Source organism: Pan paniscus, chromosome 9, assembly GCF_029289425.2.
Source record: "Pan paniscus chromosome 9, NHGRI_mPanPan1-v2.0_pri, whole genome shotgun sequence".
Lineage (NCBI taxonomy): Eukaryota > Metazoa > Chordata > Mammalia > Primates > Hominidae > Pan > Pan paniscus.
Window position 1 is genome coordinate 3,025,274 of NC_073258.2, and position 542,198 is coordinate 3,567,471.

The 542,198-nt window shown below is 57.5% G+C and overlaps 21 protein-coding genes, 1 long non-coding RNA gene and 2 other non-coding genes across 86 annotated transcripts; 16 read left to right on the top strand and 8 right to left on the bottom strand.

The window, feature by feature from the left end:
* Positions 1-248: 248 nt before the first annotated feature.
* Positions 249-64,004, bottom strand: DEAF1 (DEAF1 transcription factor). 2 transcript variants are annotated; one of them, XM_034931845.3, is made up of 12 exons: positions 63,363-64,004; positions 60,145-60,242; positions 56,996-57,125; positions 56,576-56,722; positions 55,522-55,661; positions 53,563-53,628; positions 49,648-49,774; positions 48,368-48,496; positions 47,368-47,496; positions 41,139-41,386; positions 9,701-9,790; positions 249-673 (listed from the first exon to the last, which is right to left on the bottom strand). In XM_034931845.3, the coding sequence occupies exons 1-12, from the start codon at positions 63,649-63,651 to the stop codon at positions 569-571; spliced, it is 1,698 nt and encodes a 565-aa protein (XP_034787736.1). In that variant the 5' UTR covers positions 63,652-64,004; the 3' UTR covers positions 249-568. The 2 variants fall into 2 exon arrangements, with proteins under 2 accessions (XP_034787736.1, XP_034787737.1); XM_034931846.3 differs by lacking the exon at positions 63,363-64,004 and adding an exon at positions 63,283-63,307.
* Positions 64,005-64,212: 208 nt separating this feature from the next.
* Positions 64,213-73,408, top strand: TMEM80 (transmembrane protein 80). Of its 6 annotated transcripts, none has more exons than XM_063608008.1 (6): positions 64,213-64,450; positions 67,612-67,631; positions 68,881-68,974; positions 69,362-69,454; positions 71,704-71,905; positions 73,204-73,408. In XM_063608008.1, the coding sequence occupies exons 1-6, from the start codon at positions 64,213-64,215 to the stop codon at positions 73,406-73,408; spliced, it is 852 nt and encodes a 283-aa protein (XP_063464078.1). The 6 variants fall into 6 exon arrangements, with proteins under 6 accessions (XP_063464078.1, XP_008965497.1, XP_034787738.1 ...); XM_008967249.6 differs by lacking the exon at positions 73,204-73,408 and adding an exon at positions 72,558-72,885; XM_034931847.4 differs by lacking the exon at positions 73,204-73,408 and adding an exon at positions 72,558-72,885 and having other exon boundaries at positions 64,213-64,426.
* Positions 73,409-74,787: 1,379 nt separating this feature from the next.
* On the top strand, positions 74,788-95,885 carry EPS8L2 (EPS8 signaling adaptor L2). Of its 4 annotated transcripts, XM_063608005.1 has the most exons (22): positions 74,788-75,056; positions 75,442-75,569; positions 78,121-78,242; positions 78,344-78,399; positions 79,208-79,272; positions 88,123-88,284; positions 88,658-88,807; positions 88,891-88,970; positions 89,084-89,226; positions 89,305-89,375; positions 89,588-89,714; positions 89,898-89,986; positions 90,082-90,156; positions 90,392-90,540; positions 90,648-90,780; positions 91,393-91,505; positions 92,884-92,989; positions 93,889-94,008; positions 94,259-94,331; positions 94,465-94,645; positions 94,780-94,912; positions 95,062-95,885. In XM_063608005.1, the coding sequence occupies exons 3-22, from the start codon at positions 78,199-78,201 to the stop codon at positions 95,140-95,142; spliced, it is 2,151 nt and encodes a 716-aa protein (XP_063464075.1). In that variant the 5' UTR covers positions 74,788-75,056; positions 75,442-75,569; positions 78,121-78,198; the 3' UTR covers positions 95,143-95,885. The 4 variants fall into 4 exon arrangements, with proteins under 4 accessions (XP_063464075.1, XP_003805128.4, XP_063464076.1 ...); XM_003805080.6 differs by lacking the exon at positions 75,442-75,569 and having other exon boundaries at positions 74,795-75,056; XM_063608006.1 differs by lacking the exons at positions 74,788-75,056; positions 75,442-75,569; positions 78,121-78,242; positions 78,344-78,399; positions 79,208-79,272 and adding an exon at positions 79,640-79,949 and having other exon boundaries at positions 88,895-88,970.
* A 23,400-nt stretch (positions 95,886-119,285) lies between these two features.
* TALDO1 (transaldolase 1) lies at positions 119,286-137,282 on the top strand. Its single transcript, XM_003805077.5, has 8 exons — positions 119,286-119,473; positions 127,725-127,848; positions 130,797-130,904; positions 131,966-132,097; positions 135,604-135,779; positions 136,007-136,204; positions 136,548-136,693; positions 137,071-137,282. Exons 1-8 carry the CDS (start codon positions 119,377-119,379, stop codon positions 137,101-137,103), a joined length of 1,014 nt encoding a protein of 337 aa, XP_003805125.4. The 5' UTR covers positions 119,286-119,376; the 3' UTR covers positions 137,104-137,282.
* Positions 137,283-139,451: 2,169 nt separating this feature from the next.
* On the bottom strand, positions 139,452-149,788 carry GATD1 (glutamine amidotransferase class 1 domain containing 1). 9 transcript variants are annotated; one of them, XM_034931850.3, is made up of 8 exons: positions 149,644-149,787; positions 147,317-147,393; positions 146,264-146,369; positions 145,777-145,884; positions 144,682-144,776; positions 143,761-143,854; positions 143,421-143,532; positions 139,452-143,328 (listed from the first exon to the last, which is right to left on the bottom strand). In XM_034931850.3, the coding sequence occupies exons 1-8, from the start codon at positions 149,705-149,707 to the stop codon at positions 143,322-143,324; spliced, it is 663 nt and encodes a 220-aa protein (XP_034787741.1). In that variant the 5' UTR covers positions 149,708-149,787; the 3' UTR covers positions 139,452-143,321. The 9 variants fall into 9 exon arrangements, with proteins under 9 accessions (XP_034787741.1, XP_057155035.1, XP_034787740.3 ...); XM_057299052.2 differs by lacking the exon at positions 145,777-145,884 and having other exon boundaries at positions 149,644-149,788; XM_034931849.3 differs by lacking the exon at positions 143,421-143,532 and having other exon boundaries at positions 139,452-139,604.
* Positions 149,789-149,800: 12 nt separating this feature from the next.
* LOC100970461 (uncharacterized) lies at positions 149,801-159,255 on the top strand. Its single transcript, XM_063608024.1, is given in 6 exon segments — positions 149,801-149,940; positions 150,357-152,404; positions 152,406-152,570; positions 152,573-152,742; positions 152,744-152,916; positions 152,919-159,255. Coding segments are annotated over 5 exon segments (633 nt in total). The 5' UTR covers positions 149,801-149,940; positions 150,357-152,365; the 3' UTR covers positions 153,005-159,255.
* A 135-nt stretch (positions 159,256-159,390) lies between these two features.
* CEND1 (cell cycle exit and neuronal differentiation 1) lies at positions 159,391-162,486 on the bottom strand. Of its 2 annotated transcripts, none has more exons than XM_003805076.5 (2): positions 162,329-162,486; positions 159,391-160,967 (listed from the first exon to the last, which is right to left on the bottom strand). In XM_003805076.5, the coding sequence occupies exon 2, from the start codon at positions 160,883-160,885 to the stop codon at positions 160,436-160,438; it is 450 nt and encodes a 149-aa protein (XP_003805124.1). In that variant the 5' UTR covers positions 160,886-160,967; positions 162,329-162,486; the 3' UTR covers positions 159,391-160,435. The 2 variants fall into 2 exon arrangements, with proteins under 2 accessions (XP_003805124.1, XP_034787759.1); XM_034931868.3 differs by lacking the exon at positions 162,329-162,486 and adding an exon at positions 162,175-162,321.
* A 273-nt stretch (positions 162,487-162,759) lies between these two features.
* SLC25A22 (solute carrier family 25 member 22) lies at positions 162,760-170,644 on the bottom strand. Of its 12 annotated transcripts, none has more exons than XM_003805065.4 (10): positions 170,538-170,644; positions 167,318-167,500; positions 167,107-167,232; positions 166,789-166,844; positions 165,849-165,939; positions 165,156-165,274; positions 164,840-165,014; positions 164,591-164,745; positions 164,429-164,504; positions 162,760-164,355 (listed from the first exon to the last, which is right to left on the bottom strand). In XM_003805065.4, exons 2-10 carry the CDS (start codon positions 167,335-167,337, stop codon positions 164,202-164,204), a joined length of 972 nt encoding a protein of 323 aa, XP_003805113.1. In that variant the 5' UTR covers positions 167,338-167,500; positions 170,538-170,644; the 3' UTR covers positions 162,760-164,201. The 12 variants fall into 12 exon arrangements, with proteins under 12 accessions (XP_003805113.1, XP_063464085.1, XP_054949915.1 ...); XM_063608015.1 differs by having other exon boundaries at positions 167,318-167,495; positions 170,538-170,602; XM_055093940.2 differs by lacking the exon at positions 170,538-170,644 and adding an exon at positions 170,299-170,436.
* Positions 168,700-171,504, top strand: PANO1 (proapoptotic nucleolar protein 1). Its single transcript, XM_063608023.1, has one exon. The coding sequence runs from the start codon at positions 169,947-169,949 to the stop codon at positions 170,592-170,594; it is 648 nt and encodes a 215-aa protein (XP_063464093.1). The 5' UTR covers positions 168,700-169,946; the 3' UTR covers positions 170,595-171,504.
* Positions 171,503-182,031, bottom strand: PIDD1 (p53-induced death domain protein 1). Of its 8 annotated transcripts, none has more exons than XM_055093937.2 (17): positions 181,904-182,031; positions 178,245-178,724; positions 176,723-177,092; positions 175,803-176,216; positions 175,311-175,520; positions 175,172-175,226; positions 174,824-175,025; positions 174,592-174,717; positions 174,071-174,250; positions 173,844-173,991; positions 173,611-173,746; positions 173,388-173,538; positions 173,169-173,292; positions 172,701-172,768; positions 172,448-172,561; positions 172,132-172,331; positions 171,503-171,884 (listed from the first exon to the last, which is right to left on the bottom strand). In XM_055093937.2, exons 3-17 carry the CDS (start codon positions 177,015-177,017, stop codon positions 171,626-171,628), a joined length of 2,682 nt encoding a protein of 893 aa, XP_054949912.2. In that variant the 5' UTR covers positions 177,018-177,092; positions 178,245-178,724; positions 181,904-182,031; the 3' UTR covers positions 171,503-171,625. The 8 variants fall into 8 exon arrangements, with proteins under 8 accessions (XP_054949912.2, XP_054949908.2, XP_063464080.1 ...); XM_055093933.2 differs by having other exon boundaries at positions 172,650-172,768; XM_063608010.1 differs by having other exon boundaries at positions 177,808-178,724.
* Positions 182,032-182,325: 294 nt separating this feature from the next.
* On the top strand, positions 182,326-185,357 carry RPLP2 (ribosomal protein lateral stalk subunit P2). The gene is made up of 5 exons (XM_003805074.7): positions 182,326-182,528; positions 182,723-182,846; positions 184,079-184,127; positions 185,017-185,115; positions 185,242-185,357. Exons 2-5 carry the CDS (start codon positions 182,724-182,726, stop codon positions 185,316-185,318), a joined length of 348 nt encoding a protein of 115 aa, XP_003805122.1. The 5' UTR covers positions 182,326-182,528; position 182,723; the 3' UTR covers positions 185,319-185,357.
* On the top strand, positions 184,163-184,296 carry LOC112441288 (small nucleolar RNA SNORA52). Its single transcript, XR_003029225.1, has one exon. It is a non-coding gene; the product is annotated as a small nucleolar RNA SNORA52 (small nucleolar RNA).
* Positions 185,358-192,436: 7,079 nt separating the features above from the next.
* PNPLA2 (patatin like phospholipase domain containing 2) lies at positions 192,437-198,904 on the top strand. The gene is made up of 10 exons (XM_034931870.3): positions 192,437-192,595; positions 193,210-193,541; positions 195,263-195,495; positions 195,592-195,657; positions 196,031-196,240; positions 197,167-197,227; positions 197,410-197,571; positions 197,714-197,846; positions 198,030-198,152; positions 198,239-198,904. Exons 2-10 carry the CDS (start codon positions 193,355-193,357, stop codon positions 198,501-198,503), a joined length of 1,440 nt encoding a protein of 479 aa, XP_034787761.1. The 5' UTR covers positions 192,437-192,595; positions 193,210-193,354; the 3' UTR covers positions 198,504-198,904.
* A 1,973-nt stretch (positions 198,905-200,877) lies between these two features.
* Positions 200,878-205,685, top strand: CRACR2B (calcium release activated channel regulator 2B). Of its 6 annotated transcripts, none has more exons than XM_034931875.3 (9): positions 200,878-201,004; positions 202,274-202,471; positions 202,551-202,662; positions 203,059-203,239; positions 203,685-203,831; positions 203,949-204,036; positions 204,320-204,412; positions 204,565-204,994; positions 205,234-205,685. In XM_034931875.3, the coding sequence occupies exons 2-9, from the start codon at positions 202,307-202,309 to the stop codon at positions 205,239-205,241; spliced, it is 1,224 nt and encodes a 407-aa protein (XP_034787766.1). In that variant the 5' UTR covers positions 200,878-201,004; positions 202,274-202,306; the 3' UTR covers positions 205,242-205,685. The 6 variants fall into 6 exon arrangements, with proteins under 6 accessions (XP_034787766.1, XP_034787765.1, XP_008965339.1 ...); XM_034931874.3 differs by lacking the exon at positions 200,878-201,004 and adding an exon at positions 201,037-201,158; XM_008967091.4 differs by lacking the exon at positions 200,878-201,004 and having other exon boundaries at positions 201,073-202,471; positions 204,565-204,731; positions 204,923-204,994.
* A 904-nt stretch (positions 205,686-206,589) lies between these two features.
* CD151 (CD151 molecule (Raph blood group)) lies at positions 206,590-213,518 on the top strand. 4 transcript variants are annotated; one of them, XR_010113305.1, is made up of 10 exons: positions 206,590-206,727; positions 208,201-208,262; positions 209,746-209,836; positions 209,934-210,125; positions 210,455-210,529; positions 210,936-211,040; positions 211,146-211,304; positions 211,627-211,713; positions 211,818-212,052; positions 213,343-213,518. XR_010113305.1 is itself a non-coding variant. In XM_063608017.1 (9 exons), the coding sequence occupies exons 3-9, from the start codon at positions 209,753-209,755 to the stop codon at positions 211,875-211,877; spliced, it is 762 nt and encodes a 253-aa protein (XP_063464087.1). In that variant the 5' UTR covers positions 206,590-206,727; positions 208,201-208,262; positions 209,746-209,752; the 3' UTR covers positions 211,878-212,516. The 4 variants fall into 4 exon arrangements, 3 of the variants coding, with proteins under 3 accessions (XP_063464087.1, XP_063464088.1, XP_034787770.3); XM_063608017.1 differs by lacking the exon at positions 213,343-213,518 and having other exon boundaries at positions 211,818-212,516; XM_034931879.4 differs by lacking the exon at positions 213,343-213,518 and having other exon boundaries at positions 206,614-206,723; positions 211,818-212,516.
* Positions 213,519-213,892: 374 nt separating this feature from the next.
* POLR2L (RNA polymerase II, I and III subunit L) lies at positions 213,893-216,265 on the bottom strand. Its single transcript, XM_034931888.3, has 2 exons — positions 216,104-216,265; positions 213,893-214,169 (listed from the first exon to the last, which is right to left on the bottom strand). The coding sequence occupies exons 1-2, from the start codon at positions 216,196-216,198 to the stop codon at positions 214,061-214,063; spliced, it is 204 nt and encodes a 67-aa protein (XP_034787779.1). The 5' UTR covers positions 216,199-216,265; the 3' UTR covers positions 213,893-214,060.
* LOC134731177 (uncharacterized) lies at positions 214,103-216,135 on the top strand. Its single transcript, XR_010113306.1, has 3 exons — positions 214,103-214,408; positions 215,164-215,265; positions 215,906-216,135. It is a non-coding gene; the product is annotated as an uncharacterized LOC134731177 (long non-coding RNA).
* A 209-nt stretch (positions 216,266-216,474) lies between the features above and the next one.
* TSPAN4 (tetraspanin 4) lies at positions 216,475-240,837 on the top strand. Of its 12 annotated transcripts, none has more exons than XM_034931881.3 (9): positions 216,475-216,595; positions 220,827-220,926; positions 223,937-224,016; positions 236,271-236,462; positions 238,161-238,235; positions 239,243-239,344; positions 239,424-239,555; positions 239,648-239,731; positions 240,286-240,837. In XM_034931881.3, the coding sequence occupies exons 3-9, from the start codon at positions 223,954-223,956 to the stop codon at positions 240,352-240,354; spliced, it is 717 nt and encodes a 238-aa protein (XP_034787772.1). In that variant the 5' UTR covers positions 216,475-216,595; positions 220,827-220,926; positions 223,937-223,953; the 3' UTR covers positions 240,355-240,837. The 12 variants fall into 12 exon arrangements, with proteins under 12 accessions (XP_034787772.1, XP_034787776.1, XP_034787775.1 ...); XM_034931883.3 differs by having other exon boundaries at positions 216,586-216,725; XM_034931882.3 differs by lacking the exon at positions 216,475-216,595 and adding an exon at positions 216,607-216,730.
* Positions 240,838-243,544: 2,707 nt separating this feature from the next.
* On the bottom strand, positions 243,545-285,226 carry CHID1 (chitinase domain containing 1). 4 transcript variants are annotated; one of them, XM_034931890.3, is made up of 13 exons: positions 285,110-285,226; positions 279,045-279,198; positions 277,388-277,537; positions 276,624-276,756; positions 275,371-275,415; positions 274,440-274,546; positions 273,775-273,836; positions 268,872-268,964; positions 258,944-259,045; positions 258,136-258,291; positions 244,202-244,282; positions 243,904-243,946; positions 243,545-243,739 (listed from the first exon to the last, which is right to left on the bottom strand). In XM_034931890.3, the coding sequence occupies exons 2-13, from the start codon at positions 279,153-279,155 to the stop codon at positions 243,641-243,643; spliced, it is 1,182 nt and encodes a 393-aa protein (XP_034787781.1). In that variant the 5' UTR covers positions 279,156-279,198; positions 285,110-285,226; the 3' UTR covers positions 243,545-243,640. The 4 variants fall into 4 exon arrangements, with proteins under 4 accessions (XP_034787781.1, XP_034787780.1, XP_034787782.1 ...); XM_034931889.3 differs by having other exon boundaries at positions 284,976-285,172; XM_034931891.2 differs by lacking the exon at positions 285,110-285,226 and adding an exon at positions 282,898-283,001.
* A 14,803-nt stretch (positions 285,227-300,029) lies between these two features.
* AP2A2 (adaptor related protein complex 2 subunit alpha 2) lies at positions 300,030-389,954 on the top strand. Of its 5 annotated transcripts, none has more exons than XM_055093945.2 (23): positions 300,111-300,360; positions 324,840-324,976; positions 333,953-334,021; positions 344,566-344,708; positions 346,457-346,650; positions 353,029-353,158; positions 356,919-357,020; positions 360,364-360,472; positions 361,151-361,301; positions 362,628-362,796; positions 364,405-364,542; positions 368,809-368,991; positions 369,590-369,687; positions 370,058-370,289; positions 370,376-370,549; positions 377,937-378,103; positions 381,358-381,440; positions 384,139-384,228; positions 385,623-385,746; positions 386,707-386,823; positions 386,935-387,004; positions 387,394-387,528; positions 388,259-389,954. In XM_055093945.2, exons 4-23 carry the CDS (start codon positions 344,658-344,660, stop codon positions 388,334-388,336), a joined length of 2,595 nt encoding a protein of 864 aa, XP_054949920.1. In that variant the 5' UTR covers positions 300,111-300,360; positions 324,840-324,976; positions 333,953-334,021; positions 344,566-344,657; the 3' UTR covers positions 388,337-389,954. The 5 variants fall into 5 exon arrangements, with proteins under 5 accessions (XP_034787785.1, XP_034787784.1, XP_054949920.1 ...); XM_055093946.2 differs by having other exon boundaries at positions 300,112-300,360; positions 361,154-361,301; XM_034931894.3 differs by lacking the exon at positions 324,840-324,976 and having other exon boundaries at positions 300,030-300,360; positions 361,154-361,301.
* Positions 322,923-323,027, top strand: LOC112441240 (U6 spliceosomal RNA). The gene has a single exon (XR_003029183.4). It is a non-coding gene; the product is annotated as a U6 spliceosomal RNA (small nuclear RNA).
* A 1,216-nt stretch (positions 389,955-391,170) lies between the features above and the next one.
* Positions 391,171-427,865, bottom strand: MUC6 (mucin 6, oligomeric mucus/gel-forming). Its single transcript, XM_063608025.1, has 35 exons — positions 425,826-427,865; positions 422,238-422,300; positions 420,867-421,107; positions 420,661-420,787; positions 420,231-420,321; positions 419,995-420,104; positions 419,621-419,828; positions 419,261-419,383; positions 418,543-418,663; positions 418,276-418,414; positions 418,094-418,198; positions 417,937-418,009; positions 417,694-417,831; positions 417,274-417,435; positions 417,013-417,107; positions 416,733-416,865; positions 416,316-416,565; positions 416,188-416,240; positions 415,988-416,097; positions 415,373-415,524; positions 415,046-415,187; positions 414,851-414,961; positions 414,228-414,413; positions 413,890-414,129; positions 412,994-413,150; positions 412,556-412,699; positions 409,883-409,945; positions 408,767-409,393; positions 407,952-408,173; positions 407,034-407,447; positions 406,020-406,526; positions 404,286-404,501; positions 393,477-395,348; positions 391,614-391,716; positions 391,171-391,348 (listed from the first exon to the last, which is right to left on the bottom strand). The coding sequence occupies exons 1-35, from the start codon at positions 425,875-425,877 to the stop codon at positions 391,171-391,173; spliced, it is 7,728 nt and encodes a 2,575-aa protein (XP_063464095.1). The 5' UTR covers positions 425,878-427,865.
* Positions 427,866-439,912: 12,047 nt separating this feature from the next.
* On the top strand, positions 439,913-448,025 carry LOC117974824 (uncharacterized). Its single transcript, XM_063607980.1, has 4 exons — positions 439,913-439,981; positions 440,454-441,152; positions 443,536-443,689; positions 444,411-448,025. The coding sequence occupies exons 1-4, from the start codon at positions 439,913-439,915 to the stop codon at positions 444,629-444,631; spliced, it is 1,143 nt and encodes a 380-aa protein (XP_063464050.1). The 3' UTR covers positions 444,632-448,025.
* A 14,348-nt stretch (positions 448,026-462,373) lies between these two features.
* MUC2 (mucin 2, oligomeric mucus/gel-forming) lies at positions 462,374-498,618 on the top strand. Its single transcript, XM_063607947.1, has 51 exons — positions 462,374-462,449; positions 463,123-463,393; positions 464,623-464,737; positions 465,121-465,211; positions 465,292-465,401; positions 465,481-465,691; positions 466,629-466,754; positions 467,252-467,369; positions 467,448-467,586; positions 467,845-467,955; positions 468,045-468,114; positions 468,393-468,530; positions 468,621-468,785; positions 469,259-469,353; positions 469,559-469,685; positions 470,035-470,290; positions 470,521-470,573; positions 470,712-470,812; positions 471,213-471,364; positions 471,702-471,840; positions 472,712-472,822; positions 472,904-473,083; positions 473,215-473,454; positions 474,638-474,794; positions 475,071-475,202; positions 475,897-476,044; positions 477,961-478,004; positions 478,406-478,609; positions 479,097-479,114; positions 479,705-480,929; positions 480,978-481,129; positions 481,628-488,098; positions 488,904-489,101; positions 489,355-489,599; positions 489,910-490,084; positions 490,571-490,818; positions 491,428-491,611; positions 491,934-492,162; positions 492,888-493,066; positions 493,458-493,527; positions 493,666-493,766; positions 494,011-494,042; positions 495,349-495,526; positions 495,913-496,017; positions 496,267-496,307; positions 496,436-496,558; positions 496,810-496,908; positions 497,543-497,671; positions 497,910-497,949; positions 498,164-498,290; positions 498,399-498,618. Exons 1-51 carry the CDS (start codon positions 462,374-462,376, stop codon positions 498,616-498,618), a joined length of 14,469 nt encoding a protein of 4,822 aa, XP_063464017.1.
* The last annotated feature ends 43,580 nt before the right edge of the window (positions 498,619-542,198 follow it).

Consider the following 542,198-nt stretch of genomic DNA (forward strand, 5'->3'; position numbering starts at 1 on the left):
GCCCGGCCGCGCTGCCCCGTGCACCGGAGGTTCCGGCCTGGCCTGGCCGCGCTGCCCCGTGCACCGGAGGTTCCGGCCTGGCCTGGCCGCGCTGTCCCGTGCACCGGAGGCTCCGGCCTGGCCTGGCCGCGCTGTCCCGTGCACTGGAGGTGGCGGTGGGCTTGGTTTTCCCACCTGGGCAGTAGGAGGAAGGGGAGGAAACCCCCCCCCCGAGGGCTGGCACTGCAACCGGCCGTGTGGGGCAGGGAGACCTTATTTACACTTTATTGACAGACACAACACGTATGTATGTGCGTCGCAGCACAGGCCCTGTGGGCAAGACCGGACGCTCATGATCCCAGGGATAAAAAATCTGTCCGTGAGCGGGCAGGGGGCCCGGGCGGGGGGAGTCCGCTCCCCAGGGCACCATTCGCTTAAAGTGTGTTAATAACTTGTCCAGCAAGTTTCTTTACCTTCCCACACCCCTCTTCTCAACGTCCCCCCAGAGTCCTCAGGGGGGCCTTCGACCTGCAAAAGCCTCACAGGAGTGTGAGGGGCCCCAGCTCCTCCCAGGGCGGCCGATGGAGCCTCACACGGTCACCTTCTCCATCACGCTTTCAGCCACGTGGACTTCGTCTGCCTGGACGGTGACAGCTGCTGACTGGCCGCATATGTGCTGGTGATCTTTCCAGTCCTGGAAGGGAGGACACACCCATGTCAGCAGGGTCAGTGGGTGGAGCAGGGCCTTGGAGCAGGGTCTGGGCAGGGTCCCCAAGGCAGACCCCAGGCTCCTCACCCCAGAGGGTGCAGCCCTCTGTAAGCTCACCTGGAGGTGCTGAGAATGCCCTCCCCAGCCCCCGTGCGCCCAAACTCTGGTGGTCTCTGCTCCAATACAGCCTTCCCCACACTCTCTTGGTTTGAGGAACTGGATCAAAAGGCAAACAACAGGTGGGGCACGGTGGCTCACGCCTGTAATCCCAACACTTTGGGAGGCCCAGGCGGGTGGATCCCCTGAGGTCAGGAGTTCGAGACCAGCCTGGCCAACATGGTGAAACCCCATATCTACTAAAAATACAAAAATTAGCTGGGCATGGTGGCAGGCACCTCTAAGCCCAGCTACTCGGGAGGCTGAGGCAGGAGAACTGCTTGAACCTGGGAGGCGGAGGTTGCAGGGAGCCGAGATGGTGCCACTGCACTCCAGCCTGGGTGACAGAACAACTCCATATCAAAAAAAAAAAAAAAAAAAAAAGTCAAACAACAAACCAGGGTAAGACTCTCCAAACCAGTTGTTTTGTGTTAGGGATGTAAACAAAAAATATCACAAATGCAGAAAAACATTTAAATATGTAAATATTACATATGTAAATTACGATCAAGTTCTGTGGGGGTTTTTTTGTTGTTTTTCGGACAGAGTTTCGCTCTTGTTTCCCAGGCTGGAGTGTAACGCGCAATCTCGGCTCACCACGACCTCTGCCTCCTGGGTTCAAGCAATTCTCTTGCCTCAGCCTCCCTAGTAGCGGGGATTACAGGTGCACGCCACCACATCTGGCTAATGTTTTGCATTTTTAGTAGAGACAGGGTTTCACCATGTTGGTCAGGCTGGTCTCGAACTCCTGACCTCAGGGGATCCGCCCGCCTCAGCCTCCCAAAGTGCTGGGATTACAGGTGTGAGCCACTGTGCCCCGCCTCAGTTCTGTTTTTAATGGCAAAGATGAAAAAGCAAACTGGAACCAGCCCGTGGCTGCAGAGAAAGGAGGTGGGGGATGGTGCTTGGGAGAAGCCACAGGTCCTGTGAGGTCAGCACACAGAACCAGGCTCTGCCTCCCTGCTATGTCGAGCACCTCGGAATGGGGCAGAGCTCTAGAGGAAGCGCCAGGTGCTGAAGCTGAGACGGCCTCGTCAGACAGAGGCAGCTCCGTGCACGAGGGCGTGATAGGTATGTATATAACACACAGAGCAGAAATAAATGCTTCCAAATGGTGACAGAGTTATTCCCTAGAGAGCAGAATTCCAGCTGATTATAATAAAAGAGCAAAATTAGGCCGGGCACAGTGGTTCACGGCTGTAATCCCATCATGTTGGGAGGCCGAGGTGGGCAGATCACCTGAGGCCAGGAGCTCGAGACCAGCCTGCCCAACATGGCAAAACCCCATCTCTACTAAAAATACAAAAACTAGCCGCCTGTGGTCATGCGCACCTGCAATCTCAGCTACTTGGGAGGCTGAGGCACAAGAATCGCTTGAACCTGGGAGGCAGAGGTTGCAGTAAGCCAAGATTGTGCCACGGCACCCCAGCCCGGGCAACAGAGTGAGACTACGTCTCAAAAAAAAAAAAAATAAATAAAATTAAAATTACCTGGTAACAGACTATAAATCTACATAGCACGAAAGCCACACATCAGCAAACTGCAGCATCTGGTGCAGACCCACCGCCCACCCCTCCCGGGCCTCCACTCCGGGGCAACCAGGAAGGGTTCCGGTTCCTGCCGAGACTCTGTGTGGGGTGAGGGGCCTGCACCCCTCATGGGAGCTGCCCCCCGTGAGAGGATGTGGGCGGCGGACAAGGCCCCCAGGAGTTCTAGATGCTTCCTTCTCTGGTCTACAGGTTTGAGCCACTCCCTGGGGCCTGTGCAGATGGAGGGAGAGAGGGCGCATATCAGTGTTGACTCTGAGCTACAGAAGCTTCCATCAGGTTCTTCCAGCAAAGAGGCAAATGCCCAGGGTTGACTTTTAAAATCAGAACTACTGAGTTCTTTTTTAAAGCAAATTTTTCCATCTTAAACATCAATGTGATGCTTCTTACAGTATAATGCTAAAACATTTTTGAAAAAAAAATCATTATCTGAAAAGCCAGAATTAGAAGTTAGCGTTTCAGTTTTTGGAAAACGGAAAAAAATGATTAAATTCACAAGAAGCTAACAGTGAAAGTGCCTGATACAAATAAATGAGAAAAGCCAACATCACAGACTGTAAAAACAATGACTTCGGGAGGTCAAGGTCACTTGAGGTCAGGGGTTGGAGACCAGCCTGAGCAACATAGCAAGACCCTATCTCTATAAAAAAAAAAAATGTTTTAAAATTAGCTGGGTGTGGTGGCTCATGCCTGTGGTCCAAGCTACTTGGGAGACAGAGGCAGGAGGATCATTTGAGCCAGGAGATCAAGGCTGTAGTGAGCCGTGATGGCACCACTGGACTGTAGCCTGGGTGACAAAGCGAGACCCTGTCTATAGAAAACCTAAAATAGGCTGGGTACGGTGGCTCATGCCAGTAATCTCAGCACTTTGGGAGGCCAAGGCAGGCAGATCATGAGGTCAGGAGTTCAAGACCAGCCTGAACAACATGGTGAAACCCCGTCTCTGCTAAAAATACAAAAATTAGCCGGACGTGGTGGCGGGTGCCTGTAATCCCCCAGCTACTAGGGAGGCTGAGGCAGGAGAATCGCTTGAACCTGGGAAGTGGAGGTTGCAGTGAGCCGAGATCGCGCCGCTGCACTCCAGCCTGGGTGACAGAGCCAGACCCTGTCTCAAAAACAGAAACAAAACCAAAAACAAACAAACAAATAAAAACCAAAAATAAGTAATGAAATAAAAACAGTGACTAAAAATCCAATTAAAACACAATCCAAATCTGACTTACAGTGATCCAGGCCTCACACATGAAAATGATGATGCGTGGGGCTTGCTTTAAAATGCTCAGCCCTCAGCCCAGAGAGAGAGGGGGACAAGCCAGGAGGGCAGGCGCTAAAGCAGCTGATACAGGCGAGGGCGACGGGCCTCTCCTGGGCGATCCAACTCATGTGCACGTCTCACATTTTCCAAAGTTAAGGATTAAAAAGTGTTGCCACCACAGCAGGTAGGTGACTCAATCCAGGCGGTGCTGGGAGCAGGTGGGTAGACTTGACCCAGGCGGTGCTGGAAGCAGGCCACAGGCAGGACACCAGGGCTGGGTGGGGAAAAATGCCCAGAGCCCCCAGACCCTCCTGGGGAACAGGCCCGGCTGTGGGGACTGCAGAGGTGCCCTGTCTACAGGCGCGTGTGTGTGGAGAAAGCATAAAGAGCACAGGTACCAGAAACACGCCTCAGCTGACGGCCCCCAGGCCTAGGAGGGACTGAATCATACGGAGCTTGGCCCCCAAGGCTGGCTTTCTTCAGGTGGGTGCTGGGTGCAGGGGATTCCTGTTGGGGCTTCATAACATGCATAAACTCGTGTATACTTTTGTGTACATACCAAGTCCTCTACAATTAATTTTTAAAATTATCACTGCCTTTTTTTTTTTTTTTGAGACGGAGTCTCCCTTTGTCTCCCAGGCTGGAGTGCAGTGGCACGATCTCGGCTCACTGCAAGCTCCGCCTCCCGGGTTCATGCCATTCTCCTGCCTCAGCCTCCCGAGTACCTGGGACTACAGGCGCCCGCCACCACGCCAAGCTAATTTTTTTGTATTTTTAGTAGAGACGGGGTTTCACCATGTTAGCCAGGATGGTCTCAATCTCCTGACCTCGTGATCCGCCTGCCTCGGCCTCCCAAAGTGCTGGGATTACAGGCGTGAGCCACCGCGCCCGGCTGAAGGCAGCTTTTTAAAGAACAGGATCTGAGGGAGGCTTGAGGACAGGGTGTCCTGGGCTGGAGGTCCGGCTGGAAGGCAGCTTTTAAAAGAACGGGATGTGTTCGTTCTGTAGGTGAAAGGAGCTCAGTAAGTGCTTATGTTGGGGCCCAAATAGTGTTTGCCAGGAATGTATACACTCAGCCTCTGCAGTACACTTTTCCTGCTTGAGGAAATTCTATCCTCCTACTGAAAACTGAGATAAATTAAAATGTATATTGTAATACCTATAGCAGTAAGAAAATAACAACTTTAAAGATACTGTTGAAAAATGTTCAACAAAAGAATTGAAGTGGTACACTAGAAAACACAACTAGAAAATACACATTTAACAGAAAAGAAAGCAGTGAAAGAACAGAGGAGCAAAACATGAAACATAAACTGCAAATACAAACACAAATCCACTTACATTGATAATTACATTAAACATGAGATTAGGTTTTGCGCAGTGGCTCATGCCTATAATCCCAGCACTTTGGGAGGCCAAGGTGGGAGGGTTACTTGAGCCCAGGAGTTCAAGACCAGCCTGGCCAACATGGCAAAACCCTCTCTCTACAAAAAATTCAAAAATTAGCCTGGCATGGTGGTGCATGCCTGTAATCCCAACTACTTGGGAGGTTGAGGCAGGAGAAGCGCTTGAACCCGGGAGGCAGAGGCTGCAGTGAGCTGAGATTGCGCCACTGAACTCTAGCCTGGGCAACCATGCGAGACTCCATCACACACAACACAACAACAACAACAAAAACGGGCATGGTGGCGGGTGCCTGTAATCCCAGTTACTTGGGAGGCTGAGGGAGGAGTATTGCTTGAACCCGGGAAGCGGAGGTTGCACTGAGGTGAGATTGTGCCACTGCACTCTGGCCTGGGTGACAGAGAGAGACCCCACTTAAAAAAAAAAACAAAAAAAAAAACGGCTGGGTGTGGTGGCTCACACCTATAATCCCAGCAGTTTGGGAGGCCGAGGCGGGCGGATCACTTGAGGTCAGGAGCTCAAGACCAGCCTGACCAACATGGTGAAACCCTGTGTCTACTAAAAATACAAAAATTAGCCAGGTCTGATGGCACACTCCTGCAGTCCCAGTTACTCGGGAGAATGAGGCACGAGAATCCCTTGAACCCAGGAGGTGGAGGCTGCAGTGAGCCGAGATTACGCCAGTGCACTCCAGCCTGGGCAACAAAGTGATACTCTGTCTCAATTCAAAAAACAAAACAGGCCAAGTTCCAGTGCGGTGGCTCACACCTGTAATCTTAGAACTTTGGGAGGCTGAGGCGAGTGGATCACCTGAGGTCAGGAGTTCGAGACCAGCCTTGCCAACACGGAGAAACCCCATCTCTACTAAAAACACAAAAATTAGTTGGACGTGGTGGCTCATGCCTATAATCCCAGCTACTCAGGAGGCTGAGGAAGGGAAATCACTTGAACCCGGGACGTTGAGGTTGCAGTGGGCTGAGATCGTGCCATTGCACTCCAGCCTGGCGACAGAGTGAGATTGTCTAAAAAAAAACACAAAACAAAAACAAAAACAAAACAAAAAAGTAGATTAAACACTCCAATCAAAAGGCAGAGACTAGTGTGGTGGTTCACACCTGTAATCCCACCACTTTGGGAGGCTGAGGTGGGTGAATCTCTTGAGGTCAGGAGTTTGAGACCAGCCTGGCCAACATGGTGAAACCCGTCTCTATTAAAAATACAAAAATTAGCTGAGTGTGGTGGCAGGAGCCTGTAATCCCAGCTACTTGGGAGGCTGAGATATGAGAATCACTTGAACCCAGGAGATGGAGGTTGCAGTGAGTGGAGATGGAGCCACTGCATTCCAGCCTGGGGGACAGAGTGACAGTCCGTCTCAAAAAAAAAAAAAAAAAAAAAAAAGGCAGAGACTATCAGACTAGATTAAAACCTAAGATCCAACCACATTCTGTCTCTAAGGGAATGCTTAAGAGCCAAGGACACAAAATTAGAAGTAACAAGATGTTTGTTTATTTATATGTTTATTTAATTAAAAAATAGAAACAGGGTCTCGCTTTGTTGGCCAGGCTGGTCCTGGCTCAAGAGATCCTCCCCTCTTGGCCTCCCAAAGTGTTGGGATTACTGGTGTAGGCCACTGCACCCAGCCAAAAAAGTTTTTTTTAAAAAGATGCAGGCTGGGCGCAGTGACTCACACCTGTCATCCCAGCACTTTGGGAGGCCAAGCGGGGGTGGAACACTTGAGTCCAAGGGGTCGAGACCAGCCTGGGCAAAATGGCGAAACCCCATCTCAACTAAAAATACAAAAAATTAGCTGGGCATGGGGCGTGTATCTGTAGAGACAGCCGTGAGTCAAGATCATGCCACTGCGCCCCAGTCTGGGTGACAGAGTGAGACTCTGACTCAAAAGTAAAAGATGCAAACATTCACCATAAGACAGGTGGAGTGTCTATGCTACTATCAGAAAAGGTAATTTTTTTTTTGAGATGGAGTCTCGCTCTGTTGCCCAGGCTGGAGTGCAGTGGAGTGATCTTGGCTTACTGCAACCTCCGCCTCCCAGGTTCAAGCAATCCTCCTGCCTCAGCCCCCCTAGTAGCTGGGATTACAGGCACGCGCCACCACGCCTGGCTAATTTTTGTGTTTTTAGTAGAGATGGGGTCTTACCATGTTAGCCAAGCTGGTCTCAAACTCCTGACTGGTGATCCACCTGCCTCAACCTCCCAAAGTGCTGGGATGACAGGCGTGAGCCACTGTGCCCAGCTAGAAAAAGTAAATTTTAATATAAAAACTTCTATTGGCTGGTGTAGTGCCTCATGCCTATAATCCTAGCACTTTGGGAGGCTGACATGGGAGGATCGCCCGAAGCCAGGAGATGGAGACCAGGCTGGTCAACATAGTAAGACTCCATCTCTGTAAGAAAAAAAAAAAAAAAATTAAATAAAAAATAAAAAACTTACTGAGACAAAGAAGGATGTTTTATAATGATAAAAGAGCTAATTCATCAGGAATGATAATTATAAACTAAACATACATGCACGTAACAACAGAGTCCCAAAATAAATGAAGCAAAAACAGGCATAATGGCAGATAAAAACAGATAATTCAGCTGGGCGCGGTGGCTCACACCTGTAATCCCAGCACTTTGAAAGGAGACTGAGGAGGGCAGATCACAAGGTCAGGAGATCGAGACCATCCTGGCTAACACAGTGAAACCCTGTCTCTACTAAAAATACAAAAAATCAGCCGGGCGTGGTGGCAGGCACCTGTGGTCCCAGCTACTCGGGAGGCTGAGGCAGGAGAATGGTGTGAACCTGGGAGGCGGAGCTTGCGGTGAGCCGAGATCGCGTCACTGCACTCCAGCCTGGGCGACACAGCGAGACTCCGTCTCAAAACAAAAACAAAAACAAAAACCAGATAATTCAACAGTAATAGCTGGAGAGTTCAACACTTCACTCTAAATAAGGGGTAGAACAAATAGAGAAAATCAGCGAGAATATGAAAAAGTTGAACAATACTATCAACCAACCTAACTGATATCTAATACTCCACCCAACAGAGCAGAATATACAAGCAACACTCTCCATGATAAGACCATACGCTAGGCCCTAACACAAATCTCAATAAATTTAAAGGTACTGAAAAATACTAAGTATGTTCTTGAACCACAATGTAATTAAAGTAGAAATTAATTATAAAGGTACATTTAAGAAATCCAGAAATATTTGAAATTAGCATAGTTCTTTTTTAGATCTACTCCTGAATCCAGCACACACTTCCAAATAACTCATAGGTCACAGAAAAAAATCACACGGCAAATATTTTCAACTGCATAAAATATTCGAACTGAATAAAGATGAAACACAGGCTGGGTGCCGTGGCTCACACTTGCAATCCCAGCAATTTGGGAGGCCGAGGCAGGCAGATCACTTGAGGCCAGAAGTTTGAGACCAGCCTGGGCAACATGGTGAAACCCTGTCTCTACTAAAAACATAAAAATTAGCCAGGGGTGGAGGTGCATGCCTGTAATCCCAGCTACTCGGGAGGCTGAGGTAGGAGAATCACTTGAACCCGGGAGGCAGAGGTTGCAGTGAGCCGAGATCTTGCCACTGCACTCCAGCCTGGGCTACAGAGCAAAACTGTCTCAAAAAGAAAACAGAGAAGGAGGGCAGAAGGGCACACTTCCCAACTGATTTGAAAGGCCAGTGTTGCTCTGACACCAACATGAAACAGACATCACAGGACAAAATATAGACCAGCATCTCTCATAAATATGAGAAAAAAAAACCATCAAAAAGATTAGTAAAGCGGCTGGGAACAGTAGCTCAGGCCTCTAAATCCCAGCACTTTGGGAGGCCAAGGTGGGTGGATCACCTGAGGTCAGGAGTTTGACACCAGCTGGGCCAACATGGTGAAACCCCGTCTCTACTAAAAATACAAAAATTAGCTGGGCATGGTGGCGCACGCCTGTAATCCCAGCTACTCGGGAGGCTGAGGCAGGAGAATCGCTTGAACCCGGGAGGCAGAGGTTGCGGCGAGCCAAGATCGCACCACTGCACTCCAGCCTGGGTGACAGAATGAGACTCTGTCTCAAAAAAAAAAAAAAAAAAGTGACTAAATGCTCCCGAGTACTCTGATTATGGTAGAAAAAGTTATACAATCCTGAACTACCGTTTATAGCCTACAAAATTTCTCTTGAATTTCTGTGGAGCGGAGGGCTGAATAATAGAGGAACTGTGGACAGTCTCTCTTGCGTGGCTCTGCAGGGGTGTGGAGGGCTGAATAACAGAAACAGAGGAACTGTGGACAGTCTCTCGCGTGGCTCTGCAGGGGTGTGGAGGGCTGAATAATGGAACTGTGGACAGTCTCTCTTGCGTGGCTGTGCAGGGGTGTGGAGGGCTGGGAAGCACTGACCAGCAGCCCTCAGGGTTTCCGGCCACCAACTGTGGGGCCTCACAAGAGCACTACCTGGCCATGTCACATGTGAGCCTTCTGCAGGGTCTTCACGGAGCCAGGCAGGAGCCCCGGATTCCCAGAGGGAGGGACAGGGAGGGGAGTCAGGTGTGGCACCAGGAGCACAAGGGGAGGGAGGGCCACCCAGGGGTCTTCGTAGCGAGGGAGGAGGGGGGGGGCACTGAGCCTGGTGTAGGTGAGACCTACCTTGCGCTGGCAGAAGGTGGAGCAGTAGTTGACCTTGTGGCAGCCCGTGCACTCGCTCATAGCCTCCCGGCCGCAGTTAACGCAGGACTGCTGCAAGAAGGACACAACAGGCCAGTCAGTGACGTGGCCGTGGAGAGCCCCTGAGACGCCGGGGACAGAGGCAGGTGTAGGCAGGAGGCCCCGAGGTCTCCCCATTGGACCCTTTTTTTTTTTTTTTTTTTGAGATGGAGTCTCACTCTGTCGCCCAGGCTGGAGTGCCGTGGCGCGATCTCAACTCACTGCAACTTCCGCCTCCTGGGTTCAAGCAATTCTCCTGCCTCAGCCTCCTGAGTCTGGGATGATAGGTGCCTGACACCACGCCCAGGTAATTTTTGTATTTTTAGTAGAGACGGGGTTTCACCATGTTGGTCAGGCTGGTCTCGAACCTCTGACCTCGTGATCCACCTGCCTCGGCCTCCCAAAGTGCTGGGATTATGGGCGTGAGCCACTGCGCCCAGCTCCCATTGGACTCTTGACTGCGCCTCTGCCCCAGTGCTGCTCAGAACGTTCTCGTCACCTCCAGAATCAGCTCTTTCCTGGCCTCAGTGCAGTTTGCCCCCTACATTCATTCACTGGAAGACCAGCATGGGCCGGGAGCAGTGGCTCATACCTGTAATCCCAGGACTTTGGGCAGCCGAGGCGGGTGGATCACCTGAGGTCAGGAGTTCAGCATAGGCAACGTTGCGAAACCCAGTCTCTACTAAAAATACAAAAATTAGCTGGGTGTGGTGGTGGCCACCTGTAATCCCAGCTACCTGGGAGGCTGAGGTGGGAGAATCGCTTGCACCCGGGAGGCGGAGGTTGCAGTGAACCGAGATTGCACTACTGCACTCCAGCCTGGGCGACAGAGCGAGACTCCCATCTCAAAAAAAGGGAAATCAGGGCCGGATGCGGTAGCTCATGCCTGTAATCCCAGCACTTTGGGAGGCTGAGGCGGGCGGATCACAAAGCTAGGAGATCGAGACCATCCTGGCTAACACGGTGAAACCCCGAGATTGTACCACTGCACTCCAGCCTGGGTGACAGAGCAAGACTGTCTCCAAAACAAACAAACAAACAAACAAAAAACAAAGGGAAATCAGCATGGAAATCTTTCTGCAAACTCCAAGGAGCTTCACTCCAGCCAGGCCAGCACAGAAAATCAAACTCAGGAGTCCACCGCTCCCAACACTCCTGAGCAGGGCTGTGGGCATCAGCCTGGGCGCACCGTGGCAGGCGTGTGTCCCAAACTGCTGCGGCGGTGCCCCAGCCAACACCCCCACGCCCCACCCGAGCCGGTTTCTGTGGTGGATTGAAAAGATGCCACCAGAGGTTTGTGTACTTTCTCCTGGAATTACATTACTGGAGCTTTTCTTTTTAATCAGCGCATAGGTCAACATGCTGTCAATGATTAATGTTTGCGGCATGACTAAGGTGCTTGACAGTTGTGAGCTCCGCCGTCAATGCTCTCTGAGACGGAGAAGACCACCGGGCCTAGGAGAGGCCTTGGCGCCGCGACCCGCACGCCCAGTACACACCCAGATCATCCGCAGGCGCTGCGGGAGGGGCCGTGGCCAGTGGGTGAGTGGCAGCGTCTGTGAGCAGCACGGGAAACGACTCCAGCGTGGCCCCACGGCTCCCGCACGCGTGCAGACCTGCTCCGAGGTTCTGTTCTGATGCTTGCCTCCCTCCTTCGCAAACGTGATCTTTAACATTTTTCCAGTTGTAAGACATTCAGAGCTCCGACATTCAGTCACTCACTTCAGAAAACAGGAGCATTAGGAGGAATTTTGGTGCTAATTTAGGTTGCCCCCTGCCTCTATCTACTTTATTTATTTATTATTATTATTATTTTTTTGAGATGGAGTCTCACTCTGTCGCCAGGCTGGAGTGCAGTGGCACGATTTTGGCTCACTGCAACCTCTGCCTCCCGGGTTCAAGTGATTCTCCTGCCTCAACCTCCTGAGTAGCTGAGACTACAGGTGCACGCCACCACATCTCGCAAATTTTTTTTTTTTTTTTTTTTTAGTAGAGACAGGGTTTCACCATGTTGGCCAGGATGGTCTCGATCTCTTGACCTCATGATCCACCTGCCTTGGCCTCCCAAAGTGCTGGGATTACGGGCTTAAGCTACCGCCCCTGGCCTTCTATTTATTTATTTATTCATTTTTGAGACAAAGTCTCGCTCTGTTGCCCAGGCTGGAGTGTAGTGGCGCAATCTCGGCTCACTGCAACCTCCACCTCCTGGGTTCAAGTGATTCTTGTGCCTCAGCCTCCCCACAGCTGGGACTACAGGCGCGGACCACCACGCCTGGCTAATTTTTTTGTATTTTTAGTACAGATGGGGTTTCACCATATTGGTCAGGCTGGTCTCGAGCTCCTGACCTCAAATGATCTACCTGAGTCAGCCCCCCAAAGTGCTGGGATTACAGGCATGAGCCACCGCGCCTGGCCTTTGCCTCTACTTTAAATGACAAACTCTTTTTTTTTTTTTTTTTTTTTGAGATGGAGTCTCGCTCTGTCGCCCAGGCTGGAGTGCAGTGGCACGATCTCAGCTCATTGCAATCACCACCTTCCAGGTTCGAGCAATGCTTCCACCTTAGCCTCTCAAGTAGCTGGGATTATAGGCGCTTGCCACCATGCCTGGCTAATTTTTGTATTTTTAGTAGAGACGGCATTTTGCCCTGTTGGCCAGGCTGGTCTCGGAAACTCCTGACCTCAGGTGATCCGCCTGCCTTGGCCTCCCAAAATGCTGGGATTACAGGCATGAGCCACCAAGCCCGGCCGACAAAATATTTCTTAAAAATTCTGTAACCACAGAGAAGTTTCTCGAAGGAGAACACAGCTTCTGCAGGCTTTATTAACATTCTGGGTTGCTCCGTGGATGGCCGGGCCAGGCAGGACCCTGGTCCAGCCCCTCACAGACAGAGGTCAGGTGGGGTGGGAGGCTGGCGGGAGCGTGGTCACTGTCCCGGGGAGCGGCCCCCACGCTGAGAAGGGCACGAGGCTCCGCGTCCAGCAGTCCCTGTGCACCACACACCAGGACGTCCTGTACTTGCCCCCCAGCATAGTTCCTGGAGGACAGCACCCCTGAACTGAACGGGAAGCCTGTCCTGTTGCCTCGCAGGCGCCTCTTCGGCCTCAGCTGGGACTTTCAACCACTTGGGCCTTTCGCGGTATGCCCTTTACAAAACCTTTTTTTTTTTTTTAAACTAAAAAATAACGTTCTAGGAAGGTTAGAAGGAGCTTTGGGGTCTGAATTAGAGTCAGAGGCAGTAGCATGAACTCATGTTCTCTTCACAGATACAGAAGTGGCTGCGGAGATGTTCATACACACAGGTGACACCCTCATCTCTGCTCTGCAGCTGAACAGGTGACACCCTTGTCCCTGCTCTGCAGCTGAGGGCCTCCACGTGACAACATCCCAGCAGCACCAGACCCACCTGGCACCCACCTGGCACCCAGGCCTCACTCTCTAAGACTTCCCAATAAAAGGACCTGGGGCTCCCTGCCTGGCACCCAGGCCTCACTCTCTAAGACTTCCCAATAAAAGGACCTGGGGCTCCCTGCCTGGCACCCAGGCCTCACTCTCTAAGACTTCCCAATAAAAGGACCTGGGGCTCCCTGCCTGGCACCCAGGCCTCACTCTCTTAAGACTCGCCAATAAAAGGACCTGGGGCTCCCTGGAGACGGGGCTGATTCCCGGGCCAGGGCAGGGAATGCAAGAGGAGCCTGGAGCACCCTGCAGTGCCAGGAAGTCAGGACGTACCCCAAAATGAAAAGTCTGTTGATGGGGGTGCATCAGGGGACCCAGGAGCCGACGGCAGGAGCTCCCTAGGGCCAAGGACAGATGGTGTGATTCACAAAAAAGTAGTGTTGCCTTCTAGCTCAGAGTTTAAAACATACATAAAATGAGCCCATCCTGATACCAACAAATGATCAAATAAATAAATACAAGTCCAAGCTATTCCAGATCCTCCCGTCTAGGAGAAGCCCCCCACGGCCATGGACTTACTCCCTGACTAAATGTGCAAAGGGAGAAGCAGTCCTGTCACCAAGGAGACACCTGCAGACACCTGACTCTGGTGAGGAAGGTTAGAGCTGTCTGTAATGTCACTTGGATGTCAGGGATGCCAAAGTGGGGTGAGACAGGCGGCGGCACCCCTCCCTGAAACCTGTCGTCCACCCCCACGAGAAAGCACAAGACAAGCCTGGATCGGGGCACCTGGACAAACTGCCTGGTCAGGCCCTCACAGAACTGCAGGGCACGGAAGACAAGGAAAGACTGAGAGACCGTCACAGGCCTGAGGGTGCTGGGCAAATGGTGCACGGGAGGCTGTCTCCCACAGGTGGCAGCGGGGACAAGGTCCTAGAGCAGAAACAGGACATTGATAGTGAAATTCAAAGTCCGGAGTTCACAGGGACACCCAGCGCTGGTTTCTCAGCTACAACAGCCATGCCCTGTGGGCTTTGAAGTTACAGAGGGGAGGCTGCGGAGTGGCAGAAGGGACCCTCTGTGCTCACTTTGCAACTTTTCTGTAAACCTAAAATTATCCCGAAATACGTTTATTTTTAAAAATACCATTCATTAGCCGGGCGTGGTGGCTCACGCCTGTAATCCCAGCACTTTGGGAGGCCGAGGCAGGCGGATCACGAGGTCAGGAGATCGAGACCATCCTGGCTAACACAGTGAAACCCTGTCTCTACTAAAAATACAAAAAAAATTAGCCGGGCGTGTTGGCGGGTGCCCGTAGTCCCGGCTACTCAGGAGGCTAAGGCAGGAGAATGGCGTGAACCCAGGAGGCGGAGCTTGCAGTGAGCCGAGAACGCACCACTGCACTCCAGCCTGGGTGACAGAGCTAGACTCTGTCTCAAAAAAAAAACAAAAAACCATTCATTACTGCGGAAGAGGTGTGTGTGCATTGCAGAAGGTTAGGACAAGACACCGCGTTTCCGCGGCCAAGGACATCGACAAGTCCCATTCTGCGCTTTCAGGAAACCGTCAGGAAATCACAGGACTGCGGATGGCACAAAGGGCAGAAGTGCCCAGGCCTGCCCGGGCGCCCCAAGAAGCTCATGCTGCCAAGCAGCTGGCACTGCCATTGGCATTCAGAGTTCTCTGGGCCGCAGGCGGGCAGAGGAGGAGACTGCAGCAGAGCACCCTGCGGGGAGTCCCGCCCAAGCAGCGGGTCCAGCCCCTCAGCAGAGACTGCGAAGGGGTTTCCTGGCCTGCCTTCCCTGCTGCAGGGGCCCCCCATCTGCACATCACACAACAGGAACACACCTACTTTTGGCAACGCAATAGCTGGTGTACTTTGGTCCAGGTGGAAAAAAGCCTTGTGAATCACATATGCTGGTTTCATTATAATTGATTTTTAAGTTAGACAAATTACAGATAACAAAGCCACTCCTTCAGAAACAGCCAACCAAGAGTAAGACCATAAGATTACATATAAAATGCCTATTAATTTCTAACTATCAAAGAACAAGCTAATAATGTATTCATTATTCTTTCTGCAAATAAAACTAAGTCTAACTTGAAAACCTAGATACTGGCCAGGCATGGTGGCTACACCTGTAATCCCAGCACTTTGGGAGGCCGAGGCGGGAGCATCGCTTGAGCCCAAAAGTTTAAGGCCAGCCTGGGTGACATGGCAAAACCCTGTCTCTACAAAAAAAAAAAAAAAGAAAAAGAAAAATTAGCTGGGCATGGTGGCATGCACCTCTTAGCTACCAGAGAGGCTGAGGTGGGAGGATTGCTTGAGCCTGGGAGGTGGAGGTTGCAGTGAGCTGAGGTTGCACCAGTGCACTCCAGCCTGGGTGACAGAGGGAGAACATGTCTCAAATGATAAAAAATAATAATAAAAAAGAAAACCTAGACACACCCCGGATGGAGATGAGGCTGTGGTTGGAGGCAGCCTGGTGGATCGTGTATCTTACGAGGAGTGCTTTCTTTATGACTTATTCTTAGAGAATGTAATGCTGCCAGGAGCCTCGATGGAGCCAACTCCGTGTCACCATCACTCCTGAACCAAATGGGGCCACAAGCCCACTGTGCACAGGGGCCTCCGCCTGCTTCAGGGGCCAGGTGATTGGAGGGCGAGTTGGCCTCGGGGTTCAGAGCCGCTGGGAAAACCCTGAGTAGCCTTTGCAGATCCACTCCTGGGTCTAGTTCCAGAGGCTCCTTTCCCGGCACTGCAGTGAGTTCAGGTGAAGCAGCCGCCTAATTCCACAGGCCCGGCCTCCTCTGGAGAGACAGAGCGGGAGAGGGGAGAGTGAGCAGGAAGCCAGCGGTAGACGGGGCTTCAGGAGAACCTGCTGGACCCTGAAGCTGTGAACCGGAAGCTGGGGAGTCCCAGCGTCACCCTGCATGGAGGCTGAAATACAAAGTCCCCAACACAGGGCAGGTGGGGCCAGGTGGGGCTTGGGCAGGCAGGGCCCAAGGGGCTGCTGCTGTGCACCCTTGAGGTCTGCCCCCGGGACCACTGTGGCTTCACCAATGCCCACCATGGGGCAGAGGGCTCCCCATGACTGTGTCCCGTGAGGGCGCAGCAGCTCAGCTTAAAAGAGAAATGCAAATTAGACTGGATTACTCTCCCTCGAGGAAGCAACGGAAATAAGAGAAAACCCTCAAAACATCAAGCAGGTTTATCTGAAAGCTGAGCCGCACACGTAAGGAGATCAAAGGATTAGTCTAATAGCATCTTTTTGAGCTGGGACAGAGTTTGCTGTTTCTATGAAATGACCATGATACAGATCTCTGAGGAAGCATCAGGCAAATTCAAATTTACAACCTATCCCCGCCCCTGCCCCAGAAAGCCCACACACCTCATCCCAGGTCAGGCAGGGTCCCGCTGAAGTGGGACTGCAAAGCCACCTCTGTGCTTTTCCCAGGCTGCCCCGCCGGCGCCGCCTCACCCCGTCCCGGGCGCCTTTTCCCAGGCTGCCCCACCGGCGCCGCCTCACCCCGTCCCGGGCACCTGGCCGCCCCCTCCCACCACAACACCCCCGGCTCCCTCGGGGGACTCCAAGGCTGCATTTCCGGGGTGCTCTGAAGAGTTCCCTGGGGACACGGGGATGGCGGGCTGCTCCCGAGTATCCCAAAGACGCCAGCAACCCTTGCTCACTGGGCCACGGCAGGATGTTGGTCCAGTCCGGCTCTGGAATCTGATGTTTGATGCGGAACAGGTGACTGAGCTGTCTTGGGTCTGGCCGGGCCTATTTGGCTCACGTGAGTGTTAGGCTGACACTGGAGAACAAGGCAGGCAAAAGCCTTCACTTACAGAAACCCCATACCTGGACTTCAAGGAAATGTCACTGAAACACAAGCCCCTCTCGGCGCTGCTTGAGGCACCCGCGGCCTTACGGTGTTGGGAGAGGCCCCGCAGGGAAGCGGCTGCTCTGGGGTCTGTCTCCACCCTTCCAGATCCCCAGGCACGGAGGCACCATCCAGGCACAGCACAGACCTATTTCTGAGCCTCCTAGGAGTCAAGGACATTGTTACTGTCCAACTTACGTATTCTTCTCCCTTTCATACCCTTCTGTGCTGTACTATATTTAACACTTTAAAAGGAAGTTAGGGAGACTGGAGAAAGCCTGAGAGAGAGCTACTAGAAACGGGGACAGGCTGGAGGAACGGGGTTTGCGCTCAGGGCAGCATGGCCAACAACAAGCCGGGGCCAGGGCAGTGAGTCCAAGACCCTGCAGCCACTCGGCTGGCTTCCACTGGACACTGTGCCCTTGACAGCCAAGGGCATCTGCTCTTCTGCCTTGTTGAATCTCTGCAGAGCTCATTACATACACACAAATGCAGATTTCCCATGGTTAAAGCTGGCAACAATCCCCTTAATAGCTTCAGCTGGGCTACATTTGATTTTTTTTTTTTTTAATTCCAGATAAAAGGCCAGGCACCGAGGCTCATGCCTGTAATCCCAGCACTTTGGAAGGCCGAGACAGGTGGATCACCTGAGGTCAGGGGTTCAACACCAGCCTGGCCAACATGGTGAAATACCGCGTCTACTAAAAATACAAAAATTAGCCAGGCGTGGTGGCAAGCGCCTGTAACCCCAGCTACTCGGGAGGCGGAGGCAGAAGAATCGCTTGAACCTGGGAGGCACAGGTTGCAGTAAGCTGAGGTCGCACCACTGCACTCCAGCCTGGGCAACAAGAGCGAAACTCCGTCTCCAAAACAAACATTCCAGATACAATGTGGAAGCGGCAGCGTCACGCCTGCCCTCCCACTGCTGGAGGCATGGGTGCTCTGTCAGGGTGCTCATGAGCAAGGCTTCCTCATTCCCACACGTGGACCTTTCCATTCAGAGACAGCAGTGTCTGCCTTTCAAACCCTGACTTTCCAGCACTAATTACAAATAACAATTTAATGGCACAAAGCAAGCTTGTCCAACCCACAGCCCGTGGGCTGCATGCAGCCCAGGATGGCTTTGCATGAGGCCCAACACACATTCGTAAACTTTCTTAAAACATTATGGGCCGGGCGTGCTGGCTCATGCCTATAATCCCAACACTTTGAGAGGCCGAGGTGGGCGGATCACCTGAGGTCAGGAGTTCAAGACCAGCCTGGCCAACATGGCAAAATACAAAAACTAGCCGGGCGCAGTAGTGCGCACCTGTGATCCCAGCTACTCGAGAGGCTGAAGCAAGAGAATCGCTTGATCCCGGGAGGCAGAGGTTGTGTGTGGTGAGCTGAGATCGCGCCACTGCACTCCAGCCTGGGCAACAGAGCAAGATTCCATCTCATAAAACAAAACAAAAAAAAAAAAAATTATGAGATTTTTAATGTGTGGCCCAAGACAATTCCTCTTCTTGCAGTGTGGCCCAGGGAAGAGAAAAGATTGGACACCCCGGCATAAGGCCTTCCTCCCATTCTGCAGTGGCGTGGGATCAGGGAACAGAAACCCATTTTCATCCTACTGTTGTGGGGAACCATTCAGTACTTCCTACAGGGCAGGAGGACGCCAACATGCGACCACCTTCCTCCCCTCGCCGACCTCCGACTCCCGCCCAGCCCAGGCGCCCCCCAGGCTCCTGGAGGTTGCTCCGCGCTGCTGTTGCTGCAGGTGAAGGGACACAGGTTTAGAGGCTCCTCCTTGTAGGACTTCTGAGCCTCACCCCCGAGCCCTCGTAAGATACCTGTGGAGCTGATCTCAAAGAAATCTCCACATCTAATTCAGAACCATCATCTCACCAGAACACAACGGCCTTGCTCCTGCCTGGGTGCTGTACCATGATGGCACCACAATGGTCCAAGTGACCACCACCTTTGCTGGAACGGCTGCACGCATACAGCACTGGGCACAACCACGTTTGCAAGTGCCCATGAGTGTGAACCATGTCAGCCCTCAGCAGGGCAGCAGGGGGCAGCAGCACCATGAATATCTCCTCCAGCCAACTGACCCTGCCGCACCCCCAGAGGGCACGATGCCCATTCCCAGCCTCCCTGAGCACAGCCGCTGTCCTGATGCTCTGAAAGGGATGATATTTGGCTTTTTACTACTGGCCTGGGGGCCAGAAGCAGGGGCTCACGCCTAGAGTCCCAGCACTCCGGGAGGCTGACTGGGCGAATATCTTCAGACCACGTGTTCAGGACCAGCCTCCGCAACACAGCAAGATGCTGTCTCTATAAAACACACAAAACCTAGTTGAGCATGGTGGCTTACGTCTGTAATCCCAGCACTTTCGGAGGCCAAGGACGGTGGATCGGACAGGGCGTCACACTCGGTCACTCTGAGTCCTGGCTCAGCTATTCACACCGAGAGGAGGAGGACAGGGCGTCACACTCGGTCACTCTGAGTCCTGGCTCAGCTATTCACACCGAGAGGAGGAGGACAGGGCGTCACACTCGGTCACTCTGAGTCCTGACTCAGCTATTCACACCGAGAGGAGGAGGACAGGGCGTCACACTCGGTCACTCTGAGTCCTGACTCAGCTATTCACACCGAGAGGAGGAGGACAGGGCGTCACACTCGGTCACTCTGAGTCCTGACTCAGCTATTCACACCGAGAGGAGGAGGACAGGGCGTCACACTCGGTCACTCTGAGTCCTGACTCAGCTATTCACACCGAGAGGAGGAGGACAGGGCGTCACACTCGGTCACTCTGAGTCCTGGCTCAGCTATTCACACCGAGAGGAGGAGGACATGGCGTCACACTCGGTCACTCTAAATCCTGACTCAGCTATTCACACCGAGAGGAGGAGGACAGGGCGTCACACTCGGTCACTCTGAGTCCTGGCTCAGCTATTCATACCGAGAGGAGGAGGACAGGGCGTCACACTTGGTCACTCTGAGTCCTGACTCTGCTATTCACACCGAGAGGAGGAGGACAGGGCGTCACACTCGGTCACTCTGAGTCCTGACTGAGCTATTCACACCGAGAGGAGGACATGGCGTCACACTCGGTCACTCTAAATCCTGACTCAGCTATTCACACCGAGAGGAGGAGGACAGGGCGTCACACTCGGTCACTCTGAGTCCTGGCTCAGCTATTCACACCGAGAAGAGGAGGACGGGGGTCACACTCAGAGCCTCTAAGTCCAAGCTCAGCTATTCACACCGAGAGGAGGAGGACAGGGTGTCACACTCGGTCACTCTGAGTCCTGGCTCAGCTATTCACACCGAGAGGAGGAGGACAGGGTGTCACACTCGGTCACTCTGAGTCCTGACTCAGCTATTCACACCGAGAGGAGGAGGACAGGGCGTCACACTCGGTCACTCTGAGTCCTGACTCAGCTATTCACACCGAGAGGAGGAGGACAGTGCGTCACACTCGGTCACTCTAAATCCTGACTCAGCTATTCACACCGAGAGGAGGAGGACAGGGCATCACACTCAGTCACTCTGAGTCCTGGCTCAGCTATTCACACCGAGAGGAGGAGGACAGGGCGTCACACTCGGTCACTCTGAGTCCTGACTCAGCTATTCACACCGAGAGGAGGAGGACAGGGCGTCACACTCGGTCACTCTGAGTCCTGACTCAGCTATTCACACCGAGAGGAGGAGGACAGGGCGTCACACTCGGTCACTCTGAGTCCTGGCTCAGCTATTCACACCGAGAGGAGGAGGACAGGGCGTCACACTCGGTCACTCTGAGTCCTGACTCAGCTATTCACACCAAGGGGAGGAGGACAGGGCGTCACACTCGGTCACTCTGAGTCCTGACTCAGCTATTCACACCGAGAGGAGGAGGACAGGGCGTCACACTCGGTCACTCTGAGTCCTGGCTCAGCTATTCACACCGAGAGGAGGAGGACAGGGCGTCACACTCGGTCACTCTGAGTCCTGACTCAGCTATTCACACCGAGAGGAGGAGGACAGGGCGTCACACTCGGTCACTCTGAGTCCTGATTCAGCTATTCACACCGAGAGGAGGAGGACAGGGCGTCACACTCGGTCACTCTGAGTCCTGACTCAGCTATTCACACCGAGAGGAGGAGGACAGGGCGTCACACTCGGTCACTCTGAGTCCTGGCTCAGCTATTCACACCGAGAGGAGGAGGACAGGGCGTCACACTCGGTCACTCTGAGTCCTGACTCAGCTATTCACACCGAGAGGAGGAGGACAGGGCGTCACACTCGGTCACTCTGCGTCCTGGCTCAGCTATTCACACCGAGAGGAGGAGGACAGGGCGTCACACTCGGTCACTCTGAGTCCTGGCTCAGCTATTCACAACGAGAGGAGGAGGACATGGCGTCACACTCGGTCACTCTAAATCCTGACTCAGCTATTCACACCGAGAGGAGGAGGACAGGGCGTCACACTCGGTCACTCTGAGTCCTGACTCAGCTATTCACACCGAGAGGAGGAGGACAGGGCGTCACACTCGGTCACTCTGAGTCCTGGCTCAGCTATTCACACCGAGAAGAGGAGGACAGGGGGTCACACTCAGAGCCTCTAAGTCCAAGCTCAGCTATTCACACCGAGAGGAGGAGGACAGGGCGTCACACTCGGTCACTCTGAGTCCTGACTCAGCTATTCACACCGAGAGGAGGAGGACAGGGCGTCACACTCGGTCACTCTGAGTCCTGACTCAGCTATTCACACCGAGAGGAGGAGGACATGGCGTCACACTCGGTCACTCTAAATCCTCACTCAGCTATTCACACCGAGAGGAGGAGGACAGGGCGTCACACTCGGTCACTCTGAGTCCTGGCTCAGCTATTCATACCGAGAGGAGGAGGACAGGGCGTCACACTCGGTCACTCTGAGTCCTGACTCTGCTATTCACACCGAGAGGAGGAGGACAGGGTGTCACACTCGGTCACTCTGAGTCCTGACTGAGCTATTCACACCGAGAGGAGGACATGGCGTCACACTCGGTCACTCTAAATCCTGACTCAGCTATTCACACCGAGAGGAGGAGGACAGGGCGTCACACTCGGTCACTCTGAGTCCTGGCTCAGCTATTCACACCGAGAAGAGGAGGACAGGGGGTCACACTCAGAGCCTCTAAGTCCAAGCTCAGCTATTCACACCGAGAGGAGGAGGACAGGGTGTCACACTCGGTCACTCTGAGTCCTGGCTCAGCTATTCACACCGAGAGGAGGAGGACAGGGTGTCACACTCGGTCACTCTGAGTCCTGACTCAGCTATTCACACCGAGAGGAGGAGGACAGGGCGTCACACTCGGTCACTCTGAGTCCTGACTCAGCTATTCACACCGAGAGGAGGAGGACAGTGCGTCACACTCGGTCACTCTAAATCCTGACTCAGCTATTCACACCGAGAGGAGGAGGACAGGGCATCACACTCAGTCACTCTGAGTCCTGGCTCAGCTATTCACACCGAGAGGAGGAGGACAGGGCGTCACACTCGGTCACGCTGAGTCCTGACTCAGCTATTCACACCGAGAGGAGGAGGACAGGGCGTCACACTCGGTCACTCTGAGTCCTGACTCAGCTATTCACACCGAGAGGAGGAGGACAGGGCGTCACACTCGGTCACTCTGAGTCCTGGCTCAGCTATTCACACCGAGAGGAGGAGGACAGGGTGTCACACTCGGTCACTCTGAGTCCTGACTCAGCTATTCACACCAAGGGGAGGAGGACAGGGCGTCACACTCGGTCACTCTGAGTCCTGACTCAGCTATTCACACCGAGAGGAGGAGGACAGGGCGTCACACTCGGTCACTCTGAGTCCTGGCTCAGCTATTCACACCGAGAGGAGGACAGGGCGTCACACTCGGTCACTCTGAGTCCTGACTCAGCTATTCACACCGAGAGGAGGAGGACAGGGCGTCACACTCGGTCACTCTGAGTCCTGACTCAGCTATTCACACCGAGAGGAGGAGGACAGGGCGTCACACTCGGTCACTCTGAGTCCTGGCTCAGCTATTCACACCGAGAGGAGGAAGACAGGGCATCACACTCGGTCACTCTGAGTCCTGGCTCAGCTATTCACACCGAGAGGAGGAGGACAGGGCGTCACACTCGGTCACTCTGAGTCCTGACTCAGCTATTCACACCGAGAGGAGGAGGACATGGCGTCACACTCGGTCACTCTAAATCCTGACTCAGCTATTCACACCGAGAGGAGGAGGACAGTGCGTCACACTCGGTCACTCTAAATCCTGACTCAGCTATTCACACCGAGAGGAGGAGGACAGGGCATCACACTCAGTCACTCTGAGTCCTGGCTCAGCTATTCACACCGAGAGGAGGAGGACAGGGCGTCACACTCGGTCACGCTGAGTCCTGACTCAGCTATTCACACCGAGAGGAGGAGGACAGGGCGTCACACTCGGTCACTCTGAGTCCTGACTCAGCTATTCACACCGAGAGGAGGAGGACAGGGCGTCACACTCGGTCACTCTGAGTCCTGGCTCAGCTATTCACACCGAGAGGAGGAGGACAGGGTGTCACACTCGGTCACTCTGAGTCCTGACTCAGCTATTCACACCAAGGGGAGGAGGACAGGGCGTCACACTCGGTCACTCTGAGTCCTGACTCAGCTATTCACACCGAGAGGAGGAGGACAGGGCGTCACACTCGGTCACTCTGAGTCCTGGCTCAGCTATTCACACCGAGAGGAGGACAGGGCGTCACACTCGGTCACTCTGAGTCCTGGCTCAGCTATTCACACCGAGAGGAGGAGGACAGGGCGTCACACTCGGTCACTCTGAGTCCTGACTCAGCTATTCACACCGAGAGGAGGAGGACAGGGCGTCACACTCGGTCACTCTGAGTCCTGGCTCAGCTATTCACACCGAGAGGAGGAAGACAGGGCGTCACACTCGGTCACTCTGAGTCCTGGCTCAGCTATTCACACCGAGAGGAGGAGGACAGGGCGTCACACTCGGTCACTCTGAGTCCTGACTCAGCTATTCACACCGAGGGGAGGAGGACAGGGCGTCACACTCGGTCACTCTGAGTCCTGACTCAGCTATTCACACCGAGAGGAGGAGGACAGGGCGTCACACTCGGTCACTCTGAGTCCTGGCTCAGCTATTCACACCGAGAGGAGGAGGACAGGGCGTCACACTCGGTCACTCTGAGTCCTGACTCAGCTATTCACACCGAGAGGAGGAGGACAGGGCGTCACACTCGGTCACTCTGAGTCCTGATTCAGCTATTCACACCGAGAGGAGGAGGACAGGGCGTCACACTCGGTCACTCTGAGTCCTGACTCAGCTATTCACACCGAGAGGAGGAGGACAGGGCGTCACACTCGGTCACTCTGAGTCCTGGCTCAGCTATTCACACCGAGAGGAGGAGGACAGGGCGTCACACTCGGTCACTCTGAGTCCTGACTCAGCTATTCACACCGAGAGGAGGAGGACAGGGCGTCACACTCGGTCACTCTGCGTCCTGGCTCAGCTATTCACACCGAGAGGAGGAGGACTGGGCGTCACACTCGGTCACTCTGAGTCCTGGCTCAGCTATTCACAACGAGAGGAGGAGGACATGGCGTCACACTCGGTCACTCTAAATCCTGACTCAGCTATTCACACCGAGAGGAGGAGGACAGGGCGTCACACTCGGTCACTCTGAGTCCTGACTCAGCTATTCACACCGAGAGGAGGAGGACAGGGCGTCACACTCGGTCACTCTGAGTCCTGGCTCAGCTATTCACACCGAGAAGAGGAGGACAGGGGGTCACACTCAGAGCCTCTAAGTCCAAGCTCAGCTATTCACACCGAGAGGAGGAGGACAGGGCGTCACACTCGGTCACTCTGAGTCCTGACTCAGCTATTCACACTGAGAGGAGGAGGACAGGGCGTCACACTCGGTCACTCTGAGTCCTGACTCAGCTATTCACACCGAGAGGAGGAGGACATGGCGTCACACTCGGTCACTCTAAATCCTGACTCAGCTATTCACACCGAGAGGAGGAGGACAGGGCGTCACACTCGGTCACTCTGAGTCCTGGCTCAGCTATTCATACCGAGAGGAGGAGGACAGGGCGTCACACTCGGTCACTCTGAGTCCTGACTCTGCTATTCACACCGAGAGGAGGAGGACAGGGTGTCACACTCGGTCACTCTGAGTCCTGACTGAGCTATTCACACCGAGAGGAGGACATGGCGTCACACTCGGTCACTCTAAATCCTGACTCAGCTATTCACACCGAGAGGAGGAGGACAGGGCGTCACACTCGGTCACTCTGAGTCCTGGCTCAGCTATTCACACCGAGAAGAGGAGGACAGGGGGTCACACTCAGAGCCTCTAAGTCCAAGCTCAGCTATTCACACCGAGAGGAGGAGGACAGGGTGTCACACTCGGTCACTCTGAGTCCTGGCTCAGCTATTCACACCGAGAGGAGGAGGACAGGGTGTCACACTCGGTCACTCTGAGTCCTGACTCAGCTATTCACACCGAGAGGAGGAGGACAGGGCGTCACACTCGGTCACTCTGAGTCCTGACTCAGCTATTCACACAGAGAGGAGGAGGACAGGGTGTCACACTCGGTCACTCTAAATCCTGACTCAGCTATTCACACCGAGAGGAGGAGGACAGGGCATCACACTCAGTCACTCTGAGTCCTGGCTCAGCTATTCACACCGAGAGGAGGAGGACAGGGCGTCACACTCGGTCACGCTGAGTCCTGACTCAGCTATTCACACCGAGAGGAGGAGGACAGGGCGTCACACTCGGTCACTCTGAGTCCTGACTCAGCTATTCACACCGAGAGGAGGAGGACAGGGCGTCACACTCGGTCACTCTGAGTCCTGGCTCAGCTATTCACACCGAGAGGAGGAGGACAGGGTGTCACACTCGGTCACTCTGAGTCCTGACTCAGCTATTCACACCAAGGGGAGGAGGACAGGGCGTCACACTCGGTCACTCTGAGTCCTGACTCAGCTATTCACACCGAGAGGAGGAGGACAGGGCGTCACACTCGGTCACTCTGAGTCCTGGCTCAGCTATTCACACCGAGAGGAGGACAGGGCGTCACACTCGGTCACTCTGAGTCCTGACTCAGCTATTCACACCGAGAGGAGGAGGACAGGGCGTCACACTCGGTCACTCTGAGTCCTGGCTCAGCTATTCACACCGAGAGGAGGACAGGGCGTCACACTCGGTCACTCTGAGTCCTGACTCAGCTATTCACACCGAGAGGAGGAGGACAGGGCGTCACACTCGGTCACTCTGAGTCCTGACTCAGCTATTCACACCGAGAGGAGGAGGACAGGGCGTCACACTCGGTCACTCTGAGTCCTGGCTCAGCTATTCACACCGAGAGGAGGAAGACAGGGCATCACACTCGGTCACTCTGAGTCCTGGCTCAGCTATTCACACCGAGAGGAGGAGGACAGGGCGTCACACTCGGTCACTCTGAGTCCTGGCTCAGCTATTCACACCGAGAGGAGGAGGACATGGCGTCACACTCGGTCACTCTAAATCCTGACTCAGCTATTCACACCGAGAGGAGGAGGACAGGGCGTCACACTCGGTCACTCTGAGTCCTGGCTCAGCTATTCACACCGAGAAGAGGAGGACAGGGGGTCACACTCAGAGCCTCTAAGTCCAAGCTCAGCTATTCACACCGAGAGGAGGAGGACAGGGCGTCACACTCGGTCACTCTGAGTCCTGGCTCAGCTATTCACACCGAGAGGAGGAGGACAGGGTGTCACACTCGGTCACTCTGAGTCCTGACTCAGCTATTCACACCAAGGGGAGGAGGACAGGGCGTCACACTCGGTCACTCTAAGTCCTGACTCAGCTATTCACACCGAGAGGAGGAGGACAGGGTGTCACACTCGGTCACTCTAAGTCCTGGCTCAGCTATTGACACCGAGAGGAGGAGGACAGGGCGTCACACTCGGTCACTCTAAGTCCTGACTCAGCTATTCACACCGAGAGGAGGAGGACAGGGTGTCACACTCGGTCACTCTGAGTCCTGACTCAGCTATTCACACCGAGAGGAGGAGGACAGGGCGTCACACTCGGTCACTCTGAGTCCTGGCTCAGCTATTGACACCGAGAGGAGGAGGACAGGGCGTCACACTCGGTCACTCTGAGTCCTGGCTCAGCTATTCACACCGAGAGGAGGAGGACAGGGTGTCACACTCGGTCACTCTGAGTCCTGACTCAGCTATTCACACCAAGGGGAGGAGGACAGGGCGTCACACTCGGTCACTCTGAGTCCTGACTCAGCTATTCACACCGAGAGGAGGAGGACAGGGCGTCACACTCGGTCACTCTGAGTCCTGGCTCAGCTATTCACACCGAGAGGAGGACAGGGCGTCACACTCGGTCACTCTGAGTCCTGACTCAGCTATTCACACCGAGAGGAGGAGGACAGGGCGTCACACTCGGTCACTCTGAGTCCTGACTCAGCTATTCACACCGAGAGGAGGAGGACAGGGCGTCACACTCGGTCACTCTGAGTCCTGGCTCAGCTATTCACACCGAGAGGAGGAGGACAGGGCGTCACACTCGGTCACTCTGAGTCCTGGCTCAGCTATTCACACCGAGAGGAGGAGGACATGGCGTCACACTCGGTCACTCTAAATCCTGACTCAGCTATTCACACCGAGAGGAGGAGGACAGGGCGTCACACTCGGTCACTCTGAGTCCTGACTCAGCTATTCACACCGAGAGGAGGAGGACAGGGCGTCACACTCGGTCACTCTAAGTCCTGACTGAGCTATTCACACCGAGAGGAGGAGGACATGGCGTCACACTCGGTCACTCTAAATCCTGACTCAGCTATTCACACCGAGAGGAGGAGGACAGGGTGTCACACTCGGTCACTCTGAGTCCTGGCTCAGCTATTCACACCGAGAGGAGGAGGACAGGGCGTCACACTCGGTCACTCTGAGTCCTGACTCAGCTATTCACACCGAGAGGAGGAGGACAGGGCGTCACACTCGGTCACTCTGAGTCCTGACTCAGCTATTCACACCGAGAGGAGGAGGACAGGGTGTCACACTCGGTCACTCTGAGTCCTGGCTCAGCTATTCACACTGAGAGGAGGAGGACAGGGTGTCACACTCGGTCACTCTGAGTCCTGACTCAGCTATTCACACCAAGGGGAGGAGGACAGGGCGTCACACTCGGTCACTCTGAGTCCTGACTCAGCTATTCACACCGAGAGGAGGAGGACAGGGCGTCACACTCGGTCACTCTGAGTCCTGGCTCAGCTATTCACACCGAGAGGAGGACAGGGCGTCACACTCGGTCACTCTGAGTCCTGACTCAGCTATTCACACCGAGAGGAGGAGGACAGGGCGTCACACTCGGTCACTCTGAGTCCTGACTCAGCTATTCACACCGAGAGGAGGAGGACAGGGCGTCACACTCGGTCACTCTGAGTCCTGGCTCAGCTATTCACACCGAGAGGAGGAAGACAGGGCATCACACTCGGTCACTCTGAGTCCTGGCTCAGCTATTCACACCGAGAGGAGGAGGACAGGGCGTCACACTCGGTCACTCTGAGTCCTGGCTCAGCTATTCACACCGAGAGGAGGAGGACATGGCGTCACACTCGGTCACTCTAAATCCTGACTCAGCTATTCACACCGAGAGGAGGAGGACAGGGCGTCACACTCGGTCACTCTGAGTCCTGGCTCAGCTATTCATACCGAGAGGAGGAGGACAGGGCGTCACACTCGGTCACTCTGAGTCCTGGCTCAGCTATTCACACCGAGAGGAGGAGGACAGGGCGTCACACTCAGTCACTCTGAGTCCTGACTCAGCTATTCACACCGAGAGGAGGAGGACAGGGCGTCACACTCGGTCACTCTAAGTCCTGACTGAGCTATTCACACCGAGAGGAGGAGGACATGGCGTCACACTCGGTCACTCTAAATCCTGACTCAGCTATTCACACCGAGAGGAGGAGGACAGGGCGTCACACTCGGTCACTCTGAGTCCTGGCTCAGCTATTCACACCGGGAAGAGGAGGACAGGGGGTCACACTCAGAGCCTCTAAGTCCAAGCTCAGCTATTCACACCGAGAGGAGGAGGACAGGGCGTCACACTCGGTCACTCTGAGTCCTGGCTCAGCTATTCACACCGAGAGGAGGAGGACAGGGTGTCACACTCGGTCACTCTGAGTCCTGACTCAGCTATTCACACCAAGGGGAGGAGGACAGGGCGTCACACTCGGTCACTCTAAGTCCTGACTCAGCTATTCACACCGAGAGGAGGAGGACAGGGTGTCACACTCGGTCACTCTAAGTCCTGACTCAGCTATTCACACCGAGAGGAGGAGGACAGGGCGTCACACTCGGTCACTCTAAGTCCTGACTCAGCTATTCACACCGAGAGGAGGAGGACAGGGCGTCACACTCGGTGACTCTGAGTCCTGACTCAGCTATTCACACCGAGAGGAGGAGGACAGGGCGTCACACTCGGTCACTCTGAGTCCTGGCTCAGCTATTCACACCGAGAGGAGGAGGACAGGGTGTCACACTCGGTCACTCTGAGTCCTGACTCAGCTATTCACACCAAGGGGAGGAGGACAGGGCGTCACACTCGGTCACTCTGAGTCCTGACTCAGCTATTCACACCGAGAGGAGGAGGACAGGGCGTCACACTCGGTCACTCTGAGTCCTGGCTCAGCTATTCACACCGAGAGGAGGACAGGGCGTCACACTCGGTCACTCTGAGTCCTGACTCAGCTATTCACACCGAGAGGAGGAGGACAGGGCGTCACACTCGGTCACTCTGAGTCCTGACTCAGCTATTCACACCGAGAGGAGGAGGACAGGGCGTCACACTCGGTCACTCTGAGTCCTGACTCAGCTATTCACACCGAGAGGAGGAGGACAGGGCGTCACACTCGGTCACTCTGAGTCCTGGCTCAGCTATTCACACCGAGAGGAGGAGGACATGGCGTCACACTCAGTCACTCTAAATCCTGACTCAGCTATTCACACCGAGAGGAGGAGGACAGGGCGTCACACTCGGTCACTCTGAGTCCTGGCTCAGCTATTCATACCGAGAGGAGGAGGACAGGGCGTCACACTCGGTCACTCTGAGTCCTGGCTCAGCTATTCACACCGAGAGGAGGAGGACAGGGCGTCACACTCAGTCACTCTGAGTCCTGACTCAGCTATTCACACCGAGAGGAGGAGGACAGGGCGTCACACTCGGTCACTCTAAGTCCTGACTGAGCTATTCACACCGAGAGGAGGAGGACATGGCGTCACACTCGGTCACTCTAAATCCTGACTCAGCTATTCACACCGAGAGGAGGAGGACAGGGCGTCACACTCGGTCACTCTGAGTCCTGGCTCAGCTATTCACACCGAGACGAGGAGGACAGGGGGTCACACTCAGAGCCTCTAAGTCCAAGCTCAGCTATTCACACCGAGAGGAGGAGGACAGGGCGTCACACTCGGTCACTCTGAGTCCTGGCTCAGCTATTCACACCGAGAGGAGGAGGACAGGGTGTCACACTCGGTCACTCTGAGTCCTGACTCAGCTATTCACACCAAGGGGAGGAGGACAGCGCGTCACACTCGGTCACTCTAAGTCCTGACTCAGCTATTCACACCGAGAGGAGGAGGACAGGGTGTCACACTCGGTCACTCTAAGTCCTGGCTCAGCTATTGACACCGAGAGGAGGAGGACAGGGCGTCACACTCGGTCACTCTAAGTCCTGACTCAGCTATTCACACCGAGAGGAGGAGGACAGGGTGTCACACTCGGTCACTCTAAGTCCTGACTCAGCTATTCACACCGAGAGGAGGAGGACAGGGTGTCACACTTGGTCACTCTGAGTCCTGGCTCAGCTATTCACACCGAGAGGAGGAGGACAGGGCGTCACACTCGGTCACTCTGAGTCCTGGCTCAGCTATTCACACCGAGAGGAGGAGGACAGGGCGTCACACTCGGTCACTCTGAGTCCTGGCTCAGCTATTCACACCGAGAGGAGGAGGACAGGGCGTCACACTCGGTCACTCTGAGTCCTGACTCAGCTATTCACACCGAGAGGAGGAGGACAGGGCGTCACACTCGGTCACTCTGAGTCCTGGCTCAGCTATTCACACCGAGAAGAGGAGGACAGGGGGTCACACTCGGAGCCTCTAAGTCCAAGCTCAGCTATTCACACCGAGAGGAGGAGGACAGGGGGTCACACTCAGAGCCTCTAAGTCCTGGCTCAGCTATTCAAGTAATGGCTTTATGAATGACACGTCCGATACACAGCTTTAGAGAAAGGGAACACATCGCTTCTAACACTTCCTGACATTTCTTCTAACTCCTGACATTTTCAGATGCACAGGATGTTCACTGCAACAGCTGCTTCCAGCTGAGAAAGGGGCCGCCCTTTCTAATGTTTTAAAAGGCTTGGCTGTCTACCAAACGGGATTTTAAGGATAAAGGGATTTCATGCCACATTTCTCTCATAGAAATACATAAAATTACAAATAAAATTCAAAGCCCAGCCTTTCAGGGCAGGGACGCAGCTGACGCAGCGGCATCAGACACTCTGGCTGCCAAATGAGCGGAGGAGAGAGGCAGCCAGGTGACATAGCAGGGACAGGTGACGTAGCCGGGACAGGTGACGTAGCAGCGAGATGGAGCCAGGAAGGCTTCTCCTGGAGGCAGCCCCAGGCCACCAGACATGGGCAGCCACACCGTGGTAGCAGGCTGCAGTCACCCTGGCCAGAGCTGACAAAGTGGCTGGAAAATGAGGGGAGAAACCCTACAAAGGAGCAAGCACAGAGAGAGGACACCCCCATCCAGCACATAAACGCTCCCCACGTCCTTGTCTGACCCTGAGCTGATGACACAGCATGTGGGGAAGACTCAGCAGAAATGGATGGCTGAAGACTGAGAACACTGAGCAGAGACTGCAGCTGCTGCTCACCACCTGAAAGTCTGGAGTTTGAACCTTCACAAGTTAGAGGTTTAAAAACACCACGGACTTCCCAGGAACATCCAGAAAACCACACCTTCGCAGATCCAAGACTAAGGATGTGTCAGGCAGAAGAAAAAGCCAGACAGACCTGCCCTAACAGCATCAACACTGATCCTCTTCAGGGTGATCCACAAGAATTCAGCCTGCGAGAACAAAGCCCAACACTCTTCAGGGGAAGACAACACAATCCAACAAAATTCAGAGTCTCTACCATATAAACTCTACCATATAAACAGTATATAAACTAAAATTCCAACACACAATCAGGAAGTACTGGACGTGTGAAGAAGGGATAACAGGATCCATGATGAAGGGAAAAAGTAACCAAAAGAAGCAGATCCTGAGGCTGGGCACGGTGGCTCACACCTGTAATCCCAGGCGGGCAGATCACGAGGTTAGGAGATTGTGAACATCCTGGCTAACATGGTGAAACCTCCTCTCTACCAAAAATACAAAAAATTAGCCAGGAGTGGTGGCATGCACCTGTAGTCCCAGCTACTCGGGAGGCTGAGGCAGGAGAATCGCTTGAACCCGGGAGGCAGAGGTTGCAGTGAGCTGAGATCGTGCCACTGCACTCCAACCCTGGGCGACAGAGCAAGACTCCGTCTCAAAACAAAACAACAAAGTATTAGCCAGGTGTGGTGGTGCACACTTGTAGTCCCATCTACTTGGAAGGCTGAGGCAAGAGGATCGCTTGAACCTGGGAGGTGGAGCTTGCAGTGAGCTGAGATCATGTCACTGCACTCTAGCCTGGAGAGCAAGACTCTGTCTCCAAAAAAAAAAAAAAAGAAAAAAAGAAATAGTTATAGCCAGGAGCAGTGGCTCATGCTGGTAATCCCAGTACTTTAGGAGGCCAAGGAAGGTGGGTTGCTTGAGTCCAGGAGTTCAAGACCAGCCTGAGAAACATAGTGAAACCCCATCTATACAAAACAAACAAAAAAACAGCTGGGCATGGTGGTACACATGTGTAGTCCCAGCTACTCAGAAGGCTGAGGTAAGAGGATCGCTTGAGCCAAGGAGTTTGAGGCCAGCCTGGGCATCATGGTGAAACCCCAGCTAAAAATTGGCCGGGAGTAGTGGCCAGTGCCGGCAGTCCCAGCTACTCTGGAGGCTAAGGGAAGATCACCTGAGCCCAGGAACTCAAGGCTGCACTGAGATGTGACCACAACACTGCTTCTTAGCCTCGGTGACAGACAGTGACCCTGTCTCAAAAAAGAAAGAAAAAAAGAAGGAAGGAAGGGAGGGATGGAGGGAGGGAGGGAGGGAGGAAGGAAGGAAGGAAGGAGGGAGAGAGGGAGGGAGGGAGGAAGGGAGGGAAGGAGGGAAGGAGGAAAAGAGGGAAGGAAGAAAGGAAGGCAGGTAGGCAGGCTGGCCAGAAGATGATGGAAAGACATCTTTAAACTGGTGAATGATAAAAAGTGACAACCCAGGTAGGTCATGCCTATAATCCCAGCACTTTGGGAGGCCGAGGCGGGTGAATCACCTGAGGTCGGTCAGGTGTTCAAGACCGGTCTGGCCAACATGGCAAAACCCCGTCTCTAATAAAAAAATACAAAAAATTAGCCGGGCATGGTGGTGTGTGCCTGTAATTCCAGCTACTCAGGAGGCTGAGGCAGGAGAATCGCTTGAACCAGGGAGTCGGAGGTTGCAGCGAACCGAGATGGCACCACTGCACTCCAGCCTGGTGACAGAGTGAGACTTTGTCTCAAAAAATAAATAAATAAATAAATAGGCCGGCGTGTTAGCTCATGCCTGTAATCCCAGCACTCTGGGAGGCCCAGGCGGGTGGATCACTTGAGCCCAGGAGTTCAACACCAGCCTGAGCAACATGGCGAAACCCCGTCTCTACCAAAAATACAAAAATTAGCTGGGTGTGGTGGCGCATGCCTATAGTCCCAGCTACTCAGGAGGCTGAGGCAGGAGAATTGCTTGAACCTGGGAAGTGGAGGTTGCAGTGAGCGGAGATCGTGCCACTGCACTCCAGCCTGGAAAACAAGAGCGAGACTCTGTCTCAAAAAAATATATATATGTAAGTGACAACCCAGAATTCCATGTCACTCAAAAACGTCCCTCAAAAATAAAGGTGAAAGAGGGACATTACAGACAAAAACAGAGAATTCATGGCCAACAGACCTATATGAAAAGAAAAGCTGAAAGTACATCTTTAGGTTGAAGAAAAACAAGATTTGGACCACACTATGAACCACCTTGACCTAATGACATTACAGAAAACAAAAACCAATGACTGAATAAAACTCTTTTCAAGTGTATATGCAATATTCACCACGAAAAGTATATACATGATCATAAAACACATCTTTTTGTTTTTTTGAGACAGGGTCTCATTCTGTTGCCCAGGCTGGAGCACAGTGGCGTGATCACAGCTCGCTGCAACCTCCACCCCTGGGCTCCAGTGATCCGGCTAATGAACGAAACATTTTGGCTGGGCACAGTGGTTCATGCCTGTAATCCCAGCACTTTGGGAAGCTGAGGTGGGTGGATGGCTTGAGCTCAGGAGTTTGAGATCAGCCTGGCAACACAGTGAGACCCTCTCTCTATGAAAAATACAAAAATTAGCCAAGCATGGTGGCACATGCCCATAGTCCCAGCTACTTGGGGGGCTGAGGCAAGAGGATTGCTTGAACCTGGGAACTTGAGGCTGCAGTGAGCCGAGGTCACACCTCTGTACTCCAGCCTGGGTGACAAAGTGAAACCCTTTAAAAAAAAAGTTTTTTGGTTTTTTTTAGACAGAGTCTCGCTCTGTAGCCCAGGCTGGACTGCAGTGGTGCAATCTCGGCTCACTGCAAGCTCTGCCTCCTGGATTCATGCCATTCTCCTGCCTCAGCCTCCTGAGCAGCTGGGACTATAGGCGCCCACCACCATGCCTGGCTAATGTTTTGTATTTTTAGTAGAGACAGGGTTTTACTGTGTTAGCCAGGATGATCTCGACCTCCTGACCTTGTGATCTGCCCGCCTTGGCCTCCCAAAGTGCTGGGATTACAGGCGTGAGCCACTGCACCCGACCCTTTTTTTTTTTTTTTTTTTTTTTGTACAGACAGGGTCTCACAATGTCCAGGCTTGTCTCAAACTCCTGGCCTCAAGAAATCCTCCCACCTTGGCCTCCCAAAGTGCTGGGATTACAGGTGTGAGTCACCATGCCTGGCCGAAATAAATTGTAATCAATTTAAAAGAACTGAAATCAGAGTATATTTTCTAAGCATATTGGAGTTGAATTAGAAATCAGTTGTGGTAGGAAATCTAGAAAATCAACTGGGTGCAGTACCTCACACCTGTCATCCCAGCACTTTGGGAGGCCGAGGTGGGCAGATCACCTGAGGTCAGGAGCTCGAGACCAGCCTGACCTAAATGGTGAAACCCTGTCTCTACTGCAAACACAAAATTAGCTGGGCGTGGTGGCGCATGCCTGTAATCTCAGCTACTTGAGAGGCTGAAGCCGGAGACTCTCTTGAACCTGGGAGGTGGAGGTTATGGCGAGCCGAGATTGTGCCATTGGATTCCAGCCTGGGCAACAAGAGCCAAACTTGTCTCAAAAAAAAAGAGGCCAGGTGCGGTGGCTCATGCCTGTAATCCCAGCACTTTGGGAGGTTGAGGCAGGAGGATCACCTGAGGTCAGGAGTTCAAGACCAGCCTGACAAACATGGTGAAACCTCGTCTCTACTTAAAACACAAAAATTAGCTGGGCATGGTGGCATGTGCCTGTAATCCCAGCTATTCGGGAGGCTGAGGCAGGAGAATCACTTAAACCTGGGAGGCGAAGGCTACAGTGAGCCGAGATTGCATCAGTGTACTCCAGCCTGGGTGACAGTGTGAGACTGTCTCAAAAAAAAAAAAAAAAAAAAGAAACCCCATCTTTACAAAAAATACAAAAATTAGCCAGGCATGGTGGCGCAAGGCTGCAGTGAACCAAGATCATGCCACTGCACTCCAGCCTGAGTGACAGAGTGAGATGCTGCCTCAAAAGAGAAAAGAAAAAAAAAAAATGAGAGCAGTGACTGTCCATGGGGCAGGGGACCGATGGAAGGGGACATGAGTGGTGCTTCTGCAGGGATTGAAATGGTCTCATGACCAGGTTCATGCATTCATCAAAACTCACTACATTTTATGGTGGAGATTGAGGCACTTTGCTATACATACAGTTTACCTCAATTACCAAAAAAGACCAAAAGGACACACAGTAAGTGTTCACGGTCATTATCTTTGGGTGCAGGGTTATAGATTTTTTTGCCTTTAAACTTTCTTTTCCTCTATAAATTTCAGCATTAAGTAGCTGTTTGTTTGGAAGTATACTTTTTTTTTTTTTTTAAGTTTTTTTTGGCCAGGTGCAGTGGCTCACACCTGTAATCCCAACACTTTGGGAGGCCAAGGCAAGTAGATCACTTGAGGCCTGGAGTTTAAGACCAGCCTCGCCAACATGGCGAAACCTCTTCTCTCCTAAAACACCAAAAAATAGCTGGGCGTGGTTGCACATACCTGTAATCCCAGCTATCTGGGAAGCTGAGGCACAAGAATCGCTTGAACCTGGGAGATGGAGGCTGCAGTGAGCCGAGATCACACCACTGCACTCTAGCCTGGGTGACACAGCAAGACCATCTCAAAATATATATATATCTTTTTCTTTATTTTTTTCCTTTTTAATTTCTTTTTTCTTTTTTTTTTTTTTTGTTTGTTTGTTTGTTTGTTTTTTTTGAGACAAGGTCTCACTCTGTTGCCCGGGCTGGAGTACAGTGGTGTGATCACGGCTCACTGCAACATCAACCTCCTAGGCTCAAGCAATCCTCACGTTTCAGTCTCTTGACTGGCATGTCACCACACCTGGCTAATTTTTGGTTTCTTTTCGTTTTTTTTTTTTTTTTTTTTTTTTTTTGAGACAGAGTCTCACTTTGTCACCCAGGCTGGAGTGCAATGGCGCGATCTCGGCTCACTGCAATCTCCACCTCCCGGGTTCACACCATTCTCCTGCCTCAGCCTCCCAAGGAGCTGGGACTACAGGCGCCCGCCACCACGCCCGGCTAATTTTTTGTATTTTTAGTAGAGATGGGGTTTCACCATGTTAGCCAGGATGGTCTCGATCTCCTGACCTCGTGATCCGCCCGCCTCGGCCTCCCAAAGTGCTGGGATTATAGGCGTGAGCCACCACGCCTGGACTTTTTGTTTTTTGAGACAGAGTCTTGCTCTGTCGCCAGACTGGAGTGCAGTGGCCCGATCTCAGCTCACTGCAACCTCTGCCTCCTGGTTTCAAGTGAGTCTCCTGCCTCAGCCTCCTAAGTAGCTGAGACTACAGGTGCCCACCACCACACCCAGCTAATTTTTATATTTTTTTGTAGAGACGGGGTTTCACCATGTTGTCCAAGCTGGTCTCAAACTCCTGGGCTCAAAAGATCCTCCCACCTCAGCCTCTCAAAGCACTGAGATTACAAGCGTGATCCACTGTGCCCAGTGAAAAAGTATTTTAAAATTATCTTTGTCTTCAGGAGTAGAAACACTTTTCTTCCTTGAAAGAAAATTAATGCTGGGTCCAGTGGCTCACGCCTGTAATCTCAGCACTTTGGGAGGCTGAGGCAGGAGGATCTCTTGAGCCCAGGAGTTTGAGACCACCTTGGGCAACACGGCAAGACCCAGTCTCTACAAAAAATAAAAAATAAAAAAAAAATTAGGCAAGCGTGGTGGCACGCACCTGTATTTCCAGGAGTTTGAGCCTACAATGAGCCATGAGCGTCGGCAACAGAGTGAGATCTTACCTCTTAAAAAAAAAAAAAAAAAAAAAAAAAAACCACACACAGAAAAAACTAATCACATATTGATCAGTCATTTAAAAAATTAAGAATCTAAAAAGCTCTTCTGCTTGCCTGTCACCATTAAGACATGCCTTTCCTCCCGCTTTGCCATCTGCCATGATGGTGAGACCTCCCCAGCCATGTGGAGCTGCAGTGTCACTGTCATTACCTCAACAGTCATTGAGTGGTGTTGCTGGTGTTTGGAGCTGTGGCATACCTAATGACCATGCATTCCTCCTATGGAAGGCTTCTGGACAATCACCACTACAGGTCCTGGGGAAACTACACAAACCCCTAACATTGAATACGGCCTGGGATGAGAATCACTGTTCGTTATGTGCTTGTCTAGTAGAATCCGTAACAAACCCCTAACATCGAATACGGCCTGGGATGAGAATCACTGTTCGTTATGTGCTTGTCTAGTAGAATCCGTAACAAACCCCTAACATCGAATATGGCCTGGGATGAGAATCACTGTTCGTTATGTGCTTGTCTAGTAGAATCCGTTACAAACCCCTAACATCGAATACGGCCTGGGATGAGAATCACTGTTCAGTGTGTGCTTATCTAGTAGAATCCGTAACAAACCCCTAACATTGAATACGGCCTGGGATGAGAATCACTGTTCATTATGTGCTTGTCTAGTAGAATCCGTAACAAACCCCTAACATCGAATACGGCCTGGGATGAGAATCACTGTTCGTTATGTGCTTGTCTAGTAGAATCCGTTACAAACCCCTAACATCGAATACGGCCTGGGATGAGAATCACTGTTCGTTATGTGCTTGTCTAGTAGAATCCGTTACAAACCCCTAACATCGAATACGGCCTGGGATGAGAATCACTGTTCGTTATGTGCTTGTCTAGTAGAATCCGTAACAAACCCCTAACATCGAATACGGCCTGGGATGAGAATCACTGTTCGTTATGTGCTTGTCTAGTAGAATCCGTAACAAACCCCTAACATCGAATACGGCCTGGGATGAGAATCACTGTTCGTTATGTGCTTGTCTAGTAGAATCCGTTACAAACCCCTAACATTGAATACGGCCTGGAATGAGAATCACTGTTCGTTATGTGCTTGTCTAGTAGAATCCGTTACAAACCCCTAACATTGAATACGGCCTGGAATGAGAATCACTGTTCATTATGTGCTTATCTAGTAGAATCCGTAACAAACCCCTAACATTGAATACGGCCTGGAATGAGAATCACTGTTCGTTATGTGCTTGTCTAGTAGAATCTGTAACAAGTAACTGATGTGCACTGAATGACAGAAAAATTTAAAAATTAAAAAATAAATAGGCCGGGCACGGTGGCTCATGCCTGTAATCCCAGCACTTTGGGAGACTGAGGTGGGTGAATCACCTGAGGTCAGGGGTTCGAGACCAGCCTGGCTAACATAGTGAAACCCCGTCTCTACTAAAAATACAAAAAATCAGCCAGGTGTGGTAGCACATGCTAGCACATGCCTGTAATCCCAGCCATTCCGGAGGCTGAGGCAGGAGAATCACTTGAACCCGGGAGGAGGAAGCTGCAGTTAGCTGAGATTGTGCCATTGCACTCCAGCCTGAGCGACACAGCAAGACTCCGTCTCAAAAAAAAAAAAAATTTTAAAATAGATAAATAAATAAATAAATAAATAAATACGTATAATCCCAGCACTTTAAGACGCTCAGGCGGGTAGATCAGTTGAGGTCAGGAGTTTAAGACCAGCCTGGCCAACATGGTGAAACCCTGTCTGTACTAAAAATACAAAAATTAGCCAGGCATGGCAGCAGGCGCCTGTAGTCCCAGCTACTTGGGAGGCTGAGGCAGGATAATTGCTTGATCCCAGGAAGTGGAGGTTGCAGTTAGCCAAGATCGTGCCACTGCACTCCAGCCTGGGTGATGGAGCGAGACTCCGTCTCAAAAAATAAAATAAAGTAAAATAAAGCAGCAACTAAAAAAAAATAATGATAATAAAATAAATACATAAATAAAAAGTTCTTCTATAAAAAGTAGAAGCTGGGCATGGTGGCTCACATCTGCAATCCCAGTACTTTAAGAGGCTGAGGCGGGTAGATCACCTGAGCTCAGGAGTGTGAGATCAGCATGGGCAACATGGTAAAACCCCATCTCTACCAAAAATACAGAAAATTAGCCAGGTGTGGTGGTGGGTGCCTGTAGTCCCAGCTACTTGGGAGGCTGAGGCACAAGAATCGCTGGAGCCCGGGAGGCAAAGGTTGCAGTGAGCCGAGATTGCACCACTACATTCTAGCCTGGGCGACAGAGTGACAGCCTGTTCCACAAATAAAAATAAAAATAGAAAGTAGAAAAGAAATGGGGGAAAACATTTCTTACATAGATTTGGTGGGAAAAATATGAATTTGACTTTTGTTTACAAACCAAAGTCCACGTTACCGTACCCGAAAAAGCAGCTACAACAAAATCCATCCCTGTCCTTTCCTGTGGCCTTCAGAGCTCCCCATCTGTGCTGAGCAGACAGGCGCCCTCCTCTCTCACCTTCTTGTCCCCATGCCCTGTGACACACGGTACCTGTCTGCTGGGTTTGGGCTATGAGAAGTAGCTGAGAAACCTCCACGCTCTCTCCAGTTTACTCTGGCTCTAGTAATTTCTATCTACCCTATTCATGTCACCCACCTGAACCTTTATATTACCTCAAAGTCTTCAATCTAAGTAAAGGGTTCATATGAAGTAGAGACTCCATATGAAAAGAGGCCGAAGGGGCCTAAGTGACCTTTTGCTTGTGCTGCAGTAAGAGGAAGCTACAGAAAACATGGGCACGACGCCCTGTGAGCCTCCCACCATGCACAGGAGCCGCCTTCTGAAGAACGTGCCAGAAGCTGGGAGGGCTTTGTGACAGCAGATGGAGGGAGCTCGGCTCCCAGGAAGGGGCTCAGCATTCGCCCTGCCAGTCGCTGATACTCAGAGACTCAATAGATGATGTTCTCCAAACTTCATAAAATATAAGCACATTTCACTACAGGAAGACAAAGGATGAATAATGCCTAGAAAAGGTGAGTATTCACAACGGCCGATGCGCACAAAATTGTTTCCCTTTCTGAAACAAAGCAACCTTATTTACAAAAACCAAAACCACCTTAACAACAATAGCTGTCACTTTTCTTTAGGAAAAGCTTCATTTGTAAATGACTCTCCACAGCTCCCTTTTCCAGAAAGGTGGGGCAGGGGCCTTGTGAGCCAAGGTGGCTCTTACACAGCTGGGCACAGGCACCAGGGTGGCCTGGGGTTACTCAGCACAGGTCGTGTCTTCCCATTTATTCCAAGGTTACCTCCTTCCGCTCTGCGTCAGCGTGGATCTTGGCCTGGTTTGCGGCAGCTTCTCGGTAGGTGCTGGCATGCTTGGCTTGCTCAAACAGCGTCTTCAGCTGCTGCGCTGTGTTGAGCAAGGAGTTGACCATCTCTTCTAGGTACAGCCAGCTCCGCGGCTCTGACAGCTCCAGCCCATTGACCAACGCGGGAGGTGCCGCTTTGGTGGGAGTCGGGGGTGGGACCGCCAGCGCAGGCAGGGATGTCAACACTAGAGCATTTGGAAAGCAAAATAAACCAAGAAATTAATATATCTCCTAGCTTCAAAATGGCCTCCGTTAAAAATTCTTAGCTGGACGCGGTGGCTCACACCTGTAATCCCAGCACTTTGGGAGGCCAAGGCAGGCGGATCATGAGGTCAGGAGATCGAGACCATCCTGGCTAACACAGTGAAACCCCGCGTTTCACTGTGTTTAAAAAAATACAGAAAAATACAAAACATTGGCTAAAAAAACTACAAAAAATTAGCTGGACGTGGTGGTAGACGCCTGTAGTCCCAGCTACCTCAGGAGGCTGAGGCAGGAGAAAGGTGTGAAGCCGGGAGGCAGAGCTTGCAGTGAACAGAGATTGCACCACTGCACTCCAGCCTGGGCAACAGAGTGAGACTCCATCTCAAAAAAATAAACAAATAAAATCTAAAAATAAAAAATAAATAAAAATTCTCATCACCCGGTGCAGTGGCTCATGCCTGTAATCCCTGCACTTTGGGAGACTGAGGTGGGAGGATCACTTGAGCCCAGGAGTTCAAGACCAGCCTGGGCAACATAGCAGGACCTTGTCTCTACAAAACAGAAATCAAAAACAAAAGAACTAGCTGGGCATGGTGACATTCACCTGTGATCCCAGCTACTCAGGAAGCTGAGGCGGGAGGATGGTTTGAGCCCAGGTGGTCGAGGCTACAGTGAGCCATGACTGCGCCACCGTGCTTCGGCCTTGGTGACTTAATGAGACCCTGTCTCAAAAAGAAAAGAGGCCAGGCACAGTGGCTCACACCTGTAATCCCAGCACTTTGGGAGGCCGAGGCGGGCAGATCCCTTGAGGTCAGGAGTTCGAGGCTAGCCTGGTCAACATGGCGAAACCCCATTTCTACCAAAAATTACAAAAATTAGCTAGGCGTGGAAGCGTCTATAATCCCAGCTACCTGGGAGGCTGAGGCATGAGAATCATTTGAACCCGGGAGGCGGAAGTTGCGGTGAGCCGAGATCGTGCCAGTGGACTCAAGCCTGGGTGACAGAGTGAGACTCCATCTCAAAAAAGAAAAGAAAACTCTCACGCAATGTTGGGAAGTCGGGTAAAAAACTGACCAGCAAACAACAAATCACTGCCTGATATCCCCCCAGCACCTGACACCCCCCAGCACCTGACATCCCCCCAGCACCTGCCATCCCCCAGCACGCAGCCTGACATACCCCGGCACCCGACATCCCCTGGGGCACCCGGCACCCCCCGGCACCCAACACCCCCCCGGCACCCGACATCCCCCGGGGCACCCGGCACCCCCCGGCACCCAACACCCCCCCGGCACCCGACATCCCCCGGGGCACCCGGCACCCCCCAGCACCCGACATCCCCCAGCACCCGACATCCCCCCAGCACCCGACATCCCCCCAGCACCCGACAACCCCCAGCATCCGACACCCCCCAGCACCTGACATCCCCCCCAGCACCTGACACCCCCCAGCACCTGACACCTCCCAGCACGCAGCCTGACACCCCCCCAGCACCCGACACCCCCACCACCCGACATCCCCAAGCACCTGACATCCCCCCCAGCACCCGACATCTCCCCAGCACCCGACATCCCCCCAGCACCCGACATCCCCCGAGCACCCGACATCCCCCAGCACCCGACAACCCCAGCATCCGAAACCCCCCAGCACCCGACAACCCCCAGCACCCGACAACCTCGAGCACCCGACATCCCCCCAGCACCCGACATCCCCCCCAGCACCCGACATCCCCCCAGCACCCGACATCTCCCCAGCACCCGACTTCCCCACAGCACCCGACATCCCCCCAGCACCCGACAACCCCCAGCACCCGACAACCCCCAGCATCCGACACCCCCCAGCACCTGACATCCCCCCCAGCACCTGACATCCCCCCCAGCACCTGACACCCCCCAGCACCTGACACCCCCCAGCACCTGACACCCCCCAGCACCTGACACCCCCCAGCACCTGACATCGCCCCAGGACGTGACATCCCCAAGCACCCGACATCTCCCCAGCACCCGACATCCCCCCAGCACCCAACATCCCCCCAGCACCCGACATCCCCCCAGCACCCGACATCCCCCCAGCACCTGACATCCCCGAGCACTCAGCCTGACATCCCCCCAGCACCTGACATCCCCGAGCACTCAGCCTGACATCCCCCCATCACCCGACATCCCCCCAGCACCTGACATCCCCCCAGCACCTGACATCCTCGAGCACTCAGCCTGACATCCCCCCAGCACCCGACATCCCCCCAGCACCCGACATCCCCCCAGCACCCGACATCCCCCCAGCACCCGACATCCCCCCAGCACCCGACATCCCCCCAGCACCCGACATCCCCCCAGCACCCGACATCCCCCCAGCACCTGACATCCCCCCAGCACCTGACATCCCCCCAGCACCTGACATCCTCGAGCACTCAGCCTGACATCCCCCCAGCACCCAACATCCCCCCAGGACCCGACATCCCCCCAGCACCCGACATCCCCCCAGCACCTGACATCCCCCCAGCACCTGACATCCCCGAGCACTCAGCCTGACATCCCCGAGCACTCAGCCTGACATCCCCCCAGCACCGGACATCCCCCCAGCACCGGACATCCCCCCAGCACCTGACATCCCCCCAGCACCTGACACCCCCCCAGCACCTGACATCCCCCCAGCACCTGACATCCCCGAGCACTCAGCCTGACATCCCCCCAGCACCCGACACCCCCCCAGCACCCGACACCCCCCCAGCACCCGACACCCCCCCAGCAACCGACACCCCCCCAGCACCCGACACCCCCCCAGCACCCGACACCCCCCCAGCACCCGACACCCCCCAGCACCCGACACACCCCAGCACCCGACACACCCCCAGCACCCGACACACCCCCAGCACCCGACACACCCCCAGCACCCGACACCCCCCAGCACCCGACACCCCCCCAGCACCCGACACCCCCCCAGCACCCGACACCCCCCCAGCACCCGACACCCCCCCAGCACCTGACACCCCCCCAGCACCTGACATCCCCGAGCACTCAGCCTGACATCCCCCCAGCACCCGACACCCCCCAGCACCCGACACCCCCCAGCACCCGACACCCCCAAGCACCCGACACCCCCCAGCACCCGACACCCCCCAGCACCCGACATCCCCCAGCACCCGACATCCCCCCAGCACCCGACATCCCCCCAGCACCCGACACCCCCCAGCACCCGACACCCCCCAGCACCCGACATCCCCCCAGCACCCGACATCCCCCCAGCACCCGACATCCCCCCAGCACCCGACACCCCCCAGCACCCGACATCCCCCCAGCACCCGACATCCCCCCAGCACCCGACATCCCCCAGCACCCGACATCCCCCCAGCACCTGACATCCCCCCAGCACCTGACATCCCCCCAGCACCCGACATCCCCCAGCACCTGACATCCCCCCAGCACCTGACATCCCCGAGCACTCAGCCTGACATCCCCCCAGCACCCGACATCCCCCAGCACCCGACATCCCCCCAGCACCTGACATCCCCCCAGCACCTGACATCCCCCCAGCACCCGACATCCCCCAGCACCTGACATCCCCCCAGCACCTGACATCCCCGAGCACTCAGCCTGACATCCCCCCAGCACCTGACATCCCCGAGCACTCAGCCTGACATCCCCCCAGCAGGCAACACAGGCAGGAGGATGTCCCATCCCTTCCTGCTCCACCCACCCAGCTCCACGTTGTACAACTCATCTGAATGCGGCTGCTGGACCCCGAAATGTTCACAGAATCAGCGCCGTGGACAATGACCAGGGGAGGGAAGTGGCTAAATCAGAGTCTCGCTGTGTCGCCCAGGCTGGAGGGCGGTGGCATCATCTTGGCTCACTGCCCTCCCGGGTTCAAGTGATTCGCCTGCCTCAGCCTCCCGAGTAGCTGGGATTACAGGCATCTGCCACCAGGCCTGGCTAATTTTGTATTTTTAGTAGAGATGGGGTTTCTCCACGTTGGTCAGGCTGGTCTTGGACTCCTGACCTCAGGTGATCCACCCGCCTCGGCCTCCCAAAGTGCTGGGATTACCGGCGTGAGCCACCACGCCCAGCGGGGTTTCTTACAATTGGAGAAGAAAGTTACAAAGGAACTAGCACAAACCCTGAGGTTCTGCACTGGAACTAGAGACACTGGGGCAAACTCATGGCTTTCAACACACACAGATTTGGAGCACAAACACGCACACGTGCACATGAGAACATTTCTGACTTCTGCCCACCAAGGGCACCTGGGGACAGAGATCCAGGAGCCACATGCACACCTTGTACCAGGGGCAAGCGGTCGATGCGAACCCCAGCCCTCCTGGAGAAAAAGCTCTGATTTCAAGCATTTGCTGATTTCTTGGTATAAATACTTCACCAACACCCACCCCACACTTTTTTTTTTTTTTTTCCAGTTAATAGAGATGGGGTCTCCTTATGTTGCCCAGGCCGGTCTCAAACTCCTGGCCTCGGCCTCCTAAAGTGCTGGGATTAAACAGGTGAGCCACACGCCTGTAATCCAAGCACTTTGGGAGGCCAAAGCAGGCAGATCACAAGGTCAAGAGATCAAGACCATCCTGGCCAACACGGTGAAACCCCATCTCTACTAAAAATACAAAAATTAGCCGGGCATGGTGGCGCGTGCCTGAAGTCTACACTCCAGCCTGGGCAACAGATCAAGACTCCATCTCAAAAAAAAAACAAAAAAAGGATGAGCCACCACGCCCAGCCCTGAGGTAAGCTTTAAAGATGGAAAGAGTTTAGATAGGCAAAAGAGAGAATAATGAAACAAGCAAATGAAAATGAAAAGGTAAGTTTTTCATGAACAAGTTTCTTGCGCTGTCTGTGACAGTGAAAAATGGAAAACATGCATTTGCCACCAGCAGGGGAGGGTTCAATCAATCATGTATTGATCATATGCACCCTTTAAAAAAGTATAATGATGGCTGGGCGCGATGGCTCACGCCTGTAATCCCAGCACTTTGGGAGGCCAAGGCAGGTGGATCATGAGGTCAGGAGTTTGAGACCAGCCTGACCAGCATGGTGAAACCCCATCTCTACTAAAAATACAACAACAACAAAAAATTAGCTGGGCATGGTGGCGTGCACCTGTAGTCCCAGCTACTCAGGAGGCTGAGGCAGGAGAATTGCTTAAACCTGGCAGGCAGAGGTTGCAGTGAGCCGAGATCGCACCACTGCACTCCAGCCTGGGCGACAGAGTGACACTCTGTCTCAAAAAAAAAAAAAAAAAAAAGTATAATTATACAGAAATCTTGGCTGCATGTGGTGGCTCACACCTGTAATCCCAGCACTTTGGGAGGCTGAGGCGGATGGATCACTTGAGGTCAGGAGTTCGAGATCTGTAATCCCAGCTACCTGGGAGGCTGAGGCAGGAGAATCACTTGAACCAGGCAGAGGTTGCAGTGAGCCAAGATTGCGCCACTGCACCCCAGCCTGGGCAATAGAGCGAGACTCCGTCTCAAAAAAATAGAAGTGCAGTTAAACAAAAAATCAAAGTTAGAATGCATTTACAGTGTATCGTCATTTTAAAGATTTAGGCCACATTTAGGCCTTGGTTTTTCTTTCTTTCACCAGATACCGAATGTCTATGCCAGCTCTGGAGAGACCAAGACCTGCCACTGGGGAGTGTCTACCCTCAAGAGGACAACAGCAAACTCACCAGAAAGAACTTCAGGTTTCACAGGCCAACTGGTTTCTAGGGGCGTGCCCTGCTGCTGTACCAAAAGCAACTTCCACAGCACACACATGAATGGACGTGGCTGTGTGTCAGTAAAACTTTATTTACAAACATAGGCAGTGGGCCACACTTTACCAGCCACTGATCTAATGCATCAACAAAAACAACAAAACAAACCAAAATGAATCCCATTTCACTTAGGAATTCTTTCATTGGAAGCAATTCTGAGGACAATAACCTGTACATGTGTGAATTCTTTCAAACCTACCTATTTTGGGATGTGACGTTGGCAACGCAGCTTCTGGAAACGGTGCGATCTGGCAGCTGTCCTGATAGCCGGGGTAGTGAGGCTCAGGGTGGCTGGCCCTGCATGGGGGCTGCACGCTGGCCTCTTGGACTGTTGGGGAGAAAAAGGACAGGGAGCCTCGGGATGGTTGTCTGCACAGCAGACTCTAAATATCACGCTGTATGGCTGCGCCATTCAGTACACATAGTAGCTTATGGCCACACATGGCTACTGAGCCCCTGAAATGTGGTGAGCCTGAATTGTTGACATAATAGGATTGGGGCTATATCAGGTGAAATAAAATAGATTGTAAAAATCAGGCCGGGCGCGGTGGCTCACGCCTGTAATCCCAGCACTTTGGGAGGCCAAGACGGGCGCATCACGAGGTCAGGAGATAGAGACCATCCTGGCTAACATGGTGAAACGCTGTCTCTACTAAAAATACCAAAAAAAAATTAGCTGGGCATGGTGGCAGGCGCTGTAGTCCCAGCTACTTGGGAGGCTGAGGCAGGAGAACGGTGTGAACCCGGGAGGCGGAGCTTGCAATGAGCTGAGATCATGCCACTGCCCTCCAGCCTGGGGGATGGAGCGAGACTCCACCTCAAAAAAAAAAAAAATCAGTTCTACCTCTTTCCTTTATTTTCCTCAGTGTGGCTTCTAGAATATTCTCCAGCACACAACCAGCTAGGCTGCATTTCTGTTGCACAACTGCAGTCAAAAGCAGGAGCCGGCAGACAGAGAGTATTTTCAGCTTTGCCAGCTCTGGCATCTGTCACAAGTAACCCACTGCCACACGCCAACCCCATCCACACTGCACCGCCCACCTGACGTGGCTCACACGCTGTCCCCACCAACAAACGCCTGGTTCAAGGCCCCTCTCGAGGCACCCAGCAGCCTACGCAGCCCAATGTGGCGTCGGGGATGTGATGTCACAGACAGGGATATGCTGACGACGCGTCAGGCAGGCACTGGAGCAGCTCACCTGTGGCCCCTGCGAAGACGTCGCCCTGGGCCGGACTCTCTGATATGACAGCAGTGGCCTCTACCGTGGACGCTCGGTCAAAGGTCAGTGCCCCCGAGGTCGTGATCTGTCCTGAGGGGGTCACGGTGACTGGAAAGGCAGAAGCACATTTCACGCGGCCAGGCAGTGGCGCCCACGGCACACAGGTCCCGTGCCACCCGCGGGCGCCAATCCTTGTGGGGGCCTGGGCTGAAGGGCGGGCAGTGGTAACTGTACCCTCCCATGTGAAGGACACGGGGGAAATCCCAGACCTTGGAGAAGACCTCACAGGAGAAAACCAGGATGGCCAGGATGGCAACTTGCCACCACCAATTGTTCACTGTTTAAACTGTGAACCATGGAAATGTGCTGCCCAGCCAGAAAACAAACATAAAATAAAACTTTCAGTGATTTTTAAGTACTTTGTGGTTCGAATTAAGAAAAAATATTTAATCCAAGCTGAAGGTAAAAAGCAGCCGTGTCCCACAGCAAGGCTGCCCTGTGTCCCACAGCAAGGCTGCCTCTCCAGCTCAAAAAAAAATCCTGGCGACAGATCTTGAGACTCTGCTGCTGTGGGACTCTTCCTGCACCCACCACCCAGGGCCTCAGGAAGGAGCTGACAGGGTGTTTTAGAAAGACCTTACTCTATAAATGCAAAAACCCAGACTTATATTAGTTAACAAAAGCCTATTACAAAGACATTTTCTCCCATTGCTACCTCTCCCCATTTAAATCCTGTCTGTACAAAAAAATAAAAACATTAGCTGGGCATGGTGGCACGTGCCTGTGGTCCCAGCTACTTGGGAGGCTGAGGTGGGAGGAGTGCCTGAGCCTGGGAGGCCGAGGCTGCAGCGAGCCGGGATCCTGACGCCGCCCTCCAGCCCGGCCACAGAGAAAGACCCACAGAGCTCTCCGCAGCCCTCGTCCAGGGCACTGAGAATCCCTCACCAAGGACGCCCTTGTCAGGAAACGTCCCCTGAGCGTGTGCTGGGCACTCAGCCATGCTCACTCACACTGGGAAACAGCCCAGGACAAGGCCAACAGTGTCCGGGTCCCAGGGAAGCAAGACCGAGCTGGGCACTGGGACACCCCTTCCCACCCGGGGGACGCACTGCAAAGGAGTGTGACGGCGTTGGAATTCCTCTGGCCACGCAATGTGCTTTAGAAATGAGAATCCCGCAGTGGCCGTGGGAGTGGTGATGAGAGAAGGCAATGCACTCAGGTCCCCTCAGTAAACTAGAGCTGTGTTTTCTCAAACTCACAGGTGGTAGCCGCGGTGGCTGGAAGCAATGTGATGTTCTTGGGGGAGTCCTTCTTCACGGGAGTTGTGGGCAGTTCATTCTCCTTCTTGCGCCTTTTGTAAGGCACAAAAAGCCTGACTGGGCCACTCTGGGGGAGAAAGGAGAGAGGCCACCACCTTCATGTGTGCAAAAGCTATGCTGCGCTTGCAACTCCTCCTTAAGTGGGGGCACCGCGGGGTGTGTGAGTCACATGGTGAGACCACATTAAGATGGTAAGCGCCCCTAAAGATCCCACCTCTTTTTCTTTTTTGAGACGGAGTTTCACTCTAGCTGCCCACGCTGGAGTGCAGTGGCGCCATCTTGGCTTACTGCAACCTCCGCCTCCCAGGTTCAAGTGATTCTGCCTTAGTCTCCTGAGTAGCTGGGATTACAGGCATGTGTCACCACACCCGGCTAATTTTCTTTCTTTTTTTTTTTTTTTTTTTTGAGACAGAGTCTCGCTCTGTTGCCCAGGCTGGAGTGCAGTGGCACAGTCTGGGCTCAATGCAAGCTCTGCCTCCCGGGTTCATGCCATTCTCCTGCCTCAACCTCCCGAGTAGCTGGGACTACAGGCACCCGCCACCAAGCCTGGCTAGTTTTTTGTATTTTTAGTAGAGACGGGGTTTCACCATGGTAGCCAGGATGGTCTCGTTCTCCTGACCTCGTGATCTGCCCGCCTCGGCCTCCCAAAGTGCTAGGATTACAGGTGTGAGCCACCACGCCCGGCCGACTTTTTTTTTTTTTAAATAATTTATATCTCTTCATTGACATTCTCCAGTGAGGAGACAGTGTCTTCAGACCTTCCATGCAATCTCTAGCTGTGGTTTCCTTCAGTCCTCTGAACATACTGAGGATGGCCATTTTAAAGCTTTTTCCTGTTAACCCCAACATCCGGACCTCTCCAGGCAATTTCTGTTGCCTGCTTTCTTCCTGTGTATGGTTCAAGGCTCTTTGCATGTCTTATCATCTTTTGTTAAGAATCAGACACCGCAGGTGATACATTGTAGCAACAGTGGAAAGCAGTCCTCCTTTCTCTGGGATCCTTGCTGCTGTCAGCTTGTTTATTACTCAGGTACCGGGGCTGGACTGTCTTACTGAGCCTGTTCTCCTGTGGCGGCCGTGGCTGCTGCTCCTCTGAGGGCTCGGCCCTGGGTGGGGTGCAATCACCTTTGGTGGTGGGGGTTTTGGCTGTCGCTCTCCCTGATCTCTGTTAAGCTGTTGGTTTAGTCAAGTGTCAGAATCAACTAACTGCCAGCTGCCTGCTCCATTACTTTCAACAGTGCCCTGGGGCACACACTGCTCCACTGTCTGAGCCAATTAAATTAGGGCTTCTTTACTGAGAGGTTCGATCTTGAAGGTCGGTTTCCCAGATGGGTTCTTCGCTGTGGCTTTCCTCGCCTCTCTGGTAAACCTGCTGACCTACAGTTTAGTTTCTTGCTCTAATGGAACTGCCGGCCTCCTCTTAACTGCTTACCATCAAAATGTCCATTGTTTTCCAGGGCACTTTTAGGCTTGAACATCCCCATACTGTTTCAAATCAAGTCAGTTCCTTTGGGAGGGGTTTTGGAGCTCTGTTCTTACGGCCTCTCTCTCTTTTGGGCTGAATGTCTGAGCCCCTACTATAGACCTAGAGGCAGGAAGAGTGCCTGAGTCTATCAGAGGGAATTCTGTTGCATTAGCCGGGTTCTGTGTGGGGGGCAGCAGCCTCTCACCGCATGGACACCCCACCCTATGGGCAATGTGGGTTGATGGAAATTGGGGCTCCGTATGCTTGGCCTCCCATGCCTGGGTAAAGCCTCTGCCCTCTGAGTGGGGCTGACTGAAGAGATTTTCAGTCACACTTCCCAGGAATTTACTGCAACTTAGAGCTGAAGGGGTTGAGAAATGCTGGTGGCCTGCCCCTCCCAGTGAGATACCATATCCCTTCACCGGGAACTGCAAGGAGTGGGAACCGTTTTCTTGGTCACAACCACCCACAATGGAGCCTCCACCATAGGGAGCTGGGGGCAGAAAGGGAGGGAAGGAGCTGGTCGTAGCTCAAACGTCACAATCCTCACTGCTCTTTCCAAGACTTACTACATTTTCTTGGAGGTTTATTTGCTGTACGCCCCTAGGACAATTTCTGGAGACCTTAGGGGGTTATTTTTTCACAATTTTCACTAGTTATTTCTCTGGAGAGTTGGTCCACTGAGCTCATCACACCACCACTCCCCAAGCGGAAGCCAAAAGTTCTAAAATTTGATGAAGTCCAATCCAAGAAATCCTAGTTCTAACTCCAGGTCAGGAAGATTTTCCAATGTGTCTTCTCCTAAAAATGTTATAGTTTCACCTTTCACTTTAGATCGATGACCCATTTTGAATTCATTTTTGTAGCAAGTGTGAAGTTTAGGTCATCCTTTGTCTCTGCTGATGAACGTCCTGTCGCTCCAAGGCCATTTGCTGGAGTCTACTATGACACTCTAGTCTGACCCAGATCGTGGGGTCTCTCCCTCTGCCAGTGCCACACTATCTTGATTAGTGTCACGAGCCAGTAAGTCTTAAGACCCTGCAATGTGATTCCGCCCATTTTAAACTTTTATTTCAAAACTGTTTTGGCTTTTTTATTTCCTTTACCTTTCTATGAAAATTTTAGAATCAGCTTGTCTGCATCTAAAAAGAATCCTGCTGGGATTTTGATAGTCATTGTGTTAAACCTACGAATCAACTTGGGAAAAAGTCGCATCTTTACTGAGTCTTCTAATCCACGGGCGCAGGACGTCTTTTGACGTATTTCAATCTTCCCTGGTCTCTCTCTTCAGCATTTTCTTTAGTACCTTCCACGTACAAACCCTGTACATGATTTCCTAGACTGACATCTAAGTACTTCAGTGTTGGAGCCCCTGCAAATGATCTACCTGCAGGCTCAACTGCCAATGAGACCGACGCCTCCTCCCGGCTCCTTTACTCCTGCAGCGTCTCTAAGAGTCTCACCGACTGGCTTTTCCCAATCAACTTCAAAATTATTTTACGTTCACAAAACTGTTTTTTCCACTAGAATCACATGAAATCTATATATCAACTACACAATTCTAGGATGTTTAGTGTTTCACCCCAAGAACACGGTAGGTCTCTCCATGCTCTTTTTTTTTTTTTTTTTTTGAGGTGCAGTGGCTCACGCCTGTAATCTCAACACTTTGGGAGGCTGAGGCGGGCGGATCACATGTGGTCAGGAGTTTGAGACCAGCCTGACCAACATGGCAAAACTCCATCTCTACTAAAAATACAAAAATTAGCCGGGCATTGTGGCGCATGCCTGTAATCCCAGCTACGCGGGAGGCTGAGGCAGGAGAAGTGCTTGAATCCAGGAGGCGGAGGTTGCAGTGAGCCGAGACCGTGCCACTGCATCCCAGTGTGGGCGACAGAATGAGACTTCGTCTCAGAAAAAAAAAAAGAAAGAAAAATTATTTTGGGTCTTTGTGAAGCAGTTAAGAATTTAGAATAAGGAAATACGTCAAAAAGGCGTTAAAAGCTCTACACATGAATAAGTTTACAGTAGCATTTTTCTGACATGTTACAAAATGAGGAATATAAAATGGCATGCATACAAGGAAAAGCGTGTATGTTTAGTTTTAGAGTTAAGGCGGTGACATTATAACCGCTTTTCATTATTTAAGGTTTCCACAAATGTTCTTTGAGCAACATCTTGGGGGCCAACCACGTGTTCCCCATCGAGACATCAGGATTCACTGTGACGTATCAGGGAGGAGGGAACAGAGCAACCCAGGAGAAGTGAGGACAGTGTCTCTCTCCAAGGCAGAGGGCAGGAGGGAAACAGCCGAGAGGTCAAGGGCTGTGGGACCCACTCAGCCGCCCCCAGCCCCACCAAGTCATCCTGTTCCAGACACGCTGGCCACTTACTAAGGTCATGTCGTCGCAGCAGGCAGCACAGGTGCAAGAGGCAGCGTGAGGGTTTAAGATCCCATCCTGAGATGTGAAAAGAACCACCACGCATTAGCAAGTCAGCCCCTAAATGTGAATCATTCAATAATAGAAGATTTCAACCACTTTTACCACTTACCTACCATTCATAAATATAAAAATTCTTTTTTTTTTTTTTTGAGACAGAGTCTTGTTGGGTTGCCCAGGCTGGAGTGCAGTGGCACGTTCTCGGCTCAGTGCAACCTCTACCTCCCCGGCGCAAGCAATTCTCATGCCTCGGCCTCCCAAGAAGCTGGGATTATAGGTTTGCACCACCACACCCAGCTAATTTTTGTATTTTTAGTTGAGACAGGTTTTGCCATGTTGACCAGGCTGGTCTCGAACTCCTGGCCTCAAGCAATCTGCCCGCCTCGGCCTCCCGAAGTGCTGGGATTACAAGCGTAAGCCACCGTGCCCAACCTCATAAAGATAAAAATTCTGCAAAATCGGGGCCGGGCATGGTGGCTCATGCCTGTAATCCCAGGACTTTGAGAGGCCGACGCAGGCAGACAACCTGAGCTCAGGAGCTGGAGACCAGCCTGGCCAACATGGTGAAACCTCGTATCTGCTAAAAATACAAAAATTAGCTGGGCATGGTGGCGCATGCCCATAGTCCCAGCTACCTGGGAGGCTCAGGCAGGAGGATCGCTTGAACCCGGGAGGCAGAGGTTACAGTGAGCTGAGATCGCACCACTGCACTCCAGCCTGGGCAACAGAGGGAGGCCTTTGCCTCAAAAAAAAAAAAAAAATTGTGAGAAATCAGGTAATGCCCAGGCCAGGTGTGGTGGCTCACACATGTAATCCCAGCACTTTGGGAGGCCGAGGCAGGTGGCTCACTTAAGGTCAGGAGTTCAAGACCAACCTGACCAACATGGTTGGTCTCCATTAAAATACAAAAATTAGGCCGGGTATTGTGGCTCACGCCTGTAATCCCAGCACTTTGAGAGGCGAGGCAGGTGGCTCACTTGAGGTCGGGAGTTCGAGACTAGCCTGGCCAGCGTGGTGAAACCCTGTCCCTATTAAAAAATACAAAAAAAATAGGCCGGGTACTGTGGCTCACACCTGTAATCCCAGCACTTTGGGAGGCCGAGGCAGGCAGATCACCTGAGGTCAGGACTTCAAGACCAGCCTGGCCAACATGGTGAAACCCCATCTCTACTGAAAATTTAAAAAAAAAAAAAAAAAGCCAGGTGTGGTGGCAGGTACCTGTAATCCCAGCTACTCAGGAGGCTGAGGTGGGACAATCCTCTGAGCCTGGGAGGTGGAGGTTGCTGTGAGCCAAGATCAAGCCACTGCACTCCAGCCTGGGCAACAGGGTGAGACTCTGTCTCAAAAAAAAAAAAAAAAAAAACCACAAAAACAGTAATTTCCAGAGCCTTCTCCTTTTCACAATGCCATTATTGGTGGCAGGACCTACCTCTTTCCTTTCAAGATTTGCAAAAGTCTCTACAGGAATTGCTTCCTTAACAACACCCAAGGAGCTAAACTGGAATAGGAATTAGAAGTCCTCTTTTCTTAGTAGACTGACGAGAAGTTAGGTGACTTTGAAAGGGTCACACGCATTCAAACAGAAGCGATTATCTTAACTTCTACTGTTTTCATTTTTTGTGTATTTGACACGCCCCCTTTCTGCAGCTACTCTGTGCCAGGCGCTGTGACCTCATGCACTTCTCCCAACAATCCTCACAGGGTCACGATCATCGTCATCCCCACGTGAAAGACCCGGAAACTGAAACATGAGAGGGTAAATCACTCGCCCAAGGCCACACAGACAGCAGGTGGAGGCTGCAAACCCCATTTGTCTGACCCCGTGGTCTGTGCCCTCCCTCTGGCTGGGCCGCCTCAGAGGGCCCCACGTCTGAACTGTGTGCTGAGCACAGGTGAGGTCGCGGACGATACCTGGATGAGGCACTGCAAGGGTCGGCCCGCGTAGCGAATGCTTCTTTTCCAGTCCTTACTGCTGGCTCTTCCTGCCATGGCCTCAAACTCGGTGGGACTGTACCAGTTCTCCCCCTGCTTGATGCACCGTCCCCGGCCGCCTGCAAGGAAGGGCAGCAGTCACGATGATGGCAGGTGGGAACGTCACCTCTGCCACTGCCTACCTCCTGGCGCCTCCTCAACCCCTCCACCAGCACCAGCGCCCCAGCGGCTCATGTGATCTCACCCACCCACATACTTGGCCCTGACAGGTCCACCACGGGTCTGCCTTTGCAGCCTGTGCCTCTGACCCCCTACGTGATCTCTCCACCCGCTGTCCACAGGCAGTGCAAGCTCAACCAGGTCCCACACTGAGCACCTCTGGTACCCACTTCCAGAGCCTTCATCTACAAGTCCCAAGCTAACCTGGCAACTTGAGGAACACGTCCCAGTCCTGCCTCCCTCCCGCTTCTTCTCGCTTGTCTCCTGTCCCCTGGGTCATGATGGCTTTTCACCCCCAGATGGTTCCTGGGCGCAGCCCTGTCCCGTGCCTCTCCCAGGCCTCAGCTCAGTTCACAGGAACTGGGTGTCACCTGCACCTTTTGTCTTGTTTTTTTGTTGTTGTTGTTGTTGAGACGGAGTCTTGCTCTGTCGCCCAGGATGGAGTGCAGTGGCGTGATCTCAGCTCACTGCAAGCTCTGCCTCCTGGGTTCACGCCATTCTCCTGCCTCAGCCTCCCGAGTAGCTGGGACTATGGGACTACAGGCGCCTGCCACCACGCTCCACTAATTTTTTGTATTTTTAGTAGAGACGGGTTTTCATCATGTTAGCCAGGATGGTCTCGATCTCCTGACCTCGTGATCCACCCGCCTCGGCTTCCCAAAGTGCTGGTATTACAGGCATCAGCCACCGCGCCCAGCCCTGTCTTCTTAACTAGTTCTAGGTGCCATGATTTTCATCTTTCTCAGCCCCCAATTTATGCTAGAGGGGTTACAAAGGGGAATACAACTTTGGAGTCTGAAGTGGCAGTCCTCACCTGAGCCGAGCCTGTTCTTGTACAGAGTGCCGCTGATGTTCCGGCACCGTACGGGCAGCTCACTGTCGTACACAGAAGGGTCCCAGTTGTATTTAGTTCCACCTTTTTCTTGGCCGGGAGCCAGAGGGGTTGGAGGAGACTGAGGACCTTGGGCAGAGAAAGTGTTTGAAGGTGAGAGGCCGGACACTGGGAAGCATAGTACACTCTCATCTCAGACACCACCTCCCCGGTAGCGCCACCTCCTTCAACGGCGGAAAAACTTCTTGGCCAGGAAAATTCCAATGCTTTTACTTAAAATCTATTAATAGTTGATATTCCAAATTTACCACAAAAAGAAACAAGTAAATAAATCCCTGAAATAAATTCTAGCTATTCTGAAACGTGTTTTGCCCGAGGCCTGGGGTGCAGGCACCGCTGTACCTGGGGTGAGGGGAGCTGCCGGGCCTTTCAGCCCGGTGGTCTCCACGATGCTCCCATCCGTGTGGACGACAATCAGTGTCGCTTTTTCGGTGTTCAGGCTGTCCCCGATCTGAAGGGCCGTCCTACCAGACTAGAAGGAAAAACCGCTCCGTCAGGTCACGTCCGAGAGTGACACCAGGCGTGTCACTGAGCCCAGCTGGGCCGTCCTCCAGCAGGGCTCTCTGGCTGTTCTCACCAAGAAGGGATGCTCACCTAGGCACCCCATATCTTTTCCAAAGATACCTCTCAAAGACTTGAAAACAGAGCCAAGAACAAGAACAGACAATGCCGAAGTCTGTGTGGTGCTGAGGAAAATGCTTGCCATCATTTGTCAAAGGGAAGGAAGAAAGGTGCTCCACAAACAAGAAACACCCTCCCTTCCACCTGAGCAGCTCCCACAAGGTCACCGTCTTCATGCAGAGTTTCCAACAGACCGAGTTGGCCGCCACAGACAAGGCCTTGTGCAGGACCGCCCTCCAGACCCCCTTACAGATGGCAACTGGAGACCAGGGCGTCAAAACCACATTTCCACACTGGCTGAAGCTGCTGCAACTGCTGCCTGCTTCCAAAATCAGCCTTCAGGCGGCACAGACCCCGCCACAGGAAGCCAGAGTCCCCATGCCCACACACCACTGCTGGAACTTGAACCCTACCTTGGCCAAGTCATCCGGCAAACTCTGGCCTGCAGGCTCTGTTCACCCCGCGGTGGGGCAGACCAGAGACTTCCAGGGGCCTGTCTGAACCCAGTGTTCTGGGTGCCCCAAGGTTTTCATTCTGAATACAAAACCAACCGAGGCAAAGCGAGAAGACAACTGTTTCTTTTTTTCTTTTTCTTTTTTTTTTTTTTTTTTGAGACGGAGACTCGTTCTGTCACCCAGGCTGGAGAGCAGTGGCGCCATCTCGGCTCACTGCAAGCTCCGCCTCCCGGGTTCACACCATTCTCCTGCCTCAGCCTCCTAAGTAGCTGGGACTACACACGCCCACCACCACACCAGGCTAATTTTTTGCATTTTTTTTTTTTTTAGTAGAGATGGGGTTTCACCGTGTTAGCCAGGATGGTCTCGATCTTCTGACCTCATGATCTGCCCATCTCGGCCTCCCAGAGTGCTGGGATTACAGGCAGGAGCCACCGCGCCCAGCCGACAACTGTTTCCTACATCTGAAAATGTCACTGTCAAATCAGAGCACTTGAGTAGAAGTTTATCATGGAGTGGAGGGACTCCCAACACACATGCCTGACGCCTGGGCTCACACAGGGGGTCCTACTGCTGTGCCTGAGTCACCAAAGACCTGCAGCTCTTCACTGGAGAAAAGGAATGTCTTGTGTTTGTTTAAGAGTCACAGAGTATTTTTCTTAGGAAGGGAACACACAGTTATTTCAGACCGTGCCCCGCTTTGTCGTCAGTTTCCAAACAGGAACACACCAGTCTCTGGTCTTCCTGGCCTGGAGGGGAGAAGACCAGCCTCAGGCACTTGCAGGACACCCCCGCTCCATGACGTCAGCACGTTCCAGGCACCCACAGGTGCCTTGGGCTTCAGCCCCTCCTGGGAAATGAGGAGGGGCCCAGACCCCGCTGCCAGGCAAGAGCAGCCTGACTGAAAACACAGATCGCCACGTGGCCATGGGTCAGCTTGTGTGTGTTCTCACACCCACCAGAAATAAACCAAGTTTCTGGGCTGGGTGCGGTGGCTCATGCCTGTAATCCCAGCACATTGGGAGGCCGAGATGGTAGCTACCTGAGGTCAGGAGTTTGAGACCACCTGGACAACATGGCGAACCCAGGAGGTGGAGGTTGCAGTGAGTTGAGATCACTCCACTGCACTCCAGTTTGGGCAACAGAGAAAGACTCTGTCAAAAAGGGAGAGGAGGGGAGGGGAGACGAGGGGAGGGGAGGGGAGGGGAGGGGAGGGGAGGGCAGGGGAGGGCAGGGGAGGGCAGGGGAGGGCAGGGGAGGGCAGGGGAGGGCAGGGGAGAGGGTTTCCAAGTTTCTTATGTTTTTACTGAAGTCCTTCACAAGTTTTCTGTTTGCTGCCATTCTAACAATAACTGTGCTTTCCGGCCGGGTGTGGTGGCTCACACCTATAATCCTTATAATCCCAGCACTTTGTGAGGTCAAGGCGGGCACCTGAGGTCAGGAGTTTGAGGCCAGCCTGGACAACATGGTGACCTGTCTCTACTAAAAATACAAAAATTAGCTTGGCATGGTGGCACACGCCTGTAATCCCAGCTACTCAGGAGGCTGAGGCACAAGAATGGCTTGAACCCAGGAGGCGGAGGTTGCAATGAGCCGAGATCGCACCACTGCACTCCAGTCTAGGTGACAGAGCAAGACCCTGTCTCAAAAACAAAACAAACAAATAACCACTCTGCTTTCAGGTATATGGAGATGATGTCCCAGGTATGTGACCAAGGCTGAAAAGACTACAAGTAACAGGTGCCAGTGGTCCCAGGGAAAATCCCTTTCTGGAGACTGGACCCACCCTGGCATCTGCCACTTGGAAACAAGGTTGCCTGCCCTGGTTGACCAGATGTCCCCAGATCGCCGAAGGCCCCACACACAAAACATAAAACAAGCTGATAAAACATGATCACGAAAGGGCTCTGAAGGTGGCACAGACACTATTTGAAATGCAACTGGCTTTCAGCAGTTTTCTAAGTAGACAGCAGTCAGGCGTGGGAGACTGCACCATAAATGCTACGAGAACAGGATATGGGGGAGGGAAACGCCTTGCTTCTTTCAGCTGGCCCTGCAGCTATAGAATAAGGAGCACAGGCAGGGCCGGGCCTCGGGCAGAGGCGGAACCGTGGCCGGACAGCAGCCTGGGCTGGGTCGGGAGCTGGGAGTCCCCGCCCGACGCAGGCCACAAGCCCATCTGACGAGGTGGACTCTTCACCTGGCCTTCCGAGGCAGCTTCTACCTCAGCTGTAATTTCTCCCACCCCTAGCACAGCCCGAAGGCCTCTGAGAGCAGAGCGAGCCAGCGCGTCCCTCCCCAGCTCACAGAGCAGACGTTCACACAGCGGGCTGAACCCCGGGAGAGCCTCGGGGAAGCCCGAGGCCCCCAGCGTGGCACCACCCGCCCTGGGCTGTGCCCCTCGGAGCAGCTTACCAGAACATGTCCTGAGATGGATGCCGCGTTCGCCACAGACGTGGTGAAGACATTGTCTGCAGCAGCCCCCACGTTGGCCACTGTCACTGTGGTCACCTCTGCAACAGAAGGAGCCTCATTTAACAAGCAACGAAAGCCAGAATGGACAAAGGGAACAGCCTCGCTCAGGTGCTTCAAACAAAGTGACTCCCCCTCAGGTGTGTGCCCTTGTAACCAGGAAGATCTTAACACTTCCATGAACACGCTCGACCTACACTTCTATTCCATTGTCTAAGTCATTCGGCTCTTCCAGGAAAAAGAGAGGAAATCTATTCTTCCCCAGTAAAGCCTTTTACGTGCAGTAAAAAATGCATACAACAAACCCGCCACCCCAGCCAGCCCCAGCTCTACCAAACCACCACGGGGCTTCTATCTCCTTCTGCGGCACAGCTGTGTGTTCTGCTGGTCAGGTGTGCCCTATGCCTACGAGGAGCTCTCGGCCTCCCCGCAGGTGAGGACACCTCCTGGACCCACTCTTGTAGCTCCATTCCTGCCTCTCCTCCACCGCAGGGGTCAGGCCACCATCGTCAGGTGACCTCGGCCCCATGCTCACGGCCATTGCCCTTGGTCTCTGACCCCTTCCTCCTAAAAAGTACATCTAACCTGCCTATGTCCCTTGGTGCCACCCCACCGCACCCCCTACAACATGGAACTCAGCCCCCTGGCATGCAGACAGGCCCTCCAGCAGCATCTGCACACAGGGCAGTTACTACAGAGGTCAGCTGCACCCCACCTCCTGCCCCTGTCATCCCAGATAGGTCCTGCAGCTCCAGCCTCTACATGCTGGAGTGTTTCTAGAGAAACACTTTCTGCCGCCAACACCCCCACACCCTCCTCTCTGCCTCTGCAAAGTCTTCCTGTGATGCTCCTAGGCCAAGCAAGTGGCTCTTCTGTCACCCAGAGTTCTAGAATGTCCTGTGTCCAGGGCAATCTCTGGCACACAGCAGATGCTTAAAAGATACTGGTTGAATGAGTCCTGACCATACCATTAACCCAGCACTCACCAAACTGCCCTAAAAATGCCTGTTTGCAGCCGGGCGCGGTGGCTCACGCCTGTAATCCCAGCACTTTGGGATGCCGAGGCGGGCGGATCCCCTGAGGTCAGGAGTTCGAGACCAGCCTGACCAACATAGAGAAACCCCATCTCTACTAAAAATACAAAATTAGCCGGGCGTGGTGGCACATGCCTGTAATCCCAGCTACTCGGGAGGTTGAGGCAGGAGAATCACTTGAACCCGGGAGGCGGGAGGTTGCGGTGAGCTGAGATCACACCATTGCACTCCAGCCTGGGCAACAAGAGCGAAACTCCGTCTCAAAAAAAAAAAAAGGCATGTTTGCTGTCTGTCTCCACGACCAGACCACACCAGGCGCACAGTTCACTCATCCTCGCCTCTCAGCACCACGAGCCCCGGCATGTGGCGCGCGGCCACAGTAAGTGCTGAACGCCAGGCCCATGGCAGCCCTGGGAGCAGCCGCCCAAAGCCTCCTCAGGCGGCAGCGTGTCCTGCTGAGTTACTTAAACCTGGAAACCACTTGACTTCAGCTGTTCGTAATTTTTAAAAAGTATTAAAGTGCTTTTACCACATCAAAACACAACTACCATATTTTTCAGAAGAAAACACACGTCAACACATTTGTCTGACATCATGATGAACAGCATCATTTTTCTTTTATGCATTCAGAAAAATACGTGCAAAAATGACAAAAACCTGAAATCAACCTCATGGCTCCAAATCCCAATGTCAAACCAGAGTTTAGCGATGAACGCCAACCCCTGAGAGTCACAAAGCCTTCCCTCACTTTTTTTTCTTAACCAACCAAACAAGCAGCAGTGACCCCTTTGCCTTCGAGGGCCACTCAGCTGACCAAGGGCAGCCCAGACGCTGCTGGCCCCCACCCAGCCCCCAGGCCGAACAAGCACCCAGAGCACACGCAATGCCCTGACATACCCAGCACACCAGGACTGGGATCCAGTTCCTCAACCCGCAAAGCTCCGTAGGGGAAAAGTGCCTCACAACGCAACAAGAAGCTCCTCCCAAGGGTCTCAACACTGAGCTGTGAGTCCCTGGGGGACACTCGGGAACTCCAATAGGGAAGAATACAGTGCGTTAGGAAGCCAGTGGGTGGGGAAGTCTATGCCCCACTGACACAAGGGCGGGACACAGGAGGTGGGTGGACGGCACCAGCCCCGTAGGGCATCTGTGAGCTCTGCCCCGGGCTCCCAGTGTTTTGGAGCCTGAGAAGGAGACTGACCTGTGTGGCAAGAAACTATAAGCAGCTTATATAAAAATATGGACTGGAAAGCCACAGCAGCCTCCCCAAAGGAAGCCCGACAGGAAGCGGGGCAGGAGCAGCAGGTCCTTAGGGAAAAAGGCAAGAGGAAGAGGGAGGACTGGGAGGGGAGCCTGCACAGGTGGCTCCGCAGCCCCCCTGGGCCACCACACAGCCACGCTGACCTCTGGCATCATGGCCTCCAGCAGGCTGCCCACCCCTGGCTCCCCAGCGCTCAGGTCATGCCTGAACTGGCCCTCAGGAAGTGGGGGGTTCCTGGTGACCACAGGTGCCCACCCACCCCAGGGCTTCTCCAGGACAGGTTGGGGGAGCCAGGATGGACGAAGGCAGGGCAGGGGCAGAGCTGCACAGGGGGGACCAGTAGGAGGCGGGGCTGCCACAAAGAAAAGGGGGGCAGGGGGCAGGTGTGTGCAGGGCAGGGCCAGGTCAGGTGAGGCTGGGCAGGTCACCAGGGGCAGGTGTGCGGGGCAGGTGTTTGGGGTAGGTGGGGCAGGCTGGTCACCTGGGGCAGGTATGTGGGGCAGGTGTGCGGGGCAGGTAGGGCAGGCCGATCACGTGGGGCAGGTGGGGAAGGCTGGAAACGTCGAGCAGGTGTGCGAGGCAGGTATTTGTGGCAGGTGGGGCAGGCTGGTCACCTGGAGCAGGTATGTGGGGAAAGTGTGAGGGGCGGGTGGGGCAGGTGTGAGGGGCAGATGTGAGGGGCGAGCTAGTCACGTGGGGCAGGTGTGAGGGGCAGGTGTGCGGGGCGGGTGGAGCGGGCTGGTCACGTGGAGCAGGTGTGAAGGACAGGTGTGGCGGGCTGGTCACCTGGGACAGTTGTGCGGGACAGGCGCGCGGGGTAGGCGCGCGGGAACCGGACGAGGCGAGAGGCCGGCGGGCGCACTTGCCTGCGAAGGCTGCGGCAGCGGCGGCCTCGTCGGGGCCGGGCAGGGCCTCGGCGCCCATGTCCATGTGCCCGGGCTCCGCCGCCATCACCGCCACTGCCGTGACCCGCGGCGTCTCCCGCTCCGCCTCCGAGTCTGCGTCCTCCTCCGAGTCCTCGTCCCTGCTCAGCACCGGCTCCTCCGCCTCGCCTCCTGCCGCGGCCGCGGCCGCCGCCGCCACAGCGGCCGCGGCCGCCACCGCCGCCGCCTCAGCCAGGCCCAGCTGCTTTGCCGCCGAGTCCGAGTCCTCCATCCGGACTCCGCCGAGCCTTCCCGAAGGCGCCGTCCGGGGCCGCCCGAAGCGCCGGTCGCGGAGCCCGAAGCGGGACCCGAAGAGGACGCCCGAGCTGGGCCGAGGCCGCCCGAAGCCGCCGCCCGAATAGGGACCGAAAAGGCAGCCAGCCGCCGAGCAGAGCCGAGCCGAGTCCGCCCGCGGAGCGGAGCCGAGGCGAACCGAGGCTGCCCGAGTAGAAGCCGAACCTGCACGAAGCCGCCGAGCCGAGACCGAGTCCTGAACCGAGGAGGGTCGAAGTTCCCCGAAGTGGGAAGCCGAATCAGTCCGAATAGGTCCGAGTCCTCACGAGGGCTTCCGAGAGACTCGGCCCCTGCTCTCCTCACTGTCTTGACAGGCTGAGGCGGCTGTCGTCCCCGGCCGACAGGGCTGGACGGCTCTAGGCAGATTCTCGCCGGCGGCCGGCGCAATTCTGCCTCTCAGAGAGAGCTTAGTGCCGCGGGTTTCGCCGGTTCCCGCCGCCGCCGGAAGCCGAGTCAGCCCGACGCCGAGCCGAGACGAGCCGAATGTCCCCGAGGCCGAATGCTCCCGAACGTCGGTTCTCCACCTCTTCCCTTCCGAAAGTGCCCGAGCGGTGCCGGACGGACTAATCGGGCCTCGGCCGTGGCTCGGACGTCCGCTCCCGAAACGCGGCGCGGTCGGGCCCCTTCGTCAGGAGACGCGAAAATGGCCGAAGGGTCGCGAGCGCGCGGGCCGAGAGGCTGCCGGGATCGCGACGGACCGGCGGGCGGGGCTGGTAAGATGGCGGCCCCGCGGCGAGGTGAGCTCGGGCGGGGTGGGGGCTTCCGGGCTTGCAGCGGCGGGCGCGGCGTTTCCCTGTGGTGACAATCCGGTTTCCGCTTTCGGTGCGCTCACGGGGCCGTGCCACCGTCTCTACGTGAGCGAGACAGCTCCGTCACCCCATCGAGAAGCGCGGCCTGGCCTGGCCTGGGTGGCGGGCGTCCTGCACCCCGAAGAGCTCCCCCGCGCGCGGGCGCCTGGCCCCGGGCAGGGTGGGTGCGGAGCGGCTCTGGGGGCCCCAGTCCCCGGCAGCTCTTGTCCCGCGCGTGGTTTTTGTGAAGACACGTGGGCGGGATGGGCGCAGGGTTTCGGTAGCCTTGGAAGTCTCGCCAAAGAAAATCGCGGGCACGGGTGCCTCAGCCGTCCTGCCTGAGAGACTCGCCTCCGAGAGGAGGAAGGGACAGACCAAAGCAGTAAATCGGCCATCCTGCAGAGGAGCCGCCTTCTGCTGTCTGTGGGTACAGCCAGAACTCTCATACGCGGGCGCTGAAGTGCCAAACCTTCGTGCGTGTTCTCTAGTAATTAGGTGCTTTGTTTTGAAGGAATAAAGAATGGCCACTCCATAGGCAGGACAGCCTCTAGTAACCAGGTTTGTTTTGTGTATTTTCATTTGGTTAAAAATTAAGTTTAGGTTGGGCGCAGTGGCTCAGGCCTGTAAGCCTGACACTTTGGGAAGCCGAGGCTGCAGGATCATTTGAGACCAGCCTGGGCAACATAGCAAGACCCCCTCTATAAAAAAAAAATTGTAAACATCAGCCAGGCATGGTGGCGCACCCCTGTGGGCCAAGCTATTCTGGAAGCTGAGGCTGGCGGATCACTTGAGCCCAGGAGGTCGAGGTTGCAGTGAGCCGTGATGGCGCCACTGCACTCCAGCCTGGGCGACAGAGGAGACCCCCCTCTACAAAAATTAAAAATTAGCCCGGGGAGCTACGTGGGAGGCTGACGCTGGTGGATCACTTGAGCCCAAGAGGCTGCAGTGAAGCCGTGATCAGGCCACTGCACTCCAGCCTGGGCGACAGAGCGAGACCCCCTTCTACAAAAAAAAAATTAAAAATTACCCCGGGGAATGCCAGGCGCAGTGGCTCACGCCTGTAATCCCAGCACTTTGGGAGGCCAAAGCAGGCGGATCACCTGAGGTCGAGGGTTCAAGACCAGCCTTACCAACATGGAGAAACCCCGTCTCTGCTAAAAATACAAAATTAGCCTGGCGTGATGGTGCATGCCTGTAATCCCAGCTACTTGAGAGTCTGAGGCAGGAGAATTGCTCGAACCCGGTGGTGAGGGGGGGTGGCGCGGAGGTTGCAGTTGGCCAAGATCGCACCATTGCACTGCAGCCTGGGCAACAAGAGCGAAATTCTGTCTCAAAAAAAAAAAAAAAAAAAAATTACCTCAGGGAGCCTGTGGTCCCAGCTACGTGGGATGCTGAGGCTGGCGGATCACTGGAGCCCAGGAGGTTGAGACTGCAGTGAGCTGTGATCAGGCCACTGCACTCCAGCCTGGGCAACAGAGCAAAACCCTGTCTCTAAAAAAACTAAGTGTATACCAAAACAAGATTTCTTAACACACCTTGTAAATTACTTCAGGGAAAACATTTGTTCTCTTTTACTTCCATGTTTAACTTCTGCCTGACACAGCTATTCGTAGCCACATTGTGATTATAGTAAGTCACTGGCAAAAAATGTTGTCCTGAAAGCCAAGGCTACGTTCAGTCAGAATGAGCTCCTGCAGGTCTGGAATTGTTAGAACAGCGTATCTGGTTATAGCCGCCCTTCATATTAATTATTAAAATGTTACATCACTTAAGGCTTTTATACAGTTTTTCCCCCAAGCCCCATAACTTCAATCTATAACAGTGAGCAACTAGCAGACACATTGGAAGTGTTTAAGAAGCCAACCTTTAAGAAAAGGAACAGAAGGGGCAAAAACCCCAATTAATGCGAAATCATCACAGATAATGACAGGTATTTAGGTGGCCTGGTTTAGCTAAGGCCTGGAAAAGAACAGATCGGGTTTAAAGAGTGGCCTGCCGGTAACGCGATGCGGCGTGGTCTGCCGTACACTTGGCTTCCTGCTTCCATCCTGTGGTGCCTCTTCCAGGAGCGCAGTTCTGAGTCTCTGATGCCGATGTCCTGTATTTACTGGCTTAAGACTCTTGCCTGTGTGAGATTCCACAAACTCTGGCACAGAAGGCCCCAGATCTGCCCAAGAAGCTGTGGGATCAGCCACAAAATCTCACCAACGCCAGGTTTCTGTCCTGCCCTCCCTGGCGCTGAAGGGGAAATAGAACAGAGGCTGTGTTCAGGTTGCTGTCCTGCCTGCCGCCCAGCAGTGCAGCTTGAGCCTCCTTTTATGAGAGGTTTCCGCCCAATTCTAGATGTGTATTGAGGTATCTACACATGGAGGGACGTGCACATATCACACGTGCAACTAGCCTGAGCCCTTTTCAGACAATTAGTCCGCTCCAGGTCACCGTGGATCCAGGGTGAGTCAGAGGAGTCTTCAGATGCAAAACCTCAGAATCAAAAAGGAGGAAAGAGACTCCACTCACTCCTCAGGCTTTCTGTCATCTCTCAGGTGGGGGTGGGAGAAGGCCCAAGAGGTTGCATGATAAAAAGACTGGACAGCTGCATTGCTGGTTTGGAAAATCCTTATTTTTGGAGGGATATTTGGGGATAAAATTTCAGAGGAAAGCAAATGTCTCATCAATCATGAAAAAAGATTTGTTACAACCTAAGTCAGAAAAGGTTTTCATCTAGTCATATATGTGTGGCAAATACGGAGAAGCCACAGACAGTGAGCCACAGACAATGAGGAGAGCAGCTGTTGGGGTAGGCTCCAGGGTGCTGCTTTCCCTGAGGGCCAGCTGGGTCTGGCCCAGGTTCACTTCCCACCCCGGTGCCCCCGGTACTCGCTGTCTCCAGCCTCAGGTTCTGAAAGGCAGAGACTCCTAGCCTCATTGAAGGATGGTTAGAGAGGCACGGGAGATATCTAGTGGCAGGCCCACGGTATATGTTTGCTGCTTTCTACAAATACGAGATCAAAGGAAAATAAAGCAGGGGTGGTTCCTATCAGTGTGGAGCGAGACCCAGGAAAGCATCCTGGTGGCTGTCAGGCCTTGCTCACGGCCCCTTTCTCTTTCAGGGAGAGGATCCTCCACAGTGGTATCCTGCTGCGTGCCCCTCCAGGACAGCACCCAGAGGCCCGAATTGCTGCTGCACAGAGAGCACTCAGCCTCACCCCACGTTTTCCCTAAGTTCTGTCTAGTAATTCCACTTTGGAGAGGGGGGTGTTCCTTGACAGATTTAGAGAGTTGATGTAACTTCCTCGGATCAGTTCTGCTGGCTCCATCCCCTACCTGCTCAGCCCTGCACAAAGTGGCTAAGCACGCCACACTGCTGGCTCCCAAGGCGATGGCCACCTGCCTCTGTCTCGGCCACTAGTGGCAGGAAGATGGAAATCCCTCACTTTGTCCCTAGATTCATTTTATTTTATTTTTGTTTGTTTATGTTTTTTTAAGGACAGAGCCTTCCTCTCACCCAGGCTGGAGTGTGGCAATCACAGCTCACTGCAGCCTCGGCCTCCTGAAGCTCTGGCATCAGGCGGGAGCCACTGTGCCTGGCCCCATAGACTCATGTTAGCATAAACAAATAGGAAATGTACACAGCTCAGGAAATGGCTACTAGATACTTAAGTCCCCCAAACAGAAATATATTTCCTCTGAAGAAACTGAAAAAAGTGGCCGGGCGCAGTGGCTCATGCCTGTAATCCCAACACTCTGGGAGGCTGAGGTGGACAGATCACTTGACACCAGGAGTTTCAGACCAGCCTGGCCAACATGGTGAAACCCTGTCCCTACTAAAAATACAAAAAATTAGCTGGGCATGCTGTTGCACGCCTGTAATCCCAGCTACTCAGGCTGAGGCAGAAGAATCACTTGAACCCAGGAGGCGGAGGTTGCAGTGAGCCAAGATTGTGCCACTGCACAGTGTCCAGTCTGGGCAACAGAGCAAGACTCTATCTCAAAAAAAAAAAGAAAATGACAAAGTTGTTTTTTCTCTCTAACTCATAACTGGGGCCAAAGGCAGGGTGACATCACTGGGGATGCCAGTGTGTGGAGACTGTCCCCTGACCAGTCCTGTCCACAGTCAGGAGGGCAGGGGCTGCAGTGCACAGACCGCATTGTTGTGGCATGGAGGGGGGTCCCACAAAGGCCTTGTCAGCTCATGGGACCATATTGGCAGCCAGCATAGTGACAGAAGCCTCAGATAGGCAGTGAGCCATTGCCAAGACTCCATGGTCCCTTGGTGTCTGTGGCCACCAAACAGATGACAGAACCAGCCCCTCTTGTTCAGCCACCTGGGAGGCTGCTCCCAAGCCTGTTGAGCTTGAGGATCCTTAACCACTCACCAGCTCTCTTCAGTTCCCCTTCAAATGCTGTTTTATCTCAGCGGAACGTACTACGCCCTGTATTTCCTCGCCACGCTCCTGATGATCACGTATAAAAGTAAGTCAGGGCTGGGCACAGTGGCTCACGCCTGTAATCCCAACATTTTGGGAGGCTGAGGCGGGCGGATCACTTGAGGTCAGGAGTTTGAGACCAGCCAGGCCAACGTGGGGAAACCCCATCTCTACTAAAAACACAAAAAGTAGCCGGGTGTGGTGGTGGGCGCCTATAGTCCCAGCTACTCGGGAGACTGAGGTGGGAGGATTGCTTGAACCCGGGAGGCGGAGGTTCCAGTGAGCCAAGATTGCGCCACTGAACTCCGTCCTGGGTGACAGAGCAAGACCCTGTCTCAAAAAAAAAAAAAAAGGAAAAAGGAAAAGGCAAGCTGAGGTGGCTGCTGCTGCTGTGCCAGGTTACTTATGTTCCGTCCGCGCCTGTGCTCTTCAGGTCAGGTGTTCAGCTATCCTCACCGCTACCTGGTCCTCGATCTTGCTCTGCTGTTTCTGATGGGGATGCTAGAAGCAGTTCGGTTATACCTGGGTGAGTGGACTGTTAACACCGTGAAGAACCTGTCCTAAGAGTTGCTATCTGTTTCCACAGCCTTTCAAGAGTAATTATTTTATAGTGTGGTTCTCAGAGACATTTTTTATCCAAACTGCTTACCCAGTTGCTTTGCAGGCTCACCTTACAGTGTCATTAAGTATTAATCAAGAAGTTTTGTCCCAGAGACAAATAACACTGGGGGCATCGTTGGGAGAGACTCTGTGTTTGGAAGCATGTCTTGTAGAAGCCACTGGGTAATGGCACTGAGATCAGAAGCCCAGCCCACCACCACATCCGGAGCTCCGGAATATTCACCAGCACCCCTTTCCTTCCCCTTGCCCTTAGCTGTCTGAGGAGAGAGCCCTGGAGAGTTCTGCCAGGTCCCAAAAGGCAGCAGAGTCTGGAGGGGTGGGAGCCCCCAGCCTCCCCACTCCAGCTCTAGGGATCCCCAAGTCTGCAACCCCTTCCAGTGACCTACTTTTTTTGAGACGAGGTCTCACTCTCTTGCCCAGGCTGGAGTGCAGTGGTGCAGTCACAGCTCACTGCAGCCTTGACCTCCTGGGCTTGAGCAATCCTCCTGCCTCAGCCCTCCCCTCCTCCCAAGTAGCTGGGATTACAGGCACCTGCCACCATGCCCAGCTAATTTTGTTTTGTTTTGTTTTGTTTTTTGGTAGAGACGAGACAGGGTTTCTTTTTTTTTTTTTTTTTTTTTTTTTTTTTTGAGACAGAGTCTCGCTCTGTCGCCGAGGCTGGAGTGCAGTGGCGTGAACTCAGCTCACTGCAAGCTCCACCTCCTGGGTTCATGCCAGTCTCCTGTCTCAGCCTCCCGAGTAACTGGGACTACAGGTGCCCGCCACCACGCCTGGCTCATTTTTGTATTTTTAGTAGAGATGGGATTTCACCATGTTAGTTAGCCAGGATGGTCTCGATCTCCTGACCTCCTGATCCGCCCGCCTTGGCCTCCCAAAGTGCTGGGATTACAGGCGTGAGCCACCACGCCTGGCTGGAGACAGGGTTTCACTATGTTACCCTGGTTGGTCTTGAACTCTTGGGCTCAAGCAATCTGCCCACCTTGGCCTCCCAAAGTGCCTGGCCTCACTCCCCTTTTTTTAACCACACAGTTTGTTCAAGGGTATGTTCTTGTACAAGATTCAAGGGGTGCAGAAGTAAAACATGGAAATTCGCCCTCCCCAGAGCTCACCTCTGTGGCCAGCGGGGTGCAGACTTCCAGCCCTCTGCGTGCTCGTGGTCGTAACACGTGCACCTAAACACACGTGTTTGTGAAACATTGTCCTGCCGTGGGGAATGCAATGGGCACTTCCAGGGCGCTGTGCCCCTGCCAGGCTGGAATCTTGGGCCCCTCTTGTTCACATACAGATACACCCCTGATGCCCGATGTCCAGTGAGGAACCAAGGCTGCGGGGAAGGGTGGCCCCCACCCTTCCTCTTGTTATGAGGCCTCAGACACACTAGGAGGCTGGAGGCGAGTTCTCAGCTGCCCATCCCACTGAGGGGTGCCCGGCCATCAGTGTCTTGTCTGCACTCACTGATGGTCCCAGAACCTCTACAGCTTGCCCCCCAGAGCGGGCACTGCTGGGAGGGTGCAAGCGCCGCTGCTGCACAGAGGCCCGGTTCTTGGCCAATCTTCTGGGGCCTGGGCCGGCCCTGAAGTGGTGGGGACAGGGTGTGGCCTGGCCCTGCTGGGGGCTGCTAGGCCAACGGGACCCTCCCCAAGCGCGCCGCACACTGCAGGGTCTCCAGGCACCTGGGCTCAGCTAGTGACTGACCCATTTGTTTGCTAAATACGCAGTTTTGTTTTTAATACATACTCATGAAATTTTCCAGAACTGGCCTTGGACCAGAGAAAAATACTTTGGGAATTTTTCAAAAAAAATCCCTTCAGTTCCACTTGGAATTAGGAAAACATGGCAGATGCACTTGAATCATTTTAGAAACCAAATTCACCCCCGCCCACACAGCCGACCCAGAAGACCCAGAGACAGATCAAACCATGCTGTTGCAGGGGCACCTCCCCCAGAAGGGGCTCACGCCTGTGTTGCCCATGCTCTCTGGCTCTCCTGAGTTCTGGGTGGCCATGGAGGCTGTTTCCCTGGAATTCCCCAGGCCCCAGAGGAACGTAGGGCAAGGAGCTGCTCTGGTCCCAGCAGCCCTCCAGGCACCTGTGGGCGGTGGGCTCCAGGGAGCGCCTCGCACCACCTTCACTCCCCCTTTGCTCTGTTCTCCAGGCACCAGGGGCAACCTGACAGAGGCTGAGAGGCCGCTGGCCGCCAGCCTGGCCCTCACGGCTGGCACCGCCCTCCTCTCTGCCCACTTCCTGCTTTGGCAGACCCTAGTGTTGTGGGCGGACTGGGCCCTCAGTGCCACGCTCCTGGCCCTTCACAGCCTGGAGGCCATCCTGCAGGTGGTTGCCATCGCGGCCTTCACCAGGTAGCTACGGACACCCAGGATACCCACACTGGAGCCCTCCTCCTGGGCCTGACCAGTCCCCCAGCTGTCACCTCCCCATTCCTGGACAGGAAGGGCACTTTTCCCAGTGACTGGCCATAGATGGTTTTGGATGGTTCCATCTGTTCTGGCAGGAGTGGGAGCAGGAGCCAGGGCAGAACAAACTGCTGGAGGCCCTGGTGTTGGGAACAGCTGCGGGGAGGGTAGGGACCAGACAGAACTGCCTTCAAGATGAGTCCCAGGAGCGCACACTCAGCCCTGTCAGTGGGGTCTGGCTTTAGCAGCCAGGCCTCCACAGACCCCCGTGGGCCCCCAGGGCCGAGAGGGAGGACAGAGCCCTTCAGAACAGAGGCCTCATCTCACTGCATCCCCCATCACCCCCTAGTTCCCCAATGGTCCTAATTTGTGTTCTGAGATCCCAGTTTACTCCGTGGCCAGGCCCCACCTGTGTTTCCAAGTCGGGCTGGAGACGCAGGATGGGGTAGGCCTTGTGCTCTGAGCAACCCCAGCTCTGCCTCACAGGCAGGCAGGCCCGGTGCAAGAGTAGACTCTGGGTTCCTAAAGCAATAAATGCAAACAAGCCAACAGCTCTGCTGCCTAGCAATTTCCATCTTAGCCACACTTCTCCCTTCAGGGGCTTCGGAGGAGAGGTCAGGGCTGAGGCCGGGGCTGGGACTGCAGGAGAGAGAGCAGCTGAGGGGCCCACATTCTGAGCCTCCGTCCACTCCAGTTTTATCAGCTTTTGCCTTTTGCACTGAGTGCTGAACAAATTCTAGCTCTGTGTTTTTTTTTCCCATTCCCAGATTTACTATAAGTTCTCCTTAAAAAGTATCTAAGCTGTTATAGTAGCTTTCCCTTCACTTGATTCTATTGTGTGTTTTCTATGTTTGGAATAATTACACCCAAATATCTAGATATTTTCTCTTCACCGCATTTTGTAAATAAAGAGATGTGTATGCCTCCCTGAATTCTCCTAATTATGGCCACCTCCCCCACCCCATCTCCAGTTCTCCTGCCCTGCAAGAGAGCACACCCCACTTGCCAGCTGGTCAGTTCCTGGCGGGCCTCGCCCTCGGGCCCTGGCTGCCGGGCGCCTTCCGCTCAGTGGACTCCTGAGGGCAGGAGGCTGCGGGACTGTCCTGGGCCTCCACTGGGGCTCCCTCGGCTGGGGTGGCTGTGGCTGTGGCACCTGGACAGTCTTTCCTGCCTGTCTTCGTGGAAGCGGTGGGAGCACCCAGTTGTCCTGGGCCGACTTCCTTTGACCTGTCTGTGGCCCCCAGTGGCCACGGTGAGCTGCAGGACAGCCCTGAGGACCCGCTTCACACACCAGCGCCTGAGCGCCTCGGGCCACCTCCCTCACCAGCGCCTGCACTCGCAGAAAACCAGCTGGGCACACCTGCCATCTGGAGGACCCAGCCCACGAACCATGCAGACCAGGGAAGGGCCCCCTCCCTGAAGCTGGAGACCTGTTGCCTTCATGGTTAATGGATCCTGATACCTCCAGTCTCAGTGGGCACACAAAGGCAGTGGTCACCTGTTCCACAGGGAGCGCCATGGCTCCAGGTGACCCGGAGTGGATGGGGCCCGAGAGACCAGCCTGGACTGTCTCCTGAGGGCAGGCTCCGCACTCAAAATCGTGTTGACAGGCACCCGTTCAGGAGTGGAGAGGGACCCCACCCCCCGGCTGTCCTCTCCAGCGCCCATTTCCCACGTGGCCACTCCCAGCTCTGCCTCCAGGAAGGGTGAGGGCACGGGTGCACCGAGGGGTTGGCGTGTGTGACCCTGAGCTCTGGGTCAGGGCAAGCTCATGCATGGAGCAGGATCACGGCAGGTTCCTGGAGATCAAACTGCAAAGGCCATAAACCAGGAAGCCAGGCCTTGCCTGGGCTCAGGGGCAGGCACTGGGCCCGAAGGAGGAAGGCCACTTCCTGCCAGCCCTCCACCGAGCTCACCTATGGCGCCTCCCCAGGAAATGCTCCGGCCAGCCCAGGGTAAACACGCTAGCCTTGCCCCTCTGGGACCACAGCCCGGGGACCCAGACTCTTGGCCACGCTCATTCCCACCCCTACCCAGGACCGGCAGCCGGAGCCTTGGGTCCCTGCATGGGCCTGGGGCGCCCTGTGCCCCTTCACCTCCTCCTCGTCCAGTTGACTGCTGTGGCAGCCGGTGCTACCCGCTGTGTCCACTGCACCCTGGCCCTGTTCTGAGCGGTCACAGCAGCTGGGGAGAAGGGCCATCCTGGGAGCCGGGCAGATGAGGACGGAACCAGACAGTCCCACTGTGGTGGGCAGAGGGTGGGGCCTGGGCCTGACCACAGGGCAGTGCAAGGAGAGAGGCATCCTGAGAGGGCCTGAGGTGTCCCCACCTCCCCCGACACCCCATCCCTCAGTGCCCAGGCTGGGCAGAAAGGGGGGCCTGGAGGAGCCGCTGCACTGTGAGCTCAGGGCTCCAGGCCTGGGGTGGGCATGGTTAGGTCCTGCCTGACACCCACCCACTCACCGAAGCCTCTGCCCCTGGGCCTGCGGTGGGCCCGGTAAGGGAAGTGACTCTGCCACATGCCTGGGGCACCTGAGGGGTGCACCTGGCCCGGCGGAGGCTCTGACCTCCCCAGGGCTGGAGCCCTCCCCAGCAATGCGCCAGCGCTGCCCCCGAAGTCCCATTGGCAGCGTTCCCCCGTCCCCCGGCCTGCTGGGGCGCAGCTAGGCCCTGCCCAAGGAAGAGCTCGAGGCCTCGCCCTGCTCATCCCGCGGAGGCGGCCCTGCGCCCCGCCTGTCCCCAGCGCCCCAGCTCTAGGGGCTAGGCCTGCGGAGGGGCACACCAGGCGGGTGTTGGGGAGGACGGGAAGGGCTGGGGCTGGAGCCCAGGCGGGGCCGGGGGCGGGGCGGAGCTGGGTCCGAGGCCGACAGGGGCGCCTCCATCCCACGCCCTCCTCCCCCGCGCGCCCGCCCGCTCTCGGGTGACTCCGCAACCTGTCGCTCAGGTTCCTCCTCTCCCGGCCCCGCCCCAGCCCGGCCCGGCCCCGCCGAGCGTCCCACCCGCCCGCGGGAGACCTGGCGCCGCGGCCGAGGCGCGAACAGACGGACGCACGGGCGAGCGCCGAGGGGACAGGCCGAGCGCGGGGCGCCGGAGGCAGGTGAGCGCTGCGTACACGGGGGAGCGCGCCCGCCCGGGCCTCAGTTTACCCGGTGGCGATGGGACGCGGGGCTTCTGGTTCAGGACACCGGGACGAACGCGGCGTCGCAGGGCGCGGGGCACTTGGAGGGCGGCCGGGCCCAGGGCGCGGGGCAAGGGGCTGGGGGCCTGGTCGAGTCCCCACCTCTCCTGGACGGGTCCTGCTGCAGCCCGGCCTGCCCCCGTCGGTCCTGGGCGGCGGCCGGCGAGCAAGGATATTTTTAAGCCAGCGATGGGTGACTCACCTGCCCCGTCCTGCCCACTCCCAGCTCTGGGGCTTGGTGGGGGCAATCCCTGCGTCCGGAGAGCGCTGGTGGTAGGGAGGCTTCTCCCGGTTCTGTGAGCAGCAGGACCCTCCCGAGGGCCTGACCGTGGAGGTAGCACTGCACACCCACTCCCTGTGGGCCGGAGCCAGGAGACACTTCCTGGGTGTCGGAGCCCAGAAGGAAACCAGTGGCCGGGAAGCACCAGTTGGGTCAGTCTCCAGGTCAGGGTTGGGGGTGGGAGTTTCAGGGAGGAGGGGAGGCTGGGACAGGGGCTGCAGAGGCCCTGCCAGGAGAGGCAGGAGGGTGGGCTGGCAGGAGCCCGTGGGCACGCGAACTTCAGCCATCCTAGATTCCTGGTCCCTGCGTCCAGCTGCCTGGCGTTGCCCCTTGCTGCGGGGTGTCCCTGGTGGCAGGGGAGGGGGAGGCAGGGCCGGGCATGCCTGGACCTCTGCCCCCACCCACCCCGTGCTCAGTCCTGGGTCGGCTGTGCTGGGAGGCAGGCCCAGCTGGCGGCGGCCCCTCCCCTCGCGGCCCCTCCTCCCCTCGAGGCCCCTCCTGGGTCCCAGCCTCTCCCGGGCCTGCTTAGCACCCAGGCCTTGTTGGCATAGCGCTCCCTCCGGGCCTTCTCCGCCTGCCTCGGTCTCCTTTCCCACCCTCAGCTTCCCCAGCGTATCCCTTCCTCCCTCAAGCCATAGCTTCCAAACCAGGACAGGGCCAGGGCCTGAGGGGCCTCCCCATTCCAGGGCCCCACCCAGCGCCTATGAGGGCAGCCTGGAGCCCCTGTGACTCAGCTGACCCCTCCCCAAGGTCACTCAGCATGTGGAGCTGGAATTTGAACTTGGAGCCCGTCCCTCTACCCTCCTGCCCTGCTGGGACCTCCTCCCCTCCACAGCCCGACTGACCGGGCACCCCGCTCTGCCTCACTTCACACCGGGAAAATGACCACAGTACAAAGTGCAGCCTGGGCCTCCAGGGCTTCGTCCCCACCACCAGTGGGCCAAAGAAGCCTCCCCAGGGGGGCGGGGCTCCCACAGGGCAGGAGGCAGCCCCATACCCATGTGCTTCAGACCCAGACACCACACCTGGACCCACCCCACTGCTGCCCGGCCCTGCCTGGGCCTGAGGTCCCCGATGCCCTGCAGGCAACCGAAGGCCAGGAACCTGGCCTTCCCCAGGGGGTCGCGTGTCACAGCCCTCCATGTTTGCGTGCCCGCAGGCCTGAGTCTACAAGGGTGCGTTGGTGTCTCGCCCAGGTGTGTGCCTGGACACACATGCCTGGCGCCCTTGGTGGAGCCCGCCAGGAATCCCATTAAGCAAACACTCAGGCTCGCCACTGAGCCCGTGAACATTCCAGACATTCTCCACGGATAGATGGATGGAGGAAGTGATCATACCCCCTTGGTGCACCCAGCCCCTCGTGTCAGAGGCAGTGCCCCCGGGCCTCCCAGACCCTCCCACTAGGCCAGACCTGGTCAAACCAGAAAGTCCCGGGTGCTCCGAGCCACTCCCTTGACCCTCCATACCAACAGCAGTGGCTGGTGACCCCCACCCTGGCAGACCCAAACTCTGAAGCCACAGGGGACAGCCCTGCAGCCTTGGCAGGAGGCGAATGGTGTGGACCTGTGGGGAGCTGATCACAGAGCCACAGAACAGCCAGGTCCCCACAGGGCATAGTCCCCTTGGGACAAGTCAGCCTGGTTCAGGGCCATCAGGCTCTGTCCATCCCCCCGGGAAGCCCCTAGGGTCCAGCCCAAATCAGACCCACCTGTCTGCCCTGGCAGCTGGGCCTTAGTTTCCCCAAAATGCTCGGGGGAGAGGTCAGCACTAGGAGCCCAGAGACAGGCTCTGAGGATTCTGCCCCTGGGGGAGGCCAGAGGCACCTGCCCCATAGCCACCCTACCTCGTTGGAGGGGCAGTGATACTGTGTGTTGGGGCCACTGGACTGGCTCCCAGTCTCAGCCCCCACCACACCCGCCCTCCAGTCCCTCCACTAGGCTTGGCTGCTGCCAGGGGTTCTGTGCTGGCCACCTGGCCGCATCCCTGCCCTCGGGGTGAGGAAACACTGCACCCCGGGGACCCCAGGGTTTCCTGCCCGCACAGCCTCTTCCCTGCCAGGTCTCCCAGGCCCAGGAAAGAGCCAAGGGCTGGCCTCTTTGCTGGGGCCTGGACAGAGGTGGCATGCGTGGGTGGCAAGTCCACATGTGGGTGCAGGAGCCCCTTGGGGTGCAGGCCTGGGGTGGGGCAGGAGTGGCGGCTAGAGCCGGGCTCCCTCTGGACTTCAGGACCTACCCCAACTCCAGCCTCACCTCTCCTGCCATCCTGCAGCTCCCACTCGCCCTCCCCCAACCCCCACCGCACCCCCCTCCCCATGCCCCACCACAGCCCCCTCCCCCCACACCCCCACCTCATCCCCCTCCCCTTACCCATCCCACCCCCCTCCCCACAGCACCAGGGCCTTAAACTCCATGCTGCCCAGCTTGGAAGGCGCCTTCTGCCCCCAGGGCCCTTGTCAGAGCCTCCCAGTCAGCCTCTGGGGGTCCCTGTGGAGCACCTAGGGTCTGAGGCATGACGAGGCTGATCGACTGTCAACTGGGACGTGGGGCCAATTGGGACGTGGGGCCAACTGGGATGTCGGGCAGGGGCTCTGCCCCCCAAGGGACCCCCACCCAGGCCAGGCCAGTCAGGGATCTGGCCCAGGGAAGGAGGAGAGGAACCAGCCAGGCCGGAGGAAGTGTCAGCGCAGCCCTTCTGTCCACCCAGGTGTGGGACAGGCACTGGCCTCAGACCGGGGCCACACTGAGGTCTGCCCTTCTCCCGCTGGCCGCCACCCAGGACACCATGAGCCAGTCCGGGGCCGTGAGCTGCTGCCCGGGTGCCACCAAGTGAGCCCCCCCACCCATCCCGAATACCCCACCCTCACCCTCTGAACAGTCCCCAGGGAGGGGTGCAGTTCGGCCCTGCCCTGACAGCCCCTCCCCTGCAGTGGCAGCCTGGGCCGGTCCGACGGTGTGGCCAAGATGAGCCCCAAGGACCTGTTTGGTGAGTGAGGTTTGAGAACAGGCTGGACGTCACAGGGGAAAAATGGGCACTGCATCCAGGTGGGGGACAGCCGCTCCTGCCCCACAGCTGTGCCTGGTCTGGCCCAGGGGATCTCTGGGTGTCCAGGGAGGCCTCTGGACCCTAATCAACCTTCCGAAAGCTCCTGGCCACTGGATCCCCTCCCCCACACACGTAAGGGGAGAGGCCTTTACTAATAATTCAGGGAGCATCAATATTGATGCCGCTGCACTCCTGGCTGCAACCTGATCACAGGGAGGTTCAGGCAGGATAAGCCGCCAGGTGTCTGCTCCAGGAGGGGGGCCTCGCCAGCCCCCACTTCCCCCGACTCTGCCCTTCCCCAGAGACGACCCTGCCCTCTCGCTAGCTAGATGCACCCTTCACTTATGTCTTTGGACAAGGTGCCTAGTCTGGAAAGCGAGAAGACCTGGGAGGGCAGGGAGAGTGAAGCTGGCAGCTCTCAGAGTGGGAAGAAGCCGGGCTGGGACCCCCTTCCTGTCCCCTCACCCTCCGGGACAGAAACCCCCCCGGCACAGGCTGCTGGTCCCCACTCTGAGCAAGCCCATCGCCTTCTCCGAGCTGCGTCCTTCTCCAAGGGGGCTTCCCTGGAGGGAGGGAGGGGGCTTCCTGCAGGTCCTGATTTCACACCCACATCCTTCCTGGTGGCCAAGAGGTCCACGGAGCAGCCTCCCTCCGCTTGACTCCACCTTCCCTTGTGGGTCCAGTCCCAACTGGACGGGAGGCTGTGGGTCCTGCCCGTCGGGGGAGTGACTGGTGTCTCCCGGTTCAGAGCAGAGGAAGAAGTATTCCAACTCCAACGTCATCATGCACGAGACTTCGCAGTACCACGTCCAGGTAAGGCCCCGCCCCCAGGGAGCACCCTCAGGACATGGCTGTCCTCGGGCTCTCGTCTCCACAAAAAATAAAATAATTAGACGGGCATGGTGGGGCCGGCCTGTAGGCCCAGCTACTGGGGAGGCTGAGGCGAGGGGGTCACTTGAGCCCGGGAGGCGGAGGCTGTAGTGAGCCAAGATCGCACCACTGCACTCCAGCCTGGGCACCTGGGTGACAGAGCTAGACCCTGTCTCAAAACAAAAGAGAGAAAGGGAGGAAGGGAGGAAGGGAGGAAGGAAGGAAAGCTCCAGGGAGAGTGGTCAGCCCAGCTTCTGACACCCACAGGGCCGGGGGAGGCCAGAGCCAGAAATGCCCACACTGTCCCGGGCTCAGCCACGGGGTGGGGGAAAGTGCGCCTCTGGTTCCAGTCCTGGGAACTCGCGGCCTGGGGGGTGAGGCAGCCCAGGGTGTGCTGGGAAAACACTGTGGCTGCTGCCCAGCCCTGGATGGGAAGAGCCCCTGGAGGAAATGATCATCCTGGCCCCAAAACAAGGAACTGTATCGGGAGGGAGCAGGCAGAACAAAGACGCCCTTGATGGAGGATTCAGGGAGGCCCAGGCTGCTTCTCAGGGCTCAGACGGGGCTGCCTGCACGCGCCGGACCAGCCGCCAGCCCTGAGGGCTTTTCTATTCTCCTAGGTCAGTTTCATTGACACGGAGAACTCAGGAAATTTTTTTTGGGGGGTTTTGTGTGCGTGTGTGCGTGTGTGTGTGTGTATGTGTGTCTTTTTTTCTTCCTTTCTTTCTCTCTCTCTCTGTCTCTCTCTCTTTCTTTTCTTTCTTTCGTTTTGAGACAGGGTCTAGCTCTGTCACCCAGGTGCCCAGGCTGGAGTGCAGTGGTGTGATCTTGGCTCACTACAGCCTCCACCTCCTGGACTCAAGTGATCCCCTCACCTCAGCCTCCCCAGTAGCTGGGCCTACAGGCTGGCCCCACCATGCCCATCTAATTATTTTATTTTTTTGTGGAGATGGAAGTCTCCCTATGTTGCCCAGGCTGGTCTCAAACTCCTAGGCTCAAGCAATCCTCCCACCTCCTAGCCAGGCCTGGTAGTGTGAGCTTGTAGTCCAGTTACTTGGGAGGCTCAGGCAGGAGGATCCCACCACGGCCCTCCAGCAGCCTGGGCAACAGAGTCTTAGGCCAGGCGCGGTGGCTCACGCCTGTAATCCCAGCACTTTGGGAGGCTGAGGTGGGTGGATCATCTGAGGTTAGGAGTTCGAGACCAGCCTGACCAACATGGCAAAACCCCATGTCTACTGAAAATACAAAATTAGCCAGGCGTCGTGGTGCATACCTATAATCCCAGCTACTCGGGAGGCTGAGGCAGGAGAATCACTGGAACCCGGGAGGCGGAGGTTGCAGTGAGCCGAGATCACACCACTGCACTCCAGCATGGGCAACAGAGTGAGACTCCATCTCAAAAAAGAGAAAAAAAAAGGGACCAGGCGCGGTTGTTCATACCTGTAATCCCAGCACTTTGGGAGGCCGAGGCGGGTGGATCACCTGACGTCAGGAGTTCGAGACCAGCCTGACCAACATGGTGAAACCCCATCTCTACTAAAAATACAAAACTTAGCTGGATGTGGTGGTGGGAGCCTGTAGTCCCAGCTACTTGGGAAGCTGAGACAGGAGAATCACTAGAACCCGGGAAATGGAGGTTGCAGTGAGCCGAGATTGCGCCACTGCACTCCAGCCTGGGGGACAGGGCGAGACTCCATCTCAAAAGGAAAAAAAAAAAAAAAGGCCCCTGCGCCTGGGTACGAGCTGGGCTCCCGGTTGTGGTCCAAGCCTGGGTGCGAGCTGGGCTCCCAGTTGTGGTCCAAGCCTGGGTACGAGCTGGGCTCCCGGTTGTGGTCCAAGCCTGGGTACGAGCTGGGATCCTGGCTGTGGTCCAAGCCTACAGGACTAGGAAAAGGAGGAAGGGTGAGGGAGCCTGGAGCTGGGTCCTCCTGCAGGGCCAGTCCTTTCTGCCACAAACAGCCCTGGCTGGGGGCCCACAGTGCCCCCTGGTTCCCCCTTGCTGTCCTCCACACCTGCAGAGGTGAGACAGGTCACTATTCTTTGAGCTTCAGTTTCCTCGTCTGTACAATGGGTCCAAAGAGCCATCAGGAGTCCCTGAGCTCTTGAATCGGGCTGTTTTGGGTGACCAGGGCCTTTCCAGCAGCCTGGGCAGCTAGACCCTGCATACAGCCAGGCTGGTGACTTCGGCCAGCTCAGTGTCCAGGGGAAGGCACAGAGCGGTGGCCGAGTTCACTTTAGTCCCCTCTTCCTGGGCAGCTCCACCACCTTTCTCAGGGACTCTGCCCTCTTGGGGTGGAGCCTGGGGCCTCTCAGCCTGGCTCCTGGACTTTGGCCCCAGCTGGCCTGGCCCGGCCCCCAGCCAGCAGGAGCCTCGTCTGCCCAGAGGCCAACAGAGTGAGGAGTGGAGAGTGGGTGGGGCTTTCCTGCCTGTCCCCGATGAGGACACTGGGGACCAGAGAGAGGGTGAGAGTCTGGTGGGAAGTCTCTCCAGCCAGCTGGGGGCCGGATCAGATTGGCCCTGACAGTGGGTGGGGGGCACCTGAGCCCGGGTCCATGGTTTGCTTTTTTCTAAGTTATCACACAGTAAAAGCCATGTGTATGTGGGGGTGTGGTTCTGTTGCCACCATAGTCAGATCCATCAGCCCCATCACTCCAAACCTGTGAATCCCTGACCTTGGTGGCTACCCCCAACCTCTGGAACACCTGCCTGCCTTCATCACCACAGTTTCTGTTTGTTTGTGTGTTTGAGACGGAGTCTCGCTCTGTCACCCAGGCTGGAGTGCAGGAGCGCGATCTCAGCTCACTGCAACCTCTGCCTCCCAGGTTCAAACCATTCTCCTGCCTCAGCCTCCTGAGTAGCTGGGACTACAGGCGCCCGCCACCACGCCTGGCTGAATTTTTTTTTCTTTGAGACAGAGTCTCACCCTGTCACCTAGGCTGGAGTGTGGTGGCGTGATCTCGGTTCACTGCAACCTCCGCCTCAAGGGTTCAAGTGATTCTCCTGCCTCAGCCTCCCCAGTACCTGGGATTACAGGCATGCACCACCACACCCAGCTAATTTTTTATATCTTTAGCAGAGATGGGGTTTCACCATGTTGGCCAGGCTGGTCTTGAACTCCTGACCTCAATTGATCCACCCACCTCAGCCTCCCAAAGTGGTGGGATTACAGGCGTGAGCCACTGCGCCTGGCCTAATTTTTGTATTTTTAGTAGAGATGGGGTTTCACCATGTTGGCCAGGCTGGTCCCCAACGCCTGACCTCAAGTGATCCACCTGTTTTCACCATGTTGGCCAGGCTGGTCCCCAATGCCTGACCTCAGGTGATCCACCTGCCTCCCAAAGTGCTGGGATGACGGACTGAGTCACTGCGTCCGGCCTCCATCATTGTGGTTTGATAAGTGGAAATTAATTTTTATGATGTCCATTCGTATGTGTTTTTCTTTTATGGTTTAGGGTTTTGGGCATCCTAAGAAGTCATCCCTTGACCAAATTTCTGGAGATTTCTTCAATGTTTTCTTTTATTTTTTGTAAATTAGGAATTCACTGTGGAAGTTCCTGTGTTTTCTTCTTCTTTTTTTTTTTTTTTTTTTTTTTGAGGTGGAGTTTTGCTGTGTCGCCCAGGCTGGGGTGCAGTGGCGCGATCTCGGTTCCCTGCAACCTCCACCTCTTGGGTTCAAGCAATTCTTCTGCCTCAGCCTCCTATCTGGGATTACAGGAATCCACCACCACGCCCGGCTCATTTTTTGTATTTTCAGCAGAGACGGGGTTTCACCATGTTGGCAAGGCTGGTCTCGAACTCCTGATCTCAGGTGATCCACCAGCCTTAGCCTCCCAAAGTGCTGGGATTACAGGCATGAGCCGCTGCACCTGGCCAGTTCCTCTGTTTTCTTTTGGATGCTTCCCAGTGTAGGCTTTTGTGTTTAGGGCCAGGATCCATTTTATTTTATTTTATTTTATTTTATTTATTTTTTTATTTAATTGTTTTATTTTATTTTATATTTATTTTATTTTATTTTATTATCATTTTTTTGAGACAGTCTCAATGTACTGGACCACACTGATTGACTGTTTTGAAGGCTGAACCAGCCTAATCCTCATTTATTCCAAGTGTGTGATCCTTTTTCCTGTGTTGAGGGACTGATGTGGTAATATTGTTGTTAGGGGTATTTTGTGTTGATGTCCATTAGAGGTACTGGTCTGTAATTTTCGTATAATGCCTATGGCAGGTTGTGTGGCAGGGTTATGTTGGTTTTATAAAATGGGTGGGGAAGTATTCCCTCCTCTTCTGTTTTCAGAAAGAGTTTGTGGGCCGGGCGCAGTGGCTCACACCTGTAATCCCAGCACTTTGGGAGGCTGAGGCGGGCAGATCACAAGGTCAGGAGATGAAGACCATTCTGGCTAACAGTGAAACCCCGTCTCTACTAAAAATACAAAAAATTAGCCAGGTGGGGTGGCGGGCGCCTGTAGTCCCAGCTACTCAGGAGGCTGAGGCAGGAGAATGGTGTGAACCCCGGAGGCGGAGCTTGCAGTAAGCTGAGATTGTGCCACTGCACTCCAGCCTGGGGGACAGAGTGAGACTCTGTCTCAAAAAAAAAAAAAAGAGTTTGTGAAAGCTTGTTATTGTTTCTTCCTTAGATATTTGTTAGGATTTGCCAGTGCTGCCCTCGGAGCGCAGGATTTTCTTTGTGGGAAGGTTTCGGTTATTAATCCCCTCTCCTGCCTGTAAAATCTGTAGTGATGCCCCCTCTTTTGTTCTGGTTTTTGAGAATTTGTGTTTTCTCTAGTATTTTTCTTGATCAGGCTTGCTAGGGATTTACCAAGTTTATTAACCTTCTCATAACTAACTTTGGGCTCATGTTGATTTGTGTCTGTCAGTAGTCTGTGTAAAGTGCGTTGACCTCCTCTTAATTTTCTACCTTCCACTTACTGTGGGTTTTATTTGATTCACTTTATCTTTTTCTTTTCTTTTTTTTTTTTTTTTTTTTTGAAATGGAGTCTTGCTCTGTCGCCCAGGCTGGAGTGCAGTGGCACGATCTTGATTCACTGCAAGCTCCGCCTCCTGGGTTCACGCCATTCTCCGGCCTCAGCCTCCCAAGTAGCTGGGAGTACAGGTGCCCGCCACCACGCCCGGCTAATTTTTTGTATTTTTAGTAGAGACGGGGTTTCACTGCGTTAGCCAGGATGGTCTCGATCTCATGACCTCGCGATCTGCCTGCCTCAGCCTCCCAAAGTGCTGGGATTACAGGTGTGAGCCACCGTGCCTGGCCAGATTATTGATCTTAAGTCTTTCTTCTTTTCTAAGATATTCATGGAAAGCTCTACATTCCCCTCGCAGCACTGGTTTAGTTGTATTCCACAAATTGTGATATGTATGTTCAGAATGCTTTCTAGTTTTCTTGTGACTTCATCTTTGATGCATGGGTTATTTAGAAATACGTTGCTTTATTTCTAAACATTTGGGGATTTTCTGGTTTTCTTTTTATTATGGGTTTCTACCTTAATTCTGTTATGATCAAAAAACATATTCTGTACTGTTGCAGTCACTTGAGATTTACTGAGACTTGTTCTGTGGCCCAGCAGCCTGGTTTTTCTTGTTTGGTTGTATTGTGTGTTTCAGGTTTTACTCTGCCTCTCGCAGAGAGATGAGTGGCCTCTCGCAGAGAGATGAGTGGCCTCATAGTCCCTTGCATGTTTCTGCACACTTATTTTATTTATTTATTTATTTTTGAGACAGAGTCTCGCTCTGTTGCCCAGGCTGGAATGCAATGGCACGATCTCGGCTCACTGCAATCTCTACCTTCCGGGTTCAAGTGATTATCTTAACTCAGCCTCCTGAGTAGCCAGGGTTACAGGCGCCCACCACCACGCCAGGCTAATTTTTGTATTTTTAGTAGAGATGGGGTATCACCATGTTGGTCAGGCTGGTCTCGAACTCCTGACCTTGTGATCCACCTGCCTTGGCCTCCCAAAGTGTTGGGATTACAGGCATGAGCCACCGTGTCTGGCCCTGTGCCCACTGTAACCTGTTGGATCTGCCCACTTCTTTAACCTGTTGATGGACATGTAGGCTGGGTCCAGTCTTTATTATTACAAATAGTTCTGCATTGAGCAGCCTGGTACCGATGCCACATTTTGCACGTGTGCAGATTACCTGTAGTAGAATTGGGAGGGGATGGTGGGTGCAGCTTTAGAGGTGCCACTGGCCTCTCCCCAGAGAGGCTGGGCAGGTGCTGGATGAGGGCATCCTTTCTCTACATCCTAACCCGTAAGTAAAACCCACAATGACTATTAGTATTGGGCAATAGAATAGGTAAAAAAACACAATTCCTGGCTGGGCGAGGTGGCTCATGCCTATAATCCCAGCACTTTGGGAGGCACAGGCAGGAGGATCGCTTCAGCCCAGGAGTTCAAGACCAGCCTGGGCAACATAGCAAGCCCTTGTCTCTAGAAAAAATAAATAGGCAGGGCGCAGTGGCTCACGTCTGTAATCCCAGCACTTTGGGAGGCCGAGGTGGGCAGATCACAAGGTCAGGAGATGGAGATCATCCTGGCTAATATGGTGAAACCCCATCTCTACTAAAAATACAAAAAATTAGCCGGGCGTGGTGGCAGGCGCCTGTAGTCCCAGCTACTCGGGAGGCTGAGGCAGGAGAATGGCATGAACCTGGGAGGCGGAGATTGCAGTGAGCCGAGATCGCGCCACTGCACTCCAGCCTGGACAGCAGAGTGAGACTCCGTTTCAAAAAAAAGAAAAAAAAATTGTTAACCAAAAACCAAACAGAGGCTGGGCATGGTGGCTTACGCCTGTAATCCCAGCACTTTGGGAGGCTGAGGCAGGCAGATAACCTGAAGTCAGTAGTTTGAGACCATTCTGGCCAACATGGAGAAACCTTGTCTCTACTAAAAATACAAAAATTAGTCGGGTGTGGTGGTGGGTGCCTATAATCCCACGTACTCGGGAAGCTGAAGCAGGAGTATCACTTGAACCCGGGAGGCGGAGCTTGCAGTGAGCCAAGATCACACCACTGCATTCCAGCCTGGGGGACAGAGCGAGACTGTCTCAAAAACAAAACGAAAACTAACAAACAAACAAAAAAACCCGCCAAACCGACAAAACACTAAAATAAAAGAGGCTCAGAGTTTCAAATTGTAATTCTTTCATTCAATGGGGTTGCATACAATTTTTTCTTTGAGTTTTTGCATGCTTTTTTAATTTTTTTTTTTTTTAGTTTGAGACAGGGTCTCTCTCTGTTGCCCAGGCTAAGTGCAGTGGCATGAACATGGTTCACTGCAACTTTGACCTCCTGGGCTCAAGCATTCCTCCCACTTCAGCCTCCCAAGTAGCTGGGACGACAGATGTGTACCACCACACCTGGCTAATTTTTAAATTTTTTTAATTTTTTTTTTTTTTTTTTTTTTGAGATGGAGTGTCACTCTGTCGCCCAGGCTGGAGTGCAGTGGCACGATCTTGATTCACTGCAAGCTCCGCCTCCCGGGTTCACGCCATTCTCCTGCCTCAGCCTCCCGAGTAGCTGGGACTATAGGCGCCTGCCACCATGCCTGGCTAATTTTTTGTATTTTTAGTAGAGACGGGGTTTCATCATATTAGCCAGGATGATCTCAATCTCCTGACCTTGTGATCCACCCGCCTCGGCCTCCCAAAGTGCTAGGATTACAGGCATGAGCCACTGCGCCCGATCTTTTTTTTTTTTTTTGAGACAGAGTCTTCCTCTGTTGCCCAGCCTGGAGTGTAGTGGTGCAATCTTGGCTCACTGTAACCTCTGCCTCCTGGGTTCAAGTGATTCTCCCACCTCAGCCTCCCGAGTAGCTGGGATTACAGGCGCCCGCCACAATGCCCGGCTAATTTTTTGTATTTTTAGTAGAGACAGGGTTTCACCATGTTGGCTAGGCTGGTCTCGAAATCCTGACCTCAGGTGATCCACCCGCCTCGGCTTCCCGCAGTGCTGGGATGACAGATGTGAGCCACCGCGCCCGGCCACACAAACTTTTATGTTTTGCGTTTTGTGGTTGTCTTTGACTGTCCTGTAGTTCAAGTTAGTGTTTATCCAGCTGTGCCAGCATTGTGCACCAAACGGCCAACCCTTCGTGGGAGGGTTTTACTTAGTGAACAGGGCAGCTTGGCTGGAGGAGGGGGCCTGAGCCAGGCCTGGAAAGAGGAGAGGTGGAGGGCACAGGGCAGGGGCCAGGCTGGCCGCAGATCCTCAGGGATGGACGCATCCCGCACACACTTGTCGAGGGTCCTCTGTGCACCAGGCTTTGCCCTGGACCTGGGGACACAGCTTAGCAAGTGGCAACCGGAACAGTGCCTTGGAGTAGTGAGCACGCTGGACGCACAGCACACCACGTGCAGCTCAACGTTGGGTCTGATTCAGGGAATTAGGGCAGGTCGGGATGGGGTGACGGCTGGCATTGTAGCCAGGTGGCCACAGAGGGGACGTCTGAGAAGGAAGAGAGCTGGGGAGGCTGGCAAAGCCAGTGCAGTGGGCGGGTGCTGAGCCTGCACCAGGAGGTGGACGGGTGAGGACGGTGGCGCGGGGCCGGGCAGCAGTTGGAATTCTTTTGAGGTTATTTTCAGGACACAAGCATGGCCCCTACAGATGCCTGCCAAGGCAGAATAGAGACTCCCCCCACCAAAGGCGGGGCCGGTCCCCGTTCTAGCCCCCTACCCAGGGTTGGCTGTGGCCCCTCAGCCCCTCAGGCTGTGGCCCCTGGGGGCTGGGCTTTCCACACAAGGAGGGCTCTGCCCAGCAGTGACCGCCCGCCCACCCCCAGCACCTGGCCACATTCATCATGGACAAGAGCGAAGCCATCACGTCTGTGGACGATGCCATCCGGAAGCTGGTGCAGCTGAGCTCCAAGGAGAAGATCTGGACCCAGGAGATGCTGCTGCAGGTGAACGACCAGTCGCTGCGGCTGCTGGACATCGAGTCTCAGGTGGGGCCCAGCGCCGCCGGGGACAGGGAGCACAGTGGGTAGAGGTGGTGGCAGCCACCGGCTGCAGCCCGGATGTGCGGCCGGTCCTCTCTGCAGGGCCGGCCATGCCCTATCATTCTGGTCCCTGGAAGAGGATGGGACAAGGGTGGGCAGAGGGCCGCATAGAGCTGAGAGTCCAGGGAAGTTTGGAAGCCGGGGTCAGCCTTGCTGTACAGCTGCGGGGTGTGTCCCGGGCCTAGTCCTCATCTATGGGAGCCCATTCCCCAGCGGCGCCAGAGGGGCCTGTGCTCCAGGCTTGTCCACAGCTCCGGCCACTCCCTGCCAGAGTGCCCAGACCCCGGGTGCGAGTCGTGTCCGCGCGATGTACCCGCAGGAGGAGCTGGAAAACTTCCCGCTGCCCACGGTGCAGCGCAGCCAGACGGTCCTCAACCAGCTGCGCTACCCGTCTGTGCTGCTGCTCGTGTGCCAGGACTCGGAGCAGAGCAAGCCGGATGTCCACTTCTTCCACTGCGACGAGGTGGAGGTGAGTCGGTGCCGGGCGGGGCAGGGTGGGGCTCCGCCCCGCCGCGCCCCGCCCTCCTGGCCGCCTGACGCCTGCTTTCCCAGGCAGAGCTGGTGCACGAGGACATCGAGAGCGCGTTGGCCGACTGCCGGTTGGGCAAGAAGATGCGGCCGCAGACCCTGAAGTAGGGCAGCGGGCGGAGCGGGGTCGCAGGGGGCGGGGAGGGGAGGAGCCCGGCAGGGAGGGAGGGTCAGGTGCGTTCCCGGCGGGGCTGAGCAGGACCCCCTCGCCCTCCAGGGGACACCAGGAGAAGATTCGGCAGCGGCAGTCCATCCTGCCTCCTCCCCAGGGCCCGGCACCCATCCCCTTCCAGCACCGCGGCGGGGATTCCCCGGAGGCCAAGAATCGCGTGGGCCCGCAGGTGCCGCTCAGCGAGCCAGGTAGGCCGAGGGGCTGGAGAGGGCTCCACAGGGCTCATTGTGGGGGGCTCGGTGAGCAGCCGCCGTGTCCCCCAACAGGTTTCCGCCGTCGGGAGTCGCAGGAGGAGGAGCCGCGGGCCGTGCTGGCTCAGAAGATAGAGAAGGAGACGGTGGGTGCCCGGGCCTGGCAGGTGGCCCCTCTCTTCCCCGCCCCCAGCAGTGGACACTGGTCCTTGCTCTCTCTCCAGCCAGTCCCCAGCCAGTGGCTGCCCCTCCAAAGGTGTGGGGCCCAGCTCCTCCCATCACCTGTGGGGCTGTCCCTGCAGCAGGGCGGGGCGGTGGGGAGTGTCTGAGGCTGACCCCTGACCCCCTCTGACCCCAGCAAATCCTCAACTGCGCCCTGGACGACATCGAGTGGTTTGTGGCCCGGCTGCAGAAGGCGGCCGAGGCTTTCAAGCAGCTGAACCAGCGGAAGAAGGGGAAGAAGAAGGGCAAGAAGGCGCCAGCAGGTGCAGGGGACAGGGACGGGGCCAGCAGGTGCAGGGGCCGGGGACGGGGCCAGGGACATCCATGGGGGCTACTCATGGAGGTGGAGGAAGGTCCAGCCCACACAGATGGGCTGCATGGGACAGAAGGCGCAGGGGCCGGGGAGATCAGGGCCAGCCTGGCTCACGCGGTGCCTCCCATGCCAGAGGGCGTCCTCACACTGCGGGCACGGCCCCCCTCTGAGGGCGAGTTCATCGACTGCTTCCAGAAAATCAAGCTGGCGATTAACTTGCTGGTGAGTCCGGTGGCCCCAGCCCTGCCCCACTGTGCTGAGGGGAGGGTGGAGGCCCCGCCCCGCCCCGGCACCTGCTCACTTGTTCCCACCCCCAGGCAAAGCTGCAGAAGCACATCCAGAACCCCAGCGCCGCGGAGCTCGTGCACTTCCTCTTCGGGCCTCTGGACCTGGTGCCTGGGGCCGGGCGGCAGGGGCGCGCAGGGTGGGGGCCCAGAGGCCTCTGGAGCATCTCCCCGGGGTCGGGGTTGGGGCAGCAGGTGCCCGCCTTGGGCAGCCCGGTTCACGCTGTGTGGCCACTCTCCGTGGGGTCCAAAGTCCCTTCCCGAGGGCCAGCCTGTGGAGCTACGGGGGTGCTGGGCCAGGGTCTGTGAGCCTCAGTCCCCTCTGAACCTCACTGTGCCCCAGATCGTCAACACCTGCAGTGGCCCAGACATCGCACGCTCCGTCTCCTGCCCACTGCTCTCCCGAGATGCCGTGGACTTCCTGCGCGGCCACCTGGTCCCTAAGGAGATGTCACTGTGGGAGTCACTGGGAGAGAGCTGGATGCGGCCCCGGTAGGGCAGGGCAGAGCAGTGCCGGGGCTTCACGGGGAGCCAGCAAGGGGGTCCTGGGTGGGCCAGTTCTGGAGAGGCAGGGCTGACTTCAGGACCTCTCACCCCAGCTCCGAGTGGCCGCGGGAGCCGCAGGTGCCCCTCTACGTGCCCAAGTTCCACAGCGGCTGGGAGCCTCCTGTGGATGTGCTGCAGGAGGCCCCCTGGGAGGTGGAGGGGCTGGCGTCTGCCCCCATCGAGGAGGTGAGCGCACCAGCAGCCCCCATCCCCACCCCAGCCCCAACACCCACTCCTCACCAGAGCTCCCCTCCCCAGCCCCGACACCCACCCCTCACCAGAGCTCCCCTCCCCAGCCCCGACACCCACCCCTCCCCAGAGCTCCCCTCCCCGGCCCCGACACCCACCCCTCACCAGAGCTCCCCTCCCCAGCCCTGACACCCACCCCCCCGAGCCCTGACACCCACCCCTCCCCAGAGCTCCCCTCCCCGGCCCCGACACCCACCCCTCACCAGAGCTCCCCTCCCCGGCCCCGACACCCACCCCTCACCAGAGCTCCCCTCCCCGGCCCCGACACCCACCCCTCACCAGAGCTCCCCTCCCCGGCCTCGACACCCACCCCTCCCCAAAGCTCCCCTCCCCAGCCCACCTCCACCCACCGCCCCTTCAGCCACAGCTCAGCTGCCCCTAGCCCCTGCCAGGAGAGGCAGCCCATGCTGGCATCACCGGGCATCAGGCTCCATCACCCTCAGTGGTGCGTCAGTCACAGGACATTAGCCCAGCCCCTGTCATATGCCCCCTCGTCCTGGGACCCAGCCCCACCCCATGTCTAACTCAGGTCGCCCACCTTCCCCACAGGTGAGTCCAGTGAGCCGACAGTCCATAAGAAACTCCCAGAAGCACAGCCCCACTTCAGAGCCCACCCCCCCGGGGGATGCCCTACCACCAGTCAGCTCCCCACATACTCACAGGTAAGCCCCCCTCAAAGTGAGGGAGCATGAAAGTGAAACCCTTCAGAACCTACAGTCTCTAAAAACATATGGGTACGCTGCCACCAGGTGGTGGCAAGTGCATTGTTCAAGTGGTTTAAAATACTTTTCCAGATTTGAAGCAGTTTTCATTTCAACTGCATGATATATAATTAAAGGAAACATTTCAAAAGTCATGCACAAATTCTCTACCCTAATATATCAGCTCTTTCTGTGCATCCACATGTATGTTTTAGAACCAAGGTTAGAAACTACTAAACCACTGAACTTGAGTGGTTTCACCAAACACTGGCACCCTGTTGGGGCTGCTGGGACTGATTCAGGCCCAACCTCTGGTAGAGCCAAAAGAGGAGACTGGGGTTCTGGGCTAGTGAAGCCCCTCCCCTCCCCCCACCCCCAGCCCCAACCGTTTCCAAAGAGGACAAAGAACAAGCCTATGGCACTAGGGGAGTCCTGTCTTTCCTTGCCTCCCCTCTTCCCTTCTGTGCTCATTCCTGGGCCAATCTGCATGGGAAGCCCCTGACCCTCCCACACCCCAGGATTCAATTTTGGGGTAAAGAGGGGCCAGCAATCCATCTTCTAAGCAAGCATGGCCTCCCCTTGCCCACAGTGTCAGCCTGGCTCCCGTGGTCCCTGGCCTAGGACCACACTTAAAAACATTTCCACCCTTTGACTTCAGCTCCTGGTCTGTCCACCCTGGCCCTGTCCTGACAGTCCATGGCCACTTCATTTCCCTGAGCACCTGGACACGGGAGCTGCCCTGATGACCAGGGCCACACTGACCAGGATGGACGGCCTGGCCAGGTGACAGCCACAGGCCTGCTACATGCCAAAGCCAGGACCCCTCAGCCAGGGCCAGCCCCCACGCGCTTTTGAGGTGCAGGTCCCACCCCACAGAGAGGAGCTTGAGACCCATCCTCCACTGGACCATTTGGGCTGTGTTCAGTCCTCAGAGGGGCCATGGCTCTGAAGACATGCTGGCCCTCACTGGCCAGCTGCGGGGAGCTGTGACCCTGGCGTTTCCCAGGAACGCCCCTGGCTCTGGTTCCCCTGGGGTGCCGGACTGGAGACCCCTGAGGTGGCCTGGGATGGGCCAGCCTTGCTGTACCACAGGCCCCTGCGCCACGCCCACCTCCTGCCTGCCCCGCCTCCACGCAGGGCCCCAAAGCTCTGGGGCTGTCACAGTTTCCATTCCGGGCTGACTGCTGACTGCTGCCTGCAGCCTCTCTCCACGGTGACCTCCAGAACAGAAAAGAGGCAGCCAGTCGTGCACCTGGGAAGCTGCTGCCCCCCAGCCACTGCCCAGGTCTCAGAGAAGACCCCCACCAGACTGGGCCTCAGCCCCTCCTGTTCCTCACAGGGGCTACCAGCCAACACCAGCCATGGCCAAGTACGTCAAGATCCTGTACGACTTCACAGCCCGAAATGCCAACGAGCTATCGGTGCTCAAGGATGAGGTCCTAGAGGTGAGGGGCTGGAGGATGGGGTCCAAGAGGGGGAAACAGGGCAGGGCTTCAAGGGAGGGGCTACCAGGGGAGGTGGGGAGCGGTCTAGGGCCAGGCTGGGTGATGCCAGGACGGGGCACAGCTGCCGGCCCCTTTCTCCAGGGTCCCCGCCCTTGGACTCTGATCAGGATCCCCAGCCTGTTGGAGGGGCCTTCCCATCTTGGGGCTCCCCAAAGGCATGCAGGGACCCCTGTGCCAGGCTGGGGGGAGCATCTGCACCACGTGGACCCAGCGGGGGCCTGTCAGTCACACCCACCCAGGAGCCCCCACATCTGCACTGGCCGCATCTGCCAGCCGGAATCCAGGCCACCCACTGGGGGACAGAAAGTGGAGCAGGCTAGGGGGGAGTGGGCCACATCCACAGCCTGGCTCGGCGGCTCACGCCTGTAACCGCAGCACTGGGAGGCCAAGGCGGGAGGATCCCTTTAGCCCACGAGTTCGAGACAAGCCTGGGCAACACCTCAAAACCCCATCTCTACAAAAAACATAAAAATTATCTGGATGTGGTGGTGTGCGCCTGTGGTCCCAGCTACTCTGGAGGCTGAGGTGGGGGGATCGCCTGAACCCAGGAGGTCGAGGCTGCAGTGGGCAGTGATTGCACCACTGCATTGCAGCCTGGGCGGCAGAGTGAGACCCTGTCTCAGAGAAAAAAAGGGTCCCCCAGACTCCTTGAGGCAGGGTGGGAGAGGAGCAGCCCAGCGAGGGATGGAGGGGTGGAAACAGGGGTGCGGAGAGAATGGAGCGAAGCGGGGCTCCGGGAGACCCTAGGGCGCTCCCCGACCTCTGTAAAGCGGCGCCAGCGGGTGGTCCCAGCCCCGCAGAGCCTGGGTGTGGGGAGGGGCTGACGGCGCGCCCCGCAGGTGCTGGAGGACGGCCGGCAGTGGTGGAAGCTGCGCAGCCGCAGCGGCCAGGCGGGGTACGTGCCCTGCAACATCCTAGGCGAGGCGCGGCCCGAGGACGCCGGCGCCCCGTTCGAGCAGGTGAGCCCGCGGGGGTCCCTGGGGTCGCAGCCCCCAGCTTCCTGGAGCAGCCCCGCCTGCGCCTAGCCCCGCCCCAAGGCCAGCCCCGCGGCTGGAGAGACTGGGGCAGGTGCAGGGCTCCCTGGGCAGAAGGGAAGGGCTGGTCCGCAGGCCGGGGCTGTAGGGGGATTGGCGGGGTGGGGAGGTCCCGGGCAGGTGCTGGGAGGCGGGGGCGGGGCGTGGGGAGCCTAATCGCCCCCCGCCCCCGCAGGTCGGTCAGAAGTACTGGGGCGCCGCCAGCCCGACCCACAAGCTGCCCCCAAGCTTCCCGGGGAACAAAGACGGTGAGAGCTGCTGCTTCGAGGCGGGGGTCCCGGGCCCAGGGCCACCTGGGGGAGGAAGTGGGGGGGGGGTCCCTGGGCCGGGGGCGGGAGCAGGGGCAAGGCAGCGGCGGGCCTAAGTCGCGCGCCCCCTCAGAGCTCATGCAGCACATGGACGAGGTCAACGACGAGCTCATCCGGAAAATCAGCAACATCAGGGCGCAGCCACAGAGGCACTTCCGCGTGGAGCGCAGCCAGCCCGTGAGCCAGCCGCTCACCTACGAGTCGGGTCCGGACGAGGTCCGCGCCTGGCTGGAAGCTAAGGCCTTCAGCCCGCGGTGAGCGGGGGCGGGGGATGAGCTGGGGCCCGGGCGAGGGGTGGGAGGTGCGGCCGAAGGTGCGCAGCTGTCGGGGCGGGGGCCAGGCAGCCTCGCCCACAGCGCGGCCCTGACGCCCACCTGCCCGCCCCCAGGATCGTGGAGAACCTGGGCATCCTGACCGGGCCGCAGCTCTTCTCCCTCAACAAGGAGGAGCTGAAGAAAGTGTGCGGCGAGGAGGGCGTCCGCGTGTACAGCCAGCTCACCGTGCAGAAGGCCTTCCTGGAGGTGAGCCCGCCTGCGCTCCGGCGCCACGCCCCTCCTGCCCCTGCGCCCTCCTCTCCCCCGCCGGTTCCTGGGGTCGCAGAGCAAGGGGGAGGCCGGCACCCAGACACGTGGGACCCCCGGCTGAGGATGCCCCCATTTCTCCTCCCTAGAAGCAGCAAAGTGGGTCGGAGCTGGAAGAACTCATGAACAAGTTTCATTCCATGAATCAGAGGAGGGGGGAGGACAGCTAGGCCCAGCTGCCTTGGGCTGGGGCCTGCGGAGGGGAAGCCCACCCGCAATGCATGGAGTATTATTTTTATATGTGTATGTATTTTGTATCAAGGACACGGAGGGGGTGTGGTGCTGGCTAGGGGTCCCTGCCCCTGTCTGGAGGCACAAGGCCCATCCTTAGGCCAAACAGTACCCAAGGCCTCAGCCCACACCAAGACCAATCTCAGCCAAACCTGCTGCTTGGTTGTGCCAGCCCCTTGTCCACCTTCTCCTGAGGCCACAGAACTCTCTGGGGCTGGGGCCTCTTTCTCTGGCCTCCCCTGTGCACCTGGGGGGTCCTGGCCCCTGTGATGCTCCCCCATCCCCACCCACTTCTACATCCATCCACACCCCAGGGTGGGCTGGAGCTCCAGGCTGGCCGGGCTGAACCTCGCACACACGCAGAGTTCTGCTCCCTGAGGGGGGCCCGGGAGGGGCTCCAGCAGGAGGCCATGGGTGCCATTTGGGGGAAAGTGGGGGAACGACACACACTTCACCTGCAAGGGCCGACAACGCAGGGGACACCGTGCCGGCTTCAGACACTCCCAGCGCCCACCCTTACAGGCCCAGGACTGGAGCTTTCTCCAGCCAAGTTTCAGGCCAATGATCCCCGCATGGTGTTGGGGGTGCTGGTGTGTCTTGGTGCCTGGACTTGAGTCTCACCCTACAGATGAGAGGTGGCTGAGGCACCAGGGCTAAGCAATTAAACCAGTTAAGTCTCCCAGGAGCCGTGTGTCTCAGTTCTCTGGGAGTGGGAGTGGGTCCTGGAGCCCCCGGAAACTGCACCTTTTCTAAGCAGTGCCGGGCAGAGGGCCGGCCGGCCGCCAGGCTGCTCTGCCCCTGAGCCCAGAGGGGACCCTGCCCACTTCTCTTCCTGTGGCCCTCCCAGGCCCAGCGACCAGAAGGCCCAAAGCGTGTCATCCAAGCCCGGCTTTTGCTGGGCACAACCCTAGTGGGAGCGGTGGGGACAGAGCCAGCTCGGCCAGACGGTCGGCAGGCCCCAGGAGGCCCATGAGTCAGAGGGCAAGGCTGAAACTGGATTTGGAGATCTTAGCCCAGGCTGACGGAGGCTCCCGAGAAGGGGGAGCAGGCCACACTCAGCACCCTGCGTGGGAGGGGCACCTGACCGCCCATCTGGCGTCCACCTGAGCCGCACCCTTGGAGGGACCTTTGGTGCCCTCTGCCGGCCGCTCCATGTGCTGCCGTGAGTGGCCGCCAGGGGTGCCCTCGCCCTGGATTGGTGGCAGGGGGCAACCCACAACCCATGTGTCCCCATAGCAGCCGTGAACCCAACCCTGGTGCGGAGCATCCGGGGACACAGTCCTGGGGTCTTGGCCTGGGCAGGGGCGACTATGGGGCTGGGCTGGGGGGGGGAGGCGTGTCCCTTGCCTGGTCCACCACCCAGCCAGGCCTGGACACCAGGCCACAGAAGCCCTGACTCACAGCTCAGGCCACACTAGGCCAAGTCTTAACCACAGTGTCTGGTCGGGGCAGCAGGGAGGGTCTGGTGCCCTCTGAGCCATGACCCGGGCTTGATGGCCATCACCACTCCTCCAGGCCCCCGGAAGAGGCCCCCCCACCCGTCAGATGGACCCTGCAGTGAGAGAAACAGGTCCAAGAGGAAAAGGGGAGGGATGGGGGCACCAGCCCTCCTCCCTGCAACCTGCAGCTCCCGCTGCCTGCTGAGCCACCACCTCAGGATGGGGATAGGCACCGGGGCTATATCTGCTCCAAAAGGAGCCTCTGTGGGCCCCAGGATGCCAGTCCTTGGAAGTGAGGGAGGCTGCCCACTCCCCGACCACCCCCAGCAACAGGACCCTTCCTCCACCAGGATGGTCTGGGCTTCATATGCAGCCTCCAGGCTGGGCTGCTCAGCTTCTGAGGGCCCCAGATCTACACCTGCTTCTTCAGCCCTCTCCCTGTCCACCTCCCCCAGCCCCATTTAGAGCCCCCCTACCTGCTGTGCCCCACTCTGCCACCCGCACAGCTGAGGAGGCCCCAGGAAGCCAGACCCCCAGACTCCAGCCCCCAGATCCCAGCCCTAGGCCCCAAGCAGGCTCCCACCCCAGGAGCCCTGAGTCCGAGGCACCCTGGCCCCAGCTGCCTGCTCGGACCTCTGGGCTTCCAGAAATTACCTCCCGTTTCTTCCAAGAGGCTTCCTGCCACCTCCTGAGACCCCCCTCAAGAGCAGATGGGACCACCGACCCCACCGGCCTGGTGATGGGCACAGGGTCACCTGGCATTGGGTGGGCTGGCTCTCTGTGTCCTCTCTGGCCACCCGCCCCAGGGGTGAGAATTGCCCCCCTTCCTGCCCTGAGGGCATCACTCTTGGGGGCCTGTGGTGTTTTGAGTGCTGCCCGCGGCCTCCGGAGGCCCCAGTGGCAGCCCCGTGAGGCAGGCGTGGATAAGAATGACCCGTAGAGGGGCCAGGTCACCTGCTCGAGGCCCGAGTTTGGGGCAGGGGCTGGGGTTAACATGCAATCTCTCTTAGTTCCAACGTGTCCTTAACCACTCACTCCCTCCCCGGCCTCCCTACCCACTTCCTCATCAGGAAGGTCCACAGAAAGAAGGAGGGTCTGCTGGTGCTGGCCCTGGTGGGGCCAGGGTTGCCGAGGGTCTGGCCATGAGTGTAGGAGAGTCCACACTGGGCAAGGAGGGAGGGCGGAGCTTTGAACATCAGACCTCAGGATGGGTGGCCTGAGCTGCCAGTGGGGCCACCAGTAGCCACAAGCAAATATCTCCACCAACAAGGCCCGTCTGTCTCGGGACAAGCATGTCTTTGTGGCGCTTGCTCCCCTTCTGTCCTCCCCCACAGCTGGCCCTGTCCGCCCGTGCCCAGTCAGGCCCCGCAGGACCCAAGAGGGGCTTCCCATGCCATTTAGGAAGGGCTGTCTCTTTAAAAAAAAAAAAAAATTATAAAACGGTTGATTTCCCAAAAGGTTGACACAGCAGCACGTACAGTAAGATGTTCCTCACACCTGCGGGGATGCCATGGTCCCAGCCCGGGGCACCCGTTACCCAGGAAGGTGGTGAGAGTGGTGCTGGGAAAATGTGGAGAAACACAACAGGGACCCCCACTAACCCCACAAAGCTGAACCAGCCCCAGCAGTACTAGACGTCATGAGAGGCAAAACGACCGAGTTCACAGAAGATGCCAGGATATCCATGTGACAAAGGGGAAGAAGAATTTTCTGTACAAAATTTCAAAAGCAGTGGATGCCAGGCGCGGCAGCTCACGCCTGTAATCCCAGCACTTTGGAAGGCCGAGGCAGGTGGATCACCTGAGGTCAGGAGTTCGAGACTAGCCTGGCCAACATGGTGAAACCCCATCTCTACTAAAAATACAAAAATTAGCCGGGCATGGTGGCGCGTGCCTGTAATCCCAGCTACTCGGGAGGTTGAGGGAGGAGACTCACTTGAACCCAGGGGGCAGAGGTTGCAGTGAACCAAAATCATGCCACTTCACTCCAGCAAAAGAGCAAAACTCTGTTTCAAAAATAAAATAATGAAAATTTTAAAAAGGGAGTCAATGAGTTTGATTTTGGCAAAATTAAAGACTTGCAGCCGGGCGCAGTAGCTCACACCTGTAATCCCAGCACTTTGGGAGGCCAAGGCAAAAGGATAGCTTGAGCCCAGGGGTTCGAGACCAGCCTGGGCAAATGGCTAGACCCTGTCTCTACAAAAAAAAAAATTATTAGGCCGGGCACGGTGGCTCATGCCTGTTATCCCAGCACTGTGGGAGGCCAAGGTGGGCAGATCACGAGGTCAGGAGATTGAGACTATCCTGGCTAACACGGCGAAACCTCGTCTCTACTAAAAGTACAAAAAATTAGCTGGGCGTGGTGGCGGGCACCTGTAGTCCCAGCTACTGAGGAGGCTGAGGCACGAGAATCGCTTGAACCTGGGAGGCAGAGGTTGCAGTCAGCAGAGATCGTGCCACTGCACTCCAGCCTGGGCAACAGAGAGAGACTCTGTCTCAAAAAAAAGAAAAGAAAAGAAAAAAAGTTATTAAATTAGCCAGGCGTGCTGGTGAGTACCTGTGGTCTCACTGCCTGTGCTACTCGGGAGGCTGAGTGGGGAGGATCCCTCGAGCCTGGGAGGCAGAGGTTGCAGTGAGCTGAGATGGCACCACTGCACTCCAGCCTGGGCGACACAGTGAGATCCTGTCTCAAAAAAAAATTTTTTTTTTTTTTTTTTTTTTTTAGGTAGAGTTTTGCTCTGTCACCCAGGCTGGAGTGCAGTGGCGCAGTCTCGGCTCACTGCAACCTCCGCCTCCCAGGTTCAATTGATTCTCCTACCTCAGCCTCCCAAGTAGCTGAGACTACAGGTGGGTGCTACCACGTCCGGATAATTTTTTGTATTTTTAGTAGAGACGGGGTTTCACCATGTAGTGGTCTCAATCTCCTGACCTCGTGATCAACCTGCCTTGGCCTCCCAAAGTGGTGGGATTACAGGCGTGAGCCACTGCATCCAGCCAAAAAAAAATTTTTTTTAATGAAAACATTTTTTTAAAAGACTTGCATTCACTGACGGCCACTTGGAGGGGATGCTGACTGGCAAGCAGAGCAGACACCAAGGACAGTCTCTGGGAGACCTAAGACCCTTTCAGGGCATTGTGAGCTCCAGATGGTGTTTGTTTGTTTTTTGAGACGGAGTTTTGCTCTTGTTGCCCAGGCTGGAGTGCAGTGGCGTGATCTCGGCTCACCGCAACCTCCGGCTCCTGGGTCAAGCGATTCTCCTGCCTCAGCCTCCCGAGTAGCTGGGATTACAGGCGCTTGCCACCACACCTGGCTAGTTTTGTATTTTTAGTAGAGACGGGGTTTCTCCATGTTGGTCAGGCTGATCTTGAACTCCTGACCTCAGGTGATCCGCCCACCTTGGCCTCCCAAAGTGCTGGGATTACAGGCGTGAGCCACCGTGCCCGGCCCTCTACACTGTTTTTATAGCAAGACTTAAGCAGGCCAGGCACGTGGCTCACACCTGTAATCCCAGTGCTTTGGGAGGCCAAAGCAGGTAGATTGTTTGAGCCCAGGAATTTGAGATTAGCCTGGGCAACATACCGAGACCCTGTCTCTACTAAAAATTTAAAAATTGGTGAGGCGCAGTGGCTCACACCTGTAATCCCAGCACTTTGGGAGGCCGAGGCGGGTGGACCACGAGGTCAGGAGATCGAGACCATCCTGGCTAATACAGTGAAACCCCATCTCTACAAAAAATACAAAAAGTTAGCCTGGCCTGGTGGCGGGTGCCTGTAGTACCAGCTACTCGGGAGGCTGAGGCAGGAGAATGGCGTGAACCCGGGAGGCAGAGCTTGCAGTGAGCCGAGATCGCGCCACTGCACTCCAGCCTGGGTGACAGAGTAAGACTCCGTCTCAAAAAGAAATGTAAAAATTAGCCAGGTGTGGTGATGTGCATCTGTGGTCCCAGCTACTTAGGAGGCTGATTTGAGAGAATTGTTTCAGCTCAGGAGTTCAAGGCTGCAATGAGCTGTGATGGTGCCACTGCAACTCCAGCCTGGGTGACAGAGCAAGACGCTGTCTCCAAAAAAAGGGTGCTCTGGGTTGAATTATGTCCTTCCAAAATTCATATTTCAGTCCTTGTCCCAGCACCTCAGACTGTTGCGCTATTTGGGTCACTGCAGATGTAATTAAGATGAGGCCATGCTGGAGTATGGTAGCCCTAATATATCAAAAGGGGAGGCCGGGCGAGGTGGCTCACACCTGTAATCCCAGCACTTTGGGAGGCCAAGGCGGGCAGATCACTTGAGGTCAAGAGTTCGAGACCATCCTGGTGAACATGGTGAAACCCCATCTCTACTAAAAATACAAAAATTAGCCGGGCGTGGTGGCGGGCGCCTGTAATCCCAGCTACTCAGGAGGCTTGAGACAGGAGAATCGCTTGAACCTGGGAGGTGGAGGTTGCAGTGAGCCAAGATCCCACCACTGCACTCCAGCCTGGGCAAAAAAAAATTAAAACAAACAACAGATAAAAAGGGGAAACGTGGACACAGACATGATCGGGGTGATCACCGGAGAAGGGGGAGGTTTCTACATGCTAAGGAGCAACACGGAGCGGCAGCTCCCACAGAAGCCTGGAGAGGCCCAGAGCAGAGATTTCCACACAGCCTGGAAGGAACCAGCCCTCGCCACGCCTGCATCTCAGACTCCAGCCTCCAGAACCAAGAGAGGAGACGCATCTGTTGTTCACACCACCCAGTGTGCGGCGTTTGCCATGGCAGCCCCGTGAAACACAGAAGCCTGCCTTCTCAACCGCACTCACCTTTGCTCGAATATGAGCAGCCCCCATTCTTCCCCGACACACACTCATGGGGATGTCCTGGGTGGACCAGCAAACGTCACTGATTTGACGCAGTCTCACCTGGAAGCGTAAGCATCCAGCGTCCCGGGCGCCTGCTGCCTAGGTGTTGGGGCTGCCCGGGAAGAGCTGGGAGCCATGTCCCAGCCATGACTGACCTGGCCAGCTTCCCCAGGTTACTTCAAAGAACCTCTTGTGTCGAGACGTGGGTAGTCATTGTCTCCACAATGAACAAAGTGAAAACAACGGACCCTCTTCACTGCCGTGATAAATCTCCATTTTCCAGTGAACATTAGAGTTTTGGAAACTGCCACCATAGGCAAGGCTGCTCCACGACCTGAAGCCTTTTTTTTTTTTTTTTTTTTTTTGAGACGGAGTCTCGCTCTGTCACCCAGGCTGGAGTGCAGTGGCCCAACCTCATAGCTGGGACCTCATGATCTACCTGCCTCGGCCTCCCAAAGTGCTGGGATTACAGGCGTGAACCACCGTGCCCGGCCCTGAAGCTCCTTCTGATAGGCTCAGTTAGGGAACGTGCACGTTCCTTATTGAAATTGGAGGGGTCAGCACTTGGGGGTCTGGGAAACCCCACGACCAAGGCGGGACATTCCAGCATCACTCACGGGCCTAAGAGCCAGTCACAGAAGGTCCACAATGATCCAGAAAGGCTATCAGGGTGCCCTTCCCTGTTCCGACTACAAATCTGGATGAAGCCAGATTTTCCTCACATACTTCACCTAGAACAATGATTCCCAGAGGCCTAGGCAGGCCCTGGGAGGAGGACCCCTGGGCCTAGGAAACCGGCATGATGGAGATTTTGCAAACGTGGATACCAGTGCCACTCTGCTCACTAGATTTTTTGTTTAACAAAGATGTACTGGGCCAGGTGCAGTGGCTCACACCTGTAATCCCAGCACTTTGGGATTGCTAGGAACCCCGGCATGACAGAGCTGCTAGGAACCCAAGCATGACGGAGATTTTGCAAACGTGGATACCAGTGCCACTCTGCTCACTAGATTTTTTGTTTAACAAAGATGTACTAGGCCAGGTGCAGTGGCTCACACCTGCAATCCTAGCACTTTGGGAGGCTGAGGCAGATGCATTATTTGAGCTCAGGAGTTTGAAACCAGCCTGGGCAACATGGTGAAAACCCGTCTCTACTAAAATACAAAAATTATCCAGGAGTAGTGGCAGGCACCTGCAATACCAGCTACCTGGGAAGCTGAGGCAGGAGAATCTCTTGAACCCGAGGTGCGGAGGTTGCAGTGAGCCAAGATTGCGGCACTGCATTCCAGCCTTGGTGACAGAGCGAGACTCCGTCTAGAAAAAAAAAAAACACACACACACAAATTAGCTGGGCACGGTAGCACGTGCCTGTAGTCTCAGCTACTTGGGAGGCTGAGGCAGGAGGATCACTTGAGTGCAGGAGATGGAGGTTGCTGTGATCACACCACTGCACTACAGCCTAGGCAACCGAGCCAGACCCTGTCTCAAAAAAAATGTATAACTATTTATAGAAATGTGCTCTTTAAGTGTGAAAGCGCTAGCTCCCAGGACAGCCACGAAGCCACGGGTCGTTGACACAGCCGAGCGGGCGCGATTGCCGGAACTGGAACCCCGCCTGAGGGTCTTCACGGGGTCTGCGTGGGCGCCATTGCCGGATCCGGAACCCCGCCTGAGGGTCGTCACGGGGTCTGCGTGGGCGCCATTGCCGGATCCGGAACCCCGCCTGAGGGTCGTCACGGGGTCTGCGTGGGCGCCATTGCCGGATCCGGAACCCCGCCTGAGGGTCGTCACGGGGTCTGCGTGGGCGCCATTGCCGGAGCCGGAACCGCACCTGAGGGTCGTCACGGGGTCTGCGTGGGCGCCATTGCCGGAGCCGGAATCGCACCTGAGGGTCGTCACGGGGTCTGAGTGGGCGCCATTGCCGGAGCCGGAACCCCGCCTGAGGGTCGTCACGGGGTCTGAGTGGGCGCCATTGCCGGAGCCGGAACCCCGCCTGAGGGTCGTCACGGGGTCTGCGTGGGCGCCATTGCCGGATCCGGAACCGCACCTGAGGGTCGTGACGGGGTCTGAGTGGGCGCCATTGCCGGAGCCGGAACCGCACCTGAGGGTCGTCACGGGGTCTGCGTGGGCGCCATTGCCGGGGCCGGAACCCCACCTGAGGGTCTTCACGGGGTCTGCGTGGGCGCCATTGCCGGATCCGGAACCCCGCCTGAGGGTCGTCACGGGGTCTGCGTGGGCGCCATTGCCGGATCCGGAACCGCACCTGAGGGTCGTGACGGGGTCTGCGTGGGCGCCATTGCCGGAGCCGGAACCCCGCCTGAGGGTCGTCACGGGGTCTGCGTGGGCGCCATTGCCGGGGCCGGAACCCCGCCTGAGGGTCGTCACGGGGTCTGCGTGGGCGCCATTGCCGGAGCCGGAACCCCGCCTGAGGGTCGTCACGGGGTCTGCGTGGGCGCCATTGCCGGAGCCGGAACCCGGCCTGAGGGTCGTCACGGGGTCTGCGTGGGCGCCATTGCCGGAGCCGGAACCCGGCCTGAGGGTCGTCACGGGGTCTGAGTGGGCGCCATAGCCGGGGCCGGAACCGCACCTGAGGGTCGTCACGGGGTCTGCGTGGGCGCCATTGCCGGAGCCGGAACCGCACCTGAGGGTCGTCACGGGGTCTGCGTGGGCGCCATTGCCGGATCCGGAATCCCACCTGAGGGTCGTGACGGGGTCTGAGTGGGCGCCATTGCCGGATCCGGAATCCCGCCTGAGGGTCGTGACGGGGTCTGAGTGGGCGCCATTGCCGGAGCCGGAACCCCGCCTGAGGGTCGTCACGGGGTCTGCGTGGGCGCCATTGCCGGATCCGGAACCGCACCTGAGGGTCGTGACGGGGTCTGCGTGGGCGCCATTGCCGGAGCCGGAACCGCACCTGAGGGTCGTGACGGGGTCTGCGTGGGCGCCATTGCCGGATCCGGAACCCCGCCTGAGGGTCGTCACGGGGTCTGCGTGGGCGCCATTGCCGGATCCGGAACCGCACCTGAGGGTCGTCACGGGGTCTGAGTGGGCGCCACTGCCGGATCCGGAACCCCACCTGAGGGTCGTGACGGGGTCTGCGTGGGCGCCATTGCCGGATCCGGAACCTCGCCTGAGGGTCGTCACGGGGTCTGCGTGGGCGCCATTGCCGGAGCCGGAACCGCACCTGAGGGTCTTCACGGGGTCTGCGTGGGCGCCATTGCCGGATCCGGAACCGCACCTGAGGGTCGTGACGGGGTCTGCGTGGGCGCCATTGCCGGATCCGGAACCCCGCCTGAGGGTCGTCACGGGGTCTGCGTGGGCGCCATTGCCGGAGCCGGAACCGCACCTGAGGGTCGTCACGGGGTCTGCGTGGGCGCCATTGCCGGAGCCGGAACCGCACCTGAGGGTCGTCACGGGGTCTGCGTGGGCGCCATTGCCGGAGCCGGAATCGCACCTGAGGGTCGTCACGGGGTCTGCGTGGGCGCCATTGCCGGAGCCGGAACCGCACCTGAGGGTCTTCACGGGGTCTGCGTGGGCGCCATTGCCGGATCCGGAACCGCACCTGAGGGTCGTGACGGGGTCTGCGTGGGCGCCATTGCCGGATCCGGAACCCCGCCTGAGGGTCGTCACGGGGTCTGCGTGGGCGCCATTGCCGGAGCCGGAACCGCACCTGAGGGTCGTGACGGGGTCTGCGTGGGCGCCATTGCCGGAGCCGGAACCGCACCTGAGGGTCGTCACGGGGTCTGCGTGGGCGCCATTGCCGGAGCCGGAACCCCGCCTGAGGGTCGTCACGGGGTCTGCGTGGGCGCCATTGCCGGAGCCGGAACCGCACCTGAGGGTCGTCACGGGGTCTGAGTGGGCGCCATTGCCGGATCCGGAACCCCACCTGAGGGTCGTGACGGGGTCTGCGTGGGCGCCATTGCCGGATCCGGAACCTCGCCTGAGGGTCGTCACGGGGTCTGAGTGGGCGCCATTGCCGGAGCCGGAAGCCCACCTGAGGGTCGTGACGGGGTCTGCGTGGGCGCCATTGCCGGGGCCGGAACCCCGCCTGAGGGTCGTCACGGGGTCTGCGTGGGCGCCATTGCCGGGGCCGGAACCCCGCCTGAGGGTCGTCACGGGGTCTGCGTGGGCGCCATTGCCGGAGCCGGAATCCCGCCTGAGGGTCGTCACGGGGTCTGCGTGGGCGCCATTGCCCGATCCGGAACCCCGCCTGAGGGTCGTCACGGGGTCTGCGTGGGCGCCATTGCCGGAGCCGGAAGCCCGCCTGAGGGTCTTCACGGGGTCTGCGTGGGCGCCATTGCCGGATCCGGAACCCCGCCTGAGGGTCGTCACGGGGTCTGCGTGGGCGCCATTGCCGGATCCGGAACCCCGCCTGAGGGTCGTCACGGGGTCTGCGTGGGCGCCATTGCCGGATCCGGAACCCCGCCTGAGGGTCGTCACGGGGTCTGAGTGGGCGCCATTGCCGGATCCGGAACCCCGCCTGAGGGTCGTCACGGGGTCTGCGTGGGCGCCATTGCCGGATCCGGAACCCCGCCTGAGGGTCGTCACGGGGTCTGCGTGGGCGCCATTGCCGGGGCCGGAACCCCGCCTGAGGGTCGTCACGGGGTCTGCGTGGGCGCCATTGCCGGAGCCGGAACCGCACCTGAGGGTCGTCACGGGGTCTGAGTGGGCGCCATTGCCGGATCCGGAACCCCGCCTGAGGGTCGTCACGGGGTCTGCGTGGGCGCCATAGCCGGAGCCGGAACCCCGCCTGAGGGTCGTCACGGGGTCTGCGTGGGCGCCATTGCCGGAGCCGGAACCCCGCCTGAGGGTCTTCACGGGGTCTGCGTGGGCGCCATTGCCGGATCCGGAACCGCACCTGAGGGTCGTGACGGGGTCTGAGTGGGCGCCATTGCCGGAGCCGGAACCGCACCTGAGGGTCGTGACGGGGTCTGCGTGGGCGCCATTGCCGGGGCCGGAACCCCACCTGAGGGTCGTCACGGGGTCTGCGTGGGCGCCATTGCCGGAGCCGGAACCCCGCCTGAGGGTCGTCACGGGGTCTGAGTGGGCGCCATTGCCGGATCCGGAACCCCGCCTGAGGGTCGTCACGGGGTCTGCGTGGGCGCCATTGCCGGATCCGGAACCCCGCCTGAGGGTCGTCACGGGGTCTGCGTGGGCGCCATTGCCGGATCCGGAACCCCGCCTGAGGGTCGTCACGGGGTCTGCGTGGGCGCCATAGCCGGAGCCGGAACCCCGCCTGAGGGTCTTCACGGGGTCTGCGTGGGCGCCATTGCCGGATCCGGAACCGCACCTGAGGGTCGTGACGGGGTCTGAGTGGGCGCCATTGCCGGAGCCGGAACCGCACCTGAGGGTCGTCACGGGGTCTGCGTGGGCGCCATTGCCGGATCCGGAACCGCACCTGAGGGTCGTGACGGGGTCTGCGTGGGCGCCATTGCCGGAGCCGGAACCGCACCTGAGGGTCGTGACGGGGTCTGCGTGGGCGCCATTGCCGGGGCCGGAACCCCACCTGAGGGTCGTCACGGGGTCTGCGTGGGCGCCATTGCCGGAGCCGGAACCCCGCCTGAGGGTCGTCACGGGGTCTGAGTGGGCGCCATTGCCGGAGCCGGAAGCCCGCCTGAGGGTCGTCACGGGGTCTGCGTGGGCGCCATTGCCGGAGCCGGAACCCCGCCTGAGGGTCGTCACGGGGTCTGCGTGGGCGCCATTGCCGGGGCCGGAACCCCGCCTGAGGGTCGTCACGGGGTCTGAGTGGGCGCCATTGCCGGGGCCGGAATCGCACCTGAGGGTCGTCACGGGGTCTGCGTGGGCGCCATTGCCGGGGCCGGAACCGCACCTGAGGGTCGTGACGGGGTCTGCGTGGGCGCCATTGCCGGATCCGGAACCGCACCTGAGGGTCGTGACGGGGTCTGAGTGGGCGCCATTGCCGGATCCGGAACCGCACCTGAGGGTCGTCACGGGGTCTGCGTGGGCGCCATTGCCGGATCCGGAACCGCACCTGAGGGTCGTGACGGGGTCTGAGTGGGCGCCATTGCCGGAGCCGGAACCGCACCTGAGGGTCGTGACGGGGTCTGCGTGGGCGCCATTGCCGGGGCCGGAACCCCACCTGAGGGTCGTCACGGGGTCTGCGTGGGCGCCATTGCCGGAGCCGGAACCCCGCCTGAGGGTCGTCACGGGGTCTGCGTGGGCGCCATTGCCGGGGCCGGAATCGCACCTGAGGGTCGTGACGGGGTCTGCGTGGGCGCCATTGCCGGGGCCGGAACCGCACCTGAGGGTCGTGACGGGGTCTGAGTGGGCGCCATTGCCGGATCCGGAACCGCACCTGAGGGTCGTCACGGGGTCTGCGTGGGCGCCATTGCCGGATCCGGAACCGCACCTGAGGGTCGTGACGGGGTCTGAGTGGGCGCCATTGCCGGAGCCGGAACCGCACCTGAGGGTCGTGACGGGGTCTGCGTGGGCGCCATTGCCGGGGCCGGAACCCCACCTGAGGGTCGTCACGGGGTCTGCGTGGGCGCCATTGCCGGAGCCGGAAGCCCGCCTGAGGGTCGTCACGGGGTCTGCGTGGGCGCCATTGCCGGAGCCGGAACCCCGCCTGAGGGTCGTCACGGGGTCTGCGTGGGCGCCATTGCCGGGGCCGGAACCCCGCCTGAGGGTCGTCACGGGGTCTGAGTGGGCGCCATTGCCGGGGCCGGAATCGCACCTGAGGGTCGTCACGGGGTCTGCGTGGGCGCCATTGCCGGGGCCGGAACCGCACCTGAGGGTCGTCACGGGGTCTGCGTGGGCGCCATTGCCGGATCCGGAATCCCGCCTGAGGGTCGTCACGGGGTCTGCGTGGGCGCCATTGCCGGATCCGGAACCGCACCTGAGGGTCGTGACGGGGTCTGAGTGGGCGCCATTGCCGGAGCCGGAACCGCACCTGAGGGTCGTGACGGGGTCTGCGTGGGCGCCATTGCCGGAGCCGGAACCGCACCTGAGGGTCGTGACGGGGTCTGAGTGGGCGCCATTGCCGGAGCCGGAACCCCGCCTGAGGGTCGTGACGGGGTCTGCGTGGGCGCCATTGCCGGGGCCGGAACCCCACCTGAGGGTCGTCACGGGGTCTGCGTGGGCGCCATTGCCGGAGCCGGAAGCCCGCCTGAGGGTCGTCACGGGGTCTGCGTGGGCGCCATTGCCGGATCCGGAATCCCGCCTGAGGGTCGTCACGGGGTCTGCGTGGGCGCCATTGCCGGGGCCGGAACCCCGCCTGAGGGTCGTCACGGGGTCTGAGTGGGCGCCATTGCCGGGGCCGGAATCGCACCTGAGGGTCGTGACGGGGTCTGCGTGGGCGCCATTGCCGGATCCGGAACCGCACCTGAGGGTCGTCACGGGGTCTGCGTGGGCGTCATTGCCGGAGCCGGAACCGCACCTGAGGGTCTTCACGGGGTCTGCGTGGGCGCCATTGCCGGGGCCGGAACCCCGCCTGAGGGTCGTCACGGGGTCTGAGGGGAAAGGAGGGCCGGGGTGGGCGTGTGGAAGGTTTTGGGGTGTGGCTTCAGGTGTGTCTTCAGGAGGCTTCGTTAGGATTGGGCATGTTTGGGTCGGAATTGGTTCGGGACTGATGGACATGAGAAGGGTTTGGAGTGAGTCTGGAGACTGAGCCCAGCTGTGCTGTCCACTCACAGGTCCTAGGCAACGACTGTCAGGAAGTTCCCAAAATAAGTCACTCACAACCTCATCGTCCTGGGTAAGTTTCCTGATATGTTCCACAGCTCAATGGTCCATCATTGTTTTTGGTTTTGTTTTGTTTTGTTTTGTTTTTGAGGCGGAGTCTCCTCTGTCGCCCAGGCTGGAGTGCAGTGGCGCGATCTCGGCTCACTGCAAGCTCCGCCTCCCGGGTTCACGCCATTCTCCTGCCTCAGCCTCCCGAGTAGCTGGGACTACAGACGTCCGCCACCACGCCCGGCTAATTTTTTTTTGTATTTTCAGTAGAGACGGGTTTTCACCATGTTAGCCAGAATGGTCTCGATCTCCTGACCTCGTGATCTGCCCGCCTCGGCCTCCCAAAGTGCTGGGATTACAGGCGGGAGCCGCCGCGCCCGGCCTGTTGTGTTTTGTTTTTGAGACAGCGTCTCGCTCTGTTGCCCAGGCTGGAGTGCAGTGGGGCAATTGGGGTTCACTGCAGCCTCGACCTTCTGGGTTCAAGGGATCTTCCCAGCAGCCTCCACCTCCCAAAGTGCTGGGATTATAGGCGCGAGTCACTGCACCCGGCTCCATCTTTTTTCCCCCCCAAAACTGGCTGTCAAGAACAAGGAAAATTAAAAAAAAAAAAAAAAAAAAACAAGGAAAATTTACCATCTTAACCATTTTCAATTGTACAGTTCAGTGGCATTGAGAAAGTGGAAAAACTCAAACCGTGTTCCCTCTGGTCTCACTGCACAGTAATAATCAGCACAGAGAACTTGTTTCTCCCGCACACCAAGCAAGCAGTCAGCTTTGCAACAGACACAGAGGAGTTCTGTTTCTCCCCGCACACCCAGCAAGCAGCCAGCTCCGTTTTTCCTGCACACGGAGCAGGCAGTCAGCTGTGTCTCCCGCACACCGAGCAAGCCCTCAGCTTTGCCACAGACACCGGCTGGGTGTTCTCCCTTTCAGTTCGCTTCTGAGGCTGTCTACCTGCAGTTAGCCCCAGATCCACAGGCTGGGGGCTCAGTCCCACAAGACTGCCCCACACTTCCCACCAGTTGTGAGTCCAGGCCTCTGGAAGGTGTCACCAAATGGCATTAAATTGGGGTTCCCACCACCGCCCTCTTTGGGCTTGATGAATTTGCTAGAGAGGCTCACAGAACTCAGGGAAACACGTTTACCGATTTATCACAAGGAATATTTAAAAGCATAGAAAGACAGCCCGATGAAGAAATGCACAAGGTGGGGTCTGGAAGGGCCCCGAGAGCAGGAGCTTCCGTCGCCGTGGAGTTGGGGTGCTCCACCCTCCCTGCACGCAGAGGAGTTCCTGTTCACCTTCCTGTCAGCCCCATGTGTTCAGTTATCTGGACGTTCCCCAAACCCTGTCCTCCTGGGTCTTTTGTGGAGACTTCATTGGATAGGCATGATTGACAGCTGTGTACAAATGGGACTGGACCAAAAGGGTGTGATCTAAACCCAGCAGGGCCTGTCTGTGCAGATTCTTCACGGCCTCTCTGTGCGGCGTTCCTTCCCCTGGGGTGTGGGGCAGGGCCCCTTCAGAAATGGGGGTCTTGTGACCCACAGTCAGACAAGGAAGGTCAGAGAATTTATTTATGGCCATCTCCAAGACAGGCGAGGGGAGGTTAGAGTCTTATTTTTAGTTTTTTGTTTGTTTTTTCTTTTTGAGACAGAGTCTTGCTCTGTTGCCTAGGCTGGGGTGCAGTGGTGTGATCTCAGCTCACTGCAACCTGCGCCTGCCGGGTTCAAGCAATTCTCCTGCCTCAGCCTCTCAAGTAGCTGGGATTACAGGCGTGAGCCACTGTGCCCAGATAATTTTTTTGTATTTTTAGTAGAGACCGGGTTTCGCCATGTTGGCCAGGCTGGTCTGGAACTCCTGACCTCAGGTGATCCGCCCGCCTCGGCCTCCCAAAGTGTTGGGATTACAGGCGTGAGCCACTGCAACCGGCCTATTTTTAGGTTTTTTGGCTGGCTTTGGGGAAAAGTGGTTCTGGTTTCTATGGGAGAAAGAGGAGCCAGAGACAGGAGGGCAGAGAGAAATTTTGCTTCTAAAGGCTTAAAGCGCCTCAACATTATACCAGACTGTAACAAGAGCTGTGGGAGGTAGGAGGCAGGAACCCTGCATGAAAACCTCTGTGGGGCTGGGTGCACTGGCTCACACCTTAATCCTAGCACTTTAGGAGGCTGAGGCGGGAGGATCACTTAAGCTCAGGATTTTTTTTTTTTTTTTTGAGACGGAGTCTTGCTCTGTTGCCCAGGCTGGAGTACAGTGGTGCGATCTTGGCTCACTGCAACCTCTGACTCCCGGGTTCAAGCGATTCTCCTGCCTCAGCCTCCTGAGTAGCTGGGATTACAGGCGCCTGCCACCACGCCTGGCTAATTTTGTATTTTGGTAGAGATGGGATTTCATCATGTTGGCCAGGCTGTTCTCGAACTCCTGACCTCAGGTGATCCGCCCTCCTCAGCTTCCCAAAGTGCTGGGATTATAGACATGAGCTGCCCCACCCAGCTGAGCTCAGGATTTCAAGACCAGCCAGGGCAACATAGTGAGACCTCGTCTCTAAAAGCTATATATACACCTCTATCGATACATGGATTGATCGATCTATCTTATCTGTATCTATCTATATCTACTTATCTCTGTGTATCAATCTACCTATGTATCTATGTCATTCTAATCTATCTATATCTGTCACTCTGTCTATATCCATTATCTAATTTATCAGAATATCACAGGATTAAGTATACTCATAATGTTGTACAGCTATCATCACTACTGTCTCCAGAACTTTCTCATCTTGCAAAACTGAAACTCTGTCCTCATAAAACACCCACTCCCCATTTCCCTCCTCCAGTCCCTGGCACCCACCACTCTGCTTTCTGCCTCTATGGGACCACTCTCCGGACCTCAGATGACTGAATCGCACAGTGCTTGTCCTTTCTGGACTGGCTTGTTTCACTTAGCATAATATCCTCAAGGTTCATCCGTGTTGTAGCCGATGTCAGAATTCCCTTCCTTTTTTTCTTCTTTTTTTTTTTTTTTTTTTGAGATAGGAGTCTTGCTCTGTCGCCCAGGGCTGGAGTGCAGTGGCTCGATCTCAGCTCACTCCAACCTCTGCCTCCCCGGTTCAAGAGATTCTCCTGCCTCAGCTTTCCAAGTAGCTGGGATTACAGGTGCCCGCCACCATGCCCAGCTAATTTTTGTATTTTTAGTACAGATGCAGTTTCACCATGTTGGTCAGGCTGGTCTCAAGCTCCTGACCTTGTGATCTGCCCACTTTGGTGTGCTTGGTGACTTATACCCATAATCTCAGCACTTTGGGAGGCCAAAGTGGGCAGATTGCCTGAGGTCAGGAATTTGAGACCAGCATGGCCAACATGGTGAAACCCTGCCTTTACTAAAAATACAAAAATTTGGCTGGCCATGGCCGGGCGTGGTGGCTCCCGTCTGTAAGCCCAGCACTTTGGGAGGCCAAGGCAGGCAGATCACAAGGTCAGGAGTTCGAGACCAGCCTGGCCAACATGGTAAAAACCCATCTCTACTAAAAATACAAAAATTAGGCCGGGCACGGTGGCTCACGCCTGTAATCCCAGCACTTTGGGAGGCCGAGGCGGGCGGATCATGAGGTCAGGAGATCGAGACCATCCTGGCTAACATGGTGAAACCCCATCTCTACTAAAAAAAATACCAAAAAAATTAGCCAGGCGTGGTGGTGGGCGCCTGTAGTCCCAGCTACTCAGGAGGCTGAGGCAGGAGAATGGCGTGAACTCAGGAGGCGGAGCTTGCAGTGAGCCGAGTTCATGCCACTGCATTCCAGCCTGGGCGACAGAGCGAGACTCCATCTCAAAAAAAAAAAAAAAAATACAAAAGTTAGCCGGGCATGGTGGCAGACACCTGTAATCCCAGCTACTCGAGAGGCTGAGAAAGGAGAACAGCTTGAACCTGGGAGGTAGAGGTTGCAGTGAGCCAAGATCGTGCCACTGTACTCCAGCCTGGGCAACAGAATGAAACTGTCCCCCCCTCCAAAAAAAAAAATTAGCCCAGTGTGGTAGTGGGCACCTGTAATCCCAGCTACTTGGGAGACTGAGAGAGGAGACCCACTTGAACCCAGGAGGCGAAGGCTGCAGTGAGCCAAGATCATGCCACTGCACTCCAGCCTGCAAGACAGAGCGAAACTCTGTCTCAAAAAAAAAAAAAAGCTGGCCATGGTGGCTCACGCCTATAATCCCAGCACTTTGGGAGGCCGAGGCGGGCAAATCACCTGAGGTCGAGGGTTTGAGACCAGCCTGACCAACATGGGGAAACCCCGTCCCTACTAAAAATACAAAATTAGCTGAGTGTGGTGGTGCATGCCTGTAACCCCAGCTACTTGAGAGGCTGAGGCAGGAGAATCGCCTGAACCTGGGAGGCAGAAGTTGAGGTGAGCTGAGATCACGCCATTGCACTTCAGCCTGGGCAACAGGAGCAAAACTCCATCTCAAACCAAAAAAAAAAAAGGAATTCAAGGCGAGTCCATAATGTGAAAACAAGTTTATCAGGCCAGGCGTGGTGGCTCACGCCTGTAATCCCAGCACTTTGGGAGGCTGAGGCGGGTGGATCACCTAAGGTCAGGAGTTCGAGACCAGTTTGGCTAACATGGTGAAACCTCGTCTCTACTAAAAATACAAAAATCAACCGGGTGTTGTGATGTGTGCCTGCAGTCCCAGGTACTTGGGAGGCTGAGGCAGGAGAATCACCTGAACCCAGGAGGCGGAGGTTGAGGGGAGCCGAGATCGTGCCATTGCACTCCAGCCTGAACAACAAGAACAAGACTCCATCTCAAAAAAAAGAAAAAAGAAAAAAGAATAAATAGAAAAGTTTATCAGAGAAGTAAAGAAACTGAAGGATGTCTACTCCACAGGCAGAGCAGGGGCCTGGGGCATAGGCTGTTCTGCTGAGCATACTTACGGTTCTTTCTTTATTATATGCTAAACAAGGGGTGGATTATTCATGAGTTTTCCAGGAAAGGGGTGGGTAGTTCCCAGAACTGAGGGTTCCTCCTCTTTTAGATTATATAGAGTAACTTTCTGACATTGCCATGGCATTTGTAAACTCTCATGGCCCTGGTGGGAGTGTCTCTTAGCATGCTAATGCATTATCATTAGCTCATAATGAGCAGTGAGGACGACCAGAGGTCACTTTTTTTTTTTTTCTTTTTTTTCTGAGACGGAGTCTTGCTCTGTCGCCCAGGCTGGAATGCAGTGGCGTGATCTGGGCTCACTGCAAGCTCCGCCTCCCGGGTTCACGCCATTCTCCTGCCTCAGCCTCCCCAGTAGCTGGGATTACAGGTGCCTGCCACCTCGCCTGGCTAATTTTTTGTATTTTTAGTAGAGACAGGGTTTCACCGTATTAGCCAGGATGGTCTCAATCTCCTGACCTGGTGATCCGCCTGCCTTGGCCTCCCAAAGAGCTGGGATTACAGGCGTGAGCCACCACGCCCATCCGACCAGAGGTCACTTTCATCACCATCTTGGTTTTGGTAGGGTTAGACTTCTTTATCATGACCTGTTTTATCAGCAAGGTCTTTGTGACCTGTATCTTGTGCTGACTTCCTATCTCATCCAATGACTAAGAATGCCTGACCTCCTGGGAATGCAGCCCAGCATGTCTCAGACTCATTTTACCCCACCTCTATTCAAGATGGATTTGCTCTGGTTCAAACGCCTCTGACACCTTGGCCTCCAAAGCACTGGGAATGCAGGTGTGAGCTGCCACATTCTGTGTGTATGTGGGCCTTCTTTCACTCACCACATCCCTTGGGGGCCATCCCTTTGTATAGTGGGCAATGTTCCCCTTTGTGGAGAGGCTGAATCCCTTTGTATGGTGGGCAGTGCTCCACTTTGTGGAGGGGCTGCTCCCCTTTGTATAGTGGGCGGTGCTCCCTTTGTGGAGGGGCTGTTCCCTTTGTATGGTGGGTAGTGCTCCCTTTGGTGGGTAGTGCTCCACTTTGTATAGTGGGCAGTGATCCCTTTGTATAGTGGGTAGTGCTCTCCTTTGTGGAGGGGCTGCTCCCCTTTGTATGGTAGGCAGTGCTCCCTTTCTATGGTGGGCAGTGCTCCACTTTGTGGAGGGGCTGCAGTTTGGCCCATTCTCCTGCTGATGGACATTTGGGTTGTTTCTAGTTTGGACCTTTTGTCAATAAAGCCACTATGAGGATCTGTGTGCCAATCTTCTTGTGGAGAACTTTTTATTGAGGAGTGGAACTGCCAGTTCCCATGGTAAGTACATGCTTAAGTTTATGAGAAACCATAGGACCATTTTCCACAGCTCATTTTGTTCCACTTTCTTTTTTCTTTCTTTCTTTTTTTTTTTTTTTTGAGGTGGAGTCTCGCTCTGTCGCCCAGGCTGGAGTGCAGTGGCGCGATCTCGGCTCACTGCAAGCTCTGCCTCCCGGGTTCATGACATTCTCCTGCCTCAGCCTCCCGAGTAGCTGGGACTACAGGCACCTGCCACCATGCCCGGCTAATTTTTTGTATTTTTAGTAGAGACAGGGTTTCACTGTATTAGCCAGGATGGTCTCGATCTCCTGACCTTGTGATCTGCCCGCCCCGGCCTCCCAAAGAGCTGCGATTACAGGCGTGAGCCACTGCACCCAGCCTAATTTTTGTATTTTTAGTAAAGACGGGGTTTCGCCATGTTGGCCAGGCTGGTCTCGAACTCCTGACCACAGGTGATCACCTGTCTCGACCTCCCAAAGTGCTGGGATTACAGGCGCGAGCCACCGTACCCAGCCTTTGTTCCACTTTCATTCCCACCAGCAGCGCATGGGTGTTCCTGGAGCTCCATATCCTCACTGGCACTTGGTGTTGCCAGTCTTTTGTTCTCACTATGATCCATGTGGACAGATCTCATGGTGGTTTTCATTTGCATTTCCCTAATAAATACTGTATACCACCAAGCTTGTCCAGCCCTTGGCCTGCAGGCCGCATGTGGCCCAACACGAATTCGCAACCTTTCTTAGAACATGAGATTTTTTATTTGCAATTTTTTTTAAGCTCATCAGTTATTGTTAGTATATTTTACATGTGGCCCAAGACAGTTCTTCCAGTGTGGCAAGGGAAGACAAAAGATGGCTACCTGCTCTATACCTTCTTCTGTGATGTATATTTCCTATTTTTGCATTTCAATGGAGAGAAGAAAGTCCTCTCAACAGATGCTGGAACAGGTGGAGAAAAACTACTTTCCATATCCAGGTCACGGAGACAAAAATAAAGGGGGCCAGGTGCGGTAGAGAAAAACTACCTTCCACTTCTAGGTCACAGAGACAAAAATCAAGGGGGCCCTGTGCGGTGGCTCATGTGAAACCCCGTCTCTACTAAAAATACAAAAAATTAGCCGGGCGTGGTGGTGGGCGCCTGTAGTCCCAGCTACTCGGGAGGCTGAGGCAAGACAATGTCATGAACCTGGGAGGCGGAGCTTGCAGTGAGCTGAGATTGTGCCACTGCACTCCAGCCTGGGCGACAGAGGGAGACTCCGTCCCAAAAAAAAAAAAAAAAAAAAACAACTGGAGTGGCCTCAAAGACTCTAACATAACAGCTGAAAACCAAGACATCATAAGAAAATATTTTTGTTGGCTGGGCGTGGTGACTCACGCCTATAATCCCAGCACTTTGGGAGACTAGGGTGGGCGGATCACGAGGTCAGGAGATCGAGACCATCCTGGCTAACACGGTGAAACTCTGTCTCTACTAAAAATACAAAAGTTAGCTGGGCGTTGGCCGGGCGCAGTTGCTTAACACCTGTAATCCCAGCACTTTGGGAGGCCGAGGCAGGTGGAACACGAGGTCAGGAGTTTGAGATCAGCCTGGGCAACACGGTGAAACCCCGTCTCTACTAAAAATACAAAAGTAGCCGGGCATGGTGGCCCATGCCTGTAATCCCAGCTACTCGGGAGGCTGAGGCAGGAGAATCACTTGAACCTGGGAGGCAGAGGATGCGGTGAGCTGAGATCGCGCCATTGCACTCCAGCCTGGGCAACAAGAGTAAATCTCCATCTCACCAGAAAAAAAAAAAAAAAATTTGTCACTTTGGAGCAAGCAAAGACTTCTTAGAGAAAATACCAAAAAAGAGGAGTAAATATAAAATTAAAACTTGATAAATTGAACTTAATCAAAATAAAAAGCTAATGTTCATTAAAGACTATTAAAATGAAAAGGGAACGCATGCTGAGAGGAAGTATTGAAACCACCTTTGCAAAATTATAACTAAGGAAATTATGACAGTGAAAGATAACAGACTTAACCAATTCCATCTTGCTTCTAACCTTCAAACGGTCCTTGTCCATTACTGGCCATAGGCCAAACAAGTCTTGGGAAGGAATTTAATTTATAGTTTAAATAATAGCCCTTCCCCAAAACTAGACTGTTCTTGTAAAATGAATGAAAGGCCACCAGCCACCAAGTTAGAATGAGAGGGGCTGGAAGTCTAAATATTATCAGCCATTATTCTGGAGGTCATAAGATAAGATTTGCAACTTCCCCATTACTCATAAAGATATCAACACTACTGTGAACCTAGGGTTGGCCTTTTTTTTTTTTTTTAAATGGAGTCTCGTTCTGTAGCCCAGGTTGGTGTACAGAGGGACAATCTCGGCTCACTGCAACCTCCACCTCCCAGGTTCAAGCCATTCTCCTGCCTCAGCCTCCCAAGTAGCTGGGATAACAGCCATGTGCCACCACACCTGGCTAATTTTGTATTTTTAGTAGAGACGGGGTTTTGCATGTTGGCCACGCTGGTTTGCAACTCCTGACCTCAAGTGATCGCCTGCTTTGGCCTTTCAATGTGCTGGGATTCCAGGCGTGAGCCACCGCGTCAGCCTAGGATTTGCCTTTTAAGAAGTCTTTTCCGCCGGGCGCGGTGGCTCACGCTTGGAATCCCAGCACTTTGGGAGACTGAGGTGGGCGGATCACGAGGTCAGGAGATCGAGACCATCCTGGCCAACATGATGAAACCCCGTCTGTACTAAAAATACAAAAATTAGCCGGGCGTGGTGGTGCGCGCCTGTAATTCCAGCTACTCGGGAGGCTGAGGCAGGAAAATCGCTCGAACCCGGGAGGCGGAGGTTGTAGTTAGCCAAGATCGCGCCACTGCACTCCAGCCTGGGCAACAAGGGCGAGATTCCGTCTCAAAAAAAACAAAGTCTTTTCAGGTTTTTGCATTTCTGACAACCGGATGGCCCCACCTGGACCTGCCAACCAGTTGTGTGGCTTCTACCCAGGGACTGACTCAGCATAAGCGGACAGCTTCGACTCCCTGTGATTTCATCCCTAGCTGACCAGTCAGCACTTCTGACTCACTGGCCCCCTACCCACCAAATTATTCTTAAATACTGGGATCCCCGAGTTTTGGGGAGACTGATTTGAGGAATAAAACTCTGGTCTCCCGAACAATCGGCTGTGTGTGAATTATGCTTTCTCTATTGCAATTCCCCTGTCTTGACAATAGACTCTGTCCCGGCAGCGGGCAAGGCGAACCCATGGGGCGGTTACAGTGTCTGCAACGCAGACACAAGCGACAGAGACTTGATCAGAATATACAAGGAACTCTGCAAATCAGCGATGGTAAGAAGCGGGGCAGCTGGGCCTCCTACGCCTGCCTCGCCGTTCGGTCCCCCGGACACCTCTGGGCTTAGGACTCAGGGGAACAGATTCCCAGAAGCAGGTTCCCCGCCGCGTCCGGCGCCCGGGCTCTGCAGCCGCCCCCGGCTCTGCCTCCTGCACCCGCAGGGCGTCCCCCGCCGCTCCCTCCCCTGCTTCCTGCAGCGGCCCCCGACCCCAGTCCTGGCCCCACCACGGATCCTGCATCGCCGGGTTCGGCCCTGGCGGGTTCAGCCCCGCAGAGTCGGCACCCGGGCCAGGTCCATCTCCTCCAGCCCTCCCGGTGCGTCCCGCGGGGCAGGAAGGAGGCGAGGCCCAGCCGCCCCGTGTCGTGCAGGTGTTTTCCCGGGCCCGTCCGCGGCGGCTGCTGAGGACCTGGGGAGACCCAGCCTGTAGGATCCGCAGCTGCGGTGCGCGGCCGGCAGTGGCGCTCGGGCTTCGTCCCCGGGGGCGGGGCTTCGTCCAGGCGCGCAGGGACCAGCGGGCCTCGCCCTCCCGCGCCGCTTTCCGATTGGCAGCCGCCCGCGGGGCATTGTGGGCCGTCCGCGCGCCCGTCCCGTCGCCGCCGCCGCCGCAGCCCCCTCGGTCTTGCTATGTCGAGCTCACCCGTGAAGCGTCAGAGGATGGAGTCCGCGCTGGACCAGCTCAAGCAGTTCACCACCGTGGTGGCCGACACGGGCGACTTCCACGGTGAGGACGGCGCGGAGCCCGGGCGCGGCGCAAGCGCCCTCCAGAGGCCCCGGCGCCCCGATTTCCCCGGGTCCCCCGTTCCGGGACGCGGACCGGGTGGCGGTGCCCCGGGCGGCTCGTTCCGGGGGGAATGAGCGCAGGTGCCGGATGTTGGGGCCAGGGACAGCTGTGAGGGGAGCGGGGCCCGGGTCGGCCGTGAGAGGCGCGGGGCCAGCGGCGACCGTGAGGGGAACGGGGCCCGGGTCGGCCGTGAGGGAGCAGGGCCGGGGGCAGCCGTGAGGGGCTCGGTGCTGGAGTCAGCGGTGCGGGCGGTACTGACGGGTCCTTGCGAGCCGTGGGGCACGAAGCCGGAGCCCCAGCCTCGCCCTCCGCCCGGGGTGGGGTCGGCTGCGCCCTCAGACCCCGCACCCGGGACGGGCTGTGGGCAGCCCGCGGGAGCCCCTCTGTGCACCTTCATGGGCCGAGGCAGCTTTCAGAGCCTTTGAGTTCAGGAGAGATTCAGGGTAGAGCTTCGAGCTGACTTCCACGTGGCCAGTTTGTGGTCAGCGAGATGCAATTTTGTTGGGCTGATGTTGTCTGCAGAGCGGGGACATCAGCTAGCTCTGACCAGAAGCTGCCAGTGCTGCCATCGCCCTTGAGCCCTGCGGTGCCCAGTGGGACAACTCCGTGGGCGGCAGGTGCCCGGCCTGCTGGACAGCCACCGCCAGACGCACCGGGTGGGTAAAAGCCGGTGCCCATGAAAGCACAGGGTTGGTACACTGTTAAATACTGGATTTTCCTGGGCTTGAGTTGTTTACATTGGAGAGAACTTGGAAAATACAAAGAAGGGTTATTTTATTAATACTTAGCTCTTCTGTCCTCTGCAGTGCAGAGTAGACGAGCCTTGTGTCTATGTTTTGTTGAGAACAAGTAATATTTTTTAAGAAAATCATGAAACGCTTCATGGATGAATGCTGCGAGCACCTAATACGGAAGTGACTTCCTCTCTTTTCTGCTTTCTCATGGTGACTTGAGAAACAGGCTTTAATTCCTCTTTGGTAACTGAGTAAGGGCATTGTTTATCTAGCAGAGCCTAGAGAGTGAATTGGCATGTTTGGCTGCTTAACCATAAAATATGGGGATTCAGTGACTGGCTTGGGGTGCCACAGTCTGCTCCGGACCCCTCTTTGGGAGATCCAAAGCTAGAGCTGTGAATCCCTCACACACACAGCCCCCTCGTTGTAGTCCAGACCTCTCTCTTCATAAGAAAGCAAGCTCCAGAAAAGGGGCTACACATTTTTCTGCTGCTCAGTTTTTTCCCTTCTTAGCACTGAGAATAATTTGCAGTTTGCCCGGTGGACAGAGCGCTCATCTGTATTGTTCCTTGCTGGCCTTCACCAGTTAGGGCAGAGCTGGTGTGGAGTGTCAGGTCCATTACACTTGGCAGTGCAGGGCCAATAAAGATGGATTTTCCTAAACCCACACCCATAGGAGGGCTGGGGAGTCCTGGGTTTCTGGTTTTGTTTTGTATTGTTTTTTAAGAAATCTTCTGGCCCAGCGAGGTGGCTCACGCCTGTAATCCCAGCACTTTGGGAGGTCGAGGCAGGTGGATCACGAGGTCAGGAGTTTGAGACCAGCCTGACCAACATGGTGAAACCCCATCTCTACTAAAAATACAAAAATTAGCTGGGTGTGGTGTTGCATGCCTGTAATCCCAGCTACTTGGGAGGCTGAGGCAGGAGAATTGCTGAACCCAGAAGGCGGAGGTTGCAGTGAGCCAAGATCACACCACTGCACTCCAGCCTGGGCGACAGAGCAAAACTCCGTCTCAAAAAAAAAAAAAAAAAAAAAATCTTCTAAACCCAAGTTGTGACATATTTTTTTAATGAATATTAACAAAAAAATATATTCATTGATAGTATATGTTCATAAATGTTATATAGTTGTCAAATAGTCTGTTGGGTTTGTGATCTGTAGTTTGTGAAGTGAAGGTTCTTAACTCCTTGTGGGAGGGAGGCACAGGCCTCTGGAAATAGAATCAAAGCTGTGAATGCTCTTCCCACAATGTGATCCTCCCCATTTTGCATTCAGTTTAAGGATCCCTGGACCCTGAAACCCATTTTTGCCCCAGTGGGCCTTGGTTTTGTTTTAATTTTGTAAAAGCCATTTGCTAAAAGCTGACTTTATCCAGGGGTGATTTTACAGGACGAAATGGGCTGTTTTCAGTGCCTCATTCAGTGCATTCTGGCAGACCTGTGTCAGCACTGTGCCAGATGTCATGTTGAAATGGGTATAGATGCACAGCAGGCTTTTTCTTAACTTGTCATGTTGAAATGGGTATAGATGCACAGAAGTTGCAAAATCAGCCCATACAGCCCTGTGAACCCTTCAACCACTGTCCCCCGTGGTGACATCTCATGTGACCATGGCATGGCATCCACACCGGGAAGTGGGCACTGCTGTGGTGCTGATGCTGTTATAGACTGCAGGCCTGGCTCAGGGCTCCCAGCTTCCCCCTGCACTGGGGCAAGGAGGCTATGTGACAGTTTCATAAAGTGTGTAAATTCGTGGACCGCTGTGACAGGACATAGCTGTCCCATTGTCACTGAGATCCCCGTGTCCCTGAGAGACCCCTCATTCCCTGTTCCTTGGCAACCTCTAACCTGTTCTCTACCTCTATAGTTTTGTCATTAAAGGACCCTTTGAAAGTACTTATTCCAGCCTGCGCAACATGGTAAAACCCCATCTCTACAAAAAAGAAGAAAAAAAAAATAGCCAGGCGTATTGGTGCACACCGTAGTCCCAGTTACTCAGGAGGCTGAGTTGGGAGGATCACTTAAGCCCAGGAGGTTGAGGCAGCAGTGAGCTGTGACTGCGCCACTGCACTCCAGCTTAGGAGACAAAGCGAGACCCTGTCTCAAAAAAAAAAAAAAAGATACTTATTTGCCAAATAAAGTTACTGAACTTGTGAACTTGGGCCGGGTGTGGTGGCTCAAGCCTGTAATCCGAGCACTTTGGGAGGCCGAGGCAGGCGGATCACAAGGTCAGGAGATCCAGACCATCCTGGCTAACACGGTGAAACCCCATCTCTACTAAAAATACAAAAAAATTATCTGGGCGTGGTGGCGGGCGCCTGTAGTCCCAGCTACTCGGGAGGCTGAGGCAGGAGAATGGTGCGAACCTGGGAGGCGGGGCTTGCAATGAGCCGAGATCGTGCCACTGCACTCCAGCCTGGGCGACAGAGCGAGACTCTGTCTCAAAAGAAAAAAAAAAAAGTTACTGAACTGGCTAATCTGGAGCAATGGGCCATTCTATGGGTGTCAATGGCCATAACTCTTCACCTCCACTTTCCATTTGGACAGCCAGATGAACAAGACCCCAGGTTAAGCCTCGTTGGCTTCTTTGAATTCCTAGCTTGGTTATGTGAGAAAGAACTAATGTGTTAAAAGAAACCGTAGTTTTAAGAATAAAGAAAAGAATCCTTGGGTTTTGTTTTTGGGGTTTTGAGACAGGGTCTTGCTCTGTCACCCAGGCTGTATAGTGGTGCAGTCACGTGGTGCAACATGGCTAACTGCAGCCTTGACCTCCTGGGCTGAGGTGATCCCCCCACCTCAGCCTCCGAAGTAGCTGGGACTACAGATGTGCGCCACCACTCCCAGCTAACAGTCCTTGTTGAAGATAACCATGTGGTATCTGTGTTGAAGTCAAAATAAAATGTAGAGACGAATCTCTAAATTTAACGTTTTATTTGGGAAGAAAATATTGCAGTTCAAGCAGACTGGGTGGTCTTCGATCTGTCCAAAGAACAAGAGAAAGTTGGGGCCAGCCTCGGTGGCTCATGCGTATAATCCCCAGCACTTTGGGAGGCTGAGGCAGAAGGATTGTTTGGGCCTAGCAGTTCGGGACCAGCCTGGGCAACACAGTGAGACCACATCTCTACAAAAAATTTTTGGCTGGTGGCTTACGCCTGTAATCACAGCACTTTGGGAGGCCGAGGAGGGTGGATCACCTGAGGTCAAGAGATCGAGACCAGCCTGGCCAACATGGTGAAACCCCATCTCTACTAAAAATACAAAAAATTAGCCAGGTATGGTGGCAGGTGCCTGTAATCCCAGCTACTCGAGAGGCTGAGGCGAGATAATTGCTTGAACCTGGAAGATGGAGGTTGCAGTGAGCCGGGATCACGCCACTGCACTCTAGCCTGGGTGACAGAGCAAGACTCCATCTCAAAATAACAATAATAATAATAATAAACCATCAACCTCATTTTGAAGGTAATTGATGTGTGTGTATGCATGCATGTGTATGTACACAGTTCCTGTCTCATAACTCCCACAGCCCTGTTATAATGTTGGGGCACTCTAGGCCTCAGGAGCAGGCCTTGGAAAACAGAATTTCCATCACTGACCTTCTTCTCCTCTCCTTTCACCTGCTCCTTTCTCTCTTCAAGGGAGGAATCTTTCCTGCCTGTTTTGGAGTTGTCCATAAATAAATTCTCTACTTGCTTTTCTTTTCTTTTTTTTTTTTTTTTTGGAGGCGGAGTCTCGCTCTGTCGCCCAGGCTGGAGTCAGTGGCGTGATCTCAGCTCACTGCAAGCTCCACCTTCCGGGTTCACGCCATTCTGCCTCAGCCTCCAGAGTAGCTGGGACTACAGGCGCCCGCCACCACGTCCACCTAATTTTTTTTTTTTTTTTTTTTTTTTTTTTAGTAGAGACGGGGTTTCACTGTGTTAGCCAGGATGGTCTGGATCTCCTGACCTCGTGATCTGCCCGCCTCGGCCTCCTAAAGTGCTGGGATTACAGGCATGAGCCACCGCGCCTGGCCGTCTACTTGCTTTTCTAATTGTGGGTCCTAAGACCCTCATTTCAGAAGGGGTCCCATCACATAACCCTGGAGGAAGGAATGTTGCACAGAGGACAGTAAGAAGGTGAACACAGAGGCGTTGCTGGGTTTCCTCACTCATTAGATGATAATATTTCAACAGGGCTGTCCATACTTCAGTCATGTCTCTCCAGTAGAGTCTCCATAAAAGGCCCAAGAGGACAGGGTTCAGGGAGCTTCCAAATACCTGAACACATGGAGCCTCCTGAAGGGTGGTGCACCCAGGGTGGGCATGGAGGCACCGTGCCCCTTCTCACATGCCTTGCCCTATGCATCTCTTCCTCTGTGTCCTTTGTATAATAAGCCAGTACATGTAAGTGAGTGTTTCCCTTACTTCTGTGATCTGCTCCAGCAAATTAATGGAACACAAAGGTTAATTCAAGTTGACAACCCCAACTTGAAGCCAGTGGATCAGAAGTTCTGGAGCCCAGACTTGTGACTGGTGGGAATGGAGAATGGTTGGGTGGGACTAAGCCTTCAACCTGTGGGATCTGAGGCTGTCTCCAGGTAGACAGGGTTGGAATTGAATTGGAGGATGCCCAGCTGGTGTCCACTGAAGAATTAATTGCTTTTTTGGTGCATGGGGAGAAACCCCCACACATCGGTCACAGAAGTCCTCTCTGTTGATTATTCTGGTATGAGAGCAGAGGAATGCAGTTCAGGTTGTTTCTTCAGAGGCCGGGCGCAGTGGCTCATGTCTGTAATCCCAGCAATTTGGGAGGCCAAGGTGGCTGGATCACCTGAGGTCAGGAGTTCGAGACCAGCCTGGCCAACATGGCAAAACCCCGTCTCTACTAAAAATACAAAAAAAAAAAGGCCGGGCTTGGTGGCTCACACCTGTAACCCCAGCACTTTGGGAGGCTGAGGCGGGCGGATCATGAGGTCAGGAGATCGAGACCATCCTGGCTAACACGGTGAAACCCCGTCTCTACTAAAAATACAAAAAACTAGCCGGGCGCAGTGGCGGGTGCCTGTAGTCCCAGCTACTCGGGAGGCTGAGGCAGGAGAATGGCGTGAACCCGGGAGGCAGAGCTTGCAGTGAGCCAAGATGGCGCCACTGCAGTCCGGCATGGGTGAAAGAGCGAGACTCCGTCTCAAAAAAATAAAAAAATAAAAATAAATAAATAAAAAACCATAGCCTGGCGTGGTGGCTCGTGCCTGTAATCCCAGCTACTCATGGGGCTGAGGCAGGAGAATTACTTGCACCTGGGAGTTGGAGGTTGCAGTGAGCTGAGCTTGCGCCACTGCACTCTAGTCTGGGCAACAGTGCAAGACTCTGTCTCGGAAAAAAATAAAAAATAAATACAAGTACAAAAATTAGCCAGGCATCATGGTGTGTGCCTGTAGTCCCAGCTACTCAGGACGCTGAGGTAGGAGAATCACTTGAACCCTGGAGGAGGAGGTTGCAGTGAGGCGAGATCATTTTACTGCACTCCAGCCTGGATAACAGAGTGAGACTGTGTCAAAAAAAAAAAAAAGCTACTCAGTGGCTACAAGTTTGGACTTTTTGAACTGTTTAGTTGGTTACTCTGAAGAAAAAAACTTTTTTATTTTTTTTTTGCAACAGAGTCTTGCTCCATTGCCCAGGCTGTAGTGCAGTGGCACAATCTCGGCTCACTGCAACCTCCACCTCCCGGGTCCAAGTGATTTTCCTGCCACAGCCTCCCGAGTAGCTGGGATTATAGGCATGCACCACCACGCCTGGCTAATTTTTGTATTTTTAGTAGGGACAGGGTTTCGCCATGTTAGCCAGGCTGGTCTCGAACTCCTGACCTCAAGTGATCCACCCCCGCTGGCCTCCCAAAGTGCTGGGATTACAGGTGTGAGCCACTGTGCCCAGCCACTGAGTAGCATTTTATGACTGGGTTGATTAAAGCAGAGAATGTCAGCTTTATAAAAGGGACCACCAGTACAATTTGAACAAAAACTTGGGACATTGTCAAAGTTGCCCACTCCGACTAAAAGGATTCTTAGGTCAGGTTTTGTCAAGTTACCTGCAGAAGCTACTGAATGCGATATTTATTTATTTGTTTGTTTATTTATTTATGAAACAGAGTCTCACTCTGTCACCCAGGCTAGAGTGCAGTGGTGCAATCTCAGCTCATTGCAACCTCCACCTCCTGGGTTCAAGCGATTCTCTTGCCTCAGCCTCCTGAGTAGCTGGGATTACGGGCATGTGTCACCACACCCAGCTCATTTTTGTATTTTTAGTAGAGACTGGGTTTCACCAGCCTCGGCCTCCCAAAATGCTGGGATTACAGGCATGAGCCACTGCACCCGGCCTGAATTTATTTTTTTAAGAGATGGGGTCTTGCTCTCTGGCCCAGGTGGGAGTGTAGTGGCATGATCATGGCTCACTGCAGTCTCAACCTCCTGGGCTCAAGCGATCCTCCTGCCTCAGCCTCTTGAGTAGCTGACGCTACAGGCATGCACTACCACACCTGGCTAATTTAGTCTTTCTATGAAACCTAAAAAGAATGATTGGTGAGTGATAGCAGTGGATAAAATTAGTCTTAAAGTTGCAGCAGTGCGGTTCAGCAACTATTAGATAAACTGGTTTCAGGTTAGAGGCCGCTTCAGCAGCTAGGCTTGCTAGGCTTGCAGGTAATAATTTTTGGAGCAATGCTGTGTGTCCTGAGTGCTTTTCCCCTTGGCCTTTTTTTTTTTTTTTTTTTTTGAGACGGAGTCTCACTCTGTCACCCATGCTGGAGTGCAGTGGTGCGATCTCGGCTCACTGCAAGCTCCGCCTACTGGATTCAAGCCATTCTCCTGCCTCAGCCTCCCGAGTAGCTGGGACTACAGGTGCCGACCACCACACCCAGCTAGTTTTTTGTATTTTTAGTAGAGACGGGGTTTCACCGTGTTAGCCAGGATGGTCTCGATCTCCTGACCTTGTGATCCACCCGCTTCAGCCTCCCAAAGTGCTGGGATTACAGGTGTGAGCCACCGCGCCCGGCTCCCCTTGGCTTCTTGACTCTGTTGCAGCTGGGTGTGGTGATAATGACCCAGTCCATAAGATCAGCGTTCACATGTGGGTCATGACTAGACCGCGCGCCTCCTCGTGGTGGTACGGCAGTGGGATGCACGTTTTCCTTTGACCAGCGTTCTCCCAGCTGTTGCACCGCTCACTCCCATGCTGTTACAGGTCACCTCTTGCAGGGGCATATTTGATCGCTGGGCACTTAGTGTTTGTTGTTTCATCATCATGCAAACAGCCGCCTCTTGATGAACCTTCAGTGACCCAGAAGAAGGTGTGAGAAGTGTGGCTGGACCCCGCTTTGGGAAATGCTCTGGACTCCCCTAACGTCCTGGGGAATTACAGGGTTCCTTCACGTTTCCAGTTGGAAGCAAGCGCTCCACTTACTTTGGCTTTTGAAAACTATTTCCCTAGCCATCGACGAGTACAAGCCCCAGGATGCTACCACCAACCCGTCCCTGATCTTGGCCGCAGCACAGATGCCCGCTTACCAGGAGCTGGTGGAGGAGGCGATCGCCTATGGCCGGAAGCTGGGCGGGTGAGTGCCTGGACTCGGGAGGGTCCCAGCTAGGCCCTCGTGCTAGTCTAGTTGGCCTTGCTTCCCTCCCTAACTGAATTTTAGTTCTCAAACACCATGAACTCAAGGGGGGAAAAAAACCCTATCTTTTTGCCTATTTTTGTTTATTGAAGTGTAATCTGCATGAAGTAACCTGCACCCGTGGTAAATGAGCAGTTCAGAGAGTTTTGCCAATGTGTGTACCCTGTAAATACCACCCCAGTCAAGATGCAGAGCACTTGCAGACCCCCAGAGGCCCCTCCTCCCCTCCTGTAGTCAGTCTCCCCAACTCTGGTAACACTTACCTTCTGGCTGTCATTTTATTTTTTACTTTTCAGACGGAGTCTCGCTGTGTCACCCAGGCTGGAGTATAGTGGAGCAATCTTGGCTCACTACAACTTCCGCCTCCCTGGTGCAAGCAATTCTCCTGCCTCAGCTTCCCAATTAGCTGGGATTACAGGTGTGTGCCACCACTCCTGGCTCATTTTTGTTTTTTTGTTTTTTTGTTTTTGAGACAGAGTTTTGCTTTTGTTGTCCAGGCTGGAGTGCACTGGCACAATCTCGGCTCACCGCAACCTCTGCCTCCCAGATTCAAGCGATTCTCCTGCCTCAGCCGGCCGAGCAGCTGGGATTACAGGCATGTGCCACCACACCTGGCTATAATTTTTGTATTTTTGGTGGAGACAGGGTTTCACCATGTTGGCCAGGCCGGTCTCGAACTTCTTACCTCAAGTGATCCACCTGCCTTGGCCTCCCACAGTGCTCCGATTACAGACGTGAGCCACCGTGCCTGGCTTTTTAATTTTTTAATAGCTTTTATAACTCCCAGAATGTTCTCTGGCACCTGTTTGCAGTAGGTCCCCACTCCCTTACCCAACCAAGCAACTGTAGAGCCCTCTTCATGCCTGTGGCTTTGCATATTTTAGATGTCATTTTAGATTCTCTTCAGGGTAATAATTCAAAGCTTGAAGATGGTGCCGAGCAGGCAACGTGGGCACCACACAGGAGCAGGTCCCTCTCTGTTACTGGCTTTGCTTAGGTCCAGGTGGCTGGTGAGTGGCTCCCCTGACCATGTTGTGACAGCCACTCTGGACACGGAGTCTGACCCTCTCCTCTCTCTTCTTAGCTCCCTTTTCCTCATCTCGTGGTGTTGCACCCCTGTGGCATCAGCGAGGCCTTGGTGCTCCTGTTATTGGGTGACATTGGTGCCTTTGCTTGGCTGGGTGATCAACAGATGAGCCCTGCACCCATGTCCAGATGGCCCCATTTTTTTTTTTTGAGATAGAGTTTGGCTCTGTCACCTAGGCTGGAGTGCAGTGTCACAGTCTCAGCTCACTGCAGCCTCTACGTCCTAGGCTCAAGCCAGCCTCCCACCTCAGCCTCCCAAGTAGCTGGGACTACAGGTGCACACCACCACACCTGGCTAATATTTGTATTTGTTTTTAGAGGCAGGGTTTTGCCATGTTGCCCTAGCTGGTTTCGAACTCCTAAGCTTGAGCAGTCTGCCCACCTTGGCCTGCCAGGGTGCTGTGATTACAGGCATGAGCCACTGCACCCAGTCTGGCCCAAGAATTCTAACCTCTGAGCGTCTAGCTGAAGATCTTCCTGTGTGTAGTGGGCTAACAAGGCTGCTCAGATTTTGGAACAGAATCATGGACTTCACCGGGTGTCTGTCCAGTAACTTTGAAGAGATAGAAAATACAATATTTTGCAAGTGCCAAAAGATAGAGGGATGCAGTTTGGGATGATGAAAAGAGCTCTGGAGATGGATGGTGATGGTTGTACAGAACTGTGAATGTGCTGAATACATTTAAAAATGGTGGGCTGGGGGCAGTGGTGCACGCCTGTAACCCCAGTGCTTTGGTAGGCCAAGATGGGAGGATCCCTTCAGCCTAAGAGTTCGAGAACAGTCTAGGCAATAGGGCAAAACTCTGTCTCTACAAAAAAATATAAAAATTAGCTGGGCATGGGCCAGGCGTGGTGGCTCACGCCTGTAATCCCAGCACTTTGAGAGGCCAAGACGGGCGGATCACGAGGTCAGGAGATCGAGACCATCCTGGCTAACACGGTGAAACCCCGTCTCTACCAAAAATACAAAAAAATTAGCCGGGCACAGTGGCGAGCGCCTGTAGTCCCAGCTACTCAGGAGGTTGAGGCAGGAGAATGGCGTGAACCGCGGGGGGCAGAGCTGGCAGTGAGCTGAGATTGTGCCACTGCACTCCAGCCTGGGCGACAGAGTGACACTCCATCTCAACAAAACAAAACAAAACAAAAAAATTAGCCAGGTATAGAGGTGTGCAGCTGTAGTCCCAGCTACTTGGGAGGCTGAGGCAGGAGGATCACTTGAGCCCGGGAGGTCAAGGCTGTAATGAGCCATAATCACACTACTGTGCTTCCAGCCTTAGCTGGAGACCCTGTCTTGGAAAAAAAAAAAAGGATAAGATGGGAAATTTTATGTTATATGTATTATTTGGCCACAATAAAAAAATGTTTTAAGAGAAAAAAAAAGATGGGGGGAAGGAAATTTGGCAAAGAAATAACAGAATTTATTTTGTAGAGTCTTGTGCACTTGAACCTCAGAAGCTTCTTTTTTTTTTTTTTCTTGAGATGGAGTCTTGCTCTGTCGCTCAGGCTGGAGTGCAGTGGCGCGATCTCTGCTCACTGCAAGCTCCACCTCCCAGGTTCACGTCATTCTCCTGCCTCAGCCTCCCTAGTAACTGGGACTACAGGCACCCACCACCATGTCCAGCTAATTTTTTAATATTTTTAGTAGAGACGGGGTTTCACCGTGTTAGCCAAGATGGTCTTGATCTCCTGACCTCATGATCCGCCCACCTCGGCCTCCCAAAGTGCTGGGATTACAGGCGTGATCCACCACGCCTGGCAAACCTCAGAAGCTTCTAACCTGCTTTTTTCCCTTTGAATTTCAGGTCACAAGAGGACCAGATTAAAAATGCTATTGATAAACTTTTTGTGTTGTTTGGAGCAGAAATACTAAAGAAGATTCCGGGCCGAGTATCCACAGAAGTAGATGCAAGGTAAGGATGCTTGCTCCTGCACTGGACGGGCTGGTCAGGTGTCCACAGTTGCACACGTGGATGCCAACATGAGGTCAAGGGGCTGCTCCACCCATGGTCTTCATCCCAAGGGCCCAAGAGGAGGTTTATTTTGAGCTCTCCCACAGTTGGTAGTGATGACCAAGAGCTCCTTGTTAAGCAACTGATCTCTAGTGTTTTTTATTTTTATTTTTATTTATTTTTGAGATGGAGTCTCGCACTGTCACCCAGGCTGGAGTACAGTGGCGCAATCTCAGCTCACTGCAACCTCTGCCTCCCGGCTTGAAGCGTTTCTCTGCCTCAGCCTCCCAAGTAGCTGAGATTACAGGCACCTGCCACCATGCCCGGCTAATTTTTTGTATTTTTAATAGAGATGGGGTTTCACCATTTTGGCCAGGCTGGTCTTGAACTCCTGACGTCATGATCCACCTGCCTTGGCCTCCCAAAGTGCTGGGATCACAGGCATGAGCCACTGTGCCCGGCTGCTAGTGTTTTTTGTTTTGATTTGTTTTGTTTTTTGAGACAGAGTCTCGCTCTGTCGCCAGTTTAGAGTGCAGTGGCACGATCTCAGCTCACCGCAACCTTCACCTCCCGGGTTCAAGTGATTCTCCTGCCTCAGCCTCCCGAGTAGCTGGGACTACAGACACCCGCCACCATACCCAGCTAATTTTTTTGTTATTTTTAGTAGCGACGGGGTTTCACCATGTTGGCCAGGAAGGTCTCGATCCCTTGACCTTGTGATCTTCCCGCCTCAGCCTCCCAAAGTGTTGGGATTACAGGCGTGAGCCACCGCACCTGGCCTAGTATTTTTTAATACAAATTATAGCCTATGGATCCCACTGAGGACCTTTGTTTGTGAGACTGGGTGTGAGTTGCTGTCAAAGCCATTCTGCAAACCTCAAGTGAGGGGAAGGTTGGGGGCAGTGGTTGGTGCTCACGGTGGTGCTGCTCAAAACTGACGGGCAGACACCCGGCCTCCAGCTTGCTCTGCGTGGTGGGCAACCTGCGTGATCTGAGGGGATGGGTTCTTCTTGCTCCTACAGGCTCTCCTTTGATAAAGATGCGATGGTGGCCAGAGCCAGGCGGCTCATCGAGCTCTACAAGGAAGCTGGGATCAGCAAGGACCGAATTCTTATAAAGCTGTCATCAACCTGGGAAGGAATTCAGGCTGGAAAGTAAGTGGTCCCCCACAAGGAAGGAGCTCTCAGAGATTTTTCCTCTGTTGGAGCAGGGTCTACATGGCATCAGGCAAGTTTGACTCTCTCAGCCCTGGGGAATGCCAGACTGGGGAGCACAGCCCACAGCTTGGACTTGACCAGCTCATGTCAGCCTAGATCTGCCCTCTGCTCCAGAGCCAGCTCCCTCACTTGCTGGTGATCAGAAATGAGGGATTTCCCAGAAGTACCGTCCACCCACCCAGCAGAGAAGAAAAGCCACTAGTTAGCACCTGCAGATTCAGATTCTGTCCTTCCTCTGTCCCAATCAACACAAGCCTATGTTTACATGATTTTTAAAAAGTAAACTATTGTTATATAAAATATATGCTGGCTGGGCAAGATGGCTCATGCCTGTAATCCCAGCAATTTGGGAGGCTGAGATGGGAGGATCACTTGAGCCCAGGAGTTCCAGACCAGCCTGGGCAACAAAGTGAAACCTTGTCTCTACAAAAATATAAAGAAATTTTAGGCTGGGCACGGTGGCTCCCAGCACTTTGGGAGGCCGAGGCGTGGGGATCACGAGGTCAGGAGATCGAGACCATCCTGGCTAACACGGTGAAACCCCATCTCTACTGAAAAATATAAAAAATTAGCCGGGCGTGGTGGCACACACCTGTAGTCCCATTTAGGAGGCTGAGGCAGGAGAATTGCTTGAACCCAGGAGGCGAAGGTTGCAGTTAGCTGAGATCACACCACTGCACTCCAGTCTGGGTGACAGAGCAAGACTCTGTCTCAAAAAGAAAAGAAAACTTTTAGGCCGGGCACGGTGGCTCATACCTGTAATCCTAGCACTCTGGAAGGCTGAGGTGGGTAGATCACCTGAGGTCAGGAGTTCGAGACCAGGCTGGCCAAGATAGTGGAACCCCCGTCTCTACCAAAACTACAAAAAATTTAGCTGGGCGTGGTGGCAGGTGCCTGTAATCCTAGCTACATGGGAGGCTGAAGCAGGAGAATCACTTCAACCTGGGAGGTGGAGGTTGCAGTGAGCCGAGATTGCACCATTGTACTCCAGCCTGGGTGACAGAATGAGACTCCATCTCAAAAAAAAAAAAGAAAGAAAGAAAGAAAAGAAAAACTAGCCCACCCCTGTGATTCCAGCTACTTAGGAGGCTGAGGCGGGAGGATCGCTTGAGCCTGGGAGGTTGAGGTTCCAGTAGCTATGATCGTACCACTGCACTCCAGCCTGGGTGACAGAGTGAGACCCTGTCTCAGAAAAACCAAACCAAACATATGTATGTTCAGAGTGGAAGAGACAAAAAATGTATAAAACAAAGTAAAACTCCTCTATGATGTTCTCACCCAGAAGCAGCCAATGCTGTACTCAAATAATTCGCATCAGGAAGAGGTGTTTTGTTTCCACATCTGTGTGTCTGCATGTTCTACCACCTGCCATCACTGACCTGCTCTGAGATAGCATCTCACTTTTTCACCACGGCTGGAGTGCAGTGGCACGAACTTGGCTCACTGCAGCCTTGACTCCAGGCTCAAGCGATCTTTCCACCTCAGTCCCCCAAGTGGCTGGGATGACAAGCACACACACCACTCCTGGGTAATTTCACCACGTTCCCCAGGCTGGTCTCGAACCCCTGGGCTCAAGAGATCTCTACCCATCTTGGCCTCCCAAAGTGCTGGGATTATAGGCATGAGCCATTGTGCCTGGCCTCATTTGTGTGTTTTTTGTTTTTTGTTTTTTTTTGAGACGGAGTTTCGTTCTCGTCCATGCTGGAGTGCAATGGTGCTATCTCAGCTTACTGCAACCTCCACCTCTGGGGTTCAAGAGATTCTCCTGCCTCAGCCTCCAGAGTAGCTGGGATTACAGGCAGGCGCCACCACTCCCGCCTAATTTTATATTTTTAGTAGAGATGGGGTTTCTCATGTTAGTCAGGCTGGTCTTGAACTTCCAACCTCAGGTGATCTGCCCGCCTCGGCCTCCCAAAGTGTTGGGATTACAGGTGTGAGCCACTGCACCTGGCCAGACCATTTGTTTTTATATGTTGGAAAATACTCCATTTTATGGATAGGCCACAGTTATTCATCTGTTGGTGGACACCTGGTCAGTTTCCATCTCTTGAGCTGTGATGTATATTGCTGTGGTCGGTTTCCATTTCTCGGGCTGTGATGTATGCGGCTGCTCTGAACACATCTGCTGCTCTGAACACATCTGCTGCTATGAACACATCTGCTGTGAACACATCTGCTGCTATGAACACATCTGCTGCTCTGAACACATCTGCTGCTCTGAACACATCTGCTGCTATGAACACATCTGCTGCTATGAACACATCTGCTGCTATGAACACATCTGCTGCTATGAACACATCTGCTATGAACACATCTGCTGCTCTGAACACATCTGCTGCTCTGAACACATCTGCTATGAACACATCTGCTGCTCTGAACACATCTGCTGCTCTGAACACATCTGCTGCTATGAACACATCTGCTGCTATGAACACATCTGCTATGAACACATCTGCTGCTCTGAACACATCTGCTGCTCTGAACACATCTGCTATGAACACATCTGCTGCTCTGAACACATCTGCTGCTCTGAACACATCTGCTGCTCTGAACACATCTGCTGCTCTGAACACATCTGCTGCTCTGAACACAGATGTGCAAGTTTTGTCCTGGACACGTGTTTTTGTTTCTCGTGGGCATATGCCTAGGAGTGGAGTCTCTGGGTGACTGCTGGAGGAACTGCAGGCTGTTTCCCAACTCAGCTGTGCCATCTGCTGTCCCCCTCGAACACCCCCGTGTGGCCATGTGGCAGAGGCGCCTGGGGAGGGAACTTGTGTCTGAAGGTGCCTGAGCAGAGCCTTGGCTGTCTCATCCCATGCCCCAGCCGCATGGCAAAGTATGGGCACTGCCCCGTCCTTGGGGATCAACCCCAGGATGTCCAAAGTGCACTGGAATTTGGGCAAGGGGCCTAGTGTGGCCAAGGGGCTCCTCTCAGCAGAAACCAGGGTGCTACGGGCCTGCTGCAGGGTGGCCCCAGGAATGGGTAGGGTGGAACAGGGTGAGGACTGGAATGTGGTCAGAGATGACTCAGTGGTTCTAGCCTGGGAGCTGAGCCCTGGTGAGTTCTGGGATGAGGTGATGGCCTGGCACAAGAGCACGGGCACCCAGAGGGCCTCCCTTGCCTTTGTCTATTGTGTCATGTGGGTTGGAGAAAATCCTGGTCACCCATAACCCACTATCCACTTAGAGCCCTCGAGTGTTACCGATTTGTTCTTAACAATGGCATGAGCCTGTTCCTGCCTTTTTAGTTTAAGGCCCGTGAGCGTCTTTGGCAGCCTGTGGCTCTGGGTGGACACCTGGCCTGCATTCACCTGCCCCGCCCTCACCTGCCCTGCCCTCACCTGCCCCGCCCTCGACTGCCCCGCCCTCACCTGTCCCCACCCGCCCCACCCTCACCTGCCCCGCCCTCACCTGCCCCGCCCTCACCTGTCCCCGCCCCGCAGGGATCTTGAGGAGCAGCACGGCATCCACTGCAACATGACGTTACTCTTCTCCTTCGCCCAGGCTGTGGCCTGTGCCGAGGCGGGTGTGACCCTCATCTCCCCATTTGTTGGGCGCATCCTTGATTGGCATGTGGCAAACACCGACAAGAAATCCTATGAGCCCCTGGAAGACCCTGGTGAGGGTCCCTCTGTGGTAATGGGGTAAGGGGAGCAGCCTCAGCAGCACCTCAGGCAGGAAGAGCCCGAGACGGAGCTGCCGCATCAACAAGCAGTGAGGTGCACAGGTCGGCGCGGGGCAGGCAGGGGTGGCGGCTCAAGGTAGTGCAGCCGGCAGGCACTGGGAGGGCAGGTGGGGTGGTACCTCTGCCGAAGCCTTCCTGGTCACAGCTTGGTCTCTTTCCAGGGGTAAAGAGTGTCACTAAAATCTACAACTACTACAAGAAGTTTAGCTACAAAACCATTGTCATGGGCGCCTCCTTCCGCAACACGGGCGAGATCAAAGCACTGGCCGGCTGTGACTTCCTCACCATCTCACCCAAGCTCCTGGGAGAGCTGCTGCAGGACAACGCCAAGCTGGTGCCTGTGCTCTCAGCCAAGGCGGGTGAGGCCCCACTGCCCAGCTGTGGCTCCTGCTCGGGCAAGGCCAGCACTGCCCTGCCACGCTGCCCTGTGGGTGATCCCTCCCACCTGTGGGGCGAGCTCATCTCGGGAGACATGAGGGTGAAGTAGACCTCAACGGAGGGCTTGGCTTTCCTAACACATCTCACTCAAGTCATCAGCCAAGGCTCTGTGGGCTGAACCCCACTCCCAGCGTGAGCCTTGCTGGGGCCGAGGCCTGGCCCTGGTGGGAGATGCTTGGGTGCAGCAGTTCAGGCCCTGAGCCCAAGGGGCCAAGGTGGGCAGGGACACGGAGCAGGCATGGAAGGCTGGTTCTTGTCCCCCAGCCCAAGCCAGTGACCTGGAAAAAATCCACCTGGATGAGAAGTCTTTCCGTTGGTTGCACAACGAGGACCAGATGGCTGTGGAGAAGCTCTCTGACGGGATCCGCAAGTTTGCCGCTGATGCAGTGAAGCTGGAGCGGATGCTGACAGTGAGTGTTGTGTGTGGGTGGCCACATATGCCAAGCCCTATGAGAGCCCGGGCCTGGGCGTCGGGGTTCAAGCTGGGCAGAGTTAAAACTTCGGTGAGACCCCAGGTCTCATTCACGTGCTGTCCGGCAAGTGGGGCCTGTGGAGGCCATCCCAGGGTGGAGGGTGCACAGCACCCAGGGGTGCCCCCGGGATGCTTGGTGGGTCCTGGCTGCTCTCTGGCCTGTGTGGTGACTGTGGTGTGGGCCACCCTGTGGCCGTGGCCCCCACAGAGTGCAGACCCCACAAGGGCCTCCCTCCTTCCACATGGTGCCTTGTGAGGCTTCAAGGTGCAGAAGGTAGGGTGGGGAGACACAGCTCATGCTCTGTTTGTTTCTAGGAACGAATGTTCAATGCAGAGAATGGAAAGTAGCGCATCCCTGAGGCTGGACTCCAGATCTGCACCGCTGGCCAGCTGGGATCTGACTGCACGTGGCTTCTGATGAATCTTGCGTTTTTTACAAATTGGAGCAGGGACAGATCATAGATTTCTGATTTTATGTAAAATTTTGCCTAATGCATTAAAGCAGTCACTTTTCCTGTGCTGTTTCATTCACTGTCTCCGTCCCCTTTGTCCCCTAAGCATCACCTGCCCCAGCTGTGATGGGCTGTAACCTAGGTTAGGACTCAGAGATGGGGTCGGGGTCAGGGTACCCCAGACACAACCCACCGCCTGGGCCACCACCTGGGAACCCAGGTCAGGGTTGTTGCTGGGAGGCCATTGGTGGAGTTAGGCAAAGGGCAGGCTTCTGATGCCAGGGGCTCCCAAGGTGCTGTCCCAGGTGGGTCACAGATGAACACTGAAACAGTCTCAAGCCTCCAAGCGTGGGCAGATGTGGATGCCTCCCAGAGGAGCAGTCCCAGCCGGACCCTCCCTCCTGCTCTTGAGGGCCTGGGCCTCCTGTTCCCTGTCAAGGCTGCCCTGCCCATGCCCCCCGCCCCCCTCCTGTCCTGTTGTGGCTGAGACCTTACATGGGATGCCAGGTTCCTGCATGGGGTCATGGTGCCACCTTGTGGGGGCAGCACGACATGCACCAGCCACTGGCCATTTTTTTTGTTGTTTGAGACGGAATCTCACTCTGTCGCCCAGGCTGGAGTGCGCCCCAGGCAGTGGTGCGATCTCGGCTCCCTGCAACCTCTGCCTTCCAGTTTCAAGCGATTCTCTCTACCTCAGCCCCCCCAAGTAGCTGGGATTACAGGCGCCTGCCATCATGCCCGGCTAATATTTTGTATTTTAGTAGAGACAGGGTTTCACCATTTTAGCCAAGCTGGTCTTGAACTCCTGACCTTGTGATCCACCCACCCCGGCCTCCCGAAATGTTGGGATTAGGCGTGAGCCACCGTGCCCGGCCTCTCCCTGTTTTTCAATACAGGGCCTCACTCTGTTGCCCAGGCTGGAGTGCAGTGATGCAATCTTGGCTCACTGTAGCCTCCACCTCCCAGGCTCAAGTGATCCTCCCGCCTGTAGTTGAGACTACAGGCGTGCACCACCATGCATGGCTAATTTTCTATTTTTTGTAGAGATGGGGGTCTCACCACACTGCCTAGGCTGGTCTCGAACTCCTAGGCTCATGCGATCCTCCTGCTGCGGCCTCCAAAAGTGCAGGGATTACAGGCCTGAGCCACTGCACCCGGCCACCTTTACGGATCCTACAGCACTGGGCTGCAGGATGGAGCTGCAGCTTCTCACCCTGAACCTAAAACAAGCTACCCTACCTTACACCGCCCCTCAATTCCAGTCTGGATTGGGCATGCCCGCCCATCCAGGGTGCAAGAGGGGACAACTCTGGGGCAGAGCAGCAGGCCAGGGAGGCAGCTGGGCTGCCAGTGCCCTTGATCAAGACCAGTGCAGGGCTCCTCCTGGGGTGGAGAGCTGAGTGGGCAGAGCCCTCCCCACACCAACCCCCACGGCTGAGGAGTCCCTCCCACCCTTCAAGGCTTCCCACAGGAGGCCAGGCCTCTGCCTCCAAGCCGGTCAACAGGCTAAGTCCTAAGAGGACATCAAAGGTCTTGTGGCTCCCAATTATTAACAGCACCACTATCTCCAAGGAGGCCCAGCAGAATGGAGCTCTGGGGATGTGACTAAGTTTGTGAGTGTCGTTTGCAAACATCAAGTTCACCCACTTGCCCCTATGATTCAGTCATCTTAGAACTGTGAAACCATCACCCCAAAATGAAATCTCATACCTATTTGTTCCCAGCCTCAATCTACTTTCTGTCTGACTTACATTTTCTGGATATTTCACAAAAATGGAATCACAGGGTAAAGGCCTTTTGAGACAGTCTTCTTTCACTCACTCAGCAATTCTGTCCAGGTCCGCCCACATCATAGAACGTAAAAGAACTTCCCTCCTAGCCAGGCACGGGGGTGTGTCCCTCCTAGCCGGGCATGGGGCTGTGTCCCTGCAGTAGCTGGGCATGGGGGTGTGTCCCTGCAGTCTTGTCTACTGGGGAGGCTGAGGTGGAAGGATCATTTGAGGCCAGTTCAAGGCTGCAGCGAGCAGTAACTGCGCCTGTGAATAGTCACACTCTAGCCAGGGCAATGCAGCAAGATCCTATTAAAAATAACTTCATTCCATTTTAATAGCCAAATAATCCACCGTATGAATATATTGCCCTTATTAATAGATACCAACAATTATTAAACATATTGACAACCCACTGTATGAAAACAACTTATCCATTACCATGAGCAGTTCTGCTGTGAACACCAGGACACCATTTGCATGCTGCTGCATGGTTTTATTCCTCATGGGTAGATGAACACACACTGGTATATGGGGAAATCCTCACCCGCCCTCCGCTGTTCTTGTGGAGGTTCTGTCCTCTTGCTGTCCGCCTCTGCCCCAGCCTGGGGCTGCCCCAAGCCCTGCCCTGGCAAAGAGAGAACTGTGCACAGCGGGGAGGCTCTCCAAGCCAGAGGCCTCGCACACAGCTGAGGAATGACGCAGGGGCCTGCAGGCAGCTCACGCGGAGACAGGTCTGTGAGGCCCCGCGTCAGAACCCACTTCACATCCCAAAGCCCCACCTGCTTTGATCTTCAATGCTGGGCTCAATGTCAGATCTGGCTGACCAGAGGGGCTCAGTGAGGCTCACTGGCTCTTCATCCACCCTGCTGTGGCCTGAGCACGTCTCCCCAAAACCCACCTGCTTAAGTCCTCACCTGCAAGGGGATGGTATTAGGTGGGGCATTTGGGAGGTCATCCGGTCACAGGGCAGGGGCACAGCCTCATGATGGGACCATCACCCTTACAAAAGAGGCTGCATCTACTGGTGCTTTCATCTTGGGCTTCCAACCTCCAAAACTGAAACTGATTTCTGTTGTTTATAAGCCACTAGGTTTACAGTATTTTCTTTCTTTTTTTTTTTTTGAGACGGAGTCTTGCTCTGTCACCCAGACTAGAGTGCAGTGGCACGATGTCAGCTCACTGCAACCTCCGCCTCCTGGGTTCAAGCGATTCTCCTGCCTCAGCCTCCCAAGTACATGGGATTACAGGCGCCCACCACCGCGCCTGGCTAATTTCTGTATTTTTAGTAGAGACGGGGTTTCACCATCTTGGCCAGGCTGGTCTCGAACTCCTGACCTCAGGTGATCCACCTGCCTCAGCCTCCCAAAGTGCTGGGATTACAGGCGTGAGCCACTGTGCCCGGCCAGTTTACAGTATTTTCTTATAGGAGCCCAAATAGACTAGGACATTAAGACATGAGCTCGCCTGTAATCCCAGCACTTTGGGAAGCCGAGGCGGGCAGATCATGAGGTCAAGAGATCGAGACCATCCTGGCCAACATGGTGAAACCCCGTCTCTACTGAAAATACAAAAACTAGCTGGGCGTAGTGGCATGCACCTGTAGTCCCAGTTACTCGGGAGGCTGAGGCAGGAGAATTGCTTGAATCTGGGAGGCAGAGGCAGAGGTTGCAGTGAGCTGAGATCGTGCCACTGCACTCCAGCCTACCAACAGAGCAAGACTCCATCTCAAAAAAAAAAAAAAAAAAAGGAAAAATACAAAAATTAGCGGGGTGTGGTGGTGTGCACCTGTAGTCCTAGCTACTCAGGAGGCTGAGGCAGGAGAATCACTTGAACCCGGGAGGCGGAGGCTGCAGTGAGCCGAGATCGTGCCACTGTGTTCCAGCCTGGGTGACAGAGTGAGACTCCATCCAAAAAATAAAATAAAAATAAAAAAGTACTTGTTAGCCGGATGTGGCGGCTCACGCCTCTAATCCCAGCACTTTGGGAAGCTGAGGAAGATGGATCACCTGAGGTCAGGAGTTCAAGACCAGCCTGGCCAACATGATGAAACCCCATCTCTACTAAAAACAAAAATTACGCCAGGCGCAGTGGCTCACGCCTGTAATCCTAACACTTTGGGAGGCCGAGGCGGGAGGATCACTTGAGGTCAGGAGTTCGAGACCAGCCTGGCCAACATGGTGAAACACGGTCTCTACAAAAAATACAAAAATTAGCCAGGCGTGGTGGCGCACACCTGTAATCCCAGCTACTCCGGAGGCTGAGGCAGGAGAATCGCTTGAACCCGGGAGACAGGGGTTGCAGTGAGCCAAGATTGTGCCACTGCACTCCAGCCTGGGTGACGAGAGACAAACTCCATCTCAAAAAATAAATAAATAAAATAAAAAGCATTTGTCCAGAGAGGTCCATCACCACACGGGGATGAGAGTGGACCTGGGACAGAGCAAGGCCCCGCAGCCAGTGCTAAGTGGGCATCCTGACTAATCTGCGAGGCACTGGAGGGACGCAGCCTTCAGGGCGGGGATGTGGCTGCAGCGCTTCCTTCTTCCACTTTTTTCCAAATTCTCCTTATTGAACGGCTTTATTTTATTATTTTTTATTTTTGAGACGGAGTTTCACTCATTGCCCAGGTTGGAGTGCAATGGTGCAATCTTGGCTCACTGCAACCTCCGCCTCCCAGGTTCAAGCAATTCTCACGTCTCAGCCTCCCAAGTAGCTGGGAATACAGGCGCCTGACACCACACCCGGCTCATTTTTGTATTTTAGTTTCACCATGTTGGCCAGGCTTTTCCCAAACTCCTGACTTCAGATGATCCACCCACCTTGGCCTCCCAAAGTGCTGGGATTACAAGGCGTGAGCCACCGCGCCCAGCCAACTGAACTTTTTTTTTTGAGATGGAGTCTCACTCTATTGCCCAGGCTGGAGTGCAGTGGCACGATCTCAGCTCACTGCAAGCTCTGCCTCCCAGGTTCACGCCATTCTCCTGCCTCAGCCTCCCAAGTAGCTGGGACTACAGACACCCACCACCATGCCAGGCTAACTTTTTGTATTTTTGTTTTTTTTTTTTTTTTTTTTTTGAGACGGAGTCTCGCTCTGTCGCCCAGGCTGGAGTGCAGTGGCGCAATCTTGGCTCACTGCAAGCTCCGCCTCCCAGGTTCACGCCATTCTCCTGCCTCAGCCTCCCGAGTAGCTGGGACTACAGGCGCCCGCTACCACGCCCGGCTAATTTTTTTGTATTTTTAGTAGAGACGGGGTTTCACCGTGTTAGCCGGGATGGTCTCGATCTCCTGACCTCGTGATCCGCCCGCCTCGGCCTCCCAAAGTGCTGGGGTTACAGGTGTGAGCCACTGCGCCCGGCCCAACTGAACGGTTTTATAATCACAAGGGGCCTCCTGGCAGGTCACTGGCACCAGGAGCCACGCTGGTGCTTGGGAACGGCTGTGGCTGAGACAGGGAGGTGGGCAGGAAGAAGGCCTTCGATGGCTCAAACTGGGGAACTGTGAGGAAGTAGAGGGCCTACGCCTCTCCTGGACACCCTACACTGGGGCCAGGGGGCAGCCCGCTGGAGGGCCACGGCCCAGGCCAGGTGCCCAGAAGGCTGGACCACTGTCTGCTCTTGATAGCCGCTCTACCCGAGGCCACTCTGCAAGGCCGTGGGGGACAGCACTTTCCTATCATTGAGAATCTCATGGTCTCATATTCACAAGTAAACGTGCCTCTCAATGCTTAGACAGGACAGGGTGCATCGCTGAGGTGCTTACACTTTGAAACCACACACCAGGAAGATTTCTTCAACAGGAAAGTGCTGCCAGTGCCGGTCGGCCTTGGGGCAGGAGGCTGCTTATCCTAAAAAATTCCGTTCACCTTTGGCCAAAGTTCTGAGCCAGCTCCCGCCGGCTGGGCCCTCCCCTCAAGGCCCCCACCAACAGTGAAAGAGGTGGTGGGTGGCGGACAGGCCACAGCAGGGCAAACCCACACAGAGGACCCCCGAGCCGACTCTGTCTAGTCAACAGTGACTACACGTGACAACCAGTCCTCCCTAGAACACCCAGCCTGGAATTCCCGAGGACCACCTAGCAGCTAGCACAGCTCTCCAGGCACGTGGGGTCTTTTCTCTGCCTCCTACCAGAGAACATGCAGGAGGATGGGGGTTTGGACCCTCCAGGAGAGCCGACACCCCCTCAGAGCTGATTCCAGGAGGCCTCCAACAATCCCATCAGGGCCAGACCAGGCTGCCATCCAGGGCCCTTCTCAGGAGGGAAGAGGCGGGGTCCCTGAAGCCTGAGACGGGGCTGTCTCTGGAGACACCTGGGCTGTCTCAGGGGGTGCATCTACCCAGCAGGTTCATTTCCTGCAGGACAGACGTGTGGTCAAGGCTTGGGCAAAAGCACCGGGTGCAGCTCTGCTGATGTGGCAGGAATGTGCCCACCCTGGTGCCCTCACCGGCTGCCACAGAGGAAGAGCAGGTTCTGCACGGCCGGGACAGTGGAGCTGGCATTCTGGCCCGTGACCAGGTGGCGGTCCAGCACGACGTGGACAGCGTCAGGCTCGCTTGCTGGGGAGGACCGAGGGCACCAACCTCAGGCAATGTCCACCTCACCCACTGAGAGCCTCGAACTCCAGGCAGGCTCCCAGGGTCAGCAGTAGGTCAGCCTGTCTGGGTCTGAGTCAGTGCCATGGGGGTCCATAGAACCCAGGGCCCAGGAGGCTTCTCCCCCAGGCTGCAGCAGGGAAGCCCCCCACCCCATCCTCTGTAAGTGCAGGGGGCACCCTCGAGGCTCACCACTGAAGCAGGCGCCCGAATCCTTCACGAAGTCCTCCACCACGAGCGGCAGGCGGGCGAAGCCGGGGGCCCTGACGAGCTCACACACAGAGGGCTGCGGGAGCGGGGTGGGGGCTCCTGAGACAGGCCCAGGCCCTGCGGCCCACCCCAGGGGTCAGGAAGGTCAAGTCAGGGCAGGGAGCCTCACCCAACCAAGTGGGACCGGGGGTGTCACTGCTCATAACAGGGACAGCTGCTAAGGCTGGAAGCCGGAGAGATGACAAAGTCTAGCCATCTTCCCATGGGGTGTCCCTGAGAGCGACACGGCCATTACAGGAGGAGGGGCCAGCTCCCCCAGCACCGGAGCACACAGGTGACTAGAATGAGAAGGGCTTGGTGGGGTGAGTCCCTTGGGCAGAGTGCTGGGGCGGGGCACCCTCTGGGCAGGAGTGAATCTAACCACTCACTCAAGGGGTCACGCCCACTTGTAACCTGAGACTGGGTTGGTGTCACCCCTCGGAGGGCACCACTGGGTACCCACTGAGGAAGGGTCCCCTCAGCAGGGGAAGTGACATCTGAGCTGGGGGCCAGGCCTGTTTAACTTCCAGTGAAACCAGCCTCCGCACAGCAGCCACCTCTCCCTGCCTCAGGGCCTGTGGATCAGCCACTCCCACGGCCGCCCCCAGTGTCCACAGAGCTCACTTCACAGCCTTTGGGCCTCAGATTGACAAAGGCTGTGTCTCCGAGGACACCCTGGCTGGGCTCTCAGCCCCTCCTGACTGCACACGCAAGTCTGATGCCCCTCCCTCCCCACGTCCCCTGGTGAGTGGGCCTGGGCTTCCGGGAGACTAGGGGCCAGAGGGAGTCTCCGACCTCATCTCTGGCTGTGATGGAGGAGGACAGAGCAGGGAGCACAGCGTGCCTTGGCCTCCAGGCACTCACCCCTGTCAGGCTGTAGCCGTGGAACACCCAGGATCTGTCCTCATTGGTGGCACAGCACAGGGCGGCGACACCGTGGCCGACGGCGCAGATGGGTTCTGAAAGCCGCACACGGCGTTGAGGCCCTGGACCCTGCCACCCGCACCCTGAAGCCCCTCCCAGATGCCCCTGCTTGTGGCTCCCCCAGGCTTGTGCCGCCTGCCTGGCCCCTCCTCCCAGGTTTCCCTGGAAACTGGGCTCAGCACCCGGGTGTCCTGGCTCAGCCCGCACAGCTGGCATCAGGAATCTGCTCGGGGGAGCTGGTGCTTCAGGACTAGGCTCTGGTTTAGAGCACAAATCTCAGGTTTTGGCAGCCGAGACACACGCAGAGAGGAGGTCCTGAGGTTCCAGGTCTGTTTACCAAACCCTAGGACGCTGCCCGGCAGCCCCACTGCATAGCCTGGCAGGCGCTGTGGGAAAGGCCCCTCCCCGGCTAGACAGGACGCCCCTGGGCGGGTGGGAGGTAGCCTGAGGCAATGCCTGTGCCTTGCAGTGGGGACATCCTGGCTCCATCCGAAAGGCTGAGTGTGTTCCCACGGCTGAGGTGGCCACAAACAATTGCTGCCTGTCCAGGCCATGCTGGGGACGGCGGCCCCACTCCCACACACAAAGGGTGCTGTGTAGAGCGCTAGCTTGTCCACCCCGGCCAGTGGACACACTCATCACAGCCCAACCCTGAGCCGGGGCAGCTGCCAGGTCTCCTCAAACAGCCTTCCTCCCTGCACCCCTGCTGGCCTTGAGCCCCAAGCCCAGCCCTGGATGCCAGGCTTTCCCAGAAGGAATCAGGCCGGTGTCCTGCCTTGCTCAGGAGGGCATGGCCACCCACCCTCGGGAGCCCACCCAGAGGCCTGCAAGATGGTCACCAGGAGACGACAAAGTCTGTGTGTGTCGGGGGAAGGGGCAGTCCCTGCCTCCTGCCCACAACCACTGCAGTGGCCACTGACCAGAGATCCAGAAACGCCTACCTGGAGTCTTCCCACCTCTCTTCTGCTGGTGGGAGACCCATTTCTTGTGACACTGCACATCCAACCCCTCCCCTGGGTCCCAGGGGTCACCTACTGCTCTCAGAGTGGAAGTGCTGCAGGATACGGGCCAGGGAGCCACTGCTGGCCAGGTCGGTCAGGGCCCCAGGACAGCTGGGGATCAGGAGGGCATGGTACCGGGCACCTGGGGGGAGACCACAGACCAGGTAGCAGCCACATGTCAAAGTGAGACTACCTGCAGGACCAGGCCCGAGTGCGTGGCCAGGACAGACCCTCCACAGGGACCAGCCAGCCTGGTGATGTCATCTGTCCCTTTTCCTCCATGGGCTACAGCTCCCAAGGGCCCCCCTTGACTTTCCTGTCTCCACACACTCACCAACTCTCCTCCCCAGAGAGGCTCAGAAACTCTGGGGCCCAGGATGTGGGGCTGGAGGCTGCCCCAAATGGTCACAGGGCTTCAGGGGCTGAGCTAGGGAGCTCACTAAGACCCCAAACCTATCTGGAACCCTTGACCCTCCAAGGTCCCAGGCACCCCACCCCCAAGGAGTGGGTCCCGGGCCTACCATCGATGGACTCGAGCTTGGCGGGGCTGGCGTAAGCCTTGAGGCGGAAGTCTTGCACCCAGCGTGCATTGCTCTCAGTCACATCCACAAATTCCATGGCTTTCCCCTGGAGAAGCAGAGCCCAGGGGCCGAGGGTCAGCACCAGGGATATCCCTGTCGGCTCAGAGGGAGCCTGAAAAAGCTGACAAGGGACCCAACAGCATCCCCCTGAGGCACAAAGGCCCCCGACCACCCAGCCTCCTTCACTGGATCTCCCAGGGTCGGGGAGCCTGTCCCAGCAGCAGCCTCAGTGGTTTATTTCCTAGCCAACCCATCAACCAAAAATTTTTATACATAATAAACAAACAAAAACCCGCAGTGACAAATACATTATGCATCCTTACTATGACTTATCTACATCTGATATCCCTGGGTCCCCCACGATCAGAGGGTGGAGAATTCCTCCCAGTGGAAACGTGTGCCCCTCACACCAGGGCTGCGCCTTGGTCTCCTCCTCACACAAGTACAGAAGCACAGACCCACAGCAAAAAGGTCTCCCTTGGGCTGGGTGCAGAGGCTCATGCCTATAATCCCAGCACTTTGGGAGGCCGAGGCGGGTGGATCACCTGAGGTTGGGAGTTCGAGACCATCCTGGCCAACACGGTGAAAACCCGTCTCTACTAAAAATACAAAATTAGCTGGGCATGGTGGCGCATGCCTGTAATCCCGGCTACTCGGGAGGCTGAGGCAGGAGGATTGCTTGAACCCGGGAGGCGGAGGATGTGGTGAGCTGAGATCGCACCACTGCACTCCAGCCTGGACAACAACAGCGAAACTCCATCTCAAAAAAAAAAAGAAAAGGTCTCCCTCATCACAGATGGGGGATCAGAGCCCAGGAAATGGGGACTGGGACAGGCGGACGCCACCAGGGTTTGGTTACAGACTCTTCACCCCTCCACCAACTGCAGGGGCTCCCCACTCCTCCCAGGCAGCGGCGGCAGTCTCCTGACCTTGCCCCCGGAGAGGTGGAGACAGACCCCAAGTGTCCAGTGGGGAAGGAGAGGCTGGACTTACCCCAGGGGTGGCCACCTGCAGGTTGAAGGCGGTGCTGGCCATCGTGAAACAGTGGAGGAAGGACTGGGCCGACACACCTGCAGAAGGTCCCAGTGAGTGTGGGCTCGACAGGACTAGCGTGCCCCGCCTCAGGGGGCTACCCAGACACCCCCATGGCCTCGACTGACCCCAGAACACGCTGAGGAGCAGCCCTCTCCCCTACACCCAGGGACCACTACTTGAAGCCCTGGGGCAGGGCCAGCCACCCATTCACGTCCCGGAGAAGGAAGCTGGGAAGGCGTGAGTCAGAGGAGCACAGCCAGGTCTGCCAGAACGGTAGGCCATGCCCGGGCCTGCATCCCCCATGGCGGGCTCTTTCCCCAGCCTGGCACTGTCACCTCCAGCCTCAGCCAGAAGCCGGGACAGGATGCAGCCCACCTCAACTGTCCATGCCACTCCCACACCCCAGCCTCATCCTAGTGCTAACAGAGCCACGAGAGACCTTTCTGAAAGGCAAACCCGGGTGTGAGGGTCACAGAGTTCAGCTCATCTTCTCACTGAACCACCAGGGACTCAGGCCCTCAGGCACCATGGAGAATGCAGAAGTGTCCTGGCCCCTCCTCACCCCTTCCAGGGAAGCCGCTCAGAGGGACCCTTTCCTCACAAGGGTTCTGGGATTATACCCCTCCTCCTCAGCTTTTCCTAGCGTCCTTCGGCCCCTCAAAAAACTTTTAAAAAAGAAACCCAACACACCACACCCAATCCAGAAGGCTCTGGGGGCCTCTGTCCTACCAGGGGAAGGACACAGCCCCGCAAACCCTGCCTGCCGGAGAGAGCACTTAGAAGTTTATTCCAAAGTAGCGTGAGCTGTATCTCTCTACATTTATTTTAACTCTGGGGCCCAATCCCTCAGCTTCATTTTTATCTTCATTCTTTTTTTTTTTTTTTTTTTGAGACGGAGTCTCGGTCTGTCGCCAGGCTGGAGTGCAGTGGTGCGATCTCGGCTCACTGCAACCTCCACCTTCCAGGCTCAAGCAATTCTCCTGCCTCAGCCTCCCGAGTAGCTGGGACTACAGGAGGGTGCCACCACGCCCAGCTAATTTTTGTACTTTTAGTAGAGACGGAGTTTCACCGTTTTAGCCAGAATGGTCTCGATCTCTTGACCTCGTGATCCGCCCGCCTCGCCCTCCCAAAGTGCTGGGATTACAGGCGTGAGCCACTGCGCCCAGCCTCTTCATTCTTATATAAGTTAATACATATTCACTGTAAAATGTCCACTTATCGAGGAAAAACAAAGTGCCCAGTAGACTGCCGCAGGCTGTTCCCCCAGCTGCCCGCCCTTCCGGCCTCCTGAAGTGCTGCCCCCAGCCTGCTGGCGCTAAGACCCCATGTCCTCAACATGCCGGACCTCCTCACGCCTACCTGCTCTGGAAACAAGCCCCAACCCACCCCCCCAGGACTAAACCCCACTCGAGGCTCCTCCCACCCGCAGTCTGGGGGCATCACTCAGGACCCCTGGAGCTCAGCACATCGTGACGCCACAAACCCACAGCCCCATCTCCCCGTCCACACTTGAGGAGCTACAGACTTCAAGAGGCAGACCCACTGGGTCGCAACCCCCCACCTCTCCGTGGTGCGGTGACCTTGGGCTGGTCACTTCCCTCTCCAAAAGGCTCAGAACAAGGCCAGGCACCCTCGTGCTCCGCTGCTCATCCCTCCCCTGCTGCCCTAAGACCCTGCAGGCTCAGCGCCAGGGGACGCACCCCGCTGCGCTCCGACCCGCGTGAGCCCCAGGCCAGTATTGCCCTGGTACCCTTGCCCCAGGACGGGGGCCGCGGGGCGCCTTCTCCAGGAGGGGGCTCCGGGTCTCCTCAGAAGCCGGTGGCTCAGAAGGTCAGGGTCCCCGCGGCCGCCCGACCTCAGAGCTGGGTCAACTCCCGGAATGGCCCCTCCCCACACCCGGGCTCCCCTCTCGCAGCGCAGCGGCCTCAGAGACCAGGCCCAGGCACGCGGCTCCCTCCGCTAGAAACGTCGGGCCCGGGCCGCCTCGCCGGGAAGACGAGACTCGGAGGAGCGACGCGGCGCCGGGATCCCTCACGACCCCCCGACCCCGCCCCGAGCTCCATCCCACCAACCCGCGACCCCACCCCCGCCCCGTCCCCGTCCCCGCCCCGAGCTCCATCCCGACACCGACCCCGCTCCGCCCGCCCCCGGCCCCTGCCCGGCGCCCCCAGCGGCCTCGGCCTCCGGCGCCACGTGACGCGCGCCCACCGTGTCCCGAACCTCCCGCCCCGGGCAGCCCCCTCGCGGACGCTCTTCGGACGCTGGCCCCGGCCGCCGGGCCTCACCTTCGGCGGCGCCGCTGGCCACGAGCAGACAGGCGGGCCTGCTAGGGAGCCGCTCGGACGCCATGGCTCGGGCTCGGCGCTGGGTCTGCGCGTGCGCGGCGTCTGGGCGCGCCCGGGAGTTCGCGGGTCACGTGCCCTGGCGGCCGGGGGCGGAGCGGGGTGGGACTGGGCGCCTGCGCGTTCGTACCCGGTCCGGGTCGGCTGGGCTGCCCGCCTCTCCGCGCGCCCGGGCGGTTGCAGGTCGCGCCTGCTTTGGCCCCGGCGGGTTCGGCATCCGAGCCTGGCAGGGGCCAATAGGTAGGGTCGCGAGGGTCCTCCCCGGCCGCATGCGCAGTCTGAGCGCGCGCGGGGTAGGGCTCTTGGCCTGGGGTGGGGGCGCGGGCATCAGCAGAGCCAGGCGGCGGTGTCGGGGCGCGAAGGTGCCCGTGGTGTTCCGGTGGCCACACCCGAGGAGCAGGGGAGACCGGGGGGCTGCGGGGTCAGAAGCTCCGGGTGTCCCCGGAGACTAGGAGGGGGACGGCGGGGTCCAGGAGGCGGGGTGGGCTCCGCCGGTCCAGGACGGGGGCGTCGCGGGGAGGCCTGCAGGGTTGTGGAGCGTCGGGCTGAGCTCCTGGGAGGACGGAGTGTCACTTCCTGAGATGGGGACACCTCGGGCGTGCTGGCTTTGGTGAAGAGGATTGAAGCAGTTTTTCTTTTTTTTTTTTTTTTTTGAGACAGGGCCTCTGGAGTGCAGTGGCGTGATCTCGGCTCACTACAGCGTCTGCCTAACGTGTTCAAGCGATCCTCCCACCTCAGCCTGTTGAGCAACCGGGACCCCAGGTGCACACTCCACCATGCCCAGCTAATTTTTTTGTGTTTTGGGTAGAGAGGGGGGTCTCACTGTGTTGTCCAAGCTGGTCTCGAACTCCTGATCTAAAGCGATCTGCCTGCCTTGGCCTCCCAAAGTGTGAGGACTACAGGCGTGAGCCACCGCGCCTGGCCTGAAGCAGTTTTTCCTTAGACTGTAGTTGGAGGGGGTGAGACCACGTGGAGTGGTTGGCAGACAGGCAGGCACCCTTTGAGGCCAAAAGGGCGCTTGAGACAGAGCCAGCAGGCGAGCGGGCCGCCCTGGTCCCTGGCCCCCTGCTGCCAGTATGAAGGTCCCACCAAGCCTCTGCTCCAACCAGGGGAACCGTCATGGTTGGGAACAGCCAAGGTGAGGAATTCTGTGGGTCACACCCCCTCAAAACCACTGGCCTCCGCCAGGCGCTGTGGCTCACGCTTGTAATCCCAACACTTTGGGAGGCCCAGGCGGGTGGATCACGAGGTCAGGAGTTCAAGACCAGCCTGGCCAAGATGGTGAAACCCCGTCTCTACTAAGAAAAATACAAAAATTAGCAGTGGCAGCACCTGTAATCCAAGCTACTTGGGAGGCTGAGGCGGGAGAATCACGTGAACCTAGTGGGGGCAGAGGTTGCAATGAACCAAGATTGCGCCACTGCACTCCAGCCTGGGCGACAGAGTGAGACTCCTTCTCAAAAAAAAAAAAAAAAAAGCCACTGGCCTCTGGCTCCCCCTGGCCCAGCCTGGAGAAGAGTCCCTGACCCCTGTCAGACAAGCAGTGCACCCTGCCTCACCTGACACAGAGCCCTCCCGCCACAGGGGAAGTGGGAGCTGGGAGCTCCTGGCACAGGCAAGGCCGAGAGTTGGGTTAGGGAGCAGAGGACGGAGCTGAGTGAGTGTCCAGTGTTAGGTGGGTGGGGGTGTTAGTGGATGGAGGTGTCTGAAGCCTCGCAGGCCTGCGGTCACACCACAGGCTGGGCCTAGCCGCTTGGAGAGCTTTCTGGATCTGCACAGGATCTTGTCCCCCACAGACACACACTGTGGGCCTCAAACCCGGGAGCAGGAGGGGCAGGTTGGAGCAGGTCTACCTGCTTGCCCAGCCCCACCTGCACTGGCCCCAAGGTGTCCCTGATGGAGCTGAGCTGGACCAGCCACAGGTGCAGGGCTGAGTCTGCAGCAGCCCCCTCCCCATTCCTCTTCCCCTCCCCCAAGTTAGAACAGCAGTATGGAGGAGGAAGCTGGAAGCCAGGCTTGGCCCTCACACTGGTGGCAAGTCTAATGCGTGTGTGTGCACCTGTGTCCACAGGTGGTATGCCCCCTAGTGTACCCTTGGGTCCCCACCGTAGTCCAAGGTGTCATGTGTGTGTGTGGGCATGGCTGGTTCCTGGCACAGCCAATCCTGGGAAAATGCATGTCCCTCATGGCATTCAGAGTCAGGGTGGCCAGCCAGGGCCCCACCAGCAAGCCATAGCATCAGCCCAAGGGCAGCAGCCAGCCAGGAGGCAGGAACGGCACCCGAAGTTCCTAGGCGTCCCGAGTCTCCTGTGGGCAAGATCACCCTTGTACCCTCACTGCTGAGCCCTGGAGTGTGGGTGCCCCCAGGTGGTCTGTTGCTGCTCCGCTACTCCGCAGCAGCCCCCAACCCTGTGTGCCCACCCAGGGCGCCGCCATCTCCTCCCCTGCAAGAGGCCAGCCTCTGCTCCGCGCCTCTCTATCCCCAGCAGGTGGGAAAGGGTGCTTCCAGGGTACCGCTATCTCCCCCGCTCCAAGAGGCCAGCCTCTGCTCCCCACCTCTCTACCCCTGGCCGGTGGGAAAGGGTGCTCCTCAGGCCCTGTTTAGGGCTGACATTGGGCCAGGTGACAGGACACCTGGGCATGATTGGGCAGCTATGGGGGAGCCATGGGCAGAGCACCTGAGGTCTGCAGTCAGCAGCCCAGTCCGGGTGATGCCTCCTGGGAAGGGGCCCAGACTTGGGAGTAACGGCGTCACTGATGTGGGTCCCTGGCCCCACTGTGGGGTGTTCAGGGTTGTGCCTATTGGACTGCCCGCCTCACCATCCCACCCTAGTGAGCCTCCTTCCTCAGCCATTGTCCAGCTTCGTGTCTGAAGTCCTGGCGTGGGGCTCACCGCCTGCCCCTTGACCGTGGAGTTCGGATGCATCTCACAGTGAGTGCCCCAGCAGCGCAGGGTTGGGGGCTGAGCATCAGGGGCTCTGCTAGAGCAGGTGGCAATTCCCTGGAACCTGGGGTCTTGCCTTTGTTTGGAGACCAAGAGACTCAGTGTGGGAGGGTCACAGGACATGTCATTGGCAGTGAAAAGGTTGTGTTCCGTTTCCTGCCTCCAGAACTTGCACGTGCTGGAATCCAAGGATGGGTGGGAGAGGGGCTGTTCCTGGAGATGTCTGCCCTTCGGGGCTGGCCCATGCCACAGGACCTCCCATCACCCCTGCTGCCTTGGTTGGTGAATTCAGGGCATGCTGAGCCTTTCCCTTGCAGCCTTTGCACTTGGTACTCTTCCCTCCGCTTATCAAACTCCTAACCATCCCTTGAAGTCCATGGGCACCAGAAGCACCGCCTCAGAGACTCACAGACTCAGATGTACAGATGTCCCTCAGTATCCATGCGGGATTGATTCCAGGACCCCTGCAGATGCTCAAGTCCCTGCTATAAAATAGTGTAGTGTTTGGCCAGGCATGGTGGCTCACGCCTGTAATCCCAGCACTTTGGGAGGCCAAGGCGGGTGGATCACCTGAGGTCGGGAGTTTGAGACCAGCCTGGCCAACATGGTGAAACCCCATCTCTACTAAAAATACAAAAATTAGCTGGGCGTGGTGGTGGGAACCTGTAATCCCAGCTACTCAGTAGGCTGAGGGAGGTGAATTACTTGAACCCAGGAAGCGGAGGTTGCAGTTAGCCAAGATTACGCCACTGCACTCCAGCCTGGGCGACAGAGCAAGACTCGGTCTCAAAAAAAAAAAAAAAAAAAAAGGGCGGGGGGCTGTGCGCAGTGGCTCACTCCTGTAATCCCAACAGTTTGGGAGGCTGAGGCGGGGGGATCACGAGGTCAGGAGTTCGAAACCAGCCTGAAACCCCGTCTCTACTAAAAATACAAAAAATTAGCCGGGCATGGTGGCGTGCCTGTAATCCCAGCTACTTAGGAGGCTGAGGCAGGAGAATCGCTTGAACCCAGGAGGCGGAGGTTGCAGTGAGCAGAGATCACGCCATTGCACTCTAGCCTGGGCGACAGAGCAAGACTCCATCTCAAAAAAAAAAATGCTGTAGTGTTTGCATATAACCTACACGTGTCCTCCTGTGTACTTTAACTCATTTCTAGATTACTTATAATACCTAATACAATGTAACTGCTGTGGGAAGAGTTGCTGTATTGTGTTGTTTAGGAAATAACAAGAAAAAAAAAGCACAACCACCCATGTTTGTTTTTTCAAATATTTAACATCCTTGCTTGGTTGAATCCACGGATGCGGAACCCATAGATCCTGAGGGCCGACTCTACCCCCTTCCTGAGAACATCCCCCACAGATGGCTGCCCTGGGTGCCCTCTCTTAGCTCAGCCCGACTACCAGGTGGACCTCAGGTTGAGGGCTAGGACCAGGAGACATGGGCTTCTTTCTTGGGAAGGGGCATGTTGGGCAGTCCTCGACGTGGCCCAGACAGGGCCCTTTCCCAGCGGGGGCTCAGCCGGGTTCCCCTTTCACCAAGGCTGGGCTGGGGGGAGCCTGGATGGTTAGACCCCAGCACCTGTGAGTCACGCAGACCCAGAAGCAGGAAGCAGACAGTGACAGCCGCTAAGACGCAGGGAGGCTGGGCCAGGGCTGGGGCACGAGGGTACCTTCACCTGGGTGTCAGAAGCACTTGAGAGGACAGGGGCTGCTGGCTCTGATGTCTGCCCCCCCAGGCTGGCATGAACTGGCCAGAGACATCAGACGTGGTACATGCCGGCCTCTGTGGCCTGGAGGGGCTTGCAACAAGGAGGCAGGCCCTGTCCCAAGCTGGCCTAGCCTAGTGTCCAGGACATGGAGGACAGGGTGCAGCAGCCCCAGGGAGGGGTGGGGCCGTTCCCTCCTAAACACACTTCTGGAGCTGCTGCAGTCGGGGGTGACCCTAACCTGCCTCGTGCCTTCCTTCCCATGTGCCGGGGCGGGTCCCAGGGAGTGGCCTCAGCACCAGCTGCACCACACACCTCTCTCCTGCCCCGACTGGCTCCCACCTGGGGCACGCAGTTGGGCAACACAGGCCCTGCTCTGCCCATCGAGCCTCCAGGGCAAGTGCAAGCTCAGCCTGGGCCTGGAGACGGCGGATCGGAGCGTGTCCAGGTGCTCAGGGACTGGTCACCGAAAGGCAAGGAGCCCTCCCTGGGACCAGGGAGACACCCAAGAGTCAGGCCGGGACCTGCAGCGGCCCGGGGTGGGAGTCTGCAGCAGAAAGTGCCCCCGTGGGCCTTGCTCACTGTGCCCTGCTTCTGGAGGATTCCGCCTGGGACCCTGCCCGTGTCTAGGGGAGGGCCCGGAGGTGATCAGCAGCCTCACCAAGAATGCACTAGGGTGGGAGTCCCGGGAGAGGAGTTGCACCCTCTCAGCAGTGGGGAGGGGATGCTGGAGAGGAAAACAGAGAAACCTCCCCCCAGCCCACCCCGTTCTGCACTGGGTGATAAATACCACGTGCGCCCTAGGAAGCCACGTGTGTCGCTGGCTCCTAGCACGAGGATGGGGGACTTGAGATGCTGGTGCAGGTTCCCAGCAAGGCTCAGAGCTGCGGGTCTCCAGGGAGTTCCCGCAGAGCCTAGGGGGCACAGCCTGCCTCAGACAGTCCCCGGACCCCAGACCCGTGGACGCCTCTGTCCCTAGAGATGATGCTGCGCGTTGGAGCTTTCCTGCTTTTTTCCCGTTTTCCAGATTTCCTTATAAGCGATTTGACTTCACAGCTTGACCTTTTTATACACATTTTATATCTGGTATTTGTTTAGACCTTAGAAGTGTTCTGAGGCCAGGCGCGTTGGCTCATGCCTGTGATCCCAGCACTTTGGGTGGCTGAGGTGGACGGATCACCTGAGGTCAGGAGTTTGAGACCATCCTGGCTAACGTGGTGAAACCCTGTCCCTACTAAAAATAACAAAATTAGCCGGGCGTGGGGGTGGGCGCCTGTAGTCCCAGCTACTCTGGAGGCTGAGGCAGGAGAATGGCGTGAACCCGGGAGGCGAGATCGCGCCATCACACTCCAGCCTGGGCAACAGAGCAAGAGTCCCTCTCAAAAAAAAAAAAAAAAAAAGAAGTGTTCTGTAATAAAAGTGAACTGATAAGCTCTGGGCATCCCTGAGAATTTGTTTTCCTTTCAGAAAGTTTCCTACACTACTGAGGTTTAGGGGCACTGTGAAGCAAAAGCCACGCCTCAGAATCCCAGGCGGAGACTCCGACCTCCTCCCGGGAGGGAAGCCAGTAGCTGAGCACCTGCGGGAGATTAAAGAGAGGAATAAGGAGGTGAGTACATGACAAAGAGCCACAGTCGCAGTCAGTGGGGCCTGGCTCAGAACAGGCTGTGCTGGGAAGCGGGAGCAGGAGCTGGCGCCGCCTTGCGGGCTGGCAGAGGACCATCCACTCCCTGGCGCTGGGGCCGTCCCATCTCATGGGCAAGAAACGTGAGACCCCTGGCTCGCTCCACACACAACCTAAGTGCCAGATGGATGAGACGCCTACGCGTGAGTAAATGCCAGGAACATGAGACTTGAACGTGGCAGGATATCCTTCTGCCCACGAATCTAAAAGCTTACTCGGTAATGGGAGAATGGTTCCAATTTGATAAACTCGGGTTTTTAGAACGTCTGTGCTCCAGAAACACTGGAAGGCAAGTGGCTGCTGGCTGGAGGAGATAATTGGATGCTGCAAGCGGCAAAGGGCTCGGGATGCAAAACACTGCAAGAAATGCGACAAGGGAGGAGCATTCCCGCAAAGAAAAAACGCACAGGCCGAGAGCAGTGGCTCACGCCTGTAATCCCAGCACTTTGGGAGGCCGAGGCAGGTGCATCGCTTGAGGACAGGCGTTCGAGACTAGCCTGGCCAACATGGTGAAACCCCATCTCTACTAAAAATACAAAAAAAAAAAATTAACCGGCTGTGGTGGCGAGTTCCTGTGGTCCCAGCTACTCGGGAGGCTGAGGCAGGAGAATCGCTTGAACCTGGGAGACAGAGGTTGCAGTGAGCCAAGATCGTGTCACTGCACTCCAGCCTGGGCAACAGAGTGAGACTCTGTCAAAAAAGAAAAAAAATTGCACAAATGGCACAAAGAGGAAAAATCAAATGGTGAGACCCAAATTGCCAGGAGCTTGCTTTCTTTTTTTTTTTTCTCCTTTCCTTTTTTCCATCCTTTTATCAGCCATAAAAAGGAAGGGAAAGTTGGGCTGGGCACAGTGGCTCATGCCTGTAATCCCAATGCTTTGGGAGGCCAAGATGAGTGGATCACCTGAGGTCAGGAGTTCGAGTCAACCTGGCCAACATGGTGAAACCCCATCTCTACTAAAAATACAAAACTAGCCGGACGTGGTGGCGTGCGCCTGTAATCCCAGCACTTTGGGAGGCTGAGACAGGAGAATCCCTTGAACCCAGGAGGCAGAGGTTGCAGTGAGCCAAGATTGCGCCACGGCACTCCAGCCTGGGCAACAGAGTGAGACTCCATCTCAAAAAATAAAATAAAAAGGAAGGGAAGTTGAATAGACTACAGCATGGATGGACCCTGAGTGAAACAGGCCAATCGAAAGGACAGACGTTACACGATACCATTTATCTGCAATGCTAGATTTGGGAGAGCCATTGAGGCAGAAACTAGGTGGTGGGTGCCAGGGGTTAAGGGGAGGGGACGGGGAGTCCATGTGTAATGGGGACAGAGTCTCTGGAGCGATGACGCATTCTGGAGGTGGACGGTGGTAATGGATACGCATGATGCTGCTGAACTGTGCACTTCAAAATGGATAAGACAGTAGATTTTGTGTTTATACAATAAACCCAGAAAAGACGTATGCTGTACCACAAACTCAGAATAGGTTTTATGGAGATTTTCTTGGTGTTTTTGTTGTTGTTTGAGACAGGGTCTGGCTGTGTTGCCCAGGCTGGAGGGCAGTGGCACAGTCATAGCTCACTGCAGCCTCAACCTCCTTGGCTCAGGGAATCCTCCTGCCTCAGCCTCCTGAGTAGCTGGGACCACAGGCGCACACCACCAGGCCTGGCTAATTTTTATTTATTTATTTATTGAGATGGAGTCTCGGTCTGTCACCCAGGCTGGAGTGCAGTGGCATGATCTCGGCTCACTGCAACCTCCGCCTCCCGGGTTCAAGCGATTCTCGTCCCTCAGCTTCCTGAGTAGCTGGGATTACAGGCGCCTGCCACCAGGCCCAGCTAATTTTTGTATTTTTAGTAGAGACAGGGTTTCACCATGTTGGTCAGGCTGGTCTCGAACTCCTGACCTCATGATCCGCCCGCCTTGGCCTTCCAAAGTGCTGGGATTACAGGCATGAGCCACTGCACCTAGCTATATTTTTATTGTACAGACAGAGGTCTCACTGTGTTGGCCAGGCTGGTCTCAAACTCCTGAGCTCAAGCCATCTATCACCTCGGCCTTCCAAAGTGCTGGGATTACAGGTGTGAGCCACCGTGCCCGGCCTACAAGGATTTTCATTCCTGCTTTGTCTAAAGTTGAAAAAGTTTTGGAAAATCTAAGCATCGTTTAATAGAGAATCACTAAGTAAAATGAGGCAGCATCGTGGGTGGAATATCAGCACCAAAGCGCCAAGCCTTGTGGTTAAAGGTGGCAGACCATCTTGTCTTCTTAGCCCCTTTCAAGTCCCCTACTATATCAGAAAGGGTTGGCTGGTTGCTTTTAAAGCACGAGCCGCAGAATGGAGAGAATGGGCGACTGGAAGGCAGGCTGAGGGTGGTGAGGGGCCCTGCTGGCCAGTCAGAGAGGTAGCCTGGCACCCGTGGGGCAGGTGAGCTGGGAGCTGGAGGTGTGAGCAGCGTCTGCACAGAGCCTTCTCCTTTGTACGCTGGGCTCAGATCAGCGGGCTCAAGGGGTAGGCTGCCTCCTTGACTTCCAGGAGGCAGCAGCATGAGTGGGAGTCGAGGGAGGCTGTCGCAGGGCGGCCTGGGTGGGAGCAACAGGGTCGGTTTTAGCTGGTTCTACCCCGTGGGCCCTCCGTATCTGTCTGGGCCTGGGTGTGGGTGCATGGACGGGGACTGCTGCTCTGGGGAGGGAGTGTACCAGGTGCCAGAAGGGCAGGAGGAAGGCACGGCTGTCCCCCCACAGCAGCTGGAAGAAGGCTTGGGGGAGGAGGTGGTCAGGGAGCTCTTGTCTGCTGGCCTCAGCCACCCGTCGGGTGAGACCCAGGGCCAGGAAGACAGAGCTCAAAGGAGCCCTTCCCAGGCACCGCAGGCCTTGCTGCCTGTTGGCCCGCATGCTGCAGCCTCGCCCGTGGCCAGGCCCACCAGCAGGCCCGCCGGTTGGACACCTGGTCAGAGTGGGCTGGGGTCCATGGACGAGAGGTGTTGAGGGGGGCCTCTTCTGCACTCAGGATGTGGGGCTCGCTGCAGTGGGGGCTGCGGAAGGGCCCCTGCCTGGCTGGAGAGCTCAGCCTGAGAAGCAGGGCTTGCCCTCCCCGCACCCCATGTCCTCACTGCTTCCTGGTCCTGTAGCCCCTGGGTGTCCATCTTGGGTCAGGACCCACAGGAAGGCCAGGGAGGAGGATGGAGCAGGGCCTGGGTGGGGATCCGGGCCGAGGCCCCTGGGATAAGGGCATAGGAGTGACAGGGGGTCCCGTCAGAGGGTCCTGGATGCAGCATCCCTCCCTGGAAAGCCTGGGGTGTGGGCGTGACACATGCGACCCTGCGTCTCCCAGCCACATGCAGATGAGGATGCAAGAGCAGCCTTTAGACGACAGAGTTTATTTCAGACTCAGACTCCACTCAGGCCCGGGGTTCCTGTGGCCACTGTCCAGTGAGGGCAGGCCACGTTCTCACAGTGCCCACCACCACCTTCTGGGAGTTCGCCTGCTGCTGCGCGCCAAGGGCCACGCTGGGACTGGATGCGCTAAGGAGGGGCTGCACAAGGGGCCTCCCCAGGTGCAGTGGGCTGAGGACAGTGTGTGACGGTCGCCGCCAAAAGCAGTTCTACTCTACCTGTTATTGCATTATACGCTGGTTAGACTCAGGTGGTGCCGGGTGCAAGCTGGAGGGGCAGTCTAGCGGGGCAGGGCGGGCACAGCTGTGAGGGGCCCTCGACATCCCTGCCTCCCCGCCGGCGTCGGGGCTCCCCTGGAGCACAAGCTGGGGAAGGCGACCCTTGGGCAGCTCCCCCTCCACACGCAGGCTTCAGGGCTCCGTCTTCCCACCCAGCTAGGCTTGGGTGGTGTGGGGAGGTGGCATTGAGGCTCTGCTGAGGTGAGTGCCCACCCCAGGTCCGTCCCACTGCATTGGCCCAGGCAGACCCCCGGGGGTATGCAAAGAGCCCAGGCAGACCCCGGGGGGTATGCAAAGAGCAGAAATGGGGCGAGTGGAGCCACCACGCCCTTTAATGTCCCCACGAGGGCCGGGCCCAGGCCCAACCCATCCCGGCACCCCCACCTGCACTCAGACCAGCCCTGGGGGCCCAGGATCACCCAGCCGCCAGGGGTGGGGGGGCCACACACAGGGTCCATTCCTTTCTTGCCGTTCCCCAGCTGTGCCCTCTCCCCACATCCTGTGCTGTGGACCCCGGAGCCTGGGCTCTTTCTGCCCTGGAGGTTGGGGAAGTCCTGGGTCAGCAGGGGTGGGCTCGGGCGTCCTCTTCACTGTGCGCGTGTGTTGGGGGCATATGTAGGTGTGTAATGAATGTGCGTGTGTACGCGTAGGTAAGGGTGAACTCTGCATGCACTGGCTTCCTCAGGTCTGTACAGGAAGTGGCTCCGTGCCCCCCGCCTGGCCCCCAGGTATTATTTTTTCCGGACCAGGAAGGCCACACCGAGAATCAGGGCTATGGCTGCCACGGCCACACCCCCAGCCACCAGCAGGGGGTTGAAGTTCTCACAGGACCAGGGACCTCGGCCCCCAGGCCCCCCACTGGCAGCCTCATCTTCCTCCGCCCCGTCCCCAGGACCCTTGGGCTCCGGGATTGCATCGGGACTGCTGGGGACCGTGGGGGCTGGCTTCAGGTTGCTGTGGTTGTTGAGAAGGGCAGGGTCGGCCTTGGCCGAGGTCTTCTTGGCAGGTGCCGTGGTGGGGGCTGCTGGCGGCTGCTGCTTCTCGGCTGGGGCCTCCTTCTTCGAGGGCTTGGTCAAGGGGGCTTTCCCATCAGCTGCCGGGGGTACCTTGGCCTCGGTGGTGGCCTGGGGCACCTTGGTGTCGGGCTTGGGGCTGCTGGCTGACTTCCCTCTGGACTCCATGGTGGGCGGGGCGTATGGGACAGGCAGGTGGATGCACCAGAGGGGCTCAGGACAGTTTGTCGCCCCTGGGCATTCTATGGGCCTGGAGGGAGACACAAGGGAGGCTGCGTGCGGGTCCAGTCCCCCCTGTGCTGCCCCGACCACCTGGTCCCCAGGCAGCCCCTGCCCAGTTCTCTGGACTCTCTGGAGCCCCAGCTCAGGGGCCTCCCGTGGGCCTCTGACACTTCTCTTTCACGGCCTGGACTCCGTCTGTCCATGACCACTCCTCAAGGGGCCCCTCCAGCCGCAGAGGCAAGGGCCACGCACAGGTGGGAGGAGGTAGGGGACCCCACTGTGCTCCATAAAATGGCCCATGCAAATGCCACATCCTCCCACCAGCCGGGGGCAGGAGGCTCTTGGTGGGGAAGTAAGGATCAGGCCCAGAGAACTGGAAGGAAGAGCATTCTCCCCTCCAAGGAGGTGATCGGAGCCCCAGTGGGAGAGCTGACTGCATCCCCTCCTCAGGAGAGCATTCCTGCTTTGCAGAGATGGACACTAAAGCACGGAGGCTGTGACCCGGCCAGGGTCCCGGGGGGAGGAGGGCGGGGAGGGGCAGGAGCTGGGATCTCAGGCAGCCATCAAGGTGGGTGGGCCCACAAGAACCCAGACTTGAGAAAACTGGGGTGTCTCTCCAGGAAGTCAGCGTGGGGCTGTGCTTCCAAGGGCCGTCTGCCCCTCCCCAGCCTCTGGGGCCCCCTCCTCAGCATGGGCCGTGCCTGCCTCCAGCCCTGGAGCAGGGAGTCCTCGCCTAGCCCAGGGCTGTGCTGTCTCTGGGCAGAGGGTTCCTGGCGTTAAACAGGGTGGGCACATGCTGCACTTGGCCCGCGGGTCAGGGCGGAGGACAGGGTTCTGGGCTGTGGGAAAGGCGGTGCCCAGATTCTCAATGACCGAGGCAGAGGTGGGAAGGGCCCTGGGGGCCCAGCCGCCCTGAACGTGAGTGGGTCTTGCCCCAAAGCCCCAGAGGCCGCCTGTCTGCCTCTCCCAGGGAAGGATGAGAAATGCCCTCCAGACCTGCAGAGAAAGGGAGGCACGTTCCCCACCCCCCGCCAGGTGCACTGACCACACTGAAGGTCACCCGAAGGTCACAGCGTGATGAGGGCGTCTCCAGAAGAGGCCCAGCTGCTGCCACCTCCCAGGGAAGCCCAGCCGTCCCTTCACCCCTGCAGTTCTCGGGGGGCTCAGCTGCTGGGCATCAAGTTTGCAAAGAGCAGGTGGTCTGCCCCCCCAACCTCGCTATTTGTGGCACTTACATCCCGGCCGCCGCCTCCCTCTCCCGGGATCAGCTGCGCCCTGGAGAACTGGGGGGCCCGCGCGCAAACCCAGTGACCTTCAAGGCCCGGAGCCGCCTCCTCGCCCCGCAGGACGCCGCGCCCGCCCCGCCCCGCCGGGAGCCCCCCGCCTTACGCGTCCTCCGGCCTCCCCGGGGCTGCGCGCTCCTCCGCGGGATGACGGCGGCTGCGAACGCGGAGGAGAGCTCGGGAGTTTCCCACAATGCACTACTCCCGGCGCAGGAGGGCGGGGAGGGGGAGGGGCGACCGGGCCCCGCCCCGCCGGGAACCGTGGGATCCGCAAACCCAGCTCCGCCCTAGATCCAGGGGTAGAAACTTAGGGTCCGAGAGAGCAACTGCGGGGTCCAAGTCCCATCTGGGACTGCCAGAGGCAGGAGGCGGGTCCCGCTCAGCATCCCCTCTAGGCCAGGGTGCCCCTTGGTCGGTGGGTGACAGGGTCGGTGGGTAGGTGCGCAGGCCTAGCCCTGCAGTCTGAAGGGAGCCAGTTATGGGAAGAGGGGACTGCCCTCCCCCGCCCCCAAACAGACCCCCAGACAGACAGCAGCATCTACTTAGAATATTTATTTATCCTCTGACATGACAAGACACAAAAAGTTACAACTTCTTAAAACTCTTCAAAAGAAAAAAATATAATTCTGTAAGCAGCAGCAGCAGCTTCCAAGGTTCTGATGTGACGGGAGGGGCAGCTCCCAGGAGCAACCGTGAACTGGGGGGGGTCCAGGCCTGAGCCCCAGGTAGTGTCGCTGGGAAGGGGCCTCTGTGGAGGGCCCCGGTTTTGGGGGCACAGCACCAGCACATCAGGGTCTGTCACCAACACGATCACATGGCCAGGGCGGGGCAGGGAGAGCTTCGGCTCACAGCAGGGATCGCCCGGTGGCAGGGGGATGGGGCTTCTGAAGTGTGGTCAGGGGCCTTATGCCCGGAGGCGGGAAGGATGGCGCTTCTGCAGTGTACCCAGGGGCCTTATGCAGAGGCTGAAAAAGGAGGGTGGGCCCTGAGAGGACTTGGGGGTGCGGCAGCTCCTGGCCCTCCCTCCAGAGCAGGGCAGGCACCCTCAGGCTCCACACTGGTCCCAATGCCCGCCCTGCTCCCTGGCCAATCCCAGGCCAGGGTGGAGGACTCAGGAGAGACCAGGCTGGGTAAGTAAGTTCCTGGACGGGGTCAACAGAGCCTGGGGCACACACAGCACACAGAGCGCCTGGCCACGGCGGGAAGGGGGGCAGTCCCCGGCAGCCCCATCCCCAAGGGCCAGGCCAGGTCCCCATAACACACACACGCATGCACACACACACATACACACACACATGCACACAGACCTCACAATCTGGGCCCCAGCCTGGGGTGGGAGCTGAGGAGCCCACCAGAAAGTCCCACAGTGGGTGGCGGGCTTGCCCTGAGAGTCAGACCCCAGGGCAACCCCTCACTTGGGATTCCTGGCTCAACAGAGAGGGCAGGAGACCCCAGTCCTCTTGCAAGGCTGGCCAGGGAGGCAGAGTCAAGTCCTGCCAAGGCGACAAGAGCGGCTGGGGAAGGACGGAAGGGCTGGAGAGCCACTTGGGTCCAGCAGATTCAATAAATAGGTTTGTGCAGGGTCCCTGTGTGGGCCAGGATGGCTGTGGAGACTGGAGCTGGTGGACTGGGGGTATGGTCCAGCCTGCCCGGCCCAGGCCCGGGGGCCCCCAGCCCAGAGACCAGCTCTGTCCCTGGGGGTGTTCAGGCCAGGGCAGAATTGGGGCAGGGGCTAGCTTGAGGAATGTAAAGATTTCTGCATTTTCTACATAAATAAGACATTGATCCCAACGGTGCAGGCAGCACCCCGGGGGGCTTGCGTGTGCACCACCTATGTGGACCCTGCACCCCGCCCCCTGCTGCCCCTGCCGACGGGAGGGCTGGGGAGGGGTCTTCCCTTGCTCCGTCCTGGGCTAGCTGCCTGGCTCCAGCCCCACACCGGCCCTGCCCGGCTGGCTGGGGTGGAGCAGGTGCTGGGCTCAGGCCTGGGGGTCCTGCAGCAGCCCCAGCAGGGACTCCGCGATGCCCAGGAAGTAGACCACCTGTGCGATGCCGAAAAGGGGCGCGATGACCAGCGCGCGGCAGTAGGCGCCCTTCAGGAAGGCCAAGGGGCCCTCGTGCCGCAGGATCTTCCTGTGGAGGAAGGACGAGAGGGTCAGCCCGGTACGCAGGCCCCCAGGCCCCACCCGCCGTGGGACCTCCCCACCTGGCACAGTCCAGGATCCCAGAGTAGGTGTCCTCGTTGACGCCTCGCTGAAGTGACTGGAGCCGCGTCTTCACCACTGCAAGGGGCGCTCGGGTCAGTGTGAGCCTGGCCAAGGGCTCAGTCCCGCCCCATCCCCAGCCGGGCGCCATCCCATGCACTGACCATCACAGGGGTTGACGGCCACAGCGGCGGCACTCCCAGCCACACAGCCGGCCAGGAAGGACACGTAGAAAGGCGACTTCTCCTCAGACGCCGGGCGGCCCAGCTGGTTCAGGTTGGCAAAGAGCGGGAAGTACACCACAGAGAAGGGGACATCCCTGTGGGGAGGGAGGTGGCCGTGGGGACAGGAGGTGGTGGGGTGGGCAGGCCGGCCTCCCCCTTCCCTCCCCCCACCCGCCCTGTGCCTCCTACCTGAGCAGCGTGGCCCCGAGTCCCTTGTAGAGACCGGCAATGCCGCGGCTCCGCAGCAGGTCGCGGGTCAGCTGGGTGGCCGTGGGCCGAGGGGCAGCTGGAGCCTCCACTGAGGGCTGGGCACCCCCCTGGGCCGAGAGCTGGCCCTGGGCAGCCAGGATCTTCCTCTGGGCGGCTGGGGACAAAGAGGCTGCTGTCTCTTCTTCTGTGCGAACTGGGCAGGGGACACGCTCTGGCCCTCCCTGCGTCCCCACCCTCCCCTCGCCCTCACCTCTTCCTGCACCTCTGCCCTCTCCCCCCCTCCCCCCGCCCTCACCAATGCGCCCTGCATCCTGCAGCTGGATCTTCAGCATCTCCATGGGCGTGGTCACGATCACCTGGCAGGTGCCAGCCCCACAGCCCGCCAGCATCTCTTTAAGCAGGGTCAGCTTCTGCCTGTGGTAGGGGCGGGGCCGCAGTAAGTGGGAAGAGACAGGTCTACCTGCCACCCTCGGGGCTGCCCACCATGCCTGGGCGCAGAGGATGGTGGGAGCCGTGGAGGCAGATGCAGGCCTGTGGGGGTACAGCCCCCAGCCTCCGCCACTGCAGCAGCAGGCAGGGAGGAGACCGATGGACAGACGGCCCCACAGGCAGGAGCCTGGGGAGGGCAGTGGGGCTGTCTGAGACAAAGGAAAATGGGAAATTGGGGGTCAAGTGCCCCAAAAAGGGGCTGTCCTTGCAGTGCCCCTCCAGTGATGGGGGAGCTGGTCAGTGCCCTCAAGCCCTGGCTTGAGGGCAGCAGGCAGCAGCTGGGGGCCAAGGGCTGCCAAGCCAGAGCCCCACTGATTTGACATCTGCTTTGCTCCCCTGGTCAGGGGAAAGGAGGGAGGGTGCCCCACAAGGTCAAAGAAGCCCCAAGCAAGGGGCTGAAGACAGGCAGAGCCCCCAGGTGGGACCCAGCTGGCAGGGTGGACCCATCCTTTATCTGAAGCCAAAGACCTCTCGAGTGTCTGCCAGGCAGGACCCTCACCCGTCCTTAGAGAGCTGATGTCGGAAGAAGTCGTTGGCTGCCAGCTTGATGGCCTTCTCAGGGGTGACGAGGGTCAAGTTCACAGCAGCTCCTGTGGGGCAGGGGGTCAGCTGGGGGGACATGCTCGGTGGCCTGAGTGGGGAGGCGCTTGGCCAGGACTTGCCTCCTGGCTGGCAAAACCCTGTCCCAGTCACTCCTGGCCGCCATCTCCTGTTCTCTCACCCACATTTGGGCCTGGTGTGTGCCAGGTGGGGCGGGGCCAGGCAGGGATGGGGCAGCACCTCAGGCTCAGGTTCTCCCATGCCCACTGCAGCTCCATCTGTCTCTGATTCTGGGCAGCATATTGCTGCTCAGGGCATGAGGACCTCCCTGGAGCCCCTGAGCCCCTGAGGCCTCCCTAGGATACCTCTCCCTCCCTGGAGGACAGATGGTGCTTGTGCTGGCAGGGGGCTGGGGCCAGAGGTCACCGGAGTGTGTGGTCTGGACTGGGCCAGAGCTCGGGGGAGGCTGTGGAGAGCCCCCATCTCAGTGCCGAGGGCTCAGGGCTGGAGAGCTTCTGCCAAATCTAGGCTCTGGATTGTGTCCTAAGCTGCTTTGCGGTAATGCCCCTTACTCCCTCCCATCCCCAGCCACAAACGGGGTCCAGCCTGTCGCAGAAGGCAGAGGCAGCTGCGGCCACCAGAGAAGAGACAGATGTACCGTGGCATCCCACGCACCAGGCACTAAGTGGGGGTGGGGAGCTGCCACGGGAGAGGCTGAGAACTGCCACTCACCAGAGATCCAGTCCCCCCTGCACAGGCACAGCCCCCACAAACACGTCCACGCTCACACACCAGGCCCAGGCTGGCCGCCCTGCCCTGCCTCCCCCACCGCTCCCTGCCACGACTCGCGGGCGCTACCCAGGCCTGCCCATATCGAGCCCAGCCGAGCCAAACCTCACCCCGGTACATGCCGAAGTAGCCCTCGGAGCGGACGGTCTTGATGAGGCAGTCGGACCTGTGGCCAAGGGGACAGGGTGAGCAAGGGCCAGCTGGGGCCAGCCGGAGGCCAGGGTCCCTGGACTGTCTAGGGCTGATAGAAGAGGCCAAGTCCTCAGCCCAGCCCCGACCCCAGTCCCAACCCACGTGGGATCTCCCCCAGGCCCGCCTGCCTCCCGTTTCCCTTCTGTCAAACAGGGTGGGGGGCACAGGAGCAGAGCCCCCGCCTCTCCTGCTGCCACATGCTGGGCCCACTCCCCGCGACCGCCCGGCACACTCACATGCTGGTGTACACGCGCTGGCCGTTCTGCTGGTTCTGCAGCCTGGTCTTGGCCAGGTCGATGGGAAACACGCAGGTGACACCGATCAGCCCGGCGATGCCGCCATTGATGAGCTTGGCTGGCAGGCTGCGTGGACAGGGGTGTCAGGACCGGCTTCCTTGACCATGGGTCAGGGTGGGGGTGAGGCACGCAGCCAGGACTGGAGTCTGACCTGATCTGCTTATCAGCCATTTAACTCGATTGCACCCAGGTAGGAGCCGAAGAGGTGGACGCCAGGCCAGGCGGGGTGGAGGTGGAGGTGGAGGAGGCCTTGAGGGAGGGTGGGACCCAGGGGGGTTGGGTAGTGCTCCACCTTCAGGGGGATTTCCAGGCGTCAGCAACCGCCACTTCTGTCCTAGAAGGATGAGGGGATGGGAATGAGTGAGGGTGGGGCCACCCCAAGAGTAATCCTCCCCCAGCCTCCCTCTCTCACGCAGCCCCTCACCCACCACCCCAGACTGGAGCCGTCACTGCGTCCTGAGGGTGCAGCAGCGGGAGGCACCTGCCACCCAGTCCCATGCTCACCCCTGGGACCACCTGGCTTCCTTTCAATCCCCCCCTCCCCACCGCCAGCGTCTTCCCAGCCAGCCTCACACGCCGCTCACGCTCGGGCTCACGTGCACCCCGGCCAGCTCCGGCTTTTAAAGGGCCAGGCACCTCTGGGGGCAGTGCCAGGGGCTGGGGCCAGGGTGCCTACCGGAGCACCTCGACCTGGACAGCTGTGGTGACCATCCCCCACATCCTTCAGCACAGAGAGAGCAGCAGCCGGCACCTGCCCCCTTCGAGCTAGGGGCTGGGGTCCCGGGCGCCCTAAGACCCCCCGACCTGGGCTCAGCTATCCCAGGTATGGCTCTCCTCCCATGGCAGCTCCACCCAGGGCCTGCAGAGCTCCTCCCCACGATGCCCACACCCTCCACAGCCAGCCCCTTGCCCCTTCCTCCCCTCCACCCCTCCCAGGAGTTTCACTCATGGACACACAGAAGCCAGTGATGGGACCCCTGGAAGCCTTGGGGGTGGGGGATGGCTGGCCTTCTGAGGCCCCCTGTGGCTGGCACCCCCATCCACTACAGAGGAGGGGAGGACAGGCCTCTCCCACTAAGCAGCAAGGCTGGGGAGCCACAGCCAGCCTCAGGGGCCTCCCATAGGGTCATGGCCATAAAATCCCAGCTTCGGGGGCCTTTCCCCCCTCCCTGGGCCCCCCAGAGGCCAGCTGTTTCGCCCACCGGCAGCGCCGTTGCCCAGGGCCACGCGGCTGGCTCACACCCACAGATCCTCAGGGACTCGTAACCTTCACCTCGGCTTTCCAGGGCTGGGCCATCCACCACCGACCCCCGCTCCGCCACCTGCCCGCTGGTCCTGCTCTCACTCTGCCCCAGGCACTCACTCTGGATGGCTCTTCCACACTCCAGCCCAGCACTCACACAGAAGGGGAAGCTGCCGGGGGAGGAGGCGAGGGGCCGCAGGGATTGGCCGTGGGGCGGGGTGGGGCGGGCTTGGGTGGGGGGGCACTTTCTCTTTCACTTTGGGCAAGCAGAGGCTTCCGGCAGCCTTGAGAGATGAGCAGGGGTGGGTCTGACTCAGGCTGACCTGGCACAGCGAGGCCACCCACCGACAGGGACCTCAGCGCGTGGCCACCACACCCCCGGCACACATGTGTTCCTGTCTGCTGCCTGTGGGTTGAACCCTATAGCATTTCTTGGCCTGGATCTGTCTAGGGCTGGTACTCTGAGGATGAGGCTTTCTCCGGGCCAGGGTACCCTGTATGTACCTGGACAGGGAATCCGGTGCTGTGGAGCAGAGATGGGCTAACACCCACTCGTGTCTGTGGGATCTGTGTCTGCTAGGGGCAGATGCATGTCAGGGAAGCCTCATGCTGGGCCACAAAAAAAGGCCTGCTGTCCACAGGGAAGAGCTAGCTGGGTGTCAGAGGCCACTGGTGCCACCCACAGGCCCTGCTCACCTGGCAGGTCCAGAGGGCACACGAGCTGGCACGCCCAGAGCCCTCTGCCCCACCACCCGTCCCACTCAGGGCTTCACCGTCAGACCTGCCTTTCCCTGCCTCAGCCAGTGGTGGTGACAAGCTGACCTCTGAACTTCGACCTGATCCCTGCTAGCCCCCCCTCCCCCGCCGCCCCACTCTTCGGGTGCAGACTGGCCACAGCTCTCCGGGCTGCCCTGGGCCCTTCATCTGCACTCTAGTCCCTCCCAGGGGTGTACCCTGGCCCTCCAGGGACTGAGCAACCCCCTTCCTCCTGGGAGCCTATCTCCAGTCTGGGATGAGGACACCTGCATGATAGGGGCAATCCTGGAAGTCAGGCCGACCAAGGTGGGGAGCGGCCATTCGTCCCAAGAAGAGAAGCAGGCCCAGAGATCCCAGGGCGGAGAGGCAGGCCTGGGCCCGCACGTCACCCAGTGCAGCGGAGAGGAGCTTCTGGGTGGAGAATGATGACAGTGAGGGGCTCTGCCTGCGGAAGAACCGGCAGGGGTTCCCTCTGAACGCCAACCCCGCCTTTCTCTGTCCTCACTCGGCAGTTCCCACCCCTGGCTTATGAGACAGCTGGCCAGGGCCCTCCCCCTGCACTGATGTTGCTATAGAAACCCTGCAGCCCCAGCCGGGCCCCGGGCTGTGAGCCGTCACTGTCCCCCCTTCATAGTCAGGTAAACTGAGGCCACAGGCAAGCCAGGGAGACAGCAGGAGAGCAGAGACCACCCCACAGGAAGATACCGCTGCTTCCGAATCGGCAGGGGTAAAATCCTCCACCCAAGAAGCCGCCAGGCTCCTCCTACCCCCAAGAAAGGCAATGGGGGTGAGGCTCCGAGTCTCGCCGGCGGCTCCCCATTCAATCTCCCGCTGTCCCCGTCCTCTTGGGGCGGTGCTTTCTATCCTGCTGGCTGGAGGGTCCCGGAAGGGGCCTCCAACTGCGCGATGCCTCGGCCAGAGGACAAAGGAGAAGCGGGTTGGGGGCCGCTCTCTGCGCTCGGAGGCCGGCTCAGGCCCCTGCCCTACTGCTGGGGCTCAGCCGACCGCTCCGTCCTCCGCCTGGCCACCGCGACTCCGGCCACGCACGTGTCCACAGATGTCCGGTGAACTCCCACGTGTGCGTCCCACACGGGTCGGCCTTTCTTCCTTGGGCTCGGGCCCCAGACACCCACCCTCGGGGACACGTATGTGCGGGGAGCGCGCCCGGAACCGTCGGGGCCGAGCACGGCGTCTCACGCCAGAGCAGCCGCGGATCGCAGCATCCGCTGGTCCAGGACCCCCGCTCCCGCTCGCCAGGCCACGTTGTTCGGGCAGCTGTCACCTCCCTCGGCCGCCGCAGCACCTCTCGCCCCCGCAGCCCGGCCGCGTTCGGATGGGCACAGCAGAAGGGGGCCGCCGGGCAGACACTCACCACGCTCGCCGCCGCCGCCGCGCTCGCCTGCCCGCCCCGCGCTCGGCCAGCACCTAGGCGGGGAGGCGCGTCCGCTCGGCGCCGCGCGCGCTCCGCCCTCGGCCTCCTCCGGGCTTCGGCTCCCCCTCCTGGCCGTCGAGGCTACTGCGCCCAGCCAGGCCACAGCCACGCGCCCACCCGCCCCCTGGCCGTGGGTTCCCCCGGGCAGGGTGGCAGTTCTGCGCGCAGAGGCCGGGCCGCGCGTCCCCAAGGTCCTTTCTTGGTTTCCGGGCCTCAGGCCCCTGCAGGCACAAGGACCCGCGGGGCGCGGGCAGGTGGCAGAGCGCCGGTGGATGAGGGTGCCCTGGGGGAGGCGTGGCCTCCAGGGCAGACACAGGTGCTCCGTGGAACTGCTGGGCCAGCGCAATGGAGAAGTGGAGGCACAACCCCACCCGCCGAACAGCGACTTTGTATCCAAAGCACCCCACTTGGGGCTGGGCGCAGTGGTTCACACCTGCAATCCCAGCACTTTTGGAGGCCGAGGCAGGCAGATCACTTAAGGTCAGGAGTTCGAGACCAGCCTGGCCAACATGGTGAAACCCCATCTACTAAAAATACAAAAATTAGCCGGCGTGGTGGCAAGTGCCCTAGTCCCAGCTACTTGAGAGGCTGACGCAGAATCGCTTGAACCTGGGAGGCAGAGGTTGCAGTGAGCTGAGATCATGCCACTGCACTCCAGCCTGGGTGACAGAAACTCCATTTAAAAAAAAAAAAAGTAGCCCACGTGGGTTACTTTGTAGCACAGCACCTCCCTCCCAGGAAGATGAGGACCCACAGGAGGCCCCAGGCACAGTGGGAGAGGACAGGACCAGGATGTGGGGCACCTGTGCACACAGGCCTCCCTCCCCGCAGGGGCCAGGCCTCTACCCCACCACCCTCCGCCCTCCAACGGCTTCTCCATCCAACAAATAAATCAAGCTCTGAGGTGAAAGAAACAGTGCAGTTTTGTTGCTCACAGGGACCCGTCCCCACACACTGGAGAGACTTGAAGGTGGGGGCTCTGCCCATCCACTGGGGAATATCTGGGCCAGCCTAAAAGTCTGTGGGGCCTAGGCCTGGGCAGGCTCTGGGGGCTGTGGAGCCGAGGAGCCAGGCAGAGCGGGGTCCTTGGGGACCAAGCCCGTGCGTCGGATGCCGTCCTGGTACTTGCGGCGGCCGAGCTCCAAGACTGCGCGCACCTCTTCAGCCACGTCCTGCCGGTCACTCTGCTCCAGGGCCTGCACCAGGAGCCCCACAGCCCCTGGCTGCCCAGCCTGGCGCTCAGCCCAGGAGAAGAGCATGTGACGGATCTGCTCATCCAGATCATCCCTGCAGGCAGAGGATGGGCGACAGAGGGGTCCTGTCCACCTGCCCAGGACCCCCCACCACACTGCCTCGGAGTGTGGGGGAGTTCCCGGCTCCTGGGGCCAGCTGCGGCCAGACCTTTCCTTTCCAGCCTGGTGTTTGCCCTTCCCCCACCTCCCCTGGAAGAAACTTCTGTCAGAATCAGGTGGGCCCTCCAGGCAGCCAGGGCTCAGCCCTGGGGCTGGCAGCCAGCGGGCAGTGGGAGCCTCACCGGAACTCGTGCCGGATGCGCTGCACCTCCCGGTAGGACACCCCCAGGTGCAGGGCCACGGCTGGCCAGTCCAGACCCAGGCGCCCAGCCACACTCAGCAGGTTGCTCTGCGTCAGAAAGCCGGTCTCGGCATCTCCCAGATTCAAGGGTGCCAAGGAGAGGCCAGCCCCCCGCCGTGGCCCCTCGGACCCCCGAAGTCTCTGTTGGAAGGAAAAAGTGCAGTAAGCCCTGGGCTCCACCCCCAACTCCACCACGTCACCCTGGTCACCCCTGGGCCTCGGTCCTGCCCCGCCCCTCTGCTGTCCCTCAGTCCCACCGGCAGCTTGATGGGCAGAGTGGCCATCCACAGGGCATCTGCGCCCTTCCTCTGCCGGGCAGCCTCAGCCTCCTCGGGCACCTGCACAGGCACCGCGCCACGGTAGAAGGACACCTGAAGGGGCATCGAATGGGGTTCGGAGTTCGGTCCTCTGCCCAAGCGGCCTGGGGGGCCTCTCCCCTCACCCACTCCCCTCGCCCACCTGGCCCCGCACAGCCTGAGCCTCCCGGTCCAGGGTGGTGGTCACGTATACCTCCTTCACATTCTTCAGGTGCGAGTAGAAGACAAAGCAGATTCTGCCCTCCACGCAGTCAGGGCGGTCTAGGGGGCAAGGGTGGGCTGAGCAAGGAGGGCTCGGGGAGGACGGTAAGGCTCCCCGTCCAGGACAGGGAGGGCCTATCAGCATCCACGCAGTCAGGGCGGTCCAGGGGGCAGGGGTGGGCTGAGCAAGGAGGGCACGGGGAGGACGGTAAGGCTCCCCCTCCAGGACAGGGAGGGCCTACCAGCATCCACGCAGTCAGGGCAATCCAGGGGGCACGGGTGGGCTGAGCAAGGAGGGCACGGGGAGGACGGTAAGGCTCCCCCTCCAGGACAGGGAGGGCCTATCAGCATCCACGCAGTCAGGGCGGTCCAGGGGGCAGGGGTGGGCTGAGCAACGAGGGCACGGGGAGGACGGTAAGGCTCCCCCTCCAGGGCAGGGAGCATCCACCAGCATCCCTACCAGCATCCACGTCGATGCCGCGCTCGAAGGCTGCAAAGAACTCTTCGCCCTCGAACATCTCCACCGTGTCAGAGGGCTCGGGGCCCCGGTACCGCTCCAGCAGCCGCCGAAGGGTGGCGTCCACCTGCGGGGAAGCCCGTGCAGCTCAGGACCCAAAGCTCTGCACCCCACCCCAGCCCTCTGGTCGCCACCCTGCTGCCCTCCGGCCCGTGCCCCCACCTTGTTTCGGGGCAGGCACTGCAGCAGGACCTGCTCAGGGTCCCGGCGCCGCTGCAGAGCGATGAGGTTCACACGGTGCAGCCGCAGCCGCTCCCAGGCCTTCCGAGCCAGGCCTCCCACACAGTTCTTGGTGGTGTACCAGAGCCAGTACCTGGGAGAGCTGGGGGTGAGGAGGGCTGTACGGACTGGGGGAGGGGGGCTCAGAAAGCTGGGGGGCACTGACCAGGAGAAGTGTGTGACCTGGAAGCGTGCGTACAGGTGGGTGAGCTCCAGGACCACCTGAGCTGTGATGTCATCCCAGGTGGCTGCAGGAGGGGCCCAGTACAACAGGTGCAGGCGGGAACGGTCCAGACTGAGGCCTGGGGATGGGAGGGGCAGCGAGCTGAGGCCTCCTGGCCGGAGACCCCCTCCACCCTATGGCCACAGGTCCAGGTATGCCCCATGGCTGCCTCTCACCTGTGATGCCAGAGGGCAGAGGCAGCTGCACGGTGACCGGTCGGAGGAAGCTGGGGGGACCGCTCTGTGACAGGCACAGCAGGGGGCTCACTGCAGCCTCTGGTTCTCCCAGGAGGGCCTGCAGCTCTCGGCCAGCCATGCGCACCACCTGGGGCAGACAGGCCCCCTGAGCACCTGCCTGTGGGCTGAGGCGCGGCCTGTCACCCTCAGTGCTGTCCTGGCCATACCTGCATGGAGACTCGACGAGGCTCCTCAGTGGCCCCAGGGGGGAAGATGACTTTGACCCCAGGATGACCCGAGGAGCACAGCAGTGTCCCCTCCGGTGGCACCAGGCAGGCATTGGACACAGGGCGGGAAACCACAAGGAACCAGGAGAAGTGGGGCACCTGGCAGTGAGCCCAGAGCCGCTGGGATGGGGGGAGAGAGGAGGTCACAGGAGCCTGGGTCAGGGCACAGCCAGTCAGGGACACAGGGAGCAGGATCCAGGAGAGACGGGACGGGGTGGAAGTTGCCAGGGACACAGGGTAGCAGGATCCAGGAGGGACGGGGTGGGGTGGAAGGTGCCAGGGACACAGGGAGCAGGATCCAGGAGAGACGGGGCGCGGTGGAAGGTGCCAGGGACATAGGGAAGCAGGATCCAGGAGGGACGGGGCAGGGTGGAAGGTGCCAGGGTGAGGCTCTGGGCAGAGGTGCACGGCTCAGGGCAGCAGCTCTCCACTCGCCACCAGCAGGCCTGGGTGGCCCTCACCTGGGGTGCCTCTTCCTCCAGGTAGGTCTCCAGGTCACCCCAGCTATTGTCATTCCGGGTCCTGACCACCACTTCACGGCAGCGCCGGGCCCGCGGTGGGGTGAAGAGCAGCCACAGCCCCACATCCTGCCAGACAAGGATAGTGTGAGCGCTGGAGCCATGCCCTGGCCCGCACACTTGCCCCCCACCATGCCCGGGCCCGCACACTGCCCCCGCCACGCCCTGGCCATGCCTGCTGGAAGGCCACCCCATGGGGCTGCAGCTCCAGCACATGGCTGAGCAGGGCGTCATGAGGACCCAGGGGGACGAGGCCTGGCTCCGGCAGCAGCAGCCGATAGCGGATGGTGATGGGGGTGGCGGTGGCTCCCGCTGGGAACTGCAGGCGGATGCCACAGGCCAGGGTCACTGAGCAGCCTCGAGGGGTCACAGGAAAGCTGAGTGAGGAAGGAGCGAGCAACAGGTTAGACCCAGAAGGGCCTACGTGTTGGAGCCTGGACCCAGGAACTCTGGAGAAGGTGTCGGAGGGGCCAGAGTGACAGGCAGACAGACTCCCCTCCAGCCCCCTCAACCCACCCCATACCTGTCCAAATCTGAGGTCAGGAACAGTCTGGGCATTTCTGGAATGAGGGCTGCCACTGTGCAGGGGACAGACATGTGCTCAGGACAGTGAGGAGACTCATGTCCTATCCCAGGTCTGCCCCTTCTAGCACCAAGCCTACCTGGTGAACTCGGGGCGTCTGGCGAGGCCTCACCCAGGGGGTTCCCCTGCAGGCGCACAAAGGGGGCGTCTAGCAGCTCAGGGGGCAGGTCCCGGAGCTGGTTGTCCCTCAGGTCGAGCCGGGTGAGGAGTGGAAGGCGGGCCAAGTCAGCTGGCACAGAGGCCAGGAGGTTGCTGTGCAGGACAAGGAGCCGCAAGGACCGAAGTCCCGCTGCGGGCAGGTGCTGGCTTAGGCTTGGCACCAGCCCAGCCCACGGCGCTGGGACACTCCTGCTGCCGCCTCCCAGAGCAGCTGTTTCAGACTCTCCTCCACAGCTGGACTCAGAGAACTCTGACAAAGCCACTGAGGGAGTCTCAAAGGCCAGGGAGGTGGAGGGACAACCAAGAGGCAGCTGTGGACCAAGCCTGTGGGTGCAGAGGCCCCTGCAGAAGACAGGCAGGCTTCAGGGACCCTCCCGTGGGGCCAGTGTGTCGGGGCGCAGGGGCTACTCACCCAGAGAGGCCGGGAGGCTCTGCAGCCGGTTGGAGGCCAGGTTGAGCTCCAGGAGGCTGCCCAGGCCTCCAATCTCAGGAGGTAGCGTGTCCAGCAGATTCTGAGAGAGATCGAGGCGCTGCAGGGTGGATAGGGCCCCCAGTGCTGGGGGCAGCGTCTGCAGGCGGTTGTGTGTCACTGTGAGGAAGGTGAGGGCGGGGAGGGCCCCCAGAGCCTCAGGCAGCTCAGAGAGGCAGTTGTGAGACAGCAAGAGCGCACCCAGACCTCGCATCTGCAGGACACAGGCCGGCAGTGTCTCCAGGCTGTTGAAGCTCAGGTCCAGGTGGGCCAGATGGGCCAGGCCACTCAGACCAGCAGGCAGGTTGGTCAGGGCACCCCGGAGACAGGCACCCAGTGTGTCCCGGCGTTGCCCTCCTGGGAAGGGGGGAGGCGGATGTGGCCCTCAGAGCCAGGGTCCGAGGTCCCAGATCGACCCTGCCAGCCAGAGAAACAGCTGCTCGAGAGGCACAGACCTCCCACCCCACCCCCACCCCAGCCAGACAGGGACAGACAGACAGAAACACCGGAGAGGTGCCCGCAAATGGAAGGAGGCAGGGGTGGAGACCACCAGCTCATCTCAGATGACAACCATCACCCACAACCTTCCCCAGGAACAACATCTGCACTGTGGTCTGGAGAGACCCCCACTGGACAGCGTCAGGGTCCAGGAGCCAGGGCCCAGCCAGCCCCACACTGGGGGTGGTGATCACCGAGGATGGCGATGGGGCTGGACAGGACCAAGAGCAGAACATTTCACACCTGGGGAGCCGGGAGGGGCGGCCTGGAGCTGGGGCTGGGACTGGGGTTTGCCTTTGAGAACATGCAGCAGAGGCAGGGCAGAGCAAGAGATGGAGACAGGGCCCAGAACAGGTGGAACTCACCTTTGAGGACCAGGGAGCGGAGGCAGGACAGGCTCTGAGGCAGCTGGGCCAGGGTGGCCTCCAGCAGCTGAGGGTCCTCGTGAGTGCTCAGACGCAAGAATTCCACCTGCAGCAGCTGAAGAGGCTGCTGGACACACAGGTGCAGCAGCTGCTGGCAGCCCCCGGGGTACAGGTCCAAGCTCAGCCGGTTGCCGCCCAGGAAAGGCAGCGCCCTGGACCCTGCGTCCGGATCCCCCGAAGCATCTCCTGCGGCAGCAGCTGCCTCCAGCTCTGGCCCCTCCACCGTTGCAGCCATCGCCCACCGACGGTGCTTGGAGGCCAGACATGTCCCAGCACGCAGGCAGGCCTGTCCAGGCAGGGCCCGGGGAAGCTGCAGAGGCAGGAGGAGGAGTGAGCGGGAGCCGGGGTGGGCCCTTCTCTTTGGGGAAACAGGGACTCTGGATGGAGTGGGGAGCTCTAGAGCCAGGCCATCTGGGCCTGGGCTGCAGAGTGGGGGAGACCTTGTGGTCACCCTGAACCCCGGACGCCTGGGTCACCACTGGAAAGAGGGTTGGGGAATGGGACCGCCATGGCTCGCAGGAGCACCGGGCAGGGAGACCTCGCTATGAGCAGCAAAGCCGGGGTAGTGAGGCTTCAGTCCTGGTCCTGGAAATCTGGCCAATGGAGCCGTGGAGCTGCGAGGTCATAGGGGCTGTTCCCCAGTCCTGGAGATGAGTCCCCCTTCTATTTACATCCGTTTTACCAGGAAGGCCGTGACCCTCCCCTACCGCGGGGGTGACTGCGCCCCGAAAGTCAGGGAAGGCCGTGTAAGGGTGAGGGCCTGGGGCGTGAGCCATTGGGCAGCTTCGGGGTCCTGGGGCCGGGACCCCAATTCGTGAGCCCCGGAGGAAACCTCTCCCGGCCTTTCCAGTTCGGTCCACTGGGGAGGGTGGTGCACCGCGCACCGCTCAGACGGCGTGGGGGGCGGGCCCCAGCCCCGAGGCAGGCTCGGGATCCCCCGGGCGTCGGGGATGGGAACGGCCCCCAGCCTCCCAAAAGCAAACGTGTTCCCGCAGCCCCCTCCGCCCGCCCGGGCCGGCGCGTACCTGCGCTCCAGGCGGCGCGCAAAGGGTGGCTGCTCAGCGGGCGCTCGGCGCCTGGGATCCCGCCGGCGCGTTTCTGGGTGGGCGGGGACTGCAGACCCCGCCCCTTGGGCCCCGCCCCGTCGGAACTCGCCCCCTCCGCCGGGCTGGGGTCCACGGGGGAGGTCTCGCGGCTCCTCCCCGACCCGCCTTCCCTCCGCCTGTTGCAGCCCCGGAGACGCGGACGCGACCCGTCCATCTGCCGAGCCGCCCGCGCAGCTGCGCTCGGCTTCCTGTTAGTCCGCGGGGTCGGAGCCGTACAGCCTCCCCCGCCCGGAAGGCCACGAAACCCGCCCTTTCCGAGGTTCTCGGGGCCCCGGGCCGCTCCGAGGCAGACCCGGCCCCAGGTGCGTTCCCAGGCCGGGGTGACGGGGGTACTCTTGCCGCTGCCCCGCACCCACCCCTGCTACAAGCCGGAACAATTGCAGTGTCCTTCCCAAACCAGCCCCAACGGCCTCCTCCGGGAAGCCTGCCGGGACCTCCTCTCTGGGCCTGCAGAGACCCTTCCTTTCGAGCCGTCACTCTGGGCCAGAAGCAGTGAGCCTCCTGGCACTGTCTCCTTCAATCGCGCAGGGGAGAAGGAGGCGTTAAGAGATAAAATATTGAGCGGGCGCGGTGGCTGACGCCTGTAATCCCAGCACTTTGGGAGGCCGAGGCGGGTGGATCACGAGGTCAGGAGTTTGAGACCAGCCTGGCCAACATGGTGAAACCCCGTCTCTACTAAAAATACAAAAATTAGCCGGGCGTGGTGATGCGCGCCTGTAGTCCCAGCTACTCAGGAGGCTGAGGCAGAAGAATGGCGTGAACCCGAGATGCGGAGGTTGTAGTGAGCCGAGATGGTGCCACTGCACTCCAGCCTGGGAGACAGAGCAAGACTCCGTCTGAAAAAAAAAAAAAAAATCAGATATTGCCCGAGGCCCTGTAGCTGGTGAGGGTCAAAGCCAAGAACCTGAAATCTGCCCTGTCCGCCTTCCCCACCAACATGATACCCCCGAGCGGGCCTGTGCTTTATTCACCAGCTTCCTCGCCCAGGAGAGCAGGTGCTTAGTGGGGGAACAGACACCACCAGCTATGCCTGCTTCTTTCCTGAGGTCATATCAGCGGCTCCTTCTTCCTTCCATTTCCCAGCTACCACCATCCCTCCCTCTGGGACAGGCAGGTCTCTTCCAGGCCTCCCTGCTTCCATTCACCCCAGCCCCTTCCACGTAGGGCCTGGAGGGATCTTTTTTTTTTTTTTTTCTTTGAGATGGAGTCTGGCTGTGTCCCAGAGGCTGGAGTGCAGTGGCGTGATCTCAGCTCACTGCAAGCTCCACCTCCAGGGTTCACACTGTTCTCCTGCCTCAGCCTCCTGAGTAGCTGGGACTACAGTCGCCCACCACCACGCCCGGCTAATTTTTTTGTATTTTTAGTAGAGACGGGGTTTCACCGTGTTAGCCAGGATGGTCTCAATCTCCTGACCTCGTGATCCACCCGCCTCGGCCTCCCAAAAGTGCTGGGATTACAGGTTTGAGCCACCGCACCCGGCCAAGAGATCTTTTTAAAAACCAACCACAGGCCTGATGTTACGCCAGTAATCCCAACATTTTGTGAGGCTGAGGTGGGCGCATCACTTGAGGTCAGGAGTTCAAGCCCAGTCTGGCCAATATGGTGAAACCGTGTGTCTATTAAAAATACAAAAATTACCCAGGTGTGGTGGCAGGCGCCTGTAATCCCAGCTACTGGGGAGGCTGAGGCACGAGAATGGCTTGAACGCGGGAGGCGGAGGCTGCGGTGAGCTGAGATCTCGGCACTCCACTCCAGCTTCGGTGACAGAGTGAGACTCCCTCTCAAAAAAAAAAAAAAAAAAAACAGGCTGGGCGCCGTGGCTCGCATCTGTAATTCCAGCACTTTGGGAGGCCGAGGCGGGTGGATCAGGAGGTCAGGAGATCGAGACCATCCTGGCTAACAAGGTGAAACCCTGTCTCTACTAAAAAATTAGCTGGGCGTGGTGGCGGGCGCCTGTAGTCCCAGCTACTCGGGAGGCTGAGGCAGGAGAATGGCGTGAACCCGGGAGGCAGAGCTTGCAGTGAGCTGAGATCGCGCCACTGCACTCCAGCCTGGGCTACAGAGCAATACTCCGTCTCAAAAAAATAAAAAAATAGGCCGGGCATGGTGGCTCACGCCTCTAATCCCAGCACTTTGGGAGGCCAAGGCGGGTAGATCACGAGGTCAGGAGATCGAGACCATCCTGGCTAACACGGTGAAACCCCGTCTCCACTAAAAATACAAAAACTTAGCCTGGCGCGGTAGCGGGCGCCTGTAGTCCCAGCTACTTGGGAGGCTGAAGCAGGAGAGTGGCATGAACCTGGGAGGCGGAGGTTGCAGTGAGCCAAGATCACGCGACTGCACTCCAGCCTGGGCGGCAGAGCAAGACTCAGTCTCAAAAATAAATAAATAAATAAATAAAACCCACTTATAACTGCTGCTCCTCAAAGTGTAAATTCAGGGCAACTTGAATCTATGTTCCCAGGACGCAATCCTCAACACTGGCCCACATAAACTACTCTGTATTTATATTAAATTTGTCTTAGCATCTACCTTTTAGGTAGGTACTTGAAATCTGAAAATACGCTGAATGAAAAAAGCCAGACACAAAAGGCAAAATACTGTATTATTTCAGTCTTACGGGGTGCTACAGTTGTCAAAATCATAGGAAGAGAAAGTAGAATGTGTTTATCAAGGGTGGGGGAGCAGGGAATAGGGACTTTAATAGGTACAAAGTTTGTTTGGGATAATAAAAAAAAAAGTGAGATGGGGCTGGGCACAGTGGCTCGTGCCTGTAATCCCAGCACTTTGGGAGGCCGACGTGGGAAGATCACTTGAAGTCAGGAGTTTGAGACCAGCCTGGCCAACATGGTGAAACCTCGTCTGTACTAAAAATACAAAAATTAGCCGGGCATGGTAGTGGGTGCCTGTAATCCCAGCTACTCAGGAGACTGAGGCAGGAGAATCGCTTGAACCCAGGAGGCAGAGGTTGCAGTGAGCCAAGATCTCACCAGTGCACTCCAACCTGGGGAACAGTGGGACTCCTCAAAAAAAAAAGAAAAAAAAAAGTTGGGGACGGGCGCGGTGGCTCACGCCTGTAATCCCAGCACTTTGGGAGGCCCAGGTGGGAGGATCGCTTGAGCCCATGGTGGACAACGCTGTCTCTACCAAAAAATTTTAGCCGGGTGTGGTGGCACACGCCTGTGGTCTCCGCTAGGAGGCTGAGGTGGGAGGATCACCTGAGCCCAGGAAGTTGAGGCTGCAGCGAGCTGTCATCGAGCCACTGCACTCCAGGCTGGGCGACAGAATGGGGCCCAGTCTCAAAAATTACAAAATAAGAAAAGTCCCATTGTTCCCAAGATGGTTTCCCGCCTTTACCCCAGACGTGTGACCCTGAGCAAAAAAACCTTTCTGTACCCAACTGCCTCATCTATAAAATGGGGGTAATGATAACGAGGCCACAGAAGGCGACTGTGAAGTCGAGTTCCAGTGCTTGACGTATACACACCCCAGGGTTTGCACTGTTGTTAGAGCCCAGCGGGAGCTGGCGCTGCCTGCTAACACGTTAGATACCTGCATCTGACCCTGTTCCTGGTGCTCGCCCGGGATATTGGCAGGGTTGGCTCCTGCTCATCTCTCAGCTCGAGCTTTCTCAGGCTGCCCAGAGGACCAAGTCTCCCTCTGTCCCTGTCCTTCGGATCGCCTCCTTATTCACCTCCTGCGTCCTCGCACAAGAACTCAAGTCCTTAGGAGGCAGGGCCAACCCTGTTCCCTCCCAGGACCCGAGAATGTAGCAGGGTCCCTGAGGTGCTGATGTCCACATGGACACCGAGGTCAGTTCTGGGCCAAAGCGGCCAGCGCAGGGGCTGACCACTCAGAGCTCACTCCTCCCAGGGGTGAGCGGGCGACGCTGCCTCACGTCATTGTCCTGCCCTCCAAGGCTCGCGCTCCCTCTGACAGGATGCCCTGACACCGCAGTGCGGGGGCGGCCTCCCAGATAGGGCCACAGTCGCTAAGTCCGAGGCGGCTGGCTCACCTCACTGAGCCCGGCTGGACGTGGGACCACCGGTCGCCGCGGCCAGGGAACCACCAAGGAGTCAAGGCGAGCCTACAGCCAGCAGCTTCTGCCCGGGCCCACCGGCCGTTCCGCGTAGGCCCGCGGCGCAGGCCACTTCCGGCAGCGGTGCACCACGGGACTTGCAGTTCGCTGGCAAAGGCTGAGTCCCGGGCGTGGCGGCCGCGCTCCATGTTGGAAGCTGTAGGCGCCGCGTGGCATGCTGGGGGTGCTAGGTACCGAAGGCAGATGCCGTCCCTTTGGACTCGCTTCGTCCATCGCCCCCACGAGTTTCGGTGGCCCTTCGCCCCACGCTATAAGAGCAGTCACTTCCGGAACTGCTGCCCTTCGCCTTTGCCGCGAAAACTGCCTGACGGGGGCTGGGAAGGGGGAGGGGGAAGGAGTCAACGGCGTCTTCCCCGTCGTCATTGGCTGAGCGCCTCGTGACGTCACTCTGAGGCGCCTCATGCGGCGCCGCGCACGGGTCCCAGAGGCTTCTGGGTAGCGGTTTACCCCCGCCCCTTGCGTCGGCGCCTTCCTTTTCCTCCCTGACGCCACCGAGGTCGCACGCGTGAGGCTTCTCCGCCGCCGCCGCAGACGCCGCCGCGTGAGTGTGGTGACCGGGCCCGGGGTGCCGGCTGGGGACGCGGAGTCCGTGGGGATGCGGGGTGGGCGGCGGGGTATTTCTGGGACGGAGGCCTACGGGCCGAGCCACGCGCGGCCTCGCCCGGCGGCCCCGGGATGGGCCGGCAGGAGGCCGCCGGGGTAACTCCGCCGTCACGTCCTCTCCGCCCGCCTCAGGATGCGCTACGTCGCCTCCTACCTGCTGGCTGCCCTAGGGGGCAACTCCTCCCCCAGCGCCAAGGACATCAAGAAGATCTTGGACAGCGTGGGTATCGAGGCGGACGACGACCGGCTCAACAAGGTAGCGGCCGCCGTTGCCCCGCAGCCGCCGTGGGGCCCCAGTGTCCCATACAGGCGATTCTTCGGCCTGATCCGGCCACATGCTGGAGGGTTCGGGGAGAGGCTCGTTTCAGTCTAGTTGGCGATTTCTTGGATAGAGAAGTAAGCCGGGCGGAGGTCGGGCGCGGTGGCTCACGCCTGTAGTCCCAGTACTTTGGGAGGACGAGGCAGGCGGATCACCTGAGGTCAGGGGTTCGAGACCAGCCTGGTAAACATGTCGAAACCCCATCCCTACTAAAAATACAAAAATTAGCCGGGCGTGGTGGTGGGTGCCTGTAGTCCCCCTACTTGGGAGGCTGAGGCAGGAGAATCGCTCGAACCCGGGAGATGGAGGTTGCACTGATCGTGCCACTGCACTCCAGTCTGGGCGGCAGAAGGAGACCCTGTCTCAAAAGGAAAAAAAAAAAAAAAAAGCAGTGTGGGTACGAGGCAAAATCGTGATTAACAAGCTTTGGAAGTTTAATACCAGTGAGCTGCGTAAGATTGCTTTTAAAAAAAAAAAAAGCAGTCCTGGTGCATGGCTCACCCAGCTTTGGGAGGCCATGGCGAGTGGATTATTGGAGCCTTGAAGTTCGAGACTAGTCTGGCAAACATTGCAAGACCCGGTCTCCACAAAAAAAAAAAAAAATAGTTGGAGGCAGTTGTGCACATCTGTAGTCTCAGCTACTCATGAGGCTGATGCGGGAGAATCATTTGAGCTTGAGAGGTCAAGGCTGCACTGAGTAGTGATTGTGCCACTGCAGTCTGACAGAACCAGGCCTCGTCTCTAAAATACAATAAAAAATTAGCCAGGCTTGGTTGCTCATGCCTGTAGTCCCAGACTGAGGTGGGAGAGTCGCTTGAGCCCGGGAGGTCAAGGCTGCAGTGAGATCCCACCACTGCACTCCAGCCTGAAGTCAAAGTCAATTTCATTGCCAGCTTATTTTGCCCGTGTTGAAGATACCTATGAGTAGTAAACATAAGTAGTGAGATGCCGTGTGTCCTTTTGTCAGTCCTAAGTCTAAGAAAGCTAGTGTCCACTTCTGTTTATATCACTTCCCAAGTGAGGCTGGTGGCTCCCTTTGGGCAGTGCAGGTCTGGAAACTTCAGGGCCTATTCCCATGTGGGGAACCCAGTCCTGTTGTGACTGGAAGGGAGAGGGCCAGGGATACAATCGTACATTCCTGATAACAGCCCTGTGATTGTCTGCTTCAGGTTATCAGTGAGCTGAATGGAAAAAACATTGAAGACGTCATTGCCCAGGGTGAGTTGATGTGGACGGGCTTTCGTTTGTTTTTATGGTCCATCCTAATCCCTGCGGGTCCATCTGTGGCCTGCCAGGTTTCGCTTGTGGACTAGAGCACCCTAGAAGCCTCACACGAGGAGTGAGCAGGGCTCCAGTGGGCTCACGTCATGGGCGCTTCTAGACACTCTCAGGAGCAGGGCAGCAGGGGGCACCCTGTGTTCTCAGCGGACGTTTAGCTGGCCCTGCCTCTTAAGCCTGACTGCTCCTAAACCTGAGGCCATTCCCCAGGATTTCTCTGAAGCTTGGTGTCTGGAGAACTGAGTTCACGTCAGCAGTCCTTACCACATGCTTTCTGTGAGGGGGTTGGGGGCAGGGACTGAGGGTGCCAGGGATGTCCACAGGCTCCTTGCCTCTTTGTTGGGCAGATGGTTTTTTGTTGGCGTCAGCTGAGCTGGTGGAACTTGTTTGGAAGTTGAGCTGTTGGGGCAGCTGTTCTTGTTTTCCATGCATGTGACCAGGACAGGGCCAGCTCAGCAAACGGGCCAAGCCATGAGCACAGCGTTGTGGCCAGAGATGTGGATACTGGGGCAGCGCACTCATTCCCTACCTAGTTATGAACATGTCTGTCCAGTGGACCTCTCAGGGTGGAGGTGGGGAAAGTGGGCAGGCAGGCAGTGTGGGCCTAATTCCTAGAAGGCAAGTCCCTGGATAGGAAAGGTGGGGAAAAGAAGTCCCCGTTGAGGAGTGGCTCAGGGAGGGAGTGTTCAGGAAGAACGGGAGACACTGGCATATGGTGGGTCCAGATATGTTGGGTGCCGTGTGCCATCTCTGGTGCCATCTAACTTACCTGTGGAACAGCCTCCCAGGCTGGGCAGCTGCTCAGGTCTCACCTCTCTGCTTTCTGTAGGTATTGGCAAGCTTGCCAGTGTACCTGCCGGTGGGGCTGTAGCTGTCTCTGCTGCCCCAGGTTCTGCAGCCCCTGCTGCTGGTTCTGCCCCTGCTGCAGGTAAGTGGTGGCCTGGTGAGTGGGCAAGGGGCTGGGGCTCAGACGGTGTTGCTGCAGTGGGGTCTTCATGGGGGGACTGGCCTGGCACTTGGGCAGTGCTCACCATACCTCTTCTCTGTTCCACAGCAGAGGAGAAGAAAGATGAGAAGAAGGAGGAGTCTGAAGAGTCAGACGATGACATGGGATTTGGCCTTTTTGATTAAATTCCTGCTCCCCTGCAAATAAAGCTTTTTTACACATCTCTCAAGTATTCCATGAGCACTTTGTCAAGGGTAGCTTCTGCCCAGGTTCTCATCCAAGAGGGCAGGTGTGGAGCTGAAGTGTGGGCAACATGGTATTGGGGAAGCGTTTCTGGTGCAAAATGAGCTTGAGGAGGGGAGTCTGGGCATCACAGCTGCCTGGGGTCCTTTCCTGTGGCCTTGAGCAGTATCCTAGCTCCTGAGTACACCCCAGAAGAATGTGAACGGGCTGGGCACAGTAGCTCGTGCCCATTATCCCAGCACTTTGGGAGGCCGAGGAGGGAAGATCACTTGAGGCCAGCAGTTTGGGATCAGCCTGGGCAAATAGCAAGACCCCATCTCTAAAAAACAACCTAACAAGGCGTGGTGTGCACCTGTAGTCCCAACTATGAGAAGTTGAGATGGAAGGATCACTTGCCCAGGAGGTTGAAGTTAATAGTGGGCCGTGATAGTGCCACTGCACTCCAGCCTGAGCAGCAGAAACCCTGTCTTGAAAAAAAAGGACAGCAGAGAAGCTGATTTCAAATGGAGTTTGGGTAATCAGGGCTCTGTCTTTGGGGTGGCTTGGTGCCTGGACTTGCAAGGACAGGATTGGTAGCCCCTGGGCTCTACAAGTGGATGCAGGAAGTGAGCCCAGCTTGGGGGTGGCAGACGCCCCTGGGTTTCCCTGCAGGGTTCATGGCTCCGCCATAATGCCCTGAGCAACTTGGGCAATCACAGCTCAGGCTTGTTTTTCTGCCGATCACAGCCCACCCCTGCCTTACTGGGCAGATGTGCTCAGGGCTTGTGGGAAGTGACCACAGGGCTCACTGAACTAGGTCCTTTGGGGATGGGCCTGCCCTCCCCCGACAGGCTCTGTCCTGGAATACAGGGCTAAGGACAGAGGCCATCACCCTCCCCTCCCAGCCTCTCTGCCCTCCTGGCCTTACTCCGTACTCAGTCTCCCAGGCCTCAGGGTCTTTGCCCGCCAACGTAGGCACCCAGAAGATGGTCTGCCACTCCCACCCTAGGCTTGAGGTCAGCAACCCACCAGCTGGCTTTGGTGTGGGGAGCACCTGCTGTGTGACCACCTTAGTTCTGGGAGGATAAATAGGAGGCTATAGCACAGAAGACAGTTGGGGTGGCTGGGGGAGGCCTCCCTCAGATGGGAAGGCAAGACCTGGAGGAAGGCAGAGTCCCTGGAGGGGAAGGATTGTGGATTGTTGGGGGAGCCAGGGAGCCACAGAAGGTACTGAGATGGAGGGGGACCCAAGATGCTTTTTATTTATTTTGTTTTTTTCTTTTTGAGATGGACTTTTGCTCTTGTTACCCAGGCTTGAGTGCAGTGGCACACTCTCCGCTCACTGCAACCTGCGCCTCTCTGGTTCAAGTGATTCTCCTGCCTCAGCCTCCTGAGTAGCTGGGATTACAGCTGCCTGCCACCAGTCCCAGCTAATTTTTTGTATTTTTAGAAAAGATGGGGTTTCACCATGTTGGCCAGGCTGGTCTGGAACTCCTGACCTCAGGTGATCCGCCCGCCTTGGCCTCCCAAAATGCTGGGATTACAGGCATGAGCCACTGCACCTAGCCTTTCTTTTTTCTTCCTTTTTTTTTGAGACAGTCTCACTCTGTCGCCCAGGCTGGAGTGCAGTGGCGCGATCTCGACTCACTGCAAGCTCCGCCTCCCGGGTTCATGCCACTCTCCTGCCTCAGCCTCCAGAGTAGCTGGGACTACAGGCGCCCGCTACCACGACCACCTAATTTTTTGTATTTTTTTTTTTTTTTTTTTTTTTAGTAGAGATGGGGTTTCACTGTGTTAGCCAGGATGGTCTCGATCTCCTGACTTCGTGATCTGCCCGCCTCGGCCTCCCAAAGTGCTGGGATTACAGGCGTGAGCCACCGCACCCGGCTACCTTATTATTATTTTTTTTTCCAGACGTGATCTCACTCTGTCGCCCAGGCTGGCGTGCAGTGGCATGATCTCGGCTCACTGCAACCTCCACCTCCCAGGTTCAAGTAATTCTTCCACCTCAACCTCCAGAGTAGCTGGGACTACAGGCGCCCACCACCACGCCCGGCTAATTTTTGTATTTTTAGTAGAGATGGGGTTTCACCCTGTTGGCCAGGCTGACCTCGAACTCCTGATCTGAGATGACCCACCCATCTCAGCCTCCCAAAGTGTTGGGATTACAGGCGTGAGCCACCATGTCCGGCCCAAAATGCTTTTAAAACATTCCAGCGGGGTGCGGTGGCCCACTGCTGTATTCCTAGCACTTTGGGAGGCCAAAGCAGGTGGATCACCTAAGGTCAGGGGTTCGAGACCAGCATGGCCAACCCACATCTCTATTAAAAATACAAAAATTAGGGCTGGGCGCAGTGGCTCACACCTGTAATCCCAGCACTTTGGGAGGCCAAGGTGGGCGGATCACAAGGTCAGGAGATCAAGACCATCCGGGCTAACACGGTGAAACCCTGTCTTTACTAAAAATACTAAAAAATTAGCCAGGCGTTGTGGCAAGCACTTGTAGACCCACCTACTTGGGAGGCTGAGGCAGGAGAATGGCGTGAACCCGGGAGGTGGAGCTTGCAGTGAGCTGAGATCCCACCACTGCATCCAGCCTGGGCGACAGAGCGAGACTCCATCTCAAAAAAAAACCCAAAAATTAGCAGGGCGTGGTGGTGGGCTCCTGTAATTCCAGCTGCTCAGGAGGCTGAGGCAGGAGAATCATTTGAACCAGCAGGTGGAGGTTTCAGTGAGCCGAGATTGCACCACTGCACTCCAGCCTGGGTAACACAAGCAAAACTCTGTCTCAAAAAAAAATAAAAAATTTCCCCACAGATTATGACATATTTTGCAGAGATATCATATTTTCTTGATCTGTTTTCCCATGGATGAACACTTAAGGTGACCCCATATTTTGGCTATCATTAATATGCTGCAATACATATGGGGGTGCAGTTGTCCCTGGGAAGGGTCATTTTATTTTATTTTTTTATTTGTTATTTATTTATTTGTTTATTTTTTGAGATGGAGTCTTGCTCTGTTGCCCAGGCTGGAGTGCAGTGGCGCGATCTCGGCTCACTGCAAGCTCCGCCTCCCGGGTTCCAACCATTCTCCTGCCTCAGCCTCCCAAGTAGCTGGGACTACAGGCACCCGCCACCACGCCCGGCTAATTTTTGTATTTTTTTTTTTAGTAGAGACGGGGTTTCACCGTGTTAGCCAGGATGGTCTCGATCTCCTGACTTCGTGATCTGCCCACCTCGGCCTCCCAAAGTGCTGGGATTTCAGGCGTTATTTATTTTTTGAGACAGAGTTTCGCTCTAGTCGCCCAGGCTGGAGTGCAGTGGCACAATCTCGGCTCACTGCAACCTCTGCATCCCAGGTTCAAGCAATTCTCATGCCTCAGCTTCTTGAGCAGCTGGAATTACAGGCACGCGCCTCCACACCTGGCTAATTTCTGTATTTTTAGTAGAGATGGGGTTTCATCATGTTGCCTAGGTTGGTCTCAAACTCCTGGCCTCAAATGATCCTCCTGCCTCGGCCTCTGAAACTGCTGGGATTACAGGCGTGAGCCACTGTGCCTGGCCTACATGTATATTTTGTTTTATTTTGTATTTTATCTTATATTTTGAGTCGGAGGCTCACTGTGTTGCCCAGGTTGGAGTGCAGTGGCAGGATCTTGGCTCATGGCAGCCTTGACCTCCCAGGCTCAAGTGATCTTCCCACCTCAGCCTCCAGAGTAGCTGGGACTACTGGTGTGCGCCATCAACACAGCTAATTTTTGTATCTTTTTGTAGAGATGGGGTTTCACCACGTTGGCCAGGCTGGTCTCAAACTCTTGGCTCAGGCAACCCACCCGCTTCGGCCTCCCAAAGTGCTGGGATCACAGGTGTGAGCCACCGCGCCCGACCTTAATAATATTTTTAAAAAGACCTTTCTGGATGCCCGTAAAAGCAGAGATTAGGGTGGGAGTAAAGCCAGGTGAGGAGTGGAGGAGGCCGGAACCTGGGTAGTAGGGGTGGGGCAGCAGATGGAGGAGGAAGCAAAGAGAAATGACCCCACCAGGGTACAGCTAAGGAGGGCAGGGAGCAGTGCTCACTACAACGGGGCAGGGTGAGGCGGGGGCTGGGGATGGCCCAGGCTCAGGGAGCAGTGCTCGCTACAAGGAGGCAGGGGTAAGGTTGGTGCTGGGGATGGCCCAGGCTCAGGGAAGGGGCCCACAGCAGGAGTGGACCTAGGCTTCAGGGTGCAGACCTCACAATTCCAGCCTTGGACCCTGAAGGGAGGGGGCCTGTGTTGCCTGGAGTTCACCATGATAGGGGGATGTCACACCACCTGGGTTTCTCATTGAGCTGCCCCTTGGAGCTTGTCCTGATGGTGGGGTGCTCCCAGCCCTTGCCAGGATTCTGGGAAGGACCGCCCAGTTCCTGGCTCCTGAGCCTCCCAGGGGCCTGGAGGGAGGAACATGTACCCAAAACAGCCTGACCCAGCTGTGGAAATGGGAGCAGAGGTCTCCCTTCACTGGGGCAGCACCATCCATCAAGGCGACAGTCCCTCAGATGGGGCTAAGGCCCGAACCCTGGCCTTTCCCTTGGAGCAGGTCGAGGGAAGGACCCTAAGTCCTTGGCTTCCCCATCAGCGGTTGCCCTGACGAGCCCCTGGACTTCCATCCCTACTTCACCGCACCCTGAACCATGCTGTCTCCAACAGCATCGCTGGAATCCAGTCACAGAGGGCTCCTGACACCTCAGGAGTGGACCTGGCCCCGCCCTCCATACCCTGGCCCTCCCTCCCCAGTCCCATGGTGCATTTGCTGCAGGGTACCTCCATCCAAAGCACGTGGGGGAAGAGGCCCCACATGCACAGAATAGGAGAGTCTTGTTTTGTTCTTGAGACAGGGTCTCACTCTGTCACCCAGGCTGATGTGCAGAGGCGCAATCATGGCTCACCCCCACCCAGACCAGACTCAGTCCATCCTCCAACCGCAGCCTCCTGAGTCGCTGAGACTATAGGTGCGTGCATCACACCTGGCTTAGTTTTTATTTGTTTATTTTACTTTTTATTTTAAAAATATTTTTATATTTTATTTTATTTATTTATTGTTTTTGAGATGGAGTCTTGCTCTGTCATCCAGGCTGGAGCACAGTGGTGTGATATCAGCTCACTGCAAGCTCCGCCTCCCAGGTTCACACCATTCTCCTGCCTCAGCCTCGCAAGTAGCTGGGACTACAGGTGCCTGCCACCACGCGCCCAGCTAATTTTTTTGTATTTTTAGTAGAGATGGGGTTTCACCGTATTAGCCAGGACGGTCTCAATCTCCTGATCTTGTGATCTGCCTGCCTTGGCCTCCCAAAGTGCTGGGATTACAGGCGTGAGCCACCGCACCCAGCATTTTTATTTTTTATTTATTATTATTTTTGAGACAGAGTTTCACTCTGTCGCCCAGGCTGGAGTGCAGTGCCGTGATCTGGGCTCACTGCAAGCTCCGCCTCCCGAGTTCACACCATTCTCCTGTCTCAGCCTCCCGAGTAGCTGGGATTACAGGCACCCACCACATGTGGCTATTTTTTTGTATTTTTAGTAGAGACAGGGTTTCACCGTGTTAGCCAGGATTGTCTCGATCTCCTGACCTCGTGAACCACTCACCTCAGCCTCCCAAAGTGCTGGGATTACAGGTGTGAGCCACTGTGCCTGGCCTGTTTTTAAATTTTTTGTAGGGATGGAATCAAGCTATGTTGCCTAGGCTGGTCTCAAACTTCTGGACTCATGCAATCCCCCCTCCTTGGCCTCCCAGAGTGCTGGGATTATAGGTGTGAGCCACTGCGCCCAGCCTAGAAGGAGTCGCTTTAAGTCAAGTATGGTCACGTCCTCCCTGCTTGACCCTCTCCCATGGCTGGGCTTCAGTTACTCTCTCCCCTCACTCCCCGACAATCTTCGCCTGTCCTGGTCGGCTGCCTGGGGGGCCTACAGCCCTGTTTGCTCATTTACCCTTCACAATTCAACTCAGCATCACTTCCCACAGGGAAGCCCTCCAGAACCCCTTAGGTGCCCCACACGTGGTTACCTACCTCCTCTCACTCATTTTTCTTTTTTCTTTTTTTTTTTTTTTTTTTTTTGAGAAGAAGTCGCGCTCTGTCACCTGGCCAGGCTGGAGTGCAGTGGCACAATCTCAGTTCACTGCAACCTCTGCCTCCCGGGTTCAAGCGACTCTCTTGCCTCAGCCTCCCGAGTAGCTAGGACTACATGCGTGCACTACCACACCTGGCAAATTTTTGTATTTTCAGTAGAGACAGGGTTTTGCCATGTTGGCCTGGCTGGTCTCAAACTCCTGACCTCAGGTGATCTGCCCTCCTCGGCCTCCCAAAGTGCTGGGATTACAGATCTGCCATCCTCGGCCTCCCAAAGTGCTGGGATTACAGGCATGGGCCACTGTGCCCGGCCTCTTTTTAGGACGGAGCCTCGCTCTGCCCCCCAGGTTGGAGTGCAGTGGTGCGATCTCAGCTCACTGCAACCTCCGCCTCCCAGGTTCAAGTGATTCTCCTGCCTCAGCCTCCCGAGTAGCTGGGATTACAGGCGTGTGCCACCCTGACCGGCTAATTTTTGTATTTTTGGTAGAGACAGCGTTTCACCAGCCAGGCGGTCTCAAACTCCCGACTTTCTGTGATCCGCCCGTCTTGGCCTCCCCAAGTGCTGGGATTACAGGTGTGAGCTTCCACGCCCGGCCTCCTCTCATTTTGAGCTTATGTAAATGCCTACCGGCCCCCAGTAGGGCTGGGGCAGGGTTGACTTTCCAGTGCTGTCTGGGATGGCTGGGAGCAAAGAGGCTGAGGACTGGGCAGCATCCCCCTAGATGGCCCCATCCTGTTCTGGCCCTGTTCTGGCTTCCCTAACTCAGCTTGGGTTGGGGGCAGCCCCAAGCCCCATCCCAGACCCTCTGCAGCTCTGGCAACAGCTAGGTCCAGAGATGACCTCAGCCTGGGGAGCCAGTGTTCCTGGGGAGACAGAATCTCATTGCCTCCCACCCCAACCTGAGAGAGCCTCTCGTTTGGGGGTGGGGTGAGGTTCAGGGAGGGATCTTGGATCTACTCCAAGCCCTGTTTGCTCCACTGACCAGGAGAAAAATGCGGAAAAGGGGTGAAAGGGTGACATCACCCAGGATTGCTCCACCTCTGGGGCAATTATCGGGGGCGGGGCGGCCCCAGTCAGACGCAGGCAGCCCCAAAGCCTGAACAGGCAGGGCCGGAGCCAGGTACAGACCCAGGTAAGAAGCCAAGGTCCGGAAGGGTCGCGGGCGCGGGGCAGGGCTGAGGACCCACGTCAGGTCGTGTGGGTCTGCGGAGCTGGGGTCCCCCACGAAGGGTTTGCGGGACTCGCATCCGGCCTGGCCTTGGATGTTTATGGGTCTGTATGTGGGTGAGCCAGTGGGTCCCGGGGCTCCCGAGGCCTGTGCGGCTTTCAGGTCTGGGGATGCTGCCGGTGCGCCTCTGTCCAGGGACCAGCTCCTCTGTCCCGGGTGGGTGTGGGAGGCGGACCCGGTGGGGAGGGGCGGTGGCTGCCCTGAAACCAGAGCTCCCTCTCGCGGGTACCCAGGTCTGTGTGAGGCTTCCGGCCCCCAGGCTTGGGCCTGCGCCCAGCCCACCCTACACCCCTAGGCGTGTGCCCCCAGCCGTGCCCAGCAGGGGCGGAGGGAGGGCAGAAGGTTTCTCCGGGCGGCAGCGGAGGGCGGGGCTCCAGCGCGGGGGGCCGGGTCAAGGACGGGGGCGGGGCCCGAGGGTACGGCCGTTCCCCGCGCGCCCCGATTGGTCTTCGTGTGCCGGCCCCGCCCCCGCCGTGAGTCCCACACTTAAAAGCGCCGCCTCCGCGCCGCCCGCGTAGCTTCTTCGCCTCCGCCAGCGGGGACCCCGAGCTAGAGCCGCAGCGGGACCCGCCTGGCCCCCGGCTCCAGCGAGCGAGCGGCGAGCAGGCGGCTCACAGAGGCCCGGCCGCCCACGGAACCCGGAGCCCGGCGGCCGCCGCCGCGATGTTTCCCCGCGAGAAGACGTGGAACATCTCGTTCGCGGGCTGCGGCTTCCTCGGCGTCTACTACGTCGGCGTGGCCTCCTGCCTCCGCGAGCACGCGCCCTTCCTGGTGGCCAACGCCACGCACATCTACGGCGCCTCGGCCGGGGCGCTCACGGCCACGGCGCTGGTCACCGGGGTCTGCCTGGGTGAGCGGGGCCGGGGGCGGCAGGCGGGGGGCTGGCGGGAAGGCCGTGCGGGGCCGGGGGATGGTCTCCGTGAGCGGAGGGGCCCCGCGGCGAGTCGGTGGGTACCGTGGGGAGGGTTCCGGTCCGCGCCTGGGGAACCCGGCGAGGATCCAATCCGGGTCGCTGGCCTGGGGGCGGGGCCTGGTTTGTTTTGCTCCGAGGGTGCCCGGGGCCCGCCTGTCGGGCGCAAAGGTTTGGGGGCGGGCAGGTGCAGCAAAAGCTGCTTAATTGGACAGAAAAAGTAACTCGTGGGCGGGACCGTGAGAATCCGAGGAGGGACCTAGGTCACCCCGTGGCCCTGGATATTACACCCGGTGCCAGCGGTCGGTCACAGTGTCCTGGGCCTCCGCAGTTGCAGGCTGCTATCAGGGGGCCTGGCATGGGGGTAGCCTCTTGAGAGGCGTCTGGGAACCGTGACCTGGTCCTTCCCAAGGGCCCGGAGGAGGAGCCCCGCTGAGGTCAGGGCTAGGCGCGAAGGGGCTCTCCTGCCCTCTCCTTGCACACGGTGCCCTGTGGCCTGGCTCCCCGCTGCGGCCCACCGCGTTTGCACACTTCATGGGTGAGGGTGCTTCTGGGCTCTGGTGCCTGGGTCAGGAGTGGATGGGTCTCTGTGTGCTGGGCTGGCCTCGGCTCGCACCATCGGCTGCCATGAGGGAGTGATGTTTACAGCACACGACTTCAGGAGCCTGTGAGGACACCCAAGATGACAGGGGCACCCTGCTCAGCAGGAGCCTGTCCGGGGCTCACCCCTGCCCTCTTCCTCTGAACTTTGTCCTGGGAGGGAGGGGGCTGGACCACAGAAGTGAACCCCTCAGGTCCCAATAACTAGAGCTATTATTGGGAACAGCCCCCTCCAGCCCCCTCCCTCTCATGGAGGCCTTCAGACAAGCGCCTCAGTCCGCCCCCTGGCTTCAAGATACATCAAGGTCCCTGCTACCCGAGCCAAGAACACTTCTCCCACAGTGCTTCCCCACCCTGCTCCCAACAAGACTCCTTCTCACGGGTGGTCTTGCACAGCTGGAGCCCATAGTGCAGCAGGTGCTGGCTGAGGAGCCCCTGGCTCCACGCTGCCCCACTCCTGACCAGGGTGATGCACTGGAGGAGGGCTTGGACCTCAGCTCCTCCCCCAGTGCTCCCGACCACTTCCAGGGACTATCCCCAAGCTGGCCAGCACTCCTGGGCCCCAAGGGGAGTGTTTGGGGTGCTCCTCTTGGCTGCAGTGGGACACAGGTGTGCCTTCCTAGGAACTGGGCCCTGACTACTTCCAGCCCAACACCCCCGGGCCTGTGAACTGTGACCTGTGTGCCGGGATGGGTTTTGTGGGTCTGCCCCATCCCCCCACTGCTGGATCTGGCCAAGTGGGTGAAGGCTAAGGCCGGTCAGAGTTGAGTTTCTGCCTTGTCCCCTCTCCTGGGCTAGATGTCACACCAGGCCCAGTGACTCATAGGGCAGGCAGTTGGGAAATACCAGGCAGAGGGCAGGTCCTGGTCTCAGCTGGCCAGCCTCTGCTGTCTGCCATCCCAGGGGAGGTGGCCAAAGTCCCAACTGTGAGCCAGGCCCCGCATTCACTGGGCCTCCTCCAGGGTCTGTATGCCATGGAACCCTGGACATGGGGCTATGAAGGAAGGTGGGTGTTGCTAAGCCCAGGAGCACGGGCCCCTAACCTTGGCCCTGTGCCCCAGGTGAGGCTGGTGCCAAGTTCATTGAGGTATCTAAAGAGGCCCGGAAGCGGTTCCTGGGCCCCCTGCACCCCTCCTTCAACCTGGTAAAGATCATCCGCAGTTTCCTGCTGAAGGTCCTGCCTGCTGATAGCCATGAGCATGCCAGTGGGCGCCTGGGCATCTCCCTGACCCGCGTGTCAGACGGCGAGAATGTCATTATATCCCACTTCAACTCCAAGGACGAGCTCATCCAGGTGGGGCCTGGTGGAGCCATGCTGGGCGGCGGTGGGGGGGCAGTGGGAACCTCAAGGCCTCTGCTCATTCTCTCCCACTCTGTCCCTGCCCTGAAGGCCAATGTCTGCAGCGGTTTCATCCCCGTGTACTGTGGGCTCATCCCTCCCTCCCTCCAGGGGGTGGTGAGTATTCCTAGCCCTGGACACCTTCTATGGGGTGGGCCGTGGGATGAGGGACAGAGGAGGAGGCCGCCTAGAGCCATCCTTCAGGCCCTTGCTCTGCCACCGCCTGTTACCCCACTTCCCCTGTGTTACTCAAGAAACAGCTGTGGCGACGCACGCTTCCTGCCCCCCATCCCTTCCTCCGTCCCTGCCCTCCCCCGTCTACCATCTGCTCAGTGCCCAGGCTGGCCCACAGCCAGTGCCCAGTGGGTAAAACGCTCAAATGAAATAGCCACTGAATGGGGCCCTTGGTGGCCGGGTGGGGTGGCTGGGGTGGGTGGCCAGTGCAGCCACAGGCCCTCACATACGGTCCTGTCTGTGTGTCCCGTGGAAGCGCTACGTGGATGGTGGCATTTCAGACAACCTGCCACTCTATGAGCTTAAGAACACCATCACAGTGTCCCCCTTCTCGGGCGAGAGTGACATCTGTCCGCAGGACAGCTCCACCAACATCCACGAGCTGCGGGTCACCAACACCAGCATCCAGTTCAACCTGCGCAACCTCTACCGCCTCTCCAAGGCCCTCTTCCCGCCAGAGCCCCTGGTGAGCTCTGCTCCGGGGACTGTGGCCTTCCCAGCCACTCCTCACTGGGCACCAAGGGAGAACACTGATCCTTTGACTTCTGAGTGCCCAGGGTAGGGTGGTGGGAGCCTCTTCTGAGGGCTGGGGAAAGCGCACAACCTCTCTAGGGGCAGATGGCCCATCCAACCTCTCTGTCTAGCTGCTCTGTCCAGGCTCCCTGTCCAGTCTCTCTCTCTTTTTTTTTTTTTTTTTTTTTTTGTTTGAGACGGAGTCTCGCTCTGTTGCCAAGGCTGGAGTGCAGTGGCAGGATCTCAGCTCACTGCAACCTCTGCCTCCCAGGTTCAAGCTATTCTCCTGCCTCAGCCTCCCCAGTAGCTGGGATTACAGGCGCCTGCCACCACGCCTGGCTACTTTTTGTATTTTTAGTAAAGAAATAGGGTTTCACCATGTTGGCCAGGCTGGCCTCAAACTATTTTATTTTTTTATTTTTTATTTTGAGATGAAGTCTCACACTGTCGCCCAGGCTGGAGTGCAGTGGCTGGATCTCCTCTCACTGCAAGCTCCACCTCCCAGGTTCCTGCCATTCTCCTGCCTCAGCCTCCCGAGTAGCTGGGACTACAGGTGCCCGCCACCACGCCTGGCTAATTTTTTGTATTTTTAGTAGAGACGGGGTTTCACCGTGTTAGCCAGGATGGTCTTGATCTCCTGACCTCGTCATCCGCCTGCCTCAGCCTCCCAAAGTGCTGGGGTTACAGGCGTAAGCCACTGCACCCGGCTTTCTGTCCAACCTCCCTGTCCAGCTTTGATCTTGTTCTGGATCTAGGATAGGTTTTGGGGTTGGGAGCTGCGGGTGGTGAAGGGAGGTGGCTGTTGGGGGCGCCAGGGATTCCAGGGGCAGAACGGGCATCCCTGGCTCCCTCCGCTCCATTTAACCCTCCTCACTGCAGGTGCTGCGAGAGATGTGCAAGCAGGGATACCGGGATGGCCTGCGCTTTCTGCAGCGGAACGGTGCGCGGACTCGGGCGGGAGAGGGCGGGGTGGGCTCGGCTCTGCTGCCCCAGCTTCCTGCGGCGGAACGGTGCGCGGACCCGGGCCCGGGCGGGAGAGGGAGGGGTGGGCTTGGCTCTGCTACCCCCTGCGGGCCGCGGCCGCGCTGATGAACTGAGAATCCCTTCTCTCCCCAACCCCAGGCCTCCTGAACCGGCCCAACCCCTTGCTGGCGTTGCCCCCCGCCCGCCCCCACGGCCCAGAGGACAAGGACCAGGCAGTGGAGAGCGCCCAAGCGGAGGATTACTCGCAGCTGCCCGGAGAAGATCACATCCTGGAGCACCTGCCCGCCCGGCTCAATGAGGGTGCGCACCTGGGGGACGGGAGGGGAGGAGGGGAGGCAGGAGGGGAAGAGAGAGAGGAGAGGACGGTGAGCAGGGGAGGGAAGCCGAGCGGGTCCTGGGCTCCCCTGCCTCCACGGGCCGCCGACCTCCCGCCCACCCGCAGCCCTGCTGGAGGCCTGCGTGGAGCCCACGGATCTGCTGACCACCCTCTCCAACATGCTGCCTGTGCGTCTGGCCACGGCCATGATGGTGCCCTACACGCTGCCGCTGGAGAGCGCTCTGTCCTTCACCATCCGGTGTGAGGGCTGGGGGGTCGGGAGAGGGGCCCAGGGGACGGACTTTGGGATCATCCGCGAGTGATGGTTACCAGGGAAGGTGGGGTGGGGTGAGCAGTGCCAAGTCAGGGCACAGACAGGGCCCGGCGGGTGGGCATTTGGGTCTGGCCAAGTCCCTGAACGCGCCGCTCGCCCTGTCCCCAGCTTGCTGGAGTGGCTGCCCGACGTTCCCGAGGACATCCGGTGGATGAAGGAGCAGACGGGCAGCATCTGCCAGTACCTGGTGATGCGCGCCAAGAGGAAGCTGGGCAGGCACCTGCCCTCCAGGTGAGCCGCCGACCGCACGTCCACCTGGGGCCCGCGGTGCTAGCGCCGGGAGCTGAAGCCCTCCCTGCCGCATCCCTGCCCCGCAGGCTGCCGGAGCAGGTGGAGCTGCGCCGCGTCCAGTCGCTGCCGTCCGTGCCGCTGTCCTGCGCCGCCTACAGAGAGGCACTGCCCGGCTGGATGCGCAACAACTTCTCGCTGGGGGACGCGCTGGCCAAGTGGGAGGAGTGCCAGCGCCAGCTGCTGCTCGGCCTCTTCTGCACCAACGTGGCCTTCCCGCCCGAAGCTCTGCGCATGCGCGCACCCGCCGACCCAGCGTCCCCGCAGCACCCGCCCGGCCTGCCCCCTTGCTGAGCACCCCTGCTCCCGAGGCCCGGCCCGTGATCAGGGCCCTGGGGCTGTGAGACCCCGACCCTCTCGAGGAACCCTGCCTGAGACGCCTCCATTACCACTGCGCAGTGAGATGAGGGGACTCACAGTTGCCAAGAGGGGTCTTTGCCGTGGGTCCCCTCGCCAGCCACTCACCAGCTGCACTGAGAGGGGAGGTTTCCACACCCCTCCCCTGGGCCGCTGAGGCCCCGCGCACCTGTGCCTTAATCTTCCCTCCCCTGTGCTGCCCGAGCACCTCCCCCGCCCCTTTACTCCTGAGAACTTTGCAGCTGCCCTTCCCTCCCCATTTTTCATGCCCTGCTGAAATATGTGTGTGAAGAATTATTTATTTTCGCCAAAGCACATGTAATAAATGCTGCAGCCCAGCCTCTGCCCACTTTGTGTGTATGTGACCGCCTGCTTACTTGCAGTGAGAGCCTGGTGGCCAGGGTCTGGCCCTACCTTGGCTGACCAGCCTCTCCACAGCTGCAGGCCAGGTCTCCCAGCGTCGCACTCCTGGGCCTGGCATTTGGAACCTGCCAGGCTGGCCTGGGAACACCCCCCTACAGGCACATATGAACGTGCTGCATTCCTGCCGACCACCCTGTCTAGGATGCATCCACACACCCCCCAATTTTGCCCAGCAGCCTCCTGGCTGACCCTTGGCCACAGCCTTCTGAGGGCCAGTGGAAATATTTGGGACCAAGATTCTTGGTAAATAAAAACGAAAATGTTTGCAAAAGGTGTCGCCTGCCCCTCCCCTCACACAGTGACACAGCGGGGTGTGTGACTGTTTTTGGGCTTGGACAGCTGTGGGGGCTGAGGTTCCTGAAACCGAGCACAGGGGACCTGGGAAAGCTGGGCCCCTGCTCCACTTGGGCGTTTGGCCCAAAGTTCTCTGTCCCCCCACCCTCACAAGCCTCTCTGGCCTGGTGCACATACCTTCTTGTTCCCCTGCCCAGCCTCCTGCCAGTACACAGGGCAGGGCTGGGCTATGGAGGCAGGTGAGGTCCTAGCTGAAGGGGACTCAGCCCTGTGCTGGGGAAGTGGTTTCCTGAGGGCATCCTCTTCATGGCAGGGAGGCCATGAGGGGAGAAGGCCAGCCCTCCTTGGCAACCAAAAAGGCCCCATGGCCTGAGGGTGCTGGAGCCAGCCCCCACCTGCTCCTCCCAGAAGGCGTGGGGTGGCTGTGGTGGCAGCCCCCTGCCAACAATAACGGTTGGTTCTGGGATCTGGGACTGGGCGAGCCGGCCAGGCAGGTCCCTGGTGTGCCTGTGCCAGAGGCCACCCCCCTTGGTCTCAAGGTCCTGTCCTATAAGCCCAGCCTTTTGTGGTTCAGCTGGGTCGCAGGCTGGATCCCAGGCCCCTTCCTTGAAAGCAGAGGCCTTGTACCCCCCAGGGTTGCCGGGCGGGACAGTGATTCCAGCCCTTCAGGTGGGTGCAGGGGCCCGGCTGGGGCTGGGGCTGGGGAGGGCTCCTCGGTCTGGGGTGGAATTTTCTCCCCCCGCAGGAGGGTTTCACTCGGGCCTCAAGCAGCTCCTCCTTCCAGTCCTCCCCCAAGGGGAGCCCCAGTCAGGGCTGGGCCCCAGAAGGAGAGCCAGGAGGGGCTGCTGAGGTGGGACCTGCCTGAGTCCCCAGCTCGTTCACCCGTACATATACACTGAATACTGCTAAGTTAAACATTTTCTAGCATTACACGTTCATTGTTTTGTTTTGAGATGGAGTTTCGTTCTTGTCGCCCAGTGCAATGGCACAATCTCGGCTCACTGCAAACTCTGCCTCCCGAGTTCAAGTGATTCTCCTGGCTCAGCCTCCCAAAGTGCTGGGATTACAGGCGCCCACCACCACACCTGGCTAATTTTTTGTATTTTTAGTAGAGACGGGGTTTCGCCATGTTGGGCAGGCTGGTCTCGAACTCCTGACCTCAGGTGATCTGCCCCTGTCTCAGCCCCCCAAAGTGCTGGGATTACAGGCGCCCGGCCTACATGTTTATTGTTTAAAAACCGGGAAAGTATAGAGAAGAAAGTAAAGGCTCCCCACCCCTAGAGATAACCGCTGAAAGTATTTGGTCTGTTTCCTGCCCGGCTTTTTCCTACGCACACTTTTTGGCGCCTTAAGTCGGGCTCCCCCCGGACAGGAGGGGCCCCTCCCAGGCGCTGGTGTCTGCGCCCGCCCCCCGCAGCCTTGTCCCTGCTCCGGGGGGTCCCTGGGTCTCCGGGACATATCGTTGCTTCACTGCTCGCTCGAGCCTCCAGGGATCGGGCCGCCGGGGCAGCGCAGAGAGGCGGGGACAGGCGACAGCGGCGCAGAGTGGCTCCTCCCGGGGCCGGCCCAAGCGGGGGTCTCGGTGCCTGCGAAGCGGCAGGGGTCGCTCCGGGCCCGGTGCCCCCTACGCCCCGTCCGGGTCCCAGCTGGGGCGGGGCGCGCCCAGCGTTTCCGGGAGGAGCGGCCCGGGCGCGCGGCAGGTGCGGCGGCGCAACTCGCAGGTAGGCGACCGCTGGTCCCGCCGCTGAGGCCCCTCCACTGCCGCCCGCCCGGCACCCGCCGCCGGCACCCCCTCCGGGCCGCCGTGGCCCGCGCCAAACCTGAGCGTCTCGGTCGGGAACTCCGGTTACCCCCTCGGGGCGCAAGGCGGCAGGGGTAAGGGCGGGGTTGTCCCCCAGAGTTTCGGGGAGCACAGGAGGCTGGCCGCCCCACCCCACCAGCCCATCCTCCCACCTCCCTGGGGCCCTGCTGCCGCGCGGCTTCCGGCTGGGGTGGACCTCAGGTCTAGCCGGCAAGCCGGAGGGCGGGCGAGACAACAACGTGGCCTGGAGGCAATGGCCCTGGCCTCTCGTGTCCCCTTCTCTCACCTGCCCAGACTTGCCCTCTTTGGAGGTCGCCCGGGCTAAGGAACATGGAAGGACGCTGGGTGGAGAGTGAGGGGAGAGGATCCCAGCTCCCCGGTGGGGGAAGGCGGGTGTTGGTGGGGAGCAGCTTTGGGAAATCCGGGATCAGGACATTGTGTGAAGGACAGGTGGCTCTGGTTAGGGGGCGGGGCGTCCCTGCAAGGAGGTGGGAAGGGAGGCCCCAGGGAGTTCTGAAACGGGGAAGGGCCTTAGTGTTGTGGGGCAGGGGTGTTAGGTCTCGAATCTGAAAGTGTTCCTGAGTGGGGCGTCAGAGGCGCAGGGCTCCGCAGGCTGGGACCTTGCCCCTGCACTCTGTGGGCTCAGTTGTGGGGAGGGAGGGGGCGGTGGGCAGGAGGGAGAAGTTTGCCCTGCCTGCCAGCTGTCATGAGGCTGGGCCACACAGGCCCAGGCCAGGGGCTAAGGACTTCGTCAGGACTGGCTGAGCCCTCACTTGGGATCAGATCTCCAGTTGCAGAGTGTGAGGGGCTCCTCCCTCACTGACCCCAAGCCTGCTCCTCTCAGCTTTCAGGACCTCACCTTCCTTATCACCAGGTCTTCTCCACTGGCCCCTGAGATTGCCATAATCTCCAGCTCCTCCTCTCCTGAAGTTGGCAGCCCCTCCTGGGTTCTAGCCTCCTGAGATGCCAGACCCACTGGGGCAGTACCCACAGGCCCTGAGCCTACATCAACCACCCCAGTGACACCCCAAGCCTGCAGCATTTTCCACCCCCAGCCCCCTGGTCCCACCTTGCCTTCCGCCCACCTTCCCACCTGCTGCAGGGAGGGCCCTCAGCTGAGCCTTCAGACACACTTGCACCCCATCCGCTCCCCTCCTGAACTTCTTCTGACCCTCCCTTGGCTTCACAGCACCTGAAGGCCAGGCTGAGGCCCCCTGCTCTCATGGCCAGCCCTGGAAAGCCTGGGGCTGATGAGGCCCAGGAGGAGGAGGGGGAACTCGAGGGGGGCTCTGCAGGGCCTCGGGCTGCAATACTGGAGCAGGCTGAGGAGCTGTTTCTGCTGTGTGACAAGGAGGCTAAGGGCTTCATCACCAAGCACGACCTGCAGGTGAGTCCCCCGCCCCAAGAGACTGCTTTGGCCCTGGGTTGACCGCAGCGGCTCATCTCTGCTCTCCTTCCCCGACCAGGGTCTCCAGAGCGACCTGCCCCTCACGCCAGAGCAGCTGGAGGCTGTGTTTGAAAGTCTGGACCAGGCTCACACTGGCTTCCTCACCGCCAGGGAGTTCTGCCTGGGCCTGGGTGAGCCTGTGGCCTGCCTATCCCCCACTGCCCAGAGCTGGAGGCCTGATCAGGAGGCCTGGCACTTGTGGCGCCCTGAGGGCTGCCGGTGCCTCTCGTCCTCCTCCCTCCAGGGCCCGTGCTTTGTCTGCACGCACTTGCGCCTGGGGGCTCCTAGCTGCGGTGGAGTGTGTGGAGCTGACCTTCCTGGCCCCCAGCTCCTCTCCTGTGCTAAGCTCCGGTAGGGCTGGGAGCCGGCCTGTCACCTCTTGTTTCCAGGCCAATAGGACCAGAATAAGGAAGAAAAACAGGAAACTGGGCCCTGAGAGAGGGCAGGATACTCGTTGGGAGGGTGAACGGGGACACAGCCACGGTGGCGACCCACAGCCCTGGTAATCGCTCGCTCCATGCCCGCAGGGATGTTTGTGGGGGTGGCGTCAGCCCAGGGAGCGAACCCCTGCAGGACTCCCGAGGAGACCTTTGAGTCGGGCGGGCTCGACGTGCAGGGCACGGCGGGCTCTCTGGATGAGGAGGAGGAAGAGGAGGAGCGATTCCACACTGTGCTGGAGCAGCTGGGGGTGGCTCCGGTCCTGGGCGAGTGAGTCGGCGCTGGCCCCGCTCCCACTGCCCCGTCTGCTGTTTCTCTGCCTGCATGCTGTCTGCCCTTGTCACCCGAGTGCTGGTTCTGCACAGGGTCTCTAGGCCGGATCAGGCCCAGCCTAGCGTCAGCTGCGATTCCCTGGGAGGGACCCGGCATGATTTCCCGCAGAATTTGCATTTCATGAGGCAGCAGCCAGGGCTGCAGGGAGGAGGGGCAGCGCCGGGCGCGGGGCCACATACCGGCACTGCCCAGGGTACACACACCTCACCGACCACGCACGCCGGGCAGGGGCGAAAGCGCTCACGGGAGGGATGCCCTGCACGCAGCAAGTGCTCCTGTCCTGCCCAGGGGCGAAGAAGTCTCCTAAGGGTTTGCTGTTGGCGGAGGGAAGCCTGCTTCCCGCTTCTGCCAGCTCCAGCCTCAGTTCCCGCCCGCCCTCCAGGCAGCGGGCTGTGAGGACGCTCTGGGCCAGGCTGCAGCGCGAGCGCCCCGAGCTGCTGAGCTTTTTCGAGGATGTTCTGATACGCGCGTCGGCCTGCCTGGAGGAGGCGGCCCGGGAGCGCGACGGCCTGGAGCAGGCGCTGCGGAGGTGAGGGCCGGGGTGGGGTCTGGGGGCCAATGGAGGGCCTCAGGGCAGCAGCAGAGGCGGTGCCAGGGGGCTGTAGCGCTGGCAAGTTCTCATCCGGGGTCGCCCGGTCCCCCGAAGGCGCGAGAGCGAGCACGAGAGGGAGGTGCGCGCTCTGTACGAGGAGACGGAGCAGCTTCGGGAGCAGAGCCGGCGCCCGCCGAGTCAGGTGGGCCTCGGGCTCCGCCCCTCCCGCCAGGCCCAATCCCACCTCGCTGGCCTCCCTGGCTCCGCCTTCTCTGAATTAATCCCTCCCCGACGGCCCCACCTCCGCGGGTCCAGGCTGCCCTCAGCCCGAGGAGATCCCACTGGGCCTCACGTATCACTCCCGTCCGGTCTTCTCCACCCGACCCCGCTCCGCCCTGGCCCACTCCCAGCCCCTGGCCCTCCGTGTACCTCTTTTGCATGGCCGAGTGGCCGGCGGAGGCTCAGTGGTCCTCCGTGCGTCCCAGAACTTCGCCCGCGGGGAGCGGAGAAGCCGTCTGGAGCTGGAGCTGCAGAGCCGCGAGCAGGACCTGGAACGCGCGTGCCTGCGGCAGCGGGAGGTGAGCACCCGGCCCCTGCCCTGTCCCCACGGTCACCCGTGCACTCTCCCCCTGTGCCTTAGCGTCCCCGGGTTGTCGGGAGCCTGGGGCACGCGCAGCACCCCGGGGAAGAGGGGGCGTTCCTCGCCGGTCTCCATCCTTCCACCCTCCAGTTAGAGCAGCAGCTGCACGCCCAGGCTGCGGAGCACCTGGAGGCACAGGCCCAGAACTCCCAGCTGTGGCGGGCGCACGAGGCGCTGCGAACGCAGCTGGAGGGGGCGCAGGAGCAGATCCGCAGGCTGGAGAGCGAAGCACGAGGCCGCCAGGAGCAAACCCAACGGTGCCGTGGGACGGGGCTGGGCGGGCCCCGGTGCGTGTCCCGGGGGCGGGGCCGACGGGCGCTCAGGTCTGGGCCACTTTCATCCCCATCTCAAGTCCCGGGCCCGCCCCGTGGGAGGGAGGATCTTCTAGGGGGTCCTGGGGCTCCCCAAGGAGCCTTCCTGCAGCCGGGTCACCACCTCCCATCCACAGAGACGTGGTCGCCGTCTCCAGGAACATGCAGAAAGAGAAAGTCAGCCTGCTACGGCAACTGGAGCTGCTCAGGTACGGTCAGGCTGAGGCCCGAGAGGGAATGGGCTCAGCGGAGCTTGGGGGCTCCCAGCTCCCCAACATTCTTGGCTGTCGCTCTACTCCATTGGAAGTCCTTCCTTACGCCTGCCTTTCACCCCTCACGCTGCAGCCTCAGCCAGACACCTCTCTTCCCTCTGAGGGGAGTCGGAGCTCGCCTCCCCCCACCTTGAGCTCCCTCAGACCCTCTCAGTGTCGGACTCCTCCTTTCCTAGGGAGCTGAATACACGGCTGCGGGATGACAGGGACACCTGCGAGGCCAGGCGGGCGGGCAGCAGCTGCAGGAAGGCTCTGACAACAGCCCGCCTGCCTGGGCCCACCTGCTGCTGCTGCTGTTGCTGGGCTCGGCCCCCCAGACGCGGCTCTGGCCACCTTCCCAGTGCCCGGTGACCAGCCCCGAGTGACTCACGGACCATGAGCTAGAAGCTGCCCTTGCAGGAGGCTTGTCATGGGTCGGGGGTGCCCACTCAGGATGCAGGCTCTCCCCAGGGGGCCCCAGGCTCGCCTGACTGAAGACATGAAGGACCTAGCCTAGGAGTGGTCAGGGTCCCGGGAGTGGCCAGGGTCCCGTGTGTGCCCTCTGCCAGTCTTCGCTCTGTCCCCGTTCAATCAACCCCATCTCAGTTCAGCAGAAAACCCCCTCGTCAAATAAAACCCACTGACTGCACTGCGTCCTCCTGGGCCTTCCGTGTGTCTGGGAGCCACAGCCTGTGTGTGCCACATGGATGAGGTGGGCACCCGTGCACGCGTGCTGTGTGGGTGAATACAGGGAGCGCGGGCCTGTGGCGATGGGGCTGAGGTCCTGCGTGTCCTCTTGTGTCCCTGGTCATGCCCCAAACTCACACTACCCATCAAGGCTGGAGCCCCTCGGGGCCCTCGCCAGTGTGTGGATCAGGGCTCCCCACTGTCTCGCCAGGGAGGCCGGGCAGGTTCCCGGCCTCAGTCGGCCACCCCCTCCCATGCTGCTCCTCCCCTGTGGCTGTGATGAATGAGCTTGGTGGGTGGGGAGCCCCCTCCTTCCTCACTCCCACTCTTGGCGTCTTGGTGCAGCCCTAGGCCGGCCCTGCCCTTCGTCCCTCACCTCCTCGCACCGCTCCCAGTGGTCCCTTCCAGTCTGGAGGGCATGGGCCCCCCAGGACCCCATGGGTATGTCTCGCTGGGACCCCAGGCCTGCCCGGGTCTCCAGGCTGTCCACACTGCACGTACAGTAGCCCTTCTCCCGCATTTGCCCACAGCGCTAGGCCCTCCCCTGCCCCAGGCCGGCATGCGTTCTGCCGACCCCTGCAGCCTCTGGGCGGTTCCTGGGTGAGGAGAAAGAGATGGGGGTTGGGCACGGAGGAGGGCCGGGTCGCCACAGCCCAGGGCCTCTGGCTAGGCTGGTGGCCGTCTTACCTCCGGGCCCGCCTCCCGCCCAGCTCCTCTGTCCTTGGACGGGATGGGCCCTTGCTGGGCTATTGGCGCCCCCAGGGCTGCAGCTCACCCGGCCTCCGCAGTGCCAGGTCGACCCCCAGCGCCTACACCCACGCGGGTTCAGACCTGCCGAGCGCCCGCCGCCGCGGGAGGGGCTTGAGGCCGGGGCGGGGCCTGGGCGGGGCGGGGCGGGGCGGGGCGTCCCCCTCGTAGGCCCCGGGCCGCGCATTCTCGGCGCTGGGAGCCACCGCCCCCGCAGCTGCCGCCGCCGCCAGGGCCTGGACTCGGACGCGTGGTAGGTGAGTGCGCGGCCACGACAGCTCGGCCGAGCGGGGCGAGGGGGGCGAGGGGGGCGAGGGGCGCGAGGGACGCGAGGGGGCCGAAGGCCCTGCGCGCCCCAGTCCCGGAGGCCCAGCCGCAGGCGCCGGGAGGTTCCGGGAGGCCGCACCCACCGCCTGGCCCAGCTCCCTCGCCTGCCCTTCCGCGGGAGGCGGACTCCGGGCGGGTAGGGGAGGCGCAGCGGGAAGGAGAGGCGCCTCCCGGGTCCTTGGACCGGCCTGACGGCCCCCTTCGGCCCAGGGGTCCCGGGACGCGCAGCCTGGACACCCTGCTCATTGTCCCTGGACACGGCAGTCTTCCCTCCGCCCGCAGCAGCCCCCGCCCGCGTGCAAGTGGGCGCGCCATTGGCCGCGCCGGGCGGGGTCGGCGGCGGCGGTGACCTCATTGCAGTGCCCCGGGGACGCTTGGCAGGCGCGGAGTCCCAGGTCCCCCTGACTGGGGCTTCCCCTGATAGGGCGCGGGCCGCCCAGGGGCCTGGTGCAGGAACAGACAGCTATTTCTGGAAGGCCCTTTCCCAGGGGGTTCAGAGGGACCAGGCATTCCTGGGAAGAGGGGCCACTCCTCAGCGGGTCGCCTGTGTCCTCGCGGTGGAGGACGCATCTGTGCCCAGAACCAGCTTCTCCAGAAAGCCTGGGACCTCACAGCCAGGCCAGGGGCAGGTCCTTGAGGGGCTCACACAACCCCCCCTCGGTGGCAGACGCACATCCCCCCATCGGTGGCAGACGCACATCCCCCCATCGGTGGCAGACACATCCCCCCGCTGGTGGCAGGGTCTGCCTGTGCCACCCTTCGTGCGTGTATTTAGGCCCCGGCTCCTTCATGGAGGGTGAATATCCCCTCTCAGCTCAGTGGTAAGGTCTGTCCCCCTCCAGCTCCATTCCATGATGCCTCTTTCCCAGGCTGTAGCTGCCGCTGTTTGTGGGGGAAGGTCCAGTGATGGGTCTGGAGCGAAGGCCAAGAGTGGGGCACCTGGGGGAAGGTATGAGGTCCCTCCCAGGATCAGACTGTCCCGAAATGTCGTCTGCCTTGGGAGGCCAAAGCGGGTGGAACATCTAAGGTCAGGAGTTCGAGACCAGCCTGGTCAACATGGTGAAACTCTGTCTCTACTAAAAATACAAACATTAGCTGGGCGTGGTGGTGGGTGCCTGTAATCCCAGTGACTCAGGAGGCTGAGGCAGGAGAATTGCTTGAACTCAGGAGGCGGAGGTTGCAGTGAGCTGAGATCGTGCCATTGCACTCCAGCCTGGGTGACAGAGCGAAACTCCATCTCAAAAAAAGAAAAAAAGAAAATGTCTTCTGCCTTGCCCCACCCTAGCCCAGACTAAAATACCGGGCTTGGCCACTCCTCTCTCTGCCTCCAGAATGAACCCGGCCCACTCTGGCCCTTGGGCCAGACCTGTAACCTGTGACCTGACATGTCCTTGCTCCTCTAGCCTAGAGTCCTGGGGAGCTTCTGTCCACCTGTCCTGCAGAGGAGTCGTTTCCAGCCCGGTTGGTGAGTGCTGGCCAGGGTGGGGCAGAGCAGGCGGGGCGGCGAAAGTCCAGACCTGGCTGTGCTGTCTGGAAACGTGGCCCAGGGCGCTCAGCTGCTGTCTGCACCCCACGCCCTCCCTGGCTTCCCCATGCTCACAGCTTGCCCACTGCTGCATGTCGGGCGGGCACGGGGCATCTGGGGAGGGGCATAGCCTGTCTGTGCTACCCCCTCGGGTTGGTGTGGGTCGCCTGTCCAGGAAAAACCCTCCCAGTCTGCCAGGCTCCACCTGCCTCCACGCTCCATTCTCCCCACCCCGGCCAGGATGAAGGAAGGGCTGCCCTTTAACAGACCGTAAACAGGCCTGGAGAGCTTAGGAAGGGGCTGAGCTGGGGCCTGTCTGAGCCCCTACCCCTCTGCTGTCTGAGTGGCCTCCTCCGCCCTTACTGCAGGCCCGTAGGCTCCTGCCAGCCTGTGACGTGCGGCCCCAGGAATGCCGTGGGGAGCTGGCAGGCTGGCATGAGCTCACCGGAGGTACCCGCTAGGGCTTCCTCCCCCGGCCGCCAGCAGGGGTGAGTCAGCAGTGATGGCGGGAGGTCCTCCATGACCCCTGTCCTGTCTGTGGGCACCAGGGGTCTGTCCTGGCTGTCAGGGCTCCTGAGTCGCTAGGAAGTGACACGTCCTGTTCCCACAGGGGCTCATTCACAGGCCTCCCAGGACAGTGGCTGGCTCTGCCCCGACTTCTGGGCTGGCTTGGGCATCTGTGTCCCCTCTTTTTTTTTTTTTTTTCTTTTTTTTTGAGATGGAGTCTCACTGTCGCCCAGCCTGGAGTGCAGTGGCACCATCTCGGCTCACTGCAAGCTCCGCCTCCCGGGTTCACGCCATTCTCCTGCCTCAGCCTCCCAAGTAGCTGGGACCACAGGCGCCCACCATCACGCCCAGTTAATTTTTGTATATTTTTGATGGAGATGGGGTTTCACCACAATGGCCAGGCTGGTTGTGAACTCCCGACCTCAAGTGATTGCACCTGCCTTGGCCTCCCAAAGTGCTGGCATTATAGGCATGAGACACCGCACCTGGACTCCTTTCCTCTACTTTCTTTGGGTTAATTTGCTAGTCTCTTTTTATTATTTATTTATTTATTTATTTTGAGATGGAGTCTCACTCTGTCGCCCAGGCTGGAGTGTGGTGGCACCATCTCGGCTCACTGCAAGCTCCGCCTCCTGGGTTCACGCCATTCTCCTGCCTCAGCCTCCCAAGTAGCTGGGACTACAGGTGCCCGCCACCACGCCCGGCTAATTTTTTGTATTTCTAGTACAGACGGGGTTTCACCGTGTTAGCCAGGATGGTCTCGATCTCCTGACCTTGTGATCTGCCCGCCTTGGCCCCCCAAAGTGCTGGGATTACAGGCGTGAGCCACCGCGCCTGGCCCTGTGTCCCCTCCTATCCGTCCCCCAGTCAGGGGCCTGGTGCTGTGGCCCCGCTGACCCCTCCCCTGCCTCCTCAGCCGCAGGATGGGTGAGTTCAACGAGAAGAAGACAACATGTGGCACCGTTTGCCTCAAGTACCTGCTGTTTACCTACAATTGCTGCTTCTGGGTGAGGAGGGGTCGCCTTGCCCCCACCCCCACCCCCACCCCTCCCGGGCCACCATCAGACCTGGGCAGATGCGGTGACCTTTGTGTACTGCTTGTAGCTGGCTGGCCTGGCTGTCATGGCAGTGGGCATCTGGACGCTGGCCCTCAAGAGTGACTACATCAGCCTGCTGGCCTCAGGCACCTACCTGGCCACAGCCTACATCCTGGTGGTGGCGGGCACTGTCGTCATGGTGACTGGGGTCTTGGGCTGCTGCGCCACCTTCAAGGAGCGTCGGAACCTGCTGCGCCTGGTCAGGAGGGCGCAGGGCCACGGGGTGGGGGTGGTGCAGATGGGCCCAAGGAGGTTGTCGCTGCAGGCTTTGAACCTGTGCCTTGCTGTGCTCACCTGGGGGGGGGGGGGTCACGGTCCTTCCACACCTGCCTAGTCCTGTGGGTCCCCACGTTCCCGCTGGACCAGCTGAGGGAAGACACCAGCTCCGCAAGAAAGCTTCAGGGAGGGTGGCCGCCCCTCAGCCCCCACCTGGAGCCTGGGGAGCCGGGGTGGGGACTCTGCTCTGAGGTGCACTAGGTCTAGGCACTAGGCCTCAGAACAAGGGTGCCCTTGTGCTGCCCCCCCCAGTACTTCATCCTGCTCCTCATCATCTTTCTGCTGGAGATCATCGCTGGTATCCTCGCCTACGCCTACTACCAGCAGGTGAGGGGCCTGGGCAGGCCATTCAGAGACACAGACATGCACAGGCGGGGCGGACACACACAGATGCACACGCGTGGCTAGCCCCAACCCCCACCCCCATGGTCCCAGAGCTAACCAACGTGCCACTGGGCCCTGGAGATGGGGTCTAGGTCTCTGCAGGGGCACATGGGGTCAGGCAGGTGTCCAGGGGATCCAGAAGCCCTCTCTGCCTCTGCCGCACTTCATTGTCACCCTGGTGACGGTCCTGGCACCACCCAACCTCCCCTCATGCCGAGGTCTGACCTCAGCCCTTCCCTGTGGCTCTGAGCCGGGCCCTGGGCCTCCCTGCCGGCCATCCTGGGGCTCTGCCAGCCCCACCTTGGAAGGTCTTAGACTGAGGCTGAAGTTTCCTGCACCCCAACCCCAGCTGAACACGGAGCTCAAGGAGAACCTGAAGGACACCATGACCAAGCGCTACCACCAGCCGGGCCATGAGGCTGTGACCAGCGCTGTGGACCAGCTGCAGCAGGAGGTGGGTGGGTGGTGCTGGGAGGGCGCGTGCATCCCCAGGGCCTCCCTGGACCTCTGCAGGAGCCTCTGGCCCCAGGTCTCACCCCCAGCCTTGTTCTTGATGCAGTTCCACTGTTGTGGTAGCAACAACTCACAGGACTGGCGAGACAGTGAGTGGATCCGCTCACAGGAGGCCGGTGGCCGCGTGGTCCCCGACAGCTGCTGCAAGACGGTGGTGGCTCTTTGTGGGCAGCGGGACCATGCCTCCAACATCTACAAGGTGGAGGTGGGTGTGCAGCGGGATCACGCCTCCAGTGTCTACGAGGTGGGGGGGGGCACCCCAGTGACTGGCTGTGGGCAGTGGGACACGCCTCCAATATCTACCAGGAGGTGGAGGGTCACCCCAGTGGCCGGATGTGGGCAGTGAGACCACACCTCCAATATCTACGAGGAAGTGGGTGGGCAGCCCAGTGGCTGGCTGAGCTGTTGGTGGCCTGGCTGCCTAGGTGCTAGGGGTGGGTTTGGCCACACCCTGGAGGCTGGAGGCAGTAGGGGCCAGTGGGAGGTGCCCCCTGGGCCCGCCTTCAACACCCATCCGCGCCCCGCAGGGCGGCTGCATCACCAAGTTGGAGACCTTCATCCAGGAGCACCTGAGGGTCATTGGGGCTGTGGGGATCGGCATTGCCTGTGTGCAGGTGAGGGCACATGGGGGTGGCGGTCATCTTGTTGGGGACACGGGGCAGGGCGGTGGCTGGTGGCCCCATGACGTCTGCTTACGCCCGCCCGGCTCTGCACACAGGTCTTTGGCATGATCTTCACGTGCTGCCTGTACAGGAGTCTCAAGCTGGAGCACTACTGACCCTGCCTTGGGCCTTGCTGCTGCTGCACCCAACTACTGAGCTGAGACCACTGAGTACCAGGCGCTGGGCTCCCTGATGACACCCACCCTGTGCCATCACCATAACCTCTGGGGACCCCAACCTCAGAGGCAGCTTCAAGTGCCTTTTGCTGCGCACCAACACCCAGCAGGGGAGGTGAGGGGGGCTGGCGGGGCGAAGTTTGGGGGGTGTTTTGTGGGGCTCCCCGGACATACTCTCTGCCTGGTGGTCAGATGCAGGCTGGAAGGGGCCTTGCTGAGTGGCGCAAGGCCGAGTGTTCCCAGCAGGGGGAGAAACCCTTCACACCCCAGGCCCTTCAGGAACTGGGGCTTTGCCTTGCAGCCACATGGCCCCATCCCAGTTGGGGAAGCCAGGTGAGCTCTGACCCTTGGGCCTGGGCCTCTGCCCCTCCCCACCCAGCCCTCGTCTCCCTCGACAGCGCCCCTGCTGTCTTCCCCACTGCGGTCACCACCACCCGAAATGCCACGTGGTCACTGTGCACTGCCCTGTCCATGTGCCTCTGCGGGGCAGGGGCTTCCTGGTTTTGTTCACTGCTGTACCCAGATGCCTACAACCATCTCTGCCACATACAGGTGCTCAATAAACACTTGTAGAGCAGATGGACGAGCTAGCTGTGCTGGTAACAGATGGTGGTCTGTTCTCAGGGCCCTCGCATCCAGCAGGGCAGACAGACCCACCCCCCGCCCCGCCCAGTGTCAGGACAAAGAAGGGCAGAGCCAGGAGGACACACCCTCCATGGGGCTCCAGGGAAGGGAGGTCTGATGCCAGGGACAGCTGAGCACAGGCCTCAGCAGAAAGAACTGAACATGTTCCTAAATGGTGAGATGGTGTGTTCAGAGCCCCTGGGGGAGAGGAAAAATGGTTTCCAAAACCCTTCTGGCCATGGTGGGGAGCAGACGTGGGAAGGGTGCAGACTGGGGGCCATGCCCAGGTAAGAGGTGTCAGGCAGGTGGGGTGGGGGCAGTAGGGTGAGGGGGTTTACATGGAGGAGCTTATAGGTCCTGCTGGGGGCCAGAGGGTAGGAGGTACCAGAGCCTGGTGTCTGGCAGAGGTACCCTGGAGATGGGAGCCAGGGCTCGGTCACTGATTGTGCCCCCCCACTGCCCAGGTTCCTGTCCTTAAGGCTCAGAACTGTAGACCCTCAGGCAGACCCGTTCTCCCCTACCAGAGGACACCACGCCAGATATCTGGGCAGCAGGGACATCTGACCTGGGGTGCTTGCTGGCAGCACTGCCTGGACAGCAGGGCCTCCTTAGGGCCACCTCCCAACCCAGCTAGGAGCGTCTTAAGGCCCGCCCTCCCTGCTGGGCTTGGGTGGGACGCTCAGGGACAGGCAGCAGTGGGCAGGGGCCAGCAGGTACTGGCAGCCCTGACCACAGCAGAGACTGGGCCCCAGAAGATGTGTTTCTCTCTTCTTTTTCATAGTTGTGTTGAGACAGAGTCTCACTCTGTTGCCCAGGCTGGAGTGCAGTGGTGCAAACACAGTTCACTGCAGTGGCAACCTCCCAGGTTCCAGTGATCCTCCTGCCTCAGCCCCCTGAGTGGCGGGGACTACAGGTGTGAACACTGTGCCCAGCTAATTTATTAAATTTTGTTGTAGAGATGGGGTCTCATTATGATGCCCAGGCGGGTCTTGAATTTCTGGACTCAAGTGATCCTCCTGCCTTGGCCTCCTAAAGTCCTGGGATTATAGGGGTGAGCCCCTTTGCCCGGCCTAAATCTGGCTCTTCAGATTCCGAGAGAGAGGGTACAGGAGCCTCTCTGCTCAGCCTGAAGAACACCCAGAAGGAGGGAACCTCAAAGAGCCCCGAGATGGAAGGCTCTCCTGGCAGCGCCTCCTGCAGGGGTGCCTGTGGAACAGGCTGGCCCCAGGGCTAGGAGAGTTCATGGCCCAGTCTGCTTCACTGGGCTGCCACAGTGTGAGAGCTGGGCCTAGACCTGGCTCCTGACATCCTAGTGAGGGCTGGGACCTTGGTGGTTCTGAAAGACCTTTACTGGATGGTTCCTTCCAGAGTGGGGTATGGGATACACACACGCTGCGGCCAGGCATTACGCCAGCTCCCGGATGCCTCAGCCTCGTGAATTCGGGGCAGGACGCTCAGGGTCCATGGTCAGCACAGCGGGTGGGTGGGTTCCAGCGTGGTCACTTCTCCAGGGGTGCATAATTGAGCAGCTTCTCGATCAGGTCCACGTGGGCCAGCAGCATCCGGCGGCAGCAGTAGCGCTTCAGGCCCAGGGCATCCAGCGCATCCCTGTGTCGAGGGGAGGAGCAGAGGCCAACTGAGTTCTCTACGGTCTGCAAAGGCCTGGAGCCCACATCCAACCTGCCTCTCACTGCCTGCTGGCCTCACCCCCCCGCCACCGGCAAGGCGAACAGATTGACCCGGATCAGAAGCTGAGATCTAGCAGTATGATCCTGGCTGGAGTAACCTGGAAATGCCCAGAACCCTGGGTGGAGCGTGAGGAGCCTCCTCTCCCACCTACTCTGGCTGTACGTGTGTGTGTATAACATATGTAAGAAATGTAAATGAAACGAAAACGAAGTAATTGCGGGGAGCTTAGAAAACCAAGGCCACCAAGGTGCTGATGTGCAGCCACCTCATCCAGCACTGGCCACGGCAGGGTAGCTCTCCAGGGGCCTGCCCTTAGCTGGTTCACCCCCACCCCAGCCAGAGCAAACCCTGCTCTGCCGCTGTGGGGTCTTTCCTCACCTCTGCTTCCTTCCATCAGAGAGAGACTGCTTCTCCACGGAGCCACCTCTCCCACTTCCCAAGCCAATTAGAAGCTTTCATTTCCCTGGGACCTAGCTCCAGTCACCCTCAAGACCTCCAGAAAACTCCCACACCGATGGCTCCAATGTGCAGAGACACAGAAGCTTGGGAAAGGGGAGGCCACATGGGAGGCCCCTGCCGTTCCTATCCCGGGAAAGGGTCTGGACAGGCCGCCAGCCACTCAGTCTAGCAGCCCACTCGCTTTCCTCGTTTGTCCAGCAAGCTGCACCAAGTGCGGATGGCAGGCTGGCGCACACAAGCCAAGGGCTTCACATGTGACCAAGACTCAGTGGGCGAGGGTCAGACTCCAGAGGGGGGCACCGAGACTCAGGCACAGTGGTGACAGCAGCACCAAGGGACAAGCACAGGAGAAAGACGCCTCCCCTACAAAGCCTGATGAGGGTGGTCAGCAAGTCTACCCTGCATTTCTTTGTGTGTGTGTGTGCGTGAGACGGAGTTTCACTCTCTCTTCCAGGCTGGAGTGCAGTGGCGTGATCTTGGCTCACTGCAACCTCCACCTGCCTCCCAGACTCAAGCGATTCTCTCGTCTCAGCCTCCCAAGTAGCTGGGACCACAGGTGTGCACCGCCATGTCCGGCGAATTAAAAAGATAAGAGAGCCAGGCGCGGTGGCTCACGCCTGTAACCTCAGCACTTTGGGAGGTCGAGGCGGGTGGATCACCTGAGGTCAGGAGTTCCAGACCAGCCTGGCCAACATGGCGAAATCCCATCTCTACTGAAAATACAAAAATTAGCCGGGCGTGGTGGCACACGCCTGTAGTCCCAGCTACTCGGGAGGCTGAGACAGGAGAATTGCTGGAGCCCAGGAGGCGGAGGTTGCAGTGAGCCGAGATCGCGCCACTGCACTCCAACCTGGGCGACAGAGCGAGACTCCGTCTCAAAAAAGAAAAATAAAATAAAATAAATTTCTGGAGATCAGGGTCTCCCCAGGTTGTCCAGGCTGGTCTCGACCTCCTGGGCTCAAGCAAGCCTCTCGCCTCGGCCTCCCAAACTGCTGGGATTACAGATGTCAGCCGCCGCGCCCGCCCGTCCTGCAGCGAGGTTTGCAGGACATGGGGTGGGCCTGGGGGCAGAGACGGGAAAATAGGGCGGAGGCCAAGGGCTTTACTGCGGGTGACAAGACGCCTGCGACCCGCCAGGCCACCTAGAATCCCCAGGACACCACTGGTTTGAAGCCCAACTCCGTTCTCTTCCCCAGACTTCAGGGGATAACGTTCTCCCGAAAGCAGATCACAGAGCGGGGCTGGAGAAGCCGGGCCTGAAGCTGCTCATGGGGCGCTGGCCTCAGGCAGCGCTGCGCCTCCCGCCCCGGCGCGCACCCCAGGGCGGACTCAGCCCCCAGCCCCGGCCCGCACCCCACGGCGGACTCAGCCCCTAGCCCCGGCCCGCGCCTCACCCTTCGGTGTACTCGGCCTGCAGCAGCCCCAGGTAAGCCTCCCACTTGTTGCCGACGATCTTGCCACAAGTGAAGCAGCGTACAGGGATGATCATGGCGGCGGCGCGTCCCAGACTGCCCGGCCCGGCCCGGCCGCACGCGAAGAACCCCCCCCAGGCCCCGCCCCGGGCGCGTCCACTGTTGCGGGAGGATCGGCTCCGCTCGTTCTCCGCTGCTCCGGCCGTCCCTCCACCGGCCCCGGCACCGCTGGCCGCAGTTTCCGCCGCGATGGGGGCTTCCCGTGCGTCCCGGGGATCCCGGGCCCGCGCGGCCGCGGCAGCAGCAGACCGCACACCCCCGCCCACCGTCTTGGTGCATCCCGGCGCTACGGCGTCTGAGCAGGGCCGTAAAGCTGCGGCGACGGTTCGCGTTTCTCGTGTCCGCTTGACTGACAGCTGCGCGGCGGGAGCGGGCGGCGCGAGCGGGAGGCGCGAGCGGGAGGCGGCGGCGCAGGTACTGCGCCTGGGGGTTGTGGGGGCGTGCGGCCAGGGTCCCGTGGCCGGAGGTGTCCGACCGGGAGCGGCTGGAGCCGGACGCGAGCGGGGCGTGCGAGTTCGAGCCCAGAGCCGACACGCAGCAACAAGTGGGGTCCGGCGCGGGGGCTCGGGGAGAGGGCGGGCGGGGGCCGGGGCGGGTCTTCCTGCCGCCCCTCCTGGCCGCGCCGAGTAGTGGGTTCCTCCGCCTCGGCCTCTGCCCGCGGGGTGTCCGGGGCTCTCGGCGCTGAGTTCGGGGGTCCCATTCTGGACGCGGCCCAGCCCCTAGGGGCGCCGCCCTGGCCTCAGCTGCGCAATTACGGCCCCCGCCGGCAGCTCCCCGCCCCGGGCCCCTGTCCGCGTTCTTTCCGCTCTTTCCCGGGAATGTGGTCGGGGTGCGCCCTCCCGGGTCCCGGCTCTGCTGGCTGCTCGCCGTCCCGAGCTCCCGACGCTCAGACGCGCCTCTGAGCACGGGGAGAGGGGACCCGGGAGGGAGGTCGGGGAGGGCGTCGTGAAAGAGGTGCTCTTTGAGCTGAACCTGGAAGACCCCGGCACAGGGGATCCCTGGGCAGACTCCCGGAGGCTGCACTGGCAGGACCCGCTGAAGGCCTAAGCTCTGGCTTGCCCTGGAGCTCAGGGCCTACGGAGGACGAGGGACGAGGAGCCCGTGTCTCTCGGATGGAGTGCGGGGGTGCTGGCACCAGCACCCTTCTTGCTGTGCCCCTGGGGTGGGGGTGAGGAAATGGGGGGTCGGTGTGCAGTGAGAGGCAAAGAAGGTCCCTTGGAGGTGCGAGGTGGGCTGTGGGGGGTGGGTGGGCCGCAAAGCGGCACCCATGGGGGGCTCTGGGCTGGTTTGCCGGCCTGGGGCTTCTGGCTGGGGTAGGACCTGTGTTGGGTTCCAGGCATCAGCTGCCGTTTTCTCAGGGCAATGCTGCGTCTGCCTTAGTTGCAGAGGAGGAGGACGAAGGGTTTTCTGGGTCCGGAGTGGTGCTGGCCAGATCCACTGCACGCTTGGGGTTTCCGCTCCCACCCTGGCCAGGGCCCTGGGCAGCTTCCCCAGTGGCATTTGCCATACCCCACCCAGCCACGTGCGGAGCCACGAGCCGAGGCCACTTCCCTTCCCTGACCCCCTCCCCCCAGGATGAGTGGACGCACATCCTGCTCTGGGCAGAAGGGCAGGACAGGGGCCCTGAGTAACGGTGGCCTGGGGTCAGAGCCAGGTTCAGCTGCGAGGCTGCTGGTGGCTGTGGAGGTGAGGGGGGCAGGGGGGTCCCGGATGTTAGCAGGGTGGGCCCTGGGGAGTGGGTGGGGGCCTGGAGGCTTCTTGGAGGAGGGTCCAGGGCCTGTCCCGCCCCTGTTCCTGCCTGCAGGAGTTGTTTACTCAGAGCAAGGGGTGGTGGGGAGTGAGCTGCTCTCCAAATCCTGGCTTGGGCCAAGCTGACATTTTTGGAATTCCGAGTGTGTGCGCTTCCTATCCCTCCATTTCCCAGCAGAGCCCCTGAGATCTGGAGACTGCCCCAGCCTCAGGCTCTGTGCATCTCCCCCGAGCCCCCACCACATGTGTGCGGAGGCCCCTGGGGGCCCAGGCCTGTCCTCCGTCCCGACTGGGCTCTACCTGAGGACCCTGGGGAGCCTGGGCCTGGCCCTCCTCAGGCAAGCGGGGGTGGGAGGGAGCCTGGTGGGGGGGCAGGGCACTGTGCCGGCCAGCAGGGGCGGGTGAGGGCCCCTCTCTCCTGGGTGTGGAGTGTTGGCGCAGACTCGGCCTGGCTTCTGGCGGGCGGGGGGGGTCTGGGATGGGGCCAGGAGGGTGAGGTGCTGGTTTTATAGAAGGGGTTGTTGTGGAGCCTCCTGTGGTCAGGGCAGGGCACAGGGAGCAGAGGGTGGGCTCCCCCGGCTGCTTCCTGCTAGAGGAGGGATCACTTCAGGGCAAAGGACCAGGGGAAACCCATGACTGAAGTTTTAGCTGCTGACCCCTCCCACCCTGGGTGTTGCCCTGGAAACAGGCCAGCCACGGGACCAGGAGGGCTGGGAGGGGGAGCACGGGCTGAGCCCTGGCTGGGATTCAGCTGAACTTGCACTCTGGTCTGGGATCCCAGCCCACGTTTCCCTGTCTGTAAAGCTCAGGTGGGATCAGAAACTGCCCGCCCGGAGGGCTGCATCCCTCCTGCCGCTGAGGCTGGGCATGACCTTGACTGGGAGAGGGTGTTGAAGGTGTCTGTCCCCAGCCTCGCCCCCACACCTGTGCTCTCTGGCCCTGTCCATGCCTGGGACAGATGTGTGCTCACCCCCAGGGTGCTGTGGGATGGGGTGGGTGCACACGGCGCCACGAGCACACGTGCCCGACACCTCAGCGGTGCACACAGCCAAGGCCACTGCCCACCGTACCCACGCCGTCTACGGTCTACGGTCCTCTCTACGGTCCTGGGAGACCGGCATTGTGAGCAGTGGGGCCTGTAGATGGGGCCGAGACTGAACTGGCCCTAGCCTCACCACTCATATGTCTGGGCTGGTGATATTTGGGAATGTCACTGCCTGCCATGCAGCTGCCCAGGCCTGATGTGCCCCCCAGACTGTTCTCTAGGGGTCTAGGTTGCAGGGGCCAGGGCCAGGGCTGTGGTGGGATGGCACCTGAGGTGCGGCTGCTCCTGGAGCCTGGGGGGTGTGGGAAGGTGCCCCCCACCCAGGGTCCTAAGTCTGTTGCCTTCACCCCCGACTCCCAGCAGATAAATACCCAACAGGTGCAGGGAAGGATTACAGGGAAGGCCTGGAGTGTGGGGTTAGCCTCGGTGGTCCCAGGAGGAAAGACTGGGGGACCTCTGGACTATCTGTCCCTCCCCTGGGGCTGCTGGGGGTGTCAGAGTGGTGTCTCCAGCCTCCAGGGCTCAGGTTTGGGTGGGAGGGGCCTGGTCCCACCCAGACTCCGTGTGCAGCCCCCAGTCCCTGCTCCTCTGTGTGCATGAGGGAGTTCCAGCTTGCTTGGGACCCCCCAGGGTGAGGGCTTGGGACGGGCACTGGGGCCCCGCAGGGGCTGAGGCAGCCAGGAAGCCCACAGCATAGGCTGTTTGTGTTGGCGGGCCTCCCTACCTCCTCAAAGCTGCCTCAGAGCCCGTGGGCCTGGGGGGCCAGGGTGTGTGGGCTTGGCTCTGCTGTCTGTCCTGAGCTGCCCCTGCTGGGCTGTGTGGAGACCCCGAGGTCTGGGCTGGGCCAGGATTGAGCTGCTGCCCTGCTGCTGGGGCTCAGAGAGGCTGCTCCACGGGCATGGCACCCAGGCTGCTGCAGACAGGCTGCTTTATCATGTAGGCAGGCCCCTCTTTGCGGAGGACCTCCGTCTGGCCTTGTGGGTGTCTGAGATCTCCTTGCAGCTCAGTCCCCGGGGCTTTTCCAACCTGCAGAGCTCTGGGTGTCTCTCTTGGGGCTCTCGCTCAGCCAGGGTTGGGGTGGAGGCTTTATGGTTCCCTCCTGCCCTTGGGCTACTGGAAGGACAGTTACCTCACTCCAGAGAGCTAGTTCTGAGGGGCGAGGTGTTGCGGGGTTGAGCCAGCAGGGCAGGGAGTAGTGGGCACTGCGTTTGGCTGCACAGGTGGGTTTGGGGCCTCTCCCTGGCCAGAAATCCCTCAGTGCCAGGAGGACAGACTCCCCAGCCTGGCACCCATGGTGGAGGAGGGCCTTGCGGGTCATTGCTGGCAGCTCCATAGGGAGGGCGTGAGGCCCTTTCCTGAGCTTGGGTGTCTGCTCAGAGCCCAAGGCAGGGTGGGGTAGGGGTGCTTGTGCCTGGTAGGAAGCAGACAGCAGGCTGGTCCAGAGGTCCAGGACCCCAGGGAGGAGGCACTGCTGCGTGTCTGTGTGGGTGCAAGCATGTGTCTTGGCCTGTGTCTTTGCATGTCCGTGCTGTGAGTACGTCTTTGAACATGTGTTCTCTGCACACCGTGTCTCTGTGAGTGTGAGTCTGTGTCCCTGCCTGGCTGTCTCAGAGGCCTGAAGGAGCAGAATTTGGTGACTCAGTCATTGATTCAAAGCTCTCCTGGTTGGGGCTACTCCTCAGTGGTCTTCTCCGAGTCTGGTGGTGTATCCCCTGCCCACCCCGACTGCCCCTCTGCCCTGTAGGGACCTGGCCCCAGGTGGGGGTTCCCTGCCCTTCTCTGGGAGCATCTCTGGCTGTACAGCTGAGGGTGGAAGCCAGGGCTCCACTCTGCCCATCTTTCCTTCTGCAGAGCTTGGGGCTGCCTTGGTCGCACCCACCACCTGCCTGCCCACTGGTCAGCCTTCAGGGACCCTGAGCACCGCCTGGTCTCTTTCCTGTGGCCAGCCCAGGTATGTCACGGCCCGGCTGGGCTGGATGGTTGTGGTGGGCAGCAGTGGGCTTGCCTCTGGGTCTCACTTTGCCAGCCCAGGGGCCTTGCCAGCGGACACTTTGACACCACACCTGAGTATCTAATCGGAGCTCCCGTGGGGAGGGGCTGGACTTTGGAGACAGGGTCCCAGAACACCCCAATTGGGGTGTTGAAGGACCCTCCCCGACTGAGCTCTGACACTGTGCCTTGCCCGGGCCCCTGACTGTGTCTGGGCAACCCAGTGTGAATCTTGAACTTGGCAACAGAAGCAAGCCCAGCTCCCCGCCCCCACCCCCCCCCAACCCCGCTCCTCCTGGCCCTCAGTGGCCTTGTGAGGTTTTTGATTTCTTCTTGAATAGGCTTCATTTGCTCACCTGGGCGATGTGTGCAGAGCTTTGTAGATGGGAAAGGGGACGGGAGGGGTCTTAGGGGACACTGGGACTGCATCCTGGGCGCTGGGCTCGGTGCAGGCACCCAGACCAGCTCTCCCTTCGCCCTCCCACCCGCCTGGGACCCTCGGGCCTTGCCTGCCACTTCCCCTTCCAGCCCCAGCCACAGAGGGACGCAGGGGAGATGGGGCAGGGGTGCCACTGGCTAGCCTGGCGGCGGATGCTCTCCTTGGGGTGGCTCGGGTGGTGTTTTTGACTGCAGGTGGGGTCTGGCTTCTCCCAGTCAGCCTGGGGTCCTCCCGGGTCCCCGTGGCACCTGCCCTTGCCTGGCCCACGAGTAGGTGCTCTGAGCGCTGCCCAGGTCACATGCGAGCTCCCTGGAGGCGCTGCGCACGGCTGAGTGTCTGCCCTCAGGTTGCACCTGCGTGGCCAGGGGAAGGGGGCCGGGCGCCATCTGCTCTGTGGGCAGAGCTGCGGGTGAGGGTTTCTGTCAGGGTTGGGGTCCCAGGGCTCCTGGGGTCTCTGCTGGGCCCCGATGCGTGGCCGCCGTTCTGACCCATTCCTGGGGCCCAGACCCACCAAAGAACCCCCAGGGGAAGGACAGGGTAGGGGCCATGGGACGCCCCAGGATGGCCGTGTGGGCCTTCAGGGGACCTCCAGGCCAGCCTCCTGTTCTCTGGGGGCCCCCTGTCCCCTTCCCCCAGCGAGGACCTGGGCATGGGGTGCTGCCCTGGGGCTTGGGCTGCAGTTCTCTACAGAGCCCTTGGGGGGCAGCAGAGGCTTGGGGCACCCAGCCCAGGTCGTCAGGGGTGGGCAGAGCTGCGGGACCTCCCTGGGCACCCGGGGCTTCCACGGCAGCCCTCCCCAGACCTGCCACCTCCCACATCAGTCACTCCAGGAGGACCCAGGCCTCCAGAGCTGGTCAGCCCTGCCATGGAGCACCCCCGCCATGGAGCACCCCCTTCCCCTCCCTTAGCTTCCTCTCCCTCCTCTTCCTCCTGCCCTTCCTCATTCCCGACCTCTGGGCTTCAGGTCATCTGCCAGGAATCTGGGCCACGTGCTGATATCTTCCCAACACCGCAGGGCCCTTGTGCCCCTGTGCCCTGTGGTGGGGCTGGGGCTTCAGAGGCGTTGGTTAGGCTGCAGGGCACAGCTGGGGGCCTCTGTCCCCATCTCCGGCTGTGGGAGGTGTGTGCGCATCCGGCGTGATGACACCCAGGAGTGCAGGCACATCTGCGCACGGGGCCGGTATGTCTGTACCTGTCAAGGGGTGGGGTGGGGTCTTTTACAGGCTGACTTCCAGCCTGGGCTGGAGCAAAATGAAATTCTGGGCCCCTTGTTTAAAAATTACCAATAATTTCAAGACGGGAACAGCAGAGCATCAAGCCAGCTGGGGTGGGTGCGCGCGACTGCCCTTGAGGCCGGCCCCGCTCCCGCACTGGGGACAGCACGGGGCGGAGGCCGAGCCGGGCCCACCTGGAGCGCTCTGCGTCTGTCCTGGGGCTGCCAGCCTCCTGCGGGGCTGCCTGGTGGAGGGGGCGGGGTGGGTATCTCAGGAATCACACCTGCGCTTTTCTGTGTTCTGGAACCTCCCATATAGTCAAAGACTCAACGACACCTGCTCCATGCAGTGCAGGCTGACCCAGCCCCCCCCTCCGCCGGCACTCAGGGCTTCCCAAGGCGCCCGGGGCGGAGCCACTTCAAGTTGCCACCAGACAACAACGGGGTCACCCTCCATTTGCGTAGTGCTTTGAGTATCGTTCTCGTGGTCGGAGGTCTCCAAGCCCGGCCCGGGGCCAGAGTCCGGGCGAGGTACCGTGGGGGGAAGGGCTGGGGGCGTCGGTCGCGGGCTAAGAGCTGCCCAGGTCTCATCCCCAGGCCCCGGCCCCGGCCTCCAGTCCCCTCAGGCGCCCTTCGCGAGCATCTTCCTGCCGCGCGCGAAGGTGGGGGGGCTGGGGCGCCGGCGCGGGCGGAGGGGCCGGGGTCGCGGCTGGTGCATTGCCGGGGGCTGCGATTGGTCCGCCCAGGCGGAGCGCTGGGGTTTGCCGGGCGGTGCGGCGAGGAGGGGAGGGGTCCGCGCGGGGGCGGAGCCGCCGGGGATTGGCCGGGAGAGCGCGGGGCGGGGCGCGCGGGGTCGGGGGCGCGGGGGCCGCAGCGCGCGGGCCGGCCAGGTGTCTGGGTTCCGCCGCCGGGGTCCGAGCGGATCCGCGCGCCCCGCTGCCACCGCGGGGGCCAGAGCGGGAGCAGGAGCGGGGCCGGAGCAGGCGCCGGCCGGCGGGATGGGGCGTTCCGGGACGGCGGGTGCGGGGCGCTGAGCGGCGGCCCCGGCACACCCGGGCGCGATGCGCCGCTCCAGCACGGACGAGTCCACGTACCGGCGCAGCCCCTCTCCGGAGGGCAAGGAGCCGGACTTCGCGCGCGGCGGCCCCTTCCGGCGCTACAGCAGCCTATACGGGCGCGCGGGCGGCGGGGACGCCGGGGGCGCCTTCTTCGGCCTGCACGCGAACCCCGGCCCCAAGGCGGCCCAGGCGCGCTACACGTCGCCCAAGGGCAACAAGTACGTGATTTTCTACCTGGACCTCTCCTTCGTCTTCCTCCTAGAGCTGAAGCGCTGCGGCATGGCGCGCGCCTGCCTCCAGGCCGTCAAGTACCTCATGTTCGCCTTCAACCTGCTCTTCTGGGTGAGTCCGGGGGCCCGGGAAAGACCCGGGGTCCCTCCCGCGGCGGGTCGCGGGGTCTGGGGAGTCGGAGTCGCTGCCCCGGCCAGGCGTTGGGTGCGGTTGTGGGGATGGTCCCGGGAGGACCCAAGACCGCTGCTCCGGCTGGGAGCCTGGACTGGGCGGGTGGGGAAGGTTTGCACCATCGCGGGGTCCGCCCCCTGCACTCAGAGCGGCTGCCGCACGCCCTGGCCCCCTCTTCTCTCATCTCCTTTCCTCACTTGATGAGACGGGACACGTTGCACACGTGCGCGCCGGACAGGGCCACCCGGGCACTGCGCCTCTCCTAGGGTCGGGGTTCGAGTCCGGGTCGTGGCCAGTTTTGCGCGGGGCCCCGGTGCCTCCTCTGCGCCCGCTCCCTCCTCGGTGCAGCCGTTATCCTTGCCTCGGCCCCGCCCCTCCAGGCAGGCGACCTGTCGGGCCCAGGGACTCACTTCCGAGGGTTTGAGCCGGCTGCCGCTAAGGTCCCCCAGTCGCCGGGAGGGGCTGCGGAAGGGAATCCTGGACACTGAGCAGGGCCGTGGGCCATCAGTGCTCGCGGGAGACACTGGCTTTCCCGAGCCTCCGGCAGCAGAGGCTTCCCTAACTTTTGCGGAGGTGGGGTCAGGTGTGCTCAGACCTGCAGTGGTGTCCGGTGGGGCCCTGTGTGCTGGATGGAGCAGAGCTGAGGTAGAGGGAGGACAGGGTTCCACCCCACCCCAGCCCCATGTCAGCAAGAGGTGGGGCAGGATTCCCACCTGGCCAGGTTGGAGCAAGCCTCATGGAGCCGCGACCCTGTCGCCCTCCTGTGGAGGGCAGCTGCAGTTGGGGGTGGCCAAGGATGACCTGAACCGGGCCTGGGGCTTTGCTGGCTGGGCTGGGGGAGGTGAAGTGATACCAAGGTCATTTTGTGCCCTATTCTTAATTCCTGAACCAGCTCCCGCAGCTGGGAGGCGGGGGCGTGGCCTCAGCTCCTGCCTAGGCTCTGGGCTTCAGAAGGAGGCTGTCCATCTGCATAAAGTCCAGCTGGGCCAAGTGCCCAGAAGCCTGGGTCTGCCTTCCCACCTCTCCCCTCCTGAGCCCAGGCTCCTTCTCTAGCCAGCTTGGGGTGGGGGCAGGGGGGTCCCTGGGAGGGACAGCCAGCCTGGGTTGCCTGCTGAGTGTGACCCAAGGAGGCTCTTGGCCCAGACATCCACCTCCAGAAGGGGTCACCCAAGGGTTTGTTTTCCGCAAGAGGCTCTGGAGGGGTGAGGCCCAGGCCTGAGGGGCGCCTTGGAGGTAGGGGTGGTGGGAGGTGTGGGTGTGGCCTGGAGCTGGTGGGTGTGGGGGGTGGGCTGCAGGTGGCTGAGTGACCAGAGTGTTTCTGTGACTGGGGGACGGGGCAGAATGACTGAAGGGCAGTGGGTGTGGGGGCCCGGCAGGCACGCAGGCAGGTCCTGGGAGGGGAAGCCCTCTCTCCTCTCCACCCTCCTCCTGTCCTCGTGGCCTGGACACCTGCCTTCAGGGAGAAAGAAGAGGGTCCTTTCCCAGGGGGGTCTCTCTGCTCTGAGAGCAGCCCGCCCTCATGGAGGACCCCCAGGTGGACCTCTCTTTGCTCTGTGAACCCCAGAGAAGCCTCCATTCCTACCGTATGGCAGACACACTCCCCCATCCTCAACCTGGGAAAGAACACACAAGGAACCCCCTTGGGACCCTATTCTGGGCTGGAAAATCCAATTCTCACTTTTTTATCTTTGTTTTTTGAGATAGAGTCTTGCTCTGTCGCCTGGAGTGCAGTGGCGTGATCTCGGCTCACTGCAACCTTCCGTCTCTGGGGTTCAAGCGATTCTCATGCCTCAGCTTCCCGAATTGCTGGGATTACAGGCGCGCATCACCACGCCTAATTTTTGTATTTTTAGTAGAGACAGGGTTTCACCATGTTGGTCAGGTTGGTCTCGAACTCCTGACCTCGTGATCCGCCTGCCTCGACCTCCCAAAGTGCTGGGATTACAGGCGGCCCCAATTATTTTTTATTAATCAATCACCACCTTCCCGCCAGTCCAGCAAACTGGAGCCCCACTGGCTTCATACACCAGCCTTGGCCCCCCCCAACCCTGGGCTGGTGCCCAGTGGGGGTCTAAGGGTGGGGGCGGGGCAGGGGAAATAAGAATGAGTGGGGGTTTTGCCAGGAGAGTCTGTCCTGGGCTGATGTCCCTGCCTGCTGTGTCCTGAGTCACTGTGAGCTAAGCCCTCTCCTCCTGGCGTGAGGCTATTTCAGGAGTCAGGCCTAGCGCGCCCCTTCCCCAGGGCTCCTTTCCTTTTGGGGGTGCCAGCCCCCTGTTGTCGGGGTTTTTGCCGCCCACTCCATTTCCTACTCGTTGGGAGACCAGGGGATACAACCTGGCCCTCTCCTCCTCCTCCTCCGTCTTCTCAGGAGCGAAGTTCAGGGGTTAGGGTGGTGGGAGGGACGTCCCCCCGGCGGGACCTCAAGATCCCGGCGTGTGTCTGTCTTGACCCCCCGCTGCTGGAGTCCTGCTGGGCCTGTGGGGAGGGCATGGGGGAGCCCCAGTGGGCAGCCAGTGACCAGAGCCATGGGCAGTGGTGGGAGCCGGGGTGGGGTGAGGAAAGTTGTGTGTGACTGGGGGGCTGTGCCCGTCCTGGGTGTGGCTGTGGGTGTGGGGGCAGGGGCTGAGCCCTGTAAGTGGTACAGGTGCGGCCAGGGCACTGGGAGGGGTTGGGGGGCTGGGAGTGGGGTCCCATGCCTGGCTCCTGTGCGGTGGTCAGGGTGCAGCTTCCCTCTGCCCCCAGCTTGCCTGGCTGCCCCTTAGCTTTGCTCTCCTGTGCCCTCAACCCCAGCCTGGCACCCCTCTCTTCCACCTTTGCCTCCATGTTCTCCTCAAAACCCTACTTCTTCCAAATGCAGACCCTCCAAGGCCCTCACAGTACTCCTGGCTTCCAAGGTCTCTTTGGGTCCAGGCCTGAGCCCCCCTCCACACCCATGGTCAGGCTAGGGCCCCTGGTCACTGACTGGGCCTGGGGCAGCCTGGGGGCCTACCTGGGAGGGGAAGGGAGGGGCTCGCTCCAGAAGGCTGATTGACGTATTTCTTTACAGCGTTGGTTCGGATTTCCCAGGCAGGCATCTTTGCTGGGGTCTGGGAGGGTGGGGCTGCTGGCAAGAGTCTGTGCTCAGAGCCTCCAGCTTTGGGTGGAGTGGGGAGGGTTCCTGGGGCAGCCAGGGTGGGGAGGTAGGATGTGTCCTGGCCTGGTGGTGGGGGACCCGGTGGGGCCTTCAGAGTTCAGAGCACTGGTGCCAACTCCTAACCCCATGGACATCTGGGGACATGCTACCTGCCTTCAGCAAATAGAGGCCCTCACCCGGTGACGGCAGCTCCGCTGGGGCACAGCCACTGAGCCTTCCTTTGAGCCCTCCCTGCAGAGGTTGGGGAGTGGGAAGCAGGCTGCCGGTGGTGGGGCCGGGGTGTCTCCTGGGAGCCTCATTCTGGGGGAGGCTGGGTGCAGGGCCCGTGAGCCTGAGCGAGGTGTCCTGGGCCCAGGCAGGTGCCGACACAGACACAGGTTAGCAATGGTGAGGGCGTGGGGGGCTCTGCTGCCCTGGGACCCCCACCTTCAGGCCTCTGTGCTGCCTTGTCAGCCCAGCTGCTGCCAGCGACGCTCTTCCCCTAATGGAAGTGGAGGTCCCGGGGCGGAGGGGAGAGGACGGGGGCCTGCTCTTCCCGCCTGTCAGGGATGGAGGTAGCCGAGCTGTTTAGCAAGGTGCCACCACGAAGGGCTGTCCTCCCGCCCTCCTGGCCTCGGCTCCTTCCAGACGCTGCTCCCCAGGGTGGGTGCTGCTCCCCTTTCTCTTCACCCGCAGCACCAGGAGCTTGGTGGAAGCTCAGGCCGTCTCCGCACTGTATGGTTAGGGCCTGGCTGGGGGGCCGGGGTGGGGGTTGGAGTCCCGCCTGCCAGTGTGGGACGCCAGGCAGGTTCTGCCCTCCTTGAGGCCTCATTTTCCCATCTGCACCATGTGGGGTGGTAGAGGGTGAGGTCCCCATATACTGGCCTGGCTCGGGGGTTGAATGGAAATGTGGGAGGCCTCTCAGTCCCCCACCACCTGCGCTGATCCCCGGGGAGACCCCCCAGGTGGGCAGTGTGAGTCTTGGAGCCAGGTGGTCCAGGGCCCCAGCCTGGAGGGGCACGGGGGCTGTCCTGGCTCTGCGCTGCCTGGGCTGTCAACCCTGGAGGTGTGGGGGCCCCTCAGCCTCACTGCCCACTCTCTGTTGTCCCAAAGGAAAGTCCTGGCTGCGCTTGAGGCCTCTGCTCTAAGATCAGCAGTGAGCCTGGTGGAGGGGTGCAGTGGGGGCTAGCCTTGGCTTCCCCTCCCCTGGGATGAGCTGAGACGATGTCTGGCAGATGGCATGGCCGGCCCGCCTGGCGCTGGCCTCTGGGCAGCACAGTGTCCCCAAGGGTGGCAGAGGGCTCTGCCTCCAGCTCCCAGGCCTCTCTTTGAGGAGTTTCACATCCCAGGCCAGCCTTTGGATCAATTGTTCGGAAACAATCCATTTCTGAACAAAGGCCCTGACGCTGGCAACCACAGCCTGTCTGAGCCTTGGGGAGTGTGTGGCTCCCTGTGGGTGGGGAGCAGCAGCGGTCGGTCGGGGGACACTGCCTGCCCAGCTGTGGGCTCCAGGCAGCTCTGGTGCTGTTGGGGGTAGGTCAGACTTGTCCACCCGGTGACACAGGCCTGGCTCCATGGGGCCTCTGCAGGTTCCAGGTCCCAGCTGGCAGCAGGGCAGGCAGGCCGGGCCTCTGTGTGGAGAGGGCTGTCTCCGGGGGCGGAGATGTGGCATTGGCAGCTCAGGGCTGCAGGGGGCAGGCAGAGAAGTCAGGAGGCCCACGCAGGGGGACGGGAGTGAGCGTGGGGGACCTGGGCTCCCAGCCGCGCCTGTGCGATGTGAGCCGTGGTCCTGGCCTGATGACGGCAGGCCGCCTCCTCGCTGTTCCCACGCAGCCCGGCTGCACCCACAGCCCCGCTGGGTCACAGTCTCCTCCTGGATTCCTGTGCCTCCAGCAAACTCCTACCCACCCTGCAGGAGCCAGCATTGGCACCCTGGGCAGGTGCCCACTGATGAGGGCTGTTCTGCCCTCCCTGCTTTGGACACTGGCCTCAGGGTGGGCCTTGGTCACTGGGTGGGGCTGGTCTCCTCATCTCTGGGCCCTGGGGTCCCTTGGAGAGCTCCTAGGGTCAGGGGTGAGGGAACGGAGGACAGATGGGGATGTGGAAACAGGACGTCGCTCAGGGCCCACAGCTTTAAGGAAACAAATCACAGCGAGCCACACAGATTGTAAGTGGACAGACTTGTCATCCCTGGAAACCAGCATCCCAGCCATGATGGGGACGTTCCCGCCAGCCCAGAGGGTCCTGAGGCTGTGCTGGCTGCTAGCATCCCTGTGTCTGGACAGAGCCCTGGCCCCTGCAGGGACCCAGCCCCCCATCCTATTCCAAGGACGTGGCTGGCAGCCCAGCCATCTGCCACAAAGCCGCATGGCCGGAGGGGCAGTGGGCTGAGGGCTGAGAGCTGGCCAGCGCGGCCCCCGTGGGCCCGGAGGGAGCATACTCCATGGACTCCAGTGACTGCACCCCTGCCCAAGGCCTACAGGAGGCTCAAGGGGGCCGTCCCCCAGCACCTGCCCAAGAGGCTCAGGTGGGCTGTCCAGACCGGAAAAGAAGGGCAGAGCAGAGAATGCATGGGCCTCAGCAGCACCTGCACACGCCCGGCGCTGGGGGACGGCCCCCCGAGCCTCTTGGGTGGGCGCTGAGGGACGGCCCTCCAAGCCTCTTGGGCTCCTAGTCTTGGGCAGAGCCATCAGTTGCTGCTGAAGATCAGGGTGAGCGAGTGTCTGATGGACTGAGCCTGGGGCCTGGTACGCTGGACGGACATTGGCCAGAGATGGTCTCACGCAGGTCCTGGGGGCAGGTTCTTGGCAGTGGACAGTGTGAGCTGATGTCTGGGAGAAGGACAGGCCCCAGGCACCGCTGACTGGAGGTGAAGAGGTCTGGGACGGAGCGCCTCTCCTGGGCTGTTCCCCCAGCTGCCATCATCCCTAGGGTTCCTCTCCCCAGCTGTCATGGGGCGGGGTCAACCTCCCACCTGAGCTTGTGTCTGGCCTGGGGGTGGGGGGCAGCAGTGAGGGAGGGAGGCTTTCAGCCTATTCCTATTTGTATTGAGCGCGTGGGGAGGGAGCTCCTCTGGTTTCCGGGTCCAGGCCCAGATGCTGGGTGGGACCCTGGGAGGGTGCGCAGGCTGCCAGCCACACCCCTAGCTGCTCCCCGTCTGGCTGCATTTGACCAGAGGGACCTGGCCCTCCTGGCCTCAGCCCTGCTCATCCTGCCTTTGATTTTCTGTCTCCAAGCTAATGGGGCCCATTTTCTCTTGCGCTTTGAGGCTATAATTTTCCTGCCAAAATGTTTTAAAAGCTGCATACACAGAAACACTTTCAAAATTGCAGGTAATTTTATTAACCACGTGCACGCATTTTATCTGTGTGGGTCTGCCAGCACGCTGGGGCCTCGGGGCCTGGGGGACGCCGGGTTGCAGGGCAGTAATGCGCGCGTGTGGCCACGTGTGATGGTGTGAGGCGTCTGTGGCAACGTGGGCTGTTGTCTGTCACAGTGTGTGTGACCGAGCCCGTCTGGTGACAGTGGGTGTCTCTTTCCTGCCGTCTCCGGTGGAGGTGAGGATGTTTCGTGGAGTGTTAATTAGGGAAATCAGTTCCCACCAGGGCTAGGGCAGTTGTGGGAGGGGCCCAGGGCTGGAGGTGTAGGGTTCCTTCCTGCCCAGCCCTCATGGAACGGGGTTTCCCACACCTGGCATGGCACCAGTCACTCTGCACGTGTCCTCCCTGTGTCCTTCGACACATCCCCATGGGGCGAGGGGAGCTTGGAACAGCTCATTTTCCTGATGACAGGAGAGGTCTGTGTCCTTGGAAGGCAGAGGCAGATGGAGCAGGCAGTTTGGGTTTTGTTTTGTTTTTTTTTTTTTGAGACGGAGTCTCACTCTGTCGCCCAGGCTGGAGTGCAGTGGCATGATCTCTGCTCACTGCAAGCTCCGCCTCCTGGGTTCACGCCATTCTCCTGCCTCAGCCTCCCGAGTAGCTGCGACTACAGGTGCCCGCGACCACGCCCAGCTAATTTTTTGTATTTTTTAGTAGAGACGGGGTTTCCCCGTGTTAGCCAGGATGGTCTCGATCTCCTGACCTCGTGATCTGCCCGCCTCGGCCTTCCAAAGTGCTGAGATTACAGGTGTGAGCCACCACACCCGGCCCCTGTTTGGGTTTTAAATGACAGTTTTCTCTGTTGTGCTAGCACCTCCCCTCAGTTCAGGGACCTTCACCCCCAGCCTGGGCATTTCGTCTGGAATGAGACTTGTGGGGTTGCTTGGCGCTTGAGGCCAGGATATACTCTGAGCTGCTGATGGCCATCTCCTCTCCTGGGGCCTCGTTTCCCTCTGACCTCCTGCCCTCATCACCTGGTGATCTGGACCCAGGGCCATATCCCTTCTCTGCCCAGTTCTTGGGGCAGTGATGGTGTCAGGCCGTTTGTGGGTCCCCCTGGTGCCCTGTCTGCCCCTCCACAAGACCTGGGAACTGCGGGAGGACATGGGGACAGCCCAGGGGCAGGCTGGGGTTCCTGTGTGCTCGGGAATGCCCCTCAGTTCCGCATGGCCTTGTCTGTACACGGTGTGTGTGACCTTGTGCCCGACGGTCTGGAGGGACCATTGAGTGGGCCATTGCCTGTCCAGGCCTCTCCTGTGCTCCAGAATGTTACGAGGGATACCTCTCCAAAGGGGTGGGTGGGGGCGCCGCGTTCACAGTCAGCACCCTGGACAGCCCATCCCCCAGCTGCTGGTGCATCCCATAGCAGGGCCAGGTCCCCCGGGAAGTGGGGGCATCTCTGTAGAGCTGGCAGACCCCTGCCCACCCTGGGGCTGTGCCCCAAGCCCAGTGCTCCCAGTGAGGACAGATTCTCTTAATTAGGGATGTCCCCTGGCACTTCTGCCACGGAGCTGGCCTCTGGTCCTGCACACTCCAGACACATCCACCCTGGCTCTCACACACCCCGGCTCACATGCACCCCGGATCCCACCCCCGCTGACACTCACCCCGGTTCCCATGCACCCCAGGCTCACATGCACTCCCGGCTCACACGCACCCCTGCTCACACGCACTTCAGCTCACACGCACCCCTGCTCACACGCACTCCGGCCCACACGCACCCCGCTCACACACCCCGCTCACCCAGTTCCCACGCACCCCAGGCTCCCACGGACCCCCGCTCACATGCACCCCGGTTCCCACGCACCCCAGGCTCCCATGCACCCGGCTCACATTCACGCCCGCTCACACGCACCCCAGCTCACATGCACCCCCGCTTGCATGCACCTCGCCTCCCACCCCCGCTCACACACACCCCCGGCTCGCATCCTGGGCTCACATGCACCCCCGGCTCCCATGCACCCCTGGGTCACACACATCCCCGCTCACACGCACCCCAGCTCTCACGCACCCCCAGGCTCACACCCCCCAGCTTGCACCCCCGGCACACATGCACCCCGGCTCACACGCACCCCCGGGCTCACACGTGCCCTGGCTCACATGCACCCCTGGGCTCACATGTGCCCTGACTCGCACACCTGGGCTCACATGCACCCCGGCTCACACGCACCCCAGGTCACACGCATCCCCACTCACATGCACCCAGGCTCACACACCCACCCCCAGCCCACACTCATCCCCGCTCACACACCCCCCCCCCACTCACACACATCCTGGCCCACACGCACCTTGGCTCACGCGCACCCCGGCTCACATGCACCCCGGGCCCACACGCATCGCCTCTCGCACCCCAGCTCACATGCACCCTTGCTAACATGCACCCCCCTCTCCCAGGCACCCCGGCTCACACGCACCCCAACTCACACGCACCCCCACTCACACGCACTCCGGCTCACCCTGGCTCACACGCACCCCAACTCACACGCACCCGCACTCACACGCACTCCGGCTCTCACCCTGGCTCACACGCACCCCCTATTACACGCACCCCGGGCTCACACGCAACCCCTCACACGCACCCCGGCTCACACGCACCCCCTCTCACACGCATCCCAGGCTCACACGCACCCCCTCTCACACGCACCCCCGCTCACACGCACCCCTGCTCACACGCACCCCGGGCCCACATGCACTCCGGCTCACACGCACCCTCACTCATGCACCCCGGGCCCACCCGCACCCCAGCTCCCATGTACCCCTGCTCACATGCACCCCAGCTCCCATGCATCCCGGGCTCACATACACCTTGACTCACACGTCTCAGGCTCATGCATCCATCCCCTGGTGCGTCTCCAGGCCGCCCTCCACCGGGCTGTGCTGGCTGCCACCCCCAAGCCTCTTCCTGGTCTTCTGGGAAGCCTCCCCTATCACCCTAAGCTGCTTCTGGGGCTGGCTTTGCTCAGAAGCCACACCCAGGCTGGGCGCTGTGCCCAGGTCTCCTATTGGCTCCTTAGCAGCACCCCTGCAGCCACGAGGGGCTGTGTGGTCAGAGCCAGCAAGTCAGCCCCTGCCTCGGTACTCCCAATCCTGGGGCCCAGAGCACAGGGGTGACCCCTCTTCCTGCACCCAGTCTGTCCAGCTCCCCTGTGTGCTGTGCCTGGCCTGCTGGGGAGGGGCTCTGGGCGTGGGTGTCAGAGCTCAGCAGGCACCGGGAGCCAACGGCTCAGCAGAGCTTCCCAGGATAGGTCCTGCGCTGGCAGCCTCCGGACAGCATTCTGTTTTGAACTTTAAGCGGAGATGCTACCTCTGGAAGGCCGGGGAAGGACAGAGCCTGCCTTCTCCCCAGGATGGCCTGAGCGTGTGTGGGACTTGTGGGGCCCCAGCAGTGGGGGGAATCTGCTCTGAGGGGATTTTACCCTGTGGAGCCCAGAGGGACCGAAGACACCAGTGACAGGCCTGGCCTGAATCTTGGGGCACCAGCAGCCATGCTGGCCCTTGGGCAGGGAGCTGTGTCCCATCTCCCCAGCACAGCCTCCTGCCTGCCAGCCAGCCAGTAAAAGGGTGGCGGCCTCCAACCTCCAGCCTGGCTACTGGCTGATGCACTGCTCAGGGAGGGGCAGGTGAGCGTGCACACGAGGAGGGGGCATCTCCCACCCCCAGGCCCCCTGAGGCAAGAGTGTTGGGGCTCATGGGCCCTCCGTGGGCCCTGCCAGGGTGGAGGCCCCAGGCCTGTCTTGAGCTGGGCTGGTGTGGCAGGTGGGGGTGGGGCGGCTGCTGGTGGCCAGCAGCTATCCCAGCCTTGGTTTCTGTCTGGAAAGTGGGGTGTGAGTCTGGCCCCTGGGGCTTGGGAGGCTTTTATGGGGTGACTTGGGGCTTCTGGTAGTCCCCCGGGAACCCCCAGAGCCTGGGGTCTGAGCCTGTCCTCAGGCATGTGGTCTGGGTGCTCCAAGGGGTTTCATCAGGTTGAGGGGTGGCTTTGCCAGCCCATTCCCAAGTCCTGTCCAGTCCAGGGTGGGGCAGGGATCCCCCAGGGCTGCGCGGCCCTTCCCCAGAACCAGTCAACCGTCGGCACCCCAGGATGTCTACCCACCACCCACCTGGGCGCCCACGCTGCAGACCGGGAGCTGGTCAGCATTTTCGGGGGACTGCTTGTCCCGTGCCCAGGCCTGGAACATATCTCCCGTCTCATCCTGAAACGGCCCAAGCCCGAGGCCTCTGTCTGAAGGTGGGGTCCTGGCGGACCCCTGCTTCCCTTGAGGCCTTGCCGGGCCAGCAGCCTAGCACCCTCTCTCTGGGCGCAGCACCCCCTCGTCTCCCCCTGCCTCTTCCTGTTTTAATTGATTTTTATAAGAACAAGCACTTAGGAAACACAGTAAGAGCTCCGGCGGTTACAGACACTGCAGGAGGTGGCCCTCCGGGTGGCAGGTGCTCCTGTGGGACCCGCCTGCTTTGTTCCCACCAGTGCCCATGTGGCTGTAAGAAATCATAACTTGGCCGGGCGCGGTGGCTCATGCCTGTAATCTCAGCACTTTGGGAGGCCGAGACGGGCTGATCATGAGGTCAGGAGATTGAGATCAAGACCAGCCTGGCGGCTGGGCGTGGTGGCTCACGCCTGTAATCCCAGCACATTGGGAGGCCGAGGCAGGCAGATCACGAGGTCAGGAGATCAAGACCATCCTGGCTAACACGGTGAAACCCCGTCTCTACTAAAAGTACAAAAAATTAGCCGGGCGTGGTGGCGGGCGCCTGTAGTCCCAGCTACTCGGGAGGCTGAGGCAGGAGAATGGCGTGAACCGGGGAGGCGGAGGTTGCAGTGAGCCGAGATCACACCACTGCACTCCAGCCTGGGTGACAGTGCGAGACTCGGTATCAAAACAAACAAACAAAAAAGACTATTGTGGCTAAACCATCTCTACTAAAAATACAAAAAATTAACCGGGTGTGGTGGGGCATGCCTGTAGTCCCAGCTACTTGGGAGGCTGAGGCAGGAGAATCACTTGAACCTGGGAAGCGGAGGAGGTTGCAGTGAGCCCAGATGGTGCCACTGCACTCCAGCCTGAGCAACAGGGTGAGACTCCATCTCCAAAAAAAGAAAAAAAGAAAGAAATCATAACCAGGAGCAGAGCGTGAGGGAATCAGCGTTTCTCCTGCCACGAGTGACGGGACAGCCGGGGACATCACAGAGACCTTGTCGGGAGCTGGGAATTGGAATCCTGGGACCACCTGCCAGGAAGCCCCATCCTGGAGTGAGGGCAGGGCTGGGTCTCCCTGACAGCACAGTCTGGAAAGGCTGGAGTGGCCTGTCAGGTGGGGAGTGGGCCTTCTGCACTGCGCAGACCAGACGGCGAAGTGGGGTTAGGGGTGTGCAGACTGCGTCCTGGGGCCTAAGATCCTGTCCCTTTGGCTCCAGGCCAGGGGTTGGGCGGATCCCTCCTAGAGGGAGTGGTTCAGAGGCACAAGGGAGCCTCCCTGACTGTGGCCATGGAGTGTGGGTTTGGGGATGGGGTGCCAGCCCAGGGTGTCGGGAAAGACTGGCCTGCCCTGGACACCCCCCCGGGCTGCCGTGGGATTTAGCAGGACTCTGGGTGGTTCTGGCTCAGGCTGGCAGGCGGCATGGCTTTGGGCTTGTGGGCCCCAAGCTCTGGGGTCCAGAGCTTGCACTGGGGCCTCACCCTGTCTGTGTCTCTCATGTTGCTGTGCCCCAGCTGGGAGGCTGTGGCGTGCTGGGTGTCGGCATCTGGCTGGCCGCCACACAGGGGAGCTTCGCCACGCTGTCCTCTTCCTTCCCGTCCCTGTCGGCTGCCAACCTGCTCATCATCACCGGCGCCTTTGTCATGGCCATCGGCTTCGTGGGCTGCCTGGGTGCCATCAAGGAGAACAAGTGCCTCCTGCTCACTGTGAGTGCCGGGGCCCAAGCGATGCTCCGGGTGGGACCACGCAGGGTGGGGCTCCGGTGGTCCCCAGGTCTTGGCTGCTGCAGTGACCCCCCAGACGTGGGCACCACCTCTGGGGCCTGACCTCCAGGCTGGCAGTGTGGCCCGGGGCCCTGGCCACTGTTGGGTCTTCCAGGCTACACTGGGGCTGGGGGGTGATTTGCAGAGCGGTGTGGGGGTCACTCAAGAGAACGTGCTGTACCTTGTCAGGGGCCTCCCCTGACGGGACACTGGCCCTGGTGAGTGCAGGCACAGCCCCACACACACGTACACACGCATGCGCAGCCTTTCACGGGCTTGCGGTCTCCATGACTCATTCCTGACCACCCCACCCCCACTGTGGCCCCTTCCCCAGCTTCTTGTTGGGGGCCTGGTCTCTCAGCTCTCTGGGACTGTCTGCTGGGACCCTCCCAGCCCCCACCTCGCCTCGGGGATGGACTTACAGGCAGGGATATGTTTATCCTCCTTAGAAATGTTAATCACAGATAATTAAAAAGGAAAAGGGCTCCTAGATGGAAACACAGGCTTGCTACTGATTAACATGCCTCGCCGAGGCCGTGGGCCCTGCGGGGGGTGTGCAGCCTGCTGAGGTCCTAAATCACGAGGCTTCCGATCACTCCTTTGTCTGGGAAGCCCTGGATGGGGTGGGGCCTCCCTTAGGTCGCCTCAGCCAGTCCACTCCCCTCCGTACCCCTTCCTGGGGGCAAGCCCCAAGTCTATCAGCCTCCCTGGCATCAGGTTGGGGCCCAGAGACCCCTGGAGGCAGTCAGTGGGGGTCTGTGGCAGCCCTGCTGGGGCTTGGAGCTCCTCAAACAGTTGAGGAAGCTGCTGTGTGTGGGCCCCACCAGGCCTGCAGGGACCAAAGCCCAACCCCCTTTCCCATGGGTGACTTGGGACCAGAACCCTGGGTACCTCCTGGGGGTGAAGGACTCCTGTGTCCTTAGCCCAGCACCCTGTCTGCCCCACTCACGCCCACTCTGCCTGGGCCCCCCAGCTCCTGGACACACACTGTCCATGCCTGCCCTCCTCTTTTGTGGGTGTCACTGACCCCCGCATGGAGGAGCAGCAGGGCTGGGGTCAGGCTGAGCTTCGGGGCTGCCGCCAGGCGGGGGAAGCTTGCATGGTCAGAGGTGGGGCTGGCAGCCTGTGGTCTTGCTGGAGGGGGCATCAGCCACGCTGGCTGCCCTGAGGACTGTGACGTGTGGGCAGAGGGGGCCTCTGCAGCCCAGCTGTGGCTCCTGCTGGGGCATCTTCCCACCATGAAGACAGGCACCCAGCGAGGCACCTGCCAGACACTCAGAGGCCCCTGGATGGAGGTGTCCTGAAGGCAGCTAACAGGGGCTGGGGCCTCAGGAACAGGGACTTGTGCCCACTTGGGGGTGTCTGGGTTGCCCCAGGGATGGGGGCAGGGGAAGGGAGCCCAGGCCAGCCCAGGGCCCCACACTCAGGGGCTGAGCAGGACACAACAGCCACAGTCCCTGGACCTGGGGCCAAGGGTTCTGAGGTGGGGGCGGCGTTCTGGGCTCTCTGGGAGTGGGGGCCTGGCAGAGGTTTCTTGGCAGCACCAGGTATCCATGAGGTACGTGGCCCTGGCCCCTGGCATGCTATGGGGCGGAGGCCTGGGGCCTTTCGGGTCCCCGTCTGAGCCTGCCCCCTCCACAGTTCTTCCTGCTGCTGCTGCTGGTGTTCCTGCTGGAGGCCACCATCGCCATCCTCTTCTTTGCCTACACGGACAAGGTACGGCTGCCTTGGCCGCAGGCCCAACTGCAGGGCTGGGGGCTCCATCCTCACTCCCAGGGAGCACTGTGGGCCCAGTGTGGACAGAGTGGCCCTGCATGTGCCCTCACGGGCGGGCAGGACAGCGGGTGTGGATTTACCAGGCCTGGAGGGGCAGCGCCAGCGACCCTGGGAGGCTGTGCTGTGGCTCTGCAGTGACTGGGGCACAAGGGCACTGCTACCCCACCCGGAGGGTGCGCCCCAGGTTGTCCCCCGCCCTCTGACGCAGCGTCCTGAGCCGTGTGCTCCCAGCGCCCCATCCGGGCTGCGCACCGTGGGGTTCTGCTCTGTAGAGCGGCCTCTTCTTGGTCACTCACTTATATATTCAGCCATTTGTTTATATTGGGATGAAGTCCTGGCTATTGAGGCTGCACTCCGAGCTAGAACACAACACTACTTTGTTTTGTGAATCACACTGTCCGTCCTTGGCCCTGGGGAGCTTCTGCCGTCTGCTGCTGGGTCCCCTGACGTGCCCCCATCAACAGACTTTTCATTTTGGGGCACGTCCTGACTTCCTGGCACTGCAGGGTGCTCCAGGCTCCTTCATTCCCTGCCCTGGCCCAGGAATCAGCCCCTTCTCCAGGGTGCTCTGGGTCCTCACTGAATATTGGGGACCGAGACCAGGGTGCTGGGTGGGCTCAGCGCTCATAGCCCCTGGCTTTCAGCTCACAGAGCATGGCTGCACGTGTCCCGATGCATGGAGGCACCTGTGTCCCTGTCCTCTGTCCCCCCAGGACCCATGGTCCTCCCCCAGCCTGGGGAGGAAGCCCAGAGGTGGGGGCCCTGGGCCTCAGGGCTGCTGGGAGGACATGGGGCCAGTGTGTCTGCAGCTTGGTGGGCTGGGAGGCGCGGGGGACACTTCAAGACCAGGCACAGGAGGGGCCCAGCTTAGGGGCCGGCGAGGGGGTCTGGATGAGGGAGGCGGGGTACAGTGGGAGGGGCCCTGCTGACCCCCGCCGCACCCCCAGATTGACAGGTATGCCCAGCGAGACCTGAAGAAAGGCTTGCACCTGTACGGCACGCAGGGCAACGTGGGCCTCACCAACGCCTGGAGCATCATCCAGACCGACGTGAGGCGTGGGCAGGTGGGCGGGGTCGGCGGGTGCCCCCTCCCCTCCTGCCTCAGCCCGACCTGAGCTTGCCCCCCAGTTCCGCTGCTGTGGCGTCTCCAACTACACTGACTGGTTCGAGGTGTACAACGCCACGCGGGTACCTGACTCCTGCTGCTTGGAGTTCAGTGAGAGCTGTGGGCTGCACGCCCCCGGCACCTGGTGGAAGGCGGTGAGTGAGACCCCCACCCTGGGGGCTGGTAGGGGCCTAGAGGGTGGGACCAGCAGGCCCTGCCGTGACACGCATGACATCCCTCCCTGCAGCCGTGCTACGAGACGGTGAAGGTGTGGCTTCAGGAGAACCTGCTGGCTGTGGGCATCTTTGGGCTGTGCACGGCGCTGGTGCAGGTATGGCCTGGGGGCCTGCGGGCTCCCTGCCCCCACTTTGTTGGGACCTTCTGAGCCCAGGGAACAAAGTAGCAAAGACCTTGCCCCCAGGAACCCACGATCGGGGGAGGCCGGGGCAAAAGCAGGAGGGCGAGTTCAGGGGGATGGGCAGGGACGGCCTGTGGGGACAGTGGGCTCCCTCCTAGTGGACAGAGGCAGAGGCTGGTGTGGGGTGGAGGCCGGTGGTCGTCCATGTTGGTCGGTGGCCCAGGACTGGCCAGTGCACAGAGGGTGGCAGCTGGGGCCCTGGTGCCAGTGGCCCCTGCTCTTCAAACTCCACAGCCCTCAGGAAGTTCTGGGTGTCCTCATGCCTGCAAGGCTCAGGGGAGGGTGTTGTGGCTCGAGCCACAGGGGTTGGGTGGGGCGTGCAAGCCACCAGGAAGCTGAAGGGCTCTGCCACTGTGTCGCCCACCCAGGGGTCAGGGCCAGGGCACCTGCTGAGGACAGGGACCGCTCTGGGCTTGAGGCCTGAGCCTGTGGAGCTGCCATGCCCAGTCCTCCTCCCCTACCTACAGATCCTGGGCCTGACCTTCGCCATGACCATGTACTGCCAAGTGGTCAAGGCAGACACCTACTGCGCGTAGGCCGCCCACCGCCCGCTTCTCTGCCAAAAGGACGCCCACGGGGAGATGGCCGCACCCACAGCTGCCTTTCCCACCACCAGCCTCGGTGCTCTGCCCCATGCTGGGAGGAGGGAGGGAGGGACAGGTGCCTGGAGCCCCCGGAACCCTGTTTCTGGAAGGCCCTGGCTCAGGTGGCTTCAGGGCCTCCGGACCCCCCCCCCGGGAGGGGTGGCCACGTGCTGGCTGCGGAACCCAGGGCAGGGGTGGGAGGGGCCTCCAGCACTTTTTATATTTACGTATTCTCCAAAGCAGTGTTCACACGGGAGCCAGCCTGTGGCCCCCAGCCTCCTGGGAAACGGGTTGGTGCTGGAGGAGCCGGGTCTTGGCATCCTGGAGGTGGCCCCACTGGTCCTGGTGCTCCAGGCGGGGCCGTGGACCCCTCACCTACATTCCATAGTGGGCCCGTGGGGCTCCTGGTGCATCTTAATAAAGTGTGAGCAGCAACCTTGCGTCTATTGCTCGTCTGCCTTCCCTATCCTATCTTCTCTTCTGGCACCCAGGCCTGGGGCAGGGCAGCCTCTGGCATGAACGGTGCTTAGGCAGAGCCCTGGGGCTGTGGGGTCACCTGGTGCACAGGCTTAGGGGAGCTGCCTGCAGAGCAGTCTCCAGACCTCCGGTTTTAAGGAAATCATGACATTAGCTCTAAGAAGTGGTGACGAGGCCGGGTGCAGTGACTCACACCTGTAATCCCTTTGGCTTTGGGAGGCCAAAGTGGGTGGATAACCTGAGGTCAGGAGTTTGAGACCAGCCTGGCCAACATGGTGAAACCCTGTCTCTACTAAAAATACAAAAATTAGCCGGGCGTGGTGGCGGGCGCCTGTAATTCCAGCTACTTGGGAGGCTGAGGCAGGAGAATCGCTTGATTGATTCCAGGAGACGGAGATTGCAATGAGCCGAGATCGCACCACTGCACTCTAGCCTGGATGACACAGGAAGAGTCCATATCAAAAAAAAAAAAAAAAAAAGTAATAAAAAATAAAAGTGCCAAGGCCCCTGGGGGGCTGTCCCTGAACTGCCAGCCTTTGCTAGGGGTGGCCTGCCTCTGCTTCACCCCCCACCCCGGGGGCTTCCTCCGGAGGTGGGGCTCCTCTGCCCAAAAACCCTCACCCCGGGGGCTCCTCCTGAGGCGGGCCTCCCTCCACATCACCCCCTACCCTGGGGCCTGCTGTCGAGGCGGGGCTGTGCTTTTCCCCTATTTTGTTCCTAGAACTCTGCCCCTTTAAGTGAGCTGGCAGCACAAAGCACCTGTCACAGGGCATGAAAAAAAATGCATCAAGGTGCCTCAGGATTCTCACAGCCAGGGGTGAGGGTTGTGTGGGGACCCTGGCCACAGGGATGACGGTCAGTTCAGGTTGGGGCATCTGATCCCCAAACTGCACCCCACAATCTCATTTCCAGCTAATTCCTGCCCCACCCTCTGCCCATCCCCCCGGGAGACACAGCCCGCTCTAGACATCCCATCCTGTGTGGCATCCCCACCCCTGCCTCCACCCAATGCTGATCTGGCAATGCCTAGCTCCAGGCCCACACCACCCTCCCAGACCTGCGTGTCCCCCACCCTCACTCCAACGGAAGCCACAGGACCCCCGAGAACCACTTGAATGTTAGTGTCAGCACCTCTGGGGAGACAAGGTCAGTGCCCCAAAGCCAGTGGCAGCTTGTGTTTTTTCAGACAAGGTTTTTGGAGTGCAGTCGGTCACAGCTCACTGCAGCCTCAACCTCATCAAGCGATCCTCCCATCTCAGCCTCCTGAGTAGCCAGGAGTACAGGCACACGCCACCACGTCTTGCTAATTTTTCTATTTTTAGGGGGTAGAGACGGGGTTTCACCATGTTGCCCAGCGTTCCTCCCGCCACGGCTTTCCAAAGTACTGGGATTACAGGCATGAACCGCCGCACACACCACTTGTATCTCCTATGCCCATGTCAAGCAGCAGCAAGGCGGTGGGAACGGCTGCACCTGCACTGTGGCAGCTCGCAGGCCTCCCTGACGTCCAGGCGGAGCCTTTCTCAAGTGTGGGTGCCTTGGGTCCGACCCAGGACCCCCTCCCCAGCTCCCGTCCTGTGGAGGAGACCCCACCATGCTTCCTCACCACTGGCTGGAGGTGTCCTGACCCCCTGCCCACTGCGCCCTAACATTACTGACTCTAAACCAGAACCCAGTGCCCACCCTGTCCTCACCGTCCTCACCCCAGGGCATTCTCAGTGAGGGACGCCCAGGCCCACCCACTCCCTGGACTCACTTCTGTCCCCCCGAGAGACCTTGCCCGGGACATGTACCCACCTATGCCCTCTACTGCCCACCTCAGCCCTGTGGGCCCCAGTGGTGAGGAGGGGAGTCCTCACGGCCAGCCAAGGACAGGATAGTGATGAGGGGCAGGGGAACGAGGGCCACCAGGCCTTGGCTCATGATGCCTCCAAATTCCCCAGGGCCTCCCCAGAGTCTGGACACCGCTGCATGGCAGGGTGGGTGTAGCCTGCCAGCCACATGTCCTCTGCCCCACCCCTCGCTGGAAATGCCTGTCCCGATATGGCCCACGGGTCCTGCCGTTGCCCCTCACCATGCTCCCTGATGTGTCCAGGCTGGCCTGGGGGTCGTGCTACCTGAGGCGGCAGAGCTGAGCCAAGGTCCAGGACCAGTTTCAAGAGGGTGGGCCAGGCTCCTCTGAGCCCATTTCCAGGGCAGCCCCTGCACCCTTGCCGTGCTGGACTCGGTGGGGACGTCTGGGTGGCTCTCTGCAGGTGACACACGTGCTGTGGCTGGCCAGGTGGGTGGCAGGTATGTGGGGGTGGAGCTCTCAGCTCTATCACTGCCAGGCCCTGGGGTGATGCTGGGCAGAGCTGTCCCTGCGAGGGCCCTCGAGTCCAGGAGTGGGCGAGTCCGGGATGGTTCCAGAGCTTCCAAACCCACATCCAGCCCAGGATGTGAGAAGCAGCCCAGAAAGGCCTGAGCCAGGCTGTCCTGGTGGGGCAGGTACTGTGGGTCCCGCCTGCCCAGCTGACAGGAGGCAGCCAGCGGATGCCCGGGTGGGAGGGGCTCGAGTTCTCAGGGTGTCCCCCAGCTAGGACTCATGCAGGGCAGGGACCCCTCATGGGAGGATGGGGAGTCACATGGTGCCCAGGACCCCCGACTGAGGACTGCAGCAGACCCGTCACAGCAAACGGAGTGGAGGCCTGTATTTCACACCTGCTCACTCACTCCATGGCTTAGAAAAGAACACGTCCACCGCGGAGGCCGCAATGCCCACCTACAGCAGGTCGTAGAAGTAGTCCAGGCCCTGGCCCAGCTCCCAGATAGAGACCCCAACGCCCAGCTCCCGGGCCAGCTCCAGCCGCACCTGCAGGGACTGGGCACAGATGGAGGTGTGAGCACCTGCTGGGGCCTGTCCCCCCAACACCCAGGGATGTCCTCCAGGCCGAGGGGCAGCACCGCCTAGACCCCAGGCCAGTGCCTGCTGTGCTGTCGCATGGCCCACCCCTCCCCCGGTCCCATGGCTGGCAGCACACGCACCTTCAGGGTTGGGTAGAAGACGACGTGCCTCCCACTGCGGCTCCTGCAAGACAAAGGGACCGTCAGCCCATCCGCCCTGCTGGTTCCAGGCCTCCTCCCCTCACAGCCAAGGTCCACGGCCTGTACTCCTCCCACCCACCAGGTGGCCACCTGCTGTCCAGCTGTGCTCCAGGGCCGGGAGCAGCAAGTGAGCTCGCGACCCTGAGACCCCCTGGGCCCTGCTGCTCCCTCATCTCCACCCCCAGGGCCCCTCCCTGCACACAAGGCCGAGGTGGGCCACGCACTTCAAAACACTCACTTCTTGTACTCGAAGAAGTGCTCTGAGGCCTGGGTGTCCCACACCATCCGGGGCCTGTGGTCCTTCAGTGTCTGGATGTACCTGGGGAGACCAGGATATGGATTTGGGAGCCCACCCAGCTCCCCCACAGCCCCACCCTGTACCCCCAAAGGCTGTGGCTCTCAGCAGGGGCAGGGCCACTCGGGGCAGCCACTGTCCCCAGTGGTCTGGGGGACAACACCTGGTGGGGTGGCCAGAGCCCCAGGCCCTGTGAACCCTGTATTAGAGGAAACCTCAGGAAAAACATCTTCAGGAGCTTCCTCGGAAGAAGCCACCCCGCCGAGTCCTTTCAGTGGCCTGGAGAGTGACACGGGGCCTGAAACTGCCTGACCCTGAGGGTGGCCCTCAGGCCGCGCAGCGGCTGCTGGACAGGGCTCCTCACTCTGTCCAGACCCCAGGTGAGGGGCTAACCAGACAGGCCTCAGGCTGCCCTGGCCCCACTGCTGGCCCTGGACTGATGGGCAGTGCCTCGTACTGGGTGGGCAGTGCCTTGTACTGGGGATGGCTGCCCGGGGCAGTGGTTTCTGCACCTTTTTTTTTTTTTTTTTTTTTGAGACGGAGTCTCGCTCTGTCGCCCAGGCTGGTGTACAGTCGTGCGATCTTGGTTCACTGCAACCTCTGCCTCCCAGATTCAGGTGATTCTTCTGCCTCAGCCTCCTGAGTAGCTGGGACTACAGGCACGCATCACCATGCCTGACTAATTTTTGTTATTTTTTAGTAGAGATGTGGTTTCACCATATTGGCCAGGCTGGTCTCGAACTCCTGACCTCGTGATCTGTCCGCCTTGGCCTCCCAAAGTGCTGGGATTACAGGCGTGAGCCACCGCGCCTGGCCTCTGCACCCTTTCAAAGACTGAGTCTGCCTCAGTCTTGAACAATGACCACCCCATGCCCAGGACTGCAGCAGGCCCCTCCTGAGCACCAAGAGTCAGTGGTTTGAGAACCACCCCCTCCTTCACACAGAGGACAGGCTCATTCCCAAGGTGCTGGGGACACGACTGCGGCTTCCAGGTCACGGGGCCCTGAGTGTGTGCGCATCTCACACTGCACATTTGGGACCAGGGCAGGTGGTTCCAGAACACTATGGGCCACAGCCACCAGCAGCACCGACAGATGGTTCTGGAAGCTTCTGGTCTCCACAGACAGGAGTCTGTGCAGGTGGAGGCAGCTGACAATGGAACATGACCAGTGCCTGCTGCGTGAGGACAGTGCCCCCCACGTGCCTGGGGCTGCAGCCTCAGGGAGGAGGCCTGGCGTGGGGCCTACAGCCCGGGCGCCATGTGGGAGGGGAGGACAGGCAGTAGGCAACTGCAGGGGCGCAGGGACCTGGGCCGTGTGGCATGACATCTGCAGGATCCTAAGGGGTCACGGATGGACAGTGCAGAGTTTATCCAAGTGAGAAATGGCCACAGGACCGCACCTCGAGCCACCTTTCTGCTCCTGCCCAGGAGTGGTGGGATGTTTGAGGCTCCCAAACGGGAAAGGCTGCTGTTCTCCTGAGCAGGGCAGAGTCCCCTTGACACTGGGAGCCTCTTCCAGACTAGGGCACATGTCACTTCAGAGCTGTGAATGGGAGCAGCTGCCACCCGCCCAGCAGTGCTCGACAAAGTGCCAGACCCCATCGGGTAGCTCTGGCCTTTTGGGGCATGGAGGCTGCTCTGCAGACATCAGACCCCAGCAGACACATGGCAGGGAGGGTGGGAAACAGCATTCGGGCAGCCTCCCCAACCCAGACAGTTTCCCTTAGACGCCTGTTTCTGTTTTTTTGAGACAAAGTCTCGCTGTCACTCAGGCTGGAGTGCAGTGGCATGATCTTGGCTCACTGTAACCTCCGCCTCCTGGGTTCAAGCAATTCTCCCACCTCTGCCTCCCAAGTAGCTAGGATCACAGCCACCCGCCACCACGCCCAGCTGGTTTTTGTATTTTTAGTAGAGATGGAGTTTCTCCATGTTAGTCATGCTGGTCTTGAACTCCTGACCTCAAGTGATCTGCCTGCCTCGGCCTCCCAAAGTGTTAGGATTACAGGCGTGAGCCACCGCACCCAGTCCCCCTAGACTCTGGTAATGGGATGGCAGCAGTGGCTGGCAGCTCCAGCCATCCCAGGCCTGGAAAAGCACTGCTGGACCCCTGCCCTCCTGTGGCTGGGCCAGGCCCCTCAATGGCCACATGCAAACATGGTCCTTCCAGAAGCCCCTCCAGACCAGGCAACGTCATGGAGGCTGCCAGCATAGCCACAACCCCATCAGACAGCTCTAAAATTACTGCATTATCCTTAACTGAAACACCACTCAAGGTGTTGTTGGTGTAATTTGCAGCGTCCCCCCTCAATATCTGCTGGGTGGCTCTGTGAGAAGAATGGGATGTGCAGGGTCGTGGGCAGATACCTCAGGGCAGGGTTGGCCCTCGGGCTGTGGGGAGCTCTGGCCACGCCACACACTCCTCCTCCTGGGGGGCCTCTGTGGTCACTGCTCAAAATCTGCTGCCTCCAGGAGGAGGTGAGGCTGGGGGTGGCCAGGACCCCTGAGAGCACTGGGTGCCTCCCACTCAGGAGCCCCAACCTGGTGGTTTGGCGAGTGGGTGGTGACCACGCTGTGGGGGCAGCCATGACCAGGGCGCTGTCAGGGACCCCAACCCCAGGAATCGCTACTCCCAAGCAGGCCCTGGGGACGAGGAGAAGCTGGAGCCCAGGTGCTGGGTGGGGGTGTGTGCCCAGCTCCCAAAAGCCCAGGGAGGGTCTGAGAGTCACTCCTGGGGAGGGAAGGTGGGGCCACCCGGTATAGGCGCGGGGCTGAGTGAGGACGGGCAGCTGCAGGCACAGCAGAGGGAGTCCAGGCCCACAGCAGAGGGAGGACAGTCCTCAGAGGGCCACAGACACACACAGGGGCTGGGTCCTTGGGGGGCCTGAGTGGCCATCCAGGCTGGTAACTGGGACCCCCTTGAGGGCTTACAAGACCCCAAGGAGCATGGCTGGTGTGATGGACAAGCACACCAGGGGGCCAGGCTCCCAGGAGGAACAAGGGCCACACAGGTCTTTTGGGCAGCAGGCACCAGCCACAGTGAGTGGGGAGCGAGCGAGGGGCCTGCCTGGGAGGAAGGAAGGGCCACAGAGAAGGCAGGGGAAGGTGAAAGTCCGAGAGTGGGTGCAGGGAGCACTGCAGGAGCCCAAGGGAGGGACAAGCACATGGACGGGGAGGATGTAAGGAATAAGGACTCAATGAACACGGACAGCTCGGCCTCACAGAAACATCCAGAACAGACAAACCTACAGAGACGGTGGGCTGGAGGTGGGCACAAGCTAGGGCAGAGAAAGAGGGCACAACTGCTAAAAGGCACAGGGCTTCTTTTTTTGGGGAGCAGTAATGAGGGTTGTACAATTCTGTAAGCATATTAAATGCCACTTTGAAATGGTGCATTTTATGGTATGTGAATTTTATCCAACCTCAAAAAAAGTTGCAAGGCCTCAAATGGAAAGGGTCAAGGAAAGCCAAACAGGATATACACACAAAACACACCGAGACGCACCACAGAGGAATTTAGGAGGACCAGGGACAGAGGTTCGACGCGTTTCTAGGAAGAAAGCAGATCAAGTGTGAGAAAGATGTTCTTGGACCTCCTGATGTGTGTGTGTGTGGGGGGCGTCACCCCACGGAGACCAGCTTGGAAACTTTTGGAGAAAGGGCTGCAGAAAACCAAAATAAGTGGGATGAGAGGCTTGCTCCAAAGCCTGGGGACTTTGCCAAGGTCTAAAACGCAAGGATTAAAAACAGAGGGGGCCGGGTGCGGTGGCTCACGCCTGTAATCCCAGCACTTTGGGAGGTTGAGGCGGGCGGATCACCTGAGGTCAGGAGTTCCAAGACCAGCCTGGCCAACGTGGTGAAACCCCATCTCTACTAAAAATACAAAAATTAGCCGGGCATGGTGGTAGGTACCTGTAATCCCAGCTACTTGGGAGGCTGAAGCAGGAGAATTGTTTGAACCTGGGAGGCGGAGGGTTGCAGTGAGCTGAGATTGTGCCACTGCACTCCAGCCTGGGTGACAGAGTGAGATTCCGTCTCAAAAAAAAAAAAAAAAAAAAAAGAAAAAAAAGATGCCTATCAGAGGGAGGGAGAGAGGGAGGTGGCACTGGCGGGTGGAGGAGGGAACTCCCAATACCCAATACCTCGCCTACACTCTGTGCTGTGGCCCGGGTGGAGCAGGGGTACCGACCCCCCAGAATAGCCAAGTCTGAGCAATCCCTCCACCCTGCCAACCAAAGAGGCCCTTGGAGGGCTGGCCCACATGGACACACTGCTGCTGTCATGCCGGCCTGAAAGCCTGGGCTCGTGACTCCTGGGAGGGCAGTGGGCCATGTTTCTCCACTGCCCTGAGCAGCTCCGGGCCCAACCCTACAGCCTTGGCCCAGTGGCTGGCGGGAGCCCTGGTCACCCACCAAGAAGGGCGTCCCTCTTTTGGCCCCTGAGTGGAGGCCAGCTCATGGGAAGCCTCGGGGGAGGCCAGCATCAGAGGCTGGTGGGGGCCTCTCTCCTTGCGTCTGCCCAGGCAGCCTCCTGAGATGCAGAGGGCTGACAAGAGCATCTGACCAGATGTTCCAGGACACCTTGACTCCATGTGCAGAGCCAGCCTCGGCTGAGCAAGGAAGGAGCCTGGGGAGGTGGCCCCAGGATCTCAGCAAGGCAAAGTATGAGAACTCCGGGCCAGGTGGGATGGGGAGACACGGGACGGGAGGGGAGCAGGAGCTATGCACCTGTGTCTCGTCTGCCTCCAGGTGTGTGCCTGTGTGTACCTGTACCACAGCTGGGGCCAGGAGCTATGCACCTGTGTCTCGCCTGTCTCCAGGCGTGCACCTGTGCTACAGCTGGCACCTGAGGACGCAGTTACCAGATATGGTGACGGAGCCTCCAGACCCTTCCTGGCCACACCCAGAACCCAAGTTGGGTGGCTGCCTCTCCCCAGACTTAATTTTTTTCTTTCTTTGAGATAGGGTCACTGGGCTCAGTGGCTCATGCCTGTAATCTCAGCACCTTGGGAGGCCAAGGCAGGTGGATCACCTGAAGTCAGGAGTTCCAGACCAGCATGGCCAACATGGTGAAACCCCGTCTCTACTAAAAATACAAAAAATTAGCCAGGCATGGTGGCACACACCTGTAGTCCCAGCTACTTGGGAGGCTGAGGCAAGAGAATCACTTGAACCTGGGAGGTGGAGGCTACAGTGAGCTGAAATCAAGCCACTGCACTCCAGACTGGGCGACAAGAGTGAAACTCCATCTCCAAAACAAAAAGATAGGGTCTTGTTCTGTCACGAAGACTGGAATGCAATGGTGCGATCATAGTGCACTGCAGCCTGGACCTCCAAGGCTCAAGCGATCCTCCCTCCTCAGCCTCCTGAGTGGCCGGGACTACAGGTGTGCAACACCACACACTGCTAACTTTTAACATTTTTGTAGAGATGGGGGTCTTGCTCTGTGACCCAAGCTGGTTTCAAACTCCTGGCCTCATGTGATCCTCCCCCCTCGGCCTCCCAGGCTGTAACGATTACAGGCGTGAGTCACCACATGCAGCACCCCTTGGACTTGACCCACCGGCTGCTAGGGCTGTCCTGGCTCCAAAGGTATAGCAGTCATGGTATGCTGTGAGCCGCCCTGAGCCACCATTAGAAAACGATTCCCTGTCCTGGAGGCAGCAGGCAGAAGACAAGCCTGGTGGTGCACAGCTTCCTGCAGGGAAAAGTGCATGAGGCCCGGCTCTGGCCTCAGGAGTGTGTGTCGAGAGAACCCCTTCCTAGGACCCCTCAGGAGCCCCCACAGGGCTCTGCAGCCAGCTCCAAGGAACAGGTCCAAGGGAGTGGAGGTGCTTCTGGCTGGTGGGAGGAGGGGCTTGCAGGCTCAGGCCAGGGCTGCTGTGAGCAATGGTGAGGCCCCCAATGCCAGGCCCAGCCCCCTCCTGAAGGGAGGACATAGCTGATGGCTGGCCCTCCCCAAGCCCACCCTGCAGACACTGAAACCCCAGGCCAGGTGCTCCTATCTTCACAGGTTTCAGTTGCCTCTCAGAGCTTGAGTTCAACCAGACAGCCCTCCTCGGTGGGTGGACATCCTTCTTCAGGGCTGTCCTGTCTGAAATGTGGGATCCAGCCATGTCCTGACCGGAGGCCCTGAGGCTCACTGTCTCCCTCTCGTGGAGGCGGGCGTGGCTGGGCCTGCAGGTAATGCCAGCCAGTCCCTGCACCTGGCCCCATTGGGGATGTGCTCAGGAGCTGCTGCTAGTCAGCCAAGGCTCCCAGAGGCACAAGCTGTAGACACTGAGGGCCCCGGGCGTGGAGAAGACCTGGCTCCTCGTCACTGGCTATCGGAGAGCGCTGGGGTGTTAGGAGAACACGGTGAGCATGAGGCCGGGGATTGGGGCTGGGGTTGCTGAAACTCTTAGCGCCACATGAGGCCGAGGGAGTCAAGTCCTGGGGTGGCCATGAGGGGCTTGCCACACCATTCTATGCACTTCTATGCTTGAAGATTCTCACAGTAAAAGATTCACAAGACAGAGAGGAGGAAAACGCCTAGGTCCACCGAGTCGTGGCAGCAAAAGACGCCACGGCAGTGATGAGGACCACGTGCCTAAGATTCAATCCCTGCTGCTGCCGGCCTCCCAGACGTCCCCTGGGGGGTGACAGACAGGATGAAGGAACCATGGGCTCCACTCTGCAGAGGACACAGTATAGGCTGGAGGAGCGAGGAGGCTGGGACTGGATGACTGGCTGGTGTGGGTGGCAGGCGCCTCATTGCTTGGCGGTGCACGTGGTGTGTGGGGGCATGTGAGGCTGGGGGCTGTCTGCTCTTTAGGGCGGCCGCAGCTAATAAGTGAGATTTCAGCTAGAAAAGCAGACATTTGGTGCCAACACAAGGCGAGAACAGAGGGTGAGGAGGGGCGTCTGAGCTGATGTCGCCAGAGCTCAGCAGGAGCTGGCACAGGTGCAAGGACAGATAAGCCTCGAGAAAGGGCCAGGGAGAAGAGCCCCAGCTTCTAGAACAGATAGGGAGGACCCACAGGACACCCCACAATGGGTGGCCCATCTCACCCTGTGCACGTTGCAGGCAGTGAGCCCTTGGGCTGGATTTGGTGTCCAGAGTGAATAACACCTGTCCAGGGCAGGACCACAGGGTGCAGATGAACAGTGCAGCTGAGAGGGAGGTCGGGGCTCGGGGAGGGGCTGGACACCACCTGGGCAGAGCCAGGGTCAGGAAGAATGTTCCAAGGAGCTGTGAACACGGCCCCTCCACCGCGCAGACATTCAGGCGGAGGCAGGGGTGCCGTCCACTCGTAGACGGGACTCTGGCACAGTTGAGAGCCAGGAACCTACCCAGGGAAGACACTGGTGGCTGTCAGGCATCACACTCCCAGAAGCAGGGTTGCCTCTGCCTGTGATCCTTGCCAGTGTCCCCCTTGGACTAGAGTGGGCGTGCCCTCCCTGCTGTACCCTTGAGGCAGGAGCCATGGCTGTGCAGCGTCAGCACTCTCTCGGCCGGCTCGGCAGCTGTGAGGATGCACGTGTGAGCGAGTCTTGGCAGCCGGTTATTTATTCCAGCCTTGCGGGAGGTGCCCCTGCTGAGCTGGCATCTGTGCCGCTGCCCTGGCCAAGGTCTCTAGGCAGGGACAGACAGGGCAAGAGCTACTGGCCACCCAGGATGGGACGTGGGGACGGGCACTCTAGGGGCCCCTGAGACCCACATCTCCCCATGGCCTGCTCCCCTCCAGTGGTCCTGCATCCAGGCTGGAGCCTGCCAGGTGCCCACACCCCTCCTCTGTGCCACTCAGGCCCAGAGGTCATTAACAAGGGCACTTCGGGTGGGCGAGGAGGGCAGATGAGGGGACTTCTCAGCTGGGAGGACCCAGAAGTAGTGCCTTTCTTTCCTGACTGGGTGCACCCAGACCGACCCCAACTTGTGCAAAGCTGGGGGGTCCTGAGGGCATACACCCCCACACGCTCACATACACACCTTTGTAATCAGAATTCCTTGGCCCCAAACCCCCTAGCCAATTCTCAGAACAATCATGGGTGGGTGCAACTGCCCAGGGGAAGCTGCTGAAGGCTTTGGTTGTTTTGGAGACAGGGTCTTGCTCTGGAGCCCAGACTGGAGTGCAGTGCAGTCTCCACCTCCACAGCTCAGGCATTCCTCAGCCTCCTGAGTGGCTGGGACCACAGGTGTGCACCACCATACCGGCTAATTTGTTTTTAAACTATTTGTAATGATGGGGTCTATTTTGCACAGAAGATCTCGAACCCCTGGGCTCAAGCAATCCTCCTGCCTTGGCCCCACAAAGTGCTGGGATTACACGTGTGAGCTGTTGCGCCAAGCCACACTGATGCCTTGTGTGACCTGACCCAGGCTCTTGTGCAGTGAGTGAGCCCTAACTCATCACCCTCAGATGGTATAATGGGCTGAGCTGTTCCCCTAAAGTCCACAGGGTGAAGTGTGTGATGTCTTGAATGTTCTCTGCAAAATTCACACTGAAATGTAATACGCACTGTGGCACTGTGGGGAGGCGGGGCCTTTAGAAGGCGGCACTGTGGGGAGGCGGGGCCTTTAGAAGGCGGCACTGTGGGGAGGCGGGGCCTTTAGAAGGCGGCACTGTGGGGAGGCGGGGCCTTTAGAAGGCGGCACTGTGGGGAGGCGGGGCCTTTAGAAGGTGGCACTGAGGAGGCGGGGCTTTTAGAAGGCGGCACTGTGGGGAGGCGGGGCATTTAGAAGGCGGCACTGTGGGGAGGCGGGGCCTTTAGAAGGCGGCACTGTGGGGAGGCGGGGCCTTTAGAAGGTGACTGGGTCATGAGGGCTCCGCCCTGGTGAACGGATTAATCCATTCATGGACTAGTGGGTTAATGGACCAGTGGGTGACCATGGGCATGGGACTGTGGCTTTCTAAGAAGGGGAAGGCGGCCTGGGCAGCTCGCTCAGACCCTGTACCACGGACACCCTGCACCACCTCCGGACTCTTCGGAGTCCCTACCAGCAAGAACGCTCTCACAGAACTGGCCATGGGCCTTGGACTTCTCAGCCTCTATAAGAAATAAACTCCTGTCTGGGTGCAGAGGCTCACACCTGTAATCCCAGCACTTTGGGAAGCTGAGCCAGGTGGATCACTTGAGGTCAGGAGTTTGAGACCAGCCTGGCCGACATAGCAAAACCCTGTCTCTACTAAAAATATAAAAATTAGCTGGGTGTGGTGGCACGTGCCTGTAGTCCCAGCTACTCGGGAGGCTGAGGCAGGACAATCGCTTGAACCCAGGAGGTGGAGGCTGCCGTGAGCTGAGATCACACCACTGCACTCCAGCCTGGGGACTCCGTCTCAAACAAAACAAAACAAAACAAAACAAACCGTGGTGGCACATGCCTGTAATTCGAGCTACTCGGGAGGCTGAGGCAGAATTGCTTGAACCCAGGAGGCAGAGGATGCGGTGAGCCAAGATCGCACCATTGCACTCCAGCCTGGGCAACAAGAGTGAAATTCTGTTTTTTTAAAAAAAAAATTCCTTTTCTTTATAAAGTACTCAGTTTCAGGTATTCTGTTATAAGCAACAGAAAACGAACTAACACAAGTCTTAATCCCCAGTGCCTCAGAGTAGCACTATATTTGAAGAAATAGTCTTTTTTATTCTTTTTTTTTTTTTTATTTGAGACAGAGTCTCGCACTGTTGCCCAGGCTGGAGTGCAATGGCGCGATCTCCACTCACTGCAACGTCTGCCTCCCGGGTCCAAGTGATTCTCCTGTCTCAGCCTCCCGAGTAGCTGGGATTACAGGCCTCCCGAGTAGCCCGCCACCACACCCAGCTAATTTTTTTTTTTTGAGACGGAGTCTCACTCTGTCACCCAGGCTGGAGTGCAGTGGTGCGATCTGGGCTCACTGCAACCTCTGCCTCCAGGGTTCACGCCATTCTCCTGCCTCAGCCTCCTGAATAGCTGGGACTACAGGTGCCCTCCACCACGCCTGGCTAATTTTTTGTATTTTTAGTAGAGACGGGGTTTCACCGTGTTAGCCAGGATGGTCTCTATCTCCTGACCTCGTGATCCGCCCACCTCGGCCTCCCAAAGTGCTGGGATTACAGGCGTGAGCCACAGTGTCCGGTCACGCCTGACTAATTTTTTGTATTTTTAGTAGAGACGGGGTTTCACTATGTTGGTCAGGCTGGTCTTGAACTCCTGACTTTGTGATCCGCCCGCCTTATTCTTTTTCTTTTGTAGAGTTAGGGTCTCACCATGTTGCCCAGGCTGGCCTTGAACTCCTGGGCTCCAGTGATCCTCCTGCCTCAGCCTCCTGAGTAGCTAGGACCACAGGCCTGAGCCTGCACTGAGGAAGTCTTTCAAGACGTGATTAAGTTAAAATGATGTCACAAGGGTGGGCTGTAATGCAACATGACTGGTGTCTTATAAGAAGAGGAGAAGAGGACTCAGGCACACATGGGACCTTGTGAGGACACAGGGAGAAGGCAGTATTGACCAGCCAAGGAGAGAGGCCCTGGGAGAGGACACACACAGGTGCACACAGGACCCTGTGAGGACACATGGAGAAGGCAGTTATCTACAAGCTGAGGAGAGGCCCTGGGATCTACCAGCCGAGGAGAGAGGTCCTGGGAGGAGCCGACCCCACCTTGACGGCACCTTCATCTCATCTCCCACCTCCAGCCCCCAGGACTGAGACGAAGCTGTTATTTCAGCTGCCCCATCTATGGTACTTTGTTACCCTTGAAGACTAGTGCGGTGGCGACTCAAGGCCAACACCTGTCTCCCTTTCAAAAGCCCAACCAGAATTGAGCCTTCCCTGAAGGCCTGGGTGAGCAGAGCCCACAGCTGGAGCTGAGGCAGGGCTGGGTGCATGGGGAGGCCTCTTGCTTTGCACAGGGGATCCTGGGCTGGGAGCCCAAGCTCTGTACATGGCTCCACCCAAAGGTCCCAGAACCAGGCACCATGTCAGGAATGTGGTAGGGTGGGGGACACGAGCTGTGCTTCCAGAGCCTTCCCGGGATACCCAGCATCAAAGGAGGGCCATGGTGGGGGAGGGTGCAGCACACACAGGAGCACAGAGCAGCCCCAACTGAAAGAACAGACAGTTGGGCAGACAGGGCGGCCAGGCCCCTCACTCTGCATTGCAGGGACATGAGAGCTGGCACCCAGTGACTGACCCGTGCCCCATCTCAGCAGGAACAGGGGACCCAAACTAGCCAGGGGCCCTGGGGCATCGCCCTTGCCCGTGCGGAGCCCCGCGTGTCTCAGTGTGTGGCTGAGTTCTCGATGACTCACTGGGTGAGACGTGGGAGAGAAGACGCCAGGCTCTTGGCCCCGCCTGATGCCCAGGCTGACCCCAGGCCCTCCTCAGCCAGCACCCCCTCGTGTCCGCCCCCACAGCAGGGTCAGGCCCTGCTCAGCGACCCAGAGCGCACCCAGGGCCAGAAGCCAGAGAACAGCGGGAGCCCAGGCCTGTGCTGGACCCCAGGACCAGCCATGTGGACAGAGAGGAGTGTGTACGTAGAGTGTCGGGGGAAAGCCTCCCTAAGGGGACCACTACACACGACCCTGGTCTTGCAACATGGCCCACCTGCCATCTGCCATGGAGGGGCTCACGGAGGGCACCCCTGGAGGCCGGGCAGGGAACACTGCCCCAACATACTCCTCTACCCACTGCTGCCACCCTCAGGACCCGCAAATCCAGCAGGTTACCTCTGCCCCTCCCCACGGCCGACCAGGAGGAATCAGGGGTGATGGCCTGGCCTCAGCTCACCTGCCTGGGCTGACACACGCACACACCCCTCACGGAGGGCAGGCCTGTGGGGGACCTGCAAAGACTCGTAAAGACGACAGCCAAGGCCTCCACAAAAAGGACCAGGTTCTCCAGAAAAGTGAGCAGCTAAAACTGTTTCTAAGAAACTCAACTGCATCCAGAACAAAGATTAAGATGATTTATAAAAATGCTAAAACACCCAGCACGCAACATGGTAAAATTCGCAATGCCTGAGGCATCAACCCGAGAGTACCAGGCCCACAGGAAGGCAGCATAATAGGACCCCAAACAAGGAGGAAAAGCAGCCTCCTGAAACCGACCCTGATATCAGAACCAGCAGACATGGGCACTCAGCAGTTCTTACAACTGAATCCCAATCTGCAAAAGTTTAGTAGAGACATGGAAGACGTAAAGGGGACCCCAAGCAAGCCTCTAGAGAATTATAACATGTTGGCTGGGCTTGGTGGCTCATGCTTGTCATCGCAGCACTTTGGGAGGCTGAGGCAGGAGGATCGCTTGAGCCCAGGAGTTCAAGGCCAGCCTGGGCAACATAGTGAGACCCCCATCTCATAAAAAATTTAAAAAATTGAATTACAACACATGAGGTGACAAAAGCGCTGGATGAGATTAACGGTAGGTTGGGTGGTGAGAGAAATGACCACGTCGGGCTCAGGACGGATGGGATTAATGGCAGGTTGGGCACAGCAAGAGAAATGACCAGGCCAGGCGCGGGGCTCACACCTGTCATCCCAGCACTTTGGGAGGCTGAGGCAGGAGGATCGCTTGAGCCTAGGAATTTGAGACCAGCCTCGACAACATGGCAAAACCCTGTCTCTACAAAAAAATACAAAAATTAGCGGGGCATGGTGGCATGCACCTGTGGTCCCAGCTATTTGCGAGGCTGAGGTGGGAGGATGGCTTCAGCCCAGGAGGTTGAGGCTGCAGTGAGCTATGATCACACCAGTGCACTGCAGCCTGGACGTCAGGGTGAGACCCTGTCACAAAAAAAAAAAAAAAAGAAAACAGAGAAAAAAGAATCCCAGCCCGGTGTGGTGGCTCACCGCTGTAATCCCAGCACTTTGGGAGGCCGAGGTGGGCGGATCATGAGGTCAGGAGATCGAGACCATCCTGGCTAACGCGGTGAAATCCCATCTCTACTAAAAATACAAAAATTAGCAGGGCGCGGTGGCAGACGCCTGTAGTCCCAGCTACTTGGGAGGCTGAGGCAGGAGAATGGTGTGAACCCGGGAGGCGGAGCTTGCAGTGAGCCAAGATTGCGCCACTGCACTCCAGCCTGGGCAACAGAGCGAGACTCCGTCTCAAGAAAAAAAAGAATTCCAAAAGGTAAAAGGTGTATTCGTGAGCTGTGGGACAAATTCAATGGATCTAGTGTTTGTGGTCTCCAAACGAGAGGACAGAAGAGAAGAAACAGAAAAAATATTTGAAGAATTTGGCCCCAAATTTTCCAAATTTGCTAAGAGTACGAATGCAGACTCAAGAGGCTCCATGAATACTGTGCAAAAGGAAAATGAAGACATGTCAATAAAATTGTTCAAAACCAGCCATAAATACAAGATAGTCCTACGAGCAGGGAGGACAGCAACACAGGCAGGAGAAAGAGGTGGCGGTGAAACGCTGTCCGAATGAGAGGGCGGCCACATGCTTAAGGTGCCAGTGAAAAAACCGACAGCCAGAATTCTACAGCCAGGAAAGATGTCCTCCAGAAATGAAGTAAAGTAATGCCAACAAGAAACCACACTCGCAGAGCATACCAAGAACACACAAAGCAGGAAATTACTCCCGGGCAGAGGAGAGGAGGAGGAGCATTCAACCCAGGAGGCCCCGGCCCGGCCCGTATGCTGTGGGGCAAGGCTGACAGGTGGGGGAAGCCTCAGTCCCAGCCTCACGCAGATGTGGGGACAGCTAACGTGGCGGTGTCATGGGTGGTGACCACAGTGGGGGCTGCGGTGGGGTGGGCACCAAGCAGGACCGGCTCCTGGCCCAGCCCCTATCTCTGACTCTGTGGGGCACAAGCCCCAGGGGACCGGGACCCTCCCCATCACTCTGTCTCCTTACACCCACACCCACCCGCACCCAGTGACACCTTCAGCACGGCAGGGAGAGCCCTTGGCTCACCTGGCCCCGACAACAGGCTCACGGGCATCCTTGGAGGTCGCGTAGTCCATACCATAGAAGTTGAGCCCCAGGAGGATTTTGCTTCGCCACTTGGACTTGGGGTCCAGGACCTGGACGCAGGCTCGAACCCAGGACAGGGGTGCATTAGGGCCAGGCCTGCAGGGCAAGGGGTGAGCGAGTTTCAGCAACAGGGAGGGCCCCGCACCTGAGCCATCATTGGGGCCCTCCACTGAGGGGTGCATCCTCCCCATGCTGCGGCTGACACCTCTAGAGAGTTGTAAAGAACAGAAGTCACCCATCAGAAAGGGCTGTCAGCAGAGCGGGCCCATGAGGGACGTCATGTCCAGGGCCAGGATCACCCATCAGAAAGGGCTGTCAGCAGAGCGGGCCCATGAGGGACAACACACCCAAGGCCAGGCACTCATGTGCGGCCCCCACCCCACAGCCACAGGCAGGAGTCCGCATGACACAGTGGGAAGGAGGTCAGCAGACACAAGGCCTTCTGGGCATCCTTCCTGAGGTCTCCCTGCCTGCGCCTGTGTCACACGGCCCTCCCACAACAGTGTGGCTCAGGCGAAAGAGGACAGGGCGGCATCGGGCAGCAGCAGGACTATGCCTGTGCCCTGCCCGTGACCCAGCTCCACCAGAGGCAGGGCCCCACCCACGTGACCACCACAGGGCATGGGGCAGGTGCAGTCCCACTGGCTTCCCTCAGGTGGGCGTCCAGGCTCAGCAGGTGACCTTGTGCACAGAACCACAGGCAAGAGGGCATCAGCTGTGCCCAGGAGCCCCCCAGGTCCACACTCACTGATGCGCTGTAGAGTAGTCGTAGGTCATGAGGCTGAAACCATCCAGCACGGGGGCCAGCTGCTCAAACTCCTTGTGCGTGAACATGCCCAGCTGGTCGGTCCTGTAACAGACAGGTGCAGCCACCTCAGCCTGCTATGCCCTGCCTGAAGCCCCTCCCCAGCTGCGGTTCAGCTGGGGTGAGAGCAAGCTGCCTGTAGGGGACTTGGGTCACTTTTCCCGAAAAGTGTTCTTCTGGGGTGGGGACAGCCTGCAGCTTGGTTGGGGCCACAGAGGCTGGGGGCTGGGAGACACAGGGGGATGTGGTCATGGGGGCCCAGAGGCCTCTCTGAGACCAGGGTACAGCTGAGAATGACAGACCTAATGGCGGGGAGACCTGGGCCAGGGCTGCCCATGGAGGGGCAAGGTCAGTGAAGAGTGGCCAAGAGGATGGGCCACTCCCAAGAGCTGGGGTTGCTGAGATGGAGGTGACTGATCCAGGCTCCCAGGAGCGTCCCCTCCCGGGGTCTGCAGCAAAGCCTCCCTGAAGGCAGAAGCAGCTCCTGGGACGCAGCCCTCAAGCCCACTCAGGGTCGGCCTGGCCGAGCCAGGCTGTCCAAAGCCCTCACTGGACCTCAGCAGGTAGACAGGAAGGACAAGTGCTTGACTCCCAGGGATGGAGCAAGGCTGTGTGGCACATTCGCATGGGGGAAGGGGCGCCAGGGCAGGTGGTCGGCTGCGGACACCTGTGGCATGGGCACTGCGGAGGAAGCGGCCCTGTTCTGTCTGCCTGGCCCCTGGGCCATCTCTGGATGGCAGCCCTTCCCTCGGGGACCTGCTCCTTCCTGACCTGGATCCACTGGGGACTAGTGTCTCCTGGGGAAGCCTTCCCGCCTGGCCCAGGGAGAGCTGGGTGCTGGCCTACGGCCCCTCCACACCCAGATCTATAAGCCAAGGGGAGACAGGAGCAGTACATGAAGGTCAACACCGAGGGGGCCGAGGGCCCCACAGCAGCAGGACATAGGACAACAGCATGGGGGACGCGGCCGGAGGAGCAGCATGCACTGAAGTGAGGGGGGGGTCCCTGTGAGGCAGTGAGGCTGTGGGCCCTGATCTCCCTCAGTTGTGACCCCTCCTCTGCTCAAGGGTCACTGGGCTACCAAATCTGGACCACGCCAAGGGCCTCAGTGCTGGGGCTTCTGTCAGGGGCTTGAGGGCCCAAGACACCTCCTGCAGATCCCTGGACCCACCTGGCAGGTCTGAGGAGCACCTCTCCAGATGTGCAGTTTTATCCCAGCCCCTGCCTTGAGTCTACCAGGACCAAGGTCTGGGCCTTCCTCTTCTGCTGAGCACGATGAGAGGCCCAGGCCCCAGAGTCTGTCCACCCCAGGCTGTCCCGGCCTGCAGGTACGTGGAGCATCATCCATGGTCCCCTCAGCCCCGACCTCTTTTCCTGATGCCTGCCAGCCCCACCGCTCAGGCACGGTCAGCCTCACCCAGATCCCCGACAAACACCTCCCAGCACTATGCCCATCACTCCCGGTGGCCTCCCTCAGTGCCTTGGCCCCTCTCTATAACCAGGTGCCCCTAAGACTTCAGCCCCAAATCCAGGTGTCCACTGGAACCTTCCTGCCCTGCAACCTCCCTCTGGGCCGAGGCCTCCACCCAGGTCCTCTCACCGACACACAAGGTCATTTCTTTTTTATTTCTGAGATGGGGTCTCTATGTCACCCAGGCTGGAGTGCAGCGGCACGATCCTATCTCACTACAGCCTTGAACTTCTGGGCTCAAGCGATCCTCTTGCCTTTTTTAGTTGATTCAAAAAGGAAAAATGGGCCGGGCGCAGTGGCTCACGCCTGTAATCCCAGCACTTTGGGAGGCCGAGACGGGTGGATCACGAGGTCAGGAGATCGAGACCATCCTGGCTAATACAGTGAAACCCCGTCTCTACTAAAAATACAAAAAAATTAGCCGGGCGTGGTGGTGGGCGCCTGTAGTCCCAGCTACTCGGGAGGCTGAGGCAGGAGAATGCCGTGTGAAACCGGGAAGTGAAGCTTGCAGTGAGCCGAGATCGTGCCACTGCACTCCAGCCTGGGCGACAAAGCAAGACTCCGTCTCAAAAAAAAAAAAAAAAAAAAAGGAAAAATGGCTGGGTGTGATGGCTCACACCTGTAATCCCAGCATTTGGGGAGGCTGAGGCAGGTCAATCTCTTGAGCCCAGGAGTTGGAGTCCAGCCTGGGGAACACAGCAAGACTCTGTCTCCACATTAATTAAAAAATTAGCCAGGTGTGGTGGTGTGTGCCTGTAGTCCCAGCTACTTGGGCTGAGGTGGGAGGATGGCTTGAGCCCGGGAGGTGGAGGCTGCCGTGAGCCCTGATCATGCCACTGCACTCCAGCCTGGGCAACACAGCAAGACAATTGATGAATCGGTCTTGCTGTGGACAGGGTGCTTGTGTCCCCACAAATGGTTATGTTGAAGCCCTAACCACTGATGCGATGGTTTCTGGAGACGGGGCCTTTAGGAGGTGATTAGAGCTAGACGAGGCCATGATGACGTGCCCCATGGTGGTTAGTGTCCCTATGAGAAGAGACACCACAGCTCTCTGCCATGTGAGGACACAGCAAAAAGGTGCCGACTGCACCAGGAAGAGGCCTTGCCGGAAGGCGGGCTTCGGGCTTGCCAGTGCCTCTCCGAGTTGGTCCCAGGCGGCCCCTTGGCCCCTCCCACACAGAGCCCCCCGGCTCACAGCCCCACATCGCTCAGGTCCTGGCGGCAGATGCCAGGCAGCATTGGCTGCGTCGGTTCCATCCCAGCCTGGCTGCTCCTGAGCCGTGATCTCCCCGTGGCTTTCATTTGTGCTTCTCTCATGAATAACATGGTTGAGCAACTCCTGGCCTGCCCATCAGCTCCACGCACGCATCCACTGTGGCCTCTCGTGGTTCAGAGTCCAGGTCTCCTGCCCGCTGTTCTCTGGGGTCTTTGTTGCTTTCTTTCTTTTCTTCTCTTCTGTTTCTGAAACAGGGTCTTGCTCTGTTGCCTAGGCTGGAGTGCAGTGGCACAATCTCGGCTCACTACAGCCTCAAGACCTCTTGAGCTCAAGCTCCTCCTCTCAGCCTCCCGAGTAGCTGGGACCACAGGTGCCACTATGTCCAGCTAATTTTTAAATTTTTTGTAAAGATGAGGTCTCACTATGTTGCCCAGGCTGGTCTCAAACTCCTGGGCTCAAGCGATCCTCCTGCCTCAGCCTCCCCAAATGCTGGCATTACAGGCGCGCACCTCCACACGCAGCCCGTCGTTGCTTTCCCACCACTGTGTTCACATTTTCTCTCCCTCTAGCTCTCTCAGGTGGTCATGTGCTCCTGGTCAGTGGTGTGGGCAGCATCGTCCTCCTGGCGAGAGGCTGGTCTTCTCGCTCCTTTGTGATGTCTTCTGATGCACCCACATCCTGGTCCGAGTTGTCTGTGTCTGTCACTCCTTCCTCTCACGTGCTCCACGGTTCTGCTTCTGACTTGGGCCTTTGCTGCACCTAGGACCATGGCCAGCAGGACTGCCTGTCCCTTTGGCTCCTACTTTGCCAATCTCATGGCAGCCCTGTCAGCCGCAGCTTCTACTCTGCAGGGGCCTGCCCCACAGTCCAACCCCTCCCCTGTGCCCATGATGCCCTTCCAAGCACCCAGTCCCGCTTCACACGCTGCTATCAGACATGTGGGGTCCTGCCGTGAGCCGGGCTCGTGTGCCTCCCCCACATCCACGGTGCTGCAACACCCCTGTCCCTCTCGTGGGCGCCGTGCCCTCCACCACCTCATGGCCTTGGCCACACCAGGCACTCCTGGCAGAGCTGGCTTCACTCCACAAGGCCTTGGTAGGTGAGGCCACGTGTCCAGGATCTGGTTCCCACCAGCTACAGAATGTGGCACAGAAACCACGAATGCTCCCCATGCGTCCACCAGAAATGCAGCTCCACGACATCCCCAAGCAGGAAGGGGCAGTCCTGCCAGGGGACATGGCTCCACACCACGCCCCTCAGTGCAGCATGCTGACATGTGACATGCCTGTGGCACAGCTTGCATTTTCCCTTCGGGGCTCACGCAGCCGCCCACTGACCCAACAACTCTGCTACAGCTGGGCACCAACCACGGCCGCAGGCTAGGAACGGTCCTCACGCTTTCAAGGGTGGTAACACAACACGAGGGAACAAAGCAGGCCCCATCCGGAGGCGGAAGCAGCTCACGGTGGTGATCAGTGGGAGAGAGAGGGGAGGGCACCAGGCCTGTGCCCCCGGTCCTGCCAACCCCCACCCGGCGCTGGCCCTCGGGACCACCCGGGAATGTGGACCTCCTCCTACTTGCAAGAAACGCTGCAAAAGGGCCACTGCCAGGTGTCCTCCCCAGCCTGTGTCCTTCACCCAGACACATGCGAGGGCCGGCAGCAGAGCCATCTGTCTCCATGCCCCGTGGCACCCGGACAAGAGGGGATCACCACGGCTGAGCAATGAGGTAACAGCTTGTCACGGATTAGACGCAGCGTGACTTCCGATGAACAAGAATTACCGCTCACACCGAAAACACCATGTTCTGCATTCATTTCTGAGGAACGAAAGCCCCGGGAGGAAGGAAAGAAGGAAAAGGAGCTCATCACAGCCAGCTGCCGGCCCTCCCATCGCCATGTCCTGGGTGGGCCCCATGCAGGCAGCGGCATGCAAGGTGAGTGCCCACTCGGCCTCGACTGGACCCCAGGCCCACACCAACGCCAGTGCCTGCCCACTCGGCCTCGACTGGACCCCGGGGCCACACCAACGCCAGTGCCTGCCCACTCGGCCTCGACTGGACCCCGGGGCCACACCAACGCCAGTGCCTGCCCACTCGGCCTCGACTGGACCCCGGGCCCACACCAACGCCAGTGCCTGCCCACTCGGCCTCGACTGGACCCCGGGCCCACACCAACGCCAGTGCCTGCCCACTCGGCCTCGACTGGACCCCGGGCCCACACCAACGCCAGTGCCTGCCCACTCGGCCTCGACTGGACCCCGGGGCCACACCAACGCCAGTGCCTGCCCACTCGGCCTCGACTGGACCCCGGGGCCACACCAACGCCAGTGCCTGCCCACTCGGCCTCGACTGGACCCCGGGCCCACACCAACGCCAGTGCCTGCCCACTCGGCCTCGACTGGACCCCGGGCCCACACCAACGCCAGTGCCTGCCCACTCGGCCTCGACTGGACCCCGGGGCCACACCAACGCCAGTGCCTGCCCACTCGGCCTCGACTGGACCCCGGGCCCACACCAACGCCAGTGCCTGCCCACTCGGCCTCGACTGGAACCCGGGCCCACACCAACGCCAGTGCCTGCCCACTCGGCCTCGACTGGATCCCGGGCCCACACCAACGCCAGTGCCTGCCCACTCGGCCTCGACTGGACCCCGGGCCCACACCAACGCCAGTGCCTGCCCACTCGGCCTCGACTGGACCCCGGGCCCACACCAACGCCAGTGCCCCTCCCCCTCCAGACGACTGGACGCACTCTGCTCTTCCCGGGCTGCCCCTGCTCAGGCTTTGTGCTGAGACAGGCTGCTCTGTGCCCCAGGGCCCTGGGGGTGCACTGCCCAGCTGGCTGCCTCACACTGAACAATCCCAGGCTGGGGCCTGACCAGGTCCCTCCAGCCACGTGGACCCCACAGCTGCCAGAGGCCGGGGCGGCTGCGGCCTCCAGAACAGCATCCTCCCAGATCCAAGGGGAGACGGTGACACGAGTGAGCCCACAGTCTCCTGCCATGTACCCACACCGTCCCTCCAGCACAGCACGACTCTCACGTTCTACCTGCGACCTCCCTGAAACCCCCACCCACCCACCTTGGTCCTGACACTGGGCCCACGTGGCAGATGCCCCCTCTTCCCTCGGCCGACCAGCTGCCATCTCTGGGTGACATCTGCATCACTGCAGTTGACGCCAGGCAAAAGGAACGTCGGCTCCACGTCAACCCCTCCCGCAGCCATCTGCTGGGGTGGGCCCATCTCTTCCCTGCTCCTGCACTCCAGCTACCAGACCCTGTGGGCTTAGCCTCCCTGTCTCCCTAGACTCTCATCTTCCAGCCACCCAGCAGGGGAGAGCCGTAGTCTCTGACCTCCATTCAGCTGACCTCCCTCCAGGCTGAATGTGAGGAAGGCGTGGGCTTGGCCTATGGTCCCTAGTCCCTGCCAGCCACACCACCTGGCCCTATAGTTGCCACCTGCAGAGCCAGGCCCCACAGCAGCCCTGAGGGAATGCCAGTCCCCAACCCTAACAGAGATGGTGGCATCACTGTCAGGCCCCATAGCAGTCCAAGGGAATACCTTTCCCCAACCCTAACAGATGCCGGCATCACTGTCCCTGCAATCTCCCACGCTCAGGGCATCTGCCCCCAGCAGCCAGCGGCCACAGCTGTTCCTCCACCCACAGCTCCCCTCCCCCTCTGCCCACCTGTCAGAGATTTCTGAACCTGCTCCCCATGGCCTTGGGTCGCCTGGCCCCTCTGTGCTGCTGGCATCCTCGCCCCCTCACGATGGCTGCTCTACTGTTCCTCAGCCTACAGGCCTAGCCCGCTCCCTGACTGGCTGGTTAGCACCCTTCAGCCCTTTGGGGCCCGACCTCAGCCTGGACCTCGGCCTGTCCACACTGCACGGGGTGCCTGCGGTCCCCCACTGAGGCCTCAACACACACTGCCAGCACGCGGCCTGCCCCATCCCCCGAGGCTGCGGGCAAGAGGTAGGTGGGCGACGGGAACAGGGGCTTCTGTGCAAACGTGCTTGCTGGGGATCCGGTGACGGCACCCCCATGCGTCACCTTTCTCTGACTGCTGAGTCAGCCTCCACATACAGCGATGGCCGGCCCTGAACCACGGGGCTTGAAGGAGATGGCCAGGGTTGCGGCCCCGCCCACCTCAGATACAGCGATGGCCGGCCCTGAACCACGGGGCTTGGAGGAGATGGCCAGGGTCGCGGCCCCGCCCACCTCAGAGTGGACCACTGACAACAAGGCCGGCAACGGCGCCAGCAGGGCCCAGGAAGGAAACCAGCCCTTCCTGGGTTCCTGAGGTCAGCTCCCTGGACCCAAGGGGGTCCCAGTAGCTAACGATGCCCAGAAAACACAAGGGGCCAACTAGAGAGTGACCCAAGGGTTCTGCTCCCATGTTAAGGATGGCACCACCACATGGGCACCTGGGGACAGCCTGTTGGTCCCACTGGCCTGTGGGGTTTACGCTGTGGCTTTGCCCCTGGGTCTCCTCCATTGCTGAGACTGACTGTGGGAGCAGGGCTGGAGGTCCGCAGAGTGCTCACTTCCAGGACCAGATACCCTGGGGTCTGTGGCAGCTGAGTTAGGGCTGCCTCTGTCTGCTGACGAAGGACACGATAAAATTTGCATTTGGCGACTGGGGTGCCCCTCCCCATAGCACGCAGACCTCTCTCCAGGGGCCGCTGTTCCACGGACAGTGCCCCTGGAGAGAGCGAGCCTGTGTGCTGGCAGTGCCGCTCTCGGGAGCTGAGTGACAAGCACAATTACGCGCTGCTGCAAAAGCACCAGGGACAGGGATTTACGAGGCTCCTCTGCAGTGGCTGCTCTTCCCTCAAAGTGGGATGGGGGGAGGATAAACACAGATGACAAAACAGCCCTCCTCACCTCTGGGGCTGTAGCCAGAGCCTTGGGAGAACCCACGGGAGCCTCAGCACCTTCACCGGCCCCGCCGACTGGGAGGGCACAGCCCTGTGCTCCAGTGGAGCGGGCACACAACAGCAGTGCCCAGCCCTCCCCCGAGCTGGGTCCCACTTCCCCGGGGACCCCCACCGTGGGCCTCGGCCCCGCCCCCAGCTTGGTCACCGTGCCCACAGCCCTGGCGTGCATCCCACCCTACAGCTGCAACCCCCACCAGCGCCATGCAAATGGAGTTGTGAGCTTTGGTTGCTGTGGGGTGAGGGGCAGGGACCTGGCCCAGCTCCAACTGCCCACTTCCTGCCTAGGGCCAGAAGCTCAGGCAGAGGCTGCCACCAGCAGAAGACAGGCACCTGGTCCTCTGCCCCAGCCTCAAGAACTGCCCTGGGCTCCTGAGCTGGTCCCCACCGATGGCTGCTTCTGCAGCTCCCCTAAGCACAAAGGGCAACCCGGGAGCCCCATGAAATCAGTGCCTCAGAGGTGGCCACGCCCATGGCCTCTGGACAAGGAGTGTCTGCCGCCCCGAGGAATCTTCTCCCAGCCCCAGGCCTGCAGTCCTCCCAACCACCTGAAACAGGTGCTGTCAGCTCAGGAAGGACGTGTCCTCACAGCCAGCCCCTGCCAGCCCCCTTCAAACCCTGGGAACACAGGTCAGACATTAGTGCCTCACATCGGAAAAGGCTGGCCACGGTGGCTTGGGAGGCCGAGGTGGGATGATCGCTTGAGCCCAGGAGTTCAAGACCAGCCTGGGCAACATGGCGAAACCTCATTTCCAAAAAAAAAAAAAAAAATACACAAATTAGCTGGGTGTGGTGGCATGTGCCTGTAGTCCCAGCTACTCAGGAGGCTGAGGTGGGGGATCACTTGAGCCTGGGAGGCAGAGGTTGCAGTGAGATAAGATCGCACCACTGCACTCCAGCCTGGGCGACAGAGTGAGACTCTATCTCAAAAAAAAGAAAAAGAAAAGAAAAAGACGCAGCGTGGGGGCCCCAAACCCGGGACACAGGTGAGACCCCAGCCCTGGACTTGGGCCCATTATTGCCGGGGAGGCTGAGGTTGCTGGGCTGCAGGAGCAGAACTGCCTAGGCACAGCCAGGCCCCTGCTCACCAGCACCACCCACAGGTCAGCCCAGCTGGCACATAAGGGAGAGGGAGGGGCCAGGGCACACAGCAGTGCTGCAGACAGGAGGCTCCCCAGGGCTCGGCCTGGGACAGGACCCCCAACGCCTGGTCACAGGCAGAGGGAGTTCTGTCTGCACAATGCTGGGTACGTGTGCAAGAAGCTCAGGCCATGCACGAAGCAGCCTCCAGGGCTCAGCCCTCAGCACCTCTTCTGCTTTCCACTTTCCAGGGTCTTCCATCAAAGGATCAGTCTGACCCCCCAGGAACTAGCAACTGCGTTGTGCTGGGAGCCAGAAGGGTCTAAGCACAGCCTGCCCCAGCTCCAGGGGAGGAACCTGGCCACGACAGCGGAACCAGGGGCACAGGTCTGAAACCTGGTCTGCAGGACATGCTGCTGTGTCTGCCCCAGCACTGCCTTGCCCAGTTGCAGCCCACACTGATCAGCGGAGAGCCCTGGAAAGCTTGGAGAGAAAAGTCAGTTGACTGTGCAAAGGGCCCTCAGCAGCCTACAGGCTGTGAAGGAGGCCACCAAGCTGCCTCCTTAGCCAGGGGTGCTACCCTGAGGCATGGCCGGCCTGTGCTGGCACAGGCATCTGCAGGGTGGCCGCCTCCTGTGAGCACAAACTGGCTCTTCTGTGAGTCCCTCTAGCCAACCTCGGGTTTGGGGGTGTACCCAACCGCACACAGCAAGTGGCCCGCAGTCACCTCTCTGCCTCTGGAGGGAGAGAAGGCTGCAGAGGTGCAGAGGTGCAGAGGGCTGGCAGCTTTCCAGAGTGGCGGGCCGGGAAGCCCAGTGTCTGCCTGAGGGGCTGCCCTGGGCAGAGCCCTGGGACTTCTGCCTCGACACCTTGGGGTGCCCCCAGCCAAGCCAGCCCTGCCTGGGCTCTGTGACTCCCCAACCCAGCCTGCTTCTGTCCACTTGGCCCCCAGGTCTGCCCCTGGGACTCACGTGCTGACTTGGAGCCTTCTCTGTGCCCAGCACAGGGGCACAGTGTGTGTGTGGCAGCTGAAGCCTCTATACAGACGGGATGAGGTTTGGGTGCTGAGCAGGAGGGCCTGGGCCCTTTGGCCGACACCCTGCACTGGCTGCCCCCGACCCCAGAGCCCTCCACAGCCACCCCCACATCTCAAGAGCAGCACTTACCCGGGGGTGATGGCAGGCGGGATGACCAGGAGGGCCAGCAGCCGGGCCTGGTGCAGAGCCTCGGCCAGGTGGGTGAGCATGTGGATGAGGCCCCTGCAAGAACCGAGAGGTGGGGTCAGCAGTGCCTGGCACTGAGGCCTCTCCCAGGGTTCTGTGACACCTGCTGCCTCAGGGAGGGGTGGGGCTGGTCCCCAGCCTGACACCCTGCAGCAGGGCAGGTGGGTCCCTTCGTGGGAACTTCCTATCCATTTCTGGATGTAGCCCCAACAACACTGTCTCATGCCCCAATGGGCCCCCCTAGAGTGGGGGCCTGTGCAGTACCCCAGGAATCCCCAGAAAGAGGGGCTCAAACAACCAGAGACAGCCCCACGTGTGTACATCACACTTCAGACACCTAAAGACATGGCAGGTTAAAAAAAAAAAGAAAAAGCTGGGCACGGTGGCTCACTTCGGTAATCCCAGCACCCTGGGAGGCCGAGGTGGGCGGTCACCTGAGGTCAGATCACCTTGGCCAACATGGCGAAACCCCGCCTCTACTAAAAACACAAAGATTAGCAGGGTGTGGTGGCACGTGCCTGTAATCCGAGCTACTCAGGAGGCTGAGGCAGGAGAATCACTTGAACCCAGGAGGTGGAGGTTGCAGTGAGCTGAGATCGCACCACTGCACTCCAGCCGGGGCTGAAGAGCATGACTCCGTCTCAAAAAAAAAAAAAAAAAAGGACACACCAGGTAAGAAAAGGCCCCCAGCAGGCCCAGGACACTGACCCGAGGGCGGCCGCAGGGCACTCCAAGGGCCCCACCTGCCTGGTGTACCTCAGGGAAGGAGAGGGCAGGGTACCAGGCAGGGCAGGAGACAGGGAGCAGCAGTTAGGCCTCCTCTGGCCCCTGGAGGTGGAGGGGGCAGGAGCATCTCAGAGCAGGCTGGCAGTGTTCCCCAAGGGATGGCACTAGCCCCCCTCCTAGCATGGCCTAGGAGCAGCCGTCAGGACCCCAAGCCGGCCGTGTGCACATGCTGGTGCCCATGAGTCTACCCTGCAGGTGGCCTCTGCAGAAACTGGCCAGGAGCACATGCTGCTGCAAAGCTGGGTTTCAGGGTGATATGTCCACACTGGGCAGGCTCTGGCTGTTACCGCACATAGGAGACTGTCACTCTCACGCTGCAGGCCCCTGGGAGCAGCCCCATCTGGGGAGGAGACCCATCCCTTAGGGGATGACAGGAGGACTGAGAGTGGGGCAAGAGCCGGCCCCTGGTGGCCCCAGGTCCCGCCCCACTCCAGCACAAGCCTCTGTGGGGCTCAGTGAGAACCGGGTTAGGTCAGGACGAGGTGATGGTTCCTCAGCCAGTACCCAGAGGCCCTGGTGCTCCCAATGGTGCCAGGACCAGGGCCTGGCACGTGCAACTGCTGCATAGTGGCAGCTCCTGTTTCCCTGACATGGCCCAAGTGGGACTGTCATTTTCCCAGCCAAGCCCCCGTCAATTCCTGGGTAACTCTGGCCCACATCATCTGGTGTTAGTTCTGCCAGCTGCAATGCAGGTACAGTCCTCAGTGGGGAGCAGTGTCTTTGGGCAGCCCATCCTCACGCCTCTGCAGCTGTGTCCACAACTCTATGGGTACCAGAGGCTGTCACACACTGTGCGCCACTTAGAGGTGGTGGTCAAGGAGGGTGCTGCCCCCGGCCCTGAAACACCAGAGCAAAGTGAGCAGAGTAAGCCCTGCCCAGATGCCTGGGGAAGCTGACCCTACCTGGGGGTCTCCTGCCTGGTTCCCAGCCTGTGGGCTCTATGCTGTCTGCAGGTACCCACAGCTCCCCAGGATGGTGGTGGGATGGCCTTCCTCCAGGACCACACCAGACCTCAGGGCCAAAAGGTGCCCCCAGCCACTCTGTGAGGGGCCCAGGGAGCCTGGGTGTCCACCCACAGTCAGGCTCACGGTGTGGCCCAGAGCTGGCCTTCAAGGAGGACAGGTGTGAGTCAGGTCTACCCAGGCCCCCAGGAGACAACATGGGCCCCGGAGGCGACGTGAGCTGCAGCTACAGTGCTGCAGCATTGCCCGGAGTGCTCCTCATGACAGACCCCCTCATACTGCCAGCTGCTGGCACTGGTGGCTCCGAGCGCCCCTAACACAGCCCCTCTGGGCATGTGGACAACTGTAAGGGGCTGATCCAGAGCTCAGGAGGGACCAGAGGCAGCAACATCCCTTCTAAGGGCACTGCCAACAAACTCTGCAGGAAAAGCTGCCCCTGAGCCTCTGTCCAGGGCCCAGTGCATGGGACCGAACCTGCTGAGCCCAGTCTTGGGCCTGGCACACTGGGGGCTGGGGTCCCAGGTGGTGGTCAGAGGCAGGACTGTGCTGAGGCAGCTCCCAGGCAGCAGAATGCCCAAAGGAATCTGCCAAGCTGCTCTGAGGAGCCTGGATACTGCCTGCCCCTGCCATGCTGGCAGCTCCCGACCTTCCCGCAGCTCCCCACCTTCCCGCAGGAGCCTGGACACGAGGTGCTCGCAGGCTGCTCCCAACCGTCCTCCCCTGCTGCGCCCACTCCAGCTCAGCAACCCCCCTACTGCCTCCTGCCCTCCCACCCTGACGTTCATGACCCGTCGGGAGCCCTGACACAACGAGGCTGTCTCAGCACCTGCAGCCTACACCCCAGACATGAGGCTGTCTCAGCACCCCCAGCCTCCAGCCCAGACACAACGAGCCTGTCTCAGCACCCCCAGCCTCCAGCCCAGACACAACGAGGCTGTCTCAGCACCCCCAGCCTCCAGCCCAGACACAACGAGGCTGTCTCAGCACCCCCAGCCTCCACCCCAGACATGAAGCTGTCTCAGCACCCCCAGCCTCCAGCCCAGACACAACGAGGCTGTCTCAGCACCCCCAGCCTCCACCCCAGACATGAAGCTGTCTCAGGGCCCCCAGCCTCCACCCCAGACACGAGGCTGTCTCAGCACCCCCAGCCTCCACCCCAGACAAGAGGCTATCTCCTGAGGAGCCTCTGGTGCCATCTCACTGCCTACCTAATGCTCTGAAACGGAAATGAGTATGGCAAATCTCTGATTAATAGACCCGCTCTCCCAGGATTAGTGAGAAGGCTGGAAACAGGCGGGCTCTGTCTCCTGCTGAGACACCCCTCTCCTCAGAGGGTAATGGAAGGTCAGCCCCAGCAGGGTCCACTGCCCACGGCTCAGCAAGAACCCCCCAAGGCAGGGCCTGGGATTGTCCCTCAGCCAGGAACGCAGGCACCTGATCCTCCGGCAAAGCTGGGGCCCCTCAGAGGCTGTGCAGACAACAGGCTCCCCACGGCCTTGCGGACATCCTTACCCCCACTGCAGTGCACCTCCCAGCCTCCCTTCACACAGCACCTTGTCCTCCTGCTGCTGCCAGGCCTCCCAGGAGGGAAGCAGACAGAGGAGCCTCTTGGACACATCTGGTGGGGGGCACACTGAGGGGTGCTGGCTGAGGGAGTGGGGTCTGGGCACCAGGATCCAGTGGAGGACCACACTGAGGGGTGCTGGCGGAGGGTGTGGGGGTCTGGGCACCAGGAAACAGGACTCCAGGGCTCTTTTGGAGCCGGCGCCTGGGAGCAGTTCCGGGAAGAGCCTTGGACTGCTGCCTCCCAGCCAGTGAGTCCCTCAGAGCCCAGTGGGAGGAGCGGCAGGGCTGCAGAGGCTGGAGCCACTCACAGGGGCAGGGCCTGTACCGGCTCCAGGCTGAGGGTCCTCTGAGCCCCTGGGCAGGAATCCTGCCCTACCCCTCATGGGCTCTGCCTCAACAATGTCCCTTCCCTCCCTCAAGCTTAAGATCTGTGTGGGGACGCTGCCCCAGGTGGGCAGAGCCTGGACCTGCAGCTCCTTTGCCCACAGCAGCAATGGGATGAAAGTGCCATGGCTGCTGCAGGGGACACCATGCAGCCTGAGCTCAGGCCTGGGCTCTTAAAGCCCAACCAGAACTACTTCAGGTGGTGGGGGCGGGGGAGCCGATTCCAGAACCCACGGCTCACACAGAAGGCTGAAGGGCTGGACAGCTGCCATAGGACTCTGCTGTGCAGGCACCTGCAGTGGAGACCGCGCCAGCCTCGCTCGTTGCAACCAGTGGAATGAGAGGAGTCCACCTGTCCTGAGCATGTCGAGGACGCCCCCTACCAACATCCTGGGCAGCAGTACTGTCCCCCTGCTATCTTTTGCGCGGCAGTCGTCCACTTTGGCAGAACAGGGAAGGTAGCTGTTTCGGTGAGTTGGCAGGGCTACTTGGGCAGGACCAAGGAAGGGCCATTCCTCAGGGCTGTGGTCAGTCCAATCCAGGCCAGGCGGGGGAGCCATGGCACTTCCTATCACTCCCTCCATTCCTGGTCATGTGGCCCACAGGGAGTGGGAACCTGCTAGGGTCATGGGTGGGCTGGGCTCTGATGTGGCAAAAGGAGGCGTGAGGGAGTGCTGTGGCCGTCTCCCAGTGGAGTGGACTGCTACAAAGCCTGGGGGCCTGGGAGGCATTCCCCAGAGGCCGCCATGGCAGTCCACACCACAGGTCCTGGCCGTGCTCAGGGACACCCCCGGGAAGGCTCCCCAAAGCTCAGTGAGGAGTTTCTGCTTGTGTCCAAGCTCAACCTGCTGTCACCATCCGGGCCATCTTTCTCTTGCCAAGTCCTCATGAATGAGGGTCCTCGAGTTCCTCTGACCACCCAAGAGAGGCATCAGGCCTGGTGCAGCAATGCGTTCAGAGCCGGCTGCCTGCCACAGGCTGCTTCCACTTTTCTGAGCAGGTGTCCATCTTTTGTGCAGCCCCATCTCCACCCCAGGCACAGGGACTGTGGAAGGAAGGCCCTCCCCAAACCCCTGGTCTTTCCTCCAGCCTCCTTCAAACACCAGGGCCAGGAGGAGGGCCACCCACCACCACCTGTGCCCACTCACACGCGCTTCTGGCTTAGCAGCTGGTTCCAGACCTCCACCACGAAGCCATCGAAATGCTGGTTCTGAAAGAAGCAGTCACAGGTAAGGAGGGCCTGGAGGCCCAGGAGGGATGGGTGGAAAGACAAGAAGCCCGCCACCTCGGCCCACATGGTCAGGTTGTGGCCTGGTCACTCACAAGGCAAGACCCAAGCCTGGGCTGTATGCCCAGAAGGGCCTGTCTGAAGGAGGAAGTGTGGGGGGTCCCAGAGGAACAGGAGTGGAGGGGCCAGTGGTCTCATGCATCCTGCCCACCCATGCACCTCCCCCAACCCCACCCCGGGGGCCTGAGGGCTCCCTGACCCAAGGCCCAGGCATACTGGCAGCCAGCAGGGCTGGGTCCCCTCCCAGGAGGGTAGCAGGCAGCTGGGCTTTGCCCAAGGGAAGAACCCTGGCCCAGCAGACAGGTCTCCCACGCCTGGGACCTCCAGAGGACCCATGGTCAAGAAAGTGAACAGTAGCCTGAGCCTGGCTGATGCTGCCTTCCCTGGAAGATGGGGGCTGCACCAGAAGGTGCCCAGGGCAGAAGCCAGAAAAGCCGAGTGGAGGCCTCGCGGGAGGCCCAGCCAGACGGCCAGGTGGGACCTGGGGGGCTGTGCTCAGAGGCTGGAGCAGCACACAGGTCTCACCTTTGCCACCTGGACCACGGTCTTGCTCAGCTCCTCTATCTCATCCTCACTGTCTAAGACGTTCCGGAAATCATCGTAAGTCCAGTCCTCAAACAGGAGCCGAGGCACTGCAGGGGCAACAGACACACATGGGGGCCGTGACTGGGAGATGCTGGAGGGCCCCTGCTTCTTGCTGCCTCAAAAGGGCATCCCCTTGGCCTCCAGAGGGAAGTGAGACCAGACAGTGAGGGGCAGGGAGGCCACCTGGAGCAGCCACATGTCCAGAGAGGATGTCCCAGAGCCTCACAGGCTGGGGAGGGAGGGGTGGTGGGGAAGGAGCGAGCAGACACTGACAGTCCTGGTACCCTGACACCAGCTCCCCACAGGGCTCAGCATAGTAGTGGCCCCACCTTACAGGAGGGAGGCTGGGACAGACTCCGGCTGCTCCAGCTCAGCCCTGTCACCTGCTTCTAGCATCCCCCAGAGTCTCTCCCTTGGCAACTTGTGCTCTTAATCCACTGCCTCTGAGGCTGCCACTGGACGTGGGGACACATGTCCCCCCTTCCCCAGCCGTGAGCTACAGGGGCACAGATGGGCCAGGTCAGCATCACCCTCAGGCCAAGCCCAGGGCTTGGCCCCAGCTGCCCTGATAGGACTCATCAGGTAAATGAAGGAAGAAATGGGAGGGAGAACAATGAGGGCAATGCCACTGGCCAAGGAGGTGCTGGCTTTGGAGGGCCACAGCCTGTGTGGGGAGGAGAGCTCAGGACTCCAGCCAGACTAAGGGCTGTGAATGCCAGGCCAGGGCCAGCCTCATCTCTGAGCGGTCAAAGTAACCTGTGCCACAGTAGCACAGCCGGGTGATCAGGAACATGTGGAGACCCCAGTGCCCACCTGTCCACCCTCGCAGGTTGAGCCATCAGGGCCTCCACTCCTGGCCTGCCGGACTTACCTATGTGCAGGCCCTTGGCATGCTTCCTGACAGCTCGCATCCACCCTGTGGGACATGGAGGGGACAGTCAACACAGGCACGTGCGCCCAACTGGAAGACCCAGCCTACCTGAGGAGGAAAACGTGGCAGCCGCACAATACGCAAGGGGAAGGGCAGGGGCGGGGAGGCGGGTGTGAGAACCCACTCCTCCCTGGCCCAGGGCTGGCTCTCCACACCCTCTTCCTGACCCCAACTCTCCACCCTTCTGGCCAAGGCCCCCGTCCTGACCCTGCAGAGCAGCTCTGAGCTTACCCTCCCTGAGCTGGGACAGCTCAGAGCCTGTGGCCGGCCAGGGGGACAGGCAGCTGCATCCTAGGGCCTGGGGAAGGTCAGGTTTCTCCGAGCTGAGGGATGGCCAGACCCACCAGGCCCTGACACTGGCTGACACTCCAACACCTCCCCACAGTTCTCTTAGTGTCAGGGAAAACCACTCCTGCTCTCTGAACTCCAAAACCGCCTAACACTTCCCCTGCCATTTCTCTCTGTCCGAGCCCAAACGCAAGGTGCGGCCACGTAAACTCGGGCAGACGTCATCAGGATGTGCCATCAGGAGGCAGCCTCCGCCTGAACCCCACCCTCCTCCCTGGCATTGAATGAAAATCGCTGAGAGAGGGACAGAGGAGGAGAAGCCAACGGCCCGTGCCCTTTGCTGCCCAGAGGCTGCCTGAGTCATTGTAGAGCCTGTCCTGCACACGCCTGTGTGCAGCCCGGAAGTGCAAGGGAAGGCCCCCCTCACAGCCACCTGGACCACGCGCAGACCTGGGCGGAACACTCTGAGGCACCAACCTGGCCTTGCAGAGGGTCCCACCGTGGCGACCACCTCAGAAACCCCCTCCACCAGGCCTGCCCTGCTCCACACTCACCTTCCCACTTAGCACACCAGCCCACACCATGGGCCTGCTCTGCCGGCTGGGCCCCAAGGGGTAAGGGCGTGGTCCTCACAGTCACCACACTCACACCCACTGTCTCACACTTAGACATGTCCACACCGACAGTCACATTCAACACACTCACAATCTCTTCTCTCCCACATCATCAGTCTCACACTTACACACTCACATTCACACTTAAATCACGCAGAGACACACACACACTCCCATACAGAGACACCCACAAACAGAGACATACCTACTCACACACACACACCCCTGCTCTCGCACTCACACTCTTTTCAGCCTGTGGGGCAAGCACAGTCAAGCAGGAAGGATGAGAACCTTGGTCCACGTCGTGGAGGCCCGTGACCTCAAACATCTCACGGCCACGTCTCTTCAGCTGCAGCCAGACGGGTGAGATCTGTGTGAACTTGCTCCCAAAGACCTTGGTGACATCGTAGCCATGGCTGTTCCACTGGCAAAAGATGGAGACATCAGACGGAGGACAGGTGAGTGAGCACCTGTCTCACCATGGTGCTGTCATTCTGGCGCCTCTGGACGTGCCCAGGGCTGGCCAGTGTAGACAGATACCAGCCCGGACTGACATCAGCTCCTGGCCTGCGGTATCCTTCTCCTACTCTGGACTGCCACTCACAGCCTGGGACCCCGGCCACGACATCCCTTTCACCAAAAGTGACTGGTGCTTGTCTTAAGCCCCACCTGGAGCTAGTGCACACCACTGCTGCAGGCTGGCAGCTGGGAACAGCAAGAGAAGAGGAGGCTGGGTGTGAGAACCCACCCCTCCCTGGCCCAGGGTTGGCTCTGCACATCCACTTCCTGACCCCAGACGACCTGCGAGCCCACCTCTGGATTCAGGGGGAACCCACAGAGATCAGCACAGCAAGCCCCTGGAGAGACCCCCAAGGTCTTACACTCTGACATCTCCAGAATGGCATCTCTCCCACCGTAGCCTCACAGCAGCGGCAGCTCCGGGAGATCAGAACATAGACCCCCATCACTGACTGGCCAGAAGAGGCCATCACGGGGCCAGGGCAGCCCACCTGAGCCTCAGGACCTCCCTCTGCACTGTGAGGGCCCCAACTTACTGGAGTGACATAGCCCAGTACATCCCCAGCAAAGTGTCTGTCCCGGGCCTTTGCCGAGCAGTAGCTGCGATGCTCAAGAACCACACTCTCAGCTTTGAGGTCCGTCACCACCAAACCCCGGTCTTGCACCGGCTTATCTGAAAACTGACTCTGAAATAAAAGGAGTGAGAGAAAAGCCTCAGTCATCTGTCCACAGTGTAGAGCACAGAGCCCCACCCAGCAAGTCCCTTCCATTCAGCCAGCAGCCGAGTCTCTGGATCCACACAGTGCTGCTGACCCGGAGACCCTGTATGTTGAGGATCGAGGCCACGGCAGGCAATTCAATTCAGAAGCACTCTGGCCGTCAACAGACACTGGCCGACGGTATAGGGCCTTTCCCACCCTTGCTCCGGGCTGGAAGGCAGGCAGGCAGACAGACAGCTATGGTGGCTCCCACCTTGCATGTGAGGGTGGATGGTCTGCACCAGCTCTGGCCACTCGATACCCATCCGGGCACTCCAGGGCCATACGCTTTGCTGGACAAGAACATGCCAGGTGCGCTGGGTGCGTTGGCTCACGCCTGTAATCCCAGAACTTTGGGAGGCCGAGGCAGGTGGATCACCTGAGGTCAGGAGTTGGAGACCAGCCTGGTCAACATGGTGAAACCCCATCTCTACTAAATATGCAAAAATTAGCCAGGCATGGTGGCGGGCGCCTGTAGTCCCAGCTACTCGGGAGGCTGAAGCAGGAGAATCGCTTGAACCTGGGTGGCAGAGGTTGCGGTGAGCCAAGGTCGCGCCATTGCGCTCCAGCCTGGGCAACAAGAGCAAAACTTCATCTCAAAAAAAAAAGAAAAGAACATGCCAGGCACACGCCACCATGCTGGCCAACCACTGCCTGCCACCGCCCCCGCCAACGTGACCCTGCTGGCCAACCATTGCCTGCCACCCCCCCGGCCAATGCGAGTCTTTTCCTGCCATGTCACACCTGCCCCTACTCCACCTCTGCTCATGGAAACCTTCCATCCAGTTATCAACTTGTCTCTTCTGTCCACACTCTGTGGCCCGGCTCAGCCTCCCCTTGACCTCGCCCCAAGGGGCCCCGTGAGAGAAAGATGTCCACTGCATGGTTTATTTGCCCCCATACAGCACAGAGAAAGCATCTGCCAATCCAGGACTAGGTCACAGTTACAGTCCTGTGGCACGGTCTGGCCAGCGGCATGGGGACTGCTGGGGCTGAGAGGTGGTTCTATGAGTTTACACCCTTGAAGGTGCAATCCCCAGGGCCATCCCAGGGGAACGTCCCAAAAAGCATGAGGCAAACACAGCTCAAGGCCATGATAAAGACAGCAAGATGAAGATGCAGGTGATATAAACGAGAGGTAGAGCATGGAAACTGGCAACTGGCACATAAAACAAGCCCCACGTCGGGTGAGTGGGGAGGCACCCCGCTTGCCCTCAAAACCTGGCTCCAGAGGCTGCTCACTCAGAGGTGCTGACTGGCCAGAGCCCCAGAACCACACACAGGCCACCCACCGGCTGCGGGCTCATCAGGTGCCTTTGTGAGGAGCCAAGCCCCTCGAGCCTCCTGGCTCACAGGCCCCAGTGGACAGAAAGAAGAGGATGATGGATCAGCCCTCAGCCAGTACAGTCACCTCAAGTCCCCAGGCCACCCTTACCTTCTCCAGCAGCGTCTTTGAGGCGGCTTTTTTGGCATCTGACTTTGACAGGGTAGTGTGAACAGGGCTGCAGGCCAGGGCAAGCCAGAGGAGGTTGAAGAGTGTCCGCATGGTAGGTGTGTCACAGTAGGGTCCAACCTCGGGGTCCAGAGGGCTGCAGGGAAAGCAGAGCACATTCAAACAACCGGCAGAGAAATGCAGCACATGGGCAACCCCGCTGCTGATGGGGCCACTTTCTCCTAATAGGGCCTGGGTCCTCATGGCACTGGATGAAGCCTTGGCCACTGGGACAGAGCCCTGACCTGGACCAGCCCTGGCGGCCACAGTCTATTTTCCAGTACTCCTGGGCCTCCTGACTGAGCCACCAGTTCCTCCTAGATACCCAGAAAGGAGCTTCCTCACCATCAGCCATAGAACCCTCCCCTCACAGCCCAAGGCCGCCCTGACCACCACTGGCAATCTAGAAAAGCATTGGTTCCCACCTCCTCCTTCAAACCCAAAGAAAGCCAAACCATGGTAGGGCTTAAGTGTAAAATAATGAAGCCACAGGCTGGGCCACGTGGCGGCTCACGCCTGTAATCCCAACACTTTGGGAGACCGAGGTGGGAAGATTACTTGAGCCCAGGAGTTCGAGACCAGCCTGAGCAACATAGTGAGATCCTACAAAAATTAAATATTTGGGCCGGGTGCGGTGGCTTATGCCTGTAATCCCAACACTTAATGGGAGGCTGAGGCGGGCAATTCACCTGAGGTCAGGAATTCATGACCAGCCTGACCAACATGGTGAAACCCCATCTCTACTAAAAATATAAAAATTAGCCAGGTGTGGTGGCGTGCACCTGCAGTCCCAGCTACTCGGGAGGCTGAGGCAGGAGAATCGCTTGAACCCAGGAGGCAGAGGTTGCAGTGAGCCAAGATCATGCCACTGCACTCCAGCCTGGGGACAGAGCAAGACTCCATCTCAAAAAAAGAAAAAAAGAAAAAAAGAAAAAAATCGTAGGCTCAGAGAAGCCTACGATAATAACGATGATGGTGGTGATGCCACGTTAAGTACTAGGAGAAAATATAGCTACCTATTTATGCAGTCTCAGGGTGGAGAAGGCTTTTCCAGCTATATGAGCAATGGGAGAGATTAGGAAAGAAAATACCACTGGAGTAGAACTACATACAAATGTAAGACTTTCATTCAGGAAATAAAGAAGGAAATGTGAAGACAAATAATAAACCAGAAAGAATATTTGGAACACACTTGACAACGGATTTCTACCCATAATCTATTCATAACATGCAAATAAATCTCACAAATCAAGAAAAGACATGCCAGTAAAAAATGTCCCGGCTGGGCATGGTGGCTCATGCCTGGAATCCCAGCACTCTGGGATCCCAGCCGCCACCACACCTGGCTAATTTTTGTATTTTAATAGAGACGAGGTTTCACCACATTGGCCAGGCTGGTCTCCACCTCCCGACCGCAGGTGATCTGCCCACCTCGGCCCCCGCAAAGTGCTGGGATTACAGGTGTGAGCCACTGCGCCCGGCTGTGGGACTTTTTTTTTTTTTTTTTTTTTTTGAGTTGGAGTCTTGCTATGTCACCACACTGGAGTGCTGTGGCGCCATCTTGGCTCACTGCAACCTCCGCCTCCTGGGTTCAAGCGATTCTCCTACCTCAGCCTCCCGAGTAGCTGGGATTATAGGCGCGTGCCACCACATCCGGCTAGTTTTTGTATTTTTAGTAGAAATGGGGTTTCGCCACGTTGGCCAGGTTGGTCTCAAGCTCCTGGCCTCCCGTGATCTGCCTGCCTCCCAAAATGAGCCACCGCGCCCAGCCATGGGGGATTTTCCACATACGTTGAAAACATGAGGATGTTCATGGACCTGGCTCTCCCAGATGCTGGAACACAGACAGGCACTGCCATGCTCGTGGCAGTGCCAGTCAATGAAGATGCTACAAGACAGAACTTCCACAGTTCAGTCCCACAGAGAAAGCATGTAGGGAGGGGTGGTAGAAAGCAAACGACATGCCCTTCACGTGGAAGCTTAAGAAACCAAACAAAAAAGTAGCCTGGGCGCGGGGGCTCACGCCTGTAATCACACCACTTCGGGAGGCCAAGGCAGGCAGATCACCTGAAGTCGGGAGTTCGAGACCAGCCTGACCAACATGGAGAAACCCTGTCTCTACTAAAAATACAAAATTAGCTGCGCGTGCTGGCGCATGCCTGTAATCCCAGCTTCTCGGGAGGCTGAGACAGGAGAATCACTTGAACCTGGGAGGCAGAGGTTGCGGTAAGCCGAGATCGCACAATTGCACTCCAGCCTAGGCAACAGGAGCAAAAACTCCCTCTCAAAAACAAAGAAACAAAACAAAAAATAAATGAGCAGGCTATCTGGAATTACTGGTCATTCTGTTTCTTCTCTTTTACTTTATCTGTATCTTCTAGTCTTCCTGCACTAAACTTTTATTACACTGTTCACTTTTAGGTTCTAGGGGCCGCCAACAAAAGTGATTCTACTTTCTGGCTGGGCGCGGTGGCTAACGCCTGGAATCCCAGCACTTTGGGAGGCCGAAGCGGGCGGATCACGAGGTCAAGAGATCGAGACCATCCTGGCTAACACGGTGAAACCCCATCTCTACTAAAAATACAAAAAATTAGCCAGGCATGGTGGCAGGCGCCTGTAGTCCCAGCTATTCGAGAGGAGAATGGTGTGAATCCAGGAGGTGGAGTTCGCAGTGAGCCGAGATAGTGCCAGTGCACTCCAGCCTGGGCGACGGTGCGAGACTGTCTTTAAAAAAAAAAAAAAAAAAAAAGTGATTCTACTTTCTATCTTTCACTGGGGTTGGGGGCAGCGGCAGGGGGAGCTGAACCACCACCATAGCCCAGCCAGACTGTTAGTCCTTCATGAAGCTTTGGGACACTGCTGGGAAGAAGCTCTTGGCTAGTTTCACAGTTCTGGCAGCACAGACCCCTCTAGACCAGCTGAGAGGCCCACACAGCCTGGGCAGAGGCAGATACCTGACAGGTGGGGAGCTCAGCCCAACTCACTACCCAGCAGCTGGGCACATGGCCTTCCCCTTGGGTCACAGGCTCCTGAGTATATGGGAGCCCAGGCCCAAGAGGCTCCAGGAACCCCAGCCAGGCAGGTGCACCTGTCAGAAGATGCTGCCAGAGCCAGGCCTACCACAGTGCCTACCCTCCTACCCAAAAGACTCCCTGGCCAGGAACCTGTTTTCACTTCCTCTGAAACCGTCCCCTTGACCTGCTTTCTTCTGCAGAGGCACACGCTGCCCCACTTTGCCCTGTCTCTTCCCTGGGTGAGACTGGTGCTCCTGGTGCAGACTGAGGAGACTGTGGCTACCCCCAGGCAGGGAGTTTGCATGCTTTGGTACCCAATACACCCACAACACACCTGCACAGAAAGAACACGCTCCTGGAGCAAGATCAACCAGTGAAGCTCCCTCACCTAGGAGGCAGGGAGCCACAAGACAGCCTGACCTGCAGGCTTATGGGGAGTTAGGAAGGGAACTCACAGGGCAAGCACAGCAGCACCCAGTACATGGAGCCACAGGCAAAGGCAGTGAGTGCCTGAACAGCCACGGCAGTTCTGAGAGGCTGTGCAGGGGGAATAAGAAGGCCCAGGCACAGATCACCACCCTCTGCTCTGACCAACCTCACCAGCCCCTCTCCTCAGTGATACATCCCAGAATCAGAACCAAGGGCAGCAGCCTGCTGCCACCTCCCCTTAGCCCCACTGTCTTTCTGCTGCAGCTGAGGCTTGGTCTGAGTCAGCAACAGCCCCAGGGAAGGTGGGGAGGGTTCTGGCCATGGCACAGGGAAGACGGCCCAGAATCACTTGCCTGGCCAGGCTGAAGCGGGGGCTGCCTCAGCTCCCAGGCACCCAGTCTTTGACCCCAGCCCATTCCATGACCACTGGCTCCTTCTCTGTCTTCTGGGTGGAAATCTGGGTCAGGGAGGAAGGAAAGGAATGAAAAACCAAACGGTGGTTCTCCAGGGGACTGGCCCAGGAGTAATTGGAGGGCACACTCAGGTACCCAGTGACCAACCACTACAGGGCTGGGTCTCTGCCCTACCTGCCGTCCTGCAGATTTGAAGCAGGGCCACTGTCCACCCACCTAGTGGCCCCTCTGCCTATGACCTCCCTGCCCCCCAACCTGTGATTTCACACTTCAGGGAAGGAAGAGGAAAGGGTGGAAGAGGAAGACAGTCCTGCCAGCATGTGTCCAGCAGAGGGGACACTAGGAGAACCTAACTGAACACAAGGCCAGGGTACTGCCTCTGTCCACTCGCGCTTAACTTGCCCGCTCTGCGATGGAGTGCTTGGATACAGGCTGCTCACAAATGCTGGGCTGCTTCTTTGACTTGCCATGGAACTTTCCAGACAACTGCCCCAGTGAGATGGTGTGTGTGATGTGTGAGGGGTGCTCACACTGCAACCAGGCCCTTGTCTGGGCTTTGGTACCTCTCCCGCTCCCCACTGCTCACCGGCCGCTCGGCTCTGAGGCCCGTGAGGACACTCTCCATCATGCTCTTCACATAACACAGACTCCCAGGCTCACACACACTGTGTTCCTGCATCAAACCGTTTCTTCCCCAAATGCCAATGACCTTCCCTTGGGCAGAACGGCCCCGCACACAAAGGGAATGTGTTGTGTTATGAAGAGGCACAGGCCCCGACCCTGGTCACCCAAAGGGGTCCCAGAAACCGCTCTGTAACAAGATAAGGTGGAGCGCTACTGCTCCCACTTTCCTGCGCTCCCAGGACCTCCTCGGTGGTGTTGATGGAAATGATGGGAGTCACAGCAGGGGCTTTCCAATGCTTTTCATGGAGACCAGCAGTAAGAAATGCACTTTACGTCACAGCCCAGCACACGTGTATGTCATGTGTGCACATGTGTACATGTGTAGAGCGACAGCAGCCAATAAGAGCTAACTCTATTCTGCGATGGACGCACTGACAACTCCTGTTCTGTTGTGTTTTGAAGAACTAACTGGTGCATGGCAGCTCTGGCCTGTGATCCTAGCACTTTGGGAGGCCAGGAGTTTTTGACTGGTTTTGGCAACACAGCCAGACCTGGTCTCTACAAAAAATATTTTTCTGCCGGGCAGATCACCCCATCAGGAGTTCAAGACCAGCCTGGCCAACGTGATGAAACCCAGTCTCTAAAAAAGATACAAAAATTAGCTGGGTGCAGTGGTGTGCGTCTGTACTCCCAGCAACTCGGGAGACTGAGACAGGAAAATCCCTTAAGCCCAGAAGCAGAGGTTGCAGTGAACCGAGATCGCGCCACTGCACTCCAGCCTGGGTGACAGAGTGAGACTCTGTCTCAAAAAAAAAAAAAAAAAAAAATTCTTAGCTGAGTGCGCTGGCGCACACCTGTAGTCCCAAGTAGCTAGGAGGCTAAGAGATTACTAGAGCCCAGGAAGTCGAGGCGGACGGGCGGGCGGGTCACCCTCCAGTTTGGACAGTCAGCAATGGAAGCTTCAAGGGTTGGGGCTGAACCAAGGGTGGGTGGGATCGCGTCTGATGCGCCCGCCCTTCACGGGGACCGCGTGCCCCTCACTGGGAGGGCAGCCCGCCTGGAGCCCTACTGCCTCTGCTCCCTCTGGGGGTCCTGGGGAACCGATGGCCACCACTCTGCCACACGAGCCGCGCGCTCACACACTCCTCACCCGCCGGCCACATCCCTTGTCTGCGCACTCAGGCCCCTTCCACCCAGCGCGCCTAGCTCTCAGGCTTGCTCGCCCTAGCGCACGCGCTCCACCTCCCACTCGCGGTCCCCCCGACACGCGCCCCCGTCCACACTCGCCCTCCACCCCCGCTCTCGCTCGCCCTCGCTCTCATAGCAACCCTCTCTCACCCTCGTCCTCACACCCTCTCACACGCCCCCTCACACACTCGCTCTCTCTCACGCACCCGCCCGGCGTCGCCCGCGACCCCACGTCCGTCCTCCCGGGGCCGAGCCTCGCTGCCCGGCGCGCCCACTTTGCGGGAGGGAAACTGAGGCCGTGCAAGGAGGAGGAGCAGGGACCGGCCGCCGCGGGGCTCACCTGCATGTCTGGGAGGCCGGACGGCCACAAACGCACGGCCGGAAGACGCTCCAGCGCGCCGGAAGTCCCGCCCCAGGCGCCCGCGCGCCGCCGCCGCGCACGGCACGCTGGGATGGAGAGGGGCTGGGTCGGGACAGGGGACTGGGCAGGGCTGCCGGAAAGTCGGGGCCGGCGCCGGGGCCGGGGCGGGGACGCGCCGGGGGCGGACCCCGGGCCCGGCGCGTTCACCTTGAGCGCCTCTGGTGCTCGCGCTGGAGCTGGTTATCAGGTTCCCGGCCCAGGGGGAGCCGAGTTCCCAGCGCCAAGGCTCTTAGGCAGGCCTGGCGCCCTTGGCGTGGGGCCGCGCGGGGCCTTGGGCTCCAGGGCCTCTGCCCGGCTCGGCGGTGCCGGGAGAACCGCGCGGTGGGCTCCGCCCCGGCACGCTCCCGCGGGGACCCGGAGTCACCACTCCTGGCGTCCCCCCGACCCCCGCCTGGGTGGACCATCTCCATCCCCAGGCCGATGGCGCCCACTGCGCTGTCTCCAGCGGGGACTGCCCGAAACGCGCGCTCTCTCGGTCCGCACCCCCGCCTTGCACATTGCACGAGCCGGAGCCCCAGGAGGCAAACCAAGTTCCCAACTCAGCCCCTCGCGCTTGGATGAACGAGCGCGTGGCCAGCACTTTTGAGTCACCGCGCATTCTACGCGGCACAGGCTGTCCGACCCCCACCCCCAGCCCTAGCCGTTCCCAGCGCAGTTTCCTACAGAAAACCGCACGGCCAGGCCCCACCCTGCCCCGCTCAGCCGTTCCCGGGGCGCGCGTGGGCTCCAAGACACCCTGCACAGCTGCTTCCCCGTTTCTGCTACTTGGGAGCTTTCTCCTTAAACTAAGCTTTGTCTTTCTTTCTAGTCACGTTTCCTTCTTTCCCTTCCCGGTATTTTCTGCCAGCTGACACCCACGCCTTTCCTAGAAGGGGCTGGGGGCTGCATGCGGTGCGACGCACGTCCCCCACCAGCTGTGGGCTCTTACTCAGCTCAGCACTCGCTCTCAGCAAACGGCCTGGATGGTGGCCTGAAGCCTGACCTTTGGGGGTGAAGACCTCAAGTTGGCAGAGCTCTGGAGAGGGTCCCAGTAAGCTATGGCAGGTGTCCTCAGGGACATATGCGCAGTCCCCCCAATGCTAAGGAGACCATGGCAACATCCAACTTCTCTTAGGAAAGGCACTTAGCCATTTTAGCATCTCATTGAGGTCAGAGGTCTTTGGCGCTAAAGAATTGCAGAATCGATCGGGCAGCCGCCGCCTTTAATCCTAGCACTTTGGGAGGCCAAGGCGGGTAGATCACTTGAGGTCAGGCGTTCGACACCAGCCTGGCCAACATGGTGGAACCCTGTCTCTACTAAAAATACAAAAATTAGGCGTGGTGGCGCATGCCTGTAATCCCAGCTCCTGGGGAGGCTGAGGCAGGAGAATTACTTGAACCTGGGAGGCTGAAGTTGCAGTGAGCAGAGATCACACTGCACTCCAGCCTGGGTGATAAAGTAAGACTCAGTCTCAAAAAAACAAAAAAAAGAATTGCAGAATCTACTTAGGGTTCACTCTGGGCCAGAACTACAGACCCCAAGAGCAGATGGGGCCCGCAGATGGGAGGATAGGAAGCCCAGAGCCAGGCCCCTCTGCAGAGCTCCCAACGGCCGGGTTCCTGGGGGAGTCTTGTCAGTTGCCAGCACAAAGCGGTCCGCTTCCCAATCTGCATAGTTCGTGCCAATGGGCCCCGTGTACCTGGATTGAAAACTGACTTCTTGGCTGGGCGCGGTGGCTCACGCCTGTAATCCCAGCACTTTGGGAGGCCGAGGCGGGCGGATCACAAGGTCAGGAGATCGAGACCATCCTGATTAACACGGTGAAACCCCGTCTGTACTAAAAATACGAAAAATTAGCCGGGCGTAGTGGCGGGCGCCCGTAGTCCCAGCTACTTGGGAGGCTGAGACAGGAGAAAGGCGGGAACCCAGGAGGCGGAGCTTGCAGTGAGCCAAGCCATTGCACTCCAGCGTGGGCGACAGAGTGAGACTCTGCCTCAAAAAAAAAAAAAAGAAAAAGAAAAAGAAAACTGACTTCTTTAGGTGGGCACCCACCTTTTAGCCTTAGGAAGATGCTGAATGAAACATACCAAGATTTAGGAGAATCAGAACCGAAGTGTTAGCGTTCCTGTATTAAGTGAAACTTGAACACATTTCGTATTTTATGTTTTTGGAACATCTAAGATAACTTGCAGTTCACCACATTTAAAATTTGAATCTGTTAAGTTGTATGAGTTTTTAGCCAGGTGCACTGGCTGACCCCTGTAATCCCAATGCTTTGGGAGGCCAAGGCAGGAAAATCGCCCCCCCCCCCCAAAAAAAAAGTATCACAATGAAATAAGGTTTCACTCTGTCACCCAGGCTGGAGTGCAGTGGATTATGGTTCACTGCAGCCTCCACTTCCTGGGCTTAAGCAAACCTCCTGCGTCAGCCTCCCCAAATGCTGGGATTATAGACATAAGCCACCTCACCAGGCCAATGCATGAGTTACTGAAGCACCCGAGATTCTGTTATCAATTCAGACAACCTAAGGCACGCAAAAAGGAGTGAAAAGAGGCTTCATTTATAAATTGTTTCAAATGTTGAAAATTGCTTAATTGAGTTTATAGATGGGACCAAATATTATGCAGAAGCCCCTTTAAAGTGACTGCAGGCCAGGCGCGGTGGCTCACACCTGTAATCCCAGCACTTTGGGAGGCCGAGGTGGACGGATTGCCTGAGCTCAGGAGTTCAAGACCAGTCTGAGCAACATGGTGAGGCATGAGAATCGCTTGAACTGGGGAGGTGGAGATTGCAGTGAGCCGAGATTGAGCCACTGAACTCCAGCCTGGGCAACAGAGTGAGACTCTGTTAAAAAAAAAAAAAAAGGCCAGGCACAGTGGCACATGCCTGTAATGTCAGCACTTTGGGAGGCCAAGGCAGGAGGATCGCTTGAGCCCAGGAGTTTGAGACCAGTCTGGGCAACATGGTGAAACCCCGTCTCTACTAAAAATACAAAAAAAATTAATCGGACGTGGTGGTGTGCACCTGTAATCTCAGCTCCTCAGGAGGCTGAGGTAGGAGAATTGCTTGAACCTGGGAGGTGGAGGTTGCAATGAGCCGAGATGGCGCCACTGCACTCCAGCCTGGTTGACAGAGCAAGATTCCGTGAAAAAAAAATAAGTGACTGTAAAGTCTTCTAGGCTTAAAAGGGAATAATAGGAGATTTGTAAAATTGAACTTAACAGGTTAATAAATTGGGTTTTGAATTTCTAACTTCAATGTATTGAAATTAAATTTTAATAAATCAAATCCTAATTGTTGAAATTTAATATAAATCCAAGCATAACCACCTTGCCCAGGCACTAAACCAGCCCTCAGCCCCCATTCCCAGCCCTCCTTACCCGGGATGGGTGTGGAGTGCCCTGGCGGAGGTCCAGGCTCTGCCCTGTAGGCCCAGGTCTGACCTGCCCTGAGGCCCTCCTGCTTGCCCACTGCCTGTCTGCCGTGGGCATGGGGGGGACAGAGTAGGGCAGGGGCAGGCCGGTGGGGTGAGGAGGCCTGCAGAGATGAGTGTTTCTGCTGCTGACTGGATCCCTGCTTTAGGAGACCCCATGCCTTACCTGGGATATTCCTGGGTCCCCAGCCTGAGGATGCCTCTCAGAGACATCCTCAAAAGCACTCGAAGGCTGGGAGTGGTGGCTTACGCCGTAATCCCCGCACTTCGGGAGGCTGATCACTTGAGCCCAGGACATCAAGGCTGCAGTGAGCTGTGATTGCACTGCTGCACTCCAGCCTGGGCGACAGATAGGACCCTGTCTCAAAAAAAAAAAAAAATCACTCACACCTGGTTGTTGGAGGTGCCTGGTGACTGTGGGGCCTTTGGGGCTGGGTTTGTGTCTTCCCCAGGCTGGCCAGTGCTCCTGGGTGGGGTCGCGGTGGCTCTGGGTGACTGCTCATTTGCAGAGTCAGCACAGGCAGGGCCCTTCCCGACAGTGGCAGCCTCGTGACTCTGTCCTGTTCTAACTAGGAGACCTTGGCCTGGGTCACCCAAGGGCAGGACCTGGGCCACTATTGCTGACCGTGTCCTGTCACTCCTAGGCCTTGAAACATTCCAGTTCAGAGGCCGGAAGCCCAGGAAGAGAGGGACACACACCAGCACTCCCTGCTGCCTAGCCCTCCCCACCTATGGACGGAGACATCCTCTCTGGGTGCTGGGATAAGCAAATCCAGGGCAAGCAGGAGGGGGAAGTGGCACACTCACGCCCAGCGGAAGCTTCTGGATCCAGTGCCAGAGCCAGCACAGCAGTTCTCTGTCTGTGTTCCACGTGTGGGCCCCCGCTGGCCCAGCCGGCCCTGGCAAGTGACAGTTGCATGTAGGTGTCTGGTTGGTTGCTGGGCTGATGCTGAGCCCCGAGGTGGGCATGTGTGGTGGCACGTGGCCCTAGCTTTGTGTATTTGCCCTTTGCAAAGGCCGTGTGCGTCACGGCACCATTGTGGGTTTTATACTTCTCACTATCACACAGCCAACTTAAAGTACCGCAAGCTGGCTGGGTGTGGCGGCCCACATTTAGGGAGGCTGGGACGGGCAGCTTGCTTGAACCTCAGGAGTTTGACACCAGCCTGGACAACATGGTGAAACCTCGTCTCTACAAAAACATTTATAAATTAGTGAGTCCTAGTGGCGCGTATCTATAGTCCCAGCTCCTCAGGAGGCTGTGTGGGAGGGTCATCTGAGCCCAGGGAGGTGGAGGCTGCAGGGAGCTGTGATCACACCACTGCACTCCTGCCCAGGTGACAGAGCCAGACCCTGTCTCAAAAAAAAAAAAAAAAAAAAAATCTAGGCTGGGCGTGGTGGCTCACGCCTATAATCCCAGCACTTTGGGAGGCTGAGGCAGGTGGATCACAAGGTCAGGAGATAGAGACCATCCTGGCTAACACGGTGAAACCCCATCTCTACTAAAAATACAAAAAATTAGCCGGGCTTGGTGGCGGGTGCCTGTAGTCCCAGCTACTAGGGAGGCTGAGCCAGGAGAATGGCGTGACCCCGGGAGTCGGAGCTTGCAGTGAGCTGAGATTGCGCCACTGCACTCCAGCCTGGGCAACAGAGCAAGACTTCGCCTCAAAAAAAAAAAAAAAAAAAAATCTGAAAGCAAAGGGGAGGGGCTGGCTGCCTGGCCTTGATGAGATCAAGAGGTAGTATTTCTCCATGGTGGTGGGTTGAATGGCAGCCCCCGAAGCCTTGTCTAAGTCCTCACTCCTATACCCATGAATGCAACGGTGCAACCATATCTAGAAATAGGATCTCAGCCAGGCGCAGTGGCTCATGCCTGTAATCCCAGCACTTTGGGAGGCTGACGTGGGTGGATCACCTGAGATCAAGAGTTCAAGACCAAGCCTGGCCAACACGGTGAGAACCCATCTCTACTAAAAATACAAAAATTAGCCTGGCATAGTGGCGTGCACCTGTAGTCCCAGCTACTCCAGAGACTGAGGCAGGAGAATCCTTTGAACTTGGGAGGTGGAGGCTGCAGTGGGCTGAGATCGAGACACTGCACTCCAGCCCAGGAGGCAGAGTGAGACTCTTGTCTCAAACAACAACAACAACAACAAATAGAAATAGGGTCTCTGCAGAGGTATCTAGGGTGAGGATCTTGGGATGAGATCATTCTGGATATAGGGTGGGCCCTAAATCCAATGACAGGGGTCCTTGTAAGAAGAGAAGGGAGGTCGGGCACAGTGGCTCATGCTAATCCCAGCACTTTGGGAGGCTGAGGCGGGTGGATCACTTGAGGCCAGGAGTTCAAGACCGGCCTGGCTAATATGGCGAAACCCCACCTCTACTAAAAATACAAAAATTATCTGGGTGTGGTGGCACACGCTTGTAGTCCCAGCTACTCAGGAGGCTGAGGCAGGAGAATCACTTGAACTTGGGAGGCAGAGGTTGCAGTGAGCCAAGGTCTTGCCACTGCACTCCAGCCTGGGCAACAGAGTGAGACTCCGTCTCAAAAAAAAAAAAAAAAAAAAAAAGGGAACAGAAGGGAGAGGCAGCACTGAGACAGATGCAAGGGGTGAACATGGGGGTGGGGCCTCCAGAAGGAACCAACCCCACTGACACCTGCTTCTGCCTTTCGAACGGCGAGGCCAGAATGCGTTTCTGTTGAGTTGCAGCCTCTGGTTTGTGGTCATTTTTCAGAGAGTTCTAGGAAGCTCATATGGCCATGTGGAAAGCCTGCAGTGATAATTTTAGTCAGTATGCTTTATTTCCTTTTTTTTTTTTGGAGTCTCGCTCTGTCGCCCAGGCTGGAATGCAGTGGCACCATCTCGGCTCACTGCAACCTCCACCTCCTGGGTTCAAGCAATTCTCCTGCCTAAGCCTCCCGAGTAGCTGGGATTACAGGCACCCGCCACCATGCCCGGCTAATTTTTGTATTTTTAGTAGAGATAAGATTTCACCACGTTGGCCAGGCTGGTCTTGAACTCCTGACCTCAGGTGATCTGCCTACCTTGGCCTCCCAAAGTGCTGGGATTACAGGTGTCAGCCACTGTGCCGGGCTTATTTTCTAACTTTCTTTTTCTCAGACCAACCTTAAAATTGATGAATATTCCACCAGCTCACCTGGCTGGGCCCACAGAGAAGCCTGGGCTGGAGGCCAGGTGGGTGGGTGCTGGCCCGCCCGGAGGGAAGTGCTTGCTGCAGAACCCCCTGGCCAGGGAGCCCCTCCGGTGCTGGGAAACTGACTGTGGGCAGGGCTGGTCTGGCCTCAGCTGGTCTGGCCAGTAGGGCTGGGGGGCATTGCTCCACGGGGGCCTGAGGGAGCCCAGAGGCTATAGACTCCTGCTCTGGGGCTAACAGGAGGCCAGGAGTAGCAGCATCTGTGGGTGGGGGAACAACAGGATTTTCATGGCACCTCCCCACCCCTCCCCCAGCTGGTGTCACCTGCTGTATGGCTCCTGTGTGGCTTTGGGCATTTGGGGAGGTGGGGGAGCATTTACTGATGACTGATGATGCCTGTGGGAATGGGCTTGGCAGTACTGATGATGAGACACAGGACAGAACGGGGGACGTCCTGATATGCCCTGGAGCCCCAGAGGCTTTATGACGCCCCCCACGTTGTCCTTGGGGTGCACCTTGCACACTGAGGCCTGGTGATCATTAGGTGTTTGTTAGGATCTAGGTTTGTCTGAGTGTGGCAGAGCCCCCAGCCATGCTGTTCCCGACAGAGTGTTAGCCATCAAACTGTGTTCTGAGGAGTGGGTGGAAAGGCAGGCAGGAATTCAACATCCTGCCCCAAATGGGCACACGTCACCTCTGTTACGGGGTGAATTTTGTTTCCTAAAAACACATATATTAAGTCCTAACCCCAGTGCCTCAGGATGTGACCTAATTTGGAGGATTGTGGCAGATGTAATTAGTTCAGATGAGGTCAGTAAGGTGGGCCCTAATCCAATAGGACTGGTGTCCTTTTTAGAAGAGGAGATTACGGCCTTACGCAGTGGCTCGCACCTGTAATCCCAGCACTTTGGGAGGCCGAGGCGGGCAGATCACTTGAGGCCAGGAGTTTGAGACCAGCCTGGAAAACACAGTGAAACCACAGCTCTACTAAAAGTTAAAAAAAAAAAAAAAATTAGCTGGATGTAGTGGCACATGCCTGTAATCCCAGCTACTCAGGAGGCTGAGGCTAGAGAATCACTTGAACCCGGGAGGCAGAGGTTACAGTGAGCTGACATCATGCCATTGTCCTCCAGCCTGGGGGACAAGAGCAAAACTCCATCTCAAAAAGAAAAAAAAAAAAGAGGAGATGAGGACACAGAGGAGTACCTAGGGACAACCCTGTGCAGACCCAGGGAGAAGATGGCATCCATAAAGCCAAGGAGAGAGGCCTCAGGAAGAGCATGCCCGGTGGACATCTTTTTTTTTTTTTTTTTTTTTTTTGAGATGGAATCTCGCTCTGTCGCCCAGGCTGGAGTACAGTGGTGCGATCTCAGCTCACTGCAAGCTCCGCCTCCTGGGTTCACGCCATTCTCCTGCCTCAGCCTCCCAAGTAGCTGGGACTACAGGCACCCGCCACCACGCCTGGCTAATTTTTTGTATTTTTAGTAGAGACGGGGTTTCACCATGTTAGCCAGGATGGTCTCGATCTCCTGACCTCGTGATCCGCCCGCCTCGGTCTCCCAAAGTGCTGGGATTACAGGTGTGAGCCACCGGGCCCGGCCCCGGTGGACATCTTGATCTTGGACTTCCAGCCTCCAGGACTACAGGAAGACAAATTTCTGTTGTTCCAGCTGCCCAGGCTATGGTACATTGCAGGGCAGGCCCAGATACAATCTCCCTGCACGTTCTGCTATCACCAGGCAATGCCTAGCTGCAAAGGAGGCTGGGAAATGTAGTCTTGATTCTGGGCGGCCACATGCCCACCAAGTCAGGAGATCAGCTACCGTAGAAGGAGGGGAGATTCAGCGGCAGGGCTGGACTCGCAGTCTCTGCCGTCGGCACACGTGCAGGTCTGCAGCGCACACAGCGTACATGCTGCTTCCTGCTCATTGGGTAGCCAGTGAACCATGTGACATCCGAGTCCCCGGGAATTAAACCAGCAGAGAACTCTGGCTCAGCTCTGCAGGGAGGTAATAAAGGTGTCCTACAATCCCTGCTAGGCCGAAGCAATCAGCAGTGCTGACACTCTCTGTATATTTGGAGTGCCAGAGGCTGTGGGTTTTTTCCTTGTTTCTTTTTCTTTCTTTCTTTCTTTTTTTTTTTTTTGAGACAGAGTCTCACTCATGTCACTCAGACTGGAGTGCGGTGGTGTGATTTTGGCTCACTGCAACCTCCACCTCCAGGGTTCAAGCAATTCTCGTGCCTCAGCCTACCCAGTAGCTGGGATTACAAGTGCCCGCCACCATGCCTGGCTAATTTTCATATTTTTAGTAGACACAGGGTTTCACCATGCTGGCCAGGCTGGTCTCAAACTCCTGACCTCAAGTGATCCACCTGCCTTGGCCTCCCAAAGGGCTGGGATCACAGGTGTCAGCCACCATGCCTGGCTGGTTGTGGGTTTTTTCTTAGTTTACATTCTTTCACTCTTCCTTTTAACATTAGAATTCCCAGAGCTGGGCTGAGCACAGTGGTTCACACCTGTAATTCCAGCACTTTGGGAGGCCAAGGCGTGGGCCTGGGCTGATGGGATTTGCTGCCGTGGGAGAAATGGCCAGGACAGTGGCTTTCCTTGGCATTGTCAGTGAGTGGGGCCACAGAGGTTCATGACAGTCCCCCAGCCCCACTTTGCTGCCAGGCTGGCTGGGCAGGGGATCGGAATGGGCATGTGCTGTAACACCGTGTGGTTGGCGTCTGACAGCATGGAAGTCCAGCGCGGGCTAGTCAGGCTGGTAAAATGCGTCACACCTCAGAACTGCCTCGTGTGCTCGTAAAAACCGCAGCACTCAGGCTATATACCCTGGCCTGTCCCATCAGACCCTCTGAGGGTGTCACTAGTCGCCAGCCGCACCACTGGTCTACCCCTTGGGTTGGGAAGGGGGCTCCCAGGATTTCCACGTTGCCTTCCTGTTACAGTAGGTAGCCAGTCAGACGTGAGCGGGGCGGGAGAGGGCTCCCCTCCTCCCCGTCCCCCAACCAGGAAAGTCAGTTGACCATCAGGTGATGGTCAGGGAGCTGTTTGTTTGTTGTTGTTGTTGTTTGAGTCTCGCTCTGTTGCCCAGGCTGGAGTGCAGTGGTGTGATCTCAGCTCACTGCAAGCTCCGCCTCCCGGGTTCACGCCATTCTCCTGCCTCAGCCTCCCGAGTAGCTGGGACTATAGGCTCCCGCCAGCACGCCCAGCTAATTTTTTGTATTTTTAGTAGAGACTGGGTTTCACCATGTTGGCCAGGGTGGTCTTGAACTCCTGACCTCGTGATCCACCTGCCTTGGCCTCCCAAAGTGCTGGGATTACAGCTGTGAGCCACTGCGCCTGGCTTTTTTTTTTTTTTTTTGGCAGAGTCTTGCTCTGTTGCCCAGGCTGGAGTGCAATGGCGGGATCTTGGCTCACTGCAACCTCCAGTTCCCAGGTTCAGGCGATTCTTCTACCTTAGCTTCCCTAGTAGCTGGGACTACAGGTGCCCGCCACCATGCCCAGCTAATTTTTTATATTTTTAGTAAAGACAGGGTTTCACTATGTTGGCCAGGCTGGTCTTGAACTCCCTGCCTTAAGTGATCCACCCGCCTCTGCCTCCTATGGGAGAGGATCACAGGCATGAGCCACTGCGCCTGGCCTGGAATTTTCTTTACCATACTTTTTTTTTTTTTGAGACCGAGTCTCACTCTGTCACCAGGCTGGAGTTCAGTGACGTGATCTCTGCTCACTGCAACCTCTGCCTCCTGGGTTCAAGTGATTCTCCTGCCTCAGCCTCCCGAGTAGCTGGGACTACAGGCACGTGCCACCATGCCCAGCTAATTTTTGTATTTTTAGTAGAGACGGGGTTTCACCATGTTGGCCAGGATGGTCTTGATCTCTTGACCTCATGATCCCCCGATCCCCCCGCCTCGGCCTCCCAATGTGCTGGGATTACAGGTGTGAGCCACCGTGCCTGGCCTTGACCACACATCTTATGCAGGAGCTTAGGGGGCTGCCCCTCTGTTGGCCCAAGGGTGCCCTGAGCTGGTAACCCGTACTAGGGGCTGCTTGGGACAGACCTTGATGATGTCATCACCCTGCCACCTAGTGGGGTGTCTGGCCTCCTTGGCCTTAGTCACCCCGAGCTGCCCTTCTCCTTTGAGAGCAGGGGGCCCGCTGATCGCTGCACCCCCACAGCCTCAGAGGACGGCCCTGAGAGCCTGTGAAGGTGCTGGCCCTGTGCAAGTTACACATCTCCAAGCCTTTGGCAGGAAGGGTCTCCTTAGGAGAGGCTGGACAGGTTCAGTCCCTGAGTCCTCTGAGCCCCTTTCTCTGCATTATGTCCAGGGATTTCCGTCATTGTAACCATGTTTTAGGGGCTGCCCTGCATGTAGCTTCCAGGAATTTGGCCCAGCAGCAGCCGGAGGGACCCTGGGCTGCCAGGCTGGCTCAGTTGATCCAGACACCGTGGGTGCCGCAAAGGACCCAGCTGTTGTCCGGGGCCTGTGTCTCAAAAGCCATCCTACAAGTGTTCTGCGGGGTTTTGTTGACAGAAACTCAGTTTCCCGCCGTTCACAGGTGCCCAGTCATCCCCCCTCTGGTGCGATTGTGGGTGTGGATGTGTTGGGGCCTGACTCAGGATCAAGGGCTGAGCTGGGCGGGGACTCTTGGGAAGTGGGGCTTGGGGTCCCAGGTTATCGAATTTACCCCATGCCAGCTCTCTGGGCCCCGCACAGCACTCCAGCTCTCCCGCCAGACGTCTGGGGAGGCTGCACCTCCCACCCTGGTGGCTGCTTTGCTGCTGTCTGGGCCCAGCTGTGAATGGCTTTGCATTCCTCCGGCTTTGCAGTGGTGAGAAAGATGTGTGGTCATGGCGGCTCCCACCCGCCCCATGATGAGCACTCAGGAGCCTGAGCTCATCCTCTCCTCCTTCAGGTGGGCTGGCTATACCTGACGCACCCACCCACCGCAGAGTTCCAGAATGCACCCCTCATGCCTCCCACCCTTCCATGGCAGGGGACAGTCAGTTCCCACAGCCTTCCCTGAGCATGTCACTCCTGGGGACTGCAGGTGCTCAGATGATCACGGGGGGGCCACAGGGTCTGAGCATGCCACCTCATTGTCCCTGAACTTTCGTGAGTGCACAGGGACCAACTGTACATGGAACACGCTGCCAGACCCTCTTCTGGAAGGGTCATTGTCTGCAACTTACGCCAGAGATGATGAGAAGGAAACTGGGTCATTTGTAAAACAGACATGTTCAGGTCTGGGTAGGACCCAGGGCATGGCCAGCTAACGCTGCAGGGGCTGTCTGTTGGGGAACCCTGCTGCAGTGAGACAGCACCTCCACACCGCAGCTCGGGGCCCCGGCCTGTTTTCCTTTCACGATGCCCACGTCGGGCTTGTATCTGTGGACCCTGGCTTCCCCATGGCTGTGGATGAAGGAAAGCGACTCGTCCCCACCTCTGCCCTTGGGAATAGTACTGTGACCTTGCGTGGCTAAAGTATGACAAACGTTCAAATAATTTAAGAAATGGCTGGGCGCGGTGGCTCACGCCTGTAATCCCAGCACTTTGCGAGGCCGAGGAGGGCAGATCACGAGGTCAGGAGATTGAGACCATCCTGGCCAACATGGTGAAACTCCACCTCTGCTAAAAATACAAAAAATTAGCCGGGCGTGATGGCGCGTGCCTGTAATCCCAGCTACTGAGAAGGCTGAGGCAGGAGAATCGCTTGAATCCGGGAGGTGGAGGTTGCAGTGAGCCGAGATCACGCCATTGCACTCCAGCCTGGGCGACAGAGCAAGACTCCATCTCGAGGAAGAAAAAAAAAAAAAAGAAAGAAACTGAGGCTGGGCACAGTGGCTTGTAATCTCAGCACTTTGGGAAGCCAAAGCAGGAGGACTGCTTGAGCCCAGGAGTTCAAGACCAGCCTGGGCAACATAGTGAGACTCCATCTCCACAAAAATCAGAAACTTAGCCAGGTGTGGTGGCGTGCACCTGCAGTCTAAGCACTTTGGGAGCCAAGGCAGGAGGATGGTTTGAGCCCAGAAGGTGGAGGCTGTAGTGATTCATGATTGTATCACTGCACTCCAGCCTGGGAGTCAAAGGGAGAAACCCTGTCTCTAAAATTAAACATAAATAAATAAATAAATAGGCCAGGCATAGTGACTTGCATCTGTAATCCCAGCACTTTGGGAGACACAGGCAGGCGGAATGCTGGGATTACAGGAGTTCAAGACCGGCCTGAGCACCATGGTGAAATGCCATCACTACAAAAAATAAAATAAAGAAAAAGAAACTGTTTCCTAGGACTGCACACTCCCGAAGCTGGCCTCTCCCTAGCCGAGGAGTGGCAGTGCTCAGGGAGGCCCACATGGACTCAGACCCAAGGCTGGGACTGGAGTGAATTATCTGGAGGGCTTGCGTGTCTGCAAGGGCAACGACGCTGGAAGGAGGTGGGGAGTCTTTTGCATGGCTGCGTGTCGGGCCCTCTGGGACCCCTCAACACTCTCGTGTGGACGGGAGGATGTCTGTGGGAATCCCAGAGTTGGCACTGAGGAGGAGTCTTCCGAGTGGGCGGAGGGGGATGCCTGCCAGGCCCAAGCCCTCCTGTGGGCAGCCCCTGCAGCACCCCCATTGCCCTGCTCTGTGAGTGGCTGCTGGCGGGGGGGGCACAGTGGTCTGCTTGTCTCGGTCTTCTGCACTGCCACTGCCAATGGGAGCTTGGATTAGGCATGCCAGCCTCCTGACGCCCAGAGCCCATGCTCTGCCCACGTGTGTTAGTGGACGGTCCTCGTGACTGCTGGGACTGTCCTGGAGAGCAGCCCAGGACCCCTCACATGGCACAAGATGCTCTTCTGTCCAGAATGGCCTTTATTTGTTGTCAGGGACAGGGGAGGGAAGCTTCTTGGTGGAAGGGAGAGGCTGAAGAATGAACAGCCCTGGGACCACTTTCTCTGCCAGGAGGTGGCACTGGGAGAGGATGGGGACTCCGGAGGGGTGTACCGTCCTCCAGGAAGCCCTCTGCTGGGTTGGCTCCGTGCCTCTGTCTTGGGAAGTGATGAACTTGGTTGCCTTATGCTGACTGGGGTCTGTCAGAGATCTTGGTTTTCCCCAGGAGTTCTGGAGGCCCAGAGCCTGGGTGCGGCACCCGGTTCATTGGGGAGGGGCATGGGTCCTGTCCCCTCCTCCTGGCCGGGCTCCACCAGGGCTAAGCTCTCATCTGGGGCTGCGGAAGAGAGCCAGGGTGGGGACAAAGCCCTGGCTGGTGGGTCTAGGCCAGTTCCAGGTACAGGGTCCAGATCCCCCCCACTCCAGCAGGAGGGAGCTTCCTCTTCAAAGCCATCTGGCTCTGGGAAGGACAGTGAGGCAGGGCCATCTGCTTCCCCACTCCCTGGGGTCTCTTCCTGGCCGGGGCCTGGAGCTGTGCAGCCTGGCCCAGTTGGTCCTCCCTTCCGCTGTGACCACAGGGGTGGGCCTAGGCCTCCAGCTTGCAGTGGTGCAGAGGGCTAGGGAGCAGAGGGGGCCCTGGCAACAGTGGCCAAAAGTCCTGGCGCCGCCGAGGGACTGGATTCCGCAGGGGCTGCAGCCCCCGGCCGCTGTCACTGGGGTGGGGTGGGCGGTTGTTTCGCTGCAGGCCCAGGTGATGTGGATGGGGCACCTGGGCTGCCACACAGACCCTGGGCTGGGTCGGGCACGGGGCCTGCCTCCCCCCCAGCTCAGGGACCGCAAGAGATGTGGCCCTGGCGGCTCAGGGCGGCAGGAGGGGCGGGCCAGCCCCACCGTCTCAGGATACCGTGCTAGGGGAGGGTTTCCTCGCCAAAGGCCGTCCAGCGGCTGTGACCCCTTCGCCTGGAGCCCCACCTTCCTCCCGGCGCCGCCCTCCCGCCCCGGCCCACGCGGAACAAACAAGGCCCTGGCCTCGGAGCTGCCCCGCCGCCCAGCGCTCACAGGTCGTTTATTCCAAGTAAGAAAACGGAGACCTGCTCGGGGCAATCTAGCGGGGCCGAGGCCCAGGGCGAGGCCGTACGCGTGTGCCTGCGTGGCCGCCTCTTTTGCAGTGACCACCAACAACGACAGAGGCGGCCCGCTGCACACGCGGGTTCCCGCCCGGACCCACGCCCTTCCCGTGGGGGACGCGGGCGGCATCGCCAGCTTGGCGCGGCCCCGGGACGCGAACGCGTGGCTTCAGCGGCTCCGTCCATGGTGTCCGCCTGCAGGGGGCGCCCCCGCGCCTGCCTCGACCGGCTCGCCCCCGTGCCGCGGACGCGCGCCCGCTGCCTCTCGCGACACCCGCCCCGGCCGCCGTCCGTCGCCGCTCGCGTGCGTGCGCGTGCGTGCTGGTGCGGGCGCCGTGCGTGCGCGCGCGCGGCGGCCCAGAAAGCGGCGCTGGGACCCTGAGGCGGCGGTGGTTAGGCGGCTCCCCGGCGGCTCCCCGGCGGCTCCTCCGCGGCGGTGACGGCGACCGCACTCCCCGCTTCCCGCTCCCCGCGCTCCTCCGCCCGGGCCCGCCAGCCGAGGCCGCTCCCGAGCGTCGGAAGATGCCGGCCGTGTCCAAGGGGGACGGGATGCGGGGCCTGGCGGTCTTCATCTCGGATATCCGCAACTGTGAGTGGCGGGGGCGGCGTGGGGCCGGTGCCGGGGCCGGGGCCGCCGGCGGAGACGGGGTCTGGGAGCGGAGGCCCGGGGCGGGGCCTCGAGGCGGGGGTGCAGGCGGGGCCGGGGGTCTGGGGGTGCAGGCTGGGATGCGGGCGGGGCCCGGGGCCTGAGGGTGCGGGCGGCGCTCGGGGTCTTGGGGTACCGGGTCTGGGGTACCGGGTCTGGGGGTGGGGGCCAGGGTGCGGGGTGGGGGTCCAGGGTCTGGGGGTGCGGGCGGCGCTCAGAGTCTTGGGGTATCGGGTATGGGGGTGCGGGTCAGGATGCAGAGCGGGGCCCTGGGTCTGGGGGTGCGGGGTGGGGGGTCCTGGGTCTAGGGGTGCGGGGTCTAGGGGTTTAGGGCACGGCCCTTCATCCACATTTCCACTCCCGTTTGCTGGTCCGTGCGGGGGGCTGCGGCACCACCAAGGGGGTTCCGGGCCAAGACGCCCCTCCCCAGCATGATGTCACCTTGGTCTTTCTAGTACTGGAGCGTTTAACCCAGCGTTTTCCAAAACGGCGTGGATTTTAGCTTTGGGAGCAGAAATCTGGAAATCAGTGTCTTCCCAGGAAACAGCTTTGTGACCTGGGTTCTGGAGGCTTATTAACCCCTGATTAGATCTCACCCACGACGATTAAAATGACTCATTCCCGGAGGGAATCTGGACACGAGCAGTCGGGGTGTGGGATGGCCTCGCTGCCTGCTGCTCCAATCACAGACCTCGTTCTCAGCCCCATGCCTGTCCCCTCGGGGTGGGAAAAATCCACACCAAACCGTTAAACAAGCCAGGAAGGCTTGGCCTGTTAGAAGGATGTGCAGGGTGGCTGGGTGGGTGCACCGGTCCACCAATTAATTTGACTTTGGTGTGCAGAACAGGACTCCTCTTGGCTTTCAGAGGCCGTCTCCTTATTTAATTTGAGGGAGAAACAAAGCCAGTTTCCTGTCTGCTGTGTTGATTTTTTTCCTTGTTATCCAGCAGATAGTTGACTTCATGATTTTTGTTTTTCTTTTTTTTGAGACAGGGTCTTGCTCTGGCGCCCAGGCTGGAGCGCAGTACTTCCATCACGGCGCACTCAACCTCCCACCTCAAGTGATCCTACCACCTCAGCCTCCGGAGTCACTGGGACTACAAGCGTGCACCACCACCATGCCTGGCTGATTTTCGTGTTTTTTGTAGAGATGGGGGGTCTCGCCATGTTGCCTAGGCTGGTCTCGAAATCCTGAGCTCAAGTGATCCACCCGTCTTGGCCTCCCAAAGTCCTGGGGTTACTGTCGTGAGCCACGGCACCCTCATAATTTTTAATGTATATTTTGAGGGATTGTTGTGATCTTCCCTTTGAATTCTCATCTCCTTAGACGGGGTAGAGGATCAGGAGGATAGTGGTTCTCCCACACTCTGTGGAAGGGTAGAGGACCATCTAACCCTTCCCGTACTCTGTTAAAAAAAAAAAAAAAAAGCATAGAGCTGGGTGCGGTGGCTCACACCTATAGTCCCAGCATTTTGGGAGGCTGAGGCAGGTGGATCTTTTGAGCCCAGAAGTTTGAGACCAGCCTGGGCAATGTGGTAACACCCTGTCTCTACAAAAAAATACGAAAATTAGCTGGGCGTATTGGTGTACACATCTATAGTCCCAGCTACTTGGGAGGCTGAGAGAGGAGGATCACTTGACCCCAGGAGGTCAAGGCTGCAGTGAGCTGAGATGGTGCCATACTCCAGCCTGGGTGACAGAGTGAGACCTTTCTGACAAAAAAAAAAAAAAAAAAAAAAAAAAAAGGCTTAGAAACACCCTCAGATCAGCACTTTTACGAGTAGCATTTTTTCTCTTTGTTTGTTATATAATGAGACCAACATGCATTTTGTAAAACTAAGTGTGTGTATTATTTCTTAAGGGTACCTCTGGGACAAAGACTGAGTACCCTTAAATGCGCTATGATGTCTGTCCTTCCATTTTTGAAGAAAATTGCGTTAGGCAGGACAATGAGATTGAAAGCCATTTCCTCAGACAGCAAGTCACCCACTTGTTAGATATATTGTCTGTGCCAGGGCCTGCGTTCGACAGGATGGCGCCTACCACAGTGAGCGCGGTACAGCCGTCCTCCCTTGTTAGATAGATGGTTTGTGCCAGGGCCTGCGTTCGACAGGATGGCGCCTACCACAGTGAGCGCGGTACAGCCGTCCTCCCTTATTTGTGGTTTCACCTTCTGAGGTTTCAGTTACCTCTGGTGGTCTGAAAATAGGTGCGCATAGTACAATAAGATATTTAAAGAGACCACATTCATATAACTTTTATTACAGTATATCATTACAGTTCTCTTTTATTATTGGCTGCTGTTAATCTCTTACTGTGCCTAATCTGTAAGTTAGACTTTTTCATAGGTATGTGTGGGAAAAAGGCAGCTTGTATAGGATTTAGTATTATCTGAAGTTTCAGGCACCCACTGAGTGCCTTGGAACGTATACCTGTGGATATGGGGAAACTGCTGTACTCTATAAAATACTTGACTATATAGACCAGACTTTCTCCAACTCAGCAGAGCTGACATTTGGGGCTGGATCACACTTTATTGTGGGGAACTGTTCTGCGCCTTTTAGGATGTTTATAGCAGCACCAGATGCCTTAGTTGTGATAAGGAACAATGTCTCCAGGCATTGACAAATGTGCCCTTAGGGCAAAGTTGTCCTCAGTCGAGAACCACTAGTGTATCCCATTGAATAAAACAGCCCCTCCCCTGAAGGAGCTAGTAGAAGAAGGGGTGCTTAGTCCTAGCTGCGGGAGCCAGGTCTCTTTAATACGGCCCCTTTCTCGGAATCCTCTTTCCCTCGTTGCTGTTGGATGGCCTCTCATCAGCTGCAGCGCTCACCATTCTCCTTCTGGGCAGTGTCTTCAGCTTGTGGTGCTGTTTTTCACTCGAGTGGCCCCATCTCCCCCACTGCCCTCTAGGATGGCCTCTACAAGGTGCGCACCCTATCTTGCTCATCACATTTTTCCTGCTGTTCTCCTCATGGCGAGCGTCTGGCATGCGAGGTGCATGCCAGAGAAGACCTCACAAGGAAGGTGATTCTTGGGCAATTCAGGCAGAAGACCAAGGTATTAGAGGAACAGCAAATAATTAATGTATATACGTATCGAGTTAATGAATGTTGGCTGGTGCCTGGAGATGGGATTGGAGACCCAGCCAGGGTTTGAGCTGATCTGAACTTGACCTCCATGTCACAGGCAGAGGGGTCCCCGCTTCCCCTTTCCCTGGCCAGCTCTGATTTTGTGTGCTGTTTTCCTGTCGTGAGAGTGAATGATAGGAGTAGTCGGGCCGTGTGGAAAGAGGACTCCGAGCCAACAGCCAAGGCTCTTGACCCTGACTCTGCCTCTTAGCAGCTGCATGAGTGGAGGCCACTGGCCATGGAGCCTCAGTTTCCACAGCGGACAGTTAAAGGGCTGGATTTTCAGCTGAAATATCATTAAAGCTGCGTGAGTGGAGGCCACTAGCCACGGAGCCTCAGTTTCCTCAGCTGACGCTTGAAGGGGCGGATTTTGAGCTGAAATATCGTTAAAGCCTGTTTCAGCTCCAAATTTGCGTCTTTCTGACCAGTTTCTTAAGTTTTCCTCCTTTAGCCTGGGCAATATAGTGAGACCCCTGTCTTTTCAAAAGAGAAAAAAGAATTAGCCAGGCATGGTGGCACGCACCTGTGGTCCCATTTACTCAGTGGGCTGAGGTGAGAGCATTGTCTGAGCCCTGGAGGTTGAGGCTGCCGTGAACTAGGATTGCGCCACTGCACTCCAGCCTGGGCAGCCTGAGCAGCAGATTGAGACCCTGCCTCAAAAAAAAAGTTTTTCCCCTCCAAGACCTGGTGCCAACCGGGTGCGGTGGCTCACGCTTGTAATCCCAGCACTTTGGGAGGCTGAGGTGGGCGGATCACCTGAGGTCAGGAGTTCAAGACCAGTCTAGCCAACATAGGGAAACCCTGTTTCCACAAAAATACAAACATTAGCTGGGCGTGGTGGCATGCACCTGTAGTCCCAGCTACTCCGGAGGCTAAGGCAGAAGAATCGCTTGAACCCAGGAGGCGGAGCTTGCAGTGAGCTGAGATTGTGCCATTGCACTCCGGCCTGGGTGACAGAGCAAGACTCTGTCTCAAAAAAAAAAAAAAAAAAAAAAAAGCCCTGTGCCAAGTATCTGAGGTAGCGGACAGGGAGCATGTCGACACTAGGATGCTCTGTTTTCACTTCAAGTAACCCACTCCCAACAGACTGGCTTGGGGCATTACTCCTCTTAGCATAGGCAGCAATGAATATGCTCCAGGATTTGAAAAGGTGCCTCGTGTCAAGCTCTGCCCCTCAAAGTTGTAGCTTTTGTGGCTCAGGTAGTGAACTAACTTAATGTCTCCTAAAATTAACTTCATCCTTCCTGATTGACGTCAGCCCAGCATTTGGTCAGTATGCATTCAGTGTGTGAGAGTTAATAAGCTGTTTCTTTTTTTTTAAATTGGCATTAAAAAAATTCTAGTCCTTTTATTTAGTCCCAGTTTTAGAATTTTTTTTTTTTTTTTTTTTGAGACGGAGTTGCGCTCTGTCGCCCAGGCTGGAGTGCAGTGGCGCGATCTCAGCTCACTGCAAGCTCCGCCTCCCGGGTTCACACCATTCTGCTGCCTCAGCCTCCCGAGTAGCTGGGACTACAGGTGCACGCCACCACGCCCGGCTAATTTTTTGTATTTTTAGTAGAGACGGGGTTTCACCGTGTTAGCCAGGATGATCTCGGTCTCCTGACCTCGTGATCCACCGGCCTCGGCCTCCCAAAGTGCTGGGATTACAGGCGTGAGCCACTGTGCCTGGTGCCCTACCTTTCTTAATGTGGACATCTTGCATAACTACAGGACATATTCAACACCAGGAAACAGACACTGGTACACACCACCGGGCATATTCAGATTTCATTAGATCGACATGCACGTGTGTGTGTGTGGTTCTATGCAGTTTAGCACCTGTAGCTTTGTGTAACCGGTTCCCTACCTCAGTCAAGATACAGAACTATACTATCATCACAAAGCTACCCCTTATAGCCAGACTCTTGAAACTAATCTGTTCTCCATCTCTGTAATTTTGTGGTCTCAAGGATGTCATATAAAGGGAATCACATCATATGTGATCTTTTGAGATTGCTTTTTTTTCCCCTCAGTACAGTCCCATCGAGGTCCATTCAGGCTGGTGCATTGATTGGCATTGTATTTGAGCAAAAGATACCGAGAAAACAAAATAACTGCTGAAATTGGGGAAACAAGACCATAGTTATTTGCTATTTATTCAGTTATTTTGGAACTTTCATTTGTTTTTACACAAATGACATATCTGCAGAGGAGAGTTGTATCTAACTTAGTGAATGCATGTCTTTATGCATTGCTGTTGACATGCCAACACTAGAATATTGTTGGAGAGACACAGCACTGCTGAAAATGTTGTCAGGCTCTGAGAATTGACTGCAAAACAGTCAGGACTGCAAGGAAAGGGAAGAAGTGATAAGTCCTTTTGAGACCAGTCAGTTTGCCAGGAAAACAACTTCAGGCAGGAAATGACCATTTTTATTTCTCTACATGTGGTGCTGGTGTGGTGCAAATGCTTGGAGGCGTTTTCTTTAATCCCGCCAGGTCCTCACATGAAGGGGAAACAGATGGAGAGATGTTATTAGCAAGATGGCAAAAATGAATTTCCATGGTCTTGAAGAAAGTGATGCAGTTTTGCTGCAGGTTTCACGATAAATTAGAAAAATTATCAGTGCTCTGCTCATTGTGGTTGGCATAAAACTTGGTCCCTTCCATTTCTTGTTTTTTTTTTTTTTTTTTTGAGGCAGAGTCTCGCTCTGTCGCCCAGGCTGGAGTGCAGCGGTGTGATCTCGGCTCACTGCAACCTCCGCCTCCTGGGTCCAAGTGATTCTTGTGCCTCGGCCTCCTGAGTAGCTGGGGCTCCGCCACCACCACGCCCGGCTAATTTTTTGTATTTTTTAGTAGAGACAGGGTTTCACTGTATTAGCCAGAATGATCTCGATCTCCTGACCTCGTGAACCACCACGCCCGGCCAGGTTCAAGTGATTCTTGTGCCTCAGTCTCCCGAGTAGCTGGGATTACAGGTGTCTGCCACCACGCCTAGCTAATTTTTGTGGAGACGTGGTTTCACCAAGTTGGTCAGGCTGACTCGAACTCTTGGCCTCAAGTGATCCGCCTGCCTCGGCCTCCCAAAGTGCTGGGATTACAGGCGTGAGCCCCTGTGCCTGACCATTTCTGTTAACTTTCTTGAAATTAGATACCCTTTGAATTGTGTTTCAGTGGGACTAAAGTTAAATTTTATTTGTTCATGCAATTCCAGTTATGGAGTCATAAATTAGATATGGAGAAACTGAACACTAAATTTTAAACTCTGCTTAAACTTCAGTATAAAAATTAAACATAAAGTTGTACTGATTTTCGTGCATAGGAGTGAAGATCAGAATCAGAATTGGTCAGTCTGCTTTTGCATTTCTTAAATAACCTTCACAGTTAAAAGCTCATTTTGTCCTTTTGACTGTACATTCCTAAAAAGTGCTGACTCTTAGAAAAGAATGCTCTCCTTGCATGTCTTCTTTTGCATGCTTCTGCATAATGTGTGTTCCTTAGAAACCAGTTTAGGAAATGTGTCATGGTGGCTATGGAGAGAAGGAAGGAAGTCTTTGCTCAGGTTGAATTTTTCTTGCCAAGGTTGGTGGTCACTGCTTCTGGGACACCCTGGTTCTCTTCGCAGTGTTTTCCGTCTGGCTCCTCTGAAGGTCAGGATCACTTTCTTTTATGACAAGTTGAAGTGTCCTGGTGGTGAACATATTTTGTGCCAGATACTTACTATTACTTCTCTTTCCTCTTAAAATGAACTGTTACTTTTGGTAACAATCTGTGTCAAGATTTTGTAGTAGAAGAGTTCCTGGAAAGGCTGTCAGTGAAGGATTAAATGGCATTTCCTTGGCTCTTAAAAAAATCAAATACGCCGGGCGCTGTGGTTCACGCCTGTAATCCCAGCACTTCGGGAGTCCGAGGCAGGTGGATCACCTGAGGTCGGGAGTTCGAGACCAGCCTGACCAACATGGAAAAACATGTCTCTACTAAAAATACAAAATTAGCCAGGTGTGGTGGCACGTGTCTGTAATCCCAGGTACTTGGGAGGCTGAGGCAGGAGAATCACTTGAATTTGGGAGGCGGAGGTTGCAGTGAGCCAAGATTGCACCACTGCACTATAGCCAGGGCGACAGAGTAAGACTCTGTCTCAAAAACAAACAAACAAACAAACAAACAAAAAACCCCAGAAATGAACAGCTTTTACCAGGCCACATGATATCCCAGACTTAGATTATAAAACCACATTTGCTGATTCTGGCAGCATGTTCCTTCTGACTTTAGCTTGAAAGCTGAGCTGGTTGAAACGTCTTGAAAAGCAGTATGTGCAGTTTTGTCACGAGAGAGTTTCCGGGTGGGTGGGATAGGTTGAGGTGGGTGCTCCCGTGTAGAAGTGGGGGCTGAAGCTGTGTGGTAAGATGAGCTCTGTGCTTTGGGACAGGGTTGTAAGGGTCTGGCCAAGACGCATAGAAGAAATAGCATGTGAGTAGGAAGCAGCCCTGTTTTAAATAGTGCCCTGGAGACTTGAATTGGGAAGAGGACCAAGAAGAGTGTGAGGCAGTGAGATGCCCAGCACCAGGGTGGGAGAGGCGAGTTCCAGTGACTCGTGGGCACTCAGGAGCGGGGATGACCCCAGAGACACAGGGAGCTTGGAACCACGCTTCTGCATTCAGACATCACTTTCTGCCAGCTTTGCACGCTTTTTCCTGAAACATTGTTGGCACAGGGGAACTTGTATCTTCCGTTCAGTTGATTCTTGATTTTAAACGTTTGTTGCCTTTTGGAGCCTGCACTTACCTGGTGATTGGAGTGTGGGAATGGTTGGGGGTATCAAGGCTTCTGTAGGCTGGGAAGGTGGCACGAGCACAGGGTGCAGGGGTGGGCTGAGGGGCTGGTGGGCGCTCCAGGATTTTAGGAGGGGTGCTGTGCCCACAGCTGCTGTGTGTCCCCGAGGCCAGGGAAGTCCTGACTCCCATGCTAGATTCTTTCTGCCCCATGTAGCTCCCTCAGCGCCCCCACCCCGATACCTCAGGAAACTCCAGGTCGAGTGGCAGACCTCCTGCTGGGTGCGTTCTTAGGAACAACACTTCTAGCCGGGGGTTTGGGTCAGATCCTGATTCTGCTCTCCTTTGTTTCCCACTTTTAAACTTTTTATATTTATATTTAAAATTTAGAGACAGGGTCTCACTCTGTTGCCCAGGATGGTCTTGAACTCCTTGGCTCAAGTGATCCTCCCCCATCAGCCTCCCAGAGTGCTGGGATTTATAGGTGTGAGCCACTGCGCCCAGCCCTTTCCCACCTTTTCAAATTGTAGCCCTGTCGAGATCCTGGAGTCTTCATCTTTGCCTGAAATTCAGACTCCGAGTTGTGGTGGTTTTGTGTTCATCTCTGTGCTTGGCTTCAGGATACTCCCCATTTACCTTTCTTCTCACCCACCCTAAGCTTTGGCGTCTGTCTACGGGTTTGCTTAGGAGTGTAGAGACCAACAGCCAACATGGGGTGCCTGGCTTTTGTTTTGTGTTGTGGGGTGTTTTTCTTACCTTTAAAATCCCTCTGATGGCAGCACAAGGGTGTAATGAGGATTATTTAGCATATCTAAAGAACTCTGAGCTCCTTAGGGCAGGCGGCACTGTATTAGGATTTATGTTTTGCTTTTTCTGTGGACTGCCTTTGTGTTTCATGTAATGTAGCTGAAATAGCAAGTACGTGTTTCTTTTCTTTTCTCTTTTTTTTTTTTTGGAGATGGAGTCTCATTCTCTCACCCAGGCTGGAGTGCAGTGGCGCGATCTTGGTTAACTGCAGCCTCTGTCTCCTGGGTTCAAGCGATTCTCCTGCCTCAGCCTCCGGAGTAGCTGGGATTACAGGAGCGCACCACCATGCCCGGCTTATTTTTGTATTTTTAGTAGAGATGGGGTTTCACCATGTTGGCCAGGCTGGTCTCGAACTCCTGACCTCAAGTGATCTGCCTGCCTTGGTCTCCCAGAGTGCTAGGATTACAGGCGTGAGCCACCGTGCCCAGCCTTTTTTTTTTTTGAGATGGAGTCTCACTGTGTCGCCCAGGCTGGAGTGCAGTGGCATGATCTTGGCTCACTGCAACCTCTGCCTCCTGGGTTCAAGCAATTCTCCTGGCTCAGCCTCCCTAGTAGATGGGATTACAAGCGTGCACCACCACGCCCAGCTAATTTTTGTATTTTAGTAGAGATAGGGTTTCACCATGTTGGCCAGGCTATTCTTGAACCCCTGACCTCAAGCAATCCACCTGCCTCGGCCTCCCAAAGTCCTGGGATTACAGGCGTGAGCTGCCACGCCTGGCCTAAGTTTTTTTTTTTTTTTTTTTTTTTGAGAAGGAGTCTCCCTCTGTCCTCCCAGGCTGGAGTGCAGTGGCATGATCTCGGCTCACTGAAACCTTCATCTCCTGGGTTCAAGTGATTCTCCTGCCTCAGCCTCCTGAGTAGCTGGGATTACAGGTGTGTGCCTCCATGCCCGGCTAATTTTTGTATTTTTGGTAGAGATGGGGTTTCACCTTTTTTTTTTTTTTTTTTTTTTGAGACTGAGTCTTGCTCTGTTGCCAGGCTAGAGCGCAGTGGTGCGATCTCTGCTCACTGCAACCTCTGCCTCCCGGGTTCAAGTGATTCTCCTGCCTCAGCCTCCCGAGCAGCTTGGACTACAGATGCGCGCACCACCATGCCCGGCTAATTTTTGTATTTTTTTTAGTAGAGACGGACTTTCACCATGTTGACCAGAATGGTCTTGATCTCTTGACCTCGTGATCCGCTAGCCTCGGCCTCCCAAAATGCTGGGATTACAGGTGTGAGCCACCGCGCCCGGTTGGGGTTTCACCATTTTGGCCAGGCTATTCTCAAACTCCTGACCTCAAGCAATCCACTCACGTCAGCCTCTCAAAGTGCTGGGATTACAGGCATGAGCCACTGTGCCCGGGCGGTTTTGAATTTTTAGTAGAGACGGAGTTTCGCCGTGTTGGCCAGGCTGGTCTTGAACTCCTGACCTCAAGTGATGCGCCTGCCTTGGGCCCCCACAGTGTTGAGATTACAAGTGTGAGCCACTGTGCCCGGCCAGTTTTTTTTTTTTTTTTTTTTTTTTTTTTTGAGATAGAGTCTCGCTGTGTTGCAGTGGTGTGATCTCGGCTTACTGCAACCTTCGCCTCCCAGGTTCAAACAATTCTCTGTCTCAGTGTCCTGAGTAGCTGGGATTGCAGGCACCTGGCTAATTTTTTGTGTTTTTAGTAGAGACGGAGTTTCACCATCTTGGCCAGGCTAGTCTTGAACTCCCGACCTCGTGATCCACCCGCCTTGGCCTCCCAAAGTGCTAGGATTACAGGCGTGAACCACTGCGCCTGGCCTTTTTTTTTTTTTTTTTTAAAGAGATAGGGTCTTGCTGTCGCCCAGGCTGGAGTGCAGTGGTGTGATCACAGCTCACTGCAGCTTCGACCTCCTGGACTCAAGCAGTCCTCCCATCTCAGCCTCTTGAGTAGCTGGGCCTACAGGACATGCCACCACACCTGGCTAATTTTTTAAATAAATAAATAAATTAGTTATTTATTGACAGGGTCTCATTCGCATTGCCCAGGCTGGAGTGCAATGGTGCAATCATAGCTTACTTCAGCCTTGACTTCCTGGGCTCAGGTGATCCTCTTGCCTCAGCTTCTTGAGTGGCTGGGACCACAGCCACACCTGGCTAATTTTTAAAAAACTTTTTTGTAGAAATGGGGTCTTGCTTTGTAGCCCAGGCTGATAACGAACTCCTAGGCTTGAGTGATCCACCTGCTTCAGCCTCCCAAAGTGCTAGAATTACAGGTGTGAGCCACCACGCCTGGCCTGGTTTATTATTAGATGCTTGACGTTGTGAATTTCACCTTCTTGGAGCAGAATATTTTTGTGTTTCTTTTAATATTCTTGATCTTGGTTCTGGGAGGAGGCTAAGTACCTTGGGAACAGTGTGATTCCTACAAGGCAGCACCACCGCAGCCTGTAGTCTGGGGCTAGTTTTACCTCACTCGAGGCAGTGTCTTCTCTGAATGCTTCTTGAGGCCGTTGTTTGATGTGGTTTTTCCTCTGGCTGCTGGGCCTGTGCTGCGGCAGGGGCTCTTCTCTCCTCTTTCCTGAGACTCTTCTGTCTGCTCCAGGGAGTTTCCTTTATTTCTATTTAATGTATTTATTTTTGTTTATTTATCGAGATGGAGTCTCTGTCGCCCAGGCTGGAGTGCAGTGGCGCGATCTCAGCTCACTGCAACCTCTGCCTCTGGGTTCAAGTGATTCTCCTGCCTCAGCCTCTGAAGTAGCTGGGATTACAGGTGCCCGCCACTATGCCTGCCTAATTTTTGGATCTTGAGTAGAGACGGGGTTTCACTATATTGGCCAGGCTGGTCTCGAACTCCCGACCTTAGGTGATCCGCCCGCTTCGGCCTCCCAAAGTGCTGGGATTACAGGTGTGCGCCACCGTGCCCAGCCTATTGTTATTTACCACTGACCACAGCGCAACACCATTGTCCGTCTCCAGAAAGAGGCCTTCAGTGCCGTGAGCGCATGTCAGATCTCTGCCATCTTCTCAAAGCACACTTTGAACGGTATCTTTTAAAAGTTCACTTTTGGGGCCAGGCAAGGTGGTTCATGCCTGTAATTCCAGCACTTTGGGAGGCTGAGGTGGGAGGATCTCTTGAGCCTAGGAGGTTGAGGCTGCAGCGAGCCACGTTTGCGCCATTGCGCAGCCTGGGCGACAGGATGAGACCCTGTCTCAAAACACCACTACCAAATTCACATTAGCCTACAGTTGGGCAAAACCATCTAACACAAACCCTATGTATAAAAAAGGATTGAATATCTCATGTAATTTATTGAATACTGTACTGAAAGTGGAAAACAAGGTGATTGGGCACTTGACGTACGATTTCTACTGAGTGCGTATTGCTTTCATGCCATTGTAAAGTCAAAAAATCGTTCAGCTGCACCATCACAAATTGGAGACTGTCTATACTTGTTTACAGATAAGGAAACTGTGGCGTGGAGAGGTTGTCGGTTATCCTAAGTCCTGGAGCTCCCGAGAGGTGGAGCTGGAGCTTGAACTGCGTCGGTTTGCCCCTGAGATGCCTGCCTGCCACCTTTCTGCCTGATTGCCTGGAGCACCAGGCAGCCAGCTTATGCTTCTGCCTGGAGGGAGCAGTCTCATTTAAAAACAAGAAACAAAACGCATGCTTATTGGTCTGTCTTTCCTGTGACTTCTCTGTGCCCACTGGGGTGTTGCTTTATGATGGTGACAGACCCTCTGTTGGGGCCTCTCACCTGGGTCGCCTGTGTGCCGGTTGGTGCCGCACGAAGGCGTCTTGCCTTACAGATGCTGCCTTGGCTACACCGACCCTCCCTGTGGCTTCTCCCATCGCCTGAAGTCCCCACCAAACCCCTATACGATACTGAGGTTTTAAAGCTTTTGAAATTATTTTTATCCCGTTAACCCCTTGTAGTTTATTTTCTTGTGAGATGGGTCTCCATCATTCCTCGCATCGATTACCAAATATGTTCCAGAACATGTATGAGGTAATGCTTTTTTCTCCTTGCGATGCGTCGTCACTGTATTCTCAAATGTTTGTATGTTGTTTTTTTTTTTTTTTGAGACGGAGTCTCACTCTGTCCCCCAGGCTGGAGTGCAGTGGCGCGATCTTGGCTCACTGCAAGCTCTGCCTCCCGGGTTCACGCCATTCTCCTGCCTCAGCCTCTCGAGTAGCTGGGACTACAGGTGCCCGCCACCACGCCCGGCTAATTTTTGGTATTTTTAGTAGAGACGGGTTTTCACCGTGTTAACCAGGATGGTCTCCATCTCCTGACCTCGTCATCTGCCCGCCTTGGCCTCCTGAAATGCTGGGATTACAGGCATGAGCCACTGCGCCCGGCCAAATGTTTGTATGTTTTTACAGACTCCTTCTGTGCTTTCTAGTCTGTTCTATGAAAATGTTGATATGTTTATTTTTAGTTATTAGGAAGTAACTGGGCAGGTCTTCCCAATAGCGTTCATTCTTGTGACTTTCTTGTCTAGGCTTGTCCTTACTTAAATGTTTTAAAAGATTAAAAAAGTTAAAGAATGTAGTTTAAGGCCAGGTGCGGTGGCTCACGCCTGTAATCCTAGCACTTTGGGAGGCCGAGGCGGGTGGATCACGAGGTCAGGAGTTTGAGACCAGCCTGGCCAATATGAAACCCTGTCTCCACTAAAAATATAAAAAAATTCCCTGAGTGTGGTGGTGGGCACCTGTAATCCCAGCTACTTGGGAGGCTGAGGCAGTGGAATCACTCGAACCCGGGAGGTGGAGGTTGCAGTGAGCCGAGATTGCACCATTGCACTCCAGCCTGGTGACAGCAAGACTCTGTCTCAAAAAAAAAAAAAAAAAGGTTTAAGAAGTTAATTATAAAACATTGCCCCTGCCTTGCCCACATTTCTAAACCTGAGTGAATTATTTTCATTTTATAGCTGTTTCTTCTTAAAAATTTACTTTAAGAATGATTGCTTTTTAAGTCTAAATTGTGTGTTCCTACTATTTATGGGTGTTCTTTCCCCCATTTAGTCGTTACTTATTGACTTTTTTTGAGACGGGGTTTCGCTCTGTTGCCCAGGCTGGAGTACAGTGGTGGGATCTCGGGCCACTGCAACCTCTGCCACTCAGGTTCAAGTGATTCTCCTGCCTCAGCCTCCTGAGTAGCTGGGCTTACAGGAGCCCGCCACACTCCCGACTAATTTTTTGTATTTTTATTAGAGACGGAGTTTCACCATGTTGACCAGGCTGGTCTTGAACCCCTGACCTCAACTGATCTGCCCTCCTCGGCCTCCCAAAGTGCTGGGATTACAGGCGTGAGCCACCGTGCCTGGCCTGTTTATTGATGCCTTACTCTAGAAGATGATTCTTTTAACTCTTGCTCAAGTTTCTCTTCTCCTGTACTTGTATCTGTGTAATATTTTACCTGATTAATGTCTATTTCATGTCTGAAAATACTGTTCTCAGCCGAGAATAACAGTTCAACTTTTGGTTCAGTTTTAAATTTTTTTGAAAGTTAATGATTGCCTTTTGTTTTGCTTACTTTTTTTTTTTTTTTTTGAGACAGAGTCTCACTCTGTCACCCAGGCTGTAGTGCAGTGGTGTGATCTCGGCTCACTGTAACCTCTTCTGCCGGGTTCAAGCGATTGTCCTGCCTCAGCCTCCAGAGTAGCTGGAACTACAGGTGTGTGCCACCTGTCCGGTTAATTTTTGTGTTTTTTGTAGAGACGGGGTTTCGCCATGTTGGCCAGGCTGGTCTTGAACTCCTGACCTTAAGTGATCCACCCGCCTTGGCCTCCCAAAGTGCTGGGATTACAGCCGTGAGCCACTGCGCCGGCCAGTGTCTGAAATTTTAAGACGATGTGCCCAAGTGTGGCATTTGGTGGCCTTACTCAATCTGGAAACTTATGTCTTTTGGGCTAGTGGAAAATATTCTTGTTGTGTTTTGTTGCTAACCTCTTCTGTTTCATTTCACTTTCTCTTTTCTCTGTATTTCTCTATGGTAGTTGAAATTATACCTCCTGGCGTAGATTTTCCTGCCTTTCTGCCTTTCGCGTTCTGTTTCCACGACTCTCAAGTTTGTCCTCTAGCCCTTCTTTTGCATTTTTAATTTCTGCTGTCAGTTTTATAGCTTGAGAGCTTTCTCATGACCCAAGTGCCCCTTTTTTGGTGGCATCTGTTTCTTCAAGCTGTATTTTATCTCGTCTGTGTAAAGGTGTTTCCTTTGGCGTTTCCTTCTGTGCATTGTCTCATTGCTTTGAATGCCTTTTGTGTAGGTTTGTTTGGTCTCTGGCCCATGCTGTGAGGTTCTGAGCTCTCACTTTGTGCTTGGTGGCTGGTGGCTGTCCACCCATGTGTACCAGTGCCTGCCAACCTGAAGGGCTTTGGCAGGGGCCTTCGCTGCAGGGTGAGGTCTGAGGAGCAGCCTGAATGCTGGTTCAGTTCTTCCAGAGGACTCTCGACTCTCTTCTCTTGCTTGGTGAGCAGGTGGGTGTTGTGAGCTCGGCTGCCATCATTCTGGGATGGGGCATCTCACCCCTCAGGGAGCCTGTCACTGCGCTGTGCTGCTCTCATGGGGCCCCTTGCTCCACACTCCGTGGAGCTCGGAGCTTTTGTGTTATCACTTTTCCAGCTTGTCTTTTTCTGAGATGGGGGCCGAGGGGCCTGCCTGGCTGCAGGGTCTCATGGCAGGGATCTGCAGCTCTCTGTATAGACTTGAAGCCATCCTCCTGACATCGGTCTCCTGAGGTTCCTTTCATTCCCAAGCCTTTTCGGGTTCTCTGTTCGAGACGGTTTGCTTCTTATTTGTCTTCCCTCCTGCAGGTTGCTGGGGTGCAGCTTGCTCTCCTTGGCTGAGTCAGTTACTGCTTGACCATTGCTTGGCAATGTCCAGGATTGTGATAACTCTATTGTCCTTGATGACTGATTGTTTCTACACACATGCCCCGGCCCCCATTTATGACTTCTGATATATTCTTGATTTATCACTGCCTGAGAGAAGGCTTTGGGGAGGAATAATTTGACTTTATGTAATTTTTATTTTTTTTAGAGATGGGGTCTTACTATGTTGCCCAGGCTGGTCCTGAACTCCTGGCCTCAAGTGATTCTCTTGTCTCAGCCTCCCAAAGTGCTGGGGTTACAGGCATGAGCCACTGTGTCTGGCTGCTTTCTTATTCTATTTTTTTTTTTTTTTTTTTTGAGATGGAGTCTCACTCTGTTGCCCAGGCTGGAGTGCAGTGGCGTGATCTCGGCTCACTGCAATCTCTGACTCGCAGGTTCAAGCGATTCTCCCACCTCAGCCTCCCAAGTAGCTGGGACTACAGGCATGCACCACCACGCCCGGCTGATTTTTGTATTTTTAGTAGACATGGGGTTTTGCCATGTGGCTAGGCTGGTGTTGAACTCCTGATCTCAAGTGATCTGGCGGCCTTGGCCTCCCAAAGTGGTGGGATTACAAGCATGAACCACCATGCCCGGCCTCTCATGCTTAAATGAAGTAATAATACCTGACCTTTTATTTTTTATTTATTTATTTTTGAGATGGAGTGTCGCTCTGTCGCCCAGGCTGGAGTGCAGTAGCGTGATCTTGGCTCACTGCAACCTCCGCCTCCCAGGTTCACTCCATTCTCCTGCCTCAGCCTCCTGAGTAGCTGGGACTACAGGCGCCCACCACCATGCCCGGCTAATTTTTTTGTATTTTTAGTAGAGAGGGGGGTTTCACCCTGTTAGCCAGAATGGTCTCGATCCCCTGACCTCGTGATCTGCCCGCCTCGGCCTCCCAAAGTGCTGGGATTACAGGCGTGAGCCACCGCGCTTAGCAATACCTGACCTTTTAGTAAATCAAATTTGGGCAGGTGGTTCTGAGAGCTTGTGTGGCATGTATTTCTCAGTGGAATTTTAAATAGAATGGTGACTCGGCATTTATTCCTTGTCTGAAGTAAGCAAGTAGGAAGGACCTTGTTCCCCCTTCAAGGGAATGAACGGTGCGGTATGTACTTTGCAAACCTAGTATGGGATTAGTCTGTAGTGCTCTGAAACCTAGAAATCAAAGGAAAGGCATGGGGCCTTTGACCGACTGACCTTTGTTTCTTGCTGGTAATAGAATATAGTAAATGGAAATTTATCTCAGTAGTTTAGTCAGTAGATTCTGTTATTGGTAATGATGGGTGAGTCCAGGGGAGTTTGGATACTTGAATTTTCCAGAGAGATTTGTTTAAACCCTGAACTGAAATGTTTTTTCTCATGTATTTTTTGATGACTTTAAAAAATAATTTCAGCCTTTATTTTAGATTCCGGGGGTAAATGTGCAGGTTTGTCATGTGGGCATATTGTGTGACGCCGAGGCAGTTTATCATGGTGGATGATAAAAGGGGACTCCCTTAGGTCGAGTGTTGCTGAAAGACCTCTCTGCGGAAGTGACGTTTCATCTGGGTCCTGAAGCTGCCTGGGACCAGCCTTGTCCCAGCCTGGAGGGGAGAAGGGCTTGAGGTGGTAGAGAGCCAGTTGTGTTTCAGGACCTGAGAGGCTGTACTGTTGGAACTCAGTGAGCGAGGAGAGGAGCTGGCATAAGCCGGATTGCTGGGGGAGGCCAGAACGTGCTGGGCCTTGAAGGCTCCGGCATGAGTCTGATTTTATCCTGGGTGCCTTGTAGGAAGCTGCCAAAGGAAAGCGAGTGAGTGACAGGTCTGATGTAATTATATGACAATATTACACTGTAGCAGGACAAGCCACAGACAAAACCCCTCAGACACCGAGTTAAAGGAGGGCTTTATTCGGCTGGGAGCTTTGGCAAGAGTCAAATCTTCAACAGCCGAGCTCCCCGAGTGAGCAATTCCTGTCCCTCTTCAGGGCTCACAACTCTAAGAGGGTCCACGTGAGAGGGTCGTGATCGATTGAGCAAGCAGGGGGTATGTGACTGGGGGCTGCATGCACCGGTAATTAGAACGGAACAGGATGGGACAGGGATTTTCACAGTGCTTTTCTATACAATGTCTGGAATCTATAGATAACATAACTGATTAGGTCAGGGGTCGATCTTTAACTACCAGGCCCAGGGTGTGGCACTGGGCTGTCTGCTTGTGGATTTCATTTCTGCCTTTTAGTTTTTACTTCTTCTTTCTTTGGAGGCAGAAATTGGGAATAAGACAAGGTGAGGGGTGGTCTCCTCCCTTAATGCCAGCTTCTCTGTGGAAAGTAGGTTGGAGGTGAGTGGAAGGTGAAAGCTGCGAAGAGTCCCGACTGGAGATGCAGGTGGCAGCGGAGATGGCAAGAATAGGAGAGTCCCGACCAGAGATGCAGGTGGCAGCAGAGATGGCGAGAATAGGAGAGTCCGACCGGAGATGCAGGTGGCAGCGGAGATGGTGAGAGTAAGAGAGTCCCAACTGGAGATGCAGGTGGCAGCGGAGATGGCGAGAGTAAGAGAGTCCCAACTGGAGATGCAGGTGGCAGCGGAGATGGCGAGAATAGGAGAGTCCCGACCGGAGATGCAGGTGGCAGTGGAGATGGCGAGAGTAAGGGAGTGTGACCGGAGATGCAGGTGGCAGCGGAGATGGCCAGAATAGAGCACTCGTTTGGAGGAAAAGCGGACAGGTCGACAGGATGGATGTGATGGGGGCCCCAAAGGAGAGGATGCTGTAGAGATTGACATGGCACCTCTGGTGATCCCGTCGCTCAGGAAATGCTCGTTGTTTTCCAGCTCTGTTGCTCAGAAGCTCTTGGGATGGTTTTTGGTGCATTATGAGCACTCAGAGATGTGGTGCTATTGCTGGGTACCTGCTGTCTGCAGAGCATTTATTCTTACCAAGTATTTATTGAGAGCCTGCTACAATGCCAGGCACTTCCCAGGATTCTGGGACTATGGCAGGGAAAAAACAACTCCGTGTTCACATGGAGCTTGCATTCTAGTGGACAGAGATCGAAAAGAAAAACAGAGTTTAGTGGGATGTTAGAAGATGATAAACACAACAGAGAAATATCATTCTAGTGGATAGAGATCGAAAATAAAAACGAAATTTAGTGAGATGTTAGAAGATGATAAACACAACAGAGAGATATTAAGGGGGGAAGGTGATTGGGTAAATGAGGGTATAGGTGTTCAATTTTAAGTAGAATGATCAGGGCGGCCCTTCTGTGAAGGCAGCAGTTGAGCAAGGACCTGGAGCTAGTGAGGCAGTGGCCACGTAGAAGTTAGTGGGGAGGGCGTCTTGGCAGAGGGAGTGGTAAGCGCAGAGGCCTTTGTGGGGGAGGATGACTGCTGCACGGAAGACACAGCGGGAGGCGCGTGTGGCTTTAGGACAGCAGTCCTGGGCGGAAAGGCAGTAGGGGGTTAGGTTGGGGGGAATGAAGGTGGGGGACAGGTGGAGTAGGGCCTTTCCTAGAGCTTTATAAAGACTGTGGCTCTTACTAGAATGCTGAACACTGAGTATCCTTGAGTAGCTCAGGCCTTTGTAATGCAGAGTGGTGAATGGTGTGAGGGGTGAACAGCTTGGGAGAGGTCAGGCATGGAATGCAGGGGTGATGCTTGGCTCAGGTCTTGCTAGGGTGATGGGATGTGGGGGATGGTCTGGAAAGGGTGGGCAGTCCCGTGTGCCACGCTGCAGAGAGGCATGAGCAGCAGCAGGACACGTGTGATACATTGAGGGTGACTCCTAGCATGGGTAGGGCCTAGTGGGGCGCGGGAATGTGGCTGGAGACCAAGGTGGGAGAGGCAGCCAAAACCAGATGGTAGGATCTCCTGTCTAGGATGTGGGCTGTTTAAGTATTTTAAGCAGGGGAATGACACTCAATTTTTAAAAATTTTTTTGAGATGGAATCTCTCTCGTCACCCAGGCTGGAGTGCAGTGGAATGATCTCAGCTCACTGCAACCTCCACCTCCTGGGTTCAAGCGATTCTCCTGCCTCAGCCTCTCGAGTAGCTGGGATTATGAGTGCTGCCACCACGCCTGGCTAATTTTTGTATTTTTAGTAGAGATGGGGTTTCACCACATTGGGCAGGCTGGTCTTGAATGCCTGACCTCAGGTGATCCGCCCGCCTTGGCCTCTCAAAGTGCTGGGATTCCAGGCATGAGCTAATGCACCCAGCCTCACTTTCTGTTTTGCTGGTAGAATAGTCATTTTGAGGCCAGGCACGGTGGCTGAGGTCTGTAATCCCAGCACTCTGGGAGGCCAAAACTGGAGGATCTCTTGAGTTCAGGAGTTCAAGACCAGTGTGGGCAACTTAGTGAGACCTTATCTCTACAAAAAATAAGAACAGAAAAGGAAAAGAATGGTCATTTTGGATATAGAGGATGGGTTTTAGGTGAGGCTTAGAGGCAGGAAAGCCAGTTAGGAAAAGATGGATTGCTTTGGTCCAGAGGAGATGGCGAGGATCTGGAGTGGAAAGGTAGGAGTGACATGTGGAGGTTTAGAAAACAGAATCAACAGAGGCATGCATGCTAAACATTCTTCATTCGTGACAGCTTTGAGTCTGCATCAGAAATGCCACTTAGCCGGAATGGTGGAGTGAGGCCTCTGTAATCCAATCCTCCATAAAAGCAGTGAAAACACTGGCAAAAATGGTCAAAATCAACTGTCAGAACGCGAAATTAACCAACGGTTGCGACACTCTGAGGAGCTTTTATCTGTGAACAACTGTGGAACCTCTAACTCAACCTCCTCCCATTCTCTTCTCCCCAGCTCCGTGGTAACCATGGAAACCAGCTGCCTTATAACCATGGTAGCTGGGAAAGCCAGCAGCCTAGCAGCCACTGGAGGGGACACATGAAGGCTGGAGCTCCTCAGCAAGTCCCGGCTGCAGAGCAGGTCACTCTCGGACCTGTCCCACTTACTGAGCTTGCCATCGTATGAGCTAGCTCAGTGTGAAAACCCTGTTTCTGAAAGAGAGACTGTCAGTTGAGAATTCTGTGTCCAGCAAAACTGTCCTTTGAAAATAGAGAAATTGGCTGGGCGTGGTGGCTCATGCCTGTAATCCCAGCACTTTGGGAGGCCAAGGTGGGTGGATCATCTGAGGTCGGGAGTTCGAGACCAGCCTGGCCAACATGGTGAAACCCCGTCTCTACTAAAAATACAAAAATTAGCCAGGCGTGTTGGCGAATGCCTGTAATTCAGCTACTCAGGAGGCTGAGTCACGAGAATTGCTTGAACCTGGGAGGCGGAGGTTGCAGTGAGCCAAGATTGTGCCACTGTACTCCAGCCTGGGTGAACAGAGCAAGATCCTGTCTCAAAAAAAAAAAAAAAAAAAAATTAAGATATTTCCAGGTAAACAATAAACAGAGGACATTTGTTGCTTTAGCCAACCTCCCTTATAATACATACTGAAAGGAATGTCTCAGGCTGGAATGAAAGGACACTAGGTGGTAGGATACGTGAGGAAATAAAGAACAACGGTGAAGACAGCTACATATGTCAAGTTAAAAGACAATGTAAGTGCACTTTTGTAACTTTTAGTCTCCTGTCTTTTTTTCTTTTCTTTTTTTATTTTTTTTGAGACGGAGTCTCCCTCTGTCGCCAAGGCTAGAGTGCAGTGGCGCCGATCTCGGCTCACTGCAGCCCCCACCTCCCGGACTCAGGTGATTCTCCTGCCTTAACCTTTTGAGTAGCTGGGATTACAGACTCCCGCCACCAGGCCCAGCTAATTTTTTTATTTTTAGTAGAGACAGGGTTTTGCCATGTTGGTCAGGCTGGTCTCGAACTCCTGACCTCAGGTAATCCACCTGCCTTGGCTTCCGAAAGAGCTGAGATTGCAGGCGTGAGCCATTACGCTTGGCCCCTATCTGCCTTAAAAGACAACTGTACAAAGTAATAATTATAAAGCTGTTTTGATAGGCTTATAACACATAAAGGTGTGATTTGACAATTATAGCACAAAAAAGAAGTGAGGGAAGAGCTTTATTGGAGCAACATTTCTCCGTACTATTAGAATTAGGTTTGTGTTAATCAAAACTGGATTGTTTTAAGTTAAGGTGCTAATTGGCTGGGCGCGGTGGCTCACACCTGTAATCCCAGCGCTTTTGGAGGCCGAGGTGGGCGGATCACTTGAGGTCGGGAGTTCGAGACCAGCCTGGTCAACATGGCAAAACCCCGTCTCTACTAAAAATACAAAAATTGGTTGGGCATGGTGGCGTCCTTGGAGACAGGCCAGATGTAGTGGCTCATGCCGCCTGTAATCCCAGCACTTTTGGGAGACCAAGGTGGGAGGGTTTCTTAAAGCCAGGAGTTCGAGAGCCTGGGCAACAAAAGTGAGACCCCCGTCTCTACAAAAAATTAGCCAGGCCCAGAGATGTGGCCTTATAGTCCCAGTTACTTGGGAGACTGAGACAGGAGGATTGTTTAGCCTGGGAGTTTGAGGCGCAATGAACTATGATCACGCCCCTGCACTCCAGCCTGGATGACAAAGCAAGACACTGTCTCTTAAAAAAAACTTGGAGATAAATGCAAATAAAAACACAGCATTCCAAAAATTATACACTGCAGTGAGAGCAGGGCTTAGGGGGACGTTTATAACTGTAAATACCTACATTAAAAAAGATCTCAAATCATTAACTATGTTTCACCTTAAGACACCAGAAGAAGCACGAACAAAACCTAAAACAAGAAGGAAGAAAATAGCAAAGATGAGAGCAAAGATTGGTTATTTGAAAAGATCATCAAAATTGGCAAACTTAGTGAGACTGACTGAGATAAAAAGAAGACTCAGATTGCTAAAAGCAGGAATGAGAGGGGAGATTATTACTCACCTTACAGAAATAAAAAGGATTATAAGAGAATTCCATGAATAATTGTGTAACAAAATATTAGATAACTTAGTTGAAATGGACAAATTCCTAGAAAGTCGTGACCGAAGCTAACTCAAGAAGAAATAGAAAATCTGAATAGTCTCTCACTTTGGCAACACATATACTAAAATTGGAACAATACAGAGATTAGCATGGCCCTTGTGTGAGAATGACACACAAATTTGTGAAGCATTCCATAAAAGAAAACCCGAATAGACTTATAATAAGTAAATAGATTGAATTAATAATTTAAAAACTTGTCACGGCCGGGTGCAGTGGCTCATGCCTGTAATCCCAGCACTTTGGGAGTCTGAGGCACTCGGATCACTTGAGGTCAGGAGTTCTAGACCAGTCTGGCCAATTTGGTGAAACCCCGTCTCTATGAAAAATACAAAAATTACCCAGGTGTGGCGGTGCACACTGGTAATCCCAGCTACTTGGGAGGCTGAGGCAGGAGAATCTCTTGAACCCAGGAGGTAGAGGTTGCAGTGAGCCAAGATCACACCATTGCATTCAAACCTGGGCAACAAGAGCGAAACTCCATCTCAAAGGAAAACCCAAAAACTGAAAAACAAAATCTTGTCACAAGAATAAGCTCTGGGCCAGGTGGCTTCTCTAGAAAAGTCACACTTACTGAGCTTGTCATTATTTGAGTTCTACCAAACACTTAAAGAATTAATACCAGTCCTGGCTGGGTGCAGTGGCTCATGCCTGTAATCCCAGCACTTTGGGAGGCTGAGGTGGGTGATCATTTGAGGTCAGGAGTTCAAGACCAGCCTGGCCAACATCTCTACTAAAAATGGAAAAATTAGATGAGTGTGGTGGCACGCACCTTTAGTCCCAGCCACTTGGGAGGCTGAGGCAGGAGAATCGCTTGAAACCAAGAGGCGGAGGTTGCAGTGAGCCGAGATCACGTCACTGCACTCCATCCTGGGCGACAGAGAGAGACTCTGTTTCAAGAAAAGAATGAATACCAGTCCTTTACAAACTCTTTGGAAAAATAGGAGGGAATACTTAACTCATTCTATAAGGCCAGTATTATGCTGATACCAAAACTAGACAAAGACATGACAAGAAAGGAAAATTACAGGCCATTATCATGAGTATAGAAACAAGAATCTTCAACCAAATGCTAGCCAGTTGAATCCAGCAACAACGTATAAAAAGGATTATACAGGCCGGGCGTGGTGGCTCACACCTGTAATCTCAGCACTTTGGGAGGCCGAGGCAGGTGGATCACGAAGTCAGGAGATGGAGACCAGCCTGGCCAACATGGTGAAACCCCATCTCTACTAAAAATACAAAAATTAGCTGGGTGTGGTGGCATGCGTCTGTAGTCCCAGCTACTCAGGAGGCTGAGGCAGGAGAAGTGCTTGAACCCGGGAGGCGGTGTTGGCAGTGAGCCGAGATCACGCCACTGCACTTCAGCATGGGCGACAGAGAGAGACTCTGTCTCAAAAAAAAAAAAAAAAAAAAAAAACAGGTTTATACACCAGATTCAAGTGAGAATTGTCCCAGGAATGCAAGGTTGGCTTAACATCTGAAAATCAATCCATGTAATACTTCATATTAATACCATAAAGGACAAAAAAATGCCTGGTCATCTCCATAGATGCAAAAAAGAACAGGATTGGAGGATTCACATGCTGATTCCAAAACTTAATACACAAATGATTAAGACAGTATAATACTAGTATAAGGACAGATACGTAGATACTGAGATAATAATATTGAGAGTACAGAAGTAAACCTTTACATTTGTGGTGTATTGATTTTCAGCAGGAGTGCCAAGATAATTCAATGGTGGGGGAAAAGAATAGTCTTAAATGGTGCTAGGATGACTGAATCTCCATGTAAAAGTATGTAAATGGACTCCTACCTTACACTATGCACAAGAAATAACTCCATGGATCATAAACCCAACTGTAAGAGCTAAAACTATGAGACTCCTACCAAAAAAACATAGGAGTAAGTTTTTGTGACTTTGGAATATGGTTTTTTTTTTTTTTTTGACAGAGTTTCGCTCTGTCACCAGGCTGGAGTACAGTGGCGTGATCTTGTTTCACTGCAACCTCCGCCTCCCAGGTTCAAGCGATTCTTCTGCCTCAGCCTCCTGAGTAGTTGGGGCCACAGGCCTGCACCACCATGCCCAGGTAATTTTTGTGTTTTTTTGTAGAGATAGGGTTTTGCCGTGTTGGCCAAACGCCATTCGCTTGCCTCGGCTTCCCAAAGTGCTGGGATTACAGACGTGAGCCACTGTGCCCGGTCTGGATTATGATTTCCTAGGTGACAACAAATGTGCAAATGACAAAAAAAAAGTTAATCTGGACTCCATAACGTGTGCTACAAAATACTATTTAGAAGGCGAAATGGCAACCTGAGAATGAGAGAAAATATTTGAAAACCGTGTACCTGATAAAGGGCTTGTTATCTAGAATATATAAAAAACTTCATGAAGACAACTAAATTAAAAAATTGATGAAGTGTTAGGGGCCGCGGGTGTGGTGGCCATACCTGTAATCCCAGCATTTTGGGAGGCTGAGGTAGGTGGATCACCCGAGATCAGGAGTTCAAGACCAGCCTAGCCAACATGGTGAAACCCCGTCTGTACTAAAATACAAAAATTAACTGGGTGTGGTGGTGTGCACCTGTAATCCCAGCTTCTTGGGAGGCTGAGGCACAAGAATCCCTTGAACCTGGGAAGCGGATGTTGCAGTGAGCCGAGGTCATGTCACTGTACTCCAGCCTGGGTGACAGAGTGAGACTGCATCTCAAAAAAAAATAAATTGATGAAGTATTAAAATACACATTTCTTCCAAATAGATTTATGAATGTTCAATAAGCATATACAAGCTATCAGAAAAATGCATATCAAAATCACAATGAGATACTGCATCACACTTACCCAGATGGCTGTAATAAAAAAGATGAGGCCAGGCACTCCCAGCTGTAATTCCAGCACTTTGGGAGGCCGAGGTGGGTGGATCACCTGAGGTCAGGAGTTTGAGACCAGCCTGACCAATATGGTGAAACCCCACCTCTACTAAAAATACAAAAATTAGCTGGGCGTAGTGGCAGGCGCCTGTAATTCCAGCTACTTGGGAGGCTGAGACAGGAGAATTGCTTGAACCTGGGAGGTGGAGGTTGCAGTGAGCCGAGATCGCGCCACCGCACTCCAGCCTGGGTGACAGGGCGAGACTCCGTCTCAAAAAAAAAAAAAAGAACGTGTGAGTTTATCCTTGGTGATGGGCACAGTAGCTTCTCGTGGCTGGACCAGTGCTTTGCTCCTTATTTCACACTTCTCATCACAGCTCTTTCATTGATGGCACACCCATTTGAAGAAGAGAAACCGAGGCAGGTTGCGGTTAAGTTGATAGCCCAGGGTCACATAGCTAGTAAAACATGGAGTGACATTCCAGTCCAGGCCTGATTTCAGAGTTTGCTTGGCTGACTGCTGTGCTAACCACCTTAATAGTAATTTTAGCAATTATAGCTTCCTTCAAAAATTCTTGGGCTTGGTCAGTTTTGGGCTTTTGGGTTACTCGGCGGAATCACTTTATTTCTTTGAGACAGAGTCTCACCTTGTTGCCTAGGCTGGAGTACAGCGATGCTGTCCTGGCTCACTGGAGTGTTGACTTCCTGGGCTTAGGTGATCCCAACTCCTCAGCCTCCCTAGTAGCTGGGACCACAGGCATGCACCACCACACCTGTCTAATTTTTTTAAAAATTATTTATGGAGACCAAGTCTCCCTATGTTGCCTAGGCTGGTCTCGAGCTCCTGGACTCAAACAGCTCTCCCACTTCAGCTTCCCAAGGTGCTGGGATTATAGGCGTGAGCCACTGCCCAGTCTGAAATCACTTTATATACAGAATAAAACTCTGTAGACCAAGTTTTGCTGCACATTGCAAGGACAGAAGATTTTGGTACTTTGGTATTTTATAATCATCTGTCATAGGCTCCTTTACTATTTGTTGTGGAACTTGGGCTGTTCCCAGAATACTAATCCTCTCTGTTGATTAGTTCAGCCTGTAAACAAGAAATCATTAACCAGCATGCTGTTCCTGAAGAATGACCAGGGACAATAATTGTAAAAATTCAAGAGCTTTTATCCAAGCCTGCCCCTATAGAGTGTGTTCTTTGCTACTTCATGGAATGCAAATTGTAACTTGCTTTTGTCAGTAGCTATGCCATGTCCAGGTTACTCATTAGCCTGGACTCCTAAGCTCGCAGAGCTCCTAAGTTCACTGCGAGAATTCCCTGATGCAAGTACAGTACCCTTAGTGCTGATGGGCTGGCTGCAGTTCAGACAGGAACAGTGCAGGATGACTGTGGCCAGCGTCTCTTTAACAAAGATCAGACTGTGTATGGGGCTGGGCTTGTTGCTGTGGGTCAGTTACTCTTTAACAAAGATCAGACTCTGTGTGGCTGGGCTTGTTGCTGTGGGTCAGTTACTCTTGCTCATGCTTTACCCTTTCAGAATTCAGCTCCTCCCCCCTTCTCCTCAAGCTAATTTATCTAAAAAGATAAGATTTTTTGCTAGATCTGTTCCCGGCACGGTGGGGTGGTTGAAGTCCTCCTGTGAGGCCCTCTGCCTTATGGAGATCAGTGCAGTGTCAGTGGCACGAATTGGCGCCTGGCCAGGAGCACGCTCTGCTCCTTTACAGGAGAGCCCCTGACAGGCACTGGAGGGCTCAGATTGTTACCTGCGTCCATCATGACTGCAGGGGTGCTGCGTTGATCATGCAGCTTCTACTAGAGCGTTTTTGGTAAATTTAGGACATGGTAGTTGACTTGAATGTGTCAGTCTTGCCTGCAGGTCATCATCCGTCATCTCAGCCATGGTCGTGCTGGATTGTCTTTCTTGTTTTTGAGACAGGCTCTCTCTGTGTCACCCAGTTGCCCAGGCTGGAGTGCAGTGGTGTGATCTTGGCTCACTGCAACCTCTGCCTCTCGGGTTCAGGCAATTCTTCCACTTCAGCTTCCCCAGTAGCTGGGATTACAGGCGCACGCCACCATGCCCAGCTAATTTTTGTGTTTTTACTAGAGACAGGATTTCACCATGTTGCCCAGGCTGGTCTCAAACTCCTGACTTCAAGTGATCCACCTGCCTCAGTCTCCCAAAGTGCTGGGATTATAGGCGTGAGCCACTGCGCCTAGCCTGAATGCGTATTTTTATGTGAAATTAGTTTTCATGAACTGTCAGAGGAGGCATGGTCTAGGTGGCTTTTCTACCGTAAGAGCCCCCCCACCTCCATTGTCTTCACACAGTGGCCTGCCTGGCAGCTGCAGTTGGAAATCCCTGGCTCCGTCCTGGCTCCGTCTGCCTCCGTCTGCCTGCTGTCCCTGCACCTCCCCTTTTCCCTGCTTTTGCGTCGTCTCTGCTCAGTAGGGGCACTGGGCCAGGTCACTCCATCCCTGGTTCTTGCATCATGCTCAGCCCTCTATGGATACTGGGGCTGCTCAGGCTCTCCTGTCCTCAGATCTGGCCGAGACGTGACACTACTCTTCTCTCTACCTTCTCTCTCTCTTTTTTTTTTTTTTTGAGATGGAGTCTCGCTCTGTTGCCCAGGCTGGAGTGCAGTGGCGCGATCTCAGCTCACTGCAACCTCCGCCTCCTGGGTTCAAGTGATTCTTCTGCCTCAACTTCCTGAGTAGCTGGGATTGCAGGCGCCTGCCACCATGCCTGGCTAATTTTTGTATTTTTAGTAGAGACGGGGTTTCACCATGCTGGCCAGGCTGGTCTTGAACTCCTGACCTCAGGTGATCCGCCCACCTCAGCCTCCCGAAGTGCAGACGTGAGCCACTGTGCCTGGCCTCTCTACCTTCTCTTGCACAGACATGATGCCGTGAGGTTGTACGGCCATTGGTGGCTTTCCTTTTGAGGGAGCTGGAGCTCAGAGGCACAGCAGAATGAGTCAAAGGCTGCACTTGGATTCCCACCTCGCTTGGATTCCCACCTCACGTGCTGGCCCCAAAGTTCACTCTTGTCATCACCCTCCATGCTTCTCCCCCTCCTCAGGGGCTGGCCTGCCCTCGTTTTAAAGTGTGTGTGTATGCGTATATTTGTATTTATGCATGTGTGTGTACGTGTGTATTTGTGTGTGTGTATGTGTATTTGTGTTTATGTGTATGTATATGTGTATATATGTTGTATTTGTGTTTATATGTGTGTATATATATTGTATTTGTGTTTGTGTACGTGTGTATTTCTGTGTATCTGTGTATTTGTATTTATGTGTGTTTGTAAATGTGTGTATATGTATATTTGTGTGTGGCGCGTACATTTGTGTATTTGTGTGTATTTGGTTTATGTGTGCTTGTACGTGTATTTGTGTGTATATATGTGTATTTGTGTTTGTATAAATGTGTATTCATGTGTGTTTGTAAATGTGTGCATGTGTGTATTTGGTGTGTGTGTGTGTATTTGTGTGTGTGTGTGTGTTGAAAATTGGGCAATTAAAAGCAAGCTGTGGATGGGAAGCTGGAACTTGTCTCTGTTTCTGTCCCACAGAGGAGGGGGGTTAACTGCCTGTTTGTCCTGGTGGTTACCTCTATAACTCTACATTATATGCTGTTCGTTTTAGTTTGTGGTTTCACAACCTTATATAAAATCTGTAGATTCCGTTTAGGAAAGTTGATTTAGCTCATGTAGTAGTATTTCCTCTTTCTCCTGCCCCCAGGTTTTTAGTATTTCTGCTTTAGATCTGAGCTTTGTTGATTCTGGACAACATAAGTTCCCCCTCAGAGTGGTTTCTTTCCCTGGTGTTTGGGTGGGTAAAGTAGAGGGCACAAGCCAGGGAGAGAGCGCAAGGTCCCCTGTTGCAGATTTAATAGCACAGATCTGTGTACACCTTTGTGAGAAGCACACATGTACACACACAGTGGCATGCACACGTAGGCACACGCACACTGGCACACCGCACCCAGTGCAGAGTGCCTCACCCATGCGCAGTCCCAGCTGTGTGAAGCTGCCTGCAGGCTTTGTGTGGCAGAAGCTCCCAAGACACTGTTTTCGTGACTCTTTCAGCCAAGTCCAAAAAACCTGCCATCCTGGAGGGCATCAGGCTGCCAGCATCCTCCTGTACCTGCTGTCCTGCTTTCTTGTGGAGCCGTCCGCTGGTCAGCTATCATACAGAGAGGAGTGGGGATGCTGAGACGCTGGGCAGCCTGCCCAGGGGTCACTGCTGTGAGCAGCTTTCAGGGCTGGGAAGAGAGACTGACTGGGACAGGAGGTTTGGGTGTGTCTGTGTTTTGTTAAAGGTCCCCTGAGGGCAGAAGCTGTTGTGTTCCCAGCACCTGGGGCAGTGCTTGGGTGGGGGAGCCGCCACATAGGCACTTGATTTTCCTGTTCTGACCACCTGTCCATCTGAAGTTTTCTAGGGTAGGACTGGCTCAAAGGAGTGTTTGTTCGGTTCAGGAAACATTCAACCTTATTTATTAGCAAATGTGTAGTAAAAGACAGAAGATGTTCTGGAGGAGGGAACTTGTCCTGTGGGGGAGGCAAGATCAGTTTTGGAAGCAGCAGTGGTGGAGTTCGGCCCTGTGACTGCGTAGGGCAGGGGTGAGCTCTTTGTCCTCTGATCTGTGCACACCAGGCCTGGCGGGGCCGCTTGTGTCGTGTTCTGATGTGGATGGGTTGCTGCAGAGGCCTTTTACTTCAGCGGGAGATCCTTAAACCAAAGACTCACTTGAGAAGGTTTTTTAAATAGTCAGCTTTATTATTGCTTTAAAAAAGTGACTTAGGGCCAGGTGCAGTGGCTCACACCTGTAATCCCAGCACTTTAGGAGGCCAAGGTGAGAGGATTGCTTGAGCTCAGGAGATCGAGACCAGCCCAAATACCATAGTGAGAACTTGTCTCTATTTTTTATTTTTTATTTTTTTTTCTTTCTGGGGACAGAATCTTGCTCTGTCACCTCGGCTCACTGCAGCCTCTGCCTCCTGGGTTCAAGTGATTCGTCTGTCTCAGCCTCCCAAGTAGCTGGGATTACAGGCATGCCACCACGCCTGGCTAATTTTTGTATTTTTAGTAGAGACAGGGTTTCGCCACGTTGGCCAGGCTGGTCTCGAACTCCTGACCTCAGGCGACCCACCTGCCTCTGATGAGGCACCACCATGCCTGGCAATATTTTTAATTTTTTAAAAAATAAAAAATAAGAATAAAAAGTGACTTAAATGTACACAAAGTTGTTTTTGCACACAACTCACCTTACCCTGTGTGATGAATAATTGTATTTTGACAGTGCTTGTTAAACATGTGTATCCCTATTAAAATCACTTGTACTCTTTAAGCCTCAGTTTTCACGGCTGGTCTAGGTAGAGTTAAACTACACGTGGTCTCATCTCTCTCCCATGCCTGGCTTGTGACATACATGCAAGTGTTCGTTGAGCAAGGTCCCTTTAGCAGTAGATTTAGCATGTACTGAAAGTTTGATTGTCACACGTCTAATGTGCATTTTCCCTCTTTTGTACAATGGAGAATTCCCACATTTCATGGGTGTGAGCTGAAAAAAGACTTGAAGCTAACATTCCTCTGCTGTCCCACTACAACACAGAAGACTTCTGTGACCCCAGAATATGTGGGGGTTTCTCCCCATCGGCAAACAAGCTATCAGTTCTGCAGCAGGCACCAGCGGGGTGTCCTCCAGCTTGATTCTGACACCATCTACCTGGAGGTAGTGTCAGAGCCTGCAGGGGAGTCCCAGGGCTACCCCCTACTTCTCATGTTAGCCTCAAGCCTCAGGTTGTGACCTGTGCTTGTGCATGACAGACTGTGAATGGACATCTCACGACCCCCTCTTTGGATTCAATTAGTTTGCTAGAGAGGCTCACAGAACTCAGGGAAACACATTTATTTGATCATAAAAGCTAGTATGAAGGGTGCAGGTGACGTGATGCGTAGGGCATGGTACCGGGCCATGGCCGCTCCCTGTCCCTCCGGGGATCCCCATGTGTTCAGTTATCCGGACGTTCCCCAAACCCTGTCCTCCTGGGCCTTTTGTGCAGACTTCATTGGATAGGCATGATTGACAGCTGTGTACAAATGGGACTGGACCAAAAGGGTGTGATCTAAACCCAGCAGGGCCTGTCTGTGCAGATTCTTCCCGGCCTCTCTGTGCGGCATTCCTTCCCCTGGGGTGTGGGGCAGGGCCCCTTCAGAAATGGGGGTCTTGTGACCCACAGTCAGACAAGGAAGGTCAGAGAATTTATGGCCAGCTCCACGACAGAAAGGCTGGGGGTGGTTAGAGTCCCTTGTTAGTCTTATGGCCTGCCTTGGGGAAAAAATAACAAGAGCTGTGAGAGTTTTGAGCCAGGAACTGTAGATTAAAACCAGTATGTATGTATAATATCACAATTGGATATTATGCAAGTGGACTTGTCAGATTTTGTAGGGAAACTCTCATGTTCCTACCAACAACTGTTTGCCCTGCAGCGCAGACCTGCTTCCTGTATCGTAATCCCTCCTAGCTTCATCTGTTTTCCTTACACAGCACATGGTGATTAAATAGGTGTGCAACTGCTTGGTCAGTAACAGTCTTCTGCCAGACTGTGTCTTCCGTGAGGGTAACAGAGACCATGTCTGTTTTTGCTCATCCTTGTGCCTTGGTGCCCAGCACCATGTGTGGACAGTTGTAGGTGCTCAGTGGATATTTATGGAACAAATGCATCAGTCCGTTTTTAAGGTTCCCTCTAGCTATGGACCGAGTTGCCTCCGTGGCTCCACCCCAGTTCATATGCTGAAGCCCCAACCCCAGTGTGACTGGATTTGGAGATAGGGCTTTCAGGAGGCATTTAAGGTTAAATGAAGTCATAGAGGTGGGGTCCTAATCCTGTAGGATTGGTGGCCTTGTAAGAGGAAGAGCCAGCGTGCTCGCTTCATAAGCATGCGTCAAAGAAAGGCCACGTGAGCACATAGAAGGTGGCTGTCTGCAAGCCAGGAAGAGAGCCCTCACCAGAAACCACCCTGCTGGTGTGTTGCTCACAGGCTTCCAGCCTGCAGGCCTGTGAGAAGATGAAGTGTTTCAGCCGCCCCGTCTGGGGTGTTTTGTCATGGCAGCCGGAGCAGACTAAGGGACCTGTAGCCCTGACATTCCGTCATTTTATGACCACGAAGAATTACAGATCCTGGGCATTGCTTTGAAATGAGACACATGAAATGGAAATGTGTCAGTTCAGGTATTCTGATTGCCGTTGGGGATGGATAAGCCAAAAAGAAAGACTATTTTAGATGACTAGATTTGACAACAGATAGGTTGTAATGTCTTATCAACAGATAGACTGAATAGATCAGTCTTTCCTGCTTCGGACAGAAGCTAGCCTTTGGGCCTGTTGGTGGGAGCACTCCTAATATTATTAATGATATTAGTACCTAACCGTATTTGCTGAGGACTTCTCTTGTAGGAGTGCTAATCCCATCATGAGGGCCCACCTCATGACCCCATCTGAACCCAGCCTCCTTCCAAAGGTTCCATCTTCAGATACCATGACATTGGGGTTAGGGCTTCAGCATGCGAATTTTGGGGGGACAGAAACATTCAGTCCATACGGCAGGGGAGGCAGGCTGATTTCAATGGGCACATCTGAGCTGAGTCTTGAAGGATGCATGTTGCAGAGGCTGCATCTGTTTTGCGACTGCAGTTGATCGAGGAAGAAACTGTGGAGGTGAATTTATAAAAGAAAATTGAAAGCCTATAGTAGTAAAACTGTGTGCTTTTGGCAGTGGAAGTTGATTTTAGGAGTAAACCTCCGTGTTATTAGTGGATGACGATTTATCATGGCAAACATCCAGCAAGGTATTTGAGTTCTGAGCTTGGTAAAGAGGTAGAGTTAGAAATGGTGTTGTGGAGCACCCCCTGGGTGCGCAGCAGCTGGCCCGGGCGGTTCAGGACTCGCTCCTTTGCTGTCCTGACCCAGGCACTCCCTTTTCCCTAGGCTCAGTCCCGGCCCCGGCCCTGCTGCAGCCCCTTCCTGCCGGCTCTGGGTTGGAGGCAGGTGTCTGCTTCGGCTTTTCTCCTGCCTTGAAACGGGGCCTCATCCCATTCGTGAGTTCTGAGTGTCAGTCTTATCAGGGAAATGGTGTTTCTTTAGAAATCAATTAGAATAAAAATGCCTTTTTGTTCTTTTTTTTAGGTAAAAGTAAAGAAGCAGAAATAAAAAGGATAAACAAGGAACTGGCAAATATCAGATCAAAATTTAAAGGTAAGTATGTGTAACCTTTTCCATGAAATGTCCTGTTGTAAATTTTCTGTAGTAAGAACCCAGTCTTTTAATACTGTCTTCTTTTCTCCCACACTAAAGTGAAGTTCTCAGTTTGTACAGTTTCTATCAGGGCCCTGTCAGAATTAGGAAATGGCATGTGTGGAGCTGGTTAGGTGGGGCGGCCCCTCCTGGTGTCTGGTCTTTTCCTGGAGCTGGAACAGCACTGGTCTAGTGCCCAGCTGCATGTCGCAGTATTAACCACCAGGCCGGTGTGCTGGGGGTTCAGAGGACAGACACCAAGTACGGGAAGTGCTCTGTGTAAGGCGCCACCGAATGCCTCCTGCTGACGGTCAGCAGGGACCTGACCCATGCTCGGCAGACTGCCTCTCTGTGAGCCAGTGTGTGGGCTGAGTGCCTTCCCTGAACATCCTTACTTTGAAGAATTGTGAAGTACAGATTTAGTTTTCAGCCCTTAGGACATTTTTGAAACCCCAGTTAATCCTTCAAGCCTTAATTTTTCAGTTAATGTTTACAGATTTGCAGCCTGGCTCACCTCCCTGAGCATACCTTAGCCACGGTGTAGCTGAAATTGCCCAGGCACAATGAGTCGGGGAGAGGGCTGAGCCTGACCCCTGTGAAACTGGAAGGACAGGCAGAACACAGCTTGGGGACTCCTGGAGTTTCATGGGATGGGTGCTTTTGAGGGCTTGAGAATGGATATCCAGTAGTTTCTTTTCTTTTCTTTTTTTTTTTTTTTTTGAGATGGAGTCTTGCTCTGCTGCCCAGTGTGGAGTGCAGTGGCACGATCTTGGCTCACCGCAACCTCTGCCTTCCAGGTTCAAGCGGTTCTCCTGCCTCAGCCTCCCGAGTAGCTGGGATTACAGGTGTGTGCCACCACATGCCTATAATTTTATTTAGTAGAGACGAGATTTCTCCATGTTGGCCAGGCTGGTCTCAAACTCCTGGCCTCAAGTGATCTGCCCGCCTTGGCCTCCCAAAGTGCTGGGATTACAGGCGTGAGCCACTGTGCCTGGCCTGGCTGATTTTTGTATTTTTAGTAGAGACGGGGTTTCTCCATGTTGGTCAGGCTGGTCTCAAACTCCCGACCTCAAGTGATCCACCTGCCTCAGCCTCCCAAAGTGCTGGGATTACAGGCATGAGCCACTGTGCCTGGCCTGGCTGATTTTTGTATTTTTAGTAGAGACGGGGTTTCTCCATGTTGGTCAGGCCGGTCTTGAACTCCCGACCTCAAGTGATCCACCTTCCTCAGCCTCCCAACATGCTGGGATTACAGGCGTGAGCCACTGCACCCCAGATGGCTGGTTTTTGTATTTTTAGTAGAGACGGGGGTTTCTCCATGTTGGTCAGGCTGGTCTCGAACTCCCAACCTCAGGTGATCCACCAGCTTTGGCCTCCCAGAGTGCTGGAATTACAGGCGTGAGCCTCTGCGCCCGGTGTGCACCTTTGTTCTTAACTGTAGAATGGGGAAACCAGTGATCTCAAGTTGGGTTCTCCAGGATGTGGACTCTGAAATGGGCTGTGTACAGAAGATTTATTCAGAGTGACAGCAGTGAAAAGTAAAGGGCAGAAGCAGATGGAGATGTGGGTCTGACAGTCGTCACCACCAGTGGAAAGTAAAGGGCAGAAGCAGATGGAGATGTGGGTCTGACAGTCGTCACCACCAGTGGAAAGTAAAGGGCAGAAGCAGATGGAGATGTGGGTCTGACAGAGTCGCCGCCACCAGTGGAAAGTAAAGGGCAGAAGCAGATGGAGATGTGGGTCTGACAGTCGCCACCACCTGCCCATCAGGGAGCTCGGGAGCCCAGATTGCCGGCTGGAGGCGGTGGCACTGGGTTGAAAGGGCTGCGCCCTGGCACCCTCTTGCTCAGCCGTGGCTCTCAACCTGGGGGAGCCCGACCGTGACAAAGCCAGCCTTACTCTTGGCGTCACTGGGCCTTCACTGAATGGGATCTGCGTCTGCTGTGCTCATTGTGAGGAAATGAGGAAATGCATAGAAATTGCTTGAAAGGAAACCAGCACCCAGCCAGTGTGAATCCATTTTGTTATTGTGAAAAGAGTTCATGGCCTTCAGAATGGTGAAGATGAAATTTGAACGGGAGGTTTTTATAGGTTTCAGAAGAATCATCTAATGTGTTGAGGTGTAACTTCAAAGGCTTTGCTAGGCTGTTAAATTTACACACTCTCTGGCCAGGCGTGGTGGCTCACGCCTGTAACCCAGCACTGTGGGAGGCCGAGGCGGGCAGATCGATTGAGGTCGGGAGTTCGAGACCAGCCTGGCCAACACGGTGAAACCCCATCTTTACTAAAAATAGAAAAATTAGCTGGGTGTGGTGGCGCGTGCCTATAGTCCCAGCTACTTGGGAGGCTGAGTCAGGAGAATCGCTTGAACTGGGAAGGCGGAGGTTGCAGTGAGCCGAGATCTCGCCATTGCACTCCAGCCTGGGAGACACAGCAAGACTCTGTCTCAAAAAAAAAAATTTTGTTTTATAAATTCTGTATAAATGTTTTGGGACTAAAGGAGACTTCATGCCTGTCTGGCTGTCCTAGATAGGGAAGGTGGCCCCTCCTACACAGTGATTTGTTGGCTTTTGTTGAGCACGCGCGTACCCTGGGTGGTGGCAGCAGACATAGAAGAAAATCTACTCCTTGTCCGTAAGAAATGTGCTGCCTGAGGCCTGCCCTGCAAGCTGTGGGTAGATGAGATGACTTAGAGCTGTGCTGTCCAATTTAGAAATAGAGTATCAGTCACATTCATAGGTCTAAATGCTCTGGCAGCCTCATTGAAAAAAAGTAAAAAGGAGCAAATGAAATTAATAATATATTTTATTTAGTTCAGTATATCTAAAATTTCGTTGTAATCAATTGAAAAAAAACTGGCTGGCACGATGCCTCATGCCTGTAATTCCAGCCCTTTGGGAGGCCGAGGTGGCTGGATCATTTGAGGTCAGGAGTTTGAGACCAGCCTGACCAACATGGTGAAACCCCATGTCTATTAAAAATACAAGAATTAGCTGGGCATGGTGGTGGGCGCCTGTAATCCCAGCTACTCGGGAGGCTGAGGCAGGAGAATCACTTGAACCTAGGAGGCAGAGGTTGCAGTGAGCCAAGATCGTGCCAGTGCACTACAGCCTGGGCGACAGAGTGAGACTCTGTCTCAGAAAAAAAAAACTAAAAAAAAACAAGGTACCGAGTTATTTTATACCAGGTCTTTGAAGTCTGGTGTGTGTGTCACACTTAAGAGTGAGTCTCACTTTGTACTGGCTGTTTCACTTGCTCACTGACCGTATGTGGCATGAGGCTGCTGTGTGAGCACTGCTGATTTAGAGCAACCCTTCTGTTGAAAACAGTTGATTGATTGATTGATCTATTGATTTACTGAGACAAGATCTTGCTCTGTTGACCAGGCTGCCCAGTGTAATCACAGCTCACCGCAGCCTCAACCCCCCGGGCTCAAGCCATCCTTCCACCTCGGCCTCTCAAGTAACTGGGACCACAGGCGCGCACCACCACGCCTGGCTAACATTTAAAAAAAGTTTTGTAGAGATGGGGTCTTGCCATGTTACCTAGGCTGGTTTCAAACTTACGGGCTCAAGCGATTGGTCTGCCTTGACCTCCCAAAGTGCTGGGATTATAGGCATGAGCCACTGCACCTGGCCCCTAGGAGTGTGGGTCCACTCGTGGGTGGAGGTGGGAGGCTGTTAAACACCCGAAGTGCATAGAGTGGCCCCCACAACAGAGGCGTCAGCCAGGGTGTCAGTGGTGCCAGGGCTGAGGAGCCTTGTCTAGAGGGATGATAGTCAAAGACTGGAGACCCCCTTCCACTGTGAACTGAAGGCCTCACCAGAGGGAATACCTGTAGGGCAGAGTGAACTGTCAGTGAGCCAGTCCTCTTCCAGACTTGCCGCTGGGTGTCTTGACATGGGGGTGCTCTTCACCACCTCAAAATGTTGGGAAGGTTACAACCAGGGAAAGAATGTATATCCAACAAAAATACCTTTCAAGAATGAAGCTACCCTGTTTGAGTAGGGCATCACGAACCATCCTGCTTCAAGGGAGCCTGTGGGTCTGACTGCAGCTTCAGCTCTGACCTGGAGTTCTGGGGCTTCTCTGTGGGGCACCAGTCTGTATACTCCATTTTAGATAATAAAAATTGGCATATTCTGGGGTAGGATCCGGGGTTCACCTGCAGATGAACAGGGCAGGAAAAGCTTGATGGGGTGTCGGGGGAATCTGGTTGGCCTTAAAGGGAATTAATTTGGGGCCTTGTTCCTGAATTGGTAGGCACCCTGCATGTAAGGCTGAAGTCGGTTTGGCCAGAGCATGGGCTGGAGTGCTACCACCCTGCTACATGGTCAATGCCACAGTCTCACTTTTCCTATTTTTTTTTTAATAAAATGTTGTGAACAACAACAACAACAACAACAACAACAAAAATGAAGCTAAAAAATACCTGCCGAAGACAGAAATGTAAAGAATTTCCTACCAGAAGGCCTATGTTAAAGGAAATGCCAAAGGAAATAATCCCAGATGGAAGCGTGGAAATGGAAAGCATGGAACGGCCAGGAAATTAAAGGAAATAATCCCAGATGGAAGCGTGGAGGTGGAAAGCACGGAACGGGCGGGAAATTAAAGGAAATAATCCCAGATGGAAGCGTGGAGGTGGAAAGCACGGAACGGGCGGGAAATTAAAGGAAATAATCCCAGCTGGAAGCGTGGAGGTGGAAAGCACGGAACGGGCGGGAAATTAAAGGAAATAATCCCAGATGGAAGCGTGGAGGTGGAAAGCACGGAACGGGCGGGAAATTAAAGGAAATAATCCCAGATGGAAGCGTGGAGGTGGAAAGCACGGAACGGGCGGGAAATTAAAGGAAATAATCCCAGCTGGAAGCGTGGAGGTGGAAAGCACGGAACGGGCGGGAAATTAAAGGAAATAATCCCAGATGGAAGCGTGGAGGTGGAAAGCACGGAACGGGCGGGAAATTAAAGGAAATAATCCCAGATGGAAGCGTGGAGGTGGAAAGCACGGAACGGGCGGGAAATTAAAGGAAATAATCCCAGATGGAAGCGTGGAGGTGGAAAGCACGGAACGGGCGGGAAATTAAAGGAAATAATCCCAGATGGAAGCGTGGAGGTGGAAAGCACGGAACGGGCGGGAAATTAAAGGAAATAATCCCAGCTGGAAGCGTGGAGGTGGAAAGCACGGAACGGGCGGGAAATTAAAGGAAATAATCCCAGATGGAAGCGTGGAGGTGGAAAGCATGGAACGGGCCGGAAATTCCAAAGGAAATAATCCCAGATGGAAGCGTGGAGATGGAAAGCATGGAATGGGCGGGAAATTCCAAAGGAAATAATCCCAGATGCAGGCGTGGAGACAGAAAGCATGGAATGGGCGGGAAATTCCAAAGGAAATAATCCCAGATGCAGGCGTGGAGACAGAAAGCATGGAACGGGCCGGAAATTCCAAAGGAAATAATCCCAGATGGAAGCGTGGAGGTGGAAAGCATGGAACGGGCCGGAAATTCCAAAGGAAATAATCCCAGATGGAAGCGTGGAGGTGAAAGCATGGAATGGGCGGGAAATTAAAGGAAATAATCCCAGATGGAAGCGTGGAGGTGGAAAGCATGGAATGGGCAGGACAGTGGGAGATGTGTAGGTAACGCCAGTGTGTTGTGTCTCGTGGTCATGTCTGTCTGTGGAGTTTCTTTAGTAGTGCAGTGAACTTCAGAGAGTTGAAACCGTATTTGTTTGCCATCAAGAAGACTGTAGGCCCAAATGGCTTCCCTGTGATCTTTATCCTTTAATGAGGGTTATTAGGCGTGACCATCTGATGTGTGGCCTAAGGTGTGTGGAGTAAAGTGTTCATGTCAGTCCCAACTTCAGCTTTAAGGGAGTCTCCCCTCTGCGCTCTTCCTACCTCTGCTATGGTAAGGATGTGCTTTGGGTGGTGTGGGCCTGGAGCAGAGCCATGCACAGCAGGCCCATCCAGATCTGACGGTGTCTTGACGGCGGCCCCGGCTGACCTGCAGACGCACGGGCAAGAAATCAGTGCTTATGTGCACCTGCCATGCTAGTGGGAGCCCAGGGGAGTTACTGGGATGTTCACGGGTGTGCCTTCCATCTTTAAGCCTTTAGAAAACAACTGTTGTGTTCTCATACTCTACAGAGACATGGTAGTTTCTTTCTTTTTTAAAGAGACAGGGTCTTGTTCTGTTGCCCAGGCTGGAGTGCTGTGGCATGATCCTAACTCACTGCAGCCTTGACTTCCTGGGCTCAGGTGATCCTCCTGCTCCCACCTCCCGAGTGGCTAGGGCTACAGGTGTGCACCACCACGCCCAGCAAATTGTAAAACTTGTAGAGATGGGGAACTTGTAGAGATGGGGTCTCGCTATGTTTCCTAGGCTGATCACGAATTCATGGCCTCAGGTGAACTCACCCACCTCAAGTGAATCCTCCCAAAAGTGCTGGGATTACAGGCGTAAGCCACTGCACCTGACTGGGAATTTCTTATGATTGATCAGCTCCAGGAGTTTCCCAGGTTGTGCACATTAATTTGCTAAATAGGCCAGGCGCGGTGGCTCGTGCCTATAATCCTAGCACTTTGGGAGGCCGAGGCAGGCAGATCACTTAAGCTCAGGAGTTCAAGACCATCCTGGGCAACATGGTGAAACCCTAAAAATCTCTACTAAAAGTACAAAAAATTAGCCGTGTGTGGTTGCACATGCCTGTGGTACCAGCTACTTGGGAGGCTGAGGTGGGAGGATCACTTGAGCCTAGGAGGTTGAGGCTGCAGTGAGCTGTGGTCATGCCACTGCACTCCAGTCTGGGTGGCAGAGGGAGACCTTGTCTCCAGACAAAACACTTTACTTTTTCTTTCACTTGGGCAGCCTGTTTTTCATTTTACTGTGAGTTTGCTTGATTATTAATTCATTGATGTAAAAGGCAAAGACTGAGCAACTGCCTTGTGCCACACACTGTTGTTGGGGCTGGTGTGCATTGGTGAGGAAGTGGAAGGAGTTCCCACCCTGCCCCCGAGGGTGTGAGCCTCATGCAGGCTGTGGGGGTTGGAGAGTGTAGAGCCAGCAGTGTCTCTGGCTGGTGACCAGATGGCTGGTGGCCAGTCAGGGCACTGTCCCTCTTCCCAACTTTCAGGTCAAGAGAAGGCCTGGAGGCTCTGGTTCCTGACTCACTCTCCAGTTTATCTCATTCTACTTGATATTTTGTTATAAAAAAATACCAGGCCAGGCGTGGTGGCTCACGCCTGTAATCCCAGCACTTTAGGAGGCCGAGGAGGGCAGATCACGAGGTCAGGAGTTTGAGACGAGCCTGGCCAACATGGTGAAACCCCATCTCTACTAAAAATAAAAAAATTAGCCAGGTGTGGTGGCGTGTGCCTGTAATCCCAGCTACTCGGGAGGCAGAGGCACGAGAATCGCTTGAACCTGGGAGGTGGAGGTTGCAGTGAGCCAAGATTGCACCACTGCACTCCAGCCTGGGCAGCAGAGCAAGACTGTCTGGGAAAAACAAAACAAAAATAACCAAGCAGGTTTCAGTCATTATGAGGTAGACATTTTGTCACATTTTATCATCTGTGAAGTCTGTGTGCATCTGATGAGTCAGTGAAAGATGGTGCTCATGAACCTGTGTTGTGACCTTACGTTGCCTCAGACACCTGATGCTCCGTGTCTGCTGTGCTGTTTCATTTTATTATTTTATTTTATTTTATTTTTTTGAGATGGAGTCTCGCTCTGTCACCCAGGCTGGAGTGCAGTGGCGTGATCTCGGCTCACTGCAACCTCTGCTTCCCGGGTTCATGCCATTCTCCTTCCTCAGCCTCCCGAGTAGCTGGGACTACAGGCACCCGCCACCACGCCCGGCTTATTTTTGTATTTTTAGTAGAGACAGGATTTCACTGTGTTAGTCAGGATGGTCTCTATCTCCTGACCTCGTGATCCTCCTGCCTCAGCCTCCCAAAGTGCTGGGATTACAGGCGTGAGCCACCGTGCTCGGCCCTGTTTCATTTTTATAATAACCTGCTGAGAAAGTTGGGCTCAGAGAGGTTAAGGAATATGTCTGAGACCACAAGACAAGCAAGTGGCTGCATCTTTCAGACTGGAGCCCAGACTTAATCGTGATCCTTTTATGGTTTAGGATGAGGTTTCCCAGCCATCTCTCCTCTGATCTGCACAAACCAAGGAGACAGATATTACTGTTATCCTCTGCCTTTTATAGCTCAGAATATTAAAGTTCAACTCAACATTTTGAAATTACTAGAATAAAAAAGTAATTCTAGCCCAGTACTGAAACCAGCGTTTTGAAGACTATCAGTCTGGGTCCTTTCAGGAGGGATAAACTTCACAGTGGCACCTGCCAGGGGAGCTGGCGGGCTCACCTGCCACCTGCCCCGCCGAGATGGGTGAGGGTGTGGAGCGAGCATTGCTGCTTGTTTCCGGTGGCCCTGGGTTAGGCCATGAATCCACGTGCTGCCACATGAGCAGCGGGGCCGAGCACCGTGGCTTTCTCCTCACGCTGGCGACTTCCGCTGCCCCTCACGGTGCTTATGCAACAGGGGTGGTGTGCCCAGGGGAGTGCTCTGTGACATCTCTGGGAGGCCCAGAGGTGATCCTGCATCACCCTCACTGTCCAGTGGGCTCAGCTTCTAAAGGTGGGCCTAAGTTTCCCAGCACCCGGGAGCTCTAGAGCAGCTCTTCGTCTGGGGTCCCGCGGGAGCAGAGGCTGGTCGGCTCCTCTCGGAGAGAGCCTGTCTCCGTCTCCGCCCCTGTTTGCATCTCCGTCTCCATCCCCGTCCCCATCCCTGTCCCACAAAACTCAGCCCAGTCGGGCTGCCGGTCCTCTCCCCTGTCAGTTATTTTTTCCTTTGAGAGGTGCTTTGAGTAACAGGGAAGTCTCCGGAGGGAGGAGGAGGTCAAGCAGTATTTTTGGCTGTGGTTGTCCAAGGCGGCTTCCGGCGGGTGATGGAATCTGGGCTGGGTAGGAGACACGGTGCTGGGGTTTCCCAGTGGAGGATCTCTGCTGTGCAGCCCGTGCTCAGCTGTGTGTGCCCTCCTGCACAAACAGGGCACGGAGAACGTGTCTGCTGGGACCCCTTGGGCACAGCAAGCAGATAAGTGGGTCGGGGCCGGGGGAGGGAGGAACCAGGTCGGGTCTGCTTTTATTTATATCATCTGGTCTTTTAAATTATGTTAATTTGCCGCTGACAAGGAGGGGGGTTTCTCATGAGCTCCTCAGAGTGCAGCATGGAGCTGACTGGCCGACTGGTGATGCACCGTTCCCCAGGAAATGTGGCCGGTCTGTATTCTACACAGTTGAGGTCGTCCGTGGAGGTGTGAGCGCCCCAGCCCTTCACAAGAAGGGGGCCAGAGCGGCTGGCGTGGCTGGGCTGTCTTCCCAGCCTGCGTTCCTTCACGCTGTGGCAGCAGAGTCTCTGTGAGACTCGGCCTGCACAAGGCCACCTTTCCCGCTCGCCTCCACAGCCTGCTGGAGGCTGGCTCTGAGGGACACTCCCTCACCTCTCAGGTGGGATAGAAACTCCTGGCAATGCAGAACGGCCCCCTTTTTTTTTTTTTTTTTTTTTTTTTTTTTTTGAGATGGAGTTTTGCTCTTGTTGCCCAGGCTGGAGTGCAATGGTGTGATCTCGGCTCACCGCAACCTCCGCCTCCCAGGTTCAAGCAGTTCTCTGCCTCAGCCTCCCGAGTAGCTGGGATTACAGGCATGCACCACCATGCCCAGCTAATTTTGTATTTTTACTAGACATGGGGTTTCTCCATGTTGAGGCTGGTCTCGAACTCCTGACCTCAGGTGATCCACCTGCCTCGGCCTCCCAAAGTGCTGGGATTACAGGTGTGAGCCACCGCGCCGGGCCCAGAATGGCCCTTTTTTTAAGGGTTGGTTTTATATTTTGGAATTTTATATTCTGCCAATTACATGTTTTGAACCTGCCCTGCCGTGATCCCTTGTGAGGGGCTCAGACAAACTGCGATGAGGCAGAGAAACAGAAGCCCTAGGGGCCGTCGCGTGTGGGCCTTGTTTTCATGACTAGCTGATTTGCCCTAGAATGGCTGTGAAGTGGCAGATAATTTAGACTGTGTTCATATGCCTTAATTAAACTGATTTCAAAGACAAGCTTGATGGTTGAAGGCAGGGTTTGCAAGTTCCATCACAGCAGGGCCCTCTGTGGGATTTTGGCTGGTCAGAGTGAGGCCCTGTGAGGGCCAGCTGGGCTGCACTTGCCCAGGGTTGTTGTGGGAGGGTAGAACTCTTGTTGCCAGATGTTCTGGTGCCTGTTTTTAAAAGGGAAATAAAAAACTTGGACTCTCATGAGTACCATGAATTTAGAAAGGTTATTCATGCTCAGCAGCGTCTGCACTGCACCTGCCTGGGCCCGGCCACCCCTCTCCTGGAGGCTTGTCCGTGCTGCCTGCTGTACTGCTGCAGTGCCCCCTGCTCTCCCCTCTCCCCTGCCTCTGCCTGCCTGGAATAAAACCTCTTCCCCACCTTTTCTGTAGGTGACAAGGCTCTTGATGGCTATAGTAAAAAAAAGTACGTCTGCAAGTTGCTCTTCATCTTTCTCCTTGGTCATGACATTGACTTTGGACACATGGAGGCTGTGAACCTGCTGAGTTCAAACAGATACACGGAAAAGCAGATCGTGAGTATCGCTGCAGGTGGAGGTGGTGGAGGATGGCGTGTGCCTGGCAGGACTGAGGCCCCGTGCCCGTGTAGGGCTGCTTCCTTCTCTACCCACAGCTGATGTGAGCCACGTGGGTCTGCTGCAGATGGAGACGCATGCCCAGTCCTTGTTAGCACCTGCTGCCAACACCCTGAGGGTCCCCTTCCCGCCCAATCTGGGTGTTCTTCAGGAGGCCCTGATGCCCTCACAGGGTTCCTCCTCCTGCATGCGGTTTTCCTGATGAGGTGGCCATGCCTTTTCCTCCTTTCTTCGCAACCTCCCTTACGGCGAGTTTCAGGACTGCCCGGTTGGTCTGGAGAGTGTTGCACGCGGCCCAGCGTTTGTTGTGGTTGGTGCTCTGTGCCTATGAGGTCGGCCTCCAGAGGAGGGGAGGATGTCTCCCTGACACAGTGCCTTGTTGACACACTGTCCCAAGTAGACCTGTCCCGTGGCCCCTTGGACAGCTTTGTTTCTGCAGTAGGCGCTGGAGGCACATGGCTGGGTCTTGGTGTGGAGGGTGCTCACCCCACCATCTCCCCAGCCCTTGCTGGGCTGATACACAGTGTCCTGTCACTCTACTTTTGAAGTCTTCTTGGGCTTTGCAAGTTGAGCTGTGTAGTCTCTTGTAGTCACATTATTTCTATGTTTTCCCTGGTGGTATAAAGTAATATTTTCTTCCATTTGTCAAAAAATTTAACTTAGAGAAATTAAGAGAGACTGTGGATGTCTCAGGGGTTTTGATAAGTATTGGTGTTTATTCAAGCATTTGTGAAGTGCCTGTGGTGTGTTGGGGGGATGGGGGATTAGCCTTGAGGACAGAGGCATAGGGACCAGAACTTGGGCCTGCCCTTGTCCTGGGGGAGATGCGTGTCACATGGCTTCACAGACATAGAAGTTGAAAGGATTTGAGAGAGGGAGTGGGGGTGGGTGTGTTGAGCTGAGGCTGGAGGGAGGGGAAGTTAGCTGGGGGCTGAGGGTGGGAGGAGCAGGGCGAGCAGAGCAGGTGGTGTCTGGCAGTGGCCTGGGCGTGCGAGCGCAGGGCTGAAAGGGCAGTGGTGTTTGGCAGGGCGGGAGCTCCCTCGTGGCGTCCTCCTGGGAGCCGTGGGAGGCTGGGTACATCTTTAACCGGGGTGCTCAGTGGTGGGCCTGGAGAAAACCACTGCTTCCCTCCTGGTGGGGAGGGTGTCACCTTCGAGGATGGCTGGGAAGAAGTGGCAGTGACACAGGACTGGGGTTTGCCCTGGGTCAGTGGGGGTGGAGGGGGGCGGCGTGAGGCTGTGACACAGGCAGATTAAAGAGTGGGAGGGAAAAGGCAGCCGGGTTTCTGGAAATCATTGTAGCTAAAATCAGCCTGTCAGTGAAGGTTCCCGCCCATCTTAACTTGAGGATAGTGTGACGTCCGGAACACTCAGACGCGTGGCCCACAGTGAAGTGAGTGGGACCGGGGGGTCCAGTTCCTGTTGGCATCTGGCTCGTGGCACGCTAGTCAGGTGTGCCCCACAGGAACGCTGCGCCATGAGAGCGTCGTAGCAGAGGCATCCTCGGTTCCACTGGAACAGACGTTTGCCAAGTCCTGAGAGGCGCCGCTCCCACAGCAGTGCCCTGGCTGCGTGGGTGGTGCCCGGGCTGCTTCCGCATCTGTGTGTCACTGATTGTTGGGTGACTCAGGGCCACAGGTGGACTTGGATTGTCATGAGCTTTCTCTTCTCCTGTCTTTTGGAACGCAGGGCTACCTTTTCATCTCTGTGTTGGTGAACTCGAACAGTGAGCTGATCCGCCTGATCAACAACGCCATCAAGAATGACCTGGCCAGCCGCAACCCCACCTTCATGGGCCTGGCCCTGCACTGCATCGCCAGCGTGGGCAGCCGGGAGATGGCTGAGGCCTTCGCCGGGGAGATCCCTAAGGTCCTCGTAGCCGGGTATGTGCCGGGCTCGTGCCGGGCTCCTGCTGAAGATGTGCTGCTTTCATGCCAAATACATCAAATATGGAGCTGCTTAGCCTAGGAAATGTTTTACTTTCCCCATCTTATGGGAGATGAGATGTAGCCTAAGGTGGGATCCAGAATTACAAGTTTAGGCCGGGCACGGTGGCTTATGCCTCTAATCCCAGGACCGTAGGAGGCCAAGGTGGGAGAATTGCTTGAGCCCAGGAGTTCAAGACCAGCCTGGGCAACATAGGGAGATCCCATCTCTACAAACAGTTTTAAAAAATTAGCCAGGTGTGGTGGCGTGCTCCTGTCGTCCCAGCTACTTGGTAGGCTGAGGCGGGAGGATTGCTTGAGCCCAGGAAGTCAAGGCTGCAGTGAGCCGTGTTCATGCCTTGGCGACTCCAGCCTGGGTGACAGAGCGAGACCCTGTCTCCAAAGCAAAAAGAGAATTACAAGTTTAGATTTCAAGTAAAGTGCAATCTAATACCACTGAGATTCAAAACACAGATCAAAGAAGAATGCCCACACCCTGCCAGCAAAACCAAGGAGGGGCTTCGGCCCCACAGGGCACCGGGTAGAACGGTGCATCTCAGGGCAGCTCCTTCTCGTGCCCTTTCCCAAGGGCTTCACGCGGAGAAGCGGAGCACCACGCCGGAGCGCCCTCGGCCATCCGTTCCGTTCCTTGTTAATTTGGAGAGAAGCCTCAAAGGGCTGAGTCACCAGCTCTGGAAGAGCTTAAAGCAACCCTGGGGTGTCTGTGCCACAGGCAGGGCCCCCACCTGTGTGTTCCAGGATACCCTGCGGAGTTGGGAAACTGACCCCTCGCCCACACAGTGCCACCCGGCTGAGCTAGGCCTCAGGCCACGGGAGAGTGGGTGGACATCCAGACCACACAGTGAGGACTGGAGACAAGGTGGTGGGAAGGCATGAGAGAAACAGGCCTAGACCGGCGTCTCAACTGGGCCACATTGGCTTTGTGAGGGTACTGGGCCGTGTCTTGGGGCATTTTTGGTTGTCATAGTGGGTAGAGACCAGGGTGCTGCACCCCACACCACTCAGGATGCTCCACAACAGAGAATGAGGCAGCCTCCTGTCAGCTGTGAGGCAAGGAGGAGCCCGGCTGGCAGAGAGACCGCAGCATAACCCTGAGAAGACAGATATTCAGAAGGGCAAGAACTCAGAGATGGGTGACCCCGCAGTAGGATGGACAGGAGCAGAACCACCGAGCCGGGGGAGCAGGCGCAGTGCCCGAAGGCACCGTTGCTCCTCAGGCCATTCAGTCATAGGTGGCAGAGCATGTGGGCGCCCCGAAGACAGGGTGCCCAAGATGGAAGGAAGGCTCGAATGATCAGAGGGCGCTGGTGCAGGAGAGAGAGGGTGGGGCTGGGGGTCGGAACCAGCCAGCAGGTCCAGCGGATTCTGCCTCAGGGCCACGGCCTCCTGGCCCTCCCTCTCCTCCTGCCCCCAGGGTTGTTGCTTGCCTGTTTATTACCTGTTTCCACCCTCGGGGTGGAAGCTTCCTGGGCTCTGAGGTTTCTGTCCACTGTGGTGGCCGCTTTACAAACCCAGCATCTTGAACAGTACCAGGTCCCTAGTAGGTGCTTGGTGGATGCCTGCGCGTGAGCGGAATGCAAGACAGGGCCACCCCTGAGGCACGTGCAGATTGATGAAGTGGGGCACTACCTGAACCGAGGACCTGCTGCAGGAGCCAGGGACGGAGGAGGGAGGAGCCAGGGTGAGGAGGGGTCTCCAGGGGCCAGTGCAGTGCATCTGCGGCTGGAAGGGAGCAGGTGGCTAGTGCACAGCATCTGCAGCCAGAAGGGAGCAGGTGGCCCGTGTTGTGGTGCCTGAGTGGTCCCATGAAGGGAGTGGGTGGCCCGTGTTGTGGTGCCTGAGTGGTCCCATGAAGGGAGTGGGTGGCCCGTGTTGTGGTGCCTGAGTGGTCCCATGAAGGGAGTGGGTGGCCCGTGTTGTGGTGCCTGAGTGGTCCCATGAAGGGAGTGGGTGGCCCGTGTTGTGGTGCCTGAGTGGTCCCATGAAGGGAGTGGGTGGCCCGTGTTGTGGTGCCTGAGTGGTCCCATGGGGATGAAGGTCACAGGCAGGGTTCTCCTACCTCAGAGAGCTCAGGTAACATGGTACCCATGGGCCTTCCTTGAAGAAAAGGGCTAGTTGTTGAAATCCAGCTAAGTAGTAGATGACTCAAAGTAACATGCTAAGGCTGGGCACAGTGGCTCACGCATGTAATCCCAGCACTTGGAAGGCCAAGGTGGGCGGGCCTGAGGTCAGGAGTTTGAGACCAGCCTGGCCAACATGGCGAAACCCCGTCTCTACTAAAAATACAAAAATTAGCTGGGTGTGGTGGTGCTCACCTGTAGTCCCAGCTACTCAGAAGGCTTGAGGCAGGAGAATCGCTTGAACCCAGCAGGCGGAGGCTGCAGTAAGTTGAGATTGCACCACTACACACCAGCCTGGGCAACAGAGTAAGACTCTGTCTCCAAAAAAAAAAAAACAAAAAAACTGGGCATGGTGGCTCATGCCTGTAATCCCAGCACTTTGGGAGGCTGAGACGGGCGGATCATGACTTCAAGAGCTCGAGACCATCCTGGCCAACATGGTGAAACCCCGTCTCTACTAAAAATAGAAAAATTAGCTGGGCATGGTGGCGCCCTCCTGTAGTCCCAGTTACTCAGGAGGCTGAGGCAGGAGAATCGCTTGAACCCGGGAGGCGGAGGTTGCAGTGAGCCGAGATTGCTCCACTGTACTCCAGCCTGGCGAAAGAGCGAGACTCTGTCTCAAAAACAAAAACAAAAACAAAAACATGCTTGGGAAGGAGGTGCTGTCATTGGAGGACTGCTGGTGTGTGTGTCACCTAGAAATGGAAGGACAGAGTAGGTGCTGAGGAGGTCAGGCCATTCCTAGGGCCAGAGGTAGGGACGGGAGGCAGCGGCCAAGGCAGAAGAGTGGGATGGTGTCTCTGCTGGGATGGACGGAGTTGGTGGAAAGAGAACCCGTGGAGGTGCAGAGTAGCCGTGGGGTCCTCGGTCTCCCTCGTATGAGCCGACATTAGCGAGTAGCTGTAGGGTCCTCGGTATCCCTCGTGTGAGCCGACGTCAGAGAGTAGCAGCGGAGTCCTCGGTCTCCCTCGTGTGAGCCGACATCGGAGAGTAGTGGTGGGGTCCTCGGTCTCCCTCTTACGAGCCGACATTAGCGAGTAGCAGTGGGGTCCTCGGTCTCCCTCGTGTGAGCCGACATTAGCGAGTAGCAGTGGGGTCCTCGGTCTCCCTCGTGTGAGCCGACGTCGGAGAGTAGCAGTGGGGTCCTCGGTCTCCTTCGTGTGAGCCGACATCAGAGAGTAGCGGTGGGGTCCTCGGTCTCCCTCTTACGAGCCGACATTAGCGAGTAGCAGTGGGGTCCTCGGTCTCCCTCGTGTGAGCCGACATTAGCGAGTAGCAGTGGGGTCCTCGGTCTCCCTTGTGTGAGCAGATGCTGGAGAGTAATGGTGGGGTCCTCAGTCTCCCTCGTGTGAGCTGACACTGGAGAGTAGCAGTGGGGTCCTCGGTCTCCCTCGTGTGAGCTGACACTGGAGAGTAGCAGTGGGGTCCTTGGTCTCCCTCGTGTGAGCCGACGTCGGAGAGTAGCGGTGGGGTCCTCGGTCTCCCTTGTGTGAGCAGATGCTGGAGAGTAATGGTGGGGTCCTCAGTCTCCCTCGTGTGAGCTGACACTGGAGAGTAGCAGTGGGGTCCTCGGTCTCCCTCGTGTGAGCTGACACTGGAGAGTAGCAGTGGGGTCCTTGGTCTCCCTCGTGTGAGCCGACGTCGGAGAGTAGCGGTGGGGTCCTCGGTCTCCCTCGTGTGAGCAGATGCTGGAGAGTAATGGTGGGGTCCTCAGTCTCCCTCGTGTGAGCTGACACCGGAGAGTAGCAGTGGGGTCCTTGGTCTCCCTCGTGTGAGCTGACGTCGGAGAGTAGCGGTGGGGTCCTCGGTCTCCCTCGTGTGAGCAGATGCTGGAGAGTAATGGTGGGGTCCTCGGTCTCCCTCTTACGAGCCGACATTAGCGAGTAGCAGTGGGGTCCTCGGTCTCCCTCGTGTGAGCCGACATTAGCGAGTAGCAGTGGGGTTCTCGGTCTCCCTCGTGTGAGCCGACATCGGAGAGTAGCAGTGGGGTCCTCGGTCTCCCTCATGTGAGCTGACATCGGAGAGTAGTGGTGGGGTCCTCGGTCTCCCTCGTGTGAGCCGACATCGGAGAGTAGCGGTGGGGTCCTCGGTCTCCCTTGTGTGAGCCGACATTAGCGAGTAGCAGTGGGGTCCTCGGTCTCCCTCGTGTGAGCCGACGTCGGAGAGTAGCAGTGGGGTCCTCGGTCTCCCTCGTGTGAGCCGACGTCGGAGAGTAGTGGTGGGGTCCTCGGTCTCCCTCGTGTGAGCCGACGTCGGAGAGTGGCGGTGGGGTCCTCGGTCTCCCTCGTGTGAGCCAATGTCGGAGAGTGGCGGTGGGGTCCTCTGTCTCCCTCGTGTGAGCCAACATCGGAGAGTGGCGGTGGGGTCCTCGGTCTCCCTCGTGTGAGCCGACATTAGCGAGTAGCAGTGGGGTCCTCGGTCTCCCTTGTGTGAGCCGACGTCGGAGAGTAGCAGTGGGGTCCTTGGTCTCCCTCGTGTGAGCCAACGTCGGAGAGTGGCGGTGGGGTCCTCGGTCTCCCTCGTGTGAGCCGACATTAGCGAGTAGCAGTGGGGTCCTCGGTCTCCCTTGTGTGAGCCGACGTCGGAGAGTACTAGTGGGGTCCTCGGTCTCCCTCGTGTGAGCCGACGTCGGAGAGTAGCAGTGGGGTCCTCGGTCTCCCTTGTGTGAGCCGACGTCGGAGAGTAGCAGTGGGGTCCTCGGTCTCCCTAGTGTGAGCCGACATCGGAGAGTAGTGGTGGGGTCCTTGGTCTCCCTCGTGTGAGCCGACCTCGGAGAGTAGCGGTGGGGTCCTCGGTCTCCCTCGTGTGAGCTGACGTCGGCGAGTAGCTGTGGGATCCTTGGTCTCCCTCGTGTGAGCCGACGTCGGAGAGTGGCGGTGGGGTCCTCTGTCTCCCTTGTGTGAGCAGATGCTGGAGAGTAATGGTGGGGTCCTCGGTCTCCCTCGTGTGAGCTGACACCGGAGAGTAGTGGTGGGGCCCCCTGTCCCCTTGGTGTGAGCTGATGATTTAGACTGTGTTCTTCTGCCTAAAAGAGGAGGCGGATCCTCCTCCTCTCTGAGGAGTGTGGCATGCTGGGCGCCCTCGTGTGTCGGCATTTGTAGCCACAAGCATGGAACCTGGTTGGCTCTTCTATGTTGAAGGACTGCTGGGGGCCCAGTCATGGGGTCCTGAAGCAGCCTGGCAAGGACAACCCTGCTGGCGCCTGGAACACACTCCTGATGTGGCCTCGACCACACATCCACATGGACGCATGGCAGGGTGTGTGTGCAGTTGCTGCTCTGGGCTGATCTGGTGAGGATGGGGTGGGCCGGAAGAGGGACACAATACCTACTCCTCCTTGCAGGGGCGTTGGCACCCAGAAGGGGAATTTTTTATTCAAAGTAATTTTTTGGAATAGTATAGGGGGAGATTTAGGAATAAAAAAGCCAAAAGGTAAATGGTACAGGTAGTCCCTATATCCTTTTCTGCCTTCCATGTGGAGCAGCAGATTCCAGCTGATTCTGTTAAGCGCTTGGAGAAGAGACTGGCCCTTTTTCAGCTGTGCCTCCACAGCGTCCACCCCAGGCTCCCTGTTGTCTTCCCAGCTGCTTAGCAGAATCTGGTGGCAGGAGGGCGAAGGGGGATAAGCGGAGCATGGAACACGTCTGTGCCCTGGACAAGCGTGTCGGCAGCAGAGCAGGAGAGCCATGGCCGGCTCCCTTCCCACCGTGTCTGCAGGGACCCGAAGCCCTTTGCTCCAGGGGCGAGGGCATGTGTGGCCCAGCCCACTGTTCAGGGCGGGGCGTGGTGGGGTGAGGGTGGGCGTGGGGCAGGGGAAGATCATCAAGCAGATGTGGAGCTCCATGGCGGTTCAGGGCCCTCCAAGCATTTCTGTTGTGATTGTGGATTATTAAGTTGTAACAACAACAACAAGAAAGCTATTGTTCAAACAACGAATGAGCAATGTGAGCTACATGTGATCGGCTGGTGGTTTTGGTGGTGAGAAGGTTGGCAGGGAGACCTTTGGAGCAGGGCCCATGTATGCTGAGAACACTGCTGCTGCCCCCTAGGTGGCCTCGGCAGGTGGCCCGGAGTGCTGTCTTGGCCCCTGCACCAGCCCCACCCCCGCGTCTCCTGCTGGCTCTGGGGGGGTGCTCCGTGCAGCTCTGCGCTGTCCTCAGCCCGTTGGGAGTGACTCTTGACGTCTGTCTTTCAGAGACACTATGGACAGCGTGAAGCAGAGCGCGGCCCTGTGCTTGCTGCGCCTGTACAGGACATCCCCCGATCTTGTCCCCATGGGCGACTGGACATCCCGAGTGGTGCACCTGCTCAACGACCAGCACTTGGTAAGCGCCCTTGGCTTCGGTTCTCCCCGCTCCCCCAGGTGACCTTTGGGATGGCCGTTGTGAAGACACCATGGTGCGCCTTCTCGGGATGCCCAGGAGAGGCTGTCACAGGGGCTGCTGTGGCTGCGTGCTGAGGCCACGGGGGCCCTTCCTGGGGCTGGATGAGTAAGACTCCGCCTCTGCTCCTCCTGTGGCCAGGCATTGGCTGAAGCCCTCGGTAGCACAGAGGCTCTGCAGACACCCACAGCTGAGACACGTGTCTCCTGCAAACACCTATCTAGTACGGGGAGCTCCTGTCTGGTGTCCCAGCTGCCTGGGCCCTCAGCTAGGCTCTAACGTGCGGTCTTACTAATCCTCGTGCCTACTCCACGGGCCAGGCCCGCATGGTATAGGCATACACCAAGGGTGGAGGTTTCCAGCGATTTGGTGATGTGTGTTCAGGTGCCGTGAGAGGCAGGTGTGGGGGAGGGGCTGTGCTAGTGTGTGAGCCTCAGGGGCTTGAGGGTCACAGAGCCGTCCACCGCATCCAGCAGGGGTGGATGTGGGCAGAATGTGCTTGTCCTACCTGAACTCTGCTCTATGAATGAGAGGGTCAGAGTTGGCAGGAGTGGAAGTATTTCCTGCTGCGTGGAGAGGCATGTGGGCTGGTCACGCGTTCAGAAGGATCCAGGATAGAGGGCCGAGAATGCCACTTTCCCATGTTGCCGTGAGCCCCATCCTGGCGGGGGAGCCTTTCAGACAGCGCTGCTGGAGGCTGTCGTCCACCATCCCGTGGACTGTGGGAGGTCATGGGATTTTCCCGCTTTGCAGTCAAGGAGGCCGAAGCTCGGAAAGAGGAAATGCACTCTCACAGCCCCAGGCCTGTACCCGGAGTTGGCGTGTTGGGGTCTTGGGCATCAGAGAGTGTGCGGGTGAAGTAGCTATGTGGGAGCTGTGAGTCGGCAGGGCCTGGTCAGGGAGGCAGGCCCCGGGCTCCTGCTGCACATGGCAGCCGGTCACTGGGCTGCTGAGGGGCCGGGGCTGCCTGCTTTCCCCTGGGCCTTCTGCAGACAGAATCTGTGCACGCTCTGTGGGACTGGCCGGGACTGCTGTCATTGCTCCTGCCTTGGCAGGAAGTTTCCATGGCCATGCAGCCGCAGGGTCACCCTGAGTGCTTTTCAGGGTGGCAGGGCCTTGCCTCAGATGGCCACAAGGGCACCTCTCCTTGGATACTTTATGATTCTGTGACGCCAGCTACTTGGTTTGCTTTTTGTATTTTTATGCATGTGGCTTTATTTCACCAGGCACTTGAGTCAGCATATTCTTGGTTATAGGCAACAGAAACTCATCCTGAAGGGACGCCACAGCCAACCCCAGGGTGGGCTCCCTGCTGCCCAGTAGTTTCCCGTCTTAGCTCTCCCAGCTTGCGCACCTGCACCCCTGGCAGCTGTCTTTTGTGTGGCCATGGCTTTTGTCAGGTGCCTTCCACCTCTGACAGCGAAGGCCTGAGGCTTGGCTTCTCTGGTCTCAAGTCAGGAGTCCCCAAGAAAGGTGTCATTTGCTCACCTAGAGTGAGTGAGCTCCCCCATGTGTCCTTCAGGGAGGTCTTGTGGAGTGGGACAGGAGGCGTGGGCGGGACCAGGTGGGTGAGGGTCAGAAGGTCGGCGGTCAGGCGTGCGCCCGGAGTGGGGTGGTGGAGAGGGAGGTGATGTGGCCCGAGTGCTGCATGGGCACCGTGCCGAGCCTTGGGTCTGTAGCCTGAGGGTGGCCTGATGGAGCAGACAGGTTGGAGTGGACAAGGACAGGAGACACCATGGGGAGAAGGGTTGGGGGGCTGGGCCAAGGGCTGGAGGCCACTGAGGAGACACGGAGGTCGCTTTGGCACCAGCTGCCACCACAGGGGTGGGGCCACGTGTCGCGGGCCTGAGTGTGCCCCTCGAGAGGCCTCTTACAGTCTCAGTGCAGGGGGAGGACGCCCTAAATGAGAGGCTGAGCTCAGCGCCTGTCAGCCTGTTGCAGGGGGCATTCTAGATGCGTGTTTCCTGGGGGAACACGCCGTGAACATTCAGGAGCCCCGTGGGGAATGACTCTGCCCTCATGGAAGTTACAGACCTGCAGTTTCTTACAAGTTCTTTATTGGACATGGCAAAATCTGTTAGCACTTTGCTCACCGAGAAATACAGGAAGAAGACCAATCAGACCAATTTCTTTCTTACAGCTTTCACATTTTCCTTGGAAAGCTGAGGGCACAGGCACAGCAGGTCTCTGGGAAGAGTGCCGTGCTATAGTAGGTGCACCCCAGCCAGGCTGAGGAGCCGTGGCGCAGGCCGAGCGGTGGGGGGATTGCACCCCAGCCAGGCTGAGGAGCCATGACACAGGGCGAGTGGTGGGGGGATTGCATCAGTCATTCAAGTAGACATTTCCTTTGAGACAGAGGCTTGCTGTGTCACCCAGGCTGGAGTGCAGTGGCGCGATCTCAGCTCACTGCAACCTCTGCCTCCTGGGTTCAGGCGATTGTCCTGCCTCAGCTTCCCGAGTAGCTGGGATTACAGGCGAGGCGAGTGCCACCACGCCTGGATAATATTTGTATTTTTAGTAGAGATGGGGTTTCACCATGTTGGCCAGGCTGGTCTTGAGCTCCTGACCTCAGGGGATCCGCCTGCCTCGGCTTCCCAAAGTGCTGGGATTACAGCATAAGCCAAGGTGCCCGCACAAGTAGACACTTCCTGAGCTCACTGTTTACATCTTCAGAGTGAATAGGTATCATTTATTTTATATTTTTAAAAAAAATTTATGGGAGAATGTCTTTATATAATTAAAGTCTTTTTTCAAGAGGTCTGAGTGACTGATTCCCTAGTGGCTGTCCTGGAGCAGTAACAGGCTGCTCGGTGCCGTGTCCTGGAGCAGTGACAGGCTGCCCGGTGCCGTGTCCTGGAGTGGTGACAGGCTGCCCGGTGCCGTGTCCTGGAGCGGTGACAGGCTGCCCGGTGCCATGTCCTGGAGCGGTGACAGGCTGCCCGGTGCCGTGTCCTGGAGCGGTGACAGGCTGCCCAGTGCCGTGTCCTGGAGTGGTGACAGGCTGCCCGGTGCCGTGTCCTGGAGCGGTGACAGGCTGCCCAGTGCCGTGTCCTGGAGTGGTGACAGGCTGCCCGGTGCTTTGGGGAGGACCGCTTGTGCCCTGGGATCTGAATCTGTTCTCACTGAGGGCCAGGAGGAGCGGGGAGGGAGGACTCGCATGCTGGGCCTAGTGGCCTCATCCAGCCTGTGGTGGTTCAGTGACTGCCAGGGCCATTTTCCAAAAAGGAGAATGGAAAAGGACTTCTCCAGTTGCTCTTTTCTACAGTCTCACTTCTGGGTTGTAAAGATTCAGATCAGCGTAAAGGTAGCGTCTCCCTCTACAGTGAACATGCGTCATGAAACCAGAGGCAGCAAGTGCAGATGACGGTGGAGGCCAGGCCAGGAGGGGGCAGCAGGCCAGGTGGCGTGTGCAGCCCACATGCTTGACCTGCATGGCTGGACGTGGCCCTCTGGCTCTTCGATGCTGGCAGGGATCTGGGCTAAGCATGACGGAACTTCCCAGTTTTTAAGGAGAAGCTGGAAAAAGAAAACCTGCATGCGCCATCTGGGAGAACATTGTAGGTTTCTCGGAGTAGGCCTGGGGCCGAGGTGGCTGTGGGCTGCCATTGTGCTGCTGGTTGGTTTAAGGTTTTCTTTGGAAGATGAGTGAACACAAGTGGTTAGCTTCAAGTGTTCTGACTGTTGTGTGTGTGTTTTCTTTCAGGGTGTGGTAACTGCAGCCACAAGTCTGATCACCACTTTAGCACAGAAGAACCCAGAAGAGTTTAAAACCTCCGTGTCTCTGGCTGTCTCTAGGCTAAGCAGAGTAAGTCTGTTCGTGGGGGGGCAGAAGTCAGGGTGGGTTTTGTCTTAGTTATTTATTTATTAGCTTATTTGTAGAATGCAAGGTATTTGATCAGTTTATAAATTCAGGGATGAAAACCAACTTGGCTTCTCTGTCAACCTTCTTGTTGAGAACTGTCCTGTCTATACAGAAGCACAGCTCCCTGTTCCCATGGTGTGAGTGAGCACCCAACACCATGTGGGTGGAGGAGGGGCACCCAGTGGCCCCGTGTCCCCCGCTGGGGAAGCGTGGCTGATGCTTTGTGGACCCACCATCTGGCGTGCACGCTAAAGCCTGCCGTTCAGCTTCCTGTTTTGAGTTTGATGCAGATGGACCTGCAGCACACATTCTTTTGTTTTGCTCAACATGGTGAAATTTTTGTTTTGTGTGCAGCTGTTATACATTCATGTTTGATGCTTCATAGAATTGGTTGTGTGAATTGTCCGCTGCAGTTTACCTGCTGTCCTGTTGAACACTTAGCTCCTTGCCCTCTGAGGCTGCTGTGGATCCTCCAGCATGAGCAGTCTTGGATGTCCCTTGGTTTCCATGTGCACGAGATGGCTCAGCTGGGGCCGCGGCTCCTGAACCTGAGGAGACTGGTGTTGCCAGACCAGCTTCCCCTGCCGTGCACCCGGCTCTCACAGCGGCAGCAGGAGGCGCGGGCGCGGCACGCGTAGTGCTAGTCTCTTGGGTTTTAGTCATCTGGGTGTATAGTGGGAGCTCTGTGATTTATTTTTTATTTTTTTCTTTTGAGACAGAGTCTCACTTTGTCACCCAGGCTAGAGTGCAGTGGTGCAGTCTCAGCTCACTGCCACCTCTGTCTCCTGGATTCAAGGGATTCTCCTGCCTCAGCCTCCAGAGTAGCTGGGATTACAGGCACCCGCCACCAAGCCTGGCTAATTTTTGTATTTTTAGAAGAGATGAGGTTTCACCATGTTGGCCAGGCTGGTCTTGAACTCCTGACCTCAAGCAATCTACCTGCTTTGGCCTCCCAAACTGCTGGAATTATAGGCGTGAGCCACCGCACCTGGCTTCTTTGAGATTTAAATCTACATTTTCCAGATTGTCAATGAGGTTGAGCAACTTTGCATGTTGATTGGCTGTTTGGGTGTCTTGTTTTGTGAAGTGCCTGAGTCTTTTACCCATTTTTACCCTGGGTCGTCCGTTTTTTGTGTTGAATATTTCACCATTAAGTATGATGTCTGCTTTAGAATTTTGTTGTTGTCGTTGGTACTCTTCACATTAAAGAAGTTCCTTTCTCTATCTAGTTTGTCAAACAATTTTTATCATTAACTGGTAAAAACATTTGAACTTGGAGTTTTCTTTGTGGGAAACTTTTTTTTTTTTTTTGAGATGGGGTCTCGCTCTTGGTGCCCAGGCTGGAGTGCAGTGGTACGATCTCGGCTCACCGTAACCTCTGCCTCCCAGGTTCAAGCGGGTCTCCTGCCTCAGCCTCCCAAGTAGCTGGGATTAACAGGCGCCCGCCAGCACGCCTGGCTAATTTTGTCTTTCTAGTAGAGACGGGGTTTTTCCATGTTGGTCAGGCTGGTCTCGAACTCCTGACCTCAGGTGATCTGCCCACCTTGGCCTCCCAAAGTGCTGGGATTACAGGTGTGAGCCCCTGCGCCCAGCTGTGAAACTTTCTAATTATGAATTCAATTTATTTTATAAGTTGTGGAACTGTGCATATTTTCTTTTTCTTTTTTTTTTTTTTTTTTTGAGTTGGAGTCGCACTCTGTTGCCCGGGTTGGAATGCAATGGCACGATCTCGGTTTACCGCAACCTCTGCCTGGGTTCAAGCGATTCTCCTACCTCAGCCTCCCGAGTAGCTGGGACTACAGGCCGTCGCCACCACGCCCAGTTAATTTTTGTATATTTTTGATGGAGATGGGGTTTCACCACAATGGCCAGGCTGGTTGCGAACTCCCGACCTCAAGTGATTGCACCTGCCTTGGCCTCCCACAGTGCTGGCATTATAGGCATGAGACACCGCACCTGGACTCCTTTCCTCTACTTTCTTTGGGTTAATTTGCTAGTCTCTTTTTATTATTTATTTATTTATTTATTTATTTATTTTGAGATGGAGTCTCACTCTGTCGCCCAGGCTGGAGTGCAGTGGCACGATCTTGGCTCACTGCAAGCTCCGCCTCCTGGGTTCACGCCATTCTCCTGCCTCAGCCTGTCGAGTAGCTGGGACTACAGGCGCCCGCCACCATGCCTGGCTAATTTTTTGTATTTTTTAGTAGAGATGGGGTTTCACTGTGTTAGCCAGGATGGTCTCGATCTCCTGACCTTGTGATCCGCCCGCCTTGGCCTCTCAAAGTGCTGGGATTACAGGCGTGAGCCACCGCACCCGGCCTAGTCTCTTTTTAAACGCTTAAGATGAATTTTTGTTGCTTTTCTCTTTATATTTGTTTCAAATATATACAGTTAAGGCTATACATTTCTCTCTCAGCCCGGCCTTAGCTGCGTACTTGTTTGAGAGACAGCTCATGTTGGCTGTGTCTGTGTGTCACGGAAGTGCTGTGATTCTTGCCTTTTCCTGCTTTGTGTTTGTGCCTTTCAGCCTTCTCTTTGACAGACAGCCTAGAGCTTGCCTCCCTGCAGCAGGAGTCCGTGACCCAAGTCTGGGCTGGCATCTTGCAGCTTAGGGCAGGAGTCAGGGTGAACTTTTCTGAATGGGTTCACTTATGGCCTAAAAGTGTCACATGTGAGCTTTGTAGGAAGGGAGGAACTACCCTGACCTCCGGGAAACAGGAGACATCGGGCTGTATGTCAGTGGAAATGCGAGGTAGTCGTGATTGTCACTTGTTCAGGAAGTTGACGGAGGATCTGCCAAGCCAAAGGCCGCATTGGACACAGAGATGGGATGTGAGTGAGGCGGGCAGTCTCCCTGCCTCCGTGAGCTCACCATCTGGGTTGGCCTGTGGTCGGGGGGCCCTGTGGGGTTGTGGGGTAGGGTCAGAATGCCGGCTTCTGGGGGTGGGGGTGCTTCTTCCTTCTGAGGAGCCTAAAGCTCTCTCTCTGATTTCATTCATGTGCCGGTCCACAAAGGAAACACTGTAGTTTCAAATCCAGGTGCTATGGTGTCTTGTACCGAGCAAGGGCTGCCACTCAGCTGCGGTAGCGTGTTGCCGAGTGACAGTGCAGCCCTCTCACAGCGAACCCAGGGGGTACCAAGCACTGTCAGACACTCACGGCACATGAAACAAAACCATTTTTCCAGCTCAGGCGTGACCCGAGGAGTGAGTATGGCTTTTCTTTGGGTCCCCGCAGTAGGGGCTCGTGTCCGGCAGCGTGTCTCATTGCCTGTGCTGTCTTACAGATCGTGACGTCTGCATCCACAGATCTCCAGGATTACACTTACTATTTTGTCCCAGCTCCCTGGCTGTCTGTCAAACTGCTGAGGCTGCTGCAGTGCTACCCACCCCCAGGTAATGCGCAGGCCGCGGCTCCTGAAGCTGCACCAGTGCCAGTCTGATTCCCTGTCTCAGATTTAAGTAGTTTGTTTGTTATTTTAAGAAGTGTGTTACTAGCCCTGTCTCTTGATTCATGGACCTTTCTGCCAGTGCTGCTGTACGCGCCGGCTTTCATGGAGCAGTTATTGCAGAGCCTACAGTTTTGTTAGTGTTTGGGTCTATTTGTGCTTTTATAGTATCAGATTTGTGCTGGTTTTCTTTTTGAGATGGAGTCTCCCTTTGTTGCCCAGGCTGGAGTGCAGTGACGCGACCTCAGCTCACTGCAACCTCTGCCTCCCAGGTTCAAGCGATTCTCCCACCTCATCTTCCTGAGTAGCTGGGATTACAGGCACCTGCCATCATACCCGGCTAACTTTTGCGTTTTTGTAGAGACGGGGTTTCACCATGTTGGCCAGTCTGTTCTTGAACTCCTGACCTCAGGTGACTGGCCTGCCTCGGCCTCCCAAAGTGCTGGGATTACAGAAGTGAGCCACCGTGCCTGGCCTGTCTCAATTTTGTAAATGCTTCCAGCTGGGTACACAAATGTGAATGAACTATATTAAAAATGCTCTCATGATGTATGGGTGCAGCCGGGAGGGGCAGGGTGGGCTGCGGGCCACTGGAGACTGGTGAGCACCGTTCTGTCTTGCCCAGAAGACCCTGCAGTGCGAGGCCGCCTGACTGAGTGCCTGGAGACCATCCTGAACAAAGCCCAAGAACCGCCCAAGTCGAAGAAGGTCCAGCACTCCAACGCGAAGAACGCCGTGCTCTTCGAGGCCATCAGCTTAATCATTCACCATGACAGGTGTGTCGGCTGCCTGTGGAGAGGCTTCGTCTCGCGCGCACACACACGTTCCTTCTCGTTGGCACGAGACTGGGCGGATCATGTCTGGTTTGTCCACTCCATGGGCCTCCCCTTCGTCCTGCCTCTGTGGAGAGGCTTCGTCTCGCGCGCACACACACGTTCCTTCTCGTTGGCACGAGACTGGGCGGATCATGTCTGGTTTGTCCACTCCATGGGCCTCCCCTTTGTCCTGCCTCTGTGCTCCCTGCCGGATGCTTTTTTTCTTTCTGTGCAGCCCGGCCCCTCCTGCTCTGAGCTCACCGTGGATTGCTTTGCTGACTGTGGTCTCATCCCACGCGAGGGCCTTTTCCTCCTTCCCCTGAGCATCCCCACTCCTGACTGGCTTCTCGTGTAGTGGAACAGAGAGGAGACGGGTGGGGTGGGGGGCGTGCGCGCGCATGTCCCGTGGCTTTGCTGGGTGTGGAGCCGCACTTGGTGGGTCCAGGGTCGCAGGGCAGTGCTGGAAACGGCTGTGCCCATCCACGCAGCGCAGAGGCGCAGGGTGGCGGTCGCTCCACACAGCCTGGAGGGTCTGCCTCCTCTGCTCCCACGCCTTCTCTGCTCAGCAGTTGCGGCGCACCACATGTGGTCTGGCGTGGGTCTTGCGTGTGGGGCCGTGCTTTAGGGTCCTGTGAGAATGAGATCGCAGTTCTCACCAGGCTCCCGATAACGAGGGAACGTGCCAGGCTGTGGGCAGACGCTCTCTACACCACAAATGGGTGTTCACTACACCACCCATTTGCTACTACAAAATTTTTACAAATGATGAAAACTCAGTCTGAGAGTCACACTTCAGAGCTGAGAGTTATTAAAACTGAAATTTCCCATTTTGGAGAGAGCTCTGTTGTTATGTGAGGAGAAGCCACATCCTGACGAGACAGTAGAGTCAGTGGGGCAGCAGCCGCGCTCCCGGCCTTCTCAGCCTTCTCCCTGCCCCGGGTTGGTGCCTCTGGCTGAGACCCCATTGCCGGTCACAGCTTGACCGGCCTCCCGTGGGCCTGATGCAGATTGAGGCTCAGGAGGTGCTGGGAAGGCTCCAGTGGACACACGGGCTGCTGACTCACTGTGGGGATGCACAGGATGGACGCAAAATGGATGTCAGGGGTGGGGGTCGGGCATCATCTGCATCTGGGGAGGCCCCCGAGTTCCCACTTGAGCAGTGCGGTGGCGGCGAGTGCCGTGTGACTTTGCTGTCTGCCATCTGGACCCGTTGGGGAATGCAGACTCTGTCCAGTTTGTGTTGCACTTGCTGAGGAAACCCCACCCACTTCCCCTCCCTCCACACAGTGAGCCGAACCTGCTCGTCCGTGCCTGCAACCAGTTGGGCCAGTTTCTGCAGCACCGCGAGACCAACCTGCGCTACCTGGCCCTGGAGAGCATGTGCACGCTGGCCAGCTCCGAGTTCTCCCATGAGGCTGTCAAGACACACATCGAGACGGTCATCAACGCCCTGAAGGCGAGTGCCCTGTCCTTGGGTTCTGCTCACTCCCTGAGCAGGTGCCGTGGGTCTTCCTGTGAAGGCTGGGGGTACGCAGTGCCTCCTGACTCCCCGCAGAGATGGAGGTGGTGCTGGTGCTGCTGACCTCCGCCTGTCACCTACTCTTGGGAGGTCACACCACCGTTGAGGGCCATGTTGCCTGGAGATGGCCAGGTTGGCCCTGCTGTCCTGGTTAGGCTGAGCACAGGAGTCCCTGGCAGCCCTTTCCCTGCTGGGGGCAGCCCCCGTGTGCCATCCTGCGCGTGCATAGTGCCGACAAGTAGAAATGGTTCTTCTTGGTAGAAAGATGAAATTTTTTTCCCTTATCTCCAAGAAAATCCCCCTTTTACAAAGGAAACTCACTTTGTTTGGGGATTAAAATTTCAGAGTTGGGGCCGGGCGCGGTGGTTCACGCCTGTAATCCCAGCACTTTGGGAGGCCGAGGCGGGCGGATCACGAGGTCAGGAGATCGAGACCATCCCGGCTAACACGGTGAAACCCCGTCTTTACTAAAAATGCAAAAAAAAATTAGCCGGGCGTGGTGGCGGCCGGTGCCTGTAGTCCCAGCTACTCGGGAGGCTGAGGCAGAAGAATGGCTTGAACCCAAGAGGCGGAGCTTGCAGTGAGCCGAGATCGCGCCACTGCACTCCAGCGTGGGCGACAGAGCGAGACTCCGTCTCAAAAAAAAAAAAAATTTCAGAGTTGGAAGAGCCCAGTTGAGGTTGGCCATTGCCAGCCTTTGCGAGTCTCCAGAGCGACCCCGAGGGTTCGTTCCACATAGGGGACCCTGCGGTGTGTCCACCAAGTCCCTAGTCACCGGTGCACATGCGTTAGGGAGTGGGAGGCGGGGAGCTGCATGTCCCCCATCTGGCTTAGCCTCAGGCTGTGGCAGGGCTGCTCCCAGTCCCCCGCACGTCTGCGTGCAGCTCACAGATATTCCGGGTGGTGTGCAAGGGGCTCGTGGTGGGCATTTGGTATTCTGGATTCTTCTTGGTCCTGGTTTTGGTGTTTGTTTTAGTCAATCCCTATTGTCAGAAGGGCTGGACACTCATTTGCACACGGCCAGTGCTAGGGCTGGTGGTGCCCACTCTCCTGCCTTTGTTGGGAGCAGAGCTCGGGCTTTCTCGTGCTGCAGAGCCTCCTGGGGGCCTATCAGCACGGGCTCTGGGGTGGGGCGTGAGGACCTGCCTTGGGGCAGCTCCGTGTCCGAGGCAGTGGGGTCTTTGGCTGCATGGAAGGGAGTCCTTGATGGCCCGCACCAGGCAGTGCGCTCAGTCCTAGCGAAGCTGGCCCTTGTGGAGGGCAAGGGAGGCATGGACGAGCGGGCAGAATCCAGGCAGTGCGCTGGGTCCTAGCGAAGCTGGCCTGTGCGGGAGGGCCGGGCCAGCAGGCGGAACTCTATTCCAGGCTGTCCAGACACACGCGGCCCGAGTGCAGGTCGGCTCCCTGGACCTGGATGTGCATGTGAGGGAAGCTCAGAGTGGGTGTTGAGATGCGGGTGCTGAGCCTGTCCCCAGCCTGTCCCCAGCCTGTCCCCAAGCCTGTGCCTTGCTCCTGCGGCCTCTTACTCTGTGCCTTGTTCCCCAGACTGAGCGGGACGTGAGCGTGCGGCAGCGGGCCGTGGACCTCCTCTATGCCATGTGCGACCGCAGCAACGCCCCACAGATCGTGGCCGAGATGCTGAGCTATCTGGAGACAGCCGACTACTCCATCCGAGAAGAGATTGTGAGTTCTGGTGGCCTCTGAGTCCTCTCCTGCCACAGGCGTGAATCTCAGCGGCAGGATTTCCTTCGTGCTCTGCGATTCCGTCCAGCAGGACTTGATTGAGAACCCATGAGTTGCTGAATACAAGGCTCCCCTGCCTCTGTGTTTTCATCCACATTTTCAAGCTGGGTGTGGTGGCACCTGTGGTCCCCGCTACTCCTGAGGTGGAGGCGGGAGGATCACCTGAGGCCAGGAGGTTGAGGCTGCAGTGAGTCGAGATCATGTCACTGCACTCTAGCCTGGGCAACACAGCGAGACCCTGTCTTAAAAAAAAAATCAGCATTTTTGGTAGAGTCATTTGGTCTTGAAAATAACTATTGGCCGGGTGTGGTGGCTCACGCCTGTACACCTTGGGAGGCCAAGGCGGGCGGATCACCTGAGGTCAGGAGTTCAAGACCAGCCTGACAAACATGGGGAAACCCCGACCCCGTCTCTACTGAAAATACAAAATTAGCCGGGCGTAGTGGCGCATGCCTGTAATGCCAGCTACTCCGGAGGCTGAGGCAGGAGAATCGCTTGAACCTGGGAGGCGGAGGTGGAGGTTGTGGTGAGCCGAGATTGCGCCATTGCACTCCAGCCTGAGCAACAAGAGTGAAACTCTGTCTCAAAAAAAAAAACAAAAAAAAAAAAACTAAAACGCCCGCCCTGCGCGGCTTCTGTGGCCTGCCTGTCCTTGCAGTGGTGGCACTGCAGCCCCAGGTCTGAGTGAGGCTCCAGCCGTCTGCGCTGGGGCTGCACAAATCCAGACTCCTGTGGTCAAAATTCTTTTAATTGTGTTGCATTTTGAGCCCTTGAATTAATCCTTTGTGGCTTGGCTTTTTTGGGTGTCCCTCTTGATCTCTGGGAAGGACGGGATCTAGGCCATAGCTTAATGTCCCGTGTTGTTTTTATTCACAAAGTAGGTGTGCACACTTGCCAGATAGCTGAAGCTCATCAAACCTGTACGTGTGAAAGACTGAGCATGAACCAAAACCTGAGGGAAGAAACCCTTGTGGAGGCCACATGGTCAGCAGAGAAGAGGGCCTGAGGCCTCCACCACACTCACAGGCCTCTCAGGCTCACCGTGTCTGTGGATGGTGGGGTTTAAGGGGGAGGCCCGGTGTCCTCGTGTGGGGTTCGCCACTGTGACCAGCCAGGACCACAGCCTCTTGTTGAGGCTGAGACAGCGCCTCCGTTGTATAGAAAGCACTTTGTTATTTGTTTTTTTGGGCGAAGTGCGGCTCAAGGCCTCCTTGGGAGCTTTGCCGAGAGCCAGTGTTGGAGCTAGTGGCAGGTGACAGGGTTGCTCTGGGCAGGTGTTGTGTGGTCATGCCCAGGTGAGAGACTCAGGTTTTCAGGGGTCTTTTAGTGAACGGAGGAGCCCAGGTGCTGGGGCTTCAATGCTGAGGGGTGAAATTACCATGGACTGAGCTTCAGTGAGGCACTGCAGACCTGCAGAGAGCAGGGGCCAGGAGGCGGCTCTCACGCTGGACTGTCCACCCTCCAGGACAGTGGGCCTGGGAAGTTGAGGGGGACAGGGACAGGGGTGGGCTGACTCCTGGCAGGAGGCCCCAAGGGCAGGCACCGTGGTGTAGGGCAGGGCTGTCTGTAGAGGGGCCAGGCAGGTGCTTGTTGACTGCAGCCAGTGGTCCCTCTCTGGCCTGGCTGGGGCAGTGTGGCCTGGTCTCAGCCCTTGTGGTGGGGTGGGGCTGGCTCTGGGGACGGCCGTCACGGGAGCCTCGTTCCTGATCGTTGTTCTGGGTGTTTCGAACAGAGACAGAAGCAGTGTGCTTCTGAGTGCAGTTGTGCAGATTTTGAGGTCCTGGGTATTCGTCAGCCCGGTGTCTGCTCTTGCCCCTCTGCGTGATGAGTGGCAATCCTCAGCCAGCTCCTGCTGTGAGGAGTAAGACAGGTGCTGTGCCTTGGCCTGCATGATGCTCCCCCCAGCCCGTCCTTTCAGCCGGACATGATGCTCCCCCCACCCCATCCTTTCAGCTGGGCATGGTGCTCCCCTCACCCCGTCCTTTCAGCCGGGTATGGTGCTCCCCTCACCCCGTCCTTTCAGCTGGGCATGGTGCTCCCCCACCCTGTCCTTTCAGCCGGGCATGGTGCTCCCCCTACCCCATCCTTTCAGCTGGTCACGGTGCTCCCCTCACCCCATCCTTTCAGCTGGGCATGGTGCTCCCCCCACCCTGTCCTTTCAGCCGGGCATGGTGCTCTCCCCACCCCATCCTTTCAGCCGGGCATGGTGCTCCCCCCACCCCGTCCTTTCATCTGGGCATGGTGCTCCCCTCACCCCATCCTTTCAGCTGGGCATGGTGCTCCCCCCACCCCATCCTTTCAGCCGGGCATGGTGCTCCCCCCACCCCATCCTTTCAGCCGGGCATGGTGCTCCCCCCACCCCATCCTTTCAGCCGGGCATGGTGCTCCCCTCTGTCCTTTCAGCCGGGCATGGTGCTCCCCTCTGTCCTTTCAGCCGGGTATGGTGCTCCCCCCACCCCGTCCTTTCAGCCGGGCATGGTGCTCCCCTCCGTCCTTTCAGCCGGGCATGGTGCTCCCCCCACCCCATCCTTTCAGCCGGGCATGGTGCTCCCCCCACCCCATCCTTTAAGCCGGGCATGGTGCTCCCCCCACCCCATCCTTTCAGCCGGGCATGGTGCTCCCCCCACCCCGTCCTTTCAGCCGGGCATGGTGCTCCCCTCCGTCCTTTCAGCCGGGCATGGTGCTCCCCTCCGTCCTTTCAGCCGGGCATGGTGTTCCCCTCCGTCCTTTCAGCCGGGCATGGTGCTCCCCCCACCCCGTCCTTTCAGCCAGGCGTGGTGCTCCCCTCCGTCCTTTCAGCCGGGTATGGTGCTCCCCTCCATCCTTTCAGCCGGGCATGGTGTTTCCCTCTGTCTTTTCAGTCGAGCATGGCAGAGCGTGTTCTCTGGCTGTGCTAGGTGCTAAGTGTCCAAACTGGACATGGCCCACTCCCTGCCTACTCGGCACCTTGCCATCCATGGAGGGGGACGGATTGAGAGCAGGACCGCGGGTTGCTGTGCTGTGGGTGGGATGGCTGGAGGAAGTGCCCCATGTTCTGGGGGCCTCAGGAGGCATTACACTCCTGGGGGGCTGTGTGGACTTCTGCAGAAGGCGATAGTGGCCTGGTCTGGAGAGGATGATGGTGCAGAGGCTACTGGGAGGGCAGAGCATCCGTTCGTGGAGGGGTGGGAGGTACCTTAGCACAGGTTGGGGAGCAGGGCACGCGAGGCAGGGGTGGAGGCAGACATGGGGACCCTGCCAGTGAGGCCTGAGGGCCCCTGGTGCACAGCCCCGAGCTGAGGGTAGGGCTCAGAGGCAGTACATTTTGGAATGATGCCCTGGAAGTGTCACGGAGTCAGGTTGGGGTTTAGGGGTCCAGGCTCCAGGCAGGGACTCGGGGTGGGGGGGCACAGTCACCAGCACCTGAGAGGCCAGTGGCAGGGTGTGGAGAGGGGGCGGCAGGGTGTGGGGAGGGGCGGCAGGGTATTAGGGGTGCCCTCAGGAGGCGCACGGTCTTGATGCCTGCTGGCGTTGGTGTTGGCAGCTGGCGCTGTTCGAAGGGGGCTTGGTTCCAGGCGAGGTGACTTTGGGGAGATGAGTTTGGTGTTGTACAGCCTGGCAGAGCTCCATGTGGGTGGCTGCCACGTGGGTGTGGGCTGGGCAGGTGCCTCCGGGGGGCACCTGTGAGAGTGAGCCAGAGAGGGGAAGAAGGGGAACCCCCAGGTGAGGCTCGCAGGAAAGACTGGCCAGAGCCGGAAGAAACCAGCAGAGAAGTGGCCACCGGGAGCCCAGGGTGGCGCAGTCACTGGCCGCCGGGAGCCCAGGGTGGCGCAGTCACTGGCCGCCGGGAGCCCAGGGTGGCATAGTCAGAGGTCAGAGGAGTGCTGCCGCCGGGAGCCTAGGGTGATGAGGTCAGAGGAGTGCTGCCGCCAGGTGCTGGGGCTTTGGGAGAGAAGGGCCCAGGTGGGAGGTGGCCTGGCTGTGGCCGTGGCCTTCTGTGCACTGGTCTCCGCCTCTTCCTGGCTTTCTTTGCTTAAGTCAGGGCATCTTAAACTTTCTGGGCTCGTGGGCTTTTTTGAGAATCGAGTTCAAGCTTCCTCCATGTCCCAAACTTTTGTAGACACATTGAGGTGCTTCTGAAACTCTCACTTTGACTTTGGACGACAGTTTGGTCTTGGGATTGCCATGGCCTGCAGGTGCTGGCCCTCAGCAGCCTGTCCCCCACAGGTGCTGAAGGTCGCCATCCTGGCTGAGAAGTACGCGGTGGACTACACCTGGTATGTGGATACCATCTTGAACTTGATCCGAATTGCTGGTGATTACGTGAGTGAAGAGGTGTGGTACCGAGTCATTCAGATCGTCATCAACCGGGACGACGTGCAGGGCTACGCGGCCAAGACTGTGTTCGAGGTATGGCCCGCAGGACGGCAGGAAGGATGGGGTGGAGGGCAGTTGCAGAAGGTGAGCAGTGAGTGGTTCCAGCCTGCCTGCGTGGAGGTGCCGAGGGCCGTTGCTGACCCCTCTTGCCCCTCAGCTCTTCCCTGAGGCTCTAGCTCCTCCACTGTTGGTGCCCCTCACTGAGTCCCAGTTTCTTCTCACCCTAAGTTTCAAACTTCTGGCTCTCTGGGGGCCACCTGAGAAAGCTGGCCTCTGTGTATGTGAGAGCATGCTGGGGCATGCCGTGGTGGGGCCTGCCCTGTCCGTCGGAGAGGGTTAGGCCACCGGGAAGGGGTGTGCCATGAGGACGCTGGCAGAACCTCCCCAGCCAGAGCCTGTTGTGGATGCTGCAGCTCCCTCCAGGGCAGGTCAGCGTGTGGCAGCCTTGGGTTCCTTGCTGCTGACACAGGTGCTGAGGGTGCTGAGGAAGGCAGGGATGGGCACTTGGACTGGGGTCTCCAGGAAGCTGAGGGGCTGGTGCTGGTGTAGGGTGCACCGCGCCAGGACGTGCCCGCCTCGCCTTAACTCTGGCACCTGGCTGCCACCCCGGCTCATTGTTTGTGCTTCGCAGGCTCTTCAGGCTCCCGCGTGCCACGAGAACCTGGTCAAAGTGGGCGGCTACATCCTGGGGGAGTTTGGAAACTTGATAGCTGGAGACCCGAGATCCAGGTGAGAGGCCCTTTGCGAGTCGGGGCTGTGTGCGCTCCGGCGGGCCTCGGTGGTCGGTGGCAAGAGGCGAGGCACCAGCTGGCCCTGCCGTGAGGCCTCACAGAGCCGCTTCTGCTCCCCATCGGCGTCTTTTTGTTTCCCTTCAGTTGATAGAAAAAGCAGGGATTCTAGTAGAAAATGGAGACGTGGGGTTGATGGCTGACTTAGTGAAAGGGGCGTCTTTGCAGTGGGATCTGGAGCTGGAAGAGGGTCCCGACCAGTGGCCTCTGGTGCAGGCCAGGGGGTCTCGCCGCCGTCCCCACCCCGCGGGGGCGTGCTGCAGCCTGCGAGGGGACGACAGTGTCCCGTGTTGTGCCCTCCCCGCCCCCAGCCCGCTGATCCAGTTCCACCTGCTGCACTCCAAGTTCCACCTGTGCAGCGTCCCCACCCGCGCGCTGCTCCTGTCCACCTACATCAAGTTCGTGAACCTCTTCCCGGAGGTGAAGCCCACCATCCAGGACGTGCTGCGCAGCGACAGCCAGCTGAGGAACGCAGACGTGGAGCTGCAGCAGCGTGCCGTGGAGTACCTGCGGCTCAGCACCGTGGCCAGCACCGACATTCTGGTAGGAGGCCCCCGCCCTTCGGGCTGGCTTGGCTGAGGGTTGGAGGCCAGGAGCTCTGACCAGTCCCACCCTGTGTTCTTTCCAAGGCGACCGTGCTGGAGGAGATGCCCCCGTTCCCGGAGCGGGAGTCCTCCATCTTGGCAAAGCTCAAGAAGAAGAAGGGCCCCGGCACGGTGACAGACCTGGAGGACACCAAGCGGGACAGGAGTGTGGATGTGAACGGGGGTCCTGAGCCTGCCCCGGCCAGCACCAGCGCCGTGGTGGGTCCCTCACCTACTGTGCACCCAGATCTGTCAGGGCCTCACCCCCAAGACTTGGGACCAGCAGAGCATTTGCCTGTCAGGGAGGAGCATGTACTGAGAACCCAGGCGCTGGCTGTGGCTCTGGACACCCCGCTGTCCTGTCCTGGGGGCCACTGTCCCTGCTGGACACGCTGCTGTCCTGTCCCAGGGGCCACTGTCCCTGCTGGACGCCCCACTGTCCTGTCCCGGGGGCCACTGTCCCTGCTGGACGCCCCGCTGTCCTGTCCCGGGGGCCACTGTCCCTGCTGGACGCCCCCCTGGCCTGTCCCGGGGGCCACTGTCCCTGCTGGACGCCCCGCTGTCCTGTCCCGGGGGCCACTGTCCCTGCTGGACGCCCCCCTGGCCTGTCCCGGGGGCCACTGTCCCTGCTGGACGCCCCCCTGGCCTGTCCCGGGGGCCACTGTCCCTGCTGCACACCCCGCTGTCCTCTCCCGGGGGCCACTGTGCCTGCTGGGCAAGGCACTTCCTTCAGACCATCGTCTTGTCCAGCTCAGCTCACACATCCTCTGTGGTGCCTTGTTTTAGGGGAAGTGGCCGTCCCCTCTCCTACAGGACTGCCTCACCCAGGCAGCTGTCCTCACATGCTTTGTTGATTTAGAGTGGACCTGTCCTGCCCTGCTCTTCGAGGTTTTATGTAGTGAGTTGGGTTAGGTCTGGTTTTCCTTGTATGTGTGATGCGATGAGAATAATCCTGTAACAGAATGTGTCCTGTGGTATTTGTTGGGTGAGAAGTGTCGTTTTGAGAGTCGCGTTTTTCCTTGACTCTGCTTGCCAGCTGTTCCCCTCTGCACTGTCAGGGAGGGCTCCTGTTGGGGTCAGGCGGGCTTTCTGTTTGTCCAGTTAGAGGACCTGTCTCTCCAGGACGCAGGTCCAGTGGTGGCAACCAGTGCTGCTACCCAGTATCGGCAGGGCTTTGTGGGGTGAGCTCCTGTGGTGGTGCCTGCCCTGGCAGTGTGCTGGTTGGGAGGGTGCTCATGTCGGAGTCCTGGCACTCCTTGGCGGGGACCTGCTTATGTGCCCCGGCTGACCATGTGTCCTGCCCCTCTGGCCGACAGTGCAGGGCCTGCCATGGGGCTGGTATCCAGGCTGAGCCTGACATCTTGCCCAGTGGCTTCTCTTCCCCCTCCTCCCCCTCTTCCCCCCTCTCCATCCTCCCTCCCTCTCTTCATCCTCCCTCCTCCCCCTCCTCCTCTCCCTCCTCCCCCTTCTCCCTCCCTTCTCCCCCTTCTCCCCTCCCCCTCCCCCGCTTCCTTCCCCTCCCCATCCTCCTCCTCCCCCTCCTCCCCCTCTTACTCCTCCTCCCCCTCTTCCTCCTCCTCCCCTCCTCTTCCCCCTCCCTCCTCCCCCTTCCCTCCTCCCCCTCCTCCTCCTTCCCCCTCCCCCTCCTCCTCCTTCCCCCTCCCCCTCCTCCTCCTTCCCCCTCCCCCTCCTCCTCCCCTCTACTCCCCCTCCTCCCCCTCCTTTCCCCCTTCTCCCCTTCCTTTCCCCCCTCCTCTCCCCCTCCCCCTCCTTTCCCACCTCATCGTTCTCTCCCTCCCCTTTCTTCTCTCCTTCCCTCTCCTCCCCCTCCAACCCCTCCTCCCCTTCCTCTCCTCCCTCTCCTTCCCCTTCCTCTCCTCCCTCTCCTTCCCCTTCCTCTCCTCCCTCTCCTTCCCCTTCCTCTCCTCCCTCTCCTTCCCCTTCCTCTCCTCCCTCTCCTTCCCCTTCCTCTCCTCCCTCTCCTTCCCCTTCCTCTCCTCCCTCTCCTTCCCCTTCCTCTCCTCCCTCTTCTCCTCCCACTCTCCCTCCTCCTTCTCCCCTTCCTCCTTCCCCCTCCCCCTTCCCCTCCTCCTCCCTCTCCTCCTCCTCCCTCTCCTCCTCCTCCCTCTCCTCCCCCTCCCTCCTCCTCCCTCTCCTCCTCCCCCTCCCTCTCCTCCCCCCCCTCCCTCCTTCCTTCTCCTCCCCCCTCCCTCCTCCTCCCCTTCCTCCTTCCCCCTCCCCCTTCTCTCTCCTCCTCCCGCTCCTCCTCCTCTTCCTCTCCTCTTCCCCCTCCCCTCCTCCCTCTCCTCCTCCTCTCTTCTCCCTCCCTTCTTCCCTCTCCTCTTCCTCTCCTCCCCCTCCTCTCCTCCCTCTCCTCCTCTGCTCCTCCCCCTCCCCTCCTCCCTCTCCTCCTCTCCTTCCTCCTCCTCCCCCTCCTTCCTCCTCCTCCCCCTCCTCCCCTTCCTTCTCCTCCCTCTCCTCCCCCTCCTCCTCCCCCTTCTCTTCCTCCTTTCCCTCCCTTTCCTCCCCCTCCCCTCCTCCTCTTCCTTCTCCTCCCCCCTCCTCCTCTCTCTCCTCCTCTTCCTCCTCCTCTCCCTCCTCTTCCTCCTCCTTTCCTCCTACTCCCTCTCCTCCTCCCTTCTCTTCCTCCCCCTTCCTCCTCCCCCTCCTCCTCCCCCTCCTGGCTGAGCCTGACATCTCGATGAGCAGTCTTCCCTCCCCCTCTTCCTCCCTCTCCCCTCCCTCCACCTAGTGTCCTCCGTGCAGCCCCTGTCCCCCTGTGCCCTCTCTCTGTGTTGTTTGTGGCACGCTGCTGTGCCTGCCCTCTGGAGGCTTGAATTGCCTGTGAGCTCATCCTGGAGTGAATGAAATGAATGAAAGATGTGACTCTTTCTCCCAAGGTGGGTGTCTTCCCTTCACGCCTGAGCACCTTCATGCTTATGTTTCTCACGTGCTCTGTAGAGCTGGTGACCTGCTTTTGACCCTGTCTCCTCCCGTGGGCCGTCACTAGCCAGGCGCCTAGTGCTGCAGGCCTCTGTCACTCCTCTAATCCATCTCTCCCTCTCCTTCGGACATCTTGACATAGGTTTCTGGAGGCAGAAACTTGCTTGTGGAGATTTGTCTGTGAGCTGCCGGAGCAGGGGGCCTTCCCGTGGGTGCTGGGCCGGCAGCGGCTCCGCCCTGCAGAGAGGAGGACGCGGCCCCAGTTGGGTGAGGAGGCGAGGGCAGGATGACGTGATCCAGGGGAGGCTGGTGTGCAGGGATTCCTGGAGGCCGGCTTTCAGCAAGGGCACTGTGGAGTCTTCCACGGAAACCTGGGATTGCCTGTTGGAAGCTGGGAAGGCACCAGGTGCTCTCGCTCCCCTCCAGCTGCTTTGACGTTAAGAGGAACTCGCTGAGGGAGCATGGAAAGGGGCTGTAGGATTGTCTTCAGTCTCTCTTTGGTTCTTATTTGATGTTTCTTTTTCATGTGGGTCCTAAGAAGTGAGGTGTGCCCATACCCCAGGCTTTGATCACACCCAGGTTTGTCCGGCTAGGCTCAGGGTGGACTTTGGAGGGCCTGGCCTTGACTGTGTGGCTTAGGGATCAGATGGAAGCTTCTGGACCCTGGGAGTGAGAGCAGTGTGCTGCCCTCTGAAAAGGAGGATGAGGGTCCAGTGAGGTTCAGCATTTCTTTAAGGTGCCTTCTTGGAGGGAGGTCCCCCTTCAGGGCTCATTCAGTGGATTTTCTGAGTGTGGCTTCACTCCTGATGATCAGTGGTGCCTGGCGGGTGGGTTCCTTAGGGAGGTGTCTGTGGCTGAGGCACGCAGCTCCGTTCTGAGCTGAGAGCTGTGGTGTGTGGGCACCTCCGTCCTGACTGAGAGCTGTGGTGTGTGGGTCCGTCCATCCTGACTGAGAGCTGTGGTGTGTGGGCACCTCCGTCCTGACTGAGAGCTGTGGTGTGTGGGTCCCTCCGTCCTGACTGAGCTGTGGTGTGTGGGTCCGTCCATCCTGACTGAGAGCTGTGGTGTGTGGGTCCGTCCATCCTGACTGAGAGCTGTGGTGTGTGGGCGCCTCCGTCCTGACCGAGAGCTGTGGTGTGTGGGCCCCTCTGTTCTAACCGAGAGCTACGGTGTGTGGGTGTCATTGCTATCCTGTGCTTTCCAATCTGTTCCCATTGCTCACGGGAGCCCCAGTGAGAGGCCCCTCCCTATGGGGAGACACTCCTGGCGAAGTTGTCTTGCTCAGGGTCTCCTGTATGGGCCGTGAAGGGGCCTCAGGGTGGCATCAGCACATGTGCCTTTCCCACGAGAGACAGTGGCTTTATCTTGGTGTCACATTGGCCAAAATATCTTTTATTTAACATCATAGATGAGGCCAGGACATTTTACTTCTTCCGAGCATCCTCTCTCTGCACACAGCTCCTTGGGGGAGGCTGTGGTGTGCGTGTCCCCGGGTGTGCTGGGGAGCACAGGGGTGTGGGGATCAGAGGCTGCCTGGCCTCACATGCAGGAGCCTGGGGCCCTTGTAGGCAAAACCTTCACCCCTCAAGTTGTCCTGCTATTGGAGGGAGGAGGTGAACTGGTGTGGCCCAGGAGCCAGGCCTGCTCCCTGAGGAGGGTCTCCCAGGCCTGAGAGGATAAGGAAGATGAAGAACCTGAAGTGGGTGTTAGGACCCTACTGTCCTGGGGCCTCGCATCTGGCCTCGCTGTTACAATCTGTGGTAACGTTTCAGGTACAAATGCCTTTACTAGGGCAAAGGGCTTTCCTACTTTAGAAAGCAGTTAAAAGCCATAGATGGCTGGGCATGGTGGCTCACACCTGTAATCCCAGCACTTTGGGAGGCCGAGGTGGGCGGATCACTTGAGGTCAGGAGTTTGAGACCAGCCTGGCCAACATGGTGAAACCCCGTCTCTTCTAAAAATACAAAAATTAGCCAGGTGTGGTGGCATGTGCCTGTAATCCCAGCTGCTCGGGAAGCTGAGGCAGGAGAATTGCTTGAACCCAGGAGGCGGAGGTTGCAGTGAGCTGAGATTGCACCACTGCACTCCAGCCTGGGTAACAGAGTGAGACTCGGTCTCAAAAAAATAAAATAAAATAAAATAAAAGCCATAGATGTGTTTGAATCAGTGCAGGAACCAGGGTAACATCTGTGACGAGATGCAGAGGAGAAACTGTCTCCATTTGGGCTGCAGGTGCATGGCCATGGCCAAGGCCGATGGCTTCCCACGCAGCTCACAGCTTTGTCAGGCTGTGGAGGCCACAGTGTTGGCGGGCGCTGTCCCCGGCGTAGGGAGCAAAGCGCCGCCTTCAGATGGTCTCATTGAGACACGCCTTGGATATTTTTGGGACTCTTCTCTGCCAGCTCCTCTGTGACCTCCCACCCTTGGAGCACATGAGACCCGTGTCGTCTTCTCTTGCAGAGGTGCTCAGTCACAAGAGCAGAGCCTGGGAGCCTGCCCCGTTTCTGACTGCCCCCCAATCCCCATTCTGACTCTCACCCGCCCCCATTCTGACCCCCCGCCCCCATTCTGACCTGCACCTTTTTTGCATAACACACTTTGTGATGCCTCATTTATCTTTGAGTAAAATTCATATATCACAAACCCACACGTAGTTTTTTTGAAAGTGCAGTGTGACACCTTAACTTTGCATTAATGTAAAATGGCATTCAGGTGGAGTCTCAGATAATTACAAACTAATTTTTTACCTTCTTAGATGTCCAGTGGAACATTCTAAAGTTACTCAAGACGAATCTTCAAGTCAGGGTGTCTTGTGTCTCTGTTTTTTGCCTGTGAAATGCCAATATCCTTGTGATAGTCAGAGCCCTCCACATCTCCAGAACGCTCTTAGCTGGGTGGGGGGTTTCTCCACCAAGAGCCCCTGGTGTATAGTGTCAAAGTGTGAGTGTTGCCAGGCTGTAGTTCAGTGGTATGATCTTGGCTCACTGCAATCTCCGCCTCCTGGTTTCAATTCTCCTGCCTCCACCTCCTGAGTAGCTGGGATTACAGGCGTGTGCCACCACACCCAGCTAATTTTTGTATTTTTAGTAGAGACGGGGTTTCACCATGTTGGCCAGGATGGTCTCAATCTTCTGACCTTGGGATCTGCCCCCCTCGGCCTCCCAAAGTGCTGGGATTACAGGTGTGAGCCACCGTGCCAGGCCGGGTATCCTTTTTATAGGGAGCATCTGAGTCCCTCTGGTGCACAGGCTGCTGTGGGGCAGGACCCGTGGAGCCCAGAGCAGGTCTGAGCTCCCAAAGTCAGGCTGCTGGGGCATTGCTGGGGAGCCTGCTGCCCTGTTGGATGGGTGAGCATGCGATGGACTGAGCTGCTGCTTGTGCCCTGTTGTGAGAGTTTAATCATGAGATCATAGGCGCTCTTTACTTGTGCCTTTGCCCCAGGATCAAAGAGCAATTACTGGGGCCGGGTGCGGTGGCTCATGCCTGTAATCCCAGCACTTTGGGAGGCCGAGGTGAACGGATCACCTGAGGTCAAGAGTTCGAGACCAACCTGGCCAACATGGTGAAACTCTGTCTCCACTGAAAATACAAAAATTAACTGGGCGTGATGGCGGCCACCTGTAATCCCAGCTACTTGGGAGGCTGAGGCAGGAGAATCGCTTGAGGTGGAGGTTGCAGTGAGCCCACACCATTGCACTCCAGCCTGGGCAATAGAGTGAGACTGTCTCAAAAAAAACAAAAACAGAGACAGTCTCTTGCTTTGTTGCCCAGGCTAGTTTTAAACTCCTGGACTCAAGCAGTCTTTCTGTCTCAACCTTCCAAAGTGCTGGGATTATAGGTGTGGGGCACCACACCCAGCCAAAAAGCAATTATTTTTTAAAAGTATCTGTTCTGTAGACTTTTAATGATTAATAATGATTTAGTAATAATTTAATGATTAATAATGCACCCGAGTAAGTTATTTGCTTTTTCATCTTTGGAAGCTTACTTTCTTATTGGACAGTTGGCAGTAACATGCATGATCTTATTTCTTTCTTTTTTTTTTTTTTTTTTTTGAGATGGAGTCTCACTCTGTCGCCCAGGCTGGAGTTCCGTGGTGCGATCTCGGCTCACTGCAAGCTCCGCCTCCCGGGTTCACGCCATTCTCCTGCCTCAGCCTCCCGAGTAGCTGGGACTACAGGCGCCCGCCACCACGCCCGGCTAATTTTTTTTGTATTTTTTAGTAGAGATGGGGTTTCACCGTGTTAGCCAGGATGGTCTCGATCTCCTGACCTCGTGATCCGCCCACCTCGGCCTCCCAAAGTGCTGGGATGACAGGTGTGAGCCACCGCGTCTGGCCTTTTTTTATGTCTTTCATGGCAAAATTTTTTTGAGAATTTTTTTCATTCAAATAGCATTTGTGAAAAAATGTAGGGTGCCTTAGTGAAATTATGACTGATGTTTTAAGTGCAGTTATCTTTAGGCTGGAGTCTGGGATATACTCAGGAAGTGGCTGTTAGCCCTGACTCTGGTCACTCACTGAGTTGTGTGCCGCCTGCCCCAGCCACTGGGAGTGCATGGATGCCAAGGGGGTGCCATGGGGGAGGACGTGCAGGCGTGAGCTGCCTGGGGTTGGCCAGGCCAGGGAGGCTCTCTGCTGATGCTCTCCTTCCTTCTCTTCCAGTCTACGCCTTCTCCGTCGGCAGACCTGCTGGGTCTCGGGGCTGCCCCCACTGCCCCCGCGGGCCCCCCACCCTCCTCCGGCGGCAGCGGGCTGCTCGTGGACGTGTTCTCAGACTCGGCCTCTGTGGTCGCGCCTCTCGCTCCTGGCTCCGAAGACAACTTTGCCAGGTAGTCAGGTTTCCTGAGTCCTGCAGACAGGCACGGGGCTGCCGTGCCCCCTGACTTCCGGTGTGGCCGCGGCCAGCTGGACAGAGGTGGGCCGCGGAGTTTACCTCCCAGATTACTGCCTGGGGGAGAGAGCGGGAGCTGCTGTGTTGTGGGTGGGTTTGCTGTGTCACTCCTCTCACAACCTTGATTTATATGGACTGCAGTGTTCATTACTCTCAGGAGGAAAAGGAGGACATGAAAGAAGCACACTGTCTGGGTGGTGGTTGTGTCCTGTCTGCACGGTGATGTCCGATCATGTTTCAGCTGCTGTTTGAGTGTTGATAAACACACTTTGTAGCTACACGTCTCCTCTCTTCGCCTCTTTCCTGTCTAGTTGGGCTGCTTTTCATTCTGACTTAAGCCGTCTTGTCTGTGTCTGTCCTGGAGGCCCGGTCTCTTGTCCTTGAGTTGCTCACTTGCTAAGTCCTTCTGTGAGGCCCACCCTGCTCACGCCTTCGGCCTCCACCCTGTGGTTCCCCCTGAGGGCAGCCTGTCTTTGCTGCTTGTCCTGCTCTAATTTCTGTCCGGTGCCTGGGCACCTCCCGGCTCCCCATGTGCAGTGGTCTCTGCCAGTGTCTCCGTGGTCTTCAGATCGTCGGTGCTGACCACTTTCCCCCACACGTGCTCTCCCCAGCCCTCTCTGTGGGGCTCATCAGCTGTGCATTCCGCTTACTGGCTGCTCTCAGCCATCTGCTGTTTTCATGTCTGGCCGGAGGTCTGAGGTGCCCCGTTTCCCGGAGTTGACGCCCCTCCCCTGCTGCCCTGTGGGGTGGGAGCGCAGGTGCCGGTTTCTGTCCCAGATGGAGGTTAGAGAGCCTTTGAGGAATGACCTTTTGGCCCCCCGTTTTGAAGACTCTAATGGAGTTCTGGTGTTTTTCAGTGTTTTTCAGTTCTTTGTATTCATGTTGCATGTGAGTTCTGTTTCCTGTTACGTGTTGGGAAAGGACTTAGGAGAGGCAGGCCGGCGTGGTGTTTGGTGCAGGTCGCCGCTTGGGCTGAAAACAGTCTTACTGCTCTTAGAGTCGCTGTGTTTGAGATTGAGAATCCAGGTTGCAGGGCTCTGGTGGTGGCTGCTCCTCAGTGTCTTGGTGGCAGGAAGGGACCAGGGGCTGGGCAGTCCGTGGCAGCCATGGCCCTTCCCTGCTGGGCGCTGCCTGCCCTGTCTCCATACGGCTGTGCTGGGAGCTGCACATGGCCCTTGTGCACACCTCACATTGGGTGGCGCTGTCTGCAGCTGGCCAGGCCTCGGGGCTCTTGTGCATGTGGCCGTCTTGGCTTTGATCTGGCTACAGAGGGTCATCAGGTGTCTGCATGTGTTTGGTGTAGGATGGAGGCACAGAGTGCCTCAGGGCGAGCCGGCTGTGGTGGCTGCTGGCACACGGCTCACAGGACAGGGCGGCTGCATTCTCATGGCCTTGCAGAGTGGTTTGCATTTTCCCCAAAGATTCCTCCAGGCCAGGTTGTAGTTGGGATGACCCTTTAAAAAGCAAGAACCAAGCAGAGATACTGACCACAAGGGCCTCTCTGTCACGTCATGCGTGATCAGTCAGAGCCCCTCCCGTGTCCTTGACAGATTTAACTTTAAAGTGGCTTAGTCCAAACCACAAGTGTGAACTCCGTGGCCCCTCGTGTGGAGTGCCCGCTGGCTGTGGGCGGAGATGAGTGTGACAGATTTTACTTTAAAGTGGCTTAGTCCAAACCATGAGTGTAAACTCCGTGGCCCCTCGTGTGGAGTGCCCGCTGGCTGTGGGTGGAGCAGCGACCCCGGGGTGCAGTGAGCACGTGGACCTCCCCCTCGGCTGGCTCCTCCTGTTAAGCAACCTCTGCTTTGTTAGCCGCCTGCTGTGAGCAGTCCCGGGTGAAGCCCAGTAGACATGTTCCAGGCTGTGTTGTGGATCACTGTCCTGTGTTGTGTGTGTTGCTTAGACCACACTTGACTTTTTGAAGCTTCGCGTGTGGCTGGAGCCGGACCAGCAGCCTGCCGGGCTGTGCAGGGGGCGGCTGTGGCCTCCAGAGGTGTGCGCAGGGACTGCTGCCTCAGCGGCTCTCGTGGCCGTGGCAGGCTGGAGTGGGGCATTGCGTGGCGAGCAGCGCCCTCCTGGCCCCAAGAGCGAGCCGAGGGCCGCCCATCACTGCCCCTTGCCGTCTGTTGCTGCTTCGTCTGTCTTCCTGGCCTGGTCTCCATACAGCAGGATGCCGATGAGAAGGTTGGCAGCACTCAGACCTTCCAGGGTGGCAGCTGTGGTGCAGTTAGTGGAGACTGGGTGAGCACAGGAGTGGCTGACCTTGATCGCCGCCACGTCAGCACAGGTGGAGGTGGAGATTTCAGAATTAGGCTGCTGCCGTGCAGCATTTGCTTCTTAGGCACTGGGGTGGGTTGGCGGGAGGGGGCGGTGCCATGACCTCCTGCCTCCCCACCCTGTGGTTTGAATCAGTGCCACATCCATCTCTGTGCTGGGTTCACCCAGGAGCCCTGTGCCACTGCCCCGCCTCCCTCTCCTCTCTTTTGGATCCAGGTCACTGTGGAGTTACAGTTTCCTAGAGGAGGTCAGAAAACTTGAAGCTCTTCTGAGAGAAACACAAAAGAAAGCTAACCAACGCTATTTTATTTTCCCCTAATTCTGTGTAGTGTAGATAGGTGCCCTGTGGTGAGCAAAACCCTGGGCTCCCTGTGCAGTGTAGACACTAACCATGCATGGGGCAAGAGGAGAGGCCAGAGGGGAGATGGGGGCGCCCAGGGCCCTGCAGGGCTGTGCTGCTGGTGGGTGGATGGCTGGGTGCCCGTGCGTGCGTGTGCATCAGCGGGGAGCAGCCAGGCTCTGATGGCGAGGCCCTCGCTGGGTGGAAGCTCAGCACCCGTGTTGGATGGAGTCTGTGGTGGGGCCAGAAGCTGTGTGCGTGCCTCACGCCTGTGTCCCCTCTGGGGCCGTGAGAGGCTGTTCCATGTGGACCAGCACGTTCCTGAAAAGCAGCTGCACCAGCCAACTTCACAGGTCTCGCCGGGGCTGTGTCCGTGTCCCTGCGCCCTGCTCACCGTCCTCCTCCAGTGGCTGTTTGTCAGGATAGTCCTTGCAATCGTTTTCCACTTTTTTCTTCCCTTGTGTGCCATAGAGGGTTTTCTGGCCTCCTCGTGCTATGAGTTTTTTTCCAGAACAAACCCTTGTGTTTTCTGCAGGTGGCTTTGAGTGACACATATACTGTCCCTTTTCCCCTAGGTTTGTTTGTAAAAACAATGGTGTGTTGTTTGAAAACCAGCTGCTTCAAATTGGACTTAAGTCTGAATTTCGGCAGAATTTAGGTATGTGTTTTAATTACTTAATGAAACTGTCTCTTAGAAATATGGGAAATTAAGAGAAAATATTTGCAAATCATATACTTATAAGGGATAGATATCCAGAATATAAAAAGAACTCCCATAACTGAGTAAGAAAGCAGCCCAATTAAAAAATGGGCAAAAGAACAGCCTGGGCAACACATCAAGACCCCATCTCTACAACCAGAGGGGGTGGCGGGGAGGTGGGGGTGGGTGCAAAGTTGTTGAAAAGACGACATTCTCCAGGGAAAATACAGGAATGCTCAATAAGCACCTGAAAAGATGGACAAAGTCATGAGGGAAGTGCCAATCAAAACCACAGTGAGCACCTCACCCCGCCAGGATGGCTGTTATAAAACAAACAGGTAGCCTGTGCAGTGGCTCACGCTTGTAACCCCAGCATGTTGGGAGGCCAAGGCAGGCAGATCACTTGAGGCCAGGAGTTCGAGACCGGCCTGGCTAACATGGCGAAACCCTGTCTCTAATAAAAATACAAAAATTAGCTGGGTGTAGTGGTGTGTGCCTGTGGTCCCAGCTACTTGGGAGGCTGAGGCAGGAGAATCACTTGAACCTGGGAGGCGGAGGTTGCAGTGAGCCGAGATCACGTCACTGCACTACAGCCTGGGCAACAGAGTGAGACTGTAAATAAATAAATAAACAGACTGGCCTGGTGGCCTGGTGACTTAGGCCTATAATTCCAGCACTTTGGGAGGCCGAGGTGGGAGGATCACTTGAGCCCAGGTGTTTGAGACCAGCCTGCACAACATTGTGAGACCCCATCTCTACAAAAAATGCAAAAATTAGGTAGACGTGGTGGTGCACACCTGTGGTCCCAGCTACTTGGGAGGCAGAGGTGGGAGGATCACTTGAGCCCAGGTGTTTGAGGCTGCAGTGAGCTGAGATCTTGCCACTGCACTGCAGCCTGGGCAACAGAGCGAGACCCTGTCATTCATTCATTCATTCATAAATAATGCATACATCAAAACAAACCAAAAAGGAAAAAGAGTGTCTGCAGGGTGTGGTGACGTTGGAGCCTTGTACGCCGCTGGTGGGAATGTACAGTAGTGCGGGCACTGTGGGAAGTTCCTCAAAACACAAAAGAAGATGGAATTACTCTGTGACTCAGCAGTTCCACGTCTGGGTACAGACCCCAGAGAATTGAAAGCTGGGTCTTAAAGAGGTACCTGTCCACCCATGTCCATGGCAGCACTATTCACAATCGCCAAAAGTTAGAAACAGCCCAGATGTTCATGGGTGGATGACTAGTTAAACAAAATGTGGTCTGTCGACGCAGTGGAATATTATTCAGCCATCAAACGGCAGAAAGGAATGAAATTCTGATGCATAAAGCAGCACACATGCACCTCGAGGACATGGTGCTCAGTGACACGGGCCAGACACCTGGACAAATCCTGTGTGGCTCCATTCGTGCGGTCCCTAGAGCAGTGACTTCGTAGAGACAGAACGTAGCTGGGGGATGCCAGGGCCTAGGCCAGGGGGATGGGGAATTGGTGTTTAATGGGGACAGAGTTCCGTTTGGGAAGATGAGAACGTTCTGGAGATGGTGGTGGCAGCAGCTGCACAGTGTGGATGCACTTCCTGTGCCCTTGTGTACACCTAAATATGGCTAGGAAGGTGAATGTTAGTGTATTTTACCACAATTTTGTAGAAAGACATAAAAAAGCCTTTGAGTGTAAAAAAAATGCTGTGCACGGAACCCTGTGGCTGCAGGGGCCCTGGCTGCGGACCTGCCTCCTCTCAGCGCCTGCCTTGAGCCTCCTCAGGACTGCTCTCTCTCTCATCTGTGAGAAACACAGAAAGAATGTGAAAAAAGAGAATTAGTCCTCTGCCCGCCAGGGATCTGTTAGAAAAGTGAGGGTTGTCCGAGTAATTCTTGTGGGAAATGCTGCATTGAAAACAGATGGTGCTTTTAGTCCTGGTTTAAGTTTTTAAGCTCTGGGCCATGATAGCTTCACTAGGTGTTGGTTTTGGGTTTTTCAACTGTGGGAGGAGTGATGCCAAATTGTTTACTCTTTTCAAAATATTTGAGATTTCCTTTCTGAATTCAAGGGGTATACAGATGTTCACAAAGATTTTTTATTGTGATATAAATAAAAACAGCGACACATCCTAAATGTGCACCTGTGCCGTGGCTGAGCCGCTGCAGTGAGAGCTAGTGTGCAACACCGGTGCTGTGCTGGACGCATGCCCAGCCGGGTCCCCTGACAGGAGGCAGCCGGGGCCGGTGCATGTGTTTGCATGTTGCAGTCATGGGGCGGGGCCGGCAGAGGCCTGTGTGATTGTGGCGTCCCTGGAAAAGATGCTTGGCAGGCCCCTCCAGCTGTAGCCCAGCCTGCAGACGGGGCGTTCTGTGGGTCCTTCCCCGTGCATATGTGTGTGATCTCATCCATCCCGTGTGGGTGCGCAGGAGGGGCCGAGGGAGGAGGGTGCTGGAGGGCGGAAGTTACCTCTGACTGGAGGAGATACCCGGCCCCTGTTACCAACACTGGTGTGCTCGTTCTAAAACTGGAAAAAATTTGTTCTTAATTTTAACAACAGTCATACATCACAACAGTGAACTTAAATTCAGCTGAAGATTGTGGGGGGCTCTTGTTTTTCAGGGTAAATATTCAGGGTGAGTGTGAAATGGTGTGTGTGAAAAAATTGTTTTTGTTCCTTCTAGGTCGGATGTTTATCTTTTATGGTAATAAGACCTCCACGCAGTTCCTAAACTTTACCCCAACACTAATCTGTTCAGACGACCTTCAGCCTAATATCCTTGGCTTCATTGCCCCATGCCCGCAGACAGCATAATGTGGGGCTTAGAGGAGGCTTTTGAGGAAGTTTTTTGGTTTTCTTATTTTGTTAAAATAGCAAGATAATTCCAGATGCTATATGAAAATCAGGCAGTCGTAATCTGCCCATGGTGCTGGGCAGCAGAAGGAAAACAGGCAGTCTTCCATATTGGAGAGCCAGCTTTTGATCATGCACCTAAAAATACTGTGCACGTGCCTCCTCCCCTTCCATCTGGCCAGTGTGAGTCCCTTTCCTTTTCAGCTGCTCTTACTCTCCTGTGACGTGATCTTTAAACCCCTCCTCTCCGAAGCCTCACAGAGCTGCTGCTTGCAGAGCGTGGGAGGCGCCGGTGGGGACTGCAGCGCGGTGCGCACCCCAGCCGAGCTTGTGTGTGCTTCTGGCAGAGCTTTTAGACTGAAGATTTTCCCTTCGTAATGCCAGAAGCGTTCCTAGAACTTCCCCAGCTAAAACAGGGAGACGCTAACGTCTCTACCTCTAAGGATAGGCCCGCCAAATAGAGTTAGCGTGAAGACCCCAGCTTGACCAGAGACGGTGACACCTGGGGATTTATGGTCAGCGACCTCAGTGAAGCAGCATCCTCCTTGCCACTGGCTGGTCTGTTCATTTTAACATGAACATGTTTTAATGCAGACTGTTCAAGCTGTTTCAAAACAGTCATTAAAAATACACATGTAGGAGCACCTGTATTAAAGACTTTGTTTGGAATCCAGAGTGGAAGCTCTGACTCCTACTGCGCCCTTCTTTAGGGGTCTCTCCCTCGGGGTCCACTTGGCTCGAGGCGGCAGCGAGCCCAGCAGCTGAGTGGCCGGCGGCACACGACCCAGAGGGAAGGAGAGGCCTGCACCCCGCTGCCTCCTGGACCCAGCTTTGCTGCTGTCACTGTTTCTTCAGGAGAGGCTGTAGGCAAACCCTTGTTTTCCAGCATGAAAACAACCCTGGTCCCAGCAGGGCAGGTTCTTTTCTGCGTCTCGCTGTTTCAGGAGCCTGCTATTCCTGGGATTCTTAAAGTTTTCCTGCCCTACTAAGCACCAGTTTCTGCTAACAGTGACAAAAATTGTGTGTGTAAGACCCAGAGCCGAGGCTCAGAGTGAAAACAGACAAGTAGTATATAATCTAAGTGACTTTTTAAAATGGAGGAGCCATTCTGGAAGCGTGAGAAGTAGACAGTGTTTTGAGGATTGTCTGGGTGGAAGGGCAGGGCCGGGCGGTGTGGCCGCCCTCGACCCGTAGCTGGTGGTCCTGGAGTGTGGTGAGTGTGCTCGCCTCCACGGGTCCTGCTGGGGCTCTAGCCCGGCCCGTTTCCGCTTCTGCCACTGGGGCTTGCTCAGCTGGATTCCTTAACGCACGCACACCTGAACCTGCAGACCAAGCCCGTGGACCCGACCGTGGAGGGGGGCGCGCAGGTGCAGCAGGTGGTCAACATAGAGTGCGTGTCCGACTTCACGGAGGCGCCAGTCCTCAACATTCAGTTCAGGTAAGAGCCGCCTGTGCGCCCCGGGCCGAGGGGTGTGTGGGCGCCTGAGCTGTGTGCCTGGGCTCCATGACTGTGCCTCCGTGTCCTTCCTGAGGGGACCCGGGGTGTGCGGGTGCTCACGGTGCACGGATGCAGCCTGACCTGTTGCTGCCCCCGGCTCTGCAGAGCGCAGGAAACAAGGGGAGGCGGAGCCCCGGGCTCCGGGACGGCAGGTAGCAGCTCCCACATGGGGCCTTGCTAGGAGTTTTCTGGGCACTCTGGGGCCCACCTCCTGGGGTGGCAGACAGCCAGGGCCCCCGCGCCACCTGCCCGGCTTGATACCAGACGACAGCTGCGGGGTGAAGCTGCTGGTTTCCTTCGGCCCCCTGGCCTGGGGGGTGCGTGTTTTGCTCAGTCGAGCTCAGATCATACCACTTTGCTTATTTTTTAAAAGCATAGGATTTTCCTGTTGCGACTCTTCATTACTCTCACTTTTCAGTGACTACATAGCGTGGATACAGTCAGCCCGTCCCCTGCTGGGTGTCTGCAAGGTTAGGAATGTTGAGAAAAGCACACTTTCTAACATTAAAAAGACAGAGAACTTAAGATTGTATACTGTAGAATTCGGGGACATAGACATGCAAATTTTTGTTTCATTCTTTGTGCAAATGCCTTTGCCTTTTTAAAGAAAAAACATCACACTATTTGCACAGACTTGGAGTTCTGGGAAACAGATGAATGGGGAGAAGTGAGGCACAGGGACGTCCTGCCTGAGTATGCGGCCCTGGCCTGTCCTCCTGTCTGTGGGTGACACTGGACACTGAGCCACACACGATCTGTGGGGACTCAAGGCTCGGCCCCCCAACCCGCTCTGGTGGGTGGCAGTAGATGGGGACGCTTCTCACTCCAGGCTCTTTCCGGTCCCTGGGGCTCTCAGAGGAGTAGCTGACTGTCTCTTTCTGCTGCTGCTGCTGCTGGCAGGTATGGGGGCACCTTCCAGAACGTGTCTGTGCAGCTGCCCATCACTCTCAACAAATTCTTCCAGCCGACAGAAATGGCGTCTCAGGATTTCTTTCAACGTTGGAAGCAGTTGAGCAAGTGAGAAACCTGTTTCCTGTAGGGGTCGGGGGTGGGGACGGGGCTCATTTGAAAAGGTGGGCTTTGGTCTCTGGCCTGGCTGAGAACACTCGCCTTTGCTGTTTCTCACAGTCCACAGCAGGAAGTGCAGAACATCTTCAAAGCAAAGCACCCAATGGACACAGAAGTCACCAAAGCCAAGGTAGCACGTCTGGAGGGACGGCCCCGGGGGACACGCAGCCCGCGACCCAGCGCCAGGGTCTGGAGGGACGGCCCCGGGGGACACGCAGCCCGCGACCCAGCGCCAGGGTCTGGAGGGGCGGCCCCGGGGGGACACGCAGCCCGCGACCCAGCGCCAGGGTCTGGAGGGACGGCCCCGGGGGACACGCAACCCGCGACCCAGCGCCAGGGTCTGGAGGGGTGGCCCCGGGGGGACACGCAGCCCGCGACCCAGCGCCAGGGTCTGGAGGGGCGGCCCCGGGGGGACACGCAGCCCGCGACCCAGCGCCAGGGTCTGGAGGGGCGGCCCCGGGGGGACACGCAGCCCGCGACCCCGCGCCAGGGTCCTCATTCTCCTGTTTCTTTGGACAGATCATTGGATTTGGTTCTGCACTTCTTGAAGAAGTTGATCCTAATCCTGCGAATTTCGTGGGAGCTGGAATCATCCACACGAAAACCACCCAGATCGGATGCTTGCTGCGCCTGGAGCCGAACCTGCAAGCCCAGGTCAGGCCCTCAGGAAATGGCTGAACACACTTGAGTTGCTTTTTATTCTGGCACAATGTACGTGGTGAGATGCGTAGCTCTCTAGTGCAGTTCAGTCAGTTGTGACAGATGTTGTTTAACCACTGCCCTGTCAATACATGGTTGCATCCCAGCCTCCCCGCAGCTGGCCACCGTGGAGCATCATCCCTAGTGCAGTTCAGTCAGTTGTGACAGATGTTGTGTGCCTGTTTAACCACCACCCTGTCAATACATGGTTGCATCCCAGCCTCCCCACAGCTGGCCACCGTGGAGCATCGTCCCACCATGGAGCAGCCTGGCCCTGGGCGGTGGCTCTCCCAGCTGTTCCTCTCTGTCACCACGTTGTTCCTTCTCACCACGTCCCGTTCTGTTGACGGACACCTGTCTCCGTTTCACTCGGGTGGCACCCAGGAGTGCTGCTGCCGCCCAGGGCCTGTGTGTGGTTAGTGCTGCAAGAACGTCCCACAGCTTCTCCAGGTGGCCGTGCCACTTCGCACTCCCGCCAGCTACGTACGAGGCGCCAGGCGCTCCCATGCCAGCCCTCAGTTTTCATGCTGACAGAGTGTGTGGTGCTCAGGCCTCTGCCGAGCTGTGGGTGCCTCCAGAGACTGGTCCCTGGGCGTGGCCCACAGGGTTCTGCATGGCGGATCCTGGACCCGAGGGCTGTGTGAGCCTCGGCGTGCCCGCCGACCTGCTGTGCTCTCTGTTTCAGATGTACCGGCTCACGCTGCGCACGAGTAAGGAAGCCGTTTCTCAGAGATTATGTGAATTGCTCTCAGCGCAGTTTTAGTCCTGAGGATGGAAGACCAGGCTCGTGTGTCTTGCGTTGTCTTCGTCTGTGCCGTTTGTCTTCGTGGCCATCCTGCAGATGAGCACCCTGTGTCCAGTGCCACAGCACAAGGCGCCTCCCCGCCCTGCCGCCCCAGACCTCTCCCCTTTGGGCTGGACGGGAACACACGTGTGTGGCTCAGGAGGAAAAGCTCAGCCTGGACTGTGGCAGCCACGGCAGAAGGTGGATCTTGGGATCAATTTTTATAAAAATCGAGACAGTTCTGTGGTTAAATCTACAAATTAAAGGGAAATTAGAAGTTGGCGTGAACGTGGCGTTTGTGGGAGTGTCACTGAGATGGCCCGTGCTGCCGCCCACCCCGCCTCGGAGCCTCTGGGAGCAGCAGTGCCGCTGTGCGTGGCGTGGGCTGAGCCTTGGTGTGTGGCTGTCCTAGTGGCCGCACACCTGGCGTCGTCCTGGGCCCTTGGGAGGAGCACAGCTGACCCTGGTTTTGCTGCAGTCCCAGCTGGACTGTTTTCCCAGGCAGGATTTTAATCTAGAACTTAGAAACGTTTGTATTTGTAATGACTTCTGGCAAAAGCACGTGTCCTGGCCGGATGTAACTGTTCTCCTTTCCCAGCTCCTGTTTGTGAAGGGCGTGTGTTATGCTCCTGCAGTCGCCGAGGCCTTGGATGTGCAGCCAGGGGAGGAGCATCCTGCCGGCCCCGGGGGGGCCCCCAGGACTCCAGGGTAAAGTGTGGGCCGGTGGCGCAAGACTCAGAGGTGTGCTCGTCTCTTTCCTGTCAGAGTGGGCGTCCCCAGGCCACGGTGCAGGCCTGAGTCCTTCCACCGGCCCCGTCCAGTCGTCCCTGGAGGGGCTGTGGAGGAGGGACGCCTCTGTGTGGTCAGGAAGTGAAGGGGCCATTGGCCGCATGCCGTGTGCCACCTGCGGCTTGTGTCTCACCTGTCATCTGGACTCAGCACCCAGGCTGCACGTCTGACACCTGAGAGGCGAGAGAGTGGGGCCGGCCTAGGAGCCAAGGCTGGGGCCCTGTGCTCTGTCCCCAGGATGGTGGCCTTGTTTGTCCTAAACACACCCAGCACAGGTTCTGGCTTCCTGACATGCTGTGGAGGCAGGGAGGGTGGGTGGCCACACGTGCTTGAGGGTTTTCACCCTGGCCCTCAGTTGCCTGCTGTGCGGGTCCCTGGGGCAGCTGCAGGGGCTCACGGACCCATCAGGGTCTCCACAGCTCCCCTGCAGCGTGTGCACCCCACGATGTCTGTGGCTCTTCTTCCGGCGTGTTGGGCTTTGATCACAGCATAGCCACGTCAGTGGCGTGCGCCTCTCGCACAGGCCATTCTGGGTCTGGCGGTGCCAGGTGTCGTGACACGCCGTGCTGGGCTTGTGCTGCAGCTGGGTGCTGTGGCCCTCATTCTCATGTTCCGGCTGCTGGGCAGTGCTCTGCCCGTGTGCTGCGCCTGCAGGCCGCGTGTGCTGCCGTGGATCTCCTGCATCCCTTGACCCCTCCCGCCATCAGAGGAAAGGCTGCTCCCCGAGGCACCGCTTCCCTGTGCGGCGCTGCAGAGGGGCCCTCAGTGTGGCACTCCTCGTCAAAGAAAAATAAAGGCTAGAACTGCACCCCGGATCTTGCACTTTCTTTGGGGGGAAAGCATCCCATGTAACCCTCGTAGCTCCCCGGGGGTCGCGTGAGGCACAGACCCCAAGGTCCCTGACCTGTCCTTCAGCAGTGGGCTCACGGGCAGCGGGCATCAGAAAGTGACCTGCCCTTTGCTCCGCCGGTTTGATTCTGGGTGTGTGGTGGAGCTTTTTGGGACTCAGGTCATGCGGGAACCCCTCCAGCCTGGCCGCAGGGCTCCCCGCTGTACAGTGTGTTGAGGTGCAGCCCAGGGCTCCTTCCTGGGGAACGGGAGGCCCCGTGGGGATCCTCCAGTTGATCCTACCACAGATGGTGCAGAAGGGGCTCTCGGGCAGATGAGGGTGGCCCCTGGAGGACGGTGGGCTTCGCCAGAGAAGGAACAGTCCTAGTGGAGGGAGGGCAGGGGCCCAAAGCCAGAGGCAGCTTCTCTTACCAGCCCAGACCCTGCTGGGGGCAGCCCTGCCCAACTGCAGATCCCAGGGGCCCACAGGGTGCAGATGTGGGTCGGGTGCCTACTAAGGGACTGGGGAGAGGCAAAAGCAGTGCTCAGGGACCAGCCTCTGTGCCTTGACAAGAACCAGTTTATTTGGAGTCTCTGACCGGGTGATGCCCTCTCCCAAGGACAGGCTGCTGGGGATGGGTGTGGTGCTGGTGGGGGCCTTCCACCTGGCCGGGAGCGGGGGCGGCTGCCCTGCCCTCGCTGCCACCCTCTGCCCTCCCTGACTCTGGGGAGCTCCTCTTCTCTGTGCTGGTGGCTGCCTGGGCCTCTTGCCCCCATCTCGGCACAGGTTTCCATGCCCTCCTCGCCCCTGATGGGTCTGGTCGAGCGCCTGCTCTGTGGCCTCATCTGCAGGGTTCTGGGCCCAGCAGGGCTGGGGCCAAGTTCAGGGGCTGGGAGGTGTTGGACGGTGGGCAGGGGTGGTCGGGAGTGCCCTGTGTGCCTGGGAGGGTCTGTGGCCACTGCCCGCCTCAGTCCCTCTCTGCTGGCTCAGGGTCTGCAGGAGTATGGTAGTCTGAGCCCCTGCTTGGCAGCCCCTCTCCCACCGGTGCCCCAGGGAGCCACGGCCCAGGGCACTTGGGGGCCAGGCCTGGTGACCAGGAAAGCAGCTGCTGGCACAAGCGGGAAGGGGGCTGGTGGGTGTTTTCCTGTCTGTCATCTGCAGTCCTTCAGCCCCAGGAGAGCAGGCAGCGACCCTGCTAGTCTCCACAGGCCACAGAGCTGCACACGCAGTGGCTGAACACCTGCAGGGTGAGTACGAGCCGCCTGCCAGGTGTGCTGGGGTCGGGGCAGGGCAGCTCCAGCTGCTGCTCATAGGAGTGGAGGGGGCGGCAGCAGCTGCAGTGGGCGTCCACCTGCTGGGTGATGATGTTGAAGCTGCCGAGAAGTCAAGACAGAGCAGGGTCATGACTGCTGCAGGGGCATAAGGCCCCTCCCTCCCCAGGGCAGCTGCTCCGCAGAGGCCTGGACCTCCCCACTGAGCTCCCGGCTCATAGGGGCCAGGGCGGTGTTGGGCAGATGGAGTGCAGAGTGGCTCACCTGATGGGGCAGCAGGCGCCTGGGTGGGGTGCCCGAACCTCTCTGGGGTGGGGTTGTGAGCACCTTGCTGGACGTGGGGCAGGCCTCCCACCTGTGGACTCACCTGGCAGCGGAAATGCAGGCGCCCTCACAGCGGGTTACCGTCACGTTCGCCATGCACCCCTTGAATGTGATCTCCTCCTGCTGCTCCCGCACGCTGCAGACCCCTGGTAGCCGAGTGGACAGTCAGCAGCGCCCAGGGTGGGCATGGAGCGAGGAGGGAGGGAAACCCTGGCTAGAGACCGGGGTCCCCACCTGTCTCTGGACTCTCCTGCCCAAGGTGTGGTCTCCCCTTGTGGAGCCCCACAGAGCTCAGACCTCAGCCATACACAAAGGCAAAGGCCAGCCGCATCCTAGTTTGTTTTTTCCCCTCAAAGTCGCTCTGCTGGAGTCCATCAAGGTAGAGAATTTTCTCAGCGGACTCAGCAGATACTGAGCCCTGGGCCTGTGTGAGCCACCCTTGGGCCCCAGCTTCCCTGATGCCCAACCCCAGGCCTCAACACTGACCTGTGGGCATGGGCCTCTCTGGTTGGCCAGACCCAGGACCTGCAGGGGGGCCGAGGACACCGTGTCAGTGACCCCAGAGCGGGACAGATGGTGTTGCGGGAGCTCCGTGTGCCCCAGCTGGGGAGGAGGGAAGTGGAGCAGGCCCCGTGGTCTGGGCTCCTGGAAGGGGCGGGGTGGGGGCCCGCGGGGAAGGCCCAGAGACAGCCAGCCTCAGCGAGAGGCCTGGGTACATGGCAGGCAGCACAGAGCAGGGTGGACCGATGCAGGCAGTGGCAGCGTTGGCATTAGAAACCGCCACTGGGGAGCGTGGGTTTAAAAGTGGAAAAGGAGTCCTGGGGTAAAGGCTGGACTCTGCTGCCCGTGTGCCCTCCCCTGGCTGCTCCCAGCTTCATTTCCTGGCTGCAGAGAAGACAGGTCGCCTGGAGCCTACCTGCCTGCTGCAGAGGGCTTTCTCCAGGAGGGTCAGGACTCTGGGTGCTTCCATAGGCCCTGCCGTCCCCAGCTGCCCTCCCCTCCCAGCTGGTTCCTGCTCCCTCGCCTCTGCTTCTTGGGGTCACCTCCCTGGCTACACCTTGCACCCAAGTCCTGGTCTCAGGGAGGGACCCAAACCAAGATTCCCTCAGCTTGCAGCAACGAGCTGCCACCCACGTGAGAGACCACGAAGGCAACTGTGGCGTTGCCGCCTGGTGGAGATCGATGCATGCGAGGGACCCAGTCCCTGGGTGGTTGCTGTGAGAGGAACACCCAGGAGGGAAGGGAGGGATATCCCTGGAACGCGAGGTGAGGTGAGGTGGACGTGGACAAGGCCTGAGGTGTGCTCTGTCCCCAGGCATCCCATGGCCTGGGGAGCAGTGGACTCGCTCACAGGCATGGGCCGGGAAGAGCCGTGGCCCAGAGAATTGGCATCAGCACCAAGGAGCAGGTGCCCTGGTTGCCAGGTCCAGCTCCACCTTCAACAGGTCCTTTGGGGCAAGGCAGGGGATGTGCCAGACTTTTGTGTCTCTCTCTGCACTTGGAGGAAGGGCTGTGCTGCTTGAACCCTGGGGTCCGGCCAGCCCTGACATCCTCTGAGCACCCAAAGGGGCAGCCAGGGAAGGCTTTTGGCAGGTATCACTCTGAGGGGAGGCCAGGAGTGCAGCAGTGACTGGGCATGAGTGAGCCAGTGCAGGGAAAGGTCAAGGTTAGCTGGGGAACAAGGCCCAACGGGGAGGCCAGGCACTTGCTTGGCCAGGACAGCGTTGGCATAGAGGGTGCCCAGGAGAGGAGAGTGGAAACGCCTGGCAGGTGTGTAGGGAAGGCAGGGAACAGGCGTGTGGTCCTGGGATCACAGGACCATGAGGGGTAAGCTGAGGGAGGGGCTGCCTGGGAGTCATGAGCACAGAGGTGAGGCCAGGAGAAGGGCCACAGAGATGCCACTTACCGGGTGAGGTGGGCGTAGGTGTCCCGAGAGAAGATACCGGGGCAGAAGCAGGGGTGCTTCCATGCGCAGTGAGGGAGCTGGTCAGGAACCGCGTGGTAGGCGACGAGGTGGGACCAGGGTGCCTGGTGGTAAGGTTGGTGACTGGAGAGGTGGGGATACCCGTCACCCCCGAGGTGAGTGACACAAAGCCTGATGTGGGAACTCGGGTGGTGAGAGAAGTGGACCGCGAGGTGGTGGACTGAGAGGAGAAGGCAGGGGCGGTGTGGGTGCTGGCCGTGGTCCTGGGCGTGGACGGAAATGCAATGGTGCTGGAGGCTAGGTGGCTGGATGGGGTGGGAGACACGGTAAGAGTGGATATGGGGAGTAGAGCAGAGAGGGTGAAAGGAGAGGAGATAGTGTGGGGGAGAGTGGCCCTAATGGTAGTAGAGGCAGCTGGAGAAGAAGGAAAAAGAGGAGATGCAGACACTGATGCAGTCGTGGGATGAGTGGACAATGAGGAGTGTGACCCCGAGCTCAGGGTTGTGGAGTGCACGGGGGCGGACATGAAAGAGGAAGATGTGCCAACAGAAGACGATGAAGTCTGGGGAGAGGAGTGGGAGGAGGGCACATAGGAAGAAACAGAAGAGGGGGCAGAAGGACTGGGAGAAAATGAGGAGGACAGCTGATTAGTTGTGGAAACAGGAGTGGTTGCAGAACTCAAGTGGGGGAGTTGTGTGGTGATAGGTGATGATGGTGGCCTTGAGCTAGAGTTCTGAGGCAGCCAAGATGAGGAGGATATGAAGGAAGAAGAGGCTGTAGCTGTGCTGAATGAGCTGTGGGTTTGGCTGGTCCCACTGGTGGTCACTGTCATTGGTGGGGCTGTGTGGGTGGACCCTGTGGCCTTGAGCGTTGTTGGTGGAGGAATGGTGCCTGTTGGCATTGAGTGGATATGGGCAGAAGTGGACATCTGTTCGTGGGTAGGGGTGATGACCGTGTGAGTACTTGGAGTCACCAAAGAGGTGGAGAAAAGTGGAATGTGAGTGGGAAGTGTGGTCTGAGGGTGTGATGGGGTTGGATAGGTAGTGGTGGTCTGAAAGGATGTTGCAGTGACAGGACCTGTGGAAGAGATGGGACTGCTCCCTGTAGGTGGGGAGTGTGTGGTGAAGGGTGTGGGTAGCCTGCTGCTGGTGGCCGAGGTGGTGTGGGCCACAGGGGTTCTGGTGCCTGTACTGGTGTGTTTGGGGGTGATGTTGGTGGTAGAAGTTGGGGTGAATTCAGGATGGTGTGTGGAGGAAGTGTGGTAAGGTAGGGATGTAGAAGTTTTGGCTGTGCTAAATGAGCTTGGGGATTGGCTGGTCCCACTGGTGGTCGGTGTCATTGGTGGGGCTGTGTGGGTGGACGCTGTGGCCTTGATTGTGGTCGGTGGAGGAATGGTGCCTGTTGGCATTGAGTGGATGGAGGCAGAAGTGGCCATCTGTGTGTGGGTAGGGGTGATGACTGTGTGAGTACTTGGAGTCACCAAGGAGGTGGAGAAAGATGGAACGTGAGTGGGAAGTGTGGTCTGAGGGTGTGATGGGGTTGGATAGGTAGTGGTGGTCTGGAAGGATGTTGCAGTGACAGGACCTGTGGAAGAGATGGGACTGCTCCCTGTAGGTGGGGAGTGTGTGGTGAAGGGTGTGGGTAGCCTGCTGCTGGTGGCCGAGGTGGTGTGGGCCACAGGGGTTCTGGTGCCTGTACTGGTGTGGTTGGGGGTGATGGTGGTGGTAGAAGTTGAGGTGACTTCAGGATGGTGTGTGGAGGAAGTGTGTGAATGTAGGGATGTAGAGGTTTTGGCCGTGCTAAATGAGCTTGGGGATTGGCTGGTCCCACTGGTGGTCGGCGTCATTGGTGGGGCTGTGTGGGTAGACCCTGTGGCCTTGAGCGTTGTCGGTGGAGGAATCGTGCCTGTTGGCATTGAGTGGATGGAGGCAGAAGTGGCCATCTGTGCGTGGGTAGGGGTGATGACTGTGTGAGTACTTGGAGTCACCAAAGAGGTGGAGAAAGGTGGAACGTGAGTGGGAAGTGTGGTCTGAGGGTGTGATGGGGTTGGATAGGTAGTGGTGGCATGGAAGGATGTTGCAGTCATAGGACCTGTGGAAGAGAAGGGACTGCTCCCTGTAGGTGGGGAGTGTGTGGTGAAGGGTGTGGGTAGCCTGCTGCTGGTGGCTGAGGTGGTGTCGGCCACAGGGGTGGCGGTTCCTGTACTGGTGGGATTGGGGGTGATGGTGGTAGAAGTTGGGGTGACTTCAGGATGGTGTGTGGAGGAAGTTTGTGAATGTAGGGATGTAGAGGTTTTGGCTGTGTTGAATGAGCTCAGGGCTTGGCTGGTCCCACTGGTGGTCGGCGTCATTGTTGGCGCTGTGTGGGTGGACCCTGTGGCCTTGAGCGTTGTCGGTGGAGGAATGGTGCCTGTTGGCGTTGAGTGGATGGAGGCAGAAGTGGCCATCTGTGTGTGGGTAGTGGTGATGACTGTGTGAGTACTTGGAGTCACCAAGGAGGTGGAGAAAGGTGGAATGTGAGTGGGAAGTGTGGTCTGAGGGTGTGATGGGGTTGGATAGGTAGTGGTGGCATGGAAGGATGTTGCAGTGACAGGACCTGTAGAAGAGATGGGACTGCTCCCTGTAGGTGGGGAGTGTGTGGTGAAGGGTGTGGGTAGCCTGCTGCTGGTGGCCGAGGTGGTGTGGGCCACAGGGGTTCTGGTGCCTGTACTGGTGTGGTTGGGGGTGATGGTGGTGGTAGAAGTTGGGGTGACTTCAGGATGGTGTGTTGAGGAAGTGTGTGAATGTAGGGATGTAGAAGTTTTGGCCGTGCTAAATGAGCTTGGGGATTGGCTGGTCCCACTGGTGGTTGCCGTCATTGGTGGGGCTGTGTGGGTCGACCCTGTGGCCTTGATCGTGGTCGGTGGAGGAATAGTGCCTGTTGGCATTGAGTGGATGGAGGCAGAAGTGGCCATCTGTGCGTGGGTAGGGGTGATGACTGTGTGAGTACTTGGAGTCACCAAGGAGGTGGAGAAAGATGTAACGTGAGTGGGAAGTGTGGTCTGAGGGTGTGATGGGGTTGGATAGGTAGTGGTGGCATGGAAGGATGTTGCAGTGACAGGACCTGTGGAAGAGAAGGGACTGCTCCCTGTAGGTGGGGAGTGTGTGGTGAAGGGTGTGGTTAGCCTGCTGCTGGTGGCTGAGGTGGTGTGGGCCACGGGTGTGCTGGTTCCTATACTGGTGGGCTTGGGGCTGATGTTGGTGGTAGAAGTTGGGGTGACTTCAGGATAGTGTGTGGAGGAAGTGTGTGAATGTAAGGATGTAGAGGTTTTGCCTGTGCTAAATGAGCTTGCGGATGGGCTGGTCCCACTGGTGGTCACTGTGATTGGTGGGGCTGTGTGGGTGGACCCTGTGGCCTTGAGCGTTGTTGGTGGAGGAATGGTGCCTGTTGGCGTTGAGTGGATGGAGGCAGAAGTGGACATCTGTGCATGGGTAGGGGTGATGACCTTGTGAGTACTTGGAGTCACCAAGGAGGTGGAGAAAGGTGGAATGTGAGTGGGAAGTGTGGTCTGAGGGTGTGATGGGGTTGGATAGGTAGTGGTGGTCTGAAAGGATGGTGCAGTCATAGGACCTGTGGAAGAGATGGGACTGCTCCCTGTAGGTGGGGAATGTGTGGTGAAGGATGTGGGTAGTCTGCTGCTGGTGGCCGAGGTGGTGTTGGCCACAGGGGTTCTGGTGCCTGTACTGGTGTGGTTGGGGGTGATGGTGGTGGTAGAAGTTGGGGTGACTTCAGGATGGTGTGCAGAGGAAGTGTGTGAATGTAAGGATGTAGAGGTTTTGGCTGTGCTGAATGAGCTCGGGGCTTGGCTGGTCCCACTGGTGGTCAGCGTCATTGGTGGGGCTGTGTGGGTAGACCCTGTGGCCTTGAGCGTTGTCGGTGGAGGAATGGTGCCTGTTGGCATTGAGTGGATGGAGGCAGAAGTGGCCATCTGTGCGTGGGTAGCAGTGATGACTGTGTGAGTACTTGGAGTCACCAAGGAGGTGGAGAAAGGTGGAATGTGAGTGGGAAGTGTGGTGTGTGGGTGTGATGGGGTTGGATAGGTAGTGGTGGTCTGGAAGGATGTTGCAGTGACAGGACCTGCGGAAGAGATGGGACTGCTCCCTGTAGGTGGGGAGTGAGTGGTGAAGGATGTGGGTAGCGTGCTGCTGGTGGCCGAGGTGGTGTGGGCCACGGGTATGCCGGTTCCTGTACTGGTGGGGTTGGTGGTGATGGTGGTGGTAGAAGTTGGGGTGACTTCAGGATGGTGTGTGGAGGAAGTGTGTGAATGTAAGGATGTAGAGGTTTTGGCTGTGCTGAATGAGCTTGGGGATTGGCTGGTCCCACTGGTGGTCGGCGTCATTGGTGGGGCTGTGTGGGTGGACCCTGTGGCCTTGAGCGTTGTCGGTGGAGGAATGGTGCCTGTTGGCATTGAGTGGATGGAGGCAGAAGTGGCCATCTGTGCGTGGGTAGTGGTGATGACTGTGTGAGTACTTGGAGTCACCAAGGAGGTAGAGAAAGGTGGAATGGGAGTGGGAAGTGGGGTGTAAGGGTGTGATGGGGTTGGATAGGTAGTGGTGGTCTGGAAGGATGTTGCAGTCATAGGACCTGTGAAAGAGAAGGGACTACTCCCTGTAGGTAAGGAGTGTGTGGTGAAGGGTGTGGTTAGCCTGATACTGGTGGCTGACGTGGTGTCGGCCACAGGGGTGCCGGTTTCTGTATTGGTGGGTTTGGGGGTGATCGTGGTAGAAGTTGGGGTGACTTCAGGATGGTGTGTCGAGGAAGTGTGGTAAGGTAGGGATGTAGAAGTTTTGGCCGTGCTAAATGAGCTTGGGGCTTGGCTGGTCCCACTGGTGGTCGCCGTCATTGATGGGGCTGTGTGGGTGGACCGTGTGGCCTTGAGCGTTGTTGGTGGTGGAATGGTGCCTGTTGGCGTTGAGTGGATGGAGGCAGAAGTGGCCATCTGTGCGTGGGTAGGGGTGATGACTGTGTGAGTACTTGGAGTCACCAAGGAGGTGGAGAAAGATGTAACGTGAGTGGGAAGTGTGGTCTGAGGGTGTGATGGTGTTGGATAGTTAGTGGTGGCATGGAAGGATGTTGCAGTGACAGGACCTGTGGAAGAGATGGGACTGCTCCCTGTAGGTGGGGAGTGTGTGGTGAAGGGTGTGGTTAGCCTGCTGCTGGTGGCTGAGGTGGTGTGGGCCACAGGGGTGCCGGTTCCTGAACTGGTGGAATTGGGGGTGATGGTGGTAGAAGTTGGGGTGACTTCAGGATGGTGTTCAGAGGAAGTGTGTGAATGTAAGGATGTAGAGGTTTTAGCTGTGCTGAATGAGCTCGGGGCTTGGCTGGTCCCACTGGTGGTCGGCGTCATTGGTGGGGCTGTGTGGGTAGACTCTGTGGCCTTGAGCGTTGTAGGTGGAGGAATGGTGCCTGTTGGCATTGAGTGGATGGAGGCAGAAGTGGCCATCTGTGCGTGGGTAGTGGTGATGACTGTGTGAGTACTTGGAGTCACCAAAGAGGTGGAGAAAGGTGGAACGTGAGTGGGAAGTGTGGTCTGAGGGTGTGATGGGGTTGGATAGGTAGTGGTGGCATGGAAGGATGTTGCAGTCATAGGACCTGTGGAAGAGAAGGGACTGCTCCCTGTAGGTGAGGAGTGTGTGGTGAAGGGTGTGGTTAGCCTGCTGCTGGTAGCTGAGGTGGTGTGGGCCACAGGGGTGCCGGTTCCCGTACTGGTGGGATTGGGGGTGATGGTGGTAGAGGTTGGGGTGACTTCAGGATGGTGTGTGGAGGAAGTTTGTGAATGTAGGGATGTAGAGGTTTTGGCTGTGTTGAATGAGCTCAGGGCTTGGCTGGTCCCGCTGGTGGTCGGCGTCGTTGGCGCTGTGTGGGTGGACCCTGTGGCCTTGAGCGTTGTCGGTGGAGGAATGGTGCCTGTTGGCGTTGAGTGGATGGAGGCAGAAGTGGCCATCTGTGTGTGGGTAGTGGTGATGACTGTGTGAGTACTTGGAGTCACCAAGGAGGTGGAGAAAGATGTAACGTGAGTGGGAAGTGTGGTCTGAGGGTGTGATGGGGTTGGATAGGTAGTGGTGGCATGGAAGGATATTGCAGTGACAGGACCTGTGGAAGAGAAGGGACTGCTCCCTGTAGGTGGGGAGTGTGTGGTGAAGGGTGTGGTTAGCCTGCTGCTGGTGGCTGAGGTGGTGTGGGCCACGGGTGTGCTGGTTCCTATACTGGTGGGCTTGGGGCTGATGTTGGTGGTAGAAGTTGGGGTGACTTCAGGATAGTGTGTGGAGGAAGTGTGTGAATGTAAGGATGTAGAGGTTTTGCCTGTGCTAAATGAGCTTGCGGATGGGCTGGTCCCACTGGTGGTCACTGTGATTGGTGGGGCTGTGTGGGTGGACCCTGTGGCCTTGAGCGTTGTTGGTGGAGGAATGGTGCCTGTTGGCGTTGAGTGGATGGAGGCAGAAGTGGACATCTGTGCATGGGTAGGGGTGATGACCGTGTGAGTACTTGGAGTCACCAAGGAGGTGGAGAAAGGTGGAATGTGAGTGGGAAGTGTGGTCTGAGGGTGTGATGGGGTTGGATAGGTAGTGGTGGTCTGAAAGGATGGTGCAGTCATAGGACCTGTGGAAGAGATGGGACTGCTCCCTGTAGGTGGGGAATGTGTGGTGAAGGATGTGGGTAGTCTGCTGCTGGTGGCCGAGGTGGTGTTGGCCACAGGGGTTCTGGTGCCTGTACTGGTGTGGTTGGGGGTGATGGTGGTGGTAGAAGTTGGGGTGACTTCAGTATGGTGTGCAGAGGAAGTGTGTGAATGTAAGGATGTAGAGGTTTTGGCTGTGCTGAATGAGCTCGGGGCTTGGCTGGTCCCACTGGTGGTCGGCGTCATTGGTGGGGCTGTGTGGGTTGACCCTGTGGCCTTGAGCGTTGTCGGTGGAGGAATGGTGCCTGTTGGCGTTGAGTGGATGGAGGCAGAAGTGGCCATCTGTGCGTGGGTAGCGGTGATGACTGTGTGAGTACTTGGAGTCACCAAGGAGGTGGAGAAAGGTGGAATGTGAGTGGGAAGTGTGGTGTGAGGGTGTGATGGGGTTGGATAGGTAGTGGTGGTCTGGAAGGATGTTGCAGTCATAGGACCTGTGGAAGAGAAGGGACTGCTCCCTGTAGGTGGGGAGTGTGTGGTGAAGGGTGTGGGTAGCCTGCTGCTGGTGGCTGACGTGGTGTCGGCCACAGGGGTGCTGGTTTCTGTACTGGTGGGTTTGGGGGTGATGGTGGTAGAAGTTGGGGTGACTTCAGGATGGTGTGTCGAGGAAGTGTGGTAAGGTAGGGGTGTAGAAATTTTGGCCGTGCTAAATGAGCTTGGGGATTGGCTGGTCCCGCTGGTGGTCGCTGTCATTGATGGGGCTGTGTGGGTGGACCGTGTGGCCTTGAGCGTTGTTGGTGGTGGAATGGTGCCTGTTGGCGTTGAGTGGATGGAGGCAGAAGTGGCCATCTGTGCGTGGGTAGTGGTAATGACTGTGTGAGTACTTGGAGTCACCAAGGAGGTGGAGAAAGGTGGAATGTGAGTGGGAAGTGTAGTCTGTGAGTGTGATGGGGTTGGATAGGTGGTGGTGTTCTGGAAGGATGTTGCAGTCACAGGAGCTGTGGAAGAGATGGGACTGCTCCCTGTAGATGGGGAGTGTGTGGTGAAGGGTGTGGTTAGCCTGCTGCTGGTGGTCAAGGTGGTGTGGGACAGAGGGGTTCTGGTGGCTGTACTGGTGGGCTTGGGGGTGATGTTGGTGGTAGAAGTTGGGGTGACTTCTGGATGGTTTGCGGAGGAAGTGTGTGAATGTAAGGATGTAGAGGTTTTAGCTGTTCCGAATGAGCTCGGGGCTTGGCTGGTCCCACTGGTGGTTGGCGTCATTGGTGGGGCTGTGTGGGTGGACCCTGTGGCTTTCAGCGTTGTCGGTGGAGGAATGGTGCCCGTTGGCATTGAGTGGATGGAGGCAGAAGTGGCCATCTGTGCGTGGGTAGCGGTGATGACTGTGTGAGTACTTGGAGTCACCAAGGAGGTGGAGAAAGGTGGAACGTGAGTGGGAAGTGTGGTGTGAGGGTGTGATGGGGTTGGATAGGTAGTGGTGGTCTGGAAGGATGTTGCAGTGACAGGACCTGTGGAAGAGATGGGACTGCTCCCTGTAGGTGGGGAGTGAGTGGTGAAGGATGTGGGTAGCGTGCTGCTGGTGGCCGAGGTGGTTTGGGCCACGGGTATGCCAGTTCCTATACTCGTGGGGTTGGTGGTGATGTTGGTGGTAGAAGTTGGAGTGACTTCAGGATGGTGTGTGGAGGAAGTGTGTGAATGTAAGGATGTAGAGGTTTTGGCTGTGCTGAATGAGCTCGGGGCTTGGCTGGTCCCACTGGTGGTCAGCGTCATTGGTGGGGCTGTGTGGGTGGACCCTGTGGTCTTGAGCGTTGTCGGTGGAGGAATGGTGCCTGTTGGCATTGAGTGGATGGAGGCAGAAGTGGACAGCTGTGCGTGGGTAGTGGTGATGACTGTGTGAGTACTTGGAGTCACCAAGGAGGTGGAGAAAGGTGGCATGTGAGTGGGAAGTGTGGTGTGAGGGTGTGATGGGGTTGGATAGGTAGTGGTGGTCTGGAAGGATGTTGCAGTCATAGGACCTGTGGAAGAGAAGGGACTGCTCCCTGTAGGTGGGGAGTGTGTGGTGAAGGGTGTGGGTAGCCTGCTGCTGGTGGCTGACGTGGTGTCGGCTACAGGGTTGCCGGTTTCTGTACTGGTGGGTTTGGGGGTGATGGTGGTAGAAGTTGGGGTGACTTCAGGATGGTGTGTCGAGGAAGTGTGGTAAGGTAGGGATGTAGAAGTTTTGGCCGTGCTAAATGAGCTCGGGGATTGGCTGGTCCCACTGGTGGTTGCCGTCATTGATGGGGCTGTGTGGGTGGACCATGTGGCCTTGAGCGTTGTTGGTGGTGGAATGGTGCCTGTTGGCGTTGAGTGGATGGAGGCAGAAGTGGCCATCTGTGCGTGGGTAGGGGTGATGACTGTGTGAGTACTTGGAGTCACCAAGGAGGTGGAGAAAGATGTAACGTGAGTGGGAAGTGTGGTCTGAGGGTGTGATGGTGTTGGATAGGTAGTGGTGGCATGGAAGGATATTGCAGTGACAGGACCTGTGGAAGAGATGGGACTGCTCCCTGTAGGTGGGGAGTGTGTGGTGAAGGGTGTGTGTAGCCTGCTGCTGGTGGCTGACGTGGTGTGGGCCACAGGGGTGCCGGTTTCTGTACTGGTGGGTTTGGGGGTGATGGTGGTAGAAGTTGGGGTGACTTCAGGATGGTGTGTGGAGGAAGTGTGTGAATGTAGGGATGTAGAGGTTTTGGCTGTGCTGAATGAGCTCCGTGCTTGGCTGGTCCCACTGGTGGTCGGCGTCATTGGTGGGGCTGTGTGGGTAGATCTTGTGGCCTTGAGCGTTGTCAGTGGAGGAATGGTGCCTGTTGGCATTGAGTGGATGGAGGCAGAAGTGGCCATCTGTTGGTGGGTTGGGGTGATGACTGTGTGAGTACTTGGAGTCACCAAGGAGGTGGAGAAAGGTGGAATGTGAGTGGGAAGTGTGGTCTGAGTGTGTGATGGGGTTGGATAGGTAGTGGTGGTCTGGAAGGATGTTGCAGTGACAGGACCTGTGGAAGAGATGGGACTGCTCCTTGTAGGTGGGGAGTGTGTGGTGAAGGGTGTGGGTAGCCTGCTGCTGGTGGCCAAGGTGGTGTGGGCCACAGGGGTTCTGGTGCCTGTAGTGGTGTGTTTGGGGGTGATGGTGGTGGTAGAAGTTGGAGTGACTTCAGGATGGTGTGCGGAGGAAGTGTGTGAATGTAGGGATGTAGAAGTTTTGGCTGTGTTGAATGAGCTCAGGGCTTGGCTGGTCCCACTGGTGGTCACTGTCATTGGTGGGGCTGTGTGGGTGGACCCTGTGGCCTTGAGCGTTGTCGGTGGAAGAATGGTGCCTGTTGGCGTTGAGTGGATGGAGGCAGAAGTGGACATCTGTGCATGGGTAGGGGTGATGACTGTGTGAGTATTTGGAGTCACTAAGGAGGTGGAGGAAGGTGGAACGTGAGTGGGAAGTGTGGTCTGAGAGTGTGATGGGGTTGGATAGGTAGTGGTGGTCTGGAAGGATGTTGCAGTGACAGGACCTGTGGAAGAGATGGGACTGCTCCCTGTAGGTGGGGAGTGTGTGGTGAAGGGTGTGGTTAGCCTGCTGCTGGTGGCCGAGGTGGTGTGGGCCACAGGGGTTCTGGAGCCTGTACTGGTGTGTTTGGGGGTGATGGTGGTGGTAGATGTTGGGGTGACTTCAGGATGGTGTGTCGAGGAAGTGTGGTAAGATAAGGATGTAGAAGTTTTGGCCGTGCTAAATGAGCTTGGGGATTGGCTGGTCCCACTTGTGGTCGCCGTCATTGGTGGGGCTGTGTGGGTGGACCCTGTGGCCTTGAGCGTTGTTGGTGGAGAAATGGTACCTGTTGGCGTTGAGTGGATGGAGGCAGAAGTGGACATCTGTGCGTGGGTAGGGGTGATGACTGTGTGAGTACTTGGAGTCACCAAGGAGGTGGAGAAAGATGTAACGTGAGTGGGAAGTGTGGTCTGAGGGTATGATGGTGTTGGATAGGTAGTGGTGGCATGGAAGGATGTTACAGTGACAGGAGCTGTGGAAGAGATGGGAGTGCTCCCTGTAGGTGGGGAGTGTGTGGTGAAGGGTGTGGTTAGCGTGCTGCTGGTGGCTGAGGTGGTGTGGGCCACAGGTGTCCCAGTTCCTGTACTGGTGGGGTTGGGGGTGATGTTGGTGGTAGCAGTTGAGGTGACTTCAGGATGGTGTGTGGAGGAAGTGTGTGAATGTAAGGATGTAGAGGTTTTGGCTGTGTTTAATGAGCTCAGGGCTTGGCTGGTCCCGCTGGTGGTCAGCGTCATTGTTGGCGCTGTGTGGGTGGACCCTGTGGCCTTGAGCGTTGTAGGTGGAGGAATGGTGCCTGTTGGCGTTGAGTGGATATAGGCAGAAGTGGACATCTGTGTGTGGGTAGTGGTGATGACTGTGTGAGTACTTGGAGTCACCAAGGAGGTGAAGAAAGGTGGAACGTGAGTGGGAAGTGTGGTCTGAGGGTGTGATGGGGTTGGATGGGTAGTGGTGGTCTGGGAGGATGTTTCAGTCTTAGGACCTGTGGAAGAGACAGGACTGCTCCCTGTAGGTGGGGAGTGTGTGGTGAAGGTTGTGGGTAGCCTGCTGCTGGTGGCGAAGGTGGTGTGGGCCACAGGGGTGCTGGTTCCTGCACTAGTGGACTTGGGAGTAATGTTGGTGGTAGAAGTTGGTGTGGTTTCAGGATGGTGTGTGGAGGAAGCATGTGAGTGGAGAGATGTAGAAGTTTTGGCTGTGCTGAATAAGTTGTGAGCTTTGCTTGTCTGAATAATGGTCCCCGTCATTGGTGGGCCTGTGTGTGTCGACCCTGTGGCCGTGTGTGTTGTCAGTGGAGGAACGGTGCCTGTTGGCGTTGAGTGGATAGAAGCAGAAGTGGACATTTGTGCCTGGGTAGGAGTGATGACTGTGTGAGTACTTGGAGTCACTGATGAGGTGGAGAAAGGTGGAACATGAATGGTAAGTGTGGTCTGAGGGTGTGATGGGGTTGGATAGGTCGTGGTGGTCTTGATGGATGTTGCAGTCGTAGGACCTGTGGAAGTGATGGGACTGCTCCCCGTAGGTGGGGAGTGTGTGGTGAAGGGTGTGGGTGCACTGCTGCTGGTGGCCAAGGTGGTGTGGGTCACAGGGGTGCTGGTGCTTGTACTGGTGGACTTGGGAGTAATCGTGGTGGTAGAAGTTGGGGTGACTTCTGGATGGTGTGTGGAGGAAGCATGTGAGTGTAGGGATGTAGAGGTTTTGGCTGTGCTGAAGGAACTTTGGGCTTGGCTGGTCCTATTGGTGGTTGCTGTCATTGGTGGTGCCGTGTGGGTGGACCCTGTGGCCTTGACTGTTGTTTGTGGAGGAATAGTGCCTGTTGGTGTTGAGTACATATAGGTGGAGGTGGACATCTCTGTATGGGTAGGGATGATGACTGGGTGAGTACTCGGGTTCACCAAGGAGGTGGAGAAAAGTGGAACGTGAGTGGGAATTGTGGTCTGAGGGTGTGATAGGGTTGGATGGGTAGTGGTAGTCTTGAAGGATGTTGTAGTCATAGGACCTGTGGAAGAGCTGGGTCTGCTCCCCGAAGGTGAATGTGTGGTAAAGGATGTGTGTGGCTCACTGATGGTGACCGAGGTGGTGTGGGCCACAAGGGTGCTGGTTCCTGCACTAGTGGACTTGGGAGTAATGTTGGTGGTAGAAGTTGGTGTGGTTTCCGGATGGTGTGTGGAGGAAGCATGTGAGAGGAAGGATGTAGAGGTTTTGGCTGTGCTGAATGAGCTGTGGGCTTGGGTGGTCCGAATGGTGGTCCCCGTCATTGGTGAGGCTGTGTGTGTGGACCCTGTGTCCGTGAGCGTTGTCAGTGGAGGAATGGTACCTGTTGGCATTGAGTGGATTGAGGCAGAAGTGGACATCTGTGCATGGGTAGGAGTGATGACTGTGTGAGTACTTGGAGTCACTGACGAGCTGGAGAAAGGTGGAACGTGAGTGGGAAGTGTGGTGTGAGGGTGTGATGGGGTTGGATAGGTAGTGGTGGTCTTGAAGGATGTTGGAGTCATAGGACCTGTGGGAGAGAGGGGACTACTCTCTGTAGGTGGGGAGTGTGTGGTGAAGGGTGGTGGTGGCCTGCTGCTGGTGGCTGAGGTGGGGTGGGCCACAGGGGTTCTGGTGCCTGTACTAGTGGGGTTGGGAGTAATGGTGGTGGTAGAATTTGTGGTGATTTCTGGATGGTGTGTGGAGGAAACATGGGAGAGGAGGGATGTAGAGGTTTTGGCTGTGCTGAAGGAGCTGTGGACTTGGCTGGTCCCACTGGTGGTCACTGTTATCGGTGGGGCTGTGTGTGTGGACCCTGTGGCCGTGAGCGTTGTCGGTGGAGGAATGGTGCCTGTTGACGTTGAGTGGTTGGAGGCAGAAGTGGACATCTGTGGGTGGGTTGGGGTGATGACTGTGTGAGTACTTGGAGTCACCGATGAGGTGGAGAAAGATGGAACATGAATGGGAAGTGTGATGTGAGTTTGTGATGGGGTTGGATAGGTAGTGGTGGTCTTGAGAGATGTTGCAGTCATACGACCTGTGGAAGAGAGGGGACTGCTCCCGGTAGGTGAAGAGTGTGTTGTGATAGGTGTGGGTGGCCTGCTGCTGGTGGCTGAGGTGGTGTGTGCCACAGGGGTGCCAGTGCCTCTACTGGTGGACTTGGGAGTCATGTTGGTGGTAGAAGTTGGAGTGATTTCTGGATGGTGTGTGGAGGAAGCATGTGAGTGGAGGGATGTAGAGGTTTTGGCTGTGCTGAGTGAGCTGTGGGCTTGGCTGGTCCTACTGGTGGTTGCCGTCATTAGTGGGGCCGTGTAGGTGGACCTTGTGGCCTTAACTGTTGTTGGTGGAGGAATGGTGCCTGTTGGCGTTGAGTGGACATAGGCAGAAGTGGACATCTGTGGGTGGGTAGGGGTGATGACTGTGTGAGTAATTGGAGTCACCAAAGAGGTTGAGAAAGGTGGAACGTGAGTGAGAAGAGTGGTCTCAGGGTGTGATGGGGTTGGATAGGTAGTGGTGGCATGGAAGGATGTTGCAGTGACAGGACCTGTGGAAGCGACGGGACTCCCCGCCGTAGGCGGGGAGTGTGTGGTGTGTGGGGTTTGGGGCGTTGTGTATTCAGTAGTCGTTCTTGTTTGAGTGGTCTCTGTGGCTGTGGGCCTCGTGGGTTGTCCTGGCTGTGGGGTGGTTGGGCCTGTGGTGCTTGCTGGGGTTGGACGTGGGCCTGTCGTCTGGGTGGCCGTTGTTCCTGGCAGTTCCTGATTGGTCGATTTTGCTGTGGGAATTGATGAAGTTGTCATCGTTATTGTTTTTGTTTCTCTACCCTGACCTCCGCTGGCCCGTTCTTTTGTCTATGTGACCTTTTTCTTGCCTGTCTGTGCCTCTGTTCCTGTGACATGGCCCCTGCTGGGCACTCCAGCCTGCCCCAGTGTCTCCATCTCACCTGGACTTGCTCTGCGTCCTGCCCTGAGCTGACTGCTGACTCCTTCAGTGCAGCTGCCGCTCTGTGACTGGAACCCAGGCCCTACTTTATCCCCTTCTGGTTCCCTGTGGCCCTGGTGGTGGCCCCCGCCCTCCTGCACCTCTGCTCCCCAGGCCTGCCTTTGTGAGTGCCAGGCGGCCCTCCTAGCCTCCAGCTCCAGCCTACACTTTTGGGCTGCCTTCTCGCTTGCCCTCTGGGAAATACAGGGTCTTCTTTATGGCTGAATCACTGAATGTGAGCTGGAGGTGGGACCGGGTGCCTTCGGGAGTGCTGGCATCCCATGGCGCCATGACTTACGCAGCGTGGGGCTTGTCCCTGATGTGGCTGGGGTTGGTAGTGTCATTGTGGTCCGTGTTGTGGACTGAGCTGTGGACGTCGTGGCTGGGCTGGCAGTCGATGCCGTGGCCCTGGTTGTGGCCTGGGTCACTGTGGGTTTTGTGGCTGTCGATCTCAGTGTGGCTGTGGGAGGCAGCCCTGATGTGGCTTGTGGGGTGACGGCCGTGGTTGGTCTAGGTGGTTCTGCAGAGGACAGCCGCCCGGAACATCCCCTTGCTGTGGGCCTGCATCTCGAAGGCTTGTGTCCCAGCCCCCTGCCCTGCTTCTGGGATCCCTGGCCTGCTGTCCGGGACTCAGCCTCCTTGGAGGGGCTCTTCCTCTTGCCTTTGTTAGGTCCTCCCGCCGTACTCCTGGCTGTGGTGGCCAGAGCTGGGGCAGTGACCACATGCTTATGGGGCTGCGGCTGCTCCTGCGCCCACCCTTGCTTAGCTGAGCGGACTGTCGTCCTGTCCCCTCCAGGGTCCCTGGGCAGCACATGGGGCCCTGCTCAGTGTGGAGCAGGGGCAGGCTGCCTGGCAGAGGCCCTGCAGGTCCCACACGGTTTCTAGTGACAGCAGCCAGCAGCAAGGAATGCCCCATGCCATGACCAGCTTGTCTTTAAAAGTTTTTCCGGAAAATCCCCAGTTTGGCTCCCAAGCATAGGAAGTTCTACGCTGAGAATCTGCTTAGTGGCAGATGTGAGCCAGGAAGCAGGGCCATCCCTAAGCCCACCCCAGAGGTGTACCTAGGACCCCCTGCAGCTGCCCTCTCCATGGGCTCAGCTGGAGGCTCCTTACCTCCCGAGGAGGCCGTCGGCTTGGAGGACGTGAGCGTGGCTGGAAGGAGGGGTGTCTGGGTGGGGCTGGCAGGGGTGCGATTAGAGCTGGGTGAGGGTCCGGTGGAGCTGAGAAGCCCGATGGTGGTGGAGGTTCCCGTCATGGGCCAGACTTGCGTGGGCCGTGAGCCTGGGTGGGCGGACATGCCATCAGGGCTGCAGGGTACCGGCATATCCTTGGGGAGCACCCTCCCCTCTGCCTGCTTGGCCCTGAAGCCGGGCAGCCCTGCAGGGGCCAATGATGTGCAGTTGAGGGCTGGCCTGTGGCACTCTGAGTGCAGCCTGGCTCCTGGCTGGGCCTTCTGCATGGCGGGGGTCACCTGTTGAGGCCCCACTCTGTGCTCATCCGTGGGTCCAGCCAGGGCCATGGGGACCAGGCTGCTTCCTGGCTGTGGGCTGAGCTCCTCCCCAACTCTGATTGCCAGGTTAGACCTGAGAAGGGCACAGGTACTGCCTGCCCCCTCCCTGCTTCCCACCCGACAGATTTGTCCAGGGAACCAAGGGGAGCCCAGGAAAGGGCCTGCGTCACCTTGGCACCTAGTGTGCGTGCAATTACCTGTGGTGGGCGGCTGCGGCGTGGTGGGCGGCACTGCAAGAAGATGGGGTCAGCTCCCTGTGGTTCTCTAAGCCTCCCCACCCCGTGGGGCCTCTGGGAGCTCCGAGGGCCTGAGTCAGAGACGCTCACCAAGGCTGTGGTGGAGGGGACTGGAGGGACTGGAGGGGCTGGGAGCCCACCCTCCCCTCTCTCCCTTTCTCCTTCCCAGGATGATTCCCACTCTATACCCCAGGCACCCTGGCAGGCCTGGTGAGGGTAGGGGGAGCTGAGAGCTGGTGGAAGAGGGGATGGGAGGGCCCAATGGGGTTCAGTGCTGTGTTTTTTTCTCTCTGCTGCCATGGGCTGGAGGCTGCCTGAGTCTCTGGAGACCCAAGGGGCCAGGGTCCTGGAGAGTGGAGTCCCAGAGCTCACGTAAGGGCTCACAGCCCCCGAGGGCTCTCTCCCTTGTTTGTGGGATGCGGACGTGCGTTCTGCCTGCATGCAGGCAGGGGCAGGGTTCTCAGGGCAGCCGAATGGACTTACTGCAGGGCACGCACACCCCCTCCTCGTGGTTGAAGTACTCATCCTGGGAGCAGTTGTAGCAGCCTAGGGTGGAGAACGGCCAGGGTCTGTGTGACTGGCGGCCAGCCAGGCCCACCTGCGTGTTTCCTGCCCTGGCGGCCTCCTTCCTCTCTGCTATTTTATTTATTTATTTTTTTGAGACAGTCTCGCCCTGTCGCCCAGGCTGGAGTGCAGTGGCGCGATCTTAGCTCACTGCAAGCTCTGCCTCCCGGGTTCACATGATTCTCCTGCCCCAGCCTCCCAGGTAGCTGCGATTACAGGCGTGTGCCATGACGCCCGGCTAATTTTTGTATTTTTAGTAGTGATGGGGCTTTGCCACGTTGGCCAGGCTGGTCTCAAACTCTTGACCTGAGGTGATCTTCCTGCCTCGGCCTCCCAGAGCGCTGGGATTACAGTTTCACCCGCGCACCTTGCTCTAAGCCCCTCCTTTCCTGCCATGCCTTCCTCAGGCCTTGGTCTCTCATACCCTGCTTATCACCCGGGGCTGGGGCTTCGGTGCCATCTTCCAGTCCTCACCTCCCCCTGGACCTCAGACACTGTCCCCTCTTCTGTGCTCCCCGATGCAGGTGCCCTGCATTGCCCTCCTGAGCCCCAACACATCTGTCCCCTGTGTGTCCGGATGGCTCCAGACACCACCCTCCTCCACCACTTGGGCCAGGACCTGTTAATCCCAGGACCCTCTGCATTCAGACCTCTGCCTTGGGGCAGCCACAGGCCTCACAAAGACCCCTCCCTCCCGGCCACACCCCACCCCACACGTCTGTGTACCCCACACCCCTCTGCAGCCCGGCGCCCCTCACTCGCTCACTCTGCCCTCTTCAGCCCACGCCCCTCACTCGCTCCCTCTGCCCTCTGCAGCCCCGCGCCCCTCACTCGCTCCCTCTGCAGCCCCGTGCCCCTCACTCGTTTGCTCTGCCCTCTGCAGCCCCGCGCCCCACTCGCTCCTTCTGCCCTCTACAGCCCTGCGCCCCTCACTCACTCCCTCTGCCCTCTGCAGCCCCATGCCCCTCACTCGCTCCCTCTGCAGCCCCGCGCCCCACTCGCTCCTTCTGCCCTCTACAGCCCCGCGCCCCTCACTCACTCCCTCTGCAGCCCCGCGCCCCACTCACTCCTTCTGCCCTCTACAGCCCCACGCCCCTCACTCACTCCCTCTGCCCTCTGCAGCCCCGCGCCCCTCACTCGCTCCCTCTGCCCTCTGCAGCCCCGTGCCCCTCACTCGTTTGCTCTGCCCTCTGCAGCCCCGTGCCCCTCACTCGCTCCCTCTGCCCTCTGCAGCCCCGCGCCCCACTCGCTCCTTCTGCCCTCTACAGCCCCGCGCCCCTCACTCACTCCCTCTGCCCTCTACAGCCCCGCGCCCCTCCACCGCTCGCTCTGCCCTCTACAGCCCCGCGCCCCTCACTCACTCACTCTGCCCTCTACAGCCCTGCGCCCCTCCACCGCTCGCTCTGCCCTCTGCAGCCCGCGCCCCTCACTCGCTGGCTCTGCCCGCTGCCCTGGCTTTCTTAAGCGTTCTGGGCACAAGGCTGCTCCTGGCTGCTCCTCTGGACACTTTCCTGGCTCCCCTCCTCACCTTGCCCATCCTCGCCCTCACATCTGCCTCCCACCAAGGGCCCCAACCACCCTGTGTGGCACGGAAGCCTGTGGCTCTCCCACCCCAGCCTGCCTTTCTCCTCTCCATGGTGGGCGCCTTGGCCCACACTGGGTCTGCCTCCTTAAGCACCTCTCCCTGGCTGGGAGGGAAGCTCCAGGTTGCAGGACTGTTTGTTTTGTGTAAGGCCAGGTCCCCTGACCTGGAACCGGCCTGGAGGACAGAGGTGCTCAGGACCCATCTGCTGAGTGTGTGTGTGAAAGAATGAATGTGCAAATGAATGCATGAATGTACGTGTGTGTGTGTATGAGCGAATGTGCATGAATGAATAAGCAAACATGAATGAATATGTGTGAATGAATGTGCATGGGTGAATGAGCGTGCGTGAGTGAATGTTGAATGAATGTGCGTGAATGTGCATGAGTGAATGTGCGTGAGTGAACAAATGTGCGTAAATGAATGCATGAATCTGCGTGAATGTGCATGAATGTGGGTAAATGTGAATGAGCATGAATCAATGTGAATGTGTTGAGTGAATGTGCGTGAATGAATGTGAATGAGCGTGAATATGTTGAATGAGTGTGCATGGGTGAATGTGAATGGATGAATGTGGAGTGAATATGCATGAGTGTGCGTGAATGTGTGTGAGTGAATGTGCGTGAATGAATGTGCATGAATCTGCGGGAACGTGACTGCGTGAATGAGCATGAATGAATGTGTGTGGAGTGACTGAATGAATGCGTGAATGAATGTGTGTGAATGAATGTGCAGGAGTGTGCGTGAGTGGATGAACAAATGTGCGTGAATGAATGAATATGCGTGAATGAATGCATGAATCTGCATGAATGAATGTGAATGTGCATGAGTGAATGTGTGAATGAATGAATGTGCAAATTAATGAATGTGTGTGAATTAATGAGCATGAATTAATGAGTGTGAATGAATGAATGTGAATGAATGAATGAATGTGTGTGAATGAATGAATGTGCATGAATGAGTGAATGGGTCCCCCTGTGTATCTGCGTTGCCTCCCCGTCACCTGGCACCTTCGATGTTGCTGCCTGGGACGCTCTGTGGCTGGCTGGGGCAGAGGCAGGGCTGGTAGTGCCACGTGCAGTTGGCCTCCTGTGTGTACTGGTACTCGCCATGGCCGTCCTGCGTGTGCGTGTTGTAGAAGCCGCAGTAGATGGCTGGGAGGAAGGGAGCCGTCAGCTGGTGGGGTTCCTGGCCCTGGCCCTGGCCCTGACCCGGTGGTTCCCCTGGGCATGCATGGAACCTGAGCGTGGGCGGGGAAGGTCTGGGCACTCTTGGTGAAGCCTCCCCTGGGCAGCTGGGGGCTGCAGGAGGGCCAGGGTGGCCCTGCAGGGCACAGCCTGGCGCCTGTCCAGGGAGAGGGGCCTGTGGGCAAGGGCAGCCCTGTGCCGGCCCTTAGTGGCGCTGGGTGGCAGGGGCTGGAGCAACCTCTGGGTGGGGTGGTCACTCACGGCAGAAGGCCGGGGTCCTCCAGTCCACGCACACGCCCTTGTCCAGACAGGCTTGGGCGTAGGCAGCCACGGCATCGCACAGACACTCACAGTCCCCGCCACTGTCACACCCACATGCGTCGCGCACGCAGGCCTCGTAGTAGGGCAGGTGGTATACCTGCAGGGGTGTGTGCCAGTCAGTGTCTGGCCGCTGGGGGATGGCGGGGCATCAGGCTTTGCCACCTGCAGGGCCCTCAGTGTGGTCAGGCCGGAGTGTGGCGGTAAGGGCGCTGGGACTGGGTGAGCGGCACCACGTGGACCTCAGCCCTGACCGTAGCCACGCTCCCGGAGCCGATGCTGCCACGGAGGCCTGACCCGAGCTCGCGCCTTGAGACCCGCCATCGGGACCAAGATGCCGCTGCCGCTAACCATGGCCACTGCAGTCCCACCCAGGGTCTCTGCTCCCCCCACGTCACGCTCACATTCAGCGGGCCAGTGCCATGCTGTTCCCCCGCGGGGTGCCCCCATCCTCTCAGTTCTTACTGCGCCGCGATGGCCGGATCACGCCCTGGGCTGGGAAGTGCACGCCCTGCATCCTGGAGGTCTCCCTGACCACCAGCTCCTGAGCAGGGGGCCCACCAGGCGATGCTGCCCCAGGGGACTCGTGGCACTGTCTGGGGGTGCTATTGGCATCTGGTGGGTGGAGGCCAGGGGGCTGCTAAACAGCCACAGTGCACGAGTCAGCCCCACATCAGGGCCCTGCACTCAGGCAGAGGGTCTGAACCTCTCTGCACCCTGACCTGGCTGGTCTGGGATCCCGTGGAGGGAGAACCGTGCCTGGCTTCCCTGCCCCTTCCCCCGCCCCCACCGGACATTTGCGGAGGGGCAGGCGCACAGCCCTCATGCCCGGTGCCCACCTTGCTGTGGCAGGCGGCGAAGGTCTGGCTGTTGATGATGCTGCACTTGCGCTCGGCCCAGGAGCGCCGGAAGGCATTGAGACTGCAGGGGTCCGCCACGAAGCTCACGTCCCCGCACAGCGGGCTCTCCTTCCACGAGTTCACGAACTCCAGCTCGCTGGACGCCACATACCTGCTGCGCGTCTCGAAGTCGTCCTTCATGTTCCCGTTGAAGTTGCCACACAAGCCGCAGAGGGGATCCTGCAGACGGCGGCATCAGGCCGGGCCCGGGGGCCGTGCCATCTGTCTCCAACCCTGCATCAGGGAGGGCCTGGGAGGAGGCAGAGGGCGCGCGGTACCTGGGAGGCACGGGCGATCCTGATGAGGACGGTCATGTGCCTGTTCCAGATGAGCGTCAGGTTGTACCTCCCGGGGATGCTGATGTCCACGACAAGGCTCAGCGCACCCGGCGTCACCCCGAGCTGCACGTGGGGCTCCTCCCCGGTGACTGTGTAGTTTCTGTCCGCCAGCACCACGGACAGGCCCTGTGGGGTGGGGTTGGCATAGGACTGCCTGTCTGTCTCCCCCGGCCCCCGGCACGGCTGTGCTGGACCGAGCTCTCGGAGACAGAGCTGCCCAGGTCTGTTAAGGCCATGCACAGGAGCGCCTGCTGAGAGCCAGCTTGGGGCAGAAGGGCCTGGCATGCCTGGAACAGGGCTGAGGGCTGAAGCTCGGGCTTCCTGGAGAGTCCCTCCCCTCTGCCTGGGAGACATTCTGCAGTCCCTGAAACCTTGTGGGGCACAAGCACCCATGGTCCTGAGCGTCTGGCCAGGGAGGGGCAGCAGGCACCCCTCAAGGAGAGGCAGGCGGGGAGGGCTGCATCTCGGGGCAGGACCTGGAGGCTCCAGTGCGCAGGATCCAGCTGTGTGGCAGGGCCCCCTACCGCCCGTCCTGCCCTGCCAGAGTCTGCCTGGCTGCTCACCCCCAGGAAGATCTTGATGGCCCGTGAGCATGTGACCCCGGAGTTCCCACAGATGACGTTCTCTGTCAGGATCTTGAAGGTGGGCTGTGAATTGTTGACACCACAGACGTCCTGCAGGGAGAGGGCGCTGAGGAGGAGCCCTGGAGGCCGTGCCTCTGGGTCCCCGGCCCCTGTGGCCCTGCGCCCGATGGTTACCGTGGCCAGGATGTACTCGCAGTTGCCGTCAAATACGAAGCGCTGGCCGTCGAAGGTGATGACGTGGCCCTCCCCGTAGAGGGTGCAGGTGGACGGGCAGTGGGTGCCCAGCTGACAGGCCCACCTCCCCCTTGAGCAGGAGCTGTGGAGACAGCAGGTGTGGGTGGTGGGCCTGTGGCCCTCCTGCCATACTGGGTGTGGTCCCTGGAGAGGCCAGACTGCACCTCTGGATGCCCCCGCCTCTGGGACAGCCCCACCCCGGGCAGCCTCCGCCTGCCCCAGATGGCCCCAGGAGCCCAGGGCGTCTGAAGCGAGGCTTTGTCTCACCAGGTCCTGCAGTCAGTGTGGAGCTCAGCTCCTCCAGGGTAGGAGACCCCCGAGAACTCACATGGGCACTCCTCGGGGGGCACACACTGCCCGTCGGCATTCTCGTAGAGGCCCTCGGCGCAGACACAGCCAGGCTCACACTTGGTGGGCACCTGGAGGGAGGCAGGTCAGCAGCTCCTGGGAGGGTGGCCTCAGCCAGCTGCTGCCCAGCCCTGGGCCCCTCTGAGACTGCCCGGCGTGTCTCCCAGGCCCTCTCCCTGAATACAGCCCTGCTCTGTGGCCTTTGTGGGCAGCTGGGCTTACTGCCTTAGCAAAGCTTCCCCCTCCTCGTGGAAGGTCCTGGGACCCAGTGCACACGGCTGGGCTGCTGTACCCACTCCCACACATGGGCAGCCCACCCTCCCCAAGCTGGTGCCCACTTGTCCTTAGGGAGCCCTGCAGATGAGCCCCCGGGGCCTCCAGCTGCCTGGCCACAGGGCCGCTCCCACCTCGTGGCCAGCCCCAGGCACCCGCCGCAGGGCAGAACGCGGCTGGGTCTCCCGGAGTTCTGTGGAAACCCCCTCATGGCTCAGCTGGGGCCCGGGCGTTGTCCCTGCTCCTTGCACGCCCCCTTACACAGGCAACACCGGTGGCCAGCATCTGGCATGTGGGGGCACAGGCTGCCCCAAACTTGTTCTCGGAGGACTGGCTGCAGGACTTGAAGGTCTTAGGGGCCTGGCAGGAGGCTGCAGGAAAGAGGGGTGCGCGGTCAGGACACTCAGAGGAAGCCGGGGCCCCTCACAGTCCCAGCCTGCGGCCAGCGCTGCTGTACGTACCCAGGAACATCTGTGGCCGCTGCAGGCAACTCAGCCGCCCGTTGATGCAGTGGCTGCAAGAGAGAGGCTGCGTGAGACCCCGGGACCTGGCAGGGACCCCCCTGCCTGGCCCCTGCCCGGTCCCTCACCAGGTGACGCCGTTGAAGACAGTGGACTGCTCGGCCAGGATGAACTTGTAACCCTCCAGTATGCACGGGCACTGGGCCTTGCGCACACACTCGCCCTTGTGGTTCAGGTAGGTGCCATCGGGGCAGTTGCAACCGTCCACAGGCACGGTGCTGTGGTGGCACTCGGTGGCACGGTCCGACAGCGACAGGCAGGTGCGCTCACAGGCTTGGCTGTTGTAGCTGAAGGTGGTGTTACCCGTGCAGGGGATGGCTGTGGGGGACCCGGGCATTAGACCCTCCGGGAGGGGGCGGCCGGGAGGGCGATCTCGGGTTCCCCTGCCTGCCGGGCACTGCAGAGCCTCAGAGCTTGGGGTCCCAGGACACCCCCTCGTGAGCCCAGCCTGCCGTGACCCTGCTTAAGCCCCGTCGGGCACTCACTGCAGTTGTCCACACTGCTTCTCCAGCCCCAGAGCAGGACGCCCCGCGAGGAGCAGGCGTGTACGTAGTTGCCCAGGGCGGCACAGATGTGGGGAAAGGTCTCCTCGTAGTTGCAGGCCTGGTACACGCACCTCTGCGGGCAGACAGCCAGCATGGGCTGGTGGCAGGCACCCTGCCCTGGGGACATGGGGGTCCCAAACCTATTCCCTTGGGTGCCTGAGACCTTCTCAGCCACCACGGCCTCCCCTGCAGCCCTCCCAAGACGCCCTCGGGCCCTCACCTTGTAGAAGGGTGCAGGGTTCACTGTGGCGTGGCACCTCTCGAACACCGTGCCTGTCCTCAGCAGCACGGAGCAGTGGGTCTCCGCACACACCTCTGGGGATGACAGGCCCAGGTGTGAGTCCCGGCCCCTCCCATTCCAGCTACGGCTCCTCCCAGGGACCCCCCACCCTGGCAGCTGGGCCTGTGGTCGAGTCCAGGGGTCTGTCAGAACTGTGGGCGCTGGGGGGGCAGCCGGGGGAGTGGGGGGCCGGACACTCACTGTTGAGCTGGCTCATGGAGCAGGGGTCAGTCTCACGCTCCAGAGCGGCCGGACAGTTCCCCGCCCGCCAGGAGTCCACAAACAGCGAGGCGGTGCCCTCGGCGATACCCATGCTGGTGGTGAAGTCATCCGTTGTGTCCCCGTTGAAGTTGCCGCAGAGCCCTGAGCCGGCGGGGCGTGAGCTCGACTTGAACCCATCCCTCCTGCACCCATTCCTGCCCACACGCCCTGGAGCTCCCGTCCTTCCTCTAACAGCGCCCTGGGTGAGAGGCTGCGTGGGCCACACGTGCCTGTTACCCCTGGGGGCTCCCCGGACACAGAGGGTTGTGTGAACCTCTCTTGGACCTTTCTCCTCCCCTGGTCATGGCCAGACCCTGTAGGGATGAGGCAACAGGGCCACCTGGAGAGGCAGGGACTCACCTCTGGTCTGACCTCTGAACTGGGGCCCAACAGTGACGTAGGCCTGGAAGATGGGGCGCAGCTGGACCACGAGCTCCAGCCCGAAGCTGGTGGCCATCTGGAGGTGGGTGGACGTCTGCCTGAAGACCGTGATGTTGCCTGCAGGACGCAGTGCTCAGTGGGCCGTCTGGGCTCCCTCCCCACCCACTGCAGCCCGCCCCGAAGGCACAGCTCTGGGGGGCCACGGACTGGGCCAGGACGTACGAGTCTTGTATGGCAGCCACTTGGCTTCTCCGTTGTTGGTGACCACCTCATCCTGAGAGATCACAATTTTGTCCTGGAGAGAGGGTGGCCTGAGTCAGGGTGCAGGCACCAGGGAGCGGAGCCCTGCTGGCAGGGATGGGCTCAGGAAAGGCCTTACCTGCCTGGAGAGGTAGACCACAGCCACCAGGGAGGTCTCGGAGTGTGAGAAGCCGGACTTGTCGTACACAGCCATGAGGGCACCATCCTCGGGAAGCTGGGGGCTCTGCGAGGGGGTGGGGCTCAGACACGGGTGGGGTCACCGGGAGTGCCCCTCCCCACGGGCCACAGGGCTCGTCCTACCTGGAGGAGGATGTAGGTGCAGGTGCCGTGGAAGCGGTAGGGCCTGGCGTCAAACGTGGTAACAAAGGAGCCACCTTCCAGGGAGCAGTGTCCGGGGCACGGCCGCTCTGTGCACGCCCAGCGGCCCAGGGTGCACCGGCTGTGGGTGGGTGTGGGGGCAGCGGCATGGTGGGTAGGGCCGCTGGAGCCGGACAGCACACCCCTGCCCGCCCTAGGCCAGCGGAACCCCTGCCGGCCGGCCAGAGCCCCCTCCGGCGCCTCACTCACCAGGTTTGGCAGGCGGCTATTGTGACCTCCCCGGGGGCATACATGGCGCCGTGGAGCACACAGGGGCACTGGGTGACGGGCACGCAGGTGTGGTTATTGGAGAGGTCATTCAGGACCGTACCTGCAGGAGAGGGTCTTCTTGGGGCTTGGGTGGGACTGACTGCCTCCCACTCTCCCCTCTCTGGCTCCAGGGAGACGCCCCCTCCAGCCTGGCTCCAGGGAGACGCCCCCTCCAGTCTGGCTCCAGGGAGACGCCCCTCCGGCCTGGCTCCAGGGAGACGCCCCCTCCAGCCTGGGCCATGACCTCTCTCCAGCTGCACTTGCATTCGCAACTCTATGCCAGGCCCTGGGCGTGCACAGCCCCTCGTGCCAATGTGCCCGGCCCAGGTTCCTGGTGAGTGGTGGCCTCCAGCAGGCAGGGACGTGTAACTGTCCCTTGGGCCCGGCTCAAACCCTGCCTTCCCTCGGCAGCTCCCAGACCGCAGTGAGCAGCCCTCATCGCCCGTGGGTTTGCAGGGGTGGCCGTGGCTGGGGGACCTGCAGGCTGTAAGCGTCCAGGCGGGAAAAGCCTGTCCCAGGGCAAGAGGCACCGGAGCTGGGACTCAGGCGGCAGAATGTTGGGGTGAGCCGGGTCGTGGTGGGTGGGGTCTGACGTCCCCTTGTCTCTGGGCTCTCTCTAGGGGTCCCGGAGAGAGAGAGTGCCTGCGACTGCCCTCACCTTCCGGGCAGAAGCACCCGAAGGTGCAGGAACTGGAGCAGCTGTGCTGTGGGTTGGAGCAGGTCTTCACGCAGGCCGAGCCGCACTCCTGGTACACCTGGTTGGCTGGGCACTGACCCACGGCTGTGGGCACATGCGGCTCCGGTGAGAGGGTCCCACCCCCCCCACCCCTCCCTGCCCCACCCCAGCTTAGTGGAGGACTTAGCCCAGCCCCTCCTCCATCTAGAAGCAGCAGCGAGGATCTCCTGTCTCTCAGACCAGGAGGGATGCAGGCGTCACGTCAGGCAGTCCAGGGGCTGGGAGAGCTGGGTCTGGAGCCCTCGGCCTCCCGGCCCCTCCCACTCCCTTCCCTGGACTCACAGCACAGGCCGGGGCCCCGCCAGCGGCGGACCGGCTGGCCCACCATGCTGCACTGGCGGGAGTACTCGGACAGGGTGGCACAGCTGCTGTTCTGAGGGCCTGGCTGGGGGGCTGCGGCCACGTCCGCCTGGCAGCTTAGCACGAAGGGCTCCTTGGACACGCTGCACTCAGGGGCCACCAGGGTCAGCAGCTGGGTGCAGATCCGGGCCTGGGGGGGCCACTCAGGGTCATGGGGGCAAAGGCCACACCCCATGCCACCACGACTGGGGAGGTCGGGCAGGGTGTCTGTGATGGGGCTGCTTGTGGGGGCCCTTGGTGGTCTCGGCGACCCTGTCAGACCTGGGGTCAGCCCCACCTGGAGCCCCCTTGCTTACGTGCTGGGCCTGCCGGACGTGGGTGCTAGGGATGTCCTGGAAGGTGCAGATCTCGCCGGGGTCGTCCAGCTTCTGGAGGGCAGCGAACTTGTGGGGTTCCAGGAACTTGCCTGGGGGTGCAGAACGGGGGTCAGTACCGTGGGGGCTGGGCCTCAGAGGCCCCCCCTGCCCTGCCCCCCACCTAGAGGGCCCCCCAGAGGCCCCCCCAGAGGCCCCCCAGCCCTGCCCCCACCTACCCTCCTCACTGACAAACTCGTTGGTCACCTTCCCGTCAAAGTTCCCGCAGAGCCCGCACATCTGACCCATGTACTTCCGCTCCACCAGAACCTGTGGGAGACGGCTCTGCTGGGGGCCAGGGGGCCCCTCATCTGCTGTGGAGGGCTCTCAGTTCCTGCTGCTGGACCCAGAGCCCCCACCATCCCCCCACCTGCTCATCTGCCTCTTCTTATGGGAGCCTAATTTTCCAGTGGAGAAGCCGAGTCACCCACAAAACCCAGTCCTGGCTCATGTTGCTGGTCAGGGGTCAGCACTGCTTGGCACGAAGGGCCTGGCTGCATGGCAGCCTGAGGGCTGGCTGGGACCCCCAAGGAGGGCAGCCCCTCCCAAGTCCCACCTGCCCCCCAGTGCTGCGGGTCTCCAGACCCACCCTGGCCCCTCTCTCCTCACCATGAGGTGGCTGTCAGGACCCCACACGACTTCCAGCTCCAGCTCCAGCTGCTTGGCCACCAGCCGCACGCTCTGGCCGAAGGGTGTGATCTGGAGTCCATTGCTGGTATAGGGCAGGCTGATGACCCTGTGGGGCAAGGGAAGTCGGTGGTCGCTCCTCAGTCCTCCAGCCCCTGAGCCCCTGGGCCCCGGCCCACCTGACCTACCCGATGTCCTTGACTGAGATGGTGGCTTCGCTCACAGTGACGACGGAGGCCCCCAGCTCCACGATGATCCGCGAGATGCTCCCGTCTGGGCCTCGCCGCAGCTGGACACTGAAGGTGGGGAAGGCGTCCTTGCAGGTGGCCGCGAAGAGGTAGTTGCACGTCCCCGAGAAGTCGTACACGTGGTGGTCGAAGGTGGAGAAGTGACCAGCCCCCCACGTGGAGCACTGGCCTTTGTCCGGGGCTACAGAGAGAGCAGTGCTCACACAGCCCTGTGTCCCCACCATCCTGGCCAGGCAGGGCTGGGGCAGGCAGAGAGGTCACTCGTCTCCCTGGGCCAGGGTTTTTGAGTTGGGGCCAGGCTGTGGAAACCCCAGACATCCGATGAACCTGAGTGCTATGGTATATGCCTGGCCAGGAGTCAGCACCGCTGTGGGCATGTGTACACACGTGTGTGGGGGTACACGTATGTGTGTTGTGTGTGCGCACGTGTGTGCACGTATGTGCGTGTCTCGGGTGTGTGCATACGTGTCAGGTGTGTCCATGTGCATTGTGGGTGTGTGTGTTGGAGGGCTGTGTAGGCGTGTGAGATATACACTTGCATGTGTGTTGGGTGTGATTGTGTTACGTGCACATGTGTGTTTGTGTGAGCTGGGCATGTGTGTCGAGTGCATGTGTGTGCATTCGGGGTGTGTGTGTGTGTTGGGTGCGTGTCTCAGGTGTGTAGGGTGTGTACATAGGGTGCGTGCGTAGGGTGCGTGTGTAGGGTGTGTGTGTGTTGGGTACGTGCGCATGTGTAAGTCGTGCGTGTTGTAAGTGTACATGTTTGCTTGTCTGGGATGTGTGTGCATGGGTGTTGGGTGTGTGTGCATGTGTATGTCAGGTGTGTTTGTGTAGGTTGTGTTGGGTGTGTGTGCATGTGTGTTGGGTTGTGTATCTGTGTAGAGTGTTGGGTGTGTGTGTGACGTGTGCTCATGCATCTGTGTCATGTACATGTGTATGCATGTGTGTTGGGTTGTGTGTCTGTGTAGAGTGTGTTGGGTGTGTGTGTGACGTGTGCTCATGCATCTGTGTCATGTACATGTGTATGCATGTGTGTTGGGTTGTGTGTCTGTGTAGAGTGTGTTGGGTGTGTGTGTGATGTGTGCTCATGCATCTGTGTCATGTACATGTGTATGCGTGTCAGGTGTGTGTGCATGTGTATATTGGGTATGTGTGTGTGTGTTAGGTGTATGTGCATGTGTGTTCATGTTGGTGCATATATGTGTGTTGGATGTGTGTGTCTTGGGGGTGACCTGGGCTCTGGGCCCCTCTCTCCTGCACACCGGGCCTGGGTGGTCTGGGCGGCAGGATCAGTGGCCGCTGTGTTCTTACCTGTCTGCGGAGAGTCCTTCAGCCTCTGGAGGCCTGGGCTGGTGTAGGAGGTGTTAGCCAGACCTGTGTGGACGGGACCCGCAGTCGGTGTGGGGCTACCCCGTCATCCCTGAGGGCGCCGCTCACCTCTGCTCAGGGCTGCTCCGCCCGTTTCCCTGCACACACTCGGCGTGCGAGAAGTGTCCATGGCCCGTGGGGCTCGAGGCCTCAACAGCAAGCCAAGCGCTTGGCCTCCCATGCTGTCCTTCACGAGCCCCAGCTTCCTTCCCTGCTCTCGTTCACTTCCTCGTTCATCCACTCAGTCCCAGTTCAGCCGTCAGCCCCTCGGGGTTCGGCAGATGACAGGCACCCTGTGTGCAGGGTACTCATCCCTGGGGCTTCTGGGTGGGGCGAGGAGGGGCTGGTGTGGGTGGCAGGGGCTTGACAGCAGAGCCGACAGAGCAGGCTGTGCCCACCTCCCCAGCTTGGCCGCCTGGTTTCCCTGAGGGGTCTGCGCCAAGGCCCCACAGCCGGTTCTCCCTGCTCTCGGTGGCTCCGGGGCTCTAAACATGGCCACTTTCCTGCATGTCAGCCTTGAGACAGCCTTGATGTCAGGCCTGGCACTGAGGCCACTGTTGTCAGAGAAACGTCCAGATAGCCCAGTCACGGTGACTCCAGGGCAGGGCAGCGGGGGACGTCCCACCCTGACTCCCAGAGGCTGGGGTGGGACCAACACCCCCCACGTCCCACCCCCTTTACCCAGAGGGAGACTTCTCCCACCTCTGGGTAACTCCCCGGACCCTGCCTCCGGGACTATGACCCTTCCTGTGGCTCCCATGAGCCCCCGATGTCCGAGTGGTGGTGCGGCACCTGAGCAGGACCCGTGACCTCTCCAGGCCCTTCTTGGGGCCGGGACCCTCCTTGCCCCTGCCCATTGGTTAGCAGGGCACTCACAGCACCTCCTTCCAGATGTAGCTCAGAGATCCCGTTCCTGCCACTCCTCACCTGTGCTCTCACCCTGGGCTCTGCCCACTTTCTGGGACTTACTTGATGCTGCCCCCATTACCGCTGGACACCTGTGTCTCCGGTGACGCAGGGGCAGGGGCCTGTCAGCTGGGAGATGGTGTTAACTGCGGTCCAGGGAGGAGCCAGGCTGCCTGCTCCTTGGCCGCCTGGGTGAGTCCTCTCTGGCACAGGCAGGAGGTCGGGTATTTGAGTGACTGGATTTAAGAAGAATGCCAGCCTTGGCTATGTGGGACACATATTTGGCTGTGGTCCCCTTTGGCCTTGAGATCGTTTTCTGATGGGTTGCACCTGGCTTATCCCCAGTGTATGAGTTTACTCCAGACTGGGGTGGGGGTGGCTCATGCTGGGCCCTGAGCCTGGCGAGCACCTACCCCCTCACCCATCCCCCTCCTGGGGGTCCCAGTAGGTGTCATGGTCCTCAGCCCCCCGCCATTCCTTCCAGGGATGATCCACAGGGCTCAGAGCACCTGCTGCAGGAGTGCGCAGCACACCGAACCCTCAGCCATGGAACTCAGTGGTTCCTGGGACGGGGCCCTCGCTGGCCTCTGGTGGGGGAGGGGTGGGAGAGCTCTGAGCGGGAGGAGGAGTTGGCTGCCTGCCCCTGGGCCAGCACCTCTGGAGGCTGCGGAGCTGTGACCGGTCTCCCCTGGGCAATGCCCCCTGCAACTCAGTTTCTCCACCTTTCTGATGGGGGATGGCACTTGGGGGCCGTCCCCACTGTAGCACAGACACCTCGGGCCTGTGTTTCGGTGCCCTCAGCCCTGCCAGGCTGGCTCCACTGCCCCAGGTGGGTGCCTCATTGCTGCATCCCCTGCACCCCCCGCCGCCCTCGCCCTGCCCCACCTGCAGGAGCTTCCCCGAGTCCACTGGCTCCAAGTCGGCTGCCTCCAGCTCTGAAGTCCAGCGGGAGGCTCCTGCCTTCCTGCCCAGACTGGCTGTGCTTCCCCTCGGCTGATCCCTTGGCCAGGTGCATGGGCATCTGGGCGGGTTGGTCCGCCACCCCCGGCCTCTCAGCCCCTGGACGAGCACGAGGCGGCAGGTGCGCACTGTTCCTTCTGCATGCTTGGCGGCCGCCCACCCCTGCCTCCCGGCCCACCTCGGCCCAGGCCTGCAGCCCGTCTGTCCGACCCCACACTCTGCTGGCTGAGGCCCCTCCCATGTTGGCAGAGATGGCGCTCAGAGATTATTTGCTGGGGTGACGGGTGGACACCCCCACTTGGCCCTCCACCCTCTGCACTGCCCACAGCCCAGACCTCCAGCCTCTCTGGGCCTCACCACACCTCCCTCCCTGGCTCCAGGGTGGTGGCCCGAGGGACTAGGGGTCGCACTCTGCTGCAAGTTCAGCCCCACTTCCTGGCACTTGTCCCCAAGCTGTGCCAGGTGTGCAGGTAGGGGCTGGGGTCCCAAGCAGAGGGCACCGCTGGGAGGGCTCAGAGACCCCCATATCTCCCACGGTTGAAGGGTGGTGCCCGGCATGGTAGGGAGCGGGCTCAGAGACCCCCATATCTCCTACAGTTGAAGGGTGGTGCCCGGCGTGGTGGGGAGCGGGCTCAGAGACCCCCACATCTCCCACGGTTGAAGGGTGGTGCCCGGCGTGGTGGGGAAGGGGCTTCAAAGGAGAGAAGGGGTGGGGCGGGCTTGGGTCGCCCTACAGTGGGACACCCCTGGGGGGGTCCCACTGTGCTCTGAGCCCGAGGCGCCCAGGTTGGCAGCAGCTCCGAGGGTGAGCTCTGTCACGCCAGCGTCCACCCCAGGGGGCTCCCGGCTGTGGAGGAGGGTCAGGGGCCAGCTTGGAGAGGAAGGAGGAGCACGGAACACAGAGGCCCTTGGGCTGGTGACTTGGTTGGCAAGAGGGGTCTCCCCAGGTCTCAGGCTGCGGCCACAGAGGGACTCCTTGGGGCTGGCTTCTTCTGGGGGCCTGGGGAGGGACTGATGGCCACCTGCAGCAGCCGCAGGGCAGGCGGTTGGCAGAGGATCCAGGATGTCAGTCCCTCCTGGATCCTGCCCGAGCTGGGTAGGGGAGCGCGGGGGAGAGGGCAGGCTGCCTGCGGCGGTTCTGAGCCCAGGATGGCCGTACACCTTCCCCCCTCTTCCCCCCATGGCGGCCACACCAGGGGAGGCAGCGTCCCCCACTTCTGTAGACTAGGAAACGAGGCCCAGGGCAGCAGAGACTGTGTCTCTGTCCCCCACACTCCAGAGACCTCTCAGGACTCAGGACCCCGCTCGGGGAGGGAGAGCGCCAGGCCTGGGCACCAGCACACCTGCCCACTGTTCCCGCGGGAGTTCCGGACCCCACTCCAGCCGAGCGTCCTCCCCCGCTGGCCGCTGTGCCAGCTCACAGGAGGGCGTCCCTGCCCAGGCCCCATGGGGTCCCTGACCCCAATTGGCAGAGCCCAGCGCCGCGGCCGCTGGGGGGACCCGGGCCTGGCAGCGGGGGCTGGTCACGGAGCCGAGTTGGGGCCTCCCGTCCATCAGTGTCCATGTGGACTAGCCGAGTTGTCGAGGCGAGAAGGCCCAGAGACCCCCGCACACAGGGCCCCTCTGAGGGCACTGCAGTGTCCGGCGCCCCTCGACCTCACTCACCAGCGCTGAGCAGGGCTCCGCAGCAGGACAGCAGCAGCCACCGCTGGACCATGGTGCACAGTGGAGAGGAGCTCGCGCTGGGCCCGGCAGGCCTGCTGCTGCCACCCGTGCGGCTCCAACGGCCGGTCCTGGGTCCCTTATATAGGCTGGCGGGCCCTCCCCCGCCGCACCTGCCTGCGCCCCGTGGTCCAGCCCCTTAATCACCACTGCCGGCGGGCGCCGCGGCGGCCAAACAGGATCTGGGCCTGCTTTATCAGGACTCGGCTGTCTTTGGAAAATCCTGCAGGCAGCGGCCCCATTATCACCCACTCCCAGCGGGGGGCTGACGCACGCACGCCCCCAAAGGTCCTGCAAACACCCCCTGCATGGGGGCCATCCTGGCCCGGGTCCTCCCCACTGCTGGGTCAACGTGGGCACTGTCAGCCACACGCCTGGTGGCCGGGATGGGCCTGTTGGGGGAGGTTGGGGGCCCTGGGGCACCTGCTCTGCCCCTTCCGGGGAGCCCAGTGCTGACCCAGCTTGGGGGGAACCCTGCTGCACCTGAATCCCAGGACCCCCTGAGGGGCACTGGGCCCACCCCTCACCCTGAATCCCAGCACCCCCTGAAGGGCCCCGGGCCCACCCCGAGTTCCCTGCCCAACAGGAAAGATCACCCAGCGGGAGGGACCTTGCCAGGGGGTGTTGGGGAGCAGGGGCTCCGCCGTCTGGGACAGGCAGCGGCCTTGGGGCTTAGACAGGCTGCCCTGGAGGCCTGAGGAGCTACCGTGTCTCTGCAGCCCGCCAGGTCCCAGGCTTGCTCCTGAAGACCCCTCCACGGCTGTTTTCTTCCCCCTTCGAGCGCTGTTGGCAGCCGTCTTGAGGACAGGAACTCAGGGGCTGCTCGTCTGCTGGGGCATCTCTGCGGGGCTGTGGGGTCGCCGGTATGCTCCTGACCCCTTCAGGCAGAGGGGCAGGGACTGGGATGACCAGGGGGCCTTGCCTGTGGAGGCACGTGCCACGCCTGAGGGGCCGGGGACAGGGCAAGGTCTGGTGACATCGGGGTGGTGCCGGTGGCTGGCGGCGGGGAGGGAGGTGGAGGTCTGAGCGGTCACCAGGATTGCCTCAGCCTCGTTTGGCAGCCCAGGGACCCCTCCCAAAGGGGATTTTGGTCCCCGACTCCGACAGGAGCCCTCGCTGGCCTCGGGGCTGCTCCCACCACACGTCAGCATCCCGGCCTGAGCCAGGAGGGACTCCGAGGCCGCCTGGTCTCCCTGGGTCGGGCTCCCCACATGGGGCTGCACCCCTGTCCCACAGGTAAGCTGAGCCCGCTGGCTGGGACCCGGGCCTGCCAACTCTGTCCCACCTGTGCCCACATGCCTGGGAGCTGCCCCACCTGCCCCCGGAAGAGGCCCCAGGGCCACGCGTGCCACACACAGTAGGTGTCGCGTGTTTCACTTAAATCAGCTTCAGTATTGTGGAACGTTGCTTGAAGTTACAATAAGTTGCTTTTGTAGGAAATTGCAGTATGTGTGCTGCCCCCTACCAGGAGCCCCACACCAGGCATTCTGGGTGTTCTGCTCTCATCTGTTCTTCTTTTTAATTTTTCAGTTTTGTAGAGACGAGGTCTCACTTTGTTGTCCAGGCTGGCCTTGAACTCCTGGACTCAAGAGATCCTCCTGCCTCAGCCTCCCAGAGTGCTGAGATGACAGGCGTGAGCCACCGTGTCCAGCCTTGGCTGTCCCTTCTTAACACGCTCAGTGGTCCCTGTGGTTCAGATGAGAAACTGAGGCACAGGAGTGAGGCCCTTGCCCTGTCATGCTGAGAGGCTGGATGGACGCAGGGCTCACAGCTGGCCCTCGTTCTGAGCTGGGGCCTCTCAGCCCGGGCTCGAGGTGGGGATGATGAGGGGCAGAGATCTTAGGGCCTCCTTCCCTGGGTGGGTCGCTGCACCAGGGCAGCCGGTGCCAAAAGGGACCTCATGGGCAGGTGGCATGGCTGGGAGCCCTGTGGCCGCATCAGCCCGGCGGTTGTGCTCGTCTGACCACCTGTCTGGGCTTGTGAGAACCGAGCTCAGGTTCTCAGGAGGGATCCTATGAAGCTTTGAATGTAGGGGCAGGGGTGGGTTGGGGGTGAGAGCCAGTGGACACTGGTTCCCCGGCCAGGCCTGTAGGGCTTCGGGTCCTGGCCACTGAGGCTTCCATTTCCCAGCTGTAAAGTGGCAGAGACCCCTGACCTTGAAGATTATGGCCGTGACGTTCAGCATGTGAGTCCCCAGTGTCCTCTAGAATTGGGGGATCCCTGCAGCTTGCACAGGTGTGGGGCGGGTGGGGGCTGGATGCCACCAGCCTGCAATGGGGCTGCCCACTGGGCCTGTGGTGAAGATGCCCGCTGGCAGGTGTGTGATGATTGTGTATGTGTGTGTGTGCGCATATGCATATGTGTGCGTGCACGTGTACCTGTGTGTGTGCATTTGTGTGTGTGCATGTGTACGTGTGTGCCTGTGTGCACGTGAGTGCCTGCCTGTGTGCACCTGTGTGCCTGTGTGCGCATGTGTGCCTGTGTGTGCACCTGTGTGCCTGTGTGCGCATGTGTGCCTGTGTGTGCACATGTGTGCCTGTGGTGCATGTGTGTGCGTGTGTGTGCACGTGCCTGTGTGTGCCTGTGTGAGTGCGTGTTTGTGCCTGTGTACCTGTGTGCCTGAGTGCGTGTGTTTACATGTGTGTGCCTGTGAGTGCATGTGTGTGCCTGCGTGTGCACATGTGTACCTGTGCATGCCTGTGTGTGTGCGTGTGTGTATATGTTGAATTTCTGGTGAAAGCTGTGCATCCCAGAATTTATTGTCCCCATGATCTCATGGCCACTCAGGGGTGTGTAGAAGGCCCTGGCCCCGCACCCTGGTGGGGGCTCCATCGTGGCACCATGGGGCCTCCAGAGCCTGGGGGTCTGTCTCTCTCAATGCACTCGCTTGGTGGCAAATGGCTGGGAGCGGCGTTTCTGTCCTGGCTGGGGAGCGCTTGAATGCGCTGAGCAGTGGGGGAGATAAGCGTGCGAGGTGTTGTTCCTGGAGCAACCTGGTGATAGGAGCCACGTCCTGTGGGCCTGGCTGGAGAACAGGGCCTGAGGACTGGACAAGTGGGTGATTGTCCCCTCTCATGCCCAGCGCTGGCCCCGCCCTCTGTGTCCGTCTGAGTGGCCTGGCCCTGAACAGTGGTCACTCCGGGCCTGGTGTGGCTGTGAAGCGGGAGTCAGGGTGGGCCCCGGACCCCAGCTTCCCGGCTGAACCGTGAGGGTGGGCGCTGGCTCCTAGACCCGCGGGGCTCCCTGGACAGGTGTGAGCAGACCTTCACTTGGACTTGAGGCCTTCACCCCTGCAGGTGTCTCCAGAAGGCTCTGGAACGGACTCGGGCTCCCCTCACAGGAGGCTGAGGCCCTGGGTCTGCTGGGACTCGTGTTCACAGAGGCGCTGGGATGGACCTGCTGGTGGCCCCCTGCCCCTCGGCCAGCCCCTTCCCTACCCATGCCCCGCTGGGCCCTGTGGTCAGGTGTGACGTCCCCTGGAGGAGAACAGGTGGGGCTTCACCCCCTGAGGCTTGGCAGCTGGTTCCCATCAGATCAAAGGACTGAAAACTGTGGGTTTGGGGAGTGTTTGGGAAAGATTTCAACCCTGGGAGTGGGAATGCACCTGGGCTTGGATCGCTGCCATTCCCCATCCGAGGCGCGGGCCCAGTGCCGGCCGGCAGAGCTCAATTTGGCCAGCCAGTGCCCAGGTGCATGCCCGAGGGGGCGCGTCACGGCTTCCTGTTGATCCGGATGCCCGATGTCTTGGGAGGCACTGACCCTGTGCCAGGTCCTGGAGCCCATTGCTTGGGGAGGCGGTGGGAACCTGGAGACCCTGGGGACAGAGCGGCTGGATGCAAGGTCCCCCAAGGGGCAGGGGGATGGCAGGGAAGGGGTGTCAGGCCTGGGTGAGGTCACCTGCCCCACCCTCCCTCCAAGGCCCTTGTGTGGCTGGGTGGGGCTGGCCCTGGGTCCTCTCCCTCTCCCCTGTCCCTGAACGTCACTGGTGACCTCCCCATAGACTTGTCCAGCTTGCCAGTACCCTGCGGTTTTGCCTCCTGAGCATGTTGAAACGCTCCTAGTCCAGCTCTTGCCTGCAGCCACCCCCATCGAATCTGGCCTGCCGTGGTCCCCGCCCTGCAGCCCCGAGTGTGTGGTACCCCCTCATTCTCCCCAGCACCTCAGAGGAGGCCCTGCCTGGCTCTGACACTCCCTGACCTCTGGCCTCTATCCCCCTCCCTATTCAACTCCTGCTTCTCCACCAGCCCTGCAGACCCCCCTGACCCCAGCTGCTGGGGTCCACCCTGCTGGAGGTAGAAACAGAGCCAGCTGCATGCCACAGGTGAGGGCCCTCCCCAAGGCCTGGGGAGGGGCAGCGTGACCCTGGGAGGGCAGCTGCAAGGGCCGGGCAGTGCAGCTCACCCGGGCGACCACCAGCCCACCCTCAATGAGACCCCACAGCCCCTGTCCAGTGATGTTCAGAGGGCCAGGGCTCCCTGGGCACCCACCGGTCTGCACTTTCAGACTTGACTGCTTGGTGCCTGGGCTGGGATTTGGGGGCACTACCCTTCCCCCCTATCCCCGGGACCCCCTTTGGGAGCCGGACACTCAGGTGCGCACAGCCCCCACCCCCAGCCCAGCCCCAGCCCTGTGCTGTCCACTGCCCACAGCCCACTGTGTGGCCTTGAGTGGACCGAAGGTCTCGTCTGGCTGCGGGAGGGGCCCTGGTAGCTGCTGGGCCTGGAGGTGGCTGGGATGGTGGGCCTGGAGGTGGCTGGGATGGTGGGCTGGCCCCCCTGTCCAGGGTGGGTTGAGGAGTAGCTGGCAGGAACCACTGCCTGAGGCTGGGCTCAGCCCAGGCAGGTAGACTCATGTTCCAGAAAGGGCTGGGGAGCTTTCTACCTGCCCTCCTCCAGAGAGAGGCCCTTGTCCTTTTTGTCTACTTATGCCCCATGCGGGAAGTAGTTCAGGGTAGGCTGGGGCCCTCAGGAGCGGGCACGTTTCAGCCTGGGGCGGGGGCAGGATATGGGCCGCCGGGGCCATTGAGGCAGCAGCACAGGAGGGGTCCTGGCCAGGCCACTCCTCCCTCCAGGTGGGAGCTTAGCTGGGGCGGGACCCCTACCTCCCCGGGTGAGCATTGCCGGCCGGTAGCCTTGGGCAGGCACCCAGGAGAGGCCCCTGGCCTGAACTCCTCTCACACCTGACTCTGGTACCTCTGAGCCCCAGGGTAGGTGGCTGAGTCAGCTCCCCAGCTGGCACCCCAAATACCTTCTCCCCTTTTCCCATCCCATGGGAGGTGGCTGTGTGCCACAGGTGAGGGTGCAGAGCCCCCAGCTGCTCCCTGCCCTGAGAGTTTCACCCCCTGGCATGGGGCCCTGGGCAGACCCTCTCAGGACAGAGCCTTCCTTGCAGGCCGGCCCTGCCAGGCCCTCAGAGTGGGGGTGGCTGTGCCCCACCAGCCCCGAGGGGAAGACCAGGATCCTGAGGGCTGGGGTGCACCTCCGATGTCCTGGGGGAGATGTCCATGCGTTGCCAACTCCAGGTCTGAACCCAAGGCGCCCTCATCTGAGCACAGGGAGAGGCTGCCGGGACGGCTGGGTGTCTGGCTGACTGCCCCGCCCGGGCTCTGGAGCTGATAACCAGCGGATGCGGAGTGAAATGCAAACAGATAAGGTTGTTGGGAACTAGACCCCCTGGACTGCTCCGGGCGGGCAGCCGTGAGGCACCACACTGCCCAGGGCCAGGGGTTATCGGGCCGCCTTTTGCCCTCAGTGAGCGCAGCTGGATGGGGAGTTAGCAAGGGCTTGCTCTCCGAGGGTGGCTGGTGAGGGGGCTTTGAGGAGGGTGGGGGGACCCTGGGCTGCCGACTCAGACTCTGGAGGCTGCTGGTCAAGTGGGAGTGGAGGTCAAGCTGGAGCTGAGGCTCATGAGACCACCTCTCTCCCAGGAATCCTCATCCCTCTCATGGGGGTGACGTTTAGGACTCCCTCTGGGGAGCCCGGCAGGGCCCCAAAAGCACAAGTCAAATGGCCTCTGAGGGCAGCTGCAGCTCACAGCAAGGGGGCCCTGGGAAGCCCAGGGTGAGAAGAAGGGCTTCCAGGGCTCCAGGTGAGGAGCAGGACTGGGTGGGGGGTGGGTCCAGGTCACCAGGAGGTGGAGCGTGGGGCCAGGTCACCAGGAGGTGGGGCGTGGGGCCAGGTCACCAGGAGGTGTCGGAGACCAGGCTGGAAGGTGACCTGGCCTAGAGTAAGCTGGGAGAGGTGGGTAAACTGAGGACCAGAGCTGGGGGTGGGGAAGGGACTCTGAGCCAGCCTTGGGGGCGGTGGTGCTGTGTGCTGGCGTGGAGTCTGGGCAGGTGCCCCGGCAGAGGTGCCTCTGCCAGCAATGGCGTTGGGGCCACAGATCCTGCAGAGAATTTGAAGAATTTGTTTTTTTCCCCAGAAAAGCTCCAGGTATTGCAGCCAGACCCGAGTCTCTCTCAGGAATCACATCCAGGGCCCGTTCCAGGCAGTGGGACGTGCAGTGGGGGCAGCCACTGAGGCCCAGGCAAGCAGGGGTGACGGGGCAGGTCCTGGTCCAGAGGGTCGTGGGGGACGCTGGCATGGCTGGCATGGCCTGCAGAGAGTCGAGGAGCGCCCAGGCTCACCACAGCTGGTTCTTCGGGTGTTGTTCAGGGGAAACACAGTGGAGGCCAGACGGGAACAGGTGGGTTTCCCGGCCACTCACACCAGGTGCCGGCCCAAGGGAGCCTTGGGCCTGATCTGCTGCCCAGCGGCCGTGAGTGCTGTGTGGCCCGTGGGAAGCCCCGTGCATATGGCCCGCAGAGTCAGGTGTGGGGGGCCCAGAACACGTAGGCCTGGCAGAAGCCCAGGTGGCACAGACGTGGCCCTACAGCCGGGCTCGGGGCCCCGGGAAGCCAGAGGCTCAGGCCCTCCCAGCTGGCATCAGGGCTGATCGGGGCTGAGACCGGTCATCGGAGCAGCCCATGTCCACTGTCCACTGTCTCAGCGGCTCCCCGGGGGTCCCCCAAACCCCAACCCTCCCCCAGATAGGAGCACAAGCAGGGTGGCCGAGGAGCACCCCCCAGCTTACCCACGGACCCTGGCTCAAGACTGGTGGCCAAGGTGCACCCTCGCTGTAGTGGGCAGCGGCCTCCAGTCCTGATGCCACTGACTCTTGGGGGCATGGCCAGTGCCTGAGGCGGATGCGTGTGCACACATGCTCCCAGGAGGTGTTTGTAACAACCCCAAACTGGAAATGACCCAGATGTCCATCAGAGCGCAGCCTGTTCACCTGCTCATCCAGCTTCAGCAATTACAAGCAAAGCAGTTAGAACACGTGTGTCCGTGTCTCAGAGGAGCATGTGCTGCCACTTCTCCCGGTGTGGACTGGCTGGATCACGTGATTGGCGTCTGAATTTTTCAGAAACGGCCAAACTGTTTTCCGGCATGGCTGTGCCATTGTGCCTCCCACCCGTGATGTGAGTTCCAGCCCCTCCTCACCCTCCTGTATGCTTGACGTCGTCCGTTTTTAAAATTTTAGCCATTCTAACAGGCGTGCAGTGCTATCTGACTGTGGTTTTCATTTGAATTTTCCTAACGACTAATGGCGTTGAGCATCTTTCCATGCGTTTATTTGCCCTCTGTGTATCTTCTTTGATGAAGTGTCTGTTCTAATGTTTTGTCCATCCATTTTAAAATTGGGTTGCTTCAGTTTTGAGAGTTCTGTATATATTCTGCATTCGAGTCCTTCACTAAAAATACAAACTTGGCAAAGATTTTTCTCCCAGTCAGGGCTTGTCTTTTTAGTCTCTTAATAGTGTCAGAAGATACTATTAAGTGTCAAAACTTCTGTTCAAAAGAGCGAAAGTTCATTCTTTCCCTCCCTCCCTCCTTTCTTGCTTTCTTCTCCCTCCCTCCCTCCCTTCCTTCCTTCCTTCCTTCTTTCCCTCCCTCCCTCCCTCCCTCCCTTACTTCCCTCTCTCTCTCTCTCTCTCTCTCTCGATGGAGTCTCGTGCTCTGCCGCCCAGGCTGGAGTGCAATGGTGCAATCTCGGCTCACTGCAACCTCTGCCTTTCCAGTTCTGGCAATTCTCCTGCCTCAGCCTCCGGAGTAGTTGGGACTACAGGTGAGCGCCACCACGCCTGGCTAATTTTTGTATTTTTGGTAGAGATGGGGTTTCACCATGATGGTCAGGCTGGTTTCAAGCTCCTGACCTCAGGTGATCCACCCACCTCGGCCTCCCAAATTGCTGGGATTACAGGCGTGCGCCACCTAGACTGGCCGAAGTTCTTAATTTTGGCAAAGCCCAATGTATTAATTTTTACTTTACACATCATGCTTTTAGTGTTGTGTCTAAGAAATCTTTGCCTAATCCAAGGTCATGATTTTATCATTGTGAAAGGACCTTCTTTATTGCCAGTTCCTTGCTCTAAAGTCTACCTTGGTATTAATATTGCCACTTGATCTTTCTTTCTGTATTAGCCACGGTGTGTTTTTTCCTCTTCCTTTACTTTCAATAACTAATGTGTGTCTTTTACTTACAGTGAGATTCTCTGGGCAGCTTATAGAGTGATCTTGCTTTTTATTCTAGTCTGACAATCCACATCTTTTTATTGGGGGTGTTTAGACTATAACATTTAATGTAATTAGTGATGTGGCCAGGTGAAAAGCTACCATCTTGCTACTTGTTTTCTGTTCCTTCCATCTGTTCTTTGTCTTTCTTTTCTGCCTTCTTTTGGATTGACTATTTTTCCACAGTTCAATTTTATCTCCTTGTTTGCTTATCCACCATAACTTATTATTTTAGTAGTTCCCTTAGAGTTTATAGTATGTCTACAACCTCCTATAGTCTACTTTCCAAAGATATTATCACATTCCATATATAGAAGAAGAACCTTCCAGGCTGGGCACGGTGGCTCACGCCTGTAATTCCAACACTATGGGAGGCCGAGGGGGGAGGATCACCTGAGGTCAGGAGTTCGAGACCAGCCTGGCCAACGTGGTGAAACCCCATCTCTACTAAAAATACGAAAATTAGCTGGGTGTGGTGGCGGGCGCCTGTAATCCCAGCTACTCGGGAGGCTCAGGCAGGAGAATTGCTTGAACCCGGGAGACAGAGGCTGCAGTGAGACAAGATCGTGCCACTGCATTCCAGCCTGGGTGACAGAGCAAGACTCCATCTCAAAAAAAAAAAAAAAAAAAAAAAGGTGCCTCACAGCTCCCTTCTCTTGGGTTGTGCAATTCTTGTCACCCATTTTACGTCTACACACGATTCACACCTCACTGCATTGTTGGAATTTTCGTTTAATTAATTATTTTTTAAAGAGGCTTAAATAGTAAAAAAACTTCTATATTTACCCATACAATTACTATTTCAAATGCACTATTCCATCGTGTAGATCCATATTTCTTTTTTCTTTTCTTTTCTTTTTTTTTTTTTGAGATGGAGTCTCGCTCTGTCACCCAGGCTGGAGTGCAGTGGCGCGATCTCGGCTCCCTGCAACCTCCACCTCCCGGGTTCAAGTTCTCCTGCCTCAGCCTCCCGAGTAGCTGCGACCTCAGGCACCCACCACAACGCCTGGCTAATTTTTGTGTTTTTAGTAGAGATGGGGTTTTACCATGTTGGTCAGGCTGGTCTTGAACTCCTGACCTCAAGTGATCTGCCTGCCTCTGCCTCCCAAAGTGCTGGGATGACAGGCCTGAGCCACCGAGCCCGGCCACGGAGCCACATTTCTATCTGATTTCCTTTTCCACCCGCCTGAAGGGCTTTCTTTAACATTTCTTAATGGACACTGCAATGGTTATTTGTCTGAAAATATCTTCCTTTTGCCTTTGTTTTTGAAAGATGTTTTTCTAGGATGACAGCTTCTTCTTCCGTTTGTACTGTAAAGGTGCTGCTCTAGTTTTCTTACTGGCACAAGTTCCCCCGCCAAAAAAATCTGTTGTTATTTTAATATGTTTCCTCTTTGTAACACGCCCCCACCCCACAACTTAAGATTTTCTCTTTTACACTGATTCTGTATGATTAGGATTTGGTGTCATTTCCTTCATGTTTCTTGTACTTTGTACTCACTGAGCTTCTTGTATCTCTGGGTTTTAGTTTTCATTAATTTTTTTTTTTTTCTGAAACAGAGTCTTGCTCTGTTGCCCAGGCTGGAGTGCAATGGCGCAATCTCGGCTCGCTGCAACCTCAAACTCTGGGGCTCAAGCAGTCCTTCCGCCTCAGCCTCCTGAGTAGCTGGGATTACAGGCGCCTGCTACCACGCCCAGCTAATTTTTGTATTTTTAGTAGAGATGGGGTTTCACCATGTTGGCTGGGCTGGTTTCAAACTCCTGACTTCAGGTGATCCACCTGCTTTGGCCTCCCAAATTGTTGGGATTACAGGCGTGAGCCACTGCCCCCTGCCAAGTTTTCCTCAGATTTGAACACATTTTGGCCATGATTTCTTCAATTTTTCCTGTCCTCCTCTCCCTTCGTGGGCTCCGTTTATAGACGTGTCAGGCTGCGCGAAGCTTTGCAACCTACTGCTCACTAAGGAGCTGTTTATGTTTTGGATTCTTTTGTCTTTCTGTGTCTCTGTCATGTCTTCGAGTTCAGCGCTGTCCTCTTCTGCGGTGTCGCATCCACTGTTAATCCAGTGTGTTTCATCTCACACATAGTCATTTTCATCTTTAGATGTTTAATTTGGATCCTTGTTTATATGTTTCATGTTTTTTACTAAATACGTTCAATTTTCAGCATAGCATTTTGATGACATGGAATACTGTCGTAACGCCTGTTTTAATGTCTTTGTCGGCTAATTCCAACATCTGTGTTAGTTTTGTGGTTTGAATTAGTTGAATTTTCTCCTGATTATGGGTGGAATTATCCCCTTTCTTTACCTGCCTGGTACTCTTTGAATGGAGGTCGGACTTCGTGAATTTTACCTCGTGGGCTGCTGGATACTTTTGTGTCCTGGAGCTTTGTTCTGGGACATAATTAAGGGACTGGAGAGAGTTTGGGCCTCCTGGGCCTCGTGTGGCTCGTAGGTGGGCTCAGAGCAGTGCTGAGTCCAGGGCAAACTACTCCTCACCATTGAGGCAAGACCCTGAGGGGCACTCTGCCCACCACACCGTGAACTTTGAGTGGCGAGGTTTCTCGGTGGCGCTGGCGGGAGCAGTGCTTTTCCCAGCCTCTGTGAGCTCCGCTGCTCTTCCTTCCAATCCTTCGGGTCGTTGCTCGCCAGCCTTAGTCTCCTCCCAGGCACGTGCTGAGCGGGTTCCCTGCCAAACGCTCAAGACGGACCTTCTGCAGGTCTCCAGGCTTTGCTCTGGGCAGCTCTCTCCCTGCCAGTGTCCTGTGCACTCCAGCTGCCGTGGTCTCCCCGGCCTCTCAGCTGAGCTCTTCCTGAGTTCCCCTTCCTGGCCCCTTGTCCTGAAAACCCTCAGGTGGTGACCTGGGCAGTTTAGGGCTGTTTCCTGTCTGCCATGGACTGAATGTTTGTGTCTTCCCCACCCTCCAGTTCCTGTGTTGACATCCTAGTGCCCAAGGTGACGATATTAGGAGGTGGGGACTTGGGGAGGTGGCAGAGCGAGCCCTCAAGAATGGGGTTAGTGTCCTTACAGGAGAGACCCCAGAGCCAGGCGCGGTGGCTCATGCCTGTAATCCCAGCACTTTGGGAGGCCGAGGCAGGTGGATCACCTGAGTTCAGGAGTTCGAGATGAGCCTGGCCAGCATGGAGAAACCCTGTCTCTACTAAAAATATGAAAATTAGCTGGGCGTGGTGGTGGGCGCCTGTAATCTCGGCTACTCGGGAGGCTGAGGCGGAGAATCACTTGAACCTGGGAAGTGAGCTTGCAGTGAGCCGAGATTGTGCTACTGCACTCCAGCCTGGGTGACAGAGTGAGACCCTGTCTCGAAAAAAAAAAAGAGACCTCAGAGAGCTCTCCCACCCCTTCTACCAGAGGTGAAGGGGACCCAGTGGGAAGGTGCCATCCGTGAACCAGGGAGTGGCCTCACCAGACATCGAATCTGCCAGAGCGTGGATCTTGAACGTCCTGTCCTCTGCAGCCGTGGAGATGCGTGTCTGTTGCTTTTATGCCACTCAGGCCATGGCGTTTCTGGATAGCAGCCGGGTTGGAGGGAGCCGCTGTCTCTCTGGGACCACTCTCTTCGTCGCCTGATGTCCACCGTCTTGACAGATGTTGTTTCCCATATTTCCTGGAGTTTTTTAGTTGCTAAATCCTGGCCTCTGCTACTCTCTTTGCTAAAAATGCTAGTCCTTGATGACATGGAATCTTGATACTTTAATACAGAGTGGAACATAGTCACTAAATAAAACCTGGAAAAATGTAGAAGAGTAGCAGGAAGAGAACACACCCCAGCCCCATGGTCCACCCGCCCGCAGTCCCTATTGCCGCCTCCTGGCTCTGGTTTCCCTGCTCGTGGGGCTGGGCAGCATTGCTGCAACTCTTGATTCGCTTTCCTGGGGCCACCATAACCAAGCAGCACAACCCGGGAGATGGCTCAGAGTCTCTCTGCGTCCTGGGAGCCTGAGATCCAGGAGTGGGTGGGATGGAGAATGGTTCTCCCTGGGTCACTCTGGAGGACCTCTTAAGGTGGACTTCTTAAGGGAGCCCCGGCTCCCACCTTGCCAAAGAGCCTCCGAGCCACACCTGCCTCCCCCAGGCCTCCAGTTGGTGCCCACATGCAGCCCCCACCGTGGGGTCACCCTGGGGTAAGGGTCTCTCCTCCCCTGCTAACCTTCTGCTGGGTCTTGGCATCCCTGGGATGAACCCTCCTGGCCTGGACCTTGCCGGCCCACATCAACCCCCCAGCCCTCTGCTCCTTGGCCTCACCCACAGCCTGCAGAATGTAGGTGAGTTTCCTGGTGATAATATAATAATAGCAATGATGATGATGATGATGATGATGGCAATAACAATGATGACAGTCAACACTGCCACGTGCCGGGCTCTGGCCCTTTGCATGTCTGGGCCGGCTGTACAAGGCACTGCTGGGGCCCGGGCTGGGAGCCAGGGACAGGCACTGTCACAGCAGCCAAGGGGCCCCCCTACCACCCCAGCACCTGCTGGCCCTGAACCAGCTTCTCCTTGAGAACTTTGACTGACTCTTCCGCTTGGCAGCATTTTAATCTGCTGGTGCAAGAGCCTTGTCGCTTCCTCAAAGCCTGTGCCCATGGCCGTGGGCAGCTGCCTGTCCCTGTGTAGGCAGAGCTGCGTCATGCCCTGTGGCCCCAGGTCTGGCTCTGGGGTTCTGGCTGGGCGGGGCCTGGAACCTTCTGGGAGTCACCATTGACTGGCTGCAGCCACCGGCTTCCCAGCAAGGATGTCCCCTTCTGTAGGAAAATGGGGACGTCGGGAGCATTCTCTGGACAGCAGGAGATGCATGTCGACAAGCTGGCCCTGCCTCTTCCCACTCCAGAGTGGTGAGTGGGGATTCTGGGGACTTCCCCGGCCCCCATGGGTCTTGCGTGTCCTGGTGCCCATGTGCCTCCAGTCCCAGGGTTGGCCACGGTGTGGACCCCTCCACTTTCCTCCAGGCCTGAGGTGGGACCCAGGTGGCCTGTCAAAGAAGAGCCCAGCCCAGACCCTCCCCCGACCCCTGGGGGAAGGAGGCCACCAGGCACCCCGCCTTCCTGCTGCCTATCAGGGTGAATCTCAGGGTACCCTGGTGCAGGAGGGGCTGGCTCTGAGCTGGACAGGCCTCTGGGGTTGCTCTGGTGGCCTTCCCTCTCTCTGGGTCAGACGTGCCCAGGCAGGGAGCGTCCAGGCCATGACAGAGCCGGGCCAGCTGGGGACAGGGCATCCCCCAGTGCAATCCTTGTAGCGAACGGGTCCTAGAGTGCAGCTGGCGGGACACTCCCGCCATCACTGGATTTACTGCAGGTGGAGACGGGTTCTGTGCCCATGTAGATGAGGAAACAGGCACAGAGAGGGGGCGGCCTGCCCAAGGTCACCGGGGAGGGAGTGGAGAGGCTGGATGCCCTTGGGCCCAGACTGCAGCCTCCCCTCCCCGATGTGCTGCGGCCCCAGTGTCCTGGGCCCCACATGGCGCCTGAGCCCACAGGTGTCACCAAAGGTCTGAGTTGCGGGGACAAAGGCGGGGACAGGCCCGAGGTGCGGGGACAAAGGCGGGGACAGGCAACCCCTGCGGTTCGAGGGGTAGGAGGCCACACATCAGTCCCTGGGAGGGCCAGGCAGGAGGTGGGCCCAGCGGGGCTGGGAAATGAGGGGCCAGTGCCCCGCGCTCACTGCAGGGGATGTGAGAGGGCGAGTGGTCGCTCAGCCACACTCACACCCGTGTGTACAGGACCCACGCCCGCCCGCCTTGCTGTCCCGCCTGTGCACGGCTCACACTCGGGCTCACACAGCTTCTCCCATTATTGAGGCGCTGCCGGGCCCTGCAGGACTCAGATCGTCCTGTGCAACTTGGCAGGGTCACCCTCACGCCTGCCCGGTGGCCCCACCTGCCCCACCTGCCCAGCTTCTCTCGCCTCTCAGTGCTGTCTGTCCCAGAGCCTCCCATCAATGGGGCCAGAGGGCTCTGGCCCGGCTGTGGGCTGACTGTTCTCCTCAAGATGCCTGAGAGCCACCCGGGCACCGGACTTGCCAACATGCAGGCACACGCAGGCACACACCTGGGCCACACGGCCCTGAGCACACGCCTTGCCCAGCCCTCCTCCGGGCTGTGGTGCGGGTGCCAGGTGCCACCTGCTGGCGGGCTACAGCATCACGGCTCTCGCCCTCCGGAGCCTTCCATGGTGCCACACCAGCCTCTGGTCTGGCTGCAGACGGCTTGGGCTGGGCAGGGAAGCTTCCGCTGTCAGGGAGCCTGGGACCACAGACTTTGCTCCAAGCGCCCTGGGTGGGTAGAGGCCAGGTCCAGTATGAGGAGCCCTGGTTCCCTGAGGTAGATGGAGCCAGGCAGAAGTTGAGTAGACATGGGGGCTGCAGCCCTGGCCCCACTGCCCGACTCTCTCTCTGCATTTCAGGAGCTGGCAAGATCCAAGGGGGTCCCCAAGGCCCTGAGGCTGCACTGAGCACCCCTTTCCTGCCCATTTTCAGATGCAGCGGTGTCCTGGACCCCTGGGGAGAGGTGATCCCCCCCCAGCAGGAAGCTGGGCCTGGTTTCTGTCCCTCTGCAGCCACAAGGCCTGGCCAGGATGCTGGGAGCACCACACCCTGGAGACTCAGCTCACCAAGGACTCAGGGGCGGGGGATCCCCTGGCACCTGGGAAGCTGGGCCCCCGGCCCCCTGGACTCCCACCCAGACACCATCTCAACCCAGGTCTGTCTGCATCTCCCCGTCACTGCCCTGGGTTCTCCACTCCTGGACCCGACCCTGGTCCTGGGGCAGTGTCCCAGCTGCTGTGTCCCAGGCCCCCCATCCACTGACCTTGGCCCACCTTCTATGTGGCCCATTAGAGGGGTGTGGGGGCTGCAACTTGCTTCTGCTGAACCCCTAGGCCTGCCAGGGGGCATCAGGATTCTGCACAGAGAGGCAGGGGACCTGGCCAGACATGCAGGTACCCACGTACCTAATTCAGGGCCTTGGGGCAAGGACTGTGTATTTATCCTGGCCCAGGCGAGTCTGGGGGTGTCTGAGGGGTGGTGAGACATCTGGGCAGATTGTTCCTGCCCTGCTCTGCTCTGCCCCACCCTGGCCAGCCCTCCTGGCTTCTCAAGGTGCTCCTGGCCACGATGGCACAGTCCCCCAGGCCCAAAATGTGCCCCCACGCTGCCCGAATGCCAGTGCGGGGGCTGGTAGCAACCAAGGCCACGACCTCCCCTCCCCCTCCTGGGGCACCTGCCCCCACGCTGTGGCCATGGCTCCCTGGCTCCACCAGCTTCTTGTGACCCCTGAGGCTCCCCAGCCCCTGGCCCCCCATGGAGAGTTCCCTCCCCATAAGGGGGGCCAGACACCCCCCTGTGCCCACTCCTTGGGAGACTGGCATTAGATCCTGGCTGTGGGACAGGCTGGGCCACTCTGGGGGTGAGACCAGGCTTCTCCCACCTGGGGGACCCATCCCGGCTCTGGCCCTGGGCGGGCGACAGCCTGGGTTTCCTGTGTCCTCACCGCCCGCTCATCAGCAAGATGGGGATGTGGATGACAGGAGTGCTGGCCACGGAGGGCCTGGTGTGGGTGGCCGTCGGGACGAGGGTAGTGTGGGCGGCCACGGCAGTTGGTGCTACTGCTGGGAGGGGCCGAAGGTGAGGCCCTCCTGGGCTGTGGGTCCCTGTAAGCCACTGCCCCCGTGGGGTGTGCAGTCACCAGGCTGACCCGCTGCCGGGGTTCCGCCCCCTCCCTGTCCCTGCTGCTTCCCTGGCACCTGTGTCCCAAGCCTGAAGCCCTGTCCGTGTCAGAGGTGGCACCTCCCTGGGCACGGGCACTTGGACGCTGGTGCCTCTCCTGCTGCGGACCCCTTTGCTGTGGTCAGGGCCTCCTCCCTGCACCGGCCCCGCCCGTGACTGCAGGCCTGGCGGGGCCCTTGATGGCCACAGAGGGCACAGGCCGGGGCCAGGAGGGCACCGTCTCCTGGGGCAGATATGCTGGAGTGAGCTATGGAATTGTCCATCAGCAGCGGCAAGCTTTGCGGAGCGCCAGCTGTATGCAGAGCAAAGGCGGGCCAGCCGGGAAGGGCCAGTGAGGACCTGGGGTCCCTGGCGTCCCCAGGAGCCTGCACCCCTACGCGGGGGACGCCTGGGCAGCTCCTCCCTCCTCCACTCCCCGCCCTCTCCTCCCCTCCTTCCTGCAGTTCCCACAGCTGTTTGGGGGCCTCCCGTGGCGCCTGGTTGAACTGCAAGGGGAGATGTGTGTGGACACTGCAACCCTCCCGAAGCTGGGCCTGGAAGAAATGACTTCCCCAGAACCTTATCTGGGCAGGAGAGGGGCGTTGGCGGGTGGGGGGGTCTTGCCGCCTCCGGTCCTCTGCATGCCAGGCATCACCTGGGGCCGGGCCAGGGCAGGCTGCCTGGACACCATGGACCTGCCCAGCTGTAGGGGAGGTGTGTCCTGCAGCCCTACCCGAAGCCCAGGCCTGTGTGGCTGAGAGGACTGAGGACGGCTGACCCCCTTGGTGACTGCCTGGGCCCAGAGGGGAGTGGGGGGAGTGGTCAGCTGGGTGTGGCCAGCCCTGGGGGAAGGATCCAGGGACTGCGTCCACTTAGGGATAGGAGGCAGCTAGCAGAGCCCTCCCAGCTGACCAGGGGAGGCCCTGTGGGCACAGGAGGGGCCCCAGGTATAGGTACAGGTGCAGGGCTGTGCGGCTCTGTGTCACCCAGGTGGAGCGTCTTGCCCCGTTTGATGGCTGACAAAGTGCCCTTGAATGCGTCAGACCCAGCGTGGTCCCAGGGTCCTGACCCTAACATTACCCTCACCCCAGCCTACCCCTGCCCTAAATTCACCCCAAGCCCCCACCCAAACCCCTCAGACCCAACACCTTAACCCTAGACCCAACCCTACACCCCAAGCCCTAATCCCTAACCGCTAGCCTCACCCTAACCTTCCTACCGGATGCCACCTGGCAAACATCCTCCTGGCCCCTATCCACCCCTCCCCCGAGGATCCGGGAGGCAGTGGGGTCCCTGGGAGGCTGCTCCCTGCGGAACGCGATGGACAGATGCATGGGCACCGGGCCCCAGCACCCTCTGGCTTCCTTCATCCTCCCCAGGCACTTCCCCCGGGCCAGAGGGCAGCCTGGCAGCCCTGGACTCTGGGAGGGCCGAGTCTGGGGAGCTGGAGGACGTCACATTCCACTCTTGATGATGCCGCCCCAGTCCTACAATCTGGACAGCAGGAGAAGCTGCCCATTTCCTCCATCTCCAGTAATGAGAAGCAAATGCTGATCCTGGCCGTCTCCTGGCTCCTGGGTCCCTAGGTTCCTGCTGCCCCTGCCAGTTCCTGGAAGATGCCAGCAGGAGGGAGGGCGGTGGAGCTGGACTTGCGCCCACAACAGGATCTGGCCATAAACGCAGTCAGGGCGAGGCTGCGGGGTGGGCGGCTGAGCCTCCTGGTGGACTATCTCCCCTCCCACCCCCCGCCCTGGCCCGCAGCTGTCGGCTCTTCCTGGGAAGCCGCAGCCTTTGTTTGTTCCTTGAAGGAGCTGGTGCGTTGCCTGCGAGCTCCTCTGCAGGCTTGGGGGTTGCACCTACTGTCCACCCCCCTCGAAACCAGCTCCATCCAGCAGCAGGCTGCAAGCCTGGAGAGGCCAGCGGGGACCAGGCAGGGAAACTGAGGTCCCAAAAAGGCAGGGAACAGGTGCAGGGGGCCTGTCTGACCTGCGCTGGGACTGGGCCAGGTGAATCTCCTCCAGGGCCCAGCCCCATCTTGGACAGAGGAAGTTGATAGTCAGGAAAGACAGGAGTGGCCTCTTCTAACAATTTCAGCTCTGAAGGGGCCGAGGGTGGCGATGCTGACAGCATTTCCTCCAGCTCCCACCTGCCTGCTCCGGGGAACTCCCCGCCCAGGCATTGATATTCACCTGGTGATACTAATAATTGTCTCAGGTGATAAATTGTCTCAGCTGCTCTCCCACATGGCCCACAGGTCCCTGGAGGTTCCCCGGATCCTTTCAGGGGAGACCATGGGCCCTAAATGATCTTCATAACAAAACTGAGAAGTGGCCTGGCTTCTTCACTGTGCACCTGTGTGCTGGGATCCAGCGTGGTCTGACTGGGCAGCTCCTTTCCTTCCCTGACGCTGCTCCAGGGGAAAGAAGGACCAGGGTCAATCCGGGGTGCCCCAGGTGGATCAGCGAATGCCCCTGAAGCCAGGTGCCAGTTGCATCCCCGTCCGATGCCCCCACCCCAGTCTCCTGAGCCTCATTAGTCACCCCTCATTTTCCTCTGGGGACCCCAGGCCCCAGCTCCTGTCTGGTTAGAGGCTGAAGGGGTCTGAGCGACACCTACCCTAGGGGACCTCCGGAGGGGTCTTGGTGTCCTCTGACTTCTATCCTCAGAAGGGAGCTCAGAATGCAGCTGAGGCTTCCCCTGGGGCCCAGGGTGTCTGTGTCCGAGCCACAGCCAGAGTGTGCCCTGGAGAGCCGCTGGGATGCACGGTGGGCTCTCGTCATCCTGTCCCCACTCCAGGCTTAGGCTGGAGCCGTGATGGCACCGCTGCACTCCAACCTGGGCAACAGAGTGAGACCCTGTCTCTATAAAATAAAAACAAAAATAAAGAAGAGCATGTGGTTTCTGCAGTTTCCTGGCCAAAAATGCATAACTCCAATCTCAATCATAAGAACACATCCAACGTCCTCAACAAGGGGAGGTTCTACACACACCTGCCCAGCGCCCCTCAAAAGTGTCAAGGCGTGAAAGACATGGAGGCATGTAGAAGACGGGAGAGCCAGTGTGGCCTGCGGTATGTTCATGACGGTCACAGGTCAGCGCCCACGGTCACTCAGCAGCCATTCCAGGCAGGCCCCAGGGGCCCAAGAGGAAGGTGGGATGTGGTGGGATGGGGGCTCTGCACGGCCCTGCAGCACAAGTGCCCTGCCGACTCCAGGGGCAGCTATCTGGCCCCCTCATGGTGCCATTCCCCAGGGACAGGTCCTTGCCTGCCTCGCCGGCCCTCCACAGACAGGACAGGGACAGGTCGTCAGCTGTCACGGAGGCCCTCGCAGTTTTCTGAATGTGGACTTGCTGTTCCTGCCCATGGCGTCGTCCACGGACTTGACAGCACCCCACTGTCCATCACACCCCCACTGATGCTGCTTCCCACAGCAGGACTCATCCCATGCTCAGGCAGTGCTCCCAGGAGCAGTGGGTTAATAGAGCGTGGGACGGCCCCTGAAGACCAGTTATGGTGCCGGCCAGGAGGCCCTCTGAAAGGACGGGCGCAACCCCGCAGAACAGACCAGGTGCTCACCATCCATGTCTGGTGCCGCTTCTCTGTGGCGATGGTATCCAGGAATCATGGGTGGGAGTCACGGCCACCGTCCCTGTCGCACCAGCCGCCTGCTCACACAGCCACCGTTCACTCTAGCTTGAAGGTCCTGCTTCCTCAGGGAGGAGCACTCCCTCCAGGGTCGAGGTGCTGGCCGTGTGGAGTTCGACGTCGGGACTGTCCCCAGGGGCCTCTCTTCCCACTGAATCGACAGAGAGAATGTGAGCCCGCTGTCCGGCGGGCGGGGCCGGGGATCCTGTCCGCCCAGGGGACACCGGATCGCTGCAGAGAGAGGACTAGACCCAGAGTCCAGCCAAGACCAGAACTGAGACCGGGCGACCAGCAGAGCCTGCACAATAATAATGCTTCGTTTTGCAAATGTATTTTGTTCTTTTATTGTATATATTTATCATGTCCAATGTGATGTTTTGAAACGTGTTTACATTGTGGTTAAATCAAGTGGCATAACACACATGACTTCACATACTTCCCATTTTTTTGTGGTAAGAACACTCAAAATCTACTCGCAATGATTTTCTTTCTTTTTTTTTCTCTCAATGATTTTCAAGGATGCAATATGGTGTTATTAACTGTAGTCACCATGCTGTGCAGTACATCTCTTGAATTTATTCCTTTTGTCTAACGGAACTTTTTTTTTTTTTTGAGATGGAGTTTGCTCTGTCGCCAGGCTGGAGTGCAGTGGCACGATCTCGGCTTACTGTAACCTCTATCTCCCAGGTTCAAGCAACTCTCATGCCTCAGCCTCTGGAGTAGCTGGGATTACAGGCGCCCACCACCACGCCCAGCTAATTTTTTTGTTTATTTGTTTGTTTTTTGAACCGGAGTCTCGCTCTGTTGCCAGGCTGGAGTGCAGTGGTGCCATCTTGGCTCACTGCAACCTCCGCCTCCTGGGTTCAAGCGATTCTCCTGCCTCAGCCTTCTGAGTAGCTGGGATTACAGGCGCCTGCCACCATGCCTAGCTAATTTTTGTATTTTTAGTAGAGATGGGGTTTCACCATGTTGGCCAGGATGATCTTGATCTCCTGACCTCATGATCTGACCGCCTCAGCATCCCAAAGTGCTGGGATTACAGGCATGAGCCACCGCGCCTGGCCTAATTTTTGTCTTTTCAGTAGAGACGGGGGTCTCATCATGTTGGCCAGGCTGGTCTTGAACTCCTAACCTCAGGTGATCTGCCTGCCTCTGCTTCCCAAAGTGCTGGGATTACAGGCGTGAGCCACTGTGCACGGTCTGTAACAGAAACTTTGTACTCTTGGACCAACCCCTCCCCAGTTCCCAGCCCCTATGTCCCTGGGTCCTCTCTCTGCTTCTGTGAGTTCAACTTTTCTAGGCTCCACTTATGTGTGAGATCATGCAGTGTCTGTCTTTCTGGGCCTGGCTTCCTTCAGTCAGCATAAAGTCCTGCAGTTCATCCATGTCGGCACCAATGACACATTCCCTCTTCTGTGGAGGAACAGTTCTCTGACGTGGATGCACCTTCCTTGGCTGCTGGACGCTGAGGCTGGTTCCATGTCTGGCTGTAGTGGACAGCGCTGCGGTGAACATGGGGTGCGGGTGTCTCTTCTGCGTACTGATGTGGCCTCCGCGTGTCACGCCCGGGAGTGGGACAGCCGGATTACGTGGTGGTTCTGTTTTCAGTTTTTTGGGAACCTCCATGCTGTTTTCCATAACGGCCATCATCACAGACTTCTTATCATGAAATCATTTTAGACTCGTAGAATCCTGGTAAAAATAGTATAGAGAATGGTGATCTGTCATCTCTGGGCAGGGCAAAGGGAGCTGGGGCGACCGGGCAGGAGGGAGGTTTGCTTTCATGATCTGTTCTTTACCTATTCAAAAACAATTAAAATAAAGGCCAAGGCAGATGGATCACTTGAGGCCAGGAGTTTGAGACCAGCCTGGCCAGCGTGGTGAAACCCCATCTCTACTAAAAATACAAAAATTAGCCGGGTGTGGTGGGGCACACCTGCAATCCCAGCTACTCGCGAGGCTGAGGCAGGAGAATTGCTTGAACCCGGGAGGCGGAGGTTGCAGTGAGCCGAGATCGTGCCACTGCACTCCATCCAGCCTGGGTGAAAGAGTGAGACTCTATTGCAAAAAAAAAAAAGAAAAGAAAAACCAGAAAAAAACACACAAAATGCGCCATTGCACTCTAGCCTGTGTGACAGAGTGAGACTCCATTTCAAAAAAAAAAAAAAAAAAAAAAGGCTGGGCACGGTGGCTCATGCCTGTAATTCCAGCACTTTGGGAGGCTGAGGCAGGTGGATCCTGAGGTCAGGAGATCGAGACCATCCTGGCTAACATGGTGAAACCCTGTCTCTACTAAAAATACAAAAACTTAGCCGGGCGTGGTGACAGGTGCCTGTAGTCCCAGCTACTCAGGAGGCTGAGGCAGGAGAATGGCGTGAACCCAGGAGGCGGAGCTTGCTGTGAGCCGAGATTGCGCCACTGCACTCCAGCTTGGGTGGCAGAGACAAACAAACAAACAAAAAAACCCAGAAAAAAACCACAAAAAACCCCCCCACAAAAAAACCATTAAAATAATTTAAAATTTTAAAATAATGTTTAGTAAAATAATGTTTAATAAAAAATAACGTTTAGTGTTTAACGTGAGAAATGCTTATATGGTAAAAAATAAGGAAAAAGGATCATTTAAAAAAGAGTGAGAAGAAAATAGAGTCAGATATTTATCTGATCTTTAGGGAAGAGCACTTTTCTAAGCATACAAACAAAGGAAGAAATAATAAAGAAAAAAAGCGACGAATGTGTTACCTCCCTAAAAACGCGTGCGTAAGAACAAGGGTTTGATCCTCACTGACGGGGTCCCAGGTGCTGACTGGAGTCCAGCAGGCCCCAGAGCCGGAGGCTGAGTGCGAACCATGGAGGTGACCTCCATGGCAGGAGCAGCGCGGCGTGTCCGTCCCGCACAGACAGAAATGCGGTCCAGGGGTGTGGGAGGACCATGAAGGGGTCACGCTGAACGTGCCGCAGGTGCCCACCAAGCAGACAGTCTGCCTTTCGAGGTGTGGTTCAGGGAGTTAGCAGGGCGCTAACCGCCGGCTGCTCTGTTGGGTGCAACATAGACAGAAAAGGGGTCACATTAAACTGGAAATGCCAGACCTGGCTTGGTTTACTGTGGAGGAAGGGATGCAAAGGCCTAGGGAGATTGGAAGGCTAGGGTAGGTTTGTCACTTAAGACCTCCTCACCCACCAGAAGGTCCAGAAGACAGACCTTTCCCCATACTGGGAACTAGATTAGTGAGGGGGATAGAAATAGGGACAGATCCCTGGGCTGCTCTTCTCCGAGGGCCACAGACCTCACAGTGGGAGCCACAGCCACTCACCTGGAAAAGAGTCGCAATGGGAAGAATGGACCCGGGACAGCCGAGTGGTGGCTTTCAGCCATCAGAGGCGAGGGGGACCTGGGACTGCCAGGCGGTGGCTCTCAGCCGTCAGAGGCGAGGGGGACCCGGGACAACCGAGTGGTGGCTTTCAGCCGTCAGAGGCGAGGGGGACCTGGAACTGCCAGGAGGTGGCTCTCAGCCGTCAGAGGCGAGGGGGACCCGGGACAGCCGAGCGGTGGCTTTCAGCCGTCAGAGGCGAGGGGGACCTGGGACTGCCAGGCGGTGGCTCTCAGCCGTCAGAGGCGAGGGGGACCCGGGACAACCGAGTGGTGGCTTTCAGCCGTCAGAGGCGAGGGGGACCTGGAACTGCCAGGAGGTGGCTCTCAGCCGTCAGAGGCAAGGGGGATGCGGGCGCCATCATGAGTAGCAGAGGCAGAACGACAGTCAAGCTGGGCTGACCCCTTAGCCACAGCTCTCCTAGGAGGAAAACAGAAAGCCTGGGAAGATGGTACTGGATCTGCAGGAGGCCAAGGTCGGGGTGTCACCTGAGACCAGGAGTTCAAGACCAGTCTGGGCAATATAGTGAGAACCCCATCTCTAAAAACTAAAAAATTAGCTGGGCTTGGTGGTGCACACCTGTGGTCCCAGCTACTCAGGAGGCTGAGGCAGGAGGATGGCTTAAGCCCAGGTGTTCAAGGCTACAGTGAGCCAAGATTGCATCACTGCACTCCTGCCTGGGCAACAGAGCGAGACCCTGCCTCAAAATCAATCAATCAATCAATAATCATGTTCTCAGCAAATATTTAACTTCCCTGATATATTGTGGGGGAAAAGAGGCTGTAAAACAATCTGTGGTAATAGCCAGGAGAACTTAGGAGCACCCGTGGGTGCCCATGCCGGCAGAGATTCACGAACACTGTTCACCCCCATAACCAGCAAGGGTGCTGCCATCCAGAACCCATCGCAGATGAGCAACTGTGCCTGCCCAGGCCAGGCCACGGCACCCAGCAGCCGGGACCCCTCCCCACCTGAAACGATACTGCCACCTGGGGACCCCAGGCCGCTGACATGGGGACGTGCTAGAGCTTTTGAACACGTCTCTGCATCTGGACATGCCCTCAGTGCACGTGTATTGCTTTATGTTCAGAGACGTCAAATGTCATTTAATGAAAAGACTCCGGCTACAGGAATGTCCCCAGGAATGCCCAGGACAATGTCAGGAATCTCCCAGACCTGCACAGAAGGTGGGAAAGATTTTGAATGATTAAGAGGCTTCTTGGGGGAGGGGGAGAGGGACATTTTTCTTCCACCCACGGACAGTTCTGTGTTTTCTGATTTCTGTAACGAGTGCCACAGCTCTGTATGGAAAACAGCACTGCCTTTGGCGTCCCTCCCAATTCCTGGCACATGAGTCAAGGGCTCCCCTAGCGTCACCGTTGAGGGCAGGGCAGCCCCGGGCTCACAAAGTAAAGATGGAAAGGGCCAGGCCTCACTGCAGGGTCACCCTGAGGCCATAAAATCCTGCACCTTACGTCTTGGGCACCATTTAATACAATTAAACGGTGCAATAAAGGAAGGGAGTAATAAAGAAAGCAAATGTCAGCCAGCGAGGACATCCGGCACAGGCCACACCCCGGGTCCAGCCCCACTGGGGTGGAGTCTGAGGTCCCTGGGAACCCCAGAGTCTATGCACTGCTGTGCCCAGCTAATTTTTTAACATTTCTGCAGAGACAAGGTCTCCCTAGGTTGCCCAGGCTGGTCTCGAACTCCTGGCCTCAAGCGGTTTTCCCAACGTGGCCTCCCTAAATGCTGGGATTATAGGTGTGAGCCAGTGGGCCCAGCCACGTGCTCTTATGTAGCTTATCAGAGTGTATGATGCTGCCTGTCCCATTGCTGGGGATGTTAACCTTGACCCCTTGGCTTAGGTGGCGTCTGCCAGGTCTCTGCACTGCAAAGTTACTATTTTGCGACTTTGTAATTAATAAATATCTTAGGGAAGATACTTTGAATTCATGTAAATAACTTGTTTCTCTTCTAACCTCAGCCTATTGACTTTAGCATACCTCTGTAGACAGCTGTTGATCCTGTGGCGTCTGATGGTGATTTTCTATTTACTTCATTTCTTCTGCATTAATTAACTGGAATTCTATTAAAATAAGCTGTTTCTTCTTATTTGTTTGTGCAGTTATTTACTTCACTATGGGTTTGTAGATACTTATTTTATTATTTGGGTTATAATCCAACATTATCTTTATTTTGTTGCTCAAATTGTTCCAGTGTTGGCCATGGCAGCCCCTTCACAGCGGCTCCTGTGTGCTTTCACCCTATCTGTTTTTGAGCCCTTCCTCATTTTCTGGCACCATAAAATGCTCCAGGTTTATCTTGTAATTTCCTTCCCCAGAGACCCAGCTACTTCTCTAAGGAGTCCTGATTCTTTTAATTGGAAAATGGTATTTAGAAACCAAGATCTGGGCATTGGGTGTGGTAGTTACTACTGGGGTGTCATTTTTTTTTGGTAGACCTTCTCAGGGGAGAATACTAGAAAGCATCTGTATATACCCTAATCCATGCACACACACATTCACACACACACATGCACACACACATTTCTACTTATCTCTTCTATCTCTCTACCCGTCTATCATCCATCAAACACATTGTTGTAAGCCCTTGGTTTTTGGGTGCTTTGTTATGCAGCAATAGCTGACTGATGCATGCGGCTGGGATTGTGCACACTGTATTTTCAGGCTCTTTGGCCAGATGGTTTCCTGGAAGGCACTGGTGGGAGGTGAGGAGAGGAGATTTCTGTTCCTTCACCAGCTTCTTTCAGGGCCCACCAGCCACAGAGGGGGGCGGCTACTCCAGCCCACCACTTCTTTTGGCATTCCCAATACCGGCTCTGCCACCCCCTCCTTTCTCTGTGCTCCTGGGTTCTGGCAGCCCAACCTCTTTCACTTGTTCCCCCAGCCTTGGGAATGGAAGCTGCTTCCTGCTGTTCACAACGTCAGGTGCCTTGGTGCCCGTCTTCTCTTCCAGCCTCCAGCACCTGTGTAACCAGTTCTCTGTATTAACTTCCTTCTGTTTGAAATAATGAGCATGGCTTCCTTTTCCTGACTGACTGCACAGTGATGGATGCCAAGTGGACTTTCAAGGTGAGTCTGAGGTACAGAAGCTGGAGGTGCACTAGTGGGTGGATGAGGAGACAGACCCTCAGGAGGGAGGGGAACGTGCGGTTTAGCCAAAGCCGCATGTAGGGAAAATCCACCACGTTCCACTCCTACATGGGAAATGAAGGAAAGCCTTGAATCAATGATCTCTCTACCGTAAGAAATTAGGAAAGAAAGAGAAGAGGAAATTAAGCCCAATGTGAGCAGAAAAAGCAAAATCATCGATAAAACGACAAAATGAAACACTAGAGAAAAGTCAACAAAACCAAAAGCTGGTTCTTTGAGAAGATGAATAAGACGGATAAACCCCTAGCCAGGCTGGAGAATAAAAGAGAAAACAGACAAATTACCAATGTTAGGAACAAGACAGGTGACGCCACTGCGGATTCTACAGATATTACAAAGATAATAGGGAGACATCATGAACTACTTCACGTCGAAACATTTGGCAGCCCGGATGAAACGGACAAACTCCTTGGAGACAGGATGAATTGAAGATCACTTGGGCAGAAATAACTTGAATGGCCCTATATGTTAAAGGAATTGAATTGTAAATAAAACACAACAAAAGCTTCCTACAAAGAAAACCCCAGGCCCAGATGGTTTCACTGGTGAATTCTACCAAAGATTTAAGAAAGAAGTATATCAACTCTGCACAAACCCTTCCAACAATAACTGAAAAGAGAGGAACACCTTCAACTCTTCCTCTGAGGCCAGTATTACCCCGATTTCAAAACCACATAAAAACATTATAAGAAGACTATGAACCTTTCCTTTGAAAGCAGTCTTTAGATACAAGCTTTATCTGACACATTAACATGTTAGACTGCTTTCAAATGAAAGACTGTGTATCAAATGAAAGAAGAGGCTTCTGATACATAGACGACATGAGGCTGAGTGAAATAAGCCAGACACAAAAAGACCAACACTGTATCATTCGACTTATTTGAGGTATCTCAAGTTGTCAGACTCATAGCAACAGAAAGCAGAATGGTGGCTACCTGGGGCTGGGGGAGAGAGGAGGGTGTGTTTAGTGGGAGCAGAGTTTCAGTTTAAGAAAAATGAAGGTGTTCTGGAGCTGAATGCTGGTGATGGCTGCACAGCATGGTGACATAGTCAATACCACTGAGCCACGCACTTAAGACTGGGTAAGATAAGAAATTCTGTTATGTGTATCTTTCTGTAATAAAAAGTCCCAAAAAATCAATTGTATCTCTCTATATTAGCAATAAATAATTGGAAATGGGAACAAACAATATCATTATAATGGTACAAAAATATTAAATACTTAGGGAAAAATCTGACAGAGGATGTGAAAGACGAGTATGCTGAAAACTGTAAACCATTGGGAGGGAAATTAGAGACCTGCAGAAACAGGTATGTATACCTTGTCCACGGGCTGGAAGACTCCATATTGCTAGGACGTAAGTTCTTTCTAAACTGATAAATATATTTAATGCAATTTCAGTCAAAATCCCTGCAGGCTTTTTTTTTTTGGTAGAAACTGACAAATTGAGACTAAATTCAGAGGGAAATGCAGAGGACATAGAAGAGCCAATGCAGTCCTGAAAAAGGGGCAAAGTTGGAGGAAACTGAAACATTGGCTGGGATTGAGAACTGTTACAAAGCTACAATAATCAAAACAGTGCAGCATTAGCATAATGACAGACAAATAGGTCAATGAACAGAGTAAAGTCCAGAAACAAATTCATGTGTATATAAACAATAATTATTTTTTCTTTAAAAAAATTTTTTTTGAGACAGGGTCTGACTCTGTCACCCAGGCTGGAGTGCAGTGGCATGATCTCAGCTCACTGCAACCTCTACACCCTGGGCTCAAGTGATCCTCCCATCTCAGCCTCCCCAGTAGCCATATAGGCACACGCCACCCCACATGGCTAATTGAATTTTCAACAAAGGAGCAGAAGTACTGCAATGAAGAAAGAATAGTCTTGTCAACAAATGGGGCTAGAACAATTGGATATCCATACATAATAAGACAAACTTCAAGCCATACCTCATACTACATATAAAAAATTAACTCAAAATGCATCATGGAAAACCCCAAACTATAAAATTTCTAAAGGAAAACATAGGGGAAAATATTTGTGTGATCTTGGGTTAGGCAAAGATTTCCTACATGTAATACCAAAGGCAAAATTTATAAAAAAGTAAATTGATCAATTGGACTTTATCAAAATTTTGAAACTCCTACTTTAAAAAACACTATTGAAAGAATGAAAAGACAAGCCACAGACTGGGAGAAATATATCTACAAAGGATCTCTCCAATAAAGGACTCGTATCTAGAATACATAAATAATGTTTAGATCTTAAAAAGAAACCCACCCCAATAACCCAATAAATAATGGGCAAAAGATTTGAGTAGGCGTTTCACTAAAGAAGACATATGGGGCTTATAAGCCTGGGAGTAAACTGACTTTTTCTTTTTGTAAGAAATTAGATATCCTAAGTTAAACAGTCACACAAGGATGTGAGGAGAAAGTGCTTTGACAGGAATTGCTATACTAGTCACAAGTACATTACCAAAGATTTCTCTATAATGGATTTAATATTTAAACACAGCACCCAGTATTTGTTGAAAAAGCAAAACTATATAATAGGGGTTTTTAAAATAATTTTTTTTTTGAGACAGTCTCACTCTGTTGCCCAGGCTTGAGTGCAGCAGCACGATCTTGGCTCACTGCAACCTCTGCCTCCCGGGTTCCACTGATTCTCCTGCCTCAGCCTCCCAAGTAGCTGGGATTACAGGTGCGCCACCACGCCTGGCTAATTTTTGTATTTTTAGTAGGGATGGGGTTTCATCATGTTGGCCAGGTTCGTCTCAAACTCCTGACCTCAGGTGATCCGCCTGCCTTGGCCTCCCAAAGTGCTGGGATTACAGGTATAAGCCACTGTGCCTGGTCTAAAATAAAGTTTTTTAAAAAGTGAAAAAAAAAAGACATATGGATGGCAGATAAGTGTATAAAAAATTCTTAACATCATTAGTCATTAGTGAAATACAATTTCAAGTAATAATGAGACAACATCACACAATTACTGGAGCGGCTAAAATTAAAAAGACTGACCATCCCAAGTGTTGGCAAGGCTGTGGGGTAACAGATGTCTCATACACTGCCGGTGGGAACGTAGAAAGGTACAACCACTTTGGAAAGCAGTTTAGCGATTTCTCAAAAAGTTGAACATAGACCTACCTGTCTGATCCAGATACTCCACTCCTAGGTATTTACCTGGTAGAAAAGAAAGTGTATGTCCACACTAAGATTACACAAATGTTCGAAGCAGTTTTGTTCGTAGTGGCCTCAAATGGACAATGAGCCCAGTGTCCATTAGCAGGGAATGAATGAGCCCAGGAAGGAATGAGCTATTTACACAGCAATGCTGGATGCAATCTCAACATAATTATGCTTAGTGAAAGAGACCGAAGAATGCATACTGTATAGTTCCATTTACACAGAATCCTAGAAAACGCAAACAAATCTGCAAAGTCCTAGAAAATGCAAACAAATGCCATGGAAAAGAAACCCTGGGTAGCTCCCGAGTGGGGAAGGGTGGGAGGGAGAGATTCCAAAGAGGTGTAAGGAGCCCTGTGTGGGTGATGGGTGGGGACATATTCATCCTGATTGGGGTGGTGGTTTCCCAAGTTCAACCAATTTATGTCAAAACTGACCCAATCATACACGTAAACATGTGCGGTATATTGCATGTCAATTCTAACTCAGTTAAGCTGTTTTAGCCTGTGTCAACGCACTTTCCTGACCAGTAAATCCTGTGTTTTCCTTGTTGCCACATAAAATCCTAGTCATAATTTATAGTGGATGCATGTTATTCTAGAGTTGTTTGGCTCTTAGAGATTTAAAATTAATCAGAGAAATATATTAGAGCCCAAACTATAGACAGTAAAAAATGACCAGTGGTTCCCAGGGATTTGTGGGGAAGGATGGAATAGCTGAGACACAGGGCATGTGTTAGGGTGGTACAACCATTTTGCATGCTACTATCCTGGTGGATATTTGACACTCTACATTTGCAAAACCCAGAAAACTTAATAGTGCAAAGAGTGAACCTTGATGTACACAAACATAAAAATATTCAGGAGGTTGAGGGATGCCACAGATGAAATGCGGAATGTGGCAAAACAATCCAACTGTATTTCAAATGCATGAAATAAACTCACAGAAGGGGGTGGGGGTGGAGGGATGTTGAAGGGCCCTGACCTTTGGGCACTTCGGCAAGGAGCAAGGGGGCACTGAGATTCCTGCCTTGGGGCTATGACACCACCCAGGAACCCCTGATCTTTCTGTTACTTATGACTGGGGTTTCTCCAAAAAGCAACAGTCTCCTTTGCAAAAAGTGGCCACACCATTATCAAGCGGTGGACAGTGTAAGTTTGGGGCTGGGAAGATTCTCTGGGACCACATTGCAGCTCTGCCATTCTTGGGCTGGGTGAGCCGAAGGAGTGCTTTCACCCTCTCTGAGTCTCGGTTTCCTTGTCTATAGGATGGAGTGAGGTGAGTGCCTTCCTCCCAGGGTTGAGGGCTCCAGTGAGGTGGGCCTATAGAGCAGTTGGCCTGTACTTGCTCATCATGAGCTCTTGTGAGGTGGAGCCCTGTGGAGCTGCCACAGAAGGTGAACTCCAGTACCAGGGAGATTTCATTTGTCCATCCTTGTACCCACCCACCCACCGATTAATCCATCATCCACCCACCCACCCATCCATCCACCCACCCACTCATCCATCTATCTGTCCATTTGTCCATCCATCCATCCATCCATCCACCCACCCACCTACCCATCCACTCACTCATCCTTCCCTCCCTCTGTCCATTCATCCAGCCATCCCTTCATCCATCCATCCACCCATCCACCCATCCACTCATCCATCTCTCCATTCATCCATCCACCTATCCATTCACTCACTCACCTATCCATCTATCCATCCAACCTTTCATCCATCCATTCTTTGACCCATCCACACATCCATCCCTCCATTCATCCATGCCTCCATCCATCCACCTATCCATTCACTAACCCATCTATCCATCCATCCATCCATCCATCCATCCATCCATCCATCCTTCCATTCACCCATTCATCCACTCATCCATCCATCCATCCATCCCTCCATCCACTCACCCACCCATTCATCTATCCATCCATCCACCCACCCATTCATCCATCCCTCCCTCCCATCCATCCATCCCTGACCCATTCATCCATCCCTCCCATCCATCCATCCATCCATCCATCCATCCACTCACCCATCCACCCATCCATCCATCTCATCCATCTACCCACCCACTGACCCATTCATCCATCCTTCCCTCCCTCCCTCCCATCCATCCATCCTTTCATTCACCCATTCATCCGTCCATCCACCCACCCACCCATTCATCCATCCATCTAACGATCTGTCCCTCCCTCCCTCCATTCATCCACTCATTCACCCAGCCAACCACCCATTCATCCATCCGTCCACTCATTTACCCACTCATTTATTGATCTATTCATCCATCCATCCATCCATCCATCCATCCATCCATCCATCCCATCCATCTACCCACTGACCCATTCATTTCCCCTCCCTGCTTCCCATCCATCCATCCATCCATCCATCCACCTGCTGACCCATTCATTCCCCTTCCCTTCCTCCCATCCATCCATCCATCCATCCATCCATCCATCCACCTGCTGACCCATTCATTCCCCTTCCCTTCCTCCCATCCATCCATCCATCCATCCATCCATCCATCCATCCACCTGCTGACCCATTCATTCCCCCTCCCTTCCTCCCAGCCATCCATCCATCCACCCACCCACCCACCCACCCAGAAGCAAAGTTATTGAGTGCATCTGCTGTGAGGGTGGCCATGGGGGACCCACATGGGCTGCTGCCCTTGCAGCATTCGGAGCAGGATGGCCAGCAAGGGTCACACAGTGTGGCCAGGGTGGTGAGAACAGTGTTCAGTGTGAGGATGTGACACCTGGACCAAGTCTTGAGGGGCAAGTGTCCCAGGGTGTCTGGACTCCTGAAGCACAGCTATCCACCTGATGGCCCTGGCCCTGGGCTGCCCTTTCCTCAGTGGAGCCTGCCCAGTGCCTGCCTGCCCAGCAGAGGCCTGGACTGGTTGAGGCCTCTCTTGATCCCTCACCTGAGAACAAACGCCTCTGTGTGCTCACTTGCTCACCCTCCACACCTCACAGAGCAGTGGCACCAACATCCCGCCTTTCACCTCTGCAGTCCTTGGGAGGTGAAGTGCACACCTCCAGGTGTCTCCGAACCTTTGGAGCCCCAGAAAGTGGACATGCTTGGGGTGTCTGAGTCTGCCCTGGAGAGCTGGGCGTGACTGGTGTTTTATTTACCCTCCCTTGAATCCTCAGATGCTCACCTGCCAGGGTGTATGTCTGGGCCTTGCCACTGTGTCCCTGTGTGGGGCTGGGGTTGGAGCTGGGGTCCTCCTTGGTGTCCAGAGGGCTGAGAACCACGGCTTCTCTGGGTGTGCTCTCCATCTGCCCACCAAGGCAGGGTCAGAGCCGTGGCGCTGGGGTTGGGTGCCAGCCCCCACCACCCTGGTTAAGCCCAGTTGGCTGGGGGCTGGGCAGCCTGGTGCTGGCAGGGTTGGCTGTGGCAGGATGGCTCTGGCCTGCAGAATGGTTGTGGGCCAGCCTGGCCTCTTGTGTCCTGAGATGCTGGCCTTGCGATGGAGACACGAGATGCTCGGTGACTCAGTTTCCCCTTCTGTAATGTGGGCTAATAATCAGACCAACCACATAGGGACATGGAAAAATGGCCCCAGATGACACATGTGACTGACATGTGGGCGGCCTGCACTTGCCGGAGGCCGACATTTCAGTAATCAGCAATGGGGGCCACGTTTGGACCAACACAGGACGTAGGGAGACAGGGGCTGCCACGCGGGGATACCTGGGGCTGCGGTGTGGGCGGGTGGAGTGCTCTCCAGGAAAGCAGGCTCTGTGACTGGTCTCCCGCCCCTGTGGGAGAGGTATTGGCCACATGGGGAGTGCTTGCGGGGGTGGGTGGTGATACTCCAGGGAAGCAATCAGTGGGGTATGGGCCATTACTTTAGGCAGCCTAGGGTGGGCCTCAGGCTGGAGACCCCCGGAGGCCATCAGGAGGCAGCACATCCTGCTCCTTGGAGGACCGAGGTCTTTTCTTTCAAGGCCCTGCACTGATCGTGTCAGACACACCTGCCTCGCCAGGGTCACATTCGAGAAGTCCCTTCACAGCAGCATCCAGCCCGGCGCCATGCCAAAGACTGGAGCCACGGCCACCGTTCGAGTGACCGGGACGCGTGCAGGGGACGCACCTGCTGTCTTTGGCTCCCCCAGCAGCATAGAGGTTCTCTCTTCTCGCCCCCTCCCCAGCCTCCTCTTCCTCTTCCCCTTATCCTCCTCCTTTCCCTCTCCCTCTTCCTCCGGTGGCTCTGACCCCCACATGCCCCTCACCCGGGCTTCCTGGTGAGTCAGGTTTGTGGATACACAGTAGGGGGGCCGTCACTTCAGGTGCCGTGTGACATCAGTGCTGCCTCCTCCCTGCAGTCACTACTGCAAATTCCATGCAGCCGTTGGCAACAGTGCCTTGTCACGGTAAACATGTTGGGCGTGGGCAGGGTGGGGAGAGGCTGGGGGGGCCAGGATGCTGTCCGTGTGGGAGGCTGTACTCCAAGCAGCCTCGTTCTGAGTCCCAGTCGGGGCCTGAGGCTGGGGCAGCCTGACACGGGGCTGGGGCTGTGGGCTCCTGGCTCAACTGTGTCCGGCCCGCCGTTGGGTGGGTGGTCATTCCCACCACTGCCATCATGTTCTTGTCACAGAAAGCAGAACCGACAAGCATTTTCCTCGGAGTGGTCAAAGCCCCCACTCTCTCCCTCCACCAGGGTCCCTCGAACCCCATGGGAAAGCCACAGAGTGGCGATGGGGTCCCAGGGCAATACGGCTGCCCACTCTCCCACTCTGCACTTGCTGGAGGCTGACATTTCAGTAACCAGCAATGGGGGCCACATTTGGACCAACACAGGACGTGGGGAGAGAGGGGATGCAGTGCTGCGGAACTGCCCGGCCCCCATCGCCTCCACCACCCCAGTAGATGCTGCGAATCTGGCAGTGGGGACCGGCTGAGGCTTGGAGGCAAAGAGGCTGGGGACACTCTCGCTTTGGGGGTGCCAGTGACTCCATAGTCGCCCCGGCCTGATGGAGCCCTCACTGTCCTCTTCCCCAGAACAGCTCCCTTTCCCCGTTAGGAATGGGGTTCAGCTCTCTGCACCCTGCCCCATGCAGGGCTGCCTGTGACCTCAGACAGGGCTCCTACCTGGGACCTTGCCATGGGCCAAGAGGGGTGTTAGGGTCAGACCCCTGAGCCTGGGAACCACCACTGCCCGTCCAGAGGGGACACAGGGTCAGATCCAGGGGACCTGCCTCAGGCTTCAGGGCTGGAGGGGCTGTGCTGGGCAGCTTGTGCTCTGCTAGGATTCCTCCAATCCCCCCAGGGCAGGGGGAGCCTGGCCTGGAAAATCTCTGTCCTGAGGCCCGCCTGGGGCATGTCAGGGTCAGGGGACTGCAGTTGGGGCCGTCCTTGGGTTTCCCCAGGGCTCAGTGCCAGTGTGCGGAGGCCCACACCAGGAAGTGAACCATGATCTCCTCTGGCCTCGCCCAGCTGGCTCCGGTTTCCTAATCCCCGGTCCTCCTGGCAGGGGCCACACACTGAGCTTCCTCCACATGCCCAGGTCCTGGCAGGGAGCACAGACCCTGGGGCCTGGTGCTGGCGGGCACCGCAGGAGGGCAGGAGGGGCTTCGTCCCAGGCCCTGGGTCTGGGCAGCAGGTCAGCCAGGGAAACAGGCTTGGTGCTTTGGGCCCCGAGTCTCCATAACTGTTGGGGTGAGTCCCTCCCCACTGCCATCATGCTGCCGGCATGTCCCCGGCATGTTCAGGCCAAAGCCAGGAACTCAACTCAGGGCCCCTCTCTATTTTCAGGAGGAGAAAATTGTAGAGAGAGGGGAGGGCCCCCAGACCTCAGTTTACCCACTGGCGACACAGAAGTGCCCGCCTGTGCCCTCCCGGGCCGGGGCAAGCAGTGGTGGGCCCAGTGGTCTCGTAGTCTGGGGTCGGTGTGAGTTCCGGTTCTCCAGGCTTTTTTCCAGACAACTGCTGGGATTGGTGGGCGAGACCAAGGCTCATCAAAGGCACAGCCTTGGGGGCAGGATCCCCACCATGAGTCAGAGGTGGTTCTGGGGAGCCTGGGCAGGCTGTCACCTCCTCAGCTGTCAGGCCCGAGGTCCTCATGTGGTCCCCAGGAGAAGGGGCAGACGGCCACTTCCGGCCACCAGCCAGCTCCCTGTGTGCCTGATTCCGTAACATGTCCCCTGGCTGGGCATGTACTCCCCAAGTTCTAATTACATGTAATTGCAGAGAAGGGCTCAGCCTGGGAAAAGGATGGGCATAGAGGGTGGTTGGGGGCTGGGGCCTCTGACACAGCTCCATGAGCCCGGCCAAGAGTCCCACACAAGTCAGCGGCCCCCCCGGACCCTGAAGGATCCCACATCCTCCCTGCCCTCGGGGAGGCCCCTTTCTGGGGTCAGGCCTGGAAGCTGCCCCAGAGCTTGGGCCCCGGGAATGGGTTGGTCCTCCCAGCGTAACGTGAGCCTGATCAGGCCTGGGGACCTGCTCAGCGGGTGTCTGGGGGCCCACGGCGGGCTGAGGAGCCTGAGCGGACTTGCTTCTGGCAGGACACCCCTCCCCCGGCCACCCTGGGCTCGCCCCTCTAGTAGCTGCACGTGTTCCCCGGGTGTGTGTCGGCATTCAGGCTACAGGGCTGCCTCATCCTGAAGAAGGCTGCGTTTACCCAGGGAGCCATAAAGAGATGACCTCCCATAACCTGAATCAATATTTCCCCACTGGGGCTCTGGCCCCCGCAGCTGTCTTCTTGATCATCTGGCAGATGCCACACCCACCCTTGGCCCTCCCCTGCCTTCCTGCCCTCCTACCCTCCTGCCAGGACATATAAGGACCAGACCCCTGCCCCCGGGCGCAACCCACACCGCCCCTGCCAGCCACCATGGGGCTGCCACTAGCCCGCCTGGCGGCTGTGTGCCTGGCCCTGTCTTTGGCAGGGGGCTCGGAGCTCCAGACAGGTGAGAGAGCAGACACAGGGGTCTGGGGCCTGGCAGAGTGTCCTGGGGGCAGGGCGAGGCGGGCGGGCAAGTCGCATCTGGGAGGAGGAGGTGGTCCCAGAGTGCAGCCTGCGCGGCTCCGCTGAGGCTCCTGGCCCGGGTTGGTCCCCGGCAGCCCCCGGCCCTGCTGACTTTCAAGGAGCTGGAAGGTCGGGGCTCCCCTGCTATTCCTTTGGGGTTGACTGCCCGACAACAGTGTGGGTCTTGGGGCCAGCACCAGGTGGAAACAGCAGGTCAGGCCCCAGTGAACTGGGTCATTGTCCATAGGGGAGGAAGGGGTGGCCAGGATCCCACCAGAAGGCCCCATTCTCAGGTGGCAGAGACCCTTGAAGAGTTGGGGCAGCACAGCCCTTGCTGGGGAGCGGGGTGCCCAGAACGCCCTCTCCTACATCCCGCTTGGCACCCAGCCGCAATCCTCACCAGGCCGGGGGTAGAAGCCCTGAGACCCCTGTGGTGGGGTGACCAAGGCCCAGCAGAGGGCCCGTGGATAGGAAGGAACCTTTCCCGGCCAGGGGCCCCGTGCTGGGCTCGAAGCTGCTTCCAGGTGCTTCTTCAGGGGCCTTCTCTCGAGGGTAGCTTGGGCAGCCTTCCCCCTCCAGGGCCACTCACCCCTCATTCCCCACTGCTCCCTCAGAGGGCAGAACCCGAAACCACGGCCACAACGTCTGCAGCACCTGGGGCGACTTCCACTACAAGACCTTCGACGGGGACGTCTTCCGCTTCCCCGGCCTCTGCGACTACAACTTCGCCTCCGACTGCCGAGGCTCCTACAAGGAATTTGCTGTGCACCTGAAGCGGGGTCCGGGCCAGGCTGAGGCCCCCGCCGGGGTGGAGTCCATCCTGCTGACTATCAAGGATGACACCATCTACCTCACCCGCCACCTGGCTGTGCTGAACGGGGCCATGTGAGTGTGGTCGGTGGCACCCCTCCCACATCCTAGCAACGGGGGCTGATGTTTCCCAAAGGGATATTCCTTGTAGCCCTAGAAGGCCTCTTCTGCCCCAGCACACAGCTCAGGAGAACAGCCTTGAGGTTTGGGTTCAGGTCACTAATTCATTCAACAAACACTGATGAGCCCCTACCATTCCCCCCATAGGCAAGGGGTTTCCGTTATCCCTTTGCCTGTGTGTCCCTGACAGCCCCTCCCCTCGGAGCCCACCAGGCTCGGGACAGACTTGGCACCCCTGGAGGCTGCATGTCTCTGGTCCTGTGCATGGAGTGGCCGTGTGTGCCCTCCCCAGGCTAGAGTTACAGAAGCCGGTGCAGGGGGCTGTGGGACCCCCTTCCCCACCCCCAGCTATTGCTCCCCTATTGTCTCCAGAACAATGAGGCCCTGTAGGTGCGTTCCCATCCAGCAGGTTCCCCACCTGCAGGACCTGCCCCTCTTCTGCCTGGGGATTTAGTTTCCTGCAAGGGGCCCCAGCATGGGCATGGGCAGGCGGGTGGAGGCCCTCAGGCATGGGCATGGGCAGGCGGGTGGGTAGAGGCCCTCAGGCGTGGGCGCAGGCGGGTGGGTGGGTAGGGGCCCTCAGGCATGGGCGCAGGCGGGTGGGTGGGTAGAGGCTTTCAGGCATGGGCAGGCGGGTAGAGGCCCTTGAGGACCGAGGCACAGAGGCTGGGGTGAGTGCCTCTACCTGGACCAGCAAGGGGCACTGGCAGGAGGTGGGGTAGGGCCCCTGACGGTCTCAGGGGCAGCCTGGGGGGCTCTGGGGCGTTTGGGACCCCATGGGGGGATGTTCCACCAAGCAGGGGGCCTGGAAGGGGGCTGGGCAGCCTGGTCCTCCCTCCTCTCCCAACCTGGTGCCCTCAGGGCCTCTGAGGGGGGACCCTGCCCAGGACCGTGCCCCGAGGAGGGAGTGGAGAGGAGGGGCATGCAGGCAGGAGGTGGCTCTGCCGGGGAAGCCTGGCCAGCGGAGATGGACAGGTGCTCTTTGGCCACTGCCTATGTCCCTCCACCCCAGAGGCCGGCCAAGTTGGTGACCCCAGGGCAGGAGCTGGGCCTGGCAGAGCCATCTCCACCACCCCAGGCGCCCAGCTTCAGTCCCCTCTGGGCGGCAGGGTCCCGGGAGGACAAGCTGGGGTGGGGGGGCCTGGGTGGTGGACCCAAGAGTGACCCCGATGTGCCTCCGCCAGGGTCAGCACCCCGCACTACAGCCCCGGGCTGCTCATTGAGAAGAGCGATGCCTACACCAAAGTCTACTCCCGCGCCGGCCTCACCCTCATGTGGAACCGGGAGGATGCACTCATGGTGCTCAGGGGTCCTCGGGCTCGTGGGGCTGGTGGGGGCTCCGTCAGGCCTCTGGGCGGACCCCAAGGGAGGGCAGGGAGGGCAGTGCTCTGACCCCTCACCGAGAGGGCATGGGTGGGGCAGGGCCTCGGCAGCGCGGGGTGTCGGTGCTGGACTTGGGGGGCAGCAGCAGAAGTCGACCTGGCCCTGACCCCCCCAGGCCTCAGCCTTCCCCCAAACGCACTCGGCTTCTCAGGGACCTGCCCTGCCAGGCCACTCCCTGGCTGCTGACCCCAGCCTTCCTGCCCCACCTTCCTCTGGCTCAAACAAGCCACCAGTCTTGGGGGTTCCTGGCGGCTGTGGGCCGGGCGGGAGGCCAGCTCACCTGCTCCCTCCCGCAACAGCTGGAGCTGGACACTAAGTTCCGGAACCACACCTGTGGCCTCTGCGGGGACTACAACGGCCTGCAGAGCTATTCAGAATTCCTCTCTGACGGTGAGGCCCGGAGGGCTTGGTGGGGGCAGGGTGGGCTACGGGTCCCCAGGAGCCCCAGCTGAAGGGCCGTGCATCCCCAGGCGTGCTCTTCAGTCCCCTGGAGTTTGGGAACATGCAGAAGATCAACCAGCCCGATGTGGTGTGTGAGGATCCCGAGGAGGAGGTGGCCCTCGCATCCTGCTCCGAGCACGTGAGTCCCCTCGGTCCGGGGTGGGGGTCCTGGCGGAGCTGGCCTCTGAGCAGCATGCTCACCCTGCGTCTGTCCCCAGCGCGCCGAGTGTGAGAGGCTGCTGACCGCCAAGGCCTTCGCGGACTGCCAGGACCTGGTGCTGCTGGAGCCGTATCTGCGTGCCTGCCAGCAGGACCGCTGCCGGTGCCCGGGCGGTGACACCTGCGTCTGCAGCACCGTGGCCGAGTTCTCCCGCCAGTGCTCCCACGCCGGCGGCCGGCCCGGGAACTGGAGGACCGCCACGCTCTGCCGTAAGCCCCGGTGCCCTGTGGGCAGGGGACCCCGGGGAGACCCCGCACTGGTGCTTTCCCCAAGCCCGGGTGGGAGCTGTGTCTGCGCCGGGCACCTTGAGCTGGGGGGACACTCACTGCACCGGGCACCTTGAGCTGGGGGAACACTAACCGTGCCGGGCACCGGGAGCTGGGGGGACACTCACCGTGCTGGGCACCTTGAGCTGGGGGGACACTCACCGCGCCGGGCACTGGGAGCTGGGGGGACACTCACCACGGGCACCGGGAGCTGGGGGGACACTCACCGCGCCGGGCACTGGGAGCTGGGGGGACACTCACCGCGCCGGGCACCGGGAGCTGGGGGGACACTCACCGTGCCGGGCACCGGGAGCTGGGGGGACACTCACCACGGGCACCGGGAGCTGGGGGGACACTCACCGTGCCGGGCACCGGGAGCTGGGGGGAGACTCACCATGCCGGGCACCTTGAGCTGGGGGACACTCACCGTGCCGGGCACCGGGAGCTGGGGGGACACTCACCGTGCCGGGCACCGGGAGCTGGGGGGACACTCACCGTGCCGGGCACCTTGAGCTGGGGGACACTCACCGTGCCGGGCACCGGGAGCTGGGGGGACACTCACCGTGCCGGGCACCAGGAGCTGGGGGGACACTCACCACGGGCACCGGGAGCTGGGGGGACACTCACCGTGCCGGGCACCGGGAGCTGGGGGACACTCAACGTGCCGGGCACCTTGAGCTGGGGGACACTCACCGTGCCGGGCACCGGGAGCTGGGGGGACACTCACCACGGGCACCGGGAGCTGGAGGGACACTCACCGAGGGCACTGGGAGCTGGGGCGACACTCACCGTGGGCTGAGAGCCCTTCTTGGTGCACTTCGGGGTGGAGCGGCTGCTGTGCCCCAGCCTCACCCTCACTGCGTGGCCTCTACGGTTCCAGCCAAGACCTGCCCCAGGAACCTGGTGTACCTGGAGAGCGGCTCGCCCTGCATGGACACCTGCTCACACCTGGAGGTGAGCAGCCTGTGCGAGGAGCACCGCATGGACGGCTGTTTCTGCCCAGAAGGTGCGTGTGGAGGATGGCCCCGCCCTGGCACTGCCCACCAGATGAGAGGCAGCCCTGGCCTGGGGTTCTCGCCTGCGCTGAGGGGACGGCTCCGCTGGGTGGTGAGGGCAGCGGCGGCACAGAAGTGCCTCTCCCTCCACCCGATACCGGGGGAGAAGGGGCCTCGGTGTGAGGCCCTTCCCAAAGGGTGGCTTCAGGGAGGCCGAGAAGGGGGCTGCCTTCCTGGTTATCACCCTGGGGACAGACCTCCTCCTGCCCGGCCCCTGGCCTGGTGCCTGAGGCCTTTGGGAGCAGCTCGATTGTCAGGGGCAGGAAGGTGGCCTGGAGGCTGGACCCCCATGGCCAGACCCCAACCCAGGGACCAGGTGGGGACTGCAGACGTCAGCGCAGGGGACCAGTGGTGCCTGCGGGTGGGAGGCCTGGCTGTCAGCCCCTCGGTGGGGATTCTGGCTCTTTCTGAGTCAGCCGGGGTGACATCGCCTCCCTGGCTGTCCCAGGCACCGTATATGACGACATCGGGGACAGTGGCTGCGTTCCTGTGAGCCAGTGCCACTGCAGGCTGCACGGACACCTATACACACCGGGCCAGGAGATCACCAATGACTGCGAGCAGTGGTGAGTCCCGGGGCCAGGGCTGGGCACAGCAGAGGCTGGGGTGGCTGAGCCCTGACCCTGTGCCCCGCTGCCCAACAGTGTCTGTAACGCTGGCCGCTGGGTGTGCAAAGACCTGCCCTGCCCTGGCACCTGTGCCCTGGAAGGCGGCTCCCACATCACCACCTTCGATGGGAAGACGTACACCTTCCACGGGGACTGCTACTATGTCCTGGCCAAGGTAGGCTGCCCAGGGTCTGGGGCATGGGGCAGAGCTGGGGCTGGCATCCAGGCCCTTGGCTGTCCGGGGGTGGGTGGGCTGGCTGTCCCTGAAGCAGAGGGTGCCTGTGGGCTGTCCTGGGGCAGGTGACCATGCTTCTGCTCTCTGGCTGGAGAATAAGAAGCAGGCCTTCCTTTCTAAGCCACTGCCAGGTCCTAGGGTGCAGGGTGCTGCCCGTCCCGGCCCTCAGCGGCTGCACTGCCTCTTGCCCCATCACAGGGTGACCACAACGATTCTTACGCTCTCCTGGGCGAGCTGGCCCCCTGCGGCTCCACAGACAAGCAGACCTGCCTGAAGACGGTGGTGCTGCTGACTGACAAGAAGAAGAATGTGAGTGGTCCTGCCCCGCTCCTTCTGGAGCCCCAGGTCCCCCGAGGGGGGCCCTTCTCAGCCCTGAGCAACCTCGGCCTTTCCTGCAGGTGGTGGTCTTCAAGTCCGATGGCAGTGTGCTGCTCAACGAGCTGCAGGTGAACCTGCCCCACGTGACCGGTGAGTTGTGCCCCAGGGAGGGGCCCGGGCCCTTCGAGCTCCACTGGGCCTGCAGTGATTCGGACAGTCCAGCCACCTCGGACCCAGGAGGCTGGGTGGGAAGGTTCCACGGGGGGAGGGTCCCTGCAGCACCCAGCAGGCTCCGTCCTGGGTCCTCTGCTGGAGGGGGTGGTGGGAGGGTGACACCCTCCTACTGCTCACCTGGGCCGGGCAGGTCCCGGGAGCCCCGCCCCTCGCCGTGCCCCTTACTGTGTCCCTCATCGTGCCCCTGCCCACAGCGAGCTTCTCTGTCTTCCGCCCGTCTTCCTACCACATCATGGTGAGCATGGCCATTGGCATCCGGCTGCAGGTGCAGCTGGCCCCAGTCATGCAACTCTTTGTGACACTGGACCAGGCCTCCCAGGGGCAGGTGCAGGGTAAGTGGCCCCACCGGGATTGCCCCAACAAAGGCCCACAGGGGGGCCTGCTAGCCCCAGACTCTTCCCAACCCTGTCCTGGCCCCTCAGGCCTCTGCGGGAACTTCAACGGCCTGGAAGGTGACGACTTCAAGACGGCCAGTGGGCTGGTGGAGGCCACAGGGGCCGGCTTTGCCAACACCTGGAAGGCACAGTCAAGCTGCCATGACAAGCTGGACTGGTTGGACGATCCCTGCTCCCTGAACATCGAGAGCGGTGAGGCTCGGCAACATGGGCGCCCCCACCTAGCGTGCCTAGGGTACCCGGCCCATGGCCTGGAAGGGCAGATGGGGCTCCCAGCAGGACGCATGGGTGGTGAGGGGCAGAAGTGAGGTGGCTCTCCTCCAGGGGCAGCCCGGCCCCTGCTGCTTCCTGCTGTGGCTAGTTTATGGCGGCCATGGTGGCAGCCTGCCAGGTGACCCGGAAGAGGGCCTGGGCTGGTCCCTACCTGCCCCATCACGTCCAGGATGCTGGGCCCTTGAGGGTGAGAGACGGGAGGTGGTGGGTGCCCTGCAGGGGTTTCTATCCAGCCAGGAGCTGCCTGGAAATTTGACTCACGGGGAGGAAGGGGCCTGGGCATTGGTGCACAGAGGGAACCATATCTGGGGCCTAGGCAGCCAGGCAGCAGGGCCCAGGGGATCTCATGGGGGTCCTGGGCCCCGCTGAAGTTCCGATCCCCCACTCCCCAGCCAACTATGCCGAGCACTGGTGCTCCCTCCTGAAGAAGACAGAGACCCCCTTTGGCAGGTGCCACTCGGCCGTGGACCCTGCTGAGTATTACAAGGTGGGTGGGACCCACACCCCCAGGCCCCCATGCCATCGAGGTGGACTCAGGGCACCCCCAGACCCCATGCCACCCGTGAGGTGGACTCAGGGCACCCAGTTGGGCCCACTGGTTGCTGTGTGTGCGTGTGAGCTTGCATCTATGAGCGCCGGGCCACACTCTGCCTCCCTGCCTCACTGCCCGTCCACCTTGCTCTGTCGCCCAGAGGTGCAAATACGACACGTGTAACTGTCAGAACAATGAGGACTGCCTGTGCGCCGCCCTGTCCTCCTACGCACGCGCCTGCACCGCCAAGGGCGTCATGCTGTGGGGCTGGCGGGAGCATGTCTGCAGTGAGTGCCGTCCCCCTGGGCTGCATCCTGGGGATGGGGTCTGGGCTTTGAGCTCCTGGGATGGGGCTGGGGGCCCTGAGCACGGGTGGTCCAGGGAGAGGGGTCGGCCCCCTGCAGCCACGGACCAGGCTCCAGCTTCGTCGGCCGGTGGTAGCAGGAAACCAGCTCCTCCTATAGCAAGGGGCGGCCACATAGCAGGGGCAGAACCTGGGGTGGGCCTGGAGCTGTGGCGGCCGAGTGTGGGAGTGGGTCCCAGAGTGTGCACTCCCTGGCCCCTTGGCCACCCTGGGGATGGGAGCTGGGCGTCTGGCTCTTCCCGTCCCTCACACCACCCCGTGGTCCTCTGCAGACAAGGATGTGGGCTCCTGCCCCAACTCGCAGGTCTTCCTGTACAACCTGACCACCTGCCAGCAGACGTGCCGCTCCCTCTCCGAGGCCGACAGCCACTGTCTCGAGGGCTTTGCGCCTGTGGACGGCTGCGGCTGCCCTGACCACACCTTCCTGGACGAGAAGGGCCGCTGCGTGCCCCTGGCCAAGTGCTCCTGCTACCACCGCGGTCTCTACCTGGAGGCGGGGGACGTGGTCGTCAGGCAGGAAGAACGATGGTGGGTACCTGATCGGGGGTCAGGTGTGGCGTGGGGGCGGGGGAGCTCCTTCTGAGCCTGCTCCAAGCGGAGACCTGGGGGTCTCTACCTGGGGAAGCTGAGACACCCGAGGCTGAGGGGTGCCGGGGGTGGGGTGCTCTGAGAGGCATCAGGCTCACATCTGCGGGGAAGCTGCGGGCTGTCTGTGGCCGTCCTGCATGGGCCCCGCTCATCCCTGGCCTTTTCCACAGTGTGTGCCGGGATGGGCGGCTGCACTGTAGGCAGATCCGGCTGATCGGCCAGAGTAAGTGGCACTGCCCCGGCCACCCCTCCCCAGCCACCCCTCCCTGCCTGCCCTGGCCACCCTCCCCGGCCACCCCTCCCGGGCCTGCCTGAGACCCCCAGCTTCAGCTGGAGCTGAGGTGGCCCCTCCGTCCCACAGGCTGCACGGCCCCAAAGATCCACATGGACTGCAGCAACCTGACCGCACTGGCCACCTCGAAGCCCCGAGCCCTCAGCTGCCAGACGCTGGCCGCCGGCTATGTGCGTGTTGGGGGCGCTGCTGTGGGCAGGCAGGGATTCCTGGCTGGCTGAGCCTGGCTCTTGTGCTGTGCCCCCGCTAGGGTCTGGGTGCCGAGTCCTGAGGACACAGGCCCTGTTGATGCTGTCCCTGGCCCTGGGAGGGAAGTGGCAGCCTGTGAGCCACCGGGGCACAGGGGCCGGTGTAGGGCCCTCGGCCGGCAGCCCTCACCAGTCTCACCGCCCTGTGGCAGGCCCAAGGGGAGGGAAGCCTGAGCCCAGGCCAGGGGGAGTGGTGGGAGGTCTGGGACATGACAGAGACTGCACGGTCAGGCCTTTCCTGGTTGCACATCCAATCCTGACCCCAGGGAGGGCTGCAGCCTCACCTGTCCACCCGTGAACCCCACTCTCTGGCTGTCCCCAGTACCACACAGAGTGTGTCAGTGGCTGTGTGTGCCCCGACGGGCTGATGGATGACGGCCGGGGCGGCTGCGTGGTGGAGAAGGAATGTCCTTGCGTCCATAACAACGACCTGTATTCTTCCGGGGCCAAGATCAAGGTGGACTGCAATACCTGGTAAGCTGGCCCGGCCTGTCCTGGCTGCCTCCCAGGCCCCACGTGCTCCGCAGGGGTGGCCACTGGAGAGCGGGCCAAGGGGCAGGTGCCTCTCCTGGGGGTTCTGCCTGGGTCTTGCGAGATCCTGTGGTGGCCCCTGTCCCACGGGCAGGGTGGTCTCTCATAGCAACCGCTGGTCTTGAAGCCATGGGGGAAGGGACATTTGGAGCCACTTTTGGGGCCTGCAGGTGTCCTGTGTGGGAGGCACAGGGAGCTGTCTGCACGGTGCCCAGGGTCTCCTCCAGCCACCCATGAGCGGGTCCTGGGTCCCTTCAGGCTCCTCTCCTGTCCTCCTCAGCACCTGCAAGAGAGGACGCTGGGTGTGCACCCAGGCTGTGTGCCATGGCACCTGCTCCATTTACGGGAGTGGCCACTACATCACCTTTGACGGGAAGTACTACGACTTTGACGGACACTGCTCCTACGTGGCTGTTCAGGTGTGGTCACGGGCACTGCCTGGTCGGGCTGCTTATGGTCAGGGACCCTCTGCCTGCCCCAAGTGCAGTGCTTAGCTCCCCGAGAAACCCTGAGACTTGGGAAGGCCGGCCTTTCCTCAGCCCCAGACCCGCACCTGCACCCGCAGGAGGATTCGTTCTTCTAGCCAGGGCTGGGTAGGGGTGGTAAAACCCCTCTGTACTGCCCAGTTCTGTGGTTCTCCTCTGGGTCCTCCTCTGTGGTTCTCCTCTGGGTCCTCCTGTGGGTCCTCTTCTGTGGTTCTCCTCTGGGTCCTCCTGTGGGTCCTCATCTGGGTCCTCCCTCCTCTGGGTCCTCCCTCCTCTGGGTCCTCCTCTGAGTTCTCCTCTGAGTCCTCCTCTGGCTCCTCCCTCCTCTGGGTCCTCCCTCCTCTGAGTCCTCCTCTGGGTCCTCCCTCCTCTGGGTCCTCCTCCAGATCCTCCTCTGGGTCCTCCCTCCTCTGGCTCCTCCCTCCTCTGAGTTCTCCTCTGAGTCCTCCTCTGGGTCCTCCCTCCTCTGGGTCCTCCTCTGTGGTCCTCATTTGGGTCCTTCTCTGGGTGCACAAGGTGGGTGCACCAGCCATGGGGACTGAGGGCACCTGTTTGGGGAGCTGAGTAAAGGCCAGGGCTAGGCTGCTGCCCGCGCGGATCTCCAGATCCAAATCCCACAGCCCTTTGAGGCACCGTGATCCCCAGGGACAGGGGACAGGCCTACAGCAGGGCCAGGTCCTTGGATGGGCCGGGCCAGGGCCTGGTTTGTCTGCTCAGTGGCTGTGGCCCTGCCAACTGGGGCGGGTGTGCCCCGGGACACCTGGGGTCCAGCTGTCCTGGCTGACCTTGCCCTCCTGGCCCCCAGGACTACTGCGGCCAGAACTCCTCACTGGGCTCATTCAGCATCATCACCGAGAACGTCCCCTGTGGCACCACGGGCGTCACCTGCTCCAAGGCCATCAAGATCTTCATGGGGGTGAGTGCTGCTGGCCCTGGGGACGCGTGAGCCCTGCGGGACCCTCAGACCAGCCAGTGACTGGGCCTCTCCTCCGGGCAGAGGACGGAGCTGAAGTTGGAAGACAAGCACCGTGCAGTGATCCAGCGTGATGAGGGCCACCATGTGGCCTACACCACGCGGGAGGTGGGCCAGTACCTGGTGGTGGAGTCCAGCACGGGCATCATCGTCATCTGGGACAAGAGAACCACGGTGTTCATCAAGCTGGCTCCCTCCTACAAGGTGGGCTGCCTCCCTGCCTGCCCTGCGCCCTCCTGGCCAGCCCCCCACCCCCTGCCCTGGTGTTTGCGGGACAAGCCCCTGTCCTCCCTCTAGCCCCTTTTTGGAGCCCCTGTGATGCTTGTCTCTTGCAGGGCACCGTGTGTGGCCTGTGTGGGAACTTTGACCACCGCTCCAACAACGACTTCACCACGCGGGACCACATGGTGATGAGCAGCGAGCTGGACTTCGGGAACAGCTGGAAGGAGGCCCCCACCTGCCCAGATGTGAGCACCAACCCCGAACCCTGCAGCCTGAACCCGCACCGCCGCTCCTGGGCCGAGAAGCAGTGCAGCATCCTCAAAAGCAGCGTGTTCAGCATCTGCCACAGCAAGGTGGGCTGGCCGGGCCATGGTGGGGCAAGTAGGCAGAGGAGGGCTGTAGGTGGGCTGTGACTGTGGGCCGGGGCCATGGGCGGGGCCGACTGTAGGCAGAGCAGGGCTGTAGGGGGGCTGTGACTATAGGCCGGGGCATGGCGGGGCTAACTAGGCAGAGCAGGGCTGTAGGTGGGCTATAGCTGTGGACGGGGCCATGGGCGGTGCCGACCGTAGGCAGAGCAGGGCTGTAGGTGGGCTATAGCTGTGGGCGGGGCCATGGGCGGGGCCGACTGTAGGCAGAGCAGGGCTGTAGGTGGGCTATAGCTGTGGGCGGGGCCGTGGGCGGGGCCATGGGCGGGGCCGACTAGGCAGAGCAGGGCTGTAGGTGGACTATAGCTGTGGGCGGGGCCATGGGCGGGGCCGACTAGGCAGAGCAGGGCTGTAGGTGGGCTATGGCTGTGGGCGGAGCCATGGGCGGGGCCGACTGTAGGCAGAGCTGGGCTGTAGGTGGGCTGTGGCTGTGGGCGGGGCCGACTAGGCAGGGCGGGGCCGACTAGGCAGGGCGGGGCCGACTAGGCAGAGCGGGGCTATGGGCTGACTGTGGACGTGGTGAGGGTGCCGTAGAGCATGCTAATGATCAGGGCGTGGTCATAGCAGGGTAGGGTCTTGGGTGCTCCTGGGGCTGGGGGGCTTCTCCACATGCTCCCCACACCTTCAGGAGTCGCCCTGCCGCGTCAGCCACCACACGGCACTTGTCCTCCAGCTTTGGCTCTGGCCGCTGCATCCTTTGGTCACATGACCGTATAATCGGCCTCCCCTCTGAGACCCTGGGCTGGACCCCCGGCCTCCCTCTGCCTCCCCAGGCTCAGATATTCACCCGGAGGGAGAAAGGACATGTGTCCCCCATGCCCACACATCCCCAGCTACAGGCAGCTGGGGAGGACGGGTTCTAGGATGGCCATGTTACAGCTGGGGATGCAGAGGGGCTGGGTGATGGGTCTGCACCGCCACGGCGGGACAGGTGTCTCTGGACCCTCTCCCCAAGGTTGGCCCTGCCGGGGCCCTGGCTGGCTGGTGCTGGGTAACGTGCCCTGTCCCAGGAGCAGGGCCGGCCTCAGGGTCCTGAGCTCCAGGGCACTGGGGAAGTCCTGGCCCCATGAGGGCAGCACGGGCCCAGGACAGACCAGGGTGTTCTCCCCAGGTGGACCCCAAGCCCTTCTACGAGGCCTGTGTGCACGACTCGTGCTCCTGTGACACGGGTGGGGACTGTGAGTGCTTCTGCTCTGCCGTGGCCTCCTACGCCCAGGAGTGTACCAAAGAGGGGGCCTGCGTGTTCTGGAGGACGCCGGACCTGTGCCGTAAGAGCCTGCCCGAACTGCACTCAGGGCCGGGACGGGGGCTGGGAGGTGCTGTATTGCGGGCCGGGGCGGCACTCCTTGTCCATCCAGGTGATGGGTGTGCATCACCCACCCTTTCCCCGACTTCTCCAGTGTCCTTCTTTGGGGCCCTGTGGGACCCGGGTTGGCAGAGCAAGCTTGATGCGTCTGCGCCCCAGCCCCCCACCCCAGATTCGCCCTCACCCCAGCCCAGGCCTGAGCCCTCCTGTGTCTGACCCTGGCCCCGTCTCCCCCAAGCCATATTCTGCGACTACTACAACCCTCCGCATGAGTGTGAGTGGCACTATGAGCCGTGTGGGAACCGGAGCTTCGAGACCTGCAGGACCATCAACGGCATCCACTCCAACATCTCCGTGTCCTACCTGGAGGGTGAGCAGGGTGGGGCGGGCTTCAGCGGGGGTGATGGCCGAGGGGCCTGGAGGCTGAGTGGGGCAGCCCTCGGGAGAGGCAACAGTCCACTGGCCTGGAGGGTGAGCCAGGCGGCCCTCAGGGGAGGCTACGGCCGACGGGCCTGGCAGTGTGGGGCTGAAGGCTGATGTTGTCTGGAGACCCATGGGGACACCCGGAGGGAGGCCTGACCCTCAGGGTACCCACAGCCCAGGGCATCCAGGCTCCCCTTGCTGCAGGATCAGGAGGGAAGCAGGCTAGCGTGGAAACTGGGAGTGGCAGGGGTGGGAGGTGCTGAGGTTCGTGCAGAGCAGGGAGGGTTGGGGAGCATTTCAGGCACAGGTCAGGGGAGGCCCCTGCCGGGTGCTGGTGTCTGAGCTGAGAACCAGTGACATGAAGGAGGGACTGGTGGGAAGTTTGGGAGGGAGTATCCCGCCATGGGAGAGGAACATGGGTCTTGGGACTCAGGGCTGCTCGGGGGGCCCGATGAGACTGGGCAGGGCTCCTCAGCAGGCAGCGTTCAGGGCTCAGTGGGGTGGGGAGATCCAGGCCCTGCCTTTCCAATCCCCGGCCTTCCCAGAGGGGCATCCTGCAGAGAAGGGCCTGCCAGGGTAGGGACGGTGGGTGGGGTGTGGTGGACTGCGGTGGTCCCAACCCCATGCCCTGTGTCCACCAGGCTGCTACCCCCGGTGCCCCAAGGACAGGCCCATCTATGAGGAAGATCTGAAGAAGTGTGTCACTGCAGACAAGTGTGGCTGCTACGTCGAGGACACCCACTACCCACCTGGAGCGTCGGTTCCCACCGAGGAGATCTGCAAGTCTTGGTACCTAAGCCCACGTGGCAGGGGGCCTGGGGGAGCTGCACATATGGGCACATGAGTACACACACACGTGTGAGCACACAGTGTACACAGTACACAGACACACAACCGTTCCACATGGGTGCACATGCACACAAACGCACACAGCATACCACGTGCACACACACGGTCACATGCACGCACGGTGCACACATGCACACATGAATGGATGCCAACATGCAGGCACACAGTCACACATGCACACAGCACATACTTGGACACATGCCTAGACGCAGATACCCAGGCATACACTCACGGTTACACACTCACGCATGCACATATGCATGGATGCAGACACGCAGGCGCACACGGTCATATAGTCATACACCACATGCACACATGCACAGACACCCAGGCACACACAGTTACACAGTCACACATGCACACATGCATGGACGCAGACACGCAGGCACACACACACATGCACAGTGCACACATGTACACATGCCTAGACACAGATACCCAGGCACACACAGTCACACATGCATGGACACAGAGTCACATGTGCACACACACACACGTGTGGACAGACAGGCACAGTCACGTGCACACATGCACTCATGCACTCACACTCAGTCACACATGAACATGTGCTCACATGCATGTACACTGACACACAGGCACACACAGTCACACGTGCACACATGCATGGACGCAGACACGCAGGCACACAGTCACACAGTCACACATGCACACACTGCACACATGTACACATGCCTAGACACAGATATGCAGGCGCACACACATAGTCAAACATGCACACATGCATGGACACAAAGTCACACGTGCACACATGCACACATGCATGGACAGACACACAGGCACACACAGTCACGTGCACAGATGCACTCACAGTCACACATGAACACATGCTCACATGCACAGACACTGACACGCAGGCACACACAGTCACACATGTACATGTGCCTAGACACAGATACCCAGACACACACAATTACACCGTCACACATGCATGGATGCAGACACACAGGTACACAAGGTCACACAGTCATATAATGCACACATGCACACATGCATAGATACAGACACCGAGGTACACATGGTTACACAGTCACACATGCACACATGCATGGACGCAGACACGCAGGCACACAGTCACACAGTCACACATGCACACACTGCACACATGTACACATGCCTAGACACAGATATGCAGGCACACACACATAGTCAAACATGCACACATGCATGGACACAAAGTCACACGTGCACACATGCACACATGCACACATGCATGGACAGACACACAGGCACACAGTCACGTGCACAGATGCACTCACAGTCACACATGAACACATGCTCACATGCACAGACACTGACACGCAGGCACACACAGTCACACATGTACATGTGCCTAGACACAGATACCCAGACACACACAATTACACAGTCACACAATCACACATGCATGGACGCAGACACACAGGTACACAAGGTCACACAGTCATATAATGCACACAGTGCACACATGCACACATGCATAGATACAGACACCCAGGTACACACTCACGGTTACCCAGTCACACATGCACACATGCATGGAGGCAGACACACAAGCACACACAGTCACACAGTCACACATGCACACAGGAGCCAGGCCACAGAGGTACCAGTCCCTCACTGCGGCGGGGGGTCTTCTGTTCTCATCCCATCCTCTGGGTCTGGCTTTTTCCTTCCTCTCCTCGCCCCTGCTCTGTTCCCACAGTTACAACCCAGTGGGGGGCTCTTCCGGAGCTGGCTTTGGGGCAGTGCCCGGGGGCTTTGGGCTCGGTACTAGCCACATGGGGAAGCTGGGGGTCTGAGCAGGGTGGGCGCGTTGTCAGTGGAGTGGGACTTGTAGCCATGTGCTTGCTTTGCAGCGTGTGCACCAACTCCTCCCAAGTCGTCTGCAGGCCGGAGGAAGGTAAGCTGCCCTCTGCTGCCAGCCCTGCGGTGGCCGGGCCCATCCTGGGGAAGCCTGTGGGGCCTTGGATGGGTGGGGGGGTGCTGGTCTCCTCCTGGGCTCTGCCCCTTTGGTCCCCCCCAGCTCAGACCCACCTCCGATGTGTATCAGCCCTGGGGGGCTGCTGTGACCCATTTTGTTTCTTCTGGGGTGTCGGTGTCCTGTGGGGAATTTCCATCACCCTCTCCCGTTATCCAGCTTCTGCGTTCTGATGAGATTCCCTTTATTCAAAGAGAGGGGCTCTGGGACGGGTGCAGTCTCACTGAAGCATTTCTTAGCTGCTTGTGGGGGCTCAGGCACACCTGGCCTTCCTCCTATCTTGCTCCTGATGAGGTAATTCTTGGCCTCACCCTCACCCCCAGGAAAGATTCTTAACCAGACCCAGGATGGCGCCTTCTGCTACTGGGAGATCTGTGGCCCCAACGGGACGGTGGAGAAGCACTTCAACATCTGTTCCATTACGACACCCCCGTCCACCCTGACCACCTTCACCACCATCACCCTCCCCACCACCCCCACCACCTTCACCACTACCACCACCACCACCACCCCGACCTCCAGCACAGGTAAGGCCCCCTGGTTCCCTGCATGCTTCCTCGGGCTCTCACCTTCCCCTGCATCCAGCATCCAGCACAGAGGGCTCTTTCAGGGGCAGGCCCCGGCCCGGTGCAGCCAGGCTGTGACCCCTGCACACCAGCTGCAGAGTGAGGTGACAGTGGCATTCCCCTGCACTGAGGTGTGAGGGGGCCTGCCCTGGCTCCCCTGGCCTGGTGCATTGAGATAGTAGCATCCTGACCACATCCCCAAGCCCAGACCACAGTGGAGGATCACCTGGGGAGATTTCTGAAAACCAGCAGGAAACTATCCCTAAGGGTTAGAGAAATTTTCTTATGTTCCCCTGCGTTTGTTCTGGTTGAAATCCTAGCTACCACTGAACAAGCCACCAGGGGTATGGTAGCCACAGAAAAAAGAAACTTTTTTTTAAAAAAGGCAAGATTTTAAAAGATCTTGAACTATATAATGATATCCTCTTTTCTTCCTGCTTTATTGCAGTTTTATCAACAACTCCGAGTAAGTGACGGTGATGATATTCATGATGACAAGCAGGGTGGGAGGAGCGAAGTCTTATAAAATCACCTGCAGGATGCTTCCTTCAGGGCCCAGATGTGAGGCTGGCGGGGCTGGACTCCTCTGCTTACGGACCAAAGATGGATGTATTTTGGCCACTTCATTCATGGTTTGCCGAGGCCAGGGGCTAAAGTGAGACCTGATTGGCTGTCGGTGACAATATTGCTGGTTAAGAGTGGAGACAAAGCCCCTTCCGTCACACTTCCTTACTGGAATGGGCAGCTCTCTTGTTATTGATTCTTTGAAAAAAAAGTATTGAAAATAGCTGAGGAAGGGGTCCATCACACCCAGGTGTGGCTCTGGGTGGCCCCGTCTCTTTGGGCTCAGGTTTTCAGTTGCAAAATGAGGATGGAAGTGGTGTCCAGCCCTGAGCTCTCTGGCCCTGCACTCTGGTTTTTTGGCAATGACAGGGAAAAGAGAGATTGCAGCTGGGGGATGGTCATGGAGGTCCCTGGGTCCTCTGAATCCTGGTGGCTTCCTGGAGGTGCCTCTCCCCAGGTGTGAAAGACAAGAGCTTGGTTTTGCTTCCCTAGAGCTGTGCTGCCTCTGGTCTGACTGGATCAATGAGGACCACCCCAGCAGGGGCAGCGACGGCGGCGACCGAGAAACATTTGATGGGGTCTGCGGGGCCCCTGAGGACATCGAGTGCAGGTCGGTCAAGGATCCCCACCTCAGCTTGGAGCAGCTAGGCCAGAAGGTGCAGTGCGATGTCTCTGTTGGGTTCATTTGCAAGAATGAAGACCAGTTTGGAAATGGACCATTTGGACTGTGTTACGACTACAAGATACGTGTCAATTGTTGCTGGCCCATGGATAAGTGTATCACCACTCCCAGCCCTCCAACTACCACTCCCAGCCCTCCACCAACCAGCACGACCACCCTTCCACCAACCACCACCCCCAGCCCTCCAACCACCACCACAACCACCCCTCCACCAACCACCACCCCCAGCCCTCCAATAACCACCACGACCACCCCTCCACCAACCACCACTCCCAGCCCTCCAATAACCACCACGACCACCCCTCCACCAACCACCACTCCCAGCCCTCCAACTACCACTCCCAGCCCTCCAACCACCACTCCCAGCCCTCCAACAACCACTCCCAGCCCTCCAACAACCACTCCCAGCCCTCCAACCACCACTCCCAGCCCTCCAACAACCACTCCCAGCCCTCCAACTACCACTCCCAGCCCTCCAACCACCACTCCCAGCCCTCCAACTACCACTCCCAGCCCTCCAACAACCACCACAACCACCCCTCCACCAACCACCACTCCCAGTCCTCCAACGACTACGCCCATCACTCCACCAACCAGCACTACTACCCTTCCACCAACCACCACTCCCAGCCCTCCAACAATCACCACAACCACCCCTCCACCAACCACCACTCCCAGCCCTCCACCAACCACCACAACCACCCCTCCACCAACCACCACTCCCAGCCCTCCAACAACGACCAGAACCACCCCTCCACCAACCACCACTCCCAGCCCTCCAACAACTACACCCATCACTCCACCAACCAGCACTACAACCCTTCCACCAACCGCCACTCCCAGCCCTCTAACAACCACCACAACCACCCCTCCACCAACCACCACTCCCAGCCCTCCACCAACCACCACAACCACCCCTCCACCAACCACCACTCCCAGCCCTCCAACAACCACCATTCCAAGCCCTCCAACAACCACCACAACCACCCCTCCACCAACCACCACTCCCAGCCCTCCAACAACCACCACTCCCAGGCCTCCAATAACCACCACAACCACCCCTCCACCAACCACCACTCCCAGCCCTCCAACAACCACCACGACCACCCCTTCACCAACCACCACCCCCAGCTCTCCAATAACCACCACAACCACCCCTTCCTCAACTACCACTCCCAGCCCTCCACCAACCACCACGACCACCCCTCCACCAACCACCACTCCCAGTCCTCCAACGACTACGCCCATCACTCCACCAACCAGCACTACTACCCTTCCACCAACCACCACTCCCAGCCCTCCAACAATCACCACAACCACCCCTCCACCAACCACCACTCCCAGCCCTCCACCAACCACCACAACCACCCCTCCACCAACCACCACTCCCAGCCCTCCAACAACGACCAGAACCACCCCTCCACCAACCACCACTCCCAGCCCTCCAACAACTACACCCATCACTCCACCAACCAGCACTACAACCCTTCCACCAACCGCCACTCCCAGCCCTCTAACAACCACCACAACCACCCCTCCACCAACCACCACTCCCAGCCCTCCAACAACCACCACTCCCAGGCCTCCAATAACCACCACAACCACCCCTCCACCAACCACCACTCCCAGCCCTCCAACAACCACCACGACCACCCCTTCACCAACCACCACCCCCAGCTCTCCAATAACCACCACAACCACCCCTTCCTCAACTACCACTCCCAGCCCTCCACCAACCACCACGACCACCCCTCCACCAACCACCACTTCCAGCCCTCTAACAACTACTCCTCTACCTCCATCAATAACTCCTGCTACATTTTCACCATTCTCAACGACAACCCCTACTATCCCATGCGTGCCTGTCTGCAATTGGACTGGCTGGCTGGATTCTGGAAAACCCAACTTTCACAAACCAGGTGGAGATACGGAATTGATTGGAGACGTCTGTGGACCAGGCTGGGCAGCTAACATCTCTTGCAGAGCCACCATGTATCCTGATGTTCCCATTGGACAGCTTGGACAAACGGTGGTGTGTGATGTCTCTGTGGGGCTGGTATGCAAAAATGAAGACCAAAAGCCAGGTGGGGTCATCCCTATGGCCTTCTGCCTCAACTACGAGATCAACGTTCAGTGCTGTGAGTGTGTCACCCAACCCACCACCATGACAACCACCACCACAGAGACCCTAACCCCAACCGCCATCACCACCACCATTACGATGACCCCAACCCCAACACCCACTGGCTCACAGACCCCAACCCTGACACCCATCACCACCACCACTACGGTGACCCCAACCCCAACACCCACTGGCACACAGAGTACAACCCCGACAGCCATCACCACCACCACTACGGTGACCCCAACCCCAACACCCACCGGCACACAGACCCCAACCCCGACAGCCATCACCACCACGACTACGGGGACCCCAACCCCAACACCCACCGGCACACAGAGTACAACGCCGACACCCATCACCACCACCACTACGGTGACCCCAACCCCAACACCCACCGGCACACAGAGTACAACCCCGACAGCCATCACCACCACCACTATGGTGACCCCAACCCCAACCCCCACCAGCACACAGACCCCAACATCGACACCCATCACCACCACCACTACGGTGACCCCAACCCCAACACCCACCGGCACACAGAGTACAACCCCGACACCCATCACCACCACGACTACGGTGACCCCAACCCCAACACCCACCGGCACACAGAGTACAACCACGACACCCATCACCACCACGACTACGGTGACCCCAACCCCAACACCCACTGGCACACAGACCCCAACCCCAATCACCATCACCACCACCACTACGGTGACCCCAACCCCAACACCCACTGGCACACAGAGTACAACCCCGACACCGATCACCACCACCACTACGGTGACCCCAACCCCAACACCCACCGGCACACAGACCCCAACCACGACACCCATCACCACCACTACGGTGACACCAACTCCAACACCCACCGGCACACAGACCCCAACCACGACACCCATCACCACCACTACGGTGACCCCAACCCCAACAACCACTGGCACACAGACCCTAACCCCAACCACCATCACCACCACCACTACGGTGACCCCAACCCCAACACCCACCGGCACACAGAGTACAACCGCGACACCCATCACCATCACCACTACGGTGACCCCAACCCCAACACCCACCGGCACACAGAGTACAACCCCGACACCCATCACCACCACCAGTACGGTGACCCCAACCCCAACACCCACGGGCACACAGACCCCAACATCGACACCCATCAGCACCACCACTACGGTGACCCCAACCCCAACACCCACCGGCACACAGACGCCAACCCCGACACCCATCAGCACCACCATTACGGTGACCCCAACGCCAACACCCACCGGCACACAGACCCCAACCACGACACCCATCACCACCACCACTACGGTGACCCCAACCCCAACACCCACCGGCACACAGACCCCAACATCGACACCCATCACCACCACCACTACGGTGACCCCAACCCCAACACCCACTGGCACACAGACCGCAACATCGACACCCATCACCACCACCACTACGGTGACCCCAACCCCAACACCCACCGGCACACAGACCCCAACATCGACACCCATCACCACCACCACTACGGTGACCCCAACGCCAACACCCACCGGCACACAGAGTACAACCCCGACACCAATCACCACCACCACTACGGTGACCCCAACCCCAACACCCACCGGCACACAGACCCCAACCACGACACCCATCACCACCACTACGGTGACACCAACTCCAACACCCACCGGCACACAGACCCCAACCACGACACCCATCACCACCACTACGGTGACCCCAACCCCAACAACCACTGGCACACAGACCCTAACCCCAACCACCATCACCACCACCACTACGGTGACCCCAACCCCAACACCCACCGGCACACAGAGTACAACCGCGACACCCATCACCATCACCACTACAGTGACCCCAACCCCAACACCCACCGGCACACAGAGTACAACCCCGACACCCATCACCACCACGAGTACGGTGACCCCAACCCCAACACCCACGGGCACACAGACCCCAACATCGACACCCATCAGCACCACCACTACGGTGACCCCAACCCCAACACCCACCGGCACACAGACCCCAACCACGACACCCATCACCACCACCACTACGGTGACCCCAACCCCAACACCCACCGGCACACAGACCCCAACATCGACACCCATCACCACCACCACTACGGTGACCCCAACCCCAACACCCACCGGCACACAGACCGCAACATCGACACCCATCACCACCACCACTACGGTGACCCCAACCCCAACACCCACCGGCACACAGACCCCAACATCGACACCCATCACCACCACCACTACGGTGGCCCCAACGCCAACACCCACTGGCACACAGACCCCAACATCGACACCCATCACCACCACCACTACGGTGACCCCAACCCCAACACCCACCGGCACACAGACCCCAACATCGACACCCATCACCACCACCACTACGGTGACCCCAACCCCAACACCCACCGGCACACAGAGTACCACCCCGACACTCATCACCACCACCAGTACGGTGACCCCAACCCCAACACCCACGGGCACACAGACCCCAACATCGACACCCATCACCACCACCACTACGGTGACCCCAACCCCAACACCCACCGGCACACAGACCCCAACCCCGACACCCATCAGCACCACCATTACGGTGACCCCAACCCCAACACCCACCGGCACACAGACCCCAACATCGACACCCATCACCACCACTACGGTGACCCCAACCCCAACACCCACCGGCACACAGACCCCAACCATGACACCCATCACCACCACCACTACGGTGACCCCAACCCCAACACCCACCGGCACACAGACCCCAACATCGACACCCATCACCACCACCACTACGGTGACCCCAACCCCAACACCCACCGGCACACAGACCCCAACATCGACACCCATCACCACCACCACTACGGTGACCCCAACCCCAACACCCACCGGCACACAGAGTACAACCCCGACACTCATCACCACCACCAGTACGGTGACCCCAACCCCAACACCCACGGGCACACAGACCCCAACATCGACACCCATCACCACCACCACTACGGTGACCCCAACCCCAACACCCACCGGCACACAGACCCCAACCCCGACAGCCATCACCACCACCACTACGGTGACCCCAACCCCAACACCCACGGGCACACAGACCCCAACATCGACACCCATCAGCACCATCACTACAGTGACCCCAACCCCAACACCCACCGGCACACAGACCCCAACCACGACACCCATCAGCACCACCATTACGGTGACCCCAACCCCAACACCCACCGGCACACAGACCCCAACATCGACACCCATCACCACCACCACTACGGTGACCCCAACCCCAACACCCACCAGCACACAGACCCCAACATCGACACCCATCACCACCACCAGTACGGTGACCCCAACGCCAACACCCACCGGCACACAGACCCCAACATCGACACCCATCACCACCACCACTACGGTGACCCCAACCCCAACACCCACCAGCACACAGAGTACAACCCCGACACCCATCACCACCACCACTACGGTGACCCCAACCCCAACACCCACCGGCACACAGACCCCAACCACGACACCCATCACCACCACTACGGTGACACCAACTCCAACACCCACCGGCACACAGACCCCAACCACGACACCCATCACCACCACTACGGTGATCCCAACCCCAACGCCCACCGGCACACAGACCCTAACCCCAACCACCATCACCACCACCACTACGGTGACCCCAACCCCAACACCCACCGGCACACAGAGTACAACCCCGACACCCATCACCACCACCACTACGGTGACCCCAACCCCAACACCCACCGGCACACAGAGTACAACCCCCACACCCATCACCACCACCACTACGGTGACCCCAACCCCAACACCCACCGGCACACAGACCCCAACCACGACACCCATCACCACCACTACGGTGACACCAACTCCAACACCCACCAGCACACAGACCCCAACTACGACACCCATCACCACAACTACGGTGACTCCAACCCCAACAACCACTGGCACACAGACCCTAACCCCAACCACCATCACCACCACCACTATGGTGACCCCAACCCCAACACCCACCGGCACACAGAGTACAACCCTGACACCCATCACCACCACCACTACGGTGACCCCAACCCCAACACCCACCGGCACACATACCCCAACATCGACACCCATCACCACCACCACTACGGTGACCCAAACCCCAACACCCACCGGCACACAGACCGCAACATCAACACCCATCACCACTACCACTATGGTGACCCCAACCCCAACACCCACTGGCACACAGAGTACAACCCCGACACCCATCACCACCACGTCTACGGTGACCCCAACCCCAACACCCACCGGCACACACAGTACAACCCCGACACCCATCACCACCACCACTACGGTGACCCCAACGCCAACACCCACCGGCACACAGACCCCAACATCGACACCCATCACCACCACCACTACGGTGACCCCAACCCCAACACCCACCGGCACACAGACCCCAACATCGACACCCATCACCACCACCAGTACGGTGACCCCAACCCCAACACCCACCGGCACACAGAGTACAACCCCGACACCCGTCACCACCACCACTACGGTGACCCCAACCCCAACACCCACCGGCACACAGAGTACAACCCCGACCCCCATCACCACCACCACTACGGTGACCCCAACCCCAACACCCACCGGCACACAGACCCCAACATCGACACCCATCACCACCACCACTACGGTGACCCCAACCCCAACATCCACTGGCACACAGACCCCAACATCGACACCCATCACCACCACCACTACAGTGACCCCAACCCCAACACCCACCGGCACACAGAGTACAACCCCGACACCCGTCACCACCACCACTACGGTGACCCCAACCCCCACCGGCACACAGAGTACAACCCCGACACCCGTCACCACCACCACTATGGTGACCCCAACCCCAACACCCACCGACACTCAGACCCCAACCACGACACCCATCACCACCACGTCTACGGTGACCCCAACCCCAACCCCCACCAGCACACAGACCCCAACATCGACACCCATCACCACCACCACTACGGTGACCCCAACCCCAACACCCACCGGCACACAGAGTACAACCCCGACACCCGTCACCACCACCACTACGGTGACCCCAACCCCAACACCCACCGGCACACAGACCCCAACATCGACACCCATCACCACCACCACTACGGTGACCCCAACCCCAACACCCACCGGCACACAGAGTACAACCCCGACACCCATCACCACCACGTCTACGGTGACCCCAACCCCAACACCCACCGGCACAAAGAGTACAACCCCGACACCCATCACCACCACGTCTACGGTGACCCCAACCCCAACACCCACCGGCACACAGAGTACAACCCTGACACCCATCACCACCACGTCTACGGTGACCCCAACCCCAACCCCCACCGGCACACAGAGTACAACCCCGACACACATCACCACCACGTCTACGGTGACCCCAACCCCAACACCCACCGGCACACAGAGTACAACCCCGACACCCATCACCACCACCACTACGGTGACCCAAACCCCAACACCCACCAGCACACAGACCCCAACCACAGCACCCATCACCACCACCATTACGGTGACCCCAACCCCAACACCCACCGGCACACAGACCCCAACCCCTACCGTCATCACCGCCACCACTACGGTGACACCAACTCCAACACCCACCGGCACACAGACCCCAACATCGACACCCATCACCACCACGACTACGGTGACCCCAACCCCAACACCCACCACTGGAAGCACGGGGCCCCCCACCCGCACAAGCACAGCACCCACTGCTGAGTTGACCACATCCAAACCTCCGCCTGAGTCCTCAACCCCTCAGACCTCTCGGTCCACCTCTTCCCCTCTCATGGAGTCAACCACCCTTCTGAGTACCCTACCACCTGCCATTGAGACGACCAGCACGGCCCCACCCTCCACACCCACGGCACCCACGACCACAAGAGGAGGCCACACACTGTCTCCACCGCCCAGCACCACCACGTCCCCTCCAGGTAAGCAGAGCCGCTCGGTTCCTCTGGCCTGCGATGCTTCTTCCTTCCCTTCTGCTGGGCAGGACTGTCCCAGGAAGGCTCCAGGCACGTTCTGGGCACCTCCCTGCCCACCAAGCTTGGTCACTGTGTGGGCAGAAGCCACTGACACTGGCCAGTGCTGGGCAGTGAAGCCAAAGGCCATTCCACTTGCCCATAGGACAGCCTTCTTAGGAGCCGCTGACACCGGCCAGTGCTGGGCAGTGGAGCCATAGGCCATCCCACTCGCCCATAGGACAGCCTTTTTAGTAGCTGCTGACTCTGGGCAGTGCTGGGCAGTGGAGCCTAGGCCATCCTGCTCGCCCATAAGATGGCCTTCTTCAGGGGCCCACTGCTATGTGATGCGGTGCTGTGGGAGCCCATCAAGGCTGGGGGGCAGAGAGAGGCTGCCAGTGAGGTGCCTGCGGGTCCTCCTGCTTCTGGCTGCAGCGCCTCCTCGGGGCCTTTTCCTGGTGGACGGCGTGCCGCAGCCAATGCCTTCTGGACGCCTCTTGCTGGCCGTCGGCTTGGCCAGCAAGCTGTGTTGCTGCCGGAGCGCCAGGTCACCTGCAGGCTCTCGTGACACTCGGCTGTGGTGATACTGGCCTTGCCGCTCCACCCTGCCTGGTGACTCTGAGAGCCTGGGGGGTGGGCACGAGACCTTGGTCCTCCAGTTCTGCCACCCAGTCGGCTGTCTGGCTCCCTTGCAGCTGGGGAGTGGCAGTTGGGACCCTGTGGCATCTGAGATGTGCAACGTCTCAGCCCTCACTGGTGTCTCCTGCTCTCACAGGCACCCCCACTCGCGGTACCACGACTGGGTCATCTTCGGCCCCCACCCCCAGCACTGTGCAGACGACCACCACCAGCGCCTGGACCCCCACGCCGACCCCACTCTCCACACCCAGCATCATCACGACCACAGGCCTGAGGCCCTACCCTTCCTCTGTGCTTATCTGCTGTGTCCTGAACGACACCTACTACGCACCAGGTACTCAGGCTGTTCACATCCTGTGCTCGGGTGGCCGAGGCTGGCCCTGGCATGTACCGATGGATCAGGCGCCAGGGCTGAGATCGCAGTGGGAGCGTCTCAGGAGGCGGCAGCCGTCGAGGGTGGCTGTGTCCAGGGCACGGCTTCCCTTGGGTGGCCTCTGTGGGTACCTCCGCAGGGTCCAGCGGCTAGCCCTGCCTCTGGCTAGCCCTGCCTCTGGACGGTGTGATCGTGGGTCTGTCTCCCTTCGCAGGTGAGGAGGTGTACAACGGCACCTACGGAGACACCTGTTATTTCGTCAACTGCTCACTGAGCTGTACGTTGGAGTTCTATAACTGGTCCTGCCCATCCACGCCCTCCCCAACGCCCACGCCCTCCAAGTTGACGCCCACGCCCTCCAAGTCGACGCCCACGCCTTCCAAGCCATCGCCCACGCCCTCCAAGCCGACGCCCAGCACCAAGCCCCCCGAGTGCCCAGACTTTGATCCTCCCAGACAGGTCAGTGGGCTGCAGGCGGCTTTGTCCCCACGGCACTCCGCGCAGCATATCCGGGCAGCCGAGGCCCCAGGCACCACTTCCTGCTGGTCGTCTGAGGGCCGAGGCCTCCAGCAACCCTTGGGTGCCGGGTCTGCCGAGCCCTCCACATTTTCACTGTGCCCCGCTGTGCCTGGCGAGGTGGCTGGCTGCAGTGAGGTCCGTGGAAGCCACTTCGGCCTCCAGCCTCCCGGCTCAGCACCCGCCCCTCCTGAGCGCAGACCACCCCATCCTGTGCCGGTCCCCCTGACCGTCCCTTGCCTCCCGCCCCCAGGAGAACGAGACTTGGTGGCTGTGCGACTGCTTCATGGCCACGTGCAAGTACAACAACACGGTGGAGATCGTGAAGGTGGAGTGTGAGCCGCCGCCCATGCCCACCTGCTCTAACGGCCTCCAACCCGTGCGCGTTGAGGACCCTGACGGCTGCTGCTGGCACTGGGAGTGTGACTGTGAGTCCGGGGCCCCCAGGCCTTCCCCGCATCTCCTGCCCTCTCCGTGGGTGGGGGCTGCAGGGCCTGTCTCCCGGGGGCGGAAGGGCTGAGGCTCCTTGGGCACAGATCCCACTGTGGTGTTCGCTGAGGCTGGGTGACTTCTGAGGGTCTTCTCACAGCCCTGCTTTTGCCTCATTGGGTGGGGAGGGCCTGGGCAGGTGGAGGGCTTGCCTGGTGGAGTAAGGGCCCCTCCCTGGAACAAGGGTGCTTCTGAGGCAAGAGGGGGCTGAGTTGAAGTTTGAACCCTGGTCCGTCCTGCAGAATGGGCCACTGTGGGTGCGCCAGGGCAAGTGCAGCTCAGATGTCCCCGTGCCCACGCACAGGAGTGGGGTTTTCAGGCCCCAGCTTCCTGCTGGCTCTTCCTGACTGTGCCCCAGCCCAGCCCTTGCACCCGACCCCGGCCGAGGGGCACAGGCGGCACGGCTCACTCCGGCTCCCTTGCAGGCTACTGCACGGGCTGGGGCGACCCGCACTATGTCACCTTCGACGGACTCTACTACAGCTACCAGGGCAACTGCACCTACGTGCTGGTGGAGGAGATCAGCCCCTCCGTGGACAACTTCGGAGTTTACATCGACAACTACCACTGCGATCCCAACGACAAGGTGTCCTGCCCCCGCACCCTCATCGTGCGCCACGAGACCCAGGAGGTGCTGATCAAGACTGTGCATATGATGCCCATGCAGGTGCAGGTAGGCACAGCGTGGCCACAGGAGGCTGGCATGGAGGCGGGTGCTGACATGGGCCCCAATGCACCCTGGTTCCCCAGGGGCCAGAGGACTGGGCTGTGGGGGTGCCGAGGCATAGCCTCTCCTAGAGCCGGGCTAGAAGGTAGGATGGGGTGGGCGACTGGCTCCGGGACATATCAGCTCTTCCTGCAGGCCCTCCAGGTGTGTCCTGGGCCCCTCGAGCCCTGGCACCATGCCATGCTGGGCACAGTCTCTGCAGCAGAAGCTGCCTCCTGAGGACAGAGTCAGGGACAGGGCTCTGCACACCCTTGGCTGAGATGCCCCTACTTGCAGGGGAATCATTGGTTCTGAGGCTCAGGAGGCCCCGGGAGCCTGCACGGGGCTCCACAGTCCCCAGGTGCTCCCAGGAGAGCTCCTTCACTGGCTCACCCATGGGACCAGGGTCTGGTTGGGAGCAGTGGAGTGGGAGCAAGAAAGGGGGCAGGAAAGCGGGGTAGGCAGGGCCCTCTCCCTACATGTGTAGATCAGAGAGCAGGCGGGGTGGGGCAGCCCTGGAGCTCTCCCAAGGAGAGGACCGAGGCAGCTGCAGCTCCCATGGTGTGTCGGCCGCAGGTGCAGGTGAACAGGCAGGTGGTGGCGCTGCCCTACAAGAAGTACGGGCTGGAGGTGTACCAGTCTGGCATCAACTACGTGGTGGACATCCCCGAGCTGGGTGTCCTCGTCTCCTACAATGGCCTGTCCTTCTCCGTCAGGCTGCCCTACCACCGGTTTGGCAACAACACCAAGGGCCAGTGTGGTGAGTTCCGTGACCCCCATGGCCCCTGAGGCCCCCACGGCTGCCACCGTCCCCTGTGCCCCCATGTCCTGCCCCAGGGCGGGTGGCCAGGCCAGGCTGAGGCTGAGGCTGCGTGTAAACACCCATGGGCCCGGCTGTGGGCCTCTTGCCCCGCTGCTCGGGGCTGCTGTGGCCATCACCCGGGTTCAGTCCCTGTGAGAAGCCAACAGGAGGGGCCTGGCCTGGTCTCTGCCCTCGGCCCTGGCTGGCTGGTCCTGGGCATCTGGGCTGGAGAAGGGCAGGGCTTACCCTGTCTGCAACGTGGCCTCTCTCACTGATACAGGCACCTGCACCAACACCACCTCCGACGACTGCATTCTGCCCAGCGGGGAGATCATCTCCAACTGTGAGGCTGCGGCCGACCAGTGGCTGGTGAACGACCCCTCCAAGCCACACTGCCCCCACAGCAGCTCCACGACCAAGCGCCCGGCCGTCACTGTGCCCGGGGGCGGCAAAACAACCCCACACAAGGACTGCACCCCATCTCCCCTCTGCCAGCTCATCAAGGACAGGTGACCCCGCCCAGGCCTGCCTGTGGCCACGACACCAATAAGCTGAGGGCCTCTGTGCCCCAGCCCCCGGCTCTTGCAAAGAGGAAGGAGGCAGCGCGTGGGGCCTGGCGCTGGGGCTGGGAAGGCACGGAGCCGCGGAACCAGGATCAGGCGCTAGGTCGCCACAGGGTCCAGGACCCAGGCCCTTGGGTTCCACGGGGCTGAGCTGCCACGTCCGGCCTGTGCCTTTGTTGAACTCCACAGTCTCTCCTGGCTCCCGGGAAGGTGCAGGGCTGGCCGAGTGTGAGGCCCGGAGTAAACCAGTCACCCCAGGACAGAGCTCAGGGCTGATATTGGGAGGGCAGATTTGGGCTTTGACAGAGAGGGGGTGCTCCTAACGCTGGCAGTCATGGGGGGTCAGCATCCTGTCCCTGGAAGTATAGGGGCCAGGTACAGGCTAGGTGTCCATCTGCCAGGGTTGCTGGAGGGGGTCCTGAAGCTGATGACCACATAGACGTGGCTTCTATCTCTGGGAGCCGGACTGCAGAGCCACCTTGTTCGGCCATCCCTTGGTCTGTCCCTGAGCTGTCCCCCTGGCTGGCCTGTCCCTTGACCCTCCATCAGCCACAGGTGCCTCTCTGGCGGGTGCCGGACTCCAGGAGGACAGTCCAGGCAGAGACGCTGGGGTAGGGAGCAGGGGAGAGGCAGGTGCCACCTGAGTGTGACCTGTGCCTCTCCCTGCGCAGCCTGTTTGCCCAGTGCCACGCACTGGTGCCCCCGCAGCACTACTACGATGCCTGCGTGTTCGACAGCTGCTTCATGCCAGGCTCGAGCCTGGAGTGCGCCAGTCTGCAGGCCTACGCAGCCCTCTGCGCCCAGCAGAACGTCTGCCTCGACTGGCGGAACCACACGCATGGGGCCTGCTGTAAGTGCCCATCTGCCCCTGCCCTGGAGCTGGGGGCCTGCAGGCCAGACGTGGTCTCTAGGCTCTGCCAGGTGCTGTGCCCAGCCTGAAGCTAGACCTAGGTGGGCTGCGGCCAGGGACGCAGAGATGGTGGGTGTGAGACCAGGGCTGGGGCCATGGGGTGGGGAAGGCCAGGCTGGAGGCGCTGAGGTGCTGGGGCTTCTGCCAGCGTCGCTAAATGCAACTGGGTGCCCACCACCCAGCTTGGGACAACCTCGAGGGCGGAGGTTGATGCCCAGGCAGCTGGTCACCCTCCTCCGTGTGTGGGGCACTGGGCAGCTGTCACTCAAGGGGGTCCAGGCTCCTCCGCCTGACATGAGGCAGCCCTCTGACCTCTGCCCATGTCCCGCAGTGGTGGAGTGCCCATCTCACAGGGAGTATCAGGCCTGTGGCCCTGCAGAAGAGCCCACGTGCAAATCCAGGTATGTTGTTTGAGGGTCCACCAGGACCGTGGGCTTGCCTTCTGCAGTGCGGAGGGTGGCATCATCCGGGCATAGCAGTCCCACCTGCCAGCTCCCCAGCCCCACCCCACCTGTCTGACAATGCCCTCCCGCCCCCAGCTCCTCCCAGCAGAACAACGCAGTCCTGGTGGAAGGCTGCTTCTGTCCTGAGGGCACCATGAACTACGCTCCTGGCTATGATGTCTGCGTGAAGACCTGCGGTAGGCCACCCACTCACACTGTCCCCTCCTACCTCCCTCCTGCCTCCTCCTGGGTGTCCACGGAGGCTGGGACCAGGACGCTGACCACCCCCCACCCCTGCTCCCTGTTGCACAAGGACTCTGCTAACACAACTTGTTTCCTGGGTGTCCATGGAGGCTGGGACCAGGAGGCTGACCACCCCCACCCCTGTTCCCTGCTGCACAAGGACTCTGCTAACACAACTTGTTTCTTCCCTCTTCCTAGGCTGTGTGGGACCTGACAATGTGCCTAGAGAGGTAGGCCCCACCGTGTTGCTGGGGGATCCTCCCACAAATTCTGAATTCTGGGGAGTGAGGGATGGACATGAAAACCTGGAGCCTCAAAGATTGAGGAATGAGGTCATCTAAGTCCTGGATGGCTGAGTTGGCAGGGACACCACCCACTCACCCACCCATCCTTCCACCCACCCACTCATCCACCTGTGCACCCATCTACCCACTCACCTACCCCTCCATCCATCCTTCCACCTACCTAGTCATCACCTACTCATCTATGCAGCCCCCCACCCACCCACTCATCCATCCATCCATCCATCCATCCATCCATCCATCCATCCATCCATTCATCCATCCATCCACCTACCCATCCATCCACCATCCATCTACCATCCACCATCCACCCAACCATCCACCATCCATCCATCCACCCATCATCCATCTACCATCCACCCACCCACCTATCCATCCATCCATCCATCCACCATCTGTCTACTATCCACCCACCCACCCATCCATCCATCCATCCACCATCTGTCTACCATCCACCCACCCACCTATCCATCCACCCATCCATCCATCCATCCATCCATCCGCCCACCATCTGTCTACCATCCACCCACCCACCTATCCACCCATCCACCCACCCATCCATCCACCCAACCATCCACCATCCATCCATCCATCCACCATCCATGTACCATCCACCCTCCCATCCATCCATCTACCATCCACCCTCCCATCCATCCATGCATCCACCCATCCACCCACCCATCCATCCACCCAACCATCCAACATCCATCCATCCACCCATCCATCCATCCATCCATCCACCATCCACCCACCATCCACCCATTTATCCATCCCTTCTCCCTCCCTCCATTCACCACCCATTGGTCATATGATACTCTGTCTAGAAGCTCTGACATGACATCTTGGCCACCTCTGTGCTGCCCATGCCTCCTACCTGTGGTAGCAGCCATGTGGCTGATTCCTTAGCTAAATTCTGCACAAACCTAAGAGGCCTGAGTGGAGAATTTGCCACGTGCCAAGCTCCTGCTGGCAGATGCTGGTGAGCAGGTCATGGCTTTGTGATATCAGTGAATGAGCAGCTACTGTCCTATCCCAGAACCTGCCTGGTGTGCTCAGAAGTGAGGAGGGACACGGTTTTCCCCCAGGAAAACTGTGCTCAGGGTAGCTGTTTCTCAGCACTCTGCTCAGGGTAGCTGTTTCTCCCCGCTGACCACAGCTGCAGCTCTGGGGCTGTGGTGAGGCGGGGCCTGCCTGGCGCCACCTGTCCTCTCAACTCACCCTTCTTTCCCTGCAGTTTGGGGAGCACTTTGAGTTCGACTGCAAGAACTGTGTCTGCCTGGAGGGTGGAAGTGGCATCATCTGTCAGCCCAAGAGGTGCAGCCAGAAGCCCGTTACCCACTGCGTGGAAGACGGCACCTACCTCGCCACGGAGGTCAACCCCGCCGACACCTGCTGCAACATTACCGTCTGCAGTAAGGCCATCCCCTGGGGCCCACGCCACCTCTCAGGGGTGCACACATCCCTGTAGGCTGGGCTGCCTGCTGTCCCCTCCTTGGCAAGTGAGGAAACAGCTGGCTTGGGGGCCTCTGCTGTGCCCCTTGAGAGGGCTTGGGAGGGGGCCGCTGGGCCCAGTCCAGGCATCCCTGCTGCAGGGCCTGAGCTGGGTGGGGAGGGGACCCTTGGAGGTGCTGGAGGCCTGACCCTGTGCAGTGGCCCTGGGGGCTTTGCCTGGGAGGAGCCACCCTCACGGCCGCGTGCGCACCCTGTCTTCAGAGTGTAACACCAGCCTGTGCAGTGGCCCCGGGGGCTTGGCCTGGGAGGAGCCACCCTCACGGCCACGTGCACACCCTGTCTTCAGAGTGCAACACCAGCCTGTGCAAAGAGAAGCCCCCCGTATGCCCGCTGGGATTCGAAGTGAAGAGCAAGATGGTGCCTGGAAGGTGCTGTCCCTTCTACTGGTGTGGTAAGCAGGGCTGGTGGGCAGGGCAGGGAGGAGGCTGCCGCCCGGGGTGGGGTGGCTGTAAGGGGGTTGGCTCCCTCCTGGGGGTCTCAGATTCTGGGGACACAGATGGCTGTATGCTTGGCTGATGCACCCACCCCAGCCCTGAGCGCTCGCTCCATCCACTGGGTGTGCACCGGGAGTGGGAGTCTGGCCAGGTGGCCGCCCCGGGGTAGTCTCCAATGAACGGCCTTCTCCGTTCTTTCTCCCAAGAGTCCAAGGGGGTGTGCGTTCACGGGAATGCTGAGTACCAGGTGAGCCCTGGGCTGGGTGACGGGGAGGAGGGGAGGAGGGTGGCTGCAGCGTGGGGGTCCTGGCAGGCTGTTGGGCTGGCTGGGATGCTGGAGAGGCCCCTGCCTCATGTCTCTCCCTGTGCCCGAAGCCCGGTTCTCCAGTTTATTCCTCCAAGTGCCAGGACTGCGTGTGCACGGACAAGGTGGACAACAACACCCTGCTCAACGTCATCGCCTGCAGCCACGTGCCCTGCAACACCTCCTGCAGCCCTGTAAGCGGCCACCCTCCTCCTTCAGCCTGCCCTTTTCCCTCCTCCCAGACAAGCACCCGGGCCCATGTCTGCATCGTGACCCTTTCTTTCCTCCTTTCAACGCCAACCTGTCCCTGTCCCTACCTCTCCATCCTGACACCTGCCCAGCCTGGGGCCTCCTCCAGGTGGGGGGTCTCGGCAGCCCTGCAGGCTTTGTGTGGTGTGGGGTACGGCCTGGGAGTTCAGCTGCAGTGGTGTGTCTATGTGCGCAGGGCTTCGAACTCATGGAGGCCCCCGGGGAGTGCTGTAAGAAGTGTGAACAGACGCACTGTATCATCAAACGGCCCGACAACCAGCACGTCATCCTGAAGGTAGGTGTGCACTGCCGGCCCCGACGCGGCCGGGTTGCTTGAGCCCAGGGCAAGGCGCGGGCCACCCAGGATCCCCCAGCTGAGTCCTCCCAGTCCTGGGCGCAGCTGTGATGGGCTCCCTGGGGCTGCCATGACAAATGAGCAGGCGTCTTCAGGGCAGAAAGCGATTCTCCTGGTTCTGCGGCCCAGAAATCCGTAGAGCAAAGGGCCTCAGGGCTGTGCTCCCTCGGAGGCGCTAGGCAAGGACCCTTCCCAGCCTCTGGTCACTCTAGGTGCCCCTTGGCTGTGACCACGAGGTTTCCTTCCCTGTGTCTGCCTCTCCTCTCCCTTTTAAGGATTTAGGCCCCCCAAGCAGGATGATCTCATCTTAGGATCCTTCACTTAATGACACCTTCAAAGACCCCCTTTCCAAGGCAGGTCACATTCATAGATTCAGAGTTAGAACACGGACAGACCTTGGAGGGTTGTGTGGGCTCCAGGCTGGTGCCTGATGTGGGGCCCCGCCCATGTCACTTGTCCTGTGGCCCTGGGCCCCACCAGGAAGCCTCCCCGGCCAGGTGTCTCCAGGGTGTCTTCCTGGCTGGGCTGGGGCTGGGCCTGCTGCCCTCCCTCACCAGAGCTCCCTGCCCCACAGCCCGGGGACTTCAAGAGCGACCCGAAGAACAACTGCACATTCTTCAGCTGCGTGAAGATCCACAACCAGCTCATCTCGTCCGTCTCCAACATCACCTGCCCCAACTTCGATGCCAGCATTTGCATCCCGGTGAGCTGGCCACCTGGGGCCTGGCTGTGTGTGCTCTGCCGGGAGTGGGGGTGCCTGGTGTTCTGGGGGGCTGGGGCCCCAGTGCTGTGACGGTGACCTCGGGCCTGGTCTGAGCTGCCGCAGGAGGCTTTGCCTGGGGCTTTCTGCAGCAGCTACCCCCACCCACGGCATGGTGGGAAGGTGCTCTCATCCCCAGGAATGTCTGGGGGGTCCCGGGCTCATTCTCCTTTCCCTCTAGGGCTCCATCACACTCATGCCCAATGGATGCTGCAAGACCTGTGAGTACAGGGCACAGCCTGGGGGGTAGGCAGGGTGGGGGCACAAGGGCTGGTGCCCTCAGCCCCGCCTGGGGTGGCTGGAGGCTGGACAATGGCCGCCGGGTGGGCAGTGAGGGCTGGGGGCTGAGGCCGAGCCTGGGGAGGGGACGCAGCGAGGGCGAGCCTCCTCGAAGATGTGGACGCCCTGCCCTGAGCCGCTGCCCGCTCTCCCCAGGCACCCCTCGCAATGAGACCAGGGTGCCCTGCTCCACCGTCCCCGTCACCACGGAGGTTTCGTACGCCGGCTGCACCAAGACCGTCCTCATGAATCATTGCTCCGGGTCCTGCGGGACATTTGTCATGTGAGTCCCAGGCTGGGAGTGTGCCTGGAGGGGGTGGTGGAGACCCCAGGGAGGCGAGAGGCCAGCGCTGGCCCCGGAAGGTCACCCCTCACTCCGCCCTCCCCCCAGGTACTCGGCCAAGGCCCAGGCCCTGGACCACAGCTGCTCCTGCTGCAAAGAGGAGAAAACCAGCCAGCGTGAGGTGGTCCTGAGCTGCCCCAATGGCGGCTCGCTGACACACACCTACACCCACATCGAGAGCTGCCAGTGCCAGGACACTGTCTGCGGGCTCCCCACCGGCACCTCCCACCGGTCCAGGCGCTCCCCTAGGCATCTGGGGAGCGGGTGAGCGGGGTGGGCACAGCCCCCTTCACTGCCCTCCACAGCTTTACCTCCCCCGGACCCTCTGAGCCTCCTAAGCTCGGCTTCCTCTCTTCAGATATTTATTGTCTGAGTCTTTGTTCAGTCCTTGCTTTCCAATAATAAACTCAGGGAGACATGCTGCACTGTGTGGTTTAGGTTGGTGCTGCAGGGGTGCGGCTTGGCCACTGTGCATGGCGGAGGCCACCAGGCTCTGCGTGCAGGACACGGGGACACCACACACACGCCACGCGGTTGGCAAATCCCTTGTACCAAATGCACAGGGGACGTGGGGGCTGCCTGCCCTCCGCTCCCCATTCTTACCCTGGGCAAAACCCCCACGGGGCTGTCAAAATGTGGTCAGATTCCCTTGTAGGAATCCCCTGGCCCTGAATCTGTGAAAAGAGCCCTGGGTTCCTTCACAGCCATCTCCCAGGCTTTCCATGGTTGGTGGGGCCTTTATGTAGCCCCGAGGGTCAGGTGGCCCTGGGGAGGGTGTGTGTGTGTATGTGCACATGCGCACGTGTGTGTGTAGCCCCGAGGGTCAGGTGGTACTGGGGAGGGTGTGTGCGTGTGTGTGTGTGTGTAGCCCCGAGGGTCAGGTGACCCTGGGGAGGGGATGTGTGTGTGTGTGTGTGTGTGTAGCCCCGAGGGTCAGGTGGCCCTGGGGAGGGTGTCTGTGTGTGTGTGTAGCCCCGAGGGTCAGGTGGCCCTGGGGAGAGGGTGTGTGTGTGTGTGAGTGTGTAGCCCCGGGGATCGGGTGGCCCTGGGGAGGCGGTGTGTGTGTGTGCGTGCGTGCGTGCGTGCATGCACGTGTGAGCATTTGCTTTGCACACCTGTCTGCATGTGCCGTGTGTATGTGATGTGTGTGCACACGTGCGTGTGTATGTGCGTGTGAGCATTTGCTTGTGTGCATACGTGTCTGCATGTGCCGTGTATGTGATGTGTGTGTGCACGTGTGTGTGTGCATGAGCGTGTGAGCATTTGCTTGTGTGCACACGTGTCTGCATGTGCCGTGTATGTGATGTGTGTGTGCACATGTGTGTGTGCATGAGCGTGCGAGCATTTGCTTGTTTGCACACGTGTCTGCATGTGCCGTGTGTATGTGAGATGCGCCTTGTCCTGGGTCTCTACACTGCGAAAATGGAGAAGGTCTTAGTCCTCAGGTCACTGTCAGCTCCTGCTGCCTAGTGACAAAATGTGGCCAGGACCTGGTGGCCCCGTCAGGGCTTTGGGGAGCTGCCAGGCAGAGCTGCCAATATCTTTAAACCTGCAGAAGTTCTGGTTGGCTCCACAGACCCAGCTGGACAGGGGGCACTGGCTGTGGACCCTGGGCACAGTGCCCACTCATGTTGGAGAGCTGAGCCCCTGGCTTCTGGGTGGAGCCAATGGAGGCTGCTTGGCCCAGAGCAGGTGCCTGGTGTCTCCTGTCAAAGGCAGCAGGTGTGTGTGGGGAGGCCGAGGCCTCTAAGCACAGTGATCCAACCTCGAGCATCCTCTGAGGTCAAAGGGGAGGACATTTGTCCCCAGACTACAAGGCTGTGCCACACCCCTTACATGTGACGAAACCCTCAGGAGGGCAGACACCTGGGCTGGGCTCCACACTTCCAAAGCCAGGGCACAACGGGTCCCCAGGGTGTGACAGGTCCCCAGGTGTGATGGGTCCCCAGGTGTGACGGGTCCCCAGGTGTGACAGGTCCTCAGGTGTGACGGGTCCCCAGGTGTGACGGGTCCCCAGGTGTGACAGGTCCCCAGGTGTGATGGGTCCCCAGGGTGTGACGGGTCCCCAGGTGTGATGGGTCCCCAGGTGTGACGGGTCCCCAGGGTGTGACGGGTCCCCAGGTGTGACGGGTCCCCAGGGTGTGACGGGTCCCCAGGGTGTGACGGGTCCCCAGGCGTGACGGGTCCCCAGGTGTGACGGGTCCCCAGGGTGTGACGGGTCCCCAGGTGTGACGGGTCCCCAGGTGTGACGGGTCCCCAGGGTGTGACGGGTCCCCAGGTGTGACGGGTCCCCAGGGTGTGACGGGTCCCCAGGTGTGACGGGTCCCCAGGGTGTGACGGGTCCCCAGGTGTGACGGGTCCCCAGGGTGTGACGGGTCCCCAGGTGTGACGGGTCCCCAGGTGTGACGGGTCCCCAGGGTGTGACGGGTCCCCAGGTGTGACGGGTCCCCAGGGTGTGACGGGTCCCCAGGTGTGACGGGTCCCCAGGGTGCGACGGGTCCCCAGGTGTGACGGGTCCCCAGGGTGCGACGGGTCCCCAGGTGTGACGGGTCCCCAGGTGTGATGGGTCCCCAGGTGTGATGGGTCCCCAGGGTGTGATGGGTCCCCAGGGTGTGACGGGTCTCCAGGGTGTGACGGGTCCCCAGGTGTGACGGGTCCCCAGGTGTGATGGGTCCCCAGGTGTGATGGGTCCCCAGGGTGTGACGGGTCCCCAGGTGTGATGGGTCCCCAGGGTGTGATGGGTCCCCAGGTGTGACGGGTCCCCAGGTGTGATGGGTCCCCAGGGTGTGACGGGTCCCCAGGTGTGACGGGTCCCCAGGTGTGACGGGTCCTCAGGTGTGACGGGTCCCCAGGGTGTGACAGGTCCCCAGGTGTGATGGGTCCCCAGGTGTGATGGGTCCCCAGGGTGTGACAGGTCCTCAGGGCATGACAGGTCCCCAGGTGTGATGGGTCCCCAGAGCGTGACGGGTCCCCTGGGCGTGACGGGTCCTCAGGGTGCAACAGGTCCCACCTCCTGCTGTCCTGCCTCCCAAATAGTTGTACAGGCATGTGGCACCATGATTGGCTAATTTTTAAGAGCTTTTTGCTTTTTGTTCTTATCTTTCAAAACAATCCTTTGTTTTACTAAAGTAACAGGCACGTGATTTTTGCATAGTTTTGTTTGTTTTGCAGAGACAGGGTCTGACTATGTTGCCCAGGCTGGTCTCAAACTCCTTCCTGGGTTCAAGTGATCCTCCCACCTCAGCCTCCCAAAGTACTAGGATTACAAGCATGAGCCACTGAGCTTGGCTCCTGGCAGGGGGCTGAGGCCACTGCCCTCCCCTAGCTGCCCTCCCCTAGCTGCCCTCTCCCCCATCTGACCCCAGGGAGGGCCGCGGTTGAGCAGCAACCCTGGGGTCCGAAGCCAGTTGGGATATCCCAGCTCATCAGCACCACCCTGGGTCCTGGAGCCCGCTCGGGCCTGGGGTCTTTCAACTGCCCCACTTGGCCCAGGACAGCCCCCCAAAGGACCTGCTCATCCCCTCTGGTGGCCCCAGGAGCCCACACTGTCTAGGCCTAGGGACCTCCTGGGCGGTCAGTTGGCCTGGGCCTGCCATGGAGCCCCTGAGGCCACCCTAGAGCCTCTGGCATAGCCACGTGGGGATTCTGGGTGCTTCAGAACTGGCCCTTCCATGAAGCTGTCAGCATGAACCCCAGAGCCATCCTTGGGTCATTTCGAGTGTGGCCTGTTTCTGGTCCACCCCCAAAACCTATCACATCTCTGCCTGGCTGTGACCCCTGGGCCCAGCAGTCCCTGCACAGGCCAGGAAATGGGCAGGGCGGGGTGGGGGCACTGCGGCCAGAGACCTGGTAAGGAAGAGGTGGTCAGGCTCCCTCCAGTTTCCTCATCTGTCTCCCAGCTTGCAGCTGCAAAGAGGGGCTTCCCCTGGTGATGCAGCGTGGACACGGGTACGGCTAGGCCCCTGCCTGCTCTTCCCTGCTGTGTCCTTTAAAGCAGAGGCTACCCGGGAAGCTCCAGGAGAGCATGAGCTCTGACCCCAGTCCTTCCCCAGACAGCCCTGCCCCTTCCCAGAGTAGGCCCCACTCCTTTCCTAGGATGGGCCCCTCCCCTTCCTCAGAGCAGGCCCCACCCCTTTCCTAGGAGAGGCCCAACCCTTCCCCAGAGCAGGCCCCACCCCTTCCCTAGAGCAGGCCCCGCCCCTTCTCCAGTGCAGGCTCCACCCCTTCCCCAGAGCAGGCCCCACCCCTTCCCTAGAGGAGGCCCCGCCCCTTTCCCAGAGCAGGCCCCACCCCTTCCCCAGAGCAGGCCCCGCCCCTTCTCCAGTGCAGGTGTTGAGGGTGGGGAGGGAGCTGCCCCTTCAGGTGGAGGCAGGGTTGGTGCCAACGGAGGGGCAGGGAGACGCAGGGGCTCCCCCCCACCCCGTCCAGTCACGGTGCAGCCCCCGACTTTATCCCCAGCGCCCTCCTCTTCCTCACATAGCTCATGCCCCCAGCTGGGTCCTCCTGGGTCTCCCTAGGGGTGACTTGGGCCAGGGGCTACCTGTTTCCCCGGGCTCACCACAGTGGGCTAAGCCTACAGCAGAGGAGATACTTCATTAACAGCAGCCTCAAAACCTACGAAGATATCTATGTAGAAAACGTCAGATGGAAGGTGTCCAGGCCACTATAACATTGCAAAGGGCATAAAAGAAGACTTTACTGATGGAGACGTATGCCACGTTCATGAATGAAAAGTGTAAGTTTTGAAAAATGAGATTAATTTAAAAAAGAGAAAAACGAGGTCGATTCTCCGCAAACAGCCTTTCTCAATCCCAGCTGAGTTTTTCGTGGGATTTGGCCGGCTGGTCCAAAGGTCCACGTGGAAGGCCAGAGAGCCAAGCAGAGCTAAGTGAGTTTCAGAGAAGAATCACGTGGGACGCCTGCCTCTAAGACAGCGTGGCATTGGTGCCGGGATAGGCAAGTGGATGCCTGGAACAGCCCATGTGCTTACGATGATGCTTTGAGGTGGGTGGGTGCTCCACATCTACAAGGAAGGAGGGTTGTTCTCTGAGGGTGCTGGGCTGTCCCCTGAGTGTGCTGGCTTGGGCTGTCCCCTGAGTGTGCTGGGCTGGGCTGTCCCCTGAGTGTGCTGGCTTGGGCTGTCCCCTGAGTGTGCTGGGCTGGGCTGTCCCCTGAGTGTGCCGGGCTGGGCTGTCCCCTGAGTGTGCTGGGCTGGGCTGTCCCCTGAGTATGCTGGCCTGGGCTGTCCCCTGAGTATGCCGGGCTGGGCTGTCCCCTGAGTGTGCTGGCTTGGGCTGTCCCCTGAGTGTGCTGGCCTGGGCTGTCCCCTGAGTATGCCAGGCTGGGCTGTCCCCTGAGTGTGCTGGCTTGGGCTGTCCCCTGAGTGTGCTGGGCTGGGCTGTCCCCTGAGTGTGCCGGGCTGGGCTGTCCCCTGAGTGTGCTGGCTTGGGCTGTCCCCTGAGTGTGCGGGCCTGGGCTGTCCCCTGAGTTGCTGGGCTGGGCTGTCCCCTGAGTGTGCTGGCCTGGGCTGTCCCCTGAGTATGCTGGGCCGGGGCTTCTCTACATGGGGAAAATTAGGTGCCTGTGTCACGCTCTAAACAAAAATAAAACACCAGGTAGATTAAACAACTCAGATGTGAAAAGCTAAACCTGAAAACATTTAGAAGGAAAACAGGCATAATATTGATGACCTCAGGGTAGGAAAGGGTTTCTTAAGTCACTAAAGTCACAAGCCATCAAAGTAAAGAGAGACGCATTTGACCACATTACATTTTAAAAACTGTGTTTGAAAAAAGACAACATAACTAAGTAAAAATACAAGCCAGGGAGTGGAAGGAGGTCATCTCTGTGCATCCGGCGCTGAGGCCAGAGTCCAGGAGATCTAGTGAACGTCATGGTCAGACAAGCAGCCCAGGGTTGAGGCGGGGGTCACGCAGGAGGAAGCACGGACAGGCGGGGGTCACACAGGAGGAGACGCGGACAGACGGGGGTCACGCAGGAGGAAGCGCGGACAGGTGGGGATCACACAGGAGGAGACGGGGACAGGCGGGGGTCACGCAGGAAGAGACGTGGACAGGCGGGGGTCACACAGGAGGAGCAGGAGGAGACGGGGACAGGTGGGGGTCACACAGGAGATGCAGACAGGCGGGGGTCACACAGGAGGAGACGGACAGGCGGGGGTCATGGAGGAGGAAGCGCGGACAGGCGGGGATCACACAGGAGGAGACGCGGACAGGTGGGGATCACACAGGAGGAGACGGGGACAGGCGGGGGTCACACAGGAGGAAGCACGGACAGGCGGGGGTCACACAGGAGGAAACACGGACAACACAGGGAGTAGCCAGCAGGGAGGCTCGGCCACTGGGACCCCAGGAAGGGTGTGATAATCCTTGAGACCAGCTGAAGGTTCTCACACCTCCAGAGAGAACATGCTGTGGTGTTTAGGGGAGAGCGGTTGGTCAGGGCAGCCAAGCTGAGGACACAGTCCTGCTTCTGGGCACCCAGGGAGCTGCCCACCCGGGAGGATGGAGACTGGAAATGGCCTGCATGCTGGTCCACCAGGAACGGGCTGCTCCTCTGGGCATATTCATCCTCTGGATGGGGCCCAGCACTAAACCGGAACTGCCTGTCTTGACAAGGAGGCGTCGCAAACCCAGCATAGAGCAGAAGGAATGAATCGCGGGTCTCTAATCCTGCACCCTGATGCTGTCCGTTTCTGTGAATGTGAAACAGGACCCTAATGCTGGACACTTACAAAAGTAGTAAAATTATAAAATATTTTGAGAGGCACTGGATTCAGGGTCACGGTTGCCTCTGGAGAGGGTTGGAGAGCAGGGAGGGGCACCCACTTCTGCCCGTGATGTTTATTCCTTGATGGAAAACACCTGAGCTAGAGTGGCAGGTCTGATATTAGTTACAGCTGACGGTGAGGAGGTAGTGGTCATGTCCATTCCATTACTCTGTTCTTCACAGGGTTTGAAATCATCCATAATAAAAAAGTCAGAGGGGCCGGGCACGGTGGCTCATGCCTGTAATCCCAGCACTTTGGGAGGCCGAGGCGGGTGGATCACCTGAGGCCAGGGGTTCGAGACCAGCCTGGCCAACATGGCGAAACCCCATCTCTACTAAAAATATAAAAATTAATTAGCTGGGCGTGGTGGCGCATGCCTGTAATCCCAGATGCTCGGGAGGCTGAGGCAGAAGGATCACTTGAACCCAGGAGGCGGAGGCTGCAGTGAGCTGAGATTGCGCCACTGCTCTCCAGCTTTCATGACAGACTTTGTCTCCAAAAAAAAAAAAAAGAAAAAAGAAAAAAGAAAGATTTAGCACTATTCGTTCATTTGAGGAAAAAAGTGGCCGGCGCTGTGGCTCACGCCTGTGATCCCAGCACTTTGGGAGGCTGAGGCGGGTGGATCATGAGGTCAGATCATGAGGTGGGATCAGAAGACCAATACCCCAGGGTTGGCTCCCTAAGACCAGCCTAAACTGGCAGCCCAGGGCTGAGGGCACGGCCAGAGCTGGGTCCCTCGCCCACCCACCACCCACCTGCATGGGGAGGGGCCTTGGGGGTGACTGAGCGTGAGAGGGGCTGTGCGGAGGTGGCTGTGATGGTCTCTGGTCCCGCCTCTGGGGCAGGTGGTGCTGACAGGGCAGGGTTTGGGCAGTGGGAGTCAGGGGCTCCCAGGGAAGCCTGGAGAGGCTGAGCATGGGGTTGGACCTCAACAGGCACTTTTGGGAAATCTTGTTGGGGGCTGGGGCTGGTGGAGAAGAGTTGGGGTCCTCGTGGGAGGGCAAGGCAGGCCTGCTGGGGCTGGGTAGGGCCGGGGAGGGATGAGAAGGAAGAAGTGTTTCCTTTTGTTTTTTTAAATTATACTTTAAGTTTTAGGGTACATGTGCACAATGTGCAGGTTTGTTACCTATGTATAAGGTGCCATGTTGGTGTGCTGCACCCATTAACTCGTCATTTGTTTTAGGTATATCTCCTAATGCTATCCCTCCCCCCTCCCCCACCCCACAACAGGCCCGGGTGTGTGATGTTCCCCTTCCTGTGTCCAAGTGTTCTCGTTGTTCAGTTCCCACCTATGAGTGAGAACATGTGGTGTTTGGTTTTTTCATCCTTGCGATAGTTTGCTGAGAATGATGGTTTCCAGCTTCATCCATGTCACTATAAAGGACATGAACTCATCATTTTTTATGGCTGCATAGTATTCCATGGTGTATATGTGCCACATTTTCTTAATCCAGTCTATCATTGTTGGACATTTGGGTTGGTTCCAAGAAGAAGTGTTTCTAGAAGGATCTTCCGGAGGCTGAGAGAAGGAGGGAGTGGGGAGGCTGGTGGGAACTGGAAGGGCAAGGGAAGGCGAGGCGTGGGGGCCAGAGACCCTGGAAGGGCTCCCCAAAGTGGACAGAGTATCTGGAGACCCAGAAGGTGGAGAATACGGTGGGGCCCGGTGGGCTTCAGAGGGCCTGGGAGCTGGGTAGTAGGGGCCCCCCTCGGGCACTCGAGAAAGACCCCCCCCATGCTGAGCTCTAGCCATTTATTCCAGTCCAGAGGTGCCGGTCTTGGAGCACCCGAGGCCACTCCTGTCCCCAGGTCACTGTGGCTCCTGACCAGCCCTCAGGAGCCAAAGGGCGGGACCCCTCCCCGTACCCCATGTTGGGTGCTGACCAGCCACTGTGTGCGTCATTAGGTAGGGCTGAATTAAAACCCCATAAATCTCATAAATAAATAAGGTGGCTGGGCCAGCCCTGTGTGCAAACACGCAGCATCGGTGTGGCCGCACCCGTTGCTGGGGGAGCCCAGGACCCCCCTCCCCTCCTCGCCCTTGTCCCCGGTCCCTTGCTCTCCTCCCTCCTCTGGAATTCCAGCTCTTTCCCTCCAAACCAGGCGGTGACACCTCTGCGCTCCCAGTGTCCTTTTGAGGCCGAAGGGGGCGGCATCCCACAGGGCGGGGGCCTGGCCTTGTCTGGGTCTGGGGGATCAGGACTCTGGGGGCTGTTGCATCTCTGCTTGGACCCAGAGTGGGGTCTGTGCCACCCTGGATGGCGGCTCACAGAGGGCAGGGCTGTGGGGGACAGAACTTGGGCCGTGGAGAGGTCTCAAGAGGAGGTGAGCTTGGGGCATCTCCTGGGCCCATTACCGAGCATGAGGTTGTGCGCTGGGGGCGGCCCGGGCTGAGACTGCACCGTGGGGCAGCCAGGGCTGAGTCCATCACAGAGCATGAGGTTGGGCTGTGGGGGAGGCCGGGGGTGGCCCGGGCTGAGACTGTGCGGTGGAGCAGCCGGGGCTGAGGCTGCGCCGTGCTCAGGGCTGGTTTAAGCTCCGAGTCCCTGTCTTGGATTCAGTCATCTTTGGAGGGGCCTCCTTTCCAGTTTGCAGGGGGCCCCATGGGTTCTGCTCTGCAGGGGCTGTGGGAATGGTAGGTGCCCGCCCTGAGCCTGGCTCGGCTGTGATTGAATTTGTTGTGTGGCAGCCGTGTGGGTTACATGAAGGGAGAGGCTGAGGACCCCAACTCGAGGAAATTGTGATCTACAGCATCTATGCCAGATTTCAAGTCAGCGTGTGAAGAGGGTCCGGGGTGTCCGAGGGACCAACCACAAACCCTCCCCACAAGGACCCTTTGGTGCCCAGATGGGACCCTGGGCCTGTTTCCACCGTCCTGGGGCTGCAGCCTGGGCGTGGCCAGGGGCAGAGCATCAGGAAGCCCTGGGAGATAGAGGGCTTGCCCAGGATGGGGTGCAGTGGTGGATCACAGCCCCCTGAAGCCTCCACCTGCTGGGCTCAAGTCGCCCTCCCATCTCAGCCTCCCAAATCTCCAGGATTACAGGCATGAGCCACTGCACCTGGCCATGCTGCATTTTTCAATAAAGCAGAAATGTTCTTCTCAGCAGGAAACCACATTTCCAGTGCAACGGGCTCCTGCAATCTCGGGGCCACTCCCAGCCCCGAGGCACTGACCCTCTGCCCTGCGTGTGCTGAGGAGAACGTGTGTCCCTCACCTGACCCTGCAGAGCCCACATCCTGCAGGACCCCAGGTCCAGAGGACCCACGCTCTGCCACTCCCACCCCTGCCCCGGCCCCTCAGAGCCCCCCCATCACTGTGGTGCTTGCTGCTCTTGGAAAAGTGAGGAGGGTGCAGACGGCAGGGGCCATGTTCTCCTGGGAGGCCCCTCTTGGCTTCTGCTGGTCTGGCTGGAGGCAGGGGCTGTTTGGACCCGGACCCCACCGCTGACACCGCAATTTGACCCTGACCCTTTCTTGACCCTTCTATGGCTCCTGGCATTCTTGGAGGGGCCCAGGCAGTGCCCGGATTCCTCACAGACCAGGCTGACCAGAGCCTTCCCCTAGGCACACCCGCAAACCTTTAACCTCGCTGTAGAGCCCTGGACCCTCCTGGCCTCTCGCCGCCTCACCCTCACTCCTGCTCCTGCCCAGGCGTCTGGGGCAGAGCATGTCCTTGAGGGTGTGGAGGGCAGCAAGGGCTGCACTGCCCTCCCCATGGGCTCTCTACATGGGAGGGGCCCGGGAGACTTGGAGGGGGGTGGCCTGTAGGGATGGGCAGCCCTGGGGCGGTGGGAGGGTGGCGTGTGGCCAGCCACCTGCCAGGAGTGCTGATTGCGGCGGGTGGTAAACTGCGGGTGCCCCTTTGCGGTGCCCGGATACCTGGCGGGGAGCCCTGGGGGCTGCCCATGAACCAGTGCCCACTTTCCTGCCCCTGCCACGGGCTCGGCATGGGACCCAGTGCCCAGTGCCCACTGCCCATTGCACGCCCCCCTCCTGCCCCAACGGCCGGCAGCACTAGTGGCCTGCTTGGCCTCACCTCGCTGTGCGGACGAGCGGTGCCTCAGGGCTGCCCCAAAATCCTGAGTCTGTGGCTCAGTGGAATCTCCAAACCACAGAGGCCAAAGAGGGCGGGGCCCCAGGAGGATGAGCCATGTTGTCAGGAGGGGCCAGTGCACAGAGGATGGCAGCCCCCTGGTCCCTGTCACGGAGTCCGCGCCCCTGCCTGTGCTGTCACTGCCTGCTTGAGTCCTGGAGAGCCATTCACATCCGTGCCCTGCACCCGCGTCCCCCACTCCCAGGCCAGGTCCTGGTGCGCCCCAGGGTTGGAGGGACAAGGAAGAAGGCGTTCACACTGTGACCTCCCCTGGGGCTGTCAGGACTGGAGGGTCTTAGGCCTGGCTTGAGGATGGCCCCATCCCCACCCCGTCCTCCTGGGCCTTGCCAGCATCACTGGGTGGTCGTGGTGCCCCACTCCTGTGTGGGCCCAGAAGTGACCTACAAGTCCCACTCAGCGTGGCACCCTGGCAGCCTGGCATGGAAGGTTGTGGGTCAGGAGCGTCCCCTGCTGCCCTGGGAGCCCCCACCCCCCCAGGCTGGTGGCGGCTGCTCAGGGGTGACCTGCAGGCAGGACAAGAGCCGAGGCTGCAGGGCAGCCTGTGCGTTGTCTTTGAGAGTCGGTTAGAGCCGCCCCAGCTGCCCCAGCCTCCTCTACCTCCCTCTTGGCCCAGGCAGCAGCCTCGGCTGCAGAGACGTCTGGTCAACCCGAGGAGGGCCTGGGATGTGGCCTTGGTTGAGTCAACGTTTCCCTCTCTCCCCCGAGGGGCCGGCCTCTCCTCGCTGGGGCGTGTTCCCATGCTCCAGTCCAGATGAGCCGTGTCTGTTTTCCCAGGGAGACGGGAGAATATCTTTTCCTTTTCTTTGAATAAATGTGCCCATTGCTGGCACCTGTGCCAAGCAGTTCCCAGGCCCGAGAACCCTGCCAGGCTGTGGTCCTGACCGCCCCAGGGAACCTGGAAGTGCCTGCACCTGGAGCTGGGAGAGATCCTGGATTAGCCCCCGAGGGCAGGCACGCAATGCCCGGGTCAGCCACGGGAAGCAGCTGTCCACAGCTCCACAGGCTGCATGCCAACCACGGCTGCATGGCTGGGGCCTTCTCACCCGCCAGGGCCTCTCCACCAAGCAGCGCCTGCCTGGCCACCCCTGGACAGCCCCTGGGTTGGTCAGCGGGCTCCAGGCAGGCCAGCAGGGTCTGCCCACACCACCCAGTGAGCGCTCTTGGAGGGGATGGGGGGCCTGGCACAGTCAGGCTCAATGAACATTTGGAGAAAGACAGAAGGAATGAAGGGTCCCCCCCGACAGGCAGCTGGACGGGGGTCCACTGTGGCCCAGCACCATGTGCCCAGCCCTCTCCCCCTGGCCGCCGTGAGGCCACCCCTTCTGTGGTGGATGGTGGCCTGGGCTGTGAGCCCTGCGTCAGCCGTGGACCCGCCCTCCCTCTCTTTCCTTCCTCTCTCTCTTTCTATCTCTCTCCATCATTTCTCTCCCTCCCTCTTTCCTTCTCTTGCTTTCTTTCTCTTTTCCCTTCTATCTCTTTTTTCTTTTTCTCTCCCTTGTACCCTCCCTCTTCCCTCCTTCCTCCTGATTCCTTCCTTCCTCCCTCTTCCCTCCTTCCTTCCTCTTCCCTCTCTCTCTCCCTCCTTCTTCCTTCCCCCTCCCCCTTCCTTCCTCCCTCCGTCTTTCCTTTCTTCCCTCCTTTTTCTCTCTCCCTCCCTCTGCCTCCTCTCTGTTTCTCTCACTCCCTCTGCCTCCTCTCTCTCTCGCTCTTCCTCCTCTCTCTGTCTCTCTCTCCCTCTGCCTGTCTCTGTCTCTTTCCCTCCTTCTGCCTCCTCTCTCTGTCTCTCTCCCTCCCTCTGCCTCCTCTCTCTGTCTCTCCTTCCATTAGTACATCACATGGGATGCAATGCTGGCTGAAGGCATGTGGGACAATTTTTTAGACTGTCCTTTTTCTCAATCCCTCCATAACATTCAGGCCACAGAGGCTTTGGTCCTGTCCTTGCTGTGTCCAGCATCACCTGCAGTAAAATCCAGCCTTAGTCCCCCTTTAGGACATGCGGGGACAGTGCTCCGTGGAACCCCAGCATGACATGCTGTTCACCTCTTTAAGGCTGCACCTCTTCATACTATTAAAATGGCAATCAGATTTCCAATGTATGAACTTTGAGGAATATGTTCACACCATAACATGCCTCTCTGTCCTTCGGGCCTTCTCAGACCTGTTCCGTCCACCTAGTGCAGGTGCCGTCAGCTTCAGCCTCCTCCTCAGAGCCCAGCCATGTCCTGCAGTCCGGGGTCCCTTGTCTGGCCAGAGGGAGGGATGTCAGGATGGGACAGGTACTCCAAGAGTTCTGACTTAAACAGCCCAGGAGGTGGTTCCTTGGGGTGTGGAAAGAGAGCAGGGGTGGTTCAGGAGATAGCCTATGGCTACTGGTCATGTGGGGTCTGAATTCAGGCTGCTCACATCTGGTTCTGCCCAAGACTTACTCAGCTTCCCAACATCTGCACCAGGAATAGAGGACCCACCTGCCCCAGGGAGAGATGACTGACCTGCCCCAGGGCCAGAGGATGCACCTGCCTGAGGACAGAGGGGTGTGAGTCCTGCCCTCTGCTCATAGGCAACCCTGGAGTATGGGCTCAAGCCTTCTGAGACTTGGTGGGGGCATGGGATTTACTCCCAGGCAGGGCTCACCTGGACCAGGGCCCTCCACTGCCCCTGGTGCTGAACTCAACCCCACCCCTGAATACTGCCGTGGGGTTGTCTATGAACATCTCCCCCAGCTCTCAGTGAGCTCCCTGAAGGCAAGACCTGTTCCAGCCCCATGAAGGCCCCATACATGTTGTGGAATGAATAAATATGAGTGAATGAGTAAGTGAATATGAATATCAATAATACAGTTGAACATGTATGAATGAATGAAGAGAAATATGTGAATGTAGATGGATGGGAATGAATGGATGGGAATGAGTGGATGAGTGAGTGAACAGGAGTGAGTGAACAGGAATGAGTGGATGGGAATGAGTGGATGGGACTGAATGGATGGGGATAAGTGAATAAGGATGAGGGGATGTGAATGTAGATGGATGGGAATGAGCACATGAATGAGTGAACAGGAATGCGTGGATGGGAATGAGTGGATGGGAATGTAGATGGATGGGAATGTAGATGGATGGGAACGAGTGGATGGGAATGAGTTGATGGGAATGAGTGGATGGGAACCAGTGGATGGAAACTTGTGAATGGGAATGTAGATGGATGGGAATGAGTGGATGGGAACGAGTGAATGGGAATGTAGATGGATGGGAACGAGTGGATGGGAACAAGTGGATGGGAATGTAGATGGATGGGAATGAGTGAATGGGAATGAGTGGATGGAAATGTAGATGAATGGGAATGAGTGGATGGGAATATAGATGGATGGGAATGAGTGGATGGGAATGTAGATGGATGGGAATGAGTGGATGGGAATATAGATGGATGGGAATGAGCGGATGGGAATGTAGATGGATGGGAATGTAGACGGATGGGAATGAGTGGATGGGAATGTAGATGGATGGGAATGAGTGGATGGGAATGTAGATGGATGGGAATGAGCGGATGGGAATGTAGGTGGATGGGAATGAGTGGATGGGAATGTAGATGGTTGGGAATGAATAGATGGGAATGAGTGGATGGGAATGTAGATGGATGGGAATGTAGATGGATGGGAATGAGTGGATGGGAATGTAGATGGATGGGAATGAGCGGATGGGAATGAGTGGATGGGAATGTAGATGGATGGGAATGAGCGGATGGGAATGAGTGGATGGGAATGTAGATGGATGGGAATGAGTGGATGGGAATGTAGATGGATGGGAATGAGCGGATGGGAATGTAGGTGGATGGGAATGAGTGGATGGGAATGAGTGGATGGGAATGAGTGGATGGGAATGTAGATGGATGGGAATGAGTGGATGGGAATGTAGATGGATGGGAATGAATAGATGGGAATGAGTGGATGGGAATGTAGATGGTTGGGAATGAGTGGATGGGAATGAGCGGATGGGAATGAGTGGATGGGAATGTAGATGGATGGGAATGAATAGATGGGAATGAGTGGATGGGAATGTAGATGGATGGGAATGAATGGATGGGAATGAGTGGATGGGAATGAGTGGATGGGAATGTAGATGATTGGGAATGAATAGATGGGAATGAGTGGATGGGAATGTAGATGGTTGGGAATGAATAGATGGGAATGAGTGGATGGGAATGTAGATGGATGGGAATGATCGGACGGGAATGAGTGGATGGGAATGTAGATGGATGGGAATGAGTGGGTGGGAATGAGTGGATGGGAATGTAGATGGTTGGGAATGAATAGATGGGAATGAGTGGATGGGAATGTAGATGGATGGGAATGAGTGGATGGGAATGAGTGGATGGGAATGTAGATGGATGGGAACGAGTGGATGGGAATGAGTGGATGGGAATGTAGATGGATGGGAATGAGTGGATGGGAATGAGTGGATGGGAATGAGCAGATGCATGAATGAATGAAGATGACTCAATGAATGAACAAACAAACAACAGTCTCCCACAGTGGCCTGTGGTGTGAGCCCTGCTTCCAGCCATGGAAACTGAGGCAGAGAGGCTCCTGGCTCAGCCCTGCCCAGCCTGTCCAGCCCCTGTGATGTTGGACCCTCCGGTGCAGACCCACCGGTCATCTGCAGTGACGGGTGGCAGTGGACGTGGGCTGAGTCGCGGTGGACTGAGTCCTGGTGGCCACTTCTTGATTTCATTGCTGGGCAGTGCTCCCGTGCAGGGTGTATTTGTCCGCTCCCCCTTGGGGTGCAGGGGCTGTGCCTTCGGTGCCTGTGGCTTCAGTGCCTGTGCCCAGGAGAGGGCTCATTCCCCATGTTGGCTCCTGTGGGCCCCTGAGCCCTAGTATTCAGTTCATTGGCTGCTGTGTGTCTACCAGGGCCACCATAATGAATGCCCACAACAGGTGGCTTGAAAACATGGGAAATATATCCTCTCACCGTTCAGGAGGCCAGAAGTCCCAGTTCCGGGAGGCAGAAGTGTTGATTCCCACTGGAGGCTCGGAGTACCTCTGACACACATACCCGGCCTTTCCCTATGGAGGCTCGGAGTACCTCTGACACACATACCCGGCCTTTCCCTATGGGGACACACATGGATGGTGGACGACACCACCCAGATCGTCCAAGAAGATTTCATCTGAGATCCACATTATACCTTCTGCCAGCAAGGCAGCCCTCCCAGGTCCCAGGGTTCAGGGTTTGGGCTTATCTTTTGGGGGCCACCCTAATCCTCCTATAGTCCCAGAGGCCTGATGGGACTCACAGCTCAGCCTAAATGGTCCCCTGGGACAGACGGACGGGCAGTCCAGCAGCCAGGCAGGATGGGAGGGAGGTCCACCCGTGCTGGGGAGCTCGGACCCCTGGGCCAGCCAGGGCCTGTGCGAGGCCCATGCACAGACAGGAGCTGCTTGGGAAGTCGTGGTCCTAACCCCTGATGCTGACAGGCAACGTCTCCAGATGCCCTGGTGGTGGGGAGACATCAGTCCCTCCCAGCTGGTCAGCCTGCGGACTGCTGAGCTGGACGCCGTGAGGAGCCATCTGACTCAACAGAGGAAGCCCTCATGGGGGCGTGGGATGCTCTGGGGCCTCTGCACTGCCCCCACCCCCCCGCACCCTGAAAATGACGTCTGTGTGTGGTGCAGCTAGCGTGGACCATGTCCCACGGAGGGCCCACCCCTACCAGGTCCGTCTTCTGGCATGGCCATGGCTGGGCCTTCCGCCTCACCCGCTCTGGGAGGGAGCCCTGGCCTGCGCTGGAACACCTGACCTCCTCCGTGAGGGGGTTTGTGCTCGGACAACATGAAGGCAGACGGATGCCTAGCACAGCTGGCTTGGTAAACAGAGAATGTGCCATTTACTCCCACATCCGCAGAGTAAATCCCCACGGGCAGTGTGCCGGGTGCTGGGGACCGGCAGTCTCCACTTTGGAGAGAGGCAGAGCGACAACGGCTGACCCCAGGAGTTTGGAGCTGCACCCTGGTCTGTGTGCGTAAGGCTCCTTGGCTGCACCCCACCCTGGGTGAGGGCACTGGGCTGGAGATGGGGCGGGTGGGCAACTGTCCCGGTGGCCCTCCAGCGCGGCCCCCAAACCGGGCCTTTCCCACCACCCGGGGAGGACGCTGCTCATGGCCAGGCATCTTGGGCAGCCCCAGTGCACAAAGTCAGGGCTCCTGGTGGCCCGGGCAGGCTCTGTGCATGGTGGGACCAGCTCAGCCTTGCCTCTTCCAAAGCAGCGCCCAGCCCCCACCCTGTCCTCTTGTTGGCTTTTCTGAGAGGCCTGTGGGGGGCCTTTCTAGTGCCCTGGTGCCGCCCCTGAGCTCTGGGTCACTGCCCAGAGGCGTCTGAAGCAGATACCTGCCCCTGCCTCCCTGAGCCCACACTGCCCGCTCTGTATCCTATCTAGAACTTTCACTAGCCGACATTGTCCTGTGTGCCAGCTCACTGTCCCCACGGAACAGCCATGCCACGAGGGTGGGGTCCCTTTTGTTTGGGGGGCAGAGCTCAAGCTTTTGGATCTGCTTCAAGCCCAGAGCCACCCGTCAGCTGAAATACTGAAAGGAGGAAGGGGTGAGAGGAGGAAGGACTACGGGGTGGACAGGGCTCTCAGCAGGCACCCCTGCCCCACTTCACAGCAGCCCTGCGGCCGGGGACGGACTTTGGCAGGGCTGGTGGCAGCTGGGTCAATCTGGGCTTTTGGGAGGCTCTGGTTCTGTGGACCCTCTAGGGCTTGTCCCCCCGCCTGTGACATGAGGACTCCTGAGCTCTGCGTCTCAGTCTGCTCTCGAGTTAAATGGGGACAGTATCACATGCTACAGAAGGCCTGTGGCAGAACGCTGTCTATAGAGACCCCAGCACAGCTGCAGCTCAGAAACAGCCACCGTTGTGAAGAAGATGCGTAAGAGTCAGTTGATCATGACTACTAGCCTTTCCTTGAAGCCTGTGTGTACAAGTAAAACTGCTTTGTAGCACACACACACACACACACACACACGAAAAGCACACAGCCACCTGAGCCCAGGTCTGACGCTGTCTGTCCTGACTCTAGGACACACCCGGGTTCCTGACGTTCACAGTGAACCTGTGAGCTCTAGAGCCAATGAGAGACGTTATTGGCCAACGCACTGCCCTGGGGCCGGGTCGCTGGGGGGACCCAGGTAGGAGGCAGGGCTGGGGGAGCAGAAAGGCAGGGACGGGGATGGACGTGGCTGATGCTGTGACCTCAGCCAGGACAGTCCCCGAGTGGAGGAGGAGGCTGGGCCCCTCTAAGGACGCTCTTCCCCAGCCTCCTGCCCCCCGGCCCAGGTCTTATCACCCTCACCCAGCCCCGGCCTCCCCTCTCGACCCCCAATCTGTTCCCACCTCCGTTGGAGGAGGCTCCTGAGGTGGGTGCCCCTCTAGCCTGCCTGCCCCTGTCGAGGCCCTGAGGGCTCCAGAGGGGGGCCGAGGCCTGGGGGTCCCGACCTCCATGTGCCTCCCTTGTCCCCCTCTGCAGCCCCACACGCACCCCACTGTCCAGCCACACAGGCCGTCTGAGGCTGGGGGCCCAGAGGCAGACTGCCCCAGATGTGTGGGCAGGGGTCAGCGGGGCTCTCAGGACACCAGCTGGGGGTGAGGGGAGCATGGAGGGAGTGTGGGACAGGCTGAGCTGCCGAGGGAGCCACCCTGGAGCTCTGGAGCCGGAAGGCCTTGGGAGACATCCCAGGCTGAGTTCTGTCCCCCGATGTGGCAGGCGTTGCATGCAGGCTCGCTGTGGCCTTGGGCGAGGTGGCTTTCTGGGGAGGGCAGTTCCCAGGGAAGGAGGGCCGAGCCCTCGGCAGCCAACACTCGGGTGGCTTGGGACGAAGGCCTCGGTCCTGGTGGGGCCTGGGCGACGCCCCCAGTGCCCACCACGCAGGCCTATGGTTGGTCACGGAGGTGGCCTTCTCCTCCTACCCGCTGTCTCTACCTCAGCTTCCAGCAGGTGCCCAGTGCTCACGCCGGCCCCGAGCCTGGACTGGGGGCTGCACCTGCCCCAACACTCTCAATGTGTGGCTGGGGAATCTGAGGCCCAGAGGCACCCAGTCCATCCCCCGACAGAGCAGGCCTCAGACCTGCTGCCCTGCTGTCTGGCCGAGAGCACCACCCGGGGTGGAGTGGCCGCTGAGCTGAGCCCAGGTCATGAGCCAGGCAGGGGAGCAGGCTTCCTGGGATCTGCCGACCCCGTCCAGCTGCTGCAGGGCCCCATGCCTGCCACAGGATGCCCCTGAGCCTGGGGCACGGCTGCTGCCCTGCAGGGGAGGCCATCTACTGGTGCAGCTGTCCTGCAGCTGGACATGGCTTTGAGATGACCACTGCGGGGTGGGGTGCAGGGAAAGGCCATCGAAACCTGAGACCCAACACAGGGGAAGGTGGGGAAGGCTGCGGGGCCCAGCTGCACAGCGGGCTGGGACGCAGAGCCAGCCTCCCACCCCGGGCCTGTCCCCTGATCTCCGCCCAGTGTGGACTCCTTTTGGGCACAGCTGAGACCAACCCGGCAGATAAGCGGATTAGCGTGGTGCATGCCCCCAGGGTGCACAACTGGCTTTATCAGGGCCCGGATGTTGTCTCAGGTGGAGCTGGGCAGGCTTAGGTGAGGTGGGTGTTCCCAGGTCAGATACGCTCTGCCCAGCTCTCACCCCTCAGCCGGCGCAGGGCCAGGGGCCTGGATCAGGGGTTCGCTCCAGCTGCCTGCTATCTGGCTGCCCGTGGCGGGCTCGGGGCAAGGGTGTGCAGGAGAGCCGGGTCTTGGTGGCTTTGTGCTCCTACCCTGGGTTTCAAAGGCGCTGCCTCCCTTGTTCCTTGTTCATTCACAAAATCCGTGAGCACCCCAGCGTGTGGGACACAGATGAAGGGGCCGGGGAGGGTCTGCCACTGGGCCAGGGCACCGGGAGTGTCCCCACGTGCCATTCGGCCGAGTCCTTGGCAGGGGGAAGCCCTGCTCAGAAACAGAGAAACTGAGTCTTGGGACATTTGCTGTCTCGCTCACTGTCAGAGCCCCCTCCATCCCAAGACAGGCCTGGGCACCTGACAACTGTGCAGGACCGTGACATAAAATATGCCAGGAAATCGGGTGGAGGAAACTCAGACGTGAGGGAATCAGGCTGGCAGAGCCGGGTGGGGAGAGGGTGCTGGCACAGGCAGGGACGCTCTAGGTGCTGGTTTTAGGGGCAGGGCTGCCTGGGAAGCCACCTGAGATGAGAGGGAGAGAGGCCAGGGGGACTTGAAGAAGCCCAGGGTGCTGGGAGAACCTGGGGGCCAAGCAGAGGAGGTGCCTGGGGGCCGGGCCAGGTGGGCACAGACCCACAGCTACCTGGGCCCTCCTCATCTGCCCCACCCCAGAGCCCACCTGCATCCGCCACAGCTGGCCTGGCTTTCCGCCCGACACCTGCGAGGTCAGGGGGCCCCTGCTGGAAGCCACACCCCACTCTGCCCGCCTCCCACCTCCTCACTCCCCCTGCCTGAGCTCCTGCCAGCCCTCACGGCGCCCTCCTAACCTCCACTCATCAGAGCCCTGCCCTGTGCCCCAGACTCGGCTGGAGGCACCCCCAAGAAGCCCCTGTGGGAAGCAAGTCCTGGTGTCGGTCCTCACCCCACCCCTCAGGGAGCCACAGGCCCAGCTCCTGGGTGTGTCCCTCTGGGTGGGGGCCTGGGGTCACAGGCTGGCCTGGAGCCATGGAGACAGGGGAGCTGCCTGGCTGTGGGGGAAAGGCAAACACCCTTTTGTCTGTGGCCGCCTCTTCTGCTCGGGGAACTCTGGGGACAAAGCCGGTGGGCCAAGGAGCCCCCGCTGTCTAGACAGCCCCGCCCCACGAGGCAGGCAGGGGAGGGGGCGCCCTGAGCAAACAAGCAGGTACCAGGCGTCCTGAGACTGCGGGGCCAGGCCAGGGTGGGCGAGCGACGAGGCCCGCGGGAGTGGGAGGGGGCGCGGGATGCTGTCCTTAGGGACCCTGGGCCTCAGCCGGGGTTTCTCCCTGGTCTCTCTCCTTCCTTTCTGCTGGCCACCACCTCCAGGAAGCCAGCTGGACCTGACCCTGCCTCCTGAGGGCTCTAGGAACCCACCTCCCAGGTCCAGCCATGCACCAGCCTGTCCTCGTGACCCTCACTGGCCTCAGGGATCCCCCAGTAAGGGGGCAGCGGTGGGGACTCACCTGTGGGGCTTGAGTGAGCCATGCCCAAGACAAGAGGCAGAGCCAGGAGGTGCAGGTGACGCTATGGTCCCCAGCTGCGTGGCGGCTCTCTCCAGGTGTGTGGGCCTCCTGGTCCCTTCGTGGTGTCTGGTGTCACCACGCACAGCTCAGACCCCTGCTGCAGTCCCCAGGGATCCACAGCTGCACCTGCCCTTTCCTCTTGCTTCTCACTGCGCCCCAGCCCCCTGGCGGCTGCTCACCAGCCTTCATGTCCTCACTGACGCCTGCCCTGCACCGGGACCACCCTGTGTTCCCCAGCTGTGCCCAGACCTGATGGAAATTCTCAGCAGCCCAGGCCAGACCCACCTTCCCGCTCTCCTGCCAGCTCTGAACGTTGGGCCCCTGGCACTGTTATTTACATCTTACTCCATCAGTTCCCAGCCCAGCCCCAGCCCCTGCCCCTTCAGATGCAAACCCTGTGAGGGCCAGAGCCTCCCTGGTGTCCTCACCTTCCCACCCATACACTCAGCTCTCCATTTATTCAGGATTAATTCAGCTGTTTGGGGAATAAAGATGTGAAAAAGTTACCATCTTTAACAATCCCCTTGACTGACTTCAGAATAGTGTTCCCTTTCATCCCCTCTGTCCACCTGGGAATGCTTCTGATGGTGCCTGCATTATCAGGAGGGGAAGAGGCCCAGCCAGTCTGCAGTGAACATGCCGTGAAAGCCTGGACTCAACATTTGCTATTTGAAGTTACAGACAGACTTTTAAGTACCTGACTGGATATACCATGTGAACATGCCGTGAAAGCCTGGACTCAACATTTGCTATTTGAAGTTACAGACAGACTTTTAAGTACCTGACTGGATATACCATCCAACCTGGGACCCGGGGATGGGAGAGCCCACGCCCCTGACTGGAGAGTTCCAGAGGCCTGGAAAGAACACCCACAGTAGAAAACCCGCGGAAGAGGGGCCTAGCAAAAGATTCATTAGGTATTATTATTATTATTTTGAGATGGAGTCTCGCTCTGTTGCCCAGGCTGGAGTGCAGTGGCTTGATCTCAGCTCACTGCAAGCTCTACCTCCCGAGTTCACGCCATTCTCCTGCCTCAGCCTCCTGAGTAGCTGGGACTACAGGCGCCTGCCACCACACCTGGCTATTTTTTATATTTTCTTATAGAGATAGGATTTTGCTATGTTGCCCAGGCTGGTCTCAAACTCCTGGCCTTAAGGGATCTGCCCACCTTGGCCTCCCAAAGTGCTGGGATTACAGGCGTGAGCCACCATGCCTGGCCTTCATTAGATATTATTATTATTATTTTTTAAAAAAGTTTCTCCTGAAAGGCAGAGAGAACACATAGTTTTATTTAAAAAAATACATTAGAAACAAGTATATTTAGAAAATATATGCTTTTATTATTTATGAATTAAAAAAAACGACTCAATGAAACAAAAAGTGAAAGACGAATAAAAAAGGTAACAGACTGAGAGGAGAGAATCAGCCTGAGGCAGAGATGAGGGGGAACTAGATAATGTAAAGAAACCACGATGGGAGAGTTAATATCTGTACTCAAAACAGTAAAACGGCAAGTAACAAAAAACACCATGTAAAATTGAATAAGTAATGTGGAAGACAATTAAAGTTCTTTGAGAATAGGAGGGAAAGAACAGAGAGATTAAACTGGTGTGAAAGGCTCCTTCAGTGTTTGGGGACTAGCTCATATCAGAATAACATGCTTGCCCTTCATAATCATAAACTCAAGATGAAATAGAAATGACAGCTGTTTTAAAGACTGGTGAGTGGCTGGGCATGGTGGCTCATTCATGTAATCCCAGCACTTTGGGAGGCTGAGGCAGGTGGATCACCTGAGGTCAGGAGTTCGAGACCAGCCTGGCCAACATGGTGAAACCCCATCTGTACTAAAAATACAAAAATTAGCTGGGTGTGGTGGCGCACACCTGTAGTCCCAGCTACTAGGGAGGCTGAGGCACCAGAGTCACATGAACCCAGGAGGCAGAGGTTGCAGTGAGCTGAGATCGCACCACTGCACTCCAATCTGGACAACAGAGTGAGACTCAGTCACACATACATACACACACACACACACACACACACAACCCAAAACAACAACCACTGGTGAGAAATCAGAGGCAGGCAGCATCAGAGGGGATGCAAGCCTGGAAAAGGGAAGTAAGTGAGGTACGATCCCCATTCAGCTGACTTTCCACTGGAGAGAGCTTCCTTGTTTACAGGAATGTGAGGGAGAGGGTGCCAGCTGACTACGGCTCCTGAGCTGGGCTGAGAAGACTGAGGTCCAAGCTTAAGGTCTCTAGAGGCTGGAAATTAGGAAGGATGTTACAGGAAGAATAGATCCACAAATTTTTGACTGAGTTAAAAGTCACATATAGGATGAGACCTTAAACATCTGAGTGAAAGGAAACAGCTGGAAGGCTGAAAGATAGGGGCATGGGGTCACAGAGTTTGGAGTTCGAGTTGGCCCAGCTAGAGCTCCTGGAGAAACACCTTGCTTCCCATTACGACTCTGTAAGAACTGTATGTTAGGAGCAAGGACCATCTGCTAGGACTAAATGCTGTGCCCCAGGAACAAGGGCTAAACTGAAAGAGACCCAGATAATAAAGCCTGAGAAGAATCCTCCTCAGGATCAAGTTGATCCACCAAAAATTTAACCACCTGCTAAACAAAACTTAGCATTCTCCTTCGGAAGATCACAGAATCTAAAGTCTCCACAGTGTATCATACACAATGCACAGTGTACAATAAAAATTACCAGAGAGGATAATATAGCCCACAATCAAAGGAACAAACTAACCATCAGAAGCATACCCACAGAGGCCCATATGTTGAAATTAGGAGATAAGTATTTTAAATTAACCATTATAAAAATGTGACATAACATACATTGGAAAATGAATATAATGGAAAAGAGGTGGGGAATGTCAGGAGAGATATGGAAACTCTAAAACAGAACCAAATGAAAATCTTGAAACTGAAAACAAACAACACAACCAAATATCTGAAATGAAATAGTCATTGAATTGGTTTAACAGAAGCTGGGAAACTACAGAGGAAAAGATCAAGAAACTTGAAGAGAGGTTGATAGAAACAATCCACACTGAAGAACAGAGAAAACAGTTTTTTGAAAAAGTCTCAGTGACTGGCGGGATGATATTAAATTGTCTGAGGAAGGAGAAGAAAGAGAAAAGGGGGTAAAAAATATTAAAGAAAAAAATAGCCAGATGTTTTAAAATTTGACTAAAAACATCAACTCTGAATTCCAAGAAGCAAATCTTCAGTGCAATAAATATGAAGAAAACTACACTTACGCATGTAATAGTCAAACTACTGAAAAGAAAAGGTAAAAGAAAATCTTTAAAGCATCCAGGAAGAAAAAGACATAGCACACAGAGGGAATAAATGATAAAATGGTAGCTATAAATGCAGTCATATCAAAATTTAAATTAATGTAAGTGGACTATACACTCCAATTAAAAGACAGACTTTTAGACTGAATCAATGAGCAAGACCCAAAGATATGCTGCTTACAAGAGACATGTTGTGACTATAGACACAGATAAGGTTAAAAGTGAAAGGACGGAAAAATGTATGTCATGCAAGCAGTAATGATAATAAAGCTAGAGTGGTTACATCAATATCAGACAAAGTAGATGTCAAGACAAGGAATATTACCGAGATAAAAGGACATTTTATAATTATAGAAGTGACAATTCATTGAGAAAGCACAATATTACTGTGTATACATCTAATAACAAAGCTTCAAAGTATACGAAGCAAAAATAGACAAAACTTAAGGGTGAAACAGGCACAGATTTTAACATCATTTTCTTGATCATTGATAAAGCAAATAAACAAACACTGAGGAAGGCTGTTAGAAGTTCTGAAACCACTATCAACCAACTTGAGCTAATTGACATTTATGGAACCCTAGTCAACAACTGTAGAATACACCATTCTTCAAAAGACCACATGGATTGCTCACCGAAATGGAACAGTGCTGGGCTATAAAACAAGTCTCAATAAACTTTTAAGGATTGAAATAATCAACATATGTTCTCTCACTAAAATACAAATTAGTTAAAAGCAGTAACGATAAGATATTAAGAAAAACCTCGAATATTTAAAAATCAAGAAGCACAATGCATTCCAAACAACCTATGGGTCAAAAAAGTCACATAAGAATTACAATCAACTTCTCATAGAAACAAAGGTGGCCAGAAGATGCCAGAAAGACATCTTTATAGTGTTGAAAGAAAAAAAAAAAAAGCCTGTCAGTCAACACTAAAATTTAGGTCTACAGGAAGGAATGAGGAGCACTAGAAATAACAAATATGAGGGTAAATACAAGTAAAATGTTCTTTTTTAAAAACTTTCTTTAAGGGACTAACTGTTTAAAGCAAAAAATTAATTGTGGAAGTTTATAACACATGGAGTAATTAAAAACATCACACCAAATAACACCAACAATGGAGAAAAAATGAAATTAGACTGTTCAAAGGTTCATATATATACGTATATATACATATATACGTATCTATACATATACGTATACATACATATATACACGTATATATATACGTGTATATATGTATGTATACGTATATATATATATATATTTTTTTCTTTTTTCGAGACAGTCTCACTTACTCTGTCACCAGGCTGGAGTGCAGTGGTGCGATCTTGGCTCACTGCAACCTCCACCTCCTGGGTTCCAGTGATTCTCCTGCCTCAGCCTCCCAAGTAGCTGGGAGTACAGATCTGTGCCACCATGCCTGGCTAATTTTTGTATTTTTAGTAGAGATGGGGTTTCACCATGTTGGCCAGGCTGGTCTCGAACTCCTGAACTCAAGTGATCCGCATGCCTTGGCCTCTCAAAGTGCTGAGATTACAGGTGTGAGACACTGCACCCGGCCAGGTTCTTACATTTTACGTGATGTGATATAATATTAATTCAAGATAGACTGATAAGGATGCATACTATAACTTTCAGAGAAACTACTGAAAATATAATTATATCTAGATAAAAAGCAAATAGAAGTATTAAAACTGAATATTGAACATACTTAACTGACCATACTAAGTGTTGGCAAGAATGTGGCACAGCCAGAGCTCTCAGACAGTGCAGACAAGACATAACGTGGTACAATCACTTTGGAAGACTGCTTGAAAGTTTCTTATGAAATTAAACACATGCTTAGCATAGGACTCAGCAATTCTACTCCTAGACATTTAGTCAAAAGAAATGAAAATGTGTGCTTACAAAACGACTCGCACAAAAATGTTCCTGGCAGCATTATTCGTAACTGTAAAAGACTGGGAAAGGCTCAGGTATTCCTCAAGAGGTGTATGGAATAAATACATTGTGGTATAGCCATATGATGGAATACTATCCAGCAATAACAAGAAACAGTGAAAACACACCACAACACGGGTAAATCTCAAAAACATGATGTGTGAAAAAGGCCAGACACAGAAGAGTTAATATTTTATGACTCCATTTGTCTGAAGTTCCATAATAGACCACACTAATGTAGAGTGACAAGACTCAGACCCATAGTTGCCTGGGTCAGGAATAAGAGTGGGGGCCAGGCATGGTGGCTCAGGCCTGTGATCCCAGCACTTTGGGAGGCCAAGGTGGGCAGATCACCTGAGGTCAGGAGTTTGAGACCAGCCTGGCCAACATGGCAAAACCCCATCTCTACTAAAAATACACAAAAAAGTAGCCAGGTGTGGTGGTGGGCACCTCTAGTCCCAGCTACTCAGGAGGCTGAGCCAGGAGAATCACTTGAACCCAAGAGGTGGAAGTTGCAGTGAGCCAAGGTGATGCCACTGCACTCCAGCCTGAGCGACAGAGCGAGACTCCATCTTAAAAAACAAAACAAACAAAAAAGAGTGGGGTTGACTGGAAAGGGGCATGAAGAAACTCTTTGGGGTGATGGGAACATTTTCTGGCTTGATCGCGGTCATGGTTCCATGGGTGTATACGTTTGCCAACACTCATTGAATACCATCATCCCTTGGCATCTGTTGGGGATTGGTTCCAGGACCTCCTGGAATACCTAGATAGTATTTGCATATAAACTGTGCACACCGTCCTGTGTACAGTTGGCCCTTGAACGACATGGGGGCCAAGAATGACAGCCCCTCATGCAGGTGAAAATCCAAGTATAACTTTTGATTTCCCCCAAACTTAACTACTAATAGCCTCCTGTTGGCTGGAAACCTTACTAACAACATAAACAGTTGGTTAACACATATTTTGTCATTATGTGTATCATAGACTGTATTCTTATAATAAAGTAAGCTAGAGGAAAGAAAATGTTATTATGAAAATCATAAGGAAGAGAAAATATATTGACTATGTATAAAGTGGAAGTGGGTCATCCCAAACGTCTTCATCCTGGTTGTCTTCTTGTTGAGTAGGCTGAGGAGGAGGAGAAGGAGGGGGAGGGGTTGGTTTCAAAGGTGGCAGAGGTGGAAGAGATGGAGGAGGTGGAAGGGGAGTCGGGAGAGGCAGGCACACTTGGTGCAGCTTTCGTGGAAAAAACTCCATGCATAAGAGGACACACACAGTTACAACCCCTGTCATTCAAGGGTTGACTGCACTGTAAGTCATCGCTGGATTACTCATAACACCAAAGACAACACCCACACACCCCTTCATTCCCGTGGATTCAACGTGGAGCTCGGCTGTGTGACCTCAACGTGTGACCTCAGTGGCAGACTCAGGTTTTGCTTTTTTGGAACATTGTGACTTTTTTTTTTCCTGAATATTTTTGATCAGCCGTTGGTTGAGTCAACAGATGCAGAAGCCACAGACATGCATGGCTGGCCGTATTAACTTAAAATGAATTCATCTTAAGCCAGGCATGGCTTATGCCTGTAATCCCAGCACTTCAGGATAATAAGTGCTGGGATTACAGCACTTATTATAAGCCAGGCTCATGCCTGTAATCCCAGCACTTCGGGAGGCTGAGATGGGTGGATCACTTGAGGTCAGGAGTTCAAGACCAGCCTGGTGACCATGGCGAAACCCCATTTCCAATAAAAATACAAAAATTAGCCAGGCGTGGTGGCGCGTGCCTGTAGTCCCAGCTACTCAGGAGGCTGAGGCAGGAGAATCACTTGAACCTGGGAGGCAGAGGTTGCAGTGAGCTGAGATTATGCCACTGCATTCCAGCCTCATGACAGAGCGAGACTCCATCTCAAAAAAAAAAAAAAAAAAAGAATTGATTTTATTATGGGTAAATTATATCTCAACAAATTTTATTTCAAAAGAAAACAAGAATATCGATTCACTGAAAGGAAAGCAGGCAAAGAAGATCGAAGGAACAAGAACGCATGGGTTACACACAAAGCAAAGTGCAAGACGGTGGGCTGAACCTGCCCTACCTGTAAAACAGGAATATTGAAGCGATGATAAAATAAAACATGTCTGAGTCAAAGCAAGACTTCATTTATTCGGCTAGTTGAGAGTCTCTCACGTGTCATTCATCAAGGTGCACAAAACCAGACAAGATCCTTCTTGTCAGTGGGATAAGAGTTTAGTGGGATCATAATATTTCAGTTGTATAATCTCATCAATCAATGGGTAACTGCAGAAGGGAACACATTTCTGTGGGGAAATTCAATACGGGGAGCTGAGCGGGGTGTAGGCGGGGGAGGTGGCCTTGCACGGGGTGGCTGGGGGAGGCGGGGGGTGGCTGGGGGAGGGAGGGGGTAGCTGGGGGAGGCGGGGGTGGTGGGAGGAGGCGGGGTGCTCAGACAGAAGCAGCTGCAGGGAAGCCCTGGGGTGGGGGAACAGGCCCTGGAAAACTGCTAAGGCAATCAATTAGAAAGAATATTTCCCATGCATTTTTCCTGCAAACAGAAAGGACTGGAAGACATACATCAGCCCATCAAGATACAATCTCAGCAAAAAACCACAAAAGCGGCAGACAAAACCAAACCTCAAGAAAGGCAAAGTTGTACATTCAGAAGGTCTGGAATGACTGGGTTTAGGGGTCATCCCGGCCATTTGCTGCAATGGCTGCCACAGATTGCAAAGAGCACAGTCAATTCTTGGAGGAGGACAAGGGGAGGTGTCATGTTTACAATCCAGAGTGCACAGCCCAGAACTGAGACCTGGAAAGGAGGGGCCAGCAGGAGGAAGGGAAGGGGTAGTGACGTCTCTTCCACACGCACAAGCAAATCAGGGTCGCTCATAGAAACACAGATCCCAGGGTTAAAAGGATGACCTCTATAGTCATGAAAACAGAGTGAAGACCTGCAAGAGGAAACGGCAAAGGGAGCACAAACCCGGCTGCACAAGAACAGACCGGAGAAAGGTCAGGACTCTCAGGCCAGGGACTGAGGAGCCAGCGATAAGCCATGGCAGTAAAGGCTGACTGAATGCCCCTATGAAAAGGAGGCTGGAGATGGGGCTGAAAAGAAAAGAGCACGCCCACAGCCTCACTGCACGTTGTTTGAAAGAGACAAATCTAAAACGAATGCCCCAGCAAAGTTAAAATCGAAAGGCAACATGGCCGGGCGCAGTGGCTCACGCCTGTAATTCCAGCACTTTGGGAGGCCAAGGTGGGTTTGAGGTCAGGAGTTCGCGACCAGCCTGGCCAACATGGTGAAACCCCGTCTCTACTAAAAATACAAGAATTAGCCGGGTGTGGTGGTGCGTGCCTATAATCCCAGCTACTCGGGCAGGAGAATTGCTTGAACCTGGGAGGTGGAGGTTGCAGTGAGCTGAGATTGCAGTGAGCTGAGTGCCACTGCACTCCAGCCTGGGTGACAAGAGCACAACTCCATCAACAACAACAACAAAAAGCAACAGGATATGAGACAAAAGCCAGCAGAGGCAGAGCTGTGGCCATAGTATTAATAAATCGAAAGACGGGGTTAAAATATGAACACCGAACATGACAAAGAGGATCAGTTTGAGTTTATAGAAGAAGCAGAAGAAACAATGGTGATTTATTTTGATTTTTACTCATTAAAAAACATAGTGCTGCTGCTCCCAGATGATGGCGTAGCTCTTCTTTTCCCTGTCTTCCTCCTAAGTACAAAGAAGAATCCTGAACATTAGACATGAAAGAAATGTAGGAAGGCTCCGGAAGGTGGAGAGGAGAGGGCAGACCAGTCGGGGACCTCGGGCCCCAGGAAAGACCCATTGCAAGTTCCCTGGGTTTTGCTTTTGCCTCATGGATCCCAGGCCTGGAGCTGGAGAAGCTGGTAGTGTGGACACTTCAACACATGTACACCACAAAAAGGCCCCACCAGTCCCTGCCTCCTGGAGCCAGCGTGATCAGGAAAGTAGCTGCCCGGCAAAGCAGAAGGCTTTTAGGTGATAACTGCCCTGCTCCAGCTGAACACCACGGAAAGCCTGCACTCCACTGGAGCAAAGTCTGGGCAGGGCTGGGCAGGGCTGGGCAGGGCTGGGCACCCACCCTGGTGGCTGGAATGAGGCGCCCCAGGTGGCCCCAGGGCTGGTGTCCAAGTGGGCACAGCAGGAGGCTGGGGTCATCCCAGTGGGTGGTTCTGAACCGCTTTCTCTGTGACCAGTGATGGGGGTGGTGGAGACCACACGGGGTTAGGGGGCTTGGATTTCCTCCCCACCCTTGGTGTTGAAACACTCCTCCTCTTCCCCATGAGGAGTGTCAGAGGAGGCTGGGCGGAGAGTCAGGACTTTGACCACTGCTCAGTGTAACAGGGCCCCCTCCATCATGCCCGTGGAGGGAATGAGAGCAGCAACGAGGCGCCCTGCCCCTCCCAGCCAGAAGGCATCGGTGAGGGCTCCACCCTGCCCGGCAGGCATGGACAAAACCCCTGGGGTGTTAAGAGAGGGCCGGTGGGGAATGAGCACTTCCACACCACAAGCTGCCCCTCCCTTCATTAATCTGTGCCAGAGGAAGTCAATGAGAAAGGTTTAAATAAGATCCAGAGTCTCGTAGCAATCTCCAAAATGCCCAGGTTTCAATAACAAATTGCTCATCATCCCAAGACCCAGCAAGATCTCAGACTGAATTCAAAAGGACAATCAGCAGAGGCTGACCCTGAGACAAAGAGGTGTTAGAATGATCTGGAAAGGGTTTTTGAGAAGCCCATAAAGTGCTTCATTTGTGAACAAATTGAAACCAATTTAAAAATAGAAAGTCTCAACAGATAATAGAAAATCCCAGCACAGAAACAGAACACACAAAGACAAACTGAATGGAAATGGTAGAACTGAAAATTACAATAATTGAAGAGATAAAAAACAAAAACAAGACTTCAATGAATGGGCTCAACACAGAATAGAGGGAGAGTCCAGTGAGAGGAAGAAACAGTGAGCAGGGAGGTACAATAATAGACGTTATCAGACCCATTAGCGAAGAGAAAACAGACTGAACAGGACGAGAGAAACACGCAGAGCATCAGGAACCATAGGGCTAGAACAAGAGACCCAGCATTCCAGGTGTTGGGGTCATGGGAGGAGAGAAAGAGGATGGGGATGGAAAAGAGCTCAAAGACCTAAGGTTGAAAACTCCCCAAACTTGCCAAAACACCCACAGATTCAAGAAGCTCGATGAACCCCTAACAGGATAAACCCAAGAAAATCCACAGCAAAACATCTCGTAGTCAAACTTTTGAAAACTATAAAAACAAAAAATGTGAATAGCACTAAACAAAAAATGTGAATAGTTTTCTAAGTGAATAGCACTTAGAAAACTATAAAAACAAAAAAAATTTTGGAAGTAGCAGGAGAGAAACAACGTTTTACATATAAGGGAAATACAGTTTGAATGGCATTTGATTCCTCATCAGAAACCCCAAAGGCCAAAAAGAGCACAACATTTTTCAAATGCTGACAGAAAGGAACTGTCAGCCCAGAGTACTATATTCAGTGAAAGTATCCCCGAAGAAGGAAGAGGAAGTTAAGGCATTTTCAGATGAAGGAAAAGTAAGAGAAATTTCCACCAGAAGATGTACCCTGAAAGCTTCAAAATAGTTGAACCAAATCTGATAAAACTGAAAGGAGAAATGTACCCATTTCTAATTATAGCTAGAGACATCAACACCCCTGTCTAAACAATTAATAGAACAACTAGGCAGAAAATCAACAAAGATGTGGAAAAACTTAACACCATCAACCAACAGGACCAACATTTGTAGAGCGCTCCACCCAACCACAGAACACACATTCTTTTCAAATGTGCACGGAACACATTCCAGGAGAGGCTGTGTCCTGGGCCTGAACACAAACTTTAGCACATTTAACATACTGACATCACACTCCAGCATGTTCTCTGACAACAATGACATCAAATTAGAAATGAACAACAGAAAGTTAACAGGAAAATCTCCAAACATTCAGAAACTAGAGAACAGACCTCCAAATAAACTGTGGGCCAATGAGGAAGTCTCAAGGGAAGTTTTAAAAAACAACAACATTGAACTCAATGAAAACGAAAATGCAACATATCAAAAATTGAGGGACATAGCCAGGCATGGAGACATGCAACTGGGGTCCCAGCTTCTCAGGAGGTTGAGGTGGGAGCATCACTAGAGGCCAGGAGTTTGAATCTAGCCTGGGCAACATAGCAAGACCCTATCTCTGAAAAATAGAAATAAAAAAATTGAGAGATACAGCTAAAGCAGTGCTGAGGGAAATTGTAGCAGTAACAGAACACACTAGAAAAAAGGATGAGTCAAGTCAGTAATCTATGCCACCCACTGAAGAAATGAGAAAAAGAAGCACAGGTTGCACACAGAGCAAACTGAAGGAAGGAAAGAGTAAAGACCTCAGTGAAACCAAAAGCAGGGAGACAGTGGCAGAAAGAAAAATACCAATAACACGGACAAGGCTCTAGCATTACAGCAAGAAACAAGAGCAAAGACACAAATGACCAAGGACAGGACTAAAACAGGAGCAATCACTACAGACCCTGCAGATATCATGAGGGTGACAAGGGGCTGTGGCACACAACTCTGCACAGAGAACTTTGGCACCTTAGATGAAATATGCCAGTTCCTCAAAAAGCACAAGTGATCACAACTCAGCTAACACAAATAGATAACTGGGCAGCCCAATAAATGGTTGAGAACATTGAATTTATAATTTTAAACTCCAAAAGAAGAAATTCCGGGCTCAGATGAGTTCAGCGGTGAATTCTGTAAAAACTTTAAAGAAGAATTAACACCAATCATACATAATTCTTCCAGAATGTAGAAGAGGAGGGTGTCTGTATGACCCAGATACTAAAATCATACAGGCAGGAGAAAAACAAAGCAAATCCAAACCAGAACTATGGACCAACACCCCTCATGAAGATGGATACAGACTCTAACAAAATAACAGCAAAGAGAATTCAGTGCTATATGGAGCATTATCCGTCTTAACCAAGAGGGATCTATTCCAGAAATGCAAGGTGGCCAGGTCAATATTTAAAAAATTAATGCAACCAACCATATTAACAGGCCAAAGAAGAAAAATTGCACAAGCCTATCAATCAGAGCAGCAAAAACATTTGAAAAGACTCAACATTCATTCTTATAAATTCTCAAAAAATAAGAATACAGGGAATTTCCTCAATGAGATAGAGAACAGCTACAAAAAAAGGAAACCAAAAAGCAAAAACCACTCCTGCTAACATTGTACCTAATGGTGAAGGCTGAGTTCTTCCTGTCTGACACTGGGAGCACGGTGAGGGTGTCCCCTCTCATCGCTCTTATTCAACGTACTGCTGGGAGTTCTGCCAGTGCAATAAAGCAAGAAAAGGAAATAAAAGGCAATTCGTTTGGAAGAAATAAAGCCATCCCTATTTTTAAGTGACATGATTGTCTATATAGAAAATTCCAAAGATACTGAAATTTTAAAAAATCCAAGACTAATGTCTGTGCAGAAAGGTCAAAGGATACAGGATAAACACACAACAATGAATAGTATTTCTATTTAGTAGCAATGACCATGACTTCATCGACTTTAAAAATATACCACCATTCTCAATCACGCAAATAACTTGAAACACGTAGGCGTAAATCTAACCAAACGTGGAGGACTTGTGTGCTTAAAACTACAAAACGCCGATGAAAGAAACCTTTCTTTTTTTTCATTTAGAATCCATTTTTATTCCCACAAACAGTTCTGAAAAATATTAGAATTGGCAAATGGTTTACCATGAATGGAAAAAAAAACTCATTGATTTTCCTTTTTTCTTTTTTTTGCTTAAATAATTTTATTATTTTTATTTTATTTTTCCATAAGTTACTGGGTTGTATTTGGGTATATGAGTAAGTTCTTTAGTGGTGATTTGTGAGATTTTGGTGCACCCATTACCTGAGCAGTATACACTGCACCATATTTTTTGTCTTTTATCCCTTGCCTCCCTCCCACTGTTCCCCCCAAGTCCCCAAAGTCCATTATATCATTCTTATGCCTTTGCATCCTCATAGCTTAGCTCCTGCATATCAGTGAGAACATATGATGTTTGGTTTTCCATTCCTGAATGACTTCACTTAGAATAATAGTCTCCAATCTCATCCAGGTCACTGCAAAACTGTTAATCCATTCCATTTTATGACTGAGTAGTATTCCATCAGATCTATATCTATATCTATACCTATATCTATATCTATATACCATCACAGAGCAGGTAAACCTGTAGGGGTGCAAAACAGATATGTGGTGGCTGGAGACTGGGAGAGGGGACGGGGTTGGCTGTACAGGGCACAGGGGACCTCGTGGGGTGACCGAGCAACTGTCTCTGAGTGTGGTGATGGTTACCTGACTGTGTGTTCATCACAGCTCCCAGAACTGTAACCCTAACAGGAGTGGATCTTACTGTATGCAAATTACATCTTAATAAAAAATGAAAAATATATGTAAAGTTGATGTCGGAAAAAGTGCAGAGAAATTTTAAAAAGTTCAGTTATAGTATCTTACTCCATGACAGATAGAGTAGGCAAGAGGTGGAGAGAAGATTTGAATTATGTAATTAATAAGATTTGCACATTTATTTCAAACTTTGTTCTCTGATACAGATAATACTCCTTCATCTTAGGCATCCATAGAATAGTTACAAAAATTAATCTTTTTTACATGTATTTTTTATTTTCAAGGTATAATTTGCATACAGTAAAATTCACTCTTGTTAGTGTGTAATTCTGTCCAATTTGTTGTCTACGGAATTGGCTGCAGTTTTCTCTGGGGCCTAATGTGAGATTAATTTTTGTGGCTATGGTCTCTAACAAAATACAACTGAAAATTGATAACAAACATGTGAATAAGACAAAAGAGGCCGGGCACAGTGGTTCACGCCTGTAATCCCAGCACTTTGGGTGGCCGGGGCGGGCGGATCACGAGGTCAGGAGATCAAGACCATCCTGGCTAACACGGTGAAACCCCGTCTCTACTAAAAATACAAAAAATTAGGTGGGCGCGGTGGCGGGCGCCTGTAGTCCCAGCTACTCGGGAGGCTGAGGAAGGAGAATGGCATGAACCCGGGAGGCAGAGGTTGCAGTGAGCCGAGATCAGGCCACTGCACTCCAGCCTGGGTGACAGAGCGAGACTCCATCTCAAAAAAAAAAAAAAAAAAAAAAAAAGACAAACAGCCTAAGCAGCTGGGGGTGGACACGGCAGGGCTGTCTCTGGCCTCTTTCCTGTCTCTGGCCTCTGTCCTGTCTCTGACCTCTCTCCTGTCTCTGGCCTCTGTCCTGTCTCTGACCTCTCTCCTGTCTCTGGCCTCTCTCCTCTCCCCTCCCCTGGACCCTCCTTATTCTGCAAAATGGGCCATGGGCACTTTCTGGGAAACGTCACTTTGCTCAAACCGTGTTTGCAGATCCAGGACCCCTTAAGAGATGTTACTTTGCATAAAGTGTTTGCCACTTAGGTTTTCCCTAAGAGATGTTATGTGTTTAAGCTGCCGTTAAGGTGCAGAGTGGTAAACCTGTTACAGTCACGTGTGGTCCGCAATCGCTACCAAGACCATCCTGGCTGTGTGGAGCCGGGCTGCTGCCGTGGCAAAGGATCACAGCTCTGTGGCTGAGCACGCTCACGCCGTGCGGTCCGGGGGTGCCAAGTCTCCAGAGAGCTCGCAGGACTGCGTTCCTTCCAGAGGCTCCAGGGGAGGGTTCACGTCCTCGCCTCTTCCCGCTCTGGAGGCCGCGTCTCTTCCCCGGCGGACCGTCCTCTACCTGCAGAGCCATCGGGAGCCTCTGCTCTCCCCGACTGCCTCCCTCTCCTCCCGCTGTCTCTGTCTGCCTGACCTCTTTCTCTGACCCTCTTGCTTCTTTCACAAGAGCCCTTGTGGTTACTTCGGGCCCATCCCGATAATCCAGGACAACCTCCCCACCCAAGGCCCATCACTCTGTCCACCAGGTCCCTTCCCCCATGGCTCCAGGGTTTAGAATGCGGGCATCTCTGGGGCCATCATTCAGGCTAATGCTGTCAGTATATTAAAAACTGCGTTTCTATATGCTAGCAACAAACTAGTAGAAAAGAGCATCAAAAAACTGCTACTGCCTAGAAATAAATTTAACAAAATGTCCCCACGACCTCTACACTAAAAACTGCAAAGAATTGCAGAAATTCAAAAAGACCAAAATATGTGGAGATGTATTAATATAGTTGAAGACTCCATATTGTTAAAATGTCATTTTCCTCCAAACTGATCGGTAAATTCAATCCCAATAAAAAATCCAGTTTTTTTTGGGCGGACATTGACAAGTGCCTTCTAAAATTTATACGGCCATGGAAAAGACCTGGGATAGCCATGACGATCTTGACGAAGCAGAAAAAAACATTTCCAAGACTTAGAATGAAGCTCTTAGTTGAGACGGAGTGACATTGATATAAACTTAGACATTCAGATTAATGAGACGAACTGAGAGCACAGAAATAGGCTGTCACCTGTACCGGGCAAACACACCGAGGAAAACCAAGAGTGCCAGTGTGTGTGTGTGTGTGTGTGTTCACAGGGTTATGTGTCTGTATGTGTATGTATTTGTAGGCTTGTGTATGTGTTTCTGTGTTTGTGTGTTTGCAGGGTTCTATATGTGTTTGCATGTGTGTGTATGCAGGTTGTGAGTATGTGCTTGCGTGTTTGTGTGTTTGGTTGCATGTGTTTGCATGTGCGTGTGTTTGCAGGGTTCTGTGTGTGTTTGCACATCTGCTTGTTTGCATGTGTGTTTGCAGGGTTGTGTCTCTGTTTGCATGTGTGTGTGTTTGATTGTGTATGTATTTGCAGGGTTGTGTGTGTGTCTGTTTGCATGTGTGTGTGTTTGATTGTGTATGTATTTGCAGGGTTGTGTGTGTGTCTGTTTGCATGTGTGTGTTTGCAGAGTTATGTATGTTTCCATGTTTGTGTGTTTGCAAGGTTCTGTGTGTGTTTGCATGTATGTGTATGCAGGTGTGTATGGGCTTGTGTGTTTGCATGGTTGTGTGCGTGTTTGTGTGTGTGCTTGCATGGTGTGTGTGCTTTGTGTGTGTGCTTGCATGGTGTGTGTGCTTGATGTGTGTGTGCGCTTGTGTGTGTGTGTTTGCATGGCACGTGTGTGTGCTCGTGTGTGTGTGTTTGCATGGTGTGTGTGCTTGCATAGTGTGTGTGTGCTTGCATTGTGTGTGTGCTTTGTGTGTGCTTACATGGTGTGTGTGTGCTTTGTGTGTGTGCTTGCATGGTGTGTGTGTGTGTTTGCATGGTGTGTATGTGTGTGTGTGTGTTTGCACGGCGTGTGTGTGCTCGTGTGTGTGTGCTTGCATGGTGTGTGTGTGCCTGTGTGTGTGTGCTTGCATGGTGTGTGTGTGCTTGTGTGTGTGTGTGCTTGCATGGTGTGTGCTTGCATGGCGTGTGTGTGTGTGCTTGCATGGTGTGTGTGTGTGTTTGCATGGTGTGTGTATGTGCTTGCATGGCATGTGTGCTTGTGTGTGTGTGCTTGCATGGTGTGCGTGTGTGTTTGCATGGTGTGTGTGCGCTTGTGTGTGTGTGTTTGCATGGTGTGTGTGTGTGCTTGCATGGTGTGTGTGTGCTTGTGTGTGTGTGTTTGCATGGAGTGTGTGTGTGTTTGCATGGTGTGTGTGTGCTTGTGTGTGTGTTTGCATGGAGTGTGTGTGTGCTTGTGTGTGTGTGTTTGCATGGAGTGTGTGTGTGTTTGCATGGTGTGTGTGTGCTTGTGTGTGTGTGTTTGCATGGTGTGTGTGTGTGTGCTTGTGCGTGTGTGTTTGCATGGAGTGTGTGTGTGTTTGCATGGTGTGTGTGTGTGTTTGCATGGTGTGTGTGTGTGGACTGCTACTGCTGCCATGTCGCTGCAGTTCAATGGGTTTGTGCGTTGTGATCACATGGTCCTGCCCGCAGAGCTGAATGGGCTATTGCAGTTTCCTTGGGTGAGTCCCAGGCTGTGTGTGGGGTGAGTGTGGGGCCTTTCTTGCACCGTTTAGCCTGGCACGCGTTGCCCTCTGTCTCTCTCCCAGGACCACATTCAGGTGCCAGGGCCTTTAATCTTGTGTCCCTCGTCCTACTTACTCCCTCTCCCCAGACTGTGGGACAGGCACCTGGGGCGCACTGTGGGGGCTCTGAGATGCAGGTGGGTGGGCAAGGCCTGCCGAGGGGAGGTGAGGTGAGCAGAGCCCTTTGAGGGTGATGGAGCTTGGCTGGCCCCATGGCCCGAACCCACCTGGCCTAGGGGCGTGGCTCAGAGCAGGTGCACACAGGGCTTATTCACCTGTGCATTCTTCAAACAGTCCAGGTGTGAGTGTGAGGCTGTGAACACACCGGGGGTGTGTCTGCCAGGTGGGGCCCTGGATGGGGTGTCCCCCAGCACCTCTGGGTTTCCAGCCCCCAAAAGTGGGTGTCTCTGGGCCCACCTGCTCCTGGAGCTGGGCTTGCACTGGCCCTGGGAAGACAGCCTCCCCTGGGCATTTTGGGGACGCTGGGCCCAGCCCATGCCTCGTGGCTCAGCTCCCCTCAGCCAATACTTTCGAGACATGTATTTCGAGACATCCCTGGAGACATGGCCAGTATATTTGTATTTTATATGAACCCGGAAGGCTGGACCTGAAGAGGCCCCCCTGGGTGAGGGAGCCAGGCTGAGCTCGAGTTCCCCAGGGCCTCCAGCAAGAAAGGCACCCAATGCCTCCTTACAGGAGGAGCAGGCACATGTCCACAGAAGATCTGAAAAGACCCCATCAAAATATTAGTGGGTGTCTTCTCAAGATGAGGGGGGCAATTTTCGCTTTACATTTTGTTCCAATTTTTTATTGTTGTAAAAAACACATAACATAAAGTTGACGTTTTTTGCCACTGCTGGGTGCACAGTGCAGTGCTGTTAGGACATTCACACTGCCGTGCAGCCCGCAGAGCCGCCATCTCCAGAACATCTTCGTCTTGCAGAACTGAAGCTCTGTCTTGTTAAACACCAGGTCCCCACTCCCCGTGCCCAGCCCCTGCCCGGCCCTGGCGGCCACCATCTGCTTTCTGTGTGTGTGGATTTGGCGGCCCCAGCCTCTGGTGTAGTGGAACCACGTGGCGTTTGCCCTTCCGTGGATGGCTTGTCTCTCCAAGCCAATGTCCTTGGATCCGCCTACACTGCCGCCTATGCCAGGGCCTCCTTCCTTTTGGGGGCTGCTTGGTGCTCCCTGGCACAATGGGCCTCACCTTGTTTTCCCCCAGATTCGTGGACAGACACCAGGCTGCTTCCACCTCTTGGCTCTGGTCAACAAGACTGCTGACCCTGCTTTCAATTCTTTGTGATTTTGCACTGAGAAAAATACCTTTTAAATGCACGGTTAGAATTTGGTGGACGACACCCCACCCTGCGTATGCATTTGGTGGACGCCCCACCCTGCGTATGCATTTGGTGGACGCCCCACTCTGCATTTGGTGGACGCCCCACCCTGCGTATGCATTTGGTGGACGCCCCACTCTGCGTATGCATTTGGTGGACGCCCCACCCTGTGTATGCATTTGGTGGACGCCCCATCCTGCGTATGCATTTGGTGGACGCCCCACTCTGCGTATGCATTTGGTGGACGCCCCACTCTGCATTTGGTGGACGCCCCACCCTGCGTATGCATTTGGTGGACGCCCCACCCTGCATATGCATTTGGTGGATGACGCCCCACCCTGTGTTGATGCCCCTCTGTCCTCCCAGGGGTCAGAGGTGCTAACCTGTGCCCCAATGCCCTGGTTGGTCTGGGCCCCTGGAAACCACAGCGAGGGCAGCATGCTCTGGCTGGTGCTCTCCCCGAGGCCGACCCGGATGGGGATCCATGGTGCGCATGGCCTGGCAGGGCCCCCCACCAGGGAGGGGCAGCATGTGCACAGTGGAGCAGGGGGGCGGGGGACTAGCCGGCAGCATCCCCTGACTCTCATGGGCCTTTGGGGCTACCAGGGTCAGGGGAGGGGCCCAGGAAACTGGCTGGGTGATGGACTGAAGGGGATCTGGGGTCCACAGGTCTGCCCCAGAATCTGTGATCCCCTGAGTCTCCAGCCCCAAATTACTCACAGGTGCATGTGCACTCAGGGGCCCTGCTGAAGGTGCCTGGGGTTCAGGAGATGTGAGGGCAATAGGGGAACCAGAGGCATGGGGGCCGAGGGGTGGGGGGAGGGGGATGAGGAGGCCGGGGCTCCCAGGAGCTGAACTGGACCCAGGCACAGGGGAGCCCCCAGCATGGAGCATCGCCACCCGCCCGCCCGCCTGGGAAGATGAAGATGGAAGCAGGTGCAGATGAACGGCTCTGCCACATGGGAGGCCCATGGAGCCGACAGCCACTCCTGGGGGTCAGTGTGGCCCTTGCTGTGGACACGGGTGCAAGGAACTGACGCTTTGGCCAGAACCGTGGGCCTTGGGGGCCAGAGCTTCAGTAGCCCAGGCCAGATCTTGGGAGGAATTCTGTTTGTCCAGTGATTCAGAGAAAATAAATAAACGTAGGAAGGCTCCAGATCACGCAGCCCCGCCACAAAATCAAATTTACTCTGCCCCCTCCCTGCCCAGAGGGCCCGGCAGGGTCTCAGCTCCCTCTGGGCAAGGGCCACCCAACCCCGCCAGGGGTACGTCCGCCATAGCTCTCCCTCGGGCCCCCTGGTAAAGTCGGGAAGAAATTTAAGCCTCCTTCCTCCTTATTGTGTAAGTTCCTGGCTTGGTAAAAATCCGCCGCCGACGCCTGCTCTTTCTGTCAACAGCCTCTGATAATTCATGTGTCAGTTTCCCAGCCCCGCCCAGGGTGCCTCCCCTTCCAAAGCTGGAGCGTATCCTGGTCCCAGCGCTGAGAAACTCTATTGTCTTTCTGTGAAATCATTCTCCAATTCCCACACGAAGCCCTAATCAGGCTTCCTGATTCTGCCACGTCCCCCAGAACATGGGCTGTCAGAGGCCCGGCCAGGGGCTGTCCTGGACCCCACGGCCCACCCCGGCCTTGGCGAGACTGAGGGTCACAGGTGCTAAGCTACCATCATTTTCTGAACCACCAGGCATGAGAGAGGCTATGTTCAGAGCGTGGAAGTGGCAGAAATGGCAGAACATGGTGGCTCCACCCCGTTTTGTGGATGAGGACACAGGCACTTTGCAGGCCCCCAGTGGCCCCAAGTCTAGGAGGAGGGTGGGGCGGGCTGGCACTGAGCTCACCTCTGGACCCAGCATGCCTGGACGCTGTGGGGGTGCATGGCTGGGTTCCTCCTAGGGCAGCAGGGCTCTGAGCAGTGGGCTTTAAATGAGCCATTTAACAGATGGTACAGGAGGGTAATGCACGGGCTCAGGGCCCCACAGCGGGAGCTGCTGGAGTCCTACGCCACCCCCCGCCTGGAAGGGAAGATGTCTGCTCCACAGAGCCCTGGGGTCCCCTGTGGGCAGGGTGTGTGGAGCTGCCCTCCCCTGGTCTCCCCAGGACAGACCCCCGCCCTCCACCCCAGGTGCCTTAGGGTGGGCGTGGCCTCCCCAGGTCCTGCCGCCAGAGCCAGGCTGACCCCAGCGGCCCTGCAGGTCACCTCCTAGGGGCTGTGCCTGGAAACTGGGATGGAAGCGACAGGCTGGGGGCAGACTGTGAGCCCAGCCCAGGGCTTGCGATGTTGAAACCAGTGCTTCCCTCCCCTGCTCACCTGGCCAGTAACCACCGGGCTGGGGATTCCTGGCTGGGCTCAGGCCGGGCTGGGGGCCTCTCCTGATGCTGCTGGAGGGCAGACTGGGCCAGGTGCCCCCAACAGTGTGCGCTCGGCCTGGTGGGGCTGAGAAACCTGGAACATACACACCTGTGGGGGTGTCTAAGGGGCTCCCAGGGAGTTCTGGGGGGGTCCTGGGGAGTCCTTGGGAGCAGGACCCTCTTCACTCCCTCCTCCAGGGGAAGTGGCCCTGGGGCACCTCAGGCTGTTCCCCCAGCTCTGTGGGGCCGAAGTCATCCACAGGGGGCTTTCCCCACCGGATGTGGTGCGGGCGGTGGTTAATCTCACTTGAGTTAGTCACCCAGGACAAACGGCTAACCGACACAATTCCTCCCAAGTCCAGGGGGCCGGAGGCGGGGTCAGCACCTGGCGGCAGGAGACAGTGCTGCCCTGGGATGCGGCCGGGCCTCCCTTCGTTCCCAATCCTGTTGTCTCTGTGGCAACACCTGGCTGGGAGTTCCTATCAGGCCCGTGACCCCCGCCCTTTCTCCAGTGCCCTCCTGTCTGCATTCACCTGTCAGATCCCGGGGAGAGAGGGGCACTGGCGGCCGCCCAGGACCAGAGCTGTGGGGCCTCCCGCACCAGAGTGCAGTGAAGGTTTGTGGGCTGCCGTCCCGGCGGAGCCCACGTGCCACCCCCATGCACAGCCTTCCTCCTGCACATCCCACAGAAGCAAAAGCTCCCACCTGCCCAGCACTGTCCCCGCCCTGGGGACCCTCCTGCAAGCACTTTCCAGATGACAGGCAGCTGCTGGTCCCAGGCACACACCTTCCCTGAAGGTGCCTCTCACCTGAGGGTGCAGGTTCAAGTCAGGAGGGTGGACTCCTGCCCGGTGGGGTCATCACCCTTCTCAGGGGCTGAGGCAGGGTCTGCTTTAAGGGTTGCACCTGCTTTTCAGACACCGGCCCCCAGGCCCCTGCCGCAGCCCCACCCGGACCGCATGCGCAGCCATGCCCGCTAAGTGGTCGGCGCTGCGGGCAGGGTGGCCGGGGCATCAGTGTTCCGAGATGCAAGTGCTGTGCTTGGCTACCACAGGGGGTCGGGAGCTCACGGGGGAAGAGTGATCCTGATTTTGAGGCCAAGTCGCTGGTCTTACACCTGTCCTGGCTGCCGGTCTCAGAGCTGACACCGGCCCCAGGCTGGGGGAAGGTATCCAGCCGGCCTGGCCAGGGCCCCTGCTGGGAGGCAGCAGGAGGAGTTATTGTGCTGGATGGGGGTTGGGAGCTGAGGGGACTGGAGATGGCGTGGAGCCCTCCGGTGGGTGGGACTCCCGGGCATATGCTGAGAGCTTTAGGCCTCAGGGAGGGTTCCCAGGAGGCAGGTGGCTGCGCCACGGCTCGGCCGGCCCTGCCTGCACCCTCTGAGAGCCCCCAGCAAGGCTGCAGTGACCACCTCAGTTTCCCCTCTGAGGCCTGTGGCGTGGCCGGGACCTCACTGCCCCTGGGGACACACAGGAAATGCCCACAGGGCTCAGAAACAAGGCCCAGTGGGTTTTCTGGAAAGTTCTGGGTGTGTGGAGCCTGGGGCTGTAGGCTCTGGAACTGTAGGCACTGGCTTCAGGCCTCCTGAGGCCTCGGCCTGGTGGGGTTTTCATGGGACCAGGCGGTCAACCTGTGGCCC

What these genes read in the sequence shown, in the direction of transcription:
- DEAF1 (XM_034931845.3), bottom strand. Translation starts at nt 63,651, where the DNA reads ATGGAGGACTCGGACTCGGCGGCAAAGCAGCTGGGCCTGGCTGAGGCG. An exon ending in CAAGAACAGGCTCGGCTCAG is followed by an intron (nt 55,662 to 56,575) that starts GTGAGGACTGCC and finishes CCTTCCTTGCAG; the next exon opens with GCGGCCGGGGACGGTGCATC. An exon ending in CGTCTTCGCAGGGGCCACAG is followed by an intron (nt 47,497 to 48,367) that starts GTGAGCTGCTCC and finishes TCTCCCCAACAG; the next exon opens with TCCAAGAGGCCAGCGTGCAG.
- TMEM80 (XM_063608008.1), top strand. Translation starts at nt 64,213, where the DNA reads ATGCTCCCGAACGTCGGTTCTCCACCTCTTCCCTTCCGAAAGTGCCCG. An exon ending in GGAGAGGATCCTCCACAGTG is followed by an intron (nt 67,632 to 68,880) that starts GTATCCTGCTGC and finishes ACCACTCACCAG; the next exon opens with CTCTCTTCAGTTCCCCTTCA. An exon ending in CCTGATGATCACGTATAAAA is followed by an intron (nt 68,975 to 69,361) that starts GTAAGTCAGGGC and finishes TGTGCTCTTCAG; the next exon opens with GTCAGGTGTTCAGCTATCCT.
- EPS8L2 (XM_063608005.1), top strand. Translation starts at nt 78,199, where the DNA reads ATGAGCCAGTCCGGGGCCGTGAGCTGCTGCCCGGGTGCCACCAA. An exon ending in GGGCAAGAAGGCGCCAGCAG is followed by an intron (nt 89,715 to 89,897) that starts GTGCAGGGGACA and finishes CTCCCATGCCAG; the next exon opens with AGGGCGTCCTCACACTGCGG. An exon ending in CGTCTGCCCCCATCGAGGAG is followed by an intron (nt 90,781 to 91,392) that starts GTGAGCGCACCA and finishes CCTTCCCCACAG; the next exon opens with GTGAGTCCAGTGAGCCGACA.
- TALDO1 (XM_003805077.5), top strand. Translation starts at nt 119,377, where the DNA reads ATGTCGAGCTCACCCGTGAAGCGTCAGAGGATGGAGTCCGCGCTGGAC. An exon ending in GAAGGAATTCAGGCTGGAAA is followed by an intron (nt 132,098 to 135,603) that starts GTAAGTGGTCCC and finishes CCCGCCCCGCAG; the next exon opens with GGATCTTGAGGAGCAGCACG. An exon ending in TGAGCCCCTGGAAGACCCTG is followed by an intron (nt 135,780 to 136,006) that starts GTGAGGGTCCCT and finishes GTCTCTTTCCAG; the next exon opens with GGGTAAAGAGTGTCACTAAA.
- GATD1 (XM_063608019.1), bottom strand. Translation starts at nt 149,707, where the DNA reads ATGGCGTCCGAGCGGCTCCCTAGCAGGCCCGCCTGTCTGCTCGTGGCC. An exon ending in TGCAGGTGGCCACCCCTGGG is followed by an intron (nt 146,370 to 147,316) that starts GTAAGTCCAGCC and finishes CTGCTTCTCCAG; the next exon opens with GGGAAAGCCATGGAATTTGT. An exon ending in GCACTTCCACTCTGAGAGCA is followed by an intron (nt 144,777 to 145,776) that starts GTAGGTGACCCC and finishes TGCGGCTTTCAG; the next exon opens with AACCCATCTGCGCCGTCGGC.
- SLC25A22 (XM_003805065.4), bottom strand. Translation starts at nt 167,337, where the DNA reads ATGGCTGATAAGCAGATCAG. An exon ending in CAGCGCGTGTACACCAGCAT is followed by an intron (nt 166,845 to 167,106) that starts GTGAGTGTGCCG and finishes CCTTGGCCACAG; the next exon opens with GTCCGACTGCCTCATCAAGA. An exon ending in GGGATCCTGGACTGTGCCAG is followed by an intron (nt 164,356 to 164,428) that starts GTGGGGAGGTCC and finishes CTTCCTCCACAG; the next exon opens with GAAGATCCTGCGGCACGAGG.
- PANO1 (XM_063608023.1), top strand. Translation starts at nt 169,947, where the DNA reads ATGGGGGTGAGGCTCCGAGTCTCGCCGGCGGCTCCCCATTCAATCTCC.
- PIDD1 (XM_055093933.2), bottom strand. Translation starts at nt 177,017, where the DNA reads ATGGCTGCAACGGTGGAGGGGCCAGAGCTGGAGGCAGCTGCTGCCGCA. An exon ending in CAGGTCACACACTTCTCCTG is followed by an intron (nt 173,539 to 173,610) that starts GTCAGTGCCCCC and finishes CAGCTCTCCCAG; the next exon opens with GTACTGGCTCTGGTACACCA. An exon ending in AGTGCCTGCCCCGAAACAAG is followed by an intron (nt 173,293 to 173,387) that starts GTGGGGGCACGG and finishes GCTTCCCCGCAG; the next exon opens with GTGGACGCCACCCTTCGGCG.
- RPLP2 (XM_003805074.7), top strand. Translation starts at nt 182,724, where the DNA reads ATGCGCTACGTCGCCTCCTACCTGCTGGCTGCCCTAGGGGGCAACTCC. An exon ending in ACGACGACCGGCTCAACAAG is followed by an intron (nt 182,847 to 184,078) that starts GTAGCGGCCGCC and finishes TGTCTGCTTCAG; the next exon opens with GTTATCAGTGAGCTGAATGG. An exon ending in TGAAGACGTCATTGCCCAGG is followed by an intron (nt 184,128 to 185,016) that starts GTGAGTTGATGT and finishes TGCTTTCTGTAG; the next exon opens with GTATTGGCAAGCTTGCCAGT.
- PNPLA2 (XM_034931870.3), top strand. Translation starts at nt 193,355, where the DNA reads ATGTTTCCCCGCGAGAAGACGTGGAACATCTCGTTCGCGGGCTGCGGC. An exon ending in CCAAGGACGAGCTCATCCAG is followed by an intron (nt 195,496 to 195,591) that starts GTGGGGCCTGGT and finishes CCTGCCCTGAAG; the next exon opens with GCCAATGTCTGCAGCGGTTT. An exon ending in GCTCTGTCCTTCACCATCCG is followed by an intron (nt 197,847 to 198,029) that starts GTGTGAGGGCTG and finishes CCCTGTCCCCAG; the next exon opens with CTTGCTGGAGTGGCTGCCCG.
- CRACR2B (XM_055093942.2), top strand. Translation starts at nt 203,049, where the DNA reads ATGCCCGCAGGGATGTTTGTGGGGGTGGCGTCAGCCCAGGGAGCGAAC. An exon ending in CTGGAGCAGGCGCTGCGGAG is followed by an intron (nt 203,832 to 203,948) that starts GTGAGGGCCGGG and finishes GGTCCCCCGAAG; the next exon opens with GCGCGAGAGCGAGCACGAGA. An exon ending in CGTGCCTGCGGCAGCGGGAG is followed by an intron (nt 204,413 to 204,564) that starts GTGAGCACCCGG and finishes TCCACCCTCCAG; the next exon opens with TTAGAGCAGCAGCTGCACGC.
- CD151 (XM_063608017.1), top strand. Translation starts at nt 209,753, where the DNA reads ATGGGTGAGTTCAACGAGAAGAAGACAACATGTGGCACCGTTTGCCTC. An exon ending in CCTACGCCTACTACCAGCAG is followed by an intron (nt 210,530 to 210,935) that starts GTGAGGGGCCTG and finishes CCCCAACCCCAG; the next exon opens with CTGAACACGGAGCTCAAGGA. An exon ending in CCAACATCTACAAGGTGGAG is followed by an intron (nt 211,305 to 211,626) that starts GTGGGTGTGCAG and finishes CGCGCCCCGCAG; the next exon opens with GGCGGCTGCATCACCAAGTT.
- POLR2L (XM_034931888.3), bottom strand. Translation starts at nt 216,198, where the DNA reads ATGATCATCCCTGTACGCTGCTTCACTTGTGGCAAGATCGTCGGCAAC. An exon ending in CAGGCCGAGTACACCGAAGG is followed by an intron (nt 214,170 to 216,103) that starts GTGAGGCGCGGG and finishes CCCTCGACACAG; the next exon opens with GGATGCGCTGGATGCCCTGG.
- TSPAN4 (XM_008967000.6), top strand. Translation starts at nt 218,174, where the DNA reads ATGTGTGCGGAGGCCCCTGGGGGCCCAGGCCTGTCCTCCGTCCCGACT. An exon ending in CTGGGCCTGGCCCTCCTCAG is followed by an intron (nt 218,269 to 220,826) that starts GCAAGCGGGGGT and finishes TTCCTTCTGCAG; the next exon opens with AGCTTGGGGCTGCCTTGGTC. An exon ending in GGAGCATCATCCAGACCGAC is followed by an intron (nt 239,345 to 239,423) that starts GTGAGGCGTGGG and finishes CTTGCCCCCCAG; the next exon opens with TTCCGCTGCTGTGGCGTCTC.
- CHID1 (XM_034931889.3), bottom strand. Translation starts at nt 285,115, where the DNA reads ATGCAGGTGAGCCCCGCGGCGGCCGGTCCCTGCTCCTCCTCCTTGCAC. An exon ending in CCTCCACGACGTGGACCAAG is followed by an intron (nt 275,416 to 276,623) that starts GTTCTCATCCTT and finishes CATGTCCCACAG; the next exon opens with GGTGGATGCGAGCTGTCAGG. An exon ending in CCGCCTGCCATCACCCCCGG is followed by an intron (nt 259,046 to 268,871) that starts GTAAGTGCTGCT and finishes TGTCTGTTACAG; the next exon opens with GACCGACCAGCTGGGCATGT.
- AP2A2 (XM_034931893.3), top strand. Translation starts at nt 300,294, where the DNA reads ATGCCGGCCGTGTCCAAGGGGGACGGGATGCGGGGCCTGGCGGTCTTC. An exon ending in TGAATTTCGGCAGAATTTAG is followed by an intron (nt 381,441 to 384,138) that starts GTATGTGTTTTA and finishes TGTTCCTTCTAG; the next exon opens with GTCGGATGTTTATCTTTTAT. An exon ending in CAGAAGTCACCAAAGCCAAG is followed by an intron (nt 387,005 to 387,393) that starts GTAGCACGTCTG and finishes TTCTTTGGACAG; the next exon opens with ATCATTGGATTTGGTTCTGC.
- MUC6 (XM_063608025.1), bottom strand. Translation starts at nt 425,877, where the DNA reads ATGGTCCAGCGGTGGCTGCTGCTGTCCTGCTGCGGAGCCCTGCTCAGC. An exon ending in GAAGGACTCTCCGCAGACAG is followed by an intron (nt 421,108 to 422,237) that starts GTAAGAACACAG and finishes CTCTCTCTGTAG; the next exon opens with CCCCGGACAAAGGCCAGTGC. An exon ending in GTCCTGACAGCCACCTCATG is followed by an intron (nt 420,322 to 420,660) that starts GTGAGGAGAGAG and finishes CGTCTCCCACAG; the next exon opens with GTTCTGGTGGAGCGGAAGTA.
- LOC117974824 (XM_063607980.1), top strand. Translation starts at nt 439,913, where the DNA reads ATGGCGCCTGAGCCCACAGGTGTCACCAAAGGTCTGAGTTGCGGGGAC. An exon ending in AAGGCGGGGACAGGCCCGAG is followed by an intron (nt 439,982 to 440,453) that starts GTGCGGGGACAA and finishes GATGCCTGAGAG; the next exon opens with CCACCCGGGCACCGGACTTG. An exon ending in GCCCATTTCCTCCATCTCCA is followed by an intron (nt 443,690 to 444,410) that starts GTAATGAGAAGC and finishes CATGGCCCACAG; the next exon opens with GTCCCTGGAGGTTCCCCGGA.
- MUC2 (XM_063607947.1), top strand. Translation starts at nt 462,374, where the DNA reads ATGGGGCTGCCACTAGCCCGCCTGGCGGCTGTGTGCCTGGCCCTGTCT. An exon ending in TTCAGAATTCCTCTCTGACG is followed by an intron (nt 465,212 to 465,291) that starts GTGAGGCCCGGA and finishes GTGCATCCCCAG; the next exon opens with GCGTGCTCTTCAGTCCCCTG. An exon ending in GCAACACCTCCTGCAGCCCT is followed by an intron (nt 496,559 to 496,809) that starts GTAAGCGGCCAC and finishes CTATGTGCGCAG; the next exon opens with GGCTTCGAACTCATGGAGGC.